The 552812-nt window shown below is 38.9% G+C and overlaps 11 protein-coding genes across 23 annotated transcripts; 5 read left to right on the plus strand and 6 right to left on the minus strand.

The window, feature by feature from the left end:
• Positions 1–24692: 24692 nt before the first annotated feature.
• On the minus strand, positions 24693–53280 carry insyn2ab (inhibitory synaptic factor 2Ab). Of its 2 annotated transcripts, XR_015712973.1 has the most exons (5): positions 53055–53280; positions 43842–44952; positions 38130–38201; positions 25296–25710; positions 24693–25183 (listed from the first exon to the last, which is right to left on the minus strand). XR_015712973.1 is itself a non-coding variant. In XM_087802220.1 (4 exons), the coding sequence occupies exons 2-4, from the start codon at positions 44945–44947 to the stop codon at positions 25527–25529; spliced, it is 1362 nt and encodes a 453-aa protein (XP_087658346.1). In that variant the 5' UTR covers positions 44948–44952; positions 53055–53280; the 3' UTR covers positions 24693–25526. The 2 variants fall into 2 exon arrangements, 1 of the variants encoding a protein (XP_087658346.1); XM_087802220.1 differs by having other exon boundaries at positions 24693–25710.
• A 70712-nt stretch (positions 53281–123992) lies between these two features.
• On the plus strand, positions 123993–274369 carry LOC148069544 (receptor-type tyrosine-protein phosphatase epsilon-like). The gene is made up of 22 exons (XM_087802207.1): positions 123993–124176; positions 131746–131914; positions 141482–141553; positions 142150–142246; positions 142639–142712; positions 144480–144616; positions 144773–144863; positions 144963–145036; positions 147024–147060; positions 147157–147254; positions 147765–147884; positions 150184–150347; positions 151563–151698; positions 151893–152042; positions 153027–153120; positions 153378–153454; positions 153587–153721; positions 154013–154138; positions 154233–154384; positions 156418–156553; positions 156655–156730; positions 274356–274369. The coding sequence occupies exons 2-21, from the start codon at positions 131827–131829 to the stop codon at positions 156727–156729; spliced, it is 2133 nt and encodes a 710-aa protein (XP_087658333.1). The 5' UTR covers positions 123993–124176; positions 131746–131826; the 3' UTR covers position 156730; positions 274356–274369.
• Positions 160162–162042, plus strand: gnrh3 (gonadotropin-releasing hormone 3). Its single transcript, XM_087802227.1, has 3 exons — positions 160162–160382; positions 161579–161659; positions 161951–162042. Exons 1-3 carry the CDS (start codon positions 160245–160247, stop codon positions 162005–162007), a joined length of 276 nt encoding a protein of 91 aa, XP_087658353.1. The 5' UTR covers positions 160162–160244; the 3' UTR covers positions 162008–162042.
• Positions 274370–280848: 6479 nt separating the features above from the next.
• On the plus strand, positions 280849–370266 carry LOC148069546 (methylated-DNA--protein-cysteine methyltransferase-like). Of its 3 annotated transcripts, none has more exons than XM_087802223.1 (6): positions 280849–280893; positions 283300–283448; positions 299026–299186; positions 304845–304984; positions 309361–309523; positions 369436–370266. In XM_087802223.1, exons 2-6 carry the CDS (start codon positions 283312–283314, stop codon positions 369510–369512), a joined length of 678 nt encoding a protein of 225 aa, XP_087658349.1. In that variant the 5' UTR covers positions 280849–280893; positions 283300–283311; the 3' UTR covers positions 369513–370266. The 3 variants fall into 3 exon arrangements, with proteins under 3 accessions (XP_087658349.1, XP_087658350.1, XP_087658351.1); XM_087802224.1 differs by having other exon boundaries at positions 283303–283448; XM_087802225.1 differs by lacking the exon at positions 369436–370266 and adding an exon at positions 338067–338458.
• LOC148069547 (transcription factor COE3) lies at positions 326698–406589 on the minus strand. 9 transcript variants are annotated; one of them, XM_087802213.1, is made up of 16 exons: positions 405936–406589; positions 405538–405694; positions 405317–405380; positions 405074–405129; positions 403357–403430; positions 400458–400526; positions 358081–358162; positions 356168–356285; positions 351764–351894; positions 351563–351689; positions 338592–338680; positions 332064–332129; positions 331196–331367; positions 330142–330327; positions 328797–328964; positions 326698–327716 (listed from the first exon to the last, which is right to left on the minus strand). In XM_087802213.1, exons 1-16 carry the CDS (start codon positions 406064–406066, stop codon positions 327685–327687), a joined length of 1722 nt encoding a protein of 573 aa, XP_087658339.1. In that variant the 5' UTR covers positions 406067–406589; the 3' UTR covers positions 326698–327684. The 9 variants fall into 9 exon arrangements, with proteins under 9 accessions (XP_087658339.1, XP_087658338.1, XP_087658340.1 ...); XM_087802212.1 differs by having other exon boundaries at positions 351764–351897; XM_087802214.1 differs by having other exon boundaries at positions 328875–328964; positions 351764–351897; positions 356144–356285.
• Positions 406590–427142: 20553 nt separating this feature from the next.
• On the plus strand, positions 427143–435239 carry LOC148069548 (serine/threonine-protein phosphatase 2A 55 kDa regulatory subunit B delta isoform). The gene is made up of 10 exons (XM_087802221.1): positions 427143–427323; positions 427480–427554; positions 431181–431278; positions 431362–431527; positions 431603–431715; positions 431786–431963; positions 432045–432209; positions 433156–433325; positions 434157–434248; positions 434318–435239. Exons 1-10 carry the CDS (start codon positions 427317–427319, stop codon positions 434595–434597), a joined length of 1344 nt encoding a protein of 447 aa, XP_087658347.1. The 5' UTR covers positions 427143–427316; the 3' UTR covers positions 434598–435239.
• Positions 435240–435384: 145 nt separating this feature from the next.
• On the minus strand, positions 435385–440498 carry LOC148069549 (BCL2/adenovirus E1B 19 kDa protein-interacting protein 3-like). The gene is made up of 6 exons (XM_087802226.1): positions 440361–440498; positions 439945–440110; positions 439813–439873; positions 437933–438039; positions 437627–437776; positions 435385–436185 (listed from the first exon to the last, which is right to left on the minus strand). Exons 1-6 carry the CDS (start codon positions 440401–440403, stop codon positions 436143–436145), a joined length of 570 nt encoding a protein of 189 aa, XP_087658352.1. The 5' UTR covers positions 440404–440498; the 3' UTR covers positions 435385–436142.
• An 8207-nt stretch (positions 440499–448705) lies between these two features.
• Positions 448706–451751, minus strand: LOC148069550 (alpha-2A adrenergic receptor-like). The gene has a single exon (XM_087802357.1). The coding sequence runs from the start codon at positions 451570–451572 to the stop codon at positions 450457–450459; it is 1116 nt and encodes a 371-aa protein (XP_087658483.1). The 5' UTR covers positions 451573–451751; the 3' UTR covers positions 448706–450456.
• A 1253-nt stretch (positions 451752–453004) lies between these two features.
• On the plus strand, positions 453005–458238 carry smndc1 (survival motor neuron domain containing 1). Its single transcript, XM_087802457.1, has 6 exons — positions 453005–453115; positions 453442–453561; positions 454486–454628; positions 454820–454981; positions 455045–455198; positions 457796–458238. The coding sequence occupies exons 2-6, from the start codon at positions 453442–453444 to the stop codon at positions 457931–457933; spliced, it is 717 nt and encodes a 238-aa protein (XP_087658583.1). The 5' UTR covers positions 453005–453115; the 3' UTR covers positions 457934–458238.
• A 464-nt stretch (positions 458239–458702) lies between these two features.
• Positions 458703–465842, minus strand: LOC148069552 (max-interacting protein 1-like). Its single transcript, XM_087802456.1, has 6 exons — positions 465442–465842; positions 464343–464445; positions 464166–464195; positions 463547–463661; positions 460384–460555; positions 458703–460309 (listed from the first exon to the last, which is right to left on the minus strand). The coding sequence occupies exons 1-6, from the start codon at positions 465653–465655 to the stop codon at positions 460155–460157; spliced, it is 789 nt and encodes a 262-aa protein (XP_087658582.1). The 5' UTR covers positions 465656–465842; the 3' UTR covers positions 458703–460154.
• Positions 465843–473053: 7211 nt separating this feature from the next.
• Positions 473054–498359, minus strand: LOC148069553 (gamma-adducin-like). Of its 2 annotated transcripts, none has more exons than XM_087802209.1 (15): positions 497832–498359; positions 488157–488348; positions 484942–485086; positions 484176–484327; positions 483777–483857; positions 482099–482248; positions 481835–481978; positions 480788–480886; positions 479213–479386; positions 477210–477470; positions 476956–477072; positions 476121–476201; positions 475894–476017; positions 475042–475137; positions 473054–474978 (listed from the first exon to the last, which is right to left on the minus strand). In XM_087802209.1, exons 2-15 carry the CDS (start codon positions 488319–488321, stop codon positions 474773–474775), a joined length of 1995 nt encoding a protein of 664 aa, XP_087658335.1. In that variant the 5' UTR covers positions 488322–488348; positions 497832–498359; the 3' UTR covers positions 473054–474772. The 2 variants fall into 2 exon arrangements, with proteins under 2 accessions (XP_087658335.1, XP_087658336.1); XM_087802210.1 differs by lacking the exon at positions 497832–498359 and adding an exon at positions 491512–491782.
• Between the last annotated feature and the right edge of the window lie 54453 nt (positions 498360–552812).

Here is a 552812-nt window from a genome sequence, read left to right on the forward strand (position 1 = left end):
AATGTTCCAACATGAAGGTTAAACAACATAAACCACAAACAAAGGTATAAAGGATGAAGTAACAAAGAAACTAATGAACCAACAAACAAAGGAAATAATGAACCAACAAACAAACAAAGAAACTAATGAACTAACAAAAAATGAAGGAACTAATGAACTAACAAACAAACAAAATAACTAATGAACTAACAACAGATGAAGGAACTAATGAACCAACAAACAAACAAAGGAACTAATGACCTAACAAACAAACAAAGGAACTAATGAACTAACAACAGATGAATGAACTAATGAACTAACAAACAAACAAAAGAACTAGTGAACTAACAAACAAACGAAGGGATTAATGAATTTACCATCAAACGAAGGAACTAATGAACTATCAAATGGACGAAAGAACTAGTGAACTAACAAACAAAAGAAGGACTTAGTGAACTAACAAACAAACAAAGGAACAAATGAACTAACAAATGGATGAAACAACAACACGAACAAATTGACTAACTAACTAACCACTTAACTAACTACCAAAACAAACTAACTATATAAAAAATAAAAAATAGATTAACTAATAAGAAACCTTTTACAATATTGAAGACTCTAGATACTTGCTTTTGAATTAACTTTATCAACTGAAGTCACTTAACTTTGTGGATTGATGGGATCTTCATAAAAAAAAAAGATAATATTTTTACAGCCATGACAATTTAAAAAATGTATGGAGGGTGTAAACTCTGGTCAAGGGCTTCTTGGATGAATCTACATGTCCTGTTGTATTAAAATATTGTTCTCCCTTACACACTGAGAAATGCCTTGGAAAGAATCAACTACAAATACATGTACACCATGTTCTAATCAAACCCAGTCCCCAGATTCTTGTATCTGCACCGACGCCCCGGTCTGCTCTGGAAATTGGTTTTCCGCATTACAACAATCCCGGATCAATAATTCATAGGCAATGCATTCTTACAAAACATTAGCCGCACATTTTAGCGGATAATAGTCATAACATTAAAGCTACAACCCAATTTCCATCCATACAAGTTTCCCTCCAGGCACAGCAAATGATTCAAACGCTTTGAGGGAAGGAAAAAAAAAAAAAAATTCCAATAAAATGCAGCTTGTAGAAAGAAGGCTCGTTTAACATCTGCACAGTTTCTTAGATGTTTGGTGGTCTGTTGAACATATGTTTCTTCCTGTCAACTACCTAAAGATGTCGCTTTCTTGCTGTTATTGCACGCTGGGCACACAGTAGTTCTGATCTATGGTATGAGCTGAGCTAAAGGATTCTTTTTATAATAAGAAAGTGATGAAACAAACCTCTAATAGGGCTTCGGGTGAGAATGCTTGACTTCAAAAGAGTTCAAAGGGTTTAAGTGGCTACGAAAAACAATATTAAAATAGAGATTTGTTTAAGTTTTTCTGGAAAAATTCCTCATGTTTAGGCTTCAATACAAGATGGACGTTACAGACGAGCAGTATGGAGGTATTTGGATGTTTTTTAGTGTCTTTTTGGACAAAGATGAAGATGACCTCAACAGAGCTACAGTCACTACATTAAAATGAACAAACATTTTGTCTATAACTCTAAAAAGGAACAGATTACTCTGAAAATAATCCCAACCATTAGTCGACATGAGGTTAAATAGAAAAGGTGTTTGAATTTTGGATGAACTTTCACTCTAAGTTTACCGTTAACTGCACTTTATCCGACAAGACTCAGCGACAACAAAATCTTCACGAGCTTTTATGCATCAAGATGTCGACTTGAGTCTGAGGATGAAGTAAACAGAATAAATATTTCTGTTGGAACGCCATGTTTCAGGAGGATAATGAAGCGTCTGCCACGCGTCTGGATAACACTTGTCTTGATTTTTCTCTTCAATTCCGCACCAAGAGGCAGCTGGATATTGATTAAGTTGATTTCACAACAGTTTGCTCAACTCTACAATCTGGCACACAACCCTGTCACAGGAGGCGTCTGATGATTCGAGGGTCTGAAAAAAGAGGGAACGCTCAAACATTTCAAAACCAGCGAACAAGCCATAACCAGCCGTGTCATTGTGTTTGCCTTTTCGGTGAGATTAGTCGGCGCTACATCCGAAACTGTCGCACACTGCAAGGTAAACTCGATTGTGTTATAATAAGACTGTCAGGATCCGCTGTGATGGCAAGTGTGTGACAAGTACAAACAATATCTATGATCATCAGATTTATGCGTTTGCTCAGGAACTGATGATGTTTGCTTGGACCCGTAGACCCGAGAGGGGGTCGTATTTAAAAAGGATTCAAGTCACTGTGTTTTCTTTTAGAATTAACCACATAATTACCGTCAGTTCAGGTAGGTAAAGATGGAATATCGTGACACCAGCAGGGAGATATCAGGGAATTTATCTTACTTTTATTTACAGCAATGTACACGATTATTGACAAGAGTACACAGTGTATCGATAGAGAACACTTTTCTAGTTTTGTCGTCTTCACCAACCCATCTATGTAATTCAAAATGTTGTGAAAACACCCGCATATTACATGATACCGAAATAAATGTCAACTTTTTAGCCTTGCTGTGTCTTTTTTTTGATGACTTATTCAAAGGTTTCTAACTTGATCACAGATGGAAATAGAAAAGAAAAAAAAAGTTTGTTGAATTTACTAGAGATGTACTTAGTCCCTAAAAGGACATGGAAGAAAATTTTTTTTTGTGTAATCTGGCAATACTTTTACAAAATTTAAATCCTATTTATTGGGTGACAGTATTAGATAGTTTTAATCAATCAATAGATATGCAAAAATGTATGAACTAATGAATGATAAAGAGAGTTGTGTTGATGCTCTTAATTTAGGTTTATTTCTTCCTTCTTAATGGTGTTTGGAGAACTTATTGCACAGTTTAGCGAGAACTTTCTAAATTAAAGTGGAGAAAACCGAACAACTGGTCTGTGAAAAAATATATATTGCGTGATCTTGCAATACTTTTCGAGATCACGCAATATATATATTTTTCTTCCATGTCCCCTTGGGGGCTCCATGAAACTGTGACTATTCTTAATCAGGCACAGAAAATGAAGTTCAAACCTTCGGCTCCTATGAGCCTGGAGAGAAAAGAGGTTAAGAGTTTTAAGTAATTAGAAAAACCTCGAGGGAAACCAGACCATATCGACTTCCCCCCGGACTTTAGTTGTTACCGAAGCTCTGCTGAGAATAGCTAATAGCTAGTTTTCAACATGTTCCATCCCAAATATGGTTTTCACATTGATTGATTATGATCACAATAAATAATGCATTCAGTGTGGTTACAAAAGTGTTTTATAACTGACCTCATTTTTTCCCCCTGTTCTCAATTCCTCCCACGAATCTTCAGCCAAAAATCCTGTCAGAAAATACCTCAAATGTCCTTCCAATATTTGTCCCGCTGGAATCTGCTCCTCTACCTTGTTAACCCAAATAGAAGGTAACCTTGTGGAACACTGTGCAAGGTATATTCCTCAAGTTATCATTTCATGTTGCAGTGATGCTATATTTTGTTTTTTGTATATTGAAATCATGAATGTTATTACAAACCTAAAATAGCTAGTCGCAACTAAACGTCTTGGTTACAGGATTGGCTCGAACAAGTTATTAAATATACTATTGATGGGTTGATGAGGCCTCATGATACAGCTACGTTGTGAAGACACTGTATCACGATACATCTATCTTCATTTTCAAGGCCACTAGATGGCCCTCTCAATTTGAAAAGGATGGCAGGTTTCATTGAATTATTGGATTAGAGTCTATCATTGTAAAGAAAAGAGTGCCATCTAGTGGTCTTTTAAATTGAAAACACTGTATCATTATAGAGTATCTTATTTTTTAAGGCCACTAGATGGCACTCTAAGTTTAAAAAGGATGCCAGGTTTCATTGAATTATTGGATTAGTGCCTAACATTGTAAAGAAAAGAGTGCCATCTAGTGGCCTTAAAAATTGTAAAAACTGTATCACGATACAGTGTCTTCACCACATAGCTGTACCATGAGGCCTCACCAACCGATCACTACTATTTATCTAAATACTCATATAAATTTCTATTGGTTTGAAAATATCAATTCATTAAGGCCAAAAATAGGGAGGTGAAGGGAGTTCATAAACAAGCACGAAAACTCTAGTAAAACACGTATTTTGTTTTTTTTGAGGAGGTTAACGTCGCGGAACATCATACGATGCGGAGGATTGATCGTTCCACCTGAACAGACAATGAGTGTCACTTGAGAGCCCTACAGTTGCACTCCTGAAATCAACACTGTGTTTGGCCTCTCACTCCCTCAGGTTAAATATTGATTGGAGAAAATGTGTCCATGCAGTTTGTGGCACATGCAGACAGGTCGTCGCTGGTGACTCGCCTCTGGATCTCGAGACACCTCAAGTGGATTCAATCCAATGATCTGACGAGGAGGAAAATGTAGAAGTTGCATGCGGAGAGCTGTAGATTATCCTCTGTTTCTCAAGTGCTCCTCCACTTATGCTACACTTAACCTCAGCGAGTCATGCCAATAGAGTTTGAATACAAGAAAACTGTTTCTTTATTTGTGTTCCACGTGTTCGTGATTGGGTGAGCTAAGAGTGTTAGATTTATTTTTAGCTTACGGGGTATCGTGAACTGGTTTCAGGTCATTACAGAACCCCCAAAAAAGTTTGAACATACTTTCATACATGAGTTTAGCCACCATTAAAAGACACAAAACACCGACTTCTCATCTCTTGCTGAGACACTGCTTGGCTGCTACACAAGCTCCCACTTATTCCTCAGCATAATGAAGTAAAAGAAAGGATGACTCCACTTGTAAATGAAAAATTCAACTTTTTTTCACTTTAATGACGTCGTGTGCAAAATGAAACTGTGTTCCACACAGCGGAACCTGGACCCCTAACCTATATCCAGTTAAAGGGGCTCCAGCGGTGCTGAATGTCTATATTTTGTTTCCTCGTTTCTTGTCATCTGGGTTAAAATACGTATTTATTTAAGTGGAACAAAAACATTTAAGATACTTTTAAGTATACTATTGATAGAAAAAAATGGTTGAAATACAACTGTTGTATTTGAAACATGTATACTAGAAAATCCCGTGTATAAACTTACAAATAAACCGACCTTAAGGGCAAATTGAGATACATAAATAAAACATCTTCATGACACTTACCTTGGCCACACATTCATTGACAGATAAAGTGCATCATTGCATTGGATGATGACATCAGAAATAGAGGTATCAGTGTGTGACCTTTAGCACTCGATAAATCCGTGCGAATGTGTTGCGGGATGAAGGTCGATGACACGGAATCTCTCTCTGGCCAATGAATGTGACCCTGAGGTCTTACAGAAAAACCAATAAATTCCGTAATGATACCTGAACCAAGTTGGAAGACGGTGATCTCAGGCTTTATATAGAGACCTTTGAGAAAGAAATCTCAAGACTGATTTAGCTCCCTTCCTGAATTCACTCAACTAAGGGTGTTGATATTCAAGGTCAAACCATTCCCGTTGTTATACAAGGACATCAAGTAGGGAAAGGAACATTTTTCTGTCAAAAAATACTTTTTTCCCAAAGGAACTGTGGAAATTTGCTTCTGGAAAATCTATTTTTCGGTAGACTGATTGAATAATAATAGTAATTTATAATAATTTTGTTGAATTTTAATAATAATTCAGTGATAAAATACCCTTTTTTTGGTGTATGTTGTTCCCATAGCTTTAAAAACTTTTAATATTACATATACAATATTTCCAGGCGTGAAAAGATGACATTTTCTTTTTGAAATCCTCTAAATACATGTATAACTGATGAGAGATTAACCACAATAAATACAACCTGTTTACTATGTAGGAATTGACTGTGTTCCTCTTCTACAGTAGCACAAAAAATCTATAGGTTTTTGCTGAGCTTTTTTTTTCTTTCTATAATTGTGCTGCTTCCATTGGTGTTTCTCCAGCTGGGACAAAACTAAAAACACCAATTAATAAGCACAGACGTATCTTCTGAAGTCTCTGAAGTGGTAAATAAGAACAATAAATTGTGCTGCCCTTCAAGATGTACCACCATTTCTTTGAAGGTTCCAATCGTTACTTAGAGGTTAATAAAAAAAGATAAAGAACAGGACATCGATCATAGTAGAAAAATAACAAAAGAAACTAAAACTCTCACTTCATACACAAGGTTATTAGAGAGGGCAATATGAAACAACGCAACAAAGAATAGCAATTTCACAGAATATCAAATTGAAACACTCGACTGAGAAGTCAAGAAACAAATGAAATGTGTTCTATTTGGTTTCAGTGCTGAACACAAATCTAAATGAAAATAAACGGATGGTTAATTCCTGCTGAAGAATGAAACTCAAACGCATTACTTCGAAAAATTATACGCACACAAATAGAATGGTGACAGTCAATGCGGAATACCTTAATTGTTGATTTAAGTGTGTCTTAAAATGATCTTAGACCTCTATTGTTCTCATCAGTATGTGTCCGTTTGTACAAAACTCTCTTTTCATTTAAATATATATTTACATTATAAAATGTGATTAAGCCCCGCTCACTGAAAACTCTTAGTTTTTCTGGAGATTCAATCTTCATCAAAACCACACCCACTTTGCTGTGATTGGTCAAACATCGGTGTTTGTCACCGCGTGTCATCAATCCCAGAAGTCTCCACCTCAAAGACTCGTTGTGTAAACAAAGCGGGTTGTGATTACAGCTGGCTGGAGGCAGAGGGAAGCCATTTTTAAGTCATAATGCTCTCGTCACCCCTCGTTTGTCCAGATTCCAGATGAGGGAGAACTTTATAAAGTAATAAGTTCATAACATGGTCATGATGAGGGACTTACTGCATCTTGGAGAGCAAGAATTCAACATTTGAAACATGTGAGTGAGTCGGGAAAGTAGGGTTTTCACATTAGTTGCCCTTCAGTAAATGTTTTTTTTTAGACCTTTTGTTTAAAAACAAAGGAATATAAAAGCAAACGGCTGTTGAGTCAATAACTCACTCAATTTATTCACCGACCATAGAAAGATAATAAACATTATCAGGTATAAACATGTTTTATTGTTTCAAATAAGCTTAGAACAAACAAACAGATAACATTCTTTAAGCACATGATCAAAGAGTAGATCATTACACAAATGCTACTTTAAGCGTCATCGTTTGTTTTCTATTATTTACACGTCCCTAATGCACACTTTAAAGTGATTTAGGAATGAGGTTTAGACACATTTAAATGACTGATAAACAAGAATGAATGCCTATATTTGACAGGAAAGTAGCATTAAAAAGATCCCTCGCTCTACCTCTTTTTTTTATCGGAGTGAAGGCTGGCAATGTGCGACTCTCAATCTCATCCAATCAATAACATTTGGCATCAATATCGCCAATAATCTCGACAGCTGCTGCATAGTAAAACTAGTCTGTAGGCCACAATTTAATTTGGTTAAAAAAGAGGCCAATGTGACACAGAACTTATAGGAGCAGCACCATCTGGATGAGCTCTTAATCACATCACGTCATGCGAGAAAGACGTGCCTTCACTGTATCATTCTGACAATAGATGGTGGAATTCATTCTCCTCTTTCTCCTCCACTACAGCCATGTATTCCGAGCCATTACGGAAACGTCAGGCCTCCTGTCAGGAGTATTGACGAGCGGCGAGCCGAGATGGAAGAGTGTACAGTAAAAACAAGAGATTGATTGAACTGAAACTTGACTGAAGTGTAGAGGATTTTTTTGAGCGCTGAGTAATTGGCGGATCAGTAACACTCCATGGGATGAACTGGTGACACACTGTGCAGCCTGATACACACACACACACACATACAGAACTGCATTTATCCGCAACAGATGATTTAAATTCGGGTTGGAAAAAAAAAAAAACTGACTAAAACTACAACCTCGGTGAGGTAATTACCTGCAGGAGTGAAGAAGGCGAGAAAAGGCCATAATCAGATCGTCACGCTTGATGAGAACCTCCTCCTGCTGTGTGGACGTCGTCCTCGAGTAGCTGATTTGACTGATGAACCTCCGAGCCAATGAATCTGTCATATTATGCACTGAATCTATGTGTAATTATGGATAATGAGGCGTGAGCCTCTGGAATGCTGGAATTTAAGTGTCTGACAGGGTCGGTGCTTAAAATGGAAATGTTAATTTTAAATCTGAATCCACTCCAGTAGTCTAGAATTAATTTGGTAAAGGTATTAGCATAAACAAGTGAATGAAATTGTAATCAACCGGTATTTCCTTTTGAAGATAGGAAGAATTTAACGATTTAATGTTGAGATGGAGTTTAAGAAAAAAAAAGTGTTAAAAATAAAAATGCATTTTGTAAATCGATTCAATTTATTGGATTCAAAGATGCAAAAAAATGTTTAAAAAAAAAATAATCACGTACAACACAAACCTACTAAGGGTAGCAGAATTGTTTCGAAAATCGCTGATACAACTCATTTTAAACTCATTTAACTCCTGAATTTTAAATCAAAATTAAGTACTTTAATGCATACAGGTATGCACAGGTTATAATAATAGATACAAATAAATACATTAAAAAATACATTAATGAGATAAATGATACATTTATTCTAATGATAAAAATGATAGAAATAAAATGATAATAACGAAAAAATTATTATTAACATTAGAATAATAATATGTTATAATCATAATGTTATAACATGTTTCAGTAGGTTTACTGCGTGTGTCCTTCAACAGCCTAAAAACAAACACTAAAGTTCAGTATGTGACTGTTTGTACAAAAACTCTTTTTTCATTGAAATATTTACATTAGAAAATGTGCTTAAGCCCCGTCCACTGAAAACGCACAAATCACTCTGCTGTGATTGGTCAAATACTGAGGTATGTCAGCGCAGCCATCAATCCAAGAAGTTTTCACCTCCAAGGGACACAATGTATAAACAAAGCAGGGCATTCTTTGCTGCTGCAGGAGGAGCGAAGCTCGTTATTATGTCATAATGGGCTTAACCTCTTGTTCTGTGAGACTTCACATGGGGAATAACTTTATGAAGTAATAACTTTAAAACAGAGCATCATCACGATGAGAGACTTACTGCATCTTGGAGAGAAATACTTTTAGAACATGTAGAGTAAGTCAGTAGAGTTTAAGTTTCAAATGAGTTGCCCTTTAAGAACTTTGAATTGTCCTTGTTGTCCTAACAACTGCTAAGCTACTTATCTCTTCGACCCAGACATTCACTGAACCGATAGATAGAGATAGAGAGACGCTCAAAAATAAATGAAATGAATAAATAAAAGTGAAAGTATTGAGGCCGAGAGCACCAAGTGCGTTTTCCAGAGAGTGCAGCAATGAATTCAATTTGGGACATCTTGAAAATGCATTTCACTATATTTAACATATTCATCTTGTCTTTGTCGTACCTGGAATCAACGATAGGAAATTAATGAATTAAATTACAATTGAATGGATGGACTGGTTAACTATATAAAGAATGAATAGTATATACTTTTTAATAGATTAATGAAATTCTAGCAGTTTTATGTAGACAAACGGAAGCCGTTAAAGGACAAAAAATAGAGGATCTGCCGTCACTTCCTTATTTAGAATGACAAAACAGGCCAGCTTGTTGGTGCTCAAAATAATTGCTTTGATGGTCGTTTGTGAGGCTAAACACTCACATTTAAGTGCACGTCCTGAAATTCGGTGATGATAACAATCCTGCGCAGTGATTGTTATCGTCCCTGAATTACATAAGCAGCTATAAAGAGAGAACACTCACCATATTCATGTAGGGCGGCCGATGGAAGGTTCACAGATTAAAGCATCACTAAATGACCGGCGTGACATGATAAACATGCAGCACAGGGCCCATAACCCCATATGGAGGGCAATTAAATGACCGTTAGAGCTCTTAAATGGTGATGAGGTGTGAAAGAGTAATAGCGAGACTCAGTCGTGGTCACTGTGGTTTTAAGTGTCGACTCAGAGTGTTGAAGGCTTGACTCACCCCCCCCCCTTGAGAAATAAGCGTTTTGTGGACTGAGAGGGGCTACATATAGATTTGTCGCTGCCGGTATGACAGCGTCACTGAGGCAGGTCCGGGTGGTGACCCAGACCGTTGGGAGGGCTCACCAAACCTTGACATCAACTCATTTTGGCTCAGCCCCTGTGAGAAATGTCGACTTTTACAACTTTCCATTTTACTTTAAACCTCTGTACCGTGTTTTATCTTCTTCTTTAAACAAGATGGATGTGTGAGTGAACTTACTCGATCTTTATCTACCTTAATACACCTGCTACATAATTATAACCTATCATGTAACTATTCCAGAAGTTGGTATCGTGTCTCAATTGTTGAGGCAGCTGATGGGAGCTGTGGCCGTAAAGTGGCCGGCGCCTGTCATGGTGGTCAGAATTAGAGATATTACACCGGTAATTTAAACATCTGTTTATCTGCAAATCACACCTTAAATCGTAGATCAAAGAACGAAGCAAGACACACCCGGGAAAGGGGGGCTAAAAGACGGAAACCCCCACCGAGAACATTTGATTAGATTACAAGAAAACAAATTAGGATGTCTCTCAATGGGGGACCGGGACACAGGGAACTTGAAAGGACCATTTGGCCGGAAAGGATGACCCCCTGGGCGGGAAATTTGCCTTAAATATAGCGATGTTTGTACAGATCGGGCCATTTTTTCCCGGGACTATTGACCTGCACAGTCGCCGTGTGTTTGGTCGCGATCGTAAAGCTTGTATTTTGTTTGACTTTGAGCGGCGAATAAACGACCCGTGACACACTCTTGATTGCCCATCTTTCTCCATGAAGCGAAGTATAAGACCTGGGGCGGACGTGACGTCGTGTTGGAGCGACGGAACGGACCCCGTGTTTTGATCGTTTTACTGTGATGGTGGGCTGTTGACCTGGTCTTGAGAAGTTGCTAATCGGTGGATGGAATATTTAGAAGACCTCTTTAATCCTTCCACTTAATGGCTCTCTATTTCTGGGGCTGATGTGGCTTTAAAACCTCCTCGGTGGCAATAGCCCCTGTGGTGGATGAGATACCAGCAGAGTTTCTCAAAGACCGGGGATTTCATAGCTGACATGCTACTGACATATTGAATGTAGACAATACCTCTGCAATGGCAGAACAGGCTCAGGGGCCCCTCTTTAAGGAGGGGAATCAGCAGGTGTGTTCAAACATTAGTCGGATCAAACTCCTCAACCTCCCTTTCAAGGTCTAATCAGGGTCCTCGGAAAGTAGGGTCTCCCGGATAGTGAATCTTCCAATTCAGGAGGAGCAATGTGGTTTTCTTCCTCGTCAAGGAAGTGTTTATAAGTTCTATACAATCTGCAGGATCCTTGAAGGTGCATGGGAGTTTGCCAAACCTGTCTGAATGTGTTTTGTGGATCCGGAGAAGGAATTCCACCCTTTGTCAGGGAGTCTGTGCCAGGTGCCAGACCATGGTCTGCATAGCCGGTATTTAGTCGGGCTGGGGGTTGGACACCTGACCATTGCTGCTCTTTCTCAGAGATTCTGTTCATAACCTTCATGGACAGAATATCAAGATGTAGCCAAGGTTTTGAGGGTGCCTGGTTTGGTGGGTTTAGGATTGGGTCACTGCTGTTTGCTGATGATGTGGTCCTGTTTGTATCATCATATCATGACCTTCAGCTCTCGCTGGAACGGTTTGGGGCCGGCAGGGATCAAAATCAGCACCATCAAATCCGAGTCCATGGTTCTCATTTGCAAGCCTTCTCTGGGCTGGAGATAAATTCCTGGCCCCAGAGGAGGAGTTCAAGTATCTTGGGATCTTGTTTACAAGTGAAGAAAGAATAGATCAGGAGAGCTGCATTATCTTTGGTGACGAGAGAGCTGAGCCAAAGCTCTCAGTATAATAGGCCAACTATGTCCCTACCCTAATTTATGGTCATTATTGGAAGCACAGCCACCCGGAAGACGCCTTGGATTGGAACTGCTGTGTTGGAGTTTTTGAAGTGGCCTTGGCATCTGGCAAGCATGCATTTTGGACGACTTGCTGGTGAGGTGTTCAGAGCATGTCGGACCGCTGGCGAGACCTAGGACACGCTGGAAAGACGAGGACTTTCAGCTGCCATAGATAGCCTCAGGGTCCCAGGGAGTAGCTGTCTTAGCCTCAAATGCTTAAATGTTTCACTTTTTTTCTCCATCTCTCCATCGGTATGGCAAGAACGTCTGGGTTAAATAGATATACAGCTTTGCTGCCTCCTGCTACTGAGGATTGTTGTACATTTCACTGCATGACTTCATATTCTGTTACACAACAACAACAAACACAACGAAGAACATGTTAAGGAAGGAGGACAAATGCTGTTCAAATATAGTCTTCACACATAACAAATTATAGTTTTCCCCCAAAAATATATCTTATTACATTAATAAACGAATGGCTTCCTTTGCAAGAAGGATCCTGGGAACGATTCACATCAGACTTCAGCCTGCTCTGACTAACCAATGCCTCAGTATTGCTCAGATAGGAGGGAGAAGCAAACAACATGAATCGTGCGAGTGGTTTTCTTACTCAACACATACGCATATTCAACTTTTCTTCTTTTTATACGAGGAAGGAAAGGCAGAGAGGTAGAAAGCGTGGCTCTGCATAAGGCCCCCCCCAGGAGCTGCCACATCTATAAAACCTGTCTATTTAAATGTAAATTTTGACTTTCAAAGTGAGCCCATCCTATGTGAGATCTAATTCAAAAATGACATCTGACACATGTCATTCAAATGTACCTCATCATGCGCCATTAGAAAGCAGGTGACAGAGGTGGGCCCTGAAGCTCGTGTGTCTTCTGGTGCATATTTTAACACAGTACGCCCCTATTATGATCATACATGCTTCACCAGCTGCACACACACACCTCACCAAAGCCTGGATTAATGTGCCGGTCATTCATCCTGCACATGTCAGAGCAAACAAAAGAAGCGCTACAAAAGACCTTTTAGTTATGAGATGCTCCATCTTCTCCATGAGGACGTGATAGCATCAGAATAAAAAGGTTCCACGAACACGTGAATGTCGAGCAAGGCTGCGGCTTCCAAGCGCATTACAATAAATCAGTATATAGAAGAGTTTTAAAAAACATCCTATTCCTTTGCATGGGTTCATTTTAGCTTGTGTAAATAAGAAGCTAAATGTGTTTGGAGCAGATGTTACAATGGCATGGAAGGAGTGACAAGGTGTTGTTTTACCAGAATTATTTTGGAGGCAATTTGTGCAACCTGTCAAATCAATACATGTGTTATTCAACATGTGTCAAAATCAAGGCCTGAGGCTCATATCGGTTGAATATCATTCAAAGTGCAAATAAATACTGGATCACCTCCAATATGAATCCAGTTTTAGAGACTTTATTTTCGAAAAATAATTTTCTTATTGCACACAGAGGCTATAAATAATGTAAATAATGTATAGCCTCTGAGGTTGTATGTTGAGTGACTTGTGTTATGATGGAGCAAAAAAAGATTCATGAAAACATTGACCACAAATATTACCTTTCAAAGAAATTAAGATAAGTGCGTTAAACTGATGAAAGTGTAATTGATTTAAATCAGTGTAATTAAGTATTTATGGGTTTCAAAACAAATTATTAGCTTGATTGAAAGCACATTGATACAATAAATACTTCTCAAAGTGTTCATGTCAAATGACCTCTGCTGGTGAAATCAGTAAACTTCAATAGGGAGACTTCCTCTTAAAAACCAATCCTCACATCCATTTGTTTTAGTTAATCCGGTGGATTATCCTCTCAGTGTACAATGTTGCCAAGGTCACACAGGCGGCCAAACCTTCCCCTGGCAAGCTTCAAATGAAGCAGTCACAGTACATGAGTTGTAGCAGATACAACTCTTTATTTTGAGAAACAGACTTTTTACGCATTCTGAAAGGTAAACTCATGTAAAAATCCAACTCTATGACATTATAGTGGCTTCAGTCATTTTCCATCCAGCTGTATTCGCGCCCGCTTTGTTTATACAATGAATCCCTTGGAGGTGGAAACGTCTGGGATCTATGACGCACAGTGACAAACCTTGTGGCTTGACCAATCATAGCAGAAAGGGTGTGGTTATGGTAAATGTATTTAAATTAAGATTTCATCTCCAGAAAAAAAAGTGTTTTCAGTGGGTGGGGCTCATGCACATTTTCTAAATCAGATATTTCAATGAAAAGAGAGTTTTGTACAAAAAGAAACATACTGATGAGTACAATAGAGTCCAAGATCTATTTAAGAGAGACTTAAATCACCACATGATTTGCCCTTTAACTCTGGGTCACAACCATCATGCTAACGGAATCCTACTACTACTACTAACAAGAGCTACACACTCTAAATCATGAAAATATCCAAACTGACTATTTCAACCAAACGGCAGATGTTTGGATTGAACTGGAATTTTTCCACTAGTGATCCGGGACCTGGTTGGCGCCTGAAGACAATTTCATCATTCGGGCAGGAATGTGATGTCGAATAGCTCCCGCTTTGAGAAGGATATTAAAAAATTTAAAACATTTTGGGCTCAACCGGTGTTGCCTGAGGGGAACCAGATGGATTTTGACACCAAAATGTACAGTTCTCAAAGAGCCAACTCCTGCTCACTGAGCATCAGCTGTGTCTGAAATTCAACATTTCAGACGCAGATTTCTGGACCTAATTTAAGTCTTCAGCCCTCGTCCTAATTAAAGGTTTTAGTGAAGAGCGCATTAGGATGAACCTGAAGACTTGCATGCCAGGCTCACAGACGTTCTCGACACATAAAGCTCCTAAAAATGTAGCTAATTAACACCGAAGCTTTTGATGTCAGAAACATCAATTAGCCTTTTGTTAATGTGATGCTGAGCTCTGGAATAATAGTTGCTCTCCCGTCACGTCTCCCTGCAACTTCTTGATGAGGAGCAGAACTTTCACTTTTGACACTTTGAGGGGATGGAAACAAAAGGTTTTAAAATATGTGTGCTGAAAACATGCATGAGTAATGGACAGTCAAGCTGATGGTGGGTGTTGATGAGGAGAGTGAAGGTTGGGTAGAAGATAACTTGGTTCGATTATTCGATAATTTAATAATGAATTAAATGATTTAAACTGCCTCATGATTCATGAACATCAAAAGTAATTACCACTTGAAATCCTTAGTCAATCATAATGGTTTTGTTTTCACCCTCTGTCGTCAATGGCTTGAAGATTCATGTTTTAGGCAATGGTTTTAGCTTTTAGCTTTTTTTTAGACTCTTTGGACCTTAATATACATAAGATCCAACCCATATACAGAGTGTCAACAAAAAAAATGTGTCAGCTTATTTTGAAATGATCTCAAATATTGGATAGAAACAGATACAAATTATCTATCGCATGTTTTTTTCCTGTTTAGCCATGTGGCAGAAGAAGTCATTTTTTCTCTTGGACTATCAATACCATTTTTAGTGACCAACGCCCACCAAGGGCACTTACTAGCATAAAATGCAAGGTAGACAGACTTAATGAGAAATATTATGTGCTGAAGAAGACACTAGTTTGGATTTTTTTTGCACATCGTACAAGCCCTCACCATGGAAAACACATGGAGAAATGCATATGGTGCAGCTTTATCTATCAGCTTTACTGCTCTTATAATCCAACTGAGCCCCAGAGGCGGAACTGCTTAGTCAATTGCTTGCTAGAGCTCAAACAATGGCTAAGTGAAAACACTTTGCAGCTAAATGTGGAAAAAAATAAAACTCTGGAAACCCTGATTATAAAAATTCCAGGGTTGAGTCACTACTTGTGTGTCTTAGATCAGTCTGTAAAACTGAGCCTGAGAAACCTGGGTGTTGTATTTGACAAAGACATGTCTCTAGTACAACACTGCAGAAAACTGACCAGAAACTGTTTCCTTCAAATGAGAAAATTCTCAAAATTTAGAAAAATGATGTCACAGCACAATCTTGAGCTTGTAATCCATGAATTTGTGTCTTTACTATTGTAACCGTTTTTTTCTCATATCTTAACCAGAAAGAGCTGTCTCGCCTGCAGTTAATACAAAACTCTGCAGCGAGAATTCTGACTCGCTCTAGTAGAAGAGCTCACATTTCTCCGATCCTTAAAATATTGCATTTGCTGCAAGTTTCTTTCAGGATCGATTTTAAAATTCTGTTTTTTTACTTGTAGAGCTATTCATGGTCAGACCTTACATCAGTGATCTGATCCAAACCAACACCCCAGCACTTAGTTATTAGGTCTGTGGATCAGAATCTACTGATGGTTTCCCAATCCTGAACTTTGGAACGATCTTCTCACTCTGTGTTTGATGGAGTCTACTGAGTCCTTCAATAAAACATCTTAAGACCTATTTTTTTATGCAGGCTTTATCTTGATTATCTTAGTTCTGCTCGATTTTTTTTCTGTGTTGTCTTTACCTTTTTAAGTTTTAAAAATTGTATGTATTTTTAACTGTATATTGTTTTGTTGTTCAAGCGCCTTGTAACCCTGGTCTGTGCAAGGTGCTTTACAAATATAAATGATTTACTTTTAAGCGAGGTCTGTCAGAGTAGAGCAACGGGGTATAAAGGTCCACCAAAACCAATGGGTTTCAACCTTGTATACTCCTTCGGTACGAGAAAGAGGACAGGGGCTTGATAAGGTTAACCATCAAGCCGCATCGGTCATTCTTGATCTACGTTCCTCAAGAGATTCATACCTGTCAGTCATGCTTTTACCCACATGATTAAGAGACTAATAATGTGAGATGGTCTGACAGATTTAACAGTGCAGCTTCATGATCAGATAATTCCAGCGAGACGTCTACTAATGAAAATCTAATCGTTCCCAAAACACCCTGAGAAATCTTCTGGTGAAGGCCACTTCCTACACGGAAAAAACTAGCAAATTTCACTTGTATTCCAGATCATAGATTTCCTTTAACGCATTTTCAGCCTGCGTGTGTCAATATAACTGGAAGCCGTGCTGTCATCCTGCACCTCTCATCGACTCAGAGTTGTGACTTGCCAAGTTAATGAAGTTGTAAGCCCTTTAGGAGTAGCAGACAAGGCAGTAAAATTCATCAGGAAGTCACCGGAGCGCACACTCTGGATTCTAGACATCTCCTTTTTTCATCAGTGCGTTTCATCCAGCTCTCCCATTTGTACTGATAAAACCAACAGAGACAAAACGGTCTGGAAAAGCTTTTTGTTTTGTTTTTAACTTTCATGGGTTTCTTTTTTTTTTTAAAAACATTTCCAATAAACACATTTGTCATCAAGAGATGGATCACCGGCAGAGTTGTCCGAGTCATTCCACGATTTTTTGCTGCATTCACTTGAGCTTTTTCTATTTTTAAAATGTGCCTCAATTGACGCAGACTTCATCTTATTACATTTCCCCCCAATAGTGTGATTTCTGTCAGATAATGATTAATTTTTAAATATTCACACTTTTCGTTGACGAAAAATTGAATGTATTGAGTCTTTCTTTACAATAGGATTTTAAAAATGATATTTATAGTTTCTTGTATTAATGCATGGACAATTTGAGTTTGGAATGCTAGAAGAGTCGTAATTTGAAAATAAATTGGGAAAAATGTAAATATGAGTGACATATGAACTTTGTTATCTCTTTGAACTTTGTTTTTGTTTGTTTACTTGTGTTTATGAAACTTCTGAACCCTTTTCTACCTGTTGTCTGCTGTAAACTGGAAACCTAATTTTCCGAAGGAGATCTCCAGAGGGATAAATTTCAATCACTATTTATTTATACATTTTCTGTTTTGATGTTGATGATCTTTAACATTTATTTCAGGAACATGGCATTCCTAACATTCCACATTTTAACGCCCTTCTTCCCAAGTTAACCCATCAAAATTTGCTATTTTTGCCTTAGTTATTTGCTTTTCATAGGTTTTCCTCACTTGAATTGTTTGTTATTATCTCATGACTAACAGCAATTTAGGCTCTTCATCCGATCTAGAAACAGCTGGATTCACCAAGTATATACATTTGAAAAGTCCTAAGATAAAGTATGTTTATCAAATTTAAGTATTTTTGGTGGAAACCTTTGGAGTGAAATAACTAATAGCTTGTGAATCTGGGATGAAGATACAACAGCGAACTAACAGCTCTGTGCTTCAGAAAGGATTCAGACATACATGTAAACTTTGTTTTATTCTACTTCCTAACTTGCATACAGTGGTCCCTTGTTTATCACGGGGAATACATTTTATAAATAATCCGCAATAGACAAAATCTATTACAATTATTATACATGTTAAAAGGCCGTAAAATCCCTAACCAGACACCTTAGTACACTTTTCTCAGACAGGCATTAACATTTTCTCACAGTTCTCTGTTATTTAAACACTCTCTAAGTTCAAAGTTTCGCAGATTTAAAAAAAAAAAATGAAGTACAATATTAGTAAATGAAACCAAGATCATAACATGTTTTCAAACACAAACATTTTTAACAAATTTAATTTTAATAATCAATCTACAAGGTATAACACATAAGAAATAATTACCAGTAACTCACACGTTTTTCACAGTTCCTCTGAAGGTGCCTCTTTGTCCTGGCGTTGCTCCGTTGCAACGTCTTTTTCCTCTCAAGGCCTTGGTGCAGGTGTTTTTTCCAAGTGCATAACATAGTTTTGGATAGTTGTTTATGTAAACCTGGCTAGCAGAATGCAATCTGCACTCCATTAGCCAATCAGGACACCGAACACCATGCGCGTTCATAATGTACGCTGTAAAAGAAAAGCATATAAAATAACACAAAAAAACTCTACTACATGTAAAATGTTTGACCATCAACCAGATCTGATTTTCTATTCTTTGATTAAAATTGCAAACCTGACAATATATGATAACATGCACATCATTTTCCTGAGCTTTTAAGTCAATTTGTATTTTGTTCACACAGAATATAGAATGGAAATACAATAAAAAATAGAAGTAAAGTACAATAACATAATATACAAAAAACAAACAAATACACATGTGGTCTTGTAGGTCACTTTCCAATCCTGCTTGACAAGATCGGCAAGACAACGGCAAAGGAGTACCTTCAAAACAAGCCTTTATTTCACAGCCCTCGGAATGTGTCTTCGTCTCCCGGTAAGAGAGAGACTGCAGGAAGAAAATCTCATCTTTCTGTGGATATCTTGTTCTATTATTAAGCCGCTGACTTTGTTGAAAGACTCAGACAAGCAGCTGCAGCATTAAATAAACGCCAGTAAATCTGTCTGCAGTGGGTTGAACATGCTTCTGGTGGTTGTTAGATTTCACTCCACTTGTAATGCTGCTTTGTAATGTGTCATGTTCTTGACTGTCCAACGCCCGGGGTAGGAAAATGACGGACTCACAATTCATGTAAGTAAGAGGCAGAATGACTCCAGCAGACACTGATAACTGTGGAACCTATTTTCATGCATTTTATTCAGCTATATTGTGCCAACAGTTACCTGAGAGTTTATATAGGTTATGTGCTGAACTGAAACACTGCTGTGTGATCGAGGCATTTTCTCCTGATCCACATAAATATTCAGGTTTGAATCAATCTCTTCATGGATGCATGAAACACCCTTGACCATGATGCATTTCAACACTCTGCAGATTACAGATCAGAAGCGTGACATCCGTGCAAATCACTGTGGGCCAGTTCAGCCTGGATAATCTTTGGGGATTCTATTGAAAAACTAATATACAGTAACAGAGGACAGAAATAGTGTATATATAGTTTTTGTTTGTTATTAGTAGCATATGTCTGCCTTATCATTGTAACAGTTAATCAAATCAAATGCAAATATAAATACAAGTATTCACAAAAGAGGAAATACTATTTATTACTTGACCAATTTAAAGGTTTCCTTTCTGAAATCCACCTTTATTTAAAATCCAAGTTATCTAGATCCCCCCAAAAGTTTGAACAACACGAACTAAAGGTTTGATCCAAATTAAAACTCAGATTGTATTACAGGATCCAATCCAATTTCAGAATCCATCACTCCATTTTGATCAAGCTATTTCCAAGATTTGATCCAGTTCGTTAAGATGAATTGGATCAGATTACTTTCGAAAAACTGGCCAACTAAGATCACTTCACCTACAGAGAGGAATCAACGTTAACAGGTCTGACTGAAAAAGTCACACGTCTAAATATATAAAAAGGCAGGAAATACATGTATGTACATTTGAGTTTTCAGAGAAAAATAATAGATAACTTTACCTTGTCGTATTTTAGATCTTGAATCTGGAGAAGAAGTTTGGACTTTTATCCTTCTGCCTTGCTTTGAAACCACATATATGGTTGAAAAGATCTAAACCTGAAACAGAATGTGTGCATCAATATAGACAGTGGGAGAATATCTTATATCGCTTATAGAACTTTCTTTAGAGTTGCTTCTCCCATCACTTCCACGACTCTCTGGCACTGCTGCTCATGTGGAAAATTATGAACTTCTCAAAGTCCGTTGTGTTCAGGAGTGGGCTGCTGTCTGGGATCTCAGGGCTCAAGAAAAGTTCAGAGAAAAGGGTCTGTTTCGGTCCGCTATGCTCACCTTTTAGGTTTTGGCGAAGTAGAATCCACTCATGCCTTCAGTTTCTTGTTGCGATGCCTGGTTGACTGGATCCCAAATAAAGTTCTGCACTTCCATAAGCAGTGGTCCTGGTGCATCAACTAGTTGCTTGAGTCACATTGTCTAATCATTGGCCAGCTGCCACATCAATACGAATGTGCTGGAGCCGAGGACAAACCTTGCTCTATTATTTAAAGGCTCTGTGAAAAACAGAGCTTTGTCTAGTACAAAATTGTTAACACGGTTCAGAACACAGTCATCACATCTCTCCACACCAAGTCATGCACTTTTGTACAAATTGCAACCTAAAAGTGACAGTCCTAATGGCCAGGTGAAACAAGACTGACTGTGGCTCCGGATGAAAATTACCCCTGTAAAAATGGTATGATTCTGGCCTGGATCCTTACAAGCAAACCACAAGTGGGATGAGGGGTAGTACTGGGGGATCTTCACATCTCATTTCACAAACTCACCTTTTCTCATTTCACCATAGCAACCGTCATGATCCAGAAGATCTCTGGGAGGGGGCGGGATTAAATCCTGCTTATCTTTTAATAAAACAACATTGTAAGTACAAGATGAAACCACATTTTTCACTTAAACCAGGTAGAAGCAGACTGTGAAGTGCATGTTGTGAAGAAGAGACTCCAGGGAGAGTGCATAGAGCATTACCTAAACAGCACCAATGTTCTGAACATCTCTATGGGCCCTAAAAGGAGCACACATGCTGCCATTTAGTTTTATAACAATCTCGACATCACTGTACAGTACTTGGATTTTGACGATGAGCACCTGGCTGAACCCACATGACATTCCAGAGGTAGCATGATCAAGGCGGTCAAATGTCTTTCCTAGATTCAGCGTGATCAATTCAATGTTGGTTCCTAATGACTAGGAGACCAAATAATCCCAAATGAGGCAGATTTTCTCTATCATCAATCTGCCAGGTAAACAGTAGTTCTGGTCCGTGAGGATGACTTTATCTCGCCCTGTTGCTGGAGCTTTTTGAGGGGATTGTATAGTGTGTGTACAGGAGATGTCAGTCCTTTTCCATTCTTAGGCAGGAGGGCGATGGCTGCCCTCGTGCGGGACAGAGGAAAGGGAGTCCAGACTCTTGCAAACAATGACCAGGGATTAATTTCAAAAGATATCCCAGAGTGTTTTGTAGAATTCCAGGTTGAGGCTTTCCATTTGTGGTGTCTTTCCATCTGGCCTACTCTCAATTGTGTGTAGTTTTGCCATGGTTAGATGGTGCACACAAACACACTTATTCTTTAAAGTTCTTTATAAAACTGGACAGCTCTTTGTCATAGCTGGCCCGGGTCAAGCAGTTCTTTGGCAGAGTCCGACAAAAGGGAGTGGACAAGCTTTCTTTTTTTCTTTTTTTTTCATTTTCTCCAGGCCGGAGAAGAAGGCAATCGGGGTGTCCATCTTGCTAATGTTCTTATCCATGCCCGGATACAATCCATTTATTTGTTTGTTTCCCGAGTGTTGCCCTTTTCTGCTGTATTTGTCTTATCCTTCGTATTAGTTTCATGGTTCTAGGAGAGTCCTGATCCATCCCCTCCTCCCTCTCCAAAGTTTGTTGTCATTTTCATCACTGCCTCGCTCATTTCTTTTCATTTTGCTTATCTCCCCGACCCATCTCTCACCCACTTCTCTTGTCTCGCTCACCTGTTTTTTTTATACACCTCAGCTCTCAAATAAACTTTTTTTTTTTTTAACAATTTCACTCCCCGCATCACTCTCACCCACTTCTATTTAACCTCTTCGCCATTCTGTGTTTCACCTTTTTCCTCTATCTCCCCGCACATCACACTACTCATACGGTATCATCTGGTGAGTGTGGCCCTGCTTCCGATGCAGCAGCGCACCGGCCTTCAGATTTGATCTGTATGCTGCTTCACCCCCTAAACATATAACATATATCGGTAAAACGATCACCAGTGCCAAATCCTCCACTGCTTGTGTTCCCTTGTTAGCCTGCTGACGCTACAAGCCGACCAGGCAACACAATCCCATAAACTCCCATTAATGATTGTAAAATCTACACCAATTCTATACCAACAGTGAGCACTACTACCTAGACCTACTACCTACCCTACACGTACCTTAATATTGGAGATAGAAATCCCTCAATTTATCACGCTTCCTCTCTGTTTCTTCAACACAAAGAAGAAGTGCAAACATGGGACTTAACTATTCCAACAGGGATTTACAGTGTGGGCAGCTGTTATAGCCACCCGAGTCAGAGTGAGACCTACTGATAACAAGAGTGACACAAAGTGACCCCGACAACTGCGGTGCCACTGTGGTGGCTTAAGCCTCAATCATTGCAGACAGTCTGTTGTAGAGACCCGTAAGATTCACTTTCCTGAAGGCATTAAAAGAAAAACCTCCATGAGCCAACTTTCAAGGGAATATGGTGTTGCAAAGGTCCTCAACCTTGTAGCCTATTTTATAGCAAATTGCACTTTAAGATTGCAAGATTATCATGACTGTTGCTCCTGGCATTTAACTGTGTGGGCGCTGTATTGTAAAACATCTTTGGCGGTCTGACTGTGCAACATTTTCTTGAAACATTTAAAAAAGAAACCATGAAGTGAATTCCATTGTTTCACTATCTTGGAGTGGTTCTGTCACACATGAGAGGCTACATTCCTCTTGATGGATCTTCTCGCTGTGGATCCATTTTTGCACACTTTTGGCAACTCCATTTCCTGTCTTGATCTCTGCCAGATTTATAACGTCTGTGTTTAAGCCCTGGAGGACTTACAAAACCACCAACCCCATACAGTGAGTCTGTTATTGTGCCTGGCTGCCCACTTAGAAAAGTGAGAAACACATTTGACTAATCTGGAGAAACGTGGGGATCCAAGTTAATAGTCCATCTAAAGACTACATAAATATGTACGAGGAACCCCCCAAAATGACTGATGCAATCACGGAAGCAGCACGACTTTAGTTAAAATCTTTTAATGTGATGTAGAAACGGTAGAAAATGCATCATATTGCACATATGAGCTAAATTGCACTTCCCATACGTACAGAGCTTGATTTGGATTGATGACCTGAATACTATCATTGAGCATCTTCTTGACATTGAACAACTTTTTTTTATTCATGTTCAAACACTAGATGCAATTTAACCCATTATCGCCGCATGTGTTTAACGCCTTAGACAGAGTTTTTTGTCGTGATGGGTTGATGAGGCCTCATGATACAGCAATGTGGTGAAGTGTATCATGATACAGTATCTTCATCTTGAAAGGCTACTAGATCAGTGGTCCCCAACTAGCAAGCCACGGCCTCTTACCGGTCTGTGGGTCACTCAGTACCGGGGCGCCAGCAGGCACTGGCTGTAGGCAAAATGCAAGGCCTGTCGTCCTTCACCACGCTGTCATAACTAGATAACTTAACTTGACAGCAGTTTTCGCTCAAATCTGTCTACAGAACTTGGGGGAAGGCAGTTATTATCCAAGCTAACTTTATTAATGGTGCACACAGAACTGCTACTTCCCATGATGCATCTCCGCCCAATAGCGAAATCGCTAGATTCTTAACACACGTTTATAAGGACTTAGATCTGTTTTTATGATGCAACGATCAAAATGATTCGTATTTGATCGCTTCAAGTGCACTCTACGGAGTCGTAGACGGCACTTGGCGTCAGCCGTTATATCAAACTCAGCTGCAATTTCAAATGAAGGTGCAGCAAAAGTATTTGTGTTAAATATAAACATTCAAACTCATTTACAACACAGTTAATCCAGTTTAAATTAATATTTTCATTCATTTTTTTCTGATCGCAGAGAAAATGGTTGTGGTTTATTTAAATATGATTGACATATTTATTGATGGATTTGTGTCACTTACGATACAACTATCGTCGCAACCGAACAGCATTCGCTATTGTGCAAGGATGCATCATGGGAGGGTGCAGTTCTGTGTTCACCATTAATAAGTTAGTTTGGCTAATAATTGCTTTGTTTTTCAATTTCAAGTTAAAGCTACAGCTCAGATATGTTTATACAGTGGGTTTACTGCACAGCTGTTTCATGAAGTCTCACCAACCGATCACTAGTTTCTTGCTTCGTATAAACAAGTCCTTTACAGAGCTGGTGGTCACATGTATTATCCGCTATAAGGTTGCTACGTTACCTCATAGTGTTCAATAGCCCTTCCACGTGTGCGAGCTGCACACTTCTGTCGTGATTTTGGAAATTAAATACGGTCAAAGTATTCGTAAGCTTAGCATTGACACACAGTGACGGGGGGGAATATGGAAGAAACAACCATAATCGTCTTCATAAAAAAAACTTGTGATAAGCACTTTCTTTTTAAGGAACTCAAATATTCAAGATGTTTCCAACAGTAAACATTATGCTGAATGGGAAAAAACAGTGTTATCAATACAGGCAAGCAAACGTGTCACGACACGACATGGTCATTAAAATGCTGCAGCAGAATGCCAGTCTATCACATGTCTTTCTCTTGACGCGGAAAAATTGTGCTTTGCCGGAGGTGGAGCCAATGCATTCACAGGTTACTGCGTCTCACATTAATGGCCGTCTGCCTGGCGCCTCCTCACTAAAATGATCTGAGAGGAACAGAAACAGAAAAGGCAGAACTGTGTATTTAAATATTTTCTTGAGATGTGTTAGACGTTGAAGCTAACCATGAAATACTGCTTCACCGAATCCAAATCTCACCTATAATGGCAGCTTTTTGTGGGTCCTCTTCCAGCAAACATGCCAGTAAAAAGTAATTTTAGATTTTTTTTAAATGTTCTCGTCTTTTCTGTCCCAGCTTTGATCCAAAAGGTTTGGCTGTTATTTATCCATTCTTCGTTGCGTTGGCGATTTGCTGTGATTATTCCGTCATTGGATTTGCGGCGTATAATGAAGCACCGCCCCAAAGAAAAGGCTTCAGAAGATTTGTGTTCATAGGAACCACAGTTTCCAACGTGCATGTTTTTTGGACTCAGCCTTTGATTTACGTTTGGGCGTGGACGTGAAGACCTCGTTGGAGTAAGGCAAGGCCGGACATTGCTGGCTGTCTAGTGGGCAAAGTCTCTTGATCAGCGGCTGGAGTTTGTCCTCCTGGAGTTTAAAGTCCAATTCAACACTGCAGAGAGAAAGTGACACACATTTTAGATACAGTATAATCCAAGTTTAATACAAATACAATGAATATTTTAAAGCTAGAAGCTGAAAAAACTGACGAAATGCTGACGTCAAGTGGTTCTGGGCTGAGGTGGGGAAATTCAGTATCATAAGGACGGAATTCAAGGTGGCAGTGCGAAACCAGATTTGTCATAGTTGTGATGAAAAATAGATGTTTTACTTCCTGCCATCACCTGTGTATGAAAGCTTGTACTTGTGACCCACATACAGTGGCCGTTTCACAAAGTGCTTTACTCAGATTCACGGCCATGAAAACCCAAATGTATTCACTTTACGTCACATTTTTTATTCATCAAATAAAGTATCACTTATTTAAGTATCAAAGCGGGTCAGGGTCCTGAATCTGTTATATGAGAACTCCTGAAAAATTTATCTTGATCAATCCTACAACCAGTTTGGTAACACTTTAGAATGGGGAACACATATTAGCTATTCAGTCACACGCGTATTAACAGCGAATTATCCACTTATAAACCGTTATTAATAATAATTTCTACAGAAAATATATTAGTATTAATAGCATCCTAATTAAAGTATTTGTAATTTTTTAATATGTATGGCAATTAGGATGGTGTGAATACTTGTAGAGTATTTGTAGTTTGTCTTTTTTAGGGTACATTATAATCACAATTGACAATGTGTGAGTTAGTATTTTATGATGGTTAATACATGAGTTATACACATATCAATAAGTAACATTAAAGTAATATTTAATATATGTTCCCCATTCTAAAAGTGTTACCACAATTTAATATACATCGTGTGATGGCCAACAGGAGTTGACTTGGCTATTACTAACATTACATTAAATCTATCTGAAAGCAGAAAACAGGAACTTTGTGTGTTCAGCCAGGCCAGGCTCAATAATCATTTAATGCATACTTCAAAGAAGAAGAATTTATACATTTTTGTGCATTTTTTTTCCTGATAAAGTTAATCTGAACAGACATACTTCTAAGTGTGACTTTAGAGTCAGTTTTCCAAATATCTGGAAAACATTTAAGTGCAATGATAGAAATCAAGGAATCAAATGTTTGTTAATGTTAATAAAATACACAGTTCTACAAGGAAAAAGTTGCATTTATAATTAATTGCAATAGCTTAATAATCATAAAGCCATAAAAAAGGTTGTGCCATTGTAAAGAAATACATTAAAATAAACTTAGTTTAAGTGATAGGAATACAACTCATTTTGTAAATTACCACAAAAATACTTCATTTAACCTTCAGTTACTTCAAAAAATGATGATCTTTTTTTCAACTTGGATAAAAAGAAGTTCTCAGTTTGGTGCTCATCTGTCACTTGACACTTTGACACAAAACGTTCAAGTCAGCACTCAAGGCTGCAGATCAATGACAGTGACCAAGAAAACAAAATTGAAAACCAAAAATCTTTTCACAGCAACCTCTAATTCATGGAGATTTTTTTGAAGGACTGTTGCATCTCCAGGCTCACATCCATATTCCAGAGCTTCCCAAGGCCTTCTTGGCGCAACTGCTCAGTTCTTTTAGCGTGCAGTGAAAGGGCTTCCCCTGAATAAATCCTCTGTGTATTCAACACAAAGCCAGAATATGGGTTACAGCTGACATCAGACTTGCACATGTATCAGTGTAATTCCTCACTGGTCATCGTCTGGTTTTGTTCCAGAACAAGAAAACTGTTTCCGATTAAATCCCCCAGACACTCACAGAAATGTGGATCTTAATCTCATCCAAATGAAAATGTGTGCGAGCCAACAGATCAAGATTAAGTCGTCGTGTTCCGGCATAAACGCACTATTAGACTCATCTTTCAATCTCCTGATGATTTTTTGTTCCGGTACACATAAAAGATGATGACATATTGCCGAATCAGAGGTCGGATACATTGCAGCTTAGCTATTCGTACGGCAACATATTGTCGGTATTTGCAATCGCAGTGGTAATATACTTTAAAGCGAGAGGATTAACGTTGAATTAGAGCTTCTAAATGGGAGAGAAAAGGTCGAACATGTGGACCTTGTCAGCAGGCGGACAGAAAAATACAATTAGGCATCGCCCTCTCTGTCCGATAACGTAATGGCACTGATAGGCAGCGTAATTATTTTGCTGACAGAAACACTGAAGTGACATAATGAAGTGTCCTCGGTTGTAAGATAAGTGTCAGTTAAGAGCAAAGCCCTGCTTTTAATGGAGAGCTTGTCGGTTTGTTTGTGTTACATTTTACCTTCGGATGATTTTTTCTTTCATCATTATTCAGTGTTGAATGGACGATTCACGTTCTATACAAATCATGTTTACTCGACACAAAGGTACAACAGATAGCCTCAGTGATTTAAAGTAATTAATCACTTAAATGTAATTACTGTGGAGAAGCAGTTTGGACGGCGAGGGCAGGCGAGGGCGGCGCTGGAACAGGATCCTCGAGGGAGGGGCCTTTAAGCCGACTAAATATTAATGATCGTCTGTGTGCGAGGACTTATTAAATCAGGTGGAAGTTTTCCGGGTCATCCCACCAGAATGATGATTCATCTCGCAAGCATCGCAGTGTGAATATCGGCTGCTATGATCGCAGTTAGACTGAGCTGGTTTGATAAATGAGTGAAAATGTACATCATCATTATCCTACTCTTTATCTTCATGTTCTTATTCACTGAACCCGTGAAGAAATGGATCAAAAATGTTCTGCGGTTTGATGAGCACCTTTTGAAAACCTCAACACAACCATCTTAAAAACATTTTTTTCTTAAAGGGAAACTAATGTGTTGAATTAAAAGTGTCTCAAATATATGTTGGACATCTATTGTACTCATCAGTATGTGTCTGTTTGTACAAAACTCTCTTTTCATTGAAATATTTACGTTACGAAAATGTGCTTAAGCCCCGCCCACTGAAAACACTTTAATCAAACATCAAGGTTTGTAACCACGCAACATCAATCCTGGACATTTCCACCTGCAAGGGACTCATTGAATAAACAAAGCTAGGCTTGATTATAGCTTGATGAAGGAGGAGTGAAGCCATTATTACATCATAATGGACTCCGCTCTCATAACCTCTCATTCGCCCAGATTTGAGACGGGGGAGAACTTCATAAATTAATAACTTCCAAACTTGGTCATGATGAGGGACTTACTGCATCTTGGAGAGGAAGACTTCAAAATTTGAAACATGTAGAGTCAGGAAATTGGGGTTTCTGACATTAGTTGCCCTTTAAAATATCACAAACTGTACTCCATTTTGTTGTGGGTTTTTGCTCCAAATAAGGGCCACCATGTTAAAATATATATATATATATATATATATATATATATATATATATATATATATATATATATATATAATTCACTCAATTGGTCCTCGCGACCCAGAACCCCAATTATCTAACGTTTTAAAATAGAGATTTAAAGTGGAAAAGATGATGGAATAGTTGCATGGACTTCACCATTTTTAATCACTTTGATAAGAATGAAGGGGAAAGAAAATTAGCAAAACAAAAAGGATTAAAAGTTGGAGCCAAAAATAAAACCCACGGGTGAACCACTCTTCTACAACCTAAATCACTATAGGCAGTTAATCATAATTCCAAAGTCTTCTCAGGCTTCCACAAGGGATATTTCTCTGTAATACTGCTTGTATCAGGACACAGTGCTACTCCAGCACTTACTTAGCTGCTCTCCTGTTGTAGTAAGAAAGCTTCGGTGAGACTCAAGTGAAGGAAAACATTTGTCTTTCTCTGACTCATCACCAGAGTCCTTCCCATTAAATCATCAGTTTGACTTCTGAAGGTGTGTGTGCGTGGGCAAATATTACTGTCAACCTTTACAAGACAGTTTTTATTTACCTTTCTTTTCTGCCATAAATTATCCGTGACTCAACTTTGACGAGAAAAGTACTTTCTGTCCCTACATCAGACGGATATGAAGACATAAATCACCAGAGAGAGAAGAACGTATTTTCCTCTCGCTCAGAGGTAACAGTTCATGCAGAATCCCACTTCAGGTTTACGCCCTTCGCTCTAAATCAAATACAGGAAGCATTGACGTTGTCTATTACATGGATTTGTGATTCTCAAACACAAAGCAGAAACTCAATTGCATTAATCTAGACAATAACGGCACGTACAGGCGGGCTTGACAAGTGTTCGCCGTGGCAACTCGGCGTGATACGCGAGCGCTAATGAGACGACCGTGTCTCATCATACGGCACTGCAGTCGTCTGTGATTGAACCGTCTTCCCTGAGAAAAGAGCCAAATCAGAAACACTAGATTATATACTTTGATTTCACTTCTCAGTTTTGATCATACACAGCAGGGTACGAAACAAAGCCTCTAATACTTTGATCGCAGCACTTTTCATTAACTTGCCTCTCTGTGTTATTAAAAGCCTTTCACATGAATAGAAACCGAAATCCCCCAAAGAAGCGACGGTTAGCGAAGTGAGCGAGGGACTGGCAGAGTTCTTCACGAGGACACAGAAAAAACAGATCGTTTTAGCCTGTTTGTTCACAACGAACATCATTAACCTTCCCCCAAAATACTCCTCACTTTGGGCTTAATAGAGACCACTTCACAAAAACACAATTGCCCTCTGATTCCAAATAAAACCACAATGTTAGAGAAGTGGAAATGATTGAATATTCACAAGAACACACAGAAGAGAAGAGCTGAGCCACGGGGCACCTTTTTTTTTTTAATGCGTCCTACTTATTTCTCTAAAAATGGTTCACAGATCTGTGTAAGAAACCGTTTCTTCTCTCGTAAGATAATGTATTCACCTCACAGGTGTAGCCTCACATGATTCTGGTGAGAGTTTATTACACAGGTTTGCCTTAGGCTGGCCATTTTGAAATGCCAATATAATGTGCTGTTTAATCACAGAGCACGATGCCACGGATGTCGATCAGTGCTGCTGACTGCAGGTTTGTCCACAAGAAGCTGTTGATTTGAAAGTTAATTTCTATACCTAAAATATTTCAGAGACTTTGGAAGTAGATACAACCAGCCTTAAAGTGATAGTTCACCTAAAAATGCACTCATTTTCTACTCAACCTCATGTCAACTAAGGGTTGGGATTATTTTCAAAGCAATCTGTTCCTTTTTGGAGTAATAGGTAAAAATGTTTGTTCATTTTAATGTAGCGACTGGAGCTTAGTTGTCTTCGTCTTCATCTTCGTCCAAAAAGACACTTAAAAACATCCAATTACCTCCATACTGCTCGTCTGTAACGTCCATCTTGAATTGAATCCCTGACTGATTATGAATTGTCGAAAAAAATGGTTATATTTTAAGTTTATCTGTAGGGGAAGCTTCTAATCTCTCACAAGTATATCATTATCCAGACACATTGCAAGTGTCAGTGCACATGTGCTAGAATATATTAATGCTTATGGCGTAGCTGCTGCTGCTAATAAGCCTTATATATAGATACGTTTCATTTTTTTCGGTACAATTCCTCATGTCAAGGCTTCAATACAAGTTGGACTTTACAGTCGAGCAGTATGGAGGTGTCTTTTTGGACAAAGATGAAGATGAAGATACCTGAGCTTCAGTCACTACCAGTCTTTGTCTTGTATTGAAGCCACAACAATAGTTGAGAAAAACGTAGTCTTTATTTTAAGTGCGTTTGTAGAGGAAGCTTCAGGTCTCTCAGCTCCTTCTTGGCGTCTTTCCTCGTTAAAACATATTGCAAGCGTCAATGCATATGTGCGAGATTTACCCTGTTGGCCGAGTATCTTCCGCTAAAAACAAGCTTCAAATACAGACATATTTAGTTTTTTTCGGAACAATTCCTAAATTCAAGGCTTCAATACAAGATGGTGGTTACAGACGAGGATTATGGAGGTATTTGAATGTTTTTAAGTGTCTTTTTGGACGAAGATGAAGACAACTGAGCTCCAGTCGCTACATTAAAATGAACAAACATTTTTGTCTATAACTCTACTCTACTCTCAAGAGTAATCTGTTCCTTTTTAGAGGAACAGATTACTATGAAAATAATCCAAACCATTAGTCGACTTGAGGGCGAGTAGAAAATGAGTGGAGTTTGAATTTTAGGTGAACTATCACTTTAACCACAGATCATACCATCCACATCCTCACCTTCAAGATCCTGATGTCAAAGCAGCTATCAAATATCAAATATATTTTCTATCTGCAATAAAAAGAAACATATTCAATTCTAAAAGATAAATAAATTACATGTTTTTACATCTCACTGGTCACATTAGTGTGGAACGACAGAACTATCATGTAACACATATCAATGTAGAGGGTGCAAGGCTGGCTGGAGTCCAGTGCACAGACTATGCACCAGATTGAGAGATTATATTTCTGTTCTGGTCCCTGCACAATTTGGAATTCTGTAAATAGGACAGTATAAATAACCAGTCCCATTGGAAATTTTGGTTGAACATATCGCAGTTGATTTCTGGCTACAAGTCCGAGTCTCAGATGTCTCATCCTCAATCAGACGTTTACGAGACAGTGGTCCCGCACTGGCACACTGATGCTTGACCACTGACCCCTGAATTCCACTGGATCCGTATTCATTACGTCTTTGCCAGTTTTTCTTAAAATCAATGAGTGCGTTTCCACGAGCTCCATGTGTTCTCCACAGTCCGTCTCTCTCGGAATGAACCAGAACCAAAACTAAATAATGTTTTCAACCCTTAGTAAAATGGAAACTACCTCTATTTTGCTTCTTTTTTTTGTTCATTAGGAAGATTTAGGTGAGGTTTGAATGGCAACTGCTGTAATTGGGGCATAGACTACTGCTTTGGTAAATCCCCCTAAAAGAATTGATAAACCAAACAAAGGACAGACAATCAAACAGTGATGTAAAGAGATCAAAGTTGGTGTATGACAGGTAAGCTATCTTTACTTAAACAAAGAATATACATCAGATCACACATTTAACTTGTTAAAGTTAGAAAGAAGAAGACAGAGCTTGCAAGTTTTTCTGAATTCTTTCTTAAGGCACAGAGCTGTTTGGTCCCTTTCAAAGCGTTCCAGCAAACACTAACTAGAATGAGTTGCTTCGCTCAAGGTCGGGTTACCATTGACTCCTTCAAAGATCAGTACCATGCACAAAGTCATCTGTACTGTATTTTTTTTCTCACACAATAAGCGGTAAGTAATAATATCAGTGAGGGAATAAGGCCTGAATAGTATGACTGAGTTGTACTGCCTGACCTTTGGCACTGGTCCGGTCCAACACTGCCTTCACCACCAGAATCTTTTTCACAAAAATGCTATATCATGGGCAACAAAAGGATCAGAATTGCTGAGCTAAGACTAAAATATTTTCTACAAAGTAGACAAATAAAAGGAACATTTAGGAACTGAACTAATGATGGGCACAGCAAAAACACAGAGTTCGGTTCTGCTCAAGGTTTCTGCCTTTAAGTTTTAAAAGGAGGTTTTCTTCACCACTGTCACTCATTTTTAATCACTGGAACCTGTTTTTCTCATCACCTATAAAGTGTTATTTCAACTTGATATTAACTCTGTTGTGATTTGTTTGAATTAAAAGGAATTAAAAGAGATGAAAGACCAAATGAGACTTAGACCCGGGGCCGAATATTTAGAACAGAGACTGGGAACTGGAAACTGGTGCATCATATATGAGTCCATGCTTACGATACAATTGATTTAAAAACAAAGCGATCTGAGCGTCATTTATAAGTCAACTCTAAGGTCTCCAAACCTGACTAAGCCTTTTCTAAATAAAATAACTTTGTAACAGGAAAAAGATCTCAAAATCACCTACCCTACGGACGATGATCATTTTATGAATCATTCAAATAAACAACATCAATAGTCGAAAAAGCAGACTATTAATCAAAGAGAAGATGTGTTTATGTGATCAATCAGAATCTAAAATATTATTAATAATATTTTTTCTCTTTTGAACTTTCATTTATTACATTTTTGATTAAAAGATGTTCATTAAATGAATTACATTGGAATATTTAACCCTTCTGTAATGACTTATTTTTGTTCAATCTTATACACATTTCTTAATAATGTGTATATAATAATATTTTCATCGCTTTTTACAGCCAATATTGTTATCTAGAATCTTCTGACCTCATTCTGTCCACAAAGTTTTCAATAAATAAAGTGAATTTGCTTAACAGTGAACACTTTCAAGTGATCCATTATCCAAACGAGCACAGATCGTGATTAAGTATCCGTGGTAACAAAGGAGACGCTAATAAGATTCATAAATAGTTTCTGCATTAGAGAGTCATTTCTGTCCCATCAGCGGTTTCAAATGGCTTGTTGTGATGCGAGAGACCCCGAGAAAAGATGGTCTTAAACCACGAGTGATGATGAAGTTAATTTGACAACTGCGATTAAGCGAAGGGATAAACAACAACAAAAACTGTTGCAACAATCCTCGTAACCCGCCGTCCACTCTTTAAATGTTTGTGCGGAAAATACTAAACAGAATTTATTGGAAACCTCGAGGTATTTTTTTTTGGGTCCTGGCAGTGCTTGCCAACTGCATTCCTGCTCACTGACTGTTAAACAGCAGTCGGACCAGCCTGATAAATAATGCTTTAATGATAGGATCTCCGAAGAACTCATAATCTACTTTATTAGCACGAGTCATCTTCATTAATTGTGGCTCAACCTTCTTATAAAAAATCATCCTTAATGATGTTCAGTCTCTGGTGTGTGTTATTGCTTATGTAGAAAAATATTTGTTTTCATTTGACAAGGATTTTTTTTTTTTATACAAAGAGGCAGTAAAACTAATCCTTCAGCAGAAAAGGTTTTGATTCTAAAATGTACGAAGGACTTAACCATCTTGAATCCTTCTCTCACTCAGCAAAGTCGCAACAACAAGGAAAGACCATATTTTGTGTGCCACACTCGGTCTAATGTGTTTGTTTCGCCACTTGCTCTGCTGGTTATCAAACAGTGTCAGACGGCACGCAAAACAGATTTACACAGAAGGATTTCTGGCAATAAAATCCTTTCAAGCCAAGTTGCCTGCTGTCACAGATGTGAATTCTTGCTGAATATTTGATGTGCCATCCTGGAAAGCCCATTGAAAAAAAAAAAAAAAAAAGCGCATTCATGTATAAAAGAAAAAAAAGAACATTGTTCATTTCCTATTGTGAAGAGAAGAGCAAAAGTGCAGCTCGTTTTTGTTGAAGAAAAAATGATATTTTAAGAGCAGGAGGACTTGCTGAAGTCAGCGAGGTGGGATCCTTTTTTCAATCCCTGGTGTGGATGGAAACCCTTGAGTTACAATCCCTGCCTGTGAGTGGCATAACAAGCCACCTGGGTAAAAGTATCAAACCTAACAACTTCAAAAATCGACTTCAGAACCGTCTGTCAATTTCTAACCATGGAAATTGTACGACTGCTCCCCTCAGATTTCAAGGTTTATTTTGAAACCGAGTGAGAGAGCAGACTTGGGTCACACGTTTGCCTGAAGTCCCAGTATTTCCAATCAGAAAACACATCTTGTATCGTTTGGATTTTTCAGCCTCGGTTTGTGTCCTCACAAGGATCACAACTAACAGATTTTAATGACGAGAAGTGACAGCTCTTCTTCCACTCACAACCAGATGATGGAGCTACTCATATCAAGGAAACACCAGCCTCGCGCCTTAGGAGGTTCATTTTGGTTTCTTGTACGCTTGATCTTATTACTTTGGTCTCAAGACAGACTTCATCGCGAGTGTATAAACGATAGACATCTGCCTTCCAGCTCCGCTCCTTTTTTTTTGTGTCACAACTCAGCAATAGGGTGGAATCATTACTGCTCCCGCTGCTTCGATCAATCTCATGCACCATTGTTCCCTCACTTGTGGAACTTCGGGCAAAACTTGTTCACTTAGTGCATCGTATTGAGCATCTGCCGGAGACCCAGGAAGATAATATAGAAATGCATAAAAAGGCTTGTAATGGAGAAAACATTTTAATATTTCAACACTTCTCTGTTGCCACATTTTGATATGACCGTGACTATTCTTTGATATTGTGTCTAAAATGACAAGAAACCTGCATTTGTACTTTACATGGAATTATTCGGATGACATTAAGATTGTAGATCTTCAGTGGGTATGCATGGTTTGCTACCAAGAGCTAAAAATAAAAACCAAGCTAAACATACAATGATACCAGTTAATTGACGGTACAGTAAGTACCGAATACACAAGTTATTAGCAGAGCTGACGAGGGCGGTATATGCATGTCTACACAGTGAGCGCCAAAACTGTCTTCAAAACAGTGGCTTCTGTTATTTCCAGTGAAAAACAAGACACATCCTCGTCTTATGATAAACCTGCCAGTCAGGGTTGCATTTGAACATACTTTGGAACCTATCCTGCAAACTGTGCCTTTGAAGTTCGAAGCTTAGAAGTTTGGAAACTAAAGGAGGAAACACTTCAAATCCCACCAAACACTTGTAAGAGACATCCTGACTTGTTCAAGGCTCAAGGTGAGGGAATTTCAATTCACTATAACTATAATGTTATGTCTAGAAAACACTTTGCTACAGCAACACTTCACAAAAGATGCCCACGTTTATGATACTTTAGATTACTTTAACTTAACGTTAAAATACAATTATGAAATGCTTCCCCATCTGAGCTCATGTTATTTGAAGTAAATCTTTATTTTCCCTTTTCCTTTACAGTATCAGTCAGAAGAAACTGATCAGAAGCAAAAGAAACAGCAGCTAAGACTCTGAAGAAATATTTTAAGGCAAAGAAAACGTGTTCTTTTTATACTTAAGGCTACTCGTAAGCTGTTAAAATGAATAAAATTGTTATGTTTTGTTACTTATTTGCACATTTATAAGACAATCATTCAGTTTTCTATAATACTTGAAGGCTACTCAACACTGTTTGAGTGTTACATAGTTGTTAATTCATTTTTAATAATTGTTTGTTGTTTTTTTTACTTAATCAAGTTGTTTACTCAAAGGTAAAGGTTTCTTTTTTTTAACCATGGCATCGAAAAGTATTGAAATTTCCATATACTCATGATTTTCCCAAACCGGGCGACTCTTCTCTGAGCAAAGAAGTATCTCCTCCTACTCCCATGACCTTTCTCTGAATTATTGAGGCCACTCTCAGTCGTGACTCAAACCTCACGACTGAGAGTGAGTGTAGCTGCAAGACTTGTTCTGATGATTGAAATCCTTGACTCCTCCTGCACAGCGAGGAACTCCCACTTGAGAAAGTTTCTTCGCCAGGATTAATCTCCTGTTTTTGTTAATGTATGACCAACGAACGTGGCCAAGCTGAGGTGAATAATGACAAAAGGAAGCTTCTCCAGAAATCCTTCATCTGTTTTGTTAGCCACACGTTTCAAGGTCGTCTTGCACCTAAATATGTTTTACTCTCCAGTTCTATCCACTTGCGATTATTAAAAAAAACCTCACATATTTCAGACCGAGGCCAAGAAAAGACAACATTACTTCACCACCTTAACTGGCAAAAAAACGAAATCCAAGATGCAGTAAGTCTCTCATCATGACCATATTTTGAACTTATTACTTTATAAAGTTCTCCCGCGTTTGAAATCTCGGCGAACAAGGGGTTACAAGGGCGGAGTTCATTATGCTGTTATAATGGCTTCACTCCTCCAATCAGCTGTAATCATACTTAGCTTTGTTTATACAAAGAGTCCCTTGGAGGTGAGGACTTTCAGGATTGATGACGCTGTATTGAAACCTTCAAAGTTTGACCAATCACAGCAGAGTGGGCGTGGTTTTGGTATTGAACGAAATTTTAGCTTTAGAAAAACAAAGCGTTTAAGAGAATGAAAAGAGAGTTTTATACAAACAAACACATACTGATGAGTACGAAAGAGGTCCAAGATAAATTTAAGAGACGCTTATAACAATACTGTAGTTGACCTTTGAGCCTCACTAGTGCTGAGGAAAGTCTAATTCTGTAAGTACTCACTCCACCCACCAGGTGGCAGTGTGGTGAGAGTTGACGTTTGTGATCCACATGGCCATATATTTACCTTGTTCAAAGGCAGATCTATATCTAGTAGAAAAAAAAAACCCTCACATACACTCAGCTTGGATGTTTTTTTGGTTGTATTTTAAGAAAGTTAACAGTAACTGGAACTCATAAAATAAATAATAGCTAAATATAGGATAATAAATAATTAAATGATTTAAATGGTTCCTTGACTTAAAGTACACATTATTATCAACAAAACACTTTTTTTTTTTATCACTATTGTCATGTTTTTTAATTGAATTTTAAAGATATTTACCACAAAAATGTGAGAAAAATGACAACAGTAAAACCAGTTCTATCTCATTGAATCAAACGATTGAGAATACGTCCTCCTCGGAAGGTAGTTGTACAACATTTCTCAAACATCTAAAGACGCCCACCTGTAGATGATGCAAGCGCTGTTCCGACAAGTGTCACAATTTGCTGTGTCCTGCCCGGTTCGGTACGAGAGCCTGTGAGAGAAAGAACAGAAGCGTCCGTGAGAGACTCATATTCAAGCCACAGTGTGAGATCTCCTCATAGAGATCACTTTCTTTCGTCGAAACAGTTGTTTATCTCCAACATTTTTATTTTCTTGATGGTCTTGGTTCATCTCAGGCGCACTGTTTTTTTTAATGCAAGACTGTCTTGTTTCCTGTTAAATATGATTTGTGTCTCAGCATGCATGGGCTGTGATGAATAATCAATATATTCTCTACTGTACGCTCAAACATTTTCTCTCCATTGAATTCAATTTTCCACGGGCGTATTCAGCGAACAAAAGGACAATCAGCGTGATAAATTGGTGCCCGCCTGTTTATGGCACAGTACCCTATGAAGTGTAGGAACACTGTAACTCTTTATATTCAATTAAACGTAAGCCATGTCTCTGCCTGTAAGGGAGGTTTTAAACACATGCGTGTAAAAGAAAGAAAGGCTGAGAACATGACAACCTTGATTATACAGTCGTCGTTTTTCATCCCCCTGGTTTAAGTTTTCATTATGTCACACGTGCGGATAAGTTGATTTTCGCAGCCTCGGAAACTGGCAGGGGTTGTCGGGAGCCGCATTAGCAATTACTCGCTGTCGCGGTAGCCCTTCCTCCGTGACGGATGACATGCGAAGGGGGGGGGGGGGTTTTGAACCTCGACGTTGGCCGTGACACCAGAGGTGACCTCACGGCGTGGGAGACAGAAGCGACTCTTTGATGGGCGCTCAAGGTGAGTCGTCCGGTGCATCCTGCTCTCTTCACTAACTGTCTTTGAAACAGCTGCGTGCAATGACACCGCGGCTATTTAGATTCTCCCCTGATATTTAAGTGTCTCCCCTTGGATCGGACTCTATGCGTCAAGCTAATGATGCGATTTTTATACTTGTGTATATAAACAGAGATTATGAAAAGCTGGTCCTCGAGATGTTTTTTTCCAAACCGGACTGCTTGCCCGGCACATCTTGTTCACTCGTGTTTGCCGCGTCAGCAGTCCTGGGACGTGTCTCAACCACTTCAGTTCTACTCTCCACCTCCGGCCCTGCCTGACTCGAGTTCTCGGTTGAAATGATGATGATATTCAATTAACGTCATTAGCGGTCGTAATTGATTGATTATTATGAGGAGCGTGTGGAAGTTCAACCTTGTCAGGAAAAGGTCATTTAAGTGGAAATGTAACAGGATCAGACTCTAGACTTGCTTGTGACTCAGAGGTTGACGGTTGGATCGCAGCTTCAGTTTATGTTCTCTCCCAGAGAATGTTGCCTAAAGTCATGGTTCACTTGAGACTTAAAGTTCCCTCATTTTCTACCTTCCCTTGTGTCGACTAAGGATTGGGATTATATTCAGAGTAATCTGTTACTTTTTAGATTTTATAGACAAAAATGTTTGTTTATTTTAATGTAGCGACTGGAGCTCAGTTGTCTTCGTCTTCGTCCAAAAATACACACTTCAAAATACCCATTCATAATCCAAATACTTCCATGATGCTCGTCTGTAACAACCATCTTCAATTGAAGCCTCGACATTAGGAATTGTTCCAAAAACACGTCCAACAATCTGTATACTTGTATTTTACATTTGTTTGTAGCTGTGGCTCACAATCCTCATTCAAACACATTGCAAGTGTCAGTGTGCAAGATTAACGCTGACAGCCAAGCAGCTTCTGCTAAAAACAAGCTTTAAATATAGATTCTGTTTCATTTGTTTGGTATAATTCCTCATGTCGAGGCTTCAATACAAGATTGATGTTACAGACGAGCAGTATGGAGGTATTTGGAGAAAGATGAAGACAACTGAGCTCCAGTTGTTACATTAAAATAATCATACATTTTTGTCTATAACTCTCAAAAGAAATGGATTACTCTGAAATTGAATCCCAATAATCAACATGAGGGTGATGTTTGTTGACAGACATGAACAGCACAACTCAAGTGAGACTAATTTACTAAAATGAGGATAACATTTTACTCATTTTTTAAATTTAATCTCAAATTGTGTTTGTAGAAAAATAATATCTGATTTGATTGCTTAATTAAACCAGCCAACCCTAACCCTAATTCAAACAAACAATCTTTTAGATTTTCTCCTTAAACTTAAAAAGGCAAATTTACCAAGATCCTAATATGCCTGTATTATGTTGCTCAGAAGCAAGTTATACATGAAGTTAGTTTGTAAAATATATAAAACAAGAGCAACATGTTGGATACAACTATTTAAACAAAAGTGTGTATTCTGGCCTGTGGCAGGACAAGTTGAGCACATGATACAACCTAACACAACATGTTAACACTTCTGGGTCAACGTGACCCGAAGGCTTGAGTTTCATGTATCCCTTGTGTTGTCTCTGGTTCAAGGTGAATGACCTCCACCACTGCATATGTATTTCTGGAAGGCAGGGGGGATACAGGGGATACCAAAAACAAATTATTTTTAGGTCATTGGTTCACCTTGTCCCTGAGCTAACACTAGGGTTAAGGATCACAAACAAAAACAGGCTTGTTAATTAATAATTTAAACACAAAATAAATTATGAATATGACCTGATACAGTATATATTCAGTATATGTTGGGCTATTCTAGCCAGCCCACTATAGACACCTCTTTCGCATAAGTCGTGAAAAACTGGGATAAATTTCCCATATGTAATGAAAGGGACGAGGTAAAAAAAGTCATAATCTGCTAAATTGTTTGAAACATCTCCTGCTCTGCCATATGTTCACATAGAAACACCATTAAAAACTTTGAATTGTAGATAAAAGTCCAAATTATCAACATGGGATTTGAGTGTTTTGTAGCTTTCATTTTTTTTTTCTAAACAGGGGAAAAGCACACAGCCCACTCTTGCGATTTCCCAGCAGGGAATTGTATAATTTCTAAATGTTTCTTATATAGAATAAGTTACTAATATTGATAATACATTAAAAATAAAAGTGTTAATCGTTCAATTAGTTTGATTAATTAGGTGTTATATATTTCAATGTTTTGTCCAAGATCTAATACAGGGCTGAATTTTAGAAGCTTTTTAGGACTGTCAGGATTCTACCTGGCTGGATGATCACACTGATGGATGTCAGCGAAACATCCATCCTCACACTTACATTTGCAACAGGACACCCTGTCTAATCTGTAATCTTTGACCTGAGGGTTCAAGTATGTGTGAGTGGGAAAGGTTGAGCGTGAGAGTGACAGTTGTGCAGCGTCTTCAGTTTCAAAGGAAGCTTCATCAGTCTGTGCTGGTGAAGACAGAGCTGAGCCAAGAGCTAGAGCTGAAGGGAGCTTAGCAGGGAAAAAGAGACTCTGTGTAGATCTACCACACAACTACCAGCTAAGGTGTTTCAGGCATTTAGTCCTTAGTAGTGATGGATTGATGAGGCCTCATGATACAGCTGTGAAGTGCCACTGTATCATGATACGGTGTCTTCATTTTCAAGGCCACTAGATGACAGGCTCAGTTGGAAAATTATGCCAGGATTCATAAAATTATTGTATTAAAATAATATTTTAAGGAAAACAGTGCTATCCAGTGGTCTTTTACAATAAAGACACTGTATCATGAAACAGTTTCTTTATCATAATACAGTGTCTGTATCATGAGGCCTCATCAACTAGTCCCAGGTATTTCCTTGGAAAAAAAAAACTTGAAAATTACACCTGTGATTCGGAATACTGATGTTCATATCATTTTCATAATCCACTCTGACTCACTGGTGTCACTTCCTGCAAACAACATTATGCCATTGATGGGAAAAATGGTCGTCGCTGGGATTTTATTGCAGCTCTGACAAAAATAAGTCTCCTCCCCTAAAGTCTACTTTAAAAACAAAAACATAAAAAAACATACCTCAGAGGAAACATCAGCAAAACATAGCCGTTACTGTACAAACCGATCTTGGTGCTTCTGTTCTGACACTACATAGCAAACCGGAGCATGAAAGGGCTCAAGTGGCCTTCATACAACTGATTGAAAGTGATGCTACACTCTTGAAAAATATTGCGTCATATTCAAATTTAACCTCCATCCTCGGATGCTTGTGCAAACAGCCATTTTCCGTGGCGCTGTTGCAAATATTTCTCCTACATTTGCATCCAAAACAGGCAGCAGGGGCTCCTAAATGCAAACGGATGAGTGTAATATTGGAACGTTCGCTAGACACTCGGGCCACTGTCAGAGCCGGCAGAGTTTTAATTCAGTGGCGGGTCTGGCACTCCTGTAGAAGCAAACAGCAATAAAGCAGTTTATGAGGGTTATGTCTGGAATTAAGAGAGTGGGAGGAAACAACAGCAGGTTGGATTGCAGGCTGCAACAGGGAAAGCCAAAGAAACAAACAGAGAATTCATCTTAAGATTCCTGCAGAAACAGCTGACAAATGCTTACACGCTGTTATCCTTCATAGTAACCCCACTTCTTTAAAACGGTCCTGTAAATAACACAATTACTTTTACAGTTTTAATACTTTAAAGTTGCCAGGTAAGGTTTTGTTTTAATATATTCATGAATTCATCAATTTCTGACTGATTTCTATCATTTACGCTCATTATACTTAAAAAAGGAGTATTTTTGTACCTCCGGATTTCCATACATTATGTGGTGCTTCTTACATTGTGTTGATACATGTACTGATATTGTTTTTGATTGTTTGGTAAATATTGGTAAACAGTGGGACATTTAATTCATCTATATTTTAGTAGCTGCAATCTTGTGCTAGTTACTCTGAAAATCTACACCTGAGCATTTGTCGGGTTTGTGTAAATTCAAGAATGCATTAAAATAATGTTTTTCACTATTGGTAATAAATACTTTAATTAATGTTGAACTCAACATGTGTTTTTGTGCCGTGGGACTGTGTGTGTTTCCCCTGCCTCACGCCCGAAGAAACTGGGATAGTCTGCAAGCCCCCAGCGACCTTTATTAGGGATTAAGCTGTAATGAAAATAAATTAATGAAGGAATAGTTGACATTAGCAGGTTTAAAATCAAGATTATAATTTTGTATTATCTATTTAAATTGACTGGCTCAATTTCCCATTTTTTCTACATGATTAATATTGATTTAAGTAATAATATGAATAGGATTATAGACTAATAATAGGATCAAATATCAAAATATGTAAACAATCATCAAGTATATTTCCTAACAGATTTTTTATTTCCTCAATAATACGAGCGCTGATCTTGTCAGCAGGTGATATTTTGGACTGTGAGATCACTCTCGGACTGAAGTGTTTTTATTTGCCCTCAGTTTCATGTCAAATCATTTACGTTTCATCCTTGATATGTTCTGATCTACAGAGGAAAGATCAACGGAAAGTAAGGTTGCTTTTAAACCAGACGAGTCTCGTCCTTTATATTTGAAGTTAGTAACCAATCACGGTCGGTCGAAGTTCAAAAAGCCTCTTTAGATACGGCAGTTTGTCCGTAGAGATCTGATAAAACCCTCATGTGAATATCTACATAGGGGTTTTACTCGCGCTTCATGAATGAAACCCATTGTGTTTTGTTCCTACAGTCCAAATTGTTCATGTATTCTTTTTTAAATTAGTTGAAGACGTTGTATTCTCAGGAGTTTAATCAGCATGTTTAAAACCTCCTTGTCCCACCGTTAAACAGTCAGAGGTTTACTTACCCTTCTCTCTGTGCTTCACCTTTTTCCAGCTCCTGAATCACTCCCAGTAAGACTTTGATGGTCTCCTGACTGGAGTTAATCAGAGTCTCCATGGCATCCAACTGTGCTTTGATATCCTTGTCGCCAGATAAGGAGATAACCGACGGGGCGCCTCCACTTCCCGTGGCTCGCGTGTCTCCACGAGGAAAGCCCTCGCTCCTCCCAGCCGTTTGCTGGAGTTTGGACGAAGCCGACACGTGCCTCGTCCGACCCTGACCCTGCGACTGTGCCGAACATTTAGCGCTGTGGGGTAGTGTGTGTGACTGCTGCTCGTTGAGCTGCGGGCCCTTTTTCCTTTTACAGCTCATCGAGGGGCCTTCGAAAGACTCCAGGCGGGTCAAAGAATTCCACTCCACCGGCCCGCCGCCCTTGAATTTGTCCTGCGAGAAATCGGAATTGGCTAGTTGGCGTTTGGAGGTAGAGCCCGTGTCCATGTCTTCTCTTGGTAATCCTCTGTGTTTGCTTTTGGACGGAGGGCTATTGGAGGGACCCTCGTCTGAGAAAACGGTGTCCGAGCACGAGGGTCCGTCGATGCAGTTTGCGTTTGAGAGTAAATCCTCTGTATCGCTGCTGTCGTCCGTGTGGTGGAGCAGAGCCTTCGTCTGCCCCACTATCTTCCCTTTGCACTTAAAAGTCTCCCCGACCGCCTCGACATCCTCGCCTTTGATATCGCTCAAAAATCCATTCTTTCCCCTGTAATCTTCCACCAGAGCCGTGTGTTTGAAAGTGTGTCCTTTTTTCCTCTCGAACGGGAAAGTCTTGTATCGTGTCGTGAGATCCGGGGAAGTCTGTACGCCGGTGCTCTTGGTCACATTCGGGATGGAGCGTCGGGCAGGCATGGTCATGTACTTTCGCTGTCTCACTTTGCAGGAAATGGACCTTGTGTGTTTCCCTCTGAGCTCATTCTGAGCGTCGCAGATATCCTTAAAACGAACTTGCAAAGCCCGGTTTCTCTTCCTCACCAGCTGCCCGGACTTTGGGTCAATGCTTTGTATCGTGGCAGATTCTGGATCTGATTCATCGGAGTCTGACAGCAGGATACATGTGGCGTCGTCTTTGCTCACCATATTTCCTGGAAACAAAATAAGAAATAAACATTGTGACTCCATCCATCCAATATAGAAGATTATTGCATAATGACTCATCATCCTCATCCTCACCCTTATCATCTACTCATTGCCTTCATCACCCTTAACATCATCATCCTCATCCTTAGCATCCTCATCATCATACTTGTCATCTACTCATTGCCCTCACCATCATCATCATCATCATCATCCTTATCATCCTCATCATCACCATCACCATCATCATCTCCTCAATGCCCTCACCATCATCATCATCATCATCCTCATCCTTAGCATCATCATCCTCATCCTCATCCTTATCATCTACTCATTGCCTTCATCACCCTTAACATCATCATCCTCATCCTTAGCATCCTCATCATCATACTTGTCATCTACTCATTGCCCTCACCATCATCATCATTATCATCATCATCCTCATCATCATCATCCTTATCATCCTCACCATCACCATCGTCATCATCATCTCCTCAATGCCCTCACCATCATCATCATCATCATCCTCATCCTTATCATCTACTCATTGCCCTCACCATCATCACCATCATTATCCTCTTCATCAACATCCTCATCATTTTCCACATAATCATCAACATCATCACCATCACCATCACCATCCTCATCGACATCATAATCAACATCATCACCATCATCATCCTCATCCTTATCATCTCCTCATTGCCCTCACCATCATCATCCTCATCACCATCACCATCACCATCATCCTTAGCATCCTCATTATTATCATCACGATCATCACCATCATTATCTGCATCCTTATCCACATCATAATCAACATCATCATCTTCATCCTCATCATCATCGTCACTATCACCGTCATTATCGTCATCATCATCATCATCATCATCCTCGTCACCATTGTTACATCGTCATCTTCACCATCATTATCGTCACCATCCTCATCAATATTATCACGCTTATCCTCATCACCATCACCACCAACATCATCACACCGCTCCCATCATCATCGTTTCATCATCACCCTCACTGTCATCATCATCATTGTCATTATCATCCTCATCCTGAACCTCGTCATCATTGTTACATCATCACCCTCAACATCATTATCGTCATAACCATTATCATCATCTTCATCATAACCATTATCATCATCTTCATCATCATCACTATCATCATCACCATCATCCTCAATAAAAATAAAAGAAAAACATTTTTAAATCGTCAGTTTCATTACAGTCATCTTTGTTTTATAAATGTGGGAGCAAACTAAGCATAATTAACAGCAGCATTCTAGATCAAAAAACGGATGTTTTTCTTCACCATTGGCAAAATACATCTCAAGCTTTAAAATAGTTTTTTGTTTGGTCAGAAAACTGGATCATATGACCTTAGATAACAATTTTTTTTTGAGGTCACTGACTGACAAAACTCCCCCACCAAAAAATACAACAGATGGCATCTAAAATGATGAAAAGTTACAGCTGCATTTGCGGGATTAAAAACCTTAGATATACATTCGCTTCATGTGAGAGCTGGATGTAAAATAACTCCTTGTGCCAACAAGAAGACAATTGTTTCAATGTGATTCTCAGCAGAAACATCGATGTTTATTTCAACAATTTTAATCAATCTGTGTATGATTTGTTCAGTAGTTATTCAATTAAAATTAAAAAATAAATTCATATTTTTTAGTTTCCAGTTCATAATTACAGAGTGTTCTTGTAACTAGTCAGTCAACAGGATGAATCGACAATTGAAGACTGCAAATGCGACCTGGTGATTGGTTGTGAATAAGCGCTGCAGATAATCAGATATGATTTGGAGTTTCTAGGCCACCGAGAGAAAAGATTAAAAGAGACAGTGACCATGCGTCACTTTAACATCAGCGCCACAGAAAGCAGATTATTTTTTTTAGATAGACAGCGGAGGGAATTCCTGACCTCGCAAGCATTCATGGTGATCTCAACACAACCAGAGAAGCCTCCAAGGTGGCAGAAATGAGCAGCAGGAGAAAAAAAATAGATAGAAAAATACAAAATTACAGAAAATTGTCAGTATTTTTCCTCACCAATTTTATTCACAGGCGTAGATGGAAGCCAATCATCCTCCACAGTGTAATGTTTAGAGTAAAAAAAAAAGCAAAATCTGAATATAAATTGATCCAAAATGTATGTGTGATTGATACTATTTGTCAACAACAAGAACCGTATGATCATCACGGTTCATGAATTTTTTTATTTTCTGCAAAGTGCCTGTTGTACATGTTTCAAATGTTAAAGTCTTCCTCTCTAAGATGCAGTAAGTTCCTCATCATGACCATGTTTTGAACTTATTACTTTATAAAGTTCTCCCCTGCCTGAAATCATGGGCGAACGAGAGGTTATGAGAGTGGAGTCCATAATGTCGTAATAATAGTGTAACTCCTCTTCCAGCCAGCTGTAATCACGCCCGCTTTGTTTATACAACGAGTCCCTTGGAGGTGGTGTAAGGAAATGACAACTTTACTGTAATCAATCATCTAGATTTAACACACATTTCAAATAGTCACTTGATTAACTGATAATCTTTCATATTTAATTCATATTAAATAATCATTGTCTTGCATTGCATTCACTTAAACTACACTCAGGTTCACAACTCACAGGCCGAGGTCACAAAGCCTTGCACACACACAGAAAGATTAAACAATCCCAGATTCCAGCAAGTCTGTGGGAACCTGTTTGAGAACTCACACTGAAAGACAGAACAGGCCAGCAAGTCTCTGGGAACAAACTCTCTCTAGAAAACAACAACCTTCGGTAAGTTTCCACTACGATCACGTGCAACGGCCATCTTAGAATCAAGTGTTTACAGTTACTGACCAATCCTACATTCACATTTGACTAGAGGCGTTAACCTGAATATTCTACTATAAAAATCCACCATTTTGTGTGAACTTTGCGTTCTGGCATTCCAAGACGTCTGCAATAGATCTCTCTGCTTGCTAGCGCCCGTGTTCACGTAAGTTTGTCTCTGACTTTTGCATAATTCACTAAACGAGCATTTTTCTTAAACTCATCCATGTGTCTGTCCTTCATTCCACCACCACGTACGAGGCTGGGAAGGGGTCGGTTCATCGGAACACAAAATCCTTGGTTTACAAGTCAAGCCTTCCCTTTTTTCTAAATCAGATTTTGAAAGAACGTGAAAAAGATGATAAAGCCACTTTGACTAAGGACACACTGCAAGTAATGGAGTACATTTACCTTAATATTCACCTCCATAGTTTAGGAAGTGAGATATAAAACCTTCATCTTCCTTTTCTGTGGCCACAGCTTTAAACCACTGTGGACTTGGGAGAGTGCTTGTGGCTGTTTTGACAAAATTCCTTTTGTACGTTCAGAGTTCTCCAGCCAAGGGAGGACAGGAGTGGACTTATAAGTCCCTGCATCAAAGTTGAAAATTGCTTTCTTCAATTGTGATTTTGAAAAAGTCAAAAAGTTTACTCTTTTATATTTTGTTATCGCAGCCTTGTTTCACAGAGCGAACAAGGAAGAGGCGTGAGGCGAGACGGCGCATGGTTCTGCTTCTGCGACTGCAGATAAGACCACTGACCGACAGTCCTTCTGGGTTGAATGTCGGGAAGTTCTTTTGCTTTCGGAAGACCTTTTTAGCAGAGTCATTAACAATAAAAAAATAAAAATTCTAATTGAAAAACAGTATTTAAGCACCTTAGATCAGTGGTCCCCTACCCATCGGGCCAGGGACCGATACCGTTCCGTGAAGCAATTACCAGGCCGTAGAGAAAAGTTAAATAAATGATTGAATTTTTGTGGTTTCTGTGTTGATTATTACTCTATGAAATGCGTTTCTATTGGGAAACATGAACAGATTTTCACATATAAAGTCGCGACTTTTGAAACGTCGACCCGCTTTACTTAGAAATAAGTAAATGTGTAAAACACAAACGGTTTATGGGACCATCTTGTGGCTCCTGAGTTACTGTGAGATGTATTTTGATGCTTTAAACATATGTTTTTTGCAGGTTGTACCGTTTTATTTTTAATTCTTTTATCTGAAGGTCCGTGAAAATAATGCCGTCTTTAAACCTGTCAGTGGTACAAAAAAAGTTGGAGACCGCTGCCTTAGATGACAATGTCAAGTTTTATTTTTTAAGGTATAGTAGGATCTTAACCAGCAACTGTAAGTCAACCAGACACAGTGTAAAAGAGATTTTCAGTCTTTTATTCAGTCGATGGACTGTCACACCTGGAAATGCTGGAGTAGAATAGCTTTAACACTTTCTAACACTTCCCAGAATGCACTGCTATATGAGAAACTATATACTAAAGTGACCCTTCAATTGAACTGTCCCATGGGATGCAAAACTAGTGGGCTACTGCTCTATCGGGACTCCTCAGGGAACAGTCCTGGCTCACTTCTGTTTCACAATCTGACTATATGAACAAAATGATCTTCTAACTCTACAATGGTGACAACATTTATTAATTCAATAAAGGTTTGGTTTCGCAGGATTAATATTAAAAATGTCTAGGTTGGCTTAATGCCTTGAGACCTGTAAGTAAACTTTTCTTTGATCAATTATTGAACCATAGAACTTGTTTTATTTATTTGATTGTTTGTTTGTTCGTTTTTAATTGATCCTCTTGTCAGAGACGATAAAGTTTGATTTGTTTTCATTTTCTCAACAGAGAGCCAAGTTTGGCTCAAGAACGAGCATCAGTGAGTTAATTAACTTCGCTGATGATCAGAAACTCATCAAAGGATCAGCCGTCAAATTCAAGTCCTTCATTTGCCAGAGATTTATTTCACGAGACACGAGACTGGATATTGTCACAGGATGACTCGTGTTTACTTCCTAATGATGAAACGGCAGATTGTTTGTTTCAAGAAATGGTGTTGAGACCAAATTTCACCGCTAACGGTGTAAATGTCATCATTTCTTGTCTCATCTGTGAGTCAACAGCTTTGAGAGTGATGCATGAAAGAGTCCAGCATGACAAGGATGCACGATCAGGCCGGAAATAAAGATAAGAAATGAGTGGGTTAATCATTTTCATAAGACAAGACGTTGTTGCATAAATAAACCAGGATGGATCATTTGTCACCAGAAGAAAGATAGCTGCTCTTGTCGTTTGCTGCTTCTGTGGAAACTAATCATGTTTTGTCATTTAGGACAATATAAATCCATCATCGCGATTGTTGTGGACATTCACACCGATTCGTTCATGTAGCGAGGGAGCCTCGGAATTGACGACGAATAACGAACAAAACTTTTAAAACATTCTCTCCTGAGACCTTCCACAAAGTCTAGAATAACCTCATTGTAGCTCTGAAAGTAAGAACCTGAATTTTAAAATTGATCCCGAAAGAAACTGGCAGCCAGTAAAAAGTTTTAAAGATCGGGAAAATGCGAGTTCTTCTACTAGAGCAGGTCAGAATTCTTGCTGCAGAGTTTTGTATTAACTGCAGACAAGACAGCTCCTTCCTGTTTAGACACGAAAATAAACTGTTACAATAGTCTAAACGAGAAGACACAAACGCATGGATTACAAGCTCCAGATTGTGTTGTGACATCATTTTTCAAGTTTAGAGATTTTTCTGATTTGAAGGAAACAGTTTCTGGTCAGTTTTCTGCAGTGTTGAACTAGAGACATGTCAAATTATAATTAATTATACATTCAGCATATTTTTTTTAATATTTGTTTATGTATTACATTTTCTTTATAGATTTTAATACATATGTATCACATATACATATAAGGATATATACAAAAGTCCAAAAACTAAACCACAGAAATAAATACATCAAATGAACTAGACCTGGAAACATAAATATGTATGAGGATGTCAGGTGTCAGATACTATTCTGACGTTTGCTCCGGTTTTTTCCGGATAGATTAATTACACAAAGTACATAAACTGAGATGAAGAAATAAACTTGGCTCAATATCATATTTACAACATTATTTTGATTTAATTTTTTACCCAATATTACCTTGAATTTATTAGCATTTAATAGCATTTGAAATAGAAAATGAGCTCAATGGGATGAATATTCATAGGATTTCTGGGGTCAGACAGTATTATTTTTTCTCTTTTCCATCTCAATCGTTCCAGAATGTTCTATTAAATTTCATTAATCCGTTTTTAAGTTCTTTTGTAGGACCATCACATTACCTCCTTTGCAATGGTTTTAATAGTAGATTTCTAAAATAAATCATTTACACCGCTGTGATAATGTATTTATACTGAATGGACTTAAATATTCATAGGTCTTTAAAATAACAATGTTACGGTTAGAAGCAGATCTAAAGAATATTTAGGCAGCCATGTGATGCCAGACATTTAAAAAATCGAAATGCTGATACTATTCATGTCAAGATACTTAAATAACTTGACATAAGCAGGAACCAATGAATCTTCCTCTTGTTGCGACTCACAGATTGTTAGCGTGACACACAGCGTTCTGCCAAAGATGTCAGCGTCATCTTCAGATCTTTGATCTTAGAATCTTCCCTCTCTTTCACAGTGGACCACGTCTCTGCTAAAGACCCGAGGTCCTTCGCTGATCTAGGCCTCGTCTCTCCACTGGATTATGAATAATGCATCGCGTCTAAAATTGCAAAAAGTAATCCTCTGAAATCTCCTTATGTACAACGGTGGACCAACGTTGTCTGTTCCAATCGCCCTTCGCCTCCTCATGATTCGTGATTGTAGGGAAACACATAAAAAAAAAACCCCACGTTGACTGATTTATTATGACCACTGTGGTAAAGCAGGAGGGAATATTCAATTGGGAGAGGGGGGGTCGGTTTCATTTTCCCTGCTGTACAAGGTCTTAAACATTGCTGACTCATGATTTACGCTCAAAGCAAAAGGGAGAGAGAGCAGGAGAAGGGATCGCTCTCTTGTTTGGAATCGCATCCATGTCAATCCATATGAACACAATAATTACTCAAAGCTTTTTCTTTTTCTTTTTTTTCCTCGTGGCACAAGGTTAACAGTCCAGCCACTCTTGTTAAGTAACACCATTATCGGAACTCAAGAACCTCCTGCTGCATCACCAGCAAAAGACAGGGTTTCAGATGTGAGGGGAAGACCACTGAGAAATCCTGAGGCGGGGTCCTGCTGTTGACATGGGGAATATTTAGCATACATTTAGGAGCGTGACATTGCACCAAAGATGCATTGATAAGTAAAGGACGGAATATCACTGCACTGCTTATGCAGAGTTTTGTGTGTTCTGGCAAACACTCGAGTCAACACAAGGTGCTCGTGGGTAAGTGCACTCAGGCACTAGCATGAGCTCCACAAAAAGCATCTCACTGTTGAGGCAAACGATCCATTTTGCCATCTCTTGAGACACGAAGTTCGCCTTCATGACATTGGCTGTAAAAGATTTATCAGTCGGCTGCACTCTGTCGAGATGGGATAGTTTTTTTTCGTTTTTTTTTTAAAGAGGACTCCATTTCTTTGATGAGACCTGGATGTGAAATGAATCCACGGGTAAGTTATGGAGGTTTTTTTTTTAAGGCGACGACTAATAGTTAAAACAGGAAGAATGCGTTTTATCCAAGGTGGGAATTTATCGATGGACGCAGGAATGATGGATGTCAGGACATATGAGATGAGTGAAAAAGAAAATGCTGAGACAGACAATGATGCAGGATCAATTCAACCCAATATTTTAAAAGAAAGCTTCAATGACAGTACGTAAGGACCCGTCTTGTTTGGGGGTCACTTGCTGCATATGAATGTGTTATATGTTCTGCGGCTCTGCATTCTAGAAAGCGGCATCAATAAATAACGGCTTCACAAACCATTGATCATTAATCAATGGCGCACTTTGACACCCCCGGAACTGTCATGTAAATGAAACACGACTATCACAGTGAATCTTTTTTTAAATTTATTTTTTTATGATTAGTCATTACACCTACTGCTCAGATGCAGGAGATGCAACCCACATTCCTCAATTATCCATATCTCTCAGGACAAACACGCGCCACCCCCAGACTTGGACTGTATTCCATGACAAATTTCCCAGCTCGTCATCAACATCAACAAAAAAAAAAACACAGAAGTGGGTGAAACTCTTTACCTTGAGAAACAGATCCGAGGTGGAAAGGACACGAGAAAACCCTCTAGAGCCGGCGTTCATCCTCATCTGCGTCCAGGGTACAGTCCAGCCGAGGGAGAAGCAGCCGGCGCGGTGACAGCTGAAGAAGTAGTTGGTGCACATCCGGCAAAAAGAATCAGGTTAGCACCATCAGAAGGGGGGAGAAGAAAAAAAAAAGAAGAAGAAGAGAGGGTGTCATGGTGTCCTTAACGGTGGCTCCCCTTTTTTTCTCCCTCCTTTCATAAACCCCATTCAAAGCATCAGTGACACACTCACCGGGAGCAGACAGCGGAGATCTCCATCTCGCTGTGCTGCTACTGCAATCCCTGTGCACTGCTGATTGAGAGTGTGTGTGAGAGAGAGAGAGAGAGAGGGAGGCAGGGAGAGGGTGGGCTTGTGGGTGGATGGGTAGGTGGATGTGGCAGAGGAGATGAAGGAGGAGGGTAAAAGCTGCTGGGGAGAATCCAGAGTTAGAGAACTGCATGATCGGTGAAGACCCCCCTTCCCTACCACCACCACCACCACCACCACCCTCCCCTAACTTGGATCGTCACTGAGCTCTTATGTAATCCCGGGCGAAGATGAGCCGAAATAATAACGCATTGTGCCTTTTAATTGGATCCCCCACTTTCCCGCTCGCACATCTGACACATTGTTTATGATACATGTTGAAGCCAAGACAAGTGGCTGGAGCTGCACAAAAGGGGGGTGGGGGGGGAATGGCAAAGAGCCAGTAGGAACAGCAGCGGTAATGAGAATCTGAGACAAGGAGGAAGAAAAGAAAGTTGGAAAAAAAAAAAGTGAAACAATGAGGCAGATGATGAGGATGCATACGACAGTGGAGAAAAAAAGGTGACGTACATTTCTCTTTAAACGTGCCGTAAATCTTAAAAAAATAGGAAAGACTAAATCATAGTTTCTTTTATTCCGAAAAGCATCTTTAAGTTAAAAAAAAACAATGGGAAATGAAAGGAGTTGAACCAGATGTCAACGTGGGTGGTTTCTGTAATGAAGTGTAATCAAGTGTGGGTCAGGACCGCAGACGAGGCTCGAGGGTGGAGGCAGCATCACTTGGGGAAACAGTAGATTAGCGGAGACTTCAGGTGAACTCAGGTGTCTCCGTCACATATGAATGTCGAAGGTTGATAATTACGTTTCATCGTTTAGCCGTGAACTCCGAACTCAGAACAAAGACTGTGAGGTTTTATGAAACTGGTGCTATCGATGAGTTGTTGAACTTTAACAAAGTGTTTAAAACTGTTGATTAAAGTGTCATGAGTAGAACATGAAAGAATTTCCGGATGAAAAGTTCCACAAGGAATTGGTGTTGGGCTGATGAAGCTTCATGAAACAGTGTCATGTTGTTAAGAGGTCAGTAAGTGGCGCCATCAGTTTAAAATTATATTTCATTAGAAAAGTTGTTTAAAACAAAGGAAAATAGTGCAGAGACCGCCATCTAGTGGACTGAAAAAAATCACCCATCAATACTTATCAGTAACACTTAGCTAAACAATCATAATTATTGGCTGTTCTGAACCTTTGCAGGAGCCAAGGTCTTAACACTCTACTTATGGGTAGATTAATTTTCATGAACACTACTTTTCAATGGTCAGTAGGTGATACTCTTGAAACTACAGTCTATGATTCTGAACCATCAATTCCATGAAATCACGTATCATTTTTATATTGATTACGTCAAATCAACGGTTGGTGTTTTTTAGGATTATGCTCAGTCACTGCTGTGACGATTCTTGCTAAAACCCTTTTCATTTTATATCCAATGATCAAGGTTTGTCTCCGAGCGTCACCAATCCTGGAAAGTCTTCACCTCAAAGGGACTTGTTGTATAAACAAAGTAGGGCGTGATTACAGCTGGCTGGAGGAGGAGTGAAGTCATTCTTACGTCATGATGGACTCCGCTCTCGTAACCTTTCGTTCGATGGGATTTCAGACGGGGGAGAACTTTATAAAGTAATACGTTCAAAACATGGTCATGATGAGGGACTTACTGCATCTTGGAGAGGAAGACTTCAACATATAAAACATAAAAAAATGTTTTTCTTTTCTTAAAATTAGTTTCTCTTTTAGAATAACATTCATCAACAAATGTCATTGACACTCCTTATTTATTTTACTCCATTACTTTTACTCACCTGTAGCTAAAGTTACAAGAAAACATACTTAATAACTTAAAAACTTTAGTGTGAACATAAATGACGGCTTGTCAGCAAATACTAAACAGTTTAGTGCATTGAATGACCTAAAAAATGATTTCCTCTGCGAGGGCAACTTGAGAAGTCACACACCAGTTTGATCAGACGTAGCTTATGTAAGCAACTTGAAGCCGAACAAGAGGAAATAACGATTTCAAATCCATTTTTTCCTCCTAAAAAGGCCAATGGGAGAAGTTGCCAGCTCACTGATCTGCTGACTGCTGTCTTATTGATTTAATTGTCTGTTTTCCTCGAAGCTTCCACGGGCTTGTGGGTCCGTGACGAACGTCTGACTGAAGACCCGGCGTCTGAGGCCCATCTAAACCCGCCACAAACCATGTTGCCTCACAATCAACAGCTGAATCACACTGTGCTTAAAGAGTGGAACATTACGGCGCTGACAAGTGGGAGAAATCTCACCCTTCCCCAGTCCCTGCTCAACTACCACCTCTTTTATTGACTTGCCAAGGGCTCTGTTGGGAGTCTTGATTTATGCACTTAAACCCCCCCCTATGGTTGTAGATGACTGTCAATTAAACATTCATAATACTTGACTCGTCGACGGCAAGTCCTGCCTCGCAGGTATTTTTCAAGCTTTGTCTTGTGAGTTTGAATAATTGCAGTGAATTAAAAGAGTTATCCGAGGTTGTTTAATTTAAGCTAACATGCCAAGTGTAAGTACAGTATATGTAGAAGCGGCAGTTCTAAATCAAACTAAAAAGGAGGTCATTTTACATATAATAAAATCAATGAAACCACATCCAGGATTCCAGAAATTTCTCGCCCTCAAAGTAAAAATAGAGTGTCCTGGAATCCTTCGGTCTATATTGTCTCTTTTGAACTAACAACAGCACAGTTTGTTTCATTATTTATATAAAAGTTGATTTGAAATGTTTACCATATTGTTTGTAGAAAACACACAGAAGACTATTGACGACTATTTTTAATGTAGACTGTGTTGTGTCAAGATTTCCCTTTTTTTTGTTTTTTTCCCATCATACTAGTAAACTTTTCTACATGTAACTACAGAAAAAATCTGATTAAAACTTATTTTAAGAAATCTGTTTGCAAACAAAGAATAAAACCTAACCATCGCCAATGCAATCAAAGCACTGGCTCTCATTGGACGATGTAGTAATATTAGGTATGATTGAGCATCTTTTAAAGTAAAAATGTTATTTAACCAATTTTTTTTCAATCAACCAACATGATAAAAACTAAAAATGTAAAACATGAATCCAGTGTTCAGATACTTTTACAAAATTCTGGAAAGATTACATACTTCACTGTAGCCATCGGCCAGTTCTAGCGAAAAATAAATGATTTTAATATTGTTTATTCTATTGTTTGACCTGTTAAAGGGCAACTGATGTAAAAACCAAACTCTCCTGACTCACTCACATTTTTCAAAGTGTTCCTCCCCAAGATGCAGTAAGCCCCTCATCATGACCATGTTTTGAACTTATAAAGTTCTACCTGTCTAAAATCTCGACGAACGAGAGGTTACGAGTTGTGATGGTCTGATGACGCTTCATGAAGCAGTGTCATTATTTTCCACTAGATTGCGGTCTCTGCACTACTTTCCTTTGTTTTGAACAACTGTTCCAATGAATGACCACATCATTTTTAAACTGATGGCGCCACCTACTGACCTCTAAACAACATGACACTGTTTCATGAAGCTTCATCGGTCCATCACTAGTTACGAGAGTGGAGTCTGGTATTATGTAACAATGCGATTTGCTCCTCCTGCACCTACTTCTTTCTTCATACATGTCTATTGGAGGTTGAGACTCAATGGATAAATGACGCTGTGTGACAAACATTAATGCCCAACATGAAAGATTAGATATTGCAAAAATTAACAGTGAATAATACTTAACTGTGAGAAAGTGACTCAGTGGTTTAGTAACTAAAAAGCATAAGAGGTGAGAGACTGAACGAAGAATGATTATGGGAAGTCGGTCATCGAGGAAAAATGTCACTTGGAGTTGTATTTTTTTGCACCATTAATGTGAAATTGTTTTTTAATCTTGTTCCCAAATCTAAAGAGAGAGGCGCTCGCTTCTCAATTAAACCTTTTGATGCTCCTGGTCCAGCCAAAGAAGCGTGAAAAAAGGATCACTAGTTTAACATTTACTAGTCTACGTCCTGTGTGACAACAGACTCAGACACTCAGGCCATGCATCAGCCTCAAGACCTCGCTGCCATGGCCTCTTGGAACCGTGATGGATGAGCACTTGATAAACACGGGTGCTCAGAAAAAAAAAAAAAAGACGCTTCGTCGCTCTTCTCTGGTCTTTGGAAAACGATCGATAAAACCTGAAACTTTCCCGGCACCACCTCACCTGAGAGTCAATGAGTGAGTCACACAGTGAGTGGATTAGTGAGCAACTTAGACTAAATCGTAAGAAGAGGGTGACGATCCCGACGCCCATCGGGCAGAGGCGGAACACTCTCCTGCTCTGCCTTTGAATTTCAAGTTGCAGCCAGAAGAGGAATCTCATGCGGAAATTTTAAAGGCACCTTAGGTTTGAGAGTGAAAATAATAATAAAAAAACAAAGTGCTGAGGCCCTTGTTCTAGATAAAAGGAAGAGAAGCAGACGTTTCTTAAAATATCGAAAAAAATCAAGTCCCATGCTGTGACAAAAACTTTTTTTTTCGGATAATTTAACAATTCTTCAGAGGGATTCTCAGTGGAAGATGGGAAAGTGCGTCGTCAAACGTTTCTCTCAGATCTGCAGCACATCCCCAGGTGAGAACCGGATGTTTATATTAGCATATGAAACAGCAGACGCCAGTAAACATAGATTTTTATCTATTCTGCAAAATGATGCACGACTATTTTCTTTTTTACTGTATGCAGCGAGCACGAGGAGGAGGAGGAGGAGGAGCCCTAAACACAATCACTGACATTGAAACACTCTTTGCAACAGTCTCATGTCCTCTTTAAGAAATAAATAATATGAAGAATACGTCAGAGAATGGAATCAAAAGCAGAACGAGGAGTCAGCAACAGAAGACGTTGAGTCACATGCAGCCCTGCACCTGCATTAGTGCGGCAGCTGTGGACTACAAATGAGCTGCTGCAGCAAAAGCAAGAAACTTTTAATAAAACGCTTTGGTTCTGATCGACTGGAGTTCTGGGTCGACGTGGTGTCATTAGAGGGAAGTGGAAAAGGCGGGTTTTGCCTCACGTGTTGGTTTTTTCATTAGAGGTTTTCACGTCAAAGTTGGATGTTAAAAAACATTGTTCCTGTTTTATTTGTCGGTCCAAATAGTTTGTTCAGAGTTCAACTGGTAATCTGACTGGTGAATAATGTGAATAATTCTGGATTTATCTAAGGTAAAGTAAATTGAAGTAAAGTTAAGCATAGCAAAGCAAAGTAAATTAAAACAAGTTTTACTTTTTTCATTAAGTTAAGTTATTGCACTATTTAGATTTTAATAAATATTAATAATATTATAATAATTCATTTTATTTATAAGGCGCCTATCACAGCAGTATATTTCCAGGAGTTATTAATATGCAAGTCAAAAAATAACTTATCTTCGTACAGCACATACCAAATGAAGATCTATGTGAGGCAAAAAAAAGGAAAAAAAACATAAACTAAATGAACATTTAGTCTTTAAGAAGACTATCCTATGGACTTCGTTCATAGAATACTCACAACTTGTGGCGATAGCAGAAGAACAGGGGAAACCGTTATTATTATCAGGAAACTCTAAAGAAAAAAATAAGGGTTAGAACCTCCCTTAAGAGAGTGAGTTTTTTTTCATATGTAATCCATTAATTCTGCATGTAAAACATTGAACCCATAACTTAATAGCGTTTCATTGTAATGCTAGGATTGGTTGAGTATCCCAGATCAACTTGAAGTATCTCCTGCTGCTGAAGTCTTTCAAACACTGCAGCATGACATGTCGTGTCAGATAAATGACGATACACTTTCTTTATCAAGCATGAGTGTTCTTTACTTCGACCAGTACACATTGGTAATTGCTTGTAGTGACTTATTTACTACACACTGTGCGTCTGTATCTCCTGGGATTCCTTTCAAACACGGCTTAATCTGGCACAGGCTCTCAGGAACAGCATGATCCTGCTGGACTGACGACAAGCTAAAAGGAGTAAAAGAGTTTCTGGCATCTTCTTTGTGGATAATACAAATGTTGAACCAGAATCCTCTTCAAATGTGATTATGATGGATTGATAATGCTAGGATGATAGGGACCATTCGATCTTCGTGTGGAGAGGAAAGAGTCCTTAGTATATGAGTCTGAGGTAATAGTTGACTATTACCTTAATAAAAAAAATATATAAATAGATGGATTTAAAACATTTTCCTGACTGAACACAATGTCTTTCTTTCTCTTATTTTCCTGAATGTCACTAGTGTTTTTATAACCAAAATTTGAATGTGTTTGATGATCTGAAACAAAAATAAATAAGAATGACATGCAAAAAATATGAAACCATGAAGGGGGGAAAATACTTAATTTACACAGTATACTGTGAATACTATTGATATTGGTACAGATTATTTTACTTTTCCTGGGAAAATTGGAGTTGATAAAGAAAATAAAAGAAAAAGAAGAAGACGAATATGATGAAGAAGAATAAGATGAAGAAGAATAAGATGAAGAAGAATAACAAGAAGAAAAATAAGTAGAACAAGAAAAAGAAGATGAAGAAGAAGAAAAATAAGTAGAAGAAGTAGAAGAATAATAAGTAGAAGATGATAAATAAGTATTAGAAGAAGTAAAAGAATATAAAGAAGAAGAAGTTTAAGAAGAAAAATAAGAAGTAGAGGAAGATAAAGAAGAAGATAAATAAGTAGTCAAAGAATATAAATAATAATATAAGAATATAAATAATAATAATAATAAGATAAAGAAGAAGATAAAAAAAGTAGTAGATTCAAATATTGTATTATGTATATTGTATTATTATAGTATGTTCATCATCATCACAATCATCATGATCAACATATTTCATAAAATGTATACATAATATTTATGTATGTAAAATGTATGAAAAAAGTTCAGATCCCCATTCCAGCGACAGAATTCGGGAAATTGTTTGTTTATGAACAACATCCAACATAGAAATAGTTGTTTACATCCACTGTTTAGAAACAATAATGTGAATGTGTCTGTCGGGCTCAGTAAAGTTTCCAAGCTCAACTCTCTCATCGACGGCTCGAGACTCGAACATCACTTTGAGTCTCAGTCGTGCTGCTGTCAGCATGTGGTCTCTGGAACGAAGAGGAAGAGTCTCAGTCACATGGGCCGGGACTCCACCATCATTAATTTCAAAATGACCCAGATTTGATTTGCTCCTGGTCTGTGTCAACACCGACGGCTCACTTGAAAATGAGGAACGGTCTCAGAGAGACAGTTCTTTTGGATGAACACGTCCTGACTTCTAATCACAAACAATGCACAGGCTGGAGGTTTGTTTGTTACCATGGCAGCTGATTTTGTCGCAACAAATCTGCCACTTCTGCTTTGTAATCTTGAAAGAAAAACACACACACGCACATCTGGAGTGCTTTTGCAGAAAATAATGTTCTGTATTCAAGTTCTCAAAGGCAGTCAAAGATTCTCAACCATCTTCTTCATCGTCATCATCATCATTATCTCCATCTTCGTCATGGTCCTGCTCGTGGTCGTCATCCTCTTCCTTTTTCTATTCAAAATCCTCATCTTCATCGTTATCGTTCTCATCATCATCATCATTCTCATCGAAACCCTCACCATAATCATCATCATCATCCTCATCTTAATCTTCATCTTGATTATCTTCATCCTCATCTTCATCTTCATTACCATCATAATCACCCTTCTTCATTGTCATTGTCATGATCTTTATCATTATTATTATCATCATCATCATTGTCATGGTCCTGGTCATCGTCGTTGTCCTCTTTCTATTCCTCATCTTCAAAGCCTTATCATCCTCATTATCATCATCATCATCATCATCATCATCGTAACCATCCCCATATTCATCCTCATCATCATTATTACGATCATCATAGTCATCTTTATCTTCTTCGTCATCATCTTAGTCATCGTCATCATCATCCTCATCTTCATATTCATCTTCTACCTCATCCTCACTGTTGTCATCATCATCATCATCGTAACAATCCCCATATTTATCCTCATCATCATTATTACAATCATCATAGTCATCTTTATCTTCATCCTCATCATCTTAGTCATTGTCATCATCTTCATCTTCATCTTCAACCTCATTATCATCATTATCATCATCATCGTAGCAATCCCCATATTCATCCTAATCATCACTATTACAATCATCATCGTCATCTTTATCTTCATCGTTGTCATATTAGTCATCGTCATCATCATCTTCATCATCCTTATTTTCATCTTCCACCTCATCCTCATTTTATCCTCATCCTCACCATCCTCATCTTCATCGTCATCCTCATTACCATTATTATCACCATCCTCATCTTCAAAATGATCATCCTTTTTATCTTCATCATCCTTATCTTCATTCTCTTTATCATCCTGAATCTTTCCATCGTCAATCTTTCCATCCTCATCTTCCTCCTCATCCTCATCACCATCATCATTTTCATCATCTATAGCATAATCAATATCTTCATCATAATCATTCTTATTTTCTCTCCTAGTGTTCAAACCTCTAAAGTTATCTAAATTTAGGATAACAAATGTATAAAGTATATTTTATATCATAATGCATTGCATTAATAAAAATTAAAAATAGATAAAACCTTCATAAGATTTTCAAGGTGAACCCTGAGGAGACTCCAGTAGTAGTTGTGTAGGACGACAGAAAGTGTATAAAACCAGAGTAAACACAAGTCACACATATAGAAAATACATTTGAATGCGTGCGGATTAAAAGAGCGGTTTGACCGTCTATTCCAGAAGAATACAAAGAACACTGAGATTAATGCACGGCTGGTTTTAATCTCAATAATTGGCATGTTGACAGGCAGAGATGTGGGTGTGTAAATATATTTACATTTCAGGCTTTGTGTATTTATAGTTTACTTACATATGTAGATTATGCACAGTGACAATCAAAACCTGGAAGCAGAGGAATTCATTGTCAGACGGAACCATGAATATATATGAGTTATTCAGTTCTGTGGTTAACTATTCATTCACTGGTTATAATACACTTTATCCTTGACTTATTGGTACAAGTTATTTTTTAAATAGAGCGTCTTTATCCTCATACCTGAAAATAATTACGTGTTTTATCCTTTGCTTTAAATTCGTAAAAAAGAAAAAAAAGAAAAAGATACTTAAACTATAACTGCCTCCTAGTATTGGGGAGGGGTCCCTGGGCAGACCCAAGAAAAATGAAATAGACTGATAGAGATTTTCAGATCAGGAACTCCTGCATCTTTCAATACCTTGAATAATAATAGATTATGCTCTTATGACCCAGTTTAACCTTCATCTGTTAATATTAAATTCATCTTCCGTGTGTGTGTACTGTGAGTGTACTGTACATCTAGTGTAAAGTACTTCTTAATAATTCCAATGTTGTAGATATAATATTTTACTGGAGAAAATAGAACCCATGAGTATTTGAGTGAGTAATATGTTAATATTAAATTGATCTTCCATGCGAGTGTACTGTACATCTAGTGTAAAGTACTTCTTAATAATTCCAATGTTGTAGATATAATATTTTACTGGAGAAAATAGAACCCATGAGTACTCGAGTGAACTTTACTGTGTGGAGGAGGTGATGGAGGAGAGGACGACAAGTATAAGTTAATTCTGATTAACCTCAAATTCTTTATTAAGTGTAAAGTGTAAGCAGATAAAAATGAGGTTAGAGGAGAGACGGGCCATTTAATATCCTGAGGGCCAGATTATATACTGCGACTGGAAGCCAACACTAGAAGCCAATCAGCCCAGTAGAAATATATAATATAACAAATGAATAAAAAAAAAAAAGGAATTATGGCGTGACATTTTATTAAAGAAATGTGTTTATTTTACATGAAAAAAAAACATCTGTCAAAAAATTTACTTGAGAATTTATGTTGAGGAAAAATAAAAAATACTTACAAAATTGACAATTTAAGAAATAAGACAAAAAATAATAATAAAAAAACAAACATGTATGGTTTTGTTATTTTCTGAAAAAAAAGCCATCAGAGGCATTTCTACAGGTTCATACTTTGACCTCATAAGGACCCCATTAATACAGCCAAGGGCCGCTTGTGGCTGAGTTAGTGACTTCATCACTTCTAGAGCATCACTGTTCTCCGCCCGAGCTGGTTATCTGTTGATCTTTCAGTTACTATTTCTCGATGTAAATCTACTTGTTGATGGATGTGTAATAACAGTAATGATCATGTAATTACTCATTGAGATCAGTCCCTCCGACGAAGTTGTTAAATTGTATATAATGATACGTTTTCCTTATAAAAATCTTCTTACATGATCATTAATTACACATTTATTCCTGCCGTCGCTCTGTCTCTGCCGCACGTCACTTGTTTTCAGCTAATTTCATTGAGGATTTAATAATGACAGCTCTGAATCACTCCCCAAATAATCTGTCTCACTTCATACACCCTTGAGATGAAGCTGCGAGCGGCGTTACCAGAGAGAAGCTGTCAGATCTGTCAGGAGCAGTAGTGGAAGTGCTTAGTCATCAGTGTGTTTACACATTACGCTTCTGTACACCCACTACACTTCTGTCTGGGGACCCAACATTCAATGCTGCGGCGTTAACTCGCCGGCTCCCCACCTCCCAACACTCCATTTATGTGCTCGCAAAAAACAAAAGTTCACGACGCCTCAGTGTTTTAAGAATATCAAGCAGTATTTCAACAGAAGAGCAATACTGTGAGCTGGTCTTTGATGGTGATGTCCATGAAATTGGTCTTTTATTTCACAAAGTTGTGAGCAGACGGGTAGAAATACTTTAAGATATTGTAAGGTTAGAGATAACGATGAAGGAATTGAACCTGTTCTTGGGTCTTATGGTGTCAGAATGTCACTGTAAAGCGGAAACATTACGACTCCTGCTACCTCGATAAATTCCAGCAAACCTTCATTTCTCATGAATTCTTGAGGTACAATATTGTTGATGTTAAAAATGTATATGATTTGGCTGCTTTGGCTACTTAAAAAAGACTTTAGAATAAGCGTTCTTACCTTGATGCTCATTTTTATTTTAAAGCTCCACTTCTGGGAATCAGAACCTTGTTTTCTTCCCCCATAATGTGTTCCACATGTTCCAATAATAACACGGTAATTTGACCTTTTGTTTTTCATTTTTACTAATTTAGTTATTTGGTTGTTTCATTTCATTTTAATTCAATTTTATTATTTTATTTGAAGTATAAACTAATTCCAGAAAGATCTTAAGACAGTTTACAATTAAATAATAATAATAATAAGCAAGCGTCTGGCAGCAGTGGTGAGGATAAAATGTCCTCTTATCAGGCAGAAACCTTGAGTAGATCCAGACTTAGTGTGTGACCGGCAGAGCGGGAGAAGAGAGACAGGGGGGATGGAGAGAGAAGATCAGGGAAATTATGGAGGACAGTGTAGAGCAGGGGCAGCAGACCAGACCAGGAACTTGGAGAGGAACATGGAGAGGTTCCTGGATCAGGTCGCACTATCAAGTATTGCTGTGTATTGGAAAGAAGTTTGCGATACGATACGTATCACGAAACAGTGGCAACAATAAGATATGCTGCGATATATTGCAATACTGCTGGAACAAGGTGTATTTGTAGTATTGTCCGAGTACTTGACTCTGGTGTTGTAAAAATAACAGACCACATGACTCTTGACAAAGTCATAACTGCTTTCATTTGTTTTAAAATCAAAATATGTCCAAAAATCAGCTTTAAAAACTGATGGAGTTCCATTGGATTTAGGAAGGTTTTGTCATTAGGATTGTACGATGCACAACCAGGAGAAAATCATTCAGTTAAATCAACCTTCACGCGCGTGTGTTGCACATTTTTGATTAAAATAATTAGAATGAAAATTATATTTACATAGCACTTTATAGAAATTCAGAGTCAAATGGTGCTTTACATTAAAACAAACGTGATTAGTTCAATAATGGCAGATTAAAAATGGTGATTAAAGGGGAACTAATTACAAACTCCAACTCTCCTTATTACTTTATAAAGTTGAAATCTCAGCGAAGGAGAGGTGACGAGAGCAGAGGCCATGATGATGTAATAGTGGCTTCACTCTTCCTCCAGCCAGCTGTAATCACGACCAACTTTGTTTATACAACGTGTCCCTTGGAGGTGGAGACTTCCAGGATTGATGACGTGAGCTGACAAACAGACAGTAAACCTCAACATCACAACATGTTACCCTAAAATTCCTAAAAATATATTAATAAAATGACAATAAAATAACGTAAATTGCATTTTAATTCAATTGAATAGTTCAGTTCTGCCCATTAAGGGCTGAGAACTGCTGGACTGATCGGCCACGTTTGACCCAAAGGCTCGATCTGAAGCAGGACAATACGCCAGGATGGCAGATGCCTTCATGTTTTTGTCACATTGAAATACACCTCATCCATCATCAGAAGTGGCACATGTTGAAGTGTTCAGAGCAGCATGTGCAGGGAGGAAAAGAACAAGACCGATGTTTTACTTAGTGTTCAGTTCAGCAGAAAATGCAGGTTAAGAAACACACATCAAGCTGAATTATAGGTCGTCGCACTTTATTGATCGCTGACAGCCTTGAATTCAACTAGAGCAGAAACTATCATTTTTCTTTTAAAGTAACACTTCTGGGTTTTTACCATGTTTAGCTTGATGCATCTTCTTACCGTCAGGGGGGCAGTTATTGTTTATTCATGGGTGTCTAAGTTACATTCATCATGCGAAGAGAGCCCGAGCAGCTGAATCGCACGTCCTTATTTCTGGTGGGTCGACACACAGGATCGCTGGAGCAGAAGCACACAAACAACCTGAGCTAATGATACTCTTTATTTATTATTGATGGCTGCCCGGGCCAAAGCAAGAATGCAAGTGATCAAGGAATGGGCTAAATTAGACAAGAAGAATGTTCAGTAATGAATCCACAAGCTGCATCCTCCCTTCAGAACTCCAATTATTCTCACAGCTAAATAATTAAATATAACATGACAGAGCTTAACTGTGACTTGACTGGACTAATAAAAGGTGTTCCACGATTATCCTATTTGCTCTACAATATAGATCTCTTTATATAGATTTTGCGCACATACTCAGAATGTAGTGCAAAATAAATAAATAGTACATTTGTTTGTTTGTTTAACTTTATTTTAACACGATTAAATCCTTAAAGGGCAACTAATATGTTGATTTAAGTGCGTCCTAAATAGATCTTGGACCTCTATTGTACTCATCAGTATTTGTCTGTTTGTACAAAACTCTTTTCAATTAAATATTTACTAAATACTAAATACTAAAATATGTGCCTAAGTCCCACCCATTGAATTCACTTGAGTTTTCTGGAGATTAAATATTGTTCACAATAATCACACCTACTCTGTTGTAAGTGGTCAAGTGTTGAGGTTTGTCACTTTCCCTAATCAACTGTAGTCTTATTTCAACTGTATAGTGTCTTGAGATAACTTTGTTATGATAAGACACTTTAAATAAAATTGAATTGAATTGAATTGATCAATCACGGAAGATTCCACCTCTGAGAGACTTGTTGTATAAACAAATCAGGGTGTGATTACAGCTGCCTGGAGGGGAGGGAAGTTAATATTACGTCATAATGGACTCCGCTCTCGTAACCTCTTATTCGCCCACATTTCAGACGGGGGAGAATTTTATAAAGTAATAAGTTCAAAACATGGTCATGATGAGGTACTTACTGCATCTTGGAGAGGAAGATTCAACATTTGAAACTTGTGAGTGAGTCAAGAATGATACGTTTTGAAATGTGTTGCCCTTTAGAAATACATTTTGAAATGCAACTTGTAATAACATGTTTAAAGTGCTAATACTTTTACTCTTGTTTTCTGATTCTAGCTCTTAGGTAAAAGGGTTAAGGGATAGTGAGGTGGTCTATTCCCATCAGGACACTTGATGCTATATTCCGTGGTCTGACTCACATATTTACCCGTGCACCATAAGAAATTGCCGTGCAAAAGTCACTTGCATCATCTTTGGTTTCACGTCTCTCTTGCTCACACAGCTGGATTGCAGCGCGACACGAGTGGATGATTTAGCCGGAGACAGTCAGGAGGGAGCTCGAAGCCGGAGTGAGTGAGTACGCATGAGAAGACATACACACATCAATGTGTAACTCACACGGTCATAAACCTTCTCCTAATATCTGGTGTTACTGTGACTCAGCAAGAGCACTTTCAGGGATGGTAACCATGGGATTAATTGAAACACAAAAATGGGAAATAAAAGTGGAGATCTTCCGCACAGAGAGCAAGACCGTAGGCCGGGCGTACAATTTCCTCTAATTGGGAGGAAATAATTACAGTGGTGTGACTTGGGTCACAGAGAAATAGGTGCTTGTGTCATGACAGGTATCCAATTAAGTAAATAAAGATATGTTGTTGCAAGAACAGGAAGGACCTATTTAGAATATGTCACGCATCCAACAACGCTTTTCAGAAGGGTGAACAGATTTGACTGAAGAAACATGTTTGAAAAACCAACGCAGCAGAGTCATAATGAAAGTTGCTTTAGAGAAGCAAGACCGTAAAAGATATATATATACCTTCTGCCCGGCGGATGCAGCCAGCATACTAATGTTGCCGAGATGAATTCAGAGACAGCGGGAGTTGTTGACTTGCCACAAATGATGTTTCTTGCTCTTCAATGAGTTTTTTCAAACGGTATTTACAACTGGAGAAGCTGATTCTGCAAACAAAGAGGGATAAGTGGATGGAGGTTATATCCTTCAACATTAAGGAACTGGTGGATTTAATGTTCATTTATCTTAAGAAAACGATGCCTTGAAAATATAACAGTGGATGAAAATCAATATTCAAGTCTCTCGTTGGCAGAAGGAACCTTAGTTGCTAAGAAACTCTAGTGGCCCCGGATCAAAAATAAACGCTGTTCCTCTTAGAAATGGGTAAAATTAATGTTTAATATCACTTGAAACCCATGCCTTCATGTAGTTAATTAATACATCAGCTTGATTTCAGTTTATTGTAGATTATTAAACATGGTAATACTGATTATATATTTTGTTCGACAACTACTATATATAGTATCTTTTAATCTTATATATAATATCTATATATATATATAAGATTAAAATTAGCTTCTAATTTGATTTAAATAACAATAGAAAGGATCTTTCAGGACAGCAGGAAAGTGGGCAACAAACCTGGCAAATACATTTTGTAGTGGATTCCATTTCAAGTTTAAGACTAAGTGCTGTCCCGATACTCAAAAGTTGAGGAAAGAGTACGGGCTTTCTCAGTTCTAAGATTCTACAGGACCTCCATTGACAGTAAATGGTATCCCAGAATGCATTACGCATCGAGGGTGGGGAAAAACCAGGAAAAATCTGAGCTAGAAAGGTGTGTAAAAAATACAAAAAAACCCCACTTGGTTGTTCTAGTTTAATGTCTTTTTATAGATGACATACCATAACCATACCATAACCTTTTAAGGTGTGGACGAGCCAGTGCTGGTTCTGGCCTTACTTCCTTACCTCAACTGTCGCTTCTGTTTAAGGGAACACTTCATTACAGGTTTAACCAGAAACAAGGCCATCAGAATTTGATTTGTGAGCTGCATTTAATACCTCAAAGGATTTCCCTCCCCTCTATCGATCAATCCAAATGAATGAAAGAATGCCACCTTCAATCCAGACCTGAGTGACTTCAGCCTGGATATTACTTGTGTTGCTCTTCTCTCAGCCTGCAGAGAAACTGACATACACTGTGTTTCCCAGTCTATGTGAAGTGAGTCTCCTTTGAAAGCAACTGTTTTCGGATTCTTCTTTCGGTTTCCTTATTGACTGACTCTCAATATTTATTAAAAAGTATGACTTCATAAGTCACTCTGTAGGTTTTTTTGTGTGATAAAACAGATGTAAATAAGCTCCTTACTTAGACTTAGGAAGACTTTTACCATAGATATATTTCTGATATTACTATTTTTATTGTTATTATCTACGATCAAATTAGGGCCCTTTATCCCTTTTTTTCTGGCTCGACAGCCCATTATGAAATATACGGTGGCCTGTGAGGTAAATAGTCCACACCGTCTCTAAGTGCATCGACCAATGGTCACCGGCGATGTCTCTACAATCAACCAATCGGAGTGGATCAAATGACCGCATGGAAGTTAACGGTGAGTTTATTCTACCAGAACGCGACCATTAGGAGTCACGACTGTCTGTTGGGTGTATTAATGTTTTATTACCTAATGCACTTAAGCTTTTGTATAAATTATTCATGGCTAAACAGCTACAGACATCCAGAGTGACTGATGTTCTTCCTGTATTGTATCTTGGACACACTGCCTGTTTTTGTTTTTTTGGTCGCTGTGGAGGAAGTGTTAAGGACTTTGCATAATGAACTGAAGAAAAAAATGTTGGCTTAAAACCTTTTTAATATGCTGAAATTCTATTGATAAATGCTTGAAATGCGAGGATACTTTTCCCAAAACACTTTGTATCTACTGGATTTGTCTTTGCTCCTCCTCGAGCTGAAGACAAATTGTAAACATAGGAGCTCAAAGAAGAGCTGAAGACAGAGAAAGTAAAACAGGTAAGCCGCCGCGATGCTGCGTGACAAAAATACAGATGACCCTGGCTTTTGTTGCGCCCGACAAGACGACGGATGATTGTACACCGCACTCGCATGTTCACCTGCTCCGTTCAGCTGTCGTCGAATATGGTCTGTTGCCGAGGGAGGTCTTCGTCTCTTCTGTCGTTGAGAGCGCAGCTGCTCGCGCTTGTTGCTGCATTCCATCGTGAATCATTAGCTCCGCTGAGGAACATTGCAGCAGCTCTGATTATTTGGGAACTTTCATCCGGCGGCACTCAGGCGTGCACACAATAAAAACCACCCACTGTGTCGCACTGGAGGGCTACTAATGTACCTGTAGCTGTGTCCAACACATATTGTTCCTTAAACGTTTAATCCACTGACCAATTAGTCCGGTCATGGCTCCGTCCAGATGGTAGAAAAACACATCTTTCTGAGTTGATCCGATCCAAATCCTAACTGTGGTTAAAGTGCCTGCGCTGTAGGTAGTTTTTTTGGCAGGTCAGTTTATCTCCTGCTCAAAAGTCAGCCATGAACCTCTTTTTTGTCCGAATGGCCAGGATTTATTGTCTCCTCGTCACAGTAAGCCCTCCTTCAAGAGGCTATTTTTAAGGTTATGGTAGGATTCAGCCAAGTTATTATTGTCATCAGCAAAAGCAGAGGCAGACTTGCATTTATTCCAAAGCCATCTCCTGGAGACTGCCGGTTCTTGGACGGCCAGGGAGAGCTCCCTGACTCAATTTCCAGACCATTTGTGCCAATTGTAGAGAAAAGCTATTGGAAGCGGCTGCTGATGTTGCTCGCATGATCCAACAGGGCAAAAGTCCTCCGTGAACATCCTGCTGAGGAGAAGAAAAAACTCTAAACAATTCTATTGACCTGAAATAGCAGATAAGGATACGTGAATCCGCATGGGTATAGTTTTTATTGAAGTATTCCTGTGATTATCAAAATAATACAATCGTAACCATCATTTCAAATGGGCTGCCTGGCACTGTAGACAATTAAGTTGGTGGTGATTTTGATCTAAAAGTTCAGCTGCTGAACAAACATACACCAGAGAGAAGTGGATGATGGTCAGAACAATTCGCTGGTGGGATATCATGTTTGGTAAACATGTGCAATAAGAAAGTGGACTCTGAAAATAATGACACCGCTTCATGAAGCTTCATCAGACCATCACTAGTTCATCTATGGTTCAAGCTGCCGTCGTCCATGTGGATTTCTTGACGGTGAAATACAAATAATGACCGGAAACACTTAAGGTCTAGACCAAAACACGCGAATCATCAAACAATACAAGCAACTTTTATCAGTCCTTTATTGTAACCGATCCTCAATGTACACAGTCATGAAAGAGTTTTTAGTGAACATTCCTCTATGACAGAGGAACCTACACTTTCAGGTCACTAGCTACTTTTGAAACGAACACACCCGAAATCTATCTTCATCAAACATAAGAACATACCTTATTATTCTGCATTTCTGGACTAAAGGCTGTGTATTGGCAAGAACCAGCAATAGTATGTATCACGATACATGTGTGAGTTTGACACTACAATATATTTAGATACTGTAGGAACACAATATATTATTTCTTTTGAAGTATTTAATTGTAAAAAAAAAAATCATTAAGGCATAGTTAACATACATGCCATTACATGCTGAACATCATAACTGAATCGTACAACAAATAAATACTTTCTCTAATTAAATGTGAAAGTGTTTCTTAAAATATTGGCAAAAAATGTAAACATATATTAACAGTCTCAAACAACCTGGAGCAACATGCAATACACAGTATGCGTCAGTGCGTATTTTTTTACTTAAGATTTTAGTGGAGGAAGACATGCCCAGATTTCATACTGCAGATCACAAGGCTCTTCTCGATTTCTCCACTGTCTAACTTGGTTTTACAGCTAAATTGGTGCCGAGTCTTAAATCGCACACTTCTCTAAGTGCACTGCTTTACAGTTAACAGCTGGTGTCTGCTCCAAAGCGCTTCGTAAGTGGCGTAGCTTCCGTATTTGTATAATTTTCCTCTTTGAGTAAGTTCCAAAATTGTGCATGAGCCCTGGCCTTAAAAGGATAGTTCATGTAAATGTGCATGTAACTCATTTTCCTTTTCATTTCCTCAGATCATTAAGTTGCAGCGATATTTTGATTTAAAAAACATTAACTTAGCTGATCATATTGACCAGTTTGTCTTTTCTTTGCAGTTCTTAATGAAGCACCTTCTACATGTTGGTCAGATCTGTTAAAAAATGCCAAGTCTAGCAGCCACTTATAGTCACAGTGTGGCTTGTATTCTGCATGTATAGCGTCGAGTAGAAAATATTTTTTCTCCGGACAGAGCTCTCGAAATTTCTGCAGGAATTTCCCTCTACTCAGACGTCTCACGTCAGTGTGTAGCAAGAGGTCAGCTGCAGTCAACCTCCTTTAGATTCACTCGGAACAGTCGTCTCTGAAGAGGTCTCACTCGAAAAGAGGATTTTTGTCGCCAGATCCATTATATCTTTCATGTTTGGCATTTTAGCACATAATGCTTTTTAGTGTATTATAGAGCGGTAATTAAGGAAGTCAGGGAAAGCATCGTGCTGCCTGCACTGGGAAACAAGTTCATTCCAGTGGCTCACAATATTGGGGGATAGTTTGTGTTTATTGACGTCATTTTACACTTAAAAAAAAAAAATTACGGACTGATATATGTTTTTTAAAATTTTTTAAAGTTTTGTTCATTGTTAAAAGCTTATTTTTTGCATCCATATCTGAAAGCACAATCAGGATAGAAATGTATTACTGGGCTGTATCTGTCGAAGAGACAACTGCTGTAGGAAAAACTTTCAGCAACTGAAGTTGCCAATTTAAAGTACGTCTTGATAATTTAAGAGATTGGATTAAAGATTTTTTTTTAAATCTCAAAACAAGGAGTTTGCTCCATCAACTGAGACCCTTTTTTAAATAATATTTACATCTTGAAAGCACTTATTTTGTTTCTTGATGGAGTGAAACACACAGAATGATGCTTCAGTGGCTGCCTTTGCTTTTTAATTAAGCTGAGTGATTTTAGTTCCCTCAACTTTCTCTTTTTCAGCTCTCTTTTTAGAGGGGGGGTCAGTGTAGTAATTTGGCGAACATTTACCTTCCTTGAAGTAGCATCGATTGCTTAGCAAACCGGAAGAATATATTTTGAATAAGAAATGGTGAAGAGAAAGTCCTCCTCCCATTTTTTTTTTTTTATATATCCCTTTTTTTGTCAATTTATACTCGTCTTAAAACCCACTTTTATACCCTGGCTTTTAAAAAAGCAAAAAACAATGTAGTTGATTTAGTACCTTTTACATGTTTTATTTGTTTTATTTGCTTTTATTGTGTTATCTTACTGGTTTGAACCGTTTTTATTTTGGGCAGGTTTAATGTTCTTTTACAGAACTTTGTGTCAACTGCTGTTGTTCTAAATTGCTCTATATATAAAGTTGAGTTATCCATTGGAAGGCTAACCGGCTATTATTGTATCATATTTTTTATGTGATCTTCTCCAACCAGCTTCGCCATCGACTGGTCGCTCGCAAAGAAGAGAAACATGAAGAAATTGCCAATAAAAAGGTTTAAAAATGTGCTCAGAGATCAATAAACAAGTTTAGAGATCATTGTGGGAATACCAGTAAAAAGTCATAAATCAGGCAGCACAGATTCAACTAGACAAGAAACTTTTAGAATAAAAAATACTGGATCAGCTCCACTAAGCACAGACGTAGTATGGACTTGTGTTATGGTTGTAACATTGTTTACTTCCATATGGTTGTTTTCTCCACAACACACCAGTAAAACAATGACATTGTGATGTTTGTTGAAAATAGAAATGTAAACACTAGACTGCTAGAAGATTGCTGTTCTCCTACGGTCCGACCTCAAGGATAGTCACAAGGACGCCGGATCTGAGGAGAATCCCTCCGCATGGGAATGATGGATGTGTTTGCAAAAGCCAGACTCCTGGAATATGAATCGATAAGGATGCATCAGCCAGAACAGGGATGGAGCCATACAGTCGTAATTTATTCATCAATGAAACAGCGGTTATGAATACCTTACGGAAACCTCGCTGTTCTGGTGTACAGAAGCCCTGGCACCATATTAGACGCATCTCGAGTCCAAACAATGCATCTACAATAAATCACTTAAGATTCTTCCTCTTACCTGATTAGCATTTTTTAATAATTACTTTTGCCTCAAGTGAACTGTTATAGAGATTAGTGCGGGAAAAAGGAATCATAATGAGATTGATTTTCAATTAAAAGAGACGACTTGTGAGGGTGATACCACACGGTGTGAAGAGCAAGTTTTGTAGAACGTTCAGAGCTCTTACTAAATACAATGAAATTCAACTGTTGGATTTTGTGGACATCAATGCATCCTCCGCTAATGTGAGCTTGTCATTTCGACCGAGGGAAGGGAGTGGACGGTTATTGAGCCGTTTGAAGCATGAAACCCACAACCTGCTTGTCACAGCCAGTCATGTTCCCATTCAAGGACCATGAAGAGAATCAACCTCCCGCCAGACTTTGTGTTATTCAACTTCTCCCTCCCTCTCTCTGCTGATCGATGTGAACATTTAGCTCGCGCTCACTGCATGATGGTGTCTTATCAGCTTCATGAGAAACACTATAGATATTGATCATTCATCTGTTTCCATCCAGTGACGCCGTACTGGATTATCTTTTGTCCTGGCGCTTCATTTAAGTAACTGTCTGCCTTATGTTAGCACCTTTGTTATGTTCAATCAATAGTGTTTCTAGAGAAGAAAAAAACAGTGGTTTAAATTGTACGTTTTTTATGGCCTTGTTCGCCGTAAAAAACCCTGTCACACTGCTTAGCTGTGAAACTTAAATCTTTAACAAAAAATTGGATTTTATTGTAAATATTCAGCATTTAGACTTTTGTAATTATTCTAACTATTTATGATTTTCTGAAATTCCAGATGAGATCTAATGAGGTAGTTAAACTTTAGGTGTGAAGGTCCAGACTTGCACCGATATACTTTACTAATGCAGATGTTTAGTCATTATATGGCAGATGATCATCAAACTAGCAGTAAAAAAACAACATAACAGTCGAGGACAATAATAAAATTCAACGATCAAACCGTCTGCTTTATTTCAACACTGCACAGATGACATATTTCACTGCAGAGTTTGTGTGTGAGATACACATTTACGACAGAAATCCGATTAGCAATTCATGAGACCTTACTCCACAAGGTTTCTTAAAACAGTGTTCCCGTGTGAGACATTTGTCAGCGAGCCGTACAGAAAAGGAAAAAAAGAATAATAATAACTGCTATATGTTGTATTGATGGTTAGTGTCTTAAAGGTGTTTGGTCATAAAAGAAATTATGGAATTTTCTCTGAAGTAACATTAGCCTGTGACACCTCAGTAACTAAATAAAATAAAAACTATCAATTATTAAAAATGAGTGGAACACAAACTCTATTTGCTTAAGTTGATACAGTTATGTGAATATAATGCCAACATTAAACTATTCCATGGAGCAAAAAAGGTTGTTGACCCCTGTCTTAAAGGGCAACTAATGTGTTGATTTAAGTGTGTCTTAAATAGATGTTGGACTCTATTATAATCATCAGTATGTGTCTGTTTGTACAAAACTCTCTTTTCATTGAAATATTTACATTAGAAAATGTGCTTAAGCCCCGCCCACTGAAAACACCTTTTTTTTCTGGTGATGAATCTTGTTTACCATAACCACACCCACTCTGCTGTGATTGACCAAAAAAATCAATGTCTGTCACCTGGTGTCATCCATCCTGTAAGTCTCCACCTCCAAGAGACTCATTGTATAAACAAAGCTCAGAGCTGGAGAGGAGGACTTCAATTTCAGTTTTCATTTGAAACACGTGATTAAGTCAGGGGAGTTAGAGTTTGACATTAGTGAAACTGGACCTGGGACCCTGGTCTTAAAGAAAAATTGTATGTAAGATACATCGTAGGTCAAGGACAGACTGTAAGCCATTAAGACGTTTTTGATGCTACTCTTTTGAATTATCTTTCTTTGTCTTTTTTTTCTTGACCCTTTTTGCTGCCTCTGGGTCAAGTTAATCTGGGTCGTATTGCAAGTGTTGTCTCTGGGTCAAGGTGAAGGAACTTCTCTCTGGCTTCCATAAATACATATGCAGGGGTGGGGAGCTATTGTACTCTGCAAGGTCGGTTTTGACCTGATGCAATGTAACTGGGGTGTATGAGGAAAATGTAGGGCGACGGAGGGGTAACTACTGGTGGCGGCAGACAATTATAGGGATGGCAGCGTCAAGAACCAGTCTGGGATTTGCGGTGACTGTTCCAGGGCAGACGACCAATGAGTCTCCTGGCACGATGCTGGACAATCACTTGTTCCGCAGTCCATCGCTCTCTGTTCCTTGCCTTCCGTTTGTGCTTGGATATTATTTAAGCTCGTCAGATTGACTCCATTTTTCCTTTCGCTGGAACCATCATTAAATATTGATCTTCCTGATTTGGGGGTAAAACCCACCAGCAGGGAAAAGTGTTGCGTTTTATTATCACGATTGCTATTTCTTTTGACCTAAATTTATCATGGTTAACACGGATGTGCTGTTGATGGAAATGAGCAATAGTTTATCCCTGAAGGAGCGACTGATTGTTGGTAGAAGACAAACGAGAAGCAGTTTCATTTCCCAAGTGTTCCGCAGCGGTCGGCCACAGATAATTGTTACAGGCTCTAATGCGAGGTTGTGTTTGATGATAAACGACCGCAACACTTTAAAACCAGTCGTATTACAACCATAATATAAAACGAGTCATCCATGACTCTTTCTTTAAGAGTGATTTATATCATCGCTTCAAAGCGTCAGGGGACCAATGAAAACAGGAGCACAGTGGGAAGGGGCTTCTCCTCTGGTGGCGAGTGAGAAGTGTTGCTCGGGCAGGAAACCGGAACAGCTGCAGGTTATCGGCCTTATTAGCATCCTGATAAATCGCCGCTTGATAAATGAGCTTTAAGTGGCCATTATGTGCAAACAGCCACCAGCGAGAAGGACGTAAAGAAGCTGAGCTTCGCGTTTCATGTTGTTTACATCGTCACCAGTAAATGTTCGTGTTGCCGCCCACAGATCATTCATTCAAATACAGTTTGATTTTTACACTGAAATTTACCTTTTTACATACTTTCAACAAATCCACAGAGAAAAGGAAGACGAGCAATGGATGAAGTGATGAGATGAAGAGGACAAGCGTGACCAGGGAGGATAATCGACATGGGTTAAAATGGAGGACTGGCTTAGACAATCTTGACAGGAATCTCAGAAAGACAAATTACCTCATAACTCTGAACCACATAGTCCATCACATGAAAATACATACTCAAGAAGCAAAAGGCCAACCTGTTGATTGACTTGAAGGGCCAATAATATGTCGACTTTAGTGTGTCTTAAATAGATGTTTGACCTCTTTTGTACTCATCAGTATGTGTCTGTTTGTACAAAACTCTTTTTTTATTCAAACATTTACATTTTTTCTAGAGGTTAAACCTTGTTTACCATAACCACACCCACTCTGCTGTGATTGGTCCAACATTGAGGTTTGTCACCTAGTGTCATCAATCCCCAAAGTCTCCACCTCCAATGGACTTGTTGTATAAACAAAGCAGGGCATGATTACAGCTGGCTGGAAGAGGAGTGAAGCCGTTATTACATCATTACGGACCCTGCTTTTGTAACCTCTCGTTCGGTGAGATTTCAAATGTTCAAATGAATTAATTGAGAGGTAGGTTGTCCCAATATTAAAGACAACAGGATGTACTGGTACATTGATCTACAAATATGAATATATAATTAAACAGCACAAAATCTTAAAAGCTTTGTCGCAGATACTGTCTTATAGCTGTAACAAATGTTGTCAGCAGAGCGGTAGTTCAAAATAGAACAGTGACAAAAATGAAACTATATAAGATCATTTTCGCAAGACTTATTGAAAGAATAAAATATATTTTCATACAACCTTCCCTTTTTATATGATGATGCATAATATCCATTCTTTGTTTACTAAAAACATTAAAGTTCTCCCCCACCTGAAATCTCGGCGAACGAGGGCGGAGTCCATTATGACGTAAAAAAGCCAGCTGTAATTAGTCTTCGCTTTGTTTATACAACGAGTCCCTTGTAGGATGGAACTTCCATGATTGGATGACAGGCAGTGATGGACCTAGATGCTTTGACCAATCACAGCAGAGTGGGTGCGGTTATTTTAAATGAGATTAAATCTCCAGAAAAACAAAGTGTTTTCAATGGGCGGGGCTTAAGCACATTTTCCAATGTAAATATTTCTATGAAAAAAGAGTTTTGTACAAACAGACACATACTGATGAGTACAATAGAGTCCAAGATGTATTTAAGACACACTTAAATCAACACATTAGTTGCCCTTTGAAAGGATTCATATCTAAACATTGCACTTAAATCTAAAAAAGCAACATTGTCTTCTTGCAACAATGAAAATGTTTTTATTTTAGTGTGGAGGAAAATGTAGAATAAATTAGTTTGTTTTCAAGCTCAATACTGGATCTATAAATTCATTTCTTATCTTCTATTTAATAATTCAAACTGCGACTAAAACATGCATAGCCATAGCTGAACGCATCGCTTAGGTTCCCTACGGACCGTCTCAGGAGGAATAAATTACCACATGTCGTGACACAACTACTCAAAGAGTTCAACTTCTCTCTTCTAATAACTTTGGAGCAGCAAGTGCAGAACGGCATCGTTTCACTCCATGAAACAAGACATACTCGGTGAATAAACTGAAGAAATTCAACCGTTTCAGCATTAAATGTTATCAATTTCATCAATGCCTTCAATGACATGTTTTACATTTGAATCACTTTTTATTTCTTGAATCAACGGACATAAGAAGAGGTTTGAAAGTATCCATTGAGTAAAAATACACATCTTGTGAACTCATGCCAGTTTAAAAAAAAAATTAAAGTAATTTTAAAGAAATTAGTTCATTGGAAAAAAAAAAAAGGTTACTGGAAAGGATAACACCAACACCTTGGAATTTCGAATTAACTGGTGTCCTTGTGTGTCCTGCGACAGACTGTTGTGCTGTTCAGGGTGTCCCATGCCTCTCGCCTGAAGAAACTTGGTCAGGCTCCATTAGGGATTAAGCGGCACAGAAAATGAATGAATGAATGAATGAAAATTCTGCAATTTCACTTCAAAACGTCCTTCCTGGCACTGACCACTGCAGTAAATGAAACACCCCCTTACCTTCCCCTCATCGTCGCAGTCCTGTGCCAGCCATTCAAATAACAACCATAAGCAGAATGTCCCCCGGTTCCATAAATTTCCAAGCAACTGGAAAAACGACCTTTCGTTTCTCCATTACAAGCAACAATTACAGGTGAGTGAAATAATCTACCATCTCCCCCGTCCATGAGTTCATACATATCTTTCAAGAGACGGCTGACTCAGCACATCCTGCCGCTATAAATATAGGTTTAATGCTTCGAGGAAACACACACATTCAATTTGAGTTTTTCAATGTAAAGGAATAAATCAAGTCTAATGGAGTGTGGAAAGAAATAGAGGTTTATAATTATAGGCCGCATCGTAAATAGGGATTGTGACCGAAAAGCCAAGTAATACATCAACGATCTTGACAACAGCCAGAGATGATGATACAAATTCATAAATCTTAGAGATTTAACACATCGTGGCATCAGGATAATGTGTGTAAATAGAGCAGAGGTTGCGTTATTCAGATGTCAGCGCCGTCCGAAGTTCAAGAGGCAAACAAATAATTAAATTGAATATTCTATTCATTCATTTAACATTTTGAAACACTGATCAAATAAGCATTTTCAGGGTTTTCATGTACTGTATAATTATATATTCATATATTTATATTTCCTATAATACATATTATTTTTCAACCTTTTATCTATTGTTCTCATGAAAAAATAGTATATATTTTTCAAAGACTTCCCACATCAATTTTAGAACTCAAGAGTTTATTTATGTGAATTATCTCAACATAATGAGGAAGAAATGTTTGCCACGTTATGAACTGGAAAAAGAAGCAGCTGGTTTTGTGGGGAGAAAAAAAACAGAGAAAACATCTGCTTGTCTCTGATAATAGCTGTGATGAAACACTTACGATGATAATGAGTTTGAAAGGAAATAAAAAAGCTTTGTTTAGCAGACTGGAATCAGAAATATTACAAACAGATTGTTGTTTGGAAACCGAGTTATTTTCATCTTAATCTATGAGGCACTTTCCTATGTGTTGTATTAAGAGACTCTTCACTAATTCCATTCATGCATGCGTTTGTGGATCATAGAGTGACACTCTGAAAAGAGATAACATGAGATTAATGATTTAATTAGTGAGTGCAATTATTTTAATCCATCATCATCTTGAATAGAAACCATGAGTCATCTTCTCTTATCTACACAAGGATCCGTCATTTTAATCCACATGGCCGGTCCAGACCAATCACCCTTAATGTGGAGTTCACTTATTTTAGGTCATTTCCATCAGAAGACTTCAACCAGGATCAGAACATTTGGTACATGTATACAATCTACATTGTTTAAATTATTATTGCTGAGCTAAACAAGATAAAACATATTTTTAAATAATAATAGTAAAAACTCAAAATAATTAAGTTTTAAAGACTCCTTTTTAAACATTATTTTTTTCTTTTTTGGCATTTGGTCTTAAAATATGAAATGTTGACATAAACAGAATAAGGAATTAAGCAGAAAACAAAAAAAGGAGAAGGTTAATCAAGATTTAGATTTATTTATCAATATGTTAACCTTTATTTATCCATATATTTCAAGAATTAACCTTTTTTAATTTAATTTTTTCACTAAAAGCAGTGGATTTCAGATCAATATATTGATCATATTTTGTGCTCTCTGTATGAAAAAGCATATATATTCTACCCTTTATGGGAAAAACACAAGCGGCAACTGTTGTACATCAGTATTACAAAAAACACATAATTTACCACAATCTTCTTTTCTTTCTTCTTTTATTGTAAAGCACAAGTTAGGAATAAAAAACTGTGCAAGGTTGGAACGAAGTACTTACGGGCCTATACGTATCCTCATGAAGCTTCTGCTCAGATCCGACTCATGACATTGAGGCAAAACATTTATCAAAAAACAACTTTAAATCTATTGAAGAGAGGTGTTAAGGGGGCATATCTGTTAGAGCTGGATATAAATCCAAGATATTTCTTCTTTATAACTCTTAATTTATAAAGGAATGAAGGATAAGTTGCAGCCCAGACAATGTTGCAATAACTAACAACTGGAAATAAACTATGATATGATATAATCTTAAATAGGCTGAAGAGTGAATTAAGGGACAAACGTTTCTAAGTATGCCAAACATTTTGGCTGATCTCCTAGAGACCAGATTAATATGATCAGACCATCTGAGACCAGAGAATAACTCTGAGGAATTTAGTGTGTTGAACCAATTCAATTTGAGTATGATCTATTACTATTTTAGCCAAGTAGGGGTAGCGTTTATTAATATTGCAGAAAATATAAAGTTACATTTTTTTAATTTTTATATAAGGGTAAGTTTGTTGCATTTAAACCACTCCGCGACAACCGATGACTCATCATGTGTCTTCTTAAGCTGCTAAATGGTTTGTATCCTCTGCAAATAATATTGGCGGAAGTTTATTGCATGTGCTGGCTAAGTCATTAATATAAACAAAAAATAACGAAGACCCCAGAATAGATCCCTGAGGAACACCGATCCTAACTTGCGCTTTCATAGAAGAAATGCCTGCTAGATGAACATATTGCTCCCTGTTACATAAATAATTTTTGAACAGGTCAGCATCCTCCACTCTGGATCTATTGAGTTTGGCAATAAATATTGCGTGATCGACCGTGTCAAATACGTTGCTCAGGTTGATGAGATATAGTTGACAATTTGTATGAGGGCATGTACCGTAGAATGTTGTTTACGAAAGCCATATTGGTGTTTATATAAAATATTGTTCGTTGCTAAATTGTTAAATAATCTAACGTAAATAAACCTTTCCAAAAATCTTTGATACAAAAGGTAGAATTGACATAGGCCTATAGTTATTAAATTTCTTGGAGTTACCAGTCTTAAAGATCGGTCTGACTTTTAAAATTGGAATTGTCCCGCAGGACTTGAAATTGCCAGAGAAAGAGACAGGATATGAGTGAGGGGATTTATGATGTAATCAACGGTCTCTTTGATGAGGACAGCTTTAATGCCATCATGCCCATGGGCGGCATTTTTCAAAGACAAAATAATGTTATGAACCTCAAGAGAAGTAGGCGGGTGAAGGAATCTGGCCTATAGTTATAGACCAAGGGTCTATATTGGAACACCCGATGTTAGATGCCAGTTCCGAGCCCACCGATGTAAACAAGTCATTAAAGCCATTAGCAATATCAATCGAATTAGAGAGAACTCAATTCTTACCATTCATCTCTACAGAGGCGGCTAATGAAGATTTGGTACGATTTAGTAGATGATTTATGAGATTCCATGTTGTTTTGATGTTGTTTGAAGCTTCGTTTAATAGATTAGATTAAGATTTGTTCTTCGCTTTTCTCTTTAACACTGAGAAGAGATCTCTTGTATAGTTAGTTTTTTTTTCCCTAGAAAGCTTTTTTAATTCCTCAGTAATCCATGGGTTCCCTCTTTGTGAATTTAGCTTTAAAATTCATCAAGAGAAATGATGCATCTTATGCCTTATTGAAAGACTTTTCGAACAGTTCATACGCATTATTTGCATTTTGAGACAGAAATACCTCTTCTCATTAGATTGAGCTAATAGCCGACTTAAAATTGACCATGTCATTCCTAGAAGATTTACGGTAATTATTAGGTTCATTCTTAGGAATGTTTATGGTAGGACAGTTGAAGTGGATGGATTGAAAAAGAGGAAGGTGGTCCGAGACATCACACATCAGAAGACATGATGTAAATTAATACAAATTAAACACAATATTATCAATGAGAGCAGATGAAGAGATGATTCTGGATGGTTTGGTAATAAATGCACTGCAACTCATGGCCAAGAAGGCCCAATATATCTAATCAATAAACTTGTCTAATAAATGACTTTGAAATAAAAGTTTTATTGGACCGTTTGTTCCCAACGCTCCCATTATTTGAAGAAAGAAAAAAGTTTTTAATTGCAAAACATGTCTTCCCTGAGGGTTTCTTAACACAAGACGGACCGTTAATATCGGGGCCCAATGGGGGTCAAAACTTCAATGGGGGTCAAAGGGCACTGCTCATGAACAATCAGTAATGGACAATTTGTGGTGGCTACTGAATCTGCGGCCTGGAAATCGATAAACTCAATTTGCGAGAGCCATCGTGGACAGATTTGATGAAGAGGCTGAAATCCCCCGGAAAACATTGGCCGAGGACTGCGTGTAAAGACCGCTTTTTAAACAACAAATTGATGTTTACGGTGGAACTATGATTATGCTAAAATAGGATTGGCTTTGAAGTAGAAACGTGGACTTGCAGGGCAATTGAGGTTTCATTTTGTGAAGTGGTTGTATTGAAATATATGCAAAGACAATGAGGCGCTCATGTAAAACCTTGAATGCTGAACAGACCATAATATTTATTATGGTTTGAGTGAACTAAACTTGAGGTTCATCTCCGGCCAACGTGGATCCTGGCAGATGTTCACAGCCGTTGTATCGTCTGCAGGAAACATATGGAGGTAAATGTGTTGCCATCATCAATTTCAAACAATGGATTTTTACAGCATTAAAATAAAACATGGAGTTTGAAAAAACATTTCAAGCACTGTTCTATTTTCTCCTTAGATAATTATTTTTTATTCATGAATACACTGAGTGTAAAATGCAGGTAAAAGATTTAATGTAAAAAAAACATGGATTGTTACAGTTCAATGCAATAATATAATGTTAATGAATTCAGTGTGAATAACTCAATATATATATATATATATAAATATATATACAGTATACATATATAAACAATGAAAATAAATCAACAAACGTGACACTCCTACTTCCTGTGATGTCACAGCGTAACATTGTTTCTCTTTGTGTCCCCGAAAGTTAACAAAGAATTTCTTACACTGAATTTATATATTTAGAACATTTCTTTACATTGAATTTTTACTTTGAATCGTACACTGAATATTTATTTTAATTGATTCTTTGGGTCCCCAAAAGTTAACAGAATTTCTTACCCTGAATTTATATATTTAGAACATTTCTTTACATTGAATTTTTCTTTGAATCATACACTGAATATTTATTTTAATTGATTATTTGGGTCCCCAAAAGTTAACACAGAGTTTCTTACACTGAATTTATATATTTAAAACATTCCTTTACATTGAATTTTTCTTTGAATCGTACACTGAATATTTATTTTAATTGATTATTTTTTACACGTTGAATTATACACTGCATTTATTCATGCATTGATGAGAAACATAGTAGTAAAAAAAAAAAAACAATGCTTGAAATTTGATGTTGTTGATGCTGTAAGAATTCTGTGCTAGAAATTAATATTCAATTCACACATTTACTAGTTCAATTTCTGTTCCTATTTGAGATTTTATCATTCGGCACCAGGCGTTGGTCAGAAACGTGAATGACTATGAAAGAAGGACACTTTAGTAAATTTTGCAATAACTGGTGTTTTAATGCAACCGTCAGTGATGCAGTGCAGGGAAGATGCATCTGGTCCTTGTTCAAAACCAACAAATATAGCTACCGCCTCTCCTCATCCCTCCTCGTCCAACATGTCCCGACGTCAGGTACACTTGGCAGAAATCAAAGTCATACTTCAGAACACAAGATAAGCCAAAGTTGAAGATTATTTTTGTGTTTTTTTTCCCCCCCAACATGTTCTCCTTGGAAAAAAGCCATGTTCAGGGCTGTATGAAAATTCTCCTGAGGAAGACTTTAATGTTCACATATAAGGAACGTCAGTGTCTTGAGGAATGTGGTTACAGGGATTTCATTCCATGGCAGAAGTGGGAGTTTGACTTTTCTTTACTCTAAAGAGATAGGATGTGTGTTTGAGCAGCTCCAAACCGGTTTGGATTTATTTATATAATAACAGTTTTTCTCCATCAGACCTCATGATGTACATAGATACATGCGCTGGATGTGTGTGTGTGTGTGTGTGTGTGTGTGTGTGTGTGTGTGTGTGTTACAATCCTACCTTTGACAGTTCATGGCTCAGATATTTATAATGACAACAAAATAAAGAAAGCAAAGTTGACTTCAATATATTATTTAAGTGATAATTCACTCAAAATTCATAGTCACAATTTTCTACTCACCCTCATGTCGACTCAAGGTTGGGATTATTTTCAGAGTAATCTGTTCCTTTTTAGAGTCATAGACAAAAATGTTTATTCATTTTAATGTAGCAACTGGAGCTCAGTTGTCTTCGTCTCTACTCCGTCCAAAGATACACTTATAACATCCAGAATTTTGGGGAAACTCAAAGTCCAAGGTGGGTTAGGTCATGAAAAGATCAAGCTTTAATTTTGGATTAAAAATTTGAACAACCTTTTCTCAGACTTTCTGAGGGCTCTTAACCCCCTTTACTTTTTCTCGTGAATAGCTTGCAGGTCGTGATCGGCTGATGAAGCTTCATGAAACAGTGTCATGTTGTTTAGAGGTCAATAGGTGGCGCCATCAGTTTAAAAATGACATGTTTCATTAGAACAGTTGTTCAAAACAAAGGAAGATAGTGCAGAGACCGCCATCTAGTGGACTCTGAAGATAATGACACTGCTTAATGAAGCTTCATCAGAACATCACAAGTTCTTAGGTGAGAACAGTGGTTATGCAGTGAATCATAAAGAGCGGGACAAATGTTAAGAGTTTGATTGACATACTGCCATCCAATCATTTCAATTAATTTGTTAAAATATTAGATGATTGAAAACATAAATAACAGATTTGGGATGTAAAGGGACTTGCAATCATCACCTACCCTTCCTTTAATATGTGTGATCCAGTTTTAAACGGTTTATCTGCAACAGTCCCATTCACGCTCAGATCGGATTATCTCAGTCTAGTTTTAAATCTCGTCTACATAGTCGTGGAACATTTCTCAATCATATGTCAGATGTTGCTGTCAAATCAAAACCCACTTTTATCACGTCACATTTCCTAAATTCTTCGATCTCTCATTGAGCTTGTGACAGCGATGGGGCCCGTCTTAAAAAGATTGGCAGAGCCCGCTTCCATTTTTCTGCACGAGCGTGATGAATTAAATTGACAGATGGTAAGTGCTCGCACGCAGCACCTTTAAATCGTTGGCTACCCTTGATGCCAAAATGGCTGCCGATATCAATCTTCACTGGCTCCCAATGACATATCAACATAAGCCGCGAGATGAATGGGACGTGTTGGACGGGCTCCAACAAGGACCAGATAGGATTCACTCCCGGGAGGCGAGATTTTATAAATGACAGTTAGGACACAGAATTACCATGTGATATACAGGTGGACTATCTATTTAAATATCACTATTTAAATGTTTGTTACTATGCATATTTAAACTCATAACACGTTTTTATTTGTAGGATCCAAGTGAATCATTGATTCAATCAGAGCTGATGCAACCAAGTGTGGAATGTTTAATGGTCAGTGCAGGAAACACGGAAGACAAAGTCAGCCATGTGTGTATAGAGAGGCATCGCATGAGGTCGATACTCGGGAGTCTCAGTGGGAATGTACAGCACTAGATCTCAGCTGCTGCTCAAAGTCAGTCCTTATTAAAAACCAGCAGCAGGCAAGTCCCCGCTGAATATCATAACCCGTTATCGCTGTCCTGTGTCGCCTGTGTGTATACTTCCACATTTTTGCATTCAGACTCCATTAAAAAAAAAAAGAGGGACAAAGCAACTCACAACCATTTGTCATTTTATTTTTTTTAATGCTTTTCCTGTACTTTTGCTTATTATTTTTGGAGACTTCTTATCTCAGTTGAACATGCTGCTGAATCCTCTTTTCTTAATATATGGAAGTTTCATGAATTCAAAATGCAGCTTGTGTCGACATTTTTGACAGAGTGAATAGTTAAACCTTGCATTTAAATTCAGTTGAGAAACTCCATTTTTTGGGTTTTCGCTTGAACAAAGAAGCGGTCATTACAATATACCCTTGAACATTGAAATATAGATGTACCGCTTGGAACAAGGGTAGATATTTGGAATGAAATACCAGGATAGTGGAGGGTAATGGTCGTGAGTCGAACCTCAACCTGTAAAGTTCCCGGTTAAGATCCTTGCTGCATTTCACCTCACAAACATCCAGTCATCAAACATTGATCTTCTTCTTAACCCACTGATGGTCTTGCTAAACACAAATGCTTTCCAACATCTTTCTCAACAACAAAACACTGGTTTTGCTCATCAGCACAAATTCCACAACATTTTTAAATTCCCAATGATTTCCGTCCTCAGTTTCAGAGTCATACTTTAATTAACATAGACCAGTTGCAGTGAAAGTGAGTTCAACTCTGAGGGCATGAAGTGATTTGCAACAGGAATAGGAATCCACCCTTTCTGTCACGTCTTGTCACTTCCTGTTTGTTCCATCTTTCGTTTCCGGGTTGGGTTTGAGAAGGACCACTGCGCCTGTTGCGTAACCTCAGCAACTGCAACTCCTCAAAGCTTAAAGCCATGTCCTCCCCAGCAACAGGCGCCAGATTGTAACTTTAATTGTATGGTACAGCATGCTTGAATTAATCTCCTGTCCTATTGTGTATAATATATTTGTTCGTGCTTTTGTTGTGCGTTGCCGTTTTTTGCCAAACTATGCTTTTTTGTTTTGCTAAGTATCATTTTTGTTGTATCGTTAAGGGTGTCTTTATTTTGAAAGGACACTAGATGGCACTCTATTTTTTATAGTACAGCTTTATTCAACGGAACGTGGCCTTTCAAAATAAAGATACTCTCAACGATACAACAAAAATGATACTTAGCAAAACAAAAAAGCATTGTTTGGCAAAAAACGGCAAAATTAAGACACTGTATCATGATTATGTTTCTTTACTACACCATTTAAGGAGGCCTCATCAACCAATCACAAGTGCATCAATATTACAGACAGTTATTTGGTTTTCATTGGGCTCATGCAGGTTAAACTGTCATCTGTAAGGTACACTGAGCAGAACTCCTTTTAGCACCTCGTTTGAGAATTTTGTTTTCTGTGGCATCTGCAAAGAAATGACAAAAAGCCATTTACCTCAACAGGGTTTTGCACACATTTTAAATAAAGATACTTTGAAAGAAAATCTTTTGTGTCCTCGGACTTGAAAATACGCGAAGCTAATGTTGAAAACCCATCAAGAAAGCTCAGGTTGAAAATTATGCTTTTGAAGTCTTAACTTGGCAGGACTAATGGGGAATAATCCCTTTACAACTTTTCAATTCCACTTCAAATCAAAACACAGGAGGATTTTCTTCCATCATCCCGGATACATGTCCTCATATTAATAACCGAGTCTAGCCACTTGAGGATGAAATCCACCTCCGGAACTGTTGTGGAATTCCTGTGAGGATTACGCTCCCTCACACCGTGTGATAAATGTGTATTTGTTTTTGTTCTGTCACTTCCTCTCACTTCTAATGAATTCAAGAGTTGAAAGCGAGGAGCCATCGACACCTTTAGCATCATCGCATAAATGCACCATATCAAACCCTGCTGGGCGAGGACACAGTCATACACAACTAAATCTCCTGCACGACATGCTGAATACTGATCCCACCGGTCACCCACTGTTTGAATAATGTGTATGGCTTAGCATAAAGATTGAACAAATCCTGAGCGTGTGCCACACCTGACAAACCCTGCTCCTCGGTTCCACAGGGGTGGGGGGGGTGTCTTGTACTGTAGCAATGTTGCTGCATTACAGACCATCGATTGTAAATGAATGTGGCTGGAAACAGTGACTGGCTCTGAATACAGATTGTAAGAGGAGCTGGCAGTCGGTCAGAAATATTTGTGGCTGTTTGAGGATCTGTTCTATCACCTCTGTAACCAACCTGCAGGTTTTATTATGCAGCACTGAATTGAAACAGAAGACAACTCAGATTTAGTTGCTTCTTTTTTCCTCTCAAGACACGTCCCTAGGATGTGGTCCAACGATACATAGAGTGAGGAATATTTTAACTTTTCAACGATGCATCTTTGTAAAGTGTTGTTTCGGTTATATATATGTAAAAAAAAAAATCTTTTGAAACCCAAACCTTGACCCCCCCCCCCCACCTCGAATTACATTTCTCTATTTTTTAATTATTTTAACCTCACAAGGATAAATAATTTAGTCGAGGAAAACAATCAATTATTATTTAAGTGGCAGACTCAATTCAAACTTTACTCTACAAAATAGTCCCGACCCTTAGTCGACATGAATGTGAGTACAAACTGAGTAATCTGTTGCTTTTTAGAGTTATAGACAAAAATGTATGTTCATTTTAATGAAGCAACGGAGCGCGCAAAAGAGGTTACAGTTGCAGAGAGAAGATCACTCGACAAACTACTGTCCATTGTGGATGATGACAGTCATCCTCTGAACACTGTCATCAGTGAGCACAGAAGCAGATGGAGTGCACAAATTCTCCTTGCCAGATGCAAAACTAATAGACTCAGGGACGTATTCATTCCTTGTGCTATTAGACTTTATAATTCTGAGTTTGGTGGCAGTAGTGTAGTAAAAAGATAATATTCTATGTTAATCTTTGTATCCTTTTCTTTATTATTTTTGTTTGATCTATTTTCTTTATCTTTAGATTTATATTGTGTCATCTTGCATTTTCTTTTTATTGCACTTTGTTCTTGAATCTATCGTCTTTTTTGCTGTGTGCTGGAAAAACAATTTCCCGAAGGAGACCCCCAGAGGGATCAATAAAGTTTATCTATCTATCTATCTATTTATATAGCTCAGTACTGATTTCTGTAACGTCCATCTTGTAATGAAGCCTCAACAAGAAGAATTTTTCTGGAAAAAATTAAACAAGTCCATATCTTACACTCTTTTTTGGCTTTTAAACATTTTAATTTAAACTTTAAATTGGTTGATATTAAGAAGTGAAAAAACATTGTTCAAAATGTTATGGATCCCCTAAAAGGACATCAAATAAACAAATAAATAATTGTTTTATGTTAGGATGTAAAGGTTTTACGATCAAATTTTCTCATCTGGACATGAGAACTTTGTACTTTACTTTATTTTTTCCATGTCCCTTTAAGGCAGTGGTGTCAAACTCAATCACACAGGGGGCTGAAATCTTCAGACAATTGAGGTTACGGGTCAAAATGTATATTTACCAAACTGTCAAACTGTCGACAGGAAGTACAAGTCTGATTGTGACATTGTCTCTTCATTCTGGGAGGTTTGATTTGACTGCAGTATCTTTGTGTTCATCCTCCTTCCCCAAACTAGAGTCCCTCAACAATAATTTACTCTTTTTGAGTCTCAAATGTTGAATGATCATCTCTCTCTAAGACAAGGGTTTTATCTTAAATACTTGTAGATCATCAACATGGACATTCATTCAATTGGATTTTGAGCAAACTATTAAATGTGCCCCTTAAAAAAACCTACTTATGGGGTCTGGTTTGACCTCTGGGTGTTATTCCTGACACGTTAAGTTTATGGACTTCTGTTTTCGATATAGAATAGATTCAATTGTTCAATGCAGATGTGTTTCAGCAGATAATTGACATTTAGAAGTGACGATAAACACGTGCATCTAAAGAATAGTTATGATAACACCAATTCGGTTTGTGTTTTTGGAAAGTGAAAGCAACTATACTTAATTAGTTGGATTCTTTATCAGAATAAATTATGTACCAAGTGTTTTGAGTATCAGATATTGTTTCACCATCAGCTTTGAGCAAGAAATGTGTACAATCAAGCACTTTCTGTGGATAATTTGCTGAATTGTTTATCTTCACAACATCCCGAGCTGTTGAAACTCATAAATATTTGAGAGCTGAAGTCCTAAATGACATGCCCCACTTTACCCATTGACAAATATAGCACAGGCAGGCTTGCTCCTTTCATCTCTCATGTGCCTCTGATTGGGAACTATACACGGTCTATACCATCTTGGAGATGCTAAAAAACGACCATTAAAATAACATCATGACTAACGTCAAAAGTATTTAGCATTCAAGAGGTCAAACCCATTTGAATTTACATTTACACTGCCATACATTTGTTTGTCTATTCCTCAGACAGCTCCAGGTCTGAAGAATTTGAAGGGGACCCTGGGGAAAAAACATGGAAAAAAATGAAATTATTGAAACTTATATGAAACTTATTTATACTTGTAATATCTGTGTCCTAATATTCTCTGGTGAGTACTTGTAATGGTTATTTTCAGAAAAGAATAAGATGGCTAATATATGATGATTCAATTATTAATTTCTCTAAATGTCTGTATTTAATTGTTGTGATGTTTAGGGATAATAGTCCACATATATCATATTTTAATCATAATTTTTTTTTCTAAAATTCTACTTAAACTGTTATAAGTTATATTAAGTAAAATCTTAAACTTGCCATTTTAATTGATCATAAACCTATTAACTGGGTGACAATCTGAATCTGTTGGAAACAATCAATAGATATTGGACAAAATGAACTAATAATAAAAAGATAACAACAACAAAAACTATATTAAAAAAATGGTGGATTTTAAACCGAACAGACTATGACTCTGAAAACAAAGGATTACAGGATTACAGGGTTACAACGTTGCGCTGATGCACTGCTCTTAATTTGAAAGCCAGAAGTTGACTTCCTCTTTCTGAGTGCTCATAACTGAAGTAACTAAGTATAGCCTGACAGCGGTACGATGTTTAAAATTAAAATATTACGATGACCATGCACTATTGTCTCTACCCGTGTGAGTAGTGACGCTGTAATGAAAGATAGACCCTTCTTATGTAGCTTCTGATTGGTTAATATAGTTTAAAGTTAAGAGACAATAGGTCAAGTTGCGTGACCATCCAACTCAAGGCGAGACACTTGGCAGCCCTGGTTGTGCAGCACGGGCAACTGTTTAAAGCAGAAAAGGCCGTGGACGAGGAGGCAGGAGAATCAATAGGGGTTAGCTCAATGATGTGCGATGTGCTCAGGGTGGATAATGAACACGTACAGTCTGTGAGAAAGTCACACAATTGGGCAAATGAGCTCAGATTGCCGCTGCCGGTCATCAATTCTGGCCTGACCGCTTTGCTAGAGCAAAGCTCCTTCAATTATCAAAGATTTCCTGATAAACAAAATGGAGAAAAGTGTTGATATTTGGTGATCAAACATGGCTTCACATTGAGAGACAAGATTCATCTTTCGGGCATTTTAACCCACACAGTGATGTCCCCGTGTGCAGGCAAACAGCCTCGTATCAAAACATGAAAACTTCATGAATAATGTGACAACGGCTTTGGCAGAAATGGAAACAAAGCTTGTCCCTTCATGCGGCTCCGCGCTCAGATCAGGCAAAGACGGTTTTGCTCACCACTGAGCAAACAATTTTTTTTCGTGTTCTTCTCGGGATCTCAATTCACCTGAAGTGCTCTTGAGGAAGCAGCAGGGGCTTCTTGATCTCACCACGGTTGCCCCCCTGTTTCCTCCCTGAGCTGTCAGGGACGACACCAGCCTCCGCTCCGTGTTCTTGTCGGCTGTTTACCTGACACCGTCTTAATAACACCTTTGGCTGTTCTTCGAACCAGTCGCCAAGTCTGCTCAGCATGCCGTGTCCGTGCACATGGAAGTAATTTCACTCCTCTGGCAACAGTGAGAAAGTAAATCGATTATTATTATTCCAAGTGAAAAAAAAGTGATTTAAATATAAATGATTTACAACAAAATCATCAGTTGGGTTCGATTTTGTTTATATTGTTTTCCAGGAGTTTGACCCTCCTGCTTGAACCCTTTTTAGTTAGGTCTGTACTAAGAGTTTGAGCCTTAATAAACAGACTTTCAAATAGTTTCTTGTTCTGATCCTGGTTGATAATGACGACATGATCGTTTCATAAATGATGGAAAACTGCTGAGCTAGTGTGTTCAGTGTTCTCAAATTTGCTAAACCAAAAGGTATTTACATTTTTATAATTGCTTGAGAAACAGTGCTTGGTCTCAGTTGAAAATGCAATGTTTGAGAACCTCTCAAACGGACACAAACCTTGTTTATTCAAATAACTCATTAGGAGAAAACAATGACCTTTGTTTGCTTCATTGGAGACTAGCTGTAATGTATTCCAGTCTGCTTCTTTCCTGGTTTTTTAAACTTTCTCCTCGCCTCTCGGATCAATAACTTACGATCTACAATAAGTTGTGACTGAAACAGTTCTTACTTCAGAGTGAAAATGAGACACTCGATGAGAAGGTTCTGTATTGAACTCTCATTGCAAGTAAAATTGTTGTGACTTTAAACCAATACCGATCTCTGATGTTTTTTAGTCGAGTTTTAGTTTTAATTCAAGTTATTTTTCTGAACCTGCCACGAAAACTGAACATTCATGTGGGACATCAGTCGATTAAAATCAAAGTGGATTCGGGAAAAAAAAAACCTCTATGTGCACCAGGGACATTCCAGAAGCATCGATCGAGACAGAGTCGACCAATTTCAGTCTTAAGAGAGGGAATCAACCGCATGTCAGTCACTTATATCAAATTGAATCTGAACAGGTTCATATTTTTGAGAAAATTGGAGCAAGAGCCGATTTTCCTGATGTGATCAGACGAGTCTCCGGAAACACACTTTTCTATCAAGGCACCATTACATTAACAGAAAACCCCTTTTATCTAATGTTATACGAATACTTTCGCACTTACATCTTAACATCGTCATCACTAGCGAGTGTTTAAAGCTACTGATTTCCTTTATCCGTGTTAAACTTTATCTTAAGATGTTTTTAACAAGCCCCTGATTGTCTCTAAGTCAACTATTAGTGTTAATAAACATGAATGTAAAATAAACATTTTAACCGGATAGTGTCTGTACTAATTTACGAGTGTTTGATCCAGTTCAATAATCAAAAAATAAATAAAGAAATAGCAAAATGTTTATCCAGTTAAAATTAATGTTTTTATTTTGTTGTTACAATTGTTTTTAATAACTCAGAATCTCAGGTATAAATAGGATTTACATTTTTAAATGAAGGGGCGGAAAAGGGTTTCTACTCATCTGCACTCATTTCCAAGTTACTTGATTTTAGTTTATGTCCCTTTTAAATAGGAAATCAATGCAATTCTTAGTTCATGGGGCCCCAGGCCCTCTTTAGTTATCATGCTGAAGGATTGTCAGAGGTTCAGCTTCTATAAATCCCCGTTGTCTTTAACTTATAGCTGTGCCAGCCTTGTTGTGCCGCTTCTGGCATTTTGTCAGAATATTTTAGCCGTTTCTGTCCGTGCCTTTCACCATCTGTCAGGTTCCACGGTGCCCTTGGCGCCCCAATGTACACGAGGTGAAGAGAAGTGGACCAACAGAACAAGTCCATTTCGGGACATGTTGTCAGTCAAGTTTTAGAGTGCAGGTCGGGACGGCAGAGTTATTTGTATTCCAGTGGCATTTTTTATTTATTAATGGTGGCTTTGGAGATGGAACGCTTGTGAATGATTGTGTTGAATCAACTGCATGTCTAGAAGATTAAATAAAACACAAGTTTTAAGATTATTTTATTTGTCTAAGTGCTGTAGAAATTACACTAGTTTTAAGATTTATTTTCTTAAAGTGATAGTTCACCAGAAATTCAAACTTCACTCATTTTCTACTCACCCTCATGTCAACTAAAGGTTGGGATTATTTTCAGAGAAATCTGTATTTTTTTTTTAGAGTTATAGACGAAAACGTTTGTTCATTTTAATGTAGCGACTGGAGCTCAGTTGTCTTCGTCTTCGATGATATTTTCAAGTGTGTCAAATGCACAGTTTGAGTCATTTGTTTGGATGGATTTATATTTAACCATTTATTTCCATGTGGTAAGAAACATTTAATACTTTAGTCAATATCAATTTTCTCCATTTCCTCAATCAATATGTGATGCGTTTCTTCTGCCTCGTCCGTGGGGGCTTCAGGAATATTGCAAAATAGCTGAAGTCCAGAGGTTAGAAAAAGTCCTTGCAAAGTGAGAATGTGAAATATTTAACAGGGTAGTCAGGCTGGAAGACATTATGCAGACATTTGCAGGAGAGTATTAAAGTCGAGCTGCACGTCTGAATAACAAGACCGTGATTATTATTGGCGCTTTCCTTTGACAATTCCAGTCTTGCTATAAAGGTTCACATGGCATCTGCATCGACATTAATTAAAGGGCAGCCATTAGGCATACATGGAAAAAGTTTTATTTCTGAAATTTGAATTGACTTCATGTACAACAAAAAAGGTCTGTATTATCATGTAAGAAAATAATTTGACCAATTTCACAGGAACGTAGTCTCAGCACAACAAGACGCATGAGATACTTACTAGTTTGACCTACATAATATATAGCTTAACAAATAAATATCACTTAAAGGGAAATTTGGACGCGGTATCTGTGAACATGAGGTTTAGACAGCTGATGCATGTTTTGAATCCCCAAAATACTGTATTCATCCAAAGATGGCGGTGAGTTGGTTCTTGGTTTTTGTGAATAAAAATATACATGATTTAATCAGACCCTAAAAGCAACGGTGAACAGAAAAAGGCAAAAGTAAAAGCCATGTCTCTGTCACAGGTGACAGTTGAGTATCCGTGAATGTTTGAAAGGGAACAAGCTCGCCACCACATCGCTTGGGGTGACACACCCCACAGAAGGTCTGGCAGCCTAGAACATTGAGTTAATGGAGGAGTGAGGAATGAGAGGAAAAGTGAGGCAAATTGATGTAGCACACATCATTGCCTATATGAGAAAATTAGATAACAGACATTTCATTTGTGTCGCACGTACCCTTCATTCCTTCAGAAAAAAAAAAATCTGATTTCCCTTCCTTGTAACAAATCAGAATAAAGTCATTAAAAAAAATGTATTTACTAATTTAATCAAATGGTAAGATGTTACAGGCCCAGATGGGAAGCATGATCTTAAAAGATATCATTAAGGTTTACTCATCGAGTTGAAACTAATAATTAGAGAAGCATTAAATTCAATATTTCAAATGTTCATGCTGTTCACAAGCCTTTCATATAACGAAAGTGGAAGTCTGCATGAAAAACAGTCCAACATAAAAGTGTACAGCACTGTTACGAACTCAATGTTGTTAAGTTTAAATATTCATATATACTTGATATTATACTTGGTGCTTGTCAAGACAATCTACTCCCTTCATCAGGACCTCCTCCGTCCTCTGAACATTTTCCTCTCCAGGCCACAAAGAACATGATGTTGTTACATTAATGAGGCTTTTTCTTCTTCAAATGCGATGCTGAGATTGGAGCGGTAGAATCATATCCGTTTCCATTTAGAGATTTCTATCACAAATTGAGTTGAAAAAAAATAATAAAAAAAACCTTTTCAAATTTCCAGCAAACAAACTAAACTGCAAAAAATTCAAACCGGAGATATTCAACTGGTGTGTTTGGAAATGACTCATTTTCTAACCACATGTCGATGATCTGCTGCCAAACTCTCCCATTCAAAAGATAAAACTAATAATGTCGCAGCTCATAAATGAAGCTCCTTATTTCCATGACCTGATAAGCGACGGCTGCGTCACGCCAATGTGAGGGATGGAGACATTTTTCCACGACTTCCTTCATGTGGGTGTAGTGTTGCCAGAGCAGTGGTGAAGCTTTCATGAAAATCCTCAGAAAAGAAAAGGGTCCTATAACGGGGTGATCCCTCACTCATCTTTTGTTTTATTGCAGTTCACTTTGTTTTACAGACAAGATAGCATTTTCAAACTTAAATAAAGTTTGAGTTTTAGGTTTAGTAGAAATGACTTCAGTGCCAGTAAAGTGGAATAAACAGCACAAGTACATGTTTTAAACCATGTATGCTTTGGATTGTTAATCACCGAATCTCTGGCGTGGTTCAATGTTTGCTTCGTGAACTGCCTGAACTGAAACATCGTCCATGACTTGCAAAAATGGGCCTCCCACTTGTTTGTCAAAATAATTAACTGTTAATCTTTTTTGTCTAGTTGCATTCTTGTATGTCAGTATTTGTTTTGCATAGTGTTGACTTCCTTTTTTTTTTTTCAACTGTGACGTGTGCTGCTGCCTTTCTTGGCTGGGTCGCCCTTGTGCAAGAGATTTTGATCTTGTAGGGTCTTTATCTGGTTAAATAAAGGTTTAAAAGGGAAATAAAACTATTATAATAATACACATTGACGGCTAACGATGGATAATAATGATGAATATAAAGCAAAAAAACACATTAACATGTTCACATCCCACTAGCCAACCATCCTCTGCAGAAGCTTCGCTTATATGACTTCACTTATTTCCAGCTTTCTGGCCATTATTTAATTTACAAGCTCTTCTGCCATTGTTCTTCTCTTAGAAAGTTCTAATAAAAATAAATGTAACCAAGTAAGGCGGTAGTTGTCCCACTGTGTCAATTTGCGTCGACATTTTACCGCTTTTACATTTCATCTCCGGCAACAAGTCAGAATAAACCAAATTATTTAAAACTAAAGGTGAGCTTTTAACAACCTGTCCTCTGCACCAGCGATACTTTTCTACCCACTCATTACAAACGGACCCAAAGACACTGAAAATGAAAAACAATAACAGAAAAACAAATCGATAAATAAAATGCAGAGAGCTGAAACTGGAACCGGCTCCTCGAAATTCAAAAATGGTGCGAGCTGCTAAGTGAGCAAGACAATCTGAACGTTCACCTTTATGTGTTGCAACCATCAGGGTTGCTTTTTCCAGCGCCCCAGAATGATAACCACAAAAAGACGCTGATTGGCTTCTGATACTTTTGCTACGGCTTATGATTGGCCTTAATACAGAAACGTATGCGACAAATGACGACACAATCCCAGATTATAAACAGAACTTGATACATCTATGCAAATATAGTTCATCAGTGTGTAGTGTTCTACAAACATACAACTAACTTGTTGACCAAGGATCAGATTATAATGTTTTGAAAACAAGACAGAAAATTCTCATTGGCATAAAATAATGTGCTAAACATGAACAAAGTCCTCCAGACTTCTTCTGCTCTGAAGTCAAGCAGCAGTAACTCAGCTGTTAACATTTCAACCAACTATACATACACTTAACCTTCTTTATGAAGCAGCGTATAGACTAGTGGGCTTTATATTAACAGGAAAGACTATAGGTGGGCTTTTATTTGACTTTTTGTTACAGAAAATGTTCTAAACACCTGCATATTATACATACATAAATACACATATATAGAAATTCCCTGTGTTATTTTTTATTTACAATATAAGAACAGTTTTAAAATGTTAGCGCCTTAAAGTACTTTTTGAGCATTTTCGAAATGATAAAACAATACCACCATAATAATGATAACTGTGATCATTTTGGGCACAATTACCATCACATTACATTTTCCACCGACGTGGCTGCTTAACAGACAACTAATGTGTTGATTTAAGTGCATCTTAAATAAGTATTTGATGTCTATTGTACTGTGTTTGAACAAAACTCTTTTCATTTAAATATTTACATTAGAAAATGTGCTTGAGCCCCACCCACTGAAAGCACTTTTTCTGGCAATGAAATCTTGTTAACCATAACCACGCCCACACATAACTTCAAAACATGGTCATGATGAGGGACTTGCATGTTTCAAATGTTGAAGTCTTCCTCTCCAAGATGCAGCGAATAATTCAGGAGAGCTGGGTTTTCACATTAGTTGCACTTTAAAGAAGTTTTGTTCCTTACAGCCCAGAATTCCAAGTTCTAAGGTGGTTCTTAAAATCTCTTACCGGGGCTGTATTTCAACTGCACCCCCGACCACCACCATTTCTCCATCTCCTTGACTCTCTTTCCTCTTCCAGACGGTAAAAGCGTTAGGTCATTCACACAGAGTCTGGTTCTGCTCAAGGTTTCTGCCTGTTAAAAGGATTTTTTTTTTTCCTGACCACCTTCATTCATGGTTGATTCACTGTATTTCTCTTCTCTTATTTAGTGTTATTCCAACTGTATTGAGTTAACTCTGTTATTATTTGATACTTTAAATAAACTTGATTTGAACCGTGTCTGTCACTCAGGTGTCTTCTGCCACTCCAGATATATACTTTCAAGATGGAAACAAATTACAGAAGTGCATCTGATCGTCTCCCTGGGATTCATGCTGAGCCACAGTTGTTGACAAAGCTGTATCTGGCACAGACAGTCTGAGTGATGATGTTGGGGGAAGAATGGGGGCAGGAATAGCCGCGTATCACACAGGGAATTTCTTGACAGTTTAAAGTGCCTGCGGGCATACCTTGTATAAATAACAAGTCAACACCATGAGTTCAGTACTGAAGAGCTATTTGTTTTCCATTGTAGGTCAACCCACCCTGCAGACCAGGATTTCACCAGCTTGTCACTTTTCACCAATCGGGGTGATTTATTAGGCGCCCGCCGCAGCATTAGCTGCTAAAAGCTATGCTATCAATCCATGGGAATAGCTTAAGTCTGCAGGTGAAGACATCCGAGACGCTTACCATAGGGGGGGTCTGACAGTTCCATCCCATTTTGGTGAAGGTTTGAGCGGGTCATGAGGGATAGACCGAAGATTTGTAGAGTCTGTATAACCACAGGCTCCAGTGTGTTTCTTCAGCGAGGGGCGTTGAGCTGCTGTGTGCTTTTGGGATTTTTGCTGACAAGAGGATTCGTTTTATAGATGAAAATACAGACTTTTTTTAAGCTATTCTGAAACAATTCCTCATGTCGAGGCTTCAATACAAGACTGACATCACAGACGAGCAGTATGTAGGTATTTGGAGGTTTTTAAGTGCGTCTTAAGACAGATGAAGACGAAGACAACTGAGCTCCAGTTGCTAAATGAACATACATTTTTTTCTAAAACTCTAAAAGGGAACACTCTGAAAATAGGCTCAACTATTATATTAAGACATTTTCGTCTAAAAAAAGGTTTTAAAAAAAATTAACCATGTGTTACTATAAATACTATTAATTAAGTCTTGCATGCCAACATTATGTTGAATATTTCTGCTGCCATCATGTTTGAAACAGACACACAACTCAGCTTTTAAAGCCGTCGGTGCACCAGTCGTCTTGTCTCGTTTTCCCATTCAGGATGACAAATGAAACCACTCAGGAAGACTCTTAATATTCTTGGCCTGATGAAACGGGAATTCATCAGCATGCGGTTGCTTATCTCTGAATCTCATTATGGGCTGTAATATCATGAATTAATCCATTTTTGCAACATATCTGCCTGATCCAATTACATTTCCCCTTCCATGACCAGTGTTTAATTCTTTATTGTGTCGCATCTCTTATTCAAACTTGAAATTAGGCTTATGGGAAACCCCATTGGCCATTCTGTGACTAAATTAAGGATAATTACAACACCTCCAGTTTATTAATCTCATTTGTCAGATCTTCTCTCCCAATTTCAAGGCGAATCATCACATGCAAATCGTTGCGAACGCACAAAGCAAATGCTCTGAAGTGAGCCCCGAGAGGTCTTTGAGACTTTTTCAGTCCTGCTGTTGTGTTACAGATAAATTGGTTTTGCACAAACCTTGTTGTGTCTTGATTGCTTTGAAGTAGGTGAGACCGAGAGCTACCTGTGTTGCAGAAGTATAAGGAGGGGGAAATATTTTCATATCCCAGAATAACTGATCATACAGAATAAAAAAAAAATGCCTTCAAGACTCTTCAGATGAAGAAGCAAAACGTCTGCTTTTGCCAAAAGCGGCTTGAAATCACAGCATTCTTTGCCAGTAATTAGGAGCCGGGCAGGGAGATAATAGCATTAAAACTCTTGCATGTGACCAAGTGCCTCTTCGTTGAGCCCTCGCCTTTGTCGTCGAACAAACAAACTTTTTCTCCCACTTAAATAGGCCGGCTCTTTTCTCCAACCGCTCATTAAAGTGACTGTGTATTCCACTGATATTATGTGACGCTCCTGTTGTGAGATGACAATGGGAGGCAGATTTAATGAAGCGTTGGGTGGGCCCATTTATCACAAGAGATTTAAGGTTGTTTTCTGAGGAAAAAGTCATTTTATTCTAAAACTATTGTGCTTGTGTGTGTATTTTTTGGCATTTTCTCTACAAACAAAGTTTATAATGTGCAAGGTCAGCAATTCCTCTTGTCTGGTGGTCTTGTCAGCAGAGAAGTAGAAAAGCTACTAGTGAAGATGAATATTGAGATCAAGGAGCAGGAGTTGTTTAAACTTTATTGCTTAATAACTATATTTTCCGGATTAAAAGGGACACTTAAAAGTGTTCAAAAGCAGAAGCTACCCAAGACGCTTTATATATGAATTAATTTGGGTTGTACTTTCTGACGTGGAAACGTTTTGGTATGGTCCATGACGCTCAATGCACTCAAAATGTTTTAGTAGGACTTCGGTCAACAACAGTTGCTCTACTTGCAGGATTATGACTATCGTAGTCTGGAGCATTGCAGAGTTATATCTACTGTAATGTCCACTGTTGATGTGTAAGGGACCCAAGAAGTAGATGGAATTATATTGAGTAATCTTGGCTTTTTTAACCACTCACAAAAGTTTGTTCAAAACACACACAACACATCGGATGCAGAAGCTCAAGTCTGACCCTTCTATTCTCGCGCTACGAACTGTTACCATAACAACGTTAATAAAACTATACGTGCCACCATTCTGGGTGGATTCACTTAATAACTCCAACTGCTAAATGTTGGTGTCACCAGGGATTTTAAAGATAAACTGCGAGCTGCTTGAGAGCAGTGTATGACAGAAGGAACACACATTTAAACAGGGAGGCAGCGCCTGGAGACTTGCGCCATTCAAATGATGAAAAAAAGTGTGTATTATGTTGTATTTTACCTGTTATAACTGTGCAATTTAGAGAGTTGTTTTGAATTTGCTATTGTTTGATTTCGTGGTATCAGACAGATATAAATATATCTATACATTTTTTTTTTTTTTTTTACTACTGAACAAGGTGGAAAGTTATTGCGAACTGACTTATCTGATTTTTCGTTTCACTTAATGAGCCTTATAATGTGGTATGCTTTATATATGAAAAAAGTTTGAAAATAAACCATTCATATCCAGTGTGCTGTATAGTGCGGAAAATACAGTATTCATTTTCAATTTGTATTTAATATTTTTAGTAGTTGCAGTAAACGTGTTTTTTTTCTTCTGTTTTTTTATTCTATAATTAATATTTTCCTTACAACCAGCACTTGTCTAATTGAGGAATTTTTAATATTTAAAACATTTTAGTAAGTAAAGGTTATTTGTAAAGCGCCTTTCTAGACCTGAGTCACAAAGTGCTTTAACAATCAAAAACAATATGTAGCTAAAATAAATGCTTTAAACGGCCAAGAGACATAAGACAAACACAGGAGTCCCAAAAAAAAATTAAAAATAAAGGAAAAGTCTGCACAAATAAGAATGTCATAAGATGTTTCTTGAAGGAGTCAGTAGACTCCTTTAAACGCAGAGAGAGAGGAAGATCATTTGTGTTCAGGAACCATCAGCAGATTCTGATCCACAGACCTCAGAGCCCGAGCTTGGGTGTAAGGGTGGATCAGATCACTGATGTAAAGAGGAGCCTGACCATGAATAGATCTGAAAGTAAGAACCAGAATTTTAAGATGATCCTGAAAGAAACTGGCAGCCAGTGAAGAGTTTTAAGGATTTGGAGAAATGTGAGTTCTTCTACTAGAGCAGGTCAGAATGCTCACTGCAGAGTTTTGTATTAACTGCAGGCAAGACAACTCCTTCTTGTATAGACACAAAAATAAACCGTTACAAAAGTCTGAATGAGAAGAAAGAAAACACATGGATTATAAGATCGAGATCGTGTTATGACATTCTTTTCCCAAGTTTAGAGATTTTTATCATTTGAAGGAAATGGTTTCTGGTCAGTTTTCTGCAGTGTTGTACTAATATATATATATATATATATATATATATATATATATATATATATATTACATGATATACTGTTTGAAAGAAAAACTAGTCTAACTCCTTGTCTCTAATTAAGGACCAATCATATATTGTGAGCACTCGATTGTTTCTTGTCATTTCTTCCTGCCTGAGGTCATTTGGTCTGTAAACAGTGCAACAACACATGTTTTCTGATTCTATACATTTGCCTTCTTGCTCGCAGGCTGTGACACGACTACACCCTAATGATCGACTGTTAAACCGCTCAAGCAAGTTTAATTTCCGCAATTACCAAAATTGGATTATTTGTATTTTTAGCAGAATTAAATCGACTTTAGTCATTTTGGATTCAAGTCAGGATTCCACTCTGGTCATTTTCTCCGTGCCAGCCCCGCTAGATATAATGCATATGTAGGAGTGCTTTGAAAGATCGCACTTTTATCAGAGGTGATGTCGGTTTCCACAACTTTACTTTATTTTTTGCGCTTCGAGAAAGAACATATTCAAATGTGGACGCTGCACAATATATTACTTCCATGCCGTCCTGGAGGCTTTGGAACTGAAATCTACTCTTTTGGGATATTAACGTCAGGCAGAAAACAAAGATGATAAATCAACTGATGCAAGACTTGGACGAGAATATATGTGAACCAATCAAATATAATTTGCCTGATCCCAACACTCTGTCTCAATGTGTACGGTGGTACTTTAGGCATTTACAGATCAGATCACAGGAAGAGGTTTGAACGTGATCCATCATTTTTTGCGATTTATTTTGTCATGCAATATATAAGTGAATGTGTTAATTTTGTCACCATTGTGCTCTTCAACAGATGAAGTCCAGTCACTTCATTAAAATGAACAAACATTTTTGTCTATAACTCTAAAAAGGGTGAGTAGAAAAGGAGTGATTTTTTGGGTTAACTTTTGCTTTGAATTAAAGATACTTCTAGAACTATTTCCATATCTTCCATTGTCGTTGCCCATTGTACTTTAAGTGAGTTGACTCCTCAACTTCATTACTGAAATACATATTCTTTCAATACAACCAACATTATTTACTGAGTAAGGGTTGTGATATGCTGTGGTTGGAAGACGCTGTACGTTTTTTTCCACACTAATAAACCACATTTTCTGATGTAAATATTTCAATGAAAAGAGAGTTTTGTACAAACAGACACATACTGATGAGTACAATAGAGGTTCAAGATCAACAGACACTTAAATAATGAATGATAATAAAATCTAATGAGGATTTCAGCTATCGTGCTTTTCTTTTACATTTGCTGTGGCATCCTTGTGGTAAACAATATGAATCCGAGGAAAGATGTGCTTGATGTTTTAACGAAACTGACCTCATCTCACTTCTGACATACTTGCTTTGCAATAATAAGTACACAGGTATATAACGTGTTTCTTAAGTGTCTTTACCTGTAGTGGATTGAGGAAGGTGCGGTTGGAGAACAACATTGATTTTCTCACAGGAAAGGTGACCAGCTGGGATGATCGCAAGGTTTGTGGGCAGATAAATCAGTAAAGGTCAAAACCTCCTCCTCTCCAGAAGCTCAATTAGAGCCGATCCAGAACTCTGAGGTCTCAAGAGCACTTGAGCAGCGTGCCTCTAATCCCTGCCCCCATGTTTCCCACCAGTCGTGTGTCAAATATCTAAGCGCAGAGAAAGATTCGCCGGCCGGCTCTCACGCTGTTTACTATTTCTCATACAGCGCAGAGATGCTGACAAATGCGGCGGCTTCTCTTCTGTGGTTAGAGCTTCGCTGACACATCCTCTATGTGAGTCATGCATTCCTATGGAGTTTGCCTTTTACTCCACTTTCATTAGGAATGAAAGCCATTCAATATTTAAGAACCTGCTAGAGTGCACAGAGATATTGCTGAGATATGAATCTTATGATGAATAATTGAAATGGACCAGTTTATTAAGACTCGGCTAAGTTTATGTTACACGTCTGCATCCTGGTTGCAAGGCGGGGTAACATGGTGCGAGTGTACCTCCTGTGTGCATGGAAATTGTCTGTCATGCATCACCAAGAGCACAAACGTGTGACAGAATTCCAAGATCACAGGTCCGGCACATAAGTCCGGAATCCTCATGTGTACAACCAGGTAGTCATTGGCAACAATGTTTATTTTGAGGTGTTTCCATTATAGATGTCATTTCTCTATAAGATGTCAGTTAATTAAGAAATAGAAAACGTCCATAGGCCTGAATTCACTCCTTAAAGCTGCTGGAAATCCCACATTTTATTATTATTAGTCTCATTATTATAGCAAAAGTTAAAAAACAAGAAATAATATTGTATTCAAATGTGTCTTAAAGCCAGAGAAATTATTTATTTTACTCAATTTGGGCCAAAGACGCTCATGGAAAAGTTTTTTTCGTCCAATCCTAACGAGTATTAACATGCAGGTAAAGTTATTTTTTAGATCTACAGTACTTTTAGAATCATTCATTTGGAAAAAATATTTAATGTAGTTCTGGTAAATTTCAATGTGTTAATTTAAGTGTCTCTTAATTACCTCTTAAGTACCTCTATTGTACTCATCAGTATGTGTGCGTTTGTGTACTTTTGTGTATTTTCATTGAAATATTTACATTACTGTTTAGGCCCCGCCCTCCGTATACACTTAATTTACCATAAGCAATGACCACTTTGCTGTGATTGGCCAAGCATCAAGGTTTGTCACTGATTATCATCAACCCCGCTCCACCTTCCAAGGACTCATTGTATAAACGAAGCAGGATGTGATTACAGCTGGCTGGAGGAACAGTGAAGCCATTATTGCATCATAATGGACTCTGCTTTAGTAACCTCTCATTTGCCAAGATTTCAGATTTTATAAACTACTTCCAGTTTATATTGCTTGTTATTTAAACGTATGCTACAAATGAGCTTAAAATAAAGGGTTATAGTTTTTTCAGAAGTATTCCACATGTGGATCCTTCAATACAAAAGGGACGTTACAGGCTACAGGTATTTGGATGTTTTTAAGTGTGTGTTTTAGGACAGAGACAACTGACTTTAATCTTAAGGAAACTTAAAAAGCCATATTTCAGGCATGAATAGGCTGGTATAGCCCCCGGCCACACATCTACAAGGCCTGTCAAAATTGAGGTGTTTTTAAGCAGTATATAGTCCGTAACGTCCGCTTGGAAATGAGGGCTGAACAGCTTTGCTGTGGGGGATGTCTTCACGCGTTTGTATGACTTTCATTTAACGTAAGGATCGATCTGAAGCCCGAGAGGCAGGGCTTAGAACAAACATAAAACAGTGTTTTATTAATTACTAAAGATGATTTTAATTCCAACAAATGCACCAATAAATATATATTCAATATAATAATTTGGTTAAAAACTTGTTTTACCACTTCACACACAAGAATGGAATATTATGGTCTTTTTATACAGTCAATGGTGGCAACATCAGTTTAAAAATGATGTGATGTTTCATTAGAACAGTTGTTCAAAACAAGGGCAATATTGCAGAGACCGCCATCTAGTGGACTCTGAAAATAGTGACACTGCTTCATGAAGCTTCACCAAATCAAAGATTGATTGAGTTTTAAACACATTTGATCTTTTGCCAATTCAAGAGATAAAAAAAAAAAAAATGCATCAATTTTTTAATTAATTCAGAGCTATTCATTTTCAATTTGATTTCCTAATTTCTGTCGGTGCTGAGCTTAGATAATAACAACTTTTGAAATACTCAGCTCCACAGGTTTAGGAAAAGTAAAAAGGGAAATCTGCCGATATCATCTCACACTTGAATAGTTTCAACAACTTCTGTGGTCTGATTGAACCTCCGCGGCTCATTGCCGAGACTTTTCCTCACGATAACTGGGAGTCAATGATAAACAAGCTTTTAATTGCAAACGCCTGAAGTGTGACCGGTGTCAGGCGGAAGCTTTCTTTTTTACATGCCTTTGAGTTTCTGATGCCGCATGACTCACCTCGCCCAACAGATGGTGAAACACACACTCGGGCCATTTGAAACAATAAATGTTAATTTAACCATTTACATAAACAACTTTTCACTAGATGCATTATTCATTCGTCTTTTCTTTTTTTTTTTTCAATGCTAGTTTCTTTGCAGCCGTATAAATGAGTGGAGTCAGACATGCTGAGACTTCGAATCGTTTCTTATTGGTGTCTTGATTCATGCCAGAATGTAATCTTTTTTTTTTTTTTATTCACACATTGAGTGAACACTAAGTAACAATGATGAAATGTTATGCCGCTTCAGAAAGAGGGCGCGATGAGTGATGTGATGCACAACAATTTGATCATTAAAGATTAACAACTCAATCACAAGCTCTTTCCATCTCTGCAGGAATCCAACATTATTGTAGATTATCCAGACACTCGCTGTGATATTGTCATACTTCTATATATCAGAACCCATGTGAATTTGTAGATGATTTGCTCAAGAGAACATAAAGCGGTTCGCTCAGCATACAGGCCTGTGGGTGGTCCGTAAAAAAGTCTTGTGGTGGAAGAGAAATGCGAACTGTGTGATGTGGGTGTTGACCGTGCAGATGATGGTGTTGACAGCACAACCCGGGGAGAACATTGTGATGGAGTCCTCAGTGATGTGGCTTACGATTCATAAAGTTCTTTGGAAGATGCACAAAAAAAAGGGGATGAATCCCAAAACATTTAATTATTTTTTTCTATTAAAATATAAAGCGATCAAGTAGCATTCAACTTCTTAAGAGTCGGTATATAATCCTCACTTCTTAAAAACCTCAAGTCACTCAGAGGTGGTATTTTGAAAAAGTAGATCCACATCCTAGAACTCTACACAATCCAGTTGAACCACTTGGAAACCGTGAACTGGATGAAGGAGAAAATTCAGGGACGTTATGGAAGGAGTTCATTTCTGGAACGGTTAGTTTTTATACAAAAGATGGTTTAATAGATTTTGCCGATTAGGCGTATTCTTCGCTTTTATCTGGAGTCAGGCAGCAGGTTCAGCAGCGAGGCCTTGAGTTTCCTCTCCGGTGCAACATCAACTAGCTCATTCTAGAGGACCCCGAGGCATTCCCAGGCCAGCTGAGAGACATTCAGCGTGTTCGGATTCTCCCCTGTGGTTTTGAACACGTCACCAGCGAGGCATCGAGGACACGTCCTTAATAGATACCCAAGCCACCTCAACCAACTCCTCTCAACGTGCATAAGCAGAAGCTCTACTCTGAGTCTCTCCTCGTTGACTAAAGAGAAAACTCATTTTGGCCACTTGTACCCGTGATCATGTTCTTTCAGTAACTAAAAATCAGGAATGAATCATTACAAAAATGAACTAAATTATTTTCAAATTTTGCGCTTGATGGAGTCTACTGACTCCTTTAATAAACATCTTAAGACGTTTCTATTTGTTCAGGCTTTTCCTTGATTTTCTAGAACTCCTGTTGTGTTCTCAGTTTTATCTTGACCTTTAAAGTATACACTTTATTGAATATTGTTTTGATTGTTTAAGTGCTTTGTGACCCTGGTCTGGAAAAGCGCTATACAAATAAAAAATACTTACTTAACTGGTTAATCACTCAATATTATTAAAAATAGGTTAGCTCTCGCCCTTTTGTTCTCGCCAGTACAGGTCAGATTTCTATTTCTTATGAGTGTAACCTGTATGAACACTAAGGTTATCCATTTGTTCATTTTTTGAGATGGAATGAAAAGTCTAACTGGACGATATTGATGGTTTCATTATTCTCCCGCCTCAGTTAAACAAGGAGATCACTCGTATCCTGACGAGGCGTCTGATAACATAATGACCAAAAATAGTTTAGAGTTTTTGACAGACCGATAACACAATTGTCTTGAACAGATACACGAGCGCGAGTAATCTTTTACAGCTTCTCCAAGAAACGAGAGATAATCGATGTGTAATAATTAAAATCTAAGCTCTATTGAGCCTGAATCTCTCTGCTGAGACACAGCATGAGAATAAAGAGAATATTTATTCTCGTTTTCTGATGGTTAACTCATCTAATGACAGTATTCTAGTATAAATAGTTTGTACCAATTGGAACAAATCATTTAATCCATAAATGGTTACTTAAAATTCTTACCGTTCAGTTTGGGTCCTAATTATTGCTTCTATGGAATTAAATTTGTCTCATAAATATTTACAAACTACAGAGGGTGATCTACAAATAATAAATTACTCCTGTTTTGATATTCACAAATGTATCTTTAATATTTGTAACTTGTATTTTGGTACTAACAGATACATATATACATTTCTAAATGTATATATTTTTTAATCTGCAATAATTTGTGTAGGAATTTATATGCTTACATTGACATCAAAAAGTTAATTCTGAAGAATATACAGTACATCCTCAATTCTCTTCTGAAATTTGTTACGAGATAAAAACGCATAAATTATTATAATATATACAGAACTATTTCAGATTATATTGTTAAAAATAAACACATTTAAAGATTTTAAATGGTCATGGCAACACAGTGACAAACAGCAGCCCCAAGAAAAAGGTCTTAAAATGCTTCTTGAAGGAGTCAGTAGACTCAAAACACAGGACAGGAAGCTTTTCCAGAGCTTAGGAGCATCAGCCTGAAACAATTTCTCTCCTCTGGTCTGGAAGCGTGTGCACGGAACTATCCGCAGATTCTGATCCACAGACATCAGAGCCCGAGCTGGGGTGTAAGGCTGGATCAGATGATGCAAGTTGGAAAATTGGTGTAAACTGATATTAAAAGAAACTGGCAGCCAGTGAAGAGTTTTAAGGATTGCGGAAATGCGAGTCCTCCTACTAGAGCAGGGCAGAATTCTTGCTGCAGAGTCTTATATTAACTGCAGGCAAGACAGCTCCTTCTGATTATCTGTGCTTCAAAGAATATATTGGCTTGCAATGGCTTTTACAATTTTAGGATGCATAATGCATGTATACAAGCCATTACATCAGAATAAAAAGAGTTTATTGCCAGTGTTGTAAACGCAACACAGAATTATATATATTTTTTAATGGCGATGACAGAACAGAATAAAACAATGAAATAAAATTATATGAATAAAAAAACCCCAATAGAATAGACATTACATGCAACCAGATAAAATGCCTTTACTAAATAAAAAGAAACCTGGAGAGTGCAAGTCTGCTTCTAGAAATAACTACAAAGAAATATTACATTGCCAAGTGAGCGGATCAAACCAGATTCAGAACACGTCTGAGGCTCTGTAGGATGGCATTTCATTTATTGCAAACCAAATAACATATTTACATTATTTTCCATGTCATTTGTAACCCATTACTAAAATGACATAAAGCAGTCCATCCATACATCAAGCTCCAGCTCCGTTTGTAAATAGTTTTAACCATTCGACAATGTATTGATACAAAGGTCATTTTCTTTCCATGCATTAGTGATGCAAATGAGGAAGTTAATACAAAATGCAGAAGTACCTTGGATATTAAAACATTTGTTCTATAATAAAGCTTTTGTTCATACTTAAGAAAACAGCGCGCTTCCACGTAGAGTCGATTCTGACAATAATGTTACTTATCATTAAATAGAAAACTTGTCAACAATACAGTATATGAATGATCAAGTTGGTTGTTAAACGTCATAAACTTACATGAAATCAAATTGTTTCGTTTACCTTCGATTTCAACAATCTCTGGGAAAACTTGTCATCCGCACTTCAATCTTGCGTTATTGTCAGTCCCCTGAATGAGCACAAGTGCAAAGATCCAATTACATAATCATTTTTAATTTCGCTCGGAGCCGTTCCTCGTATAGAAACACCACTTCGTGTGGTGTTGCCATGCAAACCGTGAGGCAAGTGGATGCCTATAACTAGTGACATGTAGTGGCTGGTAATGATAATTGCTGGACGAGAGTACGATGTGAGGATTCATTTATTAGTATAAATCCATAAGCTTCTCCAGATTTTGTGCACAGAACCATACAACTTTACTTCAGCCCAGCCATGAGAAAGACTAAAGATGGCTTTCCCTCTGTAATGCCAGTGAAATTAAATACTTGGCAAGGTGTGGCGACTGGCAGAGATGTAATCAATGCCGCTCTATGGCTGCCAAGAATCGTCACACGACTCAATGCAAGACAAAGAGTTTTATTCATGATCCATGGATATTTGTGTGGGGGAACCAGGTGGATCTTGTCTTATACCTGGTGGAGCAGAACCCAAGTGGTTTTTGGGGAGAATCAGAGCAGCAAGTGTAAAATGAATCAGTTTAATTAGACCAACAAAAGATGAACAGAAAACAGAGTCGTTAGAACACAAATATCATTAAAGGAAGTCTGTAACACACAATTTATCAAAGAATGGAACAGGCTTCCAGATAATCTAAGGAACAAAGCAGATTTTCGTTGTTTCTCACAGGCTGTCAAAGACTGGCTTTTAGACCACCAGTCCTGCTCGCACTAATAGTACAAGACAGGTATTTGGCCATCAGATGACATCATTAGATTGTACTGTGTTTTTCCTTTATTTGTTTGTGATGTATTATGTAAACTACATCTTTGTTGAGGACTACAGATGGAAAGTAGCATTGTGCTAAATATGGTGCAGCCATATTTTTAATGTTACTGCACATTGTCCTTTTAAATAAACTGAACTGAACAATTAGTATTGATAAAAACTAGTGATGATCTTGTGAAGCCTCATGATACATTGTCATGATTTTCAGATTCCACTTGATGGCGGTCTCTGCATTTTTATCCATTTTGATCAACCGTTCTAATGAAACAACAAATCATTTTTAAACTGATGGCGCAACCTACTGACCTCTTAACAACATGACACCGTTTCATGAAGCTTCATGAGCACATCGCTAATAAAAGCTAAATACACTTGCTGAGCACGATTGTGGAAAAAAGGACACAATACAGAACAAAACAATAATACAGAACAGAGAACACGGCAGGAAAGGCATTCAAGGAAATAAAAACATAATGAGAATACAGGTAAGTGAATGAAACAAAGGGTTGCAGAGAATTCTCTTGGAACAGAAACGCAACAGAGGAGGGAATAACGAAAGAAAAGAATGCGCCACGACTACTAAGAAAAAGTCGATTTACCGGCGTGGGAGTGAAGTCGATCCGCTCGCAGCGTACTGAACTTCAGGGGTTTTATCTGGGTGTCTTGATTGTCTGATTATTTTCAGGTGGGATCCATTAGCCAAGCTGACGGGTGAAGAACACAGGAAAAACACATACAAAATAAAAGCAGAACATGACACATCACTGGTTTTGTCTTTATAACAGCAGCATAAGGTACCAAAGAAACAACCGCTTGTACACTAGACTTTTTAAAAGTGTTGCTGGTAAATTAAATAACATGACTGACAAAAACATATTAAAATAAAAGTTCACCCAAAATTAAAATTCCACTCATTTTCTACTCACCCTCATGTCGACTAAGGGTTGGGATTATTTTCAGAGTAATCTGTTCTTTTTTTAGAGATATAGAAAAAAACGTTTGTTCATTTTAATGTAGCGGCTGGAGCTCTGTTAGGTACTGAGCTGAAAGACCTCCACAAACAAACTTAAACTATAGATTTATTTAAAAAAAATTGTTTACCAACAATTCCTTTGGTCGAGGCTTCAATACAAGATGGACGTTACAGACGAGCAGTACGGAGGTATTTGGATTTTTTAAAGTGTTCTTTTTGGTAGAAGATGAAGACAACAACAACTGAGCATCAGTTTCTACATTAAAATGAATATACATTTTTGTCTATAACTCTTGAAAGGAACTGGAAATAATCCCAACCCTTAGTTGCCAGGAGGGTGAGTAAAAGACGAGTGAAATTTGAATTTTATTATTTTAAGGACATGAAAGACACAGCCCACCTAATGCTGAACCTGTTTTAAACATGACCAAGACAGCGTTACAATTGAGTACCTTTCAGACTTGAATAACCACTACAATAGAAATCATTTGAATGATTTATTCTCCCTTTGAAGTAACAAATGCCTCACCTGTGTGTGACATCGTTCAAAGGGCCCCGGACAGATAATGGGGCCACAGTGAAAGGGGCGACAAGATAGGAGAGTCGTTTCAACTGACAGTAGTAAGGGATTGAAGGGGGTCCAAGGATTTTTTTCCTGAGAGTGTGAAGGCGGCGAGAATCGATTGCTCTCATCCAACAAAGGTTGTCGATATGGTCTATCTTGGGTTCGTTGAACTGTTATCGAGTTTCCACCTGACTTATACAAGCTCACTGCTTTCTTTTACTGGGCTAGTCTCTTGTTGAAGTTTGCAGTTGGCAAGGCATGTTTTCCAAAAAAGGCCATCAACAGAAAACATGGATCATAGCCAGAGCCGGCACACACGAGCCAAGACAGTTTGTCGGCCGCTGCGGTGGTCAGTGTGAGTGAAGTGTAGCTGCGTATGTATGTGATTGAGAGGTGAGGAGGAGAGACTATAGAGAGGTGGAAGACATAAGTGATAGTTGCATAGACACAGATAGTCAGATTAAAAAGCTGCGTAAACTGTAGCTAAAGGTTTGATCAAGTGATGATCAATCATCCGATCACAGAAGTGGGAGAATGTGAAGCGGATCGCGCTAATACGACACCATTCCAAGATCTTTAACAAGATCGTCAGAAGGAACCATTTTAAGTAGTTTTTAAATGACGCTTTTAATGCCCAGCAAATGATGGATGTCACATCAAATTAGAAAATGAAACATCAATTTAACTCCGATGAAGGCGCACACGGTAATAATACAAAGTGTCGACGCTAAATTATTGAACCAAATTTAATTGTTCTCGGAGAAACAATTAAAAGAAATAAGACAATGGTGTCTGTAAAAAACAGTACAATGCTGTGAAAATAACAGTTTATAAGATCAATCAACTTGGCTGCTCCTGTAGAAATGGCTATTAAGTCATTTTAGTGTTTTTATTCCAACATTGAGACACACACAGGATGTCATGGCCAGCTGATGGTTTGTTGCTCCTGAGCCGTTATTGCTTTCAGCGCGACCGACTTCCTAATTGTTTGTCAAGGTGCATTTAACAGGAAAAATCATTGATATTTAAGAAAGACAAAACAAAGAAAACAACCAGTATAGATCAGTAAGTTCGTAAAAATCTTGATCACTTTAGGGTTTTTACGACCTACATTTACATTTATATTTTTGTGTTGACATGGTCACAAGAACAGCAGGTTCCGTCTTTTCAAACTTTTATTTACTTTGTTTCCAGACAGTGACTCGTTCCCTGTTGTTGTCTTCGGTCTCCATCAACAGTTACGTTTGTGTGGCCTGTGCTGCCGAAAAATTGATTTGTACTGTATATTAACTTAACCCTTGTGTTATCTCAGGGTCAAATGTGTGTGTATGTGTTTGCTCAGCTTGACCTAGAGACAACACAAGGGATACCTCAAACACGTTTGTTTTTGGGGCCTTATCATAAATTTACACTTAAATGTTTGATCACTAAATATGTTTGAAGTCACTAGTTTCTCTCATCAGACAAAAGGCTCATGGTTCATATTTTAACATTCTGTTGGTTCACAAAAGTAGAAGCGAAAAAGGTGAACAGGTATTCGGGTCACGAGCAGCCATGACTCATTGATGCTCATGGAAAGCGAAGGCTGACCCTTGAGTCTGATTTATCGCACAGAAGTCAATGATGGTTCTGAAAGAAAGGTGAAAAGAAACTCTCCGACTCCCTGTGTTATCTGTTGTTGCTACGGCTGAATTTCCAAACATTCCATTAACCCAAAGAGAACTAGATACACTTTCATTTTATTTTTTTAAATGTAATGTAACAGTATTTGTCAAAATAAAACAGCCTTCTATAGATCTTTCAATATGTTTGAAAGTTCCCGTTTGCAATGCCGCCACTTTGAAAAGAAAGACGATGCGAAAGAAGTACTCCGTTTTATTTATTTATTTTCCTGTTGAAAGAAAAATATAAATCAATGAGCATTTATACGGTGGATAATCTTACCTGGAATGTTTCCCAGAAAAAGAAAGCACAGCAGAAGAACATTTATTTCCTCCTGGTTGACCAGTTCTTCTTCAACTATCTCACAGATTTATGGTCAGTAGCTTCTTCAAATATTAAATAAGTAATTAATTTATAATGAACCATTGGAAATAGTTAAAGCGCAACTAATGTGAAAACCCAACTCTCCTGACTAAAATGTTTCAAATGTTGAAGTCTTCCTCTCCAAGATACAGTAAGTCCCTCATCATTACCATGAAACTAATTTTAAGATTCTCAATTTAAATTACGGGTGTCAAACACTCTAAAGGGGCCATAATTGTGTGATTTCCTCTAGTTACATTTTTTCCGTTGTTTCCTCTTGTGTTGTTGGACTTTGAGGGGAGGGGGATGTGATTCCAGAAGGTGTGTGTCGGGCCTCCTAATGACGCACAGCTTTCTGCAATATGCCGAAAGCAACCTTTCGTATACACCAGATTTTCTATAGGACGGCGTCAGCTCGTTTTACAGTTTTGCCATGTATGGCCGAGTACTCTCGCTCCCTTTTCTTTCATTGATGGTTGATGTAGGTTACGACAAGCCTAGATGCTTGACCAATCACAGCGGAGTGGGTGTGGTTATGGTTAACAAGATTCAATCTCCAGGAAAACAAAATGTTTTCAGTGGGCGGGGCTTAAGCACATTTTCCAATGTAAATATTTCAATGAAAAGAGAGTTTTGTACAAACAGACACATACTGATGAGTACAATCAAGGTCCAAGATGAATTTAAGAGACACTTAAATCAACACATTAGTTTTCATTTTGTTAAATGTTAAAATAAATAAAAATCTTAAATGATTTTGCTCATAAATTCATGCTGTGTTACATCACAGTGGGAGTTATTTCTTACAGCAAATGAAGGCGAAGCAGACGTGTTTCATTCTCACGTCTGTCTCTGCTGCTCGACCAATTGAAACAGCCTGAAGCTAATATTAACATTTACATCACTGCACTTGTTGGTTCATAAGAAGCACGAGTCCAGAGTTTGATGAAAAGAGAAAGTCAAACTTCCTGTGGTATTTCATCCATACAGACTGAAGTCTGTCTTTAAATCTTGCTGTTTATCTATTAAGTTCTGGTGTTGAAGAGGCCAGATGTTTTGAGGACAAACCATATGTTTTGCATCGACAATTCAGAAGATAATCCATCTCGGTTGAGGACTTTGACCTTGATTCCACGTCCAGAAAGTGTGGACGAGATGTGCAGCTGTTTTGAAGACACACTCCGAGATGTTTGGAGCGGACAAGTGTCCTCAAAGAAGCCACTCGCTGTGTTCGTCATGTAATGGGTTTAAGCCATGCTGTGACAAGTGAACTGATGGATGAGGTGATTATATCTCTCTTCCTCTCCACCCGAGGACAGTCCCCACGTCTTAATTGGTAAGAGAACAGATGACACGAGAAGACGTGTCCCTCTCTTTTTCTACTCGTCGTCGTCGTCTCCCCTTCTCGCGCCACTTTCCCAGTTCCTCGTCATTTAACTAATCTGGTTCCGTGGGCTCGTCGACAGGCTCAGGATACAGAGTGCGGAGGAGATAAGTTGCATGGCAGGGCCACAGTAATTTAACGGGAACAGATGTTTCCCCGGCTAGAGTGACAGCAGATCCTTCTCCAGCTCCCTGAAGGGAGGAGAAGACACATTACAGATGGTTGTTGTGCCTGTGGTCATCATTACTTAGACTCGGGCGCAGACATGGCTGCTCTCCTGTTGAAGATATGAAGGCGGTGATGGACGGAAGAGCCGCCGGATAAGATCGACAGTGCCTTTCGGCTTCAACCCTTAAGCAGAAGAAATCGGTGCAAAAGTGGAAATTATCTCCACTTTTGCTCCAGTTTCTATTCTTAGAATCTCCTCAGCGTTACACCATTTAAACGGCAATATTTAATTCAAATGTTTAGTAAAAGAAGATGTCGTCAATACGAATAACATAATTAGAATGATTTCTTCAGCATGCAGAAAAAATTGTGACCATACCATGGCATTATAAAATTGCTTTTTTTATTTCTTTGACTATATATTACTTAATTTAATTTAAACTAAATTTTAAGATTCTCAATTTAAGTCAATCAAACACACAATAGGAGCCAATCTTCCAATCATGCAACACTTTTTATACGCCGGACTTTCTATAGGCCAGCATCAGCTTGTTTTAAAGTTCTCCCTGGTATGACTGTCTTCCCTTGCTCCCTTGTTCTTCTGTTAATTGACATTGAATTTGTGATTTCCTGAACTTTGGACGTTTCTTGTCAACCCTTTTAGTTACTTCGTTTTGGTGAACTTTATTTTGCTCATCGACTTTCTCTTTGTTCTTGCGTTTTAACAGCTCATGCTTCCGTCTCCTACCCTGTTTCTGGACCTCTTTTTTTGGTTGTATTTGGATTTATTGAGATATGGACTCTGGCCCCATCCTGTGGACTTTAGTAAGTAGCGTGTTTTGTGTGTACTAGACTAATTGTACATCTGATCATTAAAGCTTTGTTTGTGCATTGTCTTCTGCTCCTGGGTCTCCTTTGTTAAAGTTCTGTGACAAAAATCTTTAAACAGTCTTTACATTCTCGGAGGCGCCATCAATCCTGATCTTTTTATCCTTTCATGAAACGCTCCAAGCAAATTCTTACTGCAAGTCCTGGAAAAAAATATTTTTATAATCTTATCTTAAAATTGACAACTGTATAGGTCACAATATTAACACACAGATGAATCCACTGTTGTTTATTTAAACCTTTCGATGAGAGGTGTGAATGATTTACCAGATTTGTCCTTTGAGATTGACATTATTTCACTAATTCTATAAATCTATATCATGTATTAAACAAATACAATAGGCAACACATTACGGGTAAATCTAGAACATTTTATTATGAAACAGTTATTTTAACTATATTTAGAAAATCAATGTCTAATGCTATATAAATAACATTTGAAATCATTAAAAGCTGGGGTCTTGCAAAGTTACCATGAACATTTTTAAATGATCTTTGATAGTTTGAGGTTCTGGGGACTGGGTCTTCTCCAAGATGTCCCATGAGGAAGTATTTAAATCAAATACTCAGAGGTGAGACACTGAATACATATGTATAAGATTGACTCTGTCCATGTTTAATTAACAAATTCAAATTAGATTTTTATGTGTTAGTTTAGGAACTGATTTTACAAAGTGACTCATATCTTTACAACGTAAAATGAAAACAATAACGCAGGATAAAACTGTCCTTCAGCTTGAATTGGCAGCTCGAGGTTTTTATTATTATTATATATACCACGTTTTTATTCCTAGAAAAACTTCACATGGATCTGTGGATCACAAAAGCTCCATCAGCATCCACAGCATGTTATCCTACCACCGGCAGGATTGATCCTTGCTGGTGATGTACAGCTATTTACGGCAACATGCGACTGTTTGTGTTGTTTTTCAACCTCCTTCTGTTTCATTATTTCCATGCCAGTTCACAGCTCCATCATGGAAGGTAATCCATTTGAATAAACAGTGACTTCGTCCTTCTCTGCTGTGCTGTTGAGTGTGTTCATCGATTGGACTGTTGTTGCTGTAAATCTCTCAGAGCGTAGAATTAATTGAGAAAGACCTCGACAAGTTTGGCGTTATTTGAACTTCCAACCTCATAAAAACATTTAAGAAAGGAAGAAAATCGGACTCGTTTATTACAAACTCACACGTTTCCAAAAATAAAAAAGTGGATCAATTAATGAAACACACTAATGAACATAAATGTTTTGTTTTACATATAAAAATGAGAAAACGCTCAAGCAAAACAACTTTATTGAGATAAAAAAAATAGTAGATTAACATGATAGTAATCAAACAAGTAAGCAGGACATTTACACTTTAATCCCCGGAGAAATCAGATTTAGTACTGATTATTCTTCAGGAATATTTTCAGTCAATTTAATAAATTGGTTCACAAAAGTAAATCATGGTAGAAAGGTAAAAAAAAAAAAATTGAGAAAATTAAAGATGAATTGAAAAAGATAAATTTCACAAAACTCGTTTAATTTACCTTATTTCTTGTGTTCAGTAAAACCTATGAAGAAAAACATGGAAGCGTGTATCCTAAAAGCGGCTGGAAACAGTGACTAAAAAGCTAAAGTTTCCACCTGCTGCACCCAATACCTTTACAGAATCATGTTTCATACATGCACAAATATTCATATTAACATAGTATTTGTTTGTATAAAAACATGCGCCTTTTCCTCCTTTACTTTGTTGTAAAAGTCCACCTTATTTCCTTTAGTTTTAAAAGTCTGTCTGCCTCAATGGAGATACTTTGCCTTTTCACTGCGGCTGTATTTCCAATAAGCGAAACTAAATGAGACTCTTAAAAACATTCAACTTTAACGGTTAAAGACATCAGCCAGACTGTGGAAAATAAAGGCAAATAATCGTATCTGTGAGAATTATATTGGCGATATTCAGAGATATGGCAATTGCATGTATTGCATGTATATTGAGAGGTGAGGCACTGCCTCACCTGCCTACCCTTAGGGCATATGGATGGATGGATGGATGGATGGATAGAACTTAATATAATATTTATATAAATAGCGCGCCAGCTCAACCATCAGGAGCAATCAGGGTAAAGTGTCTTGGTCAGGGACCCGACACCACAATCTCGTCCTGAGCCGGCCTTGAACCCACAACTTCTCAGACACAAGCCAACCACTCTGAGCTCAAACAAATTGCGCAATAAATTCTGAAAAAATGTCTGTATTGAATGACAACGATAAACATGTAATTCGTCCCAACAATAGGTGAAAAAAAAAAAAAGGATGTCATTTATATGCATATTAAATACAGCGGCTCTCCTGGGTTTTCAGCAAAGAAAAGCTGTCATTTTGGTAAGAGGATGAGCCAATTGGAAAGGTCACAACTGTCTATCGAGAACAAATGAGGCCGGTAATCGTTTTCCCTGCCAGTTTTCCACAGGAGCATAAAGGAACAGGTGCCTTTCTGAATCCTGATGATCCTCTTCTAAGTGAATTCTTTGACGCACGAGAGGCTAAATTAAGCTGTGACTTTAGCGAGAAGAGACGACACCGTTGACAAAATATTGATTCTGAAGTGAATATGAAAGAGCAAACATCAACATGTTTGTTTTTTTTGACACTTAATAAAGCATAAAATCAGATGTAAATAGATAAATGAGCAGCACTCTCGTCATCGCATCAGAAAATGAGTTCACAGAGTTATTTAAAAGCACCTCAAGGTCGAGCGTGTCAGTGGGTGAAGAGAATTTCAGGGTTTAATAGACGCGGCTCTACTTTAATGAAGTGATTTAATAAGGAGGCAAATTGGTCCCAATATAAATATTTGACACTCCCTTATTTCCATTTAAATGGATGTCCATGTGCGTCAGAGAGTACATTTCACAGCTGACTGCTGATCTCCAACAACCTTTATTTGTGCGGGTGTCGGAGTTTTGAAACTTTTGTTCCTTCCAGAGTCGACGCAACAACTTCTGCTTGACATGTTTAATGGAGACTGAATTGCTCATTGACGTCAATCGATTGCATCATTGACAAATAAATAGTAAAATAAACAAAAAATCAAATCAAATATATAGTTGAAACATTTTTAGGAGAGTTACAAATAGAAAGAAAGTTAAGAAATTCTAGGTGTTCCTTGTTAACTGTTATAAATGTCTATATAATTGATTTATCTTTTAAGGGTGAATAACTTCTTTTTTTCTTTTCAATGAAACCTACATTTTCAATAGTGAAAATAAAATTAGTTTCTCCCATAATTTTAGTTTTTCATCAATATGTTGGCCATTTAATTAATTTTTTTTAATATATATCAATGTTTCCCACCTTCACAGTTTATAGCAACATTTTATCCTGTACTGCCACCACAAAAAATCCCATGTTGTATATATACTGCATATACAGTATATATATATATAAGAACATAAATAACTATTATTTATTCATAGGATTTTTTTTAAACTTTTAGATGTTCCTGGAAAAAGAAAAATAGTTGAAAAAGTTATCCAAGTTTCATAAATTATTTATTTAAAAATCATAGATGGATGGATTTTGGTTAAATTCTGACCACTTGTTATATTTATAACTGCAAGAAAATAGGAGAAAACTTATTTTAATGTTGTTGTTTTTTTTAAAGAAGGCATAATTGTGTCACAATGACACATTTTATTTATTCATTAATATTTGGTAAGTCCTACAGCTCACACAATACCCCACTCTGGGACCAGTAAAGGATAATCTTATCTTAGCGCTCATCATATATTGGTTGCATCGCTGTACAGTTCAAGTTGTGTGTCAGGGACATCAGCTGTTATTGAAGATCATAAAAACAGTTACAAGCTCATGATTAGAAAATATAAAAAAAAGGAAAATATAATCTCCGTCTGTATTCTCTCGAGGATCAGGGTCTGACAATTGGATTGTGGTCCGGCCTAGGATGCTTCATCATTTTCTTATCAGCGGCTGCTGTCAGAGCCCGGCGAAGAGATGAACTGAGAAGAAAGAGGAGAAATGAAGGACGGAGGGCGCCATGTAGCTTGTCATCCCCCTTCGAGCTCAGCGGCACACCTGCCTGTTGACACTGGTGCTTTATTCCAGCCCAAATCCCCCCATGATGCCCACTCTGTGAAGGTTAATGGGGGATAAAGAACTTTGTCATGAAGCTCACAGCGGTTACTTTACTCATGGATTCATATTGAGGCCAACAGCAAGACAGGAAGATGAATGAATGCTCCTGCAGTTGACCACACGAGGGCCACTTTTCCTAGTGTCCTGCTTCACGACAACACCCCCCAGAGCACTTCCCAGTCCTGTTCTTGCTACAAATAAAAATATGACATTTGTGTTTAGATTTCAACAATAATATATACATATTCAACTCTAAATTTTCGATTTAATGTACACAATATTTGATATTTAATTATGATTGATATTATAACATCCTACTGTTCTGTGTTTGATAGAATAATATCTATATTGACTTCAGTTTAAACCCAAACCAATATAATTGAATTATGGAAGGAGGGAATTAAGGTGGGCGGTGAGGTCATCAGGTTGTTCACAAGCTCAGGTAAAGAGGTTTGAACGGAGCAACACTACTCCCTGCTGGTGATGAAGCTGAACTACAGTATAAACTGAAGTTCAAGCCACTTATTTATCTTGAGATTTCTATTATCATCAACGTCTTTAATTAAAAAAATGCACATAAAATATAGTATATGGTCGTTCATAATGAAAATAATATTAAATAGATTGTTTAATCGTGATCAATAATATTAATTCAACGTTTTTCTTGAATCTGATTCTGAAATCTAACTTTTTCTTTGAATAAAACATAAAATATAAAAGTAATTGAAATTACACACGTACTAATGTCATCACGCCTTGATAAGAGGAACACAGTTGATCACATTAACATCGAACTGTACTGACCCATACACTGACCAGAAAGAGGGGTGAAATATTGTTAAAACTGGCAGAAAAAGAGAAAGAACATTGGTTCTGAAACAGTGGTTGTAATCCATACTACCGCATTTTCTTTGAGATTAAATGTATCGACACAAACAAGGTTAAATTGAATGAGTCTAATCAAAGTTAATTTGGTCTCATTAAATGACTATTGAATGTTTCCTAACTTTAGAATCCTCATGAGGTCAGCAGAAACCTTCCCTCAATGATTTGTGCTCACGTATCTGAAAGACAAGATTGATCCACTGTAGAGGAGGAAATCAGAGTCCTCAGAGAGAGGAACTCATTCCAATACAGGATTTTTTTTTTGTGGTGGCATTACATTAGAAAATAATGAAATAATACAAATGAAATAACAAGAGAATAATAATGAATGAAAAAAGACATGACCATAAAATGGCATAACAATGCATAACAATTAATGAAATAAATAAATAAATAATATTAAATTGACCTTTGTGAAGATACCAATATGTATTTAACTTATTATCACATTTTGATTTATTTAACTTTTTTTTTTTTTTAATCCCTTTTCCAAACTATGTCTTGAAACCTGCTTCTAAATGTTTTTTGTTTTCAACAAAGTTATTTAAGCTCAGATCAGATCTTTGTGTCTTATTCATCACATTATTGGGATTTAAAAAAAAGAAAGAAAACACTTCTGAGAAAAACACGTTGTCTAAAATGTTTTACGTGGTTTTTGTTTCATTTCAATTGTTTCTTGCCTACTGAACCTCTAGAATCGAATCAAAACTGATAGCTGATCATAATTTGACTTGGAAAGTTAAGAAGATTATATGGAAGCCCAAGAAAAATCCTAATTTTTATTTTAATAGAAAAAAAATCCTAATAGAATACTAAAATAAAGTTCAAGTTGTGTTAAAAACAGAAAAAAAAACGATTATTGATTATTGATTTAATACCGTTTTAGTTATCTTTCCCTGAATCTTCTTGGTGCACTGAACGCAGCATGGCTGTTTCTATCATCACCAGCAGGAGGCTCTTGTTATGTAGAGCTAAAAATAAATAGATATATAGACACATAAAAATGCCGTTTAGATTCTCAACAAAAAGACAAACAAATAAACAAAGGTTGGAGGGTCTAAACTCGAATTGATTTTCAGTCGTAAACCTCACACACATACAAGAAACATGTCACCTTTCAAAAGTATTGACGTCACAACGAGAAATGTCAACCTGCAAAAAAAATAACAACATCCTCGTGGGTAAAAAAAACAACAAGATATGGTATTGAGACAAAAAACAGAGGCAACCTTTCGTCGTGCAGTGATGCGGTGATGCGAGGGATGCGAGGGATGCTGAGCTCTGCCCGGGGGAGGGAGGGTCTCCATCACCACTCCGGCTGCCGTAAGAAAAAAAACAAGCCCTTCCATCCAGTCAGGGGGAGCCTCGTCCTCGGTCGAGAAAAACGACAGCGAACATGATCGCAGGGAGACACCGAGCGCAGTCGTGACATGTTTTTCCAGCTTGTTTTTGTCGAGATTCCGCGTCGTGTCGGTGCAGCATCATCCTGGGAGGAGCGCGCATCGCAGCGGTGAGAGACCGGCGTTTTTTTTTCTCCTCCACGTTCCTCTACAAAAACTCTTTTAAAACCGGTAGATTTCGAATGTTTGCTTGAAAATCTACAATCTAGGTTCGCGATGAGCGTCAAGTAGTGAGAGATAATATGGGTTAGTGGAGCACAACCCTGTCCTCAGCAGCAGCGTGCCTGGTCTGACCACTATAAGCAGCAGATCCTCTGCTTTATACTCGTTTTAAAATGCTTTTTATGTTCATTTTTAGTCGTTTTTCAATCATATTTGGAGCATAGAGGATGTTTAGGTGTTCGCCGGTCTAGACTGCAAACGCACATGGGAGCTATAGAGTAGTAAACAGCTGTAGGCCTGCAGGCTCATCCATAACACTGAAGGTATGTTGCAGAGTTCACCACATGGTTGATCAGCAAATGAGGATCTGTTCCCTTTTTTTTCATCATCCCCAGCAAACATTTTCATTCTTATTGGGAAAAAAACAATCTTCAAAAGGAGATTTATGTACATTAAATACAAGAGTTGATGCTTCTCCTGAGGTGAGGAACCAGTTTTTTAAAGCCAATAGTATCACACCAGATTAATAAACCAGTGTTTCACAGCCTGTTTGAGTCATTTTACATCATTTTTGCTAGTTTACTCAAAATTCCAGTTTCCCTTATTTTCTTCTCACCCTCATGTCGACTAAGGGTTGGGATTATTTTCGAATGAATCTGTTCCTTTTTAGAGTTATAGGCAAACACGTATGTAAATTTAATGGAGTTCAATTGTCTTCATCTTCAACCAAAAATACACTTAAAAACATTAAAATACCTCCATACTGCTCGTCTGTAACCTCCATCTTGAATTGAAGCATCAACATGAGGAATTGTTTAGATGAGGATACACTTGTGGTTGGAGCTGAGGGACAAACAAACTTAAAATATAGTTTTTTATTAAGTTTTTTTTCAGATTTGCTCAATACATTAAAATGGACATACATTTTTTGTCTATAAACTCTAATAAATGTAGGATAATCAGAAAAAATAACCACCAGAACATCAGAAATGTTTTTTAAAATGTCATGTTAAGATACACATAAACATTATCCATTCACAATCATCTGTAGATCCATTAACCATCTCCCGATTTTGTCCATAAACCTTTCGCAGTGCATTTGTAGGGAAAATAATTGTTTCAATCAAATATACTCTGCTAACACTTCTTGAGCATAAATCAAATGATAAAAGAAACAATTAAAGGAGAAGATTGAAGCTCAAGACTGATGTTGTTGTTTTGATAAATTTGAAGCATGGGCAGTAGAATTTCAGTGTTATCGCACCCTTGTACCACTTTCAACGCTTGCAGTGTTTATGCAATGCTGCAATAGGAACCAAACCTTCCCTCCCTAAAAATCAGTATCAATGTAGTTGGTTTGATTTAGAAATTTGGAAATTGGTTATGTCAGAATTGGAATCGGTGACACTCTGCTGTGATTGGTCGAGCATCAAGGTTTGTCACCTCGCATCATCAATCCCGAAAGTCTCCACCTCCAAGGGAGGGTTGTATAAACAAAGCAAGGCGTGATTACAGCTGGCTGGAGGAGAGGTGAAGGCTATGTTATGTCATAATGGACTCCGATCTAAGAACCTCTCCTTCGCCGAGATTTCAGACGGGGGAGAACTTTATTAAGTTATAACCTCAAAACATGTTCATGATGAGAGACTTACTGCATCTTGGAGAGGAAGACTTCAACATTTGAAACATGTGAGAGGGTCAGCAATGTTGGGTTTTTACATTAGTTGCCCTTTAAGGTATTTTTTAACTGTCTGACTAGTTTGTCCCAGCTCGCCTGCCATCTGTGTTATGAGACTCTACTGTCTTCATTCTCCACTGTATCTGTTCCAAGTACTTCTTCCTGTCTCCACGGACAATATATTAGACTAACTTGCTTCCTACTTTCTTGTGGTTTTGATTTATATGTCATACTGAGGGGATCTACTGTATGTCACTGTTAATATTATTAGCCAGTGGAGTACTGTGATATGGCAGCTATACTTGTGTACTCTTTATTTGGCTGAAATGCAAACAGAACAAAAAAAAAGATCAACACAAGGGCAGTGAAAATTGACCACGGGACACAGACATTTTTGATTTGGGTAGTTGACCAATGAGGTTGAAGGAGTGACAAGGAACAAGAAGCAAGAGACTGAACCAATAGCAGGAAAATTGAAATAAGTTAAAGCAACTTTTTTTTAAATATCTTTTCGGTAAAAGAATGACCAACTGGCATTAATTTCTTTCTATTGCAGTATGTCATCTGCATAGAATGCTTACCTACAGTAATTTCTAGTAGAAAGTGTTAAGTAGTTACATCAGATTACCACCATGCTCTGAGGCTACACTGGTAAGACCGGTGTTGCTGGTCTTATCACTGACACTCTCTAAACCAGCCCAGCCACGGATCTGAAACGAGCCGCCAGCCTCATTCATAATAACTGCCAGTTCCATTAAAAATCCTCTCAAGCTGTGATGTTAATTTTGGAATTGGAGCATATTTCGTGGAGTTGAAACTCCGGGGCCTGATGTCCCACATCCATCGCACGGTGGGAATACATGAGCTATTCTTACTCACCTGCCAGTGCAGCTACAAGAAGGATGCTGGTGACTGGTTAACTTGACTTAGCGATGGTTTAGGGTTGGATTCAGAGACACAAAGGACTTAGAAGGACATGGTTTCGAATTCTCTGGGAATGTTTGCTCATGTACAACCATCATTGTACATGAGCGCCATCTGTCAAACACTTCATTCCCAGGTTGTCATAGATGCTAATGGTGGTTGTAAAGTAAACCTTCTGCTTCAATGCATTATGGAATTTCTTCTGTACTGAATCATGACCTCACAGAAACACTGTGTCTCCGCTGTATCATGGCTCCATCCCGGGACTTCCTCCCACGTTACTTACAGTTTAGCTAGTTTTTGTTTGGAAGTAAGTAGTATAACTATTCATGATGTTTATTTCCTTGGACTTGGATGTGTATTTAACACCTCTGTTAAAAGTAAAAGTTATTTTCTCGTCTAGTACAGAGAGAGGTGCAAACTTGCTTCACTTCAACAGTGAGCAGTTATCTTGGAGATAACCATCTCTCCTCTTCACTTCCATCTGTCCTCCGCTTCCAACGTGTCGTTCCCCGAGTGCTCAGAAGCAGAAGATAAGAGCTCAAGTCAGTGATTTAAAAGTGTAAACTGAACACTTCCCTGCCACCGAACCAGATTAAAGTCTTAACACTCTTGGTCCAAATAATGAACTACATATCCAAGATTTACACTCATTTGAAATGGAATGAATTGTCATTTTAGGTTGATTTCCTGGATGCCTTGCTCAGGAGTTCTGGGTAGAGAGAATGGAGCAGACCCAGGAAAAGTTTGTGAAGCATAGGAACACCTCTTTTGTATGTTCTCCCATAAGATCGGGAAGAAGTTTCTGGGGATAGGAAGTTCTGATTCCTTGTGACGCGACACAAATGTTAAATTACCAGTTTTTAAGTTTAATAAAACATTTAACCCTAATGTTTTCTTTGGGTCAAGATGACCCAGGGGCCCGAAAACGAATGTGTTTTAGGTAGCCAATGGGCCACTTTGACCCAGAGATAATACAAGAGTTAAAACAAGTAAATACAAAAAAAAGCAATCTATTTAAATAGAAGTAAAGAAGGTTTTCTATATTGTTATAATTTCACTTCTCAGCCGAACTGCAAACATTCGGCTCAGGTTGTTTGATCCTGTTATGGTCTCTGCAGCCTCAGTTTCACCCTCTTATTAACAAACCCTCGGATTAACCCCGCGTGTCATCACTATCCCATTTGTGTGTTGTTTCCATGTAAACAGATAAAAAAGCATGCGTCACATTTTCATCCGGATTCTCCGCTTTTGTCGTGCCCGGCACGCCGATCGTAATAATTCATGATTGCTAACATTGAAAAAGAGATGACGTTTTGTGACAAATTGTGTCAACCGCTCGCGTTCCAAGCTACATTGTTTGAGCGTCGCCTGCTTTTTTTTTATGAATTAATGATCGAACCAGAGTGCTGGATGATGACGATAAATGATTCATCGTCTGCATGTTTCCGCTCTTAGTCGGCGGAAGAGCAGCTCGCAGTAAAAGTGCTCGCATGTTCTGATTGTATGCTTTTTCTTCTACTTTTTTTTTTCGTGCTAAGGAAAAAAAGAAGCTCTAAATACGCTTCCCTAAAAGTGTCCCAGAGGATCTGTATTCCAATGAAATCCAGTATGAATATCTCATCAGTTAATGCATTTTTAATAGCTATTATCAGCTTTAATGATTCATAATAATATCTCACCGTCCTGAAGTTCGTTGAAGGAGATTCTATAGCACGTTACATGTTTAATTTATTATTCATTCACTTTTACACACTGACTAAACTTTACTTTTAAACAGAAACTTTGCCGTTTTAATATAAAAATCCCGCCTCTCAGAAGCGGCAATGAATCCGAGCGCTGTTTCCGCCTGGTCACACTTGTGTTTTTGATTGACGTTTGCAGTAATGCGATTCGTGCATGACGAGCAGGTCAAAGGGACAATGCGCAAGAGAATATATTTAGAGTGTGACCTTTCCAAAACTCCTGGATATTCACATTGACCCTGCACATAATAACCCCAAATGCATCTTTACATGTCACTGTCAGCTCGTAAATCTCGCTAACTGCTGCTCTGACTAGAGAGGTTGAAAAACTGCCATGTTGCGTTTATTATTTCCTGTAATGCAAATAGAAATGTCTACATTTTCCCTCCAAGGTATTGATTTTATTTCCTGGTTTATTGAAAAGGTTTGATAGTTTCCCTTTTTTTTTCCTGAGTGAAGTAGTTTCGCAACACACTGTGTTTATTTATTCGTTTTTTTTTCCTTTTTCAAATCATCCTTATTTACAGTCTGAAGCACGTTTACAACCAAAACAAGTCTCACGAGTGAACCTTGAAGCGAAAATACTTGAAGTGAGAAATGATTTGAGAAGTTGTCACACCTTTAAAAGCAAAGAGTCCCTTTACGGTCTAAATACAAAAAGTCTGTTTCCTTCAGATTTATTCTTTGTTTCATTCTTGAGGCGCTTTTCTCCACACACACCAGTCCTGATTTAATCTATGCCTTGTTTTAAAAGAACCCTCAGAAGCAGAAAACAGTCTGTTTCCAGATTTCAACCCACATTGAACTCATCTATAACCCGAACACCAGTTAAACAACAAAGTGAGCTAAATGGAAACAGACTTGTGGTTTATCAAGAGTAATTTGCTTCGCTGTTGCTCTGAAATTTGTTTACAACCAAATGAGACATCAATGCATTAAAAGTCAGCAGGACTGTGACTGTAGCCCGAGAAATCTCATTAGTCGCCACAAACAGCACTTTTTTCACGTGTGCTCATCCTTTACCACCCACGAAAAGCGCTTATAAAACAGGATTTGTTAACCACTTCAGTGAGTGTAAACGTTTGAAAAACATGTGATTCAAATGTTAATTCTAGTTGTTATCATATACCTTCTTAACCCTTGTGTGGTTGACCCAGAGGCCAGAAAACAAAAGGGTTTGAGGTATCCCTTGTGTTGTCCCTGAGTCAAGGTGAACGGCCTCCCTGGCTTCCATAAATACATATGCATTGTTGGAGTTTGTTCACCTTTACCCAGAGACAACACAAGTGATACCACAAACACATTTGTTTTCGTCCCTCCAGGTCACACTGACCGAGAGACAACAAAAGGGATACCACAAACACATTTGTTTTTGTCCCTCCTGGTCACCTTGACCCAGATGCAACACAAGTGATACCACAAACACATTTGTTTTCGTCCCTCCAGGTCACACTGACCGAGAGACAACAAAAGGGATACCACAAACACATTTGTTTTTGTCCCTCCTGGTCACCTTGACCCAGATGCAACACAAGTGATACCACAAACACATTTGTTTTCGTCCCTCCAGGTCACACTGACCGAGAGACAACAAAAGGGATACCACAAACACATTTGTTTTTGTCCCTCCTGGTCACCTTGACCCAGATGCAACAGAAGGGATACCACAAACACATTTGTTTTCGTCCCTCCAGGTCACCTTGAACCAGATGCAACACAAGGGTTAAGCAATATACATATGCTTGAAGATTGGTGAAGAATAGATTTGTCCAGTTAATGACCCAGTTTAAACAGATATAAAAAGAAAACATGATATTTGGACACAAACAAAACCCAAAAAACGTACAAAAACACAGTCAGGTGTATTCAGATAACATAAGCAAGACATAAGACGAAATGATAAATTACAAAAATAACTAAAAAAAACAAATTTATTGTTGATAAAATAACTAAAAATGAAATGTAAGTGCTGCCTCAGAACACTTGTGTCTGCTCCAGGGTAGTATCGTAGATGTATTAATTGTTCTGGGTATTGAAATTCTGTTCTTTTGTGGCGTCGACCAAAATGCTTCTGTACTTCTGACCTTGCCTCTTCTTTCAGTTCAAAGTCTCAGGTGATCAAAGCTTGATAAAAACCTTTAAAAATAATTGTGTTATCTTTTATTTATTTATTATTTTTTATGTATTTATTTTATATATATATATATATGAATATAAGTATGTATCTTTACATCTTTTCATATTCTTAAGGAATATCGCACAGTCCAAAAACATACAGAGGTTAATTGAGAACTTTGGGAAATTGTCCATAGGTATGAGAGCATGTGTGAATGGTTGTCTGTCTTTGTGTGCCCTGCGACTGGCATCCTGTCCAGGGTGTCCCCTATGACTCTGGGATAGGCTCCAGTCTCCCCGCGACCACGACCCCGGGATAAAGGGGTTGTCAATGAATAAATGAATGAATATATGTTTGAGTGTGTATGTGGAAATATATAATTAATATAAGTTGATTTCCCGTCTTCTGATGGACATTTTCTTCTTTCATATTTTATTGTGTATCATACCATTTACACTGTTGAGCTGTACTGGTTGATTTATGAGGAAAATCAATAAACAAATATCTAAAAAAAAGAAAAAAAAGGAGCTGAACATCAGGTTCATTTGTCACTTGTTAGCAAATCTTCTTTTGCACTGGTTATTATTTGTTATAATATTTTCTGTAAGAAAAAATGGAAATTTACCAAAGCTTAACAATTAAACTCCAGATGTTTACGATGTTTAATGCCATTTTCTTTTCGTCAGAATTGAACTTATAAAGTTGGGAAAGAAAGAAGGAACCGGTATCGAAGTGACGTTATCGGTCTCAGTCCTAGTATCTTAACTGATCGATATCCAGCTCTGTGTATAAATATGTTTGTTGTACACAGACAACATCATAAGTTGTTTTTCCGACTGACATCATGAAGTCGAGAAAGAATCGATACATTCTTTGAGGAATTGCAGATTTAATTTAGAAACATGGACCAAAAAAAAAATCAATCCTTTCTGAAGAAGAACTCTTTCACTAAAATGACCTTTTCAAGTCGAACGACTCATGTGTCATCCACCATGATTGTAGTGTTTGCTTTATTTCTCCTGACCTGCTGTGTCTTGATTTTCAAAATCTACAGTCGTGACTCACGTCAAAACAACCCGCGGCTCCATCATTTCTCCGCCGCCGCCGCCGACACCTCGGAGAAGGATGTCAATAGATGCCGGAATCGCTCCAGCAGCCGAGCTCTGACGGACGCTGCAGACTGACGGGTCGTGTATCGCTGATCTCTGGCTTTGTTTGGACGCGTGAGTTTCTTAGTCATTTTCTCTGTGTGTGTCGTGATCAATGAATCTGATCCGTTGACGAGCCACAACACAAAACTAGACTCTAAATGGTTTCTCTGGATCAGTTAGCTTGATGTTAATGACGTAGAAGACGGTTGATCATTGAGCAAATGACCTGTTTAAACAAGAGACGATCAGCCATTCTCCATGATACCTTTTTATCTTGCAACCTCTAATCTAGACAATCTTCTCTGCCCGCTCACTAATTCTCTTTTCAGCTCTTATCTCTTATCTGGTCTCTCCTCTCCAGAGCTGCACTTTTAAAAGGAATATTTAACTTCAACAGCATGATAATGACTTCAGTTACCCAGTTTTCATGAAGTTTAAAGCATCAATTTAACAGGTTTTAGGTAGTGATTAGCTTCATGAAACAGTGTAAAACGGTCAAAACAGGAGTCACTTCCGGTTCTTATACTTCGCTTTGTGGAGAGAAATGGTCAATGCAGAGTGTCACGGGTCGTTTATTCGCCGCTTCAAGTCAAACAAAAACTCTACAGTTCAATAGCCCCGGGAGAAACGGTCTCGAGCTGTAGAAACATTGCGATATTTAAGGCAAATTTCCCACCCCGGGGGTCGTCTTTTCCGGGGCAAATGGTTCTTTCAACTTGCCTGTGTCTCGATCACCCGAAGAGCAAAAATTTAACTTGCCCTCTTGCAATCTTTCATTCAAATTTTCTCGGGTGGGGGCCTTCGTCTTCCAGCCCCCCTCCTGGATGTGTCCCGCTTCGTTCTTTGATCCACGACCCAAGGTGTGAAAAGGCAGACAAACAGACGTTTTTTAAATAACCGGTGTCATGTCTCTAATTCTGTTTCAAGCTTGTCTTGAAACAGTGTAAATCAGTCTGAGTGAAATGTTGATTGTGAATGTGTATTCAAACGTTTAAGCTCTTAGATGAAGCTAGTAATTTATACTTTATAGTTTGATTATCTTTTAGCGTTAATTTAAGTATGGCTTATACGTATAGTGTATAATAATTTTTAAACTAACAAGTGACATATTATTAGAGATCAGTAGGTGGCGCCATCAGTTTAAAAATGATGTGAAGTTTCATAAGAACAAAGGAAAATAGTGCAGAAACCGCCATCTAATGGACTCTGAAAATATAACACTGCTTCATGAAGCTTCATCAGACCATTACTAGTATTAAGAACCACAGAAAAGACAAGTATATAAAAAAGATCAAATTCCATTAGAGAAAATGTGTAGCACAATATAGAAACATAAACATCGATTTTCATTTGATTGTATTTTTATAAAAATTTGTCATCATCATAAAATAACTTTGGAAACATTAAAACTAGTAAAAGTCAGACCAGTTTTTCTTTTGTCAGATAATGAATCAGACTTAAGGCTGTGAACGGAGACAAAGAAGAGAGAACGGGGATCAGAATTGATTTAAAGTCACAACAATTTTACTTGCAAGGAGAGTTTAATACAGAACCTTCTCTTCGAATGTCCCATTTTCTCTCTGAAGTAAGAACTGTTTCAGTCGCAACTTATAGTCCGTCGTAAGGAGGTATTGATTATCCGAGATGTGAGAACAAAATTAAATAACAGCTTTTCTTCTGTGGTTCAGCAAATTTGACATCACACACAACACATTATTATCTTAATATATTTCCATCATTTTTTATACTCATTTTGTGAGACTAAAATATGCACCTGGTGCAGGATGGCATCTTGAATCATCTGCAAAACATACATAGGTTAATTGTGAACTTGAGAAAATGTATATTTAATTAAATGTCTCAATAACTTATGGTCTCTCTAACTCCACAAGGGACACATAGATACAGTAAAATGTGCCAAATCTGGCCCCCGTGCCACACTTTTCCTAGGTCAGGACATTCCAGAGCCAGAAAATACAGATTAGTTTGTCCTTTTATTCCTTATTTCTAAAGGGTGTAAAAGTATCCAAGTACATTTCAGCCTTATTAAAGATCAAACCATTATTATCCCGACCCGAAGACCCGAAAAAGAATGTGTTCGTAGTATCCCTTGTGTTATATTTGGGTCAAGATGAACAAACTTCAGCACTGCATATGCATTTATGGAAGTCAAGAAGGTTGTTCACCTTGATCCAGAGACAACACAAGGGATAACACAAACACATTTGTTTTCGCGGATTCGGGTCACCTTGACCTAGAGATAACTCAAGGGTTAAGAGAGATACAGGCGGACCAACGGAAGATGAGCTAGCAGTGTATGAACTAAAGCATATATATATATATATATATATATATATATATATATATATATATATATATATATATATATTAAGTTTAAGTAATCAAGTACATATTTCTAATGGAAAGTTACTCAAGATCAAATAAATGATTTCTAATGTTGCTCTCCAGAGCAAAGAAATCATATTTTGCTGAATCTTCTTTCACAAAGCGAACCTTCATCCTCCGACCACAACAGGCTCTGCAAAGGCGGCGAGTTGAATTCTGTAGAAAGCTGGCCAAGGGTGGGCGTACTGTGGATGAAGAAGAAGGTGAGAAACACGTGGGTCAGGAGGAAGACAGCATGTAACACAGGAGAGCGTCGCTTCACACCTCCACATCTACATCTTCCCTCCGTTTAATCATCCTCTTGATGGAAAAGGTGCCGAGGCAACATCCACCTGCTTCGCTCACACAATAAATAAAAAAGATGTTCCTGCGTCTGACATTCATCACGGAATCTTTTACCCTCATTTATGTTTTTCTTCTGACCTTCATGAAGCTTTACAGCAGCATTAAGTCAGCGAAGGAGCTGTTTTTCCTATCGATTGCATCAAATATCATCCTGGAGGTCGATCGCACATAATCCTCTGGGAAGTAAGAGGTAATTGTGCCTCATTACTTCCATCAAGAAGGTCACGCTGGTGGGTTTTTTTCTCCTGCCACAGATACTGTACATCTGCTGATATCGCTGTAGGGCTGAGCATATATTATTGAACCGTGGACGTCAAACCAACAACACAAATGATGATTTCTCTGTCAAGAACGCTAGATGTTACAATTTCAGAGCATAACTTTGACTAATGCAGTGCAGTGCATGATGGGATGTGTAATGGTGATGGGTCATTTATAATAATCATTATGCCTAGTTATAGTCAAATATTAGATCGTTGGTCTTTTTACTTCTGAATTCTGATGTTTTTATCCTAAAGAAGATTCTCTTGTCCCTGAATTAAGCAGACGATTAGGTCAGCTGTGTAGTGAGTTGGTCAAGCATCAGGGTTTGTCACCGCACGTCTTAAATTCTGGAAGTCTACACCACCAAGGGACTCGTTGTATAAACAAAGCGGGGCGTGATAACACCTGGCTGAAGGAGGAGTGAAGCCATTATTACGTCATAATTGACTATGCTCTCGTAACCTTTTGTTCGCTGAGATTTCAGACGGAGAATAACTTTATAAAGTAATAACCTGAAAAACATTGAACAACTTAATGTATCTTTGAGAGAAAGACTTCAACCTCAGGAAAGGGTTTTCGCATTAGTTGACCTTTAAAGTACGAGTGGATACAACATGTAATTCTAAAAGATTTCCAGAAAATGACTTAAGGTTAATAATAGGGGTGCAAAAGATCGTTATACAGATGATTCGCAATGTTTTTATAAGGTACTGTATCGATATTCAACGGAACTATATGGATTTATTTTTCAAAACTACATTTTTCAATTTTCTTCCTTTTGAAATTGGAAACCTATTTAATTTTTATGTTAACATTCCAAAAAAGTGTGTATCAATTAAAATAATTCCTTTTTTTTGTTTATTTACAATTAACATGCAAATAATCAGGGTGTTTGTTAATGTATTTTTTTAAATATAATTATACTCCTCCGAAGCTAAAGGAATCAGGGAATCTTGCGAGATACCAGCGATGACTAAGGACAAGAGGATACAGTCGACTCCAGCAGCTTTAAAAGCTGATGTTTGGATATATTTTATTTTGGTTTCTAAACAAATGAAAGTAGTTGCAAATTTGTCGAGAGTCATGCGGTCTTTAAATTATGCAACACTAAGGTCATATACTCAAACCATATATTGAAATATATTGTAGCGTAACCTTTATATTGTGATACTTACTGTTTCGCCAACACGCACCCCTAGTTACAAATGCAATCCTGTTCCAGACAAATTAAATTGTCATAATTCTTCTTCATTGTTAAGAACTTCATCATCTATCTTCAAATACATTTGCTTCCATTGTTTGATGCTGTTCCTTTGTGTTGCATTTTAACTAGTTTACCTCACTTTAGATATAAAAAAACCTTCTTTTATGGTCCAGATATGAATGATGTCACATGTCGCATTATTAAAACACATTCAGTTTTACTTGTGGTTAAAGTTGAGAAACTGCAAAAAGTCTCATAATAATAGTGATAACGCGAGTGTTAACTGCTGTGGTGATGGTAGCCCAGACTAAATACACATGTGTTTGGCTGTAAAGCATCAGCTGACGTTGCACAGACATGTTGGTGCCAAACATGTTGATGAGAAACACGTGAGTCTGGAGTAACTTTTGATTTTCTTTCGAACGACTCCACACACGCACAATAACAAGCAGCTGCTTCTCGTCGTCACCTCATTTCAACCTTTGTATAACAGCTGTAAACAGTTTTAATTAGCTTTGCTTTTTTAATTCAAGCCTTGCTTTAGGGGTTAACGTGTTCCTCACATGTACACCTGCAGGTCACTATGTCACAGTCAGTTCTAAAAATACAACGAATCATGAGGAAATAAGAATATGATATGAGCTCAACCTTCATATTAGACTCGTTTAATACTTTTTTTACGTAAAGAATAGAACTAAGTTCAACCCTTCACCTGGATCGAGTTGATACCATCAATATTCTGTCACGTTTCGTGGCATACATTGAGAGCACTCGCTCAACACGTATCATTGAGCTCCATCACAAGTGCATTATTAACACGAGGTCTCAAGGTCGTCGCTCTCACAGACACAAATCTGTCGGCTTTGTCGCCGCGACACGTAAAAAAAAACTGTGTGTTTTTCTAATCCAGCGGGGACATCTGTGAGGTCGCTCCTTGTAAGAAATAGGTCGCGTGGATTTAATAATACATTCTCCTCCTGAACATGTTGTGACCTCCGACTCCGTTCGACACGAGCAGGAAACAAAGCAAGGAGTTGCATGTTGAATAATGCGCATTAGTGCACAACATATTCAGATCAGCCTGGAGGTTCCACCAGCAGGATGAATGTTCTGGATCGTTGCGTCGTGCTCTGGTGGTAAATTTTTTTTTTTTTCTTCTATTCTTGGCACCGACAGCTCAAGTGATGCAGGAGAATTAAATTTACTACACAATATTGCTGCAGGTTTGTGAGTCCTGAAGAGCTAATGGATGCATCTTGAATCATCTTCAAAGTTATTGAGTAGTTTCTGCTTCTTTCATTAAAACAATTGACATAAAGGGTTAATGTTGAGCTAAAACATCTTTAAGGAAAAGTACTTTAAAGTGTTCGATGGATGGATTAAACTACATTATTTCTAACATAAAATGTTATTAAAATAATATACGTCATTGTTCTTCAAGTTTTTTTCATTTAAATATATTATGAAGCTGTAATAAAAAAATATTTGACATCGAAAAGCATCAATTTTCACAATTATGAGGAACCGAAGAAAATACATGTATATTAAAAAAAAGGTTGAATTCCATTAGAGAGAATGTGTAGCACCAGTAATTATGTCTTCAATATAAAAACATAAAAAAACGAAAATAAAAGACATTTTCAGAAGACATAAGGTAAATATAGATAAATAGATGAATAAAGTATGGATAAACTATAATAATAAAGATTGAAAACAAATAAAACTGATGATAATTCCAAAAAGTTAATTTAATATATCCAGCAAAAGTCTGTCAATATATATTTTTAAAGTTTCTGATTCCACTGCTGAAAATAATAATAATAATAATAATAATAATAATAATAATAATAATAATAATAATAATAATAATAATAATAATAATAATAATGATAATAATCTCTATTTATATAGCGCCTTTCTAGACCAGGGTCATAAATCACAGTATTCAATATCACAAAGAGCTAATACTTATTAAAGCGCTTTGTGACCCTGGTCTGGAAAAGCGCTATATAAATAAATATTACTTACTTACTTACTTACTATATGAGTTACTATTCCTCCCTTGATTTTTCATTAAAAAGTGATTCATCTTTATTGTTTATTATTTAACTTATTAAACATTTAAACATTATTCTAGTATTATTTAAGATTAATTTAAACAACACTAGGTTATGCGTTTCGATTTAAAGATTGCTATTAAACAAAATATTACATTTCTTGAACAAACCTTGAGGTAAATTACATTTGGTTTATTCAATCATTTTCTTAGAATATTCTTTTAAATTATATTTTATATCCTAAGAAAGACTGTTATTTAAACTTTTTTTTTTTTAGTTTTTGGAAAACAAAAGTTCGTTTGCTCGTTGTTTAAATTGTATCTAATTTATTTATACTCTTTAGTTTATTATTCGCTACCCTCTCGCGCTGTTATTGTGCCGTTAGCCCCCTCTAGCGTCCGTAAAGCCTTTCTGCACCACATTTATTCCAAATACATTTTTTTTTCCTCACAGCTCTCTTCTCCTCAACCCATGATGGCACTCCGAGTGCTCTCGACATATTTTCACAGTTCAATTTCCCCGACAATATGCTGGCTGCACACTGAAGCGTGGCTGCCAGAGACTGTGCCGTGACCCGTCCACTGACCTATATTCACAGCCGGGCCTCGCAGCATTGGGGTCTGCAGAAACCCACCCCAGTGGGGAAGTGTGGGGAACAGGTGCCGACACCGTCAGCTTGTTAACACCGGGGAGAGCCTCAGCTGGTGTGTGGCACCAAATGACGCATGACATCCCGAATCTTGAGTCATCCATTGGCTGACAAACAGCCATTAAGTTGTACTTTTATACTACCTCATTATCTGCATGTATATTAGCCTCCTGGGTGTTGTAGCTGCTAATAATTTGTTGTCCAATAATACTCGGTAAGTTATGACGGCGGGCGCGTCGTTAGAGCCTTATTATGTTGCTTCATTTCCTACAAGTGCTGTTAACAATATTTATACGAGACTCCCGGCGTCGGCGTGCGAGAGCTTTTTTTTTTTTCGTGTCTCATATCACAAATGAGGTCCCTGGACGAGCCCGTTCCATAAGAACTAAATTGACACCATAAATAATCTCATGCGTTCAACGCCCGCATCAAAAACAAACTTTGGGAGAGATTTTCTTTCGCTTAATTCCGTTGAAGATATTGGAAAATTCAGGCTGAGACGGCAACCGTTTTTTTTTAATCATGTGGAGAATGTAGGTCAATAAAGTCCTGTTATTATTATTATTATTATTATGTTCTTATTATAGAGATGTTTGAGCAAGTGTTACAATCGTCGTCGTCTTTAATATACTTTTATTATTTAATATTTCCACATGTTCATCGCGCACGAGATGAATACGATTTTTGTGGAAAGATTGAAAAGCAGGAAAGTGGAAAAAATGTAATGTAATCATAATAATAAAGGATTCGTTCCCAGACAGAACGTTCTGTTCTATTTATTATTACTTTCTGAAAGGTTTTTTATTTTGAAAAAACAAAACAATCCTGGCACTCCAGTTTCCTCACACAGTCCAAAAACATACAGAGGTTTATTGGAAACTTTGGGAAATTGTCCGTAGGCATGAGTGTGTGTGAATGGTTGTGTGTCTTTGTGTGTCCTGTGACACACTGGCTTACTATACAGGGCGTCCCCTGCCTCACGCCTGAAGGGCCCGCCGTGACCCCTATAAGGGATTTAGTGGTACAAAATGAATGAATAAGTAAAGTCATAACTCCTTTGTCACACCTGTGTGATGTGTTCAAAATGAAGACACAGTATCATGATACAGTGTCTTGACTACACAGATGTATCATGATACAATGTCTTGACTACACAGATGTATCATGATACAATGTCTTGACTACACGGATGTATCATGATACAATGTCTTGACTAAACAGCTGAATCATGATACAATGTCTTCACTACACATCTGTATCATGATACAGTGTCTTGACTTCACAGCTGTACCATGATACAGTGTCTTGACTTCACAGCTGTATCATGATACAGTGTCTTGACTTCACACCTGTATCATGATACAATGTCTTGACTACACAGCTGTATCATGATACAATGTCTTGACCACACAGCTGTATCATGATACAGTGGTCTTGACTACACAGCTGTATCATAATAGTTGGTATTGACAACACAGATGTATCATGATACAATATCTTGATTACAAAGCTGTACCATGATACGTGGTCTTGACTACACAGATGTATCATGATACAATGTCTTGACTACACTGCTGTATCATGATACGTTGTCTTGACTGCACATCTGTATCATGATACAGTGTCTTGACTACACAGCTGTATCATGATACAGTATCTTGACTACACAGCTGTATCATGAGGCATCATCAACCCACTGCTTGTTGGTAGAAGTTTCCTCTCCTGTTTTAATACAAGATCCAAAAGCCTTTTATGGATTATTTCTGGAAAATGACTGACAATTTCTTTTTTTTCATTTTCGATCTGATAGTTTCAGAATTTTAGATTCAGGAGTTCAATCTGAGATGTCAGTTTAGATGGAGTGTTGATATAAATATCTGAAATATTGTCGTCTTGTGGTGGTGAAAAATAAAGAGCTGAGTCAAGCTAAGGCCTTTGTTTCTCCTCAACCTTCACTCCCCCTGCAGGGTGACTACAGGGTCCAGGCTCATGTACCAACTTCGAGGAATCCTTGGGTCGCACCTAGAACTCATAGCAAGACTATTTGTCTCTTTATGGATCTCTTTGTTCAACATCAGTTTGTAGAAAACTCATCCTGTTTTCTTCCCTTCTCTGACAGAAACAGAGAAGAAAAAGTGACTTTGATTTGACCTTGATTATGTGTTTTATCAGTTCTGTCATCTTAACTCTCGGTGTTTAGTTGAGATTGTCATGGTTTCACGAGTTTGTTCAATTGTTAAACAAACACAGACAGTTAGTTCAGACGTTCAGGAGGGAAAAACAAAGTCATGATGTGTGGAACAAGAGCAACTGACTAATGAGAAAAAAAGAAGAAAAAAACATCACCATCTGTTCTTTTTACACAAGTCCAGCGCCCCCTACTTACATAGCAAAGAAGTCGGTTTGTCAAGATTACCGTTCATGCCATTCCAACAGTGAAGGAAACACACTGGATGTCTGAGACCACCGGGGACGCCCCCCCACCGCCCTCCATGAGTGAGTCCTGGTGCTGGAATATTCACTCATGTGATGTGCAGGTCGGCCTGACAGCACACGGCTCCGAGGAGACTTCCCATCAGGACTTTTACTGCTCAGCAGAGACTCAGATCTTGAACTGGGTTTCGCTTCACTGGCATGAACGTTGAAGCGGTTTGGCGCCGTCCAGTGGACTAATGATGTAATTACATTTTTCTTGTGTGTGTGTTTATCTCCAGTGAAAATGGTGTTGTTTGTGATCGGGATCTCTGCAGTCTTAAATAATTCCAGCCATGACAACCAAACAGCAGGTAAAGAGACGTTTTTTATGCTCATTTTAGTCACACAAATGACTATATTACTGTATATATTTTCTGGAACTCCTGTTGTGTAATCAGTTTTATCTTGGCCTTTAAAGTATATACTTTATTGAATATTGTTTTGATTGTTTAAGCGCTTTGTGACCCTGGTCTGGAAAAGCGCTATACAAATAACAATTACTTACTTACTATATAGTTTATAGCTTATAATGGTTCGTCAGTTGATACAACATCTATTTTCCAAAAAGGTTTTTTTTTATTACCATAAAATATCCAAAAATAATATTATATGTACCTCTGTTTCACAAAAAAAAAAAATATATATATTGCCATTTATCCTGTAAATAGTGTTCCTATATAATGCTAGATAATTATAGCATTGAAATGGACAAATAATTGCAAAATAATAATACAATAATGACAATAAAAACTATAATAATTTATTTTGTTTTAATTTTACTTATCCATAATAATACAATATATCTTTGGGGATTATGGTCTTTTTTCACTATTAACTGCAGCTTTATTGTTATATTCCTTTGCAATTTGGATGGTAAATCATTATTTTTACTGTATCCTCTGTGCAGAAAATCCGAGCCACCGGGGGGCGCACGTGCTGCCCTCCACTCTGGTCATATCTCTGCTGCTCATCATCATCGTGCTGCTGACAATCTACTGTCTGAGGTGACCAACATTTCCCTGCACTCCGTCTGCGTTTGAATGCATCGCTTTTTGCCCTCCTTTTCTAGCCTGAGACATGAGTTTTAGGTCAGGGCTCTTGGTGGGGGAGGCTGAGACGCAGGCTGTGTGCAAAGGCTTATGGGTAAACAGCTGCACCTCAAGTAAGACAGCAAATAATAGCAGGGTCAGGTCAGGCCAGAGTCTGTTGATTAGTGACCACGACATGAGGAAGAACAGCTTTGTCCCGCTCTCATGGTGGATATTGGTTTTTGGTATTTGTTGTTTGACTTCCTTGTGTCCCTGAGCAAAGCGTTCTTTAGCTGCTTCAGCTTATTTCAACTTTTTTTTTTAATATTGCTTTACTTTCTCTGATTCTTGTGCTGTCATCGGTGCAGGTTCAAAAACCACAGGAAAGGTCTCGTCACCTCCGTGGACAAAAAGCTCCCGAATGGCTTCTTGGACGAACAAGGTATTGATGTTTGTGTGTGAGTGTGTGTGTGTGTGTGTGTGTGTGTGTGTGTGTGTGTGTGTGTGTGTGTGTGAGAGTGTGTGTGTGTGTTGGTGTTTGTGTGTGTGCGGAAATTAGAAGGTCAGTTGTGGGTCAAGAAAAAAAAGAATTCAAGACACAAGCTCCAATGAAAACATTTATTTTTTACAACAACAACGCTTTTTATTACTTTTTAAAATTCTGGACAAGAATAAAAATATTGTAAGGATCTTAAATCAAACAAAGAACAATATAAACACGTCTTAAAAACTCATGTTTAAATACAAAAATGTCACAGAGCGAGTTCTGTGTCGAGGAGAAAACATGCTGACACTTATAATAATTAAATTATAAATAGAAGAAAAATGTCCTGAATTTTTCTTAAAAAAAGGCAGTAGGTCAACTGATGACATATTTAAACATATATATATACAGTATATATATATATATATATATATATACTATAAAAAAAAATATATATATAATGCTTATACGCTGTTTCATTAAATTGTGAACAACAAATAAAAAACAAGTATTGTATCCAAATGTAGCAAACTTAAACCAGTGCCCATCAAAATATCATACATTTCTGTCTTTATATATATATATATATATATATAAAGACAGAAATCAGACTTCCATGTGAATATACTTTACAGCCTCCTCCTAAACATGTAATCTGATTAGATATTTTTGCAAAAAGTAGTTTTATAAGCACTAAATCTTCTTCATCATTTTTCTCATGGTGGTATTTAAAGGAAAAAATCAAATCCAAAACAGTGGTCCACAACCTCCGATGAGGCATTTGTGATCAGGCCACACAGAAAAAGAAATAATTCATGTATTTTTTTCTATTGATTATTACTATATGTAAGAAATATTTTTGTTAAGAAAAAATAAGTAAAATTATCACATCTACTCAGTTGTTTACTAAAAAAAAAGGCTGTAAACTAGAAAAGATCAGACACAATTGTTTTTTAATGGTTTTATCTGAATGTCGGTTCGTTAAATCGGTCCGTGGTTGAAAAAGGTTTGCTGACTCCTGCTCTAAAATACCAAATGTGACGGAGACATGATGGAGACACAGGGCCGCATTTAATAGCAGGTCACAAATGGCCCCCAGGCCATGTAAAAAGTGTAAAATTAAAAGGTCAAGGTCAAACTTTTGACATGAGTGAAGAGAACCTTTTCTTTTTATTTTATTTCCATGTGCAACATTTTCCGCACTCATGTGGTCTCAGCTGGTTTCCTCGTGAACTCCTCCTTCTAAATCAAGGGAAAAACGTTTTCTGGTTCCGAGACAACGATCCTCGAAACATGCTCCCAGTACCTGCAACACTCACAGAACTCCATATACTCCACTGCGCCTGAACCCCTAACGCGGCCCGTCATATTTCTGCTTTTGATTTGTGGATTCGCATTTTTTTATGGACTCAGAAAAGTTTCACAATCTGGAGTCGGAGGAAGCTCTCGGCTTTCCCGGCACGTAGGGAGCCATATAAACCTTCACTCCAAGTAAAACTATATATAAATAAAAGGAAAGGCCAAAAAATGTTGAGTAAAGACAGCTTCATGCAGGAGCAGCAGGACCATGTTTACGACTCGAGAAATCATTTCTGCCATGTTCCCGCAGAAGTAGAAATTCATAATGGCCGCCAGGCTTTGTTTTTGCAGGTGCAGCCAGAGCTTGTAATGTTCTCTGCTGGGAATCGTTAGCGTTCTGACTGCAGTATATTCTCTTAAACACAGGAGAGCAGACAGTGGTCCTCCTCCCGAGATCTCCCTCGCCGTCCAAGAGGTACTTCCCCATCCCCCTGGACTCCCTGGAAGAGGAATACCGGATACGCTCGGCGGATGACGGCAAGCTCTTCAGAGAAGAGTTCAACGTAAGTACAGATTTATTCGTGGTGGACAATGCAGGAATGTGTCCAAAGCAAAGAACAAAAACAGAGGACGCTCATAAAACGTTACGACGGCAGGCTGTGCGCCAGTGGCTTCATTTTTCATCTCAGGAGGTTTTGTCTTTTTTTTTTTTTTTATAGTCGCTGCCATGTTACTACCACCACGGGTCCTTTGAGGAGGCCAGCAGAGAGCACAACCGAGAGAAAAACAGATACCCCAACATCCTACCATGTGAGCCGTGTTTACTGCGGCGCTAACGCTGCCATTAGACTTCAACTGATCACTCAATGATGTTTTTTTTTTTTATTCCATAAATGCTTTCGTGCACAGATGATCACTCGAGGGTGGTGCTGAACCACGACGGGCATCTGTACTCCGACTACATCAACGCGTCCTACATCGACGTGAGTGCTTTCAGAACATGTGCTGCATCAGCGGTAGCCTTCAGACTCTTCGTATAAACCCGTAATATAGACGTTTTTAACGTCCACGTCACTTCTCAGCGGACCGTAAACAGGTCCGGGAACAAATCAAAATCCTTCACAGACTGAGTCTCACGCAGCTGTAGAGCTTAACTCAAGACAGTTCGGTTAGAATTATTGCTCGGGTCACGTCTGAGGATGTTAAGAACAGACTGTTACTACCAGGAATTTTTTATTGTAACATGGTGTTTCTACCATGACGTTCATCAAGCGTATGACAAGAGACTCTGATCTAATGAAGCATCGTTCTTAGTTACATAGCAAAGAAGGTGGTGCTACTGGTTATAATATAAATAAATGATTTATGTTTTTATTTACAAAACTAATTCCCATTGCCTCTGTTATTTAGCAAAAAAATAAAATTGGATTCAATTTTAAATTCAATAAGAGGATTAAGTTTTATTAACATATGTACAATTCCCTAAAGGTGAGAATTGTATGTAGTATATTAAGCATTAAATGATTAAACTGGGTTTATTTTCTATCATTTGGTTTCTGGCGGGATTCGATTTTGTGTTGGTCATGAACCATCTTTGTGCAGGAAGTACCACTTTGACCTGTAACAGCTGTTTCAACCAAAGAATAATGACATACTGATAAATTCAGAATATGTAGCCAATAGTTTCACATCAATAATGCACAGTATTATCACCCACAGTAGATTGTCTGACAGCCTGAGCATCCCTGCAATGCATGCTGAGATGCGTAGTCAAAAACTGAACCCAACTCAAAGATACTTTTATGTGTTTTTAGAATCATATATTAGTTGATTTAAAACAAAATAATACCATCAAAGGAGCACCAATGAAATGTTTCAGATAGATGGGTGGATGAATGATGGATGGATGGACTGACAGATGGAGGGATAGATAAATAGATGGATTGTTTTACATGGATGGATGGATAGAAAGACAGATAGATGTTTCAAATAGATGAATGGATGAATAATGGATGGTTGGACTGTTTTACAAAAATGGATGGATGGATGGATGGATGGATGGATGGATGGATAGATGGATGGACTGACAGATGGAGGGATAGATAAATAGATGGATTGTTTTACATGGATAGATGGATAGATAGACAGATAGATGTTTCACATAGATGGGTGGATTAATGATGGATGGATGGATGGATGGATGTTTTAAATAAATAGATGGGTGGATGAATGATGGATGGATGGACTGACAGACAGAGGAATCGATAAATAGATTGTTTTACATAGATGGATGGATGGATGGATAGATAGACAGTTAGATGTTTCACGTAGATGGGTGGATGAATGATGGATGGATCGATTGTTTTTTACATAAATGGATGGATGGATGGATAGATGGATGGACTGACAGATGGAGGGATAGATAAATAGATGGATTGTTTTACATAGATGGATGGATGGATGGTTAGATAGACAGATAGATGTTTTACGTAGATGGGTGGATGGACTGTTAGACGGATGGATCGATAAATAGATGGATGTTTTACATGGATGGATGGATGGATGGATGGATGGATGGATGGATGGATGGATAGATGGATAGATGGATAGATGGATAGATGGATAGATAGATAGATAGATAGATAGATAGATAGATAGATAGATAGATAGATAGATAGATAGATAGATAGATAGATAGATAGATAGATTATTTTTCCAGTGAAAGATGTTTTATTTACACATTATTATTTATAAAATCATTTCCTAAGGTTTGTCATTCTCGACTGCGAGCGGAGTCTTACAAAAACAGCCTTAATTGTGGAGCGAGCGTTTCTAAAAAACCTGCCGCTCTAAATCAAAACATGCTCTTATCGAGCTCTAAATCCTCCAGAATACGCTCACAAGTTGGTAATCCCGGTAAATCAGGCGCTGAAGAAATTGCACTCACGTTTTTCTGTGCTGCTCCCACAGGGTTTCAAAGAGAAGAACAAATTCATTGCAGCGCAGGGTAATTACAAAAATCCTGTCCTGTTATATTGCCGAGTACACAGAATAATTAATCCCCCCCTTCCCTCCTTCCTCTGCCTCGTTCACTCGTTCTCAGGTCCGAAACCTGAGACTGTCGCCGACTTCTGGAGGATGATCTGGGAACAGAAGACCACGACGGTGGTGATGCTGACCAACCTGAAGGAAAGAAAAGAGGTTAGTCCTGTTTAAATAAAAAAATAATAAATAAATCTTGAATTCTCAAGAACACCTCGACCTACACTAGGTTCCAGAAATTCCTGTTCCATTCTCATGACCCAAAGTCAGCGGCGTAATTTATGTGACCCTTTTTTTTTTTCTTTTTTTTCTTCCCCCCTTCGGCAGAATCGTTACTGAAGTGTCACCCGGCAGATTACTTAGCATCACATTAAGTTGGGCCTCGAAGGGATGATCAATTGAGAGCTCAACAGCAGGTTTGATACAGCAGAATAGAAGCATCAGGGATCAATGACGGAATAATTGTTGATACCATCCTGAGAGGCTTCATGATAATTAGTCGGAGAGTCTAGTTAATGAGTTGAAACTTCACTGCCGAGATCTTATTGACTCGACTCCAGACTCGCGATTCTAAAAACGGGCGGGAAAACAGGCGCTCGCTAAAGCTAACGTTTTTTTGATTAACGCGGTTAATAACGTTTTGGTTGTTGGTTTTTTTTCTCTCTGCAGGAGAAGTGTTTCCAGTACTGGCCGGAGAAAGGCTGCTGGGTGTACGGGAACATGAGAGTGGCGACGGAAGACGTCACCGTCCTGGTGGACTACACCGTCAGAAAATTCTGTATCCAATATGTAAGTACGGACATTAAAAAAAAAAACCCGGGGCCCATGAATATTTTATAAGCCAGACGTCATGTCGGGTTTATGGTGATTTTATTGCTTTTATCGTTTCTGCACAGACAATTAAAAATATAATTATATTGGAGGAGACATTGTTCTGAAAAACGACATTAACGTTATCCCTAATTAGACATCCAGATGTTCAATATAATATTTTAACAGGCTGTTGATATTATGAAAATGCTTAATTAAAATAGCAGCATGTGATTAAAAATTAAAAATCAAATAAAGCTGAGGAGGCGTTAGAACAAGTAATCTTCCTCGTGGGGCTCAGGCAGGAGTTTAGTAAAGTATGAGAAGACACAATAAGTAAATAGCTTTAGTGTTAAAAAAGAAGCTCCGGGTGAAGGTAAAAAGGAGCGGGAAATCAATATACAAGTGGATTTAACATGAAGTCTTGTACCGTCAGAACAACTTTAAAGGCTGGTACTGTATCTGTGTGGAGTCGGTGTTCCCGCTCAGCCTTCACATCGGGAAATTCACTTTGGTCCCGCCGGCGTTTGATGCCGGAGGAGTGTAGATATCCTGCCTGTTAGGAGCGTGGCTTTGGTAGACGACGCTGCCGCCGCTGCTCCTGCACCGGCTGACAGATCGTGTCTTTTACATTCAACGCTGTGAACAAGTTCAAGAGAGAGACGCGAGTCTCCCGAGAGAGTAGTGACTGTTGTCAGGTGGACATGGATGCAGATCACATCAGACTTTTAACATGTATCTGTTGCTTCTCTTAAGCATTTTCCAGACACAACCACTGGTTTTTATCAATTAAATTCAAATGTTTCCGCCCTTTTTACTTCAAACATTCCAGCTCTACCCTGCATTATATATTTATCCATACTATACAAATGATTTTTACATTTAAAGGATTTTAGAATATGAGCTTTTTTCGTATTATTATTATAATTATTAAAAGTATTAGTACTAGTATAAGTATTAGTATAAATACTAGTATAAGTATGAGTATAAATATTAGTTTTAGTAATAATACAAGTGCAAGTGTTGGTATAAGATTTAGTATAAGTATTAGTATTTGTAATAGTATTAGTATACATATTAGTATTAGTACAGTTTTTAGTATTAGAATAAGTTTTAGTATCAGTAGAAGTATTAGTAGAAGTATTACTATTTTTATTATTATAATCATACAAACTGAATCCTAACAAAAACTGACTTAAGTATTAGTATTAGTATACGTATAAGTATTAGTGCAATTATTAGTATTGGTATAAGCACAAGTATTAGTAAAAGTATTACTATCATTATTATGATAATACAAATTAGTACGAGTTATAGTATTAGTATACAATTATTAGTATAAGTATAAGTATACATATAAGTATTAGTACAAGTATTAGTATCTTTATTATGATCATACAAACTGAATCCTAACAACAACTGACATTAGTAGTAAGTAAGTAATAATATTAGTACAAGTATTACTATCATTATTATGATAATACAAACTGAATCCTAAAAACAGCTGACATTAGTATGAGTAGAAGTATTAGTATTATTACAATTATTAGTATAAGTTTAAGTATACATATAGGTATTAGTACAAGTATTAGTATTAGTACAAGTATTAGTATCTTTATTATGATCATACAAACTGAATCCTAAAAACAACTGACATTAGTAGTAAGTAAGTAAAAGTATTAGTACAAGTATTACTATCATTATTACTAGTATTAGTACATGTTTTAGTATAGGTGCTATTTAAGTATTACTATTATAATTACAATCATGCAAACTGAACACTAATAACAACTGACAACTGATATTAGTAGTAAGTAAGTGATAGTATTAGTACAATTATTAGTATTAGCATTTGTATTATTATTAATATTAGTACAAGTATAAGTATTAGTATTGGTATAAGTACACATATTAGTATTAGTACAAGTATTAGTATAGGTACTATTACAAGTATTACTAGTATAACTACAGTCATACAAACTGAATCCTAACAACAACTGACAACATTTGCCGTCAAGATTCATCAAATCATTTCAATGATGAAAAGCTTAAGTATGAGCGACAGAAGAACTGAATCTCAACGATGTCGTATCAGTTTCTCGTATGAATGAGAAAAATGTGCCAAAAAGTCTAATCCTTTAACGACCATTTTCCCTTCTAAATAGTTGTTTTTTTTCATGATAACTTTCCACTTCTGTTGTCTTTGTCAGTCTTTGTCTCCCTCCCTGTCAACTTTATTCATGTGCCCACATTAACGGGGATCATCTGTCCTTCACAGCAGGGCAGTGATGGTCCGCGAGCTCCCCGCTTGGTCACTCAGCTCCACTTTACCAGCTGGCCAGACTTCGGGGTGCCGTTCACGCCCATCGGCATGTTAAAATTCCTCAAGAAGGTCAAAGCCGTCAATCCGTCGTACGCCGGACCCGTTGTTGTGCACTGCAGGTAAAGAATGAAAGTCAGACGAACGCTCGCTCATGTTGGCAACGGAAGAAACAGAGAGAATGTTTCACAGATACTCACGGTTTCCTTTCGTGCCGTTAAATAAATGTGTTATTTTCCCAGACAAATATTCCTGTAATACTGGCTAATAATCTGCTCTTTAAATATGTTGTTTTTTGTACAGTACACATTTGAATCTTTATAGTAAAATGTTTTAATGGTGTTGAAAAGATGAAAGAGACTTAATTAATTTAATTTAATTAGTCAAACATAGTTAAATATTTATTAAATTAAAAATATATAGTTTGGTTAGTCAACTTTTGCAGTCATTGGTCCATTAATTGAACCCATTATCCACCATTCCTCTTTACTTGCTACTGATCCTTTAATTTGTTCTATTTTTAATTTTTAAAATGTAATTTTAATGAAATATCCACATGATCAAAACACAGAAATCTGTTCATAAATTGGATCATAAATCGGATTTAAAATCTTACCAATGTCACAGATTTCTGCAGAAAAAAAACAGCTAACATCAAGGTTTTCTTTTAATAAAACATGCAAACAAAAAAAAGGTATTGTGTATAAATTAAATAAACATCATGCATTTATTATAGCGATGGTGTGATGAAGCTTCATGAAACAGTGTCATGTTGTTTAGAGGTCAGTAGGTGGCGGCATCAGTTTAAAAATGATGTTATGTTTCATTAGAACAGTTATTTAAAACAAAGGGAAATTGTGCAGAGATCGCCATCTAGTGGACTCTGAAAATAATGACACTGCATCATGAAGCTCCATCAGACCAAAATGTATACAAAAATCTTGTCTTTTGTTTGTTTTTTATTATTTGATTTCCCCCGCAGTACTTTAATGAATTTCCAAGCGGTAGATTTTGGAAAATACACATTATTCTCTGTGTTCTCTGGTCAATCGTGGTAGAAAACATGTGACTGAGAGCAGCAACTGCAGCAACAGGTGTCGACCGACTCGAGTTTGTAAAAAAAAAAAAAAAAAGGATCTTGTAGAAGAAGTCCAGCTCGGCTCCCTCAGGTGTCGTCCACTGAAATGACTCCTGTAAATCTTCACGAGGAGAGGAAGGAGCAAAGTTCCAGCGCCTTAATAATAACGTCCACGTCTTAATCAGTTTGGAAAAGTTCTGATAAAAAAAAAAAAAAAAAGAAAATGGACCCGGTGTCTTCTTTGTTTGTGTCTCGGCAGTGCCGGGGTTGGGAGGACCGGGACCTTCATTGTCATTGACAGCATGATCGACATGATGCACATGGAACAGAGGGTGGATGTTTTTGGCTTTGTGAGCAGAATACGAGAGCAGCGCTGTCAACTCATCCAGACAGATGTAAGTGTTGACCCTCTCTGACCCGTTGTATCCCAGGACTGACAGCTCAACTCAGCGCTCCAGTTGAAGGAAACAAAACTAAAAAAAAACAAGAGAAAACAAACTGTCAGTGATACACAAACGCCAGGAAATAGTTTGGAAAAGTAACTACGGCTTCTTCCTCGTCTCAACTTTCTCTTTCACTCTGGGCTCAGATGCAGTACTCCTTCATCTACCAGGCTCTGCTGGAGTACTACCTGTACGGAGACACGGAGCTGGATGTGTGCTCTCTGGAGGGACATCTGCACAGGCTTCACAACACCAGGGCTCCCAACGACAGGCTGGGCCTGGAGGAGGAGTTCAGGGTACGAAAAAACGCTTAGACATCCCGCTCGGTAATGAATCGTCCCCATCACCCCGCACTTCGTGGAAGACTCGCCCAAGGTGCTGCTCTCGGCACCGGCAACATAAATACCGATGCTTTGAATGAGATGGAACTTTATAAGGTAGCACCATCTGCCACGGTGAATTTACTGCAGCTCGCAATTCCCAACACAGTCTTTGGAGGTTGTTTTTTTGTCACCGCCACTTATTTTTGGTTGTGTTAGAGTTAACAGATTTCACGCTAATGTGCTCTAAATGTGAACATTTTTAACAAATTCACATGTTAGCGAGTGAAGATCTGATGAAGCTTCCTTTGGTTTAAACAACTGTTCTAATGAAACATCACATTATTTTATACTGATGGCGCCACCTACTGACCTCTAAACAACATGAGGTCAGTAGGTGGCGCCATAAGTTTATAAATAATGTGATGTTTCATTAGAACAGTTGTTCAAAACAAAGGAAAATAGTGCATAGACTGCCATCTAGTGGACTCTGAAAGTAGTGACACTGCTTCATGAAGCTTCATCACTAGTTCTAATTAAACAACAACTTATTTTTAAACTGATGGCGCCACCTACTGACCTCTAAACAACATGACACTCCTTCATGAAGCTTCAACACAAGTTTGAATTAAACAGCACATCCTTTTTAAACTGATGGCGCCACCTACTGACCTCTAAACAACATGACACTGTTTCATGAAGCTTTATCACTAGTTCTAATGAAACATCACATTATTTTTAAACCGATGGCGCCACCTACTGAACTCTAAACAACATGACACTGTTTCATGAAGCTTCAACACTAGTTCAGATTAAACAATACAACATTTTTAACCTGTAGGCGCCACCTACTGACCTCTAAACAACAGGACACTGCTTCATGAAGCATCATCAGCACATCACTATTGTTATGATATATATTGTTTGCATCATTTTCATCTGTGGCCTTCCCTCCGTCAGAAGCTGACCAACGTTCGTATAATGAAGGAGAACATGAGAACCGGGAACCTTCCTGCCAACATGAAGAAGAACCGAGTCCTTCAGATCATCCCATGTAAGACTCCAACACTTCCATAATACATCACATCCACGTCGGCATCAAAGCCGCACATACGGCGCACGTGTCAAAATCATGTGATCAATTACCTCCAGCTTGTAAGTTCCAATTAAATGGCTCGTAGGAAGGAAAAGTTTTCACAAGGAAAAACGATCCCGGCACTGGCATGTTAACACTTGATTCAGCTGCTGCTTTTCCAAAACTTTTATTTTAACAGGGATGGAAATTTTTGTTCGCTTTTTTTTTTTTTTCAGACGATTTCAACCGAGTAATGCTGTCAGTGAGGAGAGGACAAGAGTTCACGGACTACATCAATGCCTCCTTTATTGATGTAAGCCACCCCTCCGACCTCTTGATAGATTTCCCATACAAGTTTATATAAAGCTCATTGTTTCCTTCTGTCGAAGAATGCAAAATATCATGTTTCATCCGCTCACTGTTTACTGGATCTTCTGCCCTCCAGGGCTACAGGCAGAAGGACTATTTTATCGCGACCCAGGGCCCCTTGTCTCACACGGTGGAGGACTTCTGGAGGATGGTGTGGGAGTGGAGGTGCCATTCAATCGTTATGCTCACCGAGCTCAAAGAGAGGGAGCAGGTACAGGCCGATTCAATTTCAATTTCCACTCTTGAAATATACCTTTTCCTGTCTTAAATCAGGACTCCAAGTACGCTTCCTGAGCCGTTTCCAAACCCTGCTGAGACATTTTAATTGGATTTCGGGCTATAAATAAAATAAATTACATCAAAAAATAGTCGTGCATGTGTGTTTAATAACGGCCTCCGTGTATTTCTTGCGGTGCACACAGGACTCACAGCAAGAAAAATAGAATGTAAATCATGGAATGGAAGCTAATTGTTTTTCCATCTGACCTTTTCTTTCAATCAGGAGAAGTGTTACCAATACTGGCCATCAGAGGGCAGTATAACATTTGGAGATTACACCGTGGAGCTGACTGGAGACTCCACGTGTGAGACCTTCACTCTGAAAGACATGGTTCTCACCTACAGACCCGTACGTTTCTTTTACTTGAAGAAATCATATCTTGTGTCTTATTATATTTTTTCCCCCCTTCTATCACTAAAGATACCATTTTCTCGTTCCCCAGGAAAAGAAGTCACAACATGTCCGACACTTCCACTTCCACGGATGGCCCGAGATCGGAATACCTGCTGAGGGAAGGGGGATGATTGACATCGTGGCTTCGGTGCAGCGCCAACAGCAGCAGTCGGGAAACCATCCCATTATAGTGCACTGCAGGTGAAAGAACTTCATTTCAACTATGAAAATTAAATAGAACGTCATGTTTGCTTTGTCCTGAAATTGAAGGTTTTTTAAAACCGAAACATTTTTTTTCCCTCCTTTTTGGTTCCTGTGATGTCTGCTGTAATAAATGTAGCCTCAGTAGACCTGTTGTTCTCTGCCTAAACCACTTATGTGATCCCTTATAAAGACTTAGCGGCGGAGGCTTTGATCAGAACCTCGCTGCAGGTGAAGTGATTCTAAAACAGCGTGGCCCCTCGTGGGATTGATCCAATCCACTGATTCACAGTCAATTAAAACCTCTCAAAGTGAAATATCCTCTGACTCCCACTATGATTAATCTGATAAGATGAGCTAACGACAGGAAATGGTGTCATCACTCTCTTCTATTCCTTCATCACCACTTGTCTAAGAGGGGCTTTTTAAAGCTGTTTCCCGGCGCCCCGTGGGAATGGGGCTAACCCGATGCAATCCCAAAAGTCTCCCCGCACTTCTCTGAATTGCACATCACTCCGGCGCTCGCTCGCTGTCTCTCCTTCCATCCCACCATCGCGGTAAACATTGACTCAGTCAAACACTGAGCTTCTAAACTGATTAGTGTTAGCGTTTGGATTAGCCTCTCTTTAAGTGGGGATGATTATTAGCAGCATTACACAAAGGTCACCTCTTTGCTCGCAAACTTTCTTACTCTAATAGAAAATAAATTGTCAGAGGGCTCGTCCGACGCGTTTCTAAATTGTTCTCTGCAGCCTGAGGACAAGTTCGGTGTTTTTTCATCCCTGTGTTGCTTCAGATGCATTAAATAACTCGCGTTTGGTGTTAATGGTGCATTCAAGTGCTCCTCAGACACCTGCACTGATGAGTTATGGCGCTGCCATTTCCACTTTATCTTATTACACCAAACAGCAGATATGTAAAAAAGAGTAAAACAAATATGGTCTGATTGTAAAACTCTTGAGCTTTAAGATTATCTTGCTCCACTTACTTTGGGCTGATGGAAAAGACAATGTATCGACGCCGGATCAAAGATCTAATAAAAGGAAGCGGCTACTCACTTTTGATCCAGTTTCACAAAGCTTTGTCGTCATTTTTATAGCTCAGTAGGGGGCGCTATGGGACTAAAAACAAGGTGAGGTTTAATTAAAAAAATTACATAAAAATTAAGGCACTGTTTTGTAAAGATTCAGGAGGGCATCAACAAAAACTGCATAGAGATGAGTGGATGAGGCTTCATGAAACAGCTGATGAGGTATCATGATGCAGTGTCTTAGTTTTTTAAGGCCACTAGATGTCACTCTCGGGTCAGGCGAGGCAAGGATTCATTAAAAAGTTAGATCAGAACAAATGATTAAAAAAAAGTGACATCTAATGGCCTTTCAAGATGATGACACTGTATCATGATACATCTGAAGCTGTTTCATGAAGTCTCATCAACACATCACTAGTATAGTCTGTTCGAAATGATCCTATTACTAGCGATGTGTTGACGAGGCCTCAGTGTATCATGATACAGAGTCTTCACTACACAGCTGTATCATGAGGCCTCATCAATGCACCAATACTTTCAACATCATGTTTTTCCCGCATTTCAACAGTTGTTTGATTGTTAATCTAGTTTTTTTACTCTTTGATGTGCAGCACAGATTAGCACATAAAAACCCCCTTTTAAAATACAAAATTACACAGGTGGTCATAATCTTTTCACTATCTAAGTGCAAGTGTTGTTGTGTCTTACAAAAATTGTATTGAGCATTTGAAACTCATATATACTCATATACTTATAATGATAGCATCAATTCTGTATAGTCCACAGAGGAGGTCCAAGGATTGTCCCCTGAGGCATTCCGTTTTTTTTTTCAGATAATATTGCTGCATGTGTAACAGGAAATTCTCTGTTGCGCCCCACTGTTTGACTTGTTTTGCATTGTCAGACACTTTTTGTTTCATGCTCGTTTTAATAAAATGCGGGATGTTTGCTCCGAGGATGAATTTAATTTGAAAAGCAGCGTAATTGTTATGTGTTCTTCCAGTGCCGGTGCGGGTCGGACCGGCACCTTTATTGCCCTCAGCAACATTCTGGAGCGGGTGAAAGCTGAAGGTCTCCTGGACGTTTTTCAGACGGTCAAGAGTTTACGCATGCAGAGACCCCACATGGTCCAGACGGTGGTAGGTCCAAAAAAAAAAACAACAACATAAAATGGTCTTAAACAACAAACAGCTTGTGAGGAGTAAAACCCTCTCACACCTGCTCTGTGTTTCCTCTGCAGGAGCAGTACGACTTCTGCTACAAGGTGGTGCAGGACTTTGTCGACATTTTCTCCGACTACGCCAATTTTAAATAACGTTCATGTTTTCTCAGAATGTTGTTTGCTAAAAAACTCTCTTTCTACATTTTGCACTTCAATGTAAAATACATTATTGTAGCATAGTGTAAGATTTGAAGTTTGTAAATATGTCACTAGTTTTCAACAATTGTGCTTTATTATTGTACAAAAAATGTGCTTAATTATTATAAATAGTTATATGTTATTTAAAGGGATTGTTCAGTCAAAATTCAAATTTCACTCATTTTCTACTCACCCACATGTCGATTATTTTCAGAGTAATCTGTTCCTTTTTAGAGTTATAGACAAAACATTTTGTTCATTTTAATGTAGCAACTGGAGCTAAATTGTCTTCATCTTTGTCCAAAAAAAGACTCTTAAAAACATCCAAATACCTCCATACTGCTCGTCTGTAATGTTACTATTGTATTGAAGCCTCGACATTAGTCATTAGAAACTTAAATAAATCAATATTTGTTTATTTATATGTTTGTTTTAAAGAAGTTATTAGTCTATCAGCTTCTCCCGAATTCGTTCCTCATTGAAAAACATTGTCAACACGTGTCAGTGCGTAAGATTCATTCAAAATGTAGACTTTTTAAATTTCTTTTCAAAGAATTCCTCATGTCGATTCTTTAATACAAGATGAACGTTACAGACGAGCAGTATGGAGGTATTTGGATGTTTTTGTGTGTCTTTTTGGTCAAAAAGATGAAGATGAAGAAAACTGAGCACCAGTAGCTACATTAAAATGAACAAACGTTTTTGTCTATAACTCTAAAAAGGAAAATATTACTCTGAAAATAATCCCAACCCTTAGTCGACATGAGGGTGAGTAGAAAATGAGTGAAGTTTAAATTGTGGGCGAACTATCCCTTCAAGAAGCTCATCTATGATCTATCGTCATGTTATTATCTGCCTTTTATTTATTGTCTCTGATGCTGTGAAGAGAATAAACAGCTTGTCTGATAAGAAGTAAATTATTCATCGTGCAGCTGAAATGATATCCGACATGTGAAGGCTATTCATGATCCGCACTCGTCTCGGACAAAAACCGAAGAAACAGTTCATCCAGATAGACGCCGCAAATTACCTCACTTCTGTCTATGAATAACTTAGCAGCTGCTGCCTGCTGTAATTTTACTCAACTCCACCAAGTTTCCTCTTTGCCTGTGGCAATATTACTTAGTGGATCGCTGCCTGACACTGCAAAATGCAATTAGCCCAGATTGAACCATGTTGAAAATAATGTGCTATCACTTAAACGCAAACATGTCAGTCACGGCGCTGGCAGACATCACATCCTGCCTTAAGAAATGTCGTTTGGATTCACATTTACACGCCGGCCTCGTGAATAACGCAGAGCCGGCGTGATGAGACGGACACTTCTGGTCTGGAAATGCTTGTCACCAAGTGACGAGAGTTTAATAAAAAATCAGCCAGATGTTGATGTTTTGCTCAGATGTGTGAGATACAATTTTTTTTTTTTATTCAAAGCGTCAGGGTTTGACTGCGAGATAGTTACAAACCCGATGGTGAATTATTGAGCTGAAAGTATTATAAAGACACTTTCACTTATCCATTATTTTGTGTGAGTGAAATAGACGTCGCCTCGGATCAAAAATCGTTTCATTCATTGTCTCTTATTTCGTCCCAGAAAGCCAGGGTCGCTGGAGCAAATACATCTGTGGAGAGACGAGGGACGCCCTCGACAGCTCACACACACACTTGTACTCACACACACACACACACACACACACACACACACACACACACACACACACACACACACACACACACACACACACACACACACACACACACACACACACACACACACAGACGAGCAACTCAGCCCTGTGGTAGATTTTTGGTCTTCGGGAGGCTAAACTCACACAAGCATGAAGAAAACATCCACAATCTGCTGTCAATCATTTAACAACATGACTCTTATAGTTATTTAAGTTGTTACCTCCTATTTCAGAACTAACTTACAAACTTCATGGGTTCATTTTTTTCTATTTATTCGTCTTTGTTTGAGTGTTTTTCTACATCATTTATTTACTAATATTGATTTTTATTGATGCATTTATTTATTCAATTAAGTATTTATGACGGACGTGAGCGTTTGCTTCAATGTTGCCTCTTGATGGACAGCCGATGTGCCCCCCCGTCCCCCCCCACCTTTCACCCAATTTTAGCTGGGATTGAAACCATCCACCCATGATCATGCAGGAAACCAGTAAGAATGTGCTTTTTTTTATTTTTTGGGGTGTTTTTTGGTGTGGGTTTCCCCCTGGGCTTCCTCCTTCAGAGAACATGTGTGATGATTAAACGGCGAATAAACTCCCAACTGAAGTCATTGTGTTTTGTGCTTTTTGATGAGCTCTCTGATGATTAAAAAAAAAAAAATAACATTATTATCCTTTAATCATGATTATTCTTTAATTAAATTTAATGCATTTTATTTAGTTTTAATTTATTTGATTTAAAAAAATTATTGTTCATTATATAATTATATATAGGTGCCCGAAATAAACAATATTCATTCATTTAATTGTGAAACGTTAAAGGCCACTTTAATGCAATTTGAATTGATTTAATTTATTTGTATCTTGTATCTTATTTTATTTTATTTTATTCTGTACTGTCATCAACAATAAGAATGTGTTGTGTTTACAACACCAGCTATAAATGTGTTGTTCTTCTGATACACATTTACAGATTTCCTCTTTTAAACAATAAATAAATAACCTTAACTAACATATTTTAATCAATTTTCTCATTATATTTTTGACAAGTTATACATACAATAATATTTATTTTCTAAATATACTTTATTAAAAAACAAGTAACAGACTTTATCTATTATTTACAACTTATAAAATGATGATAATCTAAATGTTTGTGTGTTGAATAAAAAAATACTCATACAAAAAGAAAAAATGTTTCTGTAATTTATAAAATATTAAATTGAAGATAATAATATCAATAAATAAAAGAATGTATGATGACAACACAAGAGTGATAATAAGCTGCTGATTGATTTTCTTTCTTTTTTTTATGACTTTGTGTCATTTAATTCTTCCCAGATAATTCTAATAAATTATAGATTAACAGAGATTACTGTTGTTTGTATGTCCACCTCAATTCATATTTCATGCTGTTTAAACCGGCGCAATGATGTCAGCGTATGAGAGCACTTAGCCGGATCCATTAGTAGTATTTTGTGACCCATTAGTCTGTAAATGTGTCACACCTGCAGAAAGCGGATTATAATCTTGACTGCAGAACCTATAAAACCCACTTCTGGCTAATGCACCACATGCTAACACGGTAAATACAGAGGTGAGTGAGTCCACGGCGGGACCTGTGAGTTTTCACCCTGGTGTTAATAACTGCCGGAGAAAGTCCTCCAACCAATGTTAGCCGATGCTTTATGACCTCTGATCTACGAGCTGTAGAGCTACATCTGTGCGTATGAGACGTGTGTGACATTATTGTTTTCACTCTGGCTTCCCCCCTCAGCTCTGATGGAGGCGAGCGGCAGAGTGATGATGCAGGTGTTGTTGTTGGCGTTGGTGGTGCAGGTCACCGTGTCCCAGCACTGGTCCTATGGATGGCTACCAGGTGGAAAGAGAAGTGTGGGAGAGCTGGAGGCAACCATCAGGGTGAGTGATTCTGTGTGTGTGTTTCTTTTACGAGCCACGGTCTACAGTTTCAGGAAATCTGCGGTTTTTATGGAATCCAAAGCCAAATTTAACAGAAACGCTGCGATTTCCCCGTGTGTTTCGCCGCCGCCTTTAACAGTGTTGTAAATGTTCTGAATGAAAAAAGATCGGAATCAAACAGCTGCAGTCACGACACACACACACTTAGACACTATCATTGAATTAAGAAAGATCATATACTACATTATATCATAACTATATACAGACACAACTCATTCATGGACCGACACTTGAATCCAACATGGCTGCCATCTAAGGTTGGCATAGGGTGCCACCAAAAGCTGGCTTGGGTTTGATTCCATTTTAATGGGATTTGAACCTCTCGCTGTGACAGTTGTCATCATGATAACAACGTAATAAATTAAATGGAAAAAAGGGCTGTAAACTAAACAGTTTTTTAGCCAATTAATAAGCATTTTGTCAATGTTTTTTCAATTTAAAAGCTTCAACTCTGATATGATTTATATAAAATCGAAATATTTGCTTCATAACATGGAATAGAGGTAAAACTGAGACCGTTTAACTCACATTTTAGTACTATTTTCGTATTATTTAAAAAGTTCTATCGATATTTATTAGGTTTTCTTAGACGCAAACCACAAACCAATGATTGATTCTTTGAGTGTAAATGTTGGCTGATTAATTGTCAAAGATACTTATTACTATATCTACATCACAAATTATTTGAATCTACTTTCTCTTTTTAGCCTACAGTCAACTCGACCGGGACACTACGAAGCTAGCTCAGTAGCTAACTACAAAGGCCTGTAATATGTTTCAATATTTTCAGCAATTGAAAACAATTGAAGAATTTAAAAAGTAAACTCTTGGTAAAACCTCCAGCGACTTGGAAATAAACCTAGGAACATTAGTTGAAAGAACAATTTTGATATCGCAATGAACAGCAGCAGTTAGAAGCCATACAAGTGAATGACATTCATAGGATCCAGAATAACCACCAGAACTAAATAGTATCATTGGTTTCTAGTCCCATTATCAACTTTTCCTTTTGGACCATCAGGACCTGATGCAGATCAACGACTACAACATCAACCAATTGTTTTTTTAAGATGTTTAACGTATTTTGAATCCGATCACTGGCGGTTTGACTGACGCGCGATTGTTGCTGCTCTTAGATGATGGGTACAGGAGGTGTGGTGTCTCTTCCCGAGGAGACGAGTGCCCAAACCCAAGAGAGACCGAGACCATACAATGTCGTAAGTGATTACGATGCATTATTTATCGGAGGATGTCTTCTACGATTGTGCAATATTAATGTCGACTATAGCGCTGCTCTGGGCCACTTTGTCAACAATATACAAACCGCACAATCTCTGTTTTTATTTGTCTCTGTTGCATGATTGAATATGGAGCTGATAAATTTTGAATTGGGCCAGATGTGAACATTTTTCCACCTCTTTTTTTTTTGTTCCTGTATCCTTGTTGAGTTAAAAAATTCAAGCATGTTAATTGGACTGGAATTACATTTTTTTTTTAATTGTTTCCAGCTCGATGAAGATTCCAGTTACTTCGACCGAAAGAAGAGACTCCTGAGCGAGCAGTGAGGCGACGACTTCCTGTCGTCGACGTGTCGCCTGTTGAATTGTAATAAAAGTTTTCGGAAACGTGGGACGTTCAATTCTCAGTTGATCGGAGCGCAAATGGTGCGACTCCGAGCGCTAAATTTTCTCAATTGTCTTTGTGGAGCCGCCACGACCGACAAGCATGACAAACTCGTGACACAACAATCTTAGCATGACAACAGCTGCTGATTAAGCCAATTTATTAGAAATCAATGACTTAATTGAATTTGCTACACTTTTTTTTTTTGCGCTAATTCCATTTTCTGCCGCGGCAGTCATGCACAGATGTGGTGTGGAAATCTCTGCAGCTGATTCTCCTTTTCCTGCATGTTGATTAAATGAGAGTCGCTGGATAAGCACTTTGAATCGGGACGTGGCGTTCAACTTTCCCTACATTTCTGCGCTGGGAATTCAAGCGTTCATTATAAAAATCGGAATTTCATATCAGGAAAGGAAGCAAATCAGCAGGGGGGGTAATATGTTTTAAAGAGAACTCATTTTCTGGCAAAAGCCCCCACAGACGGAGCACCATACTAATCGCTCGGTGCACGAGGGGCCAGGATTCATGAACTGTGCTGACACCGGGGAGGCCCGGCATTGTTACCGCTCGCTTGTAATGCAACACCAATGAACTCCAGCCCGTTTCGGCACAACTGGGAAAAGGTGAACATTATAAAAGCACATAGAATTAAATAGAAATTAAACCACATTCTTTTGCCGGTGCAGAACAATGCTCGCGCGCCGCTTTAATATTCCTGCAGCGTTCCTGCAATAAAACAAAAGATGGTTCTTTGATGAGGACGGAACTTTGTTGTGAAAGTTACGGTGCGGGCCGGTTTCTTTTCAAAGTCACTCTGGGAACCATCGCGGTAGCAACAGAGTTGGAGATGTTTACATCATCCAGCTCACGCTTCATCCACTATTAATGCAACAATTGAGAAAATACACACATTATTTTAGTTATCTTTTTAACGTTTGTATTGTTTTTTTTTAATGGAAAATCTAATTATTTTTATAAACTAATATGATGATGATCTTTTGCTGTTATATTGAACATAACATTTTGGTTGTTATTTATACGTAAAATAATAATTTGTTTGATTGTAATGACAATCAAATGTAAAAGAAAATAGAATTTATCTTAAAATCCATTTTTAATATTATCTTATATGCTGATGATGGTTTGCTCTTTTATATTTTTGGTTGTTATTTAAACATGACATAATATAGTGTATCATTGTAACAATAGACTTTCATTTGCCTCATTTTGAAGTTTAAAAATTTCTATAAAGCAATACTTTTATTTTTTAGAATGAAATATGAAAAACGTCCCTTTAGGTTAATTAAAAAGTGAATTTAAAATATGAATTTTAAGGATTATTCGGGTGAACATTGCCAATAAAACTCTTTAAATTGCTACACCACTTACATATCTATCATAAAAAGCATAAAAAATAGATATTATTACAGTTAAAATATGACACTTACTAAGGTTTTAGACTTGCTCAAAGGCACGTGAGCATTCCCTAGAAACTTAATTAGAACCATTATAATATAGAATAATACAAAATAATCTTAAAACAAAAGATTCTAATGCAAATGAAAACATTCTTTAATAGTTAATTATTTCTTATAAACTTTTATTTTTCCTTCCCTTCTTATTAAAAACATACACGAAAGTTTCAAAGAAATTCCACCTTGAAGATGAAGAATTGTTTTGTTGAATCCCTTCACCTTATGTTTACTAATTTCCCAGCGTGCTTATGCTTTTATACTATTTCTTTTAAGGAAAATGCTTTAATTCAATTTGCCATAGCGGTGTGTGAGACGAATGAATGTTCACAGATAAAGCACACAATCCTATAAATTCCCAATAAATAATCCCACAGCCTTCTGCTGGGGAGCACAACTTTTCCCTCTCAGTGTCCTCATCAAGGACCCGCCTAATTACACGTATATCAGAACAACAGAACCTGCTGGTATCTATGTTTCCAAATTTGATTTAACCTCACTTTCTCCTTCGCGAGACCCCCTGGTGGATATCCACTTTGTTTACCTCAAATTAAACTTCATATTGTTTACAGCCTCCCGGTCCCTGAACATTTTATAGCATTTTAGAATTATTTCTTTATTTATTTTTTGTAATGATTGTAGAGTTGGGGATTCATTTGAATGTTTCCCCCTCATCTGCATGAAAATTATATAATTAACTTTTGATTAACCAGCTCAGTTGAGTTGCTCTCCCCCAAGCCCGCCGCTGAATAGTACCCACCGCATTTTAATGACTGTTTTCCAATTGAGCTGCGACCTTTTTCATCAAAGAGCCACAACTGGGGCTAAACAGCGGTAGGAAAATAATCACGGCGAAGACAATGGTAGGGGCTGACAGGCTAGGATGTCATCCTTAAATATAACAACACCGATGAAAGCAACCTTAGTGCACGGAGAGTGGCGAGAAGCCAACCGCTGGATGCCCCATTGTTCAAACTGTGGAGGTCACTTCCATTGGCATATAGAGGGGGGGCTGCTCCATTGTTATGTGTCCTTGCTCAAAGGGAATTTCATCATGAAGGGCAATACATTTTTGATACTTTGTGCCATTCATTTGTTTTAAAAAAACATATTTAGATAATGCTGCAAGGAGTGTAGGGGAAAAAAAAGGGCAGCGACATCCAAGGCCCCGCATTAACACACCTGCCAATCAAACTATCATATGCATCCGTTTTCATTCCGTAACGATCACTGATGTCCGTGGGAAACTTTTATTGAAGCGGAGAGAGTGTAATAAAGTCATTTTCCAGGTGCTTGTTGTGGCTCTTATTATGAACAGAATGATAATTTCCTCAGGAGGAATCTAGGACTGCATATCAATTGAAGTTTAGTGTGGGTCTTACTACGTTCCCGCAGGCGATAGTCGAAGGCAAAGTCATCTTCAGAGAGAGTCTAAATGTCAGGGAGGTCTTCAAACACACTTTCCCTCCCTAAGACTTACTGAAAAGTGTCTTTGGAAGATCTCGAAATTGCAGAGGTGAGTTGAAGACGGACGCTGATGGCTTAATGTAAAGCAGGAGATTTAATTGGGGGGGTATATATTAATAAATAAATGTTTTGTTTTTTTTTCTTCTCCCAGTTCCTTCTGGTTGAGTCCTCAGTGGCCAGAGTGCCGTAGCCGTCTGTCTCCACATGGTGTCACTCTTGAGCTGTGCGATTATGGAGCGATTTTTTGCTGGTTTGTCTCTCAGCAATTCCATCACTTAAGTTGAAGAAACTGTAATTCCCTTAACTCTACCAAAGACTCCAATCAATCATCTTTAAAGAAATAAAATAAGAAGCTAATATCCCGGCAACAATGACAGATGGAGTCTGTGTTGATGACAAAAAACATTTTTTTTTTTTAATAAACTAATTCCAAGACTGATGATGGAAGTTGCGGGAAATATTAAAAGTCTTCTTGTATCCATAAGGAAGACAAAAATCTTTGCTTTTAATCTTAAAAAGTTAATTTATTTTTTCTAACTAAGCCCCCCTCGGTATGTTGCCATGTACAGTAGTACATCGGACTTCCTTCTCCTGCTCGGCTGGCAGGGAACCTTCCTGTTGTGATCCGACTCCTCTCCTTTGATCAAAGAACAGTGTTAAAGCACTGGGAGAAGAAGGAGGTATGAAATATGAATGAATACAGCTGTGTTTTGATGGATATGTCTCAAAGTATCCCAGTAAGAGACTGCTAAAGGCCAGGAAATCTGTTTGTGTTGTGGAAATAGGCTCTTTCCTCGCTTGGTTCTTCAGCAGCTTCATCTTCGGGTAGCTTTTCACTTCATATTTTAAAGATCCTTTTGTTAGGAAACAGATCAACTCCTCATCTGTGCTCTGGTAGGGAAGCGTTCCGAGAGGCCCTAGTTCATAAAATATATCATTAATGACACCATTTCCTTTGTTTGGTCTTGAAACCACCTTTTGAACAAGACAAGCCATGAGAGGAGGATATTTATTATTTTTCTGGGGTAGACCCAAAGTTCTCACAGATGGAGTGAGATCTTATATGAGGTGATGGAGGCTTTGTCACTAGTTATGTCTGTGATTCCATTCCTTTTTTTCTGACAAATCCCCCACGGGAGGCCGTGACTCATTTCTTGAAGTTGGAAGTTGATACTGTGGCGTAAAACTAATGCTCCCATCTGAATCCAGAAACTATCAGAGCTCACACAAATCTGAGATTTCTTTTTCTTTTTTGGGAGAGTCAGATGAATGCATCTCTTACGTTCTTAGGCTTCTTTAATAAACAAAGATCATAAAAAGAAATGCTCATAAACACGCTGATATTAAAATCAAGGCTCTCCACGCTTATTAACAATCATTTAAAGACTCTCCGCGGTGATTTAGGAGGATATTCAGCAACAGTCCACATATCGACGGGGACTCTTAAAAACTGGATTATTTTTTAAGTTGACTGGCCATTTGGTCCAAACGCAAAACTGGATATTATCCTTTTTATTGACTAATCGACTATCAGATCGTTGTTGTGAGAGATCAAAATCTTCTTGCTACCCCCAACCTCGCTGAAAGAAATCCGAAGTTTAATTTGAAAATTGCTGTGACAGGACAATGGACTGTTTCCCAGTTTTCGTAATTCCTGGTCCGATTTCAAAATGAACTTTCACATCAAGAACTAATCATTTATTCCTTCTTTAAAGTCAAAAGAGGTTAGCTACAGGACGCATAAGCCTGAACTTGAAGGTCCATAATTCTCTCCATTGTAAACCTCAGTTGACACATGAAAAGTGCAGTTTTAGTTTTCCATTTGATTGGTCAACAGGTTTCAGAGACACTGCACGTCTTTAAATTGTTATTGTAATTACACCCTGAAAACTACCTCAATTCACAACATAATTTTAAGTGAATCATTTGGAAGAAGATCGCTTCCTCTGGCTTGAGAAGATTTCACCCACTGGAAAAAGAGCAGCTTTGAAACTTGCCTTGCTCATAGGGCTAAGGAAGAGGTAATGTTTTAAATAAAAGGAAACTAATTTCAAAACCCAACTAGTCTGACTTACTAACATGTTTCAAATGCAGAAGTCTTGTCTGCTTATTATGACGATCTTTTGAAATTATTACTTCATAAAGTTCTCCATCCCCGTCTGAAATTTGGCAAACAAGAGGTTACGAGACTCCAAAAATGTTGTATTAAATGCTTCACTCCTTCTCCAGCCAGCTGTAATCACACCCGCTTTGTTTATACAACGAGTCTATTGGAGATGGAGACTTTCTGGATTGAAGATGTCAGACGAACCACTATGCTTGACCAATCACAGCAGAGTGGGTGTGGTTATGGTAAACAAGATTTTAACACCAGAAAAACATATTCAGTGGGCGGAGCTTAAGCACATTTTCTAATGTAAATCACGTACTGATGAGTACAATAGATGTCCAAGATCTATTAAATCAACGCATTAGTTGACTTTAAACATGCATGTAACATTCTGGATTCCAATGCTAAGAAAAACAACGATATTATTGAACTACATACATGTTTGATACATTTTTTAGCATTTCAAATATATCAAATTACCCAGCAGCAAGACCCTTAAAAAGCAAGTGTTTGAACCCATTTGTAGAAGGAAATCTTTGGTCAACATTACAAAAAATATAATTCACAGTAGAATTGAGGATACCAAGTAACGAGAGGAGAATTCCAACATGAAGGGTTTTTTCCAATTTATGTGTCAGGGCTTGGAAATAACTCTCCAAGAGCTTTGAAACTTTCTGACTGTGCTTTATTAGCCTCACTAATCGCCAAGTCCCGCAAAATGCCAGGATGTACCTCTGCTGGGAGACAGGGCTCAGATCCTGTCAGAGAGGGGTCGCACTAACCAACTGTAATCTTCAGGGTACTCCACTCCCGCTGACCTCCATCTAAGGCGAGTTCCATCCCTCCTGCTTACCCCCGACCGCTTTGCTTTCCCTCCCCAATCTGGCCAAGTCATCCCACCTCAGCAAGGCCACCCTCCCTCATCCTACCACCCCCCGTGTGATACTATCCCCCGAAACCCGCACCCCACCCATGCTCGCTCACGCCGCGTCCGGCTGGCCACAGCGAGGAGCATGCCTTATCCTGTGGAAACAGCAATTAGCATTGCGCGGCAAGCTGTGGAGGAGACCAGATCCCTGTCCACGTTTCAACCCCAGATCACGAGTCTCCAGCTCGACTTCAAGGCGAAGCATGCAATTAGCTACAATAATGATAATGTGTTGTCGGGGAACAAAGAGAGGCTAAAACAGACCACTGGTGTGAGGGAGAGTGGGGTGCTAATAGTAGGGGGGTATTTCGAAATGGCCCGGTACGGATAGAAGACCAAATCAAACTGATTATCAAATGTATGATGACTTACATTTTTCCTCTAATTATCCCGGCCTTTTATGTGTAAACCAACAGTGAATTTTGCATGCAAGACAGCGACGGTCCGTGGGTTTTTTTTTTCGGGGCAACACACTGGGGTTGAGTCTTTTATTTTTCTCGAAGACACGTGCAAAAGTTACTCATGTGGCTTCACTGATGAGAGGAGGAAAAAATAAATTTGCAAACAAGGTTATTACGCTGATAACCCCCCGAATTTCTCACTGAATCAATTAAAAACAGTTGTGAAGCGCCTCTGATGTTGGAGAAGAAAATGTACGTTTGTACTGACAAAGTTTCCTCCGCAAAACTTGAACGAAAAAAAGAAATCCTTTCCACAGGAACTCACTTCCTTGATGTTCACCAGATACATCTCAATAATTCACAACCTTTTTAAATAGTCACCTAAAATGTTTCACTCATGTAGTGAAGAGCTTTGTGAAACTAAAGCTCACATTTGAACCATCATTCCAGGATACACAGCTGGATAGACTTCTGATACTGATCGAGGACTTCAGCAGAGTGACTTAGAAATGACTTTTAGAACTAGAGATGAACCTCTTACCTCAGATGATATTCATGATGCTACCTCCTTCATCAATGTATGGTATTGGGCGGCAGCTAATCCTGAAACAAATCTTTTAAAGAGATAGTTCATCCAAAATTCAAGTTAAATGTTCTACTCACACAAATGTCGGCTAAGAGTTGGGATTATTTTCAGAGAAGTTTCTTTTTAGAGTTAAAGATAAAAATGTTTGTTCATTTTAATGTAGCGACTGGAGCTCAGTTGTCTTTGTAAGTAAGTAAGTAATGTATAATTTGTTGTCTACATATTTGTCCAAAACGACACTTAAAAATATCCATATACTGCTCATCTGTAACGTCCATCTTGTAAAATGTGTTAGCAAGTCTATATTTAAAGCTTTGTTTTCTGCCACAAACAAACTTGAAATACAAACATATTTAGGTTTTTCAGAACAATTCCTCACATAGAAGCTTCAATACAAAATGGACGTTACAGACGAGCAGTATGGAGGTATTTAGATGTCTTTAAGTATCTTTTTGGACGAAGATGAAGACGAAGACAACTGAGCTCCAGTAGCTACATTAAAATGAACAAACATTTTTATCTATAATTCTAAAAAAGAACAGATAACTCTGAAAATAATCCCCTTAGCCGACATGAGGGTGAGTAGAAAATTAATGAAAGTTGTATTTGGGGAAACTAAAGCCATATATCAGTCACTTGTTTTATTGTGTTTTATTGGATCAGACCGCTCATTGAAAACCTTGTTTTTACCCTCTCTACACGCCACCTTACAACTTCCCCTTTTGTTTCATTGACTTATTAAAAAGAGTTCGCCCCGTTATCGGAGCAGTCGACTGAATTAGACCGTCAAGAAATGTCTGTGGTGAGAAAAAGGAATGTGAGCAGATATTTGCGGTTTGATGCTTGACTATTGCAGATGTGTTGACACTGAGTCAAAACACGTTGGAAACAAACCACAAACCCCAAAACCACGAGAAACAGCATTTCAACATGTGAGCAGATACAGTCAGGAAACAGTCTTGACGGAAACATAAAAAATAAAAAAAAAGAAAAGGAAAAAAGTGCAGCTCCTGTTCTCTCCGCTGTGAGCAGAAAGCATTCTCGCAGACTTACATCCAGAGGTTTATAGAGGATATTTTGCTGGGTGTTGTGCAAAACGAACTGTGTCCCCAGAGCAGCAGCAACTTCACCTTGGCGGAGTAATGCTGTGATATTCTGTTTATTCTTCACTCACTTCATTTTACTCAGAGGAAATCCTCTGGAGATGGCTTATCTTGGAGCTGGAACAGGTGCACTCTAATTTACTCCTATTGCTTGGGGAGCCCAGGGGCCCCTGTAGAGAAGAAAGTAGCGATGTAGCACACTCCACTGTAAAGCACAAACAGGCAGAGAAAGAGCATTTAATCGACAGAGAGGAAAAACCGAACGCTTTGAGTGGAGTCGTATCATTTGGATGCAGGAATGTCTTTTTTTTTTTTTTTTGTGGAGGAAAAAGGACAATTCATTTCATTTAACTTTCATTTGTTCAACTCTGTTTACTCTGCTTGAAACTGTCATGCTACAGTTGGCAGAGAAGGGATGACATGTGGGACCAGTTGTGTTTTCTCTCCACTCACTCTCGGAATATTGACAGAGTTTATGGTGTAAATGTTGATGGCTTCGCCCGTTTTCTTTCAGGAGAGGTCAATCCTGGAGGTTGTGCTGTACAATGTTATATGGTTTGAACGTAATGTTTATGGTAAATGAATGCTGTATAGTCATTTATTTGTAATTAAAAAGTTATTAGAAATTACATTAGTGCGTGGATCTCTTGGTAAAATAAAAATATATAGATATTTAGATTAATTTATTGTCCAAGTAATTAATAAATAGATGTAGTAATGTATAGGTTTACATAGCTTTATGCAATCTATCAAATTATTGTCCCTTAAATAAAATATATATGAATGATATATATACCGTATATTGCATATATATTAACTTACTAATTCTACTTACTAATTCTAGACATATTGGACAATAAATTAATCAAAATATTGTAATTGTTTTCATTTAATATATATCTATATATCCTCAATTGGATTGGATAAAAATGACATGACAATTTATATATATATGTACAGTATATATTTCATAATCTTTTCACTATTACATGTTGTAATTCAGATTATCTGCAGTTTAATCCACTCGTTTAGTAAGTAAGTAAGTAAGTAATTTTTATTTGTATAGCGCTTTTCCAGACCAAGGTCAGAAAGCGCTTAAACAATCAAAACAATATTCAATAAAGTATATACTTTAAGCATTAAGTTTAACAGACTAAAACTACCTGAAAATGTAATTTATTTCAAATTGTGTGGTGACCTGCTTAAGACCTTGACTCCTACAAGCATGATGCCACCTGTGATGTATCTCAAAGAAACAGTTCATCAAATAATGATCGTGTTTAAATTTTGACAGGTCAATTAAAAGCTACAGATGGCGTTCGATAAAAAAAACACTGGATACCTGTTGTGTTCTCCCACCAGTCACTCTGAGAACAACTTATACTTAAAACTGTGTTTTTATAGAACGTGTTATAAAGCTCTCGCTCCGGCTCAAGTGCATAAATCGCTCCACTATAGCGTGTTTGTTTCGGTAATGATACGCGATTCTAACCAGGAAAGCGAGTTTGTTTCATCTTCTGCCCTCATTCCTGCTGCCAAAGAGCAAAGCTTTCAACTTTGAATTTACTCTTCAATTTCTTTTCTTCGGAGAACTATGGTTTTGAAGAGTGGAGCTGGTATGTTATTTGTTCGGTATATTATAAGTCTGAATTCAGTCAGTATTTTTGTTTTGTGTTGCTTGTCTCTGGGGAATTATGCAATCAAAGCAGATGCCTCAAGCAGTCTCGAAAGCGCCCCTTGTGAATAAGAGAAAATCTTGTACACAGCATTTTTTGTATGTGTGTATGAGGAAGGGGGGGCATGACAACAAAGCAAATATATGGCATTGTTCTCGCGCTATACCCAAACACTGCACCTTTAAAAAAAAATGATACAACCATCATATATGTGTTCATTATTGTTTGAAAGTCAAACCATTTGACTTGAAGAAAGTCCAAATTTACATGCGGCTGATGAGGCGGAGATCAGTGTGTACGCGCTGAATGATGCAACAGAGGTTCAACTATTAATTCGCTGGTTTTAATGTGGAAAAAAAAAAAAAAAAAAGATGTGTTGCAGGGAACATTTCACAACACATAAACAAACATTTCTCATTCTGTAAAACTCCAAGAGACGAAGAGTTGGGCTGTAAACACAAGACAACAAGAGCGGGATCATATACACTTTTAATGAGTCCGCCTGCCCCGAGCTTTCTATTTTAATCACCTTTCCGTGTGACATAATTTGCTGCAAGATTGTATATGCTTGAGGGACTTTCAGTTCATGTCAACTCAAGAGCATTTGAACCAATCAATACCTGTCTATCCTGTGGCACACTCATAGTTGGCCATTAGGAAAGAGCTGCTTAAAGTAAGCTCAGCCAATACCATTAGCCCTAGCCTAAGGGCAGTTCCATGCCTTAGTCAGGGTAGGCACCTGCCCCCGTCACCCCCACCTCACCCCCTTAACCCTCCTCACCCCTCCCCCCACCATTAAGAAACTCCCCCGAGACATCATTTGGACACATCGGCCAAAGAGCACTTCTTTATTCCCTCTCTTTTCTTTCCCCTGCTCCACCAAAAATCAATACATCTACCCTTTTTCTTATTTTCACAATTTTGCCTCAATATTATTCTCTGCTCTGCCAGAAACGCATCAACTCTCCCTCTGTGTTTTTTTTTTGTCTTTTCATCTACAATTTCCTCTGACTAATGTCTGCACACCTCATGTTTCAGAGAGAGAGAATTGGAAAATAATTAAATTATCTTGTCATGGGGATATTGAGCCAAAGATTTTTTTTGTGTGTGTGTGTGCGTGTGTTTGTTGGAAGCGTTGTGGTCACCCCGGCTTTTAGTCCTTTAACCCTCGACTCGCCTGTTCTTACTGACAAACTCTGCAAACTTTGTTCAAAGAGTCAAGGTCTAATTCTTCACTTAAACTGCTCTGCAAGTGTAGAAAGTTGAAATCCTGTATTTATTTTAGCCGCGCGAGTAATTAGAACACCCTCGCAGGTTCTTTAATCGGCAACTAATCCCGCATGAAAATGATGTCGCCACATTTACTTGTGTAAAATCTGCCCTCCAGGCGCCGAAAGACCCCACGTACAGGCCTGCTGAGAACCTCTGGCTTTCCCTGGGCAAAGTTTCTTGACTTTTACACCTTTTTTTTGCAAGCAGGCATGAGTATCAGCACCTTCAAATCTGAGCCCATGGCTCCCAGAAGAGAAGAAATGAAATGCCTCATGTTCAGAAAGTGTCTGAAGTTATGAGATATTGGTCTTGAGTCACCAATATATTTTTTTTGTGAGTCTCTCATCGTGACAATGTTTTGAAGTTGTTACTTCATAAAGTTCCCCAGTCTGAAATCTCAGCAAACAAGAGGTTACAAGAGCGGATATCATTATGACATAATATTGGCTTTACTCCTTCTCCAGCCAGCTGTAATCACACCCCCCTTTGTTTGTACAACGAGTCCCTTGGAGGTATATACTTTTGGGATTGATGAGTTGCCGTGACAAACCTTGATGTTTGACCAATCACAGCAGAGTGGGTGTGGTTATGGTATCAAGATTTCATCTCCAGAAAAATAAATCGTTTTTTGTGGGCGGAGCTTAAGGACATTTTCTAATGTCAATATTTAAATGAAAAGATTTTAAAGTTTTGTACAAACAGACACATATTGATGACACATACTGATGATACAATAGAGTACACATTAGTTGCACTTTGATGTGTGTGTTGACCTGGTGAATTTTGGAGAAAAAACTACAATTTTGAGCTCATTGCTATCAATGATATCTTGTACCAGCATGTTAGTCAGTAATATTAGATTAAGAAAATCTTTATTTGAGCAAAAATGAGCAGCTTGGCTGATGTTTGCACTTTCTGAGTACTTTTCAAGTGTTTTTTTAATGTATCCATTCACATTAAAATTAGTTTTATTATGCATCTTCCCCTCAAAAGAGACCTTCTGATGTTATATATTCTCATACGTTACTTTTCCCCCACCAATGGGTATGATAAGCTATAAAAAACTAAATGTGAAAAACTAAAATATTCTTAATCATTATTTTTAGATTGACCTACGGCGCTGCTCTCCGTCTGCACCTGGTTTAATTTGGACATTCATAAAGGGAGACGTCAGCACTAAAATATCTCCGCAATTAAGGGTGAACTTCCTCTGTCAGTGTTTTTTTTCCAGACCATGTCATAATATCAAGCCCTAGAGAGCAGAGCAGCATGTGCACTGATACCTCCCCGACTGTCTTTTATTGCGAGGCCATGACTCCATTCGGCACAGAATGTCCTTACAAGAGCCACGGTCCTTCAGTTATTGCCAAGCCCTTTTATATCCAGTAGAAACAGCGAAAAAAAGGGGGTACTGCCCTAAATCTTGGCCAGAGCTGTTTACGATAATAACTCTGAAGAGTGATAGCTGCTGGTTCCACAGCGCTGGCGATTTCTGTGGCCGTCTGTATCGATCGCCAGCCCTAATGAGCAGCCGCGGAGCTGTGGCTAATGGTGTTGTGTCTGGTGTCCGCGGTAAACGCCCACGTTGAGATTATCATCCCCAGGGGAGACTGAGAAAGGTTTTGCCAGCCAGAGCCCTCGGGGTGCGAGCGACACACTTCAGGGGTCAAGGTAAACTATCAAATGAACAGCCAAGCCTTTTTTTACTCCTTTCAGGATCATACTAGAGCGCTACAAGGCAAACATTCCAGCCATGTTTTCGCAAAGATAAAACACTAAAACTAACATGCAAAAGTGGTGCCTCGTCCTCCCGCCTGTTGCCACCTGACTTCCACACTTCCATCCAAAATTTCTCCACAGTCGTCGTAAAAGCCATTACTATAGCTTTGATGGAGTCTTTACCAAACTGCCTAACTGTTATTAAGAGACTTCCGATGAGAACTGGCTTGACAGACTGATAATGGCTTATTTGACTTCAGAGATCGTCCTGGCACCGAAAACCCGGCTCCCGTCACATACCCATGGCAGTCGTTGTCCTTTGCTATGCATCGCCATTCTGGCAATCTTGAGTGACATCCAACAACTTCAGCAGATTCAGGATTTAAGCACACACCAGACAGTACACAAAATCTTAAAAAGAAGAAGCGCAAGCGCTCTCAGTGTAACGGAGGGAGCCGTTGTCTCCTTCATAAAGCGGGGTCTGAACTGGAACCTGCTGTCAACTCACATGTGGGAATGGAAACTCTTTAAGCTTTTGTGGACAATTAAACCACGGCAAAAAAATAAAGAAGCTTTACGACCACAACTGCTTGCTGGACCACATACACATTAGAATGTTGACGTGACTTGATTTGGATCCCAAAGCTAGAGTGTTTCGTGTGACTGGAGATGCAACACAAACACATTTGAGTCCTGCTTTGTCCCTTTAAAACATTTGTTGATTATCTGAATCGAAATCTACATGGATTTGTTGCTCAGTATATTGTTTTTCTTCTTCATCTTTATCCACCTGTGACATAAATCTCTTACCTTAATTTAAAAATCACTGAAACACCCTCTGATAAAGACCTTATTTAACATTATTTATCAAAACTAATAATACTATCAAAATACTTTCAACTCTTACACCAGTGGCAGCAAGAAGACCGAACATTAAATGTAACTTCTGTATATTTAAAAACACAATCAACCCATTGTTTCCATAAGTAAATCATGTAATACATTGTTAATTTATAAAACATTCAATTTAAAATATGTGTTAATTATAACTTATACAAGTTTACTCATAAAAAACTCTGATGTTTTCTCACTATAAAAGAAGAAAAAAAGATTAAAATGAAAGGAAAAGTTTTGCAGGAAGGGGGAGTGTAAAGTTTAAGTGATCAAAATCGGAAATCAATTTTAATTTTGGGGATATAAATAATTTGTTTAGCTATTTTAACATCAGTTGATTGCGACACTATTGTGGACAACACAAACGTTTGAGATTTTCTAAGCAAACTTAAGGCCCGTGGCCAAATCTAGGACGCCATATGATTTCATGAGGCCCAACGAAAGGTTTGATGAAAATCAAAGATTAATATATAAATGTATTACCTGCAAAATCCTCCTTGTTTATTATAATAAAGGTAAAACATTCAAAATACTTTAAAAAAAAAGTAAAACTTACAATAGGATTGTTTGGTGAAGGAGAACAAACACAAACATATTTAAGATAAATGAAACGTCCAACAATGAAAAGGCAAATTTACGATCAGACTCATCTTTTCGAGACAGTTTTAGTAAATATATAATGTGTTGTTTGACAATTTCGACTAATCTGAGCACTCACCTGTTGAGACAATATTCAGACACCAGGTGCAGGTGACAAAGGATCTGTACCTGGAATTTTACTGTTTCTTGCACTCATGTTAGATAGTTTTAAATCACCGCCTCTTGATGCACTAAATATTCTCTATATTACCGTGAATACCTGAACAAACAACCGTACAAACAGCAACTTATTCAAGATTTTCTTAGGGGTCCGAAGTATTTTGAAAGTATTATCTAAAGTTTTATGTATTTTAATGCGCTAAAGTTTTACTTTCTTTGCAATAAACTGACTTTAGTGTCTGTTAGACCAACATATGGAGATATAAAGTCAACAAGATTACAATACCAGACCCTGATCTCGCACGAAGCATCTCAACAAGTATTATCCTTGATGGATTTCAACTTGGGTTCGTGCGGTGCGTTCAGGGGCCACATTATAATGAAGTCAACCCGACGCACGGCAACCTCTCTGAGTCATGCCCTGTTTGGAGTCACACTTCCTTGTCCTGGCAAATGCTGAGCATGTAAAACAGAACTGTCAATTATTCAACATGAGCAGGAGGATGTATGGAGTGACACGGGGGGTGGACAGGGGCCGACTAAGCCTCGGGCAGATAGGGGGTACCACTTTGATGTGAGTGTGTGGGCCTGCAGAGTTGAGCAAGGTGCACTGGGTAATCTCCGAGAACACCCTCTTCAAGTCTGCTCGCTTTCTTACCTCCCCTTCCCCTCTCCTCCCTCCATTCCTCAGCCTCTCGACACTCTTTATGTCCTGCTTGGTTTAGCCATCTCTTACTTCACCCGTGCACGCACGCACAACACACACAGTGCGGGGAAATATTTCCGTTGTCCTTCAACCAAACCAGACCTGATTTCAGAGAAGCGGCGTCGTTGCCAGCGTCACAGAAATGGCATTACTCATTTATAACAGTAAGAGTTCCCGTCTCCCGAGCCTCCGCTCGTAGTCGTACAATAGCAAGCTTAATTACATGAAGTTTTGAGAAGAGAGAAGTTAATGGATGACATTTTGCTACACTGTGAGTGCTCCTTCCAATAACAATAGAAACCCAAATAAGACCTAATTAATATGCATAGCGGAGCCAATGAACTTAATTGTCAAGTTGCTTTTATCAACCTGTCAAAGGATTGACAATTAAAACAGCCCCGCGTTCAAACTTTAATGAGAAGCAAGTGGAAGAGAGGGATGATGAGGGAACAAAAAGACGCAAGCTTCATCCGTCATGAAAGACACTACAAGACAACTACCCATTATTATTTCCTATCAGGATAAAACTATGCAAATCATATGATGCATTTTTAAATAATGAGTCAATGAGTTATATTTTATTTATCACATATACTCTTAGAATGAATATTTAACGCTGTTTTTAAGATGATGGATTCATTAGATCATTTACTGTTATGCTGATTATTTTTTTCCTTTTCGGCTACTCCTGCTGGCTTCACTCCCGAGTTCAACAAGTTCCAAAAGTCAACTTTCAACATGTATTTCCTTCGCAGATGAGCTCTGAGCTTGATCTTTGGGAAAAGCAGTTTTTTTTTCAACTGGAGTTTTTCTCCCAACATTGACACCAGCATGTCTGTGTTCCAGAGGGGAGTCAAAACTGCTGACTCAATCCCAGTGCGCTGGTTGTTGTTCTCCCTTACAGATGTGTCCGTTAATAGGCCCGCATCCATAATCATTAGTGTGTCTCAGTGCACAGGTACCCGATGGGCCCCATGCGTCTGCCATTTGGTCTCGGTTCACTGTGCTCGCTTGCAGATGTGAGCGAGACACACACCTGCTCTGGGGCTCTCGAACAGACCAGCTCCATCCGTCACAGCTCACGCTACACCCGCTCTGTCGGAACAAGGCCCTGGTTCCGGTCCAACAGCCCTCAAACTGTAGGTCAGCGGCCGTCTCTCGCGATGAACCCGCCCTACCATGAATCATCTCCTCCCCGTCCCTTAATGCGAACTCCAATCCACCCCTGAAAACCACATCGCCCCCCCCCCCCCTTTTCATGCTTCGCTCTTCCTTTCAAACAAGCACCCGAGTGCGCCGACATATCTCAGGTGACCCGGGTGAAGACGCCGCCTTAAAGAGAGACACCAAATAATGATCTCGTTCTCCCGTGTCATCGACCCCTCTGACCCGGCGTCCTCCGTAAAGAAAGAAAAAATTGTAAGAGGAAAATAAAAACCTTGGTGTCAGTCTTTCACGGGCATCAGGCCACGCTTCACACTACATTTGTTGATGTGTGCATGCATGTGCACGTCTCATGCCAGCCCGCCTCCCATCAAGTCCTAATGAGGCCAGCTGGCTCTGCGCTTGGACCAAACCAAACTGGAGAGACAGCACAGTCCTGGCTCGGCTCACCATGTACACCCCACCTCCCTGAAGCCTCCCGCCCACCCCTTCCTTCTCCTCCGGATATCTTGGAGAACCATGGACGGCTGAGCACACACGGCAGATTTTGGAATTGGTCAGTGTGTTTGTTAAAAAAAAAATCTACTGTCTCGCTGATCCCCTTGTTGGGCTTGAATTAGAAAGTGCACCGCTTCAGCTGCAGACCTGGTCTCCCCGGTTGCTTCGGCGCTACGATGTTTTCTGCATCTACAACAGCGGTGGTGATGTTAAGGTCTGCTGCTGAACAGCGGAAAGGAGGAGATATACCCCGAGGCACGGTCTGGGGAATATTGTTCCTGACTATGGAAACTGAAATCCAGCCAATTCTACACGTACATACAGTAACTACAATGAAGAGCAGCCCAGAAAGATAAAACAGACTTCAGGCACATCAAACCGCGCTTCAACCCAGACCGGCACACCATTAGTATCTTCATTTCTCATTTGGCTCCATTATCTCTAAGCATATTTTTTTTTATTATCTTGACGATCGTTTCTTATTGGACCGGTGCAGTTCATTTCACTGCAGAGCAATTAAATCCATTTCTCGTTATTAACACACATTATTGTTGATAAAGTCCAACAAGGGTCTGCGGAGAGGCTTGTATTGTCCGGGCTGTTACTTGGCAAACATGTGGGGTGAGTAATTTCAGTTCCCTTGACAACTAGTAATATTCAAACTCTATCAGCCACGAAAGGAACTCGGAGCACTTCAGCATCTGCCCGCATTATCACCTGCCCGCGCACACACAAGTGGTTCGCAGGAATAAACCTCCATAAAAATTAACAAATATTCAATTTTGGCCTTTCAGACGCAAGGTCGTATTCCTGTTCGAGGTGAGACAGCAGGCTGTAAAAGAGAGGAGGGGGTTTTTTTGCCAAGGAAGAGAGACTAGACCGCGGGGAACACCTTAACAGGTAGCCCTGGGGTGCTTACCAGAGTTGGGGCAGTCAGGGGAAGAGTGTGGCTCTGGGAAACCATACCACCACTGTGCTCTCCGTCCACTGATTATGAAGCAGGTCCCAGACGGGTGCCTTTAGGAACCCCCCAGGCTACTCACAGCCTCCCTCTCCTCTGTTACAAGATCTGTCGCTGGGGGATTCGACTGAAGTGTGAAGAGGGGTGTATAGTGGGAGACGTGCTGAGATTCCTAAATAGGTATGTGCAGATTTTCATTTGTTGCCTCTTTGTTAAGTTTTGTACGAAGGCACAGGTTTTTTTTTTTCTATCACGGGGGGGAATCCGGAGTTCACCGTCTTTGATGGATTGATTTCAGATCGGGTGAAATTGACTCGTGTATCCCCGAGACGGTTACAGAATGTCTTCGGTGTTGAGAGTCCAAGGTGACTGTCCTGCTCGGGATGCGAGGCGGGATCTTGAGGTGTGACATCCCAAGTTTTGCGAGAGTTTTTTTTTTCCGTCTCTGATCTGGCGTCTTGTGTGTTTGAGTGTGAGAAAACTCCTCAGGAAGTCCAAAGGAAAAGGAGGAAGAAAAAAAAAAAATCATAACTAATGAGCCCATTTAGTGCTCAGCACCTGACTTTGGCCCGTGATCTCCAGGAGACATTAGAGGCAATTTGCCATCGACTTCAGGGCTCATGTCCCAAATGTTATCAATGAGCTTGTCAGGTACAGTCCTAACCTCCCTTTGTTTCCTCCAGCACCCCCCCTTATACTCCTGTCCCTGAGCCTGCTCCCCGGGCCCCTGAAGAGGAACCAGCGGCATGATGTCACACACCTGTTTGGCTGGAGGCTGCGGCCCGGCAATGCTCGCAGCCGTGGGTGTCTCGTTGGCACCCCTCGCCTCCCCCTTGTCGCTTGCCTTGCTACGCCCCGTGGATGTGTCAAAATGGCAGATGATGGTTGGGGTGTGTGCAGCTGCTTGGAAAAGAGGAGTGCCAAGGGCGCTCATTTCCTGCGGTGAGTTTTAATTTGCTCTGCCCGCATTTTCTGAAGAAGTCTACCCCCCCCCCCACAACATCGACTCATATAAACACAGATTATATCTCACACACACACACTCAAACTTTCAATAAACAACACACACAACACAAAAACCTGCTCCCACCCAAGGGGGCAAAAGTCCCTCAAGCCCAAAGTAGAGGTGTGTGTGGGTGTGTATGTGTGGGATGGTGCCAGACGTGGAGTTTTTTTGGAAGCGCACTTCTCTTCTCCAAACTTGAATGAAACTCCAAACAGAAATGTGTGCCGAAATGATCTAAGTCACTCATGTACAAATCACTTCAGAGGTGTTCGACTGGGTAGAAAGAGACAAATCATGATACCTGCAGATAAAATATGCGGCTAGCAGCGCTACGCCGCGTGAGGGGTCCGCGTCTCTTGACATCTGCTGTGCAGTTGTCACCGGCAACTTAAATCCCCATTGATCAGACAGCAGAGAGTGAATTTGTGTTGCTGTGTTTTTTTGTTTTTTTTTCTTCCTAACTCCCACTTTGCGAACAAACCCATTTTCACACGGGGCACACGCGTATACCTGACAGTTACACCCAAACAAGCCTCGCTGTTTACTCGAGAACAAACACATAGACGCCAACCAGCAAATCTATTCTCAATACACACATCACCCCAGACGTAAAGAGATTCAATTTTCGCCTACCGGGAGTGTTTCCATTTTTTTTTTTACGCAACAATTTCCCCCCCTTTCCCTCCTGTGTCAAGACAGCTGCCTTTGATGTTAGCATCTAATATACAGGGCTAAAAAACTATAGTTTGCTGTGAGCTGACAGATAAAACAGTGCAAGACGCCATTACCCTGCAAAGCGGAATAATGAGGAGACCTGAACACACAGAAGACAGGAGCCCAGTTGAATTACCGTGGTCTCTCATCCAAGGTGGGAGCTTTTTGACAGCTTTCCAGGCAGCACAACACATTACCATACTGACGCTGCTCTGTAGTGCCAAAGAAAAGCTTTGATGAAAACATAACTGGGAAACTGGGAAATCTTTATACGTGTGCGAGAATGTGCGAGAGTGTGTGTGTGCGCCGGGTGTGCGGGTGAGGTTCCCGTTTACATCCTTTTTTTTTGTTTTGACTGTCTGAACTGATGTCTAACAACAACAAAAAAAAAGGGCGACAATGAGAAACAAACAGTGTCAAGCTTCAACTTTATGTTCTCTAATTACTAAGTGGATACTGTATTCCGCGGTCTGCTCCGATTGGCCGGGGCACAAGGGCCCATCTTTCCCCCGATTGAAATTCGTGTTGATAATCCAGTCGCCTTATCAAAGGGGTCCAATCCGACCGACAATATGTCTGAAAGGAAAAAAATTCTTCAAGTGGAGTGCCGGGCTTGCCAAAATGGATTCCGCCGTTTCATTAATGCGGTTAGTTGGTTAGTTATCCATATTCTAACAGGAGCAGGCTCGATGTTAGATCATTGGCAAGGACACCCCGTTCTGAGTTTTGGCACGGTACTGTGCCGCAGTATGCTGCTGACTCTGGGTCTTAACGACAGGCTAAACGAAGCGGGCGTTACGGCCCCCTGGATAGGTCATTACTCGTCCGTGGCCAAGAGCTAAACTGGAGCAGGGCTTTTTAAAGAGGGGAGCAGGTGTGTTTCACCATAGGGGCTGGAGCCGGCCCAAGACCAAACAGCCTTAACGGTCTTTATCTCCTTCATAATGAGGCCACGCTCTCCACACACCCCGAACTCTGCCCACATGGGCTGGTGCTGGAGGAAACGGACACCCGAACCCTCCCCCTGGTTAAATAGTGACACTTTGAAATTGACCTCCGAGAACAGTGGCGCGTCAGGAATGTCTTGATGGAGCGATACCATCGAATATAGTAGGTGGACGATGGTCACCTCTTCTTTTTTTTTAAACAGTGGAATGTTTAAGTAACTCTCAGCAGCAGCGCCGCCTACGTTGCCGAAGTATGTACGAGTCGCCCGGTGTATGTGAGTGCGTCTGAGTGGTATTGTCCCTCTCCACTTTCACCTGTCTGAGTAGGTTCTCCAGTACGGTCCCCCTGTGCTCCCCACAGTCTTCTCGCTCCTGTCAGCCGAGTTGAACTTGATCAACATCAAACGGCATAGCATTCAAAAGTATTAGTGTTCTCTGTTGATGGGCCCTCTTGCTATCACAAATCAGTCCCCGAGCTACTTCATTATTTATCTCTAATTCATCAGTGTTGTCTCCTCGCACACGGGCAGCCGAGCACACACACACACACACACACACACACACACACACACACACACACACACACACACACACACACACGTTAATCTGTGCTTCAGTGGGGCTTTTGTTTTTGTCATATCCCATGTCACAGTGGAAATTAAAAAGCAATATTTTTTAGGATTTCTTTTTTTTTTTTTTTTTTTCTTTCCGGGATACACTTTTAGCTCCCCCTCTGGTCAGCGGGTATTAAATATGAGTGATTAGGCTCATGCTTGTACTTCCAAAATGCTGATTACGGACGCGGACCCGACAGGGGCCTTCCAGTATTCCTGGGGATGTGAGCCTTAAAAGTAGCCCCCGTGGTGCCGTGATCCCTGACCTAGCGTGGGCGATCCCACCAGATGTGGAGTGTGTGCTGGGACAGTGGCAAGGGGCAGCTCGGTCTCACACGGGGAGGCCCTGTCTCCCCAAACTGCCACAGAGAGCATGGCCAGAGGGGTTCTGTCAGCACCGTTATCAATCATGCTCCCTCCCCGTCTCTCTCTCTCTCCCACTTTTTCTTTCTCTCACTCTCTCGTTCACACTGTTTCCCTTTTCGCACTGTCTCTCACTTTTTTTTTTCTCATCCCCTGATCTCATCGCCGCTTTTGTTTTTCCATCACTTGCTTTTTTAGCTATTCTCATTTCCACTTAGGCGGCCGACTCCCTCTCGTCTCCACACACTTACTGTACAGGCGTCCACACCCCCACTTATCCCTCCCACATATACACACACTTTAACCTTCCGAGTTAGGCCCTTTTTTTTCTTGATTTTCCCTCTCTAATCTGTTTCACCCCTGCCTGCTTCTGCCTGTGAGCACACACTTGCTCGTTTTTTTTTTTTTTAAGTCGTCCTTTAGATTGGCAGAGCAGATGCATGAGAAGGACATTCCTTCCAGCTCCGCGTGGAATACTTTCGTCGAGATTCAAATTGATGAAAAAAAAGCTCTGATTCTGGTAACTCTGCCCATGAAAGGACAAACGTGTCATAATGTGTTTGAATCAAAATCGTAAATCACTGTTGATCCAATTGAATTATATGACTTATGATACTGACATTTTGATTTATGATTCAATTGACATGAGGTTATTTTAGGAAAGAATAAAAAACATATTTATTTATGTCAGTTATTGATCACTTCAATCATTCGGTGTCAATGACTGATTTTATATTGAAGTTTATTTATATTTCTGTTTGTGTCAAATAGAGTAATCACTGATTTAGTAGCTTTTCTTGTTACCAAATCTTTATATATGAGAATTTAAATCTCATCTTATCTGTATGAATTCAATTCAACCTAACGTTCAAACAAATGTTTTCTCTTTATACTGGTTCATATTTTTATTCTCTCACACTTTATGTAGTAAATACAGAAACAACACCTTGTATATTCCTTAACTGTTATTATTATTTATATTTTAATTTACAAAACAAAATAACATGCACATAATTGAAATAGCTCTTATATATTTGAAATATTGGCTTTTTATTTACTAATACATTTAAGATTCTCCTCCCACATAGTTTTCTTTTAATATCTAATTCATATGTCGTACACAGTGTACATCCCATACTTAATATATTTAGTAAATTATATATATTTTTTAAAGTGTAATTTAGTCATTTAATGTATGTTTAAACATAAAAATACTAACATTAGGTTTGTTGTGTAGAGATGTTTATGCTATTATATTTATTTTCATTGCGACAAATTGTCTTTCTTGACAAAAATAAATGTGTTTTGCGAGAACTTTATCTAAAATGAATGTATTTACTCCAAAGATTCACTTTTAAAGGTATGTTAAAACAAAGGTTATGCTGTAGGCAGGTTTAAGAAGTGTAACTATAAGCTTATTCCTTTCAAACATTAACACAAGAGGTGTCTGGTTCGTCTTCTACTCCACAAACATCAGATGTTAAAGTGTAACACAAGCAGAAAAGACCCCTGGTGTGAGTCCAGCCGGGGGAATTCCTGTCTCCTCTATTTTGGGGTTTTTCCCTCAGCTTCCATGTGTTGCATCAGTCCGACCTCAAAACAAAATAAAAACAGCAACTAATGGTGGATTCTTTTATTTTTTTTTTTGCCCAGAGGTTTGACAGGAGAGGTTGTCTGTCTCGGTGTGTCCTGTAATGGACTCGCAACCTGTCCGGGGCCTCTCGCCCGGTGACGACTCCTCTCATCTGGGGTGTGCAGCCGAACAATAAATAAAGTTGAAATCACAGCGATTCAACTTCAACATGTTTGGATTGAAAAGTCAAAGATAATCAACCTAATAATCTCTTTATAAGTACATTTGTTAACAGAAAGTGTGTCAGTCAATAGGTAAAACATTTTCAGAGATTCATTATCAGTAATTAATTAATCTAATTGATTTCTTTTTTTAATCTCACCTAAAAAAAAATGTTAGAAAATACCTTAACCTGAGTTTGTTTGATGTTTTTGGTTCTTTATTGAAGCAGGAAAAGTAAAAGACAAAAGTTATTGAACATACATCGTTCTAATCATTTACATTCTGCTGTATTTGATTCCTAAGTGTTTCCTGCAACCTTTACTTGAAAGTTGCTGTGGTCTTTTGTCCAAACTAGGGGTCCCAAACTTGTGCCCGCTCTAGTAGAAGAACTCACATTTCTCCGATCCTTAAAACTCTTCACTGGCTGCCAGTTTCTTTCGGGATCAATTTTAAAATTGTAGTTCTTACTTTCAGAACTATTGATGGTCAGGCTCCATTCTGGGACTCATGTGACTTATGTGTCTTGACCATTTAAGTATACAGTATATTTTAATTGTGTATTGTTTGTGATTGTTAAAGTGCTTTGGGACCCTGGTCTACAAAGGCGCTCTAGAAATAACCATTACTTACTTACTTGTAATATCAGTTTTATCTTGCCCTTTAAAGTATATACTTTATTAAGTATTGTTTTGATTGTTTAAGCGCTTTGTGACCCTGGTCTGAAAAAGCGCTTTACAAATAAAAATTACTTACTTACTTACTTGCTAGTGATGAGTGCAGACAGATCAAGGGTCTCCCTATTTTTTGTTCGAAGAAATAAATATAATAAATATCATCAAATCAAATGTTTTCTATAGTTATCATTGGTATAGCTTTTATTATATGTCAGGTTTGAAAAGATTTCTAAACTAAAATTGGCCCAAATGGTCCAAATTCACACTAAATGAAACACAAAATACATAAAACATTAGACAACAAATGTGTGTCAAATGTATCAAAGATATTCAGAGGAAAAAAGGCTAAAGAACCTCCTGCTTTAGCCCAGTCTGTATAAATAATTAATAAAATGTGCTTTAAAAAACAATTCACTAGACCGGTCAATACTTTAGGGCATCACTGACCATCCAAGGAAGCATTAACCATGACTGTGATTAATTAATCGCAATTAATCGCAATCATTTGACACCCCTTAGTTTTACCAATACCTAATTTAAGTCATGTTTTACTATCATAAGGAGTTTGTTTCATTCAGAATTGTTGTATAAATAACGTGTGTTAAGCACACGCATGTCTGTCCATGTTGTTGTTGCTTTGATTCATCAAGTGATTAGCGATGCTCTTTAGAAGGACCTGGAAGCAGCGGTCATGATCGGAGCGATAGATGCCAGTTGTTCATGCCATCCGGCGCGAGGTGTTCGCCAACACATGGCACTTTGAAGGGCCCCCGGTCCCTCCTATCATCGCCGCCATCCCTTTACATCTGCAATCAGGGCAAATGGGTAACAGCCAGCACAACAGGCAACAACTAAATAAACAACATACCTGGGGTGGATCCCCTCCAATTCCGGACTGCCAGTCTGGCTTTGGTGCATTTTTAAAACATCACTAGGTAATTGAACTCGAACGTTCACACTGACACATTTGCATCAGGAGAAGAAGGCGGGGGGGGGGGGGGGGTCGGTGTAAGCAATGGAGCAGCTGGTACGCACCAGTACGACTCCGGCTCAACCAGTCCTGACTTCATATGTAGCACTTAATTGGTTCCCAAGGCAAGAATGAAATATTTAGCTCGCACGTCCTTTAAAATGCGATTGATTTTGATCTGACAGCTGTGCCTGTCCCGCGCAAGGGAGTGAGAGAACGAGGAGAGGGTGAGGGCTGTCTGGGCTTGTTGCCTGAGAACAGTGCGACAACACCCACTCAACCACACACAAACACCGGCGTATCGCCGCTGAATGTAAAGGATCACTCATGGATGCCATATGCTTTCAACTAGAGCCTCTTTTTTAAAGGCCCTCGCCTCACCTAGAAGACACAACACGCCGCAGCTTCTGCCACCAAAGCTGTTTCTGTCTGGAGAATTTTAAGATCACGACGGGGTGGAAAGGTTTCGATGCAGATATTTGAGATGAAACGAGGGAACTATTGACAAACAAATCGAATCCAAAAGTGGTTTAATCAAGATGATAGTAGATTAGAAGTGACTGAACACAAAAAGTGGAATCTACTTTAAAGTCATTAACTCTTGACCTTGGTTTTTATTTAATTAAAGTGCAGACTATTATTTTTCTGAAGGTTATATAACATTTAAATGATATTTCTTCTACAGGAGGAAGCGTTAAATAGACTTCGGACAACGCACAAAGAAGTGTAATTTAAGAATAAAAAGATAAAAAACATCCAAACATGAGTGAAACTGAAAAAAAAAAGAAAGTTTGGTTCTCATAATTCAATTCTACCTATGCTTAAATTTAAGTGAGCTATCTATAATTATCCTTAGACATCTCTCCATATGCATGATTTTATTTGTCTCTAATTTAATAGAAATGTATTCATTTAAAAAAAGGAATGTTTCTAAATGAATATATGTTATATATGTTAATATTCAATGCATGTTATTATTGAATCGTTTTTATTAAACAATACTTATATGTCAAATATTTTTTAACACAACATATAGAAATATACACATGTCATCATTCAGTTCTGGGACAATACATATTGGCATCTCTAAAATAAATAAATGACACTTCAGAGCATAAGACTTTACGAATGAGACCTAAACAAAATACAAGTTCAATGAATTGTTCTGTAACCAGTTTTCTAACCATTGATAACTTAAAAAAGGTTTGATTCTAGACATAAAACTCTACCTATGCTAGCTTATAAGTGATCTAGCTATAAACTTATGTTCTGACATCTCTAGAGAAGCATTTTTTGTTCATTTTTTGTCTCTAATTTAATAAAATTAAAATAATAAGGAAGGTTTCTGATCAAACTATTATGATGTTAATATTCAATGCAAATCGTCATTCTATCATCTCAAACAATACGTATAATATGTACAATAAGTTTGACCAAATAATACACCACAGCAATTGAAACACAACGTATATAAATATAAACTCATCTTCCCATTCAGTTCTGGGTCAACAAATATTTCCATAACTAAATAATAAAAATAAATTGTATGTTAACCTTAACTTCAATGAATCACAAAATAAATCATAAAAAAACATACATTCATAAAACTATCATTGTTTTAATGGAGATATAGTTAAGAATAAAATGCATGGAGAAACATCCAAAACAGCTGATTCAGCAAAATCAAATCTAAACCAAAGTGCTGAACATAAGGTCAAGATGGCAGTGAAACAAATAATGGAAGATGGCCTCTCCTGCTATATGGAATCCAATTGGATTAATGTCACTAATTATGTGACAGAAGCGGGCGTGTAAGGCAATGGTGTGGTCACGCCATAACATGATAGAAGTGCATTAAACCTGCACCGGCTCCATGGCGGGGAGGGGGTTGAGGGGGTGCCTCCCCCCTGTCAAATTGACTAAGCTGCAAATTACGTACAAACGGATATATCCTTTATATAACAGCCGTGATTTTCTCCACTTTATCCTACCTGTCAAGCTCAGAACATCACAGGCTAATTCTTTATTAAGTGAAAGGGCATCGGGGACCAGATGATCCAATTTAAGTACATTGGGCAGAATAGAAGACTAATTAAAACCCATATTTTTACATTATTAATTTTGGAACTTCACTTTTAATGAATGTGAAATGACAGGCCTTCCATTTATACACACGTACTCTTTGGGCTGCGCAACAAGGGAATAAGAGTTACGGGTACACTGCAGGGGCTGAGGAGAATTTTTAAGCATCCATGACAGTCTTGATATCAAAGTTTAGACAAAGGTGTGTGAAGCTAACTTTACCAGGGTAAACACATCTTTTAATTTTGTTGGATTTTCCTCTTATCAGGGGCGATCCGATGCGGAGGGTTTTGAGACGGGAAGGAATAAGGACATCTGTAGCCAGAGGTGCGACTTTGTCACTTAGCCCTCATTCTTCTTCTCTGAACCTGGAAGAGACGAGAGGGAGAGACAGGTAACATGCCGCGTAATGGTCTGTCCTATTTCCACTTTTTTCCCTGGACTTTTTTTGTGTCACTCATGCCTCCACGTGAGGACATGTCATAGATCCACGCCGGCTGACTTACATGTAGAAGCAAATCTGTCTTTAGTTAGCTTGTTTATTATATCAGGATAGAAATAAGGGGGTTTATCCCAAATGTCCTTCTTATCAGAGTGTGGATTTGGCTTTAAAAAAACAAAGAAATAAAGAAAATATTAGTGATGGTCTGATGAAGCTTCATGAAACAGTGTCATGTTGTTTAGAGGTCAGTAGGTGGCGCCATCCGTTTAAAAAAAATGTGATGTTTCATTAGAACAGTTGATCATAATAAAGGAAAATAGTGTAGAGGTCGCCATCTAGCGGACTCTGACATATGTATAATAAAAATAATGACACAGCTTCATGAAGCGTCATCAGACCATCACTAGTTAACCTAAACTTCTGCCACAAACAAGCTTAAAATAATGATTTATTTGATTTATTTTTTAGGAACAATTTCTTATTTCTAGGCTTCAATTCAAGTGGGACGATACAGACGAGCAGTATGGAGGTATTTTGATGTTTTTAAGTTTCATTTTGGACGAAGATGAAGAGGATGACAACTGAGCTCCAGTTGCTACATTAAAATGAACAAACATTTTTGTCTATAACTCTAAAAAGGAATATATTCCCAACCCTTAGTTGACATGAGGGTGAGTAGAAATTGAGTGGGTGAACTAACCCTTTAACAGAGTGAGGAGAAAAAAAAAAAAGTAAGAAAATGTACACATTTAAAGGTGTTTTAAATCAATTTTATCAGGGTTTAACCAAAGAAAAATACAATTAATGGGGCATATAAGGGGTCAAACACTACAAACCGTATCATTTTTTTGAGTCCGAATTATAAAAAATATTTTTTATTTCTTTCGTAAAAGTTGTTTCTTCATGTAACTGAAAAACTACACGATCTAAAAGGCGAAGCATCTCGCAGACGTGTAAGTAAAGTGTTGTGTGCAGGAAAAATGTAAAGGTTGGACTCGTATATAATGAACATGACTCGGCTGGTTCCCCCCTGGGCGGATGCATCAATGCCTCCTCACATCCACAAATAGACACCAGTCATAGGCCAGAGAGTTTATAAAATTGAGTCAAATATACAAAACGGAGATATTTAATGGCATTTTCTCTTTCACACCAAGTGACCCCGGCATGGAAACCAATCTTTTTTTTTTTTTTTTCTCCGGTTTCAGGAAACTCTTGGAAGGCAAGAGCAACATCCTGAGTTGGTGAGGAGACAGGAGAGGTGCTGACATGCCGACAGGCAGGGGATCCTGGGAAAAGCCACAGACAGGAAGAGCCTGACTGACTTTGACCCCCGAGGTCAAGGCTGGGGGCTCGGCAACTGAAAGATGTTTCCAAGCCACACTCAGACGATCAGAATTGTACAGGAAACAACTTAGAAACAGCCAAATGCTGTGAAATGTTGGAGATGGGTTTTTATTGCCGCCTCTTTTGTTTTCTGCTCTCTGTGACATAAAAATGCATTTTTTTGCCGTGAGCGATATTTGACTTATTTGTTTGAGGGTACGTAAATTGAGTCGAGTTCACGTCCCAACAGCTGCCGTGGATGTGCAGCGACGGACGGAATTAGAGATGATGAGAAAAGTGGAGACTTTTTTTGTGGAATGAGCAGAAGCAGAACTCAAGCCTCTGACATGTGTTTTAGATAGTTTTTTTTTTTTTTTTTTCTTCTGACTTTTTGTGGGCAGCAGAGTCCCAGCAGGGCCCTTTACAGTTAAACCAAATTGGGTGAGAGGAGATTGTCCTCGCTCCACTCTTACAGGATGACCCATAAATCAAAGGCGTCCGTCGTGTGTCACACCCCCACCCCGTCCGTCCAGCACAGAAAATTTTTGAATTTTTTTTACCGCACAAATGTATCCATCAGCTGCAGCCAGTGGCCGCCAGCCGCCGAGGCGATCGATGGGTGCGATGTAGACTCCCTCTTGGCCCCGTGTGCTACTCTCTCTGCGTGGGAAGGGGTAAGAGGAACCTCATTTTAGTTGGTTTTAGCCTCGGGCCACCACTGTGATTTTACCCCATGCTCCTGGCCTGACGTCATTAAAGATGCATGATGATGGATACCATGAATTCAACCTCTCCAAGGGGGTTTTTGAGGTGGAAAAAAAAGAAAAAAAAAAGAAGAAAAATCTTGCTTGTTTTTCAGATCACACTAAGAATAAATCAAGACTGTTTAAATGTAGAGGTTGCAACTGGATGCATGTGACTAATCTCTCAATGCACATCAGAGGAGACACCAGTCATGTGTTTTTTTTTACAGTGAGGAGGCATGTTTCGACCAGTTGGTGGTGCTCCTGTCACAGTAAATCCACGGTCCCCCCTCGATCCTTCTCGCCTTGTTCCCAAAACTGAACCGAAGAAAGTCGAGACACTGATGCAAATACAGATTGCGTAGCAAAGCAACTTTGATTTTTTTTTTTTCTGTTTCTTTACAATCGAAACTTGCATTTTTCTTTCACTAATTTTAGATTCCTTCACACCCACTTTTCATAATCCGATTCCCGTCTTCTCCTCCTTCTACATGCATTTGTTTATCGAGGATATTCATGAGGCCAAACATAAGTCTGCTACATTCATATTTATGTGCTTGTTTTTATGCACACTTGCGGCAGATGACATTGTTCATTCTGTTATTGTTATATTCGGAGATATTTATATTAAAAAGTGGGAAAGAAAGGGAAAAATAGATTCATTAAAACTGTTGGAAATACATTAAAATGTCATTACAATTTTCAATAAATAAGAGATAACTTCCTCATGAACTAGTTGTAAAATTGTGTTGATTTATTCCATTATTTATTATATATAAAAATTAAATTAAATTGCGGATATGAAACCTGTTTTATGAAGTATTTAATCACGAGAGAAAATGTCAGATAATGTTCATAATATTAGTACAGACGCAGTTAAAAGAGTTAATAAACTGTTTAAGGCTTAAAATGAAACTTTTAACTTAATTCTCAATACAATAAAATGATTATTATGTGGTGCATATAAAAGCAGTAAAAACAATCATTAACAATCGGAAAAAAATATTAAATTATATTATTATACATTTTTAAGTGTAAAGGAAATATGCTTATAATAAAATAATAAAATTAAAATTATGTGGAATTTTATGTTGGACTTAAAACTCATTTCAACCCCCCTAAATACGATACTTTTCCCAAGCCTTTTTATTCAATAATGAATGATTAATAACTTCAATAACCCGCCAGCAACAGCACTTGGACTTAACAGGCCGTCAGAGGTTCACTGGTGTGTGTGTGTGTGTGTTCAAGAACCGGTGTGTCTCCAAAAGGGACTGACAAGGGGGGGGAGACATTTGACAGCTGCGCTCCTCGGGTTCAAAGGTCATGTCAAGTCCTGGATGAGCGCAAGGTAAAACGGCCTGGTCAGTGGGTATCGCTTGGCTCCATCGCAAACAGAGCCGCGGTAATGGGACCCCAGTCATGTGTCAGAGGCTGCGAGAAAAAGTCAAACACCGGGAGGGGTACGTTGACCCCCCCTGGAGCTGAAAAAAAAAAAAAGGACTGAACTTTTAAACTGCGGGAAAATATATAGTTTAAGGTGTCATGATGCAACTCTCAGGATAGCGTCAATAATCGGTCCACACCTCTCTGTTTCATCCACTTTTTCCCTCCACAACTGCAGCGTCTACGTTAACCGCCGCGGCCCCCCGCTCCGTCCCTGCTGGGGACTAGAATCCAGCCCCTCACTGGAAGACCCTGAAATAAGGCCTTTATCAGCCAACCCCACACAGTATCAGGGGGCCCCCCCCTCGCTCCTCCAGCAGCCTGTGATGTGGAGGAGAGATGGACGGAGCGCCGTGGTCCTCTGGTCGAGCACCAGAACAGGATTCAGCACCATTGTAGCATTTAAATTAAGCAGGCATCAAAAGGGAAGAGGAAGCTGTTGTTGATGTATTGTCTCGTGTTATTTTAACCGGCTTAACTCAAGCCTCTTCATGGTGGAGTGTTGTGGTGCTGGATGCCGACGATGATAAGTGCTGGATTCTCTGTTAAGACTGCTAAGCTGCTGTGCTGGCTGAACGCGAGGCTGCAGCTCTGTCGGCTGTCGTGGCTGATTTTGGCTTCGCTCGAACCATTTCAATAGGTTACCAGGGGTTTATCCAGTCAAAACCGCTGACTTGGCTGTCCATGTTGCGAGGCTCTTCATGTCACCAGAGGGACCACTGTTCATTTCATAATGCTGACTTTTTTTTTTTTTTTAGGCGATTAGATGGAAAACCAAAGTGAAAAAAAAAAGAATAAATAAAGTTTTTCTTTCTCAAGTTTAAACGTCTTTTTCCAGGAATAATATTTAAAACTTTTCAACTCAACATGCAAACTACACATTAGCATCATGCACATGTTTTTAAGCTTCATTTCTACATCAATAAATATCTTTATTAAACTAGTTCATGCTGTAAACAAATAAACTGTATGAGTGTTAACAAAAATGATAACGTTTTTTTGCTCAGCTGGTATATAAAATAAACACATTTTTGCTTCTAAAAGATTTGATTTTGATTGACATTACAATTATTAAACACAACAAGCATGAATAACTTGTTTTTAACCATCATTTCAATATTAAAAAAAATCTCTGGGGATCAATATTGTTTGCAATCTGTTGTTGATTAAAAGTATTAAACTCAAAATGCTAACTACATATTAGCATCATGCACAAGCATGTATAACCATCGTTTCACCATCAGTTTTATCTTGCCTTTTAAAGTATATACTTTATTGAATACTTACTACTTTACTTACTATTAATAAACAAACATTTTCTTAAACTTGTTTTGGATTTTTCGCAAAACTTTACGTGTGTTGACAAAAATTCTCAGAAGTTTAAAATAATTCCACACAAGCAACTATATTTAGCATTGCTGGTGTTTAAAATGAACACATAGAAGATTTGCTTTGCAAGTATTAAACTCAACATGCTAACTGCACATTAGCATCATTCACTAACATGTATGATGTGTTTTTCACCATCATTTTGAAATTAACAAATAACTCAAACTTGTTTTCACACTTTTACTGGTAACAAATAAACTCAATAACTGAACACCAGTAACACTGATTTTTTTCTCAGCTGGTATTTAAAATAAACACATGAAAACTGTATTTTCCTTCTCAAGGAAAAACAGATTTGACCCATTGGGACGCATTAATGCTTGCAATCTGAGATCAATTACAAGTATTAAATCATAAAAATTGACAGGTGAAGATGTAATGTCGATATCTGAGAACGGGGCTCATAAAACCTAACAGTCCTCATTTTAATAACGACGCCAATAACATGTAAATAGGTGCAATAAACACGCATGTGGAAGGAAAGATGTTGTGTACCATGGCCTTAAATCGCTGCGTTTTATTCACCGGGCTGGCTGAATAATCACCGCGGCGAAGACGGTTCAGTCGGCTTTGAGTACTTGTGAATAGCGCTCTCCATTCCGAGCTGAAAGCTGTCTATTTAATTTCTCTCGTCTGTCCTCAGAGCAGTAGCTATTAAGTGCCTTCATATGTCAGCGCGGTGACACCTCCTCCATTCTCTTCGGCTTGTTTAAGCGTGCCCCTGCATTGTTGCCGGCGTGCTTGACGTGTTAATAGCTTAATAACGTAATCTGGCAAATAATGACACCTCATCACAAAGAGCGAGGCCAAATGTTTACAAGAGAAGCCGTAATGTATGATGACAGTAATCTGAATAAAAATGAATTTATTGCCATGGTCTCATTTGCAGTAAATTTTCACTTCTTCCATGCACAACTGATGCTCGGCGGACACCTTCCTTTGCTCTCTAGCTGTCTCATTACCCGGCCTTTCAAGTGGTGGGAGAGATGGAGAGAAAAGAGATGGAGAAAAAAAGGGTGTGAGAGAGAGGAGGGAGAGTGAGGAGTAAGAGAAGGCACTGTTAGTCTCAAAGCCATTTTCCCCTCTCTATTGTTTGCCGCCGAACAAGGAATAATAAAGAAAGGAGGAAGTTCACACCGATTTCAAAAAAAGTCTCACTTCCTTTTTGACAGATGTGGTGTCATCTTTGCTGTTTAATTAAAAGGAAATGGAGGTGATGATTGCGACACAGACGTGATCTGATATGATAATGTATTTACAATCATCAAGATGAGCGTCATTAAGGATGTGTCAAGGACAAATTCATTGTGGGATTTGAGGTCCTGAGCTGTCAAGTGTATTTTTCTGAGGCGCCGGTGAGATTGTCAGGCGGAAGCTGCGACAATGACAATCACAATTAATAATTTGCAAAAGAATATGATTGAGTTTTTTTTGTACGAGGCCATTTCTAAAGCCCTGAACATTTATACCTGCAACAGACGAGGAGGAAAATAAATAAATAAAAGCGACCGAAACAAGAGACAAATACCCTTGATACATGTGCTATAAGGGCTTCTATTATTAAATGACTTTGAATTATTTTACGCATGCCAGCTTGAATTTTTCATAAGCGTGCATATGGAAGGTTCATCAAAACAAATTGTTCAGATTTTGACAATTACTACAACAATCACACCCTTCTTTTGCCGCACCTGTTTGAGAATGAATAATTTGAAGTCATTTTAATTGCTTATGTGACAGCTAATCATCAAGGCATTAATTTATTTATCGAGCTTCATTTGAACTTCCTCCTTAGTGATAACATATCCAGCCGGAGTCTCTGGAGGAACCAGATACTGATTAAACTGTAGCAACCTCCTTCAGTATTATGCAGATGCCACGGAGTGAGCCCTGGAGTGGCGGTGGTAATAAGATGTATGATCCGCGCTAAGTCGAGATGAACCATGAATTGGTCATAGGAATGAAATTCAAGACGATCGAGGGGGGAAAAAAAAAACTTGTTGATCTGGTGGAAACTTAAATCAGCTCTCACAGGAGACAACTGGCTGCTCTAATTGTGAATAACTTTCGTTTAAACACTTCAAATGTGCCTTTAATCATCATTTAAAATGTGAAACACTGCCTTTGAATACGGATCAACGTTATGGATTCGCTTTTAAATGGTGTTTGTCTGGTGGACTCTACACTAGGATGATCCAGATTTCCTCAATCGTGTAAAGTTCTCCCAGTGCTTATGTGGGTTTACCTCAGATCATAGCACACAGGTTTATTGGTGACGGTGGACTAAAGAGGTTTCATGAAACAGCTGACAAGGTTTCAGGAAACAGCTCAGGAGGTTTCATGAAACAACTGAAGATATTTCGTTAAACAGCTGTAAAGGTTTCATGAAACAGCTGACAAAGTTTTGTTAAACAGGAGAAGAGGTTTCAAGAAAAAGCTCAAGAGGTTTCATGAAACAACTAATGAGGTTTCGTTAAACAGGCGAAAAGGTTTCATGAAACAGCTCAGGAGGTTTCATGAAACAGCTGACAAGGTTTCAGGAAACAGCTCAGGAGGTTTCATGAAACAGCAGAAGAGGTTTCATGAAATACTATTGAGGTTTCATGAAACAACCAATGAGGTTTCATGAAACAGGAGAAGATATTTCATGAAACAACTAATGAGGTTTCGTTAAACAGCCAAAATGGTTTCATGAAACAGCAGAAGAGGTTTCATGAAAAAAATAATGAGGTTTCATGAAACAGCGAGAAGAGGTTTCATGAAACAACAGAAGATATGTCAAGAAACAGCAGAGGAGATTTCATGAAACAACTAATGAGTTTTCATTAAACAGCCAAAAAGGTTTCATGAAACAGCAGAAGATATTTCATGAAACAGCAAAAGATATTTCATGAAACAGCAAAAGATATTTCATGAAACAGCAGAAGATATTTCATGAAACAGCAAAAGATATTTCATGAAACAGCAAAAGATATTTCATGAAACAACAAAAGATATTTCATGAAACAGCTGAAGAAGCTACATTAAACAGATCAAAGGTTTCATGAAACATCTGAAAAGTTTTATTAAACAACTCAGGAGGTTGTCCAAAATAGCTGAACAGTTTTCATGACACAACTGAAGAGGTTTCGTCAAGCAACTGAATAGGATTTGTGAAATAGATGAAGATGTTTCAAGAAATTGAGGTTTAATGAAACTATTTTCTTTTTAGTTATTCTATTCTATTCTTTGAACTACTAGAACTTGTTTTTAAAATGACACAAACTATGTCGTACTGAGATCTAAAAATGAAGACTGTTTCGTGAAACCTCATCACCTGTTTCATGAGGCCTCTTAACCTTCTTCAAACCTGGGTCATGCTAGACTCTTACTCCCCTCTTCTAGTGGGGCTACTCTTGGTGTGGTTTGGTAGGACTGGGTGAAGATACACTTATTGTCATGATGTCTGTTTAGATGCATAAAGTCCATCATGAGAGGATCCATCAGACCGCTCAGTGTATTCAGAAAAGTTATCAGGTGAGTCTGAGACGAACACTGCAGAGTAGGTGGGTCGACCTACAAACATGTCATACCTCACAGATGGACACTCACTTGGATGGTTTCCGTGACACTTTAGATTCTTGGAATTTATATTTCGCAAATGTACGTGAGATTTTCACTGTGTTCCTAAATTCAATTAATTTTATTTTTGTAGCCTTTACATAACTTCCACATAGGTTTCTTTGTATATATTTATTCTCTGTATTCTAAATTCCACTGGTTGCGTGAAGATGGATTAGGACTAAATTAAAGATTGTTAAAAAATTCTGTTTAAATGTCTCAAATACGGTCATGAACTAGAGGACATGATTCAGGTCAGTGGGTTTCACGCCTTATTCTGAATCCAACAGACTCCTTCAGTTCTGTGTCGATGACTTGCACGTCTGGATGGGTCAGCTCCTGTTGGACAAGCTCTTAACTGCCTTATCTTTCATCTTAAGCGATGGTGTAGCGTTTGAAGAATCCTTCTACATGAAAGAGAGAAATGTCTTCAATGTCTGACCCCGGTTCAGATGCTTTAAATCCAGTGGATGAACGAGAAGCCAACTGTTGATGCTCATGAAAAAATAGATATCAGGACATTTTCGGAATGACCTGTGTGTGACCCAAAAATGTGACACCAACATTTTCTGCTAGGATATAGAGATGTAATGTAAGTAAGTAATTAAGTCATTTTTATTTGTATAGCGCTTTTTCCAGACCAGGGTCACAAAGCGCTTAAACAATCAAAACAATATTCAATAAAGTACATACTTTAAAGATCAAGATAAAACTGATAACACAACAGGAGTTCCAGAAAATCAAGGAAAAGCCTGAACAAATAAAAACGTCTTGTTAATATACATTGTGTCCTGATACCTGTACCTCCTAGAATTAATTCATTTCACATGACTTTATAACATAATATAACATACAATGCAAATAATTTAACACATTAACTTAAGAAGTGTGTTAACTTTTCCCAGACCAGTCTTAAACACTGCGCCATTAGTAATGTTAGCTCGTCTGGCTTCCACTTTATTTCTCTAAAAATAACAACACATTTTGTGACATTAAACGGTGATTTATTTCTAGTAAGTTGATTTAGAGTATTTCAGTATCTTACTTTTCTCTCTGACTTCCTAGACAACATCAGTAGATAAAAATCCAGTTCACTCACCTGTAACTTAAACCCTAAAAAACCTGATCAATTTTTAAATATCAAAATTATTCTAGTCAGTACTTTTCATGCATGGAAGTAAAAGTTTTACACGCAACAAATTACAAGTTTATTAGTGGAATTTTCACAAAATTATCCAAATTACAAAAAGCGATAATTGTCCAAGTGGTCGTAATGTTGTGGTGGAAGATGGACGAAGTCGACACCACAACACAACTTTTCTTTTTGATAGTCATTCTTAAGTTCATCTCCAGTAAGTTTTTTTTTTCACTGTAAAATGTGCTCCAGCTTAACTCGTACATAAGTTGATGTTTGAAGGTTAAAGGGTGACATGGTATCTTTCATAAGGAGTTCAAATGACCAATGTACGATTGAAAGTGCAGTTAAAAACAGGTGCTTATTGTCAAACTTTTCTTGACTGTACAAAAGTAGCAGCAAGCAGTGGAACACCGGTAGATAGTTTAGTTTCAAAACTCAGCAGGAGAAAAACTTGGGGATCTAACTTCAAGCGTCACAAAATTCCGAGCAGGATTCACAACCTGGGCCGCCCTTGCTTTGAGGCACCGGCACCTCGCGCTTAATAGTTAAATGAAAAATAAAGTTTCGTATTATAAATCAAGTCTTCCATGGCTCACATTAAACAGGGTTCTTAATTTTATGTCACACCAGCCAGCCCTTGTGGAGTGTACCCTGAAAATCAAAGGAGAAACTTGACAGTCTTGAGTTATGTGACCAAACACAGAAACTGAGGAACATCTGCCCCAAACTCTCAGAGAAGCGGAGCATTAGCCTGAATGTTTCTAGCTGCTGGTGGCTCATCTGCACTTGGTGGTGTGCCGGGATTGGTGCGATGGCTTTGGGGAAATCAGCCACTGTTCTCTCTCTCTGGGTCCCAAGCATGGCCATTAACTGACTGCCAGCAGCTCTGGGAAGAAGAACAACAGATGCCAGCTACTGAAAAGCCTCCAGCTCTTCAGCTAAACCAATCCCAACTGAGTCGGGACGGGCCTCTGTAGATTTTTGGACATACAGCGAACAAATGTGGACATGAAAGGGGGAAGAGAAGGGCTGTTCTGGAGGTAAAGATTTGTTAACCCTCTTGAACTTGACAAGAGACGGGACCGAGGCACAGATTAGCCCTCTCAAAGCCGGCTTTTGCAAAAGGTTGCCGTGTGAATACGTCTGTGAAGTGTGTGCGCGTGTTGATGCGTCTGTGTCTGTTTGCACAAATTTTTAATGTTTGTGCAATCATGTTCGACTGTTTGCGAACATACATGGGCCGTCGTTATATGACATTGCCACATTAAACAGTGTGTAATTACAGCAGTGGAATGATTTAATTATAATGTAATTACATTCTACTTCTGTGCCGTTACCATGTCACCGCGGCGGAGAGATTTCTCCTGTCACTACTTTTCACTCATGTTCACTTTTATTACCTTTTGTTAAAGCTTTTTTTTCATGATTGGAATTAGTTTGAAATCCAAATATAAGTTTTCCTTTTTATTTCTTCAACACAGTTATCATTCAATAGATATATTATTGAAGATATGTTTGTAATCAAACAACCATCCCTGTATTAGTGACACATAGTTCATAAAACTTCATCCTCAGTTTCCATCCTATCGTTGGCCATAACTGACTCATGAGTAGAAAATAAAACAATTATGAGATATTTATGGTGATTGATTAAAGGCAATTCAGCAGAAACTGGTAGTTAAGTAAGTAAATGTTTTAGTAATTTATAAAATATGTTTCCGTTACTATTAAGTCATGACTGAAGAATTGATTTATTTAAATAAATCTAATATTTTAAAAAAGCAATAATAGGACAACATTAGGAAAGATTGGGTGAAATGAATTATCACCAAAGCTTGAACTTAACTTTACTTAAAATTTAACGACATGTTTTTATTTTGGTCCAACTCTATGTTGACCAAAGGGGTGTAAGTTCAATTCTCTGATTCAGGGAATGTACTTTTTTCATATTGATTGTGTTCATAAGGTCATATGACATGGTTAAGATATTATAATATCATTAACATTGTGTTTCTTGAATGTAGCCATTAGTATGCCAATGATTTGTAGGATAGAATAAAGGGACCGCTTAAGGGAACCTTTGACATCAGGGGGACAATACATTTTTGTCAATTTAATATTAAAATTAAAAAAATATTGTATAGTTTGTATTTTCTTATAATACGAACTACACCATATTTGATGAGGACTTTAAAAACAATTTCAACATTTTCTATAATAATTTGATATTTTCATAATTATATTTTAAATTACTTTGCCTAAAGATAAGCAAGGAAGTAAATAAAACCAAGTTTCCACATCCAACACGTTTAAAAAATTGTGGCGGGAAATTGCTCTGTTAGTGTTATTATTTATGTCTTAAATGTATTTTATCGTCATAAACTTTTTTTTAAATTTTGCTATGGGAGAATGCACATTTCCGCGCGATTTCTAAAAAATGTGAACACAAAATAATAGTGCATTGGTCCACTTATTGTGTCTCGTGTAAACATAAATACATTTATTCACCAAAGTGTAGCCTCTGGAAGGATGAATCCTCTGGTACAGTCGTGATGCTATGAAGGGGGGGCCCCAAATGAAATTTTGCTTAGGGCCCCATAATAGCTTCTGCCAGCTCTGGACTGTTATATTGTGATTTCTTTGCAAAACTGTAAAACAAAACGTAAATTCAAACACAAACATGAACCAAGAGATTTTGACTTTTACAGTGTAAAGTTGGTGCTGAGTTGGCAAGAAAATGAAAAGAAACAAACTTCAGGCTTATCATAAAGACTCTTGCACTCGAGGGCAATTTTACTTTGAGTCAAGAGGGAGACGTCGCTTCTTTCTGTATCTCCGATCCTGTTCATTTTGTCACTTTCAAAAGGTTGTTAGCAGAAAGTTATTCTTTGGATTGACGACCCATTTATGTTTCTATTTTCTTCATGAAACTAAAGCTGTGTTCGTCATCACAGAGCCACATAAATCCAACTTTTATTCCAATACTTATCGTGAAGGAAATACTCTTAAACAAGTTTGATGTACTTCCTAAGTATGATTTGACTCATGTCCAGGGCCTTGAGACGTTTATCGTCACCCTGTGAATCCCAGCCTTGTTTTAATGACAACACAGTGTAATGGAGTTTTGTAAAACTGCCAGCTATTGAGCAGGATCACAAAGTTAAGAAAACAGATTAACTTTCATTTCCTTTAATCCGAAAAAAAAAAAAAGTTCCGCACATGTTTAAATGATTCAATCTTCTAAATGGATCTACACAATCAGGCTAAACTATTAGGGTGTTAATGCTACCTCCGGGTGCACGGGTCAGGTGCTGGAACATTACATTACACTTAAGTACAGACATATGAGCGAAAGTCGAAAGCGTAGGCCAGCCAAGGAAGCGAGGGAACGGAGGAGTAGGAAGTGGAGGTGGAGAGCAGGGTGGGGGGAACAAGAAAAGCACAAAGCCTGGGTAAACACAGCTAGGTCTGCATCTGGAACCAACTAAAAAGATGCTTAATAATGCAGAGCCGTGCAGGCGGGCCCAGTGCAGCTGTTGTGTGCGCAGGACCATGAAAGACTCTCCATCTGACAGCTGGCTCCATCTAGCTGGCTCCATCACCCTCTCTCTCTTCTGTGGTCCAGAGTGGCAAAGAGACAGCAGATTAGGGATTAACCAATCCCGGCCATCCTCATCTGTCCCATCTGCCTGCCAGCGAGCCAGCATCCCCCGATCCCGGCGAGAAATGGGACATTACTGGGAAACGAGGGGGCGAAGAGGACGCGGAACAACAGAGGAGACAAAAGCGGAGCGGACCGGGGGGAAGATGTGGGACGAGACCAAATCACAGAGGACCGGGGCCGGGGATGAATGGAGCGGCTTGAGAAAAACAAGGAAGGTCTTGACGGGGGAAGAGACACATTTTTCCAGGCCCAGTTTTTGATGAAATAAAAAAAAAAGCAAAAAAAGCCTGTCCGGCGATGGAGAGGCGACTTTAACAATTTAAGTTGGTGCCATGATACATGCCATGATTCTGTAACCTCATGAAACATTCAAAGAAGCTGCCACTCTGAATATTCAACAACTTTTTTCAGCCTTCGATCGCACGTTAACTCCCCCCTTCCCTGCACACGGATGTACATTACCTTTCCCTTCACGCGGAATTCACCTGAAACAAAGCTGGCATCCTCCGACAGTTGCTAAAAATACTGCATTGTATTATTCTGTCTCGCTATCAAAGAAAGCACTTGTCTTTTTAATAATCTGCCAGCTCACATTTGGCAGCGAGCAACAAGCAACACACTCAGAGAAATAATTGCTGTTATCTGTTAGACTCAATAAAACCTCTACAATTGCACTATTTGAGATAAGAGCGCGCTCCTCGCCATGTGTTCCCCCGAAAACAAGTCGCACTAAATGATTTAGACAGACACTCACTAAGTATCTGCTTATACATTATGAGTGTAATAAGCCCCGGGCAATTCCCCGCTATTGGAAGCATCAGTCATTGCACTAAATAACAAGGAAACAAACTTTACACACATCTGGGTTTGAGCCAAAATTATTCTCATTTCATGTCATTTCATTCACTGGTAATCACTTGGCAATCGTTCATCAGATACAGATAGAAGAAAGAGTGGTTTCCCCCTCCTCCGTTACACATTTAAAAGGCCATAAGATGTCATGTTTCTGCCATTTACATTCTTCTCTTGTCTTTTCATTCATCTGCTTCTGCTGGGAGGGTTGGAAATACACATTTGTGTATCTCCGTTGCACATGATTTACGCACGTCAGCTGCCTTCTGATTGGCTGGTTCATTCATTCATTCATTTTTCTTGTTTAGTTCCCAAAAGGCGGAAGACCTCCTGCTACTGGTAACACTTTTAACACCTTATTTAGACCCACAAATGTATGGAGTAAAATGCATGATTGGAGTATGATGGATTTCCTAGAACCAGGGTCACCATCATTTTTGCACGTTTTATTCAAGAAATAATTATTTCCCGGACAAAGTCAAATGGCATGATCTTCAAAACCTAATGTCGAATGCATGAAAATACATGAGCATAACACAATATAAGCCTCAGGTAGGTTTCTCCGCAAGAAGATGGTACCATGTACAGTTTGTTTTTCACTTATTTACTACGACTTCTTTTTATTTATAGTAATCCTAACAAAGTCACAAGCTAATAAAAGGACTTTGGAGAAAATCCTGTCACATTTTTAGACAGTAATAATGAACTCCGAACGGAAATTAAATCATTTATTTTCTCTTTATGTTAAGCCCAGAATCAAATGCTTCCCAGATCTGTACCTGGCCCGATTATTGGGGACCACTGGACTAGAGGAAATGCGTATATGCCATTATTGCCATAGGAATATCATGGTTTTCTGACTTGACATTTACAAAACACGTACTAAACTAAGAATCTATTCAGGTTTGTTGTCATTAGAACGTGTTGTGTATGTGTGAAAAAAAGTAGTCAATGTAGATGACCAGATGATTCAATTTTGGTTTCTATTTGAATCAGGGAGGAAGTTTTAGGGGTGCAATGTAAGATGGTTATTCAGGGAATATAGTTTGACGTGAGTCAACAATTGAGTGATGAAAGTTGTTTTATTGAGTTGGTTTTGTTCGTTTGAGTTTTAATAAAGTTATGTCAACTTAGGACTTTGGTGGAGGCATGCAATGTGATAGTGCTTTTCTAGACCTTGAATGTATTGTTGTCTTTTTTTTTGTCACATTTTGTTCTTGTTAATGGGTGATTGCTTTGTTTGTTTAAGCGCTTTGTGACCCTGGTCTGGAAAAGCGCTATATAAATAAATATTACTTACTTACTTAGATCTACCAGATGGCAAATAAATACATTTAATCTACATTGAAACCTTGTCAGGGCTGAAGATTTCAACATTGATATCAGATATTGAAACAACAAAAGTGCTCACCATGATTAACATCTAAACAACTTTGTATTTTCCACAAATTATAACACTAAATCTCAACATAAGATAAGTTATAAGTTGAGAACCAGCTCTGCCCAAACAAATATCCTCTCCCCCTTTTATGTGTTTGGCTTATGTTGATTCAACAACAGATTTTCAACATTTAAAGGGTAAAATTAATCCAATTTTGAATCAAAATCAACTGGTTAACATCAACCAAAACTAACCATATTTACTAATAATTACCATTGAAACAATATGATTTGTTATACGGGCAGATATATGTATTTAAACAAGCCCGAAAGTAATTAAAATCATGTCTAGTTAAAAAAAAAAAGTTAATCTGAATTAGTTGCTGAGAGAATAAGTCAAAGGTAAAACTGTTTCTGCGCGATTTATTCGACCAACATTTCAATTGAAAAAAGCTGTGACAGACACAGGTCTTTACTTCCACCACATAAAAGTTGAACAAACTCAACACGGATCTGCTTCAGACCGAACCTCAAGTATTCCGCCATTATTCACATATCAATTGAAACAGTAACGTCTGTGAATTCTCCCAAGTCTTGAATATTTAGCAGCCTTTGTCTCATATCATAATAGCAGTATTAGGGACTAAGTTCCTCTCGGGCCACAGGGGGATTTCTGAAGAGAAAAAAAAAAAAAAGTTAGATCCTTTTTTCTTCAAGAGAAGGCACCTGGTAGCTTAAGAGGCCCTCAGCTCCACTACCTGGCTCCCTCTGTGCACACCTTTAAATCACACCCAGGATAGTTGCCTTGTCAAAGCTCTCTGAGAGAGCCGAGCATCTGAAAAACATTAAAACACTTCCTCATGCAAGCCCGAGCCTCCCACAGGGCAGTGAACGGGAGCAGAGCCTTTCTCTCAGGCCCAGTATCCGGGGAGGATACTGCTCAGTACCGCTCGGAAAGTCCCAGCTCGGACAGCGGTGGTTAATATTTTAATAGCCTACGGCTGAGGCAGTTATCATCCAAGTGTATTCTTGTTGGTGGATTTAAAAAACCCACTCACTCGCTCCTTCTCCCTCTCCTTTTTTTCTCACAGTTAAGAAACCCGATTTGAGTTTTTAATTATTCTTTTTTGAATTCCCTAACCAGCTCTCCTCTGTTCTTTTTCATTTGTGCTGTGCAGTTTTTCCAAGACTTGTATCCAGGGAATCCCTGACAGTGTCCTACTTAACTTTTCACTTTCTTTTACTGTGATTTGTTCTTTTTTTTTTTTTTTCTCTCCCTTTCTTTTCCCAGAGATTGAGGGACTATCACCGATCAATCCTCGGCTCGTCTCCAAACACCTGCATTTATATTGATCAGTCATCCACTTTGGCTCCTTTTGAACTGAAGCAAAGACTTGTCAGTTCAGGTAACGCTGATCAAATCCCCCGAAGAAGCCGCTCGACTCGACACGGGATTGGGCAACAATTTCCGCCACTGGACTGATAACCATTTGCAGTTTGTACTAATAGCTGTCTAACAACAAACAGCTTGATTATTTTGTGTACTTGAAGACGCTCGACAATCTCTGCGGAGGTGAAATACTTGTTGTAGTTATCTCGTCTTGTCTAATGGTATTTCTGTGACTTGATTCAGTCGAACACTTGCACAATTTATGTTTTCGTAAACATCCTGCCGTCGTTCAATCCAACCGTTTTCAACTGATCAAACAAGATGTTTCAGAGATTTAAAAGAGCAGAGAGAAGAACCGTTCTGGATTTCTTCAGGGATGCATGTTCCCGTTTATAACTTCTTTTGGGACCCTTTGTTTGCTCATTGAACAGCATTTTAGAGTTAATCTTTAATGATAATTTGTTTAGAATTGTGAATAAAAAAATGAGTTTTCTGTCTTTAAACAGATCCTAGTATTTCTCATTCACTTGTTGTATACAAAGTGTCACATGATAAAGCTTCCACTGAACTATGAGTCCAAATATTATACCTTATTTTAACGCTTAAATCCTTAATAATTAATTTATTCACCTTCTTCTTAACATTAATTTCTATTTCAATAGAAAGATGGTTAGTTTAGTCTCTCGATACCAGTGCAGTGAAAGAAACAATGAATCTGAGATTCTTATGTTTGAAACATATATTTATGATTGAAAAATAAGCTTTTATGATTGAGGTGATGGTTATATTTATGTTTTTAACAAACACTCTGTGACTCTGTAACTCTAACCATGACAACACAATACATATAATTAATTTTAACTTCAAGATTATATTGTTTTTAAGTTAATTTAGCAGAAAAGGGCAGCAGAAAAAAGAGAAAAAAGGGGATGATTTTATCTGCTAATGTTATGATACAGATAAAACTATCAATATTTACAGTTTAGCTGATGTTAAAAGGGTTTCATCAAAGTAGTTTGATATGTTTTATGAAGACACCTGAACTCACAATTATCGTAATACAGCCATTTTAAATTCAAAATCACCAGATATTATTGCCTTGTGTTGCTTCTTACGATGGTTTTGTCGTCATAAGCTTTTAAGGTTGTTACTTGGAAATTATTATTGGTTTTAAAACAAAACTAAAATTCATCAGCTTCCGCCATCTTCCCCTGTCATATGAGAACGAGAGTGAAATGAAAGACAAAGACAGCAGCAACCACTGTGCACGTGCGAGTTTGCATGTGATCGTTTGTGCAAATGCAGGTCTACAGGTCTTTTTCCAAGTGCCAGTGTGTGTGTGTGTGTGTGTATGCGTGTGTGTGTGTGTGTGTGTGTGTGGCTGCTCTGAGCCAGCCGTCAGCACAGCCTGCAGGGAAGGGGCCGGGGTTACGGCATCAGCTGCAAGCAGGAATGAGAATGGCTGAGAGTCAGACAGACACTGCCGTGGGTTATTATGTTTGAGTCAGACCGGGCACCTCTGGGATCTCCGAAAATATTGCTGTTACAGTTGTAACATTATCACAGCAGAATAAATAAGAGCGGACTCGAGACACCCAAGGAGAACCCTTTTTTTTTATTATTTAAAAAATATATATATATATATATGCACGGGTAAAGCGGGAGAGGAATAATTAATTAGATAAATCTCATCACGGCACTCCTCGGCACACTTAATTGAAGTGCGCTAAACATGCCGAGCGCTTTCAAAATTGAGAGGATGGGTCAATCCGAACCTCTGCACCTTCATAATGAAAGAGAAAAAGGAAGATAATAGCACACATAACCTCAAGCAATTAAAGGGCTCCAGAATGTGGTGAACAAGCTTTGCCCTCTTGGACACTGTTGACCCACGGTGCCCAACAAGGCCCCCTGGGAAATAAGCACTTATTAAAAATGGAGGAACAGCCACAATCCCACCGAGGCTGTAATATGCTATAGAGTAATTTAATTCTACTTACATGTATCACTTCAGCTTCCGAGCCGAGTATGAAGCAATTCAGCATTTCATTTGACAAAATATGACCTGTCAAGAGACTGAATAATAACAGCGCTAGATCACATGTGCGGACACGCGACGCCGAGCCACGGATGGTTGTCGGGGAAGAAGGGGGAAAGAAAACAGGTGCTGCCATTCATGAAGGTAGTAGCTCAACTTAATTGTCATTTCCACTGCTGCTTTTAAACACGTCTTACCATAAAGTGTGATATATAAAACAGCCTCATCTACTTAAGGGATTATTTTGGAAGTATTTCTTTATCCTGATGAAAGACACGTCCATGCTTGATTTGATCATCCCTCATAAAAAAAAGAAAAAAAAAAGGGGGGATGAGTGAGGGGTGGTGGGGGGGGAATAAAAGTATACTGTGGAATCATACGTCCTGGCGTGTGTTTGGGAATATTGGTTGTACCCTTCTCCAGAGTCAGAAACTCCCCCCGGTGTGGCTCTCTTTGTGCTGTGTAGTTTCATCGCAAATAAACATACTGTCTGTTATTGTTTTCCCTCAAGAATCACAGAGTTAAAAAAGTGTAGTTTTTTTTTCTTCTTGCTCTTCAAAAATGAAATACAGGTCAGTGTCCTACATAAGTTTTCAGCAGTTGTTTTTTTTCAAACACTTTCACTGTTTTCTGAAGCCACTTTTCCGATTCATTTTCTTTTTGTTTGGATTTTGAAAGCGAAGCATATGGTGTTGAAAGAGCGTGAATGGAAATGAACCTCTTTGTATGTATTTACAGAATAAAAGTTGAATTCTCACATGGCATTTATTTTGAAAGGTCACACTTTCCCAAGAGGTTACACTTTCACCGGAAGATATTTACCAGCTCAGGCCTGAATAAAAATATATTATAATGTATTAAACATCAGTTTGTATACGTTTTTCAACCTAAAAATAAATAAAAAGATATATTTTACAGCAAATATATATTTTGCCCCATATTTTGGGGGATAAATACTACTCATATCTATTTATGAACGGTCACACTTTCCCAAGATATGGATGAAAAGAATGACCACATGAAGGTTCCAAAAATAGATCAATTAAATGTGTTTATCTATCTTAATGTTTTCCTGTGTCAGCAGTTGTTGTTTTTTGTAACTTAACTTTCACTTCCTTTACAAAAATATATTATATTTATTACACATTCTTTTGAGGATTTATTATAACTAGAATCATTTTTTGGACACATTGTTGATTTTTATTTTTTCCCATAAAGTCTTTCTTAAAGTGTAATGTTTTTTGAGATAACATTGTTATGATTGGTCTCTTATGTATACTTATATATTTGAAATAAAGTTAAATTGAATTTTCTCAATTCCCATTTTTAAATGATTCCATACATCACAATGAAATGCAAGAGAAAAAAGAGATGTTAAAATATTATACCTTGGAATGTAAAGTCACACATTTTTCAATAACAAACAAGCTACAATTAAAAGTATTTAATGTGGGTACACAGACGCATTATTTCAGGTAACTAAGTAACTATAGCATCTATAAACTATTCATTTAGATGGTTTAAATGAATAAATGTGTTCAAATTATGAATCAAAAATGTAAATCATCCACTAGTTAGGCTTTTTAATAAACTAAATCAAATTATATTTCAAAATAAAAGTTATTCATTTAATCTTATTTTCATAAAAAACACTTCTTTTTGATCCTAAAACGTGATCCGAGTAAATCCAAAATGTCGCAGCGGCTTCCTTGTAAACACAATAACAAACTGCTCCATTCAATGTAAATAACGATTATTGCGGGTAATATACGTTTAAGTATGAAAGTGGGAAAAAGGCAAATGCGACTATGAATAAAACAAGTGCTGTAGGGGAACAATTTGGGACGTCTGATTTTCTCCGCGGGTGCTGAGATGAATAAAAAAGGGCCTTTTTGAGCATGCATGTGTGGTTGTCTTTGGGAGAGCGGCCATGCCCCGTGGACAGATAAAGGAGTGATAGGACACGGGGGGATAGGGCAAGGACACGTGGCAGCCCGCCCCTGGTCATCGGTGACAAGAGCAAGGGGACGTTAAACACACACTGGGCTGACTCCACACTTTGATTTAGCGCTTTTGCCTAATGTTACAAAGGGGGGTTACAAAGGCCCACTGGAGATGGGATCAGCAGATCTCTCTCTCCGACTGTCGTCATAAAGAAGCCTGCGGAGGACTGAACCCTCCGCTCGCGTCGAGACGAGCGGCGGGGCGAGGAAGCGAGGGGTGGTCCGCCCGACCACAGAGAACAATACACAAAGGGCATTTAACGATTCCATATTGATGCTCCGTAAATGGCTTAATTTGTCTGAAGACTCGCAGCGAAAGCTGCAGTGGAAAAAAAAAAAAAAAAAAAGTGTATCGACTCCAAACACATCATTTATCACGTATTAATATTAGATGACTCATTAATGGATGCATCAGACGAATCACAATATCGCGTCACAAACAGATTGAGGCCCCCCTTTTTAACAATTTATGGGACGTCGTTTTTCCTCCGACGCCGCCTCGGCAACGACTTCCGAAGCGACGGATGCAGGTAAATAATCTCTCCCCTTTTCTTTTTTTTTTTTTCCAGCTAGTTACTCTCACTGTGGGCTGGGAGCTGATCTCTGCTCCAGACACTTTCAAGTCTACTTAATGTAGCCTACACGGGCTTCACAGGCTGTTTCATGCTCTTATGGAAAACAGGCCTTTGAAATCCCTCAGCAGCCCAATCTTAATCTCATTTGTGAATATGAGCCGAGCCACGACAGGACCGGGGAACATCCTCGTCTTCCTAAAGCACCGTTTCATTTGTCAGGAGATTTGGGGCGGTTGACACTAGAGGAGTGATTTAATTGATTTTAATCACACACCTGAGATGGGGGGCGAGCGAGGGGGCTGCCCTTAACGATTATTCCGAAGGGCCCCCGTCCCGAGCCGTATCTCGGCGTTCAAGCCCCCCTTCTGTTTGTTTCCGTACGTCAGCAGCTTTTGACGGATAGGACCTAGATTATGAACTTACAAAGCAAGTCTGGAATTTCAAACACGACCTTGGATTTAATACGTCCAATAAGAGGAGCGGCGGCGGCGGCGGCGGCCCGTCAATCAAGGTAAAAATATGATTCAAGGTAATCCCGCCGACCTGCTGGGATTAGAAAAAGGAATAACAGCAATTAAAAAGATCGTAGGGTTGATGGACAAGCGCTGGTGTCAAAGTACAATACTAATGATGAGAAAACAGGTTTTGGAAGGAGTTTGTTTTCAGCTGGTACACATGTTATTCCCCTCGGAAGACTCACAAATGATCTGAACCATAAATCAGCTGCTAGTGTTCTTCATTTGGATAGGAAATGTATTTCCTCCCTGACTGCTGTATGTGTGATGGAAATGTATTTCAAACATTTATTTTTGCAATATAATTTAAATTTATACAATTATTTCAAATATTTTCATTTTTACATTTCTAAATACATAATTTAAGGGACTTAAACCTCTGTGTTATCTCTGGGTCAAAGTGACCCCAAAACTAGTGATGATCTGATGAAGCTTCATGAAACAGTGTCATGTTGTTTAGAGGTCAGTAGGTGGCGCCATCAGTTAAAAAATAATGTGATGTTTCATTAGAACAGTTAGGAAAAATAGTGCAGAGACCGCTATCTAGTGGACTCTTAAAACAATGACACTGCTTCATGAAGCTTCATCAAACCATCACTAATGAAAACAAATACGTTTGAGGTATCCCTTGTGTTGCCTCTGAGATAGCACGAAGGTTAAAATAAACAATAAGTAGATCACTATCTTCACCATAAATTAAATAACTGGCACATGATTAAAATAAAATCAAGTACTGATTGTGAAATTTTAAAATTAGGTAAAAAAAAGATACAAAGTTACTTCCAAATTAATAAGAACAAACATTTGAACTTTTTTCCAGAGGTTTTATAAAAGGAAATTGGACTCCATCCAATTGGCTCTCCATGTTTTAACTTTTATGTCAGGGGCTCCAAGCCAGAGTTCTAAATTCGATTTATTTACAGAGTCAAAGGTCTGCTACAAGTGAAAATTAAAACAGTTTTTGTGGGGTGTGTGTGAGGGGGGAGTCCCTTAAACTTGCGTTAGCCAAAGTCAACTGTTAAAGGTCAGAATCTGATTTATTTCTCCGGTCAAAGATTGAGCACAACTGAAGAAAATCGAATTATTTCTATTAAAGTTCTTAAACTGTCTCTTTTAACAGTTATGGACTCGGACAAAAGTATTACAAAGAATAAAAATCAATCACAGTCAACTAAATTATTCCAGCAGCAGAACTAAAGTTTGCAAGTAAGTCGGTAGATAGTTGTCAAATAACTAAATCTAAATATGATACATGAAAAGAAAAAAAACGTTTTTTTAATAATTCAAAGAGTTTCAAACCTGGGTTCTGTGGGGTGAATATGGAATATTGTCGAATGCTTTTCATATGTCCTTGAAGAAATAATGTACTTATTTAGAGAAAACATTTCAAAAGTCAACCAACTTGCTTCAAGTATTAACAGAATATAAGAAAGAAAGAAAATAAGAAAGGTTTGAATGTTGATGTAAAGTATTTACTTGTGTTGTCTCTGGGTCAAGGTCAACGACCTCTACCACTGCATATGGATTTATGGAAGCCAGGAAGGTTGTTCACCTTGAGCCAGAGACAACACAAGGGATACCACAAACACATTTGTTTTTGGGACCTTCAGGTCACCTTGACCCAAAAGCAACACAAGGGTTCCCACAAATACATTTTTTGGGGGGGCTTCGGGTCACCTTGACCCAGAGATAACACGAGGGATACCACAAACACATTTGTTTTTGGGCCTTCAGGTCACCTTGACCCGGTAGCGACACAAGGGGTTAACTCAAAAACATTTGTTTTTTGGCCTTTGGGTCACCTTGACCCAAAAGCAACACAAGGGTTACTGCAAACACATTTTTGGGGGGGCTTTGGGTCACCTAGACCCAGAGATAACACAAGGGATACTACAAACACATTTGTTTTGGGACTTCGGGTCCCCTTGACCCAGATATAACACAAGGGATACCACAAACACATTTGTTTTTGGGCTTGGTTCACCTTGACCCAGTAGCAACACAAGGGTTACCACAAAAACATTTGTTTTGGGGCTTCAGGTGACCTTGACCCAGATAAAACATGAGGGATACCACAATACATTTGTTTTTGGGTCTTCGGGTCACCTTGATCCAGAGATGACACGAGGGATACTACAAACACATTTGTTTTTGGGACTTTGGTTCACCTTTACCCATTAGCAAGACAAAGGTTACCTCAAACACATTTGTTTTGGGGCCTTCGGGTCACCTTGACCCAGATATAACACGAGTAATACTACAAACACAGTCAATACTTTCTTACAACGCCATCTTCATTATGTTGCAGGGTCAAGTCCTCCACTAGTGGTGAACTCTATTTGACTGGAATACAGTGAAACCTTCACGAAGTTCATGAGTTCCACTTAAAGTCTTCCATCTTTGGTCGGAAACTGATATGTTTTCACTGACGAAATAAAATCATTGTTCATCAACCTGCAGCTGGAACTCGTGCAGTTTTTCTTCAACAGCCTTTTTTTTTTCTTTCTTTCTTTCTTTCTCTCATTCTTTCTTTTCCCACACAAGGAGCAGCATGCAATATGGATTTTCTATTTCCAAATGTTTCTGTCAGCTTCCTGACAACGTTGACTTATTATCTGCCGTTGACTCTCTACTCAATGTTTAACGGACACACACTGTGAAAACGTTCCACAGGCAGTGCTCAGCTTTGTACCGCTTAAAGATGAATTTCCCCCTTTTGCCTCTTCAGGAAGTTGGAACCCCCCACCACAGCCCCCCCCCCCCCCCCAAACCCCTCTCTGCTCCCCTCAGCGAAGCACAGTAATTTGTTATGAAAATCAAACTGAAATCAGACGAGGGTGGGGGGGGGAAGGAGGAGGAGGTCCGCGTTGTTACAAGCCATTAGTTGAGAAAACAGTTCGGTTGAACATTATAATGCAAACCAACCCAGAAAAAGAGAGAGCGAAGACAGCCTGGGGAGGGCGATTTAAATATGTAATAAACTAATATTTCATTTATTTCCTCTCACAGGGGAACCTGACCATTTAGATGCAGCGCAGTCAGATCCGAACCCCTCGCCTTTAATCAGCGAATCCCGCAATTATATACATCGAGGAAAACGCTTCAAAATAGATCTGAAGTAGCCATAAAACACGTAAACACGATTTATTCCCGACGTTCTGTCAGGATTAAGCGATCTATTGAACCCGGGATTAATGACGGCCGAACTTTAAGTTGAAGAATAAAGTTTTAAAGCCGCTTTATCATTTTTTTCCGCCCTCATTCCTTCATTCTCGATCTTTATTTTCCTCCGTTACAGACAAGCCCCGACAAAGTCTGTTTTATTTATTTTTTTCTTCCCCCCTTTCTTTCCCTGCGTGTCTTCCCCTGCTCCACCTAGAATACAATGGCATTCATTCTTGATGAGGCTGCTGTCACTTTTAATTTCGCCGAGTCGGGATGAAATGAATGACAGTCGGGGCCCGTTCATAAATATAACATGCGCTGAATTAATTTTTCAGAGAACAAGAATGGGAGGCTCCCGTTACTAATTCCTTTTCAAATGTTTGGATTTATGGCTTTCTGAATGAGTGCATCTTCTTCCAAAGTTTTTTGCGGCAGAAATACATTTCCATCTCATTAATGAGCAATTAAGGGACCCGGCGCCGCCGTCTCACGACTGAAGGACATGATGGATCGGCGTGCACATCCAGGAGCATGTGCATATGTTTTTGCACACATATGAAGTAATAGTTGGAGAGTAAACACATATTTTGGCCCTTTCCCGAAGGGCCCCCTCGCTCATATGAGTAATGAGTATTTGTGTGTATGTGTTCCCGCCTCCCTGGATACACTCTAATTACTGTTGACGCTTATCCCTGAGTTTGCAGTGTTCCTGCTGTCCGGATATCATCATTGACAGGTCCAATCCACTAACCCTTACAAGCAGAAGGGAAAAGCCTCGGCTTCACCTTAGCTCACATCAGCAAAAAAAAAAAGGGGAAAAAGAAAAAAAAAAAAGAAGCTCATAATGATGCTTCTCAGTCAACGTTTTTCTGTCCAAAGTGAGAGTAATGATGGCTCTTCAATAAGCCCTTTATCAGCCATCTTTGTACTTCGTTAGGAAATTCGCTGGAGCAGTTTTTTTATCGGCTCGAATTAGTTGTGTGTTGAGTTCTGACTTTTATGGCGAAAAAAAAAAAAAATAGATTTGAAATGAGAGAGATGAAAAACGTTTGGATGTGCTCAAAAGAAGTCCTCTCTCAAAGGCAGCGCATCCTCAAAGAAGTTCCGGGGGAATCTGATATTCTTTTTAATGTCTGGAAAAAAGCTGTTGAAGACATGAGCTACTGTACGTCCGTGTTGCGGCGCCTGCCGCGGTGATATATTACAAGGGTCCGGATTAGCCACCGGGTATCCCCAAATATCAGATAAAAATGTCACGCCCGGCTGCATAAATGCTCATTGTCATTGTTTAATGGGGCCATAGATTGTGAGAAATATGGAATTAGCGAGCTTGTTAGCAACTGAAGTGAAGCGTCACATGATGGCCTTCGTTATGTATGTTTTCATTTAAAAAGACAAAGCGGCAGAAACTCCAAATGTGCAACCCACAGGGGTGACATAAAAAAAAAAGGGGCTGCATCTCCAACATCCAGGTTAGAGAAACAGCCATAACTTCAGGCTATTTCCTGTGTGTGCTTTGCAGTTTTCGCCGGCGACTTTAATTTCTTAATGCCATACTTGTTATTCCGGGGGCTGGGTGTTTTTTAGTCATAATGACCGGTCGAGAAAAAAAAAGGCATTAGGCATAATTTAGCCGCTCATAATAGGAAGCCGAGTCAGTGGCAGGCCTATTTCCGACGCCGGGGTCTGGAAGCAAATGTCATTCATATTTTAACCCTTATTAGGAAAACGTCTGCCTCGGAGCCTCTGAATTACATTTTCAAGATTTTCCACTCATCTTGAAAAGACGGGAATGATTGGAAAGACGGCAGACAGTGACAGAACGTGTGAAATATATATAAGAATTCCACTTTTCTTCTTCTTCTTCTTCTGGGCTTTATTTTAATGAGCTCAAAAAAAAAATCTCCCGCTTCTTTGCCATTTCCTTTTGCCCTAATTGATGATTATGTTGTTACACAGCAGAAGCACTTCCCGCTCTCCTCCCAGTCATTATGATATGGACGGGCAGCTCTTGAAGCTTCAAAGCAAGGAAGGAGTGATTTAAGCTCAAATCCAGTCTGGCCCACAGGTAAAAAAAAAAAAAAAAAAAAACTAAAAAAAAACTCTTGTAAACAGTGAATGCTAATCGCTAATTAGCCCTGTGGCTGAATCACACAATTTCTGTTTGAGCTGACCGCTGTTACGGTCCTGCTTAAGGGCATGTTGTATCTCTTCTGACGACCCAATTAGAAATTCAGTTGCAGAACCATAAGGCAACCTCATCATGAATATTTAAAAAGACTGCCACGGACTAACATGAAGGGGGCACTGAACCGCGTGTCATGGAGGGAATATTCTACGAGGAAAAACCACAATCAATAGTCTCTTGATGTCCCCGGTATTAACGTAATGATCGCCGTCCTTCTTTTCCAGCCCCCCCCCCCCCCCCCCCCCCCCCCCCTGTAATAGAGGAAGACTCCAGGTCAGGGGGGGTGATGAAGAGGGCAGAAGTAATAAGGGTTGGAGTTCACGTCCAAATTAAAGCTCCAGTCGACATGATGCTATCGGACTGGAAACACGGGAATGACTGAGGAATCAAACTCCAGCCGCAGTGATTCAACTCAATCTGAAGGGACTGGCAGGTCTGTGCCACTGCCGGGGAATAATTAGGCTACTGTCCTTCACAATATGTCAGGCTAACTGACTGAGGAAATGCTGCGTGCTCTCGCTGCAATTTCCCTCCGTCGCAGTTTGGCAAGGTCTGAGCGCGGAGGCAGTTGGCGATGCTGACTCAGTGTTGTATCAGGATATTGTGGGAACATATACCGTGTCAAAAGCAGACATGCCGCAAAGGGCAATAACGCTATACCATTATCATCGCTGCACAGGTTGAGGAGGCAATTCTGCACTCGCCCGGTGACAGGCAGCGCTGGCAATCTGCTGCCTTTGTGCTCCGTTAACCTGAATGTGGAAATCAACCCATTGGCAGAGGAACAAAAAGTTAAAACGCTTTAAGTTAAAAAAGTAAGTAAGTACTTCATATTTATTATACTTTCTGAGATACTTTTAAAAGGGCAACTAATGTCAAACTCCAACTCTCCTGACTCAACAACATGTTTCAAATGTTGAAGTCTTCCTCTCCAAGATGCAGTAAATCCCTCATCATAACCATGTTTTGAATTTATTAATTTATAAAGTTCTCCCCCGTCTGAAATCTGGGCGAACGAGAGGTTACGAGAGCAGGATTCCATTATGAAGTAATAATAAGTAAGTACGTAAGTAATATTTTTTTATATAGCGCTTTTCCAGACCAGGGTCACAAAGCGCTTTAACAATCAAAACAATACTCAAAAAAGTATATACTTTAAAGATCAAGATAATACTGAGAACAACACAGGAGTTCCAGAAAATCAAGGAAAAGCGGGGATTGATGACGTGCGGTGACACACCTTGGTGTTTGATCGATCACAGTAGAGGGGGCGTGATTGTGGTAAACAAGATGTTGCCTCCAGAAAACAAAGCGTTGTCAGTGGGCAGGGCTTAAGCTGATTTTCTAACGTCAATATTTCAATGAAAAGAGAGTTTTGTACAAACAGAAACATACTAACGAGTACAATAGAGGTCCAACATATATTTAAGACACACTTAAATCAATACATTAGTTGCCCTTTCATAACTTATGTATATATATATATATATATATATATATATATATATATATATATATATATACATATATATACATATATAGGATGAAAGTGGAAGTCATGGGTCGGAGCCAAAAGACAGCAATATTTAAATCATGAGGACATAATTGACAAAAACCACTTTAGTTACCAGATTTATTTGAAATCTTTGAAGTCACTTACACAATCTATCATTGAAATATATTTTTAAACATGTTTTTATTTTCACTTTTGCCAGATTTTACACCGAATATTCATGAGTTTGTTTCTCTATGCAAAACAGATCCCGACATAAGTCGTACATTAGCGACTAAGACTTCCTGTTTGCACCATCATTACCGCACGGGCGTCAGGAAGTCGTCGGGTGTTACCTGGTTAATTGGCGTTTTAAAGCGGTGACACCTGGAATTGATACGTGCTTTTCCACAACAGTGTTAACCTGCGTGCCAGCTTGAATAATTACCTCTGTGAATATAAAGAGGCGCTGCTTAAACTTTCCTCGCCCTCACCTATTCTTCCGTGAGCGGAGCTGTGAAACTGCTTTCTGAGGGGAAAACACAGGAGTTCTGGCACCGCATCAACAGGATTGTGTTGCCTGTCACTGAATTACTGAGGGTTCAAACGCTTTTCTCAAGTAACCAAGGTAAACATGTTTTCACAGCCTGAGGGCAAATGAATGAATTACCATTCCTCATGCTTTCATTATGCAGGTAAGGTGTGAAAGAGAAAATGTGTAGATTTCCTGCACAATTGCATTTAATTCATCTTATTATATTTATAAATGCAAATCAACTTTGTCCGTTATGATGTTTTTTCAACTGTGACAGAGAGCTTTTTGTCCTTAAATATGATCAGTGGAAACTTTACTTTCAAACACCTTTCATACAAAAATGACATCATGAATTGAAATACACCAATTTTTTTTATTGTTGAATAAAACACGTCATATTTCCATTTATAGTTGGTCACTGCGTGTCACATCCTCTACTTAATGATCAGTCATTTGTTTTGGAAATATATTTTATTATTATAGACTTTAAACGAGAATTTGTTGGTGTTTTTTTCCATCTTTTAGAGAACTACATGGATAAAACTAACTAAATTTTTAGGAGGTGCAGCTCATTTACAATTTCACATCAACATTAAAACTGCTTTCATAATACAATTTACTATCCTGTTATATTAATGAATAAAGTAAACAAAAACAATCACATACATGAAAAATACAAACAACAAAATAAAGTTTTTAATGATAATTTCAACTCTGACAGAGAGCTTTTTGTCCCTTAAATATGATCAGTGGAAACTTTACTTTCAAACCACTGACATCATGAGTTTTATGAATTAAAATACACCGATTATATAGTTTATGGTTGTATAAAACACACTATGTTTCCATTTATAGTGGCTCACTGTGTATCACATCATTTACTTTTCAATACTTCAATGATCTATTTATTTTGCAAAAATATTTCATTTTTTTATATTTTATAATTCGTTTTATTTCATCTTTTAGAGACTACATGGATCCAACTTTATTTTTGGTAAATGCAAGATGAATACTGCTCTCATGATCAAATGTACTATATAGTAATGTTAAGAGTAAATAAAAACAGTCAAATACATGAAAAATACAATAGAATACAAACGACAAAATCAATATAATATTAGAATCACCGGATAGTTTCATAAACGGTTGCAGACTATGCAAGAATGTTCACCTCTAGGTGCTCCGATTTCCTCCTGCTCACCCCAAACTCTGTATGCAGGTCAATTAATGATTCAGGACTCGTCCACAGATTAGAACATGAGCATTAATGTTTCATTTTTGCAGATGGTGCAATTAAGGTTTAAGTTTTGTACGTACTCCCTCGCTGCAAAAACAAATAAGATAATTATCGAAAATGGTGAAAATAAGGGGGTTTATAGTACTGACGCGTGTCATTATTCCAGGCGTCAGTCGGCGTTGTTTTTCAGTTTCAGGCATCATCTCGGCGAGTGTGCAAACAAGTGTAAACCTTTAACCTACCACTCACTTAGCCCATATCACTCCAGGCAAATTGTTTTTACTGCAGACCCCACGACAGCAACTAAAGACCCACCTGCTCATCCAATAACAGCAAATCAAATCACATAGGCTTGCCTTTCCGCGGTTTCAAAGGGACATTCTCTAAGTTGATTCTTTTCATTTAATTCCAGCAAAGGGATGGAGCGCCCTCCACCTCGTGCTCGCCCTTTATCTCCTCGTGAGAGTGGGGGAAGAAACAGAGGATTATCGATTTGCTCTCAAACAGTGGGCCAACCTAAAAAGCCCCAATGAATTGTCACTCATTATTGAAATTATCAGGCACTAATTAAACTGGCAACCCTAAGCCCCCTGGGCTGTGCTCATCTCCAACTGAATTTCAGCTCCTCAGACAGTAATAGGGAGGCAGCATTAGCCGCTACTGGATGCTAATGAGACCTGGAAGCTGTCTCTGCCTCTTAGGGTTTCAGTGAAGCAACTGCTGAATGTGAACCACGACTACAGTGCGAGGGCTGTTTGCGAGCACTTGATTGGCAGAGCGAGAGGGGGAGATTTAAGCGGGGCGGCTGGTCCTGCGAGTGCAGCATCAACAGCAACAATTTTAGTACATGGATTTGATAGATTTGAGGCTGTTTCGCACGTAATGCCTCCCCCTCAGTATGTGCAGCGAATATTTCCATCTCTATTCTCTGTATCACTCGCCCCGGCGCCGAAGTTGTTGACTTTCTCCTTAAGCGCTTCTCCTGCTCCGCGAAAAAAATCCTACAGACACCAGAGAGAATCTGACTGACTTTATCGCATGGTACACAGCCTGTTAATAACTTCCTCTGACAATTCCTCCTCATCTTCGCTGATGACCAGAGGGACAGCCGTGATTGTCATGTTTGTAGGGGAAGAAAGACTCTAAACAATGATGTCACGTCAGCCTCTCTATTAAAAGACTTCATATTTTGAGCGGCATAATTAATACTCTTGGGCATGTCGCTTCCAAGTTGGCACTCCAGGCAAAGGGCTGCCACTCACCTGATAATTATTTTTGGAAATAGAGCCCAAATTACAGTGATTGACAAATGCAACAAAGCAGAGACAGCCTTAAGCATTCATGAAGAAAGGATTGAGAGAGGGAAAAAAAAAAAAAAAAAAAGAGCGGCTAATGCACTTTCACAGTGGATTTAAAGTTTGAATCGTATGTCCTTTCATGTCTTCCGCCGTAACTTTGGCTCCGGTCGGACCCGCTCAGCCCCGGTAAAGGCAACACTCCCGCAGAAGTAATTACCACGTTTATCACTCTTTCTCCTAAGTAAGTGTAGTTAAAATGGAAATGGGCTTTTATGACTTTTTAGGAGCCGTATGCCGAGAGATCCGCCGCGGTATAATTCAGCCAGCCAACTGTTTGGTGTCAGACAGCCCTTCAGAAATCAAAGGCGGCAAGTCATACGTAGCCAAGTGTGTCTTCTCTTCACAGGTCCCTGAAAACAGGCAAACAGTTGTTAGCCCTTCGGGTTGCATCCATTAGACGGTGGGTAGAGAGGAGCGGCATGCCTCTCTGCTTTTTACACCTCTCGCCATGCGTAAATCAGCCACTCTGTCATTCTCCTTTGGAAGACGGAGGGAAGGGGGATTATGTCAAGTTATTTGTTTTGTAGCAAAATGAAATATTTATTGGGAGTGAACACCTACCAGGAACAGACGACAGGCCGGGGTGCTTCATCTTCGCAGACTCATATTTGGCTTCCACCTCCGCAAAGGCCAACCCATGTCCTGAGGGTTTTCACTGATTCAGGGAAGTCCGCTGGCTTTGAATCCACATTTCAAAGCCCGGAACGCTGAACCGTGGTACCGCGCTGGAACTGGAGGGAGACATGTGGACACGCTCTCTGACCAATTATATGATGAGCTTCTCAATTTCTTCCCGTGTTCCGATAGACAAGGGATACATAAGATCAGCGCAGCCTTCGTTTTTTTTACCGTACGTTTCTATATTAAAACATACGGTGCGAGCGTCTTGATTGATGTCTTTGTGGTCGGGAAGTTTTTTCCACTCGGATGTTAAGCTGCGAGGGAGAAGTGCAGTCGTCAGAGGTTATTCTGTTTCCCTATAACACCCCGAGCACACATCATTTACCATAATTTAAGCTTGAAATACTAGTTTAAGGGAGGGAAACAGAAAGATTGATGGCGAGTGGCGAGGGGAAAAAAACAAAGGTGGAAACCTTAAATCCTCCAAGTAAAATCAAATTTGAGGTCGGCTTCACAGAAACACACTCTGACAGGGAAAAAACCATGACACAGTGGTGGCGGTTCTCAGACCGAGCAATCAAAACAAATTCCTCCACATCCGACCTCGCTTGTAGCAAATGCGTTCCGTGGCGGGAGGAGACAGGGTGGTAGAAAGAGGAAGTATTATTTGCCTATGTTCCAAGTGGACCACTTAAACAGTTGTAAAGTTGATGGTGGCAATAATGACGACTGGGTCCACCACGTCCGCTTGGTACGTCATTGCAACAACGGCGCTCAGTGTTGCTCCTCGCTGGGAAACCCATTTCAGGAGAAGGAATGCTAAACGCATTAACAGTAAAAGGTCGGGGGGAAGCAAGGTACCTTTGTCCAAACATATTACAACGCTGACCCCTCCCGAGTTCAAAGTGGCGGTGATCGAGTTGGTGTCATCACAAGCGCAGACGTCGCTTGCCAGTCGGTGATACCTGGAAAACTCCTTTTTTTCCCCCTTGCAAAGGGGCCCTCGTTTGATCATGCAAGCGAGCGACACATGTCAAGCCGGGTTATTCCCACAGTTAATATTCTTTCATAACCCTCCATGCGGGCTGAACTTGATTATTTTGGCACATGGGCAAACAGCCACAGCTTTCAGGTAGTGCACACAGTATCAGAGACCCTGGTCACAAGGGTGATCTATTCGCTGAAAAGGCAGGGTTCTGCCAAAAGACTCAGCACCTCAGAGTAATGAAGCCAACCCCGACTCTGTGAGCATGAGCAGAACGGGTTACATTAGAAATGCATGAAGGCCAATAGGTGGTTACCTTAGGTCCGCTCCAACCCATTTATATTCCATCATCTGATATCAAAGCGGGGAAATGTTTTTGGAGAGGAGGAAAAGCGGCGAGCGGAGAGCTATATTGAAATGTCCGTGTCGCAAACAAAACATGCAAAAATGGCTGTCAAATAGCGCCGGGCAGGCGAAACACGTTCAGCGGCGTCCAAGTAGATGGCAACCACAGAAGGCAAGAGGCGTTTTTTTTGGACGCCTCAACTGTGGTTTGGACAAAGCCTGGCTTGGATAATGAATCTTTCCTTTAACAACACTTTTAAAAAAGTGCCATATTTTTTTTTTCTTTTTTTTTTTTCTACTTTGCTGTCTCATTACCAGTGTCCACTTGGCAGAAGCAGGGCACGGTGATGCCCAGAATGAAGGTCTGAACCTGGGCAATTTTCCTGCTGTCCACCCACCCTCTTTGCTTTTTTTCCTTTCTCTCTCCGAGACTTGGTGCTTACTTAATCATGATTAATCGCTGCCTGGATAATCAGATACAACATCAAAAGGTTGGAGATGACAGTCCAAGGACACTTGGGAGGAAACAAGGTATACTAGGCATTCATTAGCTTTGGCATGGCAGTCATACATTAGCCCATAACCCTTTATTGTCCTAATTAGGCAGGAGAGGGACGGTTAGCATTACCAATATTGTACATATACATATACATACATTAAAGGCAGGTCTGGCTTTCGGTGCTGGGATGTAGCCGTTAGCAGTTTGTGGCCGCGGCGCACTAGGTTCAGTCCCGTCAGCCGGTAAGCCGGGCAGTCTTCTTGATTTACAGTCACTTACACGGGACAAACATAAGACAGCCTTTTCCTTTTCCTCCATTATTTTGCTCATCTCACTTCACACTGTGAGGTGCAACCCATACAGTATATTTCATCTTTCTCCCCCCCGCCCCCCCACTCGCCTTCCCCGCCGCCCTCTCCCGTTTTAAGTCTCCCTGGATGAAGCCTGGCTTGTGGTGCACCATTTTCCCAGCTACAGTAGCAGTGGTGCTGGGCCTTGTTCAACCCCATTATTTCTGGGAGCCAAATTCCCATGGTCCCAGGAACAGGCGTGCCAGCTCTGCCTTCTTGGCTCTCTTCCCTGGTATTGTTTCCTTTGTTACATCCAGAGCTGCATTTCAGCCCGTTAATGTTTGCGCTGGGAGGTCCGTATTCCCAGTGTTCAGCTTTAGAAAAAGGTAACCTGAAGTTCACAATGAATTCACTTTTTTTTCTTTTTTTCGTTTTCTTGAAATTAACGTTTGGGTTTTTTGTTTTTTTTGTTTTTTTTGGCTTTCATGTTCGATTTTGTCTTTTGTTGTGGCAATAACAATAGAATAAACTTGTGTAACGGGAGTTTGTACTTAAAAGATCTTAAATGATGCTCCATAGTTTTAGGTGAATAACATCACCAATCATTTCTTTATTTAATCAATACATTATTACTAGTTAGTACCTGCAAGTATTTTTGTGTGTGGAGGTGTTCAAATGTAATGACAGAAAATTGTACCAATTATTATTATTGAATTATATTTGGCTTTGGCTTGTAAAACAACGTATGTCAAAATAATCTTCATTGAAGGTATGAATTAATGTATATAAATATATATATAAAAAGAGAATTAGAAATCCAATAAAACAATTGTACATTTTAATATTATTTTATTATAATTAGTGTATAAAATAACACAATTCCATTATTAATATATAGTGTATTTGGACAAGTCTATCATCTATAGAAAATAAAAAAAGCAAAACTGGCCATGGTAGTTTTTAAAGAATATAGAAGCAACTCAGCACATTAGTTCCCAGAAAATGATCCAAAACTGTTACATTTCCTGGTGAATAACCGAGCTGCTCATTCCATCCTGTCACGAGATGATGTGGAATTAAACATCTATACATTACTTTAGCATTAAATATACTCTGTTCTGCAGAATCTCTGCATCATTAGATACCTGCTGGAGGGAGTCCAGGGTTTTGGGAGAACGTGGGTCTGTCTGCTGTCCCTGCGCAGGCGTGGGTTTCCTCCTGATACTCAAGTTTCCTCCCACAGTCCAAAAACACCGTAAGGATAACGGTTAACAATATAGTCTCTGCATGAGTGTGTGTGTGTGAGAGAGACATCAGCATTGTAACCTGTGTAGCTGGGATACGTTCCAACTGTTCAAACTATTATTTAATTTAATGTAATTTATTTATTAAAAATGGTGTTTTAATTAGCCATCCATGCGATGGCAGTCAAGGACCACAATCATATGTTGTCTGTTTCCCACCAAAGAAGAACAACTTTATTTGAATTATTCATATTATTTATTTATTTAATTTTAAAGAAAATGTTCTTCTAATGCTGATCTAATGTCTCTTATTTATTTTTATTGCATTTTATTTATCTTTATTGTATATTTATCATGTGTTAACAGCGATTTTGACAAAAATAAACATTAAATAAGTATACAATATAAAATAATTAAGGTTTATTGTTAACTCATAGCAAGCCAGTTAGTAAAACATATATAGAAATGGATGCATCACAGTACAGAGAGTTGCTGGTTTGAGTGCAGCTTGTCGGAAAAGTAATCCTTAAACTTAAAGGTTTAGTTCACATAGTTACATTTTCACACATTTTCTACTCACGCTCATGTCGACAGAGCTTTGGGATGATTTTCAGAGTAATCTGCTCCTTTTTAGAGTTAAAGGCAAACATTTTTGTTCATTTTAATGTAGCAACTGGAGCTCAGTTGTCCTCATCTTCATTTAAAAACGCTTAAAAACATCCAAATATACTGCTCGTCTGTAACATTTCTCTTGTATTGAAGCCTCGACATGTGGTAATAGTACAGCGTAAATATTTCAAATATTTTTCCTCACTACAACACATTGCAAGTGTTGTCGGAGACGAAGACAACTTAACTCCAGTCATTACACTAAAATGAACAAACAGTTTTGTTGACAGATTACTCTGAAACAAATCCCAAGCCTTAGTCGACACGAGGGTCTAAAATAAACAACATTTTGTGTACAAAAACATTGTCTGAAGTTGTTAACAACTTGAAATTGCATTAAGCTTTATGTGGGTGTTTGATACGACTGCTGACCTTTCCTCCGCGTCCCCCCGCTCGGCCTCAATTACAGCCAGGATTGTTTTTTTTTTAGAGACCTCTGGTGTGAGCTGAACACATAAATATAGATTTATGAAACGACACTTGGAACCGCGGTACTATTTAATAACGAGGACCTTAACACGAGTTCAGTGTCATTCGTCATGTCGGAATATTCAGGAATAAAAGTTGAATTTAAGCGCGTCACATAATGAGGTGTGAAACCTCTCCGCCTCTAATTCCTGCAACGATGAGATTATAGCAGGGGCTGATCTTCAGATTATACAAGTGCTGCTCGTCAAATTGGTTAAATCGCTATTATTAACTTTGGGAGTCTGCCTCTGCCGATTCAAGCGTGACGGCATTTCCTCATCTGTAATCCACTTTATCAGCCATCATTCCAGCCTGAGCACCCTAACTCCTTTTCTCTGATGTCAACTCATGTCGCCGTGATGGCAGCTCACACATGGGATTAAATGCAGGGTTTGTTGGCTCAGCGCAGCATGCAGGGAGCGTTTCCGACTGATGTTGGCTGTTCCACTCCGAGCCACAGCACTCGTCTCCCAGAGCGCAGACACGCCGGTGTCAGGTAATTCTCTGAGGAAGAGCCACACGCCCCTGCAGAGAGCAGTGGGGGGGCCTGTATCACATCTCAGGAGTTGTAATAGCAGCTTTGAAGACTCCAGTCCACTAATCCCACATCATGTGATCATGTGTCTAATAGACCGCTTCCTAATTCACAGCATTGTGGGGGATTTTTTTTTTTTTTCTGTGACTGTCACTTGCACCAGAGAGAGTTTTACAGTGGGTGAAGAGGAGGATTCTGGGTCTCCTTCGTTCCTCCTAAATGATTTGATTTGACTCTTAAAATTGAAGGACTGACACATTATAACATCAATAACAAAGAAGATTAAATAGACCAATTCATTTTCTGTTTGAGGCAGTGAAACACAAAATAAATGAACCCCAAAGACATACTGGTTTTTATAAGATATTTAAAAAACATGAGTAACCACAGAGATCATTGTAACTTGACCGACGACTAGTGGCTTCTGTGTGTGGAGTTTGTATTTTCTATTGTGTCAGTGTGGTTTACTCCGGTTTCCTCCCACTGCTCAAAAAGAAAAGGTTGGCCCCACTAAGAATGGATGAAAATATACTTGAATTTAATATCTGTACAGTAAGGAGGTAGAATTTGCATTAAGAGTAGTTTTATCTGCAACTAAACTCGCTAAAATAAATCAACTTGTATCTCTGTCCTTTGCTGAAAGGTTGGAGGAAAGTATAGTTATTCCTTTAAATGTTTACTGTGTTCATATATTATATGAAATTATCTCCTTGGCAGAGGTAAGCGATATCTCAGTGCTGTTCTACTATCTATAGCTATAACGGCTCTTGGTTTTTGGACCTAAAAAGACCACCATGAACTGCTCCAATTTTGGACGAATCATATTTTTTGTTGACCACAAATGGTCATGCCATGACGACTCTTATCTTTGTCCCATTTGTCCCAAAATGCAACTCAAAGGACGGCGTAAAGCTAAATTAGAGCTCTGCAGCTCAAACATGGAGTTACAGCCTTTTAAAAGTTGCAACTCCTCCAAAGTTTGTAGCCTCTTCATTTTTGACAGTGTTTGCGAACGGCTGAAAATCGACGCTTTTTAAAAGGACAATACCATTTATAAAAAATAAAAACATACATGGCCATTGAGTTCATTTGAAATATTTTCATGGTTTTGCATCTTGTAAAAATCCAGAGGGGAAGCCAGGTACTTCAGTTGTTCTATATCAATGGTCACTTGCAATCAAATACTTAACTACTCATTAAATTTAAGTGTGAAGACAACTCAAAAAAACTTTTATATCAAGTTCTAAAATTAAAAATTCATACCAGAGCAAATGTGACAAGAACAAAGCAGTGAAGAAACTATCCCATAAAAATCGTCAAAATTATTTGAATAAAATGCAATTTTATTGATGACGATAATGGTCACTGAAGGTACATTTATATGATCAAACACTATTATCACATTTAATGATAGATTGACAGGTGTTTCAAAGTTTAGTCTTTCATGTAAAGAGGGTCGAAACCAATTGTTGGGGGGGCATTTCTTTCACACTTTTTCAACTTTTAGATCAGGTCACGTGTGAATAAATACAGAAAACAATTGTAAATATCAACTGTTCAAACCCCAAACAAATAAAAAGATTTATTTTCTTCAATTAAAAGTTGTTATAAAAAACGATATATTTACATATATATTCATAAAAGTTTTATTGCATATACTTGTCTGAGTTAATAATAATCCACATAAGAACAATTTTCATGCCTTAATAGGATCATAAAATATGGTGATTTCTTTTTTTTTCTTCACTCATTTTCACGACTAACAAAACAACTAAATGACATTTAATTGTCACTGCGAGATCAGAGCGTTTCAACGTAAACATTTCTGATCAAATATCAAATAAAACAATGAAACTCACGAACAGACGGAAACATCAAAGTCACATGTGTTCAGCTTTTATTAAAGCGAGAACAAAACATGTGACACGCGCCTCCACTGTGAAATGTTTCGACAATGAATCCTCTTTGACTAAAAGAACTCTTAATAAACAGTAAACAGAATTTCTATCAGGGCCGTCATGTGATCAATAATGGCATCTCTGGTGAATCTGCAGACGGTCTGATCAAACATCAAACACAGGATATTCCTTCTCCAAATGTGCAAGGGAAGCCTTGAAAAAAAAAAAAAAGGAGCTTCTTAGTGTGGAACATGTCGACTCCTTAGTCATACGCTGTCAGGAAAGAGAAAAAATGCAACAAGACCCTCCGAGTATAGCGTGTGATCACCGCAGACGCGCAGGTCTGCCGAGGTTTGTGTGACATTTTTAAGTCCTTTTTTTGTCTGAGCGATTATCTCCGAGGTGCTCGCTATGTGCACATTAAATGGCTGAGTTAACCTTAACACATGTAAAACCATTACGGCTATTGACGACGGCGCGTGTAATCCTTCTTTGCAGTTTGATATTGACACTCATGATCAAATGCTAAGCTCTGCTAGCAGATAGGTTGTCCGTCTCGGGGGGACGGTGAGACAGGCAAATGAAGCAGCACCAGATTGATGAGAAATGAGTGTTCTGTAAAGTGTGTGTGTGAGTGTGTGTGTGTGTACACTCTCCTCCTGTAAGGGATACTGCAAAGCCAATCAATTAATAGTTAAAGTGGAACCAATTCTTGTTTCACTTGGGAACTTACCGAGGGCTTTGCCCCCTTCATTTTCATACCGAGGCCTGCATTCCTAATTATGAGCAGTGCAAATGGATGTTAAGCCATGCCAAATTAAATCTTAGTTCATTAGATATAAGCTCTTTAAAGATTGAAAGAAAATATTTGAATTTTTAAAAAGTTTCAATGTGCACTGTCCCATTTTTAATGAGGACGTTGCAAAGTGGAGGGAGGGCGGGGAGGGGGGTTTGGTGGGAGGGTGGGGGGGAAAGGGAAATGTCTTTGTGTGGATGAATAATCTAACCAATATGAAATATTAAGTCACTGTTTTACCCAGTGTTCCTCCTCGGGCTGCAGTGTTAGGCTGGATAATAAAAGACTTTCCTTTGGTGAGCTACTGCTTTGAATAAAATACAGAGGTGCATGAAGGGGAAGCTCAACTGTCTAGAGGCAACCACACTTCTGAATTACATTGTAAATATATTCATTATTCCTAAAAAAAATAAAAAATAAAAAAAGGGGTGGGGGTGGGGGGGGGGGGCGTTGTTGACAGACGTCCGTATCATCATTAGACGATTTTTTTTTCCCAGTCAGGTTGTAAATAAATAAACTCATTTTCAGGACGAGCATGCATGAAATCTACATTTTTTATAATGTTTGCTGCCCGGATGAACCTTGTTATGATGAGGTCCGGAAGGTTATTCTACTCAATAATAGCACATTTCCAAAGTCAAACCCCTTCCATCTTAATTCTGAGACCAATTTGACCCATTTTAACTGAAACGTATCTGGACTTTAAATTGTTATTTTGAATTTGAATAAAAAAAATGATTAGCAACTTGGAGCAATACAAAAAAAGTGTTTCCTGTTCTGTCTCATAGTTCAATTCCCAAAGGTTTTTTCCTGAATAAAGCTCATCATTTCTGTGAAGTTTTCTTCCCTTAAAGAAACACATTGTTCAGTAACTTAAAAACACAAAAGTAGTTTGGTTCATCAACAATGGATTAATAGCATTTGTCATTTTCTGTGTTTTCTCTGCTTTTATTTTGATGTATTTCCTGAGTCTGCTGCTCTTCCTGTGTCACCCAGCTCGAACCAATCAGTGATAAACACCAGCAAAAGAGCCAATAGCTCTTCTCTACATCGTTTTGTTGCTTTTGTGTTTTAAAAAAAAGTAATTTTTCCCACATAATTCGAATCTGTTTAAATAAATAAAAAATAGTTTGAGTTATTTTAATTTGATAAGTCAATGCACAACCAAACTTCCTTTTTAAACAGTTTCATCAGACCATCACATTAGGAATCAGATTCAACCTCATATCGACAATATTTACCCAAAACCTTAATATTTTCACAAACTTAAAACCCTGGATCTCATTCAAGAAACGTGAACAGAAAACAATTCTGTTTAAAACTTAAATAAAAGTGCAGAGAGATAAAAGTGAAAATATTAAGAGCATAAATGAAAGAAAAATGAATAAATAATAAAATAGTTGAGAAAAATGTCAGTATATTTCCTCACAAAGAGAGATGTTCTCATCAGCAGGTGATATTTTGGACAGTGAGATTTTTTTTTGTGTAGTATTATAATATTTATTTGCATTCAGTTTCATGTTGTTACAAACCAGCTCGTCGGGGTAAGAGGAAGTACCATAAATAACCAGATGATATTTGTGTTACATAAAAATAAGTTGTTGACTAAGGAAAATACATACAGTTGGATAAAAACTACTAAGAAACGACTCAGGGAGAAGGATGCTTTAAAACCCAATAAAAAATATGACAAATGGGGATAAAACCTTAGTTTCAAACACATGCAACAATGACTTTAATGACTTAAAATTTCAAAACATATGAATAAAAGAACCAGAGTTAACTCACCACAGGCAAGGAGACAAAGAAGGTGAACTGTTCACATGAAATAGCAGCGACCAGATTGACTATTAGCAACTGGTTTAAATCAGGTGTGCAACAGGTGAGATGATCCAGGATTGGTGCAGGTGATGATTGACAGGATCCCCCAGTCACTGTGCAGGCAGGCAGGTGGGTCGCTGTTGGGAAGGGAAAAAAAACACATATACCTATGAGCACAATAGAGGTCCAAGATTAATTTAAGACACACTTGAATCGAGACATTAATTGCCCTTAAATGTGAAATAATAATTTGGTTAAATTAATGGTAATTATCAATTCTCACTAAAATTAATACGAAAATTAAGATGAATTTGTTTGATAAAGTTTGTGAAGGTTGTCATTGTTTAATTTAAACACATTTAATGGTAGAACATAGATATTTATATTACATTAAGAATGGTTTGCCTTGGAAATAAAATAGGATCCTTAAACCAGACGAGTACTTGCTCTAAGTTCTATATCTGAACACGGCCTGTCAATCTTTCAAAAGCCTTTTTTAGCTATACTGGTTGGTAGTGATGTGTGGATGAAGCTTCATGAAACAGTGTCATGTTGTTTAGAGGTCAGTAGGTGGCGCCATCAGTTATAAAATGATGTGATGTTTCATTAGAACAGTGAGACCACCATCTAGTGGACTATAATACTATGGAAAATAATGACACTGCTTCATGAAGCTTCATCAGACCATCACTATTGAAAACAAATGTGTTTGAGGTATCCCTTGTGTTGCCTCTGAGATAACACAAGGGGATTGTCATGATTATCTTGTTAGCTCTCATTCAGAAGACCCGTCATAAATAACACATGTGTTTTACATGGTATTATTATATCAAGTTTCTACAATAAACCACATGGTATGAATTCAGCTTGACGGTATTCTGTGTGTATTCAGAACCTTCCTGATACAACAAACCACATTTTTCAAGTCAGGGAATTGAATCCGGGACCTCGACATGACAGGCCTCGAGGACAAAGAATGAACAAAAAAAAGAAAAAAAAAAGGAAAGTTCCACGGACCCATTAATCTGAACTTAATGGTCAATCTTACGACAACACTGGCCTCATTGAGGAAAAGTGTGTTAAGTGTTACTTTGGTTTCCAGCTCGGCTTGTAATGGAGAAAGCAGATGTTCATTTCACAGCGGTCACTTCACCTCCGTCCAACTTTCTCACACACCGCACTGGAGGAAGGTAATCTATCGAAACTTTAGCACCGAGGCTATTAAACAAGGTTTCTTCGCGGCGTTACGAGAACAGACTCCAACACGATGTTTGCATTATAGATCAGCACCAATTACTTTGTCCTGTTCATTTTCGCTGCGGTAATATCTTCCACTATTTTCTTTCACACAGAAAAAAGTACGGGGTCTAAAAAAAACGGGAAGCACCGAGGGCCCGGTGTCGTAAGAGGTTTACACAGTGTCCATTGTGTAACAGCTGTAAAACACAGAGCAAATTATTATTAAGTCCACATGCTGCTCTGCCTCCGCCTCTGATAAAGTGGAATCCCAGACCAACCTTTGGATTTCGGCCAATAACCTTGGAGGGAGCGGCTGATTGAAAACAGTAGTATGAATCCAGGTCGCTCATTACGACCGGACTGCTGAGACAGTGATGCAAAACTAAGCTGAGGGCGTGGTGCTGCAGCTGCTGCTTTGAGAGACCAGACAAAGCACTGACAAGTCCATTCATAATTTGGGAAAAAAGTTCTCAAACTCGTTTTTTTTTTTTTCTTTTTTTTCTCCAAATTCCCCAAAACCCTGGACCACCCAACCTACATCCCTTTCCGAAAACAAGCTGACAAAAGAGTCAAAACATGTTCACGCACAAGAAGACTTTGTCGATTCTACTCTTTCTAAACAGAGCTCTTATATTTGTTACGCCTTTCTCATCGGAATTGAGGTCACAGGGTCAGCAGCTGCAACTAAACAGTTTTTAATCATTGTTTTTAGGTTTCTTTAAACTTAAATTTGTCCAAATTTAGGGTGTTTTTTGGCTACCTTGGGAGTAAAATAGAAATTGTACTGATCAAAATCAGGGCATGTCTTTTAACCGGCCACGAATATAATGTCCAACTGTTTGTATGTGTAATTGTGCACAAATGGCCTTAGTGATTGTAGCAGGAAGTACACATCCAATCTAAATCGTTCTCAATACCACAAAAGTATTAATACGACAACATAATATATGCTAGTGAAGCATTATAAAAAGAATAGAATGAGAGAAAACGTTACGCATGGGAACAGTATATATAAAAAAAGAAAAATATTTCAAAATAATCAGTTGAAAACTCAGTTTGAGGGCCAGGAAAACACAGTGTTAAGATCTACATGAAGCTCGGAGAATCGCTTTAACCTCTTTTCAAGTTTGACATTTCAACAAGCAAGCGTGAACGATTATGATTATGGGATTAAGATTAAAATTGAATTAACCCTTTTGCTGAAATAGTAACTTCAGTTCAATTCAGTTTATTTAAAAGGAAAATGTGCAGTTACATTTTTTTCCAGCTTCCAGGACTTCTCTGGATAGTACACAATTGCTGTCATACTCTGGAAGTTTATTTAAGGTAATTTCAGTTCTCAATTTTCTTCTGGGAGTGATTCTCGCCACGATTAGACCTCCCACGCTTCTATTTAAAAAAGGATTTCCAGTTCCTTTACGTACAAAATCATGATCCAGTCACCTGCACAGTGGACCAGTAGACATGGGCGTAGATAAACCTAATAAGATGTTCTAAACAACTGATTCAACAACTATTTGTATGTTTTTTTCTTTAAAGCAACACAAAGTAGCAAAGTAATAGTTTGTCCATATCTTATTGTCATGTTTGGTCTCATTTTATTTTGAAACTTGTTTTGCATGTCTTTTCTGTTTCCTGATTTCCACGGCGCCTGTTGCTCTCTCAGCAGCTGCAGCTCGTCAAGCAATCAGCACCTCAGCATCAGCTCAAAGCCACCTCTCCCGCGGCAACAGGCGCCAGATTATAATCATCACTCTCTGGTATGTATGTTCATTATTCTCTTCGTAGATTAAAATTGTTCTTGCTTTTTTGTTGTTTCCGTTCTCCAAGTGTCCGAGCCCATCTTTTGTCATTTTGTTCAGTATGTGTGATGTTTTTTTTTTCTAATCACCGCTTCATTTGTTTTTTTGTTCCCCTGCAAGATTTATGAGTTTGGACGGAGATATGGACACTTAAGAACTATCTACAAAGCTAATGCATTTAATTCTCACTGATTTATTCTCCATATCAAAGAGAACTCTGCCAGGAATAATATAAATAAATATTTAGAATGCAGAGTAAGAAATAGAGTTACAGTATATATTTGACAATTGGTAAAAATGTTGCTTACAGTAATAATTTCTACCAGTCAAATAGTTTCTATATTGATTTCTAATTTCAAATATTCAACAAAAATGTCTTTTTCTTAGAGATTCTTCTATTAAATGGAACAAAGTACAGACGTTGTTTTTCAGTGCCGCTAAACCTGCCGCTCTACAATCAGCAGCTTTTTTTCTTTTTTTTTTGATTCTCACTTTACCTGTTGGTACAGACGGAAATGTCGAGTTTGCTCTAGCATCTTTCAGCCTGATGTGACACCCAAAACCCAAGAGTGACGGAGTCGCTCTCCCCGCAGGAGGAACAAGGAAGATGATTTGTTGAGGGACCCCGGGGAACCACTGCGCCTTGAAAACAGGTGGCGCAACATCACACCGCAACGTGCCTTCGGGGAATATTTTGAGGATTTCTGAAAAAATGCACGAAAATAAAACATTTCCTCCAAAAGAAGCAACTGATCGCGCTTGCGCTCCATTTTGATACGCAACCATCACATTATAACTCTTTTGACGGAAATCATTGTGAACAGCCTTGAGTCAGGATTTTTTTCTACTTTTTTTTCTTTGAATTCCAAATATAACAATTACTTTGTCCATAGAACTGTTGTTTGTGTTGCTTAGATTTTAGTTTAAAATGTTGTAGATTGATGACAAATTCTATTCAATCCTCTAATTAAAAGAATTAGTATCAATAAAATGTAATAATACAACAGAAAGATGTGTAATTACTGCGTTTCTGAAGGTATCTATCAACTGCGCGGATCTGCAGCTGTACCGGAGAAATGGCTTAATGAGCTCCATAATTATTTTCCGGAGTGATTATTAACACAATAAACATCACGGAACTTCAATACAACTTGTGTTATCATTTTTCTTCCGACCGTGATTTCCTGTTTCAGTTGAAAGTCATTCCTTGGAAAACATTTTTGACCACAGTATTTCCTGTTAATTGGCTTAATTTGACGCCTTTTATTTTTTAAACCTTGCCACGGTAATTAAATACTTGATTCAATTCAACACGATTGTAATCCGCTTGATCAGATTTAAACAAGTCAAGTGTGGATATGAAAATTGAACTCCTGGATGTGAAGTTGAACAACAGAAGAGACGGAAATATAAATGAAAATATTGTTTTTTGAAAGACATGAATTCAAAGGGAGACTAAAGTGAAAACCCAACTTACTCACATGTTTCAAACGTTATATTCTTCCTCTCCAAGATGCAGTAAGTCCCTCATCATGACCATATTTTGAGTTTATTACTTTATAAATTTCTACCCCAGTCTGTAATCTCTGCGAACGAGAGGTTACGAGAGCAGAGTCCATTATGACAAAATAATGGCTTAACTTTCCCTCCAGCCAGCTGTAATCATGCCACACTTTGTTTATACAACAAGTCCCTTGGAGGTTGAGACAGGATTGATGATGTGCGATAACAAACCTCTGTGCTTGACCAATCACGGCACGGTGGATGTGGTTACAGTAAACAAGATTTAATCTCCACAAAACAAATGTTTTCAGTGGGCGGGGCTTAAGATCATTTCTTAATGTAAGTATTTAAATGAAGAGTTTTGTACGAACAGAAACATACTGATGAGTACAACATCTATTTAAGACACACTTAAATCAACTCATTAGTTGTCCTATAATATGAAATGAGTTGTTTGTGAATGTATATATTTAGTGTATTTATCTATTCTCACAAAGAAAATAGAGTAATAAATATTATGATGTATTTGTTTGATATTCAACACATTAAATGGTAGCAAACTCAAATTAAAATTTAGATATTTAGATAACCTTTAGTGAAGAAATAATACCAGATTACATTTGGAATACATTGGCAATAAAATGGGATCCTTAAAACCGGCCAGAGTAGTTGTGTTGCATCATGGGATAGCTGTGGGATTCTTTGCACAGCCTGGAGGAGATGACCATATAAGACTTCCTGCTCAGTATTTCACACAGGGGAGCTAAATTCTGTTTCTCAAACTGAGGAAGTGGTTTTTTGTACATTTTTTTTTTTTCATTTCCCACAGACATTAATGATGAACAAAATGTTCTCATACTATCAGTGATTCTCTACAGTTTAGCCATTGTGGATAATCTGGGGTTTTCAAGCCTACCATCTGTGAGTAAATGTATTCCGATAAGGCGGAAATAAAAAAAAAGTTTTGTCGCTGAAAAATAGATTGTAACATCGTCTGAGCGGCGTGCTCCACTTTAATATTTCAGTAGATGTTTAGCAGGGAACAAGAGCTTGTCTAGTGGCAGTAACAAAGTGAGCCCTGCCTGTAAAATGAATGTTCAAGTTTCCAGTTGAAGTGACAGCCCTAGTTTTTATATGATTTCCTGTTGATAAATGCTTTCTTATGACTTTGGCGCTCCTATATTTAGCATGTGTCACAGCAGCCGTGATTGCTTGTCTGTCCAAGTCGCACCAACTGAGTCACTCACCGCTGAGCGAGATAGGTCAGCAAGAACAATTTCTTCATTTTGACAAATCACTCCACAATGTATTAGCGGAGAGGCCAACTGTCAATCCGACTGCCCAAAGGTCCTTACAGGGCCTTTTGGTGGCTCTGAAAAATGATGTAATCAGCCCGTCCTTCCTTCTCACCATGGCTCCATCCATCCTCTCTAAAGGCCCGCTCCCTTTGGCCTCGCTCTGGATCAAGTCCCCATAAGGCCCCCTGACCCCGTTAGAGGCGCATGATGGGCGGCCCTGTCACTTCAAATGGCTGCCCAGGTCCGGTCTGAGAGTAACCCCTCGCTGTGAGTAAACCTCCACGTTATTTCTGTTTTATAGGCTACGGGCGGATAACTCTGCGGAATGGATGTGGACAACTCAGTTATTGTCACTCAGGGCGAGGGAGGGAATGTTGTTACCGGGCTGCGAATGAGACTTGATTGAAAGGTATGAGAAGTTATGTGGTATTGTTTCACAGTGTTAGAAAAGTACACGCGAAAACATTTTTTTTTTTTTTTAAAGCTAGCTTGACCCGCACAGTGACCTTGAATATGTTACTTTGAATTATCCTTGCTTGCAAAACTTGATGATTATGTTAATGGTGACCAAAGGTCGGCTTGAAGTGTAGTACTATCGTACTTCCCCGATGACCAGAAGCTTTTTTCCGTTCAATGCTAAGTTGAAGTTGGATGGACTCAGTGAAATGCGATTTAATTAAACAGTTTATTTAATTTTCATTAGCAACTGAATGTGCCTATTTTGCGCCGTTTACGATTTTCCTTCGCACCTCTGGCTGCGCTGAGCTGAATTTATGGATTTTTGCTCCAAGGTCTGGCAGAAATGTTACGTATCGAGCCCTGAATTGCTGGATTTGGTTAAAGGCTAAATTACAATTGTCGCATAAATAGGGTCATTATTACCCTTGTGTTATCTCAGGGTCAAGGTGACCCGAGGCCCCGGAAACAAATGTCTTTGTGGTATCCCTTGGGTTGCCTCTGGGTCAAGGTGAACAACCTAAAACTCAGTTGTTTTAAGGCCTTAGATAACACAAGGGTAAATGTTAGGATTAAACCAGACTCATGATGAGACAGAAAGACATCAACTTCAACCTGTGACCTCCTGCTTTACATCCAATTGAACACGTTCTTGCTGACCTGTCTTTTTTGGACTTTTTTTTTACTATACATCAACATAAAGGAACCAAACCTATAGGACTACTTGGCCCCTGATATCCCAACCTTCCCATTATGAGCATGGACTCGCACCCAGTGTAGTTTTGAAGTAGGATTGGCCAAAGTGATAAAGAAAAGCTCAAAGAGTCAACGGGGTGACTTAACTTTTATTGAACAATTTTTTAAAACACACAGATCTGGTCGATCAGCTGCTATAAAGGGGATTCTGCAAATGCCGGTTCTGCTAGTTCTGAAAAAAACAATTCAAGCAATTATAAAGTGTTGTGCTCAGAGGTGGCTTTATCTTAAGAAAAGTAAATTATTATTAGCAAAAAATCTCTGAAAAAAAATGCCTTTGATCATATTTTTAACTCACAAATAAACAGAACATTGAGTTCTTCAGACACATGGACACCATCAATCTTACAACTTCTAGGCAGTAGTCTGAGCATTTATTTAAGCGAAGTGGCGCTTTAACGCTTCTCAATGAAACATTGTCTCAAATTCTCACCTCGGCAACTGAATCTATGGTCACAAGTTTTTTACTAAGACACGGTTCAAAGGATTTATTTAAATTCCAAGGAAAGACGAATGGCTCATATATGGTGTGTATTTTCACTTCTGGAGAGTTTCGCCTTTGATGGCGTGAACGGGGGGGAAGACGTGGGTTTGTTATTGAAGATAAGAATAATAAGGCCACTACATGTTGGCCCACTCTCTGTGTACAAAGACCTTGATATGAATCCAATGCACTATGTATGCCCCTTAGAACAAACAGGGATACAGGAAAGCATGTGGCTTTTGATCCTGCCTTTCCTTCGCCAGTCTTTCATCTGACCCATCCTCCAAAATTGTCACTAGAAACTCGGGCGTAGAGTTGTGCTAATCTGAACCCTGAGGGGCCGCACTATTTTTTTTTTTACCGCCTCACTTCAACTTTTTACATTTCCAGTCATTAAGCTCGAGAGCCGCCAGTCTTCCAAACAAGCCGGGGCCGAGCGGCCGCAACACAGTTCGGGCTTGATTCATATTTTTGTTTTTACCTTTAGAAAAAAATCCTCCATGTGAGTGTTGAATCTTTGAAGAAGCGCCAGGTTCGCTACAATATCAGCTCGGCAGCTTTTTTCCTCCGAGGGAGAGAAGAAGCCCTTGTTCTCCCGGCTCGCTCGCACGGTGAACATGTCAGCGAATTACACACTGTAAACAACTGATTGAGGCTATGAAGGGGAGGGTTCGCCGAAAGATAATATGTTTGTATTGGAGTTGATCCGCTGAACATACATTTTTCTCCCACATAAATTTCCCTGGTCCGCCCTGCACAGCGGCGCTTCCCCTCCAACACAGCAGACTCTAATTCTCGGGATTCAGCACTTCAACTTTATCCATTTCATCCCTTTCACCTTAGGGTAGCATTCATAATTAAAATAGGTGAGTTTATGTGTTGGATAAATGATGCATAGGAAAGTTTTGGAGTTTTCACCGGGTAGGTCCTCCGTGGCTCAGCTAATATATACCTCCGGATAGTTGCGGCCAAGACTTGAACCGGTGAAAACTTCATGATGCAGACCGTTTTAGCGCCATGAATGTTATTAAAAATAGATCTGAGGGGTTAAACAATCACCTGCGATCTGCTTATACAAAGGCTGCAATTCTCAGGATTCAAAAGTTAGCTGTATTTTGTTGGGAGGGGAGCGTTGCTCGCTCTGTTTTTTGACTTTCCTGCAACGTAATAAGAAGTATCCGAGGACAGACTCAATAATGCACCGATCACACTTCTACTTTTTCCACTGAGGTTATAAAGTCTATTGGAAGTTTTGTATTGGTATTGTTGTCCTCTAGAGCAGTGGTCCGAACCCCCTGATCAAAAATAATTTATTTATTATTACTGCCTAAAAGTTGTTTTATTTAAAAAGAAAACTTATTTGCTCTAAAATAACATTAGCGTGTGACACAAGTGAAAATGAGTTGGAAAACTCTAGAAACAAAACTTATTTTTTAAAGTCCTCATTCCATATAAATAATGCTTAAACACAAACATACTCACTCATTGGCACACACGTACAGAATACCATCGTCGGCATAGAATCAAACACACATAGGTTCAAATAAATATTTCATGCACTTAGTTTGAGTTTTTTTGCAGCTCTTGCTATTGTATTTTGACTTTTTTCTATCAGAACGTCGGTCCGTGAATATCAGCCTGACATCCCCTCGCTCAAGAGGGCTTCCTAATCGGTGTCGTGGCTAAACTACATCCATCAAACTTCAACTGTTTTACTTAAGAAGTTATTTTAGTCTATTCAGGCATCTAACTTGAACTGAATTTACTAAGAGTTAAGTTGAGTACAAATTGAATTTTTCTTGACAAACAAATGCATCTTGACTTAACTTTTTACCTTGAGCAACACAACAGAACAATATCAAGATCCTTTACCAAACAAACAACATAAGTGATCAGAAAGCCAACCCAGGAAAATATAAATCTGTGTAGCTTGAAAGAAAATATAGAGAAGCATCTTTTAGCTGTTAAGGACTAAACCTGTTCTGATTTAAACTGTGCTGTTTGATTGGTTGTCTGTGTTTTTTTTCTTGTTTGTTATGGTGTTTTTTTTACGTGAGAATAGTAAGTGTTTGCGTGACTCGCGTGTATGACCAATATACATGTAACAAGTGAGGTAGTATATTTTGTATTGATTCTTCAAACAGAATTAATATTTATTTTTAAAATAGTATTCCTCAGATTAAAAACAAAACAAAAAGAAAACAACAACATATAGCCATTAACTGGATTTAGTGACACAGTTGAGTAAAAGCTGTGTTTCTTTTTCTCTATTAATTAAAAAGCTAAATAATTTTGTAATAATTAATTGATGGTGGATTATCTTCCTGACAGCCTGGATTAAAAGTCAAAACTCCAGAAAGTCGGTAAATCAGCAGTCAATGATTTCAATAAAATCTGATGGAATTTTAAACAGTTGGCTTTCACATCCATGCTTGGACACTTTTTTTTAAATAAAATTAATCCTGCTTTTTGGAACAAATTGTTCCCCCCACTAATAATAAGAGGACACTTATTGGATTTTTTTTCATTAATTTTCTCCGAAAGTCTTTGCTCAAAGGTTTGTTTAATTGCCAACATTAAAATAAAAAAATTAATCACAAAATAACCGTATTAGGTAATTTGTCCCTGAAATGAGATTCAGACTTGACTGGACAAGAGAATTAAAGACGTCGTCCACGTTGATGGAGAGCTTAGCTGTGTTGTGCTCAGAAGTTACAGATCCAGTGAAAACCCACAATAATTACAATTCATTGTTCTGTCGTGGATGGAATTTTACCTCGTAGGATGTAACCTTTTATGATTTGGGGTAGTGGCAGTAAACACCTCATAAGGCTTAACTAGGAAAATGGCAATAATGCAAATTATTACCCATATATATATACGTATAATATATAATATAATATATATATAATACCCACAGTTTCAGTGAAAAAGAATGTATTATTGTTTCGTGTAGTTTCATCACTGTAGTAAGTTAAGAAAACACAAACAACCATTATGAAATTGTGCCACAATTTGATTCCTCAAACAGGGTAATTCTTGTATGGTCTTCAAGTTTAGGTTTTTATTCCACCAGGACTCATATTTTTCACCAATTCACAAACAATACTGAAGATCTAATACATTAGAAATTAGAAATTAATTATTTTGAGCTGATGACCATCCTATTTTTAAATCCAGATAAAAATCCATTAGCCAATTACTATTCCTAACCACCGAAATCTGTGGAATATCTCTGTGAAAGTCCAACCTCTAGCAGAAGCTAATTTTAGTCACTCTCAGCTCGTGATTTCGACTAGATTATCATGAAGACAGTTTGAAGTCCACTGACTTTCCCTCTGAATATAAATCTTAGTTAGAGGTTACCTTGTAGCTCAGCTCTTTCGTTACTGATAAGAGGTAGAATGACGTAGTACTGGTACATTTCAGCAAGTTTATTTGAACAGTGTCTTTAAGCGCACGGTGACATTGTAGGGCGTTGGTTCTCAAATGGGGGTTGACATACCCTTAGGGCTGCTTGTAGGGGCTCCTGGGGGTATTTTTTAATCCAAAAACAGAATAACTTTAAAAAGTGCATTACGAATACTAACTGGTAACCATTGCTATGTCTGTATAGATATATATTTATCATGTATTTTTAGGTATATAATAGGAAATCAGTTCAATTGTTATCTTGGAGTTCCAAGTCTCCCCCCATCATTGATTCAACCTGGTTTGCCCTAGATCAGCTGTCATTCATCACTCCTGCAATAACAATGGAGTTGTGGTTGAAGCGTAGGTGCCGATGAGATGAGATGAGAAAACGCATCCATCGAAATGGCGACCATATCCAGAAGATGCTGTGAAGGCAATAAATCTCCAGCAATAGCCGAATAAATCTACAAAAAAAGAAATGAAAAATCAAATGTATTTAAACTGTATTTAAACATAATGTCTTTATTACGTTTATTATTTTTAATGTTTTGTTATTTCGTTTACATTATACATTTTTGTTTAAGACCCAAGAGACTCTTTAGGACACTTTTAACATTTTTGCTCATCTTCCACTGGCAACTTGGGTTTAAGATGGAAATTAACTAAACTATTTTTTTCCCACTTCTTCAGTGATGGTTCAAAAGTATACATTGATTAATGGTCTAAGACAGTGGTACCTTGACTCATGAGTGAGCAAGATTAAATCATAACATTAGTGTGTTAATAATTATTGAATTTAAAATCTGCTTTTGAACAGAAGAATGAGTGGTCTAGCTATATTTAATATGTTTGACAAAAGGACTTCAGGAAGACAAACCATAAAGTTTCTGAGTAACAATTTTACAGTATATGGTCCAGAAAAACATGAACTAAAAAGAAGTTGTGACCTAAAGAAAACTAAATAAAGTACCTTTAAGGGAAACTAATGTAAAAACCCAACTCTCCTGACTTATTCACATGTTTCAAATGTTGAAGTCTTCCTCCTCAAGATGCAGTAAGTCTCTCATCATGACCATGTTTTGAACGTATTACTTTATAAAGTTCTCCCTCGTCTGAAATCTCAGCGAAAGAGAGGTTACCAGAGCGGAGTCCATTATGATGTAGTAATGGCATCACTCCAACTCCAGCCATCTGTTATCACACCCTGCTTTGTTTATACAACAAGGCCCTTGGAGACGAGCTGTGACAAACCTTGATGCTTGACCAATCACAGCAGAGTGGGTGTGGTTATGGTAAAGACGATTTTAGCTCAAGAAATACGAAGAGGTTTTAATGGGTGTGGCATATGCAAATATTCTAATGTAAATATTTTATTGAAAAGAGAGTTTTGTACAAACAGACACATACTGATGAGTACAATAGAGGTCCAAGATCTATTTAAGACTCACATTTTTCTTTTGTATTTTTGGGGGTCCAGAACAGATTCATATTCATTTCACTTCAATGGAGAAATTATATTTAATATACAAGTCATTTGAGTTAGGAGCTCATGCATGGAACAAATCAAACTTATAAGACGAGCTAACGCTGTATATGTGTATGAAAGTCCTAGAAAAAGTTATTTTTATTGGACAACACAAACTTGTTTAGTCAGGCAACATCTGTCGGAATCCAAATTGGTTTGTCTTATACATATAAAATGGGACTTCCTATTCTCTGAAGCAACAAGCTCAAAGGCTATTATGTCAGTCTTCCACATCGATTTCTATGCAACCTCGCCACTTCCTGGGTAACAACAAGGTATTCATATGATAATAATCATAATATGTCAAGTATCTCCAGCCATCAGAGATGCTAGTCTCAGTTTAATGATTCTGGGAAATTGAGGATTACCCAGGATATGAGAGCAAGCCTACAGTTTTCATATAGTGTGGGAGGTTGCAGGGCTCTGTATTAGTAATCACAGGGGAGAGCCGAGAGGTGGGAGAGAAAATCTGCTTCTTCTCTTCTCTCATTCATCATAGCAGTCCTCTGGTGAGGAAACATGGCAAATGGCCAAATGAATGCACTTCATAAAGCGCAAATGTCTCCTCTGATGTGCCTCTCACCGAGGATCTGCAGAGTGGGGGAAAGATTTCCACAGATATATTATTGTCAAACTCTGCTGCCCCCGCTTCCTCGCCCTGATATTGTAGGAAGATTCTCACAATAAGATTGGGCGACTTTCACTCCGGCAGTTACCATAACCGTGTTACAATGACGCTTTTCAGCCGCTTCCTAAACTGATTGAAGCGAACACTGTCAGGGCCCGGATGATGAGTTTCACTTCTTCACTCTTTTTTAATGTTTGTAATTCAACACTTTTTGCGAGGGAGATTCACACAGGTTTTCGAGGACGGCGGGCTTTAAGTAGGAAGAGACGCGAGATAAGATGTCGCGAGCGGAAGCAATTCACACAATAAGACGGTTCGACACCACAGGGAGGTGCTATGGATCTGTATCCTCCGCCACGTGAACCATCTTCTCTACTCTGACTGTTCTTATTGACTTTAATTGTTGCAAATACGTCTTGAAATCTGTTCAATTATCTAGAATATGATGCAGGAAAATTATGAAATATAGGTATAAAATTGCATAAATGTTAGACTTAAGTAATACAGGTACATATACATGTAATACAGGTACATGTACATGTACATATATATATATTACCTTCTGTAGTCAAAGATGAAAAGAATATAAATAATAATAATAATAATCGATTTTATTTGTATTGCACTAAATATTTGCTCAACAAATCTCAAAGTGCTACAGTTTTATATATAATATAATACAATATAATAAATATATTTGTTTATTTTAACATGTAAACTGATAGAAATTAGTGTTATTTCTAATTTTCTGTCTCTGTAACTAAACTATAATATTAATATATTAGATGAGAATAAACTTTAAACAAATGACAGTTTTGTATCTGTTAAATATATGAAAAAAAACATGAATCCTACTTGAGGATATTGAAAAATAGACTTTCTTAGAACCAAAGATTAAACAGAAACAGATACAAACTGCAAGAAACATCACTGTAAAGATAACATTTAACTGGTTACTACAGTACTAATTTCCTAAATAGTTGTTTTAACTAGTATTTAATGGCCACATAAAAAGTAAAGTAAGAATAAACACAGTGACTAAAGGTCTGCACGTTTGCGAAGGGTAAACATATTTATAGTTATTAATGCGTGTGGATTAAATGTGTGCATAAGTGTGTGCAATAATACATACACACATTCATAATTCATGCCAGATTACCATACTTTAAGTTACACTGCATGAAAATTGCAGCAGCTTGTGTGAAAAATAAATGAATGTTTCATAAAAATAAATGTGGGGAGACGGGGTTTTTTTCTTGTTGTTTTTTTTATGAATTAAAAAAATAACGAAAGTTCACATCCAGCGAGAATGTGGGTTTAACAAGCGTGACGAGAGGCTGGTTTGTAAAGGCTCTGGAGTGAAGAAGAAGGAAAAAAAATGTGAGCGAGAAGCAATGTTTACAGAACAGAGCAGGAAAATAAGAACGAATGGAAAAAAAAAAAAAAAAGTTGATCATGTTAAGGAAAATTACCTGGTTAATTCACATCCCACATGTGTTTATGTGTGTTTACTCTCTCTCGGTGGAAAGCCTTTTAAGTATTGTCTAAGTTTGTATCTCTATATTAATTACTGTATTGATTCAAGTTAACACCTAATGCCCAAGAAGCATAAATCACACTTTCCACTTAATTGTCTGTATGAACTAATTAGGAGCTGTGTTTGAAAATAAATATGTAGGACTGTTATTTATTATTTATTCCCCCTGCTGTCACAATAGGTGCCGTAATGGGATTAAACCGGCGCTGGATGTTTGACTGTAACTGTAGTAATAGTGGTGTTCTCTCATTATGGCGGAGAAAAAAAAGCACACATGCAAATATGCGTATTGCTAATTATCATGGATGTTATTTGTGTTCTGCATTTAGTAGCGTTTTTTTTAACGCTCTTACAAATTGTATCACACATGTGTTGTTGTTTGAAAGGACATTGCACCAAATCACATGTAATTATTGTTGTTATTTTAATAAAATCTGACCTAGAAAATAATCATATTATGAATAAATCTAAGATGTTCACAAGGGTTAAGGAAGATACTCTTGATCTCAATGGGTCTTTTATCTGGTTAAATAAAGGTTAAATGAAATGTAAAATAAAATAAAACTCACTTCAGAATGTAAGTTTATATTTTGGATTCAAGGTGACAACCTTTCTTTTAAGATGGACCAGCAGAATTTCCCCAATCTTTTATACTAGGATTTTAACATCTTCATATGTTACATTAATCAAAGAAAGAGAAACTGATCAATTTGTGTCTTATTGGGACGTCTTACTCCAGCAACGTAACAAAGATGGCATCAATTAAGGTAATGTTTTGTGGTAAAATAAATGTTAGCGTTTAATAAATAAAGAATTCCATTACGATTATTTATGTCTTCCCTGAATCGTAGTGTTTATCTATATCTTGGTGAAGATGGATTAACACATTTTCTCCAAAGAATTCACATGTTCACACACATATTAAGTTAAGATCCCAAAGAGGAACTGATGAACTGATCTTGCTCCAGCAACATAACAAAGATGGCATCAATTTTAAGGTGATGTTTTTAGATGGATTTTTTTGTTTGTTTGTGTTTAATAAAGTGTTGTCAATAATTCTATCACAGTAAAGAGTTTTAATCCCAACACCAGTCTCGGTGAACACACTTAACAAGATTAAATCCAAAATAAAAGCTAGCTATCAGAATTAAGAACATGTTTCTTTTTAGATAAAATTCAAAGATCATTTTTGTAGTCTTTTAATTTTTTTTGTTTTTTTGTTTTTTCATAAACTTTTAGTAAAACAATTTTTGTGTTAAAATGTCATCAGAATAAAAATTCTATATTGTAGCGATGGTTTGATGAAGCTTCATGAAGCAGTGTAATTATTGTCAGAGTCCACTAGATGGCGATCTCTGCCCTATTTTCCTTTGTTTAGAACAACTAACGAAACATCCCATCCTTATTAAACTGACGGCGCCACCTACTGACCTCTAAACAACATGACACTGTTTCATGAAGCTTCATCAGACCATCACCAAATTATTGTCTATATCCAAACTCACTTCATTCTGCATCATTTTTGGAAGCATTTTATTTTACTTTCACAGAAAGAAAAATGAAGAATTGCAGCAGCGTAGTATTGAAAGAAGCTGACATGATCTTGTTGATCGAGTTAATGTGATGAGATTGTGTGTTTATGAAGCGCGTGTGACTCTTGTGAACTGCTGTTGTCGATGTTTGTTCACGTTGATGGTAAAAAATAAACTTCCAGGGTTAATATTCTTACTCTACATGAACTCCACATCTTTTCCACTCGCACGAGCCGACAGAAAGCTGCGTCCGTGGATGGTTGCCCGAGATACTTTCGACGTCTAAACTGAGACTGTAAGTAATGGAGTGGCCCGAGAGGGCAAAGGAGGCGGAGAGAAGCGGGTCCAAGAAGGCCCGGCTTGTATAATTACACTGTGAAAATGGCATATTTACCGTCTCTGCCAGCGAGGTCATGCCTTCTGTCGTGGTAAACGTAGTGAAGTATGAAAGAGCCAATTACAGCACACTGGGTGACCTTTTAACAACTATTACCACAACCCATCAACACATTATCATGATGGAGATTGTGATTTCCAGCACCACTGTCACAGCCAGGCGGACGCTCGTGGGTTTTTTTTTTTTTTTTGACGGCGGTGACAGCGCAGCTTTGAAGAATCAGCACAATAAAAGTAGGAATGAAAAAAAAAAAAAAAAGAAAAAAAAGGGGGGTTGAGAGCGAGAGGAAGATATGACGGCAGGATGAGAGAGGGGGGTTAGAACAATAGCCCCGTACAGTACATTAGCTGTGGATGTCAAGCACCCCAGTCGTTCCCAATGAAAAGCACAACAAATAAGACGTTGGCCTGTTTGTATTCATTATCAGTCAGCACATGCCCCGGCTCCTGCATTAAACATTAGACTGCCTCTGATGTCTGCTTAACAGTTTAATTCCCTCCCCGCCGCTCAGCCTGTCATAATAAACCCAGCGAAGCACACACAAAGTCAAATAAGAGTGTGAGGGGGCCGCCTTTGTGTGTATGGATGCGTGTTTGTATGGCTGTCCTGGTGTTTGTTACTGCCAGAGTGTGTGTTGCCGTTTGACTGACGTACAGATCGTTCATGACGGCCCCGGCCCTTCCACCGCACAGCCCGCTGTTATCCTCCATTAACTGATCACACGCTAAATCGACGGAGCAGTGTGTGGGATCTTGAAAAATACTGTCGAATATCAAACTTGAAAATTTGCTATAAATAGAAATCAAAATGAATTTAAAATCAACCAACAAACCATATTTTACCTTTTTAATTGTGAAATTCCTAAATGAGGCTTTGCTTTAGTATGATTTATGTGTTAATATAATTATAATAATTAATATTAGTTATTGTTTAATTTAATTTTCATAGCACAAAACTTGCTTTTGGTTTAATAATAATGAAAAATAAACTGAACTACTTTTCTGTTAATTCTGTCATTTTCAATAATGCAAGTTATTTAAAAAAAACACTATTTTTACGATAGTATTATTAACTTTTCCCACCGAAATATCTATTTATATTTAAGTGTTATATAAATGTAAGTCCTTTAAATGTGAAAGGACGAGTTTAAATTTCATCTTCAGAAAAAAAAACAATTTTTGTGACACTCCAAATTCCCACCAATAAGCACCAATCACTTGAAGATTCGTCACTCTTTGTGGTGAAGTAGGATCTTCGGTGGAAGCTCCCATTTAAGCCTACAGTCTAGAGTTCTGTCCCATTTAACTTATTGCTATCAATGATATTTCAATTGATAAAAAAAAAGTAGGCTTGTGCAGTTAGAATCATGTTTGTATGACACAGGGATCGATAAAGTACTGCAACTATAGGTGGCGTATTTCTTCACCGTCTTGAGGGCCGACTGTGGCCCCAAAGTCTTAAAGCTTGGGCGTCAAATTCAATGGGCAACGGCACAATATCTTGAACAGGAAGTACTTTTTTATCTATCTTAATTATCTTCGAACGTTAATCAACATCAGTCTTATTATGGTTAGTATTTATAGTCAAGTGTTTTCAACTGGAAGAACAAATATGGTCAAGAAATTAAATTAAATAAGTGTTGACTGGATAAAATACTAGTAGACTTGTGTATTGACATTATAAGTTTCGTTTTGTCGCTTAACTCGTTGGTTCTGACATGGATTAGCTCTTTGGAAGTTCAACTGAATTCCCGGTGTGTGTGTGTGTGTGTGTGTGTTGGTGTGTTTCTCTCTCCCCGTCTGACATTATTACTATTATTATTTTATCACTTTTTTCCGCCGCTCCATATCTCGGCGCCGCAGCCAGAGGTTGGCACGAACACCACATGGTCATAACAGTCTCCTTCACAGAGGCACCAGCCTTCTTTTCCTTGGCAAGCCCCGGCCGGCCTGGCACAAAGACGCCGATCTCAGCGAGAAAAAGGAGGAGACCAGCGGGCGCAGAAATCCCCCCTTCAAAGAAGATGATTGGATTAATTAGATAAACCCACTGTATCCGATGCAATTGTGTGTTGTCCAGAAATATGTTCGTGTTATTGGTAAAGGTACGGCCTCTGACTCGCGCACCAACGGCTGGCATAAGGGTGACCATCTGCCGCCTAAACTGACAGCGACGGGAAAATACGACGTCCTTCACTTCCAATGAGCGTTCGAATTATTGGATTTTTATTCCCCGACTTTGATAATTTAATCCACTTGCCATCGACTGTATCTGGCAGTGCTAATCACTGGCGAAGATAGAAAAAAAAAAAAAAAAAAGAAGAAGGGAGGAAATCGCAACAAAAGCCGTCTCCTTATATTAATAAATCACAAGCTGTGGTGCACAGTAAATATGTTGCAGCTAGTTATCAAAGAAGGGGAGGGTTTCTCTTATTGCTCCCTCTCTGGGAAAAGTAGTGTAATTACCCCTTGGCGTCGTAAGAGAGCAAAACTGTTGTTGTTGTTGTTGTAGCCGTGACATTCAAACAAAGCCTTTTTTTTTTTTAAATCACCGGGTTACTCAGATTCCGGTGGCGACATTAGCGACATGACTTTAACAAGTGAGGCGCACAAAAGCAGGGGTGTCTTTTCTTTTTTTTTATGTATAAAAGGCCGATGTTTAGCCGGGCAGAATGTTAACTAAGGTAAAGCCGTGTTGTTTTAGACCCCTCAGTAACCGCGGCCAATTATCTGTAAACTTATTTTTTTTCCCCGACTTCCATGCATACTTAATGCATCCCCTGTTTCCCTCTCGCCATCTGCCCCCCCCAACCACCACCACCACCTCTCGCCCTCCCTCCCTCCCTCCCTCCCTCCCTCACCCCCCCACCTCCCTCCAACACTCTGGAATTTTTATGAGATAGGACAAAAATGGGCACTTCCCTTATTAACATCTCACAGTGGAAATCAAATATGCAAGGAAAGTAGTGTATCTACTAATTAGTGCTGAATTCATAATTACTGTGCTCATTGATGGAGATACATTTGAATACGTTCATTTCCTCTGGGAGGGAGGCAGGCTGTCCGGGATAGACTGGGAGAGAAAAAAAAAAAAAACCTTCACCCCCCAAACCCCCCTCCCATCATCCCTCTCCCTCCTTTTTCTTTTGGAAATTAGGGATCCGTGGCACATGGCGATACTACCAGACTAAGATCCGAAGTGCCCGCAATTTTCTTCAGATATAATTAATCAAGTGAAGCATGTAACCTAATGAATGTGTTTGATATCCGCTCCTATTCAAATATGGGCTTTATCACGATGAGCGCCGGAATTGCTTAGAGCTATGCATAGACGGTGACATCGCTTGGAAATGTTCTTCAACAGTTTCTCTTTGCGTGTAAACAATATCCTCGCTTGTCGAGGCATGAAAAAAAAAAAAGGGGAAAAAAAAAAAAAGAGTCAGAGAGACAGATTTTAATTGCAGTAAATTAATAACAATTAAGCCGCAGGATGCTGGTGTCTTGACAGTGCTTTGTTGTTGCCCTGGAGATAATTTCACTGAGTGCCTTTGCAAGTCTGACAAGCAGGTGAAAAAGGTGGAGGGGAAAATAATTTTGACACTTTTAACAGATGAATATAAAAGAGAAAAACAAGAGCGAGCCTGGGGTTCTGTGCATCACGAGCCAATTTCACTTCAAAAAGAAACAATCGATAAAGCAGGTTTTTAAAGACTTTGATTATAGAAAGATGCATTTTTTTCGGATGATATTATTAGAGAATATACGTGTTTTTTTTTTCATATTGATCGAGTTTTAAATTATGTTTTCGAGTTGCTTTCTGAGTGCACTCAAGGTAAACTCTGCTTTCAATTATAAAAACAATTGTGTTTTTGTTTTAATTATTTAATAATAACTTATTATTTAGACTTTCTGAGACTTTCCTGTGTTTATCTCGGTGTTGTCTCGACCTTTTAAGTATATATTTTATAGAGTATTGTTTTGATTGTTTAAATGCTTTGACCTTTGACCCTGGTCTGGGAAAAGCACTCTATAAATATAAATGACTTACTTTCTTACTAACATGAAAATCAAATATAATATAATGCTGAAATTAATATTATATTGAATTGTTTAGTGCAAAGATGATTGAATGAATTAATATTGTTTATTTCAGGCATGACAGTTTAAATCATCAACATATTACATGCATGCAAGATACCAAAGAATATGTGACAATGATGATGAAAATAAATAATGCAAAAATGTCGAATAAATTGTAAAATCTTTAATAAATAAATAAAAAGTAACATACATTTATTTTTAATTGTTCCAGCATCTATATAATGGATACGCTCTTAATGTAAATATAGTCACGTTTACAAAGGTTGCATGTTTTTAGTGCCGTTCCACATTCATAATAATTTATTTATATATAGTATTTAGTTGTTATTCCAGCCGCGAATCACTATATTGGCCAGTTTTCACCACTAATACAGATGCTGTTAACCCTCAAAATGTACTTTGGAAGTGGCCAATACATGTTCCTTTCTTTCCGTTTCCTGCTGACGAATGGTTCCAACGTTTCGATCGAAAAGCTGTCCAACAAACACACCTAAAAAAAAAAAAAATGAAAAATGGCCGAGCGTACGAACGCACTCACGGCACCGGGGGCGAGCGGACAGATAGACGAACGGACGTCGTGGGAGGAAGATCCATAAGTCCTCACCGTGACCTCCGAGCGTTCGGAACGGGCGGAGTCACGTGACGGACAAAGGCTCTCTAATTAACAGAGAGGACTCTGGAAAGCCGCTCTGTAATGAGGCACCATGCTGGACGGGCCTCCAGTGAGGCACTTGGCCCATATGCAAGGCCAGCATCGCAAAGAATTTACATACCGCAGGTCAATTGAACATATGCACACTCAAAACTGACTAATGACTTCCACCAGCGCTCTGATTCTATTTCACAGTATAGAACACTAATGAGCATAACATTGAGAGGCGGACGACTGCAAACATTAATATATGTATCAGGACACGGGCTCAATATTAAACCTGCTACACAAAGTGGCTACAACAACCAACATGGAGCAGTAACAAGCTTCGGAGGGCGAGTGTGTGGAGGCGAGTGAAGACAAATACAAATAGTCTTGGATGTTTCCATCTTTGATGCAAAAAATATGTCGTTTTTAAGTATGTGCAACATTATTTTCCTCATGTGTGTGTCTGTGTGTGTGTACTCGTGTGCTAGGATAAGCTAGCGATGGTCTGGTGAAGCTTCATGAAACAGTTTACAAGATAATTATGACGGTCCCCTTGTGTTATCTCAGAGGCAACACGAAGGGATACCTCAAACGCATTTGTTTTTGGTAGTGATGGTCTGATGAAGCTTCATGAAACAGTTAACAAGATAATTATGACGGTCCCCTCGTGTTATCTCAGAGGCAACACAAAGGATACCTCAAACGCATTTGTTTTCAGTAGTGATGGTTTGATGAAGCTTCATGAAACAGTTAACAAGATAATTATGACGGTCCCCTTGTGTTATCTCAGAGGCAACACAAGGGATACCTCAAACGCATTTGTTTTCGGTAGTGATGGTCTGATTAAGCTTCATGAAACAGTTAACAAGATAATTATGACGGTCCCCTTGTGTTATCTCAGAGGCAACACAAGGGATACCTCAAACGCATTTGTTTTCGGTAGTGATGGTCTGATGAAGCTTCATGAAACAGTTAACAAGATAATTATGACGGTCCCCTCGTGTTATCTCAGAGGCAACACAAAGGATACCTCAAACGCATTTGTTTTCGGTAGTGATGGTCTGATGAAGCTTCATGAAACAGTTAACAAGATAATTATGACGGTCCCCTCGTGTTATCTCAGAGGCAACACAAGGGATACCTCAAACGCATTTGTTTTCGGTAGTGATGGTCTGATGAAGCTTCATGAAGCAGTTAACAAGATAATTATGACGGTCCCCTTCTGTTATCTCAGAGGCAACACAAGGGATACCTCAAACGCATTTGTTTTCGGTAGTGATGGTCTGATGAAGCTTCATGAAACAGTTAACAAGATAATTATGACGGTCCCCTAGTGTTATCTCAGAGGCAACACAAGGGATACCTCAAACGCATTTGTTTTCGGTAGTGATGGTCTGATGAAGCTTCATGAAACAGTTAACAAGATAATTATGACGGTCCCCTTGTGTTATCTCAGAGGCAACACGAAGGGATACCTCAAACGCATTTTTTTTTCAGTAGTGATGGTCTGATGAAGCTTCATGAAACAGTTAACAAGATAATTATGACGGTCCCCTTGTGTTATCTCAGAGGCAACACAAGGGATACCTCAAACGCATTTGTTTTCGGTAGTGATGGTCTGATGAAGCTTCATGAAACAGTTAACAAGATAATTATGACGGTCCCTTTGTGTTATCTCAGAGGCAACACGAAGGGATACCTCAAACGCATTTGTTTTCGGTCGTGATGGTCTGATGAAGCTTCATGAAGCAGTTAACAAGATAATTATGACGGTCCCCTTGTGTTATCTCAGAGGCAACACAAGGGATACCTCAAACGCATTTGTTTTCGGTCGTGATGGTCTGATGAAGCTTCATGAAGCAGTGTCATTATTTTCAGAGTCCACTAGATGGCGGTCTCTACACTATTTTCCTTTGTTTTGAACAACTGTTTTAATTAAACATTATTTTTAAACTGATGGCGCCACCTACTGACCTCTAAACAACATGACACTGCTTCATGAAGCTTCATCAGATCGTCACTAGTTTTCGGGTCCCTTTGACCCAGAGATAACACAGGGGTTAAAGTACCTAAAATTATGTATTTAAAAATGTAAAATGTTTGTGAGTCCATCACTAACCATGCACTTCAATAATAGAAAATGGGATTTAATGAAAAAGATAAATATTTTCATGGTCATTGGTGAGGAGATAAATAAAACCAGTCCTGGGAATGGTTCATTTCAGGATCTTTATTTTGACCTCCTTCGAATTTGGACTCGAGCCACAAGGTTGATCACATGATCTGCATTGTCGTTGAGTAACTATTACATTTCAATAAAAACAATATTTTGTCTGGCTGTTTCACTTTTCCCTAAAAGCATTTTTGGATTAGAGCTCGGTTTGAATTTATGATTTAAAGTCTGCTTATCTTCAGGTTTGAGAAAGATTGTCCAGATGCAATGGAACTGAACCCTGGGGATTTTACTGCCGTAACTATATATATATTATTTATTTTCTAAAACATTAAAAGCATTTGAAATAAAGTAGGATTTGGTTCTTTGGTGATTGATAATAGCTCAAAGTATTTTTTTACTGGCACAACATGTGTCAAACTCAGGCCTGGGGACCAATCTGGGCCAACCAAGATGCTTTTTTTGTGTTTAAATGACAATGTCATGATAACAAATCTGGAAATTGTGGATTGTGTTGAAGTCAATTTCCAAACTCAATTACTGATGATGGACCGATGAAGCTTCATGAAACAGTGTCATGTTGGTTAGAGGTCAGTAGGTGGCGCCATCAGTTTAAAAATGAGATGATGTTTATTTAAAACAGTTGTTCAAAACAAAGGAAAATAGTGCAGACACCACCATCTAGTGGACTCTGAAAATAATGACACTGCTTCATGAAGCTTCATCAGACCATCACTACAATTTTATTTCAGTTTTAGCGATTTTCAAGAAAACTGGAAATAAAAATAGGTGCTTACACTTTGTTTAGCAACAAAACAACAAAATCAGTGTAATGGTTATGGAAGTAAATGTGTGCGACTTTGGAACTGAATTCTTAGACTTGAGTTTTACAGAATCGGAATCGAACTTTGAATTTAAAAAGAAGAATTAAATTTCAAGTACTTTTTCAATGCATAAATAAATTCAGTGTCAAATGTGTAAAAAATTAAAATAAAAAAAAGGAATAATTACCTGTAAAAACATATGTTCAAAATTCAACGCGAGAATGACAATGTATTCAATGCATAAACAAATTAAAGCAAAAAATTCAATGTTAAAAATTCAGTGTAAGAAATTTATATTCAAAGTCTGATGGCATGTTTAAGCGACTTGTGACCCTGAGAATTCCAGGAATTTACATTGTTGTGAATTTTATTTTCAAGATCGTACACTTTGACACACAGATGTCACAGACCCTTACTTTTATTCAAATCTTTTTATTTCTGTATCTTTCTAAACTTTACCTCCATGTTTCCTAGTAAAAGTTTGTACAAATGAATTTTCATTGACTTCTGGAATGATTCTCCGACTGTCTGTCTGTCTAAAAAAACTAGTTTCTCTCATTCCTGCATGAAACGACAGCCGGCAAACCCACTTCTCTGGTGCGTTCACTGACCTCATGACTCGGCGCTCTGAGCTTCTGTCAATCAAAAAAACATGGTAGCCAAAGTTGAATATGAACTCCACTGTCTGTTACAAAAAAAAAGAACGGCATTGTTGACAGTGTACGGAGACGGATGGCGACGGCATCACACCAGATGCCCGACCGCAGAACAAACACAACATTTCCAACTTAAAGCTGCATGGCTGAACATCCTGCAGGAGCGGAGCAGCAAGCATCATGTGTCTGATCATCAGGGAGCAGAAGCCAATGTCCAGTAAAGTGCCCATCCTTGTCTTTTTGCCGCACATTTACTCTTGCACAGCTGATGCCCTGTTACTCTCAGGCAGGGAGGGCCATTTATTTGACCAGGAGGACGGAAGAGGAGGCATAAGAGCTTCTTAGAGCAAAAACAAGTGGATTTAATCAGGATGAATGTGGATTAAAAACAACTGAAGATGCGAATTTAAAAAAGTGAAATAATATCTTTAAGACTGTATTTTTACCGATATAATATTTGAACTGAAATAGTGTTAACACACAAGTTAAAAAGTATATATATATATATATATATTCATTTCATTTTGCTGATGTTTTTGAGTCTGAGAATAATGGTGATTAATAACATTTTTATTTTTTTATTAAAACATACTATTAGATGTTGTTTGAAATTACCAAGATATTATTTTTAATATAAATAATTTGTCCAGACAATATCATAATAATGTGGTGATGAATAACCTTTTTTTTTTTATTAAAAAATATTGTAATAACATGAGAGTTAAAAAATATATTTAAACATATTGAAAATGCACATTAAACACAAAGTAAATAAAATAAATGTATCCATAAAAAACAGGTCTAATAATGGTAAAATATATTTATTATACAAAAGTTTTCCCCAGGAAAAGTTATTTATATATAACAATTTAAATACTATATAAGTACAAAAATTGATGTTTTGAAACTACTAATATATTATTTAAAAGGAAACAATGTGTATAAATGCGGAAAAAGAACAAAATTAAAATGTAAAAAGATGTTTCTTTAACATGGGAGTTTCCAAAAATATTTTTAAAATGTATTAAAATGTACTTTAAACAAAACATGAAGAAAATAAAGCTAACCATAAAATTTGGGTCCATGTGTGTAAAATACATATTTAGTACACAAAATAAATAACCAGGAAAAGTTCAAAGTAATAAAGTTGATTTTAAAAATTGATATTTTGAAATTACCAATGAAGTATTTAATGGAAATAATATCAAGAGGAGCATATATATATATATATATACTCATGTATATGTACATATTGAAAATGAACATTAAACACAACTGAAGGAAAATATTAATTTTTTTCCTAATGTGTGAAATACATATTTAATACACAAAAGTTTTTACCAGTTTAAAGTATTAAATTTCATTTTTCAAATTTGATGTTTTGAAATAACCAAGAAAATATTGAAATGTAAATAATCTGTATATTATTATTATAATTAATGATGATAAAGGACAATTATATTTATATATGTATATATACATTTGATAACGTTTCCAGAAATATATTTTAACATATTGAAAATGAATATTAAACATAACTTAAGGAAAAGAAATGGATTTTCTAATGTGTGAAATACATATCTAATGCACAAAAGTTTTTACCAGTTTAAAGTATTAAATTTCATTTTTCAAATTTTATGTTTTGAAATAACCAAGAAAATATTGAAATGTAAATAATCTGTATATTATTATCATAATTAATGATGATAAAGGACAATTATATATATATATATATATATATATATATATATATATATATATATATATATTTATATATATATATATATACATATATATATATATATATACATTCGAAAAAGTTTCCAGAAATATATTTTAACATTTTGAAAATCAACATTTTGATACAACTTCAACAATATATTTTCTAATGTGTGAAATACCTATTTACTACACAAAAGTTTCCACCAGTTCAAAGTACTAAAGTTCATTTTCTCAGATAGATGTTCTGCACTTACATACCATATGTTTGCTAAGTCACTTGGCAGTGACCTCTTGGCAGCAGGACAGAGCCGAACGTGGCCCGGGTCTGCTCTTGGGCGACCCGTTCGCGATTAAAGCACGTCCCACTGCTCTGATGGTTCGGCGGCTCTGCAGGGGTGTGTGTCCATCTGTATGTCGCCATGTGTGTGTGTGTGTGCGACTATGCAGCCGTATGCATGTGGAAGTGGATGTATGGGGCGGGGGGGGGGGGGGGTGCAGTGAAGGAGTTGGAAGGTGTTAAAAGTAGGAGTACTGGCGGTGATGGGGTGGGGGGGGTGAGTGGGGGGGGTGGCTCTTATTTGGCTGGGTGTAAAAAAATGCCCCCAGGTCTCCTGATGGAAGAGACAGGTATTAGCTCTGAGACCTCCACAGTCCCAGCTTGCCATTAGTTTCCTCTCCAGCTGCACCAGGATCCGGACTATGAATCTGCCATGGCTGGTCATTCATCAGTTTCACAGTCCGCACCAGCACACACACATTCCAATAACAACACGGCGAAATAGTGAGTGAGTGAGTAAGAGACACGGAGACGAGGGGAGGGATGATATACAGGGAGACGAGCGAGTAAAAGTGTGGGAAAAAATATCTTGTCATACTGGAAATTTTCACTTGACCAAGTGTGTACTGGTTGCTGATGACACTTGGACGGGAGTATTAATGTGTGCAGGGTGACTCGGGGCTCCTGCAGAAGTATGTAACGCGGAGTTTTTTATTAACACTCGGCCATTAAAAGAGTGTGTAAGAGCAGCACGGACACAAACACGCCACAAACTCGGCTCCGTCAATTTAAGTATCTCACTCGCAATCTGGACTCCAGACAAATCCACCGACTAGCTTCTTATTTTTGTGTCATCGTTGATTCTTTTTGTGTGTTTCTGTCACCTCTTAATGCCTTATACTGTGCATATATATACAGTATATGTGTGTGTGTGTATGTGTGTGTGTGTGTGTGTGTGTGTTATATAATATCAATCTATAGATCGATCAATGAATGGAAAGAGATGTTTTATTATTTTTTTTATTGTATTTTTCTACCTGTTTGTACATGTGCAACAGTATATAACTATTATACTGGAGGAAATCTACCACAGGGCATTGTTTTATGTTTGTTAATTGTGTTTGTGTGTATTAAAAACTCAATAAGAAATGTATAATTTAAAAAAAAGGGAGAAATCTGCTTTAAAAATCATCTTTCAGCCTCTATTTTGTAAATACTGTTAATTGTTAATATACTGTATATTTGTGTATTAACAAGTCTTTAAATTTATAATTATATTTGTATTGTATTCTTTAAGTATTTTATTCAATGTTTGTTGTGGGCTTTTGCTTATTGAATATTTTCCCCTGATGCTTGTGGGACTAATAAAGCAAAATCTAATCTAATCTAATCTAATCTATAACTGTCAAGAAAGTTATTTTCAGATCCACATATATTGAGTTTTCAGCTTTGATTAAAAGAAAACAATAAACACATTTCTATCATGTATTTGTATCATATATTCCACTCGTTTTTTTTTAATGAAATGATGAATTCAAAAGATAAATAAATAAGATTGTGATACCTGTAAATATATGTATTGGTTGCAGCAGAAGGACCAGATAGTGATTGCATTACAGATTCAATGAGAGCAAATAAAATGTAAAAAGGAGAGTTAAAACACAGAAAAAAAGTATGATTTTAATGAGCATTTTAAAAAATGATTTACAGTTTTACATTTGCTAATAAAAAAAAATGCGTTGGACTTAACTTCCTCAATCCTTGTGGGTTGCTGCCGCTTGAGTGAAATACAGCCGAAATGCTGATTCTTCACACATGTGGGTGCGAGTCCTCCACAGAAAAGGTGATGAGACATGATATAAATTAAGCCGGTACTGTTTCGCACAGTTGATCCCGGGTCCCACAGAGTGATGTGGAACTTCCTGTCAAACAGGAAACGTTTAAATGTTGGTTGGAGAGTTATGGAATTGCCTGTGGAAACATATGAGAGGTTGGGGGGTGATGGGGAGTGAAGGGGGGGGGGGGGGGTCAAATGCAAAGGTCAGCACTCCAAGACTTTCCATGTCGAGGTCTTTTCTCCACAGACTGTCTTGACTTTATCTCTTCTTCTGTTGCTCTGTTTCAATTACTCTGTTTTCCAGTGATTTAATATGAATTACTCTGACCAACCGGGGAATCATTTGTAGCAGAAAATATCATATCTTAAAAATATTTTAAATTATTTTACTTGTTTAACTTAGATCTGGGCAAAGTGTGGCCCCCTTGACTGTATTTATGTGGCCCTAATGGGGTCGAGGATCATGTAGAAACTCACAATTATTTTATTTGATTGGTTATTAATTTATATAATTCATGAATAGTTTCTAAATATGACTTTAGGGCTTTTGTTTTAAAGCTTTTAATGCTCCTCTTTTTTCATTTTTGCAAGTTTTTAAGGGAATATAAAGAAAATATTTGGAGATAATAAAGTGCTTTTTATCAGATTTTTATAAGTAGGTTATATAAATACACTAAAATAATGTTTTCAGCATATTTAGCTTTATTTTATTACTTGGTTTTATACTTTTCAATCCTTTTCGTTGTATGTGCTATTTTTGCGACTGTATAAAATGTGGCCCCTGAGGAGGTTTAATTGCCCACCAATGACTTAACTCATAAAGTTCAAATAAATAATCAATTTAATGTTTTGTACATTTAAAACAAAGATTTAATGTAACCTGTGTCTGCATTATTACAACTTTTTTTTCTATTTAATAAAAAAAAAATAAAACCAGGGGATGCATAACTTAATTTATTCCTCTAATTCTCTACAAATTTCTGGCTGGCTTGTCCAGTTCTATTTAATTCTCTGATGAACAACGGTTCAATGATCAATATTTGTGTGCAAAGAAATCATCAGTATCCAGTTTTGAACAAGGAGCAAATTTTCTGTGTGACTTTTGCTGGAAATACTTTAAAGAAATAGTTACAATTAAGTTAAAGTAGGATATTCTGCTCAATAGATCCATGAAGTAAAAAAGTTCACTTTGAAGTGTCATCATTTGACAAAGTTATGAAGCCATTGTTGAGAAATACCCTGGATTTCAAAGCGGCGCCGGTGCTTTATGTAGACACGCCATCGCAGGAGTAACCTTTTGTTTTTGGGTGAGTGAAGGCCACATGCTCTGCCATGTCGTGTATATGCTAAATCAAAAGGAAGGACAGGTCCTAGCGATCCGGTCGCTTGGGTTGATGTGACCAGGACATGGCCATGGCAGCGGTGAAAGCCCGGTTGAGCCATAGTGACACGTCGTCTCCATCCATCTTCAGTCTGAAACATTTTACGCTAACTGACAGAGCGTGGCGCTTGCTTACCCACCTCCCCAAGGAAATAGTCCAGACTGGTGTCTTCTTGACATGCACTAAAGAGTGAGCAGTCCAGAGGTCCAGAGGGGCATTGTGTATTCAGTCCAAGACGAAAGGTTAGATCCTGTGAAAAGAAAGAGGAGTTCAGTGTATATTGTTGAAAGTGACAATGACTTTTATAAGTGTGTGTTTGACTGTGTGTGACTGTGTGTGTGTGTGTGTGTGTGTGTGTGTGTGTGCACGTCATGCAAACAAACAGTCTGAATTTTTTTCATGCTGCATCACCTTTTAGACTTTTATTCAAAACATAAAAGATAATATTAATAATAAATCCCTTTATTTGAAGATTCAAGTACATTTATTATCAGTTATTATTTGACATGGATGATTATTAATATTTGAAAACTTTTATTAATGAATAATAATCATATTTTAAGGGATGAATAAACACACTTTAGATTTAGATTGTGATGGGATCAAAACCTGTAGTATTGCAGATACAGATAATATTCACAAGACATCACTTTTTTGATTATTTAAATGCATTTATTTTTATGATTATTATTAATTATTTATTTATTAACCTTTTGAACTTTTATCACTGAACAATAGTCATGTTTGTATTCTCTGTGTTATCATAATTTATGAGCCATTCATTGAAAAAATGCTTGTAATGTTTAGTAGTGTAAAAAAAACTCTATCTCATTTTAAAACAAAAATTAAATATAAAAAATATATATATTTTATATTATATATATATATATAATTAAATATGTATTTATTTGTTCATCAAATTGAGATTTAAAACGATTGATGTAAAAAGATATATAATAAGTATAAATATATATTATATGAATCTGTATATTTCATAACAAATTTGTCCAATTGAATTAAAATTAAAATGATTTATTATTTTTCATCCTGTGCTACATTATATTTCAAGTTTATGATTATAATTATTTCTCTGGATTTTTAGGGAACTTTTATAAATCGTAATAACATTTTATTTAACCATTTAAAAAAGCATAAACACAGAATATTTGAAAACATGATAATGTAAAAACACTGAATTTTGTTAATATATTAATATACAGATAAATAAGATATGATTATTTATAAGGGAAATCTTACCTGGAATGCTTTGTGATCAAATAAAATAATTTTAAGAAGTCATACATCTCTACTCAAATTGAATCTATTATTAGATTTGAATAACATGTGTTTCCAAACACGGGTGAGTTATTTAATCTTCTCCCCTGAACGTTTCATAATAAAAAAAAAGATATACCTGTATTTTTGTATTTTTATTAAATAACATCATTGCCACGATCCGATTTCCACCACGTTAACCTCGTTCAGAAGGGAAAAGTTGTATCCCAAATGAATCCTGCATATGTTACGTTTATTCAAAGAGGGCATTAAAATAAAATCAAAAGTAATAAAATATTCCGATTGAGACGTAACCTGCTCTGACATACTCGATTTGGTCCACACTTCTGTTCATAGCCCGTATCTCGGTCAGGCGCAGGAGAAGAAGGGGGGGAGCAGAAAAAGAGAATTGAGCAGTGGCTGTAGTAATAAATCACAGGATCGCTGGTGACATTCATACAATACGGATACAGTGTTAACTCAATGAGTCGGACAGCCCTAGCCTGTTCCTCCATCCTGACCTTGCCTCCCTGTCGTAATCAATCATGTTGGCACGGCACACACGCTCCTTATTTATTATTACTCTGGACCTGCATGTACAGTAAACAATGAGTAGTATACACTGGGAAGACGGAGAGAGTGGGGCGCTATAATAGGAGAGGAGGTAAAGGTCCGGTGGAATAACCGGAGGGTGCATGTGTCCGTGAAGAAGACGACCGAGCCGCAGAAATGACCAATACTAAATGCATCAATAACATCACTGGTTAAACTTTACGAGGGCTGCTATAGATGTAGAAGCATCATCGTGCCAAACATCCAATAAAATACAGTCTTTTTGTGGAGAAATAGCTCCATAAGCCGGCGCTATATTTAAAGCAAAGTGGTGTTAAAGCTGTTTTCATGTGTCTCGGTACCGCAGGATCACATTAGAACCTGTCAGACAGATGTCATTTAATCCCGCCGCCTTTTGACTTTCCCCATCGCGTTGTGTAATTTCACTGCTGTTATTTTCAGGTAGCAGGTGTACGTCCAGGAGTGACAAACCGTCCTCTTTTGTGCAAACTAATAGCTTAGGAAGTCAGTGTAAATTAACAGTGACCCAAACGTGAAAGCCTTTCGTAACACCGCAACAACGTCTCTGAAAAAAAAAAGCCAGACGTCATATAGTCCCATATGCCGCCGATGCAGGGGGCCTGTCTTGGCAACAAAACAGGGGCCCCCATGTACAGACGAGGGCCCCTGAACTCCTCATGAAGGATTGCCGGTTGTGAGGAGGGCCAGGGGGGAGTCACTTGAAAACACATACCATATGCAGTAAGGAAGAGACTCATTTATCAGATGCTGAAATTCCTGGGTTTTTACACCTCAGACCCCCCAGCAGCCTCCCCTCTCCCCCGAGGGGTTAGCCACCTCCTAACTGTGCACCGCAGATGACAGGTCGCCAAGACCCGGCTCCAGCTGAAGACCAGAACTTGGACTTCAGATTGAAATAACCAAATCTATTCTCTATTATCCACCTCCTACGCACCGACGAGAAGCTGTCTGCTAGTTATTAAACGCCAAAATATCTTGATAAATAATACACTTCTTTTCAAGTTGGACTCTTCCTCTTTAGGATCGCTTCACATTGATTTGACTCATGTTATATCTATATAACTGTAGGCACGATCATTCACACAAGAGTCAGAAGGATGAGCTTTATCTGCTGTGTTTTCTATTTTCTCTTTTAGGTTGTCTCTGAATGATCCGTGTGTATTGCTGTTTTTCAGCAGCAAACCTATCTTTTTGCACAATTTCTGACACTTTATTTAGTATTATTACATTTTCTTTTATTCTCCTCATGAGTAAATGTTTATATAAATATATATATATATAGTTACCATATTCAGGTTTTATATATACTCCATACCCCCGTGGCCCCCATAAGAGAGTAAGCTGCACATAAAATGAATAAATAAATGAATGAATAAAATACATTTTTATCTGTTTCTTTAAAAATCAAACACATTTTTTGGGTATTTGAAAATTGGGATTAACTAGCAGAACATGCTTTTTTTAGTCTTTCATCAAATCTCCATAAAAGTACTTCATCAGAAATGATATTTCAAATATTTAATGGTTCAGATTGTAACAGCATACGTTACACTTCTTTTTTTGTTTAGTTAAGTGTTGCATTTGCAGGGAATTTGGGGAAAATACTGCACAATGTCAAAACCTTGAACCCAGCTTAAGAAAATCACAAGAGGGTTGCAGAAGTTAAACCGCATAAATCCCAAATTATGTTACATTCAGATGTTATGTTGTGACTCAAATAAATGTTCTTTCTGTCTTTTAGGGGGAAAAAATCGAGCTTTCTTTGGTATTTACATTATTATTATTATTATAATACAACTATTTAATGTGTCAGATGTTACTTTACACTTATTTTTTATATTCGATAGCAGCTCTTATTTAAAATAAAGTTAAATTTAAAAGTGTTGCATTTTCAAGAAAGTGTGGGGGGAAAATGCTGCACAATGTCGGAACCTCAAAATTGGGTTTTCTGCCACCTTGAACGCAGCATGAGAAATCAGATAGTTGCAGAAGTTAAACCACATCGATCCCAAATGATGTTACATTATTTAGTCAAGCTGTCAAATTGTTCTCAGAGCAATGGGATGTACCGAAAATCAAGGTCAACGTGATGCAAAGAAGAAGAACTAAGAGGGAAAGCGAGAAAATAACACACAAGAGTGGATTTTTTTTTTCGAGGAATCTATATTAAAGACTTCAACATTAAACCTGCCTGGCAATGTGTGGATTTTGGCAGTCTCCTGGAAAGCTCAGTGGTGCCTGTGATTATGAGGGTCTGTTAGCGACAGCCTGTGCTGTGGTATGTTTGCAGAACTTCCGCGGCGATAATAAGACCCCTTGATTAATTTATAATCTTCTCTCCGCATCTTTTGTTCGAGGTGTTATCGCCCAGTTTATTTTCATGTTAAGTCCATCAAACTCTCCTGTCCCGAACGCCCTTCTGATACCCTTCCTGTCCAATCGCTTCTTCGCAGTTGGACATCATCTGGCCCGTGAATGGCACATTGTTATGCCTGTTCCTTAGTGGCCGTCTGAGCAGATGCCACGAGCAGCCGCAAAACTGGTCCCTGCACAAGGTTGGTAGCGTTCAGCACAAGGCCGTAAATTACATCCCACGGATACACAAACACTTTGCGCTCAACTGAGTTTTTGGTCATTTTAAGCACCGTTGAAGAAGCATAGCGTGCCATGACTTTGTTGTGAGGGAGGACCTGGACCAGGGCGGTGGGGGGAAGTGGCCCCGCGGTGCACGGCCGTGGCCTAGACGGGGAGATCATACGTGGACAGCTGGGCTTTGAACTTCTTACCCCAGTGTTCCCGGGGTCAGCAGCTCGGTGGCCACATGGGTCAACCAGCAGTAAGAGGTTTGTCTTCTGGTGAAATAGCCGACTTGTTTTGGCGGAGTCCCTCCGGCCTGATGACTGCATGCGGAGCACGCCAGACCAGCTTTACATGCAGTGAATCACTGAAGGGCCACCATTAAACAGCACCACATAAATAAGCTGCTGTGGCAACAAATGAAGCGTCAGTGAAGCACCATAAAAATGTGTTTGTTTCAAAATACTTCGCTGGATCGTGTAATTAAAGCTGAACAAAACTCTTGTAGAGTCTTTAACACCCTTGTTCAAACATAAAGAGTCCAATTTGTGTGAACAATTTCTTTGGTGACGAAACTTCCAACAAAACAAGTAAATATATGCTTGTTTTATTGCTAATAGCTTTAGCTATAGCCTAGCATTAGCCAAGCTTTTACTTCACGCAATGGATAATCCTAAACATATACATAATATATTCATAATATAAAACAATAGTATCATAATATTAGAAGAAAAGTAATGAATCAATAAGGGGAACTATTTGAATGAAAAACAAATGTATTTGTCTGTTGTTAAACACAACTGGAAATAATTTACTCCCATATTTTCTCCCATTTTATTATTATTTTTTACACTATTTGTTTATATGTACACAAGCTGCGAACTTTGAACTTTTTGAATTAATAGAACTGTTAGACGTTTTAGAAGAAAAACTTTCTTTTGATTCAACAAAATGCAAAAAAAACTAACCATAATGTAAATTCACAATCCTAAGGATGAAAGATTATGTAAAAATCATATTTAGTAAATGTTAGTAATTCCTCCCTGGAATGGGCTGCCCAAGTCTATACTCTCCTCTTTTCTCTTACTGTTTCCTTCTTCAATCTTTTTCTCCATTCATCCCTTAAACCTAAACCTCCCATCCAACCTCCCAGCTGTTCACAGCAGGAGGCCGTCAACACTGAGTCTGGTTCTGCTTAAGGTTTCTGCTTTCTAAAAGGAAGTTTTTCCTCGCAACGGTCACGCTGTGAATCACTCATTGTTGATTCGTAATGGATCTGTTTTTCTTTTCTCCAACATAGTCTTACTTCAACTGTAGTGTTTGTTATGATGTGAAACTTCAAAACAAATTGAATTGAACAAAATCAAATAAATTAAAATTGAACTGAACTGAACTGAACTGATCCTAAATAACTGAACTGAACTGAGTTGCATTGAAGTGAATGGAATTAAAATGAACCAAACTGTGTTGAATTGATGTGAATTGAATTTAACTGAACTGAAATTAATTGAATTGAATTGAATTAAACTGAACTCAGTTGAATTGAAGTGAATAGGATTGAACTGAACTGAACTGAACTGAACTGAACTGAACTGAACTGAACTGAATTGAAGTGAATAGAACTGAACTGAACTGAACTGAACTGAACTGAACTGAACTGAACTGAACTGAACTGAACTGAACTGAACTGAACTGAACTGAATTGAAGTGAATAGAATAGAATAGAATTTAATTGAAATGTTACATAAGATGATGATGATTGAAATTTGTATATATATATATATATATATACGTATATATTCATATCATTATTAAATCAGACATAATAGGTCCATGGTATAGTCAAGTGCAGAAGTTCAGAAACAAAGTTAGGAGTCACAGACATTAAGGTTGATGAAATATTTAACGTCAGAGCTGCAGCTTAAAAAAGATGGACATTAAAAGGGTCGACACAGGAGGTTTACGGCTGACAGAAGATGAACTGGACATCTTGCAGTTAATTTCATTGTTAGTCATAAACATACCTCAGTTTGATCAAGTGAGCGGCGCTCGACTCAAACCATTATAGAACACCTGTCAAGAGAGTCGGCGAGTTTGAACAAAACTTCCAACAAAATCCCTGACTGGAGCTAAACTGAAGTACAGTAAGCGACACAACAGATCTAAGATGAGATACAATAAAATATGATTAGTGGTGATCTGGGGAAATACACAGCTCAAAATCCAATCAAACACATCAGCAAAGTGTGTTTGAGGTGGAATCCTCCTTGTTGTGACTCGCTACAGACAATATTTACACACTCAAATCCCTCATCTAGTCAAAAGGATGCACGGTGCTGGCTAAGATATATGGCTTGCTTTATTCATAGCACTTCAATTACAAAAAAACATGTATTGGGGGGGGGAAGAATAAATTAATAATAAAAACCTCCTATCTGAACTTCTAATATTTTGCTTGGCGAAGGGAAACGAATTACCCTTTTCAGAACTGATGATGTATTACTAGCGTTTGATCCTTGGAGGTTTCAGCGTGCTCACATTCATTACTTTCAAGTGCTGAGGTGTATCTGCAATTAGAAGCACCTTGCAGTGGATTCCTGACACTCCTGCAGACTTGAAACACCAGATCATAGAATCATCACAGCATTATCCGGGCAAGAGAGGGGACGGCGTCTCCTTTTTTTTTCAACCGGGGGGTTTGGGGTGGGGGTGCCTAATTTAACCATGTGCCCGTAAGTGAAGAGAGCCGGTAAGCAAATGAGGACCTTTCATTAAATCAAAGGTGATTTTTGTTCTGCTAATGGGTGCCCCCAAAAATCTAGCACAGCAGAGAAACATGTGATCATTCTCGGCGGAGCCACAGACTGGTCAGGGCTATTCTTATTTCGGTATGCATAATGTAATGAGCATGCTCTTTTAATTTAATCACAGTGAGTGGACCGGGTTAGTATTTCTTTGAAATGACAAAGACGTATAAGTATGCCCACTTTTTTTTTTGGTTGGAATAAAAAAACAGGAGGGGGGTTGCATGAATAATACAATTACTCATCTGGCTTGTACAGTTAATGCACTCCTTACTTCACAAATGGCAGCTATTTACATGGATGGTGGGTTCATGGTACGAGGCAGTCTGCTGTGTTTTCCTCATCACAGATTCTGATGCTCAGCCTTCAAACGTCTTTTAGAAATCGGAGGAAATCTCTGTCATCCCGGTTTTTTTTGGGGGGGGGGGTTTTCCCTCTGATCGCTCATGACAGGGCCAAAATGGCCACCGCGGCGAAACACCTCCGAGAAGGAAGAAGGAAGTTTGGCCAAAAAACACGCTGAGCCATTATGTTAAAGTAAACGACAGCACTTCCTAATGTCATTTGGCAGTGCTAGCGCTCAGCAATTAGAGCCTCTCTTAATGCGACGCTGGGAGCATTTCTCCTCAAGGTTAGCGCCTCATTTCCCCACGATGGGTCTGCGGGGCTGCGCCAGATGCATTGTGGGAGCTGGGGGCATGAGTTAGGACAGGTGTCCGCCACCTTGGATATCTCCCCTCGCAGCTGGCACCAGCTGGCACCCCCAGTGCCCCATCCGGACGGTCTGCTCTGCCTTCTCGGCGGAGGGGGAAAAAAAAAAAGGCGGAGGAAGAGTAAAGGGGGGCATGTCAAGGGCAGACCTGGTACAAGCTCACTCACAGGGCACCCATGCCATGACATGACCTGGCCACTAGGGGACCTGCCACTAGTGAGGGGTAGGAGTAATGTGGTGCAGCTGGACCCCGTTTGGAGACCTGCTCCAGCATTCCTAATGGACCGGCAATGATGAGGCCCAGTAGTGCCAGAGGGTCAGAGGCAGCTTCTGTGGAGGACGCGGCGCTCGCCACTCGAGACATGTCATGTCTGAAGGTGGTCTCTCTGGATGTGGCAAAGCTCTTTGATGCCAAGAGGTGAACGGAAGAGGAATATTTGAATTAGTCGGTCACTTTATATATCTTGTCGTGTCTATGAAACCAAACATGTTCTTAGATAGAGGATCGCCAGGATCCTGTGAATACAAGAAATATTAGTATTACTATCTCTGTCAGACATGGAAAAAGTGTAGTCCTTTGATGATATTTAAGTGGCCCTTATGGGGTCAAAGATCATTTTTTTATATATATATTTATTTCTATTGTTAATTGAAAGTCTAAATATGACAAAAGGGTTTTTAGTATAGGAGTTTCGTCCTCTATTTTATATTTTTTGAGAGTATTTATTGCCCCTAAAACACATTTCCATTAATAATGAAAACAAATATTTCAAAGAAAAATGCTTTTACAACATGTTAAAAAACTATATATATAAACTTTTAATTTTCACCTGTTGGGGTTTTGTTACGAGGAACCACAGTAACCCGGTTCGATTCCGGGTCACGGCACCAATTTCTTGCAATTTTGTTCCAATGAACTGACCCCTCCCTGGTCTCGATAGTTGGTGGTAGTAAAGAAGGACACAGGGACAGGAATGAGTTTAAGACAAAACTGTCATTTCCCCACACACCCCTTTATTCATACTTGATGGCCCCTCACAGCAGCCACTGTAGTAAATGTGGCCCCTGAGGTCATTATTCTTTAACATTTTCACAAATCAACCAAATCAATAGATTATCTAGACACAGATGGACCAAGTCATGGTCACACTGAAAGGTCGAATATTTGTAGAAACTATACAGTTTATCTGATATAAAAATATAAATATTGAATGTTCCAAATACCAATTCTTATTAAACATATATGATTTTGTTTTCAAAATGTGTCTGAGATTATTAAACTGTGTTTTGTTAAGTATATTTTCTGCTTTAAAAAGATAATATGAAGAATCAATAGTATTTGAATATTGAATATATGGTTATGGACATGATATGACACTTGATTTTGAATCAGTTAAATCTATATTAAAAATAGCTTAAAATAAAATAATAAAACGATTTTTTAAAACAATATTCTTGCACACATATACCATAAAGATATGAAAACAATATCACTTTATGTATTATATCGTGTTTATTATTCCACTGAGACTACAGTAATCGTTATGATTTCATATAATTTCTGGAAATGACTAGAACTGACAGAGTAGGAAACAGGTTGATGTCGTAGCTCACGTTTGGAAACACAGGTCACCATGCTCGCGCTGATGTTTCCCCAACTCTAGCCAAGTGTTATGAATGTAAACATGTCTCCAGTCAGGAAAAATCACTTCACATTAGCAGCACATTAAGTTCCGAGTAATACCACACAGTGGCTCCCGACTCATGATGCCGAGTTAATTCACTTAATATGTCTTTAATGGGCGCGAGGCTTTTTTCTTTGTGTAAAATGGTTTCCACACTGACCATTATCTGAAATCAAGCCTAATGATGGCTCCAGCTTATGATAATGACCATTATCACACAGACCACCATCATGCTGCCAAATGATCAAATGATCTTGCATTTCTTACTTGAATTCGTTAGTCATGTAAATTTAAGCCCTTGATGATCCCCCCCCACCACCACCACCCTCTCTCTCTCACACTGATGCTGCTGTTATTGAGACCTTATATTGAACCACGGCTGCTTTTGAAGTTCCTATCAGAATCATCTTTGCCCTCATCATTTCTTAATGGGCACGAAAAAGATAAATAGATTGAGAAAAAAAAAAAAGGCAATGAGTTGGATTCAGAAGGTAACCGAGAGTTAGTGATCATAATTAAAAAAAAAAAAAGAAAGCACATGCTGGCTCTAAGTATCTAATGTCACATGAATCCTTTGAAGTGCAGACTGTTGATTACTGTAAATGAGAGCTGTTTCAGGGTGGATTGTGGGTAATTATATGCAGTGCACTCCAGGGAGCAGTGCTAGGACCCGGGGGACGAGCGGTTCCACAGGAGAGTGAAGCACAGACAGAGCAACACATGCTGGGCCACCAATTCCCAGCATGAAACGAGTCAACAGGCCTGTCTTTTATTTCTAATGTCTGTGATTTACATGAAAGAGGCGCCGTCACCCAACCGCAACACGCCGTTGTATACCGCACTTTGATTGACAGGAATTCATATTTCACATGTCCTTGCACACCCCCTCCTCCTCCTCCCCCCCCCGAACAACTGGATGATGATTGCGGCGTTCTAACTGCGACTCGGTTAGAGACCTGTGTTTTCTCCGCTTGAAGAGCCGCGTTCGAAAAAACAACACAAAACATTCGAGTCATCGCCTTTTTTAATATAATAACTCGCATTTCAATATCTGAGAGTATTGCCTCGTGATCCTTTGAAACCAACTTGTCTGTGTCGCGTTGACATAATTCTCCATCCTCTTTGAGTTTGCTCTGTAAACCTTGAGTAAATCTAAATTAAATCAAATTTAATCTAAATTAAATAGTTTTCCACAGCAAAATGAACATTTCTGCAAACCACTTAATATAGTTTTACAAAGAGGGGACCCTGAGTATTAGTTTATTTTCTACTGCTTATTTCCTTATGGGAGGGTGGAGGCTATCCCAGTTTCTTCAGGTGAGAGGCGGGGGACACCCTGGACAGGAAGCCAGTCTGTCGAAGGACACACAAACACATACAACCATTCACACACACACTCATACTTTAGGAATATTCCCCCAAGTTCCCAATCAACCTCTTTATGTTTTTGGAGTGTGGGAGGAAACCAGAGTGCCCAGAGTAAACTCACGCAACACAGGGAGAGGCAATGGCACTAACCACTGCACCATAGCGCCACCTATGGCATATACATCATCTTTATCTCTTGATATGATTGAACTGTTCAGTTGCAACATTGGATTTTAAATTACTGCACTTTATGAAAGTATATAATAATAAAGTAAATAATGAAAAATGTTTAGATTCAACTAAAGACTGGTAGTTGGAGTAGATGATTAGTATCATGCATCAAATGGAAAAAGAAAGGCTAGAATAAATACATTATTTTTTTGTTTATATTTATGAATCCTTGCAGACTTGCTCGATTTTTTCACTTTCTCCACACACTTAGAAACACACAATCTCTGATTTAAATAGTCATCACTTTGCATTGGTTTTAGCTTCGACACAACATTAGTTAATCACCCACAATCTGTGGATCAGCCCCTCTGTTGCAATGCTGTGTCTCAAACGGCGCCCTTCTCTAAGTGCACTGCTTCACGGTACACTCTAAGATTTCAAAAGGTAGTGCTGTCTCAAATCAAACACTGACGCTACACACTTATCGAAAATAACTTGACAGCTTCTTCTTCTACTACTTTTTAACACCGATTGCAATCGGCGGTTGCAACACTAACGCAAGTCATTAAGTTATTTTTCATTGTTTTATTATTGTTGTGTTGTTTTGTGGTAAGAATAGTGTTTTCTCAAGACATTACCACAAATATCTGCTCCTTAGATGTCGTCATTGATGTATCGTTTGTTTAGCGTCATCTTCGTCACTGAGATGGCGGTCGTTGAGTGTGGAAAGTGTCCATCGTTCCACACTCAATTTACTCCGTTTAAGTGCTCATAGCGCACTACATTTTCGGACACTGCTTCGTGTGAACACACTTGTGAACTCAAAATATTAAGTGCAACTGTATAAGTGTGCAATTTGGGACTCACCACGAGTTGCAATGGAGTATTTTTTAACCATTTAAATAATAAATTCAACTTGCATAAAGAGTAAAACAGCTTTTTTTGCCTTTTGTCATGAAGTTAAAGTAAAACCATGGAAGTGTAAATTGTATGTTATTGAAAAGATTACCATTAATAAATGAAGGTTGACAAATTTAAAGATAAATAAATAAATGTAAAGAAAAAAAAACAGTTTTAAAAAGTGTTTTACAAATTGTTCTTGTTTCCAACACACATTAAATAAATCCATATTGTTTTTTTTAATTAAAAAAAAAAATAATACAAAAGTATTATGTGACTGTCTGTGCTGCTTAAATATCAAACCATCCAAAATACACATGCGACTGAATTTCTTCCTTTTTTTTAATATAATTTATAAAACTAATTTTCATCAAAACCCAAAGTGGATTAATTTAAATTTACACAGTCGTCTCAAAGTGTTGAATAAAGCAATCGAAAACGCAGCATTAAAAAAAAAGACTAATATGATTAAAATTCTAAACAAATTAAACATTCATTCATATTTTCTTTATCTGTAAGTTAAAGATTGACAATTCCATTCGAATTAGGATGCAATGTGAAGCAAAATTTCCAATCACGCTGCGAGCCCCGCAATCTCCTTCTCCTCACTCGAGCTCATTTCTCCGCTAATGACTTTGCCCTCTGATGCAAGCCAAGGGATCATCAAAGGTCCTTGAAACAAAAAGGGAAATATAGCAATTACTGGGACTTTCATCGGCAAGAAAGAGATTAAAAGCCACGTTGTCGTACGAGCGCCCGAGAAAGAAAACTAAGATCAGTTTCACTCTTAAATGTGTATATTCAAGGACTCCGCTGTGGCCATTATTCATCATCAACTTCCTCCTTTCACATCCTTCATTCATTCCTCTCAACATTCACGATAATAGAATCAAATGTATTATGTATTACTAATCACACGATAAAAGCCGGAGCTGCTAGTAATGCATGTAGATTTCCAAAATGCTGCGCGTGTACCAGAGAAGTCATTGCCTTTTTAACAGTGGCCTGAGGGAATGGAATTGTCCCTTAGCCTCCATAACCACTGACACAAAAGGTCCCCAAACAATTTCAAATTACTGCTTTATTTCTCTCTCTTATATAATCCACCCACATTATTAAATCTACCACCTTCTGGGACTCTACTGATACAATATTACAGTGCTAAGATGTTTACATTCGAGACAGCCAGCTCCTCTTGTTATAAACATGTATGCCCTCAGGACTTGTACGGAGTGTATGCATACTACTTGGCCTAAATGAGGCACAGGTCATTTTGTTTTTTTAAAGAGGGGTCAATATTACCTCAAGCGAGGGGGGCCGAGAACCTGACTGAGCAGAAAATGACTCCTGATACGCACAGATGAGATCTATTATATATTAAACATGCTTGTAAATATTCACTAGGCAGACCATTCAAATGGAAAATATGGTTTGGGTCAAAGGTCTATGAAAATGTTGTCTCCAGAGGAGGTCCCCGCAGGGCCGCGGCAATGATGATAACCGGGAGGAACACCCATCGGGGACCAGCCGAGAACATTAAGAGTTGTTTTACATGTTTGACTGCGGGACAGCGATGATACCGGGAGAGATAAATGACGGGCACTTATCACACTGGCCCGGACTAGAGTTATGCACCATGGCTAATGGAATGTTTCACCGCCATCAATTATGAGCAGCCGGTCTAAATCTGAATTAATTAACACCCTCAGAAGTTTTATTAAATCACCTCATGAATATAAGGAATAATATAGGGGGCTGATTTTAATACACTTCTCAACGCACATGAGGAGGGAAGGGTTCCTAATATGTCATGTGACTTTTTATTAGCGGTTTGTCTCGCTGACAGGATCACATGACTCGGGAAATGATTTCATCATGTTCGAGTCCAACGGTGGGACTACGGCGTTATCTGCTATTTTTGTCTCTCTCAGCTGTATATTTCCGAGGCCAGGAACAATGTAGTCTGACAGACATATTCTTTATGAGGGGCTCGTGGTCTCTCTAATTTGACACAGTTGTCAGAGATAAAGCTCCTTAGAGAGTGTGGCCATGCTCTGGGTAAGAATGGGGATTAAATTAACACCCCCACCTTCACATCCTCTGACCCCAATAGTGGAGAATAAAACATACATGGTGGCTCGCATCCGTTGCATTTTCCTTCTATCTTCATCACTGTTTAGTTTTTTTTTATTAAATGAAGCAATAACACCTCAAACTATTTGATAAAGAATTCCTCCATGTCCTCCATGAGATGTATATTAAAAACCATGTCCATTTTTAATATTAAGAATTTGGGTATTCATTTCATTTCTTTTTTATTTTTAGAAAAGCCCTCAGAGGAGAGACAATCCAGCTCCTTGCTAGTTCCAAAATGACCCCAGCACATGAAATCAAATCAACACCGAAATGGATCATATCAGATTCTAATGAAAACATAATGTGCTCTTAAAATGTGTGTTGGCCCGGCAGCCAGTCATCCAGAGAGTCTCCCCCCCAGATGACGTGATGAATAGGGAACACCGATGGAATATGCATCAAAGTCGAGCTCATGATTTATGTAATAGCAGTCACTTGGACACTGATTAGCTGCTCTGTCAAGCGTGTAATACGAGAGGCACAACCCCTGGTTTATCAGTCATTTATCTGAAGTGCGTCCTGATATTATCACTGGATCCTAATGTCATCATTATGCCGCACAGCATGTGCGGCCAGTGTGTCATGGTGCCAGCGACACTGCCTGTCAGGAGTTCAAGCCTCTTCATTTGCAAAGTGCTCAGACATTCATAGCCGAGTGTCAACAGTAAAATAGAGGAGCGGCATCATATCAGAGGCGGAGATACGGCGGCGCACGGGCACACTAAATAAGTGGACACCGGAGGCTACACGGGGAAATTTGTCACGTCGTTGTGGCTGCGGCGTTTCTCATGCGGTGATCAGGCTTATTCTTCTGAGACGAGGAATAACAAAGAGTCTTGTGGTGAAAAAGAAAAAAAAAAAAAAAGAAGAGAAGGACAGGTCGCCATCTTACCCCTTGTTTGATGGATTGATTTAGAGGCACAATAGCACCTCAGAAACTATCATCTAAGCAAGCGTTTAAGTCTTATTTCGAGGGAGATTTATTCAACTAAAAAGTCCCCAACAAATATATATTTAAAAGCACTTGAACCCAGGGCACAAACTACAATTATTGCATGAAAATTGGTGAAATCTAAGTCATTGTAGATGAATGTGTCCTTGAATAATGGGTCTTGAAGATAAAATTAGATTATCTATGTTACACGTTGTACCGAGACTTCCTTAAAGAGTTAAGCTGATGTCATAGGACACGGAACAATTGAGTGTTTGGTGAAAAACAAACACAAAGTAATTGAGTTAGTTCTAGTCCACAAACTTCCTCTTTTTTTTTGGTCCACTTTGTGAATGAGTTTTGTTTTGAATTGGTTGTAGAAACAACGCTGGATGGTTAGCACTTTCTACCTTTTAGATTAATGTTCATGTTGATATTGTGACTTATAAAGATGCTAATGTTTAAAATAAGTAACTGAGAGTAAGTGTTTGATGAAGGAGGACAAGCACAGACTTTTACTTCATCACCTTATTTTGGTCAGCCTGCAAATTATACAAATTAAGGATTTTGGCCTATTTTCTGATTGGCTTTTTAGTTTCTTTAATCCTTTTTTTATAGGCAGAATTTCTAACTAAAGTCAATTAAGTCAAATTGAGCTTTTTAAATTGTCTTTATTACAGTTGGCAAATTGGCTTTTAATACAGGTTGGTTTGGACTCCGGTTGCTTTTTAAGTTTGCTTCCTATTTTTTGTTTTGCTCGACATTGTTTCCTAAATGTTTTTTATGTTTTTACGTTTTATGTTTTTTAGGCTTACTACTTTTATTGTTTATTAGTGTTAGTATTTGACGTCCCTCTGCAGCACTTTGGTCAACCTTGGTTGTTTTTAAACCTGCTCTATTAATTAAAACTTGACTTGACTTAACTCCTTTTTTCCTTTTTTCATCTTAAGCTGTACCTTTTATAAAGTTGTCAGGTGAATCCATCTCATCATTAACTCTAAAAAGAGACAGAAACACGGCTTAGAATTCAGTATTTGCAGCTCACAGCAAGAAGAGCCGCAGTCCAAAGCGGTCTAGAAAGTAATAGCTACTTGTGTGTGTGTGTGTGTGAGTGGTTGTCGTTACTGGTACCGGCGACCAGTCCAGGGTGTCCCCGGCCTCTTGAGGTCCAGGCCTCTTGTTACGGAGCAGCACAAGAAAGTGTATAAACTGAATCAACTGTACAGACCTCCTGGATGTTCATGCCCAGAGAGAGCCATTTCAGCTGATCAAAATGCACGCTCACACACACAACTCTGTGTAAGAGGATGGTGATTGTTCGGTCTGTCAGGACGTTCCTGCTCTCCAAGAGAATATCTGATATCCTAAACGACTCCGACTCCTCCCATAGCCAACATAGGAGGGAGATTGCGAAACACAGGAAAAGGGGAGCAAGAGACAGACAGTCTATATGAGTGAGCCGTGACAATCAAACACTTGCCGGATGAACAAAAGCCGCTAATAAACAATCTCTGTCCTCGTGACAAAAAGGTTAAGGTTGTTTTTCCCACAAACATCTGGTGGCCGTACGCTCGAAGAGGAAGCCGTGCGACGTATAATTCCGTCAACACCTGACGCAAACAAAAATAGAGAGGGAAGCCGAACAGGAAGCGGAGCTCTTTTGAGTCTCAAACAAAAGATATCAGCCCGGCTGCCAACACAGACAGGGCACCACACCTTGGCAAACGATGCCACTCACAATCAAAGGAACAGTCGTCATCCGTGTTTTTAAAGGATATCTTTACAAGATTTAAAAATATGTCTTTGGACGGAAAACAATCGGGGTTTGGCACCTTTATTATACCTTATTGTTGTGCGATTCCCGGCATTTTTAAGAGTGTTTATTTTAACACCTCATTGTTGGAGAAGCCAGAAGACATGTTTTTATTGGCTTAATTTATTATTCCTTGCTTAATGATAGCAGTGGATTTTTTAAATGTTGATGGGAAATTTTTTTAGGGCCTCTCATTCCTAGGCCACTAGAAGCAGCGTTGAAATGAAGTCAGTGTGGCTCAGAGGATCCAGCAGAGGGGGCTGCTCGCTGCAATCATATGCTGATTAATTGAGCTTGAGTCTCCCCATGCTGGGAACATAAGTTGCCCCACACTGTAGGCTACATGTTGGTATGTGGCTAAAGGTCACAGGGCCTCTATGGAAGTCACCTTTTTGGCCACAGGTATCCCCTCCACGCCATCCCAGACGAACATTAGGAAAGCGGTGTTTCCCTGACGGTCCCTAGTCAGGCGTATATATCAAACTGGGTTATGTTCATTTTTATTAATTGTGCATGTATCTCTCTAATTAGCTAATGAGAGACAAAAAAGCATGGTTTAGAGCCGGAAAAAATGCAAATGACTCTCAGAAAATAGCACAAAAAAGTAAATGGCAAGGCGAGAGAATCATCCTTCATTGAAATGTCAGAGATAAATGGCTCAAATGTCACATCAATTAAAACGGGGGACAGTTAGTAGTTCATTAAAGAGAGAGCCATATTGCACCGTCGGGTACCGTTGCCAACCCTTACTATCTGGGGCAGACTGGCAGCGGGTCCAGATGGCACGGAAATCCTCACAGATTTCAAAATGGTCTCTGCAGGGGTGGCGTTTTTCTCCCCCGCTTCCACCCTCACCACTGAGATGGGGTGTGGGCCTGTGGCCCACTCTGGCCCGCCACATTCCAAACGGAGGCATGCAGAGAGCTGAGGAAATAAAATGAAAGAAACCAAAAAAGAGACACTTTTAAACAATGCACGACGGATGCCAAACACTCATTAGAACGGTTAAGTCCCTCGTATGATGGATGAGAGTTACAAGCCATATAAGATCACAGACAAGTGAAAACTATATTAAACACGACTTTATCCAGATCGGACAAGGGAAAAAAATGCAGTCCGGGGGCCACATGTGGCCCATTGAATGTATTTATGTGGCCCTCAAGAGCTCAAAGGGAAACTCGTCAAACAGATCATGTAAAAACTATTTTCTTTTTTATTTACTTTTTTTTATTCATTACTTTAAATAAAAATAAAATAAATCGTGCATTTTTTTCAGGACTTTTGTCCTTACGTTGTGTTATCAGTTTTATCTTGCCCTTTAAAGTATATACTTTATTGAGTATTGTTTTGATTGTTTAAGCGCTTTGTGACCCTGGTCTGGAAAAGCGCTATACAAATAAAAATGACTTACTTACTTACTTATTTTTCGTCACTGTGAGTATTTAATGCCCCTTTTTTATCAGACTAAAGAAAATACAATTTATAGTTTAATACAATAAAATAAAAATAATAGCCTATTTTCTCATGTCTGGGCTTGAATACAAGACTACTACTAGACAAGGTTTTTTTGGACAAAAATGAAGACTAAGACAACTGAGATACATTAAAATGAACATATAGTTTTGTCTATAACTCTAAAAATGAACAGATTACTGTGAGAATTATCCCAACTCTTAGTCGATATGAGGGTGAGTAGAAAATGAGTAAAATTTGAATTTTAAATTTTAAGTCACTTTTTTCTTATATTATATTATAATAATATAATAATAATTATATATTATTTAGATTTTTATCTAATATATTGCTTGCTATCTCTGTATAAAATATGATTATCTAGATAAATTAAACCAATCATGTTCCTGTAATATATTATTTTTTCACTTTAAAGACTTTTATAGACAAAAGGAAATATAATTCAAAGACAGCATTTTTGAAAAACCTTCAAACTTTGACCCTAAATCTCTCAGCCGGACTGGGTGTCAATCAAAAAAAAGTGGGCCGGACTTTTGTTTCCATCAACCAATCAATATCCGCTCATGCCCTCTCGCGATTGGTCGACTTGACCACGCGCCAACTAGGAACAGGAAGTGAACCACATGTCAGGTTTGTTTACTAGTGTCAAGTGGACGTCGTCGGTACCCGAAGCACGTCTGTAAGACTTTGATTTATACACGCACACAATCTCGTTAGACTTTTTGTATTGATGACATGTTTTTAGCGTCGATCATCAACGTCCACGGAAAACAAATGAGAGTGTAATTCTTGCAATATGGTCATATTTCCACGGGAAGAAAAAAAAGAAGCAAACACGTGTTGCGTTCGCACACCTGCACAGCCGGAGAGCTCTTTCTACTCCATTAATCTCGCAGGTTTGACTATGAACCAGCTTAATGAGAAACGAGTCTGAAGATTGACGAGCATGATGGAAGTGCCAGTGATGTTCGCAGACAACACAAGCTGTTTATTGTCTAGTGTCGAGTAAACGTCGGACAGAAGATAGCGAGTTATTTTTAATCGGGCAGACTATTAGCTGAGGACGTTATTGCAAAAAGTTCATTATTGTGACTGCGAGTCTATTAGCAGATCGGTTAGATGCAGACACTGCACTGTACTACTGTTTCAGCTCAGAGAATAACTGGCTTATATTTGTCAGTTGCAGGCAAAACCCCCAGATGAATACACTGAGAAGTGCAGAAAACAAGAAAGTTGTGGAAGTTATGATCAAATACCAAGACGTGTTTGTGTGTCAGTCTTGCTGAAATATACATTTTTTTTCTTCCCTTAACTTTTCCTCCTGACACACAACTTATGTTTATATCAATCTTACTTGACAACAGCCATTTTCTAACTTGAAATCCAAATTCCACTCATTTTCTTCTCGCCCTCATGTCGAATAAAGGTTGGGATTATTTTTCCAGAGTAATCCCTTTTAGTTTTGTGTTTTATAGGCACACATTTAAATCCATTTTAATGCAGCGACTGGCGCTCAAAATCATCATTAAAACATCCAAGCTCATCCATGCTGCTCGTCTGTAATTTTCCTTTTTTTGTCGCACCTTGACAAGGAGAATTGTTCCGTTAAAAACTTAAGCAAGTCTATATTTTAAGCTTGTTTGTAGCAGAAGTTTAAAGAATAAGATACTACACAGACAGGAAGTATTCCGGGTAAATATCGTGATTGCTTCTAGTCCATTCTATAACTCCAAAAACGAACGGATTACTCAGAATGTAATACAAGCCATAGTCAACATGAGGGTGAGTAGAACATTGAGTTTTTAATTTTGAGTGATTTAAACCTTCACCCAGAAATGACCGATTTCAAACCCAGAAGTTATTAATAACACATAGAGGCCTGCATTAATTAATGTTGAGTTTTACACCACTTTGTCCTCAGAACAAACATAAATAACTTTATATAAATAAATGACACCTGAAAACACACCAATAAGATACACTAGAAAGTGTGCTAAATACATTTACTCTAGGGATTAATTATTTCATACAGCTAATCAAGGACAAAAAACAAATATTATTTTAACATTTTAGAAAAACATGAATCAGTCCAACTAAGCAAGTATTGTGCACCTTAAAAAAGAGGTGTTTGAAAGATGCGAGGTAACCTACTGTGTCTTTCTTTCACTGTTAGATGTTTGATGCTTATCTTACTGTCCCAAGAAACCGTTTGATTTTTGCATGTTATTGTGTAAGTTATTTTATTTAACTTGATTTCTTAATTTACTTCATATTATAAAATATAATATATTATAACATAGTAATTGTGTTAAAAGCTTACATCATTTAATGTAATGAGTGTATTGTAAATCACACACACCAACACACACATATATATATATCTGTTTTATATATATATATATATATATATATATATAACAGATATGTTTTTGATCGAGGTCCTGAGAAAGAAAAGGCGGTTGAAACTCTTCCAATCAATGTGACCTTTATTTATTATAACCCCCATCTCTCAAAAACTCACATATAACATAGTCAATCATCTCTCCTTCCCTCAAAGTAAAAATAAAAAAGGAACTGCTGTCTGGTTATTGCCAGTATCCATCTCAGTCGTCAGAAAAGCTGCACGTTTTTGCTGTTGTTAAGGGCTGGAAACCAGAATCCCATCGGAGTTGCACCCTAAGGAACAAATTTAATGCTAGAAAAACATCCCGGCCATCAACCAAAAATGACGGATTGAAAATAATGTCGAGCTATCTTGGGAATCCCCCACCAGACAAGGGAACAGACTGCATTGTTTTTCTCATTTATGTGATATATAGAACAGAAAGAGGGGAAAAAATGGGCGATTTATTGGTTAGATAGGCGTATTCTTTCCCATGCACAAAAGATATATTGGATAGTAATGCAAGGATCAAGTCACATCATGACATTGTTTGGAGGCTAGGTGTTCAAATTTGTAAGTCATCATCTGGTGGTGGGCTGCTCTCTGATTTCAATAGATCATTCAATGCAAATATGTGTGGGAAATTGTGGAAGTTGCCACATGAATATGTCAATGAAGGCGCAGTAATTTGTGCTTCCTTAGCAGGGCAACGAGATGAAGAAGCAGAGGGAGAGCCGGTGCACTCAGAAGACCATCTCATTGCTGAGCCCCCTGGGGAAGATCCAAGTCAGCGGATGTGAGAATGGTGTGCACACCATCCAGATCCTAATGGATGTCGCACCTGCTGAAAGGTACTGTACAACAGCGGGCTGTGTGACGTGATAAACAAAGGTGTGAAATTTACAGGCAGACAGAATCCACTCCTGTGATGGAGTGCCACCATTCCTCATTGGAAGCAGGGCATTTTTGTAGATCCCACAAGAAATATCCGGGAGAAAGTTGGGCAAATATGAGCCGGCACTAGAAATATGAGGGGCACTAGAATACAGTTGGGCTTGAAATTAGATTTCTGATGGCATGTGGTTGTGATTCTTCCCGCAGTATATTTGAAATCTCAGAAAAATAACTTGTTTATTACCCACCGGGGACTTGATTAGAGCTGATGTCTGTAGGGTCAGCGAAGGCCATGGGGGAGCGTGGCCGACTGTTCTCTCCTGTTTATTTATGTCTCCTTCGCGTTGAATATAGTGGTCGGGTTTGTCAACCGACACTCTGGAATGTAATATGTGATTGCATTTCCTCCCCTTTTTATCCATCCCTCAAAGTGTTGACAGCCCTACTGAAGCGACTGAAACTGATTAAATCCAGCATTAATAAGTAGTTATTCCTTATTTCCACAGGTCCACATGCTAGCACTCGGATTAGATTTGATTGGATCGAAATTAAATACCCATGTATCCTAGATTCACATTTGATAAACTTGAATGGTTTGGGAAATTAAACCATTTCCAAATGCAGCCGGATAGGAAGTTCCGCATTTGAAAATGTATGTTTAAATTCTAATTTATGGAAACTCATTAATGACCTTGTATATTACGCCTCGACATGCGTTTCCCCCGCTCAACTGTCTATCCGCTATTTCCTAAAATTCATCATGCAATAAAAAAGCATTCCACTTGTTGTTAATGAGTTGAAGAGTGGAAATTAATAATAAGGAATTTTGATTATGGAAGATGTCCTGTAACCATGTGCAAGCACCTTTCCCCGTCTCCTTGTGAACAGGGTTTAATTTGTGTGTTCAGGTTCAGCGGTGATATGCAAATGAATTTAATGATTCGCATCACTAGATCATTTCTCAGTGTAATATCATTTGCTATGTCGGTCATAAGTGAGGCTTGTATCTCACTGCCGTATGTTCTCCGAGGTGTGAGCTTGAAATCATTGAAGAAAATGTCCGGATTTTATCGCCCGCCGCCGTTACTGTCAGAGCGCTTGAAAAGCAGAGCCCAGATATATGAAGTAACACAATGTAAACAGGCATTAAGGGAGGCGAGATAAAGTGACAAAATATAGGCTTATCTTTCCAACCGGCTTTACATGTAGATCTCACAAAAGCCCGCGTGTAGCTGTAATAGTTCAGATCAGCCATTTCCATTGATTTATTTATGACATACTAAACAAGGCTTTGGATGTTGTTTGGTTCTGGCTTAAGCGGTCAGGGTGATAAATGATCTCTAGGCCATGTTTTGGATAATGAAAATGGATGACATCTTCGTAGAACCTGAAAGAAGCTCTATATCAGTATTTATGAAACAGATTAGTTGCAGGAAGTTATGAAGTTTGCTAGGTTACTGCAGTAATTCAGATTAATAAATAGACAAGAGTCACTTTGTGTCTTTAACCGAATTACAAAACATTTGCCTTGTTATCCCTATTTAGACTTCAGTTGATATAATTTCATAAACGTCCTTGGAGTCGTTGTTGCTACAAAAGATGAACTGTTAATTTAAGGCGGTTAGGGCAGTAATTGTTTGTGTTTTAGTTTTAGTTTAAAGCTACAAGATAACTGAATCAAAGCCAACAGTTCGTATTATTTACCCCAAAGTCTAAAAAATGACAGAAAAGAAAAATAGTTAATATAAAAGGCCAAGGGAAAGCACTCCACAATTTTTTAAAATTTGTAATCAGCACTATTTAAATAGTAAAACCGTTTTTTTATTTATGTTTAAGATCTTGTTTTTTTTTATTATAAATGTTGCACATTTGTACCTCAGAAAATACCTGATTCATGGAAGGTTCCACACCTTCAACCTAAAATGGCAGTAAAAGGTTTTATAATCATAGTGAATATTTAAGCTATTAGGGGTGTTTTTATTTTTAGCTTATTAAGATTTGATTATTTTTATCTTTAAATAAAGGGTTTTAAAAATAAAAATTGTATCTTTTTTTTTTTTTCATCATTACAATTATTTAGAATTAACATGCAGTTATTTGTAGTGTTTGTTCATTTTTGTGTAAAAATGAAACTTCCGGTCGCTAGAAGGCGTAATCATTAGCGTCGCAGCTAAAGGAACAATGAAATCCTTCGAGATTCCAGAGATGACTGAGTACGAGAGGACACAGTCTACTCCCGCAACTTTTAAAGCTGATATTTGGACATATTTTGGTTTAAAACAATTAAAAGCAGTTCTTACTTCGTCAAGAGTCATTTGGTCATATGGTAAATTGTACAAAATCAGAGTCAAGTACTCGACAATACTACAAATATATCCTTGTTCCTACACTATCACAATATATAATGGTATCGCCAGATTCTTGCAAATACACACCACTATGAGGTATATTAAATAATTACTGAAATGTGAGAAAAGCTGTAATTGTGGAGGGTTTATTATTATTTATATTTTACAAACATTTGGGCCCCAAATTATTTACTACTATTGTCTGTTTTTTTCAAAACAATTTAATTTCGTTTTATATTTAGGTTTATTTCAATATGAACCTTTAAACGTTTGAATAACATTTAGAAAATAAATCAACAGCATGGATTTTCAGTCTCAGGTGTGTAAATTATTTGATGTTAAACATGCTTTTAATATTAATTATTTTGATATGTGGAACCTTGGAACGTGCACCTTAAGGACATTGAATGAATTAATGAAAGCAGAAATGTCATTCAAAACTGGATTTGAATAATTGCTGTAAGATATTTTGACTTGTCGTATAGAATTATACAATTCAAAATGAATGTGCTGGGATCTAATCGAGTGTAGATATAAAAACGGGGAGGGGGGGGAAGAAATAATGAAGATTGAAAATCGGATTCAATCAAAGCAGAGTGAAAGATGTTGCTGCAATTAAACATCTCCTTAATAAATAATCCAGAAGTCACAGATGTCCTGGATCTGCTGGGACAGCAACAAAAGCAGCTGTGGCATTGATAGATAGTTATTGATAAACGCCATTATAGCTACATAAACGCCCTTGAAGTACTGCTTACGCACCGTGACCGTCAGCTCTTTGTAATAGAAATGTCTCGAGCCCCTTTTGCTTCCTAACGGATCTAAGGAACATTTCCTGAAATCAACCTCCTCTGCCAGTCTAACGACAGCCCTGAAGGCACCATCAGATGAACAAATTCATTACATCACAACAACCCCTGTTGGGGCCTTTCGCACAAGCCCCCCCACCCTCTTCCCCTTGTAACCAGCTTCCCCTCTATTCCCCGGTATTTAGCATGGCCGTGGCATTCTTAGAAAAATGACTTGCATTCTGCGTACAGGAGATTGTTGTTATCTGAATTATGATGCTTTTCCACTCACATAGACACGTAATACTGAGGAAACCGTGCAGCCGAGCTATTTTTTTTTTATTATTAATGTGAAAAATGGCAGGGAAAAGACCTGGACTCCTGCCCCGAGACATTTTGTGGGCATATTATTTTACAACGCTTTGATCAATTTGTCTGTCAAGCCCCGTCTGAGATGTGGGGGAGCAGGAAAAAAGCAATTTAGCTTGTGAGGTCCTCAATAGAAATGTACTGCCGGAGCCTGTGTATGACATGTTGCATTAGAACCTGAGTAGCCTTTATTGCCTGATAATGTCGCGCAGCAATGCTGATATCAATCACGCCTTAACAGCCTCTCTGATATGTTTTTATGAAAAAGAAGTCAAAAAAAAAGAAAAAATGCACGGTGCGTTCCTTGTGAAATAATTGTTTAAAGAAAGAAATCCTCCCAGCTCAGAATCAAACTATTTTTTTTTTATTCAGCTTTTAAAAAAAAGGTTCGGAATAAGCCCCCCTGAATATGCTTCTATAGAATATCGCAATTAATTTTTACATGGATAAACATTCCGCCTCATTTGCATTTAGATACAAACAATGCTTTTGTGCGTCTATATTCCCAGCACACAGCCCGGGTCATGTGATCTGCCCAAAATCCTAAGTGGCTAACACCAAAATTTATCTTCACACCTACCAGACCATAAATCCTTTTTTTTTTCTTTCTTTTTTTTTTTTTTGTTCCCCCTCTCCCTCTCTCTGCCACAAAGCCACATAAATCTGCGTCTGATTCTTCACATTGTTTTTAGTTAATGATTTTCATCTGTTTGTTGTTGCTGTGATAGCGGGGGAAACGTACCATATGCTCCCGCAAAAGACAAATGATTAGCAAATGAAATTCTGGACAGCTGTCTGACTGAAAGCGTTTGGTTGATAGCATTCTGCTACCATAATTAGCTTAAGCTTTGGGTTAATTAACTTTCTACCTGGATATGCATAATAATGGAATCCTGCAGGAAGCCAAGGAGCTTCCCTGTATATCAGCACGCAAAAGGCGGCCTCTTTATTTTGTATTTCGCCAGCATATTTCAATTTCAAGAGGCGATTTAGCTCGGGAGCGTCGTCAAATATTGTAGATTTTACTCCCCATGCCAGATAATTCTGAAACAAAAGGGCTGTATTATGTGGCAGAAATGCCATTTCTGAATGTAATTAAAGCAGATGAAAGCAATCACCATTTTTTAAACGCTTTTGTCTAGCACGAGGCCTACTCGTAAAAAAAAAATACCCATCAAGAGGAGAAAGGAGGCAAGAGAACCCCCCAAGTCCTTATATAAGAGGCCTTTGAGACTGGAGTGAAGTACAACAGTAATTAGTCTTTTGTATGATTTTTGCCGGCCATGGTCATGATTAGTTAAGCATATGAGAGGAGTGCAGGACGGCATTGCTCTTAAGGAGGAGGGTGTTAAAGTCTATTTATCACCAGTTATCCTCACAGCTTTCCATTATCACCGACAACAGCGGACGGGGGCCTGAGAACCGCCTAATTGTTCTGAGGTGGAGTGTTTTTGTGTCAAAGCCGTCACCCCGCCACATTGGCATTCATAAGCAGCCAGACATTTTCCATCTATCCGGGCCCTAATACCCAAGCTGTCACAACAGCTTTTTACACACTAGCGTCGGTAGTGTGAAATATCTGAGGTGATGCATTTATCTTTCCTTTTTTTTTTTTCTTCTTCTACTTCTCACACTCATGTAGTGTTGTGAATCAATGCGCCGGTTCACACTGAATAGTGGCTGCGGTAAATTTGTTTGCTGTCTGTTTACATGATGTGAGAATTCCGCGATGTGTCGCCACAACTATTATAGTTCCTTCAACACATTTCGCTCTGTTTATTCCGTGTTGAATCCAGCGCGCGCCGCAAAATTCTGATCAGCATATATTAGTATTTTAAGCTTTACAGACACTAGTGGGGTAAACTGCTTACATTTGTAACTAAAATGCTTTGTCATAAAAACACACAGTTCTCTTGAGAGAATGGTATCATCAGTTAAGCAGAAAAGAAAAAGGGGACTTTTGATGAAGTCTCTTTAGGTAGTGTATGAATAATTCATAGTGTAATGATATTCTGACAATTTTTGTGCTATTTTTTTTTTCCTCCGCAGCCCCGGAATATTGTTTTGCATGTTGTGAAGTGTAGTACTCAGCTGCGTATTCATTAAGGTGCTGCTCCCACTGGCCCTTGGACCCATCTGTGCTCTATGTTTATGCGCCCCTCTCCCGGGATCCTCCCAATCAGGGCTGCATGTGCCATTTCCTGTGTAAACCAACACCTGTGTAACACGCTACCTGTAAACCGCCCCTGCACAGACGAGGCACTAACGTTCACACTGATGGAAATCTGCACATGTTGTGCTTTTCTAAAAACGGGACCTCCTGGGCGAAGGGAAGTCAGAGCCGTCGAGATGATGCTAAAAGCAGATCTTTTTTTTTTTTTTTCTCTTCCTCTGGAAGTTTTTCCCGACGCTGCGGTTGCGCTAGTTTGTTTTGGGAACTTGATTGGATTCTATATCTGCAACACGCAGAAGCACTACAACGTGTGACATACCAGGGCGGAATATGCGGGGAGATGATTCCGCTCTGACATCTTGGAGAGGAGTACGAGTCAATTATGCCCAAGTGTTGTTCTTGCTTATCTTCCTGCGGCACCAAACAAGGATTTAGTCAAGGATTTAGGGGTGAGGGGGCGGCGGTGGGGATCATGGTAAGCGGTTCACAACAAAACACTCAAAACTCCTGGGAGCGGGCACTGATTTAAAAATAAATTACAGAAGACGAAGCGCTAACACTCAAGGGCCCTCAGCAGTGCTGGCGTACACAGGTGAAGATTAGCCTCCTCGCTAATCAGAGGAACAAGGCAGTAATTTGCTCTGAACACAGACAGTAATTAGGACTTGGTGACACTAGATTCCCATAATGCCTTTGTGCTTGACGTGGTCAAATTCTGACAGAGGCTATCCATGCAGGGTCACTGTCCCCCCAGTCTCCCGGCCCTCTTCAGTGGAGGCTATAAAAGGTCCCTGCAGTTACAGGGGATCCCTAATGTACTTTATGCCTCTCTCACTGGCTCTTTACCATTCGGGTAATTGGAATCTCTTACTGCGGCACTTGAGAATAGAGCCTAAAAACGCTATTTGAAACTGCTCAGTAGTCTGTTGTAGATAAACATTGCTGCTCCGGGTGTGGATACACTACATAATGGCGGAAGAGTTAAGGCGGTGGTAATACATGCCTTTACTGACTCCTGTGGCTCGCCAGCTGGGAGAAGAAACCTAATTGTTGTGTGCTTTGTTGCCTCCCCTGCACCTACCAGCACCACCTTTATGTGTTGGACCGAGTGTTGCAGCCTCTTCTGCGGACACTCACTAATAAGAGCTGTTAGATATCTAGAGAGCAGTTTGTCCGGCCCAGTTGTTTTTATTTTTTGAAATAGTGGCAAACAAAACATGCTCCGCTAAACAATGGGAGGCGTGGAATGGTTGCTGCGACTCGCTGGAAATACATTTCCCCCGCAATATTCTCCCCACTGACTTGAGATAAAAGTTTCAGTATATACGCGGTGGCATTTAAGCAGTATCTCTTTTTAAAAACTTGTTAAAACTTTTTGGTGTTGGTTTAATAAATGTTTGGGAATTCGAAGTCAGTGTGTAACATAAATTGGGTCATTCTAGTGCTTTTCCTTTTTCATTAATATTGTTAATGTTGTTGTGTCTGTTTTCATGGATCAGATTACTTAACCCTTGTGTTGTCTCAGGGTCAAGGTGACCCGGTGCTTGGATACAAATGTGTTTGAGGTATCCCTTGTGTTGCCTTTGGGTTATAGTAAACGGTAAGGTTAAGCTTTACCAACCCAGAACCAACGAGATTACACCAATTTTAGACATTTAGACATTTTATTTAAAAATATTTGTATACATCTTTTCATGTCGTAAAATGCTTTATTAGAAATTCAATATTGGGTACTTTAACACAAAATCTGTTCTTTCTAATGATACAAAGTGTTATGTAGTGTTTAATTTAACCTAACTACTAGCTGAGCTAACACATATATGATTTATTAATTCATTTTGATTTTCAGGTTAACTTAAAGGACTCTAACTATCTTATTAATAAATAAATCATATCAAATTGTCTGGTAAATTGTGTGCATGGGAACTTGTGTCCTGAGTGTGAGAAAGAAAACAGTGTCTTCGCTACAGCCAGAACACACACATGTTTTTCTATAAGAAATCACACTTAAATGGAAAGTAATGAAATGAATAAAAACCTTGTAAATTAAGGACACATACATATTTAAGGAGCTACATCTATGTCCGACTTCAATCAAAACTTGATTTGATAGTTTTCAAACATCGTGACACATATTTACATCTTAAAGAGCTCATAAATGGACCAGAGACATACAGCAGAGTATAATATAAGGAATAAAAGAACAAATTGACTTGACTCGATAAACTTATATAAAATCATGCATAAATAAACTAGTTCATATGTTCTTTGTGGGCTTTTTTTCCCCTAGAGATGTTAATTCAAACATTTTTAAGTTTTAGCTTCCAACTATTCTACATGAGGTTTCTGGTGTTTGGGAATATATATCAGAGAACAATTATATCAGAAATATTTATTCGGTTTCATCCGGTTCTTACTTTTTGTTCTTTTTTTTACACATTGATCACAATGATATAGTGTGTCACCGTTGGATACATAATTGAGCATCTTCCTCCTGCTGTGACGGCGACTTCACATCACTTTAAGAGTCATCAAACACACACATGCCCAGAGTTGTCATAAGAAGTTCTGAATTATTATAAGTTTGTAGCCATCATTGACTTCATCTTCTACAGAAGATGGATTAACATTATTTCTTTTTACATTTTACTTCACACTTTCAAATATATTAAAACTTTGTTCTCCTCATTATTCAAAATAATGTTTCTTTTTATTATAACAGAGTGACTCAAATCAGTTCAGAGCACGCCTTCTAAAACCCGTAATTGAACTTTATAGTTTAAACCATTGCGAGATAAAGGCTACCAGAAGCTTTATTGCTGGAGCTGAAAGCTCCATAGATATTTCATAGGCAATAACAATAAATACCAACTTCACAGCCTTTTAAAACCTGATATAAATAAATACACAAAAGTGGGAGACCTATTGAAGCTGAATGTTTTTGAAGTGCTGCCCGGAACGTAAGCTCAAATATGGGCTCAGGACAATAATGTGGCGAGCATGACTTTACAGTTGCTGTACTTTTAATGGTTGTTATCGACTGAATTTAACCCTTTTCTCACTTTTCATTTATACATTTACTATATTTATTATCTTATTAAAGTATTAATCAACTAGACCGACAGGTATTGATCGAACCTTTACGTTGATATTGGTTCCTGAACGATAATTAAAAATAATATTTAGATTTCTTAAGAATACAGTTTCTTTCCCTTGTCTATGTATGACAGGATCCGTCCTGCCTGCTCCGAGAGGACTCCACTTTAGTGCTGCAGTCGTTACATAGGCATCTGAATGATCTTCAAACGGTTGAACGAGCGTCGTTGAGCAAGCGGCTTACAATTGTATCACAGCCTTTGGTTCAGAGACCATCAGCAGCTTGACATTCATAGAGACATGCTGTATCCCCCCCCCCGCCCCTTTTTAGACAGTCATTTTAGGCTTTTTTCATGCTCTCCTGAGTCCTTGACGTCTTTGAGTTAAGTATCTGAAGTTATAAGGCTGAGGAAAATATTGGACTGCTCTTGGCCTTTTCTATTTCATCCTCTGACCCGCCGTGTTACCCATGATCGGTGAAGGAGAACTCTGGCAGGCTGTGTCAAAAGTGACAGCCGATCGAGTCCGGATGAGCGCCATCACGCTTCACAGGATGGAGGCATGAGTTCTGAGTTTTTTTTTTCTCTCCCCCTGTTCCCCGGCAATATACCATTACACCCTTCAGCAGATTCTTTTCAATTAAATCCAGAGGTTAACCTGTTTCACTTTACGTCTGCACACACCAAAGAAAATGGAGCTGGTAAAGATTTGTACAACTTGACGACTTACCCTTTTTTTTTTTTGTCTCCCTCAATTGTTTTTATCCGGGATGAATGAAATAACCTTCAACTTTATATAAACGCTCAATTCATTCTCCGTATTAGGGTGAGAAATAAAGGTAGCACTCCAAATGACTCCCACTTTACACGGCAGTGATTTATGGTAATTGGAAATTGATTGTGACAGGAGCACAATATTAGAAATTTTCTGAAATCTCAATCGTCTATCAAGGGAAATAATCTTTTAGTGCAGTGAATCCCGACCACTTTTGAATTAGTTTCTTGTTTCTAAACCTGTGATGAAATTCTGAATGACAGCGAAGGGTTATCATGATGGATAGCCATCGTCTCTTTTGCTAAATTTAAATCCTGCACTCGTCTTACAAGGTGCTGATGATTGTTTTTGTGTACAATATTTGTAACTTTATTTGTTGCAACCAATATACATACAATATAGAGATTTATTTAATCATCAACTGTCTTTTGTCAACATAATTATGGGGCTTAAGCACATTTTTTTATTTTAATATTTATATTAAAAGAGAGTTTTGTACAAACGCATACTGTGCAATATAAGTAAAGGATCAATTTAAGACGCACTTAAATCAACACATTAGTTTCCCTTAAAGAAAACACTAAGGCAAAAATTAAAAAATCCCATTTAAAATTGTTTATAAACTTTGTATGTAGCTCAACTATTTACTATGCATAAGCAAAAGAACCAACTATTAATTGTGCAGTTTATGTTTCCGGGTGCAGATAAATTACTATTACATTTTCTGAAGTTATCAAATCAATAAATTTGGATTAATAATTACAAAAGTATATCTTTTATGTATAAAAAAATAAGTAAGGCAATAACAGCCAGTTGTATGCAGCCTTCTTTTCCTTTTGCATGTTTTTAATGAAAGAAAAACTTGCATTTACTAGCAAATATATTTTTTAAGAGGGATGACAATTGTTACTTAAATATAGTTTATATCGCCTTAATGTTACTGCATGTTTTCTTGCATCTATTGTTCAACACTATGAGGGGAAAAAAGAGGAAGATAAAATATAGGATAAAATATAGCAAGACCATTAAACTTTATAATTTATGAAGTTATTTCATTTTATCCTTGACTTCACACTCTGAATGGGAACCCAACCCGAAGCATGTTGAAATGAAGTAGACACATATTACAAAAGACCTTGCCTAAGGGCCCAAACTAGTAACACCCTTATCTGTGGTTTGTAATCCCTCTCCAGGATTCTGTCCCCCAACCCTCCGCTCTATAGTCCACTGTGTAACTCACCGCACTAACTAGCTGCATAATACACATTTAAATGACATTATGTTTCATTTAACTGACGCTTGTATCCAAAGCTGCTTACAAGGTAGAATGCATAGAGTGCCAAGGACCTTGCCTACGGCTTTCAACCTTCTGAGCCAAGGTTTTCATCGCAGCCAACGGTGTCATTATTCATCAACACTATCATATTAACAATCAGTATGGATTGAATGCCCAATAAAGTTGGATTTGAGACGTTAAAACAGAAAAAGGAAGACGTTTTTCAGAAGTAATCGGAGTTCTAATGCATTAATCCCCAACCACTGGTCTGGGGACCAGCACCAGTATGTGAGCTTAAAATAATGATAATAACTTATTTGTTTGTTAATAATTTTTGTCTGATTTATTTTGAAAAAACACAGCATTTTCTCTGCTATAACATACGCATGTGACCTTTAAGTTTATTTACTGAAAGAACTAGTGCTATTGAGATGTATTTTTCATGCACTTACAATGTCATGTTTTTTTTATTATAAGTATTTGTATTTAGTAGCATTAGTAAAAAAAAATGCAGTAATATAGGGTTGCCACGGATCCTTGAAAAGGCATTTAATTCATAAATCTACAAAAGGTCTTAAGTCGCCAAATCGGGAAAATATCTGGTGACATTAATTTATTTATTTAAAAATATTTTATATATTAACAAGCAATCACAATAGTGGAACTAACAAAACTCTCCCAGCAGTTGAACGCCGTGGCTCAACTTCAACTTCAGATACAGACTTTTACTTTGGGCAACTTAAGAAAGTGAATATTCAATAAGATTTAATGTCCAACTAACATTTTATTCATGGCTGAACTCAGTACCAGACAATGTGCATAAGGCAGGGTGTATTTTGGGGTAGGACATGCTTGTGCTGATAATTAAAGGGGTGTTTTATTTTCCTTTCTTTTCATTTGATTGTCGAGTTAACCTTGCATTTACCTTTAAATAAAAATTGTTTTTTTTTAGTCTTTAAAATTCCCTTAAGCTTCCCTTAAGGTGTAGGAATAAACCCTGCAATAATGTGATAGTTTTATCTGAAATAGGGTTTTTTTTTCAACTAAGTTTAAGGAGAAGCTTTCGTGTCAGCCCGGATGCAGAATCACATGATTTTGAGATTCACCGAAGTGACTCGAAATGTTGCCCGAACACAAGCTCCAGTTCCGCGGCCCACATGCTCTTTAGAAAGAATCCCCCACTGCACCTAGAGGTGACAGACTTCAGCCCGACTGATGTTGTTCTTCCCCTTTTATTTATTTATTTCGGCCCTTGTTTACCAGCCATAACATGTACTGCATTGCATTAACTTTTACCACTGTCAATGTTGTATCACTCAAAAACACCTTTAAAAGCGACGGCGCGGGGGGTGGGGGGGGGCCGAGGGGAGCTGGAAAAATTAGCCGTGGTGACAAGTGTGAAGCGTGAGCCGCAGGTCAAAGGTTGCCGAGCCTTAAGCAAAGGTGCTCTAGCCTTTGTCCGGTAGATTGTAAGGGCCTGCGGCTCCAACAGGAACATTTCCACACACAATATCCCCGAGCTGTCAGTGTGCAGCGGCTGGAACATCCTCTCAGAGAAAGAGGGGGTGCGGGAGGGTAGTGGTGGTGAGGGCCAGGAGGGGGGGGGGGTGTAAGAGAAGGAACAGTGGCCTGAAGATCCTTGCAGAAAGAGGAGGAGGAGGTGGTGGTGGTGGTGGGTGTGTGTCGGGGTGGAGGTGGTGGAGAGCCAAAAGAGCTGGAGAGGGAGGACGAGGGGGGTGGGGTTGGGGGGTAGAGCAATGAGAGACAATGACAAGTAGGGGCTGGCTGGGCACTCACCCATGCCGACAGAGATTGCCATGAGCCATGGCCATTGTTTGAGCGGGTCTCGGCGCCCGGGCCCACCGGTGGGTTTTTTCCGAAAAATTTCCGACCGCTTCGACTCTTAAACTGCTGTGTGGTTTTATTTAGAAATGAGAGTATTTACACCTTTTTTACTGTATTTACACCCGCCGTTAAACGGCACCCGGGAGACTTTCATCACACACGGCCACAAACTCTCCCTCCGAAAAAAACCCGAGCTCCTCAGTCATAACACTCCAGTAAACCCCTCGCATGCTCGTGTCCAATATAAAACATGGCTCACACTGTGACCCGCAGAAGTGTAAAAACACTTTAGGGCCCAGTTGTTAGGCGGCGCAGGAGAGAGACGGTCTGTATGTTTAACAAAGTAAATGTCTATTATTAATACTATACAGGATAAGCCAATTTTGAAAAAAGGGCACTTAAATGGCAAGATTATTTATTTATAAGTCCTGTACACCAGTTAATGGAATTGGCGGTCCTGCTTTAGATCCACATCACAGCTTGAGGTCCACTTTGCAGTAATGCACATGCTAAGAGAAGACCTTCCCAGTAGGGTCTTTAAGTGTCAAATATGGGTCAGTCTGCTTGCGATGACCTGGGGGGTGGTCAGCAACGGAGAGAAATTCAGCTGTTAAGTGATGCCAACTCAACCATCGGCAAATTCCTCCAAGCATCTATTCATGCTAAGATGCATGTCCAAGTGCTGCCTTTTCGCCGGCCAGCGCTGCGCTGGCCAAAAAAAAAATCAATTTATTCTTGTCATGAACTATAAACTAGACCCGAGCAGAGTTGAAACTGGAGTTAACGCTGAGCTCTTAACTTTTTTCTTTTTTTTTCTCTTTTGCTTGGAGACCTTTAAAATCTCTTTTCTGATACCGCGTCTGCTTCTTAATATTGTTTGAAAGAGATTGTTATTGCCGTTCTGCCTGACCATACTTTTGTTTTGTCTCGCCGCTGTCATCCCGTTCTGGAAACTAGCGGCGAGTTGACAGATCCCTGGATCGTAGCTTCCTTCTTAAATGGCTAGATGTTACACCGTGACAAAGAAGCAAGACAAGCAAATATTAATTTAAGACTTTCCTTTCTTTAAAGCCGGCGATATTGAACGGCTGACTTTTCTCCCATGATTGGAACGATAACCCATTCATTCATTTTCTGCTGCTTATTCCCTTATGAGGGTCAGGGGGGGCTGGAGCCTATTCTGTTATCTTTGGGCACGAGGCAGGGGACACCCTGAACAGGACGCCAGTCTGTCGCTGGGCACACAAAGACACACAACCATTCACACACACACTTATACCTATGGACAATTTCCCCAAGTTCACAATAAACCTCTGTATGTTTTTGGACTGTGGGAGGAAACCGGAGTGCCCGGAGTAAACCTACAAACTCCACACAGAAATATCAGAAGGGAAAAATTATTTATTTATTCACTTAGTTCACCCAAAAATGTCAAACTTCACTCATTTTCTACTCACCCTTTATGTCAACTAAGGGTTAAGATTATTTTCATAGTAATTTTTGTCTTTTAAGAGTTATAGAGTTATATTCATTTTAATGTAGCAACTGGAGCTCAGTTGTCTTCTTCTTCGTCCACAAAAGACATACTTTAAAAACTCTAGTGAAGCCTCGATGTGAAGAATTGTTCCGGAAAAAATTAATTAAGTCTATATTTAAGATTGTTTGTGACATATTTTTAAAGATTAACAAGCAATATACAAGACAAGTACTCTGGGTAATATCGTGAGCGCTTCCAGTGTAGACAGTAGACTGTATGCATTCTGGAAGCGTTCACGAGTATTCTGAAAATAATCCCAAACCTTCGGCGCGTGAGGGTGAGTAGAAAATGAGTGAAACTCTGAATGACAGCGAGGGTTATCATGATGGATAGTCGTCGTCTCTTTTGCTAAATTTAAATCCTGCACTCGTCTTACAAGGTGCTGATGATTGTTTTTGTGTACGATCTTTGTAACTTTATCTGTTGACGTCCAATAAATATACAAAATATCGGTTTATTTAAAGATCAACTGTCTTTTGTCGACATTATAATGACGCTTAAGAGCATTTTCTAATGTAAATATTTAAATGAAAAGAGAGTTTTGTACAAACGGACACATACTGATGAGTACAATAGAGGTCCAAGATCTATTTAAGACACACTTAAATGAACACATTATTTGCACTTTAAGATGACACCTTGATAAAAATTCCCATTTAAAATTGTTTATAAACTCAACTATTTACTATGCAGAGGAAAAAGATCCAAGTATTGATTGTAGATTTAATATTTCCTGGTGCCGATAAATTACACTTTTAAAATATATTAAATCAATATAATTGGATGATAATAATTACAAAACAAATAATAAAAGTAGTGAGTAGAACATGAGTGAAATTTGGGGTGAACTGACACTTCAAGAAAATATTTATAACAAGATTTTATCCTAAATAAATATGCATCAAGAAACAAACATAATATTAATTCAGCTGCATTACATTAAACACATTTTTACCGATTTTCTTTTTTTTTATTGTAATAAAAACGCCTTATTATATATTCCTTTTTTTAAATTCCTGCTCCTCGGTGGTTCATTATATGATCCACTGACCATGTCCTGTGTCTTTATGACCCACTTACTATGTTTTACAGTTCCGTCCTTTATCACAGTCAAGTGGAGCAGCGCCGAGTTGTATAAGTTTTTAACACGTCTTCATTAGCAACTTTACTTTCCGCCGGCGAATTATGTCATCTTGCATCCGTGTCACTGGTGGCACGTTATTACACTCCTGTGCCGTATTTTAGCCCTGTTCAGCCAAGAAGTGTGTATTATGATTGCTCCTCTGATCCCTACCTCTCCTCCCCATCCTTCCTTATATCCCTCGCAGGAGCGCCGAGGCCCCCCTGAGCTGTGTGGTCAACGATAGCCCGGCAGAAATGAGCCCCGAGTTGCAGCGCTGCATTGAATGGCTCCAGGCGTACTTCAGTGAGCCGCAGACCACTGGGAGTCTCCAGCTCCCTTCCATTCACCACCCCGCCCTGCAAGGAGGTCTGTCATGGATAAATATTTGCAGAGCCATGACTGGGATCAGGCTTTCACTCTTAATTGTCAGTTACATCACTTACACTCTCTGGCTCACTGTGCTATAATGAAGTATTTTATGGCTGAGAGAGAGAGGGAGAGGGAGAGAAGTGAAGGAGTTGGGTCAGCGGAGGAGAGTGAAGAGAACACAGAGCTGTAACTTGGTTCAGTAATCTGTGGCAGCTCTTACCACGCGTGTTAGTCTTGGCAAGCCTTTCCATGATTCTTGGCACATTCTTTGAAACTGATCGAATTCCACTCTTGACATTTTCCCGACAGGAAGCTTTTTTTTTTTTTTTTCTTTTTTTTTCCCCCCTTTAATGAGAACATGTGAATGGTGGTAAATGTTGAATGAGCTTATTGTGAGCTTGACCACTCACCCCGGAGTGAGGAAAAATGAACGCTCCTCAAATATGGACAGGTTCACGAGGAACTCTCTCCCCTCGTCCTCGTCCTCCTCTTAGGAAACGATTCATCAGGCCTCTTTTGTCGTGGCAAAAGATCTCCAGAAAGCTACAGAAGAGAGAGAGAGGAAAATAACTTTAATATATGCGTTTAACAATCGCGCCTCTCTCTTCCACCGGCAATCAGTCCTTAGTTTCTCTGTAATTTCATGCAGATCTGCAGTGCTTGAGTGATGGCATTTTCAATGAGCAGGTACTCCGTCGAGACCCTGTATACAGCTACGAGTCCCACGCTCCCGCAAAGGCAATGCAGAAATACATCAGGACCAATTACGATATCAACTTTCAGTGTGATTCCCTTCGCCACCAAGTGCTTGTGTACCAGCCCCGGGCTCTTTCAAATCGCATCTCATCTGAAGTCTTTGGGGTTTTAATTAAATTTCAGGATAGATGGAATTCTTCATTAGTACCTGATCTGAATAGGTGATTGTGCTGCGTTCCACCTCTCTCCCTCGCCTGTTGTTTTGGGGCTCAGTAAATACAGGGTTTAGTCTTGGATTGCTCTCAGAAGAAGGAACCGCGGGGCCATGCCAGTTTAAAAATGTTAAATGTAGCCAACAAGAGTATTTGTCTTTTGAGGGATGAAATTGTTTTTCCTTTTTTTTTTTTTTTTTGCTCCACTGATTGTTGATCCACAAATATTAAGGATTTTCGGTTTATAAATACTCAATCTATGCACGCTGTGGCTTCCAGTGGAGGAAGAAAAAGAAGAAAAAAAAAACAAGTTTAATCAGGTCGTAACAATCCGTGACAAGCAACTTTTGTTTGCTCGGAGATCTTGTGGGAGAACCTGAACGCGACGAGCGCTCTCGCTACACTTGTCATGTAATATTGAGTTGTGACCTTCACTTGAAGTGTTGCCATGTTTATTTACACATTTCTGACAAAACAAGCCACTTTTCATATTAGCTGTCAGCGTACAACCCGATGTAACAGAGGTGACATGAAAGCAGATCTGAAGCGCACTTTTCCCATACACTCCTTGACTGATTGTCATAGGCGCGACATCACACGCGGGCCCGGCCGTCAGAGGTAAAGGAATGGTTGCTTTTTTTTTTTTTTTTGTTCACGCTCACGAGCACGGGCCGTGCACGCGTCTCAAAAAAAAAAAACATAGACACCACTGTGCCTCCTTTAAAAACGATGCATATTCTTATCTCATTAATTATACATCCATATGTAACAGACGAGCGGATCTTAGTCTCGGTAAGCGGCGCGGGGAATCTGCGAGGAAGGGGCCCCGGCCGAGGGGGGGGGGGGGGTGAGGAGGAGGAGGAGGAGGGCCCCCTCTTCAAAGCCCCAAATGACTATGTTCCTGCAGGAGCCTGAACCTCCCCCTGTGCACAGCGCAGGGCGAGATGAGACACTCACCAGGACTCGCCCCTGTGATGTGGAGAGGAATTAGGGAAATGAACGTTTTCAGAATATCGAATAATCAGAGAATCATCAGCACCCCGTCAGCCTTCAAAAGTATGGATCGCTCCAGACTCGAGAGACACTTTGACTGGGAGTCAAAGTCTTCCCTCCCATTAGAGACAAAGGATAATGAGGTAGCTGCGTTTTCCCCCACTATTGTCTTTTTTTTTATTCTCACCCGCACACGTGAGCGACTGTCACCTCCTAAATCTCACCTCCACCTTGTGGTACTCTGTTTTTATTTTCCTTAAATTGGTGCCGACCACGAAAACGATGGAGGGAATCAATCATCAAAGTCAATAACGTCATAATCACTAAATCTGTTCGATTTCACTCCCGCGGTCGCTCCGTCCCGACCTTCGCCCGCTCTCCCATTACGTCCCCCCTCTCACGGCAGGTAATGGACCTGTGACATAATTATGGGATGTCTGTAAACATGTAAGTGGTTCCCCTCAACTTTTATTTAAACAATTGACATCACGGCGCCCCATCTAAAGAGGGTCCTGACCCGCAGACACAGCGTATTAGGCTCTTTATGAAGTATGGGGCTGGGGGACTGCGCTCCAAACCACCGCCGGTCACCTCATGTGACCCGTGTGAAGTCTCTGTCAGTAACACTGATGAGGGCAAAGTTCTTTAACCCCTGGACCGGCAGATAACTGCACACTTGTTTTTTTGTTGTCCGGGACAGTTGATTTGGAATGAATGGAAAAACAATATATATTATAGGCCTTAAAGGAGCTCAGTGAGAGTTGTCGTTCTGCAAGGTTGTCCATTCATTTCCAGTTTTAGCTGTTTTGTCTTTGACAGAACTGTATTACATTTTAAATTAAATAAATAAATATATATTGGCTTTCAACTTTTTTTCACCATAGTTTTTTTTATGGTTTTATGATCCTAGAGATGACTGGGGACGAGAGGATACAGTTGATGCCAGCAGCTTTTAAAGATAATGTCTGAACATATTTTGGTTTCAAAACAAAGTACTCGGACGATACTACAAATATATCATGTTTATATAATTTATCGTGATATGTATGGTATCCCCAGATTCTTCTCAATACACACCCCTACTTTATACTTCTTACAAGCTTGTGGATCTTAGCTACCCATGACCTTGTTGGTCTTTTATTATATCAGCATTTTGAAGGTTACTGACCACTGCAGAAAAGAAAGCTGCAATTTAGGCCACATAATTTGGCCAAAAAGTACAAAATAAAATATGAATTATAGGTCTTTCAAGAAGCTTAGTGAGAGAAATCGTTCTACAAGGTTACAGATTTAATTTCCAGTTTAAGCTGTGTGTCCTTTCAGCCAAATATGTCTCATTTTATTATTACATTTTCCTTTTGTAATTCATTTCGATTAAAAAAAGAAGTATAAATAATTTCTGAAAAAAACAATTGAAACTCCTGTTTGTTTTTCTAGCTTTTAAATAAGCTATATTGTATTTTTGTTGTCACTTGATGGTCCTCATAACTCGTATATTCATATTTTTACATGGAGTATCGTAAAGGTGATTTTTTTTTTTTTTTTTACGTCAGACTTTTTACTTGTTTCTTTTGTAACATCTTTTTAACTGACGTACTATAATATTGAGCGACTCGTTGTTTGTCATCAATGTTTGCATTTTTTGGAAAAATCAATGACGGAGTGATGCGAAACACAATGCAGTCAAACTCTGCGAATTAAAAGGCGGAATAAAAGATTCCTGGGGTGTATCTTATCTCCTCATAACATAGCGTGTCTGCATAAGAGCCCGTCATCTCGTTGACAGCATGATTATTACCTGAAAAATTATTAAACAGTACCTACGGGCCTTGTTGAAGACAAAGAACTCACATGGGTGCGCATCAATCAAATGTATCCCCTTTAGGTTTTACACTTATTCCCCCCAGTTTAGGCAAATTGCCTTGTTCGCGTGGCTTTGTGTAGCGGAGAGTGACTATAAGGTAGCGGAGGAGCCTGGGGAGCAAAGGATGTTCACTCTGTAGAAGTGAGACAGGGGTGTGACATGTTTTCACACAATGCCAATTTAGAGGGAATTCACACAGATCACTTGTCATGTGCTCTCTTAGACCATATAAATGAGAGAGAATGGGAGATCACTAATTGAATTTTCATGACCGAGTACATGTATGTACCAGAAGAATCTCACCCCCCCTTTGTGATAACGAGACTATTGTTCGTCGTGAAAAGTGTTGTTCATTCGCCTACAAAGCCTTCCGTGCATCAATGTCTGAAGGTTTTTCCGAAATCGCCTGGAACACTTTATCAATCGGGGACAAGACAAACATGGCTCTCCAGTCACCGGCTGCTAATCCCGGAGAAAGAGGGAAAAAAAAGGAAAGATAATGCAAGTGAAGCACTAAAGTGCTAATGAAATCAAAGCTGTTAATGTGGTTGGTTAAGCTGTGCATGATTTGAAGAATTCCGCCATTTAAGCGAAGATGATATAATGAATCTACTCTGAATAGAAAGCAATTAAAAGGACAAATTGGTCTGATTAACCTCAAAGTCATCCCACTGCCACAAATGGTATGCAACATTCAAATTATTATTATTAAAAATCTGGAGCAGATTTGCAGTCTTTTTGGCCTCTCTTAATCCCTTTAAATGAAGGAGCCAACTTTTTTAATTTTAGCTGTGACCTTTCTAAGCATAACCTAGATTTTTCTGCCACAGAAATAATTTCTCACATCATCCTCTAGCATGTTATTAGCCGCTGTAAGGTCAAACTGGTCCAGCGTCGTACAAGCTCTGTTTCGTTCTGCAGGAGAAGAACTACTTACGTGTTACATGTTTACACGCCAATAATGTCAGATAAATGATGTTGCTCGCTGATGTGGAAGACTGAAACATTATGACCACCTAGGGAGGAATGTGTTGGCCACTGTTTGGTTGAGAAAAACTGCAGCTTCCTTGTCTGCAGTGGTCAGTACCTTTTCAAAATGTTGACAGGATAAAAGACCAACAAGGTCATGGGTGACTAAGACCCATGACCTTGTATGGAGTTAATGGTGTGTATAGGCAAGAATCTAGCGATATGATACGTATCATAATATATGGACAACGATATAAAATGTTGTGATGTATTGCAATACTGTAGGAACAAGGATATATTTGAAGTATTGTCCGAGTGCTTGTCTCTAGTGTTTTAGAATTAACCAGACCACATGACTCTTGATGAAGTAATAACTACTTTTATTTGTTTTGAAACCAAAATATGTCCAAACATTAAAAGAGTCAACAGTATCCTCTTGTCCTCAGTCATCTCCAGGATCTTGGAGGATTTCATTGTTACTCATCTGGGTAGGATATAATGACTGCCGCCTTCTAGTGGCCTAAAGTTTGATTAAAAAAAATACAAATACTGTTCATGTTTGCATTTTTTGAAAATAAAAGAAAGAATAAACGTATTTGTTTATTTTAAACACACTTTAATGAAGTGTAAACCATAAAAAAAACTATGGTAAAAATGAAATTTCATTAGAAAGATAAAAAAAATTGTAATACAGTCAAGACATTACGATGTATTGCCGTATCACCCCTAGTATAGATCTAGTCCAAAGAAGAAAGAACAGACTTATTGTCCTCTATAAATAACTTATTCTTGTTTTTAATTTTTTTGATGTACTAAACGTTTTTGTTACATTTAGAAACGATTCATGCTAATGGTTGTATTTTAATAGTAAACATCTAAATTAAATGAATAACTATTTTGTGTCTTTGGTTTGTTCCTCAGACTCGTTCACCAGCCGAGTCCTCCTGCTTCTTCTGAGGGACGTCAAGTTCGGGGAGACGGTCTCCTACAAGCGTCTCGCTGAAATGGCGGGAAACCCCAAAGCGGTGCGAGCGGTGGGAGGGGCCATGAGGAGAAACCCAGTGAGTGTGAATGACAGTGATTGACAGACCTCTCTCTAACTGACTTTAATTTAGTCATGCGGGGATGGATTTTTTTCCTCTTACATTAGCAATTAACGGAGGCTCTGGCAGACTGATGCTGCCTTCATAAGGAATTCTGACAGGTATTAAATGACTTGACATCACTTTAACTGATAGATATTCAGCCCTGATGATTTCTGAATTAATCAGCTATTTAATCAGTTGTTGTCGTTTTCAAGTCCTTTCAATCTGTGAGCACTTCAGTGATTATCAGTGTTTCGTCAAACATCTGCCAACGTTTTCTTGTAACCTTGTCCACATGTTGCGATAAATCAAACGATCATTTTGGTTCTTATGTAAAATTTAATTGTCTTAACATGGTGTAAATGATAACAACCAATCATATTAATGAATGAATAAGACAGAGTGCACAGTAAAAATCCATTTAAACTTATGAGAGTATTTAGTCTTCTGAACATTTTGAACCTATAATAAGTCTAGGTACTGGTGTCCACCTTAAGTAATAAAAAACTACTACCTTTAAATTTGACATTAGATACATATATACACTTATTTATTTATGTTATATCATGAATTTAGCCTTTATTTTTCCACAACGGTCCATTAATTAAATGTTATACAACAAATTGAAATATTTTAGTTATGGTTTGACTACCCAAGATAATAATAAAAAAACATGTTTATTAATTAAGCAGAAACTCTGGTGTATCATGTAAGCAAGTGTCTAAAAAAAAGGTAAAGAAAACATCTGTGTTGTTTTTTTGAGTACAATGTCATAGCGATTTAAACTTAAAAAACCTAATAAAATTCAAGAAAACACAATTTAAACTTTGTTAAACATCGATAATCTCTTGATATACAGATTAAAATCAACTCTTATGTGCTATTTCTCTTCGTATCTTCATATTTGTACAAACAATTGTACAATTTATTTGTACCACACTGTCTAATCTACAACAAAGTGAAGAAAAAATGCTGCTCTAATCATTTTTTCGTGACTTAATGAATAAAAATGGATCGCAAAAGATGGTGATTTCAGTAAATCATTCTTGTGTAAATGACCGTAGCGTATTAGCACACATTACATTGTATCTATCAAGTCCTACATCTTCTCTACGACTTCTTATTGTCGGGTATTATGTGCGTGTATTTGACTCAAGAAGAAGAAGTTTCAAATAAGTAAAAGCTATAGGTGATTCAGGTCATTCCAGGAGGCTTTAATCTGATGAAATATTTATTAGAGATTAGCAGCAGATATGATTGAATTATTGATTAGTGAGCTAACGTAGAAGATGTGCATCAGGTTCATATATATATATATATAAATATATATGTGTGTGTGTGCTGGAAGATAAACGAGTCCCAGTGAGAGAGGCAGAAAGTCAAAAATCTACCTACAGCAGCATTTTAAGCCCGCACCTTTTGTTCCTGCATTCTTTCGCCTTTGCTGCCGATGTTCTCTACAAATCTCTAATTCTTGCAGGAAAACCTGGGCTGCATCATTTTGCCTGGGAATCCACTGTGTACCAAGTGGAGGGCTAGAGGGCAAGTGGTTTGTCTCCTTTTGATCAAACCCTTTGATCAAAGCCCGTTTAGCTCTGCCCATGTAGTGCTGTGGGCACCACCGGTGTGCAGAGAAACTCGTACAGAAACGCAGCCTCTGAGATGTTTCTCTCACAGCGAAATAGCCGCTGTCCATCCTCGCATCGCTCAACTTTTCTTTTTTTTTCTTTCTCTTATTGTGGTAAAGAAGTGATTTCCAACCGAGAGTTACTGCAAATATTTAATATGCATTTCCCCGTGTACTTTAAATATTACATTAGCCAATGGCGTCGCTTGTGGACGGCGGCGCGGAACTCCCCGCCTCATGTTTTACACACATTGCCTCCCTTTTTCGTCGGGGAGTCTGGGAGCCTGAGCCCTCAGCTCCTGATACAGATCCAGAGTCAGATTGTCGGTGTCAATTACTTGTCAGTAGTGCTGCTCCACTCGGGCTTCAGCTGTGAAAAGCTCAGTGTGCTCAATCGATCCTCGCCTCTCTGTGGCACTTCTTCTACACCAGGATTTGAGTATTGATAAGCCTTGTGTAGTGCTCTTTTCCCCCCCCACAAGTGAAGAAGCAGATCCAAAGGCCTTGAGGGTACCCTGCTCTCCCTCCAAACCCGGGGAACAATATTGATCTGAATACTCGAGCAGTATTTCTCTGTCTGCAAGGTTAATCTGGGGCTCGGAAAGTTTTATTGCTGTTGATATGGGAGTGGGTTTAATGATGGATCTGAACTGAAACACGCCGCTCGTTCCCCCCTTTTTTTTCTTTTTTTTTTTTATCCACCGACGCTGAAGAGCTGCTATCTCTTCCATACGAGTCGAGGAAAAACGCGGGTGAAAAAAATGAGAACGATTAGAAAGATTTAATGGGAATAATTGGTGCGATTCACTTCAGCCGTCGCCGCTTGTCTTGTTGTGAATTTACAATGATGGAGGTGCTGTTTAATCCTTCTCCAGCCATTTAGTTTACAAAGAACCCGGGACCCCCCTGGCAGTCGTCTGCAACAAGAGTAAACGCTCCACCGACTTCCTCTTTTTAATGATCACAGGGTTATCAGATCTTAATGTTGACACCCTCTGCATTGAATATTCATCCTGCTGGTGTTTTTGCCCATTAATTTTTGATTGCGTCTTTGCTTTACACTTTTAAAAAACATTGATACCCAAAGACGGCGCCATCACCCCGAATGAGCACATGCACGGGATCAAACCAGACACTTTGTTTTCGCGCCGTGTTGCAACAATGAAAACGTGTAGATTCACATCGTGTAGTTACTTTAAAGTCGTCTGCGGGAGAAGCTGTCGTACATAATGCATATCTGAGGTGAACTGAGTTGTGCTTATAAAAGAAAACTGTTAACACCTTTTTATTTGTGTTTTGTCGGCTTTAGGTAACAGGTTAACCGTTGTTTTTCAAAGATTTCCACATTATTTTCGATTTTTTGACTCTTAAGTGTTCCCTTTTGTAGATAAAACAAGAAATGGAGGGAAAATAAAATGATTTTCTGTCACTTTATTACCCATTTTTGGAAAATGTTGAATATATGCCCCCAAATGAGGAGTACATAAAAATATCTAGTACTTTAATGAATATTGTGGATTTCGTTTAATTAAATTTGTGTCTCTTTATTCTATTATATTATCAATATTTTCATTTACAAATTAAATTAAACTCTTATGGGCTAAATGTATTTGTATCTTTATGTACAAAAACGTGCTGCGATAATCGTTATTTATGTGACTTTATAGTCACATAAAATAGGTATTAATGTATAGAAGTAGATGGAAAAAGAGGGTGTTTCAAAATGAATAGCTGTCACTTTATTAGCAATAGTTTCTTCTTTTTTTAAATTCAAAATGATGCAATAAGTAACATTTTTATTAACCTTTTGTAAGTGAACATATTAAGGTGCTTATGGAGAATAATACTGTTTAATAATTTAATAAAAGTTATGGTTCATTCAGAAAACAAGTGTTAAATCTTAATAGTATAGTAATAATTAAATAATAGTAATACAAAAAATTCAATTTTTATTTTTTATTTTCTTAATGTAATGTTCAATAATTAGACAGATTCTGGGTGAAATCGATACTATATTTATCACACGACCTTCCTTGCACATCAAGTTTAAAAGTTTTGGATTCATTTCTAACACATTGTCGCTGGAGGATGAGATCGGATGTTCAGAAGTCAAAGTTCTCCGTGTCGTTTCCATTTTAACCATACACTTCTGAGTCTTGTGTGTGCTGACCCAGATATATGTCTTATTACACAGTAGAACATATGATCCAGTCAAGTTTAATGACAAATTCTATAATTGTACTCCAAACGTTTCTTCATTGAAGCTTATGACGTAATAATTGATTTATCATTATTAATCAAATATCGTATAAGATCAAAAACGTCATTTTCTTTTGTTCGGGACAGTTAAAAATGTTTTTTTAATATTAAGGGAAAACTTTCATCCGCCTCTTATGCATTTTCAATTACATGATAAAAATGTTGTCAATAGTCACTGTTGCTCATAAAGAACAAACATTTAAAATATTGATGTAATAGAATTGAACTTTTAAAATCTCAAACTTGATCAAGACGTTTTTTTTCATCATATTATCATAACTATGACATTTGTTTTCATTCTTTTATATGTTTTTCAACTATTTCTCGTCTGAAGTTCGGTCTATAACTTTCCTATGTATTTCAAGAAAGTGCTTCTACTGTGTGCTGAGGCGTGTTAAAAAGCAAGAAATAAATGTACACGTTTTCAGGGTCCGGATTTGACATTTCCCATTGTTTGTTGTGCCAGATTCCTCTCATCATCCCCTGCCACCGAGTCATCACCAGCAGCGGTCAGAGCGGGTCGTACATGGGCGGCGATGGTGACCACCTCAAACAATGGCTGCTCACCCACGAGAGCCGGAGCGGAAAAAAAAAAAGGCTGAAGCATGACAGCGACTGTTCCCCACTCGGTACGCTCGCAAACACACACACAGTATAAAAAACTGAAGTGGAGCTCCTTGTAAATATTCAGTTTATCCTCCTGTTTTAAATGTAGAAAATCTAAGAATAGAGATGGTTGCATCGCTAATGCGATACAGAGTTGTTTGCGGAATTAGAATGTACAAAAATAACTTAAACCGAGAACAGTAGGAATTACAAACATATGCTCCCCTGGGCCACTGTTGCATTTGCCAGATAGTGCTGGAATGGTTTTTCTAAAGAGTTATTATTCCCTTAAAAATATGTCTCTCGCATTGTTGTTGTTGTTGTTTTTATTTTTTTTTTTTGTATCCAGAGCAGAATTAGTCTTTGTACCTCTCGTTGTTTTTTTTTAATTCCCTGCCAAGTGGTTGCTTTGTTCGACATCCAGTGATAAAGGCTCTGAATTTTTACCGCTACAAAGCTTTGTAGTCAAGCATTTGTTTTGTCTTCATTTAGATCTCATTGTCTGCTCATAACACACCTCCAAGCGAGGAGACGTACATATAGCGTACGATTACTCCATTTAAATAAGTGCGCGTCTCCGACTGTCAAACGGTTGCCTTTTCATCATTTTAATTGTGTGAAATTACACAATTGATTTGGTGTTGCGAAGGCTCAGCATTGATTATGCTATATGTCTCCTCTCATTGCTGCTGCTGCCTCTGCCGCCGCCGCTGCTGCTGCTGCTTCCTTTTATTCCTGAGGAGTGTGTTTTCCATTAGAGGGCAGTACAGAACGGGAAACTGGAATCAAAAAAAAATTTCAACCTTGAATCCATCCTGCACATTAATCTCCAACTTAATTGTTTGTATGTTGTTTTTATTTTCAATGCGGCCCGCTTTTGAAATCCCTCTGGGAAGAATTATTTTATCTTAGAAATACCATATGGAGCAGGGCGGCGGTGATTGTGAGTGCTTAGAAAACATCATCTGCTTTGACTGATTATTAATATTTCCTGAGATTTACTGGGAAAAACAAGTCCACTTTTTTTTTTTTCCTCATTTTCCTTCCTAAGACCCCCCCACCCCCTCTTTCTCTCCTGCAATTCCAGAGTGACCCTGACATCCCCAAAGTTATTCCTCATCCGAACGTCCCAGGTAGCCTAACAATGAAACCTCCCAAAATAACCCCTGGTTCTAACCTTTGCAGAACCAATTCAAGCCCCCACCCCCTCCTCTGAATACGTTTGAACTTTGCTGCATTTTTTTTTTTGAATTCCACATCCGATCGGGCTCCGCACGCCTGTCTCGCTGAGCTGCTGGACTCACTTAGTCTGACATCGGAGCGCCGTGGTAGCGTGGATGTTGAGGCAGCAGACAGGCAGATGAAGAATGAGACTCAGTCTGTGGTTTCACAGAGGGCTAATGATGCCTGTGGTGACTACAGGCTACAGTCGGCCCCCTAACGAAGGGAGCTGTGACACAGCCACAAGGGGTCCCATTTAAGCCGGGGCGCACTCTGAAGTGCACTGTAAGCACCCTCCGTTTTTTTTTTTTTTTTCTTGCTCGTGGCTAAGTAAATTCTATGGAGTTTAGCAGCCAGAGATGCTGCTGCTGCGAGAGGTTGTTGGAAAACAAGTCCAGCATCAAAGACAGTAACTGGGGCGTCTGATAACTTTTTTAATAACTAGTCAATCTCACCTTTTGTTTTTAACTAGTTCCTCGTCACAATATCATCTGCTTCAAGATCTGATGCTCAGCTTCTTGTCTGTACTTTTATCCTAGCAGAAGTGTCTGGACCTTCTTAAAGTACATGAAGTCATAGCAACACCTTAGGACGGACATCACAACTATATTTTCTAATCTTAACTTTGAGGAAATCTTTAGATTCTGAAAACAAAAAAACAAAAATGAACACACTCAAATTCAAACATGGTAACCTTTAATTTTTATGATCATTACGTTTAGATTTCTCATTGAGTTTGTAGGTCTAGTGAAGTTTTTACTATTAGTATTAACAATTTGTAGTGAGAAGAAGACGTGAGATTCATTTTATCGAGTAAATTACACGAAAAATGTAACTATAATTTTACAGTTATAGATTATAAATGTCCTTATCAAGTTAAAAAATAAATAAATGAATGACTTTCTGGATGTTTTAGAATTTCAAGTTTTGGTCAAGACAGTTACTATTCAACAGAAGATAAAGAACGTCTTTTTAGTTAAAAGTTACACTTTTTGTGAAGTTTCTTTTCTTTAACATTCGACAACATTTTTTTTTTTACTGGAAATATTTGATTATTATTTCATTAAATATTTGAAGTATTTGACTCTTTTTTTTCATTGTATGACTTCCTAAAATATATAATGTGTATATGAATATATAAAAGGATTTGTCACTGCATATGATTTAAAAATATAAAGTAAAACATATAGTAGAATTTATATATTTACTTTACTTTGGATATCAGTGTTATGCACTTATCTATTACGATTGTATTTTATTAGCATTAAAAGTTAGTTTTCAATAAAAAGAACAGATTATAAATTGTCTAGTTCCACTTTTAATGTCCTCAAAAGATAAATAAAATCATGTTTGCCTCTCTCTAGTCTTCACTAGTAATTCATAGTGAATTGAAATATTTGTGCATTTAAAGCCTTCAATAAGTTGCAAAACAAAAGTTCGATTTTATTAGAAACGTTACAAAATACAAGTTAAATAATTCCCGGCAAGTTTTCCTGTCTGAAGTTTCTCTTCCTCCACATTTACATGAATGATACGCAGGGAGGAGTATCGACGCTGAGTATTTTGAGGTCGTGCATTCATCATCTTTGCCACTTGTGTATCACGCTCGCTAAGATATAAACAGAATTATATTAAAAGAAGCTAAGACGATCTCATCATCCACACTGTTAATCTCTGTGAAACCTTTAATTTTGGACTAATAACTGCCCCCATTTTCCAGTTCAAGAGTGCGTGAGCGTGTGTGTGTGTGTGTGTTGGTGTGTGAGCATGTGGCCATGTGTGTGTTGGTGTGTTCACATGTGTATGTCCATATGTGTGTGGGTGAAGTGGATGATATTGAGTCTGACTTCATAAATCACCCAGACACTGATAAACTCCCCATGCACCCACACACCGCTAATGGGCAACCCTTAAGGAGTGTGAGTGTCTCGTGCGGCGTTTGATTCAACATTTATTAACCCCTCACACACACACACACACACTCTAGACGACACACACTCATTTGAGCAGCAGAAAAAGGATATACTTTGGTGGCTTTACTCGTGTCGTACCTTCGACCTAATGGTGTTGTTTTAATCAAAGCAAGAACGACTTAAAAAACTTCCCCCCATCGTCCACTCTTGTTTACTCATAACCCTCTACATTAATTTCTCGCTTCTCATCAATCTCGTTTATCGCATCAAAAAGTCGTTTTTTTTCACGAGAACTTCCGTCGAGAGCAGGGACGACGCCGAGGTCAATTCTTGAGCCACATCGGTAACGGGGTTTAAATCAACAGTAATATTCCAACACTAACCAGATTAACATGAAACTCATTATTAGTCCCTCGCTGTGAAATTCCAATTGTTTCACTCGTTTATTTGTTTCAAACTCACACGTACACACTCCCACACACACACACACACACACACAGGAACAATATCCTGCAATTAGAGTGCGTCGCCCCATGCGGTTTTGGGTTCAGCGCTCCACTCAAGGGCACCTTGGCAGTGCCCAGGAGGTGAACTGGCACCTCTCCAGCTACCAGTCCACAATCCAAGTTATGGTTCATGCAGAACACAAAGTTACAAAGGATTAAGTTCAATAGGAAATGGGGTCACACTTGGAAGTGGGCACAAAGACATGATGTATCTTGATTTGATTGTTTGGTAATAAATGTCATTTTTCTTTCATTGTCATTGTAGGAACAAAATACAGTTTTGCCAAATATTATAGATATCACGTTATGCTTATCACATTCATTTGTTATTTCAGGATTGTAAATATTATTTTCTCTAACTAAGAGAATATCTAACTCAATTTCTCAGCTGTTACATTTCTCTCATAATATTATTTAATACTCTTTTGTAATATAAAAGTGAATTTTTTTTTTTACTGAGAATATAATTGTACTTTTATACGTGTATTTTATTTTGTATATTCCTTGATAACTAGAAAAGTAATTAATTCCAGTTTTTCACAAGAAAATCCAGATAAATACCATGAATAGATATTCTTATTTCTTCACATTTATTAACTTAAACTTGTTTTTTTCACCCTTTGTTCATTTTTGGTTGTTTAAAATGTAGCAGTTTAATGGTTATTTAACAGCAATATTAAATTTAAATGTGACATGTTTGACCAATTAATTGTTCTTTAAAGTTTCTATGTATTTCATACAATTGTAAAAAAAAAATTAACACATTTTCCTCATATTTCTATTGTTGAATTATTCATCACAAAAGTGTCTAGAATTCTCGAAAATAAAATATATTAAGATTTGACAAAGATTTTTCTATAGCCAATGTTTTAAAAAAGAAAACAAACTTTACCGAAGGCTCTTATGCAGCATTGGCTTCATCCAGAGGATGTACATTGTATCAAAATAAATTCTCCAAAACAAAGTAATTTCTTAAATAACTATATTTAGAATGTTGATTTTAAAGTGCTCACTTAGTGCTGTCTGAGTTAGGAGAATTTAAATGACTTTAAAAGTTATTTTCATAAATACACACAAATGTAGCAGCTTTTTGTTGAATTCAGTTGGAACTGGATGAACCAGCTGTTCTTCTTCTTAAGTCAGGCCCATGTATGTGTCAAATCTAGTCCAGGTTCTCGGAAAATAACTTAAAATGACTGCTGTAAAAATAATCAGTATAGACTATTGAGTCAGTTTCATATTACTAAAGATGATTCTTGAGAATTCTGATGAAGCTCATATTAATGGAAAGGTTCATGTTGGATTAGTAAGAAGGTTGTAAGGTCGTAAACCAGTTGTTTTTTAAATTGAATTACATGATTAAACCAGAATATTTGGTGCTAACATGTAATCCTTCTTTAATAGAATCAAAGGCTACAGTTTCAATCTTGTCTACTGAAGTTGTCTGAAAGTTTTTGACAGCTCAGCCCCGGTCGGTATAAATGGAAGGAGTAGCCCTCGTACCATTGCAACATCGACTCAGACGGGTAGACACGGCGGTAGATAGACTCTTGCACTATCAGGTTTCCTCCCCCTCTGTCTGTCTGCCGGGACAGGCGGTTCTCCGAGGCCCTGACAGCCAGGCACCACACAGCCAGCCACAACAGCTGCCACAGCAGCATCTAATACCAGCACAGGCCGCGCCACGCCGCCACTACAAAGAGAAACTTCATCCCAAACATCGCCTACTTTGATGCTTTTGTAATGATCTTTGTGTTTTGAGAGCGAAAGCCGAGGATGGAGGATTGTTATGGTGTCTTTTTGTTCCTTCAGAACAAAGGGACCCGTCCCCCCCCCAACGCACACACACACACACCCGCTCTCCTCACAAGTTTACATTGGTGATGAAGTTGAATTAATAAAATTGACTTTCCGCAGTGAAGCCACAATGATTGTGTGGTGGGTGAAGATACGACTTTCTCTACAGTCAGAGGAAAAAGTCACACTTTCTTTCGAAATATTACTTAAAATATGAGCTTAACAGATTACGATGCAAATGTTTTTTTTAAATGTTAAAACAACGGTTATATCTCTGTAGATGTATAATGATACTTGACTCTGCTTGCCTGTGGTTGGACGCTACTGTATTTTTTAACCCTTGTGTTATCTCAGGGTCAAGGTGACCCAGACGCCAGAAAACAAATGTGTTGTGACCTCCCTGGCTTGCAGAAATACATAGTGGCTGAGGTCATTCACCTTGACCCAGAGACAAAACAAGGTATATCCAAAACCTATTTGTTTTTAGGCCTTCCGGTCACCTTGACCTGGGGGGGCACGACAACACAAGAGATACCCCGAAGACATTTGTTTTCAGGCCTTTCAGGTCACCTTGACCCAGAGACAACACAACAGATACCCCGGACACATTTGTTTTCAGGCCTTTGGGTAACCTTGACCAAAAAACAACACAAGGGATACCCTTGACACATTTGTTTTCAGGCCTTTCAGGTCACCTTGACCAAAAAACAACACAAGGGATACCCTTGACACATTTGTTTTCAGGCCTTCGGGTCACCTTGACCCAGAGATAACACAAGGGATACCCGAAACACATTTGTTTTCAGGCCTTCAGGTCACCTTGACCCAGAGACGACACAAGGGATACCCAAAACACATTTGTTTTCAGGCTTCGGGTCACCTTGACCCAAATACAACGCGAGAGATACCCCAAACACATTTTTTTTCTGGCCGTCGGGTCACCTTGACCCAAGTCAACACAAGGGATACCTCGTACACATTTGTTTTCTAGCCGTCGGGTCACATTGACCCAGGGACAACACAAGAGATACCTCAAACATATTTGTTTTCAGGCCTTCAGGTCACCTTGACCAAGAGACAACACAAAGGATACCCCAAACATATTTGTTTTTTAGGCCTTCGGGTCACCTTGACCCAAATACAACGCGAGAGATACCCCAAACATATTTGTTTTTTAGGCCTGCGGGTCACCTTGACCCAGAGACAACAACAAAGATACCTCGAACACATTTGTTTTCTGGCCGTCGGGTCACCTTGACCCAAAGACAACACAAGGGATATCTCGAACACATTTGTTTTCTGGCGGTTGGGTCACCTTGACCCAGAGACAACACAAGGGTTAAAAATCAATGGGTGCTTCCTGTTGGATCGTGTGAAGTATATTCTTGTCTCAAAGATCACTTTTCAACCTGTTTTTCTTGCCGTCACAAACTTAATAATGTGTTCTTAAATATGGGTTTAGTCTTTGAAATATATATAATGTATAAATAATTGTACCCAATTTCATATCCACCTTTTTTAACCAATATAATGTAAATCCTTGATCTGACAAGACAGAGTAAAATATTTGGACTCATTTTGCTTCAACACACATATGCATTGACCTTTCAAGTTGAGGTCACAGTTAGCTTGGAGTCGTATTATTATTTAAAGTTTTTGAACTCATTGTGAAGACAAATAGAAAGTTAACTTTGTGTGAACGTGAAGTAGTCAGGATGAAATGTATGCTCAGATTTGTAGTTTGTTATTTTTGGATTGGAATGTTTGCTGGTTGTTGTTCTAACCGCTATAGTCAATAAGTTTCATATCTATTACAAGATATGTTTCCAGTAATTTAACTGTATTTGATTTAATTTACCAAAAATGTTGGCAAGAGAAAAACGCTAAGAACATGTGACCGGACACATAGTTTCAGCATGAGCTTCGAAAAGGTAACCTTGTGCGTCACTGTGACCCCCTGAACTCCGGGGGTCTCTTAATGCGAAGCGGCTGATGAGCAGCCGCACCATAACGTGAGAGAGAGTGACTTGAGCGGCTGTATCTTGTGCAGCGAAGGGCCTGTCAGTGCGGCCCGGGGAGAAAGAGCAGGTCTAGCCTTGGTCATGTTGACGGAGGGGCGGCACAACAGAGGCTCCGGGACCCTGTGGCACCAGTCTCCTCGGGTCCCACCAGACAGACTGGGAGCATCTGGGCTCTGTCAGCGCCTCTGGCCCCCGCAGACTCTCCCGATCTATATGACGACGGAGAGAGGAGTGGATTGGATCAGGGAGTGAGGGGAAAATATGAGCCAGATTCTTCCGTGGAACACTCTTTGCCAGTTTGCATGCGAGGTGTGTGTGTGTGTGTGTTGCCGCATTAAAGCCTGATAACAGGTCACAGTGATTAATTTTGTATGATGTAAGATGGAGGCTATTGATTAGACGCTAATGTTGGGAAAAAAGTCTCCTCTATAAATGGTCCAATTAAGCGGTAATTAAAAGTCTGCCGCTGAAAAAAATATGCAAAGTGTGTTCGCGGCGAAAAAAAAACCACACACATCGCGATGGATAAAGATTAGCGCGACAGATATCCGTCCAGCTAGTTTTTTGTTTTAATAAAAGCTAGGAAGTGATTTGATCAAGTCGATATATCTTCCAAGAGCTGCCACATGGAAACTGATACATGCCAAGTCTAATTAATCCATACACTGAATTAGGAATATAAATTGTGGTCTCCATTTAACAAGGTCAGTTTTAACTTCTCCTTTTACAGTTTAGTTAACAGTGAAGGGGGGGGGGGGGGGGAGAGAGGCTCCTATCAATGCGCCCGGGCTTATTATGATTGACGATTGATGATTAAGTCCTCCAGCTGACACACACCACCAAAGCCGGTGAGTTGGAATTGGATGTGACACGTACACAGTTCTGCGTGTTAGGTAATTCGTTGACGAGGGGCCAAATTCATTTATGGAACAGCGGTATTGGCAGCCGTGGACACTCTCTGCAAAAACAACGATAATCACAGAGGTTTGGCGCGCCGTGACAAGGACTCTTCGGGGGAAAGGCCTCTCTCGCTGGCTGGCCCGGGGTTTGGCGGTTCTTGTCTTAAGATGGAGGGAAACACGCGCCCCGGCTGGATGTGGAATTAAGAGACTCGGAGGTTTTCGGACCCGAGGAGCTGATGACATTCTTAGGTTAGTGTGTCTCTCGACCTTAGATCCAGCACGGCGTGTACCTATTGAACTTTATAGTTCGAGGAAATTATACCAAAGCCAACATTTTGAGCCAAAGATTCCGGACAGGAATGCAATAGAACCATTAAATCGTTCATACTCAACCTAGCAAATCGATTGGATGGTGACGCATCTACTGTTAATGATCTTCCGAATTAAACCACTGTTAACGTTGTTGCAGGAGACTAGTTAGGATCAGTATATTAACTTAATCCAATCTGACAGCATCATATTTCATGATTTTTCTATCCTTTTGAGTCTCTAGAGCAAATCACTGAATTATATTTATATATATTTTAAAAAGCTTGTTTCTTCTAAACAACTTTAATCCTCCTGATGTGGGAAATTGTAATAAAAATATCAATTTAATTCACTTTTAAATGCCAAACCATGACAAGGTTATCTCAAGCTACTTTGCAGTTTAAGTAAGACTATATAGGAGAAATGAAAAACGGATCCCAATGAATCAACAATAAGTAGTGGTGAGGAAAAACGTCCCTTTAAAAGGCAGAAACCTCAAGCAAAACCAGACTCGGGGGTGGACAGAGGGATGGAGGATAGAAGAAGGATGAGAAGAGAGGAGGGTGTAGTATATTTGAAGTTTGCAAAACAATATACAAGGACCTCTTTCTCTAAATGTGCTTAACGTTAGAAATGTTCCCTCATAATCCCTCCATCATTTCCCCTCTTTTTTTTCCCCCCCTTTATTCACATAACTTCCTCGTTTAAAAAGATTGACCACAACTGAACTCAGTTTGCCAGTCCAGTGGAGAGAACGTCTATCAACTGGTTATAGACTTTTTTAATTAGTTTTAAATGTTTGAGTTTTCAAAATCATCTCCGATAGTAAAATATTGATCAATTGTTTTATTCATATCGGAAAGAAGGTTTTTGAATGGCGACTAAATGATAAATGGTGCTTTCTGTTTCCTAAACCTTTACCTCAGATTCCATAAGTGATTTTTTTTTCCCCAAATAGACAAAAGGCTCTGATAAATTTTCTGTAATGAAACAAGAGGGGGACCCCGTCTCAAGCTATTTAATCTCTTTTCGCGTTTTCCATTTTTTCTGCTAATGAGCCTTATTGACAATCAAACAGAAGCTGTCATCCCCCAGGATGCAACACTCGCAGCCCATGCGTGTTTGTCATAGTGTCCTGGCAATCAGAGCCGCCTGCAAGACCAGGCTGGCAGTTAGTGGTTCTCACAGCAGCGCTGCCTGAAAATGGCACACTTCCTGTTGAGTTGCAGCTGCCACCTCTGCTACTTCCATTACTTTCTATAGCATGCAGATGTTGTATCAACATTCCCTGCCAAGGGGACTGCAATAACTGCGAGATTCATGCCATGTTTCAGAGGCACGTCAATTTCTCAAGTGGCACAATTAAAGAGGGAAATACTGTACCAGGTCTTTCACACACGCTGAAATCGGAAAAGGATTTTTTTTTTCTCTCTCTCTCTCTCTTTCTCTACCTCTGTTTCATAAGGGTGCAGAAATCCACCACATTTTTACTGCCCTTTTCCTGAGTGGAGCTGTTCTGTGAGTCTTTGTGCGGCAGACCTGTCGTGACCCACAGCGGATATGGAAATGGGGCTAAGGTTTTATGGGCCAAACGGATTGGACACAGTCAAGCTCAGGGGGCATGAATATTGGATGTTATTTCTGCTCCCTTTTTATGTAATCCATTGCCAATACATTATTAATAGATGATATCATATCCAGAACTACTGGACAAAGCACTATAGAAAGGGTTCTATGAAAGGAGCTCTATGTGGTGGAGCCTGGCAGAAAAAAAAAAAAAGTTTAAGCGATATTATTTTATCACCGTAGCCCGACACCATCTGACCAGCCAGTATTTACGGTGTCTTTTTTTCGGGGCTAAGAAATCGTTGTAATAAAAGTGAGCGCTGGTTAATACTGTACTTTAACCTCTGTGAAATCTTGCAGTCGCCGGTTTGAAATTCACTGAAACATTGATGAAGTATCAAATGACACCCAAATACAAGTTTAATGGATCTGGAAGCAGTGGGATACTTTGCTCATCCTTTCTCCACTGCGAGTGAAGTGGAAATCTTAGCGAGGATCTGGAGTAGTCTTCCCCTCAAAGCTCACTCCCCGACTTACAATAGCAGGGGAGCAGGGGATTATCTGATGTACCGAATCACAGACAGGAGGCTCAGCTAATGCTCCTGGTCCGTAGAGGGCGCCCCGCGTTAAAACAAAAGGGTGACAGCAATAAAAAAAAGAAAGAAAGAAAGAATTGAAAATGACTCCGTTTCTGAATGTTCCAGTTTGAGATATGAAGACAGTCAGTATTATGTATGAGTGAAAACTCTTTTTGTTTTGGTTTCCCCTGCTGTGAGACAGAAAAGACATCCTTCCACCTTTTTCCACCCTTTTTTTTTACTTCCCTCACTCGCTTCGCAAAAAAATGGCTTGAGAAGAACATTCTTTTATTGTACAGTAATGTTCATTCGTGGATATCAAAATATCTCAATGTGGACCACTGGAAACAAATGTGTTTGTGGTATCCCTTGTGTTGTCTCTGGGTCAAGGTGAATGACCTGCACCACTGCATGTGTATTTATGGAAGCCACAGAGGTCGTTCTCCTTTATGAAGAAAGAACACAAAGGATACCTCAAACACATTGTTTTTCGGGCCACCGGGTCACCTTGACCCAGAGATAACACTAGGGTTAGGGTTGTATTTTTGTGCAAAAGTGTGCAAAAAAATAAAATCAAAGTCTTATATTGAATAAATGACAAATAAATTAATACAGACTGTCCATCACTTCTTTTGTGTGTTAATCATGAATATTGTTCAATTAAAATGAATGTATTTTATTTTTTAATAATGTTTTATAATTTATCTATATGCCATTTCATGGTAACATCTCTTATTTTATTGAAATGTACTTTCTTATTTCATCAATCTCTTTTTATTTCATGTTTATAGTCTGTAATGCCACCACAACAAATCCCAGAGTTGTTTACAACACGGGCAATAAAAGTTTTCTGATTCTTATACTTTACGGAGTCGTTTCGCTGCCAGAATACTGAATGAATTTTCTCATTGTCGCGTCTCACATTTCGGATAGTTGTGTGTTCAATATAATTTTAGGTTAAAAAGGAAAAGTCTGTCGTACACGAAAAGTGACCTGCGATATTGACTAGTGATAACTTTATAAACACCACTCCCACAATGCATTGCAACAGTAAAGCTCTTCTTGTCAAACTCTCGGTTTTTGTCTTAAACCCCTGCCATATATAATCATTTTATATTGTTCACTGAATGTAAACTGGAGTTTTGTTTTGTACATTTGTTCATTTCAGTTGTTACAGCGTCAGACCTGGAGGTGCTGATCCTCATCATCCATCTCGAAACAAAGTCAAAATACTGACGGCAATTAATATTTTTTAGTGTAAAAATGATCTTGTCAAACTGATATTGTTTGCGTATTCGCCAAACAAATGTTTCAATTTTAGCAAACCCTGCTGTTTCCAGCGGTGTCAAAAGGAACAACTTTCGGGGGGGTTCCGTGGCCCCTCTGCAGGTACACATGTGGGCTCCGAGGCGTTCGGATCTACAACCATTACTGCTGAATGTATAATTCCCTCAATAGCTGTTACATAGGGAGCAGATGCGTAAGCTAATATTCTCTTTTAAGGTCAGTTTGAATTGTTTTTCCTCATGGGAAACGACGGATTGATAAAGACCAAACAAAAACCTCTTTTCTGAATGCTTGTCCTCCACGGCCTCAGTGAAGGTTTCATTCCTTTATATCATCCAGCCCAATTCCCAGCATGCACGGCCATTGTTACTCTTTCAACTGGAGCTCTCCATTGACTGGCTCATTGTCCGGCCGCTCTTTTGTGCGGCGCTATCACCCCGGCACAATCTTTCACCTGAACTGCTACAGCCTGGATCTGGTCACCTGGAGCACCTGAGTCACCCCGCAGGAGACGCCGGGCCCCTCAATTAACCCGCTAATGAGGGGAACGGGGCGTCGGGTTCCCGCGTGTGATGATGATCGTAGGAATCCGGCGATTAGTCATCGTCGGCATCAGACGGAGATGTTCGATATCGCTGCCGATTTCATGGGGAGGGATTTGTTTTTGTGCTTTTTTTTTTTTTTTGAAACATAACAATCCACGAGCAGATGTTTGAAGCGTGGCCCTGGGCAACGCGAGGCTAGTTAAGATCGATATTGCTTTCAATATTTCTTTCCTTTGACAGATAACCAGTACTGAGGAAAGTCTTGATAAGAGTGGCAACATATGGATGTGGCCCAGCCTCGCTTTCGCTTTTGATTGTGCAACCCCGTGACCTTTGCCTGTGTTGGAGAAGGCGGCGGCCACATGTACGGTGGGGGTCTGTCAGGCTCTGGTTATGGGGCATTATTGACCCAGGATTTATAAATATTTAATGCACACATTAAGATCATGGTGGAGGGTGGCTATTAGAGTTCTCCAATAAAGAGGCTCTCAGAATGATTGAGTGGTGCAGCCGGGCCGGTTGCTGGTCGTTGGCTACCGAGAAACCTGCTGAGACAATATCGTGGACCTCCAGCCTGCCCGCCGGGCGTCAGAGCTCTTAAAATTGGCAACAACTGAGCAAACTTGTCATTTTTGATTGCACTTTTACCCTCAGAACTTTCCTTCTTTTTCACTCAGTTGGATATTGTTTCTACCAGGATTCTGCTCTTGACTTTAAAAAAGGGGGGGTCCTGAGTCCAGGAGGTATTCAACAAGCCGACAGAATCCAGTACAAAGTCTGCATTAAAGTGTTAAAGTGATAGTTCACACAAAATTAATACTTCAACCATTTTCTACTCACCCTAAGGGTTCGGATTATTTTAGAGTAATATGTTCCTTTTAAGAGTTATAGACAAAAACATTCATTTTAATGTAGTGACGGGAACTCAGTTGTCTTCGTCCTCATCTTCATCATCAAAAAGACACTTAATACCTCCATACTGCTCGTCCGCAACGACCATCTTGTATTGAACCCTCGACATTAGATATTGTTTCAGAAAATCTTTAACAAGTCTATATTTCAGGCTTGCTTTGAGTGGAAGATGGTTCTTCTGAAATTCCAATTTGAATCAATGTTCTACTCACCCCCATGTCGACTAAGGGTTGGGAGTATCAGAGTAATCTGTTCCATAAAAAAAAAAAATGTATGCATGAGTGGAACTCAGTTGTCTTCGTCTTGATCTTCGTCCAAAAAGAAACTTAAAAACTTCAGAATACCTCCGTACTGCTCGTCTGTAACGTCCATCTTGTATTGAATAGTTCCGAAAAAACTTAAATAAGTTCATATTTAAGGCTTTTTTTGGTGGAAAATATTTCCTCTGAAATTCAACTCTCTCTCACCCTTCTACTCCCCCTCATGTCGACTAAGGGTTGGGATTATTTTCAAAGTAATCTGTTCCTTTTTAGAGTTATAGACAAAAATGCATGTTCATTTTATTGTAGCGACTGGAGCTCAGTTGTCTTCGTCTTCATCTTCGTCCAAAAAGACACTTAATAACATCCAAATACCTCCATACTGCTCGTCTGTAACATCCATCTTGTATTGAAGCCTCGACTTTAGGAATTATTCTGAGAAAACTTAAATAAAGTCTATATTTTAGGCTTGTTTTGAGCGAAAGATCCAAGGCCATCTGCGCAAATCTTTCGAAACTGCAACCTATTTCAATTATTTCTGAACAATTTATCATGTTGTGGTTTCAATACAAGATGGATTTTAATGTAACCATAAGCGCAGTAATGCTATCCAGGTGTAAAAGTGTTTTTTCCCTTTCCAGTCTAATTTTGACTACACTAGAATAAACACAATTCCAAAGAGTCTGTGAGTACCAGGACTTTTTTTTTGGGAGGCAAAACAATACAATGACCCAAAAAATTAAGAAGCACGATGGCAGCCAGTTATGAGCACATTTATCGCGATCCAGGTTTTTCCTGCCATTTCCTGGTTCAGCTGATATTAGATGCTGTTGCACAACTTCTTTGTTTTTTGGCTTGAAACGAACAGAATTGCTTCTCTTCCATAACGGAGTGAGTTAAGTCATTCCTGAGAAATCTTGGCTCGCGCTTCCCGAAGATGAAGCTGTAGTGGAAGTGTTAATAATAAAAAAGAAAATAACTTTGGAAATCCCTGATGAAATGATTTCATCTTAAAACTTGCACATAAACAGATAAATGGTTAAAGATGAATATTGTGTGTTTTAGGTTGAGGTATCTAGAAATACATAAGCAATCAAACTGATGGTTTTTAACCCTTTTGTTATCTCAGGGTCGCAGTGACCCAGAGGCCTGAAAACAAATGTGTTTGTGGTATCCCTTATGTTGTCCCTAGCTAAAGGTGAACGACCTCCACCCGTGCATACAGTATGTAGTTAAGGAAGCCAGGGAGGTCGTTGATAAAGAAAAAGAAAAGGGATACCTCAAACACATTTGTTTTTTGGTTCACCTTGACCCAGAGACAACACAAGGGTTAACTTTGTATATTTTGAATAAAAGAACATCCCACTATTTTCCTTCTTTTTATTTCATTCCATTGATGATTTTAGTTTGTTTTAAACTCATGTCTTGACAATTTAAACATTGTTTTATTTTATTCATTTAATTGAACACTATTGCTATCTCGACACTCTGATTTCCTCCCACTGCTCCCTCAGACCGTTGGTATCTGTGCTTGTTAATTGTAGTTTATACCAAAAATGTTCGGCAACAAATAAATGAATGAACGGTTGATGTTTTAATAGAATTATCAAGCCGTTGCTTTATTAAGTTGAATAACTAAATCCCCGACGAGTTATATAACGTTCTCTGTAATAGAGACGCCAAATACGTACGTGTGCTTTTAATACAGATACTGCAATGTCAGGAAGTTATTGTTATCAGACGGGCGTTTGGATTATCGGGGGAATGATTTGAGGCACAATGAGATAGCAGCGGAGAATTTAATCGCTCTTTTGAGCGTCTCTGTCCTCGGCGCTATCGGCGTCTGCAGAGATCCGTGCATGAGGTTTGACATAATGAGCTGTGATATGCGGGTCGCCGTCTTTTTAATTGTGCATTAAAGGCGGCGCTGGCCTCGGACAATGTTCCCTTGATGAGAAATTGACATATTGTGACCTGCTCTCCATGACCACTCTGATAAGGCGCTCAGTTGTTTTTAAGGAGAAGCACTATTCTTCCCTCAAACACTTCTATCATTCTGTCTGACCCACTTGATGAGTATAGATTTCACTTTGCCTCCCCCCCTTCTCTCTCTCCTCCTTTTCAGGGCTCAAACTATGAGAGGTTCAAAACGATACCAGCTCTTATAGACAAAGGATAACCTTGCTCGTTCGATGTATTGATTCTTTATTAACTAGGTGGCTTAATGCAATGAAATGAGGGATTTGAATGAGCCCCATTTGGGGTGCTTTGAATAAAAAAAAGCTGTTTATGAATGACTACAATGAACCTTTTGAAGTGCCAGAGATGCAGGATACGCTGATACAAGGACCCGTCGGAATGTGTCACAATGTCAAAGTGCTTCGCGGCAAAAAATATGCGTAAGAGCAGTTTTCATCTTTTATGGATGTTACACTTTTCCACAGATTTCAAACAGTTTCCTCTATGGCAAAGTCTAAACACTACAACTTACAGATGAAACACATTTATTTTTTCTTGCGATTGTTTCAGTTTGTCAGCCACATGAACTGAAAAAGTCCACAGTTGAGGAGAGCTATGGTGTTTTTACTGAAAATTTTAATAAAACATCACTTATCCATGTCTGTTTCCATTCCAAATGTTGACATTTTTAAATGTTCTTCCCTGTAAACACATGTTAGCTATGTGGCAGAGTCATAAGTGGTGAGTAAAAATGACTTCTATACATTCTACAAAACAGAAAATAATACAACCACAAATGGAGTGTCTTTTTTATCTCCAAGGTTGTCCCTCATGCACATTAGTCTCTATTGGATCTTAACAACTATCATATGGGTCACAAACAATTTATTTGACAATACAACCAACAAAGTTTTCTCCAAAAATGGTCTGTATAGATAATTTAAAATCATTATAAAAATAAACAATGAAGTTTGACTTCCTGTTTAAAAAACAAAACAAATCGGACAGAGAGAGCCTCGACGGAATAACACAAGATCTTTGAGGATACACGTGAAGAATATGCACATTGCATTTTATCAAATACAAAAAAAAGGAAACAAATGAAGGCAACAGTTCTTGGCTGAATTATCTGTGCTGCATCACTATATTAAGGGCAATGACGAGTAATACATACATAATGAAAAGCAATATACAAAATTTCAGAGATAAATACATTATTTATAGTTGATATGTTACAAAATTTCCCTCAGTGAGCGCAAGTGTGTGTTGGAACAGAAAGATGACAATGAGCTACTTCTACATTCTCAATGGGTTTTTGTTTTTATGTTTTCTTTTTTTTTTTTAGTCGATCTAAAAGAACATGAAAAAGACAGATGTATAAATATTTAGCACAAGTTTGGCAATATCACAATAGTCTACAATTTTAACCACATATAAAACACATAGGGGAGTCGGAGCTAGAAGGGGGAGACTGCTCCTCATCAACAAGAAACAGACTTCACAGTAGCCTAGGAATGCATTATTTTACAGTGCTAGCAAAAAAGTTGAAAAAACATGGCAAAACACACTTGCTTAAAAGGAAGCTCTAGACATGGAAGTACATCATATTCATCAACAGAGCAGTGTTTTTGTACACGTCAGTGTGCTTGTTGAGTTCAAACAGGATTTTTTTTTTTTTTTCACTTTTGAAGATGATTTCTAGCTACAATAAATTACAAAATTTAATTTAAAATGCAGGAATGACACATGATACAACCACCCAGTCCCCGCGACCCTTTTGTCATCCCCCTCCCTCCCCCATCAATTTTTCTACATTATATATCTCTTATATTTTTCCAGTCGAGATTCAAACCAACTTGGCCCCCTGTGTATTTTTCTCACACATAAAAATACAAAAAAGTCACATTATAAAGACACACAACTGTTGTGAATCTATTAAAAGTGAAACGGGAACAGAAAAAAAAAAAAAAACTGAGGCAAACGAGTTCATTGGCAAATGTTCTGTACATCAGTGTTTTGGATTTTTTTTTTTTTTCTTTTTTTTGTCACTTTACAACCAGATGGTGAGTCCACAGAGTCCTTTCCAGTATTGAATGCGTGGTTGAATTGGACGTGTCCAAGGCCAAAACTCGACAAGTATAGAAAATAAACCCTTCATCGTCCGTGTCCTCGTCAAGGGGAGCGAAAAGAAAGTCCCACAGAAAAAAAATATATATATTGTTCCTTGTGAAATACTTTTTTTTCTGCAGGATGTAAAAGTCTTTTTTTTTTTTTTTTTCTTCAAAAACAAACAAAAAAAAAGAACAATTAACTATACAATACACCAGCGTTCTGCTGTGTGCTCATGGGCAAGTGTCCCGTGAAGTGGTAGTGAGTAGACTGGTGCTTTGAGATGAGGAAAGTGCATTTTACATTGGTGGCACAACCAGGCCGGACATGGCTGGAATCAAGAGAAAAGAAAGACACAACGTTAGTGGATTCCAAACGGCAGCGTCAATATTGGAGATAATTCAAAAAATTGTGCGTCTAAGTGAGTGTAAGTGTGTGGGTGCGTGATTGGATGCGTGTGCCAGTGCCCTGTCGCGTGGCTCGTCCCTTTAACGGGAGTTCGAATCCCTTCCCCTTTTTTTTTTTTTTTTCTTTCTTTCTTGCTCCTGACATTTCGGCCCCCTCAGCACGCCAGTCTTGCTATGTGTGATATTTCTCCCGGTGTCGGGCTAATGGCAAACACTGGCCCAGACTCCCCGGAGACGGGCTGCTGTGGTGACGGCCCCGCGCAACAACACGGTCACTTCCCACAATGCTGCGGCACTACACTCTCCTCTGATTCCCTTTTCTATCGCTTTTTCATCTTTCACTCGGTGCTACACGTCCCCGAGTCTCTGCGCCATTATCTCCAAAAAAAAAAAAAGAAGCGGATCAAAGGTAGCTTCCGTTATTTAACCATCTGCTGAGGATATCATTAGCGAGCGCACCTCACTCTGCCAGTTGATATATTCCGTATTTTCACACGTTTTAACAATTAGGCGACTGCTGAACTGCCGGGGATGATGTATGATTATATTGCTCTGAGTATATTTGTAGAGTCATGGTTGAAATGCTTTTAAGTTTGCCAGCACAGATGATGGCAAAGGCATTGCTCATTAATTTCTGCACAACATGTATTAATAAGTATGAACGTGTAGCAAGATGAACTTTAATTTCCCACTTCATTAAGCCCAATGTTATTAATCTTGGGGCGCGCAAAGACTTCGGCTAAGCTTGTTTTCAAAGCAATCATGTCGGTCGTGACACATGCACAAAACCTAATAAACATAATTACTAAAACAATTCTGGCAGGGGTCTTTTCCTCGCGACATCGGAGGGGATCATTTGTACGAAAGGGCAACAAGGATGTTTGTTTGTGTGTTGACGTGAGTTGATGTGTGTGTGTGTGTGCGTGTCAGTGCAAGTGTGTGTGTGTGTGAAGGTGTAAATTGGCCTGTCAAAATGCATATATTTGTAATGATTAATCCCTCACCAAACCGGACAGAGGCCTGAGCAGCGGTATCTGACCAGTAGTCCGTAGGGAAGGGATGAGGGGGTGAGGGGGGCTCACCTTGCAGTCCGTTGCCGTTGGCGCTGGTGCATGAGGGGGGTGGGGAGGCCTGGGGTCGGACCACAGGGGCGAAGGCGCTCTTTTGTTTAACTGCAGAGAGGACAGGGAGGGAAAGGAAAGGAGGGAGGGTGAGAGTGAGAACGTGCTGTGAGTAGTGGAGGAGAGGGGAGAGGGCAGTTAAGGTAAGGTCGGGATAGTATTACTGCCAACAACGGGGGGCAACATCGCCACTCACTAGGGTGGGAATCACACGAGAAAAAAATAGTCCACGATAGGGCAGCGACTGTTACTATGATTGTCAAGACAAGTTTATATACTGATGTATTTAGAATAGTTTGATGAACACAAGTTTTTTTAGCAGGTTGAAAGTTTTTGGCTTAAATCGTACACTGGAGGAATTTGCTGTTGTTGTTCTGAAGCAAAGAAGAAATGACTGGATGAGAGGGAGGAAAAACAAATAAAAAAGATTAAATCAAACATTCAAAACAACATCATTTGTGTAGACAGTAGACTTGAAGAGTGTTTCCTGTCTGTGTAGCATCTTAGTATTAGCAAAAACAAGCTTGAAATATAGAAGTTTTTTCGCAAAGATGCTAGTGGACGTGAGCAGTAATGTGGTATTTAGATGTTTTTGAGTGTCTTTTCGGACGGAGGTGAAGACGATGTCAGCTGAGCTCCAGTCCTACAATAAAATGAACATACTTTTTTGTCTATAACTCTAAAAAGTATTAGTAGTTGAGTAGAAAATGAGTTAATTTCAGATCAACTTGCACTTAAATTGTAAATATAATTTCAATTTAATAATTGTAACCTTTTTTATAAGTTGGTGCAACAAGTTATTATATGGATATTTGAGCTGTTATTTTGTATATTTGGTCCGTCTAGTCATCATGACCAGAAATACTTGCTACCTGGAAGTGCTGTTGTCCTTCTAGGCTACTTTCTATGCTATTTAGCCCTAAACACGATGTTTTTCCAGCCTCTCTCGGACGTCACAACACCCCCCTCCATCTGAATTCCAGCAGCACTTGGCGCAAGCACACATGAAACAATGACTGCTTATGTCCAGAAGTATGTTTTCGACTAAATACTCACCACGTCCCTGTGAATGAACAGCAGTGGTGTATTATCAGCGTCAAAAAAAAAAAAAAAGCCTCCTAACCCCTGTCATAAGTGATTCACTGAAGTGAAAACGAATGTGGCAACTGGAATTAAATCAGCAGCAGTTTAGTGCTACTGCGGCGTGCGGCTGTGGCGAGCTACTCACTTCCATATGGAGAGTTGGCAGAAGATCCGTTAAGAAACCCAGGGGAGCTTGGCACTCCCAGGTTCATGCCGGCGTTGCCGTAGCCATTCATGCTGTTGCTGACGGTGTTGTAGCTCGACTGCTGTGGGGTGCTGCTGGAGATGTAGCCCCGGGGGGACACGCTGCTGGTGTTTCGGCTGTAGCCCACTGGATAACAGGGATGGAAGATGACAAGAGATATTTTGTTAATTTCTTTACTTCGTCTGTGATTTACCGCAGATTGAAATGCTGATCTGTCACTTTCCTCGCGGCGCGTTTTCATCAGGAAGGATTCGCTTGAGTTGACTTTGCTTTACCTTCTTCAAACTACTTCATGTACTACCTTCTCCTTTTTTTTCTAGCTTGTCATTAGCTGTTATTTTCAATTCATACAACACAGTTTGATGTCCTTTTCCCCCCCGAAAAACCCTCTCATAACTTGCGGAATATTTGTTATATTGTTACTTTATGAACTGGAAATTGCAGATTTATACAAGCAATCATTTGTTCTTTAAATAAAAAGGTATTTGGATATAACTCCCATCTTTTGTCTTTTAACTTACCATCAAGCATGTTTTAAAAAAAGATTTTTCTTCCTATTCTTGTTATATTCTCCTGTAATACTACTTTTTATTTCCCTGCATTCTGCTTTGAAACACTGCGGTAGACCTCATGCATATTCAGAGCACTACAGGAAGTAAATACAAAGGTAGACAAAGAGTCAAGTACTTTGGGGATACTAGTTTGATGGAATATTTTTTTTTCATCAGCATCTTGCTCGGATAATAATTCATCCAGATAATAATTTGTGCTTAATATGACACTTAGCTGCCGGTTCACCAAGTGGAAATTGGTCACACTGTGTTTGAAAAGGTGAGTCTATTAATTTTCACATTTTAATGAGTCAAACAGAAGTAATTTTCCCTCATTTGGCTGCAAAGCCCCCAGGAATTCCCGGGGGCTCCGCCCGCAGGCCCCCATGACCACACTTTTGAGAGCCGACGACTTATGGATTCAAGACCCCTAAATCTCATACCTTGGTCGTTCCCTTGTGACTCAGACACGTTGACTGCTAGCTGGCTGCTGAAGGAGTTAACTCCCATCATGCCGTGGGAGGCAGTGTTCGCGAGAGAGGGGATCTGGTTGTGGTTGCGGGGAACGCTGTAGAGGGCCTCAGCGATGTCAGCTGCCCTCTTCAGAATGATCTCCTGAGAAGAGCGAAGAGGAGAAGGCAGAGATTCTGTTATTTATGTCTTTGTTTATAGCGGCGTTTGAAGCAAGAGTTCACGGCTATATGGTTAGCTTACATCACATGTAGCCTACATTGCTCCCGATATAGTGATGGAAATGCCCTTTCGGAGTCACGGCTGTAAATGTTTCTTGTGCGAGAGAATAAACTATACTGAAGGAGCTCATTGACAATTTTGTTAGCTTTAAAAAAAAAGGTTTAAATCAAACACAAAATGAAATTCTGCTCAGTTCACCAGACAAATGATCGTCTTATAGATTATCTTCAAAAACCTTCAGTCGTTTCATCATCAGCTCTCGAAACTGAAGATGGAAAATGTGTCGAAATGCAATGAAAACGGATCAAAGATGCTACTTGAGTTAAAGAATGAATCCTGCACTTTTATTATTGACCTTAACCCTGAGATAACCCAAGGGTTATTACATAGACATGTTTCATATGGTAGTTTAGTAAAGAAACAAGCTTCACATGAGCAGCAATAGCAAGTAAGTGATACATTAAGAAAATAATTCTGGTTCTTTTATTTTTAACAGCAATATTTATGTTATATTAGGTCAAGAAAAAGAGGATGATAAAGATGTATGCTGAGGTGGTTGAGGTTTAAATACAAAGTGGTAGTGTGTAGTAGTGTGTAGCCATAAAGTGTTGTGCGTACCTGATTGTTGTGGGGCATCCCATACAGAGCTTCCACGAGATCCGCCGCCCTCTTCAGTAGCACCTCCTGATTAAAACAAACAAACAAAGGAAATTTAAAGTCATTTAAAAGTCCCAAACACGCGCCAACACATATCTCAAGATTAGTACTGGGCGCTCGGGTAACCTTTGTTAGCCTAAATCAAGGCCTTCCCCGACTGAAGATGCTCCGTTTATATGACTACTTTTGCTCCTTTCAAGCATGCAGAGCTGTGAATAATGTTCCCTATCTTAATTAAACTGGCACAGTCCTTTAAAAACAACACCTCACCCTTGATTCCGGGCACCATGTTTGCTCCCGAGTTCAGCACTGAGCACCCCTCTCCACAGAACAATAAAGTGAATTAGCTTTGGGTTAATCTAGTTCTGTTGTAATGACATTAAGGAATTTTTCAATTAACCTCTTTGACTGGCTGTTGCAAAGGACTTCACAAATGACTTCCCATCCAGCAAGAGCTGGGTGCTCGTGCCTTGGGGACACGGATGCTCGGGATGTGGTCTTATCCATGTCTGCATGCTTGCCCCTGCTTGACAATGCGGATTAGTTGTGTTGCTTTGGCTCTTAACACTCGAAAATGAGTTGGCCCCGTTTCCCCGTTCGCCCCACTCTTTTTAGCTAGGTGGGGTTTTGGCCCGTTCCTGCATCTTTATCGGCTCTTTGAATTCGGCACTTACAATTAAATCCCTCTCAAGCAGCCAAACTGCTCTCTTTGTTTCATATCATACAGCCCTCGACGCCCCTCTCGCCCTTTTTTTTTTTGGAGTGCATTTAATCTGACAAAGGCAAGTCGCAGACATGGTCGTGTGTTTTGTTTTTTTTTCTTCCCCCCCGAAACATTTGCTTGTTGTCACCTGCTGTAGAGCAGAGATTTGTCGAGCGCGCCGTTGGAAACCCAGTTAAAAGCAATGCAAATCTGTCACCAGCAACATCTCAGATGGTGCTTGTTTTCTTCCCACATTCGCTGTGTTTTCTTTTGCGGGCCTTAGTAATTTGTCTGAAGTGTTCCATCACTTGGCAATAGCGGAGCGGGATTAAGACGGCAGCTGCCGTAAATGAATGTAAACACAGCCTTCGCGCCTTCAAACAGCGGCCTCCAAGACTTGGCCTGCATTCGCAGAGAGCTGCGGCGTATGTAGTTGTGTGTACGGCTGCTTTCATCCTGAAGAGCATATCTACCACAGCCCTTGATTTATCAAGATGAATCACTGTAGAAGCCACTTCCAGCATGTGCCATGCTCTCTTATAGAAACATATCGCTTAATCCACCCCAAGTTAGCGGATGGGTGGCTCTTAGAATGGGCATTTACCTCTGAAATTGGTGTGTATGCTCAACGTTGCATGCATCTAGTTTGCATACAAATAAAGAATTATGGTTGTCGTGCGGCAGGTAGACTAAATGAGAGGACCAGCTGTCTTGATGTGTTCTCATCAGGCAGAACAGATTTCTCTCTCACTCGCTGAGTGAGATAAAGTGCCTTTCTTTCTTTTTTCGTCTGCAGTTAATAATTACCAATAATCTATTCTATCATATTTCAAGATCTCCTACATGGCTCTCAATTTTAAACAACAATTAAAGCAATTAAGACTGTCTGCCGTGTTTCATTCTCCGTGAAGGCGTCCTCTTCCCTCCTTGTCCATATGGTGCGGCGCGGCGGTGACATAAGGACAGCTTGTGGAAGTGGGGAACGAAGGGAGGAGAGGAGGAGGACGATATTGCCTCTCATCCTTAATCTGTCGTTTACCGCGTGGTGTCTTAACTAACCAAGCTGACTCGCAGGGCTATGCTTAAGTGGCAGTCTAGTCATATCCAGAGGATGATGGGAAGTGCCGGCGCCCAATCAAGGGAGAAGTTTGTTTTGCTTCCGACGAGACGCCTTTCCATGCGCGTCGGCTCACGCTGTGAATACGATTAGCGCGGAATGGCGTTCCGAGGGCATTTCCATGTAAATCTCAATGCTACTCCAGAATAAGTGTAATTGGCTTTCTTGTCATGGAGACATATCAGAACAGCCCATGCTAAATTGAAACAATTAAAGGCCTACAGTGATTTCTCTTGTTCTGTGACAAACCCGTGACAGATTCGGCCTATTCTCCCTGCTTTGCTTACAAGGGGTCTTGTGTTCGACAACGCTTTTTTTTTTTTTTAAACGGAGCCGCGAGGATGACAAATCACCAAAGATTTGTAGCAAAGCGCCGGTTCTGATGAGATATGAGTCCGAGGCTGCCCCACGTGCGATTCTCTCGCAGCGATAGATTAACACGCATGTTGTATTTATATTATCACAGTTAATAAAAGAGGGCCTAGGTGATGTAGCTGGGAGTGCTAATGCCATTATAAAACTGTAAGGCAATTACTCTGTTAGCTCTAGCCCGAGGTAATGAATGCATTTAGAAGCATAGGAGCCATTAGACGAAGGTACTTCAAAGAGCACAGGAAGAGAGATTCATTTAAATACATGGGTAATTGCTTGACATGAGCACATTTGTAATATTTTCTCCTGGTGGATTTCACAAAGAGAGCCGGAGAAAAAAAGGAGGCTCATTTTGGGAGGGAAACAAAAGAATCCAAGGCAATCAGCTTAATAATAAAACAATATTGAGTTTTCCACTTTTAATTTCATAATGAATCTAATTTGTTACACAAGAGCGAAATTGAGTGTGATATAATGTGATACGCAGTCTATTTGTCCATTACTGCCAGAGGGCACAGAGTGGTATTATAAATTGTCTTTTTTATATTATGAGTAGAAAATTGTTTTATAACAAGATCTTAAAAAGGAGGGTGAATTCCAAAGTCTCCGTTCACTTAACGCCATGCCCGCAAACCAATCTCCTTTCTCATCACTTGACTGCTCACACTTATTACTTTCATATTCACCCTGGACTTTGCATTGAATTTTTATATCTGCTCTCCTCCCACAGGGTCAGACTGTCATCTACGATGTTGTCTTAGAATTACGAGGTAAACTTCAATCAGAGGCAGCTTCCCCCCTTTTTTTCTCTGTGTAGCAACAATATTAGTGTGCATCCCTTGCTATCCATGAGCACTCCCATATTGGCTTTCTGTCTCCTTACAATTACCACGTGTCTTACTGGTCCCAGGGAGGAGGCTGGTGGAAATCAATAGCGCAGTAATATTATCAACTGGAGGGTGAAGTCATGGGAGGGAGGGGTAAGAGGCGGTGAGTGGGCTTGGTGTCGATTTGCCTTTCTGCTAATGCACACCGCGCGTCCTCCAGCTTTATCTTCTTTTTATAGAGTTTCCCTGCTTCACCTGCACCCTTGTAATGGCGTCTCTCTATATGCCGCGTCTGTTCTCATTCCAAATGTACACGCAAAGCCGCAGCGCCGCCGCCGGCTCCTTTATTGGGAATGTGCTTTTGACCCCGAGAGCTGACCCTCAGATGGCAAGCTTAACAATGACGAATCACTCGGCGGGATCATTTACATGCCCCCTGAACCCCATATTTGGGTCCATTAGAGAGCAAATCAAATATTTATGTTGTTTATTGGAAGTGCAGGGTTTCATCTCACTGTGTGATTGTTTCATGCAAAGGTTGGGAGGCTGCGCTATATTAAGTGTATGCGCGGCCAGGAAACTAATCTTGGGTTTGGTATCAAAATCCGTCTTACAGCTGACAACACCATGTATTCGTGGGGGAGAAAGTCTGTTTGGTTTTTGGGGTGGTTGGGGGGTTTTTTTTTCCATCTGCCTGGATGTAGCTTTTTCATTCACCATTTCATCTCCATCAACCAGAGTCCCAAAATACATTAGTGTAAATAAAATTATCATTTTGTTGTTTGTTTTTTTAGAACATAACTTACTACACCTACATACTACACAATACATTTAAACACATAATGACACAATAATTACTATTGTTATTGAACTATTGTTTTGTGATATTTAAAAAAAACGTTTTTTTGTTTAAATATTTCTCAGGAAACGGGTAAATAAACATGATAATGGATAACACAAGTAATACATGATCATTAAACATGATTTAATTTACATCCTGTTCATAAATAACTATATATATTTAATGAAAAAAAAACATTTGAATCAAACTATATAGACTTGTATTCAATTTTAGAGCTTGTTCCATTTTTTCTAGCTTCTTGACACCATTTGTGGGCCAGTGTTCTATATAATGTGTGTGTGGGGGGGGGGTGTTGTTTTGTGGGTCACTGACTGGCCACGTTTTTGTTTGTGTGTTTTGGTTTTATTTAGAATTGACCCATAACTTCCATTCAGTCTTGTTAAATATTATATGTTTGAGAAAATCCTGTTAAATTCTGTGGAAACTCTTATAAATTCCTTCATGAAAAGAAAATATATTTAAGGATTATTATTTTTTTAATTAATGTGTGTTTGAACTCAGTTTTTATCGTCTTAGTTTGTGGACGTCAGTTGGAGTTGAGTTGGTGTTAATCTGATAATGTCAACAGCTTTTTAAAAGGTGTTCACCCGGATATGAAAGCTAAGTAATATAGCTTTGTGGTTTAAGTCCACAGTTAAAATTAGAGCAACATTTCATGTCAGGGTGTTGTTCCCTCGCCTCCACAGGGACTGAGTCTAATTGAAACACTTCATATAGTGAGTCGAGGACTCGCTGTGATGTTCTGTTTCCCCGCATCGCCTTGGTCAAACATCTATTGCCACCACACAGTCTGTTCTTTATTAAATTGTCCGCTGGACGTTAATGATATTGCTGTGTTGCATGCTGGGATTTAATAGGTGAGGTCTTTAAAGGTTTTACAGTATTATTAAAACTCTGAGGTGGCCTCCACTTTACTGCCTGCCGAGGGGTTTTGAATTTACTAATCAGTCATATTATTACACATGACACATCTGGAGCGACGAGCGCTTACTGGCAGGGGCGGCAATTACAGAGATTTTATCAATAGGAAATAGAAAGAATACGAGAATCAAAAGGAGTTAAACGAGTGGAGAGACTCAAAGAGTTTCCACACAGAGGGAGAGCAAAAAATTATGCACCTTGCTTTTTTCCTCATAGCTTTTCATCAATAAAGCGACGCGCCGGTTCGCCCCCGAAAAAAAAAGCGACGTGGCATTCAACTCTGTCACCCAAGTTCAAAAGAAAAACAATAAGAAAGGCGACGGCGTAATAACACGCAGTCTTTGTCTATTAGCCGCAGTAAGACGAGGGGGTTTACGGCACAGGGTTCTGTAAACAAAAGATTAAACCAAATCGAGCTGCAGAAAATGAAAGGAAAACATGAGTGGGGTAATGAGGGCGCAGACGTCGTTTCTGACCAGATTACCATCTCCACAGACTACTGGAGAGGAAAACGTCTGATTGAGCTATTTTACCACACAGAGAGTTTACGCCTCTCCCCCTCGCACAAAAAAAACCAATATCATTACCACGCTGGTTAGTGGGTAAAGCCACATATGTGCAGCAAAGCTGTTAGGGTTTAGGGTCACGGTGCTCTGCGTTAATGGGGATTGTTGTTCTGTTTACTTGTCGACTTTTTAAAGCAGCCCCGGAATTTCAAATTGCAATCGACTCTGATTTTGTCGCGTATGGAACGTCTCGATTACACATCTGCCGTTATTATCGCTTCAATCCGATGCCAACTGCTAAGAAGAAAAAAAAAGCTAACTTCATTAGTGGACTGCAAACGCAGCATGTGGAGAGCACTTGTGGCTTCCTTGTACTCGTAACCTCTTCGCCATATTTTGAACACGACCATTTATCTTATGGTGACATCACAACATTTGGCCAATTTCAGTGAAAACACCACGGAAGGAATATCAGCAAAAGACTTCTACAGCAAGTTGAAACATTCTATCAAAACTTTCAGAAATAACCCAGTGGAATGTTTTTTATGTTTGCTTTGACACCAGACAACAAACTCTTAAAAGGTTGAGTAAAATAAGTATGTTTCGAATAATGAAAAGTGACTTTATTTTAATTGTTTTTATCCTTTTTTTCATAGGCAAGGAAAGTGACGGCAACAACTGAAGTTCATCAGAAATAAATGGATTCAAATTTTGATTCATCCTAAAAGAAAAAGTCATATGTTGTTGCATTTCATGTACCTTTAAATAAATAAAATACCTTTTCATAATGGAGCTTATTAATGGATTTTAAAATCACATTAAAAACTTTTAATATTAACCGAAAGTAAAAAACGATTAGATAGGCTTATTACTTTATTGAGTTGTTATCTGTTTTTGATAGGAAATTGTGTTTTTATCAGATAATCACTCAAAACCCACCTGTTCAAAAATGCCTACTCGAAATTGACTTTTCATTGTGTTTCCATCCTTTGTTGTCAAGTGTCTTTGTGTGTCCCAAAAAGCACTAAATAAATATGATGTATTTGTATTATTTATTATTATAATTTCCATGAGAAACAACTCCAGGTCCACATTGACCAAAATGAATTATTTGGCTGGTATTGTTTATTATTACATACTGTCTCACTATTTCTTCCCTCCATGCAGCAGAGTTCACTGACCTTTGGTAACCTCTCGGGGTCACCGGGGTGTCTGGGGATGACCTTCTGCAGCCTCTGGAATCCATAGTCGATGGTTGGCTCGTTCAGGGCTGAAAGACAGGTGGAGATAAGAATGAGAAAAGAAAAAAAGTCTTGGTGGAATATCTGATGATCCCATAGGAGGACTCACGATTAGTGATGGAAACTTGTTATTTCATTAACCGGCCTTTTATCGAGGGACTCATCCCCCCCCCCTTTTTTTTATCTGCTCGGTAATATTGACTAAAGCGAACGACATGGGCCGGTCTTTTAATCTAACAGAGCTTTAATAATCTGTGAAAGGCTGTCCACACATTGATCTAGTGTAAGCTGCTGTCATTTCAACCTTCTGCACCAACTGTACTGCAACAGTGGGCCCGTGAAATACGACAGCGGATCCCTGGGAGCCATTAATCTCTCCCACCCCTCAAATAGTAATCTGGGGCATGAGGCATATTGGGTGATGAATCAGAGGCACAAAGTAAATGAATCATAACCCAGACTTTGGTGAGAGCAGGGCGTTTTATGTCTGACAGTCCTAATGGGTAATTGAAGGCTTCCTTACAGCTCCGCCTGATTCTAAACAATCATGTGTACAGGACAAGCGGAGGGAGAGAGAAAAGAGAGCGAGAGAGAGAGAGAGGGAGGGCAGAGGCGAGAGGAGGAGAGCAAGTGTAAGGGGGAAGGAACGACTTAATAGAGAACATCACTTCTCAATGTAGATATCATTTTCAGGAGAGTAACTCTGGCGAGCGCGGCGCTTCATAAATCAATGGCGTTCTATGGAGACTAATAAGAAGTGCCTGCCTCTATTCATTGTTCAGCCTGTAATTTGGACCATCACTCATTACTCAGCGTGTCATTTCGGCATTAACACCTCACAGTTCGCTGAACCTGCTGAACGCCCCGAGAAAGTGAAAGCGGGAGAAAAAAACGTCAACCACACACACACGCTTAAAACACACAGGCATGAGGTTCTCGGAGGATTTTCGAGGTACCCCTCGTTCACACGTCAGGTGAAATGTTGGGACGAGTCCAACCGTTCCTGAGACGCCACCGTCGACCAATTACATCCATGTACGTTAAAACAAATGATTGCCATGTGAGCACTTTGTAACGTCAGGACAAGTTTGGCACTCGAGTATAGGAAGCTTGACAAGACCTTCTACAACTAATAACTGCCGAAAAAGATGACGCTATTACCTCCCCCAACGAGGTCACTTTTTTGTCGGCGTCTACCTGGAAAAATTCTTAGTTTAATGATATATTTTACAAGGACAGGAGGATTAGTTTTAGATTTCATTTGGATTCAGGAAGGTTTTTGGAAGCTCCTATCATTGACTTGTAGTACAACTTTTGATGAAATCATAAAAAGAATCAACTTTCTATGTTGATAATGGTGGAGTGAATTATTCTCTAACCATGGGGTCGCGACCCGGTAGCAGATTGTAAAGCATTTTTTACTGCGTCGCACAGAAATAAAAAATATTTATATAACTATTTGTATATAAAACTTGTTTTGTTTTAAAAAATATACTTGAACTCCTGTATTTATCTTGTGTCTTGGCCTTTTAGAGTTTTTTAAATGTGTATTGTTTTTGTTTTTTCAAGCGCTTTGTGACCCTGGTCTAGAAAGGCGCTTTACAAATGACTATAACTTACTTTTTATTATCAAATAATACCATCATTAAAGCTGTGACTGATGTTGGGGGTCCTTTCATTCAAGCTAATTCATTTGATTGTCGTCAGAGTCATAACATTGTTTTTACCAGTAACTTTATTTCCATTTCATGGTTTTTGCCATTTAGAATGTGTCATCCATGTTGCTAAATATTTTGGACTAAATGAACCTTGAACACGGGACTACACGCAAGACACACGCGTGTTCGGCAGGTGCACTGGAGCAGGGACCGCGTGAGTAAATGAGCGTTTACATCTCCCACTCTTTTCTTTTGTTCCCCCCTTATCTAAACGCACACACACATCCATACTGCAACTACTCACGCATATAGAAGCAGATCATGTACTTACACCCGTGCACGTAATCGAACACATGCACCACCCCTTGCAAAAAAAACCTGACTACAGTAATTGCCAGTTGGAGCGTGATCAAATGGAGCAATTATGTGTTCAAGCATGGACAATACGGGGGCCGCTAATCGATACCCGAGGATCTAGCTTGCAAATAAAGTGATATTCAGCCGTTTTGTTGCCCCGGCCACACCTGACTAAACCCCCGACGCGGCCACCAACGTGTACTGGCTGGAAATCTGATTTGACATGTCATCATGTGTCCAACAAAGGTTCTGCTCGGCGACGTGGGGGGAACGCCGTCTTCTCCTTAATAAAGGATTGATCTGGCCGTATTGATCGTACATGACAAGGCTGTAGCTAGGAATTTGCCCCTTTTCTTTTGTTATTTCAACCCCCCCCCGCCCGCCCCCCCACATACACACACATACCCCTCTTGGTTTCTTATCAATGGCAGCTGATGTGTACGTGTGCGTCGTCGTGTGTGAATGTGTAGCAGCCCTGCCAGACCCCGCTGCTCACTGTGATGTAAATTGTGTATGTGTAAAAAGCACTCCATAATCAGGCCATCCATCATCAGAGGCTGTCAGTGGGCTCTCTCCGGGTGATACATCACGCTCTCCTGTCCTCCGCCTCAGCTGGGGCCTACACAACCCGCCAGGCATGCTGGGTAAAAAAACAGCCGGGTACGGTGTCAGACCCACGGGTCGGAAAAAAGGTGGCTTTTTTTTTTTGACACGTCCTCCCCGACGATAACGACCAACCGTAGAGCGGATTCAAACGAAAACCACCGCGTCACCACGACAACGTCAAAGTGCTTATTTTAAACACCGTCGTCCCGCCGCCGCCGCCGCCAGCCACTACGTCGGCGTGACGCCCGTCTCATCTATCATGGAGATGATCTTTGTAACAACCCCGGCGTAATGAAATTGGTGACACGGACCGCCATCTGCTATTGATTTCATGCAAATGCTTTTGACAGCTGATGGAGACTTGCATTAGCACTAAACGGTGCTGTCAGTTGATGAGTTGACAGTTTTGTAGTCGTCGCATGTACGCCCGGTGCAGACAGACAATGTCAATAATCCTGTAAGAGCCGCTGATGATATATACTGAGCACTTATATCCAATCTGGGGGAGTAAATTTGCGACGAGTGTATTCATAGCTCCGCCCGGAGAAAGCGAAAAGATTTCCTTTCATCCGCTGAGCTTCTACAAGAGTCATCGGGAGCTTCCCTCACTTTTTTTTCCTCTCGCCGCACACGTTGACAGCAGCCGCTCTGTCTGTTTGTGATCTCCGGCGGCACGATGTTGATATCGGTCACGGCAACACTTGAGCGAGGGAGTCGACTCCTGAGTAAAACCTGTTAGCTTCCCATCAGCTCAACGACGTGATCATTGTCTTCCACTTATTCTCAGCTAGTCGGGGTCGCGGGAGATAATATAAATTCGCTGATGAGCGTCGGGGGACATCAAGGGCGGCTTTTCCAACCCCTGCTTGACTTTATCCGTGTATTTATTTCTCAGGTACGTTTACATCAGGGATGATCATGTATAGTGTTTAGAAAAAAACATGAAAAGAATATTCCTTAAGTCACACTGAACCAAGAAAGAGTTTTTATCTTCACATTTTCTTGAAGTACAAAATACAGATTTAAAAAGAAAATAATTAATTCATAAATAACCACAATGGTTACATTTCAACATGCATGTATTTCAAGGGTTCAATAAATAAATAATAATATAATAAAATCACTAAAATACATTTAAGCAGGGAAAATAAAAGTAAGTAAGTAATTTTTATTTATATAGCGCTTTTCCAGACCAGGGTCACAAAGCGTTTAAACAATTAAAACAATATTCAATAAAGTATATACTTTAAAGGTCAAGATAAAACTGATAACACAACAGGAGTTCCAGAAAATAATAACAACAACACATCTCCGTTAATGAAGAAATAGTTTTAGTATTAATAACATATTGATTGATTAAAAATGATTAAATGATTATTGAACAATTAAATAAATATATTACTGATAATAATATACATAATAATAACAAATATTGACGAATTAAATACAATGTATTTTATTTGTATTCCTTACTTACTGAGAGACTCATTTTTATTCATTACTTATTATTATGGTATTATATGATAATGTATCTTATTTTATTAACCTCTATTTATTCAATACGTATTATTTAACTTTTACAACAAATTCCTGGCAATGAAAGTTTTCTGATTCTGATATATATTTGGAATAAATGAAAAATATCCAACAATCAGAAGTTAAATTATAATTTTATCGGAAGATTGACAGCTGCCATACATTTCCCCTCATATCGCTTGACCTTAAAAACGGTTGTTAACTGGACTGTCTTCCGAAGATATTACAGACAAATCTCCGGCGCCCTTGTATGACCTCACACATTCCGAAAGGACTACGGCGGCGAGAGGGGTGAGGCGATGGAAGCAGCATCCCTCCCTCACCCTTACCTCACTCGTGTCAGGGCTCTTGGTGGCTGCACGGAAACATGAAACCCTCCACACACATCCCATAAATCCTACGCTGGGTGGGGAGTCTAGCCGAAGGGGGAGGAGGGACCAAAGAATGTGGGGGGATAGAGCGAGAGAGAGGGGGGTGTGTGTGTGGGGGGGTATGATAGGGGGGTCGCTGGCACGTTCCAGTCACGCCCGCTTCCCGGCCCGCGGCCAATCAATACCACTTTCCTGTTTTAGAGGCGGGTAATTATGAGGTGGAGAGATTGTGTGACCTCTCACCCCTGCTGCATTACTCGCCTGATATTAAGATAAATTGCCTGATTTTGGGTAAACATATGCTGCAATTCAAACTGTCAGCACTGGTTTGCTCAGGGATAATTTGTATTGATCTCCTGGCTTCTTCCCCATTTTGCTTACTGACCTCACGGATAATTAGAGAAAAAGAGACACGGGGAGGTAAGGCAGGGCTTCGCATTAGAATCGCAGGCAGCAGAGATGAAGAGCACAGGGGACACGCAACATAATGGACTAATAGAATTTTCATTTTTCTCTCTCAGCTTTAGACAGGTTACACTAATGTCCTAATATGCCACTTAATTGTTATTTCCTCATTTCACTCTCTTTTAACACAGTCAACGTTTTTTTTTGTGTGAACCATTAAATATAAAAAACGTACTGTATTTTATATATAAAAACCATATAAATCAGCGCCCTATATTTGATTTTCAATACAAAATAAAAAGCTTTTTCAATATATTATTACTCAAGAAGTAGCAGTGCCAACAGAAGATGGTTTCTAATCTCATTCTGCCGCTACGATGCCACTTTTCATCACTTGAATTCTCTTCCACTTGTTTGTTTAAGATTCTTATTTAATTTGAACGTTTTATTTAGCATCTGTTGGGCCTAATATATCACAGCATCGTGGGCTTATAGCTTATTCGAGTTTGTAATACTTGTGAGAGAGATTTTGGTCCGTCTATTAAAAGTATAACTATATCTCTCTTGTAATATCGATTCATTTTGCCCAAACAAAAGTAGTAAAATGTATTTCTCCTGACTGTCCATTTTTAAATCTCGTCTAAAACACGCTTTTATTCCTTCGCTTTTAACACAGACATAAGACTTGTTTTTACTTGTATTTGGTATCATATTATCTTGTTTTTTAACTGCTTATTTAAGTAATATTTGTATGTTCTTGTATAACAACTGCTATTGTTTTAAAGTGCTTTATGATTAGAGTTGAGCTTAGCTATAATTCTGAAATACAGTCCCAGCTATTCAGGGAAAAGGGCAGGTCTATTTAAACCTTTATTAACAATTTAAAGCATTTTTTTGACTGTCCACTGCTTCTCTATTCAAGTGAATAAATAGCCATAATAAAAATGGTTCTGCAGCCGACAAACCACTGAAGAAAGAGAAAGTTTGCAGATGATGGAATACTCTCAAAGAGTGATCGTGTTTCTACAAATGAGGAAATGGAATGCATGACCTGCTGTGCAGCTGTGACCATATAATTTGCCAAAATTGAGAATCACACATTCATACGAGCACTCTCAGTAGCATTCCCGCGTCTGGAATGTGCTCTTCCCAATCTCACTTCAATCTCGACGCCCTTAATCTGCTCGTCCTTTCATGCCACCAGCACCATTTTCACCGAGGGCTCCTCTGCCCGCCTCGGCCCAGCCACTTAGCTTAAAAATGTAGAGTGGATGGAGTGTACATGGCATCTGAGCAGGGTCTGCCGCTCCTTCGCCGTGTTTCCCTGGAAATACGACATGAGTAACAGCGCTCCAGGAACGGCGGAACACGGCAGACTCTGGCAGCCAGAAGTGCTTACATGGCAATACACCTCGACGTGCCCTGGGTCCATATGGAAGTGGCTCCAGCAGATGTATTGACTTACAGTATCAGGGTATAAACATGGGGAAATGTTTGAGCAAAGCAGTAAATTTGAGGGAAATTGTTCCTTGTTAAGTCTGCGAGCCTGAATGGAAGCTTGTACCGAATACTGGCATTCCTGCCAGCCATTACAGCTTATTACGATAACTCTATCTTTCCAGGAGATAAAAACCTAGCCTTGTTGCCATTTGCCAGCTATTACTTTCGCTAATTATACTTAACTGCTTGGAGCTTATCTCCACTCCTCCTACACCATTGAGCAGTTATTTTTTCTTTCCCCTTAACACAAATTAGAGGTGGAGTGGGAGTTGAAAAAGGGGGGAGACAGATAAACAGCACAGGCAAGAAGTTCAGTCAAGTGTTATTGCATTTGCGACTTGTCAAACAGAAGAAGTGATTCCCGGGAGGCACCGGCACTCCGTTAGATTTAGACACTTCAGGACAGTATCTTAAATCTGCCACGTCCACACTGTTTTATTTCTTAAGACAAGCTCGGAGTTGACCCCTCCCCCTAGATCCCCTTCATTTTCCTTAGTGACTTGGAACAGTATGAACTTGTATAGTAGACAATGACTTCTTGCACATTCCTATGTGATGTGAAAGAAATGTACTGAAAACAAACACTTATATTTACGAAAATTCCTCTGAGATTACGTCTACAAGTCTTTGAACAAATGGAAACAAACTTTTCTTGAACGATTGATAACTTTAGGAGCAGAAAACCAAGTCTCATAGTAAAAAAAATCCTGTGATAAGCTGATGAGGTTTCATGAAACAGTGACCTTATTTTCAAAAACCCACTGCTGCTCCAAACACTTTGGCGCTTGAACTCAAAACTGTTTCATGAAACCTCATCATCCAATCAGCACCACACACAACTGTGAACTACCATGACTGAAATTAAGATCAGTCCACAAATACAATTTAATCTGGTTGTAAAGTAGGAAAAAAAACTCTTTGCCATTAAATTTGAGGTGACATTAGAAGAATAAATTCATCTTTCGGTAAATGTTACGTCATGCTGCTCATACTTTTAGTGATGGTAGAGTTGAAAACAAACATGCAGGTTGAAAAAGATGATTCGTAAAAAAAATAAAATAGAGCAAAATCGGATTTTCCACAGCAAACCCACTCAAAGCAATCCTCATCTCCTTTTAACACTGACCATATCATCTCCATCCACTGCAGCCAAGTATCATTGAGTGATTCCATCTCCAGCAGCCTCGAGATGAACAGGAAATTAAAATTTCAAAGATTCTGCAGTTAAGATAAATCAATGGCGACAGATCAATGTTCATTGAAATTTCATGAACTTTGAGCCGATACAGATGAGAATACCAAGACAGTAACCGTCTCCTTGCAGATATTGCTCCTGCAACAGATAAAATGTAATTAACACGGTTAAAAAGGGGAGCAATGTCACTGATCGCACATCCATAATTCCACTCTCCTTTCATAAAGGTGGGATTATTAGAAAGGGGTTTTTTTTCGAAGACACCTGTTCAATCCTCTTAAATGACAGCTAAAGTATTTGTGCCACTTCGCTCGGGCGCAAGCCTCACACATTACCGGCCAACAGAAATCAAATGGGTTTCCCTTCACAGCTGATTGCGAGCGCAAATTAATATTGTAAAATGAAGATCAATACATGGACGGGGCGCCGATCGATGACGGCTAAATTACGACCGCGTTTTCCCCCCTCATTCAAGATGAGTTGTGTTTTCCTCTCAAAGTCAATACCGCGCTGCCTCCCTCATTCATTTCTCAATAAACTTGCCGATGAATTTCAATCAAAACGCGCTGGGAGGATGGGGGGTGCTTCGAGTTCTTTTAAAGCCCGTCGGGTGTGGATCATTTTCGGAAAATGGGGCAAAAGGAAAGAAGCTCAGAGGTAGGTGGGGGCTCTCCTCTATCATCCCCCCCCCCCCTCTTTTCTTGCCTCCTGCGTCTGTCTTTCCTTTCGGCAGCTGACTGATGCTGTGACTGTCGACAGTGAGTGAGGACAATCCATTTCAAGAGTCATTACAAAACATTCCTCTAATGACACCAGGGGACAAAAAGAAGGCCCAATTAAAATCGACTCAATGAAAAGTATCCTAGAGTTCAACAAACAACATACTTTTTTTTTCTTCTTTATAGATGGCCATCATTCCATCATACAGGGGACGGACGGAGGAGGAGGGGGGGACGGGGGTTCACGCTTCACTGCAACTACTTATTTCAATCAATTCCTTTAGCAGGATTTCACAGGTCACTTGCTGATAGCATGCTGTGGAATAATGCCACAGTGTGCATCTCAAAGCCTACCTGACAAGCTCGCCTGACAGTGGGGGAGCGCAACACGTGTCACGTCACTCCTCTAATTGGACACAAGGACCTTCCTCTGTCGCGAGCCTTGCGAAAGGCCTTATAAACCAAGCCCATCTACAACTTGGCAATGAGTGTCTGCTTCGCTCCTGCCGAGCCGGTGCTAAATACCAGCGTTGTAATGAGACAAGCAGGTACAGGCGGCGGGACGCGGCTAGTGGGATAACACGCTCTGACACATGCTAAAACTGTTGTGCCAACTGGTTACAAACCCTCCCGACTGTGGCGATGACATTTATAAATGCCTAATGCACTCGGCAGTTTGTCACCAAGGTCTCCTACTTTTCCTTTATTTATTTTTTTTTAAGACGGACCTTTCCAGGATCTCATTAGTCCCTCATAGAACTTGTGTCAAGCGCTTCCGTTAACCCAACTAATGTTGCTACTCTATTTTGGTTCAGGTTATTTCAAACCTAAATCAAACGTACAGTATGTAGAGAGGGGTTTTTCAAGTGAACCTTGATCTGTTTACATACCCCCTTGAATGCCTTTGATTGCGGCATATCTTTGCCGGCTGGCCACACCCCAGCAACCCGACCAGCATCCGATTGGCGTACCAGACCCAACCCTTCAGGACAGGAAATGAAAAGGAAGCTCTACATCTGATCAGCTTCAGAGTCTGGGACTTCAAAGTGTCGGCAGGGTGGAGAGGAGACGTCAGGATTGGCCCGATTCACAGGCCGAACAGCACGGGGCGCTATCTGATGTGCTTCTGCTTCTGTTTGTTTACTTTTTTCTTTTTTTTTGCCCTGGATTCTTAAAGAGCAGAAGGTTTTTTTTTAAACTATGATTCTCTATTTACAATTTTGGTCTAACGACACATCCTTGACATCATTCTTTTCTATCCCCTTACCAGCCTGACATTTCTTGATCCACCGCTATTGAGTGAAGCACCGATGACCTCTTTGTCCTTATGTTGATGAATGACTGCCTCATACCCATTTTGTCAGATTTTGGTGCAGTGGAGTCGATAGCGTCACCTTGACGAGGGAAAGTTTGCGATCCATCAGCCCTCAAGGCTGTCTGGCCTCAACTACAGCCTGGCAAGAGCTGCTCACTACATGGGGGGCATCTGCTCCGTCCAAAAAAAAATCCTTCACCCAGTGTGCTACGATATTGTGAGGTCGAGTGAATGACTCTTATCACTAGTGTGAAAGGGGGGAGAAGAGAAGAGAAGAGGGAGAAGAGGGGGAGAAACACTTGACTTTTACTAATAGCTGAGAATCCAGGCTGGTCACCAAAGGTCTGAAGACGAAGCACCCTGTCAGTGCCCAGCTTGGGAAATTAGCAAATAATGTTCCCTTCCCCCTGACAAATGTGTGACAGCTCGCCTTCGCCAATCATCCTTTTCGTAACGTTATGATGCATGTCCCCGGATCCCCCACTGGAGGATACAGGCGAAGTTTACTGACCCTCAATTTACCCATGACAAATGGGGTCCCGGTAAATGTGCGTTTTCTGGGGCGCGGAAGGGGTTCATTTTAAGCAATCCTGGTTATGTGGATGTCACTGATTAGGATAAATAGAGGCTGACTGTGTTAGGGCCGCTTGCAGAACCATATTACCAAGGGCCCGCATCGCCGCCCCTAGAGGGGTGTTCGCTTCGGAAACTTGGCCAAGACAGAAAACCAAAAGCTCTGATGCAATTAGGAGCTCAAATTGGATAAATTGTACGGGCAGGTTTTTATTTATGATTTACCCCTTCAGACAGGACTGTAACCAAGCCATAAAAAGGTTACACTGCCGCAAATGAGGCTGAAAATTGAGGGGTTAGGAAATAAATAAAGAACGCTGGTACCTGCATCCTTTCTTTTGGTCATTTATAAAGAAAAAGTATTGACTCTGGTTCAGCTCAGACTTTCTCCTTTTGATTTTCCACAACCTTGGTGACAGTTCCTTTCCACTCCTGTCCTGACCAATGGATAACCGATACATGGATTGGACAGAGGACGCCGGGATTGAACGCTGTTATAGAAGAAACGGGTTTCGCAAAGTAGCACAAAACTAACGTGTCATTCCATTAAAAAGAATGTGCCAATTAAAATACAGATCTACGCGCCTCCAAGCAGTCAGTAAACTGCAGTCTGCTAAAGTTTTATGTCACACATCTGTTTGTCTCATTAGTGCTGAAACATTCAATAGTCGGTGCCAACAGGATTATTTGACATCCACTACAGGGGTGCACTCTTTCTAAGAATGGATTGTGAGTTTTGGAGTGGCTCCAGGGTACTAACCTGAGTTAAGGACATGTCCCTCTGCTGTTCGAATCGACTGTCGACTCCTCTGTGTTGACTCTGGGTAATTTGCGATCATTTCTCAAATTGGGCGAGCTAAATCTCAACAATTAGGGTGCTGGTGCAAGAAGAGTCAACAGAGGGGAGAAAAAAAAAAGGGGGCTCCGAAAAGACGGATCTCTCCTCTCTCTCTCTCGCTCGAGTCACGCTTGAAGGCTTTGATAACAAGACCTTTGATATGCATGTTTCACTTCAATATGACACCGGCACACTCTGCTCCGGAAAGATACATGCGCTGTATGCCCTTATGTCGTGACTGCCTTTACAATTCAAATGAATATCTTTGTGTCAGGTCATCGTATTGAAATGATGCAAGCCTTACAGGAGAGAATACTGATGTACCTTTTCAACACATGTGTAGTCTCTGGAGCTCAGTATGTTCTATTTTAATTTAAAGAATGTGTTGCATTCTGGGGTAATTCACAGGATTATTTCTTCATTTTGTTTTTAATCTTAAAAAACGACATTACATTTGCACGGCGGCTACTGTACACTTGGAAAACCCATAATTAAAAGACTTTGTATTCTGGTCTCCTAACAGGTTCACTCACTTAAGCATCAACCCCTTGTACAATCAGGGTGAGTCACGCAGGGAATAGCAGGGCAGTGAGTGTCGGACCTGTCTATTGGTGACTTTCTCTTTTAATTCACAGCGCTAATCAATTGTACCACCATTGCCTCCAGGGGTAATTGTATCTTTATACTAACTGGAAGTGAGTAGGAACCGGGACAGAGAGTGGAATAATGGAAGTAGGGGGGAGAAGAAAAAAAAAATCAACAAAGATAGAGAAGGGGACACGTTTCCTCGGTAAAACCTGATGGTAATCATCCCAATCCGCTTAGCCTCTGTGACTAATGGGGTCTGTTCTTAAGGGACCTGGCACTTTCACTAAGGTGCTATAGAAGCCATTAATGTCTTAACTTATACACCTTCTTAGGGGTTGTGCGGTGACACACTCTTGAACACACTTTCTTTTCACTCACACTGACACACTTGCACACTACACTCCTATTTCATTATCCCGGTGCCTTGTTGGCCTCTGCTCTGCTCCTGCTAGGGAGGTTAAATGCAAGAGAGTTGGGCCAGACTGCACGGTTGGAGGAGAAGGGTACGGATGACTGGGGGTGGTTGGGGCGCTGGTTGTTTGGGGAAAAGAAGAGGGGGAGTTGATGAGAAACAGCTGGCCAGGAATGGAAGGGATCTGGATTGGGGGGGTGGAAGGGGGTGTTGAGCCCCCCACTTTGCTGTGCTCAAGGCCAGGCCAGAGAGAAACTAGGGGTAAGAGAATCTGCCCATCAGAGTTAGAAGAGACAGGCTTCCAGGTCAGACAGTTTCTGACCTCCGTGACCTCTGTCTCCTCTCAGATGATGACTGATAAGACCACCGCTTCCTTCTGTTTGCCCGAGATAATCAGAACGCTTACTTACGGTGCGACACACACACCTTTTCTCCACAAGGAGGACACACACACACACATGGTCTGCTTCATAATAAAACAAAAACCACATTTGGCCGTCCATAAAAACCAGGAAATTATAAGGATGCATCATCTGTCTCGCAACAGGATAGGTAAAGAGAATTGGCAGAATCACTTATCCTGACAGCTTGAGTTTAACAGAGCTTGGCAGCGCCCTCGTATGATGGCAGGTCAGAGGGGGATCGAGTTGCACTTGTACGAGCCCCTCCAGGAAACACCTTTTCACTAGCAGATCTCACACATTTTAACATTCAGCGAGCACAGCCGTGGTAACGTTATTACCGCCTGAACTCTTGGGTAGAGGTCTCCATCCCAAAAAAAAAGGGTGGCGAAAACTTGTCGAAACGAGGAAGACAATATCCGAAGGTTTTGACTCACCAGTGTAGACAAATCTCCCAGGGGCTCCTTTGCAGAACTGCTTGGACTTGTAAGAAAGCGTGACTTCCACCACACCAGGGATGTGCCGAGGTGGGGTCTGGACACGGATGGCGTGCGGGGTTATCAGCTGCAGGAAGAGGGAACGTTTAGACAGTTGTAAAAAAAATAGAAATCGGCACCATTGGATATTGAATATCTCACCTCGCTCCATACTAGCATGGTGCCGAACACGACTTGTAGGCCATCAAAGAAGTTGTCCCCTATGATGATGACAGTGGCTCCTCCTGTGGTCCATCCCTCGCTTGGGCTGATCGCCTTGATGCACGGGGTGGCTGCTTATCCAAGACAAAGAAAAGGGGAAAATTCAGCACCGTCCTTTCAGCACCCAGACCCATGTCTTTTTTTTTTTTTTTTTTTGCACACAGACAGCCACAACATTCATTCCTTCCATGCCTCTTTTACAAAGACGTATCATGAAGTCCACCCCAACCCCCCCTCCCTGGAAAAAAAAAAATGATGGATTTGTCCTTTAAGGCATGAGAATCAAAATCATTTATCAGCGCCGTGGAGTGGTGTAGTTAAGCAGACCCTTCAAATGGTCCACTTCACAAAGGCTAAACGGCGGGCTCGCCAAGAAAATGATTTGATGGAGCAAATTATGTGTCAGGGCAAATGTAGCTATCAGAATTGATTAAGCATGCACCGGCATGTACAGTAAGATTTCAAAGTTGAACACATCTTAAATGAGTCGAGAATACAAGCTGGTAAAGTGGAAATGACAAGTTAAAGCTTTGCTGCTTCATTTTATTCCATTACCTTTGTTCTGCATACGCTGCACGACGCAGACGCGGCGTCGTCTCAGGTTTCATAACGTGAAATGTACTCATGAATTATTCACATTAGTTTGTTTTGTTTTTTTTTCTCTCCCTTTTCTTTTGAGATCAATTCGATCCATTTCATATTGTTTATTACAATGCTTTTCATCTGGCATGACTTGTGCAACACAGCCCTGTCATTTATCAACAGTGCCGGGGTTGTTATTATAATCTAATTTGAGTGATCTGGCGCCTCACGTTCACTGTCATTTGATGCATTACCTTAATATGGCGGCGAGCGCGACGCCGTGTTTACAACAGAAAAAGCATGACAGCCGGTCATAAAGAAGCAATATCAAATTTAATCTATTTCCATCAATATCTTTTTAATATAGGTTGTTTTTCCCTGCCGCTCCGGATATAAGCAACTATTTCGGCAAGTTCCTTTTTTTTTTTTTTTTTCTTCAGAGGGCTCAGTTCTAAACCTCTATTATCCCTTCCCATCCAGTAAGTAAATCACAGGGCGGCCATTGTTGTATGGATCACCTCAGACAAGACATCTCCCTTTGTTTGCCTTGCTGTTGGGTCTGTTCGGGTCATGTTTGCTCTCCCTCTCTGCCCATAAAGTGCGCGCACACACATCGGTTCTACAGGGAATCTGACTTTAACAGGCGCTGTTGACTTCATGCTAATCACCTCGTACAGATTTTCATTTGTGAGGCCTAGAGGAGTGACATTTGCTTTCCTTAATTGCGAAGCGGAGCGTCTGAAAGAGGACCAACCCTCCATGGGCATGCTGTGCCCCCTCTGAGGGCCTGACCTTCATCAGTGCGGACGATTACAGCAAATAATTCACCCTTCAAAATTACTGTAAACAAATTGACTTTGGGGATGGAGGAAGAAGGAGGAGGGGGGGGGGGTGCCTGATGGTGACTGGGACTTTTGGGGGGGCAGCTGCCGCCTACGACGGGCAAACACAATCACACACGAACACAGACCTCTGAAATCCCAGTGCCCCCCCCACACCCGCCTCCCACACACACAGAAGGACCCAAGGAGAGGCAGCGACTGAGGCCTTAAGCCGTCCACCCTTCTGCCGGGGAAATTTGCATATGTCTCAATGCACAGGCCGAGAGGGGAGCATGTGCTGAATGGGGACCGTGGCGAAGTGGATTACACAGTCAGCGCAGGCGATCTGATGACAGACACGCACAATACCCCCCCCCCACACACACACACACCCGGACCCCTCAGCAGATGATAGGCATCGTGAGTAGTGGGCGGATGCAAAGAGGATTGTTGCATCACAGGGTGTGTGTAAACTTTTGGGCCCGAATCCACCTTCGCCATATTCCATTTGACACAATTTTTTTTCGTGTCCAATTCACTTCCAGTAAGTGAAATTGGATTTATTAACAGATCCCAATTGAGCCCTCTGTGGTTAGGGGGAAGGACGTCAAAACCGATCCAAGATCTGAGCGAAGAAGGTCCCGACTCTCGTATTGTGACACTCAAACAGGTCTGATGTGGCCCCGCCGAAGCCGTCCTTTGTTCTGCCTGCTGAAATGTGTTGTAATTGTGCTGTGGGATGTCCAGATGGTCGGTTGATAGTGCAGCTGATGGGATTATACCTTTTACCTCTCCCAGGGCCATCTGTTCCCTTTGACTCTCTCCCTCTCTCTCTCTGTGTCTGCCTCCCTCTCCCACACACACACTCTCTCCATCCCTTCTCCTTTCCTCCTTCTTCCCTCGCTTCCTCTTAGGCCTCGCAGTCTGGATTCACTTGTCTTTATTGCATAAACCCTAACAGCATTACAGCCACTTGGCATGCAAATGAGGCAGGCGCTGCAGGCTCTATGCTGACTCTCCTATATTGTCTGGGGCTCTATAATAGTGAAATTGAGCTGAGGAACGTGTGTGTGTGTTGCTTTCCTTAAATGTGTGTCAAATATCGGCTTATTCGGGAGCATCCTTCAGCTCGAATCTGCGTGGTTTTGAGTGACAGCGGGGCCTGTGCCTGAATTCATTCAGACACTATTTCACACGGGTGGCAATTCATGCCTGTCGTTCCCGGGTGCTACCAGTAGGGGGCAGCACTTCCGGATCACTGTTAGACAGATGATGCCGGTGCAGGAAGGATACATTTGGTCAGTCGCTTTATATGAGCTCTTCCAATGGGGGGTAGAACGTGTTGCTGATTTAAAAGCCGACGGGTTGTCAAATCACACGTATGAAACAATGTTTCATGACTCTCCTTTACACACGTGTCACTTCCCTGTTTGCTTAAGGGGTACGCACAACAAAGCAAGTGCGTGTTAAATTAGTTGTTAAAACTGTCAGGCCTGAAGTAAGGCGAGGGTAAGAAAAAAAAAAATAGATCTTAACACGTGAGAGCATCCGTGGATAAACAGAACACGGCGTATGAAAGTTATTAGACAAAGACGTGTTTAACTGGGCGGTTGACAATAGCTTCTTTTGTAGCGTTACAGGGTGTCACTCCGCCGCTTTGAAGAGTGTGGTGAAGAGAAGAATAAAAGGATGTGTTGGGGTAACCTGTAAAGAACACACACTCACACACACACACACACAGAACGCAGGGCGTCCCGTGGGAGTGGGGGAAACATGGAGGCAAGGGCTCAACCTCTTTAATTGCTCTCCTCATTAAGAAACCGGTTGCTAGGCGATCCACACCTAGCGTGTCATAAACGTGAAACACACAAACAAAACGTCAGCGAACATAATGACTCTGGTGCTCCGGGCAGGACTTTAATTATTTGATTTTGTTCTTCAGTACAGGAGTCATTAATAAAGACAAAAACAAATAGATTAGCTTTTCCCCCCACTAGACTGGAGTGCACTAAGATATATTAATTGACTACTTTTTTTTTTTTTCTTAGTGGTTGTTGTATTAAGCATTACATTTGCTTTTGGTGATAGAACCATTAATGGCCATTAATGTGTAGAGAAGCTTGTTTTAGTCAGTGGTGTATATAAACTGTTTGCCCAGCTGTAATTGGCTCTAGAAAACTCCAGATAAGCAATTTGCACAATTGGTCCAACTCTTTTTTTTTTTCTCCTTTCTTACACACCCAGCTGCAAGGGGAGACCGCAGGGGTCACAAGGTTATGTTTAGTGCATTTTAGTTTTTGGATTTCCCAGGGTTTGGTGGTCCCTCTTCTCTCTTTTTTTGGCTGAGCAGGCAATCAGTCTATCATATGGAATCAGTTGGAAGAAAAACAGTAAGTTCTGTTTTTCTCATAGACCCCCCCACCCACCCCCTCCAACTTCAACTCCATCACACACACACACACACTCACACACACCGTCACCCCTCCCCACCCTCTCCTCTGTTTCAGCTCTCTCACAGCTAAATCTGCAGAACCCAATGACAGGAAATTGACCTCACATGAAAATTCTTAAGCAATTTGATCATGTTTCACATCAGCTTTTAGGACAAATGCATTAGCAAGACTGGAAGTAGTATGATTTCTCTTATTTAAAAAAAAAATATATATATAAATGAATACACCTGACAGATGGTGGAGCTGTCAAATAATAATAGACTAAGTGATGCATACTATTTCCAGTCAGGACAGGTATGAGGAAGCTTAAAGCAAAGTAAAAAAAAGTGATGGCGGAAAAGTGACCGGGGGGGGACTAGATTTCTAAATTTGGAATGGAAAAAGATAGTCCAAAAGTGACTAAACTAAAAGTGGAAAAAAAAAAAAGTTGCGTAGCAAATCATAAAATGTAAAACAGTGCCTACCATTCTCCAGATAAGGAGGCGTACCTTCTGAAGGGTCGAGTCTGCGAGCCCTTCGCCCGTGCTTGGAATTGTTGTGTACGAACATGTTGTCGGAGACAGCCAAGACGTGGCCGTCCACATTGACGGTCGTCGATACGACAACCTGCAGGAGGAATGAGAAGACAACGTGTAATTAAGACATTTGTTGCACACGCTACAAACTTCTGATTCTTCTCTGCGAAGCTCCACGACTATTGATCACCAGGCTTCCAATTTGGAATGCTTGGGCCGTGTCGTGTTACAGTAACCCGGCTGTTTTTTCGCTGCATAGTGTCTTGCGCTGGTGTACGGCTAATTGACTTTCAGAATCACTAAAATACATTTCCGTTCACCCACTCCCGGCAACTGTCATGTAGCCCGGGCTCAGAACTATTGATCAGCTTGTCCATTTCTTTGAGGCTGGAAGGCCCCCCTTTTAAAATATTACTGGAGTCATTAGCGGCGGATCCGTCCTCCATCCCATCACTCAGCAAACATTTTACCAGGATCGGATTCCCAGCCGCACTCCATATTTCATAATGCTTATTTTTGTTGTTGTTTTTTTGGCTAACCGCGGCTCCAAACAGCGCGCCACATGTGAATGGCAAAAGTGTGTCTGAGCCGGAAACAGAGACCGCCTCTCAGGTTTTGCCTCGCCGGTAGGTGACCTCAGTAAAGAAGTGGAATTTAGGGGGGCGCTTTTTTTTTTCTTTAAGTTAGTTTTGGAAGGGGTGGGGGTGTAGAGCGAAGAGTGGGGGGAGAAGGGGAAGTGAAAGAGCTCCATTCTTTTAAGCAGGTTCAGAGCTGGGCCAAGCTGAGGATGATGGATTGGGCCCTCTCTGGCCTCCAGCTGGTTTTGGGGGGTAATAAGTGGAGTTGAAGGCATGCAGAATACACAACTTTGGCCAGTGAAACACCTATGCTGGAGCATCTGGTAAATCTATCTGCGGGGGAAAATAGCATACTAACGGTTGGACTGGAGTCATGGTATAAGCATCAATAAAAGAAAAAAAAAGGGCTATATCTTGTTTTTGATTTAGTGGAGCCCTGCAAACAGAGGGGTGCTGCTGTGTTCCTGACACACAGATGTGAGAAGTAAAATCCTTCAGTGGCTGTCGGGCACCAGTCTGCAGTCACCCAAGGGGAATATTGAAGGAGGCAGGGGAGGTCTGATGGCGCTGACATCAGGAGGGGCACTCTGTCCTGTCCATTTCATGTCTGGGCTTCCTCCAAGAGGATTCTGGCTTATGTGTCTATCACACGGCAGCGCTGTCAGGCACAGATGCCCTCGTTGTAGTTTGTCCTTCTTCAGGTCGCCACCACCAGAAAAAACTCGTGGGCGACTTAGAGAGCTATGACGACCCGGATGCAATAATTCGGATTGACTTGACGCAATAGATGGAAAAGACGGGGGTAACGCAGCCATGTTCTTTCTGTGTAAATCACAGAAATGTGTCAGATATTTAGATGCAGCTTCTTAGCCAAAGGGTTTAAAATGCATGCTTGTGTTTGAGAGTAAGAGAAGCCTATAGAGTTGAGTAAATATATGCAATCCTCCGCCTGTATGTGCATGCACTGTGTGTGTCTGCATGTGTGCATGCTCGCGCATATGTGTACATGGAAGTATGTGTATCCACTGCCAGACAGATCCTGAGTTAACACTGTTGTTACATGTGGTTGTGTCGTCCTCCCGTCGGCGCTGAGGCTCAGAAAGCTGTCACGAACACAATTGATGGCGCTCTTAAATCCTATATCTTTATTTGTGTCAGATGGTATTCCCTAATAAATATTCTGTCCGGTGTGCGGAGGACACAGAATCCCTCACTCTCCACGATGCATGCACACATGTGTGTGTGTTTTTGATTCTTGTGTACACCTGTGTTTGTACCGTAGGGTTTGTGTTAGGGATTTCAAGTTACCTGGAATCTGCGCATGTCTCTGGGATTCCCTGCATTCTTCAGACAGTTCTGATTGCACTTTAGAAAGAACTTTAGGAAAAACCTGGAAGAGAAGAAGCAGAAGACATAAACATGGTTAATGAAGTTTTCGAAACGAAGAATCCTTTGATTGTATTTCAACGTCCTGAAGAAAAAAATCGATGTCTTTACGACTCTGAACAATCAAGATCACTGGCCTTCCTTGTCATTGCCTCACCTGAGCGCAGGTCTTTTCCTAACACCCATCTGCCACTAACATACAGGAAGTCACTTGATATTCCACCCACCTATTTAATCCCAGGACACCCCCTGTGCAATTAAAGTTCTCCTGTTCAATAGGGAAGCAAATGAGGCCCACCTGTGACCAGGTCTTGTTTGAAGAGCATCAGGGATAAAGGACCTAACAAGGTGAGAGCGCGCCACAAAACTTATAGTCCTGTCAGGCAATTAGGCGGACACTCCTGGGACCACCGTATGCCACACATACACACACACACAGAGATGCATAAGGCACACACACACACACACACACACACCCATGTACTTGTGGGTGGGTGAGGCAATTATGCCACAAATTACAACCTGGCTAATCGTCTCTGAACAAATGTCACGTCTGAGTGAGATCTAGTTTGTAAGCCTCCCGTCTATCACATCTTACGGGGTTTGTGGGATTCATCGATAAAGATAAAGCCCCCGTGTTTGTGAACTCACCAGCGGGAAATGGTTTGAGGCTTTTGGAAGTTACTTCTGATGTGTACAACAAAACTCGAGTCAGTCATCAGCGATTCTTTTTTTATCCGTTTTGATTTCTCACGCCTGCGCATCATAGAATTAGCCTAGCGTTACTACTAAAATGTGGGATTTTAGGTATGACGTTTTTAATTTAACTCATCCTCAACTACAAACGGCAGCACCAGACGATTGAGAGAATCTCCAACCAAACAGAATATACAATGAAAATTGACTTTTTTTGTTTTTGCAAATTCTCCCCAAAGAATTTTAAGTGATTGCAAACATGATATGAACATCCATGCTGGGATATTTACTTCTCATCAGATCGCCGTACGCAACGCCGCGGCTTATCCCGTAACGCTAACCGGGGGCTCACGGAAACAACTGTGGCGGCATCACCATAGATCGCACCAGAGATTCGCACGACCACTTCATTCCAGCTACACTCGGTGGCTTGTGTGGCCGGCGGCCCGAGGACGCTTTCACAACACTTAAGACTTCTCGCTTACCCAGTGGGATCCTAGCCAGGGCCATAAATCAGAGTCTGAAATGACCCTTCTAACCCGGGCCACATTAACACATACGCCGGTCATTTAGAAGCGTTCTTCGATAGACTCCTACACCTTGTGCTTCACTGGGAGCCAGGAGGAGAGGAGAGGAGAGGTGAGAAAATATTTTTTCACTCCACGTCCAAAGCGGCGTTTGGCCCGGACATCAATAAAAGACGTTTTAACCCATGCCAGAATGCTGATTGCCTGTCGGTGTGTGTGGCGAGAGCCATAAAAAAAAAAAAAACTGACTTGTCATTAGTGCATTTCACTTGATTGTGTTGCGCCGTGTTTTTTCGGGTTGCATCTGTTGGCTGATCATCAAAATGACCATTATGTACTCTAATTCCCTGACCCTGTTTTTATTTCCCCAAAGAGTCATAATGTAGAGCAGTAGACATCTGTGGAAAAGCAGACCTGAAATACGACTTTTATTTGTCTGTCGCCGCTCATACAGATTGGCTCGGCGCTCGGTCGGCGTTGTGTTTATGTACGTGTGCGTCTCCTGTTTTGTAAGACAATTTATGTCGGAGCGGGAGGAGATAGCGTTCGGGGTTGCCAAGCCATGCGCCGACTTCATAAAAGATCAACTTTTACCGTGAGAGTAACTTTGTTTCTTGGCTACCTTTACACTCCACTTCCCCCCCTACGAGCGGAACTTAGGAAACGATAAAGCGAAGGAACGGAGTGCCCACGCCATCGTAAAGACGCGCCTTTATGTTTACTGTTATGAAGGCAATTAAGCACAATTCCTCTGCTAAAAAGATAAGCTTAATTTTCATAGTCCACAGCAGTGGCTGCGTCGTAGCATCCATTACATTTGAGTTGGTTAAGATTCTCCAAGAGCACAGTGCAAATTGGTCCTCCGTGAAAAGGGGGAGCAATTAAGACAAAGCCCCTCTCTCGCTCTCTTTTACTTCTTAAATATCTACAGAAGTTTGTGCTGGTGTTTTGGCACGCACTGAGACAAAAGGAGCTTGTTTAATTGTTTTTTAATGGGATATCAAGTCGTTGCTGCCATTAGATGTTGGCAATGGAGGGCAAAGGGGGATAGAAAGAAAGAATGAACTGCAATTAGGTTTGATTAAAGCTATCCTTCTCAATAATCAGCTGTTCTGACAGGACAGGGGGGCCCTGGTGGCCGCCGAGATGGAGGAAGGTGTTGAGTGATATTAAGGCCAATGAAGGGGATATTAACATGGCTAATTAAAGCTCTTCCAAAGCCGGGAGAGGAGGCTCTCGGTGGACCACACTGGATGAAATAATCGGCCAAGGCAGCTATCAGTTGGAGGAGAGAGAGAAGGGGAGTGCGGGGAAGGGGTGGTGGGGTGTAGTCCGTCCGAGGAGGAGTGGAAGGGGGGAGATGGGAGGCGTGGAGGAAAACTATGAAGTGTGAAGAAAGACAAAGAGGAAGACATCGACAAGCGTATAGAGAAAGACTTCCAGGGCAAACCGTGGAAGAACATTTTTTTTGACATCAATCCTCTCCGTCTGCATTGCCCCGAGTCTGCCAGTATAACTAAGACCTGACATCGGCTTTTATGTCTGACAGCGAGTCATACCGGGGTCCACAAATCAACGTTAAAACAATCCTGCCCGTGCCTTGGTCTGAGGCAATTAATACCATTCTCCTGTAGTACCTCCACGCTCGCCCACTGCCGAAGCTACTAATCATGCCATAATGATTTCTCTCCCTCTGGTCAAAGGGGAAATAGATTGTCTCTTTAGTAATGCAGCAGGCTCTGCGCCTTCCACTCCCTAGCTTCACAGACCCCGTAATTGAGGAGAAAAAGGCCGACTTTGGCACTTTGACTGATTTGAGGGCTGCTAGACCCTCTTATCTTTACTCTGATCATTTTAGGCTGACACTCAAAGGAAGACCCATCGCCCTAATTCGAGCTCACCCTCTCCTATCATCAAACGGAGAGGGGAATAGGAGAAGAGAGGAGAGAGAGCGAGGGAGAGAGAGAGAGAGAGAGGGAGGAAAAACAAACAGGCGAGGTGAGGACGGCCTTCTCTCATTTAAATGGCCGACTTAATTGCCGGGGTTGATGTCAGTCATGCATAAATGTCCACCCCTTTGATTCGAGTCAAGAGGGCAAGTAAGGATAATATTATATTATTAGAACGACGTCGCTCAACCGCGGAGGCCAAGTGGATTCTTCCTGTGACTGTCCACCGCAAAATGATGCCAATAAATCCAAAATAAAATCAGTGTAGTATATATTTTTCAAGAGCTGGCGACCGGCAGACAAAATACATATGGTATACGTAAAGTTATGTTTAAGTTTGGTCATGTTTTATTATAATTTGATTGTTTTTTTTGTCAGTATTAAATTGAATTAAAGTTGGTGATAATTGGCGAAATGAGGTCGGAATTGTTTATTTGCTATATTACTGTACAAGGATGTGTTTTTATTTCAATAATTCCAAACATCTTAAGACTTTTTTATTTGTTCAGGCTTTACATGATTTTCTGGAACTCCTGTTGTGTTATCAGTTGTATTTTGACCTTTAAAGTATTTATTATACTTTATTGAATATTGTTTTGTTTGTTTAAGCGCTTTGTGACCCTGGTCTGGAAAAGCGCTATATAATTAAAAATTACTTACTTACTAACTTACTCTTCAATATTAAACTACTTAAATAAATGGTGAAGTTTCAAGCTGTGGATGAATTTTCCACTTTAAAATGTTTGCAATACTCTAGTGCCAGTTTCTTTCCTTACTTTTAAGTCACCTTTTTCGTAAGTGAGGGGGAAAAAGAAAGACGCCAAGTCGGCATGTTTTTTTTTTTGTCCTCTAATTGTACACCTTGTTCTAATTGTGCCAAAGATCCGCCCTGTATTTGTTTGGGCCGTTACACAATACACTGACAGATGGCCACAGAAGCCGTACGAGTCAGGTATTGACAACTTTAAGCTCCTGATTGGTGCTCCGGCACTAATGACCAGCATGCAGTGTCCACAGCCGGCAGCCATGACAGTGAGGTCATCCGTTTGCAAGGCGGTAAGTATCGATCACCAGCCCCTGCTCAAGCCCATCAGACCCCAGCTGCCTCCCCGGACTCAATGGGCCCCTGTTACAGGAGCCCTATAAGAAAACGGCTCCCAAACACCACACCACAATTTGCTGACACCAGATCTCTACGCTGAGATAGTAGTACACGGGTCAATAGCGTATCGGATTTCCAAAACGCCAGGGTCTTAGTGTCAAGCCTCCTGCCTTCCCCTACCTACTGCTACAGTTATTAGGCACTCCACTGAACTGCGTTCAGATCCCTGTTGTGACAAGACGGAGCAGGTAAAAAGAGAAATAGAGACACTTATAGATCTTAATCTATCCCAAAAAACACTTATGCATGCAACCGAGCGGGTTCGATAGATACGCTTGTTAAGTCCCCGGGAGGCCCCGCCGCCGCCGAGCATCGTGGGCATTTTTTTTTTTTCCCGCCGTTGCCCCGGCCCGGCCGCCGTCTCCTCCTCCTGTCAGGCGGAGCTGTTTTTCTTCGCTTTAGCCGAAGTAAACCACAGCACATTAACAATATTTGCTCTACCCCTGTACAAGCGCCGAGGGAGCGGACCCACAGATCCTATCACTTCTTTATCACGGAACAAGTGCCTCACTATACAACCTTATTGGGTTTGGGAGATTAACCCTTTCCACTCTCGGGGCCTCGCCGCTCCCCCCCCCACGAGACGGCCACGGCAGATGTCACCGTGATTATTGTTGTTCGACATCAAATATCACTCGTCGATGCCGTGGCCGAATTTATTGGATATTTCTCAAGATTTTCTTTTTTTTGTATGTTTTTTTCCACAGCTGCTGCTCGTCGGTTGATTTTCTTCTTTCATATTTCATATTATTGTCTGCGGTGTGTATTGTGGTAGTGTCACAAATAATTAATGTGCTTGCTCTGCACCCTAAGATGTAGTTGTGTCCCTCCATTCATCCCTCTTTACCCCCTCGTCCACCATCCCCCCCTCTCCCTCACTCTAATGGGCAGAGTGGCATTGACATTATTTCACTTGAGGATCCCTCACTCTGTCAATCCCTCTTCATTTACTCCATGGCTACAGGACTCATTATGGTATCCCTTCCTCCTTCACTCTCTCCTACTTTCACTCATCCTCCTGTCTCTCCCTCTCTCTCTCTACCTCTCTCCCTCTCCCTGGCTTTCTCTCCGGACACTGTTAGTTTCTTACTTAAGAGATTCGCTCGTCTTCACAAATGGTTTCACGTCAAACCCACTCCCAGCCAGCCTCCACTGATTCCCTTCAGGCTTTGGCACAGGTTTACTGTAACAGATTAGAGGAAGACTCGCAGCTCCTGCTAACTATCCATCACTTGCTAACAGTGGACTAAGGCGATGTTGCTTTATGCAGCTTTTAGCACCAGCCAGCCACAGACTGCATGTTTTAGCCTCAAGCTTCCTTCTCTCCACCTCGACGCTCCCCGCACGCAAAAAAAAAGATACTGCTGAGACCGTTGTACCGGTGCATGCTGGTCCGTGTCTCACCTGCCCTGCCTCGACTCCGAACACAATATAATCAGACGCGCCGCATAAATAAATCTGCATCGGGTCATTCCTTGTGTTGCGAAAGATTAATTCATGGACCTTCGTCACACGGAGGTGGATGTGCAGATGGTTTTCAATGAAGTTTTGAATCTATAATCCAAGCAAGTGTTTTACTTTAATTTTTAATTTAAGGGAAATTTATGTGTTGATTTAAGTGTGTCTTAAATTGATCTTGGACTCTATTGTACTCTTAAGTATGTGTTTGCAGAAAATTATCTTTTCATTTAAATATTTACATTAGAAAATGTGCTGAAAACACTTTTTCTGGAGATGAAATCTTGTTTACCATAACCACAACCACTCTGCTGTGATTGGTCAAACATCAAGGTTTGTCACTGCACGTCATCCATCCCGGAAGTCTTCACCTTCCAGGGGACTCATTGTATAAACAAAGCGGGGCATGATTACAACTGTGTAGAGGATAGGTGATAGTAACCTTTTGTTTGCCGAGATTTAAGAATGAGGATGACATCACATTAGTTGCCAGATTATGTCATAATGGACTCCGCTCTTGTAACCTCTCGTTTGCCAGGATTTCCGACAGGGGAGAACAAACTACAAAACATGTTCACGATGAGGGACTTACTGCATCTTTGAGAGGAAGACTTTAACATTTATATCATGTAAGTGAGTCAAGAGAGTTGAAGTTTCACATTAATTGACCTTTAATCAATATCAACTCCTTTTTATTTTTTATAATTTCTTAAAGATTACATTGAAATCTGTACATCCAATTTTGAGTTATTTTTGCTGACAGTGGACCCGGGAGCTTCTTTTTAAAGTTTGTCATTTCAAGTTTAACCTCGTCTCTAAACGCACCGTCAGCATCGCTAATGCGGGAAACCGGAGCACCCAGTGGTCAGAAAATGATTAAAACTCCTGGCTGTCGATAATTGGCTTACTGACATCGCAATAACAACGCATCAACAATAGTCGTCGGGGATATTTTCTCTTTCGCAGCCGGGCCAGGAAGCGTGTTTTTTTTCTTTTTTTCTGCAGAGGTGGAGAAATGTGGCGCTTTGAATACTGGTCAGCTCTGGAGCTCGGGGCCTTGAGGAAATACCAGTCAGCACCTCCCTGCTCCGACGTGATGGAAGATAAGCATATGTTGCCTCGGCCCGGGCCGGGGTGAATGGTGGTATTTAGGGTGTTGGATGTGAGGTTTCTAGCAGGGGTCCACAATGAGACCCTTACACCCGTGAGTGATCGGGCACAGGCCGCGGAGGAACGCCAGGGAACACCAGCAGGGGGGCTTGACCGTTTAGCTGTTGTGTATTTGCATGTGTGTGTGTGTTGTGTGAGACAGTGGTTTTCCCTGTGTGTGTCCATGCATGTGCAAATGTATACGAGTGTACCTCTACATCAGATTATTACTAATGTATAATACATACATCTAAAGTGGCTGTCAGGGTTGGTCAGTCATCATAAAACATGAGGCAGCCACTCTGACATTGCCGCCACATTAACAGAAGAAGAAGGGGGGAAAAAAAAGAAACTCCCACTGTGGACTGTCATGTAGGTGGGAAAGTGTGGGGGGGGGTAGGTAGGTAGAGACGGAAAGACAGAGAGCGGGTCGGTGCTTAAAGCTAACAGGTAACCTTTCTGTGCACCTAGGACAAAGGCAGGGGGAAAAAGAAAATGTCAAATTAAGAGAGGCCAGGCAGAAAGACGTGGATGCCATATTTGTGTGAAAGCCCAGTGCTGTTGGCAGCAGAGATGGCTGCTTTCTGATTCATCTGGGGCCGTATGGCAAAGCTTTGTCAGTCTGTGCGAGGTATAAATAATTCAGGGTGAGAGATGGCAATTACAGGGCCCTGCACAACCAAAATGAATATTTTATAAGGACTAAAACTGCCCTGGAATGAATCACACACATGGACTCACACACACGTACACACTAACCCCACACACGTGTGCATGTGTGCGGGCATAAGTGAGCGTGCACGCACACACACAATGCTTGCGCGTGAACCTTGAACATAGCGGTTGTGTTGTTGACAATACGACTATTATATAAACCCCTGCATGGCAAGTTAATGATTTTTAATCTGCTTGCACACGCCATTTCTCTCAATATTTGTTTAGCGAGTGTGAGAGACGATTTTGTTGCCGCGCTTTTTTCACCGTGTGAAAACAACGTACAGTTAATAAAACCAGTTGGTGGGTCTAGCTTGTCTCGCTGTCTATAGGATCATCTTATTCATCACGTTTGAGTTGACCCTTCAATGGGCTTAAGGTCGTTTAGCAAAGTGGCCCCCAAACTCTCTTGCACCGTAAACCGACCTTCATATAAAAAACTTTTTTTTTCATAGTTTACAGGTTTGTTTTTTAAGTAAACTTGACTGAAACAAGCGTCTTGACTGGTCAACAGTCACAGACTAATGTAACACCAGAGAAAATACTATATATTTTTAAAGACAAAACACCTATAAGACTTTAATAATCAATACAACAGAAATTATATCAATGATTCTTTCTTTTGCACAGTCCAGTAACAAAGCAGTACAAAAGAAAGTTTTTCTAACAGTCTTATTAAAAAACATTTAAAATAATTTAACTTAAAATAAAAATATGACCTAAATAGTTTCCTTGTACATTTTGTAAACAATAAAACAATAATTATTATTAACACCAAATTATTTTGTCCCACTTCTTGTACTTTTAATAAAATAAAACTAATTTATTTTCCTGAACTTTTTAATCTCATACAAACATTTGAAACATTGAGTCTTTATTTAAGCATATTTCATTTGGGCCTCACTGACCGATACAAGAGTCTGAGAATGAATAAAAACATGTTAATTAATTTAACTTCTTCCCTTTTAAAAATGTAAACAGTACAATTTATACTTTGATATTAAAATTATAAAATATACATATATATAAAACAAATTATTTTGCCCCAGATATTCCACTTTAAATTCAATAAAACAAATGTATGGTCCATGGCACGATTTTATAATTCAACTTTTTAATCTTCTACAATAATTAGAAACATAAGATTGAGTCTTAATTCAAGCATCTTTCATTAGTGATGTAATTATGTTCAGGACGGTCGAGTAATGACTTATTTTCTCGTGGTGTAAAATGAGAAAAAAGTGCTCCGCGGATCAAGTTTATTGATTGACTGATGAATAAGTGAAGGGGGGGAAACGTCTTCCAAAGCCCATAGTCTTTACTTTTGACCCCCGTAAATATGCTCTTTGTGCGGGAGCAAGTGTGGATGTGGGGGGGGGGGTTGTGGATGGGGCCAAAATGCTAATGGGAAAAGATTAAACCCCAAAAAGCCGCCTGGAGCATTTACCTTCTAAAGGGTTTTGTCTGTCAGGTTTCCTGCAAAACTCTGTCTTTATAATTCTGAGACAAAAAATAACATTGTTCTCGGGTCCTGAGGAGCGCAGTGTCTTGGTTGAATGGCCATTGTGCGACTCTAGTAATGATACCTTAGCTTTTGTGCGAGGGAGGCCAGGTAGGTCTGTGACATCAGCGCCACACAAGCGCTCCTCTGTCCGGATGTTTAGGGAAGGATTTCGCCCATGGTGGGAAAAGAGCACCAGGATAAACAAGAGCTGTTTGTGCGCCCCTCTTAAGCATCCCACCGCTAAAGAAAATAGTTGAAATATAACAGGCTTCTTTGCTCCAATGATGTAATCCAGGAGAGTGTTTTCCTTTTTTTTTTTTCCCCCCCTTCTCTTTTTTTTTTTCAGTGAGAGTGTGGACGTTTCATTTGTCAGTCCAAAGGGAGGATGGCAAACCACAGAGGGGAGAAAAGACCCCAAGCATGAAGACACAGATCGCATGTGTTGGGAAAAGTGACAGCGAGGCAAATGCTAAGAGAAAGCTGCTTCCGAAAAGTGAACCGCACGCTGATAGCAGTGCAGCTAGCTGTTGTGAAGGCAGCTGACAAACCCATAGCGTGGCATGTCTCGCCCCGTTTGTGCCTTTTCAAAGGGTGTGATTTGCAAATAACATGAGTCTCTGGGCATAGACCGGGCATGTAAGTACGGTGAATAAAAGCCCCCCTGCTCCGCGGAGGGAAGCCCTTACTTGTCAGCTCCGTTCTTTGTCAGAAAGCTGACAGATAAATAGACAGTTTTTTGTTTTTTTTGCCACTCGCTCCTCCTGCCGTATGTACACAGAGGCGTGTGTCAGCTTCCACGTACAGGTTGACTCGCTTTAGGGGAGGAAACGGTTGAAAGACACCCCGCCACTCTTTCCAGGGCAATGACTGAAAATATTGTGAGCCGGTTTCCGACAGTCTCAAACAACAAACAATGGGGGTTGATGTGTAACCAGATAAAAAAACACGGATCGAATGGCGGCGTCGCGGCATCACTACAGGGCTTATTTTTCATGCAAATTACTACTAATGAGCTTCCTGAAATCTGACTAATTATATCAAAGTGATTTCTTTAATTAGTTTGTAATAATTCCGTGCGTAAACATCATAGTAAACAGATTAGTCTATATAAAAATATCAATTTGTCACACTTTATAAGAGATGCCGCGCAGGCGACGCTAATCTTCCTCGGAATGCCAAGGCAAACATTTATAAAAGAATTAAACGTGTACTCGGCGAATATTTGGTAACATTAACAAGGAATCTCTTTTTTTGTGAATTTGTCACAGCTTTTAATCCCTGACAAAGCTACCGAAACGAGGCGTTCAAGTACCAGTGGGCTGAAGGCAAACAAGAGGGGCTGAAATAATGTCAATTATGTTTTGTGTTGTTGACATTTATTGTTTAACACCACAGCCTTGTTGACGGATTTAATGCTATAAATGACCTTATTTGATAATAAGGAGGATTAAATATGATTAATATTATATAATTTTCACCATATAAACTGTTCATATTTGTTAGATTTATTCCTTCTCACCGGAGTCTTCTTTAATATGTTCCAAATGTTGATGATTCAATGACATACATGACCTTATTTGATCTTAAAGTGGATTAAATACTATTAATATTAAGTCATTTTGACCATATAAACTGTTCATATGTGTGAGATTCATTCATTATCACTTGAGTTTTCTTAAATATGTTCCAAATGTTGATTATTTAATGGCATACATGACCTTATTTGATGGTAAAGTGGATAACATATTATTATAAGGTAAGGTAAAACTGTAATGACTTTATTATGTCATTTTGACCATATAAACTGTCAATATGTGTGGAATTGATTCATTATCACCCGAGTCTTCTTAAATATATTCCAAATGTTGATGATTTAATGATATAAATGACCTTATGTGATAGTAAAGTCGATTAAATATTATTATTTTAAATCACTGTGACCATATTAACTCTTAATATTTGTGAGATGGATTCATTCTCACCTGATTCTTCTTAAATAGGATCCCAATGTCTAATGTTAAAGTGGATTAAATATTGTATAAAATATCATTTTCACCCTAAAAACTCTGGTAATATGTGAGACCCCGCTTCATTCTCACCTGAGTCTTTCTCTGACAGGTTCAAGATCCCCAACAGCGTCTTCAACATCACCTCGACGTGGTCAACGTCCGCACAAACGCGGCCGACGTGAGTGACTGCTTATTAAACACGAACGCACGTGTGAAGAAACGACAGACGGCTTCAGAGATGATAAGGAATTGCATTTATCCACCACTTTGCACCTCCTGTTAATCCAACAACATCCCTCAAACCCCCTTAAGAGTAAAAAAAAAAAAAAAAATGTCTAATACACTACCGGTCGCAGGAGGACTCATACGATTACCGATCTTTTCTGATACCCTCAATCCACACTGAGATGGATTAAACATTCAATTTGTTACTCGCTAGACCACCACCCAGGTTCACCACTTACCATACAAATGGAAAACACGCTAGTAATCTATTAGCCTGCCCGGCCTGACACTGTATTATGTTGTATTTGTATTATATTTACTTCGGGGAAATTACGATTCAAGTCATATTTATCTTCATGTGGAAATGTGTGTCTAAATGGAAATCACCTATAGTGTGAGGGTGGATGCAGAGCAATACTAATGTGCTCCATGAACCGTGCGATTTAGTCACCCTCTATGGATGCACTATGGGCTGATTCTACATATCAAACATGCTCTCCCCCTGTTAGAGCCGTACGCCGGCCCCCGACGCTGTTTGATAATTATTACGCTTACATTACAACACAAGACCTTGCCTGTGGAGCCGAAGAAGACCCCCCCCCCTCACCCCTACCACCCCCTCTTTTCTACCCCCCTACCCCTCCCCTGAAAACACACTCTTTGTCGTATACAGTAGTAAACAGCTTCCCAGTAAGCTGTTTGCACTTCACTGCCCGCTCTAGGAAATAAAAACAAAGAGCAAATTGGGGGTTTCGCGTATGAGTGAATAAATAAGGTTGTTTTACTCACAGAATGCATTACCTTTTAAAAACCCCTAATGCGCTGAGCCTTTTCATTTAACAAACAAAGCCTAAATTAGGAATTAAATACATTGGTATTTAGATAACGGCATTAGCTTTGGTGACATCAATGTGGAAAGGGAAAAAAAGTTGGACGCCATCCACGGCGCCTCCATTGTTACGTTAAATTGCAATATTAATCCGGGGCTCAAACCCAAGGTACTGTAGCTTCTTTTTTTTTTCTTTTTTTTTTATGCGGCGCACTTGAATTATGCCATTGAAGTAATTGATAGTGATTCAGTCATTGAAGGTACTAATCCCATGATTCACTTCATCTCTCCCAGTGCCATTTACCTTCCAGATGTTTGGAGTTTGGGGGTAATCAATAAAGAGGGGAATAAAGATTGGCGTTCACAATACTCCCCTTGACAAGCTCCAGCCGAATGTTTGTCAAGCAAATTAAACACACTTAGACTTTTCACCTGCTCCTACAACGACACCACATATGGCGGCGAAGTTAAAAATAAGAAACTGTGCATACATTACCATGCATAATGCACAACTCCCTCCATTTAATATGCAAATTTTGTAAAATATTACTGAATACCTTCTGTTCAGAATGAATAAATTTGAATTGCAATTAGAATAATCTTGTATAATTAATGAAAACTGTCAATTTTGGTTCCGAAGTAATTTGATTAGCATGTTGATAGGACACTTATCAAGTTCAGTAAACTGTTAGATTAAGAAGATGAAAAAAGAGATGGAGGGAAAAAAAAAAAAAAAAAAGATTCTAAGGATATTTCTCTCAACGGCTCTGACATTTTCCCTTGGCATCGTAAACAAAGACGGTAGCTGGCAAACTTCCTGAATCGAGAGGGGTTGAGGGAGGGGAGGGTGGAGAAACAGTAAAAGAGAAATAGAGACGAGGACAGAGATAGAGAGCCTCTCGAGATAATCTGCGAATCTCAGTCGGCAGATGAAAAAGAGTGTATCGTCGAAGGCTCCTGAGCGAAGCTACTCATCTCTGGCCTCTGCTCTCCAGCTAAGCCCGAGTTTATGGGATTTCTCTCATGGACCATTTGTAGTTTTTCACATCACATGATGAGTTAAAAACAGCTTTTCCAAATGTTTGCGGGCTATAAATGTGGAGCTGTGAGCTAAAAACCCACAGACAAGTGATCCCCGTCTGCAATTCATCAGAGAGTATCCGTCTATTAACGAGAGAGTGAACAACAAATTGATGTACGCCATTCTTGTATTGTATAAAACACAACCATCTGTACCGTCTACAGATGAACAGAGCGAGTGACCTCCTTTTCCCCTCTCTTTCTCTGCTCATTAGCTATCCTGAACCTCTTTCTCTCCTGCTTTCAGTTTTTCAAACCCCCAAATGAGACCTAAATCGCTTGCAATACAGGTTAGCTGGAGGAAGGGGGTGCGGGGGGGTAGGGGGGGGCAAACATCTGTCGCGGTAGGTACCCTGCATGCAGCTCGGGGTATCTCCTGCGAGGAACTTTGGGGATGTTTAATTCATAAACGCTGTCATCCATGTAAACCTCCTGATTTCATAATGACTAACTCTTGGTGGTTTAATTAATTTAATAATGCCTTTCAGAAGCCATAAATGAAAGGGCCTCTGAAGTGGCGCATTAATTAGCCGGCGCCGATGCTATCCCTGTCACACTCGCGGCTGTCAAAAGCGGGGCAAAGTGGAGGATGGGCAACAGCTGACGTCTCGGGGTGAGGGGTCATGCCAATCACGGCTTCCCCGCCACCAACTTTAACGAGTCGTAATTTGTGTCGCGTATAAACATGTATTCAGGGTCGACCTGTGGTCATGTCCGTAATTCTGCACTCGGTATTTACACGCAGGTATTGAAGGGGGCGATAAGCTTTTCGACGTCGGCGCATTAGGGCGACGCTTGTGTTTACATCGGAAAGGTTGGCGCCCGAGGGCACCGGTTGTCATTCCGCGCCTCGAGAAGTTGTGCCCAGCGTTAAGTGGGGATCATGTGGTGAAAATAAAGTTGCATGAATCCCCGATTTTGATCCTAAATAGATACTTTATTAAATATTGTTTTAGATACAATTATTGAAATCGAATTCATTCATATAGGTTCAGTATATATGGTACAAATAATAACAAAAACTACATGATAATATGAATCATAATTGATGTGTAAATCCCAATTTCTTGGCTCTATTTTCTTTTCTTATCTTTTTTTGGAGGCTGTGACTGTCTTGTTTTGGACACTGAGTCTGAAAATAAAGATGTATATCTAAACTGTGTTTACATTTGAATCATTCCGCACATTTCAAAGTTACGCTCATCATTAAGTGGTGATCATATGGTGAAAAAAAAGTTTTTTATTCACAACTAGGTCAATTGGTCCAAAACGGATACTTATTTGATGTATTGTTGGTCATTTTTTAGATAAATTTACTAAAAGGAAATGTATAAACTAAGGTTTTTACAAACAAAAATCATAAATATATATATAAATTATAAATAATAACAAATAATACAACACGTTATAAATCATAGTTAATATATATATATCTATAACTAAAATGTATTTATTGTCCTAACATTGCGCTTTATCCGGATCGCTCGGCATTAAAATGGCAATATTTAATTTAGATCCAGTTATTTCTCTGTTTTTTTTAAATATATGATGAATAAAGACTCTATGGGAACTACATTCTTTGCTAATTCCTCAGTTAATACTCATCATTCATATTGATAAACTCACATAAATTCAAACAAGACTATATATTAAAAAAAACTTTTTAATTCAACTTACACTGCAGCCCATAGGTTTTATCGTATTTCATTTTTATTGTATTTATTGTTTTATTTGTTGTATATTAAATGTATTTTATATTTGTGTATATGTATTGTATTATTATTATCTTTGTTATTATCATTGTTATTGTTTTGTTGAATAGAGGTGATAGGTAGGTCAATATATTTCATTTTTAAACTTTTATTCTTGCAAAAACACTAAAATAAAGATAGCAATTAACCACCATTTGAAGTAAAAACCATCTCACTAGCTGCTAATGTCATATTTATACCATTTCCTAGGACGGTTCGGTGAGATTGACGTTCTCCACTGTAAAAGTCCTTGCTCCGTCTATTAATGTTTCATTCATTTATTCATTTTGCACCACTTGTCCTGACCAGCGAGGGTCACGATGCAGGCTAGACTCCCCAGGCAGCGGACACCCTGGAGAGGTCACCAGTCCATCACGATTTTTTTTTTTTTTTTTCAATGACCGTTCTTCAATATAAACAAGAATTCCAGGTCGGTCAGGGATACCCACGAGTTCAGGAATAAATAAAAAAACACGGTGGTCGAAATAAGCCCGTGTTTACATCTGCCGCCGGTGCCGCGGCCGCCCTGTATCTACTATTTTAATTATAATGTCATGCCTTCGTTGCTCGCAAGGTTATCACACTTAATAAATCAAACTTCATTAAAAGTCCCGGCAACTCAACGCATGAGCACACAAAATCATCACAGTACCAACAAGATTATATTCCCGGCTAACCCCGGCGCATCTCATAAGGAGGTTGTTTTTTTCCCCATTTTTTTTCCGTATTTCATAAATATGAAGCGGGAAGTTTGTGTCTGTGCCTGTCCATTTATTACCATAAAAATCAGCTGACTGAAGTATCTCACTATCTGTGGAGGCAATTAACTGTTTTGAGAGAATGCGTAATACGGGACTTTGTAATGGTATCATTTGGAGTCAAGGCACAGATGCGCTGTGCAGAGCCATACTGTAATTAGAGGGAAACGCTGTACAGGTTTTCCACTAATTAGCAAATTATGCTGAAAATAGCATCAAGCTAATTAACAGTTATTATGGCATTTTTGAAAGTATGACTTTAATTAGCAAAGTCCTGACGCAGGCGATTTCAAACTCGTCTCTGAGAAGACGGGGAAGGGGGAAGAGAAAAAAAAAAAAGGGGGGAAAAAAACACGGGGCATGATCAAGAAGATACCCAGATTATTATGATGCCGTCAGAAACTAAAAGGGGAGAACAGGAGTGGGAAAGAGAGAGTGAGTAGGGGAGGAGAGGAGGGGAGTCGGTGAGGGGGGTAAAGCTTTTGTGTGTTGTGTCTGAATCTCCATCCAAATGAGGGGACATGTGTGCGCCGCCACGTTGCCAAGAAGAGCCCTGAGCCGTGTGCCCAGTGTCAGGTGGCAGCGGCTCACCCCTCAGCTACCAGGCGAAGACGAGAGCGAGCTCAGCTGGTGCCCGCCGCCACTCACTTATTCTACTCCGCTGCACATTAAAGGAGCCCTCGAGTGGAGCCAAGCAACGCCAACCTGACAACAACGCTCGCACCTCCTCCTCCTCCTCCTCCCGACTCTTCCAACAGTCCCTCTTAGCACTTCCACGGATTCACCTTGGACCTAACGATGCTTGTGACAGCTGATGAACTTCCACATTCTCCCGGGCTACTCTCGCTGCGCTTCGGGATTTCCCAGTAATCCGCCCTTTTTTTTGTTTTTTTAAAACGTGTTCGGCGCTTCTTTTTTTGAATATATATATATCTATGGAGCGCATGGTCTCATGACGAGCTGCGGAAAGTGCACTTTCAAGACTACAATGTAGTTCTGGTGGAATCAATAAAGGACACAAGAACCAACCTCTGGACAAAACTCATGGGAGGCGTTAGCTTTTAGGATCTATCCGCCGCTACTTGAATCCACTTTTTACACATCATAGATGCCGCGGAATATCATGTGATCATTTTCAAACACACCAGGTGCCCCTCTTTTTACCTGTATCAACCTGCAAATAAGGTTTCCAATAACCGATGCATTTGTTATTTCGATCCCGATCGAGGCGACATATGACGGTGCGAACTTTTGGAGGCGTGCCGAGGACCGCGACTCCTGATTTCGAAGACACCTGTGCGGGGATCTTTGAAGGAGAGGAAGTGTCACAAATGGAAGCGAGCGGAGGAGATGCAGGGGATGGAAGGAGAGGGATGGAATGAAGGGTCTTTTGAAGGCCCAGTGTGCGAGCGAGAGAACAGAAGTGTGCCTAGCCCCAGGCAGCCCACGGCTCAGGCCCATTAGCTAGACTGACCTTGCCCGCGCCTTTGTCTTTGTGCTCTCCTCCCGCTGCTTCCCCTTCTCAAGCATTCCCTTTTTGTTGTCTCCGAGCGAGATTGGGAAAGGGGCCATATCTTTTCGAGCTTCGAACCAACCCCCCCCCCCCCCCTTGTACCCCACCCGAACACACACACCTTGGCTTCAGTGTGGCCCAGCCCAGAGGGGTTCAGCACAGTCGCAAACCCACCCCCCTTCGCCCGGTGGCCACCTCTGCCACGACGAGAACTTGGCTGGAGCGGTCGCTGCCACGAAAGACCCCCCCCCCACACCCCCACCCCCAAGAGAAAATGCAACATATCAGGGGGTGCAAATGACGGAGGCTATAGGCCTCGCAGACATGCACCCACTCTGGGCAGCCTGCCTCTTTATTGCCTGCCTCTCATTTGAGAGGATGTAGCCTCGCTGCCAAGTTTTGACACCGCCACATATGGCCTCCTCCATCAATCGGACTAATCAAGCATCAAGGGGAGGCAGGACCGGCTTAATTGCCAGCCAGATATAGCTGCTCTCACTTGACGTGCAACTGAAATAGAAGCAGGTCTGAGGTGGCGTGACAGAAGATAAATGACTACAGCCATTGTTCTAATAATTATATCAAAATACACTCCTTTAGCCTCCGAGGGGGGAAGCGGCAATGCGCCCGTGTTTCCGCAACAACTATTGCAAATATTGCTTTAATGTAGCATCATCTGCTCATTAAAAAAAATGGGATTATGTTCACATTTGTAATGTTTGTTACCTTAGGATAGAGTACAGTAAGTTGTCGGGGAGTTTTTTTTTTTTTTTTCCCATGCATGGCTGCGGTGTTTCGGCTCCTCCAGAGTCCTTGAGGCATTCTGTCTGCCTTTGCCTGCCTCTCTCAACTTCCTGTTTCCCTACACCCCCCACTGGGGTAGCAGCCACGGAATAACTTAGCACATGGAATGAGGAGGCGAGATCAACGGCGGCGATCCATTCATCTTGAGTTTCTCCTGTCACTCTCCCCTTTCCGTTTGTAAACACTGAGGGTCTGTGGTCAGAATGGCCTTTTGTCCACCGTGTTTTTCCTGAGTCCCTCTCTTATTCACTTCAAAGGTAACAAGTGACAGATGTCTGTCTTCTCTGTGGTTTTTTAAAGCGCCGCGGCACCACGATAGCATCTGGGCTGAATGTCAAACTGTGAATCTTCCCTCAAAATGTACTGTGGCTATGCCAATCTCATTGTTATTAATGTCAGGGACGTTGCCTACAGAAGTATTTAAGATACCCCCCGTGGTTCCCAACAGGGAGCACTTAGGGAGGCTGTGGGTGGAGGGGGGGGGATGAGATGATGGACAACAATTATTAGACAAAATATTAATATAAGGGAATTACAAGGACAGGCTGAATGAATAGCTCAATTAAAATCTGATTTCCTAGTGGGGCCGTCATTGCTCAAAGAAGACCATTTGGATGATGGAGGAAAACAAAATGAAACACGATGTTGAGCAAAAGATGATAAAAGCTTTTTTCCGTCGTCGACGACTCGTCGGAACCCAAAAACGTGTCAAAGGTGGAAGTGTTTTCGGCTTGTAATCACAGCACGAGACTGTGTTTATTTAACTTTCTCATCTCCGTCGCTTGCCTGCGCCTTTCGTATTTACATGTTTAATTGAGAAGTGTGCTGCCGGTTTCTTCTGCCCATCTGCCAAGTCCCTTCCTCTTATCAGCCTCATTCTTCAAACTGACAGCTCTCCCTTTTCTGCATATCTCTCTCCCACTCCCGTGCCACGAGCGCTCCGACTTCCTCTCTCTATCTCTTCCTCTCTCCGAAAAAAGTCTGTCAAGGCTGGATATGAGTTATGACAAGGCGTTTTTTTTTTCTTCTTCAAATCAAACCAATAAGTAGACACATACGCTGGCAGCCACACAAGGAAGTTCCCTGGATTGAAGGTGTCTTGAAACAGTGTTGTGTTCCGTGGTCCAGCCTGTCCTTTTTTTTTTTATACCCTACGTCTAAATCACCACCTGTCAGACGCAACATGTGTGTCATTGTATCCCCATCAGCGTGTTTCATTGTACACACTACCACCTCTGAAGAGCTGCCTCTTATCAGTCGAGTGTCAGAAGCCCCCCCCCACCACCACCGCCGCCATCCCCCTGCCCCTCTCCACTGCCTTCCTAAATGCTTTTCTATTAAGAGCAGTGTTGTGTCCCCTCTGATAGCGGCCGCTCCTCCACTTCATCATCCATAATCCCAATAGGCATCAATGGACTCCTTAGCCTCGTCATCCACACCAAAGGCTTTTTTGTCGTGAATGAAAACAAGCCAAATGAAGAATTTTTTCGCGGCGACTGTGGGAAATGGTCTAATGGGCCGAAACACTTACGTTATGAATAGCCCACTCGAAGCAAGTCAATCTTTTGTGAGCTTCCCCAACGCTTTGTTGGCCCATTCCCCCACAATAATTCCATTTTATCGTCCTCCTATTCGCAAGCACTGTTTTTGACGTACGTCTTCATATCGAAGGGGGGTCAAGACGGGAGTACCTAACAAGGGTCTCGGAGGTAGATTCTATGTAGATAGCATCGGTAATTTCAATGGGATAGTGCCTTGAGCCAATTAAAAACTCGTCTTCTATTTGCAAAAAGCCAAGCCTTAATCCAGGGTGTCTTATTTAAATCCTAGTAGAATGGCCTGGATGTTGAAGAAGATCCTACGTAATGGAATCAAGACCACAACGATATACAAAGTAGCACAGAAAAAGTGAGTGACCAGGGTATTCCATTAACTTTTAAAGTGTAGTGTATATTCCAAGATTTATGGAAGATTCTTGACGGAGTGGTCAGTCTTCATCCACACATTACCTCCCTGGCTTCCCTAGAAATGCATATGCAGTGGTGGAGGTTGTCAATTTGACCCAGAGGGCAACACAAGGAGTACCACAAACACATTTGTTTTCAGATCACCTTGACCAATAGGAAACGCATGGGTTGACAATATATCTTTAATAAGTCAATTTGTTTTTATGTCCTTGCGCTGCCTTGTGACATAAGAGATTTGTCTATGAAGAAAAAAAACAAAAGAAGTACTCGTGGTGGAAGAAAAGCAACAGCCCTTCAACAGGTGCATCAATTGTAGACTTCCAAGAAACGTCGAAAGTGCGCTTTTCTGGTGAACTAAGGAAAACAGCCATAATGAGCCGCTCACTAATTGGCTCTTGTCATTCGGCACATGTTGTCGCTGTTGTGTCTCGCTCTCATCACGTCCCGAGGAAAAACAAACAGCGGTCGCCATGACAACTCCGCCCGTAGGAAGAAGAAACGGAAGGGCTACATGTGTTCCTCCGTGTGTTTTCAAAGTGTCTCTAAGAGGAGATCCTGATGGCATGTAAATGAACTGAAGGACTCCTTCAAGTCATCTGATAGTTAGATGTTAGCCGTGAACCCAAGAGGATTTCTCTGGCGTCAGTAAGTCAAAAGGTATGTAAAAAAACAGTGTGGACGCTTTTGTTGCCATTAAATATGAAGCGAACAGTACGAGAAAAAGAATTTGTCTGTGAATGATGTTCTTTTCCAGCTGGCTTCATGGTATGACAAAGAAAAATACCAGCGATTTCCCAGAGGTGGACGAGAGAGCTCTGGAAATCAAGGAATCGGAGCCATATGAGCAAACATGCGAGGAGAAATATTCGCCACTCTACATTAGAACAAGTGCGTAGGCTTAACTTTCACCAGCTCAAAAAAAAGTCTAAAATGATGTTTCCGCCCTTCCCAGCGTGCAGGGGTCCCGCTGGGAGCCTCAATGTGATCAGCAGCATCCCCACCACGTCTCCTCATTATTGAGTAAATAGGTTTGGGCATGTCCTCAGTAAACAAAGCCAAGACTGACAGTTAAGGGAGTGAGGGGAGTCGGAGGCAGCCTCGTTCCCAATTAGAGTCGCCTCAGGCAAAACTTTAAAGAGGAGATCAATCCTACAGATCTCTAAACTGATCCTGTCACAGGCTGGGGATATTTAAACCGCGGTGCAGAGCCGGAGCGATGCAGGGCAGTTCTCAGTACAGTTTGACTGTGTGTGCTAATGACTTGGGGGTAGACTCTCTCACCAGGACACACACCCCACAGCGAGGAGGCTGTGATTGACGGGTGAAATCGGACCTCAGCTGCAGTTCTGGGCACAGTGGGGGCCAGATGGGCGGGGAAATAGTGATTTGCGTTTTTTAGTATGCAGCTCCCGAACTTACGGATATTCCCTAATTGTCTGCCTCGCTTACCTATGAGGCCGTTTCCCCATCACGGATGCAGAGTACATTTCAAATTAAACCTGGATGTTTTGATTTTTTTTTTTTTCTTTTTTCGACTCCCTCACCTTACACCTTTGAAGCAGACTTATTAAAATGTGGCATGTGGCTCATCCCTGTCCGTCCACCCCAGGTGAAAAGTTACTCCCGGCTAATGTTGCGGCGGAAATAAAAAGGGATTAACATGAGGCGAGTGAAGCTAGAGTGGCACCTGAGTTTAATCGCCGCCGACAACTTGTGACATTCCTGCTAAAGCAGCAGATATTGCATCTTTGACTACAAGTGCCGGCACACTCCTGCACCCGGGCGCACACGGGTAATGTGTAATGAGCTAGCGGGCGCGCTGCAACTGCAGAGGAACTGAACATTTAAATGAGCGAATGATGCATTATGTATATCACCAGGGTTCCTGTGCAGGAATTAATCATGATCATAAAAAGCCCGAGACGAAACAATATACTCAGTCCATAGCTAAATTGCCATGATCTGAGGCAAAACAAATTCATTTTTCATGCCATTAAAGATAAAGAAAATCTTAAAAGGTTTGGTTTTGCTTGCCTGCCTCTCTTATTGAGAGTCATTCACTTTCAACTTTATTTGCGGATTATTGCAAATCCCTGGTACAAATCATATCATGGAATCATGTAGCTGGGACATTGGATGTGTTCTGCTAATGCTCAAGGAAGATCCCCTGAGGGAGCCATTGAGTGGAGGGAAAACGAAGGAGAGAAAGTGAGGGAAGAGGTGGAGAGCAAGTCATAGGATGTTGAAGGGAGGGAAGGCGGGAAAAGAAAGACAGAGAGGAGGGGAGGGCGGCGGCAGTCAAGCTGCACTTTATCCTGACAGATCTCCTTTACACACTAATTTCCTTGTTAAAGAAGAGAAAATGGCACTCAATCCAGAGAAATCCTTTTTCCTCCAGCAGCCGGCCTGTCAGCCGAGGGATGAGCGGATACGAGCAGAGCTTTCCTCCTCGGGCTAGCTCCCCCTGACACCCGGCAGCTAGGCTACAGCTCACAATGGAGCTCAGCGTCTTCAGCCATAATTAATACGCCTGCATCGGAATATAATGAAGCACACCGAGATGCACGAGCCGAGGAATCAAACCCCGGATTGATTTTCTCATCAACGTCACCCCACCATCGCCAACGCCGAGCCAATCCTGTACCATCAACGACAGTAAAAAAGCCAACTATTTATCATCAAATTAATAATCCGGGAACGTGGAGTGGGCAGGATTTGGGGAAAAAGGAAGTGAGGAAAAAGATAAGCCGCTCTTATTTTAAAGTCGGGGTTTTAACTGTTCAGTCGGGATGTTCTCATCTTCCAAGATTACTATTCGCGCGGTGTGTGTCAAGACTACTTCTCAGAAATCTCGGTAACAATTCAGATACGATCGATAAGGAGTGACAGTTTATTCTAAGGCTTAGCACGGGGCCAAGAAAAGAACGGGTGAAGCATCAAGTTCAGAGGAATGAATTTGTTTTGTATTTGATTTTTCCATTAAATTTATCACCACTTTAACGCTCCCTCCTCCTTCTTTTTTTTTTTCACTCGCCTTCTCACTTGCACCCTCTCCTCTTTCCCTCTCCCTCCATCTCACCTCCGCTCTGTCACTCACGTCAACAACGAGGCTTGTAAAGGGGGCTGTCAATTTCTCATCTGTGATTTCCATGTCTTCACTTTTTCATCCATTTTTGATTGCTTCACACTCCGTACCTGCCATGTTTTGAGTGCTCGTCGATGACCTTGTGAGACGACTGGGAAAATTATAAAATAAGTTCTTTTCCTTGGCGGAGTGCCGCTGCCCTCGATAGCACCTCATCATATCTGCCGCGGACGGAGAATAGTTGAGAAACATTTTCCTACAAAACTGTGTAGTGCTGCTGTGGCCCCCCGAAAATCATATGGTGAATCTATTACCACTTTGTCAAGAGAAACCACTTGAGGTTTCCCACAGTGTAGCAGCAGGAAAAGTGGGAAATGCTTACCCTGGAACTACTGTCCGATTTTCTCTTGTTAGAGTGTTTTCAAAATCATATCCCCCACTTTTTTTCTTTTTTTTCCTGATTTAAGGGTCATTGAGGAAAGCCAATCAGAGGGACAGGCCAGTCAGAAAGTCAGCAGCGTGAAGAGGACAGGAACCAGCTGATGAAATTCATCCATACTTCTCACTTATGATGACATGATTGATTTTCCCTCAGAGTGCTCAAATGCAGGATTGTCTTCCTACCCCCATCTCCTCGTCCATCCCACCTCAATCTGCCCACCCACCCGCCAAGCCAACAGCTAATGGATAAAGCCTCTGTCTGTCTCGGGGCCTGGCGGAGAGTTGACGAGTGGAAGAACAACTGCAACGAATGAAGGGTGAAATCTGAGAGTGCAATTTTCCGTCTGTCAATCTCCCTTCAAGAGAACAAGTTGACCACCAATCGGCGGAGTCGATTCGGAGCTGTCGGCGGACGGCATGCGTTCTGAGTGACAGCGTCATGTCACTACATTAACACGACGATGAAAGACATGAAGGAGTATTTTTCTGAAGGGTCTCGCCCGTTTATTCCATTTCGGGGCTGTGATTTTGCGGGGTTTCTGCCTTAACAAATGGACAAACTGACAGGTTAATGCATAACATATCACTCTATAATTCATAGTTGTGAATTCAAGGAGACTCCTATCATGCGCTAGGTGCGCCAAAATACAACCAATTAAACTATATTTAATTATTTAGGGTAGAAAGTAAGGGAGAAACATGCCTTAAAAAACTCTTGCTTGCAGTCAATTATGATAAAACTTTAATGAGCCTGGATAGAGAGCCATAAAAACTGATAGCCCCTCCGTCATGAATTATATATCCATATCGATTTTGTTTCTTAGCAATAAGAATTGCAGGTAATCGTATGTTACCACATGTAAAGTGCACTTCCCCGGCGAGGATAAATATTAACTATCAAATATATATGAGGTGTGTGTGCATTTATGACCAAGGCTCATGTAGAAAATGAAGAGCAGAGATGTCGAGCCGAGGGCCATTTGGGAATGGATGAAAGGTGCCATATCTGACAGTAAGAGAGACCCTTAGCGGCGCCGGCTTGATGTGTTACCTAGTTAGCGTCACAGAGAGAGGAATAAATAGTTCTTTATTATTTGTGGTCGCCATCATGTCTCTCCTAATAGACAGGCTATACTGAGTTTAAACCGCATTATCCTCGGCGCGACCATCGCAATTACTCTTGAGAGCCGGCCCTGATGTGTGGATAAGGCAGGTCGTCTATGTCTTAATGAACACAAACAATGTGAAATGGAAGGAAGGAGCAGTGGGGGGAAAGATAATGGCAGGGGAAAGCTTGTTTTAATAGAGACAGCGCTAAGTTGTTTGCTATGATCTATGCCGAGCCGGACAATGCCGAAAAAAAAAACACCCCCCCCCCTGCACCAACGTTAGTTTGTGGAGATCTTTTTCCATGATCCTATTACCCAATCAATCCGCGAGCCCTTTTGTCCCGGCCAACGACGGGCACGTTATCCTTTCTTGGTGGATCTTCCGCTGTCGTCACACTGGGGGGGGCCTGTCTTGTCGGACAGTGGTCGGGGTCAAAGGGCACCAAACTGGATCACCGTGACATCCAGAGAGAGAGAGAACGATATCCCCGGCACAAATGGCTCAGTGGTGGGTTAATTGATAAACTGCCGCTCCACTTCATTAGTCAGACAGACCGGGCTTAACGAACGAACACAGAGAGAGTGTCAGTATAAATATGTTAATCATGACGGCCATGGGGCTGCCTCCCCTCCACCTCCCCCGTCCACGGAATCGCACTTCAAACTACGTACTCTTGTATCGACCGGGGCTATTTATCACCGACAATGGGAGAAAGAAAAAAAAAAACAGGAGACAGACAGACAAACAAGAGTGGTCCTTGGTGTTATTGAATATAAATTTATAATAACCATGTAAAAAATGCATCATTTGGCCTTTTCACAAAAGGCGGTTGTAATATAGCGCTAGGTGAGCACTGTACTTGACGTACACACTGGAGGTGAGGGTGTCAGGGGAGAGCTCGCTGGAGCGAGAGGAGGTTTTATTGTTGCCCAGCCCTTCCGCTTAAGTGCACATGGCTGGGAGGAAGCCGGGACCTCCAGCTCTGACCTCTGCGCATGTATATTTAATAGGCCATCAGTTGGCCGGGGCAGCGCTCTGATCAGGATTCAGAGAGGGGCTTTGAACACCCCTGTGTATTCCTGAGCGTGCAGCCTCAAGCTGCTCTCCCCAGCTGTGTCAATCCGACAGCACTGTTACAGGCACCCAGACAAGGCGCTGGGCACTCCACTGCTACTGCCTAATGACTATAGAAAAAAAAGCAAAAAAAAAAAAAAAAGCAAAACAAACACAAAAACAATAACATTTGGCGCATGGAGCTCTGCTACCATCTAATGAGTGGTTTTAAAAAGTGAAATATTACACCAGCTGATGCGCACTTGTGGAGTGTTTTGGAGATGTGTTTGGATTTCATCAGCTATACTTACACCATGTTCCCTTTAATAATAACAAAAAAGGCAATCTCACAGTGACTGCACTACACACACCAGTAACGATCGCAAGGAACTCCACGGCAAACAGAGAAGTGCCACTTGTGTGTCTTCTCTTTCTAACAAGGTATCACTACACTTTGGAATCAAATCGCCGCCGCCGTGTGTGTGTCGGTGTGTGCGTGCGAGCGTGTGGATGTCACAGTGCGCGCACGTTCGGCGTGTGTGTGTGTGTGTGTGTGAGGGCAGCTTAACGAGGGTGGTTCATTTGACAGGCAATTAGTTTGCGGAGCTGCTATTGACAGCCCCTGTGCTTGTGTTTGTTCAACAGCTCTGGGTGAGTTCCACGCTCCCTGGGCTACGTGACAAAGCACCTCCGACAGGGAGCTCCTGATCTCCACCGAGGCTCGGAGGCTTGCACTGTGAAGGGGGGGTAGGTGGTAGGTGGGTGGGTGGGTTCGTGGTGGGGGGGGGGGTTCAATGTGACAGCCAAGTAGAGAGAAGAGAGGAGGCGGAGAGATACAAAACCCACAAGGGTCTATTAGGGGGTTGTTGCAAGTTAATGTAGCTACAACACACTTTTTTTTTGTGTGTGTCGTATTTTGAAAGGCCTGAGCAATGATGTTGTCATTTGTTGTTTGATTGCCGGGATAGCAGAGGGTAATCTTAGGAGACACGCTGGCTCTCACACTACATGCACACACATAAAAATGCAGAAGGAGAGAAGCCACGGATGGTGGGGGGGGGGAATGCTAGAGGGAGATGGCGGAGAGGAAAAATATAACAAGATCCAAACACTCTTTTATCCTCGAAAATCCCATATTCTAATGCAAAGGGCCCATCCCTCTTTTAGTTGCAACCGTTTCGTTTGTAGAGCCAAGCACCAATCAATATCATTATTTTCACAGGGAATCGAAGCGCCTTCACTGAGTTAATGGGGGATTGAGGTGGTAAACGTTTACCCTCTCACTGTCAGCAGAGCAGTGGTCCATAGTGGGGCCCAGATGACAGCGCTGGCCCTGCTGTGGACACACTGTGTGGAGATGTCCTGTGGGTAGACAGGCTGCATGGACTGTCAACCGCCTGCCATGCCCTAGATGGCCTTACATATCAGCCGCTCGAGTTAGAGCAGCAGCATGGCTGCCGACCGGCGCCGGAGCTGACAGAAACAAACTGGTCATTTCTTCCCTCGCCTCGGAAAAATATGCTGGACCTCATGTGGGGAACAACATTTTAAAATGTCGCCCGCAAATATGTGCATGGTTTCGTTGTATACTTTACATAGTTAGCTTAGCATTAGTAGCTACTAGTCATAGCAACAATATCAGGAACATTTCACTGGTGGTCCAATTTAGGAGCTCTCAAAATGAAAAGTTTATTGGAAATGTATTTAAAAACTTTGTATTGAAGTGTTGTTGTTTTGCAAAAATAATCAGCACCTAGCATACTTGTGAAAACAATCCTTTTTTTTACCCTTTTTATAAAATGTGTCACTAAAACTATGCTCATGTCACTATACTTGATTTGATTTTTTGTATATATACAAATATAATCGTATAAAGTTTCTTATACAAAAAAAAGTTATTTCTGCCTGTCTTTTGTTTCCAAAACATTTGCCAACGCCTCCTACGATTTTTGATATAATGAGCTAAAACATAAAATACTGTTAGGATTGAGTTTTGTTATGGTTATGTTTTATCACTTAATTCAAGTAAAAAAAAAAGAAGTAAACATGCTTGCTAGCTTAGCTAGTTGATAACGGTGTTAGTCATGGTCATTCTGAGCTGAAATTTCCTAACCCGCAACATAGATATGGTTTTAGATCTTGTAAATATCAGAATTGAGTATAGACATATTGAGTTATTAGAGTGGGACCAACTACAAATCAACAACAACCGATATAATATCTGGTGTCGTTGCCACTGCACAACACATATTCTTATATATCATTTGTATTTGTATTATCTATTTATATTGGTGCAAGCTATGGATCAGCTGCTTTGTCAGATGTTTGAAGAAATGAAAGCCAAATCTGCAGCTGGCAACAGCAAAGCAAAAATTCTCTGCTATAGCAGCATATGCTAAATAGCTCTTCAAGCGCACAGATGCATTGCTGTAAAATACTTCTCCTGTCTGCGTATCTGCATCTCCCAGATGGGTCCCAAGCTGTGCCAAACTGCATCTCATCAACTGCTATGAACTATGGCATCACATGACCACGGCAGATATGTGGAGTCCTATTCTGTCGTGCCTTGGCACCGTGTGGCTGAACCATGAATCACCAGGAAGGCCATACTTCGTCAATGTGCTCACGCACCTTCCCCACTCAAAGTATTGAAATCTCCGCTCAACAAACAAGAGACCAGATTGAGACCTTGTCCCATTTCTCTCGCTCAGTTTGGGGGAAACTAATCAGGAGAGTTGGTTTCGCACAAGGGTGTGACAGAGCACTGAGAGATTTCATGGGACGTTGCCTCATGATTCATTGAGTTATTGGTTTCCGCCCTGTTTTAATCGCTGGCAGGCCTGGGCCCAAAAAAATCTCTGAGGATTCCAGAGAGCTCTTTTTCTCCACCATTCAGCAGAATGGAATTTGGTCTGCGAGTGCCTCACGTCATTCAAGGCGTCCTTCACAGTTTCAGGGGCCCTAATTCAAACCACATGTTCGGCCGACGTCCGGTTACGGACCTCTGCATAAAAGTTCCCATTGGCTGCTTCGCGATGGGAAATCGGGTGTCTTGATGGAAAAAAGATAACAAACACATCTAAGTAGGAGTCACAACATGGCCAAAGCACACATACATCCCGCGAGCACAAATACACACACATGGACGTACACAAATATGCAAACGCATACACAAACACAGACCCTCGGTGAAACATGCACCCACAGGCCTGTGACATGATGGAAGAATGAGCAGCAGGCTCAGAAATATTGCTCCTATTCTTCATTGACAAGCATATATATATTTTTCGCTGTTCCCAACTGACTCTGCGGCGCTGAACTCCATTTATGAATTATCTGACATATTTCCTGCTATTTTTCTGACAGCAGTACTCAGAGGAAATTTCAAGGCACCTTTCTCCTGACAAGTAGAAATATCAATATTTGAATAAATTGCAGATTTGGATCTCCTTACATGGATGCTCTCCAGCTAGAGTGAATGAGTGTGTGTGTTTGTGTGTGAGTGAAGGGAATGGGAAGGGGTTTGTTTCATTCTGTTACCACGGTCTTATCCCCCTGAGCCCGCAGGCAGAAATCTGTATGCAGCATTTCATTAGGAGAGAGCTCAACTGAGTGACATGTGAAGCACACCTCGCCGTCGACCTGATGAAGTTTACTTCTCTCAAACGACAAAAAGCCACTTTGTAGACTAGCCTTTTTTTTTTTCCGCGGAAGAAGAGAGGGGGCGACGGCACCTATAAAAGAATCATGAACGTTGCTTCACGGAATGACAGGCCGATCTGTACACAAATATTTTTTTTTCTTCCCTCTTCTGTCTGTGGCTTGATAGAAGTGACACCGCCTCAGAATGTGATCACCTAAATTCTAAATCGCGTCGACAACAGCTGACAAGTAGCGAAAAAAGGAACGCGGAAAACATATTGCTCTGAAGTGGCGTCTGCTGTGTGGAGAGGCAATTCACCCAGTGAACTAAATAATTTACAAACAAATACACTATTGTCCTACAGCCAAGATAAATATGGCGTCTCCGTTGTAGACACTCAGCGGTGTCTTCTTAAAGCTCCCGGTGTTACGTATGAGAGACTCCTGCCTATCTGTCTCACTCTGTTTAGCTGCAGTAGCTGCCATGCTGTCTGCATGTCTGCTGCTCCCTCTGATGGATCACTCTCCTGCCCACCCCTACAACCCACCCCTGCACTCCACACCCCCCCATCATCATTTCAAGGGGGTGGGGGGGGAGCCTGAGAAACGGCTCGGCCATGTGAGGTTACTCAGGTACCACGAGGGGGCCGCGACCTCCTGACCCGGGGAGCCCCGACCCCGTCGACCCCGAACGTCATACTTTCCCCGCACAACAAAAACAAATCCAGGCGAGTGAAATAAAGGAAGCTCTGATATCAGGCGAGCTGCTTTGACAATCATCTATCCACATGACCTGTGATTCACCGACAGTGTCGGCTTGACACTAACAACTGAGAGGTTGTCCATCTCTCGCCTCGCCTGCCCTTATCTCGCCTGCTCTCCATCTCTCTTCTCACTCCGTCGTGTGTGCACAACTTAATAAGCAAGCACCGGGTAGATTCCCATTATGGAAACCCTGGAAAATAGCCCGGACATTTCCCCCCCCCTCCATATCTGGGATCTCCATCTGGAGAAGGCACTCTTGCTCTCACTGCCCCCCTTGTCCAATCTCTGTGTGTGTTCTGGTGAGTCTACACCGCCTAGATGGCTTTCACTCTCCACTGGCTCCAATGAGATTGGCCCACCAGGTTGACTCTATTCGAATTGACAAGCCATTTCAATAACGTAACAAAACAGAACAGAGTTGCCACGTTGAATAAAACATTCCCAAAAAGGAGCCCAGGGGGCAAGATGGAGCTCTTGAATTATCCAAATCTGTACCATTTTAGAACACTTTAGCGAAAACATGAAAACATCATTTAGACTAAGCATTAAATAATCATTTGTGACTTTTGTTCTATGATTATTTCATCCCGAAAAAAAACCCAGAAAAGTGTCGTTAGTCTCAGGTCTGTCACTCTGACATCAGCGCCTCCAAACTTAAGTATGTGGTTAACAGAGCAATAAAGATTACACTGAGGTCAGCAAGTCACTAATCCCGGGCGTTATGAGCAAAAACAAAGCCGTACAGCTGTAAGCCGTGCACCTCATCACATCTGAGCTACACGTGCATACGGTTCCGAACATAATATGGTGTGACTTAAACCATACAATGAGAAGAGAAAATAAATACGCTAAGAGCGGCAGGGGTGGACGAGGCCAGGCCGCTGCGGACCTATGTCATCACTCCCTCCGGTCTGGGGCTGCGCTCCCCACCCCAGCGAAAGGTTTAATGATTACGAAGGCTCAGCTTCCCTCTAAGAAAGCAAACCGGAGCTGCAGTCCAAACAAGGCCGAGCCAGCAGCGAGAGAAACACCGCCACACCAGGCAGCTCGAGTTTACCGTCGCCTCCGACCCGGCTGGCCCCCGGGCTTGCATTAGTCCCCCAGCTCAGCCTCTCTAGGACAAACAAACATCCACTTACACAGTCAGGGACGAGCAGTTGAGGCGGGCGAGGGCTGGAGCCACCAGCGCCGCGTAGAGGGGGAACCTGACCCAATTGGATTTGCTTTATCACCCCACATAATGACTCCCAGACTGGCCTGTTCCTCTGGTAGAAAATAAAAAGATTACTAAAAAACCTGCTGGCCTGCCATTCTGAGTTTGGCCCAAAAAGGGCAGCTCCCCCCAAAAACAGATGGGGAGGCATCTCAAAAATGTTCTCCGCCTCTGGGGACATGTGGTTTTCCCCATCATTATATAACTGTAAACTCCTGGATGTCAGAGATTGGGGATAATAACTTTCAGATGTTGGCAGCCCGAGCCAAGACCGAGACCTGCTGGATGGGAACAGTTATTTGGCAGAGAGGAGGAAGTCCGAGAGATTAGGACTAAGATGTGACAGGGAGAAAAGTGGATCTGGGGCTGAAACTGAATGGGTCGTGTTAGTGTGTTCAACATTATATCAGGCTCTAATGATGACCGTGTGGGACTCAAGGGGGCGGCGGGGCGGGGGGGTTGGGGGGGCCCACTTGGTTGCACGTGCGGGTCAGGGGGTGGAGACGAAGACACAAATTAATATCAAGCCGTGTCGTGGTGTTAACGTTCTCAAATCACAGTCAACGGCTTTCGGTTCGTCACTTTAGCGTCGCGTTTCAATGTTTGGATTTGATTTGACAGCTTTAGTGTTCCCCATTGCGGCGCAGATGTGCCACTAATTCACACCCGGACACACCTCCTTCAATAAATGAGTCCTTATAGAAGTGTCGTCCCCCGTTAAAACCATTTTTTATTGGTTTGTCTCACATGGCGGGAGAGAGTCATTGTTCAACGTCGCAGCACCGGGGAATGGTCAAGGTTTGTTCACTTACCAGACCCAGACCCACTCCGACAAAATGAAACATGTCATCACATTTTTACACATTCCAGGTGGCCCCTTGTGCGGTGGAGGGGAGCGAAGAGAGGCGAGCACAAATCCTGCCTTCCCTCCTTTTTAATTTTTCTTCCTACTGCTTTAAAGTATCGATTGCAGTGCTGAACAAGCAGAGGAGTGTTTTTTATTGTAAATCTATACCGATCGATCGGCAGCCCGGGTGTTGAATATGGATCAATATCACACCAGGCTGTGGAAGAGATCTGATTTCAATTGGCAAGAGAAGCCCGCAGCAGGTTTCCATCAAGCGGTAATTCAAGACATGGGAACATAAGTCAGATGGATTGATATAGACTAGCCAGGACCTTTCTTGCCACTGAACCAGCACAAGGAAATTTCTGTCATATATCATTAACGCAGTTGGGGCAGGCAGTAAAAAACGGAGAAAAGAGGGGTGGGGGGTGAATACCTCACTGACCCTAAATGAGTTGCGATGGTCAAACGTTGAATAAATACTCCATTATTAGCATCACATTCGCGAGGAAAAAAATCTCCGAAGCTAGATCTCCCCCCCCAAGCACGTCGTACTGCGGTCATGTTCCGTGAAACTTCTGGTGCTGATTATGCAGGGGGGTCATCCCGAGAATCAAACCGTAAGCTGTTATCAATTTACTGAACAAATGTCCCGGAGAAAACTAGTGAATGGTGAAATATTTTCTCTACACTTATCATACTGTCCGTCTTTATTACACAGTACACAATTGTTGGACGTGAAAGAACGCAGATGCCGAAATAAATAGCGAGTACGGATCGTCATCTCGAGCGTTAAGTCAGTTTTTTCTTTTGTGATCCTGAACAGAGAAGCAGTGTTCCAAGTGGCAGCACTGTAAAACAATAAAAAAAAACACGGCTATAGTTAGAAATAACTTGTCACGTTTAATAAATGACACTGGTTCAGGGTTCTTTTCCCTGGGACCTTTTCCTTCGGATACATCCAAGGCACCCCTGGGGCCACCGGAGCAGCCAGCGGACCAGCTCGTTTCCCCGAGGTAACTGATGACCCTATCCCCTGAATTCCACCCCCGTTTTTTTTTTTTTGTCCCGTGACCTCACACCGGCGGAAGCAGGACCATGTCCGATGAAATCTTCAGACTGCTTCCCATCCTAATCTTGCTGGTGTCACACTACAAATTGCTACATTCAGTAAAATGGAAATAGATTGAGGTGGAAGTGAAAGGTGGAACTGACAGAAGTAAGAGGGGGAGGAAGGGGGGGAGGAGGGAGGAGGGTCCGCATCGACAACCAGTCCCCTAAGAAAACACTCGGAGGGGGGAGAAAGAACGACCAGGGAGATCCCAACAAGGAATCACATCTCAGCGCACATATTGATCTGATTTACAAAACCTCGGCTCTAATGTGAAACAAATGGCGTGGGCGTGAACTGGTACTTAACCATAAAACCCCAGCATTACCCCGTCTCCGATGAAATACCACATATATCCCTCACCAGAGCCTAATGTGCTGTTTTACGGCCAAATACGACTGAGGTTGACCCAACAGTTTGTTTGACAATTAGAGGGAAACTAATAAGGACTGGGTGGGGGGTGAGAACATGGAGGGAAAGGAAAAAAGGGGGTTCATGGGGAGGAAATACAAATCGTCGTTCATGCTGGCTTTTTGGATAAACCTTTTGGTTTATGTTGAGTAAACCTCGGTAAAGTGTGGCCCGGGGGCCACATGTAGCCCTTTGACTGCATTAATGTGGCCATCATGAGATCATGTACAAACTATTTAATTTATTTACATTAGTCATTACTAGTCTCTAAGTATGAATGTTGTGTTTTTGTTGGAGGACTTTTGTATTACCTGTGAGTATTTATTTACCCTCAAAGAATAATATTTAGAAAAAGCGCTTGTATAGAAGATGAAAAAAGTTAAATAAACTATATTACATTAAAACATATTTACCTTGATTTTATCTCCTGCTTTTGTACTTTTCGCTTCCTTTTTTTTTTGCTAGATTAAGAAGAGACACTGTTTAAAATGTTGCCTAACAAGATAATTAATAGCCCACAACTGAACTGCCATTTATTCTGTGATATTTTCATAGAATATCTTGTAACTTAAGAAAAAAATTTGCTGGATAGAACACATACGTACAAGTGATTTTTGCGTAGACTTTCCATCTCAAACTTAGTTTTAGTTAAGCTAAACTAATGTGTTTTTTAGCCAAAACAGGGTCAACAACAAATAATAAATCAACTTAGAGGTTGAATTATTTGCTACTTGTTTTTAATCTAGGCACATACAGCATTGTTTTCATTTTGGTTTTGGCGACTAAATTGGTCAAAAATGTTGAATATACACTGGTGTTTGCTACTTGATCTTGTATACAACATATTGTATTGTATTGTGTTGTATTTGCGAAGAGAGCTACCATGTGAGTGACAACATCTGTCAGACCGGCGAGGAAATCTGTTTTGCCGCATGAGTGACGGCAGACAAATGGTAAAGAAGTGTATCCGTGGCGCTGCCAATGCCATCCGAAGTTGGAATTGCAAATGGGGAAAGAAAGTTGGAAAAAATGAAAGCAATTATGAAAGTGAAAGAGCCATTTGAGGAATCTTAACATGTCGGACAAAACTCTTGTGTCATTAGCGCGTTCCGAAAAGCAAACAACATCCAGAATACAGCCACAAAGTTTAATTATAAAAGAGCGCTGCTAAATATTTGAGATAGAGTGGCATGTTTTATTTACTGGGGATTTAATTTCAATAATGTACGATTTTCACCATGGCAACTTATCACAGCTGCGCGCTGGGGGAAAAAGCGATGCGTCTTTATAGATTGTTGTCTTTCATAATATCAAAATAAATCACTTACGCCGCTCCGCTGAAGGTTCAAATCGCATTAGCGCCGCGCTACAGCGAGTCAGCGATTGCGAACAGAGACGGTGAAATTAACAACGTAGAAAAAAAACACACCGACTTGGGTTACGAGTTTTTGCGATGTTTGTGTTGTGTGTGTGTGTGTGTGTGTGTGCGACGCTGTTGCTTTTGGCCCCCGGTCGTCCATCCCATCAGACCGGGGCCTTGGCCTTGTTTCTGTCAGCAGTGAACCAGGGGAGAGAAGAACAAGAGAAAGGGAAAAGGACGAGAAGGAAAGAGAGGAAGAGAAGTGGGTGGAGAAGGAGGGGGGGAGGGGGTTGTCTCCATGGACAGATGGACTGCTCTTTCTCAACACATGTGGAACCATGTTTCGTCTTTCACTGCCGTCAAGCCGGAGCCATATCCGTCGCTCTGTTGGCCCGAGCCAGTCTCTCACACTGCACACCTCTCTCTTTAGCACAACACACACATGCATGCCATGAGTGTGCACTCGCACAAAACGCCGGCGCACAAACATCTCCTTCTTTTCCTGCACACATGTTAAAGTCATCACCCCTGCTCAGCGCTAGTAAAACACAACACCCCCGGCTTCTCTGCTGTTGTCAAGTCTTGCCATTAGCTGATGCCACTGGGGAATCCTACCCCAGTGAGGTGGGTCTCCCATGGGAGCACCCCGGCACCACGTTACGTTCAGCCGCCACTCATGTGAACCCAAACATGTGAGCATAATTCGGAAAAAAAGAAAAAAAAAATCCTTTATAACGTGCGTCTTTGTACACGTCTTGACATTTACAAACTGCGATAAAACTGACATGAGGGAGGAGGAAATAGAAAAAAAAAAGAGGGCGAGAATAATTTGAGGTAATGTTTTGCTTTAGCGAACGGTATTACCCAATCCTGGATGTTGGGAGCGTTTTGGGAAGGAGGTTCTGCTGGCTCCGAGGCTGCAACCGAGGGTCTGGGTTTCATTTTTCGTCAAGTGCAAGCCAAAGGAGGGCTGCCAAGTACAGCTTTCGCTCTCAACACTTCCTGCTCTTCCTACTCTGGCCCGGGAGGAGACAGGCTTCACTCAAACGGCACGTCAACCCAGACGGCGCTGGCCAATTTAACCTCCCATTTTTCAATGAATTAAACAGAACCATAAAAAAAAAAAACCGGGCTGAGATGGATATACTGCGAGGTCTGTGTGCAGGTGCTCGAGTGTTAATATAAAAAAAAAAAGAGAACATTTCCTGCAGACGTTAACAGCTCGAAAATGACCGAAAAAAAACATCACATTTCATAGCCATGAAGTCAAACATTCAGAGCACCTGCAGCAATCAAGTCTATCACGACAACAGTGACCCTTTCAATTTTATGATTTTCATTATGGCGGGAAGCGAAGTACAATACTAGATTAACACTACCTAGCGAGTGCCATCTTAATTGCCCCGGTGCAGATGCAGTGAAAAAAAAATGTCATTAAGTACTTCATAAACAGACTTCTCCGCTCAGGTTATCAAGACAGCCGCTCCGCGAAAACACACCCTCCCATCCAATGCTGATGTGCAATTAAAATGGTTTCAGAAATCCTCTTTGACAGTCCAGGGCTTAGCCAAAAATGTAAATGACATTAAAGGAGACAATGAATTTAATTTTGTTTAATGTCCCCTTTCGCTGATTCTCATTTACATCACATTTCCACATAAAGGGCTGACCTTATAAATACTGGCATTTGTTCAGCTTTCGGAGGTAATCACGGTTTTGCAAAAACCAGATGGGAGCAGGCAAATTTCCGATTTGTTTCTTAGAAGGCCGAGGGAACCACATGTGAGACTTTTTTTTTTTTCTTTCTTTCTTTTTTTTTTTAATCGGAGGCTGCGCTCTTTTGTTTCTGGTAAACAACTTGACAACAAGTCAAGTGCACTCTGGGAAATGACCTCGTAGGTGTTCCACAAATTAACGATAACGCAAAGTCATTTAGAAAATACAGACTCGCTAATGAGCGACATAACGGAGAGCTAAGCAAAATTTACATTAGGCCAAAATTTAATTGCATTAACAAACAAACAGGTGCGGTGAGGCCTTTATAAATGAGCTAAATGAATAAAAGCCTCCCACAGCACAATCATGTGTGCTGACCAAAAAACAGACAAGAGGAGAAAATAAGGGGAAAAACAAGTCAATGCCATGAATAATTCAGTGGCTGGGCTGCACTCCAGAGGTCCCTGCTCTTTGACCTTTGTGACAGGAAGTGAAAGGGAGTGCCGTAGCGGCTGGAATAAATGGAGCTGACATGTTTAGATCTGGTCCAGAAACAGGTCTCTGAATGGCGGCGTAAATTGACACATGTGTGGCATCAACATAGGGTGGATTCTTAAAATTCATGCACATTAATGAGCGGTGGAAGGAAAAAGAAAAAAGGTTGCATCCTCTATGGGGGCATGACCTTTCAACCCTCGCATCTAGAGAAAAAAAAGAGTCGTTTTCTTTTCCCTCTTTTCAACATGTGCCGCCCTTATTACAAAATCCATGCGCGAGCCTGAACGATGTATCTAATCTTTCACACCCGAGAGTCAATAGGCAAGAGAGTGAAGACAGATATCAGCGCGGCGGAGTCATCGCAAATTGAGTTATGTTTGGCGATACACTTTGTACACTGTAAATGGGGGAAGCAGCTAATCAGATATTGGGAAGCTCATCACTATAATTCTAAAAGACTCAAATTACCCACTGAATAAACCTACACCCCCACTTACTTTAAGGCACCATTAACTTATAAATGTGACATCTGCAGCACGGCTGGATTTATAAGGGGAACGAATGATTACACTTTGCAGTGCATACCAAGTGCTGCGGTCATAGCGACGGCGCTTTAATTAATCACCTGCTAAAACTGCTGTTTCTTTTATTCAGAGAGCTCATTTTTCCACGTCTTTAATTTGTTCCTTGATGTGACTTTGCGGAGGGGAGAACCCCGGATGTTGGTTTATACCTTCAGGTGAAGCACCTGAGTGTGTTGAAGTGCGGGTGGACGACTTGTGTCCCTTTTTGTTAGTTTTACGTCAACTATATCAAACTTTTTATGTACCTAAATCTTCTCGAACACACTCTTCTCTCTTCTTTGAATTACTACGTCAAATATTTATCTACAACAATTTATAATTTGCTACAGTTTAAAGATGGGATTCACCATTTTTTTTTACATTTAAGACATGAAAACGTGACTACAGAATGTTAGCGTAGCATCTGCTCAAACAGACCTAAGCTAACGTACTGGTTTACTTTCTAATTTAAAAACTTGAATAGTTATTTTAATAAAAGGCATGGCGTCGCAGTCGACCATAGAACAAACTTTGAGGATGGAAATTGAGTTGAGAAAACAGCGAATTAAGTGCGGTATCATAACTAAAATCTAGTGAAATGCTAGCATACATGTGGATGATTGACATGCACATCATAAAAACAAAGAACTTCACGTCTAGTCTAGTCTCGTGCTGTGTTTGAGTTAGCTTTGGTTTTACATCAAGAAGTGACACTTTTAAGTATAACATAACATAAAGCATCTATTTCTTCAACTAGTTTAACACAACAATGACAACTTCTTCACGGACCAACAAGAAAAACTATTTTAGTGTTTATGAATTAGCATCGACATTTATTAGCTTCATTTCATGTGACGTTTTTCTCAATAGAAAATGTATGTATTTTTGTATTCTCTGGTTAAATTACGTAGTCTGTCGTCTTAAACTAAACCTTTAATAACAACACTTCTGAAGAACAAGGAGAATAAATAACCGCACGCCCGTCATCTTGAAATTTGCAACAAAAATAGGACTTTTTCTTCATCCAAAATAAAAAACTGAATAATGCAGAGGCATCAAGTGTAAGTCCTGAAATATTTAAAGAGCAAGCAGTGCTGAAACTATGTGGCAGCTGTTGGGCCTATATCTAACGGTCTTTTTTTATAAACAGAATCCTTCCTCTTCAGTTGAAATCTGTATCAAAACTCTGAGAGGAAAAAATAGGGTAAACAGATGTCTGGCTTGACCGCAGGAAAATAGGACACATTTGGAATGATAAGTTTCCCAAACTCGGTTGGCTATGCCAGATTCATGGGAACGCCAGTTAATGTCTCGCTAGATGCCAGCTAGCTGTGTGCGCTATCCCTTCCTACCATCTGGGAAAATCTTACACCGCCATCAATGATTCAGTCCAAATCTGTTTCTTAAGGTTTTGTCGGCCACTGTTTCTCTAGCGCGATCTGGTTCTCATCGAGGGGGTGGTAGGGGGATGAGACATCGGCGATCAAAAAACCCCTTTCCCCTGGCTTCATGTCACTCAACTATGCTCCGCTCAATTGGAAATAATCAGGTTCTGCCAGCAGCACAGGTGCTGAAGGAGAGAGTGACACGCGGCCGTGAAACATAAGTTTAAATAAAAGTGCAGGTAATTGACTGGCTCGTATATTTTCAGCGCGAACCCCCCGGTCACGTTTCCCTCCACTTCTCCCTGAACCTCTCCTGTCCTCGGCGAGTCACTGGGAAACCTGTGTGGGTCTGTTAGGGTGAGCTGACAGGCTCATAGTTACGACATGGAGACAATGGGAGGGTCTAATGAGGAACATATGCTTTTGTGTTTCAACAGAGCCGCTCATTGTGCGGGGAAAGGGATACTCTACTCCCATTCAGCCTCGTCACAATGAAAATCCGAGCCCTCCCTGAGCCGGTTGAGCTTACAATATCCATCCGCTCCCTTTTTTTTTCTTCTTTCCCATCCCCTTTTTTTTTTACTTTAAATCTCTGTGCGTTCATTTTCTTATTGTGCTTATGTTACAGGTTTTTTTTGTTCCACAGATTGAGGAGACAAAAGTTAAAAACTCAAAGAGCGACACAAAAGCAAACATCAGAGCAAAAAAAAAAAAGGAGGAAACCAGGCACAGTAGCATGTCTCAAGTTTAGAAGTTCGTGTTCTGCAGCTCCGACAAATGAGTCGACTCCACGCCAAGTCTTCCTTTTTTCAAAACCAAAAACTGTCACCAAAGTATAATTTCAACAAGCGGCGACCGCTCACTTACACTCACTCGGAGAATATTGAGTTTAGCCGTGTTCTCACTGAACTTTCCTTGTACCCTTGATACGCTAAATCTCAAATAATAACTTGGATTAAAGAAAAATACTGCGAAACACTCCTGAACTCAATGTATTTTATTTAACTTTTTACAACAATAAAATATATATTTAATGACATCCAAAAATGTATCCTTTTTTAAGACATAATGTTATTATTAAAAGTTATTAAAACAGTAATCCAGCTGATTATAAATGCATTATTATTAACTGGGTTTTCATTTATTACATTTTTCAAGATGTGTATTTTACCCTTGACAGTTGTTGTTTTTTATGTCTCTCTTTTAGCTAATATAATTTTATTTTGTTAAGTCAATAAGTTTCCATGTTTGAGGAAAGAAGTCGGAGCAACAAAAACTTCACCAAAAGTGCTTCCAACTCACATTAAAGTTGTTACGTGTTGAACAAATTTTGCGGCTGTTATTTGTTACATTCAAAAGCTTCTGCTTGAGGTTTTTTTTTTTTTTTTCTCCTGTCTGCACGTTTGGGCCGCTGCCTGCATCTGACTGCATGTGTGTGTTTGTGTGGCTTTGGGTTCAGACAGCAGTAGCTCTGGTAATCCATCCCGGCTCCCAGGGCAGCCGGCTCCTACTTCCTGATGCATGAGAAGCGGCTGGAGTGGAGTGGCAGCAACAACTGCTCAGCCCTATTTGATTACTAATAAGAGAGTTGTCCCCTCTGTCAGATACCAGGCATTCTCCGCTAAGCAAACAGTGATTCCGGCTAGTCAAACATTAGCATTGCTGCCTCTCCCTGCTACGTGGTGAGAGTTACATTGAGAACGATGCTTAAACTACACACACGGACACACACACGCACGCACACGGGTGTGTGTGTGTGTGAGAAAAAAAGTATCAATGCTTTAAAAGAGGAGCCTCTTCTCTTAGGATATGAACCTAAAAAAAACACTCTTTAGCGGCGGGAAAACCTCAAATATCTTCAAGAGCAAAACAACTAAAAACACTGTTTTAAATCACCATAAAAAGCAAATGTGTTTTACTATATATCTTGTGACAAATAAGCTCAATTTAATGGTGTTATTTTTAAGTGGCCAAAGAGATCGTATTGACTTCTCAATATACTTTTTTAACGCACAGTAAAAGCTATAAAAACTCAGCACTTCTTAAACATCCAAAAAAAAAAGAGACTTTTTGAACATCTCATGCTGCGTTTACTGAACTTTATCAATGAAATGATCATTCATAATATTAGTAATAGTAGACGTAAGTGCTTACTTTATTCTAAACAGTAAAGCGTTAAAAGATCAATTGTCAGTCATCAATAAACAACAAAAGAATCTTTGAATCTTTAATCTTTAATCATTTAAATTTGAAAAACTACAAGTTGTTGTTTATATTAAGCTAGACTATTCTCTTTAAATTCGATTTGAGATCAAAACTAGCTTGAACGCTGAACTCCAAGGCTGCACTCCGAGGACCAGGCGTCGTCCAAAAAAACTCTACTCGTCTCCCAAAAGCATTTTTTCTTTCTGCCCGAGTTCTATTCCTGGACCAACTCCAAGGACACAGAAGAAAAAAAAAAAGTGTTGTACGAACTACTAACCTTTCTGTTTGTCATACTTCTTTATGATTCATAATACTCTCTCCTATTTACCCAACTGTTATTGTTTCACGCCGTGACCCGACTTCACCTCACACACACACACCTGACGATAGCACATATTTCGCCTGAGCGACTTGACGATAAAGATCCCTTTAGATGTCCGGCTCGAGTCGGGTTAGGCCCCGGCTGTGATGTTTCCTCTAATACCAAAAAGCACCTGAACATATTGAACCGAGAGTAGCCGGAGCTAATTAGCTGTTTTTCTGACTGTGATCCTCAGGTGATTGAACCATCTGTGATTGACAAACAAACCGCTATCCAGGTGGTGACCCCCCCCCTTCCCTGCCTCCCCCTAGTGCACTTGTACCTGGGAAAGACGCCCCTGAGCCACTCACACGGAATCGCCCACAGACCCCGGTGAGTGCCGTCTGGGAGGGCAGAACTCATTTGTACAGCATCCCTCAGTAGCACGAGCTCACTTTATTCACAAAGCGGCGGAAGTGAAAAAAAAAAAAAGCTTACCTGTCGATGATCACAGGGTCTGACGGAGTCTCGTTCCTGTTTCCACAGCTTTTCTTGTCGCAGCATCGGCTGCAGACACACACAGAGACAGACAGTGTATGAGCTAAATAAATAAAGATAAATAAATACATTATTGATGGAGAGAAGTGCTTCTGATACGAGCGGAGGGGAAGGAGAAATAGCCGCGAGATTACCTTCACACAATCTATCCATTCCATTGATGCTGATGGCTGATAAGAACGGGCGAAAACAACATGTTGTGTTGTTTGGCTTAGTGTTGGCGGGCAAAGGGGGGGGGGGGGGGTGGTGGTTGGTGGTGGTGGTGGGGATTGGGCCAGGAGGCAGGGGAGTCACTTTTCACAGCTTCAGCTTTTGTTTACCTCTAATTGCCAAGCTGCTATTTCTGAGGGAGATGCAAGGTGCCACCCTCAACCAATATTTCTGCGGGGCATTTATCAATTATGGCCTCAAAAGCACTAATCTATCTTCCACCACATGTTTTCAAGCGTCTCCTCCTCGAAGCCTTCAGCGAGAGCTGATTTTTCACCTCTTTGATTGGGAGTTGAATCAGGGAAAAAAAAAAAAAAAATGTGCTAAGAAAATATATAAACAAATACATCATCACCGCGGCTTCCATTTGAAATGAAAACACATAAACACACGCGGGTGAGATTGATTTGTGCCATATGGCGCGGAGGAAAAGGCAAAGATTTGTGGGAAAGCTACTGCCAGTCAACCACGAGCTATTTAAAGATGATGTGTGTTTTTATGACTGAACCTGCTGACCAGAAATTTCTATCATTTTGTGATCATTGCAGGAACCTGCTGCATCACTTTGATCGACACGAGGTTGTGGGATAGTTGCTGTTTATTTGAAGGCAGTGGAGCAGTTTAAACGTTACATTTATTATTATATATAAATGTATAGTTGGTTATTTAATGATAAATCTCTCTGATGTAAACTCACTTTTTGACACAAACACTTTACAGCTTATATTTGTCAGTCATTTTACACATCTATCATTGTTTTTGATAAAAGTTTAGCTTAAATACTTGCTTATATTTATAATAACTTATGAATTATATACATATAAATGTATGGTATCAGAGTAATATATATCATTCACTCAACTTTTAATATCATGATTTCAGTATATTTACAATCATGTCTTTTTTATCTCCACATTTCTAAATCCATATATATATAATTTTAGAATAAGGATAACACAAGAAAAGGATTTGTCTCGAATAAAAGGGAAGGTTTTTGTTGTCGTGAAACTGTCAAATGATTTGTCAGCGATGCTAATGTGTGGTAGCTACCTTGTAGCAGCCACGTGTTTGCAGCTAATGAAGAATGAAGCGTGTGATAATGAATCAAATGAGAGTCACAGTGAATGTTTTGTCACACAGATGCGTCGACTTAGTTGAAATGTCTTCCCTCAAAACTCCAAACCTGAACACATGCATATTTAAAATGAGATTATTAGGACGATAATGATAATATGAAATAGTAATTTAGGGAATATTAGTGGTTTATTTATTTTTTTAAAGCAATATTTTAAGGTTGCTTTCTAGATAATTCAAGTAACAAATATCAACTGAAGAAGACTTGCTCTACTTTAATATATTCTGTTTTGTAAGGTTTGTTTTACAAATGTGAAATAATAACTCAGCTCTATATATTTTCACTATATTGCATCAGTTCTATCGCTCATTATCATGAACACTGTACACTTAAATTTCAACAAATTTGACACGTTTTTTTTTTTTAAGGTCCATAATTGCCAGAAAAACAACATTAATAAGCCAAATTAGTATGATCATGTCATCACATATTAATCACTTTCATATGACGCAAAATAAGTATTGAAAAGTGATATAGTAAGCATATTTAAAGTGTTAAGAAAATGTGTGAGACATATATGATCGATCAATTTTTAAAAATTAATGATCTGTAATGATGGTGTCTATATATCTATATTTATTTTTATTTTTTTTGCTCGACCATTTTAAAATCTCATTGCCATTGAAATGTATACAGCAGATAAACTGAGTGGCATAGAAGTAATAATCAACATGTCATAAATAAGTCATGATTGCTATTGATTAAATGTTCATGCTGTTTAGGACGTGCCTATTCAACTGATGTCTCAACACACACACACACACACACACACATGACATGTAACTGCTAGATTTTTAGTGTGACTTTAAAAAAAAAAAAACTTGGAAATTGAGAGTATACTCAAGCAGAAAAAAAAAGTCACTTCTACATGCCAAAAAAAAAAAAAAAAAAAAAGATTACCTCCGGAGCGCAAACATATTCAAGGTGTCACAAATAAGTGATGGATGCCTCCATAAATTGAGCGTGAGGGATGAGTTTATGCATGGAAACAGACAAATCATCCTCTCATGCTACACTTGCTTCCCTCAGACACTAACTCGCATGAACAATGCTCGGGCTCGCAACAAAGGAGAGGTTAACCGACAGTATCCGAATTCAATGTTCACAAAAGCTCATGCTGAGCTCGACAATAACAACAAAAGGCGTTTCTTCCTTTTAGTATCAATGACAAGCGCCTCGGATGAATGGCGGGGAACGGAATATGAGAGCTTGAGATTTATGTGGTTAAATGACACTAAAAGGCTCGCTGATCATTGTTGACAGGTGGGATCAAGTCAACACTATGAGTCGAGTGATAACACACACACACGCACACGCACAGATCACACACGGAAAAAATAAATACACAAGTATAGTGTCAGCGCGTTCGTCACATCAAAAAAGCGACAGGGGCTCGTCCACGTGACACTATTTGGACCGATCCATCCCATCGTTGGCTGTCAAAAAAAAGTTGATGGGAATAAAAAAAAAAAGAAAAGCGGGGATGACGCTTACCTGCACATGATCTCGTGCGTGAGGAGAACTCTGCACATTTCGGGATTCTTGTCCTGACCCTCATAAATAATGGCCTTTGAAAAACGAGATAAAAACAAAATTAAACACGTTATTGTCACGAGTGAAGGGAAAAACATTCATGTGATCATAAATCAATCAATTTAATTATGTATACATTTTACTCCTAAAAGCGACGTGTATTCATGTCATATCAAGATTCATGCTTCACTATAAAATATCTATATTTATATTTCATTTGGTGAAGTCAACTAAAATCATTTAATACAAAAATTAAATATGGATGTAGGTCAATAAAATTGCACATTAAGGAATATAAATTTAGACAATTAAATTAATTTACAAAATAATATTTAACTGATATACACAAATACATATTTAATATGACGTATAAAGATAAATGACATGCTCTTAAAATCAGATCAACAAGATGGTGCAAGCCCATAGTAGCCCAGAGTGGTAATAATATATTGTATTTTTTTTATATTAATCTAAATCAAATCCAAGGCTCAAGCAGCCAGACACAGAGAAATGAGGGATTTTTCACACACACAGATCCAATAGAAGTGTCATCAATATGCTTATAATCTGGGGATATTTGGGGGAAAGTGTTAATGGGCAATCTGTTGTTTATTTTTGAGCCGCTAACAATGATCTTTCTGTGGATAAAAAGCGGTGTCTGGCGGTATACGGTTGACTAATTTTTGAGCATTGGCTGAAACAGATGGCGTGGAGCTATCAGTTCTCTCCCTCCCTCGATCCCCCCATCTTCTATTTCTGAGGATAAGACACTTTTCCTGCCTCGATTATAAGGAAAGCTAAATAATATTATTAACCTTTGATGTCATTTTAATGGAATCTTGACGCGGGGAGGCTGCGGCAGGAAACGGGAAATACATTTAATTGAAATAATGATTATGTATTTTCAATATATTTATATAATAAGAAGTGTATATTCACACACCCCTCGCTGCTTTTTTTTTTTTTTTTTTAACCCCGCCGATTATCTATTTTGGTTTGATTTATGTCGCCATTTGCAGCTGTAGAAACAGAAATCCATAAATTGCTTGTTCTGCGTCATTGACTCGGATCATTCGCACAGGAATGTTGTCTGTGACCAGTGCCCCCCTAAAAACCTAACGGCTTCATCCAAACGCTTCTATTAATCCCCGGTTCAAAAAAAAAAGAGAACATAAAAAATAAAATAAACGGGTTTATTTTTACAATTAGAATTGTGTTATGAAAACCGACGCGTCAAATAATCCTAATTTACAAACTCATTTCCGGTTAGATAAACAAATATATATATATACACATAAATTACTTATATATAAATAATTATATTACAATTATAACAATTTGTTAAAAAATTTAGATTAGCTTCATAGAAATAAAAATAATAATTTTAATATTTCATGTCGGACAAAAATTGGCAGCGAAGATGTGAAATTGACATGCGTGTCTTTCAACATATTACGGCTAAACATAAACAAACAACCGGAAATGTTTGTCACATTATAGCGGTTTTAAAATGTCCTTTTTTTTCCCTTTCGCTTTTAAGATTACAAAATGTAATATTTAGAATCATTTTGAGAACATTTTGCAAGCGGCTCGGACTCGAATTTGCTAAACATGTAGTTTAAAAATATGTTTAGTTTCATTTGAGAGTTTTTAGCACGTGTATTTATAAAGTTCTTACCTGCTTCGTCATGGAATCGATTAATCGTATGTAAAGATCCTGTTCTGTTCTGACACCTGGAGAGCAAAATACACAAATTAATATCATCATATATTTCTATTTAAAATAAAAAATCCTCCTGCTTTTTAAAAGAAAGATTTGTTTAGTCACGTAAATAACAACGCGTTCCATATTTTAAAGAGTTATTTATATTTTTTTTAAATGTATTTTCTTGAGGAATAAGCGACTTTTAAAAAAACTTACCGTTGCTGTACAATAACTGTAGTTTGTAATGTATCCCATTGTTCGTTTTTTCACTGGTTGGTTCCTGCAAAAATAAAAAGAAGATTTAGAGCATGTCTAGACTTTTATTTATTATCTTATAGAGAGTCGATGATGAAAACAAAAATCAATATAGCGTTCGGTGCCTCCCTCATCCGAGCACGTGTTTATGATATAAAAATTGTATTTTTTTTCATGCTTACTTTATCCTTTTCCACAAAGTCCACAAAAGCTGTCCTTTCGATCTCCACCGGCTGACCCTGTCTGTCATACAGCGCCAGGACGAAATGGAAAAAATTGGATTTTCTGAGGTTGGAAGGGGGCTGCTTCTCATAATGTGCCCGTGCCAAGCCGACACCGCTGCGGGGAGAAAAACAAGAGACCATGTCGGTTAAGCACCGGACACCAGGGATGGAGGTATATATGCAGGTGATGGAGATTTTCTTTGATTTGTCACAATAATCGGATGTAATGAAAGGAAATCGAAGGGGGGGCGATATATTGGGGAGAGAACGTAATTGATATATTCTGGGGGATCGCGAAAAGGGGTCGATATGATGGGGATTTTTCTTTTTTTTTTTTTTTTGTTGGCAATGCGTACCTTTGGGCGGCTGTGTTCGCATCCACCACCCCAGCTGTGTGCATCCAGGAGCGGACCGAGTTGAGTCCACCGAGCGGTTCCTCCTTCATCGTCGTCCCTCCGCGCGGTATAGTTTCCTGAATCCCAAACATTTAGGACAATTGGCGACGGGAAAAAAACCTCCTGTGAAATTAAAAAAAGTATCCTTCAAGGGGTTTGTCTTTTTTTTCTTTCTTGCAGCGAGAGAGCCGGGGTCCAAACGCAGGTCTTCCCTTCTTCAAGTCCGTCCGATGTGAACAAGTCTCAAAGTGCTCTACTTAGTTATCCACTTTTTTTTTTTGTTGATATTGGTTTTCTTTTTTTTTGTTGCTATTCAGAGAAAAAAAAATCGATTGTTTGTGTTTGTGGGTGATGCTCTCAAAGTGCCCACATCCCTGAAGCACCGCATCCAAAACCTTCAGGACTTCTCGCATGGAATAAAAAAGAAGCCCACTCCTGCAAAAAGGTGCTGCTGCTCGTTTCTCCAACCAAGACAAACACAGACACGAAGGCTGATCACCAGTGGAGGTTGTTCCTCGTACACAGGAGAGGAGGATAAGGGGGCCCTTTCGCGTCGTGCACGATGGATGGGAACATGCAAAACTAAGCCCTCTTTCCCCGAGGACTGAAATCTTTCCCGGGAGCCAAAACTCTAAACCCACGGGAGAGGCTCCGTCAGAGGATGACGCGCCAGGAGGCGGGGTTTTGACCAAATATGGAGGCGTGACGCTTCCTGTCAGGCAGAGGCGCTTCCTCCGGACTGGCTGCGAACACACACACTCGCTCCACTTTTCCTCTTGCTTAGGCCCTAAACGTGGTGAGTTTGACTTTTTTTTTTTTTTTTTTAATCATATGGACCATCCCGGTGTAACCATCACGCACAGATATATTAAAAACACGTTTTTAAATGATATCACAATGACTAACTTTTGACATTAATAGCTGAACTGTCTTCGCGTATTTAATTTGTGCAACTATTTAAAGAAAAATCATTATTTCTTTGTATCTGCGACTCTGTGACGTTTGATTTTCTCTTCATCTTCAAATAACATCAACCTATATCACTTTACCTTCGCTTACTTTCAGTCTAGATATGTGATACAAACTGAGATTAATTCCCTTTTTAAAAAACATTGATTATTTAGTTTAACTGAAGCCAGATGTTGTACACGGTCAAGGTTATCAAGTGTTTCCACTCGTATTGCTAATAAAATATTGAATGCGTGTTATAAGTTATTCATTTGACCTGTTTATATGCAAAACCAATTCTAATTAGTTGAATAATAATTGAATAATTAACACCAAATTATTGTGTTTTTACAGTTATTCAAGATGTGTAGTAGAAACCTGTCAAATCACATATCTTGTATGTAAATTTACGTTATCAATAAAGTTGTCTTAAATCACCATCTGTTGTTTTTGGTTTTCTTTAAATATATTATTTTCACATTATAAATAAATGCAATTTTTTATTGCTCTCAAGGGTTGGATTCTAATTCACTAGCAAGTCTATTTATTAATTTAATCGTGTATTCTGGTTATGGAAAGTCCAGAGTAAACTCACGATATTACCAGAATTAATTTATACTTTTAAGCTAAAGTAGAGAATTTCTCACAATTTAAATTTAATTGAAGTGCTAATGGTTTTTTGTCATGACCTCTCGGGGTCAAACTGAACCCACTGCAAATACTCGGTAATAAACTTGATCAATCAATAATTTCATGTCGATCAATAATGCCTTCATTTCATGAAATTGAAACACATATTTGGAGAAGATGCAGATGCGTGGATGAACTCCACCTAGTGTGCACGCTTCAACTTTATATTTGACTTCAATTTAATTTTATAATATCTCTTTATATTTATTTTGCAGCAATTGTGGTAAATTAATATTAATTTAATAGATTTAAAGGTGATTTTTTATTTATTTTACACAATAATTTATATTTATTTTTGAGTGTCTAATTCAATTCATTTTTTCCACTTTTTGACACTCCTCGGGAGCAAGTGAGGAGGAATATCTTGATCTTTTATAAAAAGCTTATGCAGTCCGGGGAAGAGAGAAGAAGAGGAGCAGTCCGGTTCATTAGTGGTGAAAAGGAGGAGAGGATGGAGGGAGGAGGGTGCGTGGAAGAGAGAGATGTGTGCTATATCCTGAGCAATCTATCTAGCTGGTGCTGAGGGTTAATAGCTGCTGCCAAAGATAAGTGAATTATAAGCTGTTGCTTTCACCCCTTTGCACTATGTACGTTTTGCCAAATTGCCCAGTTTGAGTTTTAAAATTCGTGATGAAAAAAAAATGACATTTATTGTTCATTTTTGACGAGCGTCTAAAAAGTTACACGCGCCGAAGCGATTTCAATGTGATTATCAAATTAGGAGTTTTTTTTTTCTAGTGGGTGAGGAGGGTTAGGGGGGTGAGGGGGGGACAAATCCTCTTATACTGTTGACTGGAGACGGAAAATAGACGAACGATGCCGAGACTTTTTTTTTAAAAGCGTATTTGACAACAAATGCAGCTGCTGCCGCTATTTCTGACGATATTAAAGAGGGAAAATGAATGCAAATCTGTGTGCAGGGGCCATCTGGACGTGGGGAGAAGCGAGTCAGCTGCTGCACACACACACACACACACACTCACACACACACACACGCGCGCGCGTCGCGGCAGCATCGGAGGCTGAAATCCGCGTCAGCGTTGAAAAAATTGAGTCAAAGTGTTTGGAGACATCTCAGTGATCAGAGGAAAAAGTGGAAGGTAAGCGATGCTGAATTTGTTTTGAATCAACTTTTTTTTTTTTAAAACAGTCCACGCAGGAGGGGTGGTGGTGGTGGTGGTGGTGGTGGTGGGTGGGGGGGGGGGGGCGCAGGGGGGTGAGAGAGAGTCCACGCTGACTTCGTGTCTGACCCACCGGGACGATCCTTCTTTTTTCCCCCTTTTTTCTCTTGTGCGTGAATTTACGGGGCGAGGCCCTCGTGATCTTCTTTAAATTTGCATGTAAATGGCGACACGCGTGCCAGGGGCCAGCGGGGGCCCCCCAGATGTCACGGCAAAGTCAATCGCTGCCCAGCTGTCCGTCCACGCACTTCCATGGCTCTTTATCGCTCACCTGCAACGTTGACTCCTCTTTTTTTAATTTTTAGATTATACATTAATAAGATGATTAACAAATTACATTAACCAATTTTTATTTTAAATATATATATTTTTATCTTACAAGCAAACATTAATTCACGTGTTTCCTTCTCTGGCAACAGAAGTTCTATTAAAGCTTTTTTTTAAACTCTAATTTTATTTCTTAAATATTCAAAAAACGTTTTTATTGACGGTTTTTATTTTCTTCTCACAAATATCGTATTGTTTCAAGACAAACCCAAATTGCCACAGGGTCATGAGATCAATCGTGGATGTGCGTGTCAGAATCACGGAGCTGATAGACGGACAGCGCCCCTCGTTGGTTACACTTGAGATCATCGAGTCGATATCAGGCAGCTGTGTTCTTCTTCAACTGGAGGTCACATTACGACCCCTCACGCCCGCCTCGCCATTCATCCTGAGGGTCTGAAGAATAGATCAAATGTACGTCTATCACAAATCCGTTTTTAAGGAATTTTTTTGGGGGGGGAGACAGCTGTGTACAAAAATGTTTAATTTTGTTATTGGAGAGTCTTGAAAAATGAAGCACCGGGAATTGATTTAATGTTGTTAACGCTGATGGCAATGATGATGATGGTGATGATGATGGAAAATAGCGATTAACTACAAGTGCTATTACAAAAATAAATCTGCGTTTATTAACATGAAATATTATTATTGTATTCTCGCTGTATTTTTTAGAATAAAATACAATTTTATTTTGAATGCACTAGAAATAACGTGTTTTAAATTATGTCATGACAAAAAAATATATTTATATATTTAGTTCAAAATTTAATTTATATATTGTACATTTATTTATACATTATATGAATATTATTTGATTATTACATCTCTTATAGATAAACTGTACTGAAGTTGTACATGATAAAAATCCCGATTATTATTATTTAATTTTCAGAGTTTTATCTGCATAACGATTACATTTTGTTAAACATCAAAGGCATTGTTATGTTAAATAATAATGAATATTGGCAGTTATAACAAGAAGTGAGCTTAATAATTAAAGAAAATACTTGAATTTCCACCAACACTTTTATTTTCCACTTTTACCTTTCCTGACTTTTTTAAAAACCCTACAAATAGCACTTTTGTCAATTTGTAAACAATTATAATTATTATTTTTGATTGTTTTTAATAATAAAGTGATTCTGCTGCAGCACTATAGAAACTGCTGCCACAGTGGACGGAACGTGTTACTTTTCTCTTTTTTTTTACGACTCGCCGGTGGAAGTGCTACACCTGCCGTGACGTCACGGGCCTGTGTGTGTGTCAGCGCGCGCTCACGTTAATTGTGTGCAGTGGTGAGTTGTGTCAAGGGCATTATAGCCGCGCGCACGATTTGCATTTCCATTCTGCTGTGGAAATGATGAGAGAGTTTTCTCGCGCGGGTTTAGAGCCTCGCGGCGCAAGTCTGTGGGCGAATTACATTTAAAGAAGGCGAGAGAAATTAAATAAGAAAAAAAAAAAAGAAAAAAAAAAGACCACTTCAGGGCTATTAACATCTAAAATATCCCCTGGAAATTTGGACCGAAATACACATGACCAAATACCCACGGCACCGTCGCTCTCAGGCAGCCATGTCCATCACTGTTTTGTGCTCCCATCTCAAAAAAGTCTGTAGTTAAAATCCCACACTCCCGTGGAAAAAAAAATGTGATTATTCAGCCATAAATTGGAACGTATTAACTTACAATATAAGATGTCAAGTGGAGCGCGTCTGTCAGCCAGAGATGTTTAATTTAAAGGGCCAGATACAAAAGCTGCTGCAAAAGGGGTTAAGTGGCGGCGTCTCTGCGTTCGCGCGTCCGCGCATGCGCCGTCACCTTTTTGCCACAGCACTCAGGAGAAGTTTAATTTGCTGTTGACCCCTGGTGATGGAGATATTGATGCTGCAGGAGCGCGAGCGTTCTATTTATAAAAAAAAATGTATTTTCCACAACAACCTTTATTTATTCAATCATAAAACATGCGTCTGTTTACAAGGCATCCTTGACCTTCTTATATTACCCCCCAACAACCCCCCCCCCCACCATCCATCCCTCTGAAAAGAAATTACCAAAAATTCTTGGATTAAACTTCGCCTTGAAAGAAAAAACTGTAATGTGTCCAAATTTTTGACGTGCCAGTTTGTGTTTTGATGATACATCCCTAGGAGAAAAAATTAAAACTCGCCAAAGAATTTGCGAAATTATGGGCACGGGATGAAAGAAAGACATGTCCAAAAAAAAAAAAAAACGATAAACAAAATTTAGGTCATGATATAGACGGCGGGATTGTCGAACTCCATATACTTGGAGTTTTCTGCAACATTTGGATGGGATGGTTTTCCTCCCGCTGAGGCTAATTGATGACCCTAAATTGTGGTTGTCTGTCCATATGAGCTCTGGTGATTAGTCCAGGGTGTTCCCCCGGGTAGCTGGGAATACACTTCAGCTCCCCAAAAAAGTGGTAAAAAAAAATTGGAAGATTGTATAGCAAAAGCTGAGCAAACAAGAAAGTTATTCAGCTTGTAAACGCTAACCTAGCTTAGATTTTTCTTCAATGTGACATTTTCTTAACGTTCTTATTCCACAATAAAAAAAACTTGCTCTGGCTCCTCTAGGTCTTCTCCGGCGGGTCCAGGATGTCATCATCATATATGTTCCACAGATTTTTTGGAAGTTTTCAAAATGATGCATATGTTTTGATGATTGCAGGTGTCTCACTTTATATCATGTATTCATCACGACATCGCTGAGGAATCCAAAATTTCATCGGAACATCTGTTTTCACAAAGTGTGCCAGGAAAAAAAAAAAAGAAGAAAGTCTCGGTGGTCTTCCATTAGTGCGTCTCAAGAACATGCTGAGGATGAGCCACAGAGAAAAAAAAGCACCTCGTCTTTTTTTTTGTTGTTGCACTTCCTGATTTCATTTTCTGTGCATGTTTAGCCTCAAATAAAAAGCTTATCTTTCCTTCTTTATTTTGCGTCTGAACGATCCGATGACTCCCAGAGGTCTGTGAAGAATGCCTCGACAAAAGTCCTGCTCTTGCAACATTAACCGCGATGTGTGTAACATGTGGATGTTTTTCTCTGTTGCAGAGGAAGATCATCGCTAACACATCCGCCAACAAAAAAAAAAAATAATCATAAGAAAAAATCCCTGAGGACAACAATTTTATGAAACCGGATTGTTCCGGTTTAATATAACTCAGCTTTTTCTTATGTTTCCTGATAAAGACATCTGGACCTGCAGTATTTAACCGCCAGCTTAAGTTTTTTTTACAAGTATGTAATTTATGAGATGTTTAATTACTTGTAGCTGAAGAATCTTGACACAAAATGTGTCATATTTTCATGGAATTGTGTGTACTTGTTGGCCAAACATTCAACTGTAGACCTGTTGTTGGTATGCTAGCTCCTGCCTTCAAATTCCCATAATATTGCTTCATTATGAGCAATATTAAACCAGTATTTCAAGCTGTTGTTTCATCAAACGCGAGGATTCTACATGTGATTGTCAAGAGAATAATAAAGTTATTTTTTCATTTTTTAAATTGTGTCTATATTTGTTTAATTATTTTCAAGACATGAACCCTGACGTATACTTTTTCCTATTGTACACCTCACTATATACTTTAATTGAATAAATAAGACTATTTTAATGACTTTCATTTTATTTTATAACAAATATAGATACAATTAAATGAAAAATTGCAAGTAAACTTAAAAAATATATATTTCTTTTGCTCCCAGTGTAATTCAAAAATATGCTTTCAGTGCAACTATGTTGCTTTAAATTCATTTATAAACTTTGCAAGATATAAATGTTGTTTGTATTAAAGGTGTCTATGTTCATTATCGCCTCAAAAATTCAAAGATTTCATCCTAACATCTGTTTTCACGTGGTTGGATTTAAGTAAAATGTTAATTACGATGTCAAGAAGCGAAGAGTCAAGGTGAAAGCTGAACAGCAACAGCTAAAAATAATCCATGCCAGCTCCGGAACAGTGCGATCCTGCAGAGGAGTGTTACTGGCAAGGGACCTTTTTGCTGCAACAAAGAGGTGGAAAAGAGGAAGTAAATGAATTAGAGTACAAGCCAGAGTTTTTTTTTTTTTTTCTTTGTCTTTGTTTCATCCACGCTTGTCCTGTCCCTATTTTCCAACCTCTCCCTTCTTTTTCCTTGCTATTGGAAGTGCTGCAAATTGTATAATGCTGCTCTTTGTTCTACAAGAGTCGAGGCACATGAATAGCCGTCCTGAGTGTACACACACACACACACACACACACACTTACACAAAAGAAAACACACTGACAAACTGATCATCTTAAAAAAAAAAAAAAAAAAAAAGCAACGCCCTGGTGCTCACTTGGCCTACTTTCCACGGCAGCGCTGGGACGTGGGAAGAGGAGTAGAATTCAGGGGAGGATGTTCCTGCACGCTGGGAAACATTCACTATAGCGAGTGTGATGCACATAAACATAGCCTTTGCATTGTCAACCTTAGACCGTGCTCGCCCCAGATAACTAGTCCCCGTGTGCTGCACTATTCTCTTTGACTTTGCAATTGAAATCCGGGGGAAGATTATGCCGAAGCTAAAAAGAGGCAAACTCCGGGGTGGGATTTCAATTGTCAATTCCTCTCGGATTTTATAGCATTATGACGTATAGCACGCCATCTGGTCGGCGTCCCCGCCACTGCTTATTGATTTGATCATTAAAAAAAAAAACCCTGCGCCGAAAAAAAGGTTTCAATTGCCAATAAGTTCATCCGAAAAAACAGAGAGGAATCAAGAGGGGTGTTCAGGTGACAACGCCGGAGAGGAAAAAGTAACTACTCCTTAACTTTGCCTAAACAGATTTCCTGAGATAATCTGCGGCTTCATGTACACCGCCTAACCAAATGTCGACATCTGTGAGGGTGTGCAGGAAGAAAAGCTCCTCAGAGAAAAGGGGGGATGATAATCTTAGTTCCCCTCACCTTCAGCTCGCCTATAGGGGTTTCAAAGCGAAGATGAAGAAATCCTATGTAAACACGAAGAGTCAAATTTTCACTTGAAATGTGACACGGAGACAAAGGGCAAGCGCGGCGCGTCGCTAACACGCTTCCGAGTCTTTTTTTTTCCTCTGCCCCTGGATGTAAACAGTTGATGTATTCATCTCATACTCAGTCCATTTTCACATCACTTCTACCATCAGCGAAAACCCCTGCGAGGACAAAAAGCCCAAAGTAGTCAACACAGATCTCGAGCGTGATCTCGAGCACGTTGATGAAAGTGACTTTTGCTCTCCCGAGGAACATTCAAAACTTTGAGCATCTGTTCCATCATGTAGTCTTTGTTGAGAAATTAAATATTGAACCGATCTAGTGTACCATGAATGTTTCACTCATGTAGTGATTAGACAGACTTGCGACGCAAGCACTTTACTTTTCCATTTTAAGCGTATTGTATTTGTTTATTGTCGCTCTCTGGGTGTTTGCACACGCCAGACCTGCAGCATTTTAAAATTATACGCAAGGAAAAACAATAAAAACAACACAAATATTAACCATAATAATTAATAAAGTCCATGATTTCATTCCTTTTATCCTCATTTATTTATCTTTGTACTCAAAAATATTGATTTAATCTTTTTTTATTAAAATGTCATTAAATGCTCTATTTATTTAATCTGTTTCCTGTACTGTTAGCAACATCTATTGAAACATGTATTGAAATCAATTGAATTTTGTAAGGAATATGTTAGACAATAACCTTCTTGGCAGAAGTAATTGCATTATTTGCAACCATTAAACTATTCAACCTTAATGACATCGTCGTAAAGTTCTTTGTAGACGACTTTAAATTTTAACATTTTGAATGGAACCTAAAATACCGTGTTTAAAGAAGATTCATGTTTGAAACTAGGATGTGAGAAAAAGAGGAGATTGGACGGGAAATAGTCCATTTCGGACAGGAAACTGTTACAAGCAGACAGGAAACGGTTGCGTGAGCTCGCTGAATTGTCGCACAAGCCCCTAAAATATTTCACGACTTGTGACGACTGGACACTGATCACGGCGGTGATGACGATGACAGACGGACACTGTTGTCGCCAGGACTAGAAACAGCTGCGTTTCCAACTGTAAATGTGTTTATGAAGACCGTTAATGATCACATTTGGACTTGAAACTGTCACCATTTAGAATTAAACATTTTGCTTTATTCCTCAAAACTCTTCAGTGAGGACTTAACACTGTTGTGAATGGACTAAAAGTCGTTTTTATGCAGGCAATGTTCAAGGGCCAAAAACTAGTGACATCGTAGATGTCACCAGCCAGAAACTAGTGATGGGCTGATGAAGCTTCATGAAACAGTGTCATGTTGTTTAGAGGTCAATAGGTGGCGCCCTCAGTTTAAAAATGATGTGATGTTTCACTAGAACAGTTGTTCAAAATAAAGCAAAATAGAGCAGAGGCCGCCATCTAGTGGACTCTGAAAATAATGACACTGCTTCATGAAGCTTCATCAGAACATCAGTACCTTTGACTGATCTTGTAAAATAACTGCGACTACTCTTTGGGCACCAATACTTTTTGCTAAATACTAGACACTAGCGATCAGTTGATGACGCCTCATGATACAGCTCAGTAGTGACGACACTGTATCATGATACATTGCCTTTTATTTTTAAGGCCCCTGGATGGCACTCTCAGTTAAAAAATGATTCGAAGTTTCATTGAATTATTGGAGGCTAAAATTATGTTTCAAAATGAACTGTATCATGATACAGTGTCTTCACTACACAACTGTATCATGATACAGTGACTTCACTACACAACTGTATCATGAAGCCTCATCAACCCATCACTACTAGACACTGTAAAGAGAGATTCATGGCCCTAGATTTAAACTCCATCATGAGTTAACATGTGTGATTGAAGCCGGTTGAATACTTTATGAGTGAAAGCAGTTGGAATGTCAGTCTAAAAAGTATGTAAATATAGTCGCCTATTTTTAAGTGTATCAATGCTCTCGATTTCCTTTTTTTTCCCCACTATCATTTCGCATCATAGGGGGGCAGGCGGATAACATGCAAGCCGGAGAGGAAAACCGGTATCATCACAGAGATCATAAAATGGTGTCGTGAGTAGTCTTTTGTCCAGGACCATAGGAGATTTCTGTCGCTAAAGGGAAGGACAAAAGCAAAAGGCGCCACGGGTATAAGGTTCCCCAGAGCCACAATGCAGAAAGTTTCAACTTGCAGCGCATGGGTGTAACTTTAACTGGAATAGTGTGGATCAAAGAGCGGCTAACAAAGTGGCGGAAAACGCCGGAGAAGCGTCTGAACTGGACGCGAAGGACGGGTTCACCGGAGAGAGAGGGAGGAAAGCAGCGGAGAGCGTTTATGAAGCGGAGGCCGAGCAATCACGGCTAATTACTGAGATTGTGCCGCGTGAACTCAAAGGGCAGCGGGAATCGATTGAAAAATTGATGTGCCCTCATTTTTACAGGAAAGAAAATCAGCAGATCAGGTGTAAAATATATGTAATACACCAAATATACATTTCCAAAAATGTCCCTCTCACACACGAAAAAAAACAAAACAGGGATGATGACAAGATAAACAAGTAAGAGGTTCAAGACTTGAGTTAACTCGCGACAGTTGACAACAGGGAAATACCTTCAGGGCTGACATGTGGAAGAGAAACAAAAACCAAAATCTAGGTTAGGACTATTTTCAGGTTCAAGACAAGGACAAGAACGATGAGGTTCACAAGAACTTTAACCGAAACTACCTTAAGTTAAAGACTTAGAAGATACATGCCAAATAATATGTAATGATCATATATAGAGTCGACTCCTGGATCACCTGCAAAGTTAATCTCTCGCTGCATCGCTTTCAGATGTGACTCGATCAAGTGAGTGCTGAATGAAAAGCAACAAAGCCAAGACAGCCACATCATTTGAGAGAAACAGCCGTGAAACACTTTGGTCATCGAACTGCAGGCTCCTGCTCCCCAGTGTACTGCTGTCAATGAAAAACCAGGAAGCATGTGGAATTTATAGGTGAAATAAAAAAAAAAGAAGTCTTGTGTCCTTTCAACTCGCCGCGACAAGTCTCCATCACAAGTTTGTTTTTCAGAATTGATTGCACCCGCAGCCCTTAATTTAACGCTGCCGTCTCCAATCCTTCATAAGGCGGCGGGGATTATTCACCAGGGCTTCTCTAAATAAGAAACACAGCCTTGAAATGTGCCGGAGCTTAAGGCAAGTCATCAGGTTAGATCAGTACAATGTGGATGTGTAACCTTTCCACTGCAGTTGAACCAGCACATACAAGTGTTATGAAAGGTCCCTGTGGCACTCTGCTCTTCTGACATGGATTTTGAAGACTTGCCACTTTATTAGCTGCTAAGCCCCCCCAATACTTGTTCTATATAGTGGAGGCCTACGTTATGAGCTGGGATCTCATTGTCTTGCGTTATTAGAGGAAGAGTCTGCGGCGCTCTCTCGACGCCCCCCCTGAGAGAGACGCCGACCATTTGAGGGCGTAGCTACAAGTGCAATTTAACCCATCTTATTTACAACATGATCTGATACAAGGACATCATCGCTACGAGGATTTGGCAACTCATATTCCTGCTCAATGTCAGGCTTTCGCTGTGGAGAATTGCACGAAAAACACATCAGAATATATACTTGAAACATGAAGGCTGACAGCTTTGAAAAATAAAACGAGGATATTTCAACTTTTCTATTAATTTACAAACAAAATAACCTCCTTTTTTAAACACATTAAGCTGATTTACATTTTAGTACATAGCACACTAATACATCTACACAAGATTATCCTGTCATGTGCATGAAACAAAAACACAATATAATTCACAAATTGATTCTTTTACAAAATAATATTGTCGTTTATGAAGTTAGAAAATATAATAAGATTGTGTTAAAGCAATAAAATGATCGAGTGCTGTGCAGGTGTGTGTGCATTTGGATTGATTACCATTTTTAATTATTTTTAACAACTAAGTACTTGTTTTGCAAGGGGAAAAAAACATAACACAACTAAAGCATAAATTAAGGTGGACAGTTGGAAAAATAAAATGATCATGGAATTAAATCGACGTCTAACATCAAGGCCTATCAAAGACGTTTGACTCTTAACGTTCTTCTTAAAATGAAAATGAGCAGCCGGCGTTGAATAGTAAGTGCCATAGTGCCATCTAGTGTACAGTTACCGACACTGACGGAAACCAGTAACACGTTTAAATACTTATATTTAAATGTTTTTTATAGGTTTAGGAGTATCTAATGATTTTAAAAAGTTTAAAACGTGATTTTTATTTGTATCCTCAAATATGTTCATCACATCATGTCAGCTGATATTCTTTTATTTATTCATTCATCCATTCAAAGTTCCACATCAAGTCCAACACATCGTTTCTTGATCAACGAAAGCTTGAAATTCATATTGATATTTAAAACTAACATTGACTTAAAATTGTTCCTGGATGTTGATTATTTTTAGTGTTAATAATAAACACAATGTCACCAGTTTTACTAAAACGTGAGTTTGTGTTATCCAGCAGTGAAGATGGTAACACAAGTATGATAAGAGTGAAAAGTGTTTTTCCCTCTCGTTTTTAAACTTTCAATATTGATATGGATTTGCTAAAACCCCTTGTTCATTTTTCTTCCCCCCATCTTTTTGGGCTGCCAAGATGTTCCTCCTGCCAGAGTGGAGAAATAAAGTTCTACACCAGGAGTTTGATCAGGTGTCTTCTTGAAGCAACCCTTTTTTTATTATCATCTACCAGAGCTTTATTCCATATGAAGTGTTTAGCTAGAACTCAAAGATTTTACTGAAATTACTGTTGTCTTTAGATAAAAAAAAATACAGCGAATGATGTGCAAAACTGTTAATATCTATTTTATGCGACACAGTTTGTATTTGTCTCTTCCTTTAGGGAAAAGAAACTTCAAACAAGTTTGAAAAACAATCCTTTTTCTCGCTGAGAACCGAGTACTTACAGCTGCTAATACTTACCTAGTATTCAGTTCTCAATTGTATGTCTCCTCAGTGCGAGGATTTGTGCTGGAATATTCTTCATATGGAGATGAATCCTGCAGGTGTGGAGAGCAGTCAAGCGTTCAACAGGTTAAAAAAAAAAAAAAAAAGAGGTTGTTTTGTTATGCTGAGCTGAAACTGGGAATGATTGCACCGAAAAACCAACACTCATGGGGGAAATGAGCTAGGAGACAGTAGTTTGTCTTCCAAGTGGAGATTTTGACAACCTTCAGCGCTGAGAGCTGCGAGAATAAACTCTTCTCGACAGCCGCGCGGACGTCTGTGCATGCAAATCACACTTTGCCATCTAAATTTCAAAAGACTTGGACCTGAAGTCTTTGGGCCTCACATCTCACACGTCACACCTCCGGGCTGTGAACTTGCCAGAGGATGCTATAGAAGGAGACCATGAAATAATAAGATGAAGAAAAGAAAAAAAAAAAGCACACACACACACACACACACACACACACACACACACACACACACACACACACACTCACACACACACACACACACACACATGAGCCAAAACAAGAGTGTTGAATAATTGATTGTGTTTGTCTTTGCTGTTGGTGTGTGTGAGAGGTAGGACTACGGGTCTGGTCAGAGCCGATGCCCCAGAGCGCAGTAGACTGGCCGATGGTTAGTGTTAAAAACTGTCTGATGGACCGAGCGTGGGGGGAAGGGTCTGTTTGTGTGTGGGTTCAAACACATGTGTGTTTACATGGTGCGGGGGGGCTGTTGCGTTCTCCCAAGAAAGTGAAATCATTCAGACCTTTTAATTGACACGACCATCCTTTTTGGTTAAATTTAAAAAAATAATTATTAAATCATAATCTGAGGTTGTTTTTTATCTTTCTTTAAAGTTCCTTTATCAAGTAAAAATAGAGTTTTTCCCCCAAAGTAAGTTGGAATAAGTTGAAACTTCTCTAACATGAGTGTGTTCGGAAAAAGTAATCGTTTCAAAAAATGTTTTTTCTTCAGAAACGTTGCCATTATATTTTGAAAAAAGTAATCCAAATATAATTAATCAATTGCTTGGTGAAGGTAAATGTTTACAAGAGATTGTAGACGACACAAACTTTTAAAAAATAACTTTTGAAGGACCCGAAGATAAACATTGAGAATAGCAAAAAATGTTTTCCTTCTTTTCAAAGTGTTGTATAGAAAGCTCTCTAGCTCTTTGTATCAATCAATCAAAATCAGCTGGATTGAGGGGAATAGATGTATTAATGGGTTGCATAGACATTTCAAATATCCTATTGGAAATACCAAAAAAGAAAGAAATTTAATAAAATGTGGAACTTAATAATAAAATCAGAAACTTCATCAATGTCATCGTAAAAGAAAAACGAAACATACTCACATAAAGCGGAGCCACTGAGCACAAGCTAAAATATCTGAAATAAATGTAACTATGTTAAGATGTAAAATAAGAGTTCTTCACTTTTTTTGATACTTCAAATGATGATGCAAGATCAACATGTGCACGGCAAATTGTTGAGCTGGTCGGAGGAATTTTTTCTCTCCTGATTGGTCAAAATCATGCCAGTTCACTTCTATTTCCTACTTGGTGTAGAAGTACTATTTTTTTAGTGAAGCAAAGAAATAATCTTAAACCGAAATTATTGATACACACCATTTGAGGTCAGAGTAAAACGATAAAACGTATCCTATCTAAACATTTTACAAACAATTTATTTTTTTAGTTTTAGTATTCATGATCAGTTCAACTCTAAATATGAATAGTTGCTCAGTTCATTCTTGTGGGGATGTTTTCTTCTTTTCATGTTTCTGTTTATGAGTATTTTTCTTTTTTTTCTCAAAATGATTTTAAAAAAAAATTGAAAATATATATTTTTAAATTGAATAAACCGTACATATATTTTTTGTGGATTTCAAGCCATGGTTAAACTTTGAAGTATCCTTAAGAATGTTCTCTCCGATCATTTGCAACAGTTGCAGTATATCATGTGGTCAATAGGAAATTCACAGAATTCTTTCAGGTCATTATTTTCACTAGAGTCCACTAGATGGCGGTCTCTGCTCTATTTCCCCTTGTTTTGAACAACTTTTTTAATGACCCATCACATCCTTTCTAAACGGATGACACTGTTTCATGAAGCGTCATCAGACCATCACTACTTTCAGGTAGTTTATGAGAGTCGAGCAGATGATGGAGACCCGTCTGTGCTTCTTACATCTGATCAATTGATCAAATAGTTGCAGTACTTTTAAGTATTTGTTGGTTGCTTGAGCTGCCATTCCACATGTGGCCCAGGGTTTATAGTAGAGATGGGCTGATGAAGCTTCATGAAACAGTGTCATGTTGTTTAGAGGTCATTAGGTGGCACCATCAGTTTAAAAATGATGTGATTAGTGGTCATTAAAAAAGTTGTTATAAACAAGGGAAAATAGTTCAGAGGCCGCCATCTAGTGGACTCTGACAATAATGACACTGCTTCATGAAGCTTCATCAGACCATCAGTAGTTTTAACCATAGTTCATTTTTTAATAATCATAAAACACATACTGTTGCTCAGCCTCGCTTCCCTCTCCACGTTTCGCTCGATAACAATCCCATGCCGTTAAAAACCGGCGGAGAAGTAGGTACGTTGTGTGATGCTAAGAAGTCAATATACCTTCATTTTGTCTGTGCCAGTAATGAGCCATATTTTCAGAGGAAAATGGCTGCTTCTCCGGAGGCAGCATGTCTACTGAATGTGGCCCTGATCCTGGATAAAACAGAAGGCTCACCAATCAATCTCTCCAGGTTGCCCACAGCCAGAGAAAGCAGCTGCACCACATGTTTGCCTTGCGCGATAGCGACAAGTTAACATACGGCCGGCACCAGTAACCATCCACAAGCAGCCTCTAGCTGTCTTATAATGAATTCCCACGGGGACGGGGAACTATCAGAGTCAGTGGTGTTACTGGAGGCTCGGAATAAAGTCAACACCTCTCCTTATACCTGATGAAGCTCCGGCAACACACACACACACACACACACACACACACACAGAATAATTGCAACACTGGTGTGGCACGAATTTGAAGAATCCATTATACACAGCAATTAAGCTGTAACGTTCATTAAATCACAAATTAGGCTGAAGTCAAACGTTCCTTTTTTCCTCGCTGCTCTGAATACAAACACTTTCTTTAGTTTTTAAATATGTGGAGTGTGTGTGTTTCTTGCGCTCAACGCTGATTTATGCGCGCTCAGTAAAACAAAGCCTAAACTGTGATCGCGCTACACGAGACGTTTAAAATGAAAAACAAGAATAATTAGAGCTGCGCTAAGTGTGATTTGTTATGATTCAGAAATTAGTGTGTTATTCAGTCAGGGGGGCGTTAATCAATTTGGCACGTTGCATTAGGAGGCCAGAGCATATTTATTTTATTGATTATACACATTAAAGATCACACAGTGGGTCCGTTTTCATTGAAATATATGGGTTGTTAGTTACTTTGTTGGAGATGAAGACGTAAGATGGTAGATTTCGTCCATCGGGACATTTTTAGCAAATACAAATCACGACTTTTGTATCTTCTTGCGCGTCCAAATGCACAATCAAACTTATTTGAGTAAATTCATCAGGAGTCGCAGTTAAGAGTCGCTCAGACTGGTGACCAGGTTTAACAACACCAAGTCATCAGCTCCTAAAAGAGGTTTTAAAAAATACTGCTGCTTTAATTTAATTTGGTGAGGCTTCATGAGGCAGCTGATACTGTAAAATGATACATTTTGAAAGGCCACTAGATGGCGCTCTTGAGTTTCATTGTAGGCTAGAGTGACATATAGTGGCCTTTAAAAATGAAGACACTGTACCATAGATCAGCTGTTGCTGAAACATGAGATCTCATCAACCCGTCACTAGTGAATACATATCCTGATGTCCTGCATCTCCATAACAGGACATTCCATGTCAGCATAAGACTTCTAAAGCAGGTGGAACATTTTAATTTGAAATGGTATCAAAATGTACAAGTAAACAAGTATTTGAAGGTACAAGTTGTGAAAAAATAATGGTAACACAACAGCTGTCAACAAATGCATTTTTTTTATTTTTGACAAAACAAATGTCTCCTAGAATACAATAATAAATAATAAACGTACACACTTGCATATCAAACTTTTTAATTAAAAAAACAAACAATTAAATATGAATATTTTGGAGTCTGAAACGTGAAAACGGTGCTCTTTTCACCTCTGGTATCAACGATAACCATATATCTAAAAGCCAATATTTGATTTAATTATTTTGTTTAACACAATGCTGGGGCTCATGATGAAGTGTGCTAGCGTGAGAGTTATACAGCCTGCAGCAAACCATTAATTAGATCCTGTTCTTACACTGTTTCCATGCAAAACACGGGTAGTGCAGCTTCAAGCTGCCAAATGTTTTGGACCTCCACCAGAAATTGGGCTCGACCTTCAGGCAACAACAATTTGTTGTAAATGTTGTAAATGGAAGAATGGTTTTTTTTTTAGCGATAAACCATGTCTTGATGAGGGTGTGTATGTCGTCCAATGACCGGCCACAGATGTACAGGTGACACACTCTGACCATGAACGCAACACTTTCCATCTGTGTGTGATTCAGCTTCTGACGATGTGTCCAGCTGCGTTTCTTGGAGTTGTACTCATCAGTATGTGTGTATGTTTGTACAAAACTCTCTTTTCATTGAAATATTTACATTAGAAAAAGGGCTTGAGCCCCACCCACTGAAAACACTTTATTTTTCTGGAGATTAAATCTTGTTTACCATAACGACAACCACTCTGCTGTGATTGGTCAAACATCTGCGTGCTATCAATCCCAGAAGTCGCCACCTCCAAGGGACTTGTTGTATAAACAAAGCAGGCGTGATTACAGCTGGCTGGAGGAGGAAAGAAGCCATAAATCGATCAATATGTCAAAATGGACTTCGCTCTCGTTACCTCTCGTTCGCCGAGATTTTAGACTGGGGAGAACTTTATAAAGTAATAAGTTCAAAACATGGTCATGATGAGGAACTTACTGCATCTTGAAGAGGAAGATTCAACATTTGAAACATGTGAGTGAGTCAGAAAAGTTGGGTTTTCACATTAGTTGCCATTTAACAATATTGTATGAAATAAGATTTGACTTAAATTGTCTTAAATCTACTTTTAATTGTCCTCATATGTACATGGAGTTGACTGTTTTAAAGCAGGTAGTCATATTCTGTGCAAGAAAAGACCTCCTGAATCATTAAACGGCATTTTGCTCCCAGAATAGTGTTGTTTCAAGTGGGATTTGGAGATTTTTGCTCTTCAGTTAATAATTCACTTGTAATAGACATAAAACTGGCCTGAAAACTCACCTTTATATTCTTCCATTCATGACGGCTTTCCGAGGAATGCTGCGTGAATGATGTATTACTCTAGAGGAAGAGTCAGTCCAGCTCTTTTATTGTCTGGTTTCTTTATTCGCTTAACCTTCAGGACAATCCACAGACAAAGAAAAAGTTATAACACTCAATATGATTCAAAAGCAGTCTAGCTACACAGTTTTTTAGATGATTATGTTGATTTAGAATGTGCAGAATGATAATTTTAGATGAGATAAATATGGATATTCAAGGCAGAATCTATTAAATAGAGGTGAATAAATTACACACATTTACACAATAGATCAAAGTGTTTCTTGTATTTAAAGTGTAGGGACTAGCGATACAGAACGAGCCCCTCAGGATGCTCAAAATCCTTTTGAGAGAACACTCTCAAACCAAAACATAAATAAAAAGAACCACCACAGCATATACTAACAAAAGTCAGGACTTTTTAGTTGTGACATTAAAATAAAATACCATTAACAGTATTCTTCTATAAAAAAAAGTTTCTATTTTAATTAAATGTAATCTTTGCACTCAAACCTATACATATAAAACACTATTGACTCACATTACTGTGGATGGAATGTAGAGTGTATTTTTGAGGTTTTAAATTCACACAGCCATTTAATATTTTCCAATTCAAATGTAGTTTATTATTCATGATGAATGAAACATTTTTTATAATAAAAAAAATTAAATCAACCCAAACTTGTTGTTGTTTGACATTAAAATGTGTTCTAATTAAATGTAAATGTATATAACAAATATAAATCCTTTTTTTCATGTTGTCTATTTTTATTTTATTTATTTTCATATATTTATGTTTTTAAAATAAATCTCTGGCTATGAAGGAACTTTTTTAACATGTTTTACTTGCTGCTTTAAAATGCAAAACTTAATTTAAAACGTTGGAAAACAATTTTCCAAACTTTTCATATAACACTAATATAATGTTATTTTATGATATGTAATTACGTTGCTATGTTATGGTTTGTTATTCTTATTATATTTACAATTTAAACAGGAGTCTTTATGCATCTTCTTTTTAATTTTCCCATCAGAGGTAGGAAGTCGGCCTCCTCCACCTTTTACCTCTCTGGATCATCCTCCCTGTTCTTATTTTCTTCATGGTATGTCCATTTTAAAACACTGAGTACTTTTGTCTACTTCTAACTCTGCTTCAGGTCTTAGTGTGTAAGCTGTCTTTTTAACCACATGTCAGTCTCACTTCTGTCAAGTAGAAGAACTCACATTTCTCCGATAACTCTTCACTGGCTTCCAGTTTCTTTCAGGATCAACTTTAAAATTCTGGCTCTTACTTTCAGATCTATTCATGGTGAGGCTCCTCCTTACATCACTGATCTGATCCAGCCTTACACCCCAGCTCGGGCTCTGAGGTCTGCGGATCAGAATCTACTGATGGTTCCACGCACACGGTTCAGGACCAGAGGAGAGAAATCCTTCCAGGCTGTTGTTCTAAGCTTTGGAACGATCTTCCTCTCCCTCTTTGTTTGATGGATCTACTGACTCCTTTAGGAAACATATTAAGACGTTTCTATTTGTTCAGGCTTTTCCTTGATTTTCTGGAACTCCTGTTGTGTTCTCAGTTTTATCTTGCCCTTTAAAGTATATACTTTATTGAATATTGTTTTGATTGTTTAAGCGCTTTGTGACCCTGGTCTGGAAAAGCGCTATACTTATTTATATAACTATACTTACTATATATATTTAAACAATTTAATAATTTAATAAAGTTTTACCTTACCTTTTACCTTACCTTATACAAATAAAAATGACTTACTTACTTACTATAAAGATTCCATAGATTCCATTTAAAAAAAGGAATATAATTGTTAGTAGTAGTTAGTAGTATTTAGTAGTAGTAGTAGTAGTAGTAGTAGTAGTTTTAGTATTATAAATAAAACAAAAGATTATAAATGATAATAGATAAATAAAACTTGTTAAATAAGGAAACATAAACGTAATTAGATAGATAGATAGATAAAACGTTTCCCATTTATCTATTTACGTTTATGTTTCCTTATTTATTCCTACGTGTATTTACAATTATTTAATAACACCCACGCAACACAAGTGAAAGCGTCTAAAAAAAGACTGTAGGTTCCTCTTTTGACCGCTAGATGTCCTCAACTGACCGTATAATCGAATCATGGTAACGTCACTCATACACGCTCCTGTAACTTTGAAAGATACATATTAAAAATGAGTATAAAAAATATAACAACTAATTAGAAAAACTTATAACATCTTGTTATGGAAATATATTTTTTAATTATAGTTATGGATACGATACCCTTAATAACGTGAGATTTTGATGATATCGTGAATACAAATATAATATTATTTTCGGTTAAATATTTTAATTGTGCATTTATTAAGTGGTCTTTAACTAAACCACTCGTCTATATTTTTCCTTATTATTATAATTTTATTTTTCCATGTGTTATCTTTAACTCACTCTGGTAAAAAACTGATTTAATAAGATTTAAAAGTTGCTGTTGAGAGAAGAACAGACTCCACTCATGGATGCTTCTGACGCTCAGAAGGATGGACTGAGGCATGTGTGCATGACGTCATTTCTCCATCTACCGTGCGCCATTTTGGACGAGGGGGAAAAAAAAAAAAAAGAAAAAAAAAATCACGGATAATTTCCGTGGGCTTGACAGATCCCGAGTCTTCACGCCGTGATCGTGGATGTTATCTCTTCCTCCTCGCAAGCCGCATTGGTTGAAGTAGCGAGTGGACGCGGGGCGAAGCGAAGAGCCGCTAAATGAAGCAATGGCGGGTGAGAGACTTGAACCGTAGCTTCACTTGATGGCCTGGATCTTCTGCAACTTAGCAGCTGAAGGCTAAAACTGTCGGGTCATCGCATCCCCCCCACGCGTGGGAGTGGGAGAGAAGAAAAAAAACTGACGCGTATAATTCTTGTGTCTTCATCCAGGAGTTGCAGGAGGAAATGATTTTCAATGGTGTTTCTCTCAAGTGAAAGGAGCCATAGATGAAGATGTTGCGGAAGGTATGTGGCTAATGCTAGCGCTAGCGATGATGCTGATCACAATTCACGTGATGTGTTCACAGTTAGCTTGATGCTAACGCTGTCTTGGGTTCGCGTTCATGGCCGCGGTCACGGGGGACATTGTCTCATTGGACCGAAAAACTGGGTTTTTGTAGCCTTTTGTGTTATATAAACGCTGTATGGTGCTAGCTAGCTTGTATGCTAGCTTGAGAGGCTAGGCTAGTAAAGGGGAGCGACCGTGACGTCAATGTGCCGCGTCCATAAATTGCGTTGGTGACATCGGCGCTTTATATGATATTCATAGATTCCTGGGGTTCGATTTAAGGTTTCAAATCGAACCCCGAAGCTATTCTCTTGCAAAATAACATGATCAAGATTCACTAACAGTTAACAGAAGCAAACTACCCATTGCAAAGACAGCTATTTGGCTTCCACACATGTACAGGTAGTAAGTATAGTAGTTTTAAATTAAAAATAAGTGTAATAGTCAAGGTAAACATCATTGTTGACTGCTGTCACTTTACTTTCACTGTGAGAGTAAAGCAATAGCAAGTGTGAGTGCCACACAAGTATAGATGCACACCTCCATTACAGTGTACTATCATTGTGTTACTGAATATTTTTCCAGGTAAAAGTGCTGCCGTCAGTTTTGGTTCTATAAACCCAGAATGAATTAATAAATATGCAGACCTGCATCTTGAAATGGAGTTTGATGAATTAAAAAACTTGTGGTGGACTTTAATTGCTCACACTTATTTTTCCCGCCGCCTCATAATTGTGGTTAAAAAACTGATCCTCAGTTTGGATAGTGGTTTACTCTGGCACACAAAGTGGTTTCTTATTGTTCGTTATAAGCAAGATCAATACGAAACTCTTTTCTGTCAACTTTGTCAGAACTCTGCTTATTTATTTATGCGGCATATTTTACCCTAGTGAATGTAAAATATATTTGAGCGATGGAGATGTCACACTCTTGGAATTAAAACTTGTATGCCCTCGATTTCAGAAACTTGTTTAAAGCTCCATTGCACTGCATTGTTGTTTTTACTGCGGTGTACTTTCGACACGGTTCTTTGACTTTTTGGGCAGTACAGAACAGACTTAATTGCAGCAGAGACGTCAATAACAAGATGCCCATGCACTGGTGCCTGTCCACAGTAAGGGAAAAAAGCATTGCACTCGTGATCTTTTTTTTTACTCATTAGCCAAAGTTCATGAGTAAACACAAATTGCTAATAATCAGCATTTACTGGCGCCCTACACCTGTTGGTTGTCTCTCAAACATGACTAAGGTATTTTAACTCTACAAATAACAGTGAAGCACTAGAGGTGTGTATAGGCATAATCTTGCGATATGATACAGGGGCAACGATACGATATATTGTGTGATACTGGAGGATATATTTGTCGTACTTTCCTTCGGTGTTGAAGGATCACAGAGTGCATGACTCTTGACGTAACTGCTTCTCTTTTCTTTTGTCACCAAAATATGTCCAATATCTGCTACTTAAAAAGCTGCTGGTGTTGGATGTGTCCTCTCGTCCTCAGTCATCGACGGGATCTTGCAGGATTTTAATGTTCCTTTTGCTGGGATGTAATGACTGCTTCCATTTTAAGGGCCGGATGTTTAGTTGTAACGCGGAAATGAACACTGCATAAATATAAATCGGTAAATAAAAAATATATATAAACTTTATAACTATAAACCACAAAACAACTCTAACGCAAAAAGTGATTTGGAAGCCAAAAATGAAAGACCTTTTGAATATCGATACAGTATCGTGGACAATAATATATCGTGATCTATTGCCATATTGATAAGGCATTATCCTTGAAGTTTTGGTGCAACTTTTGCAGGTAGAACCTCATAACATATTTTTAACAGTCTTTGACACTATTCTATTCTGTTCAGACAACAGTAAAACCTGCAAAAACTCTGAACATGACTTGTCATGTAGTGTTCAAGACTACGCAGTGCTGTGGATTTAGAAGCTGTGATATTGGAATGCACTTTTCCTCAATTCACTTCTAAAAAAAACAGATGTCAAAACTACCGTGTCTGAATTCAAGTTAAAAAGCAAGTTTGCAGAAATGTTCATTTTCTTCTCAGGAAGTATGAATGGTCCCTATTTCACAAGAATTGACCACACTTCCATGTAATTGTACAACAAATAATAGTCACAAGGTTTTTGTGGTCAGACATTCTAATGCTTTGAGATATGGCTTGTTGTTTAGTCATCTTGGACATGTACAACTTTTCTTTTGCAAATGAATGAAGCCACAGTTAGACCATCATGTTGGATGCATCTAAACTAGTGTTACTTTCTGCATGACACCAGGCTGCTCTGTGCACTGTTGTGACTGAACGGTATGGATCAGACCTTTTGGAAATTTAATATTTTTTTAAAGATTCCAAAGGCTTTGGCTGTATTTGAAATTCCTGCTTCTCAATGTTATAGGGACACAGTCATGAACATGTACAGCAATTTGACACATAATCTATTATATTTACCTTCAATATGTTAGTACCGTAATATTCAATTTGTTATCTCAATTTCTAGGGCTTATTACTTTCGGATGAGTCAAATGTTGTAGGAAGGAAACTGTTGGAAAACTCTTCGGCAAACTCTTTGTTGTTGGCAGGAAAGCTGACCCATATTGTCCAAACATATGACACATTACTGTGGAGATTAATGGTGGGATAAACTTGTAACCTTTTCCATTATACTGACTGTTTCATTTCTTTTGGCTTGCAAGACATATTTTATGAAGTAACCATAGTGATGTTGTTGTCTATAGTTAAATAAACTGTGTGTAGAACAATTATAATCTATTTTTAGAATTAATATTAATAAAAATTCATGCTGTATTCATTTTTTGGTTGCAATTAAACTTCCGGCCTCTAGATGGCAGCAGTCTTTATGCACTCCGCTGTTGAAGGAACATTAAAGTCCTGCGATGACTGAGGACGAGAGGATACAGTTGACTCTAGCTGCATTACAAGCTGATGTTCAGACATATTTGGTTTTGAAAGGAGTTCCGACTTTGTCAAGTCATGTGGTCTGTAAATCCTGCAACACTAAAGTCAAGTACACAACAATACTACAAATATATCCTACATTATCAGAATAAATTGTATCACCAGATTCTTGCCAATACACACCCCTACTGTTCAGATTAGTTTCATGTACCAGTTGTGATCTCCGGTCTATTGCGTTCATCCGGGACACCCCTCACTTCCTCAAAAGAAGGAAAGCGTAGTTTAGCTGCATTTTTGCGCTTTTTAAAATAAGAACCAATACTTGTTTCTACCTATTTAGGCTCATCCAATCAATCATTCCATACATTTGTTTGTTTCCCTTACTACCGAGTATCGGAAAGTTTTGACACTGTCCCCAGTTGACCTCAGTTTCAGCAGCTAACAAATACACTTAAAGTTAAAGCAAATATCTAATCGTGTTGAATGAAAGTCGATGTACAAAAACAAAAAAACGTGTGTAATGTGTAAATAAGAGAAACTGGAATTTTTGAGACTGAAATCTAAACTTGTATCCAAACTAAAAACAGCGTCTGTTGTTACCACATAGTGTCCGATGTGAGTCACTGATTGTTGTGTTGGTTTCCAGCTGACATCATTTCAACAGTTGAATTCAACTACTCTGGAGAACTGCTCGCCACTGGAGACAAAGGCGGCAGAGTAGTGATCTTCCAACATGAACAGGAGGTCAGTACCCCCGCACACAAGCGCCTTCCTTTCTCTCTCTTCCTTACAAGCCCACTGATTGTCTCCTTCATTCCTTCTTCCAGTCTAAGAATCGTCCACACTTGCGTGGGGAGTACAATGTCTATAGCACTTTTCAGAGTCATGAGCCAGAGTTTGACTATTTGAAAAGTTTAGAAATTGAGGAAAAAATAAATAAAATTAGATGGCTACCCCAACACAACGCTGCACACTTTCTACTTTCAACAAACGGTGAGATCTCCACTTGTAAATGTAATTTTTAAATATATTGTATGTGTTATTAAAGTTATGGTTATTGTTTAACAGATAAAACTATCAAATTGTGGAAAATAAGTGAAAGGGATAAACGGGCAGAAGGGTACAACCTGAAAGACGAAGACGGTCGACTCAGGGATCCTTTTAGAATCACATCTTTACGGGTAAGTTCCTCTCGCTTCCAAGTCTCTCATCAGGATGACAGAATCCTGAATTGACTTCTGTGTGTTCCAGGTACCAGTGCTGATGCCAATGGATCTCATGGTAGAAGCCAGCCCGAGGAGGATCTTTGCAAATGCACACACGTATCACATTAATTCCATTTCTGTAAATAGCGACCATGAAACGTACCTCTCTGCAGACGACCTAAGAATAAATCTATGGCACTTGGAAATCACAGACAGAAGTTTCAGTATCCTTTGGACAAAAAAAGCTTTTTGATAACGGCTTGTGAGTCCCGCGCCGAGGATGGCCTTTAACCATGTGACCGCAGATATTGTAGACATAAAGCCCGCCAACATGGAGGAGCTGACAGAAGTCATCACAGCAGCAGAGTGCCATCCACACCAATGCAATGTATTTGTGTACAGCAGTAGCAAAGGCACCATCCGCCTGTGTGACATGCGTGCATCGGCACTCTGTGACCGCCACTCAAAGTGTACGTATCTGCTTCTCTTTGTTACTTTATTATCTACTAAAGCTATCAGACTGTGTGTAGTGTCCTTGTTTAAAAGATAAACAGCTTTCATTTGTTGTCTGGTAGCAAAAGAATCACCTCTTTATTTGGTCAGAAGGTGCTTTTTAAAGGGGGAATCCCTGTGTTTGTGAATTCATGAGATAAACTTAAATGCACCTAATTTCTGACTATAAATGCTTAAAATTGCTGGAACTACTGTAATTTAAAGGCTGATTCTTGACCAGAACATTTTGTGTAGAGGGTTTACACAGATGAAAGTTATTTTCCTCCAAAATTAGAGTAAATGGTCTGTCCATAGTCAGAGACTCGGGGTAGATTTCCGAACATATTTGAAGTTTATATCACTATAAGCTTCGGTTTCTTCTCTTGATAGAAAAATAAAAATGAAAACTGTATTAAATAAACTGTTTGAAAGGAGCAACAAATAATGAAAAAAAAATATGAAGCCTTGATCAATCTCAGCATCAAGGTGACCCAAAGGCCTGTAAACAAATGTGTTTGTGGTATCCCTTGTGTTGTCTCTGGGTCGAGGTGAACGACCTCCACCACTGTATATGTATTTCTGGAAGTCAGGGAGGTCCTTTACCTTGACCCAGGAATACCACAAGGGATACCTCGAACACATTTGTTTTCGGGCCTTCGGGTCACTATGACCCAGAGATACCAGGGTTAAGATCACACACGCTGTGTATGATTTATTAAAATCACGAGATGGAAGTCAACTGAGCCTAAATTGGTGTAACGGTCTGAGTGGTAAATACGACAAAATAATCTGTGTTTTGATTAAAATCGGACACAAGCCTTAATGGACTCATGAGTTTATAACTGGGAAAAATAAGTTGTGATGGTTCTCTTTGATAATGAATTTATTTAAGTTTTGATTTTTTTCTTTTCTTTTCCACCTCAGTCTTTGAGGAGCCGGAGGATCCCAGCAGCCGATCCTTCTTCTCAGAGATCATCTCCTCCATCTCGGACGTGAAGTTTAGTCACAGCGGGCGCTACATGATGACACGTGACTACCTCTCGGTTAAAGTTTGGGACCTCAACATGGAAAACAGGCCAGTGGAGACGTATCAGGTTAGCGGGCCGCCTTTTTTAATAATCTACCTTTTAGGCACTTAAACAAAAACAGTTTGAGATTTAAACCTTGTATTTTAAGTTGTTATCTAGTGGATGCAGTTGCAGGGAATATGCTTTAAATAGATGCACAAACCTTCCGTTTATTTATAAGAATGAGTTATTATGAGAAGCCCTGGAAAGAATCTTGTGACAGACCTCATGTGCAGAAGAACCAACTGGGAATATTAAAAAGAAGGAAAAAAAAAACATGTTTCTCTCCAAGTTGAAAAACTATTTTTAAAATATTTATCTGGAAATTAATTGTAATTTGGTGTTGATGTATCTTTTATTCTTGATGTTTTCTTTATTTTGATCTTCAAACCGTTTTTTTGTGGTTGAAAATGAGACTTCTTTAAGTTAGAAATGAATGTGCCCAAGCTCCAAACCTTATATTTAGTATTAAATGGATTAAAGATGGATGTTTACATTTTTTTCTCCCAAAATGTAGATAGCTAGGAAAATATTAAATACAAATATTAAAAAATAATGTTTTAACTGCTTGTAGTTGCCTTAAAATAGACATTTTAAAACAAGCGGCTGCCATTTTTGGCTTCAAGATTCAAAGTTTTATCTGAGTCGTGTGGAAAATCAAGGCAATATGAAGACAGGCGCGTAAACGTGTGTCCACCTGCTAGGTTTGAGAGTCTACCTCTCTTTTTAAAGCAACATGACTTGGAATTTGAGTCTCAAACAAGATATAGATGCCATATTGCAGGTGGTCATAATGTTTTGGCCGCCGCGGTCACTTGTTTTCACTCTTGAATCACCGTCGTGAATCTTCTGGTCCAGGTCCACGAGTACCTTCGCAGCAAACTCTGCTCTCTCTACGAGAACGACTGCATCTTTGACAAGTTCGAGTGCTGCTGGAACGGCAGCGACAGGTACGCAAACGTTAGCTCAGCGCTCGCACCGCCGCCATGACTAAAACCACCTCCCGTTCTCCACCGCAGTGCCATCATGACCGGCTCCTACAATAACTTTTTCCGAATGTTCGACCGCAACACCCGGCGGGACATCACACTGGAGGCCTCCCGGGAGAGCAGCAAACCTCGGGCCACGCTCAAGCCCCGCAAGGTGTCCACGGGCGGCAAGAGGAAGAAGGACGAAATCAGCGTGGACAGCCTGGACTTCAACAAGAAGATCCTCCACACTGCCTGGCACCCCAAAGATAACGTGATCGCCGTGGCAGCCACCAACAACTTGTACATTTTCCAGGACAAAATCAACTAGAAGATTTTCGGGGGGGCTCAGAGGATAGGGCTTTTACCGTACCCGTGTAGTTAAGCCTACTACTTGTCTATCTGTATAAGAAGAAAACAGCCTTGTTGTCCTCCTGGTGAAGAATTTGAAAGCACGTGTCTACTCTTTTGCCACAGGAGGTTGATCCACAGGCCTGTTTTAATTTTAGGATGGTTTTTTGCCTTTTGGCATCGAGGGGCGATCCACACGCCCTCGTCGTGACCCAGAAAAGTAAGATCTGGGGCGTATTTGACGGACTGGCACTCCCTAGAGGTCAAACTCTGAACGTTGGTGTTTGTGTTGACATTTTTAAGCCTTCATTTCATGATTTAACGGCAGAACTCTTTAAAGGCCCTCCCCAACCTCACTGAAAAATTGACGTCTTGTCAGATTTTTTAAAGCTACGGAAGCCTGGATTACTGGCCCAAAAAACACCCACGACATTCCCCCCCTCTGGCCATGTACTCGACTGGAGGAAGAGGCTGTGAATTGGAAGAGTGGACTTCTTTTTCTCTCCCTCCATCCTCTTGTTACTTTACCCCCCTCCTCCTCCCCCTCCCGGTGACATAATTTCACTGACTGTATCTACTCGAGTACACCTTGTCATCCACATAATAAAAGAAACTAAAACTACAGATGTGTTTTTAAATTTTAGGAGTATTGCTTTGCATGTTTTTATGTTGTAGAGAGGTGGAGAAAAAAATGTCCGTTCACATCACTGTCGAGGGGGATTTTCAAGCAATCCTGTTTCAGGACACGCTAACTGTTCGGATGTCACTTTATTTTGGAACGCAGGTTGGAAAATACGGAGCGCAGGACAAGGGGAATCTGCAGCCTTAATTCCTACTTCTAACAGCTACAAGTTACGTCCCCCAAACCTCATGTGCATTATTTGTAAAATCCTATTTTCTAGAGTCCTCGTATACTGCTGCTGCTACGCGTGGCCGTCTATAAGAGAACGACACATCAAGGAGGAATGAATTGCACACCATACAGTTTGTGATAAGAGTGCCTCCGGAGAAGTCATGTAGTTCATCCAGACGTGTGCCCTTATCCATCAAGGAAAAAAAACAATTTTTTTGGATCTCATTTCCGTAGTTGTGAATGCAGGAAAAAGCGACCACACAATAACCATTAAACACATTGTCTTTTTGTCCATTGGTTCCTAACATGGTGACAATGTATTCACTTGTTTATTATTTTTTTGACCAAAGTTCAATAAAATTTGAATTGTGTTCATCTACATCTGCTACGTTTTTACTTCCTCGCATAACGGACCAACATCGCATTTAAAAACCTTTTATTTAGGATCAACAGAAAGTTTCACATTATCATGAATCATAAAAAAAGTAGTGATTGTTCATTGACACATTAAAAAAAAGAAAATTACACCAGCTCAGAAATGTGCAGACTTGTTAACTGGAAGAGACACATAAGTCACAGTTGTGTAGAAAACACTGAAGGTCCATGTAGAGGATCTGGATCACGTGGTCCTGACCTGCGTCCCGCATTAAGGCACGAGATATTTGCACCTTCTTAGAAGGTGTGATGTGACGTCAGACGCTTCCCGATATAAATCCTAGAAAGAAGAGATAGTGGAGCGTTAACATCTGTGTCTGGCTCAGACTCAAAGCCATAAATTACATCCTTGTGTTTTCCTTTCATGAACCAGAGTTGAAGGTGTTTTTTTCTGGTCCAGGTCAATCCTAAATTCTATGTTTGCTCAGTTTTTTTTTTTGCAAGCATTTTTTGTACAACGTGTGTATTTAGCATCAAGGTTTGTTTTGCGTATCTCGCTCTGCTCCGGGTTTTTCTGCAGGACTTATAAATAGCCCAACATTCCATTTTAAGCCCAGAAGTCTCTCCGGGGCCAGCACAAATCAAAACAAGGACCGAGTCTGGCAGAGACTCCCCACCTGATTGACAGCTCTTTTAATAAGAGCGGGAGACAAACACTAAATTATTCATGTTGTGTCGGTGCAATTAAGGGTCGCGGCCTGTTCATGACATTTGGATCTTAAAAAAAAAAAGAAATGAGAAGAAAGTTCAAATGAAATTATTAAGGAAAGTAAAACTGTTTTGAATTATTATGATAAACATTTTCCATTGTTTAATACTTTTCACACAATTTAATTCCTTGGTATGTATTAGTCATGGGTTGATGGGGCCTCATGATACAGCTGTGTAGTGAAGACTAGTGAAGCTTCATGAAGCAGTGTCATGTTGTTAAGAGGTCAGTAGCTGGCGCCATCAGTTTAAAAAGGATGAGTTGTTTCATTAGAAAAGCTAAACAACATGACACTGTTTCACGAAGCTTCATCCGCCTATCACAACTGTAAATTACTAAAAATATACTACTAAAATATTATTTTTTTCCTACAGTATAGCAATATATCTTATTGCTTCCCCTGTATTGTGATATATATCATAGTGGTAAGCTGATGAAGCTTCATGAAACAGTGTCATGTTGTTTAGAGGTCAGTAGGTGGCGCCATCAGTTTAAATGTGATGTTTCATTAGAAAAGTTGTTCAAAACAAAGTAAAATAAAGCAGAGACCGCCATCTAGTGGACTCTGAAAATAATGACACTGCTTCATGAAGCTTCATCAGACCATCACTAGTGAAGACACTGTTTCATGATACATTGCTTCCTTTTTGATAAAACTCCAGGTGCCAAGTTTATTAAATTATTCGTTTGGAGCCTAACGTTATAAGGAGAGTGCCATCTAGTGGTTTCTCAAAATTGATATTATGATACAGTGTCTTCACTACACATGTGTATCACGAAGCCTCATCAACCCATCACTAGTATTTATGTTTTTTCTGTATTAGTGTTTTTTTATTTTTTATTATGAAGTGGTGATTTTAAGCTAATTTATACTTCTAAATATCATTTATTTTAATATTTGTGTTTGATGATTTCAAGATCAATCCTTTTTTAAAATAATTTTAACAGTTAAAAAACATTAAAGACTTAATGTTCTGAGAAGTACAGTCATATGGCCGAGATGGCATCTCACCCTAATCCAACAGCCAGAATGTGAGAAATGATTAATGAGGGAAGGAAGATCTTCAGGAAGTCGGGGGACAGGACGCCTCCCTTCTTCATGACGCTGGTGTTTCGGATGCTGAGGGAGGTCGAGCGCTTGCGGTGCTTCAGCAGGAACTCCCTGTGGAGCCAAACATCAATCTTTCATTGTTGTGCATACATTAACACTGATGAGTGAAGGGCTAATGGAAAACACACACCAACTATACTCCTTAGAAGTCTTCAAATAAATACATTTCACTTCCGGTTTCATTACAAAACGGTGAAGACGACTCACTTTGGCGGGTTGTTCTCGGGTCGACTGGACCAGTCCCAGATCCAGTCCGAGCTCCTCTTCATCAACAGCTCGACCTCCTGCCTCCTTTCTTGGAAATCTTCCTCCGACTATAAATAGTAGATGAGGATCATTAGTTGCTGCCAGAACGATCCGGTCGATCAATAGAACCAATAAAACCTCACACTGAGGACTAATGAAAAGCAAAAGGTTTGTTGGAAAACAGTTGGCAAATAAATCATCGGAAGTGTTGTTTTTATTTGGATGTAGAGACATTAAAATGTGTTATTAAATAGGTCAACAGTAACTTTTATAATACAATAAAATGTGTCAAATTAACAGTAATTACATTGAAACAATATTTGGTAAAATATAATTATTTTATTTACTATAAATTACAAATTCTGACAGAAGATAAATCTGTAACAATTATCTTAAAATGGAAATAAATCATCACATTAACACAAAAACGACGGCACTTTATTGTATACTTGTATAAGGGCCACATTCGATTACATGAAAACGAGCGGGGGCCGAATGTTAACAGTGACTTCTAAGAGTTGTATCGTTCAGAAGTTCAAAATAAAAGCTCCTATATCTTCATCCAGTTCAACACAAAAGTAAAGTCTGCCACACGGACAGACATAAGAAGTGTTTTAGGTATTAGCATTGAGAGTTAGCATGAACAGTTAGCATCTTTACTTTGATTTTTGTCTTTTGACTGTTGTGTGTATATATATATATATATATATATATATATATATATATATATATATATAAAAGGTGTCTGACATTCAAACAGTTTTATTTTCACAATGTTTTACATGCTCTGGTTGATTAAAACATTTCATAAAGGGGACGAGGGCCCGTATTTAATCTGCATTAAAGCAGCACTTTGGACGTGCCTGACTTAAAGCAGCTCTATCCTGCTCTGTCAACAGATAAGTCTTCGGATGAACCGACTGCACCTGCTAGACAAACACTCCTGTCAGCAGCTGTCTTTGTCCAGGCCCATCCTTTACATGTTTAAGCAGGCTGATAAGAACAATGTAAACATCAGAGATAGTTGCCAGTTGTACTTGACAGTTTTTGTAACCATATAGTGACGGACTGAAAGTACATTTGTGGCCATTTTCAGCTCAAAAAAATCTTGTAAATTACAAAAATATTTTGTTCCTATAAAGAAAAGGTGAAACAATTGCAAGTGTTTTCTTTCTGGAGATTATTCATGTTAATTGAAACCACTTTATAAACCAAGTTTAATAGAAGTTTATTACTGTGATCTTCTTCCTCCAGTCCCGGAATGTATGCATTTGTATTTCTAAGTAAGGTCTTAAATTAAATTGACACATATGGATAAGAATGTTTGCTTATCTGATCCAGCAACACCGCAACACACACCCGGTGGTTTCCAAAAAAAACAACTCGTTTTTAATACATCTTTAATGGTATATATATTTTGTTTTTAAAACAGGTAGATCGTTCCTGAAACAAATGTAATGTTTATCTAGATCTACGCAACAGTAATTTTAATCTTCATGAATTGAAAATCCGCATCTTTTTTTTATTACCGTGATCTACTTCCTCAAGTGCTAGAATTTATGCATTCATACTACTTTTGGGTTGTTTTCAATTGGCACACATGCACTCAAATGTTTTTTTGTATCTGATCATGCAACATATTGTTCCAACGTCCTTTTTTAATTCATCTTTAATTACATATTTTTTTGTTTTTAACAAGGGTTGATGTTGATTGAAGTTATTAAATGTGTCACTCTTTTACAGTATTTAAAATCAGCCAAGAAAAACAATTAATATAAAATATATTATTGAATTATTTAAACAAAAAGTATGACTAAAATGTTTTGATCTCATGCATGTACCTGAGAACTGTTTCCCTCTGAGCCTCTCCACACCAGCAGCGGTGTCTGTGCTCGACCAGGGCTGGTGAGATAAACACAAAATAACATTATTAATGTTGTTTATTCTCTTCTTTTTGTTGCGCCTCTTTGTACCTGTTGCACTGAGAGCTCTCCCTGGAGCTGCTGCGGCCAGACTCGTGTTGTGCGTCCAGCAACATGTTCTCCACGTCATCCTCCGGACCGGACCCTGAGACCAGCTCCTGACTCCCATGGTGACTGGAGCGACCAGAACCATCGAAGTTCAACTCGACCCAGGAGCCTTCAAGGACGTAAACACAGTGAATAGACGTGTTGTTGACATGTGTATCTGCTAGTAAACAAGACACGTATACTGACAAGATTGCAAAACTATTGCGTTTACACCAAATACAATTCTAAACGTGTGTAATCCATGTAGTTTGTTCGAGGTTTAACCACAAATATGTCAAGAGTCGCACAATATTATGGAAAGTTAGCATTAGCATCAGCTAAACATCAGTAAACATTGTTTAGAACAAAGAAAAAAATACCTTGCAGACTGTTCGCTGGGGAGATTTCCTTGGTGGTCGACATTGTGTGTTGTGTTTTTTTTAATCGTTTTAAATCTGGTTTAAATGTCGGTGAAACGATGTCGAAATCTCTGTAATAATAAGCAACTGGGGCTCCCAGTTCCACAATAACAATGACGTCAGCGACTGTTGATCCTCGCGCTGATTGGACGAGGGAGAGAGGGCACGTTCCCGACGCTGACCGAAACATTATGACCACCTCTTGAATGAGTCACTGTTTTTGTTTTTCAGACACGTCTCCCGTTTTTTTTTCCGGATCATGATTATTATTTATACATTCATTAAACTTAATTTATTTTATTTTCTTTGATTCTAATTAATTATTCATTATGTATATGTCATGTTTCGTTCATTTCTCTTCTTTTATTCAAATGTATATTAATTACTTCATCAATTTTTATTTTATCTATATTATTTCATTGTTTTATCCTGTAATAATACAGTGTTATGTTTTCATCACTGGCAATAAAAGTTTCTGATTCAGATTAAACAACACAACCATGTGTTCTACACAGTTGCAGTGACGTGCTCTCGTCTGTGAGGGGCAGTCGCGTTCCAATCAGCAAACACTCATTAATTGAACTTTCAATTATAATTGTGGGAAACTATTGTCCTTTTTACGTATTTTTCGGTTTGTTTGGACTCAGAGGTGAGCATAAGAAACGTTTTAGATTGAAACTTCACACACAAAAAACATCCCTGCAGATTATTTAAGACACGTCAATCACTATTTATATCAAATTTTTTTATAGTGATCAGGTGTCTTTTTACATAGAGCAAATCAATTAATCTCCACCAATAATACATATATTTATTCTACTTTTTAGTCTTTCAATGTATATTTGTATAGGCTTTGTTTGCAATTAATTTTATTTTTTTAAATACACTTATTTCTCCTCAGATTTTGTTAGTATAGTATTAAGATTAAAATGTACTTCACTTTGAATTATAGTTAGGGGGTGTGGGGGTGTAATGAGTTTCTGTATGTGTGTAAAATTAAAAAGATTTGTTGGTTGATATTAACCAAAAGAGTTGTGTAAATTATCATGATTCTAGTGATATAAGTATCATTTTCCTGTGATAAATATTAAGAAAGTTATGGATTATTTAAACCAGTAAAAATGCAATTAATTTCTGGTCAACCTCTAAGCCATTGGGGTTCAATATTTGAGGAGTGACCTTTTTGTTAAATTACAAATAATTTAATTAACTTTAAATTAGAAAAAAAAGACTCTCAACATATTCATGTAAAAATCAAAAAGCCAGGATTGAACAAGCACACCATACGTTGTTTAAATATACAGCAAAGGAAAAATAAAGCACAGTGACTATGTATATTTAATTGATTAAATCCATGAAGTTAGTGTTGGAAGTGTTGGAAAATATCAGTTAACACGGCTGGTCTGACTCTGTGAATCACATTACAAGCGATCATACAATCAGCAGGTTCAAGAACCTAGTGAGTTTATCGATCAATTTAAAACATATTTGGCAGATTCACCGATAAATGTATAACTTACATTATAACAGGGATTCTAATGATGTTGCACCTGTTCTTGAAAAAGTGATCCACATCATCAGTATTGTGATATAATAGTGACGAAACAATAGATACGGAGTGGTCTGATGAAGCTTCATGAAGCAGTGTCATTATTTTCAGACTCCACTATATGGCGGTCTCTGCACTATCTTCCTTTGATTTGAACAACTGTTCTAATGAAACATCACATTATTTTTAAACTGAATGCGCCACCTACTGACGTCTAAACAACATGACACTGTTTCATGAAGCTTCATCAGACCATCACTACTATACAGTGAAACAGGCAACCATAGACATGGTGAGACTAAAACATGCCTATTAAAGACGTGAGTGAGATACTTATAGAACAAATACACAACTGTAACTCAGTCATTAACACTGTGTGTGGACGAGGATTTAAGGCCCGACGAACCTAATCAGGTCAACCAGCGCGAAGATCACGAGGCTGATTACACTTGGACAATTCAATTATTCTGCAGTTTGAGGCGTTTTGTTATTATGGGATGTTCGCTCCTTCCTGTAGCTCGTGTTTTGTTCTTAATGGAAGCTTTCTCTTTGTCACCTTGTCACCGCTCTCCTCTGTTGTTACTGTGAAGATTTAAACTCTAGTGCTTCAACACACACACATCTAGACGTGACTCTCATTATGACCACCATGTCCAGCCCACTCTTTTAACACGACGACGGCCATCTCTTTTCTAGAGAAAGTGTTTCTTCATGCCTCTTTATAACTGAAGCGATGGTGAAGATGCTTGTGTTTGCTTTAGACAGGAAGTTCCATTAAGTATTCAAGCCCAGGACTCGAACACGTCGCCGCCACAAATAAATCAATAAGTCCCTTGTGAGGAGTTTCAATGAAGCTTAATGAAAAAAAAGAAAAGTTAACTGTTTCATGCTAGCTTGAATAATCCAGGTTGACCCACTGAGTCGTATATTGACTTGAATAAAGAGAGCTTTACTAAGAGCTGTGTTGAAGAAACATCCATTTATATTTTCACATGTATTTCAGTTTATTTATACATTTTGCAATTCTCATTTAATGCAATATATTTTATTTATCCTCTCAATTTAAATGTGGCACTCAAAATATTCCCTATTTGTTTATTTATTTTAAAATGAGAACATTCAAATTTGGGGATGAAATAGTCAAATTAAAATTTCCTTTTTTAAAACTAGATATTTAATCTTTTACCACAAACAGAATCTTCTATTTAACAGGATACTTTCAACATTTTTTTCATGAATATATTTTTTGTTTTTAAGTGATTAAGTGATGTTTTATTTTTCATAATAACACTGTGTCTTAAAGGATTATTATCATATACATCCATTTTTATTCTCAAGTGTATTTCAGTTAATTACCTTATATTTATTCACGAAATTTGCAATTCTCTTATAATTTAGTATATTCTTCCATTCATTTAATTGCGCTCCAATAAATCCATAATTTTTTATTTAAATTTAGAATATTCGAAATGGGGGATGAATTCTTTTTTTCCTTTTAATTTAATATATTTTAGTTACTCTCTCGTTAATGTTATTGTGGCGCTCCAAGAATTCCATATTTGTTAAATTAAATTAAATTTAAAACATTCGGAATGGGGATGAAAGAATAGTCACATTAAATTTCTATCGTTCATTACATATTTAATTATTTAACAAAATACGAATTTTCTATTAAAACAGGATACTTTAATTAAAAAAAAATAAATATTGGATTTATTTATTATTTATTTTAAGCTTTCGTGATAATAACAGGTTTCATTAAAGTACCAATATTTACACAAAACCAAAAATGTAGCATTAAATTGACCATATTATTGGCCTCTTTAACACAACAGGAATATTGAGATATCACTGCAATAATCACTTCAACATATAAAGAGACTTCATATTCCACAGACTCTATTAAAACAAAGCCCCGGGCAAATCCATAATAAATTAGTTAAATCCAGTTACTGTTGTGGAAAAACCCTCATCTTAGCTTAGCCTGTTATTGTTTTTAAAGCCGGATTTCTCTCAAAATAAACGAGCGAGAAGAAAGAGGCTCTTATGAATAATTGAACAGTCTAATTCTGTTGTCGCAGAAACGGAGCAAAATTAAACGTATAATTAAAATTGTGCTTGAACGTGAGGAAACTCTCCCCGGAGAACGAAACTCCATTTGTTGATACTTTTGTTATCTTTGGTAAACTCTGCATCATCCGTGTGCTGTCTGTGGTCATAATTCCCGATCGGCGTCCAACGTTCCCTGAAGGATTGTTAATTGAAGCCCCTTCAGAGGCGCTCGCCGGGTTTGATTGGATGAAAAAGCTACAGTTCTTTTTACATCATTATAATTCATGAGTTAGGAATTTCCCCGGAGATCACAGTGTTCTCTAATTGGTCAAACATTAAAAGGTTCTGGAGTCAGGAATTACATTAACTTTGGTTTTATAAGTTGAGCTTTGGCACATTTTAAAGTCTATAGAAACTTCGTCCAAACACGGTTATCAGACTTTCACCAGACACATCTTTGATGTGGGGAAAAGGGTCGTCAGTTCCTCAGATATATTTCGCCTTTGCTTAAGGGCGCATTGGCCTGTTATCTGTCATTTACCGCTTGCTATCTTGAATCATTTGAATTTTTTTTCAAGTTATGAAGTCTTTGTTGTTTATTTTACATATTTGTAAATCAAAAGTGTCAACTGGTCTTTTTAAGTCATGTTCTTTGATGGAAAGTAATAATATTTTTTATTTAAACCCCTTCCTTTCTACTTCAGTTTAAAAGGCAACCAATGTCATTTTCTCAAAGTCTTTCCCTCCAAGATGCAAGTCCCTCATCATGACCATGTTTTAAACTTATTACTTTATAAAGTTCTCCATCATCCAATCTCAGCGAACAAGAGGTTACGAGAGCGGAATCCATTATGACGTTATAAAGGCTTCACTCTTCCAGCCAGCTGTAATCATGCCCCGCTTTGTTTATACAACGAGTCCCTTAGAGGTGGAGACTTCCGGGATTGATGACACGCAGTGACCTACATTGATGGTTGTCCAATCACAGACGAGTGGGTGTGGTTATGGTAAACAAGATTTAATTTCCAGAAAAATGGTTTTTTCAGTGGGCGGGGCTTAAGATCATGTTCTAATGTAAATATTTAATTAAAAAGAGAGTTTTGTACAAACAGACACATACTGATGATACAATAGAGTCCAACATCTATTTAAGACACACTTAGTAAAACAGTAGATTGATGTTTTATATACTTCGTTGAGCCCATCACTTTTTTTTTTACTCATCATCCTAAAGTTTACTCGCTATTAGTTAAATATTGAACATGAGGTTCTTTGTTTGGTTGGTGTTTCTTCTTCTCTACCTACACTGTACCTCCTTATTTCAGGATTTCTCTTAATCTATTCTCAAATAGAGAGATAAATAAACCCTATTAATCTCTCTGAAGATCTCCTCCAGGAAATTGATTATATATAATACATCTGAATATACATATTTTTCTTGCTACTTTCTCGTCAACTTCTGAAAACGATCCTGCAATTCAATATAAATGTATATATAATTCCCACTTTATAGTAAAGTGACTTTTCTTACATTTAATTTTGCCATCATCTCAATTTTGTGTCAGGTTTTGGAAGCAAAAGTCTCTCCCTCAGTTCTATTTACAGCCTGTAATGGCTTTTAAAAAACATTTCCATATCTGGCAGCGTTGGGGACTCATTGTAAGTAAGTAAGTAATTCATATTTGTAGAGCGCTTTTCCAGACCAGGGTCACAAAGCGCTTAAACAATCAAAACAATATTCAATACAATTTATGCTTAAGACAACACTGGCTCTCATTTCAAACATCTTTGGGATCTACTTTTTGCATAGTTATTCCAGCAACTACTTCTAGTCCTGTTGACATGTCTTCATGTGAATTATTGTTACCAGGGGGCTCATCATGAGAGAGACTGTCCACTCAAAAACGTTTATTAACCAATATTTACTAGGGGGTTAGAAAATTATCGATACAGCAATATATCGCAACATTTCTTCCACTGTACTGTATTGATATGTTACAGCACTATGTCAGTTTTTACTTAAAAATTAAAAAGTTAAATATTTTGTTTTGCTTTAAATCACGTTTTATATTTTACCATAGTTGTTTATTGGTTTACGGTTCAATTAAGTCAAGTTATGTATTAATTCACAATAGACATGCAAGTATTCACAACGTACATTTTGTGTTGCAGTTAAACTGTCATTTTATAATTATCTCCTCCAAGATTCTGGATATGACTGAGGACAAGAGGATACATTTGATTCCAGCAGCTTTTAAAGCTGATGTGTGGACATAATTTGGTTTAAAACAAATGAAAGCAGTTCGTCAAAAGTCATGTGTTGTGTAAATGAGTGATGGTTTGACGAAGCTTCATGAAGCAGTGTCATCATTCCACTAGTCCACTAGATGGCGGTCTCTGCACTATTTTTTTTTGTTTTGAACAGTTTTAATGAAACATCACATCATTTTTAAACTGATGGCGCCACCTACTGACCTCTAAACAACATGATACTGTTTCACGAAGCTTCATCAGACCATCACTACTGTAAATTACTTTAAACTATACTACTAAAATATATCCTTTTTCCTACAGTATTGCAATATATCGTATTTTTTTTCTTCTGTATTATGATACGTATCGTAGTGGTAAGCTGATGAAGCTTCATGAAACAGTGTCATGTTGTTTGGAGGTCTGTAGGTGGCGCCATCAGTTTAATAATAATGTGATGTTTTATTAAAACAGTTGTTCAAAACAAACAAATAAAGTGCAAAGACCACCATCTAGTGGACTCTGAAAATAATGACTGCTTCATGAAGCTTCATAAAACCATCACTAAGGTATTGTAACGCCAGATTCTTGCCAATACACATCCCTAACATTTAAGGATGTATATTTGAACGTCTGTGTAAAAAGACTATAAATATCAAGGAGTCGAAACGAGAGTTAATCCGAGCCGCTGATGCAATGAGAGGCAAATGAGCGACAGGACGAAGCAAATTAAACAGGATCTTCCTTCTGCTCCCATTAAATCCAAGATAATTCAATTATCCTGCATGCACATCAACCCATGAGGGAGGAAGTATCATACAGCCCAGCGTGCAGCAGGCATTCTCCTCCATCCATAATGAGTGACCCGACGTTCAATTAAAATCACTCTATTCATCAGCAGCTATGATTTAGACTTATTAGTATGACCCAGAGGCCGCCGCCTGCCTCCGCCAGCTTGACTTGATAATCCCGGCATGTCTGGGGTGCAGCGAGCTCTCTTTGGTCTTTAATTGCTTCTAAGTCCACCGGCCTCTTCCCCATACATGATCTGCCACTTTAAAAAAAAAAAAAAGATCTGGTAGCTGGATGAAAAACACAGCGCGGGAGTGACTGGGGACTTGCCTGTGAGAGACAGCTGTGGGAACTTCTGCTGAAAGCTGCTTATAAAGTTTTATCAGCTGCTGTGTCAAAGGTGTAAATCGGCTTGAACGGTCCGTGGAGGAGGAAATAAATATTTGTCCCCGGAGACTTTCCTCGTAGACCGGAGGGAAGGATTTATACAGAGGCTGAGTCCACGCCGCGTGAATGATGAACAGTGGCGGATGAATTTGAAGAGGAACTGTCAATAGAACGATAAAACATTCAACCGCGATGAAGAAAGAAACTAAAATGCTGTTTTTTTAAATTGATATATTATATAAATTAAATAAGAAACAACTGGTTAACTTGGGTTTGTTGGCCAATATCTGCACAAATCTTTATATATATATATATATATATATATATATATATATATATATATATATATATATATTTATATATTAAAAAATACTGTTATATTAAAACTTTATGCCAGCCTTTATTTTGGTGCTGTGACAGATTAAATAACATGAATCAAATAAAAAGAGATGAATAGAATAAAATACAATAATTTAAAATAAAAAAAGAGACACAGGTAAAGTTTATAAGAACAATTAAGAAACATGTTTAATTTATATGTTGTCAGGTCTGGCTAACCCTCGTGTTATCTCAAGGTCAAGGTGACCCAGAGCCGAAAACTAGGTTGTTCATCTCGACCCAGAGATAACACAAGGGTTAACCAGACCTGACAACATAATGAGGATTTAAAATATAATTTAAACATGTTTCTTAATTGTTCTTATAAATGTTACCTGTGTCTCTTATTTTATTTTATTTTATTTTATTCATCTCTTTTTATTTGATTCATGTTATTTATTTTAAAATCTGTAACAGCACCACAATAAATGAGGGCAGTAAAGGTTTTCTGTTTCTCATTCTGATTATTTAGAATTACTTATGTTTCATTTGTTTATAACATTTAATAACATACATTTTTACACGGTTCTGAGTTGAGTTTTTATTTTATAAATATTGCTATTTATAAGGTCGGAAACAAGAATTACAAATTTAAAGTTATAATATTCTGTATTAAAATCACGAATATACACAAAATATTAGGAAACAATAATATTGAAATGGGTTCATATAAAAGGGAAAGTAAGGCGAGAGATGCAAAAGGCTTAAAATAAAATGTTTATTACATCATTTTTAAATGGTTAAAAATTGTCACAAAAGGTCTTTACTGCATTTTTATTTGATTAATTTTGCTATTAATAAGATGGGAACATAAATTAAAAATGTTGTTGACATATTCCATGTATTAAAACCAAAAAGATACACAAAATATTAGGATAAAACAATGTTCAGAGGGATTAATATGTCGAGAAAAGTGAAGCAACAGATGCAGGAGGCTTAAAAAAAACATTTTTACTGAGTTAAAATGATGGATCCAGCTTCTCATGTGATTAATTCAGGGTTTATCTTACCTTTAATAGTCATTTTTAATTATTTTATTCAAAGAGAAAACTAGGTTAAATCGTTGTATTATGGCAGAAAAAAACATGTGAATATGTGATTTGATTGTTATATAACAAAACTACTTCTGCAGCTACAAGTGCCTGGGTCAAAGGTCAAGTGTCTTCCTGTGTACTTCCAGCAAACCGATGCCTTGTGCGACTCATCCGCAATCATCTGTCACACAATACGTCAAACACTCATATTCTTTCTCATGTCACGCTGCCGTGGGAACTCAAAGTTAGTAATCCAGTAGGTCCGCAGTTCAACGTTGTGGTAAGTGATGATGTCGTATTTTAAGACCCTGGGATGGCGGTCGAACACAAACATGTGTACCGCAGGAGTCAGAGCAGCCGAGGAAGTCATGGGAATCATCCGCTTCCGAGCGAGAAACGGTTGGTGTGAATGTTTGCGTGGATAAAGCGGGTCAACATGCGAGGAAACGGGAAGAGAACGAGAGCAAACACAGCGCCGAGACCACCTCTCGTATCCCTTTATCACTTTATGATTTCCGTTTCACCGCAGGGTGGGATTCAATGATATCTTAATATGAGCGGCAATAATTCACGCTTCAATAATCCCACTAGTGTTTGTGCCAGCCGCTCCTCCAGAGGCTTTATTTCCATTCAATTATCTGCTCCTGGTTATTGTGTTTCAATACATAAAGAGGTTTTTTTAAAAGATATTGCTGCCTCAAGCACACATTTACCACAAATGAATGTCATCGTTCACATTACCGTGTTGTTTATTACCTTCATTTCAGATCGTGACAACGACACATGGATGCTGACGGTACAACGTTACTTCACCATTATGTAAAAAACAAAAAAACAATACAACAATAATTGAAGTTTAAAAAATACAAGCATGATATTTCTTTGAATACTAGCAAGTTAGGATCAATCCCAGCTTTTAGCACAACATTCAGCACATCAAGCACATTTACATTGAGGCTTTTATTTTGTAGCAGATGTAAAAACCAACGCTATTGTTGCAATCATTTATAAAAATGAGCAATTTTAAGACAAACTAGCAAAAATATGAAGCTAAAATGAGGATTTAACTGAAGAGTTCAATTTGAGATGCGTGACAATGGCCTGATTGAGGAGAGAAAACAGTTTTTTTTATGTTACAAATTCAGTTTTTAAACATTAAGGACCATAAATACAACTGTGAGGATTGAAATTGAAGGCTAGAATGTCAGAAGTGAAGTTTGGAAATATTGTCACGCTCATACTTGACATCTAATAAACACACTTTCACCATTAAGTTATTTTTAACATTATATGTCAGCATAAGAACTGAAAGTTGTTGAATTTATTGGTGATATTATTATTATTATTTTATTTTGATTTATTTTTTATTTTTCATGAAAAATTGCTGTATTTCTCTGGCTATTGGAAAAAAACAATTTCCCGAAGTACTTCCTGAGGGATCAATAAAGTTTTACCTTACCTTACCTTACCTTACGACTATATTTGGAACAAATTTTGGACTTCCAAGAACAGAAAAACCTCTTTATCTTGAAAACATTTACATGAGCTATCAATACGTATAATTCATCATTAAAGGTACACTGTAGGAAATCTAGTTTCGACGTGTGAAGATCTGCTAACGTCTCCTGTTGCTCCGGCAGAGGATCTTCTTGAAGGACCTCCTGAAGTCGTGGTTGAAGATGGTGTAGATGACGGGGTTGAGGGAGCTGTTGCAGTAGCTGAACCAGAAGAAGGTGGAGAACAGCACCTTGGGGACGCAGCAGGAGTCGCACAGGGCGGCCAGCGTGTACGTGAAGAAGAAGGGGAACCAGCAGAGGACGAACACCCCCATGACCACCGCCAGAACGAAGGTGAAGCGTCTCTCCCGGTACTGTCTCCCCCTCCTCCGGTTGATCCTCGCGGCCTCCAGCGTGGTCACCTGAGCCGCTTTGCTCCTCTCGGACGCCTTCCTCCTCTTCAGGGAGCAGATGGAGATCTCGTTGCCGTCCGAGGACGAGGCCTCTTCGTCTATGTGGTCCACCTCTCTGGCGTCTTCTCCCTTGGTCCCCCGGGGGTCCGAGGAACCGTTCTCTCCCGGAGGCGCTCTCGTGCTCCTCTTGGCGATCTGGTAGATCCGCACGTACACCATGATCATGATGGCGCACGGCGCGAAGAACGAGGCGATGCTGGAGAAGATGATGTACCAGCGCTTGTTGTTGATCTTGCAGTCCGGCGTGTCCTCCTCGCCGCCGTCGTCCTTCTGCATGGTGATCAGAGGAGGGAAGGAGATGAGGCACGCCAGGAGCCAGACCACCACGATGGTGCCCTTGATCCGACGGGGAGTCCTCTTCAGGTTGTACTTGATGGCCCGGGTCACCGACCAGTACCGGTCCAGGCTGATGGCGCACAGGTGGACGATGGAGGAGGTGCAGAAGAGCACGTCCAGCGCCAGGTGGATCTCGCACCAGACCTTCCCGAAGTACCAGTACCCCATCAGCTCCTTGGCCAGGGAGAAGGGCATGACCGAGGTGGCCACCAGGATGTCGGCGCTCGCCAGCGACACCAGGAACAGGTTCTGGGGGGCTCTCAGGGCCCGGCTGGTGGTGACCGCGATCACCACCATGACGTTGCCGAACACGGTGATCAGGATCAGGAGACACACCAGGATGGTGAGGGGCACGGAGATCTGCCAGGGGTACGGCTGACGTCCACTCTGGGTCTCGTTCCCGCCGATCAGTTTAAGACACTCCATCGGGACGAGCTGTGGACAAATAGTTTTTAGAAGCCGAAGATTTCTTCAACACATCGTATCGATGCGTCTACGACTCTAGGAGGAGACCTTTCCTCTTCTTCATGGAAAAGAGCGTCTGACCTTTGGGTGCAGAAGCATTTAAAAACATATCTTTGACTTCCTGCCGAGAACGCCACTGTAGAAGCAGATATTTCCAGCGGAGAGTTTGTCTGCGATAAGAGTGAAGCTGAAGATACGGATGATGCGGAGTGGGAGGGGAGAGGAGGAGCTCCGCCTCTATCTTTGGCAAATCTAATAATGATGTTTTTCATTCATCCCAGTAATATCTTGCTTACGGACACACAGATACTGAATAGTCAATCCTAGGAATACTTTGATTTAATATAGGAGAGATAAATAGAAATGTAAATCAACTTAAGGATTGAGGGTTAAAATGTTTTACGTCCAAAACAAAAGTATTTATGAAGCTGCGTCTTATATTTATATGGTAGGAAATATGTTTAATCGCAAACACAAACACAATTTTACATGTTTTATAAACTGGGTCATAATGATGAGGTGTCAACGTTAAAATTAATAATAATTGTATTATTATTATTATTATTATTATTATTATTATTCAAATAATAGCTTTGACTTATTTTATGTTTTAGAAAAAAGTGTGCAACTTATTTTTTCTTGAAGATATACAGGGATACAGACGTGAAATACAAATTATTAGTACTTCTGTTCCTTATTTTACACAAAATGATCTATTTTAAAATGAAAGCCCCAAACATTAAAGTGTAGTTTCTGTCTGATCCACTGTTGAAATATTATATCTGGAATTTTGTAAAAATCTTGTGAATGTTCTGTTGTGCACATTCATTTACAAAACATTCATTAAGGCTCTTGTCGTGTTAGTCTCTGGTTTTATCTTCTGCTCAATTGAACAAAAATCCATCAATACTTGATGAATGAAAACGGTCTCTGATCCACAGCTGTAAATCAGTTTGGTGGTCATGTGACACTCTCAGACTCTCATTGGGGCAATACATCTATACTAAAAACGTCTAAATAGTATACAAAATACTAGCATTGGTTATTACACAGTGACTAGATACTGATACATTTGTTTATTTTTTAAGTTTCATCAAGCACAAAACCAAAAAATGTCGAATTATTTCTCTAATTTTGAACTAGCTTTGAATGAAGCATGATGACATCATAGGCAAAAACCTACATAAAGTCAAATACACAAATGTAATGTAACGAAGTTTCAGTTTATGCACGTTTTTAATACAGTGTATCTTTGAACATAACTTCAGAAGTATATTATTGCCAATATGCAATTATAGAATTTGCCACAAGGGGGGCTGATGAGTTAATATTTTTTTTTCTCTCTGACGACATAATGTGAAGTATCGCGAGAGAGTAGATCTATCGACTTCCGGTTTGATATTGAGAGTGTATTGTTGTTCTATTCTTCCGCTTGTGTTGAATAATAATTGCATTAATATAAAAGTGTTTAGAGTATTCGCCACAGCTACCTATTTATACCAAGGTAAGGATATTCTAAAATGGAATTCTAAATCGAATGTGTTCGTTTCCTTTGTTTTCATGGCGTTCTTCAGCTAATAGCATTTAGCTTAGCCCTCGTACGTTTGGATACGTCGAGTGAAACAGGCCCGCGTTTTGTATATTGAGATAAATCAACTGAGAAACTCTTATATCCACGTCGTGTTCAATGTTGTGTCTTATTTGTGCTTTGAAACGATACGTTGCCGCTTGTTAAATTACCGCATTTTTCTGTTAATTCTAATAAACAGCGCGTAGTTGCTAACGGTGGCTAGCATGTTGTGAACCCTACTGTTTTGTTTCCCACAACAGATGTCTGACGACTTGTTGAAACAGCTGAACAGCTATAAAGCTCAGCTTCAGCAAGTAGAAGTGGCTTTGTCGACTGATCAGGAAAATGAAGACCTTCTAAAACTACAAAAGGACTTACAGGTGAGTACGAGGAACATGGGTTAAACACCATAGCCATTTAAAATTAAGTTTGAAAGACAGAAAATGAATCAATAAAATTCATTCATTGTGTTGGATCCAACACAATTGGTTGGTGGTTACAACAATGTGCATCTTTTAAAAATATTCTCAGTCTATTCTTTTCATTTTCTACATGATCTATCCCTTTAATGCACATGCTTATTCAACAAATCACATTAGGTTTATTAAAATCACGGAATTGTAAACATTTGTCGAAAAAGATGTCCAAAACAGGCATACTTGACAGGACAAACTCATAATAATAACCTCAATAACATCATTTTTATTAGGGTAGTTGATGCATTAATCCATACAAGACTTGCAGTAGACTGTGACACTCAATCTAATTAGTTTTATAATTTAAAACAAAGTGAACAGTTTTTGGCAATTAACAGTGGTGACAAGTAATATGAAGCACGATCAATAAAGCAACAGACACCTGTCTGGTTTCATGAATCACAGGGGAATTCTGAAACGGTGCTCGCCGTACTTTTAAAGAAGGGAAGAAAAACGGTTCACAATTTTCCACTGCAACACAACGGACAAAAGACCCTGTCAGTGCCGTCATTCAACTGTGAAGTTCACTTTTGGCAGTGGACGACAGAGTGTTCTGTTGTGCCAGTCCTAGATTTTTTGGGTTTCAGTCACAGGCGATCACAGATCGGCCTTTTGTTCTCCAAATGCATCAACAAAAATCGGCTTCGCAATTTGCCGTTAGTTTCATTTCCTTCACCTTGTGAAACAATACAAAAGTGTTACAATAATCATGACACTGTGAACACTTCCAAAATATTTAATGTCACCTCAAAGTCAGAAATAAATCAAATCTGTAAGTTGGCGTGCCTCGTAAACGGATGACCACCTATTTATTTAATTGTTTCACAGGAAGTTATTGATTTGACGAAAGACCTCATAGCCTCACAACCAAACGAAGGCGCATCCACGACCACAGCAGCAGACACAGCTCCAGTCAAACACGTATGGAAGGAGGGAGACAAGTGTTTGGCTGTATGGAGTCAGGATGGACAGTAAGTGTCGTGTTTTTTTGCCTTTGAAAATTACATGTAGCATTTAAAACAATTTTTTAACTTGACATACTGTATGTTATGACATAATTATGTTTTTTACATTTTTATTTGATCATGATTTTATATTGTGATGATATTGAGCTTGAGTCTCTGCTCATACTCACCTGCTTACAGACTTAATTCTTTGACAGGATCTATGAGGCTGAGATCGAGGAGGTGGATCGGGAGAACGGCACTGCTGCAGTGACCTTCACCGGCTACGGGAATGCTGAGATCATCCCCCTGCAGAACCTGAAATCTGTTGAAGACCGAAAAGTTTTGGACCTGGACGGATTCTTGAAGGCCAAGTCAAGGTAAAGACACTTTTGTAAAGTCTTGAATAGTTGATGTTAACTTGTGTGGATTGACTTGTGCAGGAAAGAACAGGTGGCAGAGCAGAGGGAGTATAAGAAGAAGAAGGCCCAGAAAAAGGTTGCAAGGATGAAAGAGTTGGAAACAGAGAGGGAGGTCCAGAAGTCCAAATGGCAACAGTTCAATAACAAGGCTTATTCAAAGAACAAGAAAGGACAGGTATGTTGATTTTATTTTTAATTGTTTATCATGTAAAAAAAAGAAAAGTGTGCGATCTCTAAGACATGTAAACCACTGCATCATTAAAGTGTCGGTGAAATTAAATTATTATTAAATAATTTTTGATCATTTATTGGGTAAAAATGTAAAAAAAATCCTCGTTCAAATATCATCTAGACCAGGGGTCGGGAACCTTTTTGACTCAGAGAGCCATGAAAGCAAAATATTTTGAAATTTATTTCAGTGAGAGCCATATAAATAATATTCAGATGTAAGAATCTGTGCTTGACACGAATTCAAGCCCTTTTCCTTTGTTCATCAAAATCAACAAAGAATTCAGACGGGTTCATCCCTTTCCATGCCTCCATTTCAATATGTCGATCATATTCAAATGAAGCACAAGACTAAAATTTCTCCATTTCTGTGATCATGAAAAAACAAAAACAAATGAAAACATGAATTCAAACTAACAGTTTATATTTGTTAATTTTAAACATGTCTGATATGAATCACACAAGTGGATTAATTAAATTTCAGATGAAGTTTAACGAGAATAAAACTGTTAAATAAATAAATAAATCAGTAACTTCACATCATCATCGCTTTGTCTGATCGTCTCTGACGTCATTAGAATGTGTGTCTCACCTGCACCTGTTTAATGTGTTTGGGTTTGAGCGTATTCTTATTACATTCGTGAGATAAAGGTCATTTACAAATAGTCATCATGTGATGGTGTATTAATACAAGTGTGTTTTAAGGACGCGATCACAAAAGGAAAACCAGCATTTGTTGCGCTTTCATTGGAACCTGCAGCTTAACTTTGATGGACCTGACGTCATGTTTCTGTGACTCTCGTAGAGAAGAACCTGAAGCGATCAAACGCGCATTATTTTGTTCGATATATTATTTAAAAAAAACAAGCTTATAATCCTATATCGTTTTTCTGAATTGCGTAAAATGACTGTCGCACGTTTTGCTCTTTTTATTCTCGATTCATATGATCTTTTCCGTGCGTTCAGTGGAAGAGGCGGGAGCTCTGATTGGCTGCTGTGCATGTCAATCAAATTTTCAACCAATCGGTGCAATAACCATTTGATTAATATGCACAGCAGCCAATCAGAGCTCTCTTTACTATTTTCTTATATCATATTTTATTAAATCACGCGATCTACTCGCAACAGCTTCGCGATCGACCCGACGTATTGCCCACCCCTGAAACAAGTGATAATATTTTATGTTTTATCTGAAAAGCCGAAATCTGCGAGCCAGATGCAATCATCAAAAGAGCCACACCTGGCTCGCGAGCCATAGGTTCCCGACCCCTGATCTAGACTCTTGTCAGGATACAGATACAGTATTTGCATCCCTGAAGTAAGATGGATTATCAAAATCTTTCATGCGTCATGTGTCTTATTAGTATCTACCAGTGTTCATATCCTTGTGTTATCCAGTGAAAAAATAAATTGCCAGTTTATCTGCTCCTGCTGGAGTTTTAAAAAACAAAATTGTTTGTTGAATACTGTTCAACTCCAACTATCGCTTCCTCTTTGCTGGGTTTGAAATTATCTTTATTAACGAATCACACATTGATTACATTGAATACATGTCAGATCCAGCAGTGTGAAGTCAGGGGAGTCGGCTGGACTCCATTGTGTATTCATTTTTAGAACATTTAAACTGTGATATTTCTAGTCGTTTCATGTTGAACAGTCCACGGCAACATAAGCAACATATTCTATGAGGCATTATTGTCAAACTCCTATTTTTCTCCTGGATAATATATATTTAACATCTCATCCTGAGCATTTGAATTTTGAGATTAAAGGAGCAGAAAGTCAACTATGCATGAGTTATTGAAGATTCATACACTCATGCAAAATGCTCTTATGTTCAAAGATGAAGAGGCGAACAAATGCTTGAGCTTAAATCCCTCATTTCCTCAAAGTGATGCGTGACTGAAGATCAACTGATCCCAAGACTAATGAAAAACTTCTGCTTTTCTGGATTAAGGAATAACTTACTTTTCTTATGAACTTGTTTATTTGTTCTCTGAATATTGAGTTATTTTCAATTAAACATTTAACATGAAACTATTAGTCGTGGGTTGTTTGTCCTGATGCAGAAACTTAATTTCCGTTCTGTTCAGTTCAACGACTGAAGTCAATCGTGTCTGTTAGTGAATTCCCTTGAAAGGAATTAATTGGATTTTAAAAGCCTTTGCACGTTATAAGATATGCAATACCCGGAGCCTCCTCTGTGTGGTGCAGGTGTTGTGAGGTCTGCTCTATAATGGACCTGAGCCTGGTTAACGTTCATCTGTCATTCATCTCCTAAATGGAGTCCACTCGTCCTCCCAGGACTTTTAATAATGGCTCTTAATCCTTCACTACAACTTTCTCATTCTTGTGTCCAACACAACAACCTGGTTTTCATCTCTTTATCCCCTAAACTGTTCGTACCCACTCTTTGCAAAGAGCTTTGTGTCTCTGTGGATCAGAAGGTGATTGACATCACTTTGACACCTGCACACTGAATGATGTGATAAATGATGTGTTAACTTCACACAAAAGTAATGACACACTTGTTCTTTTATCCAGGTCAAGAGAAGTATATTCGCGTCTCCCGAAAGCGTGAACGGAAAAGTAGGAGTGGGAACGTGCGGCATCGCAGACAAACCCATGACCCAATATAACGACACATCCAAGTACAACGTCAGACATTTAATGCCTCAGTGACTGTGTGTCTCCTGTATATAATGATGATGATGAATCCTTGTTTTATGTTTATACACCGCTCCAGTTTGTCACGTGGATCTCAAAGGAACAGAAAACGTGTGTTTGTGTGTCTAACGATATATTTTTCAAGTAGAACAAATATATTTCAACACCTTGGATGTTTTCGTCTCCGTCGCACACACATGTAGAGAATATACATACGCCGCGACAAGAAGAGCTTAAATTATAGTGATGGAAGCTGAACTAGCATTTTAATTTCTGTACATAAACCAGTAAAATAAACCATTTGTTTTGACTTTTATAAATCTGTGTTTTTTTTATGTTCATTCAACGCGAGTATATTGACGTGCAAGTCCTGAGGATCCAAACACTGAGTCCATGTTGGTGGTACATTTGTTTTATTAAGATTCCAGGAACAATAATCAGGAATAGTAACAAACATTAGCAGGGAACCAGCAGCATCTTTTCAGTATAAAGAGTCATCTCGGACGCCTGATTAACCAAAGAGAAGAACATTCAGGGTTTTTCTTTGACTTGACGTCCGTTCTGGACGACTTTTATTTTCATAGTGCATTTTTTTTTCTTCTTCTTCTTCTAAATGTACCCAAAATACCATTTGGGGATCTGACGAGGATCTTGTGCAAGAGTCTCTGTCGTGTTAAGACACAATTTGGTGGAGATCAACTCAGAGAAATGTCCAATTTGGTAGATAACAGGGCAGCAGTGCAAGTTGTGGGCAAAAACCTCAGAATAGTTTTTTTTTTAAAGATGAAAGTAAAATAATACCCGTGTTCATGCTACAGACATCTTTAAAAGGGTGGTCAATTCAGAATCGCATGATCATCAAGAGGGTTACATTCGACACACGTGTACCAGCGGTTCAATTACAATCATTTTTAAACGCTCCATTATAGTGAAGCGTGTTTGTGTTTTGGTCATGACCAGCATTTTGGGCTCTTTGTGGAGAAGAAACGTGTTTTGACCTGCATTAAAATACATTATGAACAAACGGAAGATGTTCAGTTGTTGATGCATTTTTATGGTTGGATAAGTAACTTTAATGGTGTAATTTACTAGCAAACCTTTACCTTTTCAAACATGTGTTTTCATTCTATAAAATATCAGTCAATGGATCAACTAATTAAATATATTTTGTATTCAAGACTTCATTTCTACGCTTGAATAAAATTGGCACTCATTTTTCTCTTTTATTTAATCTAAACTGTACCTGTTTTGTTTTAAACCCAATTTCACCTCATTTTAAGGCAATCATTTTGGTAATTTCTGGATGTTTGTTATACACAGAAATGTAACGTGGTGTCAGTTAGGTCTGGTAAAAGTTTACAAAGTATATCTTTCCAACCGATAAATTAGGATCTGCTACGTGATATTAAAAATGCAGGTCACCAAAAACGACCATCTTTCTCCTTCAGGGGCCCTTGCATGCGTGGTGGTGGATCACAGCTGAGTAGAAGATGCAAGTAGAAGTCAATGTGTTATTGCTTACAGCCTTGTGCTTGGACAAGTGTGTGGGAGCTTATCACTGTCTGGAATTGAAACAAAAAAAATTCTAAAGATTCATTCAAGCATGACCAAGATCTAGCTACGTTACAATTAAATAAAGCAAAAAAATAAATATTATTATATGCAAAATAAATTAGAAAAATCACGGGGACGGGAGTGAGGACGACACGTGGATTGATAGTCGTGCGTCTTAAAGCGAAGGATGTGTAATAAATATGGTTTTGGAATGCAGAGATTCTCGTGTACGTGAGAACGGTTGAAGCAAAAAACGGTTTTCACAAGGCAAATAGAGGAAACTACCAAATGGTGAGCTTGAAGCTGGTACTTCTGCTGGTATACTAGAGAGACGACTTGATTGACGGTTTTCGTGTGATTGTTGGGTTTTTCAAACTTCAGCTTTCGGACGAGAGTATTGCGTTTTTCGGTATGAGATGGTGGAATGAGTCGAGAGTTTAAGGCAGGAGGAGAGAGTTTTGGAAGGGAGGCTGGTTCGGTTCAGTCGGACCGGTTGAGGAGAAAACTGGACAAGTCATTTCTAATGGAAAAGAATATTTGGAAGGACGCTAATCTGGAGGTCAAGAAATTAAAAATTGGACGCAAAGAAAAAGACGAAAATAATCGAATGAGTTGCTGAAACTCTTGTCCGTCTGAACCGGGGAGACGTGGGATCGGGATCTGGATTGAACCGGCTGGTGCTTCAGGCGGAGAAGGCCAGTTTAAGGCTACAGGTGGAGTAGCCCTCGTCGCTGGCCGAGCTCTGTCGGCTGCTGTGGTCGTCCAGGTCGCTGGTGCTGACGCTGTCCAGCTCTCCATGGGAGAACTCGGTGCTTTCAACGTCCACTTCTATCTCCTCTGCAGCAGAAAGAAAGGAAACATGTCAGTCGACGCTCCTGAAGGGTTCCGACCCGTTAGCGTTCAGTTCTCACCTCTGTCGGACTCGGAGCGGTCGGAGTCGTCCCGGGAGCCCACGCTCTCCATCCGAACTCTCGCCCGCTTCCCGAGGGGCTGCAGCTGAGCCAGCTGCCGCTGCAGGTGTCGCTGCTCCCTTTCCAGAGTGTCCAGCTGGTGCTGACTCCTTCTGTCCACCTCTTCAAGTTTCTGACAAGAAAATAAAACACAGTTAGAAGAAAATAATACTAGTATCGCTAGTATTATTTCATAATATTCACTGATGTTTTTGTTTTAAATTCCAGTCATATGACCAAAAAAGAGATGGATAACTGGGCCACTTAAATAAATACATTCATGTGCTCATCGGGCCCCACCGCCATTGGGTGTGACCCATGTATAGTGTAGAAATCTAGAAATATTGCAATAAATATATTTATTAATTTGTTCTCTTCCGCTTTCAAGAGGTTGAGGATGTTTAGTGTTTCCACCAACTGCTCTGTCTCAGAAAAATACCCATTTTAAGGGAGTTTTCTCTGACAAAATGGGCCAACAGGACTTGATCCAGAACGTTTCTTGGTATGCTTCCTTTGGGGTCCAGAAGTGGGGCCAATAGAGGTATTTCTACCTGTGTCGATCACATTGAGGGCGCTGATTGGACGTGTGTGGGCGAAGGAAAACCAAAGTGGGATTGTGACAGTTGTCATTGTTGTTGTTAGCAAGATCAGCAAAGGATTACTAAGAAGAGAAGGGGGTCAGCACTAGCCATGGGTATCGATCAATTTTTCGATTCTGGTACTGATCTCAATAACTTCAATTTGACACCACATTCCTTAAAGACACTTTTTTTCTACGATAAACGATTAAAAAGGAAATGACATTACAAATAGTACAAATCCTAAGACACAATTTTCAACTCCAGATTTAGTACAGAAATAAATAAAAGTAATTCATTTTGAGAGCAAAACAACACTTCCTAACAAGTGACAAATGAATCTGATGTTCACTGTCTCTTTATATTAGTAGTTTTGCTTCAGAAAAATCCACAAATTATGAAGTTTTAACCACGTGTGGTTACTTAAACTTGACACTGAAAGACGAAGGATACGATACTGAGTACTATAGAAGCATTTCGGTCGGTGCCACGAAATAATTTATTTTCAAATAAAAGCCAATACCAGAAAATAGAGTGCGACTAGAAATCAACCGTGACTGCTCAAATTCAATCTGTCATTCAAGAACCCCCATAATGCACTGCAACAGCTCAAGACTACAACGCTACAGGTTCAATAGATGTGTCTGAGTTCGACTTGGACTGTGATATTTTTGTTAGAAGTCGAGCTTGTGATGAAGCTCTGGCTCATCCAAACATTCATTAAATACTGTCAACTTTACTTTATTACTCTGCTGCGACCTTCAAACACAGTCGACTGCTTCCCCAAATACAAATCTTCCCCCCAATAATGAAATTCAAAATGAGAGAAATTCATCATGGAGTTCAGCCGCCGTCACGAGCAGCCAGAGAACGGCTGCAAGTCACAGAAGATCCTCCTTTATGTTCGGCTGCACCACAACAACCTCCAAAAATAAATCACGTTTCCGGGACTTCAAACGGCTCCGGAGTCAGCTGTCGACATCACGGGCGCTTTATCTTCTGTGACCCCCCGCCGTGCTCAGACTCCCACAGACGCGATTTCAAATCTCGACCGCTTTCATGTACAGAAAGAGCCGGTTCAGTCAGCTGGACGTTCACGTGGGTGTTGAAGAGAACGGAGGCGACAAAGAGAGATTTGTGAGGTCCAGTTATGGGTTTCAACCCTGCAGCACAGGCAGCTCTTAGACATGGTTTGAGGGATCGTTTTGCTAGTGGTGGGACTATGAGGCTTCATGAAACAGCTGTGAAGTATCATGATACAGTGTCTGCATTTTGAAAGGCCACTAGATGGCTCTCTACTTTAGAAAATGAAGACAGGTTTTGTTGCACTAGTAGATCAGAGCCAAAGATTATAAAGCAGAGAGTGACATCTAGTGGTCTTTCAAAATAAAGAAGCATCAGTTTCTGTTAAGAGGGCAATTGAATTATTATTGGAAAAAACTAGTCAAAATTGTCAGTAAGATAATAAACCGTATGCGGTTGATCAGTGATCAGTTAAAGATGAATTGGCCTTTTTTCTTTTAAACACAATCCAAGTTTTTGATCTCTAGCATTTTTTTTAATGATGTTTTAATGTGTTTTAAAAGTATCTTGTACAGGAACCTTGCGTGTCTATAAAGGTGCCTTTAGATACAATGCAATTATTATAATGACATATTTGCCAAACATACACACACATAACACAACTTGGTAAATATTGGATCAAGAACATGTGAAGTTGTAAAACTACTCGACTAGCAAGTAATGAAACGGCTCAACAAATGTGACAAACTGGTCACTGGAAAAACTTCTAAGAAGAGATTAGCATTGTAGCTTAGCCTTGTGTTTTTAGCACTTAAGGACCCTTTTTTGACTACCTATGTTCATAAACAAATGACAAACACAATGATTTGTTTATCCAACGAGTCCCTTAAAGGTGATTGATAACGCACTGTGACAAACCTTGATCTTTGATTATCTTTTAAAAAAAAATAAGATTTCATCTCCAGAAAAACAGTGTTGTCCGTAAGCGGGGCTTAAGATAATTTTCTAATGTAAATATTTCAATAATAAAGAGAGTTTTGTACAAACAGACACGTACTGATGAGTACAATAGAGGTCCAAGATATATTTAAGACACACTTGTTGCCCTTTAACTTATAAATGTCTTAAGTTCTCATTTTGAAGGGTTGTCACTTCAAAATGGTGGACCAAATTGAACTAAACATTTTGTTTTTTAATTCAAAATTCTGCTCTCAGTGTAGTTCTCATATTGCTGGCTGTATATTTTCTTCAGTGGTTTGAATTGAGGCTTCACTTTCATTTACTAAAATGTTGTGAGCCTAACAACACGTCGGTTTTAGTCATTTCTGTATATTTTCCTGAATCTTGAGTCAATAATTTTTGTGAAAAAAAGCTGTGTTGTCGTTTTGACTGAGCAATTATAACATAACTGACCGTTTTCCTTTTTATTTTTGCCTGACTTGCTGACTTTTCCCATCGACCGCACGCATGACTGCTCGGGTGATAACAGTGTTTTTCCGACTGCAGGCTCGAGATAACCACACCTTAATATGTGATTTGGCCTTGTTGAGGAGTCCCAGTGTGGTGTGGCGACTGCAGTCTGGTCCCAGCGGGATGAGGGACTTCAACCTTTCCAAACACAGGCGGAGATGAGCTCGTCTGTGGGAGGAGACATGAGGTCATTTCAAACGGTGTTGCGAAATCTGCTGATGGAGAAGAAGTTCACAGGGATTTTTTTTTTTTTTTTCACAGAAATCTGTGTAGCAATATTAAAATGGCGGCAGCGATGTGTTCACGCGCTCAGAATAAATGCCTCGACAACATTGAGAGGAAAGATGTAGGTCAGGTTATGATGTCATTTCTCATGTCTCTGCAGCAGCCTCCATTTTGTTGGATAAATGCTACATCTTGCACTTTTAGTTTGACTACAGAATCATACATCATGATGGGAAGATGCTGTTTGGATTCATCTCAGGAAGGAGCCTTGTTTCCTAGACGTTCCCATCTGCTGACTGGGGAAATGACTGCATATCCTCCAGGAGCTGCATCACTATATCCTCTATGATATATCCGCCTCCACATATGAGACACTTGATCTTGCCTCAGTAGTTAATATTCTACGCTCAACGTACAACCTTTTAAAAAACATCATAAGCCACTTACCGGTTCTTCTCCAATTCATTATGTGCTGACCTGTAAAATAAAATAAATCCAATTACATATAATAATAACAATGCATTACATACATGAATATGATCATGTTAAAATAAAGATGTAAAAATAGATTTCTCTTTTTTTTTTTTAAAGGAAATCAACTTTTTAATTCAAGTTTAGACCAACCTATTGTGGAAGTTTTCCAATTTCCTGCTTTTAAATTTCCGTTGTTTCAGTTGATGCATCGTCTGTGTGGCGGGTAATGATGACGCGTATCCATGCTCGCATTCTGCAGGAACCAAAACAAAAATTATGTCCACGCAAAAACAAACGTTGCAGTTAGATTTTTGTACAAATAAATGGCCCCATTTATTCTTGAGTAATAACCAGTTTCAGAAACGAACAATATGAATTAAAATATTCGAGAAAACTGTATCTTAGTTAATGTGTCTCACAAACGTAAATCATATATATTTAGAATTTAAATAACTATGTTTCGAAAGTGTAAAAAACTCTGACCACTAAGCCCTGCTATTATTTTTAAAAAACAATTTAAGGTTCGTGAATTATTTAGTACATCGTGATGGTCGCCGTCGCCTCTGTTAGTTTTTCCAAGAAAGCCTACATCTCCCATAATTCTTTTCTCCCGGTAACATACTACGTCATCGGCAGTTCCCTTTTCCGATTGGCTGTCTGCGTTGACCCTCGCGTTGCTCACCAATCAGAACTCAGCGATTTGTTCCATGTGGAAACCATGTGAACAACACATACAAGGAAACCCAGCTGCTCCATTCAACGAAAAAAAATACATGTATTTTATATTTTTCTAACAAAATAAACAGAATAATAGTAGTAGTTAGCAGGTGATATATGTATATTTTTATTATACGTGACTAACGGGATTAAAACTTGATATAAGATGGTTTTAACAATGATTTTAGCCATTTTGGTTTATTCTACAGACACTATAATAAATACTATTGTATTTAAATCTGTATAATAGCGTTAAATAAAGTGATAACTGCATTTTATGCAGGTCACTGCTGCAGGCTATTGTTGCAACTGTTTTCAAGTGCATTTTTTTATTTTGTGTTTATTTTTGCATCTATTATTAAATGGATTTCCTCTCAGTACGTTTCCACGAGCAGGTGAAGTGGAACATGACCGGCTGCGGCGCGTCTTTTGTCGCCTCTATTGTTGTCTGCTCGGCGCATTACGTGGGTATAACCCTCCTCCTCCTCCTCCCCCTCCAAAATAAAATGTCAAATAAAAATAAAAGACTTACTTCCGCTGCTCTTCTCCACATTCTCGATGTAATTCGCCGCATCCAGGAGCACCTGGACGTTCTTCATAAAAGTGTCGATGTGATCCATGGCGGAACACTTGGAGTATAAAAGGGAATAGTGTTCCAAGTCCTGCTGGTCCAGCGACAAGTCGGACTCCGACAGGACTTCTTCCTCCGGCTTCAGATCCACGCACTGCTGCACGTATTTCACCATTTTTTATATATTTTTTGGAAGGTTTTTGTGATCTTTTTAGAAATAAAAAAAAAGACTGTCGTCCTGTCCTGTGCGGATGACTGGCTGGATGGAAGTGCGGTCCTCAGCTACAGCCACTTGCCCTACTTGGTAGATAATCCCTCCCCCTAACGCATGCACATTACAGCCATTGTCACAGACCATAATAAAGCTTTTATTTTAGCAGCGATACCGCACAAGAGTGACGGATACTAGAGTCTGATGTCTGATGCTTACATTCCCCCAAAAATAACATAGCAAGTGTGTCACCGCCGGGGTTTGAAATAAAATAAAAGGCATGTTGGGGAGTATTTAGGTCATGTACTTTAAAAGTCATCAGCTCAACACTAACCACTGCAGCTCATATCAAGGTTATTGGAGCAACGTTGCACAACAGTGTTGATGATACACAAACATCCGCACATATTCATTTAACAATGAGTTTTTTTTTATTTTTATCATGACCCAGCTGTCGTTTTTTTCTCTCCATCATCTCATCATGGTCCATCTGCACTGCATTTGAAACGTAATGTTTTATTTTATTTATTTAGTAGATTTATTTGATTTAATTGAATTTAATCTTTACTAAAATAAATATACAAATGGCTGTTACTTACTAGTAGTGAATTGTGTAGTAAATACTGTATCATGATACAGTGTCTTCATTCTTAAAAAGGCCAAAAAATGGTACTTTCTTCTTTATAATCTTTGGTCGTTATCCACTAATTTAATGAAACCTGCCATATTTGTCTACATTTAAAGTGCCATCTAGTGGCCATACAAATAAAAGTACTGTATCATGATACAGTAGCTTCCCTACACAGCTGTTTCATTACAATACAATGTCCTCATTATGCAGCTTTATCATGATATAGTGTATTCACTTCACATATGTATCACTGAACAATGTCTTTACTACACAGCTGTATCATGATGCACCAGCTTCACTACCCAGCTGTATCATGTCTTGACTATGTAGCTGTATCATGATACACTAGCTTTACTTACACAGTTATATCATGATAAAGTGTCTTCACTTCAAATGAGTATCATTTTACAGTGTCTTCCCTACACAGCTTTAACATATGACAGTAGCTTTACTACACAGCTGTAGCATGATCCACTAGCTTTACTACACAGCTGTATCATGATACACCAGCTTCACTTCACAGCTTTATCATGATACACCAGCTTTGCTTCACAGCTTTATCATGATACACCAGCTTCGCTACACAGCTGTATCATGTATTGACTATGTAGCTGTATCATGTCACACTGGCTTCACTACACAGCTGTATCATGATACAGTGTCTTCACTGCACATTGTCCTTTTAAATAAACTGAACTGAACTGAACTACACAGCTGTACCATGAAACAGTAGCTTTACTACACAGCTGTATCATGATACAGTGTCTTTCACTACACACTGTATCACAATGTATGATCACACTGTATCATGATACAGTGTGATCCCTACACAGCTGTACCATGATACAGTATCATTACTACACAGCTGTATCATGATAAAGCGTCTTCAGTACACAGCTGTATCATGATACACCAGCTTCACTACACAGCTGTACCATGATAAAGTGTCTTCAGTACACATCTGTATCATGATACACGAGCTTCACTACACAGTTTCATAATGTATTGACTATGTAGCTGTATCATGACCCACTAGCTTCACTACACAGTTGTACCATGATGCAGTAGCTTTACTACACAGCTGTATTATGATTGTCTTCACTACACAGCTGTATCATGATACACTAGCTTTACAACACAGCTGTATTATGATTGTCTTCACTACACAGCTGTATCATTATACAGCTTCATAATGTATTTACTATGTAGCTGTATCATGACCCACTAGCTTCACTACATAGCTGTACCATGATACAGTAGCTTTACTACACAGCTGTAGCATGATAAAGTGTCTTCAGAACACAGCTGTATCATGATACACTAGCTTTACTACACAGCTGTATTATGATTAAGTGTCTTCACTACACAGTTGTATCATGATACACCAGCTTCCCTACACAGCTGTACCATGATACAGTAGCTTCACTACACAGCTGTATCATTAGGCCTCATCCATCCATTACTACCGACTAGCTAGGGAAAATGTGTCATACTCAAGGCCCGGGGGCGAAATCCTGTCTGTTGACTCATTTTATGTGACCTGTGAGCTTCAAAATAAAACACTGGCTCAAAATTAAAATCAAAACTGATTACATCTTTCAAGGATCGTGACAAAAACAGACTCAAGTTTTTATTTTGACAGCAAAGATAACAAATGTCAAGATTAATTTTGACAGAATTTAAAGAAATAATATGTAGTGAACCACAAAGATGGTGAACTTATTAAAACAATTTATAGTAAAAATAATCTTAAGGTAAAGTCCAATGGCTAGTTAGTGACTCAGCAACAAATACATTTTTTGTTTGGACTGGGTGACAGATTTTTGGGGAACATTTTGGTCCCTCTTGTGATAGACTTTGACGCTCCCTGAGCTAAGCTAGCAAGTATAGCATATATTCTAAACTTTTCCTTACTTGTTTTACTGTTGGTAAGTTAAGCTTAACAAGTGCAATCTTATTGAACCACCAAAATAGTAAATACATATGTTACATTACGAGATCTTGCCCTCTTAAGACCTCGGCTCCCGCAATGAGTTTGAGTTTTATCAACCGCCCCCTGTGATGAACCTCCAAGAAACACAGAAATACAAAGCTAAGATTTATACTTCCTTTTTGAAAAAAAGAAAAAAATTATTTTGTTCACACACCAATATCTGAGACATTTCAAATTATAAAAATTATAATACAGGTGGAGTGTTTTTCCTGAGCTCACTGTGAAGAATATACATTGATGTTTAATTTGATATTTAAGTTAATTTTTTATTACTCCACATTGTCTGAAAACAACTATATATAAGGGAAAATAAATAAAATATATTTATTGGAAATCACACAATATATTCATTTGTTTTATATATTAAGTAGACTATGTTATAAAATATAATAATAAACGATTACATTTATTATAAATATATAAAACTATATTTGTAGTATCCCCATTCATTAAAATATGAAACCCTTTACAAATGGAAATAATAATAGTAATAATTCCTTTGAAAAAAATGTTTTTTTAAGGATATTTTCAAAACTGAAACATTACATTTTTTTTTTTTACTTTTATTTTAGAATAAGAATTTAAATCAATATATACGTTTAAATGCTATGGTAGATTAGTTTATCTTGTTTAATAAATATTGTCAAATTGTCCTTCCTTATAAAGTTGATTAAATGAGTAACACTGTAAATGTTATTGAATGTTGAAGTTAATGATTCAAGTTGCCGTCCACGTTAATGAAAAAAGGAGGTTGAACATTAAATCTTCATATTTGTGATCAACAGCTCGCAGGGACAACAGTCATCTCTGCTTGTGTTCTCATCCGATGAAGAAGTCATGTTCCCTGCAGACGTGAGACCGCGGGGGGAACCGGCTTTACAAGAGCAGCCATGCGTGCAGGCCTGTGCCGAGCCTCTCAGAACAATGGCTGCAGATGGCCGGCCTGCTGCAGATGTGGCCTGTAACGGACGCCTGTGAGAGACGTCGCCCTCCCATGAAGCCCGTCTCGGCCCAGACCCGCTCAAGACGTTCCTGTCTCACGGCCCGATGAAAGTGCTGACCCGCTGACCTGTGACTGGCCTAATCTAAACCAGCTCAGGATTACACGAGTAGGCACGTCTATGTGTGCCACACGTCCCCCCTAGACCCGGGTTCTGGAGTTGTGTAGTTGGAAGTGTGGGAGCGTCGCCCCATCACACATGTTGATGATGTGTTGAGAGGCAGTTTTTGTGTAGCGACACTCCTCCCTTGTTCGCACAACAATAGCTGCTGTTTGCCCCGAGGTCGCCGCCGGAGGAGGACACTCCAGCGTCACCTGCTCCTCGGAGCTGTCGGGACGGGCGTGGCCCCCCAGCACCAGGGGCCAGGATGTTACTGGACATTTTAGCACAGAGAATTACCAAAAGAGAGATTAAACCCCCCCCCCCCCAGATTATTCAAAATCGTGTGTGTCTCTTTAAAGACACTCAATGCAAATACACAGTAAAATGTGTTTGTCAGAATCAGAAAACTTTTATTTAATTTGTTGTGGTGTCATTAGAGAATATAATAATGAAGTAATGTTAATAAAATTAAAATAGATTAATAAAAGAAATACAATAAAATAGGATGCATTATCATAAAATAAATATAAATAAATAATGCATAATTCATTAAAATAAAATACATTGCATTTAATTAAACAACATTCATGATCCAAACATTATCAGGCCTTTATAAAGTGAATTTGAAACCATAATACAAATATAAATATACTTTTCTATATATTTGTTGATTTTCAAAAAAGCCTATTTCAATGTTTTTAACCTCTATTTAATTGTTATTTATTTTATTAATTATCTTATTATTAAAATGTTATCTTATTTCTTTAAGTAGTGAAAATATATTTTTTTATTATTAAACCTGAAAATATATTTGAAAAATGTTTTATTGATAATTGTAATTGAACATTAGTCCAGGAAAAAAAGTATATATATTAATTGAGATTATAGTACGTCCCAATATTTATTTGGATTTATACTAAATAAGTATATTTTGACTTTTTCAGTTTAAAATAGCATATTTACTATGTCTGGACCTTTTTTCTCACTTTATGCTCTGAATAGTTTTAAAAATATATGACATTTTTATTAATCTTAAAAATTAAACTGATCCGAACTTCTTCTCTTCATGACCCAAGAGTACCTTCACCTCGTCAACCCAGGTGAGCAACTTCATTTTCCCCTGACTTCATGTCTTGATGCAGAAAACACTTTTTTTCTCCGATGACTCAGTGGTGTTTGGCCACAAACGGTAGCTAAATAAATAAATAGTTGAACATGAGGAGCGCCAGGGGACCCTCCTCCTCCTCCTGCTCCTCCTCCTCCTGCTCCTCCTCCTCCTTCTTCCCAGCATCAGGACAACTAATGAAGAAAGGTTTCTCCTCTGGCGGCGTCCTCCCCCACTAAAACAAAGTGCTGCTCTCTGATAATTGAGCATGTGAAGCTGTATAATCAGGCCGCAGCCATGATATGAATGGCTGTTGTCATGGCGATCCACTCAGAGAGGGGCTGCCGAGACAAAGAGGGGATTTGATGTCTCTAACAGGTGTTCATGGGAGGAGCTGACAAGACCTTAATACACCCCCCCCCACCCCTCACTCTCCCCCCGTCGGAAGACAGCAAGGGTCAAAGGTCGTGACTTGCGATGGAAAATGAAAAGTCTCGGGGAACAATGATCGTGTCAAACTCAAGGCCGGAGTAAGTGAGTAATCTTTATTTGCTAGTGATTTTAAATGACTGATGAAAATCCCACAATGCACTGCAACAGTTGAAAACTCTTGTGATGTTTTACATACAAGTTATTTTCCTGATCCGAAGATTCTTTAGATCACTTTGACTCCATGATTGAAATACTCTGATGGGGTTTCATGGCACTTTCTCGATGGCACTCTTGGAAGTTTGGCTCCGAACCTCATTTTTAACTGAGAGCGCCACCTACTGAGGTAAGACTGTAAACCCATCACTAGACACACTGGAAGCCTTACACAATAATAACTACTACCATCTTCAGATATTTACTACTGTTTTGGTGATGTTTTCCTCTAGGAACTCCAAATTCCTCCCACTCCTGGTTAATGCAAGACTTTAAATTGTGTTGGGCATTAACCTCATGTGACACAAACAGGAAGAAGAACATTTTATTTAACACTTTATTTAAAGATACAACACTCGACAGATCGTCGATAACATATTCTTAGAAGAAAGTGTTGAATTCAGGTTTTGAGTGTTGCATGTAAATTAGTGATGGGTTTATGAGGTCTCATGATACAGTTGTGTAGTGAAGACACTGTATCATGATACATATGTGTAGTGAAGATACTGTATTATGATACATATGTGTAGTGAAGACACTGTATCATGATACATATGTGTAGTGAATACACTGTATTATTATGAAGCTGTGTAGTGAAGACACTGTATCATGATACATATGTGTCGTGAATACAGTGTATTATGATGAAGCTGTGTAGTGAAGACACTGTATCATGATACATATGTGTAGTGAAGACACTGTATTATGATGAAGCTGTGTAGTGAAGAAACTGTATTATTATACAGTTGTGTAGTGAATAAACTGCCTTATGACAAGCTGTGTAGTGAAGATACTGTATTATGATACAGCTGTGCATTGATACTGTTTCTGTGCCCGAAAAGGCCCTTTTCTTCTTTTAAATATTTTTATTTAAACAGCGATTTTTCTAACTCAGTGTGCCATCTAGTAAGACACTGTATTATGATACAGCTGTGTAGTGAAGACACTGTATTATGATGAAGCTGTGTAGTGAAGACACTGTATTATTATACAGTTGTGTAGTGAATAAACTGCATTATGATACAGCTCTGTAGTGAAGATACTGTATTATGATACATATGTGTAGTGAAGACACTGTATCATGATACATATGTGTAGTGAATACACTGTATTATGATGAAGCTGTGTAGTGAAGACACTGTATCATGATACATATGTGTAGTGAATACACTGTATTATGATGAAGCTGTGTAGTGAAGACACTGTATCATGATACATATGTGTAGTGAAGATAATGTATTATGATACAGCTGTGCATTGATACTGTTTCTGTGCCCGAAAAGGCCCTTCTCTTCTTTTGAATATTTTTATTTAAACGACTAATTCATTTTTCTAACTCAGTGTGCCATCTAGTGGCCTTAGAAATGAATACACTGTATTATGATACAGCTGTGTAGTGAAGACACTGTATCCTGATACAGTTGTGTAGTGAAGACACTGTATCGTGATACAGTTGTGTAGTTAAGACACTGTATTATGATACAGTTGTGTAGTGAAGAAACAGTATCATGATACACTACGTCTTCACTACACAGTTGTATCGTGATACTGTTTCTGTGCCCGAAAAGGACCTTCTCTTCTTTTATATATTTTTATTTAAACGACTCATTCAATTTTCTAACTCAGTGCGCCATCTAGTGGCCTTAGAAATGAAGACACTCTATAATGATACAGCATATTTGGAAGTATCCCTTCTGTCTGGTCATCAACTTCTGATCAGTGATTTGAATCAAATGTAAGGTGAGAGGATGTATATTGTTTTAAAGAGCATCGACTCCACATTTAATGAGATGAAGTTTCATTGAATATCATATAAAAAGGCAACAATTGTGCCGTAACCTCTTATCAGACACACGTAGTTAAACACCAAAGAGAGACTAATGGAAACATTTCACAGCTTTTATTACACCAAATGGAATGTAACTTTGAGTAGAAACTCCATGGATACACACGGCCATGTAAACACCCGAGGAGATAACTGTAGGCACACACGAGTGAAGGATAGAAAATATCATCTCACGAGTCTATGATGGAGTAAAGTTTGACAAAAATAACAAAGACATTATTTACAGAGGGTTCACATTCTGGACTGGTCCTAACAGGAAGTATAAAAGCATCAACTGGCCACATGGAAGCATGGAAGTCAATACGAGGGAGAAATATGTCCACTTCCTTTTCAAAACATTTGACAGCAAAGCAGCAAGAATACAAATATGAATTATTACTAGTTTCGTCACAGTTAGTGTGTAAATATGTGGAGAATACGTTTGGAATAAAAGTATCAAACACAAGCGTAATAAAAAACACAAATTATAACAAACGTCTTCACAAACAAGTCGTACTCGTAATAGTTAGTTTATCGTCTGGAGTTTTGTTGGAACTACTGCTTTCAGCCGACATTCAAAATTGTGCAAAGACACTTTTTCTCTTTTTCATGGATTTTACAATAAACTCACATTCTATATTTTGATTGAAAAACAGTTGAAACGCGTTGAAAATATTAGATCTGAATCCATTTACAAAGTTTCTGCTGTGAGAAAATGTTGGTGTTGATTTTATTTTCAATGTCACAGTTCAGTTTTACCAACTTACAAAATAGTTCATCTTTTAAACATGCCATGTGATGCGTTCAAAGACATTGTGATTTTTAACCTATTCCATTACTTAATAGGGACGTTTGTGGATAATAGTAATGGGTTGATGAGGCCTCATGATACGGTTGTGTATCATGATACAGTGTCTTCATTTTTAAGGCAACTAGATGGCATTCTCTTCCTCTTACATATTTTGCTATAATCCAATAATTCAATGAAACCTGGCATAATTTATCAAGACACTGTATCAAGATACCTTGACTTCACTACACAACTGTATCATGATACATTGACTTCACTACACAACTGTATCGTGATACAATGTCTTCACTTCACAACTGTATAATGATACATTGTCTCCAATACACAACTGTATCATGATACATTGACTTCACTACACAACTGTATCATGGTACATTGACTTCACTACAAGACTGTATCATGATACAGTGTCTTCACTACAGAATTGTATCATGATACATTTTCTTCACTACACAACTGTATAATGATACATTTTCTTCACTACACAACTGTATCATGAAACATTGTCTTCACTACACAACTGTATCATGATACATTGACTTCACTACACAACTGTATCGTGATACAGTGTCTTCACTTCACAACTGTATCATGATACATTGTCTTCACTACACAACTGTATCATGAGGCCTCATCAACCCATCACTACTCACTGCTGTTAAGAGTAACATTATAGTTCATATTACATTTTAGGAGGAAGGCAGGTCAGGATTAGCTTATACAGTTAAACTGACGGTCAGTGAATGCACCACGAGAACAGTTCATTTTAATGAAAAGACCAATTCATTGTTGGTCGACACAACAAAGTCACATTGTTGAGTTAAATAATGTTTTGATTTCATGAAAGTTGTTTGTAATATTTTGATCTTAAGACACTTTTAAATGTATTTCATCTGAAGCATTAAGAGTGAGTGGAAGAGAAACGTACAGTAATAAAATTATCTTACAATAATTACCAGATCAAAGACTCAGATCTCGATCTTCTTCTCTTTCTTGCTCTTCTTCAGGAAGGACGGCGTGCGGAACTTCTTCTTCTTCTTCTTGTTCTCCGTCTCCGCCGTCTTGCTGGTGATGGAGATTTCCACCGTTTCGGGACCGTTCGTGCTCAGTTTGGAAATCTCCACGCTCAGATCCTCCTCCATCTCCAGCGGGTGATCTTTGCCGTTCAGCAGGTCTGGCAACACAAACGGACGGCGGTGAGTCACAGTCGTGTCGGGAGACGAAGGTGAAACCTTACCCAGCTTGATCGGCGACGACATGGGCGAGAAGGACAGCGAGATGGTGGAGCCGTCGAAGGTGGTCATCTCGTCCGGATCGGTAACTTCATCTTCCTCTGAAAAAAGTCAAACCCGGAAGTCCCTCGTTACGATTTGACGTCTGATTATCGACACCTGCGTTACTATGGCAACGCCGTCTCTGAAACTTTCTCCCTCAGGTGAGACACATTCAGCTCGTCTGCGGCTTTCATAAAACAGGAGTGAATCATCTCTCACTGGCACTCGACAGATGACTAAACTACTGCCTTGCATTCGTCAGACAGTGGAGGCGAGAAGCTCACAAACATCGCTCACTATCTCGTAAACAAAACTTCGTTTCTAACGCGATTCTTCGAATAAATACTTTTATTTTACTTCATTTTCAGTGCTCGATTGTTACACTAGGCTACGATAATCCACTCGTGCTTACAAGAGGCCAGGAAACTTGAATAATCTGCGAGATTACGCCGGCTTTTATCTGACATGTCGCCGCGAGTGAATGATGTTTGCAAGTAAATCCCTCCGGAGTCACCCCGGGTCACAGGATCGCAGCGGAGAAAGCTAATCCGCAGCTAGCGGTGTCAACTCATGATATTCCACAATTACATTTTTAATTTAATAAATGTTCTTGACTAAACTAAACATAATGTATATAAATACAGAAAAAACGATAAGATAATCTTTATAATTTGTGTCTATGCTTGAATGAAACACTTGTGTGTATCTAATAATAAAAATAAAAGTTAATGGAGACATTTTTCTTCATGTTTCGTGTCAGAGGTTACATCACATATTTATATGAATCCATAAAAGATACTTGTGATCATCCGTACCCTCCAGCCCTTGCTGCTTCCTCTCCACCAAGTTCTTGTATTCTTCCAGAACTTTCTCCGTCAGACGATTGAAGGGATTCGGGGGGAGTGAGCGAGTCTGCTCTTCATCCTCCATGATGAAAGCCTGACAGCCCGAGGAAGATGAATTAATCATTTCATACATCTTGATGCGCGGAGAAGGTTCACATAAGAAAAATGGAAGATGTTTTTCATATAAATGGACTCACAGGTCCAGGAACCGTGTCAACAACGATGTCTGCTAGTAAGTGAGACTTTGGTCCTGAAGTCATCATGTGCATCTCTTTGATCTGGACACAATAAAAAACAACTTTATTTAACAATCAAACAGGTTCAATGGGCTTCTTTGTAGCTAGTTAGACTGCACTAATCAATACGTACTAGATATTGATTAACATTCATTATTTTTTGAGGGGATTTATCTTTATTTCAAACCTTTCTTCAATTATTACTTTGTATTTCACAAGTATTTTTTATCTCATTTATATTCGTTCTTTAATCAAGTTATTTTGACATAATTTACTATAATAAAATCAAAATGAAATTCTGTCACACTTTCCCACCACGTCTTTGTCACCATTGACACATATGATGTAATTTCTCTTGACTAGAAAAATAAAAATCTTTTAAAGATATTCTAGGATTCTTTTTGTCTGATCTTGATTTTTACGTTCTTCACCGTTTTCTTTCAAATTTTGGGATGAATTTAAAATTTGAAGAAGGAAATTAAATTATTTTCACAGTATATTTATGTCTTTTGTGTGTCAAAGTAAAAGCCTGTTTGACCTTTTTTAGCTCGAGATGCATTTGGTGTTTTTTTCGGTATCAAACTACATCCTTGACAACTGACAGACTCCCGCCACTTGATGGCAGTGTTTCTATTCATGGTTTCACTATCTATAGCTTTAATGCATTTTTTTTCAAACATGTTGATTTATTAATGATATATTAATGAAATGTATTTTTTATTAGAAACGATTGATCTCAAATGATCTCACACACTCATCATGTTTTTACCCATCAACACATTCTGGTCCTCCTTACCCGATTTGTTTTATGCAAAACCTCTGTGGGGTCTGTGTTCAGTGGCACAAACTGGTTGGGGTCTTCGATTTTTATTGGGGTCCCAACATTGTTCCCCGGTTCTGAAGACTTCATCCACTTAGGGGAGAAGAAAAAAAACAAAACAATTCAAATTGCAATTCCCGTTCCAGACACTAGAGGGCAGCCTGATCTAAAGCAAAGTATCATTCGCAGTGTCTGCTCTTTAAATGTCATGTTTCATAAATTCCACACACCATAGTCTTGGTCCTGGGGCTGACGTCTCCGCTCGGCGACTGTTCGGGGACATTGACTCTCAAATAGCTGTTTGGCGAGTTGAGCCAGCGGGTTCTCTCCCTCTGCTGTTTCTGCGCCATAAACTTAAACGGGCTCCGCAGACCCAACTCGTCCTCCTCCTGTGGCACAGCGGACACCGTGGCAGGGATCTCCACGTCGTTCTTGGACCTGGGCTTCTCTCGGATGATCGGGTTCCTGTAAGAGTGGCCGGTTCTGTAGCCCTGGAAGGTCAAGATGTTATAATCGTTTAAACCCAGACTCTGATTTCCTCCCATGGAGTAATAACAACACAAAAGTGTGTGAGATTTGCATCACAGCACAAACGACTCTCTCAGTGTGTAAATATTTAAACTGTGAACGAACAAACATGCAGACTTGACCGGTTTCTGAGGGGAAAAAAAGCGCAGAAGTTGAGTCTAGAAGAAGCGCGGCGTTAACAATACATCAAAGTCGCACACAGACAACAAGAAAAGCCACTAAGGAGAACTTCCAGCCGCAGCAGTTTGGTGCTTCAACCCCGAGCAGCAGTTTCTCACAGACGGTGACAAGACTGCTGTGGAAAACATCGCTTCGCTGGGGTTTGACTGTCAACGATTGAGGAGCTGTCGAGTCAGTGGCAACATTTTTGTTTCGGGTTCAGCCCAAATTATCTGTGTAGAATAAATGGATTGGTTCAGCATTTGCACTGAAGGTTAAACCTCAGGTCCGGCAGAATTATATACATTTTTTTTTTGCATCATCTTATTCACTAAAGAATGGAGCGAAATTGTTTACAGAGGCCAAGTGAGTGAGTCCACTGGATAACAGACGGATCAAACAACAGGAATAAAATAACGACCATTAATAATAACAATGATGATGTGACACGTGTAGCACATGATTATTAGTCTATCAAAGCTGATGTCACTCCTCATATCAGGGATCATTTCCATCTTCCATTTTACACCCATATTATCACGGACTACAATCGCAAAACTTTTATTGCCAGTCTTGTAAACACAACACAGGAATCTGTTGTAGTGGCATTACAGAATACAACATTTAAATAATATGAATGAAATGAAAAATAGATTAATAAGATCAAATAAAAGCTGGGTAACAATCATATTTTTTTAATACGGGTAATGATATCTTTACTTTGATACCAGTTCATGAACGTAATATTTTGCGTTAACAATGTAAAAGATAAATTATTTTAAAAAGGAATTCACATTACACTTAGTACATATCTTGAGATCAATTTTTCAGATTTGGTAAATTTCAACTCCAGTTTTCTTAAAGAAAAAAAACAAACAAATAATATGATGTTTACTTTCTTTGTATCATAAGTTTTTCTTCAGACAAATCCACAAATTCTGAAGTTTGTCAAGGAAACTTGGCACTGAAAGAATGTTTTAATTCTTGGTTCTACCAAAGCGTATGTGTCGGTGCCTCAAAAGCACTGTGACAGCCGTGGGTCTCAGTAACTATGTTGCCTCTCCGAGTTTCCTTCTTCGATGTGTTTGTTTTGAGAAAGCAGCAGACTCATTTTTCAATCCACTGAAGTGCCTTGAAGTTCCTTCTCGGTAACAATTGTCTCATTCCCGCACCACAGCGTGCCGTCTTCCACCCACCTCCAATCAGACGCCCGAGTCTTAAAGCAACGTGGTGGATGTTGTGGCTCTTACGGCTCAGCTGGTGGCTGTGGTGGAGAGGGTGGGTGGGCTTCGACAAATCACACAGAGCTGAAACAGCTGCGGCCCACTCAAACCAGTTATTGACTAGAAAAACCTACATTTTCTGTTAGCGCACGACTCACCGATTCTTTGTTATTAGACGTGTAGTTGAATTAACGCACATTTATCAAACGTCGAAGGACAGAAACGAAACACTCTGCGCCTCTCATTGTGTGTTCTAATCAGACACTTCCCGAGGAAACGCTGGAGGAGGAAACTGAGAGCATCACGTGTCAGGGTTCACTAACCAGGTTGTCCAGCATCCTCATCAGGGACTCGAACTCTGCTTCTCCCACTTTCCACTTGAACTCCTTGTTGATCTCCACGCCAGCCGCGGCCACTCCTTGTGTCAGGGGTTTGACCTTCTCTTTATCCAGGAGGATGAGGTTGTCCAGCCCACCTGCACACCCCAGGGCACTCACCTGAAACGGGACGAAACCCAATTAGTTGGTTGATGCTATTGTTGTCACGCAGAAGTGACTGTTCATTGCATTTAAACCATTTAAACCATTTACTCAAGCAGTGCGTACACCTCAAAGTGTTGGACTAGAAGGATATATTTCATTTATGAATGAACGTAGGGGTGAAGATCTAAGTTTTACGGGTGTTTAAAATCACAAAAAAAACTCTCTGAACATCATTTGGACCTCAAATCCAGCAAATAGCTGTCACCTCGCTCAAGCTGCTTAAGTTAGAAGGTGGAATAAAGATGAGGTTAATGAGTGCAATAGATTACTTTGTTGGGCAGAAATGACAGAATATGGCTCAAAGTAAATACAGTACTGTGCATTATTAAATGATATGAATATGAATGAACTAAATTCACTCTTTTCTCCTCACCCTTATGTCGACCAGGGGTTAGGATTAAACCGTCCCTTTTAGATTTATAGAGAAAAATGTATGTTCTTTTTAATGTGGTGACTCTCATGCTTCTCTTTTATTGTGGTTTTATTTTGTATATTTAATTCCCTTTCCTCCCACATGAACCTGCCTGATGGCACTCGGCTGGAGCTGATCACCTGCAGCATATGAACCCTGGATTTATTTAAATGAGAAAATTATGTTGGGAAAAAAACGATATTTAACCTGCGGAAAACAATCAGAATAATTAACTAAGATTCACTTTAAAATGAATTTGAATTCAATTAGATCAAGTGGAAACTGAGAGGAACGGACCAAACACACTAGTATTTTTGCCTTCTTGCCTCAGTTTTCTCATGGTTTTCTGTTCTTTCTTTCCTGTTTTATTTCCCGGGGCAGTGGATTTTTCAGCCTTTGGACTTTTGGACATTTTGTAAGATATTGGACTTATTTATTTATAAGATTATTCAGAGTGATTGTTTGAGACTTTGATTTTTTGTGTAAGACTGGGTTAAATATTAAATTGTGTGTGTGTATAATATATATATATATATATAAAAATATTTCTATTTTTTATTTGTCTGCTGGAGATGTTTCACATGCACTTGGGTTCCCTTCCGTAAAACCGTGTCAGCGACTCGAAATCAATTGATACTGGTCTGTAACGTCCATATTGGAATGAAGCCTCGACATGAGGAATCGTTCCGAAAAAACATTAAATAAGTCTATATTTTAAGCTTGCTCCGAGGCTTCGATACAAGAGAGACGTTACAGACGAGTGGTATGGAGGTATTTGGATGTTTTTCAGTTTATCTTTTTGGACGGGGATGAAGACGAATATATTTTTTAAAAAAAAGGAACAACAACAATTATTTTCTTGGAAAACAAAATAAAATATATGCAGCTTCTTTAAGGAAAGAGTATGAAAGATCATGTTCTAAGTCTGGGATGGAGATGAATACCTGAACTTCACAGGCTTGCTGTGAATGGTAGACGTAATGAAAAGCCTCCTCCACTGTTTCTCCGAGAGCGAGCAGCCCGTGGTTACGAAGGATCATCACCTGAGGAACATAGAAAAAACACTTGAGCCTCTTTACAGCCCCACATAAACATTACGACCACCAGCACTCGCTCACTACTATCTACAACAAGTCAATCCGGCATGACTTAAACTCTTCAGGGATTTGACAAGCTCGACAAATGTGACCTCACAGCATCATTAGCATATGAGGAGTGCAGAAATTAATCTGTGAATTAATTATTGTGCTTCATTATGATCGTCCCCACATGACGCATATGCATGTATCGACACTAAAAAAGTTACACGAGGGCTTCAATGAATGTTGTAATCGTCCATTGCTTGGATCATAAAGTTCTGTTTCACCCTTACTTTTAGGGATGCTACGATTTAGATTTTTCTTTTTTTTATTTAATAACGATGAACCAGTGCAACGTTTGTCAGGTTTTTAAAAACTTAAGTTTCACACGAAACGTTGCAGTTTATGGTCAGGCTCTACAAACATCTCTCAACCAGAAAAGACGTTTAGAAAATGTGGTCTTTTTCTCCTTATCTTCCTCTTCACTCTGTTTTCTCTCACTGAGACCAGAGCTCAACTCACACACTGGCCAGATAGCATGACGCACTTCTGAGATAACAGGGAGAAGAAGGAATTCAGTGGTGGGAGTATTTGGATTATTGCTGTTTTGTGAGATATCCTTTATTAAATGAAGGAAGTGAACCGGTACAACTGCACAAACATAAAAATATATATTTTTAAAAGAGTTTGTTTTGACATGTCTTTGTCTGTGCAACACTTCTCTTCCTGTGAGTGGTTTTATAGACAGGTAATGTACTCAACATTTCTATAATAACTCCAGCATTCATGCTATTTCTGACGGTTTATAAGTCGCAGTTATATCGTATAAATGTAATCAGGTGTTGTGGTTTACAGCCAGAAGCTTCCGTGGGGCCTGTTTGTCCCTAATGCAGTCTTTTGTTTTGACACTACCTTGGCAGTTGGGCCCAGCGCCTTCTGAAACTCCACTTTCTCCTCTTTATTATCCAGGCTGCCATGGTAACCAAAGCTGCTTACTTCACCCAGCAGCAAAGCCTCTTGGGAAATGGGCAGCATTCCACATTTCATAGAAGACACCTGCATGGACAGGGAAGAAACCAGCACCAGTCTGAGACATGCTAGAATCCAAGTACAGACGAAAATAAAATAAAATGTGCGAGACCATGCTCAGGCTCATGAGGAGTGTTTAGAACTCACCGCAGCTGTCGCAGGAGTGTGGATGTGGATGATGCATCTGACGTCAGGGCGCATGGAATAAATGGCCGCGTGAGGAGAGAATCCAAAGTAGTCGATGCCTAGATCTGTGCCTCCCTGTTCCACTACGTCTCCGATCATGTTCACTTTCACCTACGAAACAGATTATCTTACGTGTCATCATAAATATTTTACTTTAAATCATGATTTCTTTTTTAACCGAAATATTTCAGCTTAAATCAGGGGGTGAAAACCTTTAACTGGTGCTGATGAAGCTTTATGAAGCAGTGTCATGTTGTTTAGAGGGTGGCGCCTTCAGTTTAAAAACGATGTGATGTTTCATTAGAACAGAAACAAATGAAGAGATCGCCATCTAGTGGGCTCTGAAAATAATGACACAGCTTCATGGAGCGTCATCAGACCATCCACCACTACCTTTAACTGACATGTGAATTATTTACCAAAAAAGACTAAAATCTTAATAACAAAGGGCACACCTACAAAACCGAACACAAATTTGCAGTTTACACTCTTTTAGCAGGTAATCAATTTTCAAGTACTATTGCCTCTTAAACAACTATTCTAAAAATGTTTCTCTGTAAACACAAGTGTGGACTCTTTAGACACACAAGTGAAGCATTATTTTACTCATTAACCTTTTGTCCTCCATTACTGTGGTCATTAGAACCAAATGAAAATATTTTTGAGTGAGGTTGCACACAGAGGACATAGTGCCCGTCTGTTGCGAGCGCAGACAACAGCTTACATGAATTAACACCAGTGAGTAATTAGGCATCATTAAGTTTAATACATTTGTGTATTCGGAGGCGCTCAGAAGAAACGCAAGAGTCTGAATTTGTCTTGTTTTTTAACAATAATTATTCCGTTTGTTTTGATACGATGAAACTTATTTAATTGTGGGAATTGAATGCAGATATGACTCTGATCCATAAGGTCAGAAAAAGACAGAAGAGTCAGCTTTCTGCAACGTCTATTGAAAACCAATAGAGAAGAGCTCTTCAGTCTCTCTCATTGGATCATAAAGGTGTTGTCATAGTTAGGTAGGAATGTGATTTGACCTCTGATCTTTGGTGGAAACCTTAAACCTGTGACCTCATAACAACATCCTCAACAGCTTTTTTCTAGTTTTCTCACATACACAAAATGTTCAGGCTTGTTTCCTTTTTCCGGCCTGTCAAGTTGCTGAACATTAAAGTTGTAAAAGGTGACCCCTGTCTGTGATTTTGAAATACTTCACTATGGAGATGCTTCTTATTCAGACACCCTCCAGACACAGACAGGAAGTAGGCCTTAAATCACAACGCTCTGACGTATCATCACTAAAAGTGTCATTGTATGTAACATATTTTCCACGATGAGTAAGCACAAATAAAAATTTAATCTAAACGTATTTATAAACGTATTTATATAATTCTATGCATAATATGTCTCCTCACTCTGGAATCCTATTGGGATGCCAAGAAAGTGGAGGATCATTTTGTTAAATAGCTTAGCAGATATAAGAGAGTCAAATGTTTAATTTAGACTTGCAGAGAGACAATACAAATATTAGACAAAGACTTACTTAATAAAATACTTTTTCCTTCTTTGAAAACCTCCTTTTTAAATGAGGACACATGAGGCGCATGTTGTAAGTGTTGTTATTGGCGGTTTCACTTACCAAATTTGCAGCAGTGACCTCTGCGAAAGACAGACCTCTTGGACCGATGAGCACATGATCCTGCTCTTTACTGACGCGCACCTGAATCAGGAAATGAAGTTTTTGAATTAAACTAACTGAAAAGATAACTTTGTTAAAGCATATTATTATCCAACAGATCATACGTTTTTTTTGTAACAAGAAATCAAGGCTCTGCACTGCTGGGCGTCACGTGGCCCATATTCAGTGACAAAAGTTCTGACAAAAACTGTGGGAACCAGACCAAAAACTAATCTATAAATACAGATGTTCAATTGTTTGTTTAAAGATAAATATCAGAAACGGTGATTATAACAACATTAAAAAAGCCCAGCAAATATAGTTTCTAATCTAAATCAGCTTCATTGGAGTTGCACTCACTGTGATGTATGAACTTGTAAAACGAGCCCAGCTGTAGAGGTCAACAAGCCGGTAGAGGCTGGCCAGCCTGCAGCGACTCTGTTTCTCCCCTTTGGCGAAAGATGGAGACTCGATTCCAAACAAGTCATTAACTGGAGTCACCATTCCTAAGGCTGCCAGAGGACATGAAAACAATTTAAATTTCTGTTCCACCAAACAGATTTTTTTAAACAACTAAAAGGATGTTTGGATAGAGTGGATACAAAGTTAAAACATCCCTGCAAGTTTTTACAGCTGAACCTTGAGAGAATGGTCTTCTGAGGATTTCCAGCTAGAAGTGATATTTTTGGCTTATACTACCATATTAGGGTATTCGATGGTGTGGGACACAATCTTTTATGGCCACTTTGAAAAGAGCAAGTCTAAATCAGTGACTTCCTGATGTGACATTTAACTTTTTTAGATAGCCCATCAACTTTAAAATGATCTATTCATCATCTTATATCTGACCTTTGAGACAAAGAGGTCGGAGCATCACATTAGCATGGCAAACTGCTGGAACCCATTAGCAAGATCGGTCATGAGGGCTGCTTGTTAGAAACCTTGTCAATGAAACAACACTGTCAACAGCTTTCTGTCTTTTCTGCCGCTTCAGGGTTATTCAGAGTCACAAGAGTCCAAGAATCCAGCCCCGTGACAATGAAGAGACTCAGCTTGCATAATGCAGACAGACACAGGGTATACATGCAGAATTATAATCTGGCCACGAGCACACTCCGCGACTCACTGATAGGTGAAGTCAAGGGGCCGGCTCCTCCCACAGTGCTGGCCATGACCAGGTCAGCGATCTGTCTCAGCGCCAGGAGACCCGTCGGAGTGTTGCCCTTCGTCATCTGATCCTGAATCAGACCCTCCAGCTCATCTTTAAACACCTGTGATCAGAAAACAAGTTTAGTATCTGGATGGGATATTGACTTTCACACTGAAAAAAAATAGGTGCATTGATTTATTAATGTTTCTTTAGTGCTGAATAATAACAAATATAGTAGATCAAGTCAGAGAAAGTAATATTGAGTTGTTATGTTTTATCCGCCCCATGCTGATGCCAAGTTCATAATGTGGGAAACCCACTGAGCGCCTCATGAAACTGCATTTACAAGATGTTGTGGCCAATGAACTGCACGAACAGTATAGTAGGTAATGGCTATTATTACCAGGGGATGTATTCATCATTTCACACACATGCCGTCATTTTTTACTCTTTTGTTAGCTTCCCAGGAGCTCAGTGTAAAGTAATAAGTAATAAGAAAACTTGTTATGTGTGAGTCATGCTCTGCGTTTATAAGGGGTTTTGCCAGGCAAATCATTGTTGTGACTATATATTTTCAAATAAATGTGGAATTTTTGTACTTCAACAAAACATATAAACAGGGAAAATGAAAGCTAATGTGTTCAGTGTGTGTTGGTTAGCTGCTTTCACCTCTAGGTGGCGTGCAGAGAGACAGGGAAACCATAATTACATGATGATAAAAATCTACATTCTTACATAAATCTTTTTTTAATCTCCCCTCTCCTACTGTACACCAAACAATTCCGCTACATAATTTAAGGTAGATGGTTTCCACAGGGTTGGTACTAAATCTAGATCAGACCTGAGAAAAATACGGCCTACATGAGGTCATGGTGGAGCTTTAAAATTAAAGTTAAAATTAGGAGTTATAGACAAAAATGTATGTTCATTTTAATGTAGGGAGCTCTTGTATTGTTGTTTTGTCTTCGTCTTTATGTCCAAAATGACAAACTAAATCATTCAAATACTTTCATACTGCTTGTCTGTAATGTTAAATTGCTTCCTCATGTCGAGGCTTCAATAAATAATTGATGTTACAGAAGAGCAGTATGGAGGTATTTGGGTGTTTTTAAGTGTCTTTTTGGACGAAGATGAAGACAAAGACAGTGGAGCTCCGGTTGCTACATTAAAAAGAACAAACATGTTTGTCTATAATTCTAAAAAGAAACAGATTACTCTGAAAATAATCCAACCCTTAGTCGACATGAGGGTGAGTAGAAAATTAGTGGAGTTTGAATTTTATACTAACCCTTTCAGTGTAAAACATATTTAAACATTGTTTGAGTACGGAAGGTTTTTTAACGGCCATATTGTATATAGATAGACTTCAGAATGTGAAGGGCTGCTGATTGTACAGTATAAAACATTTTTTACATGAACTACATAACCTTAGTAGTAAACAGAAATCTAAGGTGATCAGAAAAAAAATCCTGAAATCACTTAAATTGAACATCTGAAGAACAACAGCGTCATCTGTTGATATCGTTCAGCTTCTGATCGCCATCATGTGATCGACCACAGTTTGTTGCTAATGTTGTTACTTCCACAAAGTGTTAGAGAGTCAAACAAGGGGGGGGTACAAGTTCTAGAAGGCTAGGAGTGATACATTGAATTATAAACAACCCTAGCAATGATCTTAAGAAACCACTGCTGTCTGACCTTTTAGAAAAGAATGCCAATTAAAATCCTGATTCACTTTCCAACAGACATCCATCTACCGTGTTGAATGGTCTGGCAGCCCAGCATGCTGTCACACCTTTCTTTACAAAAACGCTTCACAAATCCGTGAAGACCAGTAAAAACCTTTTTGTATGCATGTGGCAAAGGAGGCGGGGGTCATGCTAAACCTGATTTCTCGCCGTTTAAGATCAGCCCTGTGAATCTAGAGACGTCAGCCTCTCTTGTGTTGCTCTCGGCTCTATCTGACCACCGTTTCCATGGAGATGCGATAAGTTGTCGGACCCGTTATGCAATCACAGCTGAGTGTGGGCTCGTCTTATTTCTGGATACTTCACTGGCATGTGTTTATAGCACCTGTTTGTGCTAACTGACCGTGTCTTCATGGAGGAAAAGCCTTTCTAATCACATTCAGGGTTTTGAACACAGATGGATGATTCGTCTCAGTTCAACACACGTGTGTATTTAACGTGTGAAGACAATTATAACGTTGGTTGTAAACTGCACTGCTGCATGACTATTTTCTTAAGACAGGAAGCACGATGGTTCAGATATATATTGACGGGATATGAACTATTAAACATGAGTAACCCCCTGGAATAAAGCTGCGATGAGTCATATTGTTTTGTTTAATAAAGTCAGATTTGCAGATTATTAGCCCACAAGCTCAAGTTATTTGTATTGTTGAACAAACTATGCAACGGAATCAAGAAGCAATGTGTATCTAGACATCAACCCCAAAACTTTTAACAAACTACCACACAAAGTGACTGTTAACGGTTTAAATGCATTAACACATTTTCGGTTTTAATAAGAATATTAAATTACATATTTATTGTTTTACAGCATTTACCCAAAAAAGCTTTCCATAATATGATTTATTTTGTATGTAAAATTATTAATTCTACAGATCTCAAATTAAAACAGTGCTAGTATATGACATTAAAAACAATAACTCACGCATTGAGATTGGGGGTTACTTCAATACATTGATAGCAGAACATGAAAATAAACTATTTTTTGGGACACCCTTCATATGTATGACCTTTTTCAGCTTTTAAAACGATAACATTTGGAAATATAATCTTATATAGACATTTGAACACACAGGCGTTACCACCAAATGTATTTATAATGATTTATTTTCAAATATTTATGCAACAGGTCTTATGTGGAAAGAACCTTTTAGCTGCACTATTGCAAAATAAGTAGAGTTCCTGCTGATAATGATTATAAATTGAACTCCCACTCAGAAAAAAAAGAGAATGTGGTAAGTTGAAGCCGCAATTTCACAAAATATTGTTTTCTTTTTGAGATCTATTGTATGTGCAAGTACCTATATAGCACAATGAACCACGACTAAGAAAAAGCAGCAAAAGCACAGCCACAGCTCAGACTAATCGCATAAAAGCACCATCTATTACTCATATCTGCCGGTGTGTAGGAGGACACTTCATACTCAGCAGTCAACATACTGGGCTCTGCAGGATCTGGGTCACTCTCTTCTTCTCCTCCATCATGTTGAAGTCCTGCCTCAGGTCTGGTGACATGGTCCTGCTGTGGAGCTGCTCGATTTCATTGTTGCTGGAGAGGGGCAAGGTCAGCGACGCCGGCGAGGGCCTGATCTCCACCAGACTCATGATTCCCTCAACTTGGACCTTTTAAATCTGTAAAAGAGAACGAAAAAAATCGGGAACGATTCATAGTTCTGCTGCCAAGGCAACCAGTGTTGGTGACTCATGTAATTACAGGGATGGAGACGATAGGCGAACACTATCCTAAAGTTGCTTTGTGTTTCATTTGAATGTGCAAAATAAAATGATTTAGTTGATCTTGGCGGACTTAACACTTAGGTCAGCATTACTTTAATCATTGTTATGAACCGAGTCTTGACATTTTTTGGGCTTTTCCTGCCATAACAGCACACTAATTCTAAGGTTAAGTGTATGACACCGGGATTCTTAAATCTAGTTGGAAATTAAATGGTTTGTTGCTGGTCAGAAATAAACACATTTAATAAAGTTTCATGGATCTGTACTGCTTATGCTGCATCTAAAGTCACAGTGGACCAGATGCAACAATGAAAATCACCTGGAATCTTTTCTCATTTTAGATAGAACCAAATAGATTGTTTAAGTCTATAATTAATAGATTTAACATTTTATCACAAAGATCTGTAGCAAATAATAAAACAAAACAATTCAAATAAAAACTTAAATAAATGTTTGATTACTATTCATAATAATAACCCGAAGTCTAATTTAATAAGCATGTTTTTTAGTTAATAAAAAGCTTGTTGCAGCGACTTGTATTCACTTCATTGACTTACTGAGGTTTTCAATGAGAATCAGCCTCAAAGTCTTCCTGCACTGCAACAAGTCAGGCTTGACCTTGTTACATTCAACCACATCATTACACTTGAAAGTCTTCTTAAAATTGTTCGATGATTGTTTGACAAGGTTAAGGGTTCGGCTGCTGTTTCCTGGCAAATCTTACCAAGAAGTATTTCACCAGAGAGCTTCATGAAGAAGGATTTGGCATTGAGCGAACTCTTAAATTGCCATGAGCGACGAGTCGAGCGTTAAACTCGAGAGGCAGATGAGCGGCCAGCTTCAAACCATAATGTTACAGGTCCAAATTCAACTGTCAGCAACTATATGCTTCTCATTGGAACAGAGAAGCTCTTAAGTCCTTCTTACTCCATAATCGAGTTAGTGGGCAGCATCTGTGAGACAGTTAGCTGGTCAAACCATAATCCAAAAATAATGATGCTGAAAAGCCACTCGTGTCTTGTGATGCGTCGAAGTGCCCGAGGCCAACGCGTACGCTCAGCCTCGGCAGAGAAGAAAACTCTCTCATTTAAAGCCGTATTGTTTCTCTGGAAAGATACCAAATCTCAACTATGAAGAACCATTTAGGAATTTCGCAAGAATTGGCCCTTCAGATCCGAGATGATTATAACGTGTGCTCTGCAAAAGAAGCTTCCTCGAGCAAAGGTCCAATATTTTCGTAATGTTAGTCACTGATATCTGACTCCTCTAAACACATGCATTCACTCTAACATGAGCGTGGAGAAGCCATGAAGGAATCCATTTGTTAGATACATGTACAGATGCTCACATCTCTCTCTCCTGCATTCTTAGAGATATATCCATAGAAACACCACAATAGTTTAGGTATTTATCTACAGACAATGTACTCGCTTTAAAATTTCAGTCCGTCAATATTTTCTTTCTGGCTACTGATCAACTGTATCTTGAGGTATAATGAATATAATTCATCATGAAATACACGATAGACGTTTAGTTGAGATCATAATAACCAAATTAAACGAACTGTAATCTCTTTGAAGTTTGACAATAAGTTGTCTCTCTAGGAACCCTTGTCAAATATCCATGATTTAATCGTGATAAAAATAGGTTATACCATTCATCAAAGCTTTGTTACAAAAAAAAGTGTGTGCTTAGTTTAACCGTAATAAATATATAATTGCACATCCATAAAGTCCAAAATAATTTTAAATAAGATATGTTTAGATCAAGTTTAGTAAGAATAAATGCTTCTTAAAAATGCTGCTTTTATTTCCAATAAATAAGGGTCTCAAACTCAACTGGCTGGGGGGCTTTGAAAAATCAGATTTTATATTTTGTTGCTTAATGTTTTAGTCAAACGTTATTCAAACTATCTGTTCCATCTTTACTATATAAAGAAAGCTATATAAATGTTAACATTTGATGTGATGAATGTGTACCTTAAATGGTTAGTTCAAACAATAATCCAACTTCACTCATTTTCTACTCACCCTCAGAAGTTTAAACAATAACGTGCTCACGAAGTACTCTGGGTAAATATCACGAGAGCTTCCAGTAGACAGTAGAGTAGACTGGAAGCAATTGCGAAAGTTACCTGTTTGCCTTAAAGCTTCTACTACAAACAAGCTTAAAATATTGACGTTTACATTTTTTTCTAGAACAATTCTTCTTGTGTGAAAACAAAAGGGACCTAACAGACGAGCAGGTGGAGATTTTTCGGATGTCGATTTTGAGCACTATAAAAAACAAATGGAGGGCCGTGGAATATCATGTCTAGGACTTGAAAAGTTTTAGATCTCTGCAATAAATGGATGGGAGCTAGGGCAATTCTACTACATTTTACTTCTCAAAATGGACCTCAATATGTATTTTATAACTGTACATGTATAACTGCTGAATAATCAATAATGCACAAATAATAACATTATTATTACTATTGTTGAGCTAAGAAGCTGCTAAACAAATCCTGATACAAACATCTGGATAGTTCAAATTTAGCTTTAAAATACTTTTTAAGAGGACAATATGAGAATTCAATATTTGCATATTATTGCATTTTTAACAATGACGTCACTCCCCTGTTGGTTAGCATATGGGCTAATAATAGCAAACAATGCTACTATTTTATAGAATTGAAACATACATAAGTTGACTAAATAAACGCAGATTGGTGGAAGTAATACACGAGTACTGCAAGTTTTAGTGTCCTGTTTGTGTCCAACTCAGTGAATGTTTGCCTTCCGGCAAAACAAAGCAGCTAAATGTTAATTCAGAGTAAATAGCTGTTAGCATCCTGGGTGCTACCTGGCTGTGGGGGTGGAGGGATTCATGCGGAACACACCGCGGGGCTTCGCCGTTACCCTCCAAATACTTGAGGAAATAACACAACATATAATTCCAAACGTAAGGAATTAAACGAAACCAAACATAAGAAAGTATCTATTAGTGTTAAATCATTGTTTTGATGCCTTTCAAAACTCCCCACACTAGGTAAAGTTCACAAACAAAAAAAAGTTACCTTGAAAAGTTGCAAAGCGACGCGAAGTCCTCCAAAAAAAAAAAAAAAGCTTTTGTTTGTTTTCTTCTTTTAAATGTAGTGATGCTGGGAAAAGAGCTTCAGCAAAGCATGGTCAATAAAGAGTTGCGGCAGCACAACTCCCAGACTGCGGTGTGGAGGACGAGTGAGGCGAGAGGCTGCATGAGGAGGTGGAGGAAGAGGAGGTGGGTGTGTTTGTGTGGGAGAAAAAGAAAAGTGACCATGTGACTCCACTTTTCCACCCACCAGGCCTGCTAGTATTAGGCGGGACAAAGGAAGCTCGCTTAGGAATCCTCACTGTAATTTCTGCTTGGTTTTCTCTCTCCCAGCAATCCATCTTTCCTCCTGTGTTTGAACCCAATCTGGATGATCTATCTATTTCTTTCCTTAAAAAGTTCACTTAAGTTTCATTAAAGCAACATTGTGTAACAAATGATTATTACAGATTGTTTTCTTATGTGTATTAATGATCTGAATATGTGAAAGTACATTTTCTTGTAGACATATAAAGATAATAACAAGACAAAGGCTCGTTTTTAATGTGTGGATTTAAGTGTGTCTTAAATAGATCTTGGACTTCTATTGTACTCATCAGTTTTGTACAAAAACTATTTTAATTGAAATATTTACATTAGAAATATGTGCTTAAGCCCCTAAAACGCTTCATTTTTCTCTAGATGAAATCCTGTTTAACCAAGCCCACTCTGCTGTGATTGGTCAAGTATCTAGGTCAGGGACTCATTGTATAAACAAAGCAGGGCGTGATTACAGCTGGCTGGAGGACGAGTGAAGCCATTATCACGTCATAATGGACTCTGCTCTCGTAACCTCTCGTTCGCCGAGATTTCAGACAGGGGAGAATTTTTATAAAGTAATAACTTAAAAACATGGTCATGATGAGGTACTTACTGCATCTGGAAGAGGAATACTTCAATATTTGAAACCTGTAAGTGAGTGATGAGAGTTGGGTTTTAACATTAGTTGCTCTATAAGACCTGCTATCTAAATATGTTCCATGTTTTCCTCATAATAATCACTTAATAAATCCATAGCTATGAAATTGTACTGACAAAAACAAGGCTTTTAGTCATTCCTTGTTGTCTCTTGGTCACATGGTACACACTGAAGGTACTACTTCATTAATAAAGCTTCATGTTTATTTTTAAGAGCAACATTTTTGTTCTCATCAATATATGTATATACTGTATGTGTACCTTAAAGTATGGTAAACATGCACTATTCAACTACACCATATCAGTCCTGCTTCAAGCTTAATCTGTTGGTCAAGATTGTTTAAAAAAGAATGCATTTTTTAAAACTCTCCTGATAGCTCAGGATAGTGTGTATTTAATGTCTTGTATAATTACACTTACAATACAATCATTAACATGTCAAAGTACTAGCCTCTTTACACAGTAATGTCAAATTGCCTTGTGAGCATCTTCTATTGACTCCAGTTTGCAACTCAAATCTGAAAAAGGATTATAATGTCACTTGTTTTATTAAGTATGGAGAGAGTATATATAGAATATAACTTGCATCTAAACACAGCGCTACCAGCAAGCAATACGTTTGACGGTAGAAACAAAAGGAAATGTAGAAATGTTTACTATTCTGAATAAAGCGACTTAACATGGGAATATACTGACTATACTTGTCAGTAATCTTTGTGTAAAAAGGAACAAGCAGTGTCAAAAGTTGTTACTCAGTCGAAATAAACATTTGTTGTTTTCTTGGCCAAATCCCAAAACAACTTAATTTAGCCACGCTGCCGCCTGTCAGCATAAAGATGAGATCATACATGGGATCACTTTATTCATGTTCTCCATTTAATGATCTCTGACTACATTCCTGCCATGAATTATAATTATATTAACTTCAATCTTTATTTAGTGATGTTATATTATAATATATTCATACCGCTATAGATAGTTGTTTTGAATATTTTGTATTATTTAGAGTTAATTTCTAAATATTTCTTTTTTTATAATACATTGTTACACGGTACTTAACACTCTATTATATGCTCCATTGTGGTGAAACTATACATTCCCCAGTGCCCGAAAAATTAATGATTTAAAAATAAATCTTATCTTATCCAATCTAGCATGACAAAATTTTGATAAAATAAATTTTCCCATTGGCATGATGACACCATTGCATCACCAGTACATAAGGCACAGATTCCATTGGTACTAAATAGTGATGGAAGGCAGTGTTGTGTTGTTTAAAGGTCAGTAGGTGGCGCCATTAGTTAAAAGAGATTAAAACAAAGGAAAATAGTGGAGATACGGCCATCTAGTGGACACTGAAAATAATGACACTGCTTCATGAAGCTTCATCAGACCATCACAGTCACATTTATTTCCTTACCTAGCAACCGAAGTAAGATTGAAACAATTGAAACTGTACATTGAATACAAGCAGCTGTATGAAAAGGATCTGGATCGTATTACTGGTGATCTAAATTCATGGCTGAAAGCCTCGCAACCATAGCAAACCATTCCAAAATGAACTTTTCTATTGTAGGGAAATTGGATTAAGCTCAACCAAAACCATGAAAATGAATTCTTCAAAGAGTGACTCACTCCCAGAATTCACTCTCACCAGCTCTGTTTGACTTCTTACGCTCGCAATCACAGGCAGAAGAAGAACGCTAATATCACAAATTTAAGGGGGAGATTATGGGAGTATCTGAGAGAAGGATTGGATTACTGACTGACATAACAATTCCAGGAAGTCTGGTGGGCGGAGCAGATCCGTGGACATATGGTTTGATGTAATGAAAAGCAGAACCGTCTCACTGCAGCTCAGTATGACCCACTCAAACTTTGATACCTTTCCTCCCTCTTTCTGCTAGATTTCCCATTGAAACCACATGCAATCCACACACTCTCTCTCACGCACACACACACTGAACATCTTCCCACCCAGCCAGCCCCACATTCTTGCTGACTATTTGAACTTTTCATTCAGGGCCGTCTATCTTGGAGCATTGAGCAAATGTCCAGAGTTATTAGTCAAAGTTTCATTCATACAAATTGCTGCTGAAGATATTGATGTCTTCAGATAAAAGCCAGCCTTTGTCTTGTCATAGACCCGCTGCTCTGGCTCAAATAAAATCAAAATGCTGCATCACAAAGTGCCCAGTTGAATAAGTCTGATACAAAACGCTGCACAATAGAAATATGAATTAGTTGAAAGATCTTTCATTGATCCCCGGGAGACCGACCCCAGGGATGCCAGGACAAAATAATCCTATAGAAATCGGTGATTTCTTCTGTATTCATGCTATGAAGTAAAACGAAGTGGATATTTTCCATCAGCAAAAATAATCTCACAAGCAACTCTTCTCCCAAAAGAACCTTGTGGCAGAGATTTCCAACTGTCTGGTGGGAAAGAAAAAACAAACAGACTTTAAGATCAAATTATTGAATTTGGCCCAATTTCAAGGACAGACCCAAGGAAAGCCGTTGTTGTTGTGCTGTTGACGAGAAGCTTAAAATCTTGGCAAGACCAAAAATGCACCCATTCTGAAACTAAAAAGGAGTTAAAGAAAAAATGAGCTGAATAATGAAACATCAGCTGCTGATATTTCAAGAATTATTTTCAACACTGAAGCTAAGGTTTTTATCAGATGGATCCACTGAATCCAGCACGAATCCACTTATAGCAAATAGCTAACAAAGCCTCGCTAACAAAACTTGACAAAAGCCCAGAATTTCCCAAAGTCCATATGAATACCGAGGCACTTCATGTCATTATCAGGTATTTCGAAGGAAAAACATTTAAAGAGGTCAAAACCGTATTGAGTCAGCTGGGCTACTCAATACCGCTACGAAAACACTGATTCAATGCACTTTTTAAGTCCTACTTAACCCCTGTGTTTCACAATGGTTTTCAGGCCTCTTGGGGTCTTTTCCAAGAGTGAGATAAGAATGTTTTGTGAGGTCTACAGGTGGATTGCAGCAGTTATATTGACTGTGCACAAATCCTTGGTGGTAAAAAGAGATCTAAGCCAAAAGGCAAATTAATATTCCCCAGGAGGGTGGCCAGGCTTTCCCTTAGAGATAGAAGCACGGTCATCAGGAAGAGGCTAGTAGTAGAGCTACTCCTCCTTCCCATTAAAATGATTCAGTTGAGGTGGTTTGGGTCTCATTAGGATGCTACCTGGACGCCTCACCAGTAGGGGACCACGGATGAGACCCAGGACACAATTGGGAGACTCTCAGCTGGCCTACGAATAATTCTGGGTCACCCAGGTAGAATTCTGGAACTCCCTATGGCAGCTGCTGCCCATGAAGTGGTAGAAAAGTTTGTAGTGTAGTTTTTGGTGTAGCATCGTGATTTGGTATTACATCTAACCCTTGTTTTTATCTCAGGGTCAAGGTGACCCTGATGCCTGAAAACAATTTTTTGATTTCCTGAAATACATATGCGGTGTTGGAGGTTGTTCACCTTGATCCAGAGACAACAGAAGGGATACCACAAACACATTTGTTTTCGAGCGTTGCGATAACACAAGGATTCATTTGAACCTTTTTGAAATCTCTTGAAAAGTCCAGGCCACCCAGAAGAGCTCACCGCCCGGTGACCCCGATTTCGTCTCTGGTCGCATTGGAACCGACGACTCACTCAAGAAACACAAACTTTCTGACGTCTTTTCATGTTGTTATTGTTTGTTTGAAAACTTTTTTTTTTAAGTTCCACTGGGTGTTAAGGATGAACGCTCGTCACTGTATTACACTTTGATCTAGGAAAATAATCCTGACGTGTTGTGTTGCATTAAAAAGCCAAAGTAAATGTAGAAGGTATCTTTAAATCATTGCTTTTGTTATCACCGCTCTACTTACTATAAATGGGTTCTGCTCTACTCCCACAGCAGGGTGGGTGGTAAAAACAGAATTCACTTTGAACCTGAAAACAATTTACATTGTTGTACTTGGATGTGTGCCTTCAGAGCCCTGAGCTGAAGAACCACATCAGCACACACCTAATCATGCAAACACACACACAAGCCAGTGGAAGGACAAGCAGTTTATTTTCTCAGAGTTGGGTCTGTGGTCGTCTCAGGACGACCTTCATGTTGTGGTCGTTTCATGGTTAGGATGTGGTCAAAACTTGACTGTAAAACCCTCCATGTGTTTGATTACTCTGGTTGTTGTCACTGAGATAGCTGGTTACATTTGGTGAACCACATTTGTTTGCAAAAAAAAAGAGGAGAAAAGGAAAAAAAAGCGGAAGCGTATGTAATTCAACTCCACCCTCCGATGTTTGAAAGTATAATATGTGCGATCGGTGAAAGGTTCAGGGTCATGACCCGTCTTTTGGACTTAATGGTCACCCATAACTCACGTCAGCAGACGCACACATTAAGAAATCCAGGGCGGCCCCCGAGCCCACATTTAAAGTCAACAAACGCTTGTTCAGACTAATGTTTCTGGAGGCTGACTTTAATAGAAAACAGCTGTTTGGAGCCTTCACATCTGGAGTTGTCAGTGCAGCTGCAGACGATGAAGATGCGGTTCTGACAGGAATTAATAGAATCATGTATATTATGTATATATATAAGTGTTATTTTTAAATATTTATGTGCTCCATTTGTAATGGTGTCGTATCAAATTATTTTTATTGCCATTATTTGTGGAAGGTTCCAATGATTAGGAATTTGTTTAGGTACATATGTGCAACATTAAACATCGTAAAAATAAAATATAAAAATAAAATAAAATAAAATAAAATAAAATAAAATAAAATAAAATAAAATAAAATAAAATAAAAGAGTATTTAATAGTAATTTATATTTGAAAAGTGTTTTTTGCAGAAAAATACACAGTTAAGAATAATTTAAATAAATAAAATATAGATAAATAAATAATAGATACATATATAAATTAAACATTGACAAAAAAGATGAATTAAATTATATATTAAAATAAAAATACGTTAAAAATACAGTTTTACTGAAAATATGTTGTAAACTAAAATAATAAAAAATTAAATAAATAAAATAATAATTAAATAAATTCATAGCAATATAAAAAAACAACACATATAATTAAATTATACAAACTAATAATAATTATACATTTAAAAAATACGAATCTGTACAGATTCAGTTTTTAATTAATTTATATGATTTGTTAAAATATGTAAGTCAAAACTCTTAAAGAATTCAAAAATATATCTTCAGGTTTTCAAGAATATTCTCCCCAAAACCTCACTATAACATGTGTCCTTTGATCTACACTCCAGTGGATCAGCCCGTGTGTTGAAAAGCAGAATACAAAGAAGAAACTTACAATGACGTTGGGATCTTTGACACTTCCTCTGCTTGATAATTCTTCAGGTTTCACTTCCCACGGGTTCCACCAGTTGCAGCAGAAATGTTTACATTATCAGCCTGTCGAGGGTCATCTGGTTTCCCCCTCGTCTGTGATCTCCCAAACTCCCTCAGCCCCTCTCTCTGACAGTGGCTGCGTATTCTCACAGGAAAGTAAAGAGGTTCTGGAGACCCAGCCTTAGGATTTGGACTGAAAAATGGGAGGGACAAGAATCCACCTCCTACACGTTCTGTAATAAAAACTACATTTACTCATATAATCCACTTGGTTTCACTTTCGCCTTTCATTTCAGATCCAAGCAAGGAAAGCTTGAATCTCTTCTGTGGATCTCAGTGAGATATTTTCGCTCTGCATATCAAGCCTCCTGTTCTAAATTCTGCAAGGGAAGGGAACATAGCACAGAGAGAATGTTGCCCACTATCACCTCCTCCCACATGCAGCCGGTGAGAAAGAAAAGCGGTTCACTCTTGTTACTCTTCCACCTGACCACACTAACAAAAACAGCGAATTAAAAGACTTGAACGAGGCGTCGATGAAAGAAGGGACACACAAATAGAGTAGAATGGCACGTTATGCAATAAGTTATTTGGTAGATCATACAAAGCAATAGGATTTTAGAGACATTAGTGAGTTTTATTCTGATTTACAGTGTGTTAATAGCCACTGTCTCTGAAAGGACAGTCTTCGAGAGCATTTCTCACTCGTCGTGATCAGTTCCATGTGTTAAGTAGTGATGGGTTTCAAGTCCTCATTTTCAGGTCTTTAAATTTGATGAAACTTCACAAGTGAGAGTACCACCTGCTGAGCTCTTAAAATGACGACACTCTTTCACAAAACCTCATCAGAATCTCAATGATTTTTTAAATCACAATTTCCAGTGAAGGGTTCCACCAACTAGAAATGTGCTTTAGTACAGCTGTGCAACATTAAAAATTTAACGTGGAAAATGTAATATAAAGGCTTACTAATGTGAAAACCTGACTAACCCACGTTTCAAATGCACTAAGTCACTCATCATGACCATGTTTTGAACTTATTACTTTATAAAGTTTTCCCCCGTCTGTAATCTCGGCGAACGAGAGGTTACGAGAGTCCATTATGACGTAATAATGGCTTCACTCATTCTCCAGCCAGCCGTAATCCAGTCTCGCTTTTTTGTATACAATGAGTCACTTGGAGGTGGAGACTTCCTGTATTGATGAAGCGTGGGGACAAACTTTGGTTTTGACCAATCAAAGCAGAGTGGGTGTGGTAAACAAGATTTAATCTCCAGAAAATGCATGCTCAGTGGGCGGGGCTTAAGCACACCAGATACAGCAATAGAGCTCCAATATTTATTTAAGAGGACACTTCTGTTTTCAAACAGAGCTGAGCTAAAGGTGTAGTCTAGTAGAACACTACAGCGATACTCGTGACAAAACTTCATATATTACAAACATTTTCTTTAAAAATAACGTGCCCCTCTTTCCAAAGGGATCTATAAACCATAAAACAAACTTGACAATAACTAAAAAGCAATGGATGTAATACTGGCAGGAAAAGCGATAAGAGAATGTGGCACATGTGAATAAAAGTTTGCAAACAAACTCCTGGAGAACAACATCAACATTGCAGAAAAAATAAAAAATAGCAACAATTTATTTGATGTTTAGTATTTGTTAGTTTAGTAGTTCAGCATGGTTCCCAAGTAGATTTGCAACAAACACCAAGACTTTCCCAAGATCGGTTAATGTAGAGTCTACAAGACAGAGACAGTCCAGGTTGTAGACCAAGGCCGAGAGAATCATTTGATCCATGATTTGTAGAATATTGTCTTCATACTTGGTTAATACATTTGATAATTATCAGCTGCACAATAAGAATCTTCAGGATGACTATGTCAGGCATGATTGAGTAAAACCAACACCATTGACCTAAGAGTCAGTTAGAGTCAGAGACTGTTACGATTTCATGTTTCCGAGACTCAAAACCCATGAATACAATGTGGAGCCAGGTTGAAAAACAATGTTGCTGTCATCTGGCAGGAGTGCAGTCTAGGGCAGCTGCTCCTATACATGAAGATATGCTTGTTAAGAGTGGTATCCTGTCAGGATGTCTCCTCCAAGCCCTGCTGATGAGGTGGTCCAGGAATGCCATGCTGGAGAGATTATGTCTTCTGGTCCATATACTCAGATTTCTGCCACAACAAGTGAATGTAAAGATCAAAACTTGTGTGTCTCTTAGGGACTTATCGATCACATCTATTCCAACCTGTTTTTTTCAAGTTATTGGAGGCATTAAATCATTCTGAATTCAAGCTTTTAAGAAACAAATTACTTTATTTCCTGAGAGAATAATGGATGATATAAACATTACCTTTCCCTTGTAGCTCTTACTATGAATTATGAAACATTCTTTTACAGCAATTTGAAACATAACTGCCATTTCTTACTTCTTTTACTACATTGGGCAAAATGGGGGGAAAATATCAGGCAGCTAGCAGCGATAATAAACAATATGCTGCAGAGACTGTGGCGGATGGCGAAACGCTCCCTATCTGAAAGAGAGACGCCAGACAACCGCCTAAGGAAACAACAATTTGTATCCGTGATCTTACTCTTTCAGTTAACACCCGGAGTTCATGGCCAGCGGTCGAGATAAAGATTAAAATGGATCAGAGATAGATAAATGCAGTAAAGAAACGGCCCAACATTTTCGTATCCATAAAACTGATTCTCCATAAAACTCATGAATTGTAACAAAATCCTGATGCAGGATGTGCCAGACATAGATTTCCCATAAATAAGTTTGCAACAATAATAGAAGTTTCATCTGTGAGAGACGAAAAAACGTGAAGGAGAGATATATTAGCTGTCTCTCTTGTATGTTATTGCTAATAAAAACAACTTTTCCACTCCAGACAAGGACTTTTTAGCTATTTGAGGCAAATATTTAATTGGTTTTTGAGATATTTTCTCCTCTGCTATGTCTGGGGAGAGAGAATCAGAAGTGGCAGAGGTCACTGCAGACATGGAACTGTCAGTCTGTACGGAAAAAAATAATGACTTATTGCTCCTGGAATTTTTTTTCTTCTATCAAATCCTTAAATGACTGAGAAGAGTTGGGCCTCATTACGTCTCTGGCGCTCCGTCTCTCTCTCTCCGCTCATTAAATCATCCCTGGTCAGCGCTCAACGTCGCTGATTTGCCGAGCAGTAACTGTCAGGATAAAATAAAGGTTGGCCATAAACTTACTTCATAAAGATATAAATACGGCAAAGGAGCTACAACAAGTGTTGTCTGGCAAAAATGTATTTTACCATCAACTGGGAGGAAATTGAAACAGATCGGCTCTTAACTTCACACCTCTGGCTCCTGGTCAATCTCGGGAAAGATTTGCCTGAAAAGTGTCAGCGTTGCAGAGACTCTGGATGTAAAGTTTTGTGGAGATGAAGAGGATGATCAAGAGATGTTGAGATGGAGGAAAAATATTTCCTAGATTTGTATCTAGTAAGTTTATAAGTTCTTCTCGGTTAGTATTCCCAAAACATTTATTGTTGTCATCTCCTGTTTTGGGACATTTTTTAACCCTTGTGTTATCTCAAGGTCAAGGTGACCCGGAGGCTCGCAAACAAATGTGTTTGTGGTATCCCTTGTTTTGCCTCTGGGTCAAAGGAAACCTCTGTCATGTAATTTATTTTACTTTTCGTCTCACCTTCTGGTTTTATTGTCAAGTCCTGATCCTTGTGTTTTGTTTTTTGTTCAGTTCAGTGGCCTATGTTTTGTGTCTTTTTGTCCTTTGCCTCCGCTTTTTGTTATTAAAGTAGTTGTTCAAAATTCCTGTCTCCGGCCCCGAGTTCTGACCACCTCAAATACATTTGTTTTCGGGGCATCCGGGTCAACTTGACCCTGAGACAACACAAGGTTTAAAAATCTTAAATCAAGAAAAGTAATTTCATCAATCTGCTGGGATATTATGAACAATTCTTTGTTTTGCTCCTCCCAGTATAACTTCAATGTTGGTAAACCTCTGTTGCCATGTTGCCACATATAACATGTACATTTGTTTATAAAGCAAGATAAATATACTTGTAGGTAAGTCCCTCATTACTTCAAATAAAAACACTAACTCTGACCTGCTGTAACACAGTTTGGTGGTACACAAAAGTCAAAATGTTACGTAGTGCTGCTTTAATAATCTTTTCTCAAGTTTTATTTGTTTGTAATTGTTATTTTTTGGGAAAACAAATCAATTAAAATGTAATCTAAAACCCAATATTGCAGTGATGAACATTCTATGCTAGTTCAGCTCATCCTCCTTGAGGTTGTTTTATGTTGGTATGGTAAAGGTTTCCATACGCAGCTTCTCAACAATTATCAGATAAAGTGAAGACAAAAGATTAAGTTTGAATGTGAGATTTTGGATTTGTTTTCTCTAATCAAATACTGAATTTTTTACCTCACCACAAGCATTACAAAGGCTGGAATGTACTGTTAAGGAAAATGTTAGACAAAGAAAAACACTATAAATTATTGCAAATTAGAAAATACATCTATTCCTTTTACGGAAAAAAAGATCGTACTTTTTAATGTATCTACTTTGCATTTGTAGCATTATCTCAGACATCCATCAATCAATTGTACTATTATAGTAAAAGTATTATTTAGAAAAAACATTTAAAAATCTTAAAGACAGGAACTGCCAGGTTTGTTCAAATATATCTAATAGGTTTGACCTTAGATTTAAATGTCATGGTCTCCTTAACAATGGCCGTCAGTGACCGAAAATACTCATATCCTGAACAAGATAATATTACTGAACTTTATAGTTCCTTGGCAGCAGTTGGTGAGTTAAATTTAAACTCTAGTCCCTCGTCTACTCTGCTGCTCTGTTGTTGTTGTCTTTCCACAGGCTGATAAAACATTCATTTCCTGAGACCTCTGCAGCCATAACACCACACCCACAGTGACCCGGTTTATATATATATATCTATTAAAAAAAAACTGTTTGTCAGGTCAAACGTTAAGAGCTGGTCGAGGAGGAATTATTTCATGTACAGAATGTTTTAAAAAGACACAACTATTGGAAAAGTTGGCAAAAAGAAGTTGCCATAGAATAATGCTGCGCTACATTGCCATCTAGTGGTGGATGTTAACGTGACGACAGAAGACGACGCCAAATGTCAAACTTATGTTTCAACATTCTCTCTTTCATTTCTTTTTTAGACAGGCTGAGGCAGCTCGCTGCAGAAATCAAGAGCAGGGGGGAGAAATGTGGCTGCTTCATCTGAGAGACAAAAATATACAATTTGAGAAGGTGATGCATGTCAGACACACTGTTTTTGCATTTTATTAGTGTTCTCTTAAATCAAATTACCTCATCTTTATGGCTATTTTCGACGTTTGTGTAGAAGCAGAAGTGCTGTAATTGCTGAAATAAAAGCTGGAAACGACATAATAATTAGTACAATGTTCATTAAAAGAACAAAGAAAAATGCATTAAAATGATTAAATATGATTTATTCCAACTTTCTGTCTCATTGTTTGACGTTGTTTGTATATAAAATGTATCTCGACATTGCTTTGAAAATACACCCTCAAAGAAAAACGTACCATCTGCTGTGTGACTCTTTTTTTGCTGTGGAAAACAAAACAACTTTATGGTTTTTTCCCCCTCCGATTTTTTACAAAGCAACGAAAAGCATCTCCTGGGTTGGAAGGATTTTTGGATATCTTTATTCATGGCAAGTGTGTCACCTGGAAATAGATCTCCCTCTCCTTTTACAACCAAGATGAAGAGCCCTCGGAAATAATGGATTGATTTACAAACGTATGGATTCAGTAGAGTGAGGATCTTGCTGAACTCGTAGAGAAAAGCGATGACACGATGAGCGGATCCATGTGAAAAAGATGAATTCTGACCTTGATGGAATCCATGTGAATACCTTGAAATCAATAGTCATGGCTGGTTTCAAAGTATAAATCCGGCATTTCCAAAGAGAATGACGTTTTCTGCTTGTAGAGCACGATGAAACCAATTAAAACACACAGTTATCTGTGACAACATTATGACCACCATTGTGCAAATGGTTTAAATTCAAAGTTGATCAATGTTAATGTCAATATGGTGACCTATAAAAACGCCAATGTTTAAGATAAGATAAGACACATGTATTATTGATGTCAACTAAGACCAATAAGAGTGAACCTGATATTGAAGTAAAGGAATATGTTCTTATGTTTAACGAAGCAGGACAAACAAATAGATATATCGAGCCTGCAAAAAGAAGAGAAGAGAATAAAACAGACTCATAATTCCTCGTCAAAGACAGTTTGGTTAATATACATTTTGTTCAGCCCACGTCTGAGAATGACGTACACAGTTGAGACCCTTGTGTGATTGAGTTTCATACCTCTGATCTGCTGCATTGAAGACAGAATGTGTAATGGGATAAAAATATCTGATTTCCTAGTAATTGCCTTCAAAGTGAGACAGTGATATAATCCCAAATTCAATCTCAACATCAACTGTGTGTGTCCAGTTAGCATTCTTAAAGATTCTAGTTCCTGACACACAATGAACACAGTGATAATAAATTACCCCACGATGGTTTGATGCACAAATGAAGCTGTAGATGAATCTAAGTTGCTCTTCAACTGAATTCAGAGAAACATTCACCATTTTCTTTTCAGCGCATACATGCACTTTTTTCTGTCGCCATTGTGGTTGAGTTTTAAGGATGCAGGTAATTTGTCACGCAATCTATGTTCCCTTTTTATACCCTGATACCCTGTTTAGGAGGTGAAAATATCGGAAATACTGAAGTGGCCGTAATAAATGTCTGCTGGTGTTCAACTTAATCTGAGGTAGAATCTTAAAGGGCAACTAATGTGTTGATTTATGTGTGTCTTAAATAGATCTTGGACCTCTTTTGTACTCATCAATATGTGTCTTTTTTTTTACAAAACTCCCTTTTCATTAAAATATTTACTAGAAAAAATGTGTTTAAGCCCCGCCCACTGAAAACACTTTTCAGATTTCAGGTTTTCTGGAGATTAAATCTTGTTTACCATAACCACGCCCGCTCTGCTGTGATTGGTCAAGCATCCAGGTTTGTCACCACATGTCATTAATCCCAAAAGTCTCCACCTTCAAGGGACTCATTGTATAAACAAAGCAGGGCGTGTTTACAGCTTGCTGGAGGACGAGTGAATCCATTAATACGTCATAATGGACTTCGCTCTCGTAACCTCTCGTTCGACCAGTTTTCAGACGGGGGAGAACTTTATAAATTAATAACTTTGAAACATGGTCATGATGAAAGACTTACTGCATCTTGGGAAGACATTTGAAGCATGTGAGTGAGTCAAGAGAGTTGGAGTTTTCACATTAGTTGCCCTATAAGCTTCTTTCCTTTTTCACATTTTACATTTAAACTCATCGATTGTTTATAAACAAGCTAGAAGTTATAAGCATCTTTATTCCGGTGATAATTCATAAAAACACCATTAGGTTCAGACACAAAGAGATGTAAAAATACACATAGGCTCCAGCAAAGTTAAGAAAATCTCCAACTAAAAGCGATATTTTTTCTTTTTCTGTCCGACGCACGAGAAAAGAAAACTCCTGCCTGCATCTTTCATCAGGTGGTGACAATGACGAAGATATTCTGGGACCTAAAAAAGATGCTGCTCGTCTGGAAGAAACACAGTTGACGACATCGTGCTTCTCACTTCAGCTGCTTTTATTTGTGTGCCGCGATCCTGCTTCTTTGCACGGAGCCCAATGGTTTGTAAATAAATCAAAGCGCCTCCCTCAGGGGTGAACGCAGGCTTTGTATTCCAGTGTCTTTGCAGAATGCCATTCTGGTTTTGTGCCTCTGTCATTCAAGCGTTCACCAAGTGGCTCGCTTTGGTCATTTACACCAAAACTCCTGATCCAGGTAGAAGTGTTAATCAGACTGCACCATTAGTGCTCGGCACAGCTGCAGGGAGGAGAAGACACGGTCCTGGTCCCGGTCTAGATTACTTCTTAAATTTAATATTTAATGGCCCATATGCTTCGAAATTACCATGTTATGTTCCGCAGCGTCCTGACATAAAGTTCTAGACACTGATCGGCAATTACCTTCTTTGTTGTGTCACGATGGTTGGTGCACTGTCTGAGGGTGGAGTGGGTTCATGTTACCGCAATATTTCAGGATGGCCAGATGGAAAAACTGCATAGAAAATTAGCCTGGACCATGTACAAAGTGGGTGACAGTTATATATATACACACATACTCTATGTATATATAGTCGTAGGGCTGGTCTGAATGAATGAGTTGTAGGCAGACTAACAAAGGGTCAAGTAGTCAAAAGAAAGGAAGTCTATTGTTTAGTTGGCAAACAACGTACAGGTGCATTACTGCCACCTACTGGTGTAGATTGTGGATCGGAATCTTCTAACTTCTTCTAATTTACCAATAGGTTTAAAGATTATAATTTATACTCAAAATTTACGAATTTCTTTACTATTTTTAAAAAAAAATCTGAGATTGCAGTTGGTTTTTCCCAATTTCCCAACCTGTGCTTCTTTATTTGAAAGAAGTGTACTGTACTGTTCAAATCTTAACCTTGATATTATTGTTTTAGTGTTTCTCATGTGTCCAATGTTTTTTTATATTCTGTATAGTATACTCTTTCCAAAATTTTTGCCAATTTTCCTTTATTTTATGCTTAATTTATTATTTATTATTTCTGTTCTACTTAATGGAGGGATGATGTAGATGTAACTTTTCATTGTTGCTTCTTGGGAATTTGTCATAACCCCTTAACCGTACATGTGCCGGTATCCAGAGGATTTCTTTTAGTTATTCCTGCAAATTGGATTCTAAATTATGCTTGTTGTATTTGTACATATGAGTATATGACTGTCCATTAGTTCAGTTTTTAGTGATGAGCTTGAATCTGATGCCTTTTTTTATATTAAGACCAGGACCAGAATCTACCTGGACTGAACCAATCCTGCAGGGGAACTCTTATTTCTTCACTTAAACTATTAGAACACGTACAATACATTTTACATTCAATCAAAAACATTTCAATGAAACCACTTTTATCGCACACATATGCAATTGGAAATGAAAGACATGATATCAAACTAGACTTTTGAAATGGCAACTCAATATACATCTCCCACCCAGAGATGGTAGTGACCTCACCTCATACAGGTGTTAAAGCAGGAAGTAAAAATGTTCTTGAACTGTTTGCCCCTGGACCACACGGTGAGTAAATGAGCTCTCCTCTCATGTATATGCCGACTAAATAATAAAGAATTTGAGGGAAACGTGGTGAGGTCTCACCCGCTTAGTCACGACAAGATAGATAGACAGAACTTTATTGATCCCTCTGGAGGTCTCCTTTGGGAAATTGTTTATGTAATGAAGCCTCATGAACCACTGAAGTCTAGCTCATCCCTGAACAAAGCCTTATGAAGCTTTATTTGCTTTAGTGCGCCATCAAGTGGACTCTGACATCATTTGTACTTAAGTGATTCTGATAATTAAAAAAAAAATTGCTAGAATTACTTGTGTTTGGGGGAAAAAATTATGCATTTTTATTCAAAAATAGCAACTTTTCAACAGTGCTGAAGCTGTTTTTTTTTTCTTTGATTAATTCACCTGCTTTAAAAAAAATATCACAGATGTATTATACTTATTAGGAGAGATCAGCTCAAAAGGCTGCCACACAGAAGATAAATGACTCTTTCTTGCAGGCTCCATAAGTACAAATGGTTGGTCGCTTAGTCTCGTTCAAAAATGAGCAAAATCCAGAAGATGTGAGGAGATCTACTGCGGTTCGATGTCGCCTATATTTCCAATTTCGAGGTAAACCACAAGTGCATCCTGAGCCGGTCACGTAGCTGGCCTTGAACGTCACCACATATGTCACCAACACATGCCTCGATAAGAGCATCAGTGAAATCATCCTTGATTACTCGACACAAGCCTCGACACCGTAAGACACAGAACTAACCGTGCAATATGACATTTTCTTTGCCCCAAAGTCTATACGCCTATTTGCTATAAACAATGACTTTGCAGAACCTTATTTTGGCCCTTTTTCCCCCAATTAATTTGAACCCATATTCCGTGTTAAATTGACAGTATTCCACCTAATCAGCTCGACAACAGACCCCACATTAATGTCTGAAAGTTTAGCCCTGACAGACGAAGACGCTAATTGCTATTCTATATTTAGTGTCATTTATTTCTGGATGATCAAATTAGCAGCAGGATAAAACAACAATCTCCCTTCAAACACAAGAAAAATATGCCTCAGTCATAAACAATTGTAATGGAATTTGACGGTTCAGTTAGAATAAAGCCCTCCTGAATCTGCCCTCAGACGCATCGGGTTTAATCACAGAGCCTCCCCACTCGCGTTGTCACACGGACGCAGACATATATTAGCTTCCAAACTGTGTCACCGACTGCCAAAGCTGACTTGTTTAAGGGCCTGTATCTCCTCAGGTAACCCCGCATCCCTAATTACCCCAAGAACAGAGATGGATATGCGACTCGCAGAGTGCTGAGCTGCCTTGAAATTCCCTCCAGGCAATTACTAGTTTTGCAAAAAAAGAAATAGAGGGGAAAAGTAAACAGGAGGAAGCAATGAAGAATGGAGCTCGGCTGTTTGTTCAGGGAGAGCATCAAACGCATGTAGTCTGCTCTGATCTTCATTTTCTTGTCTTGTCGTCTCTGAAACAGGCCATTGTCTGAGTTCACGGAGGCCAAATGAGGCTAAACGTGCACATTTCTTTCCTTCTCACTCAGAAAACTGGTCCCTAACTGGATTTAAATGGATTAGAAACTACTTTCCATGTTTTCATCAAGATATTATGAACACCTCATCATACTCGTATCACAGGAGGAAGGAACATAAATCTCCTTATTGCAAACACAGCTGGCTAATCGTTTTAAGGGTTGCTTTGTCTTGAACGTTTTATTTGAAACTCTATTTCCTTCTTTCTCACTCTCTTTCTGCAATATTGGTGATAAAAGAAAACTTGATCTGAAACTTGTCTGCAGGGAAATGCAGTTTAAGATAAAGGCTGGGACTCTCTGATTGGTCAACACAAGACAAAATAGTTCCTGTGGATTTGAATTATGGATGTAAACATTGAGACAAACAACTTTTTTTCCCTTCAACTTTCACAAAAAGATAATTCCTGCATCACAAAATCATTAAATACAAATGTATTTGATCAATTAATGGATGTTAAGATGGATGGACTTCATAAGAACATTTTTGAAGTCATATAATTATGACTGTGAATGGATTTTCACTCTTTCAAGGTCACATTAAGATCTATACCACTAAGTATGCCTGATAGGATCCTTGGACATGGTTGTTACTTATCAATTATTTGCCTTAGTGTTTGTTGGATACACATGTGGTAGATCAATATCTTTGGAGACCTGGCTCACTAACTGGTGGTCCAAGGATGCTACTGATGAATAGGTCTACTGCATTGTTGTAGCTGGGAAGACATTTTTCGAGACATTTGGGATATTTGTGTCCGATGGCTTCATTTGCTTGTGGATCTCCAAACCCGCCCAGCAACATACAATAAACTGATTTGCACATAGACTTTGTAAGTGATCTGCAATCTTTGGTCCAGCCTCTCAAAAACAACTCTAAATAGCGCATTGAAACCAGGAATCTTGGTAATTGAACTCCAAAGACTACTGTGTCTCCGGAGAAGCAATGTGGTTTTCGTGAGTCATGGAACTGTTTATTAGCTCTTTATCTCGACAGGATCCTGGAAGGTGCATGAGAGTTTGCCAAACCTGTCAACGTGTTCTTTTGGATCAGGAGAAGGCGTTTGACTGCGTTCCTCAGGCAACCTTGCGGGCAGTACTCCAGGATAATGAGGTATGAGATACCCCGATAAGGGCTGTCTGTTCTTTGCACAGGCGTTGTCAGAGCTAGGTTTACACAGCCAATAGTAAGTCGGCTAGTACCCCGCCCTGGGTGGAGGTGTCCAAGAATCTTGGGGTCTTGTGGAAAGAACCGGGCGTAAGATGGGAAGGTAGATTGGGGCGGCATCAGCATCGCCACGGCATATGTATTTCTGGTAATTTCAATTAAATTAAATTAATTTTTATTAATTTAATTGAATTGTTGACGGCCTGCCGCTTTGACTGGCTGGAAGGAAGGATGGGGGGTAGACAGATGGATAAGGAGAAGAGTGAGGGAGGATATAGTTAGAAAAAAAGAGGAGAGTGTAGGAGAGTCCATGGAGGTGCTGGAGAGAACTCGGGATCTGATGACGTGGTGAAGATCCTGGATCAGCAGCAGCTCTGGAGGTGGAGCTCTGGGGCTCCGGGAGAGAAATAAAAAGGTGTGGGTTTAAACTGCACAGGTGATGAATGTAATGCAGAAAAGAAGGATATATAGAGCTCGGTGTGTCTAAAACTCCTCCAGCATTCTCAGCCTATAGCAGCTAAGATAAACAGTTAAGTTAGTTATAGGCTTTATCGAAAAGTAAGGTTTTAAGATTGTTTTTGACAGCAGGAGGGGCTTGAAAACTGAAGGCCCTGGCTCCAAATTTACATTTAGAGATTTGTGGTATAACTAATAGATCAGAGTTTAAGGATTGTAAGGTCCTAGAGGGTTGGGAAGTTTGGATTAAATCTTTAATGTATGTTGGTGCTAGACCATGTAAGGCTTAATAATTTGCCTTGACCCACAGAAAACACAAGGGATACCAAAAACGCATTTGCTTTCGACCACCGGGTCACCTTGACCCAGAGGCAACACAATGGTTAAGGGCATGCCCCAATGGTAGGAGATCAGAGAGGAGAACCAGGACACGCTTGAGAGACCGTGTCTTCCTGACGGCCTGGGAAGACACTGGATGTCCCAGGAAGAACTAGACAATGTAGCCGGGGAGAGGAAAGCTGGAGCCTCCTTGCTGAAGCTGCTGCCCCCGCGACCTGATCCCTGATAAGCAGAAGGAAATGAAGACAAAGAGTACTGTGTCGTAATGCAAAAATGTTGAATTGTTTTATATATAAAACACCGTTAATCATGTCTTTTTTAAATTTTTAACACCATAGTTTTGATCTTTTTCATCTTCCTGATTAAACTGACACAGTTTAAATCACAACAGCCAGTTTTACTTAACAGCTAATTTAACAAAATGATCAAAGTAAAAATCATTGTGGTAGGGTTAGCATATGTTAGCACGTTACCTGGTACTGATGTGCATGGATGGAAAGATGGACAGCTTCTGCTTCCAATAAGGTAAATTATTTCTAATAAAGTTTTGAATTTGGCAGTGAAAGCGATCGATCATAAAGCTCACAGCATGGAGTGATATAAATTGCGCACTAAAATGGCTCCTGTGGGGCGTTCGCACTAATATATTATCAGCGTAAAATGGCCCAGAGCTGAAATGCAGTCGAGCTGAAAACATTTTGGTATCGTTTCAAAACTTCCAACAAATCATCTCCGTAAACATGCCTTCATTTTTAAATCCTTTCTTTATTTCCTTTAGATTAAAACATTTGGCCGTCTAACGAGGCAATACTCGTCTCTGGAATTCAACCAAACTCTGAACATTAGTTACTTGGCTCGGGTTCTTTCCTGTCCAACCATATATCAGGGAAATCCAATGCTGTGACTGAAACTTTCAGGACAGCCGACTAAAGAAACCTGACGTAACCTTGTTAGTGCATATCGTAATGAGTTGATTCCAAATAAATTGTTCAACACTCTGGAAAACTTTTGCGGTGATTTTCTAGGTCAGACGACCGTTTCTAACAGTGGGTGATAAGATCTAATCACTTTCTATTTATTCTCAGCAGAATAACAAGAGAACATGCCATTAAAAGTAGCTTCTTCTGACTTTTAATGACCAGGATGTGGATGATCACTCCACTGAGGGCTGTAATACTTTGATATCTCTTATAACACAAGTTGGCTATGAAACTTCTAATGACTAACTAATTTTAAAAAATGGGATGGAAATTATCTTAGAATATGTCGGAGCTGTGTCTTTTTTTGGCTACCTTTCCTCATGTCTCCGTGGAGAGCCATTATTTGTTTGATCTTGCTGGTCTTTTTGAGGGGGAACAAAAGCATTTGTGATGTGAAATACCACGCTGTGTTATTCATATAGCAGGGCCGTGTCTTTTGGAATTCACATTTTCGACATGAAAAGCAGTTTTCAATTGGAATATTTTAGAATGACGTCCTCTCACCGGCCAGCATTTGACTGAAACTACAAACATCTTGTGAAGATTAAGTGTGTTCACACAGGCAATCACGGAACAACTTGGGTGGAATTGCTTTTTTTTTGTGTGGTTATTTTCTCGTCTGATAACCTAAAGAGGAATACTACTCAGGCTGCAAATATCAGGCTCTCTGAGTGGCGATTTTCCTTTTTTTTTTTTTTACTGAAAACAAAAGCCTTAAAATAAGATGTCTCGTCTAACAATGTGCTTCTCATAAGAAGAAACCAAAGCGGCTGAAGGTACAATTTCTACTGCAGTCTGAAAAAAGGGACCATTATAAATGAGAACAATTCAGAAAAATAATAGTTAATTCAGAGCCACCCTGTCAGCTCACCATTTATTCACTAACCCCTGAAGCACAACCTTAAATCACTCATGTATTCTTTCATAGCATATATTCAGACAATTAAGTCTTTTCCGCTTCTTGATTTGCTAAAGTTTCTTTGGACTCATAGGTTACATGTACAAAATAAAACATCAGCCTTCAAGCATCATTTAGCAGTTAAAACCTCAATTTCCGCTTCAAGTTTCTAAAGGTTCATATAATGGTGTTGAGTCATGAGTGAATACCAAAACGTTTATATTCTTCTGACAGCCTAAAGAAAGGTCAACATTTAACTCCTACTTTTCACTCACCTGGACCTGGGATATTTCCCCAAAATTATAGATATCGATAAAATGGAACTATCCTTATTCGGAGCAAACTGTTGACCAGAAGTGGAGAGTTGCAATCCAAAAAAGCTGGTCGTCCAATCACGGCCCTAAAACCTGTGATTACCAGCATTTTTTTTCCCTCCACTTTGTCTCTACCAAATGGCAGACTGCTTCGATATCAGGCCGACGTTATAAAAAAGTGAAAAGCCGGTGGCCGCGGAAAACCTGAAAATAACTTTAAGTCCGACCCAAGCACAGATGCTGCGAATGCAACTTTAACGACGGAATCAAAGAGAGGGTCACGTGTTTTACACAGCGGAGGATTAAACCACGAGCGTGCGGCGCTGTAAACATGCTTCGCTCCTCTCACACTTCCGTTGGCCTTGTAGCTGACAGTTCAGGGACTGAAAATGAAATATTGTTTGCTCATTAAAATGGAGCTGAAAGGAAAGTTACAAACATATTTCTTCTGAGTGGGACAAGAGCGGCAGATGCAATCATAATCATACTTTATTGATATCTTCTCCTTTTACCCTCCGTGTCTCGCTCTAGACATCCACACGTTCCAGTTTCACTCTGGACAGACCTTTGCTTCTATTGCCTTAAACACTCAAAAAGGAAAATAAGGGATTTTACTTTTTGAAATAAAATGGTTCTTGATTTATTTTCTTATTTGGTTCTAAATTATGGGGCTTCTGATATTGCACTCAGGGGTTACAGTTTCGCACATAAAAGCAAAGATTTGGAATAACAAACTTATATGAAAATTGATATTTTGAAAGTGGTCTTCTGTCTCCAGCTGGGGAAAGTGAAAAACATTGTTTCATTCGTGTCCCAAGCAAGGTGAATTATTAGAGACCATATGCATTGACATAAGCTGTCGAAGATACTGGAGCAGATCCCCCTCAAACTCAGTACATGCAAGAAACCCTGCAGTTGGTGCCTGTTCCTAGAATTCGCAAGTTTTAATTGAAAACCATCTAGACTAGGGGTGCACATCTTAATTTTCCTTTGGGGCCACATTACTTACTGTACTGTTATATAGGACCATCAAGCCAAAAGAAGAAAGGAACTTATAAAACATTGAATATGATGGAAAAACTTCTGAGCAGTAACTTCAGTCTTAACTTAATTTGAACGGATATGATTCTATCATTTTATTTAAAGAATCTTATGAAAAAAAAACCAATGCATTTTTCATTTATTTTACAATTTCAAATTAAATACATTAAATGCTTAAAAAGTTTAATTACTACGAAAAATATAAAAGATATTCCAATTAAAAGGACGAATAAAAGGAAGACAAGATCGCCTCATGCGGGCCAAATAAATGTGGCCCCTGAGCTGTACTTTGCCCCGGTCTGATCTAGACCCTACTGCTACCTCACTTACTACATTACAGCTGAGTCACACCAGACGTAAGTGGATGACACTGCCATTGTTGGTTGCATCCAGGACAGTGACTAGGATGAGTACAAGGATTCTGATATGTGAATTTGAGGACTGGAGTGGGAACAACAACCTTGCAGCCGAACACCTCAAAAACCACTGAGCTGGTCTTAGACTTTGGGAGGTCCAGGACAAACCCATGTTCAATGTCCATCAGTGTCGAAGAGGTTGAGGCGTTTAATTACTATAAGTACTTTGGCATGTGGCTGCGCCGTAGAATGGACTGATTTATACAAGAAAGTTACGAGTACATTTTACTTTCAGAGAAGACTTCCATCATTTAACATCTGCAGGAAACTCCTCTGCATGTTTCATCAGTCTGTTGTAGCTAGTGTTCTGACACTACCTATCCAAGTGTTCATTCCACCATGGTACCAGCTATCTTTAAGTCTCTCTGTACAACATACTTACCCTTAAGTGACTGCATGGACATCGTTGTGATCCGTTCCATGTGGCAGATTGTCACGTCACTTCAACATTTAATTGAGGTTAAGGTGGATGTTAAATAAATCTGGAAATATTAAAATGTTATTCAATTAAATCTAGCTCTCAGTTTGCATTTTTTAAAAACAGTGTTAGCTCTCTAAGGCTGATGAATCAGATTCTCTTGGTTCCATTATGCCGCTCTTTAAGGACAAAACATCATAAAAAATAAAAGAAGTTGATGATGGACACTTGTATTAAAGCACAAACAGGGAAATGGTGTAAAAACGATAATATCGAAGTCTCCTGTGTGGATTTCTTTGCTACAGCACCTTCCCTTTTCCCTTCTCTTGCTAGAGGTGTTAAACTGAGCACTTTAATGAGTGGTTTCTAACACATGCATTCAGGGACCAACATTCAACAACACACAGTTCTGGGCGGCAGATACATATTCAAGTAAACAACAAACACATTGTCACTATTAACAGTTTTTACGTTGGACAACCTTTTCACCTTATCTGATGGCAGCACCGGTACTAGTTGTCATCTTACGCTTCAACTTCCCCCTGGCCAGTCTGTGCCCTCTGACCTTTTCTCACTTGACTGGTCTTTGACCGGCGCAGATTTTCTCACAAGACCCTTTCTTTCGCTACGTTTCAAAGGGCAACTAATGTCAATCCCAACTCTCCTCACTCACATGTTTCAAATGTTGAAGTCTTCCTCTCCAAGAGGCAGTAAGTCCCTCATCATGACCATGTTACGAAGTTATTACTTTATAAAGTTCTCCCTCGTCTCAGCGAACTAGAGGTTACGAGAGCGGAGTCCATTATGACGTCATATTAGCTTCACTCCTCCTCCAGCCAGCTGTGATCACGCCTGGAGGTGGAGACTTTCAAGATTGATGACATAGGGTGACACACATTGATGCTTGCCCGATCGCAGCAAAGTGGGCGTGGTTATGGTTAACAAGATTTCATCACCGGAAAAACAGTGTTTTCAGTGGGTGGGGCTTAAGCACGTTTGGTAGTTTTGCGCAAACGTCAGTCACATTGGACTACAGTGTCTTATGAAGCGTGAAGAAGCATTAAAGAGTCTATGTAATGATCAAAGTTGGGCAAGTGTATATAAAAGATCCCTGTAGTCGAGTACTGGAAGAATTGGCGACAACTCTCCTTCTTGCAAGGAACCTGTTTTTTAAAAAAAAAGCATTTGGGAATTGATTATTTCAAGCGGGGGAATGTTGTACACCCTAATTTTACCATCGGACAGGAACATTGCTTTTGTTTTGCCTGCATTAAGGGAAAGATCCAATTCTGAAAGAACTACAACAAACTATATGAAATGCCTTTGGCTAATACTTAACAATGGCTTCAGTGATTGTAGTTGTACATCGTTTATATTGATGTTAAAAGGGGTGGGCTTTAAATGGACCCTTGTGGCACGCTCCGAGTAACTAAAAGGGCATTTAAACACTTGTAATCAAATTTAAAGGTTATCTTATCTTTGCTGTTTAAGTTCTATCATAATGGTAGTTGGAAGTCCAATCCACTGACTGCACTTAAAGTCCAATTTCAATCACTTGCAAATTCAATGACACATTTTCTGAAGGATGTGTGTGTCGGCCGGTTAACCTCTTTACTACTATTACATTTACGATGTAAGGCAAACGGGTACACAATATTATAAATGATTTAGCACTACTGTAATGTTCTGTTTCCATGTTAACTTTACGTCCCTCTGAGAGTTTCGTGTCGAAACCGGAGCTCATCGGTTTCCCGGAAAACGCAGCCTTTACTGAAAAATGACACAGTGTGAAGAAGTACCGCAGATCAGTGAAACTATAGTTAAATCTTCTTGAAAACAGATTTATTATTTATGGCTGAATGGGCCGTGGGCCAGTGCAAATTGCTTGAAGGGCCGGATCTGGCCAGCGGGCCTTAAAGTTAAGTTAAAATTAAAATTTCTACTCGACCTCATGTCAACTAAGGATTGTGAGTAATCTGTTCCTTTTTAGAGTTATAGACACAAATGCAAGTGAATTTACTAGGTACAAACAAGTTTAAAATATAGACTTCTTTAATTTTTTCTGGGACAATTCCTCATGTCGAGGCTTCAACACAAGATGGACGTTACAGAAGAGCAGGTTGGAGGTATTTGGATGTTTTGAAGTGTCTTTTTGGACGAAGATGAAGACAACGTCAACAGTCGCTACATTAAAATGAACAAACATTTTTGTCTATAACACTAAAAAAAGAACAGATTACTCTGAAAATAATCCCAACTCTTAATCAACATGAGGGTGAGTAGAAAATGAGTGAAGTTTGAATTTTGGGTGAACTTTACGTTTAATAACCCAGATCTAGGGTGTAAATACATTACCATCCAAACATTACCAAAAAAAAACTGCCTTTTCTGTATCAACCAATTAACTGCCTGTTTCCTCAACATGCTGGATAAATCTTTACTGATCAACATTGATGTTTTACAACCGAACTTGAAGATGACTTGAACCTTGCATCCCTCAATTGTCTAGCTTGCGTGAGGTTAAGAACAGGCTCCTGGTTTAATAACTGTGCATTATACTTCCAAATACATAAACAGTTTATGCTGTAGTTTATATATTCCTGTCCTTGTATTTTCTCATTGTTCTCTCCTTTCAGGCTCTCAGAATCTGATTTCCAGCTGCCGGCCTTCAGCACCCTCTCCATGCTGTCGGACTTTATCTCTTCTTTGAATACTTCAGAGGTGTGACCTTGACTGCCTGCTTCAGAGGGTCTTTTATAAAAAAAAAAGAAAAAAGAAGCACTTTTTCATCTTGAATTATTTATATATTAATTGTTAAGTTGTTTCCGACTCAATTCTTGCTGATACTTTTGGCATCATTTCTTACTGTTGGTGGACTTTCTTTGACTTTCTGTGTATCTATCTGGTTCTCATTTTATAATACAAAGAACTCGTGTGGGAAGACACTCTTGACATCCTGCCGGTTTGTGTTGTATCGTAGCAGGCAGGTTAATCCAACAATCCCATTAGCTACATTTCATCGGATATCATTTTGGTTGCCTGAAATATAAAGTCAAGTTTTGTGTTAAGTTCTTCTTCCTTGAAGCTGCCTTTGTGATTTAATATCATATGACATGTTTCATCAACTTACGTAAGCTTGAAGTCATGTTCTTAGATTCAACTTTCATTGAAAGGATGGCGTTTCGCAGCGAAACATGAAGATCTTAACCTTCGGTTAACACTAATGAATGTAGCTGGAGAGATACAGCCGCGATGTGCTCGTGAGTTATAGTCGGGCGTGCTCATGTTCCACCTTCGATTGGCCGTCATTGTCATTATCAAAGAAGAACACGGTTAAATAAAAGAATTAAGGTCACGACTTCTGTATCCCGGCGTTGATTCATGTCCGCTGGCCGCGGTGGGATTCGAACAGAAGCTTTTGAAGACCACCTTCAATCATTTTAATGGCTATATCATATCACTCTTGACGGAAATGTCCCTGATGTCACCACCAGATCCACACAAATTATATTCTATTGTTGCAGCTATTGATTTTTCCTCACCATTGATACATTACTTTTAATGAGGTTGGTCACCTTGCCCCTTTCGAGACAAACACAGGATATTTTATAAATATCCTGTGTGCTGTACGTGTCCAACAAAATATCGCTACAGAGTGATTTGTGAGGGAAAAGTTTCTGAAATGAACTCAAAAGACACATGAAATTAAATCTTCTGGAATTATTGTTAATGTATATCCTTTAACACAATAACTTTTGTCTTATAATTACACATAAATTCACAGACAGCCACAGACGGCCACAGACGTACAGACAATTTGAACTCTTATCATATGGCTTCAATACAAGATGGACGTTACAGACAAGCAGTTTGGAGGTATTTGGATGTTTTTTAATAGCTTTTGGAGGAAGTTCGTCCACTGAGCTCCAGTAGATACATTAAAATGAACAAAGATTTTTGTGTTCCGGTGAACCGACCCCTCCCCAGCCTCGTACGTGGTGATGGAAAATGAAGGACAGACACATGGATGAGTTTAAGAAAAATGCTTGTTTAGTGAATTATGATAAGTCAGAGACAAACTTATGTGAACACGGGCGCTAGCAAGCAGAGAGATCTATCGCAGACGTCTTTGAATGCCAGAACGCAAAGATCTCACAAAATGGTGGATCTTTTATAGTAGAATATTCAGGTTAACGCCTCTAGTCAATTGTACATGTAGGATTGGTCAGTAACTGTAAACACTTGATTCTAAGATGGCCGCCGCACGTGGTCGTCGTGGAAATTTACCAAAGGTTGTTGTTTTCTAGAGAGAAACTGTTCCCAGCGACTTGCTGGCCTGTTGTGTCTTTCAGTGTGAGTTCTCAAACAGGTTCCCACAGACTTGTCGGAATCTGGGATTGTTTAATCTTTCTGTGTGTGTGCAAGGCTTTGTGACCTGAGGCTGTGAGTTGTTGCAGTCAGTGAATGCAATGCAAGAAAAGGATTATTTAATTTGAATTAAATATGTAAGATTATCAGTTAATCAAGTGCCTATTTGAAATGTGTGTTAAATCTTGATGATTTATTACAGTAAAGTTGTAATTTCCTTACAGTCTATAACTCTAAAAAGGAACCAATTACTGTGAAAATAATCCCAACCCTTAGTCAACATGAGGATGGGTAGAAAATGAGCCATTTGAAGTTTTGGTGAAATATCACTTTAGGAGCTGGTATTGTATTGATAAAAAACAGTTCTTACATCAAAAGCTTTGTTATTGTACTGACAAAAAGAGTGCTTTTAGGCTTTCAATGTTTTGTTTCAATCTGTCTGTTAGTCACAGGAGTTTCTACGAGTGATTATGTTCATAAAAATAAAATAGCAGTGTGAATAAATTGGGGACACTACAAATTCTACTTCTAAGCAATACAATTTAAAAAAGGAATTGAATTTGATAATATTTTACAAAAAGTCAGGGATTAGCAGCAATAGTACTGAACTATCCCTTTAAATCTGTATATTAGGACAAAATGTTTAAAAATGTAGAAAGAGGGGGGATGAGGAAACACTGAAGCTGTTGTGTGTGGGAAGGTAAGGATGGTAGAAGCAGACCGTCAGTAAGACTTTCTCCCGTCATACGATTTGACCTGATTCTGGCCTGAAAGGTTGTTCCTGTTAAGATGAGCCCGGAGCAAGAAATGGTCCAGTTGAGATTTTGGTAATTGGACTCTGTATTTGCCTTTTCCAAGATAGCGATGGTAGAATAAGTGATTTGTTTTTGATAACAAATATAATGGATTAATGGGGTTTTTCTGGATGGTAAGTGAAAAATTACTGGATATAAAAATTGTTGAATTTTGGTGTGAAGTGAAGTGGTTTTAGTGGTAATACTTTTTCTTCCTCCCATTCATCCCTGGTAAAACATGACAGTCTTCCTCCACGAAAATGTTAAGTACAAGGTGCAATCAAAGTTTGTTTCATTTACGAAAGGTCTTCGTGAAATCTCTGTCAAACAACACAGACATGATTTCCCGTCGTCTAAGCACACCCGAGTGGCCGACATTCCGTATTAATGATCCTAAATCGTGCCACAGAGAAGACAAAAAAAAAAACAGTCGAGGGACTCATGAAATTTTTACTTCCTCCCAGAAGAAGAGCTGTGCTTTGGTTACCCTAATGATTTTATTGCACATTAAAAAGTTTCAAAAGACGACTCTCTTCCATGAGTATTTCGCTTTTGACTTTCAACTTCATTCATTAATATTTGAAGCGTGAATTAGCTGACAAGAGAGCGCCATCCTTTGAGCTTGAGATTTGATTTATTTGTTTGAAATGAAAGCTATTTCTTTTGTGTTCAAACTTTCTCTCCTTTGGAAGTTTCCTTCTCATCCAGAGCTTTGTATATTTCTAAACTTAAAAGTTTTCACACCATTATCTAATGGAAGCCTATTGACGTACTGTCGGTGCTGCTTTCAATGATGCTTTAAGATCATTAACAGGGAAGTAAGTGAGTTATTATTATTTCTAAAGCGCCATTCTCAGACCAGGGTCAGAAGGTGCTTAAAGAACAAAACAAAACAGTTAAAATACATAATTTAAAAGGTCAAGACAACTTGGAGACAAACATAAAAAAAAAAAATGATGATAGCACCTTTTAAAGTCCATGCAAGGATGTTAATAGAACAATAACAAGGGGCAATAACAATGTTAAATCTAAATTATATGGTCTTTTTATTTTTTATTTGAAACATTTATCACGTTTTTTCATCTTAAAAAAATCCCAGAGCAACGCTAGGTACTTCAGCCTGTTAATATAAACTGTATGGGGCGCACAGCAAGGTCAGGAGGGAGCCAACTTGTGACCTTTTTGTGTGGATTTTCCATGTTCTCCCCATGATGCTAGGGTTTACTCTGGGCACTCCTGTTTCCTCCCACAGTCCAAAAACATACAGAGGTTGATTGGGAACATTAGGAAATTGTTCGTAAGTATGAGTGTGTGTGTGAATGGTCTACTCTGCTGTATTTGGTCAAACATCGATGTTTGTCACCACGTGTCATCAATCCCAGAAGAAAACTTGTTTTATAAACCAAGCAGGGCGTGATTACAGCTGGCAGGAGGATGAGTGAGCCATTAATACGTCATAATGGACTCAGCTCTTGTAACCTCTCGTTCGCCCAGATTTCAGACGGAGGAGAACTTTATAAAGTAATAAGTTCAAAACATGGTCGTGATGAGAGACTTACTGTATCTTGGAGAGGAAGACTTCAACATTTAAATCAAGTGAGTGAGTCAGGAAAGTTGGGTTTTCACATTAGTTGCCCTTTAACTATTTAAAAACCATCAAGAACACATGGAAAACTATGCAAATATTTCCTTTAAGAACTACATTTGGAGGAGTTAGAACACAAATGGATGGAACATTTGTAGATTGTCAGTATCTGGCCACACTACGGTTCAATAAGATTATTTATTTTGTGGCACTTTTAATCTCAAGCGAGGGAATATTGTTACAAATTTAACTTTTAGTTAGAAATAAGTTCTTGTTCTTTTCTAGTTCCTTGAAGACTAAATGAATAGTCGACACCGAAGAAAGTCCCAATCCACCCGTCAACAAATCCTTCTCACCAGGACTGCCTTAAAATTCCTTCTTAAAACTCCCAGATAAACAATATATTTTGTACCAAAGCCAGAAAAGTAGTTTGGTAAGAGCTCGTTATTGTCGAAACAGCCTTTCTAACCTTTGTTTTCTCTTCCTCTGAATTGTCCACTAAAACCTGAGAAATCCCACGTTACGAAAACCGAGCGGCTGAATCTGCAGCGGCAACATCTCTTAATGTTCTGAGCAGCCACTGATCCTCTCCCGCGTGAGATCCTCCTCGCTCAATTATGACATGTTTTTGTTTGCTAGTTTTCGTTTCTGGAAACAAATTGCAACAAATAATTTGTGTCAGTTCAACAAGGATACGGATCGCGGCGCTCGCATGAATACTGATGCTTCCATAAATAGACGCTTGACGTCAGAGTGCCACTTCTCACACAGATTAATTTGAACCTACATTGGGTTAGAGAATATATTTCTCAACGCCGTTGACAACTCTCTCTTTTCCCTCTCCGCCTATAAAACTCGACAGAGACGTTTCTGCGAGCCTTTGTGTGAGATCCGCGCCGAGGCAAATCTCCGAGGAGCAGCGCTAACTTGTGCTACGACTGTCAAGACTACGACGTGGAAGTCTCACACTCTATTCTTAACCTTTTTTTTTATTCTTTGACTTCTGAGAATAGACGGCATCTCCCCAATTAGCAGATTCCTTTTGAGGTGTTGCGACAGTCATGGAATACAATTTACAGTTGTTGAAGTGGAATCTGAAGCCACAGTGAATATCTAGAGTTTTAAAAACCACTCCCAAAAATCGCATTAGAGAAGGAAAAAAACAATAAATCACAATTTCTTTGTGGGATTAATTCTTTTGTGTGCAATTCCATGATGAATTATTCTATTGTCTTACCAGAGACATTCATCTTTTTTAGGAATAACTTAACACATAATTCAAAAACAAACAATACAACAAATGATTAATTAGTTTAACAGGAAATCACAGTCAAATGAATGCTAATAAAACATATAGGAGAATAAGTTAAGATAAAATTATCCTGATAATTGTGACTCATATGAAAATGTTCCATTATTAATGCAGCTTTTTTTTGTCTGAGCTGTTAGTGATGCTAATGCTAACCCTTATCGTGATATTTATCAGCTAAAAATTCTCTGCTATTAATTAAATAACTGTCCATCCTTTAATAAAAATATATTTAACTCAATTGTCTTCCAGAAATAAATTTTTTCAGTTCAAATCATATTTGGATCAAAATGTGATCCATGTTTTGTGGTTCAGGGAATTGATCTAAATACATAAAACATCCACTTGTTTAGATACTAATCTTTTATTTCTCTTAACTTTTAAAATGCAGTTTAGGATATCTGTTTTACAAATGTCTCACCTCCAGCGTGTGATCAAAGCTATTAAAATGAGAACATTTTATGTTGTTTTTAAAATGATTTTATTCACTAATTCTCTGACATGGTTCGAGAGAAGAGAGTTCATGCTTTGAGATGAATTCATTTAATTTATTTGCACTCGTGGCAAAGAGAAATACTTAAAGTCATGGATATAAAAATACTATATGATGGGAATGAACACCAAGAAATGTCAGTACTGATTTAAAGTTTGTGCTTAAGGGAGAAATAAACTGCCCTTGTGTTATCTCTGGGTCAAGGTGACCCGGTTGCCAGAAAACAAATGCGTTTGTGGTAACTTTGCTTGTCCCTGGGTCAGAGTGACCGAACTTAACCACCGTATATCTTTTTCCGTAAGCCAGGGAGGTCGTTTATGTTTGCGATACTGTAGGAACAACGATATTTTTATCACTTTTTCTGGCTTTTACAATAAATAAATGAGCTCTGACCTCTTTCTTCAATAAATGTGAAAGTGCTCGTAGGAAAGTGCTTCTCAAAATATCAACAATGAATCTTAACTTAGTTTAACTTATTCACCCTGAATATTTGAATGTTAATTTTAAAATAAAACATCGAATGATTGTCTTTTATACACACACAATTGAAATATAAACCATGATATTACTTTAAATTAAAATGAAATGTTATTTCAAAAGTTACACTTCTTCTTTTAAATATATTGTTATAATGATATTTTCTTGCACCCTTATTAGCATGAGCTCTCCACACAAACACAGAGAGTGACGCTAATAAGCTTCACTTTAAGCTATTAATCTTTCCTTCTAAATGACTTGTCGGAGTAATATACACGAACACAACTCATCGTGTTTTAACGCTCTTTGTTTCCCCCTCACAAGTGAGCAGCAGAGAAACCCTTCAACTGCTGTTTTAAGTCATCGCTGTTTCTATTTCTGAGAAAACCTGCATGATAAATAATTTATGATGATTGTTGGGATCAGAGCGGCGCTAATCCTCGCTGCACATCTGTACAATCAGCTTAAATAACACCCAAAAATGTCTGACTGGCTGCAGATGATAAGCCACACATCGGACACTTTCATTTGTGAGACAGCTCCGCTGGAAAAAAAATGAAATGTAACAACAATGAAGAGGGAGAAACCAAAAGTGACACTGCTGCTTCACTTTCCCAGAATTACAGAGGCTGCATTAATTATCGTCTGACAAGAGGATGAAATATGATTTATGGGACCAGAATGTTTTGTTTCCAACTCGGAGAAGAGGATTTAAATATTTGGACTATATTTGAAGGCACACATTGTGTTCCAGTACCTCACACTGAGTGTAATTTTTCCATCACCTATAGCTGTCTGCTCGCTCCATACCTTCCCTCTTTTGTAAAACCATCTGTGCGTATATTTATCACTCCACACGCTACACAAGTAGTCGAGAAAACGCAACAGCGAAATCACATTATTTGTGTAACCCTATATTTGGAAAAGTTAAGTAAAGTACTAGTAATATGTAGGAAAAAAATGTAATTTAAAAAAACAAAAAAAAAAACACATTTATCTGATGAAATAAACAAAACTAACAAATAGTTCATAAAGTTTAATTTAAAACTTTAATGGGATGAGTTTTGCAATTTATTGGAAAATAAATACGGATGCAAAGTGTCAATTACTATTGCCACTGATGCAAAATGAGTACTTTATGAGACGCGTCTAACTACCAGACTAAGTGCTGCTTTTGACTAGAACAACCTCGACTATATCAAAGACGTGTAGAAATACAATTAAACTTGTTCTGTCAAAGTCTTTGTTATTTGATGCTTATGGTGATGGCTGGTTTAATGCTTTTGCCTAAGGTCTGTATCACAACTTAATTTGTGTTGATAAAAAACATGTCTTTATTCATTGATCACTTCAGATTTAAACTTTAACTGCTTACTTAAAAAGACAAAATGAAAAAGGAAATGATCAGAGGTCAGATAAATCAGACTATGTATGCTAAATCGATTAAAAAAAAGCCCAAGAAAAGCACATTTTCATGTTGACCTCCCAGCATTTATTGCAGATAAACTTATTTACAGAGGAATACAGTTTGATTCAACTATTATGGAACAAGAATATCAGCAAAAACTGATGATTTATTAAGTTTTTATGCTATTGTAATCTTTCACAGGATTATGTTTCCCCCTTTTTTGAGGAAGGGCAACAAAATTCAATGATAAAAAAGTACATTCGCGTCGAAAAAATAATATTATAATTGTATTTGAATAATAATATAATAACAGAACTGGAATCTGAGTCACAAAAATAAATGGTTGTGGTTGATGATGTATTTATTATGAACTGATATTTATCTATACACTTATATTTATCTATATAAATATATATATATAGATCTATATAGATATAGATGACTCCTTTAAGAAACATCTTAAGACGTTTATATTTGTTCAGGCCTTTCCTTGATTTTCTGGAACTCCTGTTGTGTTATCAGTTTTATCTTGCCCTTTAAAATATATACTTTATTGAATATATATAAATAAAAATTACTTAATTACTTACTTACCACTGCTTTCAAATTAAAAAAAATCAAAATTACTTGATGTTTTGAAAACAATTTTTAATAAAAGAATCTTGGTTGTTTTGGGAAAACTAAGATCATTACTCAATCGTGTAAATGCTGACTCCTCGATCATTGACTGACTTTTTATTTTTGATTGACAGCTGTATAAAGTCAGTTTTGTGTTGGCCACTCAATCAAGGAGCCAGCGTGTGTCTTTCTGCACCATTCTGCGTCCAACTTTCTTCTGTGGCTCAGTGTGGCGACGGTGCTGGGTCGATGGAGCGCACGCTGACATCCCTCAATAAGAGCTCGTCTTCGTGCCTGTGCAATAGATTTATTTTATTCCTACCCCTCCCCCCCCCACACCCCCATTCATAAGATATTCACCAAAGTCTCTCGGAATCTGCTGATGTTTTCCGCCAGATTCTTGATGCCAAAGCGTTGTATATGCAAGTGCACACGGCAGCAACTTGGCAAACGTGCTGCAGTGCAGAGCAGCTCTGTCTATAATGGAGATCTGAGTCTCGGGCAGGGAAGGGCTGGTCTGGATGAAAGGAAGCTCACATTTTCAAACCGTGAGTCCAACTGAACAAAGAAAACCTCCAGCCGTCGATGATTGACAGAACGATTGCCTTCTGTGCTCCGGGATTGTTGGGCGAATGCTGCCAAATAACTACTTGTATCCCTGAGGTGCGGAGCGGGGTTGGCGTGGGAGCGGGACCCCCACAGAAGAGTTATTACCGGGTTGTGCGCATGCTAAGTGTAGGCGCACATCAAATCATGCGTTGCACTCTGTAATGGCACCTGATCTGACCTCTGACTTTAAGGTCATGTGTGGGAGTTTGTTTTCCCCTCAAAGTTTTGCTTTAAAATAATCCTCTGATTCACCAAAAAACCTCATTCTTAATTTAATCTACAGCTTGTTTTTATTTCAGATATTAAAAGGGGTTAGCAAGAACCTGTGCTGTAGATTCTTCAGCACCATAGAGAATCTTCTAATGAATCATGGATCCAGATGGTTACTCTGAACGCTACAAACATTAACTTTTCTTGACTCACGCACATGTTTCAAATGATGAAGTCTGTTGAAGACATTAAGACAATTGTACCTTGACTTATTATTTAGTGAAGTTATATGGTGTTCTAAGTAAGATTTGTCTGTTAATAATTACTGATTTGCATTAGAACAGAAGAATGTCTGGTCTACCTACATTTTATTCCATAAATTTTGCTGAAAAAAGCACTATAGGAAGAGACACCATAAAGAAGTTTCTGAGTTCCAAGCATGGTCCAGAATAACATAAGCGTGAAGATGTTGTTGAAATAAGAGGAGGTTGTGTCCAGAATAAGATGTGAACTAAATAAAAAAACTTAAAGGTAAGTCCCTCATCATGACCATGTTTTGAATGTATTACTTTATAAAGTTCTCCACCGTCTGCTCTCGTAAATTTTAGTTCGCCTAGATTTTACAGTCCATTACGACGTAATATAGGCTTCACCCTATCCCCCAACCAGTTGTAATCAAACCCCGCTTTGTTTAAAGAACGAGTCCGTTGAACGTGGGGGCCTTCCGAGATTTATGACATGCGGTGACGGATGAATACATGTAGAGTTATGGACTCAACAAACACATTTGAAATGACAGAAAACATGTCTTACAGTCTAGTTTAGTCAAAGTAGACTTTTATCTTTTTCTTTCTGAATTCTAGAGGTAGTCAACTGGCATTGGTTTTCACTTCACCATCGTCTTGGTTACTTTGTGGAATTTCTTGACGTTTTAATGGAGTTGAGGTTATGAGTTGTGTTGTGCTGAAGTCAGGTTGAAACACAGTCGACCACCTTATTGGACGACTGTTATATGTTAATGAATTATATTATGACAAGAACCAATCAGCTAAATTAAGAGAAACGAGGGACCGCCATCAATTTAAGAAACGAAAGTCAGCCAGACCGAAGTATATAAAAAAACTTCTTATGTGTGTCCAGACTTTTGACCTGTACTCTCTTTATTATATTTGTGTGAAATAATACAAGTAACGTGTCAACATCACATCACTCTCAACATGACTTCCCTTTTCTATTTGTGTTTGATGCTTCTGCTAAAATCTGATGCTAACTTGACACGAGTGTAGGTACATCTTGTAAGGTGCATCTGAAATGCTCTTTTAAAACTTTGACTCTGCAAGTCTTATTAACGTTTATTCTTCTGTTCTACAGCTAGTGTACATATTTCTCAGGCTAGCTCCAGGTGTTGGACTCTGCAGGAGATTTCTCTTTTAGAGAAAGATAAAATAAAGCCGCGGCTTACATGAAAGATTTAAGGTGCGAATACACAACAACACAATGCGATCAGGTGGACCAGTAAAATGAAAACATCAGTCAGCGTGTGAGGCTGAGTGGACCACCTGCTGCAGCCAGCGCTATGGATCACGGAGCCGACATCAGTGAGGATATTGACAATTTCCGCATTGTTTGCTGGAAACCATAAAAGACTTCACTGCATCATCCAGTCAATCAACCGTAGCCTGGATCTTCACGACGTATCAGAAGCCACTGAGTCAAACACATCCGCTCTTAATAGTTTCTACCACAATCTACAAGGACTTGGACTCTATTGAGCGTTTGAAGCACTTTATTTCTATTGATTATTACGAAATACTATTCATCTTTTTTTCCATCTTCCAATTGTATCTGAAGTCTGAAGACGTCTCAGTAACTCAGAATATTGTACTTTCAAATCACTGCTATATAGAATTCTGTAAAGTCATACGAATACTCAATGGCTGATTTCCAAACAAAAAATCATGTTCACTGGCTAAACAAACAGTTTATACAATGTTTTTATACCAAAATATAAAAAAAACAAAAACACTATAAATGTATGTTTGATTTTTCTTTAGAAGTCACTTCCTCTTGTTACTCATCATGGTTATATTTTACTGCCTAAATCGGATTTTGGATGGATTTAGAATTTGAGATGCATGTCTTAGTTTGCAAAATGGATTGGGCTGCTGATGTCATAATGCTATGATTAAAGAAAAGCAATATGTTAAATAATTTTTTAAAGGTGGCATAGTCATAGTCATAGAAAATCTTAAACCTATTTAGACAAGTCTGGGGGAACATCAATGTGTTCTGTCAGGTAGTTAATCTGACTTAAAGCTTAGAATTTAGACTAAGAATAGACATAAGAGATCCGAATTAGTTTGAAGTCACAATACTTTTACTTGCAAGGAGAGATTAATACATAACCTTAGCCTAGAATGTCCATTTTTCTCTCAAGTAAGAACTATTTCAGCCACAACGTATATTCCATTTTAAGTTATTAATTGTCCGAGAGGAGAGAAGAAAGTTTACAACTGGAAAAACGGAGACTAGAATGAATTACAGATGGTCTTAAATGAAGCACACAAAGGATGCTTTTCTTCCTGTTTGCTAATCTAAATAAATAAGGTTTGTGTCCCTTTGAGATGTTCAAACACATATGATTCCAAACTCAGACTAAGTCAAACTCTAAACACTAGCAATGATTAAGATCTAAATAAATTTTGTTTACCAAATCTGTATTTTTACATTAGTTCTTAGACCAATTGACAAAGCAGATTCTCCAGGGTCCTGTCCTGGGTCATGGGTCCATCTCCTCCCAGTTGTACATACCAGGAGCACCTCCCAAGAGAGTCATCAAGGACTTGTCCAAGGTTCCCGGAACTTCTCAACTGATAATAGTGAACATAGATGATAGTAGTAACATAGGTTGACCAAGAGCTTGGCCTTTTGGCTCAGCTCTTTCTCATTCAATCATGACTCGGGGAAAGCTGCATTTATCCATCTGTCCATATTTCCCCCTCATTCGTGTTCATTTGTTCACTGAGTTCCTAATTTAGTTTTACACTTCAGGGCCTCCGTATGTAGTTTCCCGTGGCTACACTTTAATTCCAGTTGAACACGAACGATTTCTGCAGTCAGAAACCTAAATAATAAAGCTCTGAATATGCATTTTGTCAAGCTTGTGCGCAGCATTCACAATAAAACCGGGAGATTATGCTGCGCTTTGTGCAAGACCGGAGTCGTGCCAAGATCCCCACGTGCACATCCGCCCGTGTGTGTTGGTGCAGGTCACCCTGAAGCTGCCAGACCAGATGTGCCGGGGTTTGGATCGTGCCGAGTGATGAGTGGCTCCCTCGCTGACTCGGCAGACTTGGAACAATGCACACAGGTCTCTCCGACTAATGAGATCTCTATATAGAAGGCAGCGAAGAAAGCCTCCAGTCTGTCTACAGTTTCAATCAGGGCCTCCATATCTCCGGAGCGCAGCTTTTTATTCTCCGCTGGCGTCGGACCAAGGAAGTTGATACGAAATGCAAATCAGCTTTCAGTACCTTTAGGAGGATTCCAGTTTGTTTGTGTCACCAGGAAGAGGGTGACAGGTGGAGAATTGCGGTTGAATGGACTTAGGAATGAAGCAGCAGCAGCAGCAACAGCAGGTTCTGCAGCTTCAGCTCTAGTTGTTAAATCAGATTCACAAGGTAACACTTACTGGAGGTTATTCACAAGTACAACACTATCTTTAGAGCAAGCTCTAATATTTTACTTTCAGTTTCTACACTTTATCTCGCCTCATTGAAGATGATCCACGGTGGAATCAAAAGATCTTTGTCTTGTTTTTAACTTCAATGATCCCATTGTTCATGCTTTCAGATACCAAAACATATTTTGAAGAGAATGATTTCTTTTGAAGAAACTCTATTAACAAATGTCAAGGAAAAAACGAAACCAAAAATATTGGACGGACAAAGGAGAGACCTTGATCACTTCTTTATCGCTCATAAACTTTAACATTTTTCAATTCCATTCAAGGTATTTGTTTTTAAACGTATTTTTTTTTTAGACAAATACAACTGAGCTTCAGTTGCTACATTTAAAGGAAAATGTTTGTCTATAACTATAAAAAGGAACAGATTACTCTGAAAATAATACCAACCCTTAGTCCACATGAGAGTGAGTAGAAAATGAGTGAAGATAATTTCACCCAAATTTTCCCTTTGACACACGCCGTTGTTTTTAGAGTCAGGTAATATCTTGTGACTATGTCTATGTCCGCCTGGTCTAGTTGATTACATGACAGTCAAATGTGAATAAATCAACATATTTTAAACTAAATATTTTTAATTCAGCATTTACTCATGTTTGGTAACTTATTCAGTGTGTGTTGGTTTTTAAAATGGAAAGGTTATCATGGATTCAGTTTGCTTAAAAGATGTGTCATCGCAGTTGTTTATTAGTTGTTTTTTTTTAATATATTGTCATCACCTTATATTTTTCACCCTGACAGTATTTACTTATTTTATGAACCCAGATACAATTACTTTAAAGAGATCTGGGATGTGACCTTTTGTAAAATCATAATCATGTTTACCTTTTTTTGTTTATGTGTGAAAAAAAACAAGTTATTTTCATCAAAATATATCAAATCCTCAAAGATGTGTGTCAACATAATGAGCTGCAAAGACGACCGCTCTGACAAGCATAGATTTTAAATGTCAGCGATTATTCCCAATTTGTCTCAGGAGAGAAAGGAGATGTAACAGTATTGATGGCGGTCAAGTTAACATCAAGTAAACATCTTTACACAAAACAAAAACATCACTTTACCTTTAATTATTTATCCCAAAAATGATTAAAAAAAACAACCAAACTAGAGAAAAACAAAAACATTGATCATTTCTCAGGTTGTCAACTACTATTATATTATTCATGTTCAAAATTTCCAAGCATCTTTTTTTTTTACCCTGAAATATTTAATTTTTTTATACATGTACATACATTTCCGTGTGGCCAACATCTTAACTCCTAATATAACTTTCATAATATAATTGTCATAATATAACAGATTCTTATATCTGTATGTATGTGTTTTTACGGATATGTTTTTCCGTAGCTTGAGCAGCTGTTCTTTGACTATTATGTATCTGTTATAACTAGTTAATAGATCATTAGTGAACTGTTAATTAGCGAGTTGCAACTATTCTTAATACACTAAATGAATAAATATTTAGCAACTTGCTGTAAGATAGCAACTTTAGAATACCATCCCAATTACATACATAAACTATTACCTCATACCAAGTAAGTCATAATTTACTACTAATTTGTATCATAATCTTTTACTCATTTATATCTTACTAAGTATGGTTATCAGTCATTAACATACAGTTAACAAGTCTTTTATAACTTATCTTATCTATTGTATATTGCACTTTATTTGCATTTTTATATAACGTAAGTAATATATTTTAAGTAATTTATAACCAACTGTTTATTAATGCTTTCTAATCTATAACCTACGTTTATAAATGATTTACAAACAAATAATAAACAAGTCATTAATAACTAACCAATTAACATGTTACCAATGTCTATTAACTATATACAACGGATAGTTATCATAAATGAATTAAATAAGGTTGATTAAATAAATGTAAAGCAACAATTTTGGTTAAGAAATTCAAAATATGTGTAGAAAAGAGTTGATTTGTGGAGGTGTTTTTTTTTTTTTTTTAAACAATTGTTTCATGTTTACTCATTCAATACTTTTTGTCATTGTGAAGAACGCTCCAAGGCCATATACACTTTCTGGGTGTAGAGCTGGTCGATGACGTCATCGTTGTTGTGACAAGCTGTGCTTTTGTTTTGAGTTGTGTTGAGATGAAGTGAAGGCTGTGGATTGAACTACAGAGAGAAAGTGAATGACAAAAGAGGTAAAAGCATTGTGACTTCGCAGAGGGGGGTTCTGTTGCAGGAAATGATTGAAATGTGGAACAAACTTGACAAAAGAACAAAATAAAACAGTTTATTTACGTACATTTTATGGTGTTTTGCACAACAAGGCGCAGTAAAAACAAAGCCAAAGGCACTTCTGTATATTGTGCTCATGTTCTTCTACAGAAGACAAGTTCGGATTTTTCTCATGAGTGACGTGTCAAAAGTATTGACAGGCGACATCAAAGATTTTGTCGCAGAAGCTGACATCATGGAAAAAGTTGGTCGCTCAAATATGGACTTAAGAGTAAAGTTCACTTATCCTCAGGAAGTTCACCTTCTTGTAGACCCTTTCTCCATCGGCTTTAGTCAATATATCCACGTCCACGGACCCTGCAAATCTCCTGAGTAAACGGTTCACACAGCGAGACGTGGCATATTTTCCTGACTCAGTCTGTCAACTCATAGAGCAACAGAGAGTTGGAGTGCAGCAGCTTTAAGAGTAACTCCAAAAACGTTTTTATTTTTTGATCATGGATTTCAATTCCTTCTTTCCGATCTTCAGTTCATGTTTTCCAATGTTCCTATGGACTAATTATAAATTATAAAGAGACGCTGTGTTTTTCGCCTCTCCTTTTTTCTCTCCATCTCCATTCCCATTGATCAGGTCAAGACTGTTCGGTCTGGTTCTGCTTGAGGTTTCTGCCTGTTAAAAGGAAGTTTCTCCTCACCACTTTTGCCAAAGGCTCGCAATGATTCACTCGGACCTGTTTTTCCTCACCTTTATGAAGTGTATTATAAACTGTAAAGTACTTTTAGATAACTTGATTACAATTTTCTGAAGTGATATACGTTTCTTCACTCTCTCCGAAGGTCCATTTTAAGGAGAAACTGGGGTTTTGTGAGTCAAAAGTACACCAGAAACAATAAAAAGTGGTGAGGAAATGAACACGGCAGAGCTTATTGCAGGTTTTCTTGTTCTCATATCTATTCAAATAAGTTTATGGCCACAGCTCCCATGAGTCCGACATCCAGCTCTCTGAAAATAACTATTGATTTGAGAAGATGCTTCAGAACATATTCAAGCCGGCCTGAGCCTGAGATCTGGCTCTTCTCAGGAAACTTGGGCCCCTATCAGAGAGTAAAATTAAGAGCATCGAAAGACAACCCTTCCAAAATAGCTTCCACAAACCATCATCATCTGTTCTCCTAAGATGTAGAACGGGGTAGTTGATCCACCCACCCCAAAACACGAAGGATTAATGGGGGATTGATCGTGTGTCAAAAATGTGCTGTGAAAGGAGCTTATGTCTCTGTGTCGGCTCTAGCTGTGTTCCACCATGTGGTCAGGGCAGCAGAATCGAATACAACAAATATCGGTTTGTCTTGCCTAATGAAAAAAAAAAGGATACACAAGGATGATGTTCATGGCGCCACCCCATAAAAAGTGAAAGCTCTGGAGCACATCCTTTGTTTTTGAACCCCTTGACAAATCATTTCCAGGTTATTCGGACATAAAACCCATTTAAACTTAACCTTAAAAAACCTGTTATAGTGTAATTGTCCCTAATGTGGGAGGAATAAAGGTGTATAGTAACCATGTCCACTATAAAAATGACAATAAACTCTGGCTGTACATCGTACCTTGAGGTAAAAAATTTTTTGGCAGTGAACGCAACCGCTTTATATTCACCGATGTGAAGGTTTATGTTACAGCCCCGGGTTTTTTATTTTGCACTTGTCTCCATACCTGCAACATTACATATTTAATATGCATGAGAAGAACTACCTCGTCAGATACAGACGTCAAACTTAACCAAAAAATAAATTGTTTAAATGTGGATTTAATGAATATATATACATGAAAATGAGTTCAATCATTAAGCTACAACTATAATGATTTCCTCTGGATTTGATTCTTCAAACTACCTTCTTCATCCTGAGCAATAGATGCTTGTCTATGTAATCTTTTTTTTTTTTCGGCATTTTAACCAGTAAATTTGGAATCAAGCTGTAAAACCTGAAGCGGTCGCCCCGGAGGCGAACGTCCAGACTTCTAGTTGAGAGATGATGACATTATCCGTCCTTGCCTGATGTTTGTTGTGCTGGATGTGGACCACTACCTTAACTGCACAGAAGCACCTCGGGGTTCTTGCAAAACATCACGAAAAAGTTGTCAGAGTATAAAAATAGTCTGAGCTGAATGATGGTGTCTTGTCTGACAGGTGCGCAGGAGAACAGGGGCAACATTTAGACTTCTAATTCCGCTCTAATGAGGAAGGGAGTGACGGGCGGTTTGTTTCAAGGCTGGGCTCGTAGTACGAGCCTAATAGGTCTGCATGACGTTGCGTTTTTAGACTCGCAGTGATGTGATGAATTTTCTGCAGGACAGGCAGTTTAGAATGCAAATCTTCTTATGCCACCGATCTTAGCCTGCTAGCGCTAACATCAAATATTCATTTTTCCGAGGAATCCTATTATGTGGTCGTGGAAACCACTGTGCTTGTGATGGAAAAGTACAAAGATAGATTCACATGCCCTACAGTGCTCGTCTGCAGGATCGGGTACCTGTCATTAAAGCTACAAAGCTCACGTTAGATATCACATATCTAACCTCTTCTGTTTTTCCTTTGTGTTTCTCTGGCGGCACTAAATTTATAAGATGCCCTCTAGTATCGTACAAGCATTCTGTTTTGATCTGTGAACTTACGATATGTAAGCTTTGGTTAATAATTGATGTCTGGAAGGGTGCCTCACTCCTTCGCACGACTCAGAAAGTGACATTCTTGAAAACAAGGGTGGAATAACACACTTTGTGAATCGCTGATGGAGTGTGTAGGAGTTCCCGCACCCTTGTTTTCCAACAGAATGTTTTTTTAAGTCTCTTAAGTCTCGGCCAACGGAGAGGAGAGGTGAGCAACTGCCGACCTTATTAGTCGTGACTAGCCTGGTCTGGGACTTCATTCTGTCCACTTCACGGCATAAATAACCTTCTGGTTGTCTCCACGCGGCTAATTGAAGTAGAACAAAGGCTGGGGAGAATAAATGGAACCTCCACCCTCAACAGAAGGCATGGAGGACCTGAAACCACAAAGCATTTATTTCACAAATTAATGTTAGATTCGCTCAAATTAATCACAGAAACGGTCTATTAACGAAGGCTCTATTCAAATGTTGCACAGCACACCATTGACATTAACAAATCCAATTATTATGACAGATAAATGAATCTTATACGGAATTATTTAGGCTTAACCAACATGCAATACATGTTTTTTGTTATCTGTTGGTTTGTTAGCAATATAACAGCAAAGATATTCTCCATAATTATACTCAAGACACTAAATTGTTCATGAAATGTTGACAATGAAACAAGGAAAATATTGTTAAAATGATAGTTCACCCAATATTCAAATTTCACTCATTTTCTACTCACCCTCATGTCGACTAAGTGTTGGGATTATTATCAGAGTAATTTGTTCCTTTTAAGAGTTATAGACAAAAATGCATGTTCATTTTAATGTAACAACCGGAGCTCAGATGTCTTTGTCTTCATCGTCGTCCAAAATGAACATTGAAACTTAAAAACATCGAAATACCTCCATACTGCTCGTCTGTAACGTCCATCTTGTATTGAAGCCTTGACATTAGGAATTGTCCCCAAAAAAAATAAACATGTCTATATTTTAAGCTTTTTTCCTAACGGACGCTGCTGGGCCATCAGCATTAATCTTGTGCATGTGCACTGACACTGACACACAATTTGTTTCAATGAGGAAAGACGTCAGGCAGAAACCGAGAGACTTATACTTCAGCTACTAACAAACTAAAAATAAACAAACATATTTAAGTTTTTTCAGAACAATTCCTAATGTCTAGGCTTCAATACAAGATGGACGTTACAGACGAGCAGTATGGAGGTATTTGGATGTTTTTAAGTGTCTTTTTGGAATAAGATGAAGACGAAGACAACTGAGCTCCAGTCACTACATTAAAATTAACAAACATTTTTGTCTATAACTCTAAAAATAGACAGATTACTCTGAACACAATCCCAACCCTTAGTCGACATGAGGGTAGAAAATGAGTAGAAAATGAGTGAAGTTTGGGTGAACTATCACTTAAAGTCTTTCGGTTTTTTATAGTTTCACCTGAATATTTGACGAAAAGTAAAGCATTAGAAAACCCAGTTTTGAGTTAAATCAGTTTGAATAAACTTCCATGTGACTATTGTTACACATTTTTCTATGCGTTTGACATTGTTTCGAGTTGGCCTGAGCCACTGTGATTCTTGAATCATGGCAGTTGTTTTATGATGTAATTTTTTGCTATTTTCTGAATTCACATGAAATAAGCTCCTTGGCTAAGGGATAAGGGAGTTCTCCTTGAGAATGTGGTTCTCGGCTGGCAGAGGCTGGAAAATCATGTCCGGGCTGCAAGTGAAATCGTTTTCCCAACTTAACAGACAGATGAGAGGTCTTTAAACTTTTAAGTCTCTATGCGCTACTACTGACTAGCATCATTAATCCACATAACAAACTTACATTTATAATGAAAAGAGGCGCTTCGTAATGACTCCAAATTTGCATTACACTTATTTTCTGCTCTGTAATCTAGAATATATATTGGCTATTACATAATTCACTTAGCCCGGTGTTGAAGAGTGTAGACTTATGCTGCAGGTCTTAAAAACAGGAAACACAAAAGTGGTCCCTGAACATAATGACTTCAATTTCTTTTTATACGGCAACTGAGAGTTCATTAAAGAAATGAGGTAAGGGGACTTATACATTAAGTCCTCTCCGTACTGTTGATGAACAAATCAATGTTTTTCCATCTCATTGGACAATACCAGTGCTGAGAACCATTCTCTTAAGATACCCTGTGTGTCTGTGGAAAGAGATAAGATCCTAATGTGAAAAACCCAACTTTCCTTCCTCTCCAAAATGCAGTAAGTCCTTCATCATGACCATGTTTTGAACTTATTACTTTATAGTAACTTCTTTCGCCTGAATCTGCCTGAATCCTCCTCCAGCCAGTCGTAATCACGCCTGCTTTGTTTATACAACAAGTCCCATGGGGGCGCAGACTTCCCAGGATTGATGATGCTCAGTGACAAACCTCGAGGCTTGAGCAAGAGTGGGTGTTGTTATGGTAAACAAGATTTAATCTCCAGAAAAACAAAGTGTTTTCGATGGACGGGGCTTCAGGACATTTTCTATTATAAATATTCAGTGAAAAGAGTTTTGTACAAACAGACACATACTGATGAGTACAATAGAGGTCCAACATCTATTTAAATCAACAAATGAGTTGCCCTTTAAGCATTCTGAGTCGGTTCTGGTGGCCCAAACTTCAGTGACGAGAGACACCTCCAGACCTTCATCATGCGAGAGAAACAGCAGTTCCTCTCCAGACATTCACAATAAAGTGAACAATCTTGAAATGGCTAGAAAAGAAGAAAAAAAAGGAGCAATATGCCTCGAGACGCTGTCCTGACCTACTTCATCAAGGAGTTCCTTCGGTGCTCATCTTGAAGGTTTCAGGCAAATAGACCACCGTCATAATTGCATATAGGAAATGTGCAAAACTATAGATCTTCTATTTTACAATTTAACATTTCTTCGGATATTTTAATGTTGTTAAAATGTTCTGGACCACTAGAATGTCACTGGAGTTCTCATGCTTCCTAAAAAAACACTTTTAACACATAAATCCAGACACTTAATATGCTTGACTTAGCAAAAGAAGCATCCACGGCCACCCTGAGGTATCAAAAGATTTTCTTACAGCACATCTAAAATGAACACATAAGCATAAGACGACGGTACAAAAACATTCAGGATTTCATTAAAGTAAATGGGCCTGAGTGGTACGACTCAGACAGACCTCGAGAAGATGAACATTCATAAATGTTGACACATTGATTACTGGCCTGAACTAGGGTGATGAAAAAAGGACTGGAAAAGCGCTGACAGGGCGCATACCTCTCCCAAGTAGCTTGTTTCCAATCTTTATAAAAACTTAAAGGTGGGATATTTTGTTAAACTAGTTGCTCAAAGGACTAAGTTTGTATTTTAATAACTGCCATTTAATGTGGCAATTTAACGAGGACTATGTTTTTATGAAGCTGTTTTAAAAAGTATTTAGTATATAGTATTATAGTATGATTTTTTTTGCTTTAAACATTATCATCATAGTTCTTACACTACAGTTGTATAGTGTACTTGGAGTGTTGGTTAGCATCTGGGTATATGCGACTAGTCATCTGTCTTTTCAGCAATGTGTCTGAGACATCATGAATTACTTAGTCTTTTTGAACTTTTTGAAAACTTGGACATAATACTTAATCTCTTTTGGGAAACCAGCAACGGAGGTTCCATAACATTGCAGTTACACCTGCTTTGGAGAGTATTTTCAGTCTGGCTTCCGTAAACATCACTCTACGGAGACAGCTTTATTGAAAGTGTCCAGTGACATCATGATGTCGGCTGACTCTGGTAAATCCACTGTTCTGGTTCTCTTGGATCTGTCCTCAGCCTTTGACACAGTTGATCACAAGATCCTGCTAAGTAGGCTGAGGGATGAAGTGGGACTGTCTGGGTCTGTGTTAGAATGGTTCTCGTCTTACCTTTCTGGGCGCAGTTTTATTGTATCTGCCAATCAAATGAGGTCTGAATCGGCAGATCTGTTGTGTGGAGTCCCTCAAGGTTCTGTTCTGGGTCCTTTATTGTTTTTGCTGTACTTGATTCCCCTCGGTAAAATCATTCAGAGATTTCCAGATGTTTCTTATCACATTTTTGCTGATGAAATCCAGCTCTACTGCTCTTTTGATCCATCTGAGCCCGAGAAGCTGAACAGCTTAGTCAATTGTTTGCTAGAAATCAAACAATGGTTGAGTGAAAACACTACAGCTAAATGTGGACAAAACTGAAACTCTGGTGATTGCTCATGATGATAAGGTTCCAGGGTTGAGTCAGTACTTGGGTGACTTAGGTCAGTCTGTCAAACTGAGCCTGTTTCCTTCAACTGAGAAAAATCTCTAAACTTAGGAAAATGTTGTCGGAACATGATTTGGAGCTTCTAATCCATGCGTTTGTTTCTTCTCGTCTGGACTATTGTAACAGCTTGTTTTCATGTCTTAACAAGAAGGAGCCGTCTCGCCTGCAGTTGATTCAGAACTCTGCAGCAAGAATTCTAACCAGCTCTAGTAGAAGAACTCACATTTCTCCGATCCTTAAAACTATTCACTGGCTTCCAGTTTCTTTTAGGATAAACTTTAAAATTCTGGTTCTTACTTTCAGAGCTATTCATGGTCAGGCTCCTCCTTACATCACTGATCTGATCCAGCCTTACACCCCAGCTCGGGCTCTGAGGTCTGTGGATCAGAATCTATTTATGGTCCCACGCACACGGTTCAGAACCAGAGGAGAGAAATCTTTTCAGGCTGTTGCTCCTAAGCTTTGGAACAATCTTCCTCTCTCTTTGCGCTTGATGGAATCTTCTGACTCCTTTAAGAAATATCTTAAGACGTTTCTATTTGTTCAGGCTTTTCCTTGATTTTCTGGAACTCCTGTTGTGTTCTCAGTTTTATCTTGATCTTTAAAATATATACTTTATTGAATATTGTTTTGATTGTTTAAGCGCTTTGTGACCCTGGTCTAGAAAAGCGCTATACAAATAAGAATTACTTACTTACTTACTTACTATTATTACTCCAAAGATCTACATTCATATATTTCTGGGTTAAGAGTCTACATCTTCTAGAAGGGATCTGCGACAGTTATTGACCGTAATTTGGGATCATTATTGATTTATAGCATCTTAAACATTTAATCTTTGACTAAAACAATAGGGTTTACTTCAATCAATTTCTCCAAAACTACAGTATACATTCAAATTTTACGGAATTGTTATATTTTAAATCTTAAACCTGCCAAATTTAAATGATCTGAAACCAATGAAATTGGTGAAAATCTAAAATTTAAAACAATCAATATAAATGGCAAAAATGAATGGATTTATTTAAAATAAAATAAATAAGCAAACATGGATTTTAAACAGTACAATTATGACTGTGATAATAAAGGATTACAAGGTTACAAGGCAGACAGAGCATTGCTCTGATGTGCTGCTCTTGATTTCAAAGCCAAACGTTTATTTCCTCCTATCAAATGGCATTTTGGGAATTTACCGTAAAGTTTAGCGAGAACTCTCAAGATTTGAGTGTGGCTCATGACTGATGAAACCCAAACTGAGGAGGGCTATGACAGCAGTACGATGTTGTTGTGTGAGCGTTGCTGTAATGAAATTATAGACCCTTCTTATCTTGTGGTTGGTTAATATTGCGTGGTCCTGATCCTTTTTTGATCGGCTAGAAATATAAGGGTAAGAAAGGTCAAGTGTGGCGTAAAATAAAAACTTAAAAGGTCAAGACAACACCGAGACCAACACAAGAGTCTCAGAAAATCAAGGAAAAGCCGGCACGAATAAACATGTCTTGAGATGTTTCTTGAACGAGTCAGTAGACTCCAGCCCGTCACACTCAAAGCGTGACATATATAACGATCGTACGTTTTTTTTTTTTTTGCTAGGTCTGGACAGAGCTGTGGCAGCAGCTGTTAAAGCCTAAGCTTCCAGAATCCAGGCCCAACTCTTGATCGTTATCAAAATTAAATCATCTGTTTCAGTACTTTCTGTTTATTCTTGTAGACTTTTGCTCAACAAAAGTTTGTCCACTCTTCAACTTCCTCACTTTTGCATTCAGCGCTACGCCTCTGTTGAACTGGGAGACGTTCAGGTTTTAAACTAGTGCAGCTTCTCATTAATTACTTTGTATATGTAGTCGCCATGGCAGGGATCGTACACACAGTGGACCACACACACTGACACGCGAGCCAGCCTTTTCTAGAAGCATGCAAACAACCACAGCAAATCAGGTTGATTAAAGTATCACAATTTAATTAGGCAAAGCCACAATCCCAAAGCATCTGACATTTAGGGAGATCCTCGGATCCACAGAGACCAAACACATTTCTATAACCTTGACAGCTTTAAGGCCTCTTTTCTACTTTTTGGGTGAGACAGTGTTGTTGGGAATTGCCTCTCAATTCCCCTGAAAGTGAAGTGCTTAATGGTTTAACTTTAAATAATTATAAGTGAGAGTATCCTGCTGGTTCCGTGGCACTGCAAGATGGCGAGTTTATTCCCCCGGCGACTCTCTAGCTCCACAAAGCTTGGCAGACCAACATGCAAACACCGACCAGGCACGCAAACTCCATACAAACATACACGTCTTGTGTCTCGCATTCTTAAAAATAACTGGCGCTCTTAGTACATCTCTGCAAGATGGCTGGTAAACTTGGCAAACTACAGACATGAGCCCAGCTCCAACGTCTGCAGCGAGATGAATAAAGACATTCATTAAGGAACAATTATAGCTCGGCTGGATGTGTGTGTGACTGCCAAGTTCTACGCTCAGGTCTGAATCGCTTACGATGTCGAGTTGAAAACAAACAGTCAGCTTAATAACATTTATTTTGCCAACCAACACCCACTTTATTAGGAGGGACTGTCAGAAAGGCATTACAAACTAGTCAGTATTAAAAATCAAGGACATTGGAAATTACAGGTGTTCCTATTTTGAGATCACACCTAAACTATAAAACTTTTTAAATTTGTTTTCTTTCCTATTTTTGTACAGGTTTTTGATTTCTATGAAATCATTAAATAATTATATTCTTTTATAGAGTACAAAGAAGAATGACTTATTTGTGTGCATCAAAATGGGAGAAAATAAATAATAAGCATAATCATAATAATAACCAATAATTATGTTTTCATTTCAATTCCAACATTGCCGTCTGATGCATCTATATACACTCGTTGATATCTTACTTTCCATTCGTAATGTGGCCTCTTGGGAAATTTAACTGGCCACCCCTGTTTTAATACATACATCTTAATTAGCTTGTTTTAAATTTACCTTCACATCTAACCTTTTTCCAGAAAAAAAGGGGAATGAATAACATTGTTCTATTGATGGAAAACATAATTAAAGTGAAAACTTGTTTGACATGTTCTGCAAAAATGATTTTTTTGAGCAACAGAAATCAAATGTTATCTTGCAAACAATCTTGAGATTAAATTTTGCATGTTCGCTCCCTTTCATCTGTGTTCGTATGAACACGTCCAAAGAGAAATAAACTCCTGTATCTATTTGTTTGTCTTTCTTCTCAATTTCATCAGAAGCTGTGTTGCAGCATTTCGCTGTCAGCTGACAGCTCAAATCTTCTGTAGCAACACCTATCAATCAACGCTCGGGTAAACACAGGAGCCGCCGGACCATTTGTTCTCTCTGTCGATGCTTCATCACCGTAATTTATAGACGTTCATTCACTTCTTACATTAGGCAACCTCTCCTTCCTTCCACTTACATATTAAATCTCTTCCTGTCCGGGACAGAAGGTCGACTGTGAGGCTTCATGGTCGGGTTCAGATTTCACCTCTTGAGGGTCAAAACTCTTTCTCTGGATAATGTTAATGTTGTTTGTATTTTGAGTGGAGACAAGTCTTGGGATCAGTAAACACGAACAAGCCTTCTGTCCTTCAACTATATTTTGTTGATTCATCGTCGCAGGTGGTTTATTATCTGTGACCAGACACTCTTATTTATAGCTCTGTGAGCTAACATTTGTGTAACACAGCAGGAAATTAAAAGCCAAAAATCCCCCCCCCCCTCTACACCACAGAGACAAAGTGAAACTGTTTCGCTGCGCTGCCTTGATTAATCCTCCGACCACCGATGTTTACTGGAAATGAAGATCAACATGATGGAGAACAGGCAGTTTAATGGACAGAATTAACTGGATGATTACAAAAATCTCAGCTATATAAGTGATGCTTTTAGGAAGCTTTTCTAAGCTGAGCTCAAGGTCAGAGAAACAAGGGCTAATGCGGTAACACAAAAAAATCAACAATGAGAAACTCACACCATGAAATGTGTTTTAAAACAACGGAGGCGAAGAGTTACTTCCAGATTCAGCACCTTCCTGTGCTGGAGCTGACTTTTCTCAACCGAAGACTTGACCTTGCGCTGCACAGAGCTAACAAATTATCTAACTGGAATGATTATCTGATTGGTGATTTCATCTCCCGGAGGATACGAAGGGAGTTCAGCCCTAATTAAAAGTCAGAGTCTCGGGTGTCCAACCTTGAAATAGGCTTAAAATGGATCATCAGACCACAATATAAGGCATTACTATTATCATGAACATTTATATGTTACACTTTTATTTATTTATTTAATGTGAGGTTTTATTTGCAATAATCAACTGACCGTTTTAAACTCTAAAGTTCAACTAATGTGTTGATTTAGGTGTGTCTTAAATAGATCTTGGACCTCAATTGTATCATCAGTATGTGTCTGTTTATTCTTGTACAAAACTTTCTTTTCATTGAAATGTTTATGTTAGAAAATGTGCTTAATCCCCGCCTACTGAAAACAATTCATTTTTCTTGAGATTAAATCTTGTTTAATATAACCACGCCCACTCTGCTGTGATTGGTCACACATCAAGGTTTGTCACCACACGTAATCTCCACCTCTAAGAGACTTGTTGTATAAACAAAGCGGGGCGTGATTACAGTTGGCTGGAGAGAAGTGAAGCTGTAATTATGCCAAAATGGACTTCACTGTCGTAGCCTTTCCTTTGCTGACATTTCAGAAGGGGGAGAACTTATAAAGTAATCACTTTAAACAAAACAAAACAGGTTTATAATTAGGGACTTACATCTTGGAGAGGAAGACTTCAACATTTGAAGCAAGTGCAACTCCTCCACTCCTTCTCCTATGATCAACATGAATTGAAAAAACATTTTTATATAGATATGTTTATTAATGTATTCATGTTGATGAAATACAATCAAAAATAACAATACCCTGATAGGTATAGCGCCAGAAGACATTAGTGTCTAATGATGCTCAGAAGTATCACCTGCTCCACTAAAGCGAGGAGAAGTTCAATTTCATGGACAATGAGTGTCTTAACTACATTTTATCAAATATTTGTCCTACCTTGTTTACTTCAACAGCTATATTAATTATCAGTAGTAATGGGTTTTTAGAGAAGAAGATAGCTATGTTGATAGAAGACATCTTAAGTAGCAGAGGGAAGACGAGCAGAAGGGTCTATATTTAACAATTATAGTAATTGTTATATCTCTGTCCTGCGGTCTTTGTTGTGCAAATTAAGGTATTGACATCTGGAGCACCACTGTCATCATTGAAAGAAAGGCAACATTTTCTTTTAAATTTGAGAAATTATCCCAGCTAGCGAACGCACACACACTCAAATTAATGAATCCAGTGCCTCGACTAAATGAATACAGTTCTGAACATGAACTACATGACTCAAAAAAGACTCCTTCGTTTGGTGTTCCAGACTCTGAGCTGTTGTGCCCATCACTACTGGAAAATATCACTGCTCCCGTAAAGTTAAGAGAATTGGTGCGTTGAAATATGAGTATATATTACATCCATGCTTTTGTTACCTCAAGGCTGGACTATTGTAACTCTCTTCTGCCAGGATGTTCTAAAAAGTCTCTCAGAACTCTTCAGCTCATTCAGAACCTGACTTAGACTAAGAGGCGCGAACACACTGGCTTCCAGTAGAATTTAGAATGCAATTTAAAATCCTTCTCTTAATCTATAAAGCTTTACATTGCCTAGTACCAACATATATTAATGATCTAATCCAAACTTATCAATCCTCTGGCACCTTACGATCCCTATTAGTTATACCACAAATCTCCAAATGTAGATTTGGAGCCAGGGCCTTCAGTTTTCAAGCCCCTCTGCTGTGTAACCAACTTCTGGCTTTAGTCCAGAGGGCAGACACCCTTTCTTTGTTAAAAAACAATCTTAAAACTCACTTTTCGATTAAGCCTATAATTACGACTGACTAGGGCTCTGCCTGAATCAGCCCTTTCTGTTTATCTTAAGCTGCTATAGGTTTGGATTGCTGGAGGAGTTTTAGACACCGAGCTCTGTATATCCTTCCTTTTCTGCATTATATTCATCAACTGTGCAGTTTAAACCCACACTTTTTATTTCTCTACCGGAGCCCCAGGGCTCCACCTCCTGAGCTGCTGTTGATCCAAGATCTCCATTACGTCATTGGATCCAGAGGTCTCTCCAGCCCCTCCATGGACTCTTCTATACTCTCCTCATTTCTCTCACTGTATCCTCCCTCACACTTCTCTCCGTCCATCTGTCTACACCCTCATCCTTCATCCCAGCCGGTCACAGCAGGAGGCTGTCAACAATGAGTCTGGTTTTGCTGTAGGTTTCTGCCTTCTTAAAGGACATTTTTCCTCTCCAACGCCACACTGTGTTTAACTCATTATTGAGTTGCTCGGATCTGTTTTTCCTTTCTCCACTATAGTATTACTTAAACTGTAAAGCGTCTTGAGATACAACTTTGTTATGATAAGACACTTTAAATGAAATTTAAGATCAAATATCTCAAGTTACGAATATCTCGAAGTACTGATAAGGCGAGACACAATTATTACGAGATACGTATATCACGAGATACTAATGACACTAGATAAGAAAATCACGAGATGCGAATATCGCAAGATACTTGTGACACTAGATAAGAATATCAAGAGATACAAATATCACAAGATACTGAAGACACTACACAGGAGTATCACAAGATATGAATATCACAAGATACAAATATCACAAGATACTGAAGACACTAGATAGGAATATGACGAAATACAAATATCACAAGATACTGATGACAGTAGATAAGAATATCACGAGATACGACTATCATAAGATACTGAAGACACTACATAAGAATTTCATGTGATACAAATATCTCCAGATACAAATATCACTGATATCAAGTTAAAAGGACGATATCATTAATGTCACCTCTGGGGCTCTATATATTACACCCTTAGTGAAAATATTAATTATAAATAGACTGACCTTACTCATAAAAAAAGAACGTGTATCAAATGAGCATTAACTACTGCGTTAATCATGTGACAAAGAGACGGAAAAGAAAACGTGTCAGTACAATGTATTAGCAATTGATGTAAGACCTGAAATGGGTATTATTAACAAGCATGGATAATGTCTAGGTATGAGATCTAAAATTGAAATGAGCTTTTTTTTTCCTTCCTTTCTTTATATATCTACAGACAATTGTACCTTAAGTTGTACCACAAATAAAAAAAAAGCCACTCTAATCATTTGTTCAAGGAAATAAATACCTTTTATATATAGTTCTTTGTAAAATACAGACATTAGATCTGGAAAAGAGCAAATATATAACCTATTCAAATAACAAGTATAGTAAGATAAACGGAAAAGAAAGAAAACAAAAGCATGAATAGCAGTGCGGTAAGTCTATGTAGCTTTTGTTCCACATATTATCGTGTAAAACTTCTATAATGGAGCCGATCACCTCTCTTAGAAGGCTTGAGATAATGAAGTGTTTGCATGACTAATGTCGTGAGTGTTTTACCGTCGTATGCCGGAGTAATCAAAGCAGCCATGAAAGCGAGCCCGTGCAGAGGGATGACATGCGCGAGAGCGTGCTGCTCTCCTTTATTCAATTTCATTAAAATATGGACAACAAAAGAGCAAAAACAGATGTCATGTTTTTGGGCTAATCTTTTCACAGGGTCTGTTCACAAGTTTGCATCAGGGACCTGAGCTGTGGGAGAGAAACGGAGTTTGTATTCAGTCGGTGTGACAGTTCAGCAAAGCAGCAATCTTGTCTGTCGAAAGACAATGATTCCCCTCAGTTGCCATCGTGCACACCAATGTGCTACAAGCCATCGGTCCACAAATCTGTCACCTTAAAAAGTGAGAATATAGTCCATGGACGATTACATTTAAAAACAAAACAAACGTTATTCACTCTGAATGTTATTTTCTTTCTCCCTAACCACCTAAAAAAATTCATTCTAGGCTGAAATAGAAACAAGTAAAAATATATCTTTTATTATTGTATTAGTCACAAATGCAAATACAGTCAAATGAATGAATTACAGTCGTATAGTGATGATAAATATTGGATGTTGTTTTGCATGCTGATGGGAAAGTTACAGTCGTCGGCATGCCTTCAGTCACTCCAAAGTAATTTATATGTGCAATAAAAGAGTCTGGAATAGCTGTGAAGCAGCATCTACAGAAAAAAGCTGGCACACAAACACAACTTGACGAGATGTGATTTTTATTGAATACCACCGTAATAACTAGGAACAGAACCCAGACCTCCCCCAGGCAGCTTATTACACCCATTTAATGATTTTCAACCAATATTACTGCCTAACATTTGTTTCATCAATTACTAAATAATGTTGATTAGACTAGATAAATATATACAGTAGTTTCTCGTTTATTGCAGGGCTTAGGTTTTGAAAACCCTTCTCAATAAATGACATAGTGACTGTTTCACTGTTTGAATAAACACATAATCCCTCCTTGCACTCTTAACCCTTTCAAAAACTGACACAGCTTATACACTCTTAAAAACCTACATTATATTTTTCAGTTCAACTAATATGTTTATTAGGTGTTTATTAAATAGATGTTGGACTATATTATACTCATGAGGGTGTCTGTTTGTACAAAACTCTCTTTTCATTGAAATATTTACAGTAGAAAATGTACTTAAGCCCCGCCCACTGAAAACTCTTAGCCCACTCTGCTGGGATTGGTCAATCATCGCTGTTTGTCACCGCACGTCATCAATCTTGTCATTCATGCAGCAGCAAGTGCCGATGGCACTGACCACTTAATGGACATGAGGCTTGAAATAAATCCAACTTTTAGAATAGAAACACCACATTAGAATACGCAAATCGTTTGGGACTACTGTATTTCTTTATAGTAGTATTGTAAACATAACAATAAATGTAAAGATCTCAGAGGGACAGCGGAATACTCTCATGCACAACCCAGTAGAAACCAAGAATCCATTGAGTTTGCGCGTCTGGATTCTAGAGCTTGTGTCTCAAACCTTTGGTATTTATCGCTCAAATCTTTTTATACTTACACACAGAGTTGTCTTTCGTTAAAGAGTTCCTAAATCTAAATCAAAGCTGTGTTGGATAAAGAAAACATGATTACCCACAACCATTTCCAATTGAATTGATGGACTGATGGACAGAAAGTGAATCGATTCGCTGAAAAAGTGATGACAACTTGCTTCCCTGTATCTATGAAGGTTGCTAACACACTAAAGTGTGGCATCGAGAAAGTGTACATTGTTGTATTTTGCCATTAAATGACTTGTTATGGTCTTCAAGTGTGTGTGGAAGTCAAGATGACATTCTCTGAGATGATTCTGCTAACCTTCTCTCAAAGTCTCACATACTTGTGTTAAGCACAAATGGTTTTCACACTTCTCCCAGGCTGACCTTGGTTTGAGAGAAGCAGCGTAGGATGTGCTTTTAAATAAGCCTAATTAGAGCTTCTGAAGGGTTTTCTACATAAAAGATATCTCCACACTTAAATGGTTCTGACTAGGTTTGTTTCAAAACCTTGTCTCTCTCACTTAAAATGAATTTTTTATTCAAAATATTACAAATTCTTTCAAGTTATTTCACCCAAAATACTAAACTTCACTTATTTTCTACTCACCCTCATGTCGACAAAAGGTTGCTCTTTTTTTTGATTAGACTAATCTTTTTCTTTTTACAGTTATATACAAAGATGTGAGTACATTTTAATGTAGCGACTGGAGCTCAGTTGTCTTCGTCTTCATCTTCGTCCAAAAAGACTTAAAAACATCCAAATACCTCCATACTGCCCGTCTGTAACGTCCCTCTTGTTTTGAAGCCTTGACAAGAGGAATTGAGGTATGAGAAAAGACGTCTGAGCTGAGAGGATGATAACTTCTGCTACAAACAAACTTAAAACACAGACTTATTTATGCTTTTTTGGAACAATTCCACTTGTCAAGACTTCAATACAATAGGGACGTTACCGACGAGAAGTATGGAGGTATTTGGATGTTTTTAAGTGTCTTTTTGGACGAAGGTGAAGACGAAACTGAGCTCCAGTCGCTACATTAAAATGAAAAAACATGTTTGTCTATAACTCTAAAAAGAAACAGATTACTCTGAAAATAATCCCAACCCTTAGTTGACACGAGTGTGAGTAGAAAATGAGAAATTTGTACTTTGGGTGAACTATGGCTTTAAATCAGTAGAGTAATCTGCTGTTGGCATGCTATTGTTTTCCATGTTTGATGAAAGTTGACCCAAAAAGTCCAACATACATTCTTCATTCATTCATTTTCAATGGCCCAGCTTCTCAGGGCAAGAGGCAGGGAATGCCAGCCTGTAACCGGCACACTCACACCTATGGACAATTTAAAAATTCTGGATTGTGGGAGTTAACCTAGGCAAGTACAGGGAAATAAAGAATGGACAGAAAAAGGGTGCAGGTTGTCTCAAACTGGAAGTAAACCATCAAACTTCTGGTGAGACAGTAGCGCTAACCGGTACTCCACTATGTACCGTAATTTGGTGATGTTAGCAAAACATGTCATAGCTTAGCCAAGAATCTCAGGTATTTGCGTGAGCGTACTTTGAGGTACAAATACACTACAGGATTCCAAATTCCCCGTAGAGAGATGACCAAGCACTGCGTACGTCACTACATATGCTTACTTCAAATATTACTACAACAGTTTAAGCAGCAGTATATATATTCCGATCGGGGTGAACTTTGTTGGGAAAGTTTGGGCTCACATCGGTCCCACAGGTGAGAAGGTAGTTTTGGAAACAAATTCCATTTTATCTGGACTTTAAAGTCAATTCTGTGAATTAAAAACAAGTCAGTCACAGCCTCAGCAGGCTGTTCACGGTCACCCATGGCTCGACTAAACCCTTGGAGTCGCTGCAGATGCATCTGCGACAGCCTTAAATACTCGCATTGTTTTCCCTACATCTCTGTTTGTCTGCATTGAAATAGTTGAGCGATGCGTTGGATTTGCATTACACTGCAGACTTAAGCTTTTTAGCCAATGTTCCTCATGATTGAAATTCAAAGTCAGCCATCAATCTGCATTATAGACTGGTTTCCCCTTGTCTGGTGGGGGCTAACTGAAACAGATTGAGACAGCTCTTGCTCGCTGCATCACTAATGGCTGCCAATGAAAGACATCTCTGTGCGGTTGACCCGTATGTGGAACAGGATCACGTCGCAGCTCGGCAGAGAACACAGCTCAATATAAGGAGTCTCTCCGGCATCAGTCACCAGTCAACAGCATCCTCATCCTATTGACTAAATGTTGCCCAGAAATAGAATCTAATCACAGGGTTTGGACAGGCTCTTGTTCGCCTTAATGGTTTACCATTAGCTTACTGGAATAAATCCCAAAGAAATGAAACAATATGTTGCAATGCTGGGAAATAATAGGTGTGCAATTATTTCAATGGCAGAGCAGCCACATGCTTGCGATTCATGTTGCTCTGAAAAAAAAAACACCTCTGGTTTGTCTCCATCTCATTACTTGTTCTCACACTATCCCTTGTTTATTATGACTGTTAGGACGCGGATGAAAAATATCGTTTAAATGTCTTGAAAATGAAAAATAACTTTTTAGCAAGTGACAGAAGAAGTAAAAATACACGCTATTTCTTCAACTGCAAAAGTGAAGATTTGACATAAACGTTCAGGAAGTGATATTCAGTCTAGGTTTGAAAAAAACAGAACAGCCTGGACTGGATAGAAGATCTACTTTTAGCTCTGACATGACCTTTTCTTTTCTTACATCACCTGACACTCTTCCAGAAGGAAAGCTGACCTCCTTTAGCAAACATTTATCTTTAATTGATGTCAATATCCAGTTTTTAATTAGCTTTGAATGATTATCGCGTGGACAGGAAGACTTACCCACTAATCTTACTTCCACTGCAACAAACTCTTCATTCTCTACAAAGTTTATCAGTGTATTGCTCATGTCAGTGTTTTTACCTTAAGGCAGAAAAAACTTTCTGCTTCTTCTTCTTTTTTCAAACTTAACTTTTTCTACTTACATCTGGCTTTAGCTGCACTTTATTGTATGAAATATAATCTGTTTGCTAGTTGCACATTTTATTTATCTCATATGCGTCTTTTCTTCCATATATTCCAAATTAATCTATTACTCTGAGAACTTTAATTATTTTTAACGGACAACTAATATAAAAAAAACAACCTTCCTGACTTTATTTGTTTCAAATGTTAAAGTCTTCCTCTCCAAGATGCAGTAAGTTCCTCTTCATAACCAAGTTTTGACCTTATTACTTTATAAAGTTCTCCCCCGTCTGAAATCTTGGCGAACGAGAGGTTCCGAGAGTGGATTCAATTATGTTGAAGTAATAGCTTAACTTCTCCTCCAGCCAGCTGTAATTACGCCCCGTTTTGTTTATACAACGAGCCCCTTGGAGGTGGAGACTTCCTTGATTGAGGATGCGCGGTGACAAACCTCATGGTTGAGCAATCACAGCAGAGTGGCCGTGGTTTTGGCAAACAAGATTTTAGCCCCAGAAAAACAAAAGCGGACGGGGCTCAAGCACATTTTCTAATGTTAATATTTCAATGAAAAGAGAGTTTTGTACAAACAGAAACATACTGATGATACAATAGAGGTCCAAGATCAGTTTAAGACACACTTAGATCAACACCTAAGGTTGATTGAAATTAATCAGGGAACATAATGTTAGACCTTTAGCGTGATGAAGCATAAATTAAGCTAAATTAAGTCAGGATTAAATTAAGAAGGATCTTTAAATTACCCTTCATTGTTGATTAAGTCTCATTAAAAACATTAAGCCATCAAGACAGAAATGTACTCAAAACGCTTTTCTAATCAGCAGTTGTATTTATTAATAGATCTGCAAAAAAAAGAAAATATTTATTTGTAGGTTTAAATGAATCAATTACCGTGCAACCACTTATTAGTTGACCTATTACACATGTGTGTTGCTGGCTCAGACACAATTAAGAACAGTAATAATAACAATAAACTGTTTTGTTCCTTGACAAAAATCCTTTAAAACATCTTTGACTCTGCAGCTGGCTCGGTGGTAAAGGTTAGCAAATGCACAAGTGCATCGTCAACTGCTTGACCCGAATCTGTATTCAAACCATCAACCCGGTCCAGCCAGCGTTGTTCACAGATGTAGCAGAGAAGTTTTTGAACTGGCAATCGACCAAGTGTTGGGAAATATTAGACCAGAATGGGAGAACTCATTATTTTCCAAAGAGAAAAAGAAAATCTAAATCTAGTTGCCATGTGTAGTTCAAGTGATTGATTTGT

The sequence above is a fragment of the Callionymus lyra genome, chromosome 11 (genome assembly GCF_982586985.1).
Source record: "Callionymus lyra chromosome 11, fCalLyr1.hap1.1, whole genome shotgun sequence".
NCBI lineage: Eukaryota > Metazoa > Chordata > Actinopteri > Syngnathiformes > Callionymidae > Callionymus > Callionymus lyra.

Excerpts from the sequence above, each read along its gene's own strand:
- insyn2ab (XM_087802220.1), bottom strand. The coding sequence starts at position 44,947 with ATGGTGAGCAAAGACGACGCCACATGTATCCTGCTGTCAGACTCCGAT. Across the intron at positions 38,202-43,841 it reads GGTGAAGCACAGAGAGAAGG|GCTCTCGTACCGAACCGGGC; the intron begins GTAAGTAAACCT and ends TTTCTCTCACAG. Across the intron at positions 25,711-38,129 it reads AGCGCTTGCATCATCTACAG|TGTTGAATTGGACTTTAAAC; the intron begins GTGGGCGTCTTT and ends TTCTCTCTGCAG.
- LOC148069544 (XM_087802207.1), top strand. The coding sequence starts at position 131,827 with ATGCCGGAATCGCTCCAGCAGCCGAGCTCTGACGGACGCTGCAGACTG. Across the intron at positions 141,554-142,149 it reads CCATGACAACCAAACAGCAG|AAAATCCGAGCCACCGGGGG; the intron begins GTAAAGAGACGT and ends TCCTCTGTGCAG. Across the intron at positions 151,699-151,892 it reads GTCAACTCATCCAGACAGAT|ATGCAGTACTCCTTCATCTA; the intron begins GTAAGTGTTGAC and ends CTCTGGGCTCAG.
- gnrh3 (XM_087802227.1), top strand. The coding sequence starts at position 160,245 with ATGGAGGCGAGCGGCAGAGTGATGATGCAGGTGTTGTTGTTGGCGTTG. Across the intron at positions 160,383-161,578 it reads AGCTGGAGGCAACCATCAGG|ATGATGGGTACAGGAGGTGT; the intron begins GTGAGTGATTCT and ends TGCTGCTCTTAG. Across the intron at positions 161,660-161,950 it reads GACCGAGACCATACAATGTC|CTCGATGAAGATTCCAGTTA; the intron begins GTAAGTGATTAC and ends AATTGTTTCCAG.
- LOC148069546 (XM_087802223.1), top strand. The coding sequence starts at position 283,312 with ATGAAGAAGCAGAGGGAGAGCCGGTGCACTCAGAAGACCATCTCATTG. Across the intron at positions 283,449-299,025 it reads GATGTCGCACCTGCTGAAAG|GAGCGCCGAGGCCCCCCTGA; the intron begins GTACTGTACAAC and ends TATCCCTCGCAG. Across the intron at positions 304,985-309,360 it reads GGGCCATGAGGAGAAACCCA|ATTCCTCTCATCATCCCCTG; the intron begins GTGAGTGTGAAT and ends TTGTTGTGCCAG.
- LOC148069547 (XM_087802211.1), bottom strand. The coding sequence starts at position 406,066 with ATGTTTGGGATTCAGGAAACTATACCGCGCGGAGGGACGACGATGAAG. Across the intron at positions 405,695-405,935 it reads GCGAACACAGCCGCCCAAAG|CGGTGTCGGCTTGGCACGGG; the intron begins GTACGCATTGCC and ends TTCTCCCCGCAG. Across the intron at positions 328,965-330,141 it reads TGCCAACTCTCCATATGGAA|TTAAACAAAAGAGCGCCTTC; the intron begins GTGAGTAGCTCG and ends TCCTCTCTGCAG.
- LOC148069548 (XM_087802221.1), top strand. Across the intron at positions 431,716-431,785 it reads TTAGAATCACATCTTTACGG|GTACCAGTGCTGATGCCAAT; the intron begins GTAAGTTCCTCT and ends TGTGTGTTCCAG. Across the intron at positions 432,210-433,155 it reads CTGTGACCGCCACTCAAAGT|TCTTTGAGGAGCCGGAGGAT; the intron begins GTACGTATCTGC and ends TTTCCACCTCAG.
- LOC148069549 (XM_087802226.1), bottom strand. The coding sequence starts at position 440,403 with ATGTCGACCACCAAGGAAATCTCCCCAGCGAACAGTCTGCAAG. Across the intron at positions 439,874-439,944 it reads GAGAGCTCTCAGTGCAACAG|CCCTGGTCGAGCACAGACAC; the intron begins GTACAAAGAGGC and ends TTATCTCACCAG. Across the intron at positions 438,040-439,812 it reads CAGAGGGAAACAGTTCTCAG|TCGGAGGAAGATTTCCAAGA; the intron begins GTACATGCATGA and ends TACTATTTATAG.
- LOC148069550 (XM_087802357.1), bottom strand. The coding sequence starts at position 451,572 with ATGGAGTGTCTTAAACTGATCGGCGGGAACGAGACCCAGAGTGGACGT.
- smndc1 (XM_087802457.1), top strand. The coding sequence starts at position 453,442 with ATGTCTGACGACTTGTTGAAACAGCTGAACAGCTATAAAGCTCAGCTT. Across the intron at positions 453,562-454,485 it reads AACTACAAAAGGACTTACAG|GAAGTTATTGATTTGACGAA; the intron begins GTGAGTACGAGG and ends ATTGTTTCACAG. Across the intron at positions 455,199-457,795 it reads CAAAGAACAAGAAAGGACAG|GTCAAGAGAAGTATATTCGC; the intron begins GTATGTTGATTT and ends TCTTTTATCCAG.
- LOC148069552 (XM_087802456.1), bottom strand. The coding sequence starts at position 465,655 with ATGGTGAAATACGTGCAGCAGTGCGTGGATCTGAAGCCGGAGGAAGAA. Across the intron at positions 463,662-464,165 it reads AATGAATTGGAGAAGAACCG|ACGAGCTCATCTCCGCCTGT; the intron begins GTAAGTGGCTTA and ends CTCCTCCCACAG. Across the intron at positions 460,310-460,383 it reads CCGCTCCGAGTCCGACAGAG|AGGAGATAGAAGTGGACGTT; the intron begins GTGAGAACTGAA and ends TTTCTGCTGCAG.
- LOC148069553 (XM_087802209.1), bottom strand. The coding sequence starts at position 488,321 with ATGAGTCTGGTGGAGATCAGGCCCTCGCCGGCGTCGCTGACCTTGCCC. Across the intron at positions 483,858-484,175 it reads TTACAAGTTCATACATCACA|GTGCGCGTCAGTAAAGAGCA; the intron begins GTGAGTGCAACT and ends TTCCTGATTCAG. Across the intron at positions 476,018-476,120 it reads TTGACACGGTTCCTGGACCT|GCTTTCATCATGGAGGATGA; the intron begins GTGAGTCCATTT and ends TCGGGCTGTCAG.